General features: G+C 34.8%; 31 protein-coding genes and 1 non-coding gene across 54 annotated transcripts; 17 read left to right on the top strand and 15 right to left on the bottom strand.

Moving 5' to 3' along the window:
- Positions 1 to 61571: 61571 nt before the first annotated feature.
- LOC106141167 (alanine--glyoxylate aminotransferase) lies at positions 61572 to 69291 on the bottom strand. Its single transcript, XM_013342824.2, has 8 exons — positions 69153 to 69291; positions 66260 to 66441; positions 65492 to 65684; positions 65061 to 65226; positions 64395 to 64550; positions 63948 to 64040; positions 62907 to 63155; positions 61572 to 62604 (listed from the first exon to the last, which is right to left on the bottom strand). Exons 2-8 carry the CDS (start codon positions 66416 to 66418, stop codon positions 62451 to 62453), a joined length of 1170 nt encoding a protein of 389 aa, XP_013198278.2. The 5' UTR covers positions 66419 to 66441; positions 69153 to 69291; the 3' UTR covers positions 61572 to 62450.
- Positions 69292 to 70316: 1025 nt separating this feature from the next.
- On the bottom strand, positions 70317 to 152972 carry LOC106141166 (dorsal-ventral patterning protein Sog). Its single transcript, XM_060947245.1, has 16 exons — positions 152713 to 152972; positions 108663 to 108766; positions 107144 to 107279; positions 83459 to 83530; positions 82790 to 83052; positions 82495 to 82628; positions 81657 to 81930; positions 81090 to 81371; positions 80619 to 80790; positions 78143 to 78306; positions 77703 to 77912; positions 77197 to 77370; positions 74178 to 74298; positions 73491 to 73732; positions 72981 to 73160; positions 70317 to 72635 (listed from the first exon to the last, which is right to left on the bottom strand). Exons 1-16 carry the CDS (start codon positions 152828 to 152830, stop codon positions 72465 to 72467), a joined length of 2817 nt encoding a protein of 938 aa, XP_060803228.1. The 5' UTR covers positions 152831 to 152972; the 3' UTR covers positions 70317 to 72464.
- Positions 152973 to 170810: 17838 nt separating this feature from the next.
- Positions 170811 to 178187, bottom strand: LOC106138065 (ADP-ribosylation factor 1). The gene is made up of 5 exons (XM_060947136.1): positions 178029 to 178187; positions 177503 to 177670; positions 175625 to 175734; positions 174306 to 174431; positions 170811 to 172155 (listed from the first exon to the last, which is right to left on the bottom strand). Exons 2-5 carry the CDS (start codon positions 177648 to 177650, stop codon positions 171991 to 171993), a joined length of 549 nt encoding a protein of 182 aa, XP_060803119.1. The 5' UTR covers positions 177651 to 177670; positions 178029 to 178187; the 3' UTR covers positions 170811 to 171990.
- An 859-nt stretch (positions 178188 to 179046) lies between these two features.
- Positions 179047 to 189136, top strand: LOC106138066 (tRNA (cytosine(72)-C(5))-methyltransferase NSUN6). 2 transcript variants are annotated; one of them, XM_060947237.1, is made up of 7 exons: positions 179047 to 179274; positions 181107 to 181420; positions 182085 to 182292; positions 182376 to 182666; positions 182915 to 183096; positions 183436 to 183592; positions 189112 to 189136. In XM_060947237.1, the coding sequence occupies exons 1-6, from the start codon at positions 179167 to 179169 to the stop codon at positions 183542 to 183544; spliced, it is 1212 nt and encodes a 403-aa protein (XP_060803220.1). In that variant the 5' UTR covers positions 179047 to 179166; the 3' UTR covers positions 183545 to 183592; positions 189112 to 189136. The 2 variants fall into 2 exon arrangements, with proteins under 2 accessions (XP_060803220.1, XP_060803219.1); XM_060947236.1 differs by lacking the exon at positions 189112 to 189136 and having other exon boundaries at positions 183436 to 184246.
- LOC106138063 (uncharacterized) lies at positions 184420 to 188888 on the top strand. Its single transcript, XM_060947399.1, has 4 exons — positions 184420 to 184674; positions 185271 to 185370; positions 185642 to 187914; positions 188874 to 188888. The coding sequence occupies exons 1-4, from the start codon at positions 184420 to 184422 to the stop codon at positions 188886 to 188888; spliced, it is 2643 nt and encodes an 880-aa protein (XP_060803382.1).
- Positions 189137 to 190620: 1484 nt separating the features above from the next.
- Positions 190621 to 191725, top strand: LOC106138067 (tRNA (cytidine(32)/guanosine(34)-2'-O)-methyltransferase). The gene has a single exon (XM_013339085.2). The coding sequence runs from the start codon at positions 190768 to 190770 to the stop codon at positions 191641 to 191643; it is 876 nt and encodes a 291-aa protein (XP_013194539.1). The 5' UTR covers positions 190621 to 190767; the 3' UTR covers positions 191644 to 191725.
- A 1489-nt stretch (positions 191726 to 193214) lies between these two features.
- LOC106138064 (uncharacterized) lies at positions 193215 to 202404 on the top strand. Its single transcript, XM_060947211.1, has 15 exons — positions 193215 to 193262; positions 193477 to 193621; positions 194400 to 194690; positions 195387 to 195509; positions 195778 to 195926; positions 196919 to 196951; positions 197598 to 197685; positions 198232 to 198384; positions 198652 to 198802; positions 199797 to 200013; positions 200175 to 200234; positions 200595 to 200721; positions 200920 to 201059; positions 201345 to 201457; positions 202052 to 202404. Exons 1-15 carry the CDS (start codon positions 193215 to 193217, stop codon positions 202164 to 202166), a joined length of 1953 nt encoding a protein of 650 aa, XP_060803194.1. The 3' UTR covers positions 202167 to 202404.
- An 825-nt stretch (positions 202405 to 203229) lies between these two features.
- Positions 203230 to 215237, top strand: LOC106140936 (uncharacterized). The gene is made up of 15 exons (XM_060947209.1): positions 203230 to 203345; positions 203473 to 203617; positions 203945 to 204235; positions 207963 to 208085; positions 208558 to 208706; positions 209126 to 209158; positions 209527 to 209614; positions 210131 to 210283; positions 211046 to 211196; positions 211541 to 211757; positions 212139 to 212198; positions 212799 to 212925; positions 213257 to 213396; positions 213691 to 213803; positions 214812 to 215237. Exons 1-15 carry the CDS (start codon positions 203298 to 203300, stop codon positions 214921 to 214923), a joined length of 1950 nt encoding a protein of 649 aa, XP_060803192.1. The 5' UTR covers positions 203230 to 203297; the 3' UTR covers positions 214924 to 215237.
- Positions 215238 to 217352: 2115 nt separating this feature from the next.
- LOC132902420 (exonuclease GOR-like) lies at positions 217353 to 218733 on the top strand. The gene has a single exon (XM_060947397.1). The coding sequence runs from the start codon at positions 217353 to 217355 to the stop codon at positions 218550 to 218552; it is 1200 nt and encodes a 399-aa protein (XP_060803380.1). The 3' UTR covers positions 218553 to 218733.
- A 10818-nt stretch (positions 218734 to 229551) lies between these two features.
- LOC132902419 (exonuclease GOR-like) lies at positions 229552 to 230983 on the top strand. Its single transcript, XM_060947396.1, has one exon. It carries the CDS (start codon positions 229552 to 229554, stop codon positions 230800 to 230802), a length of 1251 nt encoding a protein of 416 aa, XP_060803379.1. The 3' UTR covers positions 230803 to 230983.
- Positions 230984 to 247095: 16112 nt separating this feature from the next.
- On the top strand, positions 247096 to 248346 carry LOC132902417 (exonuclease GOR-like). The gene has a single exon (XM_060947395.1). The coding sequence runs from the start codon at positions 247096 to 247098 to the stop codon at positions 248344 to 248346; it is 1251 nt and encodes a 416-aa protein (XP_060803378.1).
- A 10388-nt stretch (positions 248347 to 258734) lies between these two features.
- Positions 258735 to 260039, top strand: LOC106138757 (exonuclease GOR-like). Its single transcript, XM_060947394.1, has one exon. The coding sequence runs from the start codon at positions 258735 to 258737 to the stop codon at positions 260037 to 260039; it is 1305 nt and encodes a 434-aa protein (XP_060803377.1).
- A 3819-nt stretch (positions 260040 to 263858) lies between these two features.
- On the top strand, positions 263859 to 266533 carry LOC106140031 (NADH dehydrogenase [ubiquinone] 1 alpha subcomplex subunit 6). Its single transcript, XM_013341549.2, has 3 exons — positions 263859 to 264071; positions 264383 to 264498; positions 266329 to 266533. Exons 1-3 carry the CDS (start codon positions 263942 to 263944, stop codon positions 266455 to 266457), a joined length of 375 nt encoding a protein of 124 aa, XP_013197003.1. The 5' UTR covers positions 263859 to 263941; the 3' UTR covers positions 266458 to 266533.
- A 139-nt stretch (positions 266534 to 266672) lies between these two features.
- On the top strand, positions 266673 to 279057 carry LOC106140032 (NADH dehydrogenase [ubiquinone] 1 alpha subcomplex subunit 6-like). The gene is made up of 3 exons (XM_060947557.1): positions 266673 to 267377; positions 278039 to 278154; positions 278702 to 279057. The coding sequence occupies exons 1-3, from the start codon at positions 267248 to 267250 to the stop codon at positions 278828 to 278830; spliced, it is 375 nt and encodes a 124-aa protein (XP_060803540.1). The 5' UTR covers positions 266673 to 267247; the 3' UTR covers positions 278831 to 279057.
- A 1093-nt stretch (positions 279058 to 280150) lies between these two features.
- On the bottom strand, positions 280151 to 306412 carry LOC106140033 (calcium-binding protein E63-1). The gene is given in 9 exon segments (XM_060947556.1): positions 280151 to 281079; positions 281356 to 281504; positions 282283 to 282415; positions 288400 to 288543; positions 293956 to 294043; positions 298627 to 298659; positions 306198 to 306300; positions 306302 to 306373; positions 306375 to 306412. Coding segments are annotated over 9 exon segments (783 nt in total). The 3' UTR covers positions 280151 to 281056.
- Positions 306413 to 307452: 1040 nt separating this feature from the next.
- LOC106139983 (trypsin alpha-3) lies at positions 307453 to 314899 on the top strand. 3 transcript variants are annotated; one of them, XM_060947551.1, is made up of 5 exons: positions 307453 to 307634; positions 307937 to 308150; positions 309640 to 309746; positions 310449 to 310633; positions 312628 to 314899. In XM_060947551.1, the coding sequence occupies exons 1-5, from the start codon at positions 307529 to 307531 to the stop codon at positions 312775 to 312777; spliced, it is 762 nt and encodes a 253-aa protein (XP_060803534.1). In that variant the 5' UTR covers positions 307453 to 307528; the 3' UTR covers positions 312778 to 314899. The 3 variants fall into 3 exon arrangements, with proteins under 3 accessions (XP_060803534.1, XP_060803535.1, XP_060803536.1); XM_060947552.1 differs by having other exon boundaries at positions 307523 to 307634; positions 307927 to 308150; XM_060947553.1 differs by having other exon boundaries at positions 307523 to 307638.
- On the bottom strand, positions 312988 to 317254 carry LOC106139840 (cytoplasmic phosphatidylinositol transfer protein 1). The gene is made up of 5 exons (XM_060947555.1): positions 317127 to 317254; positions 316673 to 316744; positions 316173 to 316427; positions 315669 to 315794; positions 312988 to 315408 (listed from the first exon to the last, which is right to left on the bottom strand). The coding sequence occupies exons 1-5, from the start codon at positions 317151 to 317153 to the stop codon at positions 315265 to 315267; spliced, it is 624 nt and encodes a 207-aa protein (XP_060803538.1). The 5' UTR covers positions 317154 to 317254; the 3' UTR covers positions 312988 to 315264.
- Positions 317255 to 320198: 2944 nt separating this feature from the next.
- LOC106132844 (trafficking protein particle complex subunit 13) lies at positions 320199 to 321884 on the bottom strand. The gene has a single exon (XM_013332422.2). It carries the CDS (start codon positions 321532 to 321534, stop codon positions 320326 to 320328), a length of 1209 nt encoding a protein of 402 aa, XP_013187876.1. The 5' UTR covers positions 321535 to 321884; the 3' UTR covers positions 320199 to 320325.
- A 469-nt stretch (positions 321885 to 322353) lies between these two features.
- Positions 322354 to 327161, top strand: LOC106141908 (derlin-2). The gene is made up of 5 exons (XM_060947554.1): positions 322354 to 322753; positions 323336 to 323569; positions 324332 to 324454; positions 324688 to 324851; positions 325405 to 327161. The coding sequence occupies exons 1-5, from the start codon at positions 322661 to 322663 to the stop codon at positions 325502 to 325504; spliced, it is 714 nt and encodes a 237-aa protein (XP_060803537.1). The 5' UTR covers positions 322354 to 322660; the 3' UTR covers positions 325505 to 327161.
- Positions 325910 to 337906, bottom strand: LOC106139843 (protein phosphatase PTC7 homolog). The gene is made up of 5 exons (XM_013341348.2): positions 337394 to 337906; positions 334332 to 334511; positions 333302 to 333500; positions 329311 to 329570; positions 325910 to 327625 (listed from the first exon to the last, which is right to left on the bottom strand). Exons 1-5 carry the CDS (start codon positions 337620 to 337622, stop codon positions 327576 to 327578), a joined length of 918 nt encoding a protein of 305 aa, XP_013196802.1. The 5' UTR covers positions 337623 to 337906; the 3' UTR covers positions 325910 to 327575.
- A 509-nt stretch (positions 337907 to 338415) lies between these two features.
- LOC106139844 (AP-2 complex subunit alpha) lies at positions 338416 to 342030 on the top strand. The gene has a single exon (XM_013341349.2). The coding sequence runs from the start codon at positions 338659 to 338661 to the stop codon at positions 341443 to 341445; it is 2787 nt and encodes a 928-aa protein (XP_013196803.1). The 5' UTR covers positions 338416 to 338658; the 3' UTR covers positions 341446 to 342030.
- Positions 342031 to 343508: 1478 nt separating this feature from the next.
- On the bottom strand, positions 343509 to 348116 carry LOC106139837 (INO80 complex subunit E). 2 transcript variants are annotated; one of them, XR_001228766.2, is made up of 7 exons: positions 347862 to 348116; positions 347138 to 347344; positions 346440 to 346624; positions 345703 to 345820; positions 345315 to 345508; positions 343817 to 343961; positions 343509 to 343655 (listed from the first exon to the last, which is right to left on the bottom strand). XR_001228766.2 is itself a non-coding variant. In XM_013341340.2 (6 exons), exons 2-6 carry the CDS (start codon positions 347339 to 347341, stop codon positions 343601 to 343603), a joined length of 756 nt encoding a protein of 251 aa, XP_013196794.1. In that variant the 5' UTR covers positions 347342 to 347344; positions 347862 to 348116; the 3' UTR covers positions 343509 to 343600. The 2 variants fall into 2 exon arrangements, 1 of the variants encoding a protein (XP_013196794.1); XM_013341340.2 differs by lacking the exon at positions 343817 to 343961.
- Positions 348117 to 348629: 513 nt separating this feature from the next.
- LOC106139847 (clustered mitochondria protein homolog) lies at positions 348630 to 380985 on the top strand. The gene is made up of 24 exons (XM_060947398.1): positions 348630 to 349060; positions 359414 to 359629; positions 359711 to 360357; positions 360481 to 360642; positions 365233 to 365386; positions 365750 to 365883; positions 367554 to 367690; positions 369161 to 369390; positions 369764 to 369900; positions 370115 to 370309; positions 370749 to 370961; positions 371894 to 372068; positions 372230 to 372335; positions 372416 to 372798; positions 373079 to 373281; positions 373638 to 373844; positions 374226 to 374459; positions 374627 to 374709; positions 374794 to 374923; positions 375031 to 375303; positions 375520 to 375645; positions 376346 to 376561; positions 376883 to 377097; positions 378500 to 380985. The coding sequence occupies exons 1-24, from the start codon at positions 348943 to 348945 to the stop codon at positions 378624 to 378626; spliced, it is 4821 nt and encodes a 1606-aa protein (XP_060803381.1). The 5' UTR covers positions 348630 to 348942; the 3' UTR covers positions 378627 to 380985.
- A 221-nt stretch (positions 380986 to 381206) lies between these two features.
- LOC106139838 (ubiquitin carboxyl-terminal hydrolase calypso) lies at positions 381207 to 385615 on the bottom strand. The gene is made up of 8 exons (XM_060947235.1): positions 385064 to 385615; positions 384754 to 384901; positions 383881 to 384064; positions 383555 to 383703; positions 383241 to 383429; positions 382570 to 382640; positions 381973 to 382182; positions 381207 to 381707 (listed from the first exon to the last, which is right to left on the bottom strand). The coding sequence occupies exons 1-8, from the start codon at positions 385436 to 385438 to the stop codon at positions 381513 to 381515; spliced, it is 1521 nt and encodes a 506-aa protein (XP_060803218.1). The 5' UTR covers positions 385439 to 385615; the 3' UTR covers positions 381207 to 381512.
- A 1732-nt stretch (positions 385616 to 387347) lies between these two features.
- On the bottom strand, positions 387348 to 442116 carry LOC106139845 (uncharacterized). 6 transcript variants are annotated; one of them, XM_060947508.1, is made up of 4 exons: positions 441779 to 442116; positions 428498 to 428612; positions 389563 to 389804; positions 387348 to 389102 (listed from the first exon to the last, which is right to left on the bottom strand). In XM_060947508.1, the coding sequence occupies exons 1-4, from the start codon at positions 441887 to 441889 to the stop codon at positions 388794 to 388796; spliced, it is 777 nt and encodes a 258-aa protein (XP_060803491.1). In that variant the 5' UTR covers positions 441890 to 442116; the 3' UTR covers positions 387348 to 388793. The 6 variants fall into 6 exon arrangements, with proteins under 6 accessions (XP_060803491.1, XP_060803492.1, XP_060803494.1 ...); XM_060947509.1 differs by lacking the exon at positions 441779 to 442116 and adding an exon at positions 438098 to 438214; XM_060947511.1 differs by lacking the exon at positions 428498 to 428612.
- A 5200-nt stretch (positions 442117 to 447316) lies between these two features.
- On the bottom strand, positions 447317 to 449250 carry LOC106139261 (uncharacterized). Of its 2 annotated transcripts, none has more exons than XM_013340669.2 (4): positions 449140 to 449250; positions 448591 to 448830; positions 448112 to 448270; positions 447317 to 447513 (listed from the first exon to the last, which is right to left on the bottom strand). In XM_013340669.2, exons 1-4 carry the CDS (start codon positions 449144 to 449146, stop codon positions 447389 to 447391), a joined length of 531 nt encoding a protein of 176 aa, XP_013196123.1. In that variant the 5' UTR covers positions 449147 to 449250; the 3' UTR covers positions 447317 to 447388. The 2 variants fall into 2 exon arrangements, with proteins under 2 accessions (XP_013196123.1, XP_013196122.1); XM_013340668.2 differs by lacking the exon at positions 449140 to 449250 and adding an exon at positions 448989 to 449133.
- Positions 449251 to 449624: 374 nt separating this feature from the next.
- LOC106139260 (DNA-directed RNA polymerase II subunit Rpb4) lies at positions 449625 to 450565 on the top strand. Its single transcript, XM_013340667.2, has 3 exons — positions 449625 to 449882; positions 450084 to 450264; positions 450362 to 450565. The coding sequence occupies exons 1-3, from the start codon at positions 449822 to 449824 to the stop codon at positions 450534 to 450536; spliced, it is 417 nt and encodes a 138-aa protein (XP_013196121.1). The 5' UTR covers positions 449625 to 449821; the 3' UTR covers positions 450537 to 450565.
- Positions 450566 to 451378: 813 nt separating this feature from the next.
- LOC106139259 (glucocorticoid-induced transcript 1 protein) lies at positions 451379 to 459878 on the bottom strand. Its single transcript, XM_013340666.2, has 7 exons — positions 459121 to 459878; positions 458580 to 458707; positions 458026 to 458170; positions 457383 to 457522; positions 456759 to 456858; positions 455607 to 455710; positions 451379 to 455323 (listed from the first exon to the last, which is right to left on the bottom strand). Exons 1-7 carry the CDS (start codon positions 459332 to 459334, stop codon positions 455180 to 455182), a joined length of 975 nt encoding a protein of 324 aa, XP_013196120.1. The 5' UTR covers positions 459335 to 459878; the 3' UTR covers positions 451379 to 455179.
- A 717-nt stretch (positions 459879 to 460595) lies between these two features.
- On the bottom strand, positions 460596 to 472626 carry LOC106141402 (ubiquitin conjugation factor E4 A). 2 transcript variants are annotated; one of them, XM_060947299.1, is made up of 16 exons: positions 471746 to 472626; positions 471384 to 471515; positions 470814 to 470977; positions 469845 to 470024; positions 469482 to 469634; positions 468951 to 469119; positions 468361 to 468499; positions 467781 to 467969; positions 466655 to 466825; positions 465511 to 465634; positions 465080 to 465225; positions 464648 to 464797; positions 464057 to 464300; positions 463126 to 463288; positions 462038 to 462242; positions 460596 to 461316 (listed from the first exon to the last, which is right to left on the bottom strand). In XM_060947299.1, exons 1-16 carry the CDS (start codon positions 472353 to 472355, stop codon positions 461166 to 461168), a joined length of 3090 nt encoding a protein of 1029 aa, XP_060803282.1. In that variant the 5' UTR covers positions 472356 to 472626; the 3' UTR covers positions 460596 to 461165. The 2 variants fall into 2 exon arrangements, with proteins under 2 accessions (XP_060803282.1, XP_060803283.1); XM_060947300.1 differs by having other exon boundaries at positions 471384 to 471512.
- A 1183-nt stretch (positions 472627 to 473809) lies between these two features.
- Positions 473810 to 480994, top strand: LOC106141755 (protein suppressor of sable). 12 transcript variants are annotated; one of them, XM_013343393.2, is made up of 2 exons: positions 473810 to 473946; positions 476682 to 480994. In XM_013343393.2, the coding sequence occupies exon 2, from the start codon at positions 476695 to 476697 to the stop codon at positions 480352 to 480354; it is 3660 nt and encodes a 1219-aa protein (XP_013198847.2). In that variant the 5' UTR covers positions 473810 to 473946; positions 476682 to 476694; the 3' UTR covers positions 480355 to 480994. The 12 variants fall into 12 exon arrangements, with proteins under 12 accessions (XP_013198847.2, XP_013198850.2, XP_060803214.1 ...); XM_013343396.2 differs by having other exon boundaries at positions 473810 to 474021; XM_060947231.1 differs by lacking the exon at positions 473810 to 473946 and adding an exon at positions 474209 to 474479.
- A 178-nt stretch (positions 480995 to 481172) lies between these two features.
- LOC106141754 (intraflagellar transport protein 22 homolog) lies at positions 481173 to 483438 on the bottom strand. Its single transcript, XM_060947393.1, has 4 exons — positions 483301 to 483438; positions 482500 to 482675; positions 481356 to 481558; positions 481173 to 481288 (listed from the first exon to the last, which is right to left on the bottom strand). The coding sequence occupies exons 1-4, from the start codon at positions 483343 to 483345 to the stop codon at positions 481173 to 481175; spliced, it is 540 nt and encodes a 179-aa protein (XP_060803376.1). The 5' UTR covers positions 483346 to 483438.
- A 488-nt stretch (positions 483439 to 483926) lies between these two features.
- Positions 483927 to 483998, bottom strand: Trnaq-cug (transfer RNA glutamine (anticodon CUG)). The gene has a single exon. It is a non-coding gene; the product is annotated as a tRNA-Gln (tRNA).
- Positions 483999 to 499268: the final 15270 nt, after the last annotated feature.

Below are 499268 nucleotides of genomic sequence, written 5' to 3'. Positions count from 1 at the left end.
AGGAAATAAAAATATTAAGTATTCATACTTCGACACAAACTTCAAATTGATAATTGCGTAAATTCCAAATTTTATTATCATGAACTAAACACACCAGGAGATTAAAGAAGTAGTACAGCATATAAAGTACTGAGTATCCTAACTGGCTGAGATTGAAATAAGTATTTTGTAGATAGTGAGATGCAGCTGAGATGAAAATCGTATGAAACCATTTTCTTAAAAGAAAATGCTTCCGATTACATTCTCAGCCTCTTTAACCTGCATAATGTCGTATCCAATTACTACAAGTAATTAAATAAACTTTTATAATGGCTTTCAGCTCCTTGGGTCGCGTGGTTGGGAAGTCTGTCACTGAGTCTGGACGCAGCTCATTGTGCATGCTGAAATATTTGACAGGTAGAGTTAGAGTGCTGCAGAGTTTGAGTGTTCAGTCTGTCTGAGTGGACGAGGCCTAAGCATTATAGTCCAAATTCAAGTGTTATATATCAACCCACATATATTTCAAATCTTGACTTGCGACTTACCTACTGTAACAAAATAAAAATGTATACTCTCTGTGAACTTGCAGATGCAATCTATCAAAGTTATTTTAAATATAAAAAAAAATGATAATGATTTAATCAAAGCACTAGGAATAATTAACTTACAAATTTAACTAAACAACAATGATATCAAAACGTTAAACTCTACTCCAACTAGAAATGAAGACATTACAAAAGTTAGGACTGACTCAAATTCAGAGAACAAATTAACTTCTGCGTACTTGTGAATGGTCGACTAAAAGAACGGTAGGTGAGAAATTACGGTATTATAAAGGTGCTAAAACAGAGTTTAGATATGCATTCATTGCGGTCTCCAAAGCCAATGATTGTAGGATTGCGTGCGCCGACTTGATAACGAAGTTAGTTAAAAGCGTAACCGACAAACGTGGATATTCCAGATTCGGTATTAAAAATATCAAGTTTCTTATTTTAGCTCAAGTATGGATTTTAAGGCCTGAATTAAAATACAATAGTATTTATTGTGAACCATGTATTTTAATTCTTAATAGGTATAGGTAATTGCGGTCAACAATCAGCATAATCCAAAATCAGTTCGAACTTGCATCTACCGCGACATACGAGTACAGTGTCATGCAGGGTAAGTGTGGAATGCGGTTGGGTGTACAAGTTGAGTACAAAATATACACGTATTATATTATGCATGGTGGAAATATCTATTCAAGATCTTTTTCTATTAACACATTTCAAATAAAAAAAGTCTGTACAAATGGATTTTGACAAATTCTTCATTTTTATAGAAAGTAGAAAATTTGTTTTCTTTTGCCAGTCTGTGGGTATCCCAGCCAATCTACAAACTTTTATATGTATCAGTGTGGATCGTTAAAACACATAAACGATGATTTATACGCAAGTTAGAATAGTGGATCTTTATTTTTATCAACACAGTATTTTATTTTACATCCCGGCCTTATTTATACAGAAATTATTGGGTATATCTAAAACAATAACAAATGTTTTTTATTAATGACAGGCGCTCCGTGATTCCAATAATATATATATTAAAAGTTCTATTTCAGTTAAACGTTTATTTGTCATGTATTTGGTATCGTATAGAAGACCACAAAATGTTTAACATAAATATTATAGCTTAGTATTATATATTGTATTGCTATTGGTATTGCTAATTAACTCTACGAGTATAAAAGGATTTCAATATTACTTTGCTCAAAAAAAATTCATAAAGCAAGCATATCCATTACATTCTTTCATAGAACAACCAAGGATTTTAATTCGTCAGCGTAGCTGGTTGCACGTAAACATAAAATGCCATTAACAGTTGAATGAAGGAGCTTTCATTGCGGAATAACTTCTTTTTATATCATTTCGTTTCCATTAATGTAAAAATACAAACCCACAGAAGCAGGATTATTATTTTTCCCATTTCTCCATTATCGGGCACCAGTTATGTACTCCATTCTATATAATATATTTTTTAAGTTGCCTTTTGGAAGGTAAACAAATGATAATCCAGATATTCCCATGTATTCACTATCCAATTAAATACAACAAAATATTAACGGCTGTTAAAGACGTGTTTATATGTATGTTTTTAAAATATTATAATTGTTGATGCATCAATTTGTAACAGTGAGCTTTATCCAACAGCGTTCAAAGATTTAATAAGGAGTGTGTACTCGTATTATTTTATCTTGAAAAATTTAAATCGTCACAGTTTCGCTCAAGGCTAAGTCTAGTAAATGCAAATTATATAACATTTTTAATTATAGTATTAACATCTTATCATGTATCAAATATTAAAGTGGATTTGCACTTCCACACTACATCTTATTTGCATTCCAGTCACCACATTCAAGTTTTCTGGACCTAATTATTTATTTATGAGTGAGGGTATTTTATGAGTTTTATAACGCGATTACGCGTAAAAACGTGTCGAGAATGTGTTTTCAATTAACATTACTTATTTCCAAATGAGCTGCAACATATATTGTAAACCAATTAAAATTCAATGTCTCTGCACTTCGTCTGCCTGGCTTTGTTCCCAGTTTTTTGACTTCTCTAGAATGGAGCCGGAGGTACACTTTTGACAATGATCTTAGATTGGGAAGTCCGGTTGTTTACGCAAAGACAGTCTTATCTGACCTCCGCAAACTTAACAGGGAAACCTAACTCATCACTAAGATCATAGGAATTTCATAATCATCATATCATAAAGCAGCAATGTATCAAGATAAAAAGGATTATCTGCTTACCTATACTTTTCAAATTGTCATAAATACATACATACCTACATATAATCACATCTATATCCCTTGCGGGGTAGATAGAGCCAACAGTTTTGAAAACACTGATAGGCCACGTTTAGCTGTTTGACCTTAATGATAGTATTGAAATTTAAATAGAGACAGGTCGCTAGCTCATCGCCAAAAAAGAAAGTTATAATATATAGGGATAGGCTACAAGCCTATCCCTTAGTCCTTTTTTGTGACATACACGGGAAAGAGATGGAGTGGTCTTATTCTTTTTTCTATTGGTGCCGGGATACGATACGATTACGACATACATACGAATACTATATTTAAAATTCACTATTTGCATCCAAGTCGTCACATTCCAGTTAGTTTAGGTAGTTTTCTTTACCCAAGTGTTGTAATTTATGAGTTTATTTACGCGATAGCAGCTCAAACCGTGTCGGTAATGTGTTTCCAATTAACATCAGTTATTTTACAATGAGATGCAAAACGTCTTGTAAGCAACCAATTACAATTCAATGTCTTTACTTTGTATTAGGAAATGAACTGTTATAATATCAAGCACCAGTTTTATAAGATGCAATTTGAGATTCATGAATGATTTAATTACCTTATCATATTAAAAATAAGAAATAATTTAAAAGAAAGTAAATACGGTTAAAAAAATACTCAAATAAATTATGTAATTTACTAAGAAAAGAAAAATCCTTAAAGTAAAAATTTTAATCAATTTTCTGTTAATCTCGAATACTTCCACAGTATAAAATGGACAAAAGATTATGATAATAGCATTGAGAGCGAGGCAATCCATCATTTATAAATTAAAAGAGAAGTTTAGGCGGCACCAACTTTGATAAGGAACTTAATTGACTCGCCCCAGTTATTGTACGAAATTATACTAGTCAGACCCATGATTGACGCAAAAACGTAAACAAGACGTAAAGAAGCCACTAAACGAAATTGCAAATAAACGAAAACGTCGAATTATCCAAACTTCAGTGATTTCCATCACAGTTTTAATAAACAACAAAGAAATAAGGAAAGTCCTACTGTGTATTGTTCTTTTCGACCGCGAAACCGAAAAAATTAGGACGCCAAGGAAAATTTTGACACAAAACAGATTTATTACAGCAATGCAATTAATTCTGTAATTTTTTGTGCTGAAAAAGGTAATTACTTTTGGATTGAGTTTGTGAAAATTGAAAAGGGAGCATTCAGCGATGGTCATTTGTTTTCTTTTCACATTAGGCTTTAGAAAAGGGTATTTTTCGAGGAACATTCGATTTGTTGCATTTCAGACGGGATTGTGAAGCGTTGAATGCCATGATTGCCTGATCGCGTGTGCTCCCTGATGGTTTATTCCCGGTAAAAACTATGTCGGTTATCTACTTCGGTGGACGAAATACAATATAGAATCTCTTCAGTTAAACCACGGTTCCGTAGTTGACATGTGGGGCTTAACATTTTATTGGTAGTCTGTATTGGCCTGATGGTTACCATAGTTTCTACAGGTTCGAATGCGTCTGAGAACATGAACAACGTACTTTTTTTGAGCTAAGTAGTTGTATTGCTATCCTAATTACTAGAAAATGTGAACACTTAGGTAACCCGTAACTATTTTGATGAGCGTTTAGATTTCTCTTCAGATTCTTGGAGGTCAAATGGGAAATGCTTTGTATAATTGCCTAACATACTCTAGGATCGCAATGCAACCAAGACTCACTTGGGAAATCATGAACCGATTTTAAGTTTATAAAAAATTAAATATTGTACATATTGTTTAAAACCAGTAACTGCATTGTAGTTTTTTTTTTTTTTGCAAAAAGGAGTTACAAACAAGAAAATATTTCAGCCTGAATTGATAAGGCAAAAGATATTCAAATTTAAATTCAAAATTCAAAATTTTTATTCATCATTATAGGATACCTCATATCGCTTAATAATTGTCAATCAAGGCACAATATTTTTATCCTTTTGATATTTGTTTTAGATTATAAAGAAATCTAGACCAATACAACATGTCATACAAGTATATACCTACACATATCGTCATAAACGTAGCTATTGATTTGTACCTTAAATATAATCTCAGCGAAGTAATGCTTTCTTTATTAATAATCATGACTTGCTCTTACGATCATTTTCATCTTGAGACGTTTGGTATGGGGATTCAAACAGACAAAGAAATGTCATTATAATGTCGCAATAGTACGTGGTTGATGTATTTAATCTACCTACTTCTACTTTACCGTTACATATTTACTTAAGGAAATTACGTAACATTAATACTTATATTCCATATGGATTTTGTACGTAACATTCAAGAAATTTCAATATAAATAAAAGGTACTTATTCCGTAAATATCTAACTCAAAAATCTCAGATAAAATGAAAGCCTAGACAAACTGTCTAGCGGTCAAACTGTATTTGTACCTCACGGATTTCAATGAACGTTTTATTTGCACGCCTAAAAACTTTGCTCCCATATCAGCATACACTTGCACCAGTTTATGTATTAATTCCCTTAGTCTCATTTTACTTAATGGACGGAAAAAAGATGGAATTCTCACTTCTTTAGAGACACTGAGGTTTAATAAAGTATATTTATCTAAAATATCACGAGCGTGAAAATAATTTTGAATTTAAATAAAAATGTCGGTTAAAAGTGTTTTTGTTACGTCCGTAAAGAAAGTATAAAGAGTGCACGCAAACTTGTTGCATTGTAAAATAATGAAGCTCTTAAAATAGACTACAATAGGAAATAACGTCAGCAGTTAGTCCTTTCCAAGACATTTTATCCGAGGCCTTATCACAATGCCCCTAATCTGTAGAGGCAGCAAAACAGATATCACAGCAAACTGGATGTTTCCACTTGTAGCTTTTGGGTTTGAGAATTATTATCTTATTGATAAAATTGAAATTAGAATTTTAAACTTGTTACGATCTAAACTGTCCAACGTGACATTTTTAATCTCTTATGCACGTTAAAAATTTGTGTTAATTTAAGATAATTCTTTATTAATATTATTTCATAAAAAAAATTATTTGTGTTAACAAAAAAAGCAAGCCGAATTATATACTAAGACTAAGAATAATACAGAATATTCCTAACGCTACATACATACATGTATTATATTTGTAAAACGTTAACGGTTTCATCACTTTTTATTGTAAAAGCAGAATTAATTCATATTTAATCTTTTATCACTTATCTTCTCTGTTAAACTTAAGTACTAATAGAATCGTAAATTATGTATAGGTTTGGTACTTGTGTGGATTATTGTTGAAGGTCCAAAACCTATACAAGAACAAAGCACAAGGAGACAACAGAAGCAGGTTTGCCCAGGATAGATTGGATGCTAGCTATAACCTACTAGTCATATGGGCAACGCTTTAAAGAAAGACAGGCCAAATAAATACATTGATAGAGTCGAATGAAATAGATGCAAAGGGAATTACTAACATACGCATTGTCACAGTTGGCTTGGGGTCCGCTGTTCTTGCCAAATAAGTCGTAACAGATAGCGGACGCGACGCCAAGATTTACTACTAAACTAGCTCTTGTTTGCTAGTGTACTCGCTTGATTTACTTCCAATGAGTTAATTGAGCAAGCTCCTCAATTGACTTCAAACTGCCCGGAATTTAACGTTTATAGAAGTTATTGTGTTTATTACGATTTCAAGTCAAACATTTTATATAATGTTTTTATATGTTTGGTTGAAATTTAAAACAGTTAATTTATTTTTATAATTTGTCGTTACAAGGCTGGTTGTATAAAAAAAATTAAATACAGCGAATAAGGTAAATAAGGTGGGGTATAGTACCCAAGGATCACTTACATGATAGTTTTAGCAACAGAACTTGGGCTAAGATTAATGATCTGAAAATATAATTGATTATGAATAAAGCGATAGTAGTAATGTAACAAAGGAACGGTTGTTACCTCTTATTTCTTATTTTTATACATAAAAAACTCTAGCTGTTCTTTAGTTCGTTTAACCAAATAAAAAGCATAATGTTATAGTCGATGCTATATAAAGAGCATGTCAATTCAGCCAGTTCCGAATGTTGCCATACCACTAACTTATTGGGCACGAAATCTCGCATTTCCAGCGCTTTAGAAACTTGCCTGATTTACTTTGGAAATTTAAAGCAACATATTTGGTATTTGCCGTCGCAGATTTAGGTCATCATGTTTATTTATATTGGCCACATAAATCAAGCCTGGCAAAGATATATTACTTCTAGTTCGTCCTCATATATTATGGATGTGCTCACGTCAAAGAATTCAGAAATCTCGTTACGGTAGCTAATTTTGTTAGGATTAAGACTTGGATTTGGTAGTTTGAGAACTTGTCGTATTGTAAGCGAGGGCAAAATTGTGTTGACTAAAATCTTTAAAATAATTTAAATAGAGCACATTTTAGACATAAGAAGTTTGGTTTTGCCTCTACAGCTAGTCTAGTGATTAATGAAACGAAATTAATATTGATTAACGATAACTTCCAATTCTTCGTTTCTATTCCTTTTAAATTCAGTTAATTGCTTGGTGCTAATTTTCAAACAATAATTTAACTCCTATCATAAGCATTCATCATAATGCGATCAATAATATTCCTGCATCATCACTACATAGTATAAAACAAAGTCGCCCATTTTGTCTGTAGTCCCTTCGTATGCATAAAACTTTAAAACTACGCAACGGATTTTGATGCGGTTTTCACTAATAGAAAGAGTATTTTCTCCGACAGGTTTTTATATATAATTGAAATACATTGAAACTATATTAGCTGAGTTATAGCGATTTATGTCCAAGAAGTCAGAAAAAAAATCTAATTGAAGATTGCATTTGTGCGTGCGCCGCTTATACCGTTGGATACAAGTAAGAACAATGTATAGCAAAAACATTGGTCTTTATTAGTTCTACAAAAAAGTCCGCGATGACATATATCCAGCTTTTTTATTTAAGTCACAAAAACTACTTTTCTGTATTAAAAAAACATTTAATTCGTTGGGTGATGTTTAACTGGTGATATAACCAATAATACATATATCCTTATCAAAATAAGTAAGTTCATCATCACGAGCATTTAATTTAGATTATTTTTGCAGTTTACAGTGTGTTATTTAGACATATAGTTTAGGAGATATCACGATATTAGTATTGCGGCATGGTACGGGCCGGCCGCGGCGGCGGGGGCAGCGTCCCTATAAAGAGTCACAGAAACCAAAAAACATTTTAATATTTTAAACGCGGTTAAGGGAAAGAGAAGTTAGTGTGAATTGAAAATTAGTATCCAATATGTTTTGGTGCGTTGACTGTATTTGTCGAAGTAGCGGGATACACGCAAACGAAGTTGCGCGGGTCAGCTAGTTAAAAATAAATATAAATAAACAACTCATAAAACATTAATTCATAATGTACGAGCGAACGGTGTAACTATGCAAACACGGTTTTAATTTGCGGCTCCAACTAGAAGCACTCGACATGTCGCAGAGGTGACGCGATCGCATTTTCCGCTTAAGCCGTACGCACACGGTCGAGTGCACACAAAAAGCGAACATGCACCCACGTTTCTGCATAGTGTTGCCAACTGTTCGAAACGGAGGTCCGAGTTTATTTGCGGCCATAATTAAATTCAAATTTGGAAAAGTAAATTCTTGAACAGATTATATTATTTATTTCATAGTTTGTATGCTTTAGTTTTATTGGTGATCAAAGATTGATATACACCTATATATTAATTTAATTTAATCCAACAATTTTATGCATGATATATTACTTTTGGGGGTATGTTATGTAATGTTTATTTAATAATAAATAATAACACATGTTATTAAAACAAATGCGTACAAAAACGAAATTATCTATATCAGATATTATTTTTCCAGTCAAACAAATATGTAATTGAATGGATACTTATCTTTATTGCTATTTTTTAAAATAAAATATAATCTCTGGTGATAAGTTTTTTAGCCTTGGTAAACATTCGGAAATCTATTATATTTAACCAATAAAGCTGGTAGACAGGATATCGCCCACTAGATCATTAGTGGTTACCATGGTCTATGAACTCGTATTACCAACAAAAGATACAGCTAACGCCTAGATATCCAAAATTTATTTGTAAGTATGATATAAATATATTTAAATCGTACATTACATATAATTTTATAGCATGAACTAAATCAATAAAGTAAGACTAATAAGAATCCTTCATAACCCAGCAGCTGTGTTTGTTACCGAGACAATCAAACACTGAATCAATTATCTAAATTTATAGGAATGGAAATTAAAAGACTAGGCTTCAAAAAAGCATCAAAATGAGATAAAGGATTCTTACTGAAGTTTATATGAATTACTTCCCGACGATTTTTATTAGAAAAATCTTGTAGATATGATAATGTTATGTGAACTTTTTATTCCTGTTTCTTGTCACTCACATGATGCAAATTGCAACCGGATTGAACCTTGAAATCGCCCTTTCCTTCTACTGACACTATAATATCTACTATTGTCCCAACAAATAAAGCGAATAATATAGATTAATTTTTCCAACACTAGTATAATAAAGTCCTTCAGTTTCAGTATGCATTTCTCGTTTCACATTCACGCATCGCCTCATTATTTCGCTCCGGCCTCCCACCAAATGTTATTAAAATGCGAGTAATATTTTTAAAAGGTTAAACGTGTGTCGCCCGCGCAATTAAGACGTATACGTTTTCCTTGATGAAATGGGTTTAGTTTATACATATAGCATAAAATATAACAAGTGCAAGCAAATATTGTTTTCAAATATTCGCTCTTTAATGGTTTCGCTAGCGAATCGATTTTTTTTTTTGGTATTTGTTAACACTCTTGTATTTGTTATCAAAAAGTTGATAAGAATATTTCTATATAATAACCCTAACTTTTTTATAGTTTTTTTATTGAATTCATTTCAGAAGAGTTGTTACACTTTCAGAAAGTCGATAAGAAGATTCGGTATATTGGGGAATCACGTTAAGTTGAGAAAGAGCCTGATTGGCATAGTAACTTGACTGAATAGTAATTAGTTTTCTTGGCCCGAAATCCGAGGTTTTCATAACGGGGTAATTTCACTGAACTTTGCACGCTCGGGTTTTGTTAGGGTCCGAGATGACGCATTACGCATATTTTAAGAATAACTATTAAATTAATTGCTGAAACTTTCTTCATATTGATGAACTTCATATTTTATGAGTGGTTGAGTCTTGTAAATAACTAGATTTAGGTTTCATCTTCACGTTGTACATGTAATATTATGAATAAAAACTGTTTTCTATCAACAAATGCTACATTTCACTATGCTTTGATTATAGTTCTGTCTGGGGGTTCTTTGTCAGTCATATGTAAGTACATAGTCGGGTAAGTTAAGGTACGGTTTTGTTTAAAAGTCATACGGCTTGCCATATCAATTGCCATACAAATCACATGCATTGCCAAATTAATTTCTTTACAAGGTACAATAATATCATACAAAAATCTAACATTTCTTACATTGTCAGATAAACAACTCACAGAAATAACAATAAGAAAAGCTTCTTCACTCACTCAACCATAAATATTAAACCACGTACGTTGAATAAACAAACCTATTACGAACTCCACGTTAACCTTATAAACGCCCCAGCCCGGAGCGAGTCAAAAAACTTAACTTGTCCGAATGCGACCATTTGGAACAAAAAGCGAGGCGGGGCATGCTCTCCGACAGAAGAAAATTCAATAAGAACGAATTTCCCCTGATTTACGACCACTATTTCCTCGTTAAGAGTTCTCAGCCTCGAGGTGTGTCCGTGTGCGAGATTTCATTGTAAAGACAATTCTTCCCTTGAGGCACGTATTCATTAGTGGCGTTCGATTTGTAAGAGGGATGACATTCCTGTTCTTTGTCGCTTAGATCCAATTACTTTTAACACCTGAATTGTATTAATCCTACTACTTTTATAAAGGCGAAAGTTTGTATGGATGTATGGATGTTTGTTACTCTTTCACGCAAAAACTACTGAACCGATTACCATGAAATTTGGTATGTAGGTAGCTGAAGACCCAGAATAACACATAGGCTACTTTTTATCCCAGAGTTCCCGCGGGATTGATAGGGTTTCCATGCGGATGAAGTCGCGGGCGGCCTCTAGTTAAAATATAATTTTTTATTACCACGTAAGGGGTAAAGACCTGATTGTACATGTACACATGTATTGTACGTAGATTTTTTGAATCATTTATTTTTATTTTTGACTCATGAATGGGGATTTGTTTCAGTGGAAATATCAAAAAGTAAATAAAGTATATATTCATTCATCACGTCTGTATACCTAGCGGGGTAAACAGAGCCAGCAGTCTTAAAAATTTAAAGACCACTTTCAGCTGTTACGCTTAATAATAAAATTGAGATTCAAATAGCTAATAGCTAGCAATGTCATGCTAGCCCATCGCCAAAAAGGACAATCCCAAGTTTATATACCTAAGTCGCCTTTTACGACATCCATGGAAACGAGATGGAGTGGTACAATTTTTTTATATTAGTGCCGGGAACCACACACTATGTATTTTATTTTTTATTGCTGAAAGATACTTTGTGTCTATGCTTTTTCAAAATAAGTGAAGCAATTTTTTGTATTTATTTGTAGGTACCAAACAAAAAAAAAATCTATAAAAATGAGTTATATCTATATTTTCTAATCGTAGAGTCAAGTTTTCAGAAGTCGAGCAATGACTTAAATTTGATATTTTCTAGCACTGTCCTGAAAATATGTATTTCTATTTTCCTTTTATTTTATGTCCTAGTGCTACAGGTAAACTCGCACCTTAAAACGAATGGAAAATATATTTTAGGCTTCGTTGAAACTGAACATACACGCCTTTAAAATTGCTCGCAATTTTCGCATGTGGAAAATCATTTGTTTCCTTTCATAGTTTACAGAAAATGTTTTCGATGTCTTGAAATATTATGTTATTATTTCGTTACTACTATGAGAAATTAAACTTGTTTAGGTATTTGTAAAACTATTGCAGTAGGTATATTGAATTTTATCATTAGAACTAAAAGACTGTGTATTATTAGGAATTTATTGTTTCATAATTTAACACATCTTTGCTACCATGGGAATTTGCAGGAAAAAGTAGTCTATGTCATTTTTAAAGTGTTCGTCTGTTTCTGTGCCAAAGGTCATCGAAATAGTTTTTGAGTACATTAGGAACATTTAACGCATATCTATATTTATAATATTATTATAGAAATGGACATCTATGATAGTATGATACTCGTAACACCATCCAAAATCATAAAATGGCAAATATTTATGTAAACCCTAATATAGCTGTGGAAGTATCACCTTTACAGAAACCTTATAGTTATTATTCTGAATAATCTTTGCTCTCTTCAATCCAAAAAAGCGGTCTTTTATTCGATGAAACATTATATTTTAAGTAGACACCCTTAAGACAAATTAGGGTGCTTCAAAACCATTCTAAAAATGTACACAGGCGGAAACTTTACTCAGACCAAATAATGGCGGATAAGAACGTATGTGACGTTATTTATGTCCAAAAATTTCCTCGTAAAAACTTCGCCTGTGTGTTTAGATTTGTTCCCTTTGGACCATTGTGTTGGACTCGATATTTTCTTATGAAAAAAATATATAAAAGAACGAGCTAACTGATTTACTGACTAGCACGCAAACCCTTTGTAACTTACCATGCGTACTGTGCGTGTAGGTTACCATGTGTGGTATAGGGGTACACTAAGAGAATTGCCTAAAATTACACAATTTTAATTTTTTTTTTTAAATTTGAGCGAACACTTCCTAGTTATTTTATAGTATTTTAAAGATATACTTCAAAAAAAATTGACATACTAAACGAAACAAGCTATAAGTTAAAACAGAGCATACTCGTAATCAACATCACGTCTTGCTGGAACCTACATGTTATCTGGGGTACAGCATATGACAATGCCAGTTAATACCATACATACTATCCCTAAACTCAACTTATAATTCATAGCATAACGTCATCAATGATGATAAAACTCGGAACTAAAGATACAGTAGACAAGACAAAGTAAACTGACCTAGTACCCCGGAAAAATGGGTACTGAAAAACATCAAGATGATAAAAAAAAGTTATGCCTATTTTAATTATTTGGTAAATTGGGACAAACGTAAAAGCTGAAGTGGAATGTACTCATGTTTTTGGTGATATAAAGTTGCAAGCCTTCATGTCGCGGGATCATTACGAGTCTGGATTTTAAAACGATCGAGATTATTTTTATGTTGTTTTAAATTGTTTGAGGCTCCAGGGAAGTGGTTTTATTATCTTAAATGTCCTGGTCTCCGGAATGGTAAATTATGGGATATTTTGTTAATGATTTGAAAAAACAAACATGCTTATAACAAAAAGTGAACCTTTATTTTTATTATTTTAAGGTATAACTTACACAAAGACACTGATGAATGTGCATGAAGCGAAAAAGTATGCAGCGATTGGTCTCTGCCTACCCCTCCGGAAAAGACACATAATTTTATGTAAGTAGTACATATCACTGAGCTATAATGAAAAAAATAATTTCTACTTAAAAATGATTAAAATATTAAGCAAATGTTTTCCAGACTCTGCAGCGAGGACAAACACGATTATAATAAAATATCCGATATTGAAATTTATTCAGAAGTGTTTTGATCCAAAAGAAATATTAGAAAGCTTTATGAGATTCAGGCACTCGAGTGAAATCCTAGACAAGCGTGAGCTTTGAACAAATGAAGTCTAAAATTGCGTAAGCCTAAACTTATCTACTTCAAAGAGCTAAATACAAACGGTTACTTTGATAAAATAAAATATTTCATTTCATAGTCAAGTTAATTTAAAACAAATAAAGTAAAAGTTAAATCTAAAATATAACCTTCAGACATAGGTGCTCTTGACCTGTCTCGTCTTTTTGGTTCTATTGTATGTTTCTTCTTGACCGTAGTGACATTTCCAGTTTTTGTCAAGTCTTTGCATAATATAAATAATATTCAAGATTGTGATAAAATTTACCGTTTACAATTTTAAGAGTATTTCCTTCATTACAGCGTATTAACAAGTACATTATCAAGTCTGATCTCAAAGCTTGAAGACCACGAAATTACAAAAATATTGTATACAACACGTATTGAGATTTTTTATTTACTAGTTTTTTTTAGTTCTTTTGTTGTTTAGTCGCCTTATGAGAACATCTAGAATATCAATGAATCATTTTCAAGCAGCAGCAAGCAAGCTTATCAATATTTCGTAACATGAAATTTTATTTCACCAATAGGTATGAAAACAAGCATAGAACTCACACAAAGTTATTACACTGAATCAACACGACAAACGGAACAAATCTTAACAAATCATTCTGTTTTATTACCGACATGCATCGAACTACACGCGTTCTCAGAACTTTCGACTTACAAACGATTGTAGTTGAAAATCTAAAGAAGATTTACTGCAGCCCAAACTATACTAGAGCCAAACTGGAAAAAGATGTTGTCCACATCTACAACTGCCTGGTGCAAGTAAAGAGTGTTTATGTTTGTACAGAGTACTGGCTCATACAATGATCAAATTATCTTTTTTAGCAATTTATGCAATACAAGAGTACGCCCACGGTTTATAAAAACTCCAATAATTTTCGTTTCCTCATGAATTGAAAACAATCCTCTCAGGCCACATAAGAAAAATAATTACATGCAAAATTTTAAATTTCTATATCCAGTAGTTTAAAATGTTCGTTGATAATCAATCGTCAATCAATCAATAAATCAATCGTTGACAATCAGTCATAGTATCCTCTTTTACTTTTAGTACATTCTACCATAAAACGATGAACTCAAATAAAATGTAGAGGAGATTTAGTGTCGTGGAAGTTAGTAGTGTTCGTACGATGGATTGTCCAAATAATTTGGTGTGGAGGCAGATGGGTTGCACATGATTCTTGGCACAGTCTCCTTGCACTCGCCGAATTTACATGGAAATTTGTATTACCCTCGACTTACAAGCAGTCTCGGAGAATATTAAGCAGGAAGAAATTCCTCGCCGTGATATGTGTTGACTAAGAGTTTGGAACTGTAAAAATCATAGAAGATTTATGTTGTGAAACACTGTTAACTTTACTGTACCCGTCTCTTATATGACACTGCTAGTGTCGTAGACGGGTTAGAGCTGAATTTTCCTTGAGATCATTAGTGATTTATGAAACCATACAGCTGAACGTGGTCTTTCAGTCTTTTCGAGACTGTTCTCTCTTTCTCTGGCTCTGTCTACCATGCAAGGGATATAGACATAACTATGTGTTCATATATATAGTTTGGATGATAACCAATGTTTTTATGGTCATAAAAACATTAGAAAGTACTTACCCGTAAAAAATCTAGAAAAACATCTTGTTATTCTGAGTAAAATTTTTATGTGTGCAATATTTTTATAAAATCGATTGTTATGAGTTCTTTTGTTAAAAATAAAATGACAAATAAAAAATCTTCTCATCAATCAATCAATTCAATCAAATATTAGTATGAATAAATCCTCTTCCATGTTCTTCATAATTTAAAAATTAGAGGCCATTTCACAGGTATTGTAAACAAAACTTCTATTTAATCATTAAATAAATAAGAGCAAAATATATAAGGACCATTATATAGATGAAGTTACTGTATGCGTTCGTAGTACAGAGGCTTATAAATCTACTTGACTACTCAATCTTCCTCAGAAGTCAGTGTACAAGACTAGTTAATTGTTTGCCAACAGTGTAAGTTTGAGCAGGGCAGGCTTCACTTCTAAAGTATCTACTGGAGCCGTCCATCCTTTTAAAGCTACTAAATGCGGTGAACTTAGCCTTAAATGTAGCAAACAATTTGCTTGCAATCTCATGTGGATTAATTTAATTATGCGTATAACTGAAACTTGTGAAACTATTACACACATGTAGTCTTGTTACAGTTAGATAGGACACAGTAGACCAAATTAAATCTTGACTTAACGTCACGACGATCTTTCTAAATATCTAAGTATAAAAAAGATGAAGGAATTTAAGTGGCTGGCAGCATAACCCAGACTCTGAATGATTTTTTTTAAAATATTGGATCTGTTTGCTAATTAAAAGAGTCATGTAAACAAGAAATATAGACTGACATTAGTTTTCCAATTTCAATAAAAAATACCAAAAATTTTCCTTTTACTGGAATAACTATAAACTTAAAGATTTTTTTAAATGGTAAAAAATTAGTACACATTTTCATATTAAGTAATAAAAACTTTTATATTTATTTTTATATAATATTACCTACTTGGAAATTAATGTTGTAACTTTTATCATTAAATATTACTTCGACGTATGCTCTAAAGAGTTAAGGCCTTTTTGTAATGTCATGTTTTGTTCAGATTTCCCTTTTCCTTCCACTGTCCCTCAGGAGTTCAGATAAACAATGTTCCGAAATCCCTACCAAAGCCAACTTTGCGATAGAGTGACTTATTGTGTCTTCTGTTACAAGTTTCAATGTGATTGCAAAGTTTTCTTTTTATTAAAATGATAAGGGTAATGGTTATTAAATTTTTTTTTCAAACTTTTAATCCAGTTAAATGATTTTTTATAATCACGTTTTCATAACATTTTATTTCTTTTTTTCTTGCAAAAAATGCCTCGGGAATTTGAGTTACGGCATCTGAATAGTTGAATAAATTGGAAAAAAAATTTGGATCCCACCCAACTATAAAATATGTGATTTTTCACAAAAGATCCCTTTAACCTTAAAAGGGAATTGGTGCGACCTTTGCATTATTTTCGGGAAACAAAGAATAATGTCACTCATTTGATATTGAAAACATGACAAAATATAAACATACATATATAACTGCTTTATCCCTTACGGTGTACACAGACCAAAAAGTCTCGAAAAAACTGAAATGCCACGTTCGAAATCATAGAAGAAAGAAGAAAACAGAAAATTAAATTTAAAAATGGAGTGATACGTTCATATAATTATTAATTATAGTTTTAATGAATATGAGAAAGATTGTGATTATAAAAAGAAATTTAATAAGATATTACATTTTATTGGGAAAAAAATTAAAACAAGGTACCGAAATCTTGTAGTTTTATTTTATTATTGTTTTTATTTTCTTTCATATTATTCATTATTTAAGGATTTAATCTGGCACAGTTTAGCGATAAAATTATCAGTTTTGTAGTTTTTAAACATAGTAGATATAAATAAATAGTTGATAAGTTTGTGATTCATAAAATATCCTCAGAAAGGCATAAAATAGATTAATAGGAAAAAATGGTTAACAATTATAAACTTGATTGTACATAGTCGTCGGACGAATTGCGAAAGTGACGAAATACAGCATGAGACAAGTAGAAGATGTTGTCTAGTTAAGTCAAGAGACGTGATAATAATGCGACGTATTAAGATAATGCAGAAATACGTAATTACCACTTTGAAAGCCTCTTTTGTTGATTTTGCTAAGAAATTTTGTCTATAATCATGTTTATCGCCTAATAAATGTGAACTTAAAATAAATTAAACTTAAAGTAAACATAAAATTAGTAAATTTATGGTTGATCCATCGATTTAAAAGTATTTGACACATAATTTGTAGCATTTTCTTATTATGGACAGTACGGTGGACTCGGGAGATACCAGTGCCACTTCGCCTTGATTGGTATATGGGAGGTGGCCCGGGTATCTCCTGAGCCGTGTGTACTTCGCTAAATACACATTAAAAAAAAAAAAATATTCTCTGTACGATTTTTACATTCAACCTCTGTCTGTTTCCTAAAAAATAAATGAACAAAAATAGAGGCATTACAAAGCGTACACACGTTTAGTACAAAACAGACGCGTCGGCGACACGCGAAAAGTGTATTAATCATAGGAGGGTAGAACAAAGGCGGGTTTTTTATCGGAATCCCGGCCCTGAGGGATTCTGCCGCATTACTGATATTCACATTTGTCACATTTTGTCAACCCTTTTGTGTCAAAATTCATCGTTCTTGTACTAATTTTATGTTTCAGTCTTAGATTTGATTGCCAGCGTAGTTGGTTAACAATACTTAATTGTATGATTAGTTTTCTTAACTTATTAACTTCTAAGTTAAATTTTATTTTAACAAACTCCTTACAACAATTAAGGTGTGCGAGGGTGACTTGCAATAATATCGGTTTTTTAATGTTAGTGAAACTTGCAAATTCTGGTAAATGGATGTCTATATAACCATTATTAAATATGGCGTAGATTTCCATGAAAAGATAAATTTAACGTTCTCTTTTAAATGTAATTAAGTCTTTCCAGTATTGGTTTGGTGTTTTTGATAAAAATCACCAAAATATTTAAACATAATAAAAATATATTACTTTGTTCAATTTAGTACTAAAACGTACAAAGCCTAAAAATAAAACACAGTTCACTCAAAAGGTCGCTACAAAGAGTTAATAAAAGATACGAGCCACTTCTACATAGTGCTGAATTGCCTTCAATTTCCTATTCCAACTGCCCACTAAAATGGTTCGGAATATTTCAAAGAACACTCGAACTCTTTCAGTGTCAAAGTTTATTCAAATGAGTTTTATAGGCAACCAAAGTATGGGATTTTTAATATAGGACGGTAAATTTTTTATAAATTTTCTGATAAAATTTTTGGCCGTCTTTGTTAACGTTAAATTCACAAAGTACGTAATAAATAGAGTCAACATATTTTATTATTGATTTACGCTTTTTATTTATTTGATTTATTAATAAAACTACTTAACGTTTAACAAGAAAGTCATCTAATAAAACCTCATCAAGAACCATAATTTTGATAATCGACGCAATCAGTAAACATAGTTTACATGTGCGATTTATCAGTTTAGTAAAATTACCACACACCAATGATTATTTATTCGAAAATAGAACAAGAAAATATTCTTCTGACGCGGCGAGCGGCGCGGTCGCAATTTATTCCTCTCACAAACTCGAACCGTACTGATTCAATATTGACACTGGCTGAAAACCCTGCCTAGGCTATTCCCCCGTGCTTCAGATAGAATCTAACTTCGAAGATACGACTTTGTAGCCGCTTTTTAAGTTGCAAACATGCGGCCAGCCCTACGGGATACGGTCTTCCTCATTATGTTATCGGTTGTGATTCTAAGTTTGACTTTGATTTGCATTTGCGGGTCGCCGTGGAGTTTCACGTCGTTATATAAGTTTTTCAAAGACCGTCACTTGTAAGACGTAAATTATTTTAAGCTCAATATGTTTCATTTAACTTATCTTTAAGTTTAAATAAATGTGTCATTTTCACCCATCGTTTGCGCTGATAGTTTCAATAGAGGATAAATGTATGAAAAAGGTTTTTAAAAACTTACTTATTTTGACCATGATAAAATTGACAGTCAAAATTTTTTTTCTTTTTCTTTTAAACAGCGATTTTATAAAAATGTTTATAAAATCGCTGTTTAAAAGAAAACGGGAAAATAATATTGTCGGATTATCTCATTGAAACAATCTTGACAATAATATCTTAATCCGAAGTGAAAACAAATTCTTATCGATGTTATTAATTACTGGTAGTTAAGGAAAACGCAGGAAATCCTGGCGAACTGATCACCCTTGTCGCATCTGATAGTAGCTAGTTCATAGACAACATATCTTGACGTTGACGATACAATATTTAAAAACAGTAGGTAACTTTGAATGAAAAGATGTGGTGATTGACTCTAACTAACTTCCATGCAGGTCTGGTAGCGCAGAAAACACAGTGTTTGCCAGCTGCTTCACTTCTCACTTCATTCAATTATTTACCTAATAATTGAAATAACTCCTGTTAAGTGAAATCAATCTAATAATACCTTCGCGTCTGACACACTAACTCCAAAACAAACTTCATGATTTCAAAATTAAAATACAATTATCATTATCACAGTAGTAAATCGTTTTAGATTGAAATCCTGTGTGATCTATTTATTTCTTTATCAATGAGATGTTCAGAAATGGATGCGATCGGTCAAAGTCAGCTTAATCCTGTCTTAATGAGTTCTGAAGGAGCGAAGACCCCAACCCTTGCCTGGATCACAGTTTGAGAGTGTCATTGTGCAATGGCTGTAAATTAACAGACAAACTTGTGGTTCTTCTAGGTATACGTTGATGTCTTGATTTTATGCACATAATTGACGTGTAATTCCATACCATTCTATTGTATATCTATCTCTGTGGATATCGTAAGAGACGACAAAAGAAATAAGTTATTTCTAGCAAAAAGAAAAGAGCCTAAAAACCTAATGATTGGTTACGGAAGTCAGACGGTAGTCGCTTCGAGTTTGAATCGTTAAAACTGACTTATCTTCTCGGATCATAATAACAGGCAGTCAATGGACATATTTTTTTTGGAGGATATTCCAAAATTTCCACAGGAACGGGGAATACATGATCTGTCGACATAATCTAGCTAAACAATAAAACAAAACGACTCAATCAAAACGTTTGAACCCATGGCAATATTTCAAGCTATACGCTGTGTACAGTGGTCATAAAAGCTAAACGACGCGGTATCACTTCCAGGGCATTTGATCCGCTATGACGTCATAAACGAACGACCCGACACATCCAGTTTCGCTATTATAGCTGGTACATACTGAATTATTAACTGGTGTTATTGCTTGTTCGCAAAGAGAAGGCATGCGATACGTGAGTGTTAAACGCAAAAAATTATCAATATACCAATTATGTGACTTCTCTCTTCGTCCTGGCGATAGTCCTGATTACATCTTCACCTTTTTGTCATTAGATTGACCTTATGGTCAATAATTTAATAAATAATTTAAACTAATTTTCTAGGATAGTTTCTGGATTGAATAAGTTTATTTTTTTTATCACAAAGCGAGTCCTGTCTGATCACTGCAATTTTTTCAGGGATCTTAACCCATATTTGAGCATGGTTACTCATCCAGTTGCCTGAGTGTGCATGTTTGCTAACAAATTTTCTCCTCCACCATAAGAACATTGGTTAGCACCCAAACTTATGAAATAACTCAGATTAAGACTATTACTTACATACATATTTGCATTTGGTTAAAAATAGTCATTAATACATAGCCGCGCTTCACGACTTTTGATCATCCTAACGATTCGATCACCGATGCTCAAGTTACCTCGAATGAAGAAAACACAACTGTAATTACTTTCTTTAATCAACATGAATCGATTAATTTCTCTACGTGACTACTTCAGTGACCTCAGGATTGCGATTGCGATGTTTGTGTTGGAATAATAAATGGTTTTGTAATACAGATGGCTGTTTACCCATTTGCTCCGGAATTAGAGCAATGGTTTACGAGAGATTGAACCATATTTACTCTTTATGTCCTCATTAAATATACCAGTTGTGAATTTTTTCTTTGTTTATATAATTGATTAAAAATCATTCTTTTTCCTACTTCTGGTTAGAAGGCTCGTGTCTAAAATAAAAGTTTTTATGAAGATATTGATGAATGTGGATTATGGAAAAAAAAGAAGGTCTTATCTAGTTGAGTAAAAAAATGTAGTCTCTGCCTTCCTCTCCACGTTCTGTTCTTCGATGCTTATTTAATGTACTTAGTTAATATTTATTGCCTGAAAAACATAACATTTATATTTGCACTGAAATTTTTAATAAAATAAAGATACCAACCAAAAAACCCTTGAGGTAGCCCTGTACATTATAATTAGCATGTTCATAACAATATTACTTTGTCACATGCGTGGGATCATACACAAACATCGGCTACGCATATTGTACAATAGTGCTGTGTAGGCGACATTAAAATGGCACTAAACAGGTACAGCATAAAGTGACGTGTGGTGGAAACTATGGCCGGTAGTTTTCAAACTATGTTGTGAAGACATTGTCGTTTAAAAGCTTTTTGTTCAACTACTTTATGGGACATTTTCTTTGTAGTTTTACGCCTATATTATCGCATGCTTTTATGGGCAATCTATAACTTAATCTATGCATATAAATTCAAAGCGTTTAATAACTTTAGAACTTAATACTTGATGTCCTAATGGTTTAGACCACTAAACAAAACGCCACAAAACGTTCCTTATTCATTGACAAAAGCGGGTCTGCGATTCAGTCCCAACAGCACAACTTTTAATTAAATAGAAATGCTCTTTACTTGCACTTGGAAATTTGTAAAACACTCTAAAGATAACAATGTTTAACTCGGGAATACTTAGAATGAATAAGTCTGAGACGCATTCAAAAACTTTTTTCGGGAGCAAATCATTGTGAGTTATTTTATTATCTTTTGTTAATGAAGTCAGAGAATGATGTAATTCATTTTATTTCAATTTTATTTATCACCATTTACAACACGATCGGTGGCTACAGATTATATACAAGGAGCTAGACAATAATTACTTTATAAACGTTCTAATATTTTCAACTAAGTGTGTTGGAGATTCGGGTTTAAATACAAAGTTTGAAACGTGTTCTTAAAAACATTCGAACCTGTGTACCTCAGAACAGGCACTTTTCTTTAGTTGGATATCTCAAATATTCGAAACAATAATAACGATAACCTTCCCTATCTTCGAATCTATCGATTTTAATTAAATATCATCGACATATTTACTCGGTTTCCGTAAAAAGGCGCAATACAGTAAAATCTAACAAGAGAAGTCAAAATATAATTAATTAGTGGTTTTTTTTATTAGTTTTATATATTAATCCGAACTATGCTTTCCAACAACAATCTTAAACTAGAATATGAAATCCTTTCCATTAAGCAAGCCACGAGGACTAACTAAGCCATAAAACAAGTATTGTTTTCCTTAAAAATACACACGAATATTTTTCTTGTGACGATAATATTTGAATCAGAGATTTGAAAAAGTACCTAAATATGTTTCATTCCACATTTTTATATTACTGTTTCCCAGGTCATTTCGCTCCAGAAAATTGTAGAAGAAATGGGAAAGTAAGGAATTTCTGAATGAAAATTAAAATATTTCAGAACGAACGTTAACTAAACAGCGACTGCAAGCATTTTGGTTCACAGTTTTCTTTCAGTTTCTTGATTACAATTTTGTTTATTTTATACGTGTTAAGATTAATAAATCTTTTAAAATATCCAATTATTAAAGTTTATCAATTATCATCAAATTCATGATTCTTTTAGGCTTGAAATTTGTCACTATTTGAATCTCATCTCTCAATCATTAAGACATTCAGATGAACTTGGCCTTTCAGCCTTTGCGAGACTATTGGCTCTCCTAATTACAATCTACTTTCCTGCCAAATTTAATCTATAATGGCTCGGTAGTTTTTTAAAATTTTCTAATCAGTGAGTGAGTGAGTGTTTTTAGTTTTTTTTATATAAAGTAAGATATACATATGTATGGATTGCTCCAATGAGTGGCAGTGGCTCCATTAACGAACATGAGTGACAGCCTCGGCCAACGTGCTACCCTAGTTCCGGAGATAATAACCTGCGTACAGATGAGCGTTTATGAACGGCACGAATCGCCGAGTCGAAAAAAATCGTAAGCGTATTCTAATAACTCAAATTTACTAGATGTGTACATATTCTATCACTAAGCCAAGTAGCTTAACGTGCCTTTCAGTCTTTTTAAGACTGTTGGCTCTGTCTATCCCGCAAGGGATATAAACGTGATTATATTTTATGTTATGTATGTGTTAAATTTCTTTTCGGTATATAAAACTTCAATATGCGAAGAAAGTTAAAAAAATCTTTGATTAATTAAACAATACAGAAAAGCAAAATGTAGATTGATAATCCTATCATCGGTAAGAAAATATTATCACGAAATTATTTGCCGAGACGGTAAGAAGTATAAAAAATCGCCAACAAAAATAAAAGCATTAACATAGACTCGAAGAAAACCGATAAAATAAATCTCGAACGCAGGCTTTCAATTAATCCGCTTAAGATTAGTTAGAATAAGAGGCAATGAATTTGTACAGATTTGAAATTCAAATGTAAAGCCGTTCTCATTTCAAAACTATACTTTTGTTTTTATCTTTGTTCGTTAAAGAAACTGTGAATTAATTTCCCTGCAGATTTCTACGCTGTACAATTATTCTGAACGTATATAAAACTTTTCTCTCAAGGTGTACTATTATTGTTTGCAATTCCCGTAAATGGTAACAAAAGTTTGATATCTTTGCTAATGTTATCTTGAACAATTACGTCTAACAATATGGTGAGCAAAGAATTGTGTGATATCTTCGAGCTCTAACTTCTATTAACGATAAAGTGCTTTGTTAATACTTAACTGAAATAAACCAAGATTATTTTAATTTGTTTAAACGAACATATGTTTTTCTGCAGTAACAATTTTTAACAAAGGTTTCGACATGAATGACAAAATTTGATTTTTTTAATGTCATGAATATAATAAATCATTACAATAAAGAATATATGAAAAGAAATATTTGTGTAAACATAATAATAGAAAAGAATAACTAAAAATGGACGACGTGTGTTGAAATTCTGAATCTTGTGCGAAATCTGTCTAGATAGGTGATAGGCCCGACACCTATCACGTCTGAGCTGTAAAAATGTGGGGAAAATGGACGTTGGGAATAAAAGCGCTCCGATGTATTGTGTTGACCTTTATTTTCTAGAAATTCTGAGTAAATATTTCACTTCAACACTTAGATAGGTGCAACTTGAAAAGGATAATGAAGTTAGAGTGTTTTATCAGTACTTTACCATCAGGTTTCGTCTCGCCGTCTTATTTCATCAAAAGAAGTGAAAACTTTACTATGAAAACAGTTTTGGCGTTGATTTTATAACTTACAGCCTGACGACAACCCTCCTTGAAAAATCTTTTGTACAAATAGAGCATGCCGACTATCGGAAACAAGATACGATATATTTGAAGCTTGGGTTGGTCCTTATGTAAGTGTCCAATAAACTTGTAATTTTTGAGTTTAAAAGTCGAATATTACATTCGACACCGACACACATTTCCACAGAAAAGTAATTGGGTTATTGCAAATGAAAAATTTGATTACGTACAGATCGCGATTTCATTTTTGATTGAAATTGGTATCGCAAAGTTGAAAATCTTCTGTTCTTTTCGTTTGGATAGCAGCTGTCTAGTTCTTTTTACTTTTATCCAATTATATCTTGCCAATTTTATAAATCTTTTATTTTATTTCTAATTCTCTATGACTAAATGCTACTGAGACTTTTTTGTAAACATTGATATGGCTCTGTATTCGGTATTAATTTACGAACCATTTACTGGTAACCGCAATATATTGCAATATCAAAGCATGGTAGATATAATATGATATATATATAGCCAATGATGACAAAACTCGAAGCATTCAGAGATTCAATAACGGGTTGCTAGCCCATCGTCTAAACAAAGAATCTTAAGATTATAAGTTTTCACTTGATTGACATCGTTCGTTCTGAAGTTCATGTGAGATAAAACAAATCATGTTCGTCTAAAAATCAGCAGGTTCCGAAAAATTGTAAAAAATAATCGAAGAACAATGTAACTGCGAAACTATTGTATAGGTACCTCGTTTAAGCAGCTAACGTGCTTACAGAAATGATAATTTATGATTGTAATATGAGTTTCATTTTACGTAAACCAAGTTATTTCCTAATAACGTTAAACGTCCGGTCGGATGTTACATGGCTTTATACACGAAATAGAAATTTAATGCATCCACAGAGGCTGAACTAATGAAAGTGAAGCCAGTACTCGGTGTTAGTTATCAAAGTTAATTTTCTAGTTTGTAGAGTTAATTTACTTCGTCAATCAAGCGCCAAAGTTTCGTAGTTATAAGATACCATAGACTTTAAGAAAAGAGCCTTGTGGAGCTTCCAAGTGTTATGAAAACTATTATTATTTTATAATTAGGATTCTAGATTGTTCATAAACGGATATAGGTCATTACACTTACAACATAAGAAGTTTGAATTTGTGGGACTTCACCTCTTAGAAGATAAGAGTACTAAGTAGCTCTAAATTTACCAGTTTGAATTCTAGCTAAAAATATTTATACGTTCCCATATTATTTTATTAATGAATATAAATTAATAAATATTTAATAACATAAATTAATTAATTAATAGAATGACTTGTTTCAAAGTTCGGTTTTTTTTTTAGTTAAGGTTTATAACATCATTAAAATTGCGTTCTTTGTGTTCTTTTTTATAATTATAGAACTTTTCACGATATGTGAAACTCCGCATATTTTCCCGTCCATATCATTTTAGGTCTATGTAAGACGAAATCGCATTATATTTTGAAATTGCTTTTGCTACGAAACTTGTGATATCATTGAAGCAATGTAACCAGTCTATTCACAGTTATCTCCACAGTGAAGATCATTGTAATCTACATAAATAAGATTTGTAAGACTTGTGACATATTGGCGAATAATATAGCTTCATAGTTTCTTAATTTTTCAAGCAAGTTGATGTATAGATGCACCGGAAATGAAATAACGATAGTTATTATAATTTTCAGCTTTATTTGATAAGCAAAAATAAAGAAAATAATCAAATTACAGAAACTAGAAAAATAAAATAATCTATCAGCGTTTTTTTTTTCTTCGATCTAGAAGAAATTAATTTGCAGCTGCTTATCGTTTTCGGTGCAGCTTGCAGCTTAACAATGGTTGATCTAACATTCAGTTGTCCACTTTTTGATCAATTTACTTTATAAATTCCATACCATCTTCTTGAAGTTCTTGAAGTTTAAAAGTTTTGAAATTACCGCCAATAATTTCCCAAACTCGCATTTACCGTACCAATCAGCCATCGTAACTCTGCAATATCTCGCCGATTTTTCGAAAGGGAACCAACAAATTGGGAATGCTCCGACCGAAGTAAATCACATGATCCACCGCTCTACACCCACAGGCGATACAGAAATATTTTCCGTTTAACTAGCGCCGTTCGTGTCACCGGCGACTAACACGATTTCAAATTTATTTCCCAGTCACCGCTGAAAATATAAAAGTTTAGTGATGCATCTGTATCTACACATAAACTTAAGAGCTAAATCAACGAGCTTGCATAAAAAGAGTATTTATTGTGGACGAAAAGAGAGAAATTTACAAGGATCGTAGCAAGTGGAAAGATGTAATCGTTGTCTTCCCATTTTACCTAGATGAGAAAGATAGTTGTAAAATCGTTTGCGTATCAGGATAATTTCCGAAAGACGATCAAAGGATCGGGATAAACGCTAGGCATAGCGGTAGGCTAAGGCAAAACGGCGGTGAGTGGAAGGTGGAAATTCAGTTTCGTGTTTTAACGCTATCCGAGTTCTCAAAATAAAAGCAGGTCAAAACAGCGAGGCGATTAAATAAATCATTGTTTTAATGAAGTTGATTATCAAAGCCATTTAATTCTTATCAAAAAAGATTATATCTTAAGATTGCACAAAATATTTTCTACTTCCTAGGGGTATCCAGTAACTCGTTAATTTTATCACTTATCCGATAATCATAACAAACCTCCAAGGCGACAAAGTTGACCAGTCATAACATACGCTATTATAGAGCTCAATCGACTTTGTAAGATATCATAGTATAAAATGGAACGGATGGCGATACCGGCCGACCACCTTAAGTGCATATATCCATTTCAAAGTAATGGAAGCTTTCATCGTTTAACTGGTAGATAAATGTGACGTGGTGCAATTTGCTTTTGAAGTTGCAAACGGTAATGCACTCCAGCGGCATCGATTTCAATTTGCTTTATTTATAACAGTGAATTTAATAGGTGTAACCTAGCTAAATTTAAACAATAGTGATGTGATGACCTTAAAAAGGCGATACATAATAAAAAATTTAATGTCCCTCCGGGGTAGAAGAGGCATGAGTAAATTTCATATGCATTTATCAGCAAAATTACAGATAAAGAGTTAGAAATTTATGCAATTCATGTAATACACATTTGAATTTTAGATAAATATCTATGATACTTTCAATATTAAAGTAGGCATCGAACCATGCAGGTGCCCGTATTGATTGGAAACAAATTGTAAGGTATATGATTCACGATGAATTTCCTGCAAACCGTTCCGTAGTTTTCTGAGAACTATTAAAACATGTAGCCGACAATGTGTAGCAATTTGCGGTAATAGCGACTTCAGCTTCTAAATAATGGTGAAACAAAAATATCATGTAATAAAAAATCAACTTTATATAGTATATTATGATTTGTGTAGAGTTAAAAAACAAATTGTGTGTGCCGCGCTCTCTTCCCGTGACTTTCACATTTACAATATGTGTACAAGTCAAAGGAAAGGTAAATATTTGGGGTACTTACGGCGATTTTTAGTGGAGATTTTCTCTCTTTAAGTTGCCAGCGTGACAACTTGTGAGTAACTAACAAACTAAAAGTTAAAAGCCATCCAGAAAAACATTTTGTCATAATAACTCTACTCGTTCCTTCGAAGAATAGAATGAAGTTAGTAGGCGTATTACATACCGTGTTTAAAAATACATAATTATTTGAATCCCGTACATATCTGAGTTATTTACTGCTTTATTTTTTCAATAAAAATTATTTAATATTAAATGAAGCGAAAAATACGACACGTCTTTGATCATCGCAGGGAACATACCCAATATTTGTATGGGGCCCATCCCGTCATCTCCTTGAGTTTATTTTCGCGTTGCCGCGAGTCGAGATTGCACTCGTGTTGTGTTGACAAACCTTAATATACAGCTAAAGATAGTATATATCACCCCTATGGAGTTAACCATAAGATTGAAATCGGCTGAAAAAGTAAATTTGTGGAGATCGTAGTGGAATGATGCATTTCGCGACGTTCACAAAACATCCGATAGTCGAGCATAGTAGAGTGTAATTTCCCCAAGTAGGGCACTCAGGGAGTCAGTCGGTGGCAATCAACTCACAAGTGTAGCTCCCCTAAGTCTGTTTTACAGCGATATGTAATACACCCCTGTGTTCACTATATATCTCCAAAAAATAGTAAAAAATTTACAAATTAACCCATTACATATCAAGCTAATCTAGTAAAAAACTTATACAAATATGATTTGAGTTATCTAACAAAACTTTGGTGTACCATGAAAAAAGCAATCGTGACATTAAAACAAGAATATTACAAAGACTATTAGTATTTCCTATATTTGTCGTCCTTTAAGTTTCAGTGCAATATAGTAAAGAGGAACCAAGTGTACGTATATTTAAACACTGATCATATGAAGGTTCAAAACAATTCAAATCCTCAACAGATTTACTTAAAATTATAACCAACCATAACCAATATAAGTGACGAAATTTAAAATTCATATTAAATTTATCATTGTACGACAGCATTATACCTGATAACATCCATAATATTATAAAGCTGAAGAGTTTGTTTGTTTGAATGCGCTCATCTCAGGAACTACTGAAAAATTCGTTGAAAATTTAATTTTGCGTTGAATAGACCATTTATCGAGGAAGACTTAAGCTATAAGGAGCAATAATGGAATATGTGAAAAGGAACGGGGAAAGTTATTCATCCTTGAGGGCTTCAATGATGCTCAAAATAACTATTCCACGCGGACGAAGTCGCGGGCACAGCTAGTTTAGTAATACGTAGTGAAGTAGAAATATTTTACGCTCAGAAAGTTAGTGATATCGTTTCTCAACTACCCACTTGACTTTATTTATCTATGTCGTGTATTGTGTTCTGAGACGATATATAAATACTTGACTTTAATAATTAATAATATGTTTATACAATATCGTAAAAGACGACTGATGGATGGGCTTGTAAACTTGGATTAATCGCTTTGGGCGTCGGGCTGGCAATCTGTCACTTCTTGATTTTCGATTAAATCATTTAGCACAGCTATTGAATATGGCCTATCGATCTTTGTGGGACTGTTGGCTCTGTCTACCCCCCTTGAGGATGTGGACATGATGGTATGTATGTTATGTTTAGTGATTAGGTTTTTGTTGGAATGTCGGTGGGTAGATGATGTTGGAGGATGTGGCCAAGTTCCTGGAGTTTCTGATTTTAATCATTATGTTGTAGTGTCAGTGTCAGTTACCATTTTATTATATGCATGATTTTTGTATTGATCCTGGTGTCGCTGTGATGAGTCGGTAACCGTGATTATCGTCGTAGGTCGTGAATCTATAAAAATCTTTCTGACTTTTACCTACTTCTTACATCATTTAAACCACGGACTACCTTACGGGGTATCCTTAAGTAGCCGTCAACACCAATAATACTGATACGTGTTTAGATACTGTCATATTTTTTTTTAGTACCCTTTTTCATCACTCTATTAAAATTTTTATTATACCAAGTATTATTACATTGTGACAACAGTTTTGTTATGTATTTGCAGCACACTCAATGTTAGATAATACAGTAATCTGTGTTTACGTTATTGGTTTTGCATTTACACATACGTGTTATAGATGTAAACTGTACATGATAAATATAATGTAAAACTGTTTGTAAACAAATAAAGAGAAAAAAAAAAAAAAAAAAAAAAAAAAAAACAAAGACGCAAATCTTAAAGCTCCATCAAATATACATATACAACTCGAGATCGTCGAACAATGGCATCGTAAAAAGAAATCAAAGAAGAAAAAGTAGATTTTCTCGCAAAACAAGCTGAATTGCCGGAAGCGACAGGCACTATGCTTCCGATTTAGATAACTCGCACCCATACATCTCTGAAAATAATAGTTTACTTACAAGTAAAATATATTAAAAACAATCACTATGTCAGAATTCAGGATAATATAAGACTACAGAAGTGGTATATAAAGGTTTTGTCCTGATATGTTCGTGAATGTAACATATCAAGTCTTTTGGCTACAATCATTTTAAAGCAACCCACTCAATTTCATCGTCCAAAACTGCTATGAAATGTTAAAGAAACAAACAAAAAATCAGCCTTTATGTATTGAAAAAGACATTAGTAAGGAAAGGCAGTTCAATTATGACTTTGTTGTGATGTGTGGGTGCGAGACCGATTTAGAAAACAATATAAAGCTGACGATGGTTTCCTTTCCAATATTTTCCGATAATGATGTTTATATAACTTCGAATGACTCAGTTACAATGTTGCCACGTAATGTTTGTTTGTCATTACTTCATATACGACTGTGTCAATATTGTAAAATATTCTTTCTACGTGTAGACATAACGAGGTTAAAGAAGATAAAAAACAAAGAAAAAGTCACCACATTTCTTATTTGTTTCGTAAGTATACGAATTATTTAATACACCATAATAATGAGTCCTGAAAATATATTTGAGTATTTTAGCTTTGAGTGTTTAAAATGACATCTACATCTTATTTATCTCACATCCACTTCCACTATAATCCCATACTTCGCTAGCAAAAAATGTGTTTATATCCTACTATTCAACCACTCGCAAGCTAAGTCGATCAGACGCCTGAAAAGACTCGCATTCCAAATCGGGCGTCGATTCAAATTGAAGAACATTCCGATACACGTAAAGCGGGTAGTATTAAAGTAGTGTCTAATTAAATTTGCAGGGTGTCAACATAAAGTTTCGTCCACGTCCGCCGGCTAACATTTGAATCGGGAACGCGGCTCACGTCTTGCACTGAATCAATTTCGCGTCAGCCCTGGCTCGGCGCTCGACACTGTGACCGGAACTCTCTTTGTAAACATCGCATTTGAGCCATCCGTAATTAAAAAATATAACGACTGTCCATTTTTCTACTTCTTTGTTCTCGACGCCAAGTATGCCCGGGATCATCTATACCTCACATTTGCATGCATCTTATAGTGAGCTGCTGTAATTTATTTTTACTTTTGGATAGGTTTTCATATATTCTTCTTACATTTATTTGTGCGATTAAATCAATAAATAATAAAGATAATGTGTAATAACTTGTTTTTAATTTTTACAGAACGAAACCAATTTTTTTTGTGATTCGCGATCTACGCAGGAAGTGCTGCAGCAACAAGCTATTGGCATATATTTTTTTTTTCGCAGCCCAGTATGAAAGCGTCCGCATATTTAGCTTTTATCCGTTACACATGCATATATGCATCAAACCAGAGTCCTTAACGCGATTACCGCAAGTTGGTAGCCGGGCTGCACTTACCACCATAACGGGGTAATAAATTTCAAATAGCACCACTATCTCGTATAATGTAAACGTTCTCTAGTTAATCTGAAAATATTCGCAACTTCGTCTTCTAACTTGTGAACTATGTAAGTTCCACAAGTATGTGATTTAGGTTTCATTTGCCTCATATATCGTTATTATTACAAGAATTTTTGGAGTTCACGAAAGAATTTACTTAAAAGTTTTGTTGAAGTGAAAGAAAAATACAATGGAATTTACAGAGTAAAAATGTTTTATTTGTTGAACTAGAATATTTACCTAGTTATATTTAAGAAAATAAATGAGTAAAATAACTTCGGATTCTTCTTTTTGAGTGGCTTATCAGTCTTTATGAGACTGTCTACCCCCCAAGGGATAAAGTCGTGGTTCTTTTAGGCGATGTTCGAGAAAACTGTGATTGTTCCTTTATTCACATTTCATTATTAGACCGCCCAGCTAAACAATATATACATATATCTATGTGTTATTTTTATTCATTAATTGTAACCAAAGATATAAATCTAAAATATCAGTTCACAAATTTTTTTTGTCTGAAAAAAAATATGGCTCAGATTACATATTGGCGCAGTTATCGTGAAGGACAATAAGCATCCCCTACGAAATTCATGAGTATTGCACATGCGAACAAAGAGCACATGCGTGCTTACTTATGAACAATGCACGCCATCGCTGGCAGCTCAAGTGTTAGGGCGGCTAAAATGACGCTAGGAATCTAGGATATTATTACCTACGTTGTATAAAATATAAAATTCTGTCAAAAATATATAATGCTATGTGCTAGCATGTTAGTTAATTTATAAATGACGTCGAAAGAAATCTTTTTCTTTTTGTATATTATTTATAATTAATATAAATATACGATCATAAATTACCTACTTACAATAGGTAATATAATAATATTAAAATAATATTACATCGAACGTAGGCTAGGTACGTTTAATTATTTTTTTTTATTTAGAAGAAGTTTCCTTTACTATAATAGTTTATTGAAAAAATAATAATAACAACAAAATTAACACAATAATTACACATCTTCAAATTCATGTTTTATTATATTGAATGTTAACGAAGACTTTCAAAGAAATGCGATACATAACAGTATTACAGGGTATTACGTCGAACTCAATGACTTAAATTCTTGCTTAGTGCGTGTCGAATGTGCAAAAAATCATTTTAGCGCACGTCACAGTCAAACATCGCGCTGCAAGGTACGCCGCCCCTGGCGTATACACGTTCTGGCGAGTAGCCCACTTAAGCAAAATTAGCTTCTTCTGTACTCGTAAAGAACACTATCGGATGTTTTGTACTAAGTCTAAGTACGCCCCCGTTCCGCTCCCTATATAAAAGGGATGGCTTAGGCGTGTAGTTTGCCAATACGCCTCGTTAATGCCTCCGTTTTTATGAGTGCTCTTATACGTAGATTTATTAATATTGCTTTATTCTAGGAAAGGGTTGTATTGGAGTTATAAGAGACCAATTAGACTACTGGTGTGTGAGTTTACTAATAAAGCTGTAACTAGACGAACTTTGTTCCCGGTTTTACTTTGATACTTGAAAACAGATTATGTTAAAATTTTTGCACACTGATGAACTAATTCAATAAAGCTAATTTTAGCTAGGAATAGGACCACTCCGTAAGGGATAGGCTTATAAACTTGGGATTTTTCTTGTAGGCGGTGGGGTAGCAACCTGTCACTATTTGAATCTCAATTTATTTATGAAGTCAAACAGCTGAACGAACGTGGCCTTTTCAAGACCGTTGGCTATGTCTACACTGCAAGGGATATAGACATGATAATCTATATGTAATTTAACCCTACAAATTTTTAAAAACGTATTCTGGTAAAAATATCTTTCTCGTCAAATTATCAATAAGAGCCCACTATACCTAGACAGTTCTTAAATGTTTATTACCATGTCTATCAACTATATTGTCTAATTTTGGCCGCGGCTCAACCCGCGTGAAAAAACCTTATGTCTATTACCGTGCCCCACACTATATTGATGAGGACAACAAGTCCTGATTTTTAATTTTTGACAAAATAAAACTCTAGGCTCGATAAAAAGACGCTGACTGAGAGTTTAAAAAAAGGCGGGAAGATTTTTTTTTTTTACTGTGGATTATTACGCACTGATATCATTTTTGTAAAATTTCATGGAGATAAACACACTTTCAAATTTATAATAATTAAGATTACTATGGATATACCTAACTATCTGGCAAAGTTGTTGGCTTTCCTGACACCATTCCTCACTATGAATATTTGAACTACCACGTCATCCATAAAAATTGAGTATAGTCCTCTTCTACTCTGCCGGAAATGTTATCCAATTTAGTCAGAAGACTAAAAATATGTAAAAAGATAAGTCATCAATGAGATTTTTCATGATTTTTTGTAAAAATAACCTTTAATAAAATGGCTGAATTTACAATTCCACATTGTTCCAGTTCCCATTACGTCAGCGTTCGTCAACAATTAGGTCATCACATCACGTTATTACGCAATTAACGAGCGATGGAACTGTCGTCGGCACTGCACCAACGGCCAATTATCTTATTGATGGTGATTAAATTACACATTCGTATAATCCTTGTAGATTGCTGAGTGAAGACATTGTAGGGTGCAATAAGGGTAGGAACATTTTATAATATACTAGCTGTGCCCTCGACTCCGTCCGCGTGGAATAGGAAAATTTAGGGCATCATTGAAACCCTCAAGGGTGAAAATTTTTCCCCGTTATTTTTTTCACATTTTCCATTATTTCTTCGCTCCTAATAGTTGCAGCGTGATGTTATATAGCCTAAAGCCTTCCTCGATAATTGGTAGACTACTTTATTTTATACACTGTCATTAATTGCTTAAAGCGCTGAATGAGTAATTAGGTAAGCTTTATAAGATAAATTATGTAGGTAGTTGAGGCGCCGCAGTGGTTTCCACAAACCACAAAGTTCGTGGTTTACTTCGTATACCTACACTTTACAGTGACATGCAGCCTAGACCAAAACTGTCGAATCGAATATCATTACTTCTTAGGTCTTTTCTCATCTAGTTGGCAGATTTTTACTCTTATAGATTAATTCGTTATTAAAAATTTGTAGGTACATACTAGAAAACTATCATAATACAATTTTGTCCACATTATTGCATATAATATAATATGGGAATATTTGCTAACTACCGACGACTTTCGCAGAACAAATGAATAAAATAATAGTCCTGTACCTAACAATATTAATATAAAGATAACAGAAACGTTGTTCAAACAATACAATGTCTTCGGCAAACAAAAATTGTATTATCTTTGGGGGAGGATCGGCCTATCGCCTTCAACAAACAAGGTTTATTTAGACAACCATTTTTAACGTCTCCGACTTCTGTGTCTATATATTTTATCGATTAGCGAAAGAAAATTAAATGTAAACTACTTTAACTGATTAAAAATAATGATTAACTACCATCATATACTGTCATGAACAGTAATAAGTTTATGCAATGGGTAAGTAAGTATGTATCTTTTAATATTGCGTTTAGTACATGTAGGTCTATTCCCTTAAATAATGTCGAATTTCAAAGGCGCCGCTAAATACGCCGCCGGTCACAGGCGACATTATCTAAGCGAATAGACCGACAATACATTAATGTTTAAATTGTGACGTGACCCATTGTATGTACCCATGTGCCCATTTTAACTACGCATAATATAAGAACATTAACTTAAGCATATTACATTTACTAACGACCGGCCCGGCTTCGCACGCGTAGCATTTATACGAGTACCTATATAACTTACCCTTGAATCACTCGATTTATAAAAAGAATGCATCGTAATCAGCCGAACAGTGTCGGTGGTCGAATCGGTGAGGTGCCCGGTTGAAATGCGTGTGCTGCAAAAAGGCACAGACTTTGAATACTAACCGATCCTTACGATGAGGGAAAAAATCGTGAGGAAACCTATTACATTACAGGCAACTGGATGTGTAACTATGATCGATCAAAAACGGGTAAGGTTCCCCTGCGGTTGAGGTTGCGGAGGTCAGACGGGAGTCACTTCGTATAAAAACCTGACTCACCCAAACCAGGGTCCATGGTCAAAGGCATACGGGCTCCTTTACAGGTGAGCCAGCCCGTATGCCATCTCACATTGGTGGTCAATCAACCGGATCTAAAGCCAGTGTGAAGAAGATAGTGACAGCCGCGGCATGCGACTTTGCTCCAGTTATTTGTCACAAAGCGGCAAATGTAAATGATAAGTTAATCCTTAATAACATGAAGTACATCACAAAATGATGACATGTTAATTTAACGGATAATTAAAATAAGGTATTGTCCACTTAATCGTTCAGCACTGCAATCTATTTCTCTTTTTTCATTTAATTTCATATTATGCAGTTACAATACTGGATTGATTGCTGCATACATTGGTGATGTTAAGGTTCAGTAATAAACTCGCAAATAAAAAGAGTTCTATTTTTACGCTACAATATGTATAAATCAAGAATCTCGACTTAAAATCGGAAACAAAAGTCACATCTGAAACAGTGTGAAAATGCGCGATTCGTATTAAATACTTTGTTGAAATTGTTCGTTTTGTTCCCAGTAGCGGCGTCGGGAGTGCGGCAAATCCACATTTAGAGCAAGCGCCTGCGATTCAATTATAGGCAAAGTGCGCCAGCGGTGCGTATTGCATCGTAAACTGTCGGCAATAAGGCGTTATGACTACGTCCTAAGAAATACTCTTCCTAGAATAGAAGGTGCTGGATGTATTCATTTTACTTATAGTATGTTATGTTTCATGGAAAATTTTAATATAAACTAAAAACGATTGACAGATCAGCCAGACAATGAAAATAGTTAATCGAAATACGTCACTGCTTTATCCTTCCTTAATTTGGCTTAGTTTGGTTTCATTACTTATTGGTGATCGGTGTTTTGGCTAATAATCTGACTAAGTTCTGAATATTTACGTTGTCACATTTATAATTGAAGAACTATTAATAATTTTACAAAATTAACAAGGACCCTTATATAATTACTTATTTAAGCTCAAATTTTGCAATAAATCATATCCTCAGAAGGATATAATATATTGTGTACTAAAGTACAATTTTTTTTTGTATTTTTATTATTATATTTATGTAGATATTTATTATGAAATAAAGTATCGTTGAGTTAATATTCGTAACATAAGTTTCGAACTTACTTCGAGGTGAACTCAATCTGTGTAATTTGTCCCTCTAGTGTAAATATATGTATTTATTCCATAGTTGTCTACTATGGAATAAATAAATATAACGTTGGGTTGGTTCACTTGTATTTTCAAGCAGAAGCACTACATGTAAGGAGGTAGAAATATGGTATTGAAAAATTGAAAATAAATTGTTGTTTTTGTCGGCACACAAGCACAGAGTATTTAAACCTAAGTAGATATTCCAACAACAATGCAACAATCGCTATTATGTTTCATGTCACTATTTCTTTTTGTCCTTTTACCATTTCTATTATTCTTAACACCAAAAAATAATCAATATTGCTGAAAAAAGTTTAGAATTAGCTTTTCTTTTGCAACTAAAAATCCGATAGTGTTTATGGTTTTGGCATTTAAAAACTTTGATATTTTCTGCTTTTGGTCGAGGTTATTTCTACTACTTACAATCTTTAGTCACGCGAGGTTGTGAACAAATGTGTCACTGTAAGTAATGAACTGCAGGTTTTCGTGTTTTAATTGAAATTCACACCTTATTTAATTTATTTATTCTCATTTATCAGCTGAAATCGCTGTAATAACATTGATTTATGATTGGGTCAAGAGTTAAGCGGTTAGAGAAGAACGAAATGTTTCGGACTAGCGTTATTGCACGGTCTCGCCTTTTTCGATATTGATAGATTTATTATTTATCGCTATGGTCAGTTTGTACCAAACTAAATGAGAATTAGAGGACTAGTAATTTTACTCTCCGTGAAATTAAGTTTTAAAGTTAAGAAAAAGTTTCGAATTAAGTATGCGTACTTTGTAATTTTTCATTCAATTCAACATTCAAATTCATCAACATTCAACACGTGAACATAAACATGGAAATTTGCAATTCAAACTTGTAAAGAGCTATATGAATCTTCCATTACTACGTTATAAAACTCTTAATTCAACATAAATTACAAATAAAACATAAACGTCGGCTCCTAGACACATCAATCTCTTTAATAACAGATAAATAACTTAAAGCCTGAAACATATACTGTGTAAGCAAGAAAGCCAAGTGACACACAAATCTTACAGGCGTTCAATCTTTTACGCCTAAGCTAACTTTAGCCTTCAGATCAGGAATAAGTTATTGTACCACATTCAGCAATTTGTGATAGATGGACATAAAAATATTCTTGTAATATATAAAACTATTGAGAGTATGAATGGAAGCCTTATAATGAAAGGCAATATTCATTATATACACATAATATACTTTCTGACAGTATTGTAACTAAAACTAACAAAATAATGAGAACCAAAATAATGAATCGGAAGTAGGTAGCCTATCCTCTGAATGAAATAAAAACTTGTACAATCAAAAATTGGGCTTTAAATTACGAAAAACATATAATATAATATAATGTAGATATTAAAGCCGTTTCTTGTCAAAACTGCAACCCGCATTGATTGTAATTCGGGTGAACATAAATAAATATTTTTGTTCCGTTTGTGTACGTAATTATAAAACATGTCAGTATTTATTAAAACTGATATAAAATTCTCAATCCAGCAAAATAGCGGGTAACGCCCAGTTTTACATAAAGACGTCCTACGCTTTATTTTCCGACCAGCCCCATTTGACCTTAACATTGGCAAATGTAAAAAGGTCAGCACGCCGATAAATTTATCAATAATCGTCAGGATTGTGTTAAACTTTAGGTTCTCTATGTAGGGCAAAGTGAAAATTCCATTTGTATTTTGATCGCCGCTCCCCGCCGGTCCCCAAGGACCCAATGGCAATAAAGTCTAGCTATTGTAATTTTGTTTTGTTGCAAACTTCTCGCCTTCGGGCGGCCGGGACGAAACTTTCAACATTTGCTAGACTACAGCGATTCGCATAAATTTATAAACCCCAAAACGAAATTTAATTCTAGCCAAGTTGGCGCCGGTACTCAATCTTGAATAACTATATTGTAACGACCATTAAGAATAAGCATCTATTATTTTGTTATCCAACTTTCGGGCGTAGAGTTAGAATGATGTTTCGCAAGTACTTTTTAATTGATACCAGATTTCGGGGACACAACTAAGTGTAATTACTAAAAAAATATTCTATTAACATACACATTTTAACCCATTTTTAAATAAAACCTACTTAGGCGAATAATTACTGCATTAAATACATTTATTCGACTTACAAAACAACGAGTTTCCATCCGAGTCATACTTTACGTACCAGTAAAAAAACTACAAAGCCAGACCAGACAAAATTAATTTTTAATGTACCCAAATATTTTTAATAAGTGAATCACTCATGCATATAAACATAGGTAGTGTTGCTCAATTTAGAATTTTTTTATTCGATTAAAATATCTTCAAAAATATTTTATTTATTGCTGCCATATACACACATTCATATATAGACAGTCAGACAAATGAAAAAACTCTCCTCTTTTAAGAATTAAAAATTGGTGCACACATGAAAACATACACAAATACTTAAACACTCGTTATTTACTTTCTAAAATACTAATTGACACTTAGATAGCCGTGTAAAAATAAATTCTGAGTATAAATTTCGACGTAGTAACTCTTCCAATAGAGCGTAACAAAATAAAACGTACCTACCGACGCCAAATTTCACAGACAGTAAACTAGACACGTCGTTCCAATAGAATTGAACTCTAAAATCGAATAAATCTAACTGATCCCGGACAAATTGTCCCGACTGGTCAGTGGCCGAAGTTTTAAATCGATTCAATAGATATTGGTGTGTGGAGTGCTAGTAATTCGTCAACGTCGAGACATAATCCCAGCCTCAATGAGTTCTAAGCCGGCTGCGAAGGATGTCCCATCATCCATCACCGACCGAGTACCCCGGTATATGCCAAGTCATCTCATAGAAACTATCGTACTTACTTGAAAAAATCGATTAAGTTAATGCTATCGATTCAGGTTTCGACGTTGTCATTGTTTACGGTAGAAACAAAGGCGGTTTTTGATTATCTTTGGGCATGTGATTGAAATCGATATCTTTAGATATCGAAAAATGAAATACTTATTGATTTTATACTTAGTGGTATATAAATGTTTAGAAAGTTCTGATCATACTTTTACATCGTTCCTGTACTGGCACAATTAATTAGATAAAAGCAATACATTAGCGAAGTGGCAAAAGAAGGTTTTCGACCACGACACCGTGTCTACAGCAGGTGGCAGTAACTCTATTTACTTAGAGTACTTCCTTAAAATATGTCACATTTTAAGTGTTCAATTCATAGGAGTCGAAATATCTAATAGTTGTACTTTATATTTTAAATGGGCCAATCCATCTTTCCCTGTAGATGGCCTAAGAGATCTCCTCCAATATCTCGTGTTTCCATCGAGATTAGTATGAAAAAAAAATTGAGGCGACCTGAGGAAGAATCTAGCTCCAAATAGTCGCTTCTGTCCGAAAGTGGACACTGATATTGTAAAAGAAAGAACTAAACAAAGTTGCGGGTATAACAAGTATCAATAAATAAGCATTCAGAAATAACGTAAAAGTAGTTCACGATCAAAATATTCGGTCATGTAGTGGCGTGCCCATCTGCTCCCGAATTCAATTTATCTGGGAAACGTGATGTTCACAAACTGAATCTGTGTCGATGAAATACAGCCACAGGGCTTTATTATTTAATTTCCCTCTTTATTGAGCACAAGACATAATATATATGAATTAAAACGGAAAAAACTATCGTTATATTCTCCAATGGTGGGTGAAAATATTTTATCTATTTATTTGAACTTTATGGCGTAAAATGTACAACAGGTGGAGTTAATGCCACAAGGCATTCTCTGCCAGTTGAATCTTTGCGTACCTTTGTCAATTCACATGCGTTTCCCTTTTTTTTGGGTACCTATTTTAATACATACATACATAAAATTACGCCTCTTTCCCGGAGAGGTAGGCAGAGACTACCTCTTTCCACTTGCCACGATCTCTGCATACTTCCTTCGCTTCATCCGCATTGATAACTCAACATTTATCTCTCTTCATGCAAGCTCGGCGGTTTCGGGTACTTTTGACCTGACCCTTTACCAGGACGTCCTTAATTCCTATTTTAATTACCTAAAGATAACTCGTGTGTGCCTGCTAAGTCAGTAAATGTGGCTTTTAGAAAGCAACTCCCAATGATTTTGGACTTATTCGATTGAAAACATTAAGTCACAACAGGCCAGATGAAGGTTGCAGGTAAAACAGTCCCTATGTTCTCACTCTTCCTCTCTGTTATCATATTGTTTTTCCAATCTGATTATCAACCGTTAAAGCTTTAAAATTAGACAAGTTGTTGTACATGCTGAAAATAAATTTTGGCATCTTTTCAGTCAGTACTATGATACCCATATTCTTTGCCGGTGGCAGACCGCTAGTAACAACGGTTTTTTATAACTGATATTCCTATACAAATCCAAATTTTAATGAATAAATATCTATACATAGCCGTATTCAATATCTATAAAATTCATGGTTATGATCAACACTACGAGTACGTACAGCCATTTTATTCGAAATTGTTGTTCATACGTTGTCATAACACTTTTAAATCTAGTGCTACAATAAAGTAGTGATGTGAGTTCATGGGGCCAGTATATAGTTTATAAGAGTTTTTCACAACTTAGAGAATTGTTCAAAATCAGGAAATTGCAGTTTTATGCCCCCCCAAGGGGGGGGAGGGAGGGCATAAAACTTTTGGGTAGAAATCAATCAAGAAAAGGGATGTATATTCAGAAGAGTATATGATAAATTTCGCCGTCTATCCCACTAGTGCCATTAAGTTGGTATCAGGTACAAGAAAAAAAAATTTGCTTTCATGTTCACATCATATATTGCGCTTGAATTTTTTTTTCGAAATAAGAGATCTTCTTCTGTTCGTTTTGGCAGAAAAAAAACCTTTACTTATATGATAATTCCCAAAAGTAATATGACTATAAAACCTATTTTATTTCTTAACTTCCAGAAGTAAGAAAATTATATTATTTCTATTATCTGAAAGGTTCTCTGCAGAAGATCGTAATATTTTAAGGGTCCTCTTCAAATAGTATAAATGTCACCTTTTTATAACCGGGATCCAGTTTATGCGTTCACCATGAACCCTTAGAAATGTCTTCATATTTTACTAAGGTTTTTAAATTGTGAACGCAGAAGGGAACACTCTATTAATGTCAGTTTACAATGTCATATAAATACTGGTAAGTTTATATTTTGTTGGTGACTATAGGTTAATGGAGTTGCCTTTACCTGTTTAAAAATAGGGAGACGAAATTCACTGGGAGGTTTGGAGACAAGAATGTAACTATCAAATCAATCAGCTCAACTAACACTTCACACTCACACCCTGGTCTTGAATAAATATTAAAAACTAATTTTGAATCAATTCACCGTTCATAGATCAGTAGTTTTTAACCTAAATACCTTTACGAACATGTTCAAAAATGCAATCATGAATTGTAGATCAAAAACAAAACGGTTTTAGGAAATAGTAGGTATTCTTATGAACTTTTAGCCTAAAATTATGCCTACCCAACGGTAGGAAAAAAGTGACAGTTTAGTCCTGTATATAAACACCTTCAAGCACCTATGCAATTCACAGGCAGATAATAACAACAGTAGGTCATCTTCGTCGTACATAAAATATAAAGTATATAAACAAACATCACCAAATTACTTGCATAAAGGATTATTATGTCTTTGACTGCTATATCAAATGAGCATTTAATTTAGAAATGAATTTTTTCGCTTGCATGTTGTTTGTAAAGTATAAAAATAAACATAGACGAATTAAAACTACATTATCATGTTTCTGTGAATTTAACAAGTACAAAGAGTGCTCGTTAGTAGCGATTTAAGACTTATATGAATGTTTAATTCTAATAATTTATCTAATTTCGGTAAAAAATATTTGCAGAGCTTGTGATATTTGCCAATTTCGTAGGTGAATTAAATTAATACATTTTATATGTGCATTTATGAGTAGGCTTAGCAAGTCTACATTTGTCAGAGCTGTTACTAAAATATGTTCGTATATGTATATTTTTTAAATTAATGCAGATGTCAAATTTTACAAAAATATTGTTTAAAAAAATTGTACAAATTCTTATTCGGAGATTCGCTTCTGTTGATATTTCTTAACTTCTTCATTATCTCAACTAAATATTACTCTCGTATGTCAGAAATTGTAACTGTGCGTTGATAGATGTTATATTTTTCAGTCAGTCTATATGCTTTTAATTTTTTTACACTAGACTTTATTCGACCCAGATTCCACAAAACATAAAAACCGTAACAAACCAATAGCATATCTATATGCAAATACGTTTACTCTACAGCTTCATTTAATTTAGGTTGTGCCCGTCTGTGCTGCTGACAATATACTATTGATTAATTAAATGTTTCAAATAGTGGATTCTGGACGTGCATTGGCTTTAAGATTAATGCCAGTTTCATTGGCTTACAGTCTGCCATTCCTGGGAAATTGGCTGCGACACAAATGAACAGCGCTGATAGAGTTTGCTGAATGTGAGTTAAAAGGATTACGAATGCATGGAATATGTTTTGTATAAAGTATGAGCCACTAAGATTTTTTCTGCCTGCACTCTTTGATATGATTAGTAAGAGTGAAAACAATTAGAGTTATATGGTCAAACCGTAACATGTAAATTATTAGAAGCAATATTTAAAATCATTAAACACATTATTACCCATACTAAATTGATTCAATTTAGTTTCAACTAGTAAGTAACAAGACACTTAAGTAGTCACACTAATATTTTGAATTGTACGGGTCTGTATAAAAGCCTTCTGAACAGCAGCACTGAAAACATAAGCCCCTCTCAAACGTAACTATATTTACTATTTTCTGTGGTTTATATTTGAAAATAACGCAGAACTAAAACAAGACGTAAAAATTAACAACTTCGGAAGTTTCTCAGTAAAAGCCAGTTGTATTGGTGTACAAAGCGAGTCGCGCAAACATTGTCGCTGGCACCGTAAAGCAGGGCCGCAAAGCGTTTAATGGCATTTTATGGGCCATTGCGAGCCAGCCACGGTTTACGTGCGACTCCTTGTCAGCCATTTTATAGCTTTTCAAATAATCACGAGAGATTCCCAATCGCTAAATAGTTACTCGGAACTAAGGCAAGTTTTTACGATCTGTCAAAAACTTTCACCGACAGAGGACCGTGTTTTGCGAATCGATGTTTCTGATTGAAAAGTTTATGAAAGTTTTTTTTCTATAGATAACTTAATCCATCAAGTAATTGTTAGTTCTATCACATAGAAAAGTATTTTTAGGGCTACATACTGGCTGGTAATATTGAACTTCAGTAGAAATTATTGATAACACATAGTAAAGGCACACAAACCGACTTTTCTTTTCTTAACTTTTCTTTGAAACCAACACTAAAACAAAACCAATACAAGGCCATGGCAATCAGCTGAAGAATTACAATTAAGAAAAAATAAACATTCTTCATCCCATAAATATGAGTGCGTAACAGTTTTATATATCTTTGCTACAAATTCATACATCCTTTTTAATTCAGTCGCTTCCATATTAAATTCGATACTTCGAAATGGCAACAGGGTTCTAATAAGGTGAGCAATTTTATATAGATATAAAAATAAAATAATCGGAAGGCAATCTCTCGTATAAAACAAATTTCTGTGGTTGGCGCGAAAAATATTGGCAGCCAACAAATTCTCTTTCCGTCAAAATCTGTTGGTGAAAACACCGAGAGTGTAGAAGTTAAAACGAGACTGTACTGTAAAAACCTTACAGTACAATAATTTTTTTACCTGTATGCGTTGAAAGAGGACCGAAAGCTCAAATTTACTTTTATAGGCCAATAGCGCCAACAACGAAAGATTATGATATTTTTACCACAACTTAATAAAATAACTATTATTCGGCTTGTTATTTTGGCTTTTATTTACTGTTTTTTTTTAAGTTTACCTTTCAATATTTTTGCATCAATAAAACCCATGACAAACTCCGTCAAACTTCACATTATATTCAACATTTTCTCTCTGTAGCTACAGTGTATTCCTGGGCCGAATAAGATTTGTGATTGATTTCCGGAGTCCCGACCAGGTGTCGGAACGTACACAAATAGTTGTTTACTTCAATTGATTTGGTAATATCACTAAATTTACGCCATTTCTCAACGTCGCATTGTATATTAGTTTTATCTTATATACGAGTATTTATAGTTACTTTGAAAAATCTGATTCTAAGTTCATAAAACGTCATACATGACGTGAACAGTACGCAGTGTTAAGTACTGAGAATTAGCATATTATTTGATTTTGTATTGATCTAAATGTAGAAAAGTATAGTATCAATAAATGTCGAACTTACTTTTACACTTCAATGTGTGCGATTTTTCTGATACATTTTATAGTTTATTGAAATTTACCCGTTTATACATGGCCATTTTATTTACTGTTAACTCGTCTTTCTTCCTCCTAGCTTTAGTCCCGGTTGCACTGACCTCCGCAATCCGCAACCTTTGCAGGTAAACCTAACCCGTATTGGATCGAACATGGTTACACATCCTGCTGCCTGAATGTGCAGGTTTCCTCACGATGTTTTCCCTCACCGTAAGAGCATCAGTTAGCATTCAAACTAATGTACATAACTTTAAAAATAGTCATTGGTACATGGCCGAGATAGGTTTTGAACCTGTGCCTTTCTGCGCATCACGCATTTTAACCTTACCGATTCGACAACCAACGCTCTATATTTATTAACTGTTGACTGTAAACAATAAACAAAAGAAAACATTGTATTTCCTATCTCTAGCCAAGACAGAAAAGTCCAAAAAAAAATCCACGATTTCTAATAGAAAAATATATCATTCCTCGAGAAAGTCACGACGATTGTGTAAGATAAGGAGCAAACAAGCTGACGTGCCGGACACGCGCCGCTCCGTCAGTTCCGGCGCGGGCGGAGCGGAAATCTACCGGCGGCATTAACCTCGCAAATATACGAGAGAAATACCTTATAAATGTCATATACGAGAGATCCTCTTAGTTGTTGACCTATTTCATTGCTTCGGTTACAAAAAAATAGGTACTTATGAGATTTTGTTTTTACCTTCTTTCTTCTTTAGATTTCACCCGCGTGAATAGTAGTTAATATCTTTCTACGTACCCTTTATAAATAAATATATACGGAACAAATTACACAGATTGAGTTAGCCTCGAAGTTCGAAACTTGTGTTACGAGATATTAACTCAACGATACTATATTTATAATAAATACTAATATAGATAAACATCCAAGACCCAGGACAATCAGACAAAATTCGTTTCTCATCATGCCCTGGCCAGGATTCGAACCCGGGACCTCCGGACCACAGACAAGCGCACTACCGCTGCGCCACAGAGGCCGTCAAGCATCAAGTATATATAAGCCAAATTCTCTGGTGCAGTAGTTCTAACGTGAAAGACGGATAAACAAACATACTTTTACATTTTTAATATAAGTATGAAAGGATTTAATACAAACCTTCCCTCTTTATAAAATGGAATAATGTCCTTTAGCAATACTTTTATTTACTAATAGGCCCTTTAGGTAATATTCAAATAGTACTCACGTTACGCCCGTCGTATAGTGATTTCTCTCCCGTATAACCTCACAAATATAGGAGTGGAATGTCAAACCTTATAACGTCATAAAAGGTTAAAAAACTGTTGACCTATTTCATTGCCCTTCGTTAACAAGAAATGACTTTTATTAATAAAATTACAGGATGTTGTAGTGAGAATTCTATTTAATTGATACGTGATTCCAAGAACGACATCTTTTGGTAACAAATTGCACAAAATATAGCTTGATGTGTGCAAAATCACGAAATAAGTAATCAAAAATCATAATGAAGCAGATTATAGCAGAGAGGGAGGTAATAAAGCGACTTATACGCTTACACCGAAGAGGAACGACTTATACGCTTGGAATTCTTCTTGTAGGCGATGAGGTAGCAATATATTATTATTTGAGTCTTAATTCCATCTTAAGCCGATCAGCTGAACATGGCCATTCAGTCTCGTCAAGGCGGTTGTCAAAAGTTGTCGCAAGGGATCATATGTATGTAATAATATACATATTTACGTTAAAAATAAATGTAATGTAAGTACTTTATACCAAAAATTAGCGTATTATCGGTAATAGAATCAGCAGCCTCATAGTGAACCAATGTGACGGCATAAGCTCGAAGCTAGTTAATTGACAGGCATTGACACAACCTGTGTTGCGAACTCAATACCAGGAAATGCGGGTATTGCGGAACCGTTCAACACTCCTACTATTACGTTTTTAGTAAAATATGTTTTTTTTGTGTTTGTGTTTTGTTTTAGTATAAAACACGGGCGTAAAATGAGTGCTACGCTACATAATTCCGTTTTATAAATTAAATATGTTAATTTTGTAAGAAAATGAATTGAAAAAATACACAGTTATCTTTGTCGAAATAATACTTTAAATTTTTTAAAGTCCCTCGATAAATCAAACGCCCGTTCTATAATCTATTCCTGACATATTCTGCCTACAATTAACAAACTTAAGTTCATATCGTAGTTTTACTCGTTGTACGTGTTACTTTTTTATTTCCTTAGTCGAATCTTAAAAATTAATACTCTCATTGTAACAAACTTGAGAATACTCAATTCAGTACTGTGAACTTCTTACAGCTTCATAGGTGCCTGTTATCTGAGGTGAATGATTCCCTCGGGAACAGGCGCAGACTGAAAACTTGAATGCAGGTATCCGAGAAACTTCTTTTAATTAAATCCAGTGCTCGAGCTATAAAACTTTTAAGAGTGATTTTGCAAACTCTTGTACTATATGTAACAATAGTTAATTACTTTCGAGAGTTTGCGGATTTAGCTATAACGAGTTGTATATAGTTAATATTATTATTTTTTCTGTGCAAAATTTGGCAAGTTATAAGAATTTAAGACAACATGCAAAGATGATAGAGATTTTTAAGAGAGACAAGAATCTTTAGGAAAAGGTTTCCTCAAAAATCATTTATTGTTTAGTTTAAAACATAAAAGTCGATAACATAACTTTAAACACTAACTACGACTAATAAAATGGTACAATATGAAGCTATTTTCATTTTACAGCATGAGTGTAATATCAAGCACTGAAAGAGCTTACAAATTGCACCAGAAACATAGTCATCCAACAAAGGAGTTATGATACTCTTATATGACTTCCAACCCTAATAAAATCCGTTATTGCTAAGACAAAAAGTAGGAAGTGGCTGTAAAAACGTCTATACGACAATGTGGTGACGGCAAAAACTTTAATGATAACTTTTTATCGGTTATTCGTGGATTTTACTTCCTTTTGTTATACTAGGCCTAATGTTTCTAATAAAATAAGTTTTTATAGTGTTTCGTGTACGTTTTTTCAATAGCGAAAATCCATAGGACCTGAATTTATCCCGGTCGATGCCTGACAGCCAAGGTTCAACAAGAAGCGACGCCCATCTGACCTCCGCAACCTTTGCAGGTAAACTTAACACGTATTGGATCCATGGTTACAAATTCAGTTGCCTGTTGAATGTTTAGGCTTTCGATGTTTTCCCACACCGTTACAGCATTGGTTAGTATTCAAACTAATGAATATAACTTATAAAATAATTATTGAGCCGAGGTGGAATTTGAACCTGGGCCTTTCCGCACATCACGCATTTTAACCGGGCAACTTACCGATTCGACCACCGACGCTCTTTCAAGCTTGAAAAATAGTACATTGTAGTAAATATTAAAAACATAATTCAATCTTGTTGAAGAAAACAGGAAAGCTGAACAAAGACATCACAGGCGACAGCGAGACGGACTAACTTACACAAAGCCATTAATATTACATCGCTATCGAAATTAAAGTCGCCATCAAACTGAACTACAACAATAATAATTAGTTATTGTACCATTGTCTTCTCTCAGTTATAAATTGTAGCTGTTTCATTCTCTTTATTTGGCCGTTCTTGGTTGACAGACATGATTTATTTAATAAACTAGTTACGCATTAGTTAGTTTTGTCATTGGTATTTTTAAAGATATGGATGAAGCGAAAGAACTATGCTGGGATCATCGTCGTAGGTGGAAATATTGTGTCTCTGTCAAACCCTCTGGGGAAAAGGCGTCATTTTATAAATGCATGTATTTTTGAAATAAATTCAAGTTCAGTTAGTTCTACTTTAATACAAACGGACACGTAAAACATGTCTGTGCATAGTAATCAGAATATGAGTTTTCAATTTCTGAATGTAGTTATGTGTCACTTACTCAACGATGCAGTACTTTATTACTTAAATATTTATGACTTTAGGAAATTAAAGCGAAATTAAGTTATATGCACATATATACAAGTAACTCTTTTGAATCGAATCATCGTCTTCTTAACGTAAACGAAATCAAATAAACTTGCCTTTCACCTACCCAAAATGGCTGCATTCACAAAAGATACGTGGCTACTTCGGTATCTTACTACAAATGCAAATTACTATGTCCGTAGGTACGTGTAGAATTTATTACATCACTTGAATATGTAAAACGGGCGAGTCTGCAGGAGAACAAATATAAATAGTTAAACATTTTAATAATTAAATGCACTTACACTAATTCAATACGGTATTCCTCCCAGTGGTCAAGATGTTGGAAGGGATTTTACTGGATGTTGGCGTACTTAAGTCCATGAATTGTGCTTTACTTAATTGCCCATCTAATTTTGTGAAAAGCTTTTACATCAATATTTTGTGTGACACGCAATCACGGATTCATCCCTCAGGAATAGATAAAGCAAAAAATCGCTAAGACTTCGAGAATCACATTAAGTCCAACGCGCTTTGACAATATTTGTTGCACTAATTTGCTAGTCCTTTGTTTTCTTTGGTGCTTAATCGAAGCAACCTACCTACTCTTTCATTATGGTACAATTTTGCTCCAATAGACTGTCGAGTATCATTACTTTTATTGTCGATACAGTATCTATTTGATAAAAAAGACCCTTATACACTTTCTTATAATATCTACAGAAAAATATATTATGCAGGTTTTCCTTGTGTTCCCGAAAACCACATGGTAACAATATTACTAAGTTTATAACACAAGATGTTCAAATTTAAAAATTCACTCGTATTCTTGATGTATCTAATCCAACCCTAATTCCACTTGCATACTACTCTGAATATGCGGGGCTTAATCCTGTGAATGTGACTGTAATGTAGTACTACAGCGCCGCACTAAATGTGTTCTACGAAATACGTACAAAGTTCAAATAAATACTAGGACCGTTCCATTTGCTGCAATTTTCAGTCGCATGTGTTTTGTTGCTTGCAATTTGAATTTATTGTATAGGTATAGGTAAATTTCTCTTGAAACGTTGATGGTCAAACTCTTAAGGTGCCCGATTGGAACGCTCAGCATGGCGTTTAAATATTCATATCAAATAAGTTAAAATTGCAGCCAATCAATGACCTATGCTAACTAATTCCATATCGGTGAAAGGTGAAGGGTAGCATCGTGTCGTAGGGAATCCTTTACATTTGGCAACTGGATGTATAACTACGGATATCAGTTATTATACGTATAAGTACACGATTATAGTACACGCCGAGAAAAAACAAAGAAAAGCTATAGTAGGGAATCCTATATAAAATTTATAGCACATTATGGCAACAAGTCCTTCTTGTCTAGAAGTAAACTAAGAGACTAATGTTCTGAAAAAGTTGTTAATGTACTGAAAGCTCTTATTACAATGGAGTAAAAACGCAATAGAAGCGTTTCCATCTCGGACGACACGCTGCCGTTATAAAACACGCCACAGACCATTTGAGACGGGCAAGGTGTGTTTCCTTTGTATCTTGTTGTACTTCAAGACATCAAATTTCTATATAAAGTTTCCTGATAATTATACATTTTCAAACCGTACCTTTCTTAGTTGTAATGCGTTCTTCCTACTTCTACGAGTAAGTACTTCGCACTTTTGAAGGGTAGTAGTTTCAGAAACATATATACAGATAAATACTTGCAAAATAAATAAAATATTTTGAGAGTTAACTACAGAGAGATTATTCTAGAAAATTTTACTTAATATATAAAGGTCTTAGTCTAAAGTCTTAAGTATTTTATTAATCTAAAACAAAGTGGCGAGCAAGCAACGGTTTTCCTATTAATTACCTAGGGAATTTATTTTATGAAAACTATAGGAGTATAAAAAAATCCTTACACATATCCCAACTCAGATTAGAACTTGAACTCATGTAAATAATGTCTGTCACAGTCATCTTTTAATTACCTGAAGGGAGACTCCAACCCCTAGTGTAACCTCCAACAAAAGACAAGAGGAACAAACCAACAGGATAACATATTATGAGGATGCTGCTGTTATTTTTGTAGCAAGTGCCCCGGACGGACTACAAATCAAGATAACAAGACCAGATAGAGACGTTGGAAATATTTACACATACACCATGTTATATTCTGCTTCGTAATTGGTAATGGAGGGTAAACAAATACGTGTTGCGGTTATATGATGTGGCTAATGTATTACTTACATAAAGTATGTATTGACAAAATGTTTGTATATTATATAGGTTTAAAGGATGGCTGAAAGCAGCTTTTATGATGCGATGACCATTTCATCTGTTTCTAATAGATATCGTAATAGGCGACTAAGGGAATACCACATTCATGCAGTGTAGTTTTTACCATGACCCATTACGGGTCAGGTTTCCCTGCAAAGGTTTTAAAATATATTGAATTGCCTACATAACAATGAAAACTACTTCTAAATCGATTGTGGAGTTTTAAATAAGAAAGTCTAGAAATAGACAAAAGCAAACAACGACATTTTATACGTTTAATATTTATATAAAAACTATTTATGTAAACAGTTCCATTTTCAAATACAAACTAAAACAGAGCTGGGGAGAAAACAACAATGAATATCTTAAGAGAGACAAAGAACCGATATTTATAACTCTCTCCACAGCTTACCAAACCACATAATAACAAGGAGCAAAATAACTGTATTTTTGCACGAGAAATCGATTCCCTCTGCCGCTAAATAAACAAATGGCAAGCAATGGTAAGTGGTACGAGTGTTTTATAAACATCCCAACTTACCCTACATTTATTAGCTTCTCTATAAAATAACAAATACCTCAGTCACCCCTTTGACATTAACATTCGACAATGTTGCTGCTGTGTTCTATGGTCTACATTCAAAGACACTATTTATATCGGTGTTTATTTTTTCGATATTCATACATATCACGTCTTTATCCCTTACAGGATAGATAGAGCCATTACTCCCGAAAAGGATCGAAGGTTACGTTCAGCCCGTATTATTTCATGTAACTAGTATTTCAATGTCCCTAATCACAAAAAACAAACTTTGAGCTTGACAGCGAGGCAAGATGCTGAGAAAGCTGGCAGCATTCACATCGCACTCGCAGCGTAGCAGTGCTCTGTGCCACAACCTGCGGATCCGTAAGCAAAATTTAACTTTTCAATCAATCAATATATATTTTTATTTCTGGTTACAAGGTTTTATTGATAAAATATACCATTCGACACTGTTGTTGATAAAAGTTTTAGGAATGCGATAGTTCCCATCGATGGTAAATCAATAGTGACTTAAATCGTTTTTCAAACTGAAAGGGCGGGCTCCATTCACTTTCTCGTGATTAACTTGGGGATAAGGCAATTTATCGAAAGAACAACTTTATTACTTTCGAGTTTTCGAGTCAATGCGAGTCCTTGGAAATTTAGACGCATAATCGGTACTTTTACGGAAATCGTAAAGATTTCATCGGTTTTCATCCATTTCAAAGTTTAATCAATCTAAGGCTGATTAAAATTTTTTGCTGCCATTCAGTATTTCGAACATATTTATTTATAAGTGTGACTCAAAATTTTTTTGCTAAGTGATCAATATCATTTTTGGCGTATTAAGTAAATAAGGAACTTTTGACATATTATTTACACGTTAATTCCAAGTAAAATCTAATAAGCTTATACTAGCTGCCCCGGCCACATTGTTTTGCCATAACAATAATTTTTAAGTAAATTCTAGTTAAAAAATGTTAAGGGTGGATAACCCTTATCATTATGGGGTATGAAAAATAGATGTTGGCCGATTCTCAGACCTACTCAATATGCTCACAAAATTTCATGAGAATCGGCCAAGCGGTTTCGGAGGAGTACAGTAACGAACATTGTGACGCGAGAATTTTATAAATATACCCAAGATTGTAAACATACCATTTTCATATTGTTTACGTGTGCCGTACCAAATCACTTAGAGTGCATTATGCAAACTTGCACATTATTTTAAATAACAGAATAATGCTCAGCTTATTACGTTGTTGTTTACAGAATTTCAGCGCATAATATTTTTAACCGAGGATTGCAGAAAATTGTCTTGATACTGTTATGCTTAGCGCAAGTATGAGATACTAAGATTACGTTTGTGAGACTTCGCAGATGCAAATTTCTTTTTGAAATGGCAACATTTTTAAATAAGTTGAATTGAATAAAATGTATTTGTCAGTTTAAATACAACTTGGTTTTGCTTTTACATTTTTTCCAAAATAGTAACATTACATATCTTATCATATAAATAGGTTCTATGGTAAAAGCCTTACAAAAAAAAGAAAATTTATTTGAACCTTATATAACTCTTACCTTACAGATATGAAAATACGTTATCTACTTGCTTTTGCCAATTATCTTGCAGAGATGGAATACATCGTGGGAAACCCTGCATATTCAGCAAACAGAATATCTAACCATGATCTAATTTACTGAGCTTCTACTCTTAAAAGGTCACTGGAGGTTTCACGATAAAGTATTTCAGCAGGATGTTCTCGTAACAGGGATGTTAATGACATGAGTGGACACACCAACTACTTATACTCACATAACTGATTTTTTTCTTGGGAAATTGTGTAAATATGTAACATTCATGAATTCTTATTAAAGGTATTCATGAATTCTAATTATAATGTAATTATAATCTATCAAAAAACGCTCGTATGTGCGAAGACGTGATCAATTTATTTCCACTACAAAACAGCCACAAATTCACTATCTTCACTGGCACAGATAAAATAATTTTATACCTACCCCCGTTTGTTATCAGAGCGTCTGGAGCGGTGCATAACAAGGAAGAAAGACAATGTTCCCTTTTGTATTCCTCTCCACATGTACTCGAAATAACAAGGGCTCTATTTTCAATTCCTCCATCGGGTTCTGCGGTTTATAAGCATAGGGCGGGAACCCTTGAAATGCACGAGTTTTTGCATACACAAGCAGTTTTCTTTTGTAACACGTAATAGATATGCGTTTAAGCGGAATGAAATTCAAATTGGATATCATTCGGTCGAGATTCCAGTGTTGCATTGATGGAATAATGATGAGGAATATTATAAGTGAGGTAAACACTTGTATTTTGTGTGAGAATACTTGAAATTTAAAACATCCTTTGAAAACAAAGCAAACCGGTTTTAATGTGGAATGTAACCTTCCTCTATAAGAGTATATGCTCTGGTTACACGCAAAGATGGACTGAGAATATATTTACCAAAAAAGTAAGCTATAATTGAGCAAGTTGACTTTGTACTAGGCAAGCGCAATCTGCTATTTTTTATTAACACTAAGGTATCTAATATTACTAAGCAAAAGTTACAAGTATGGCTCGAAATAAAAAAAAAAGAAGATACTGTAAATCAATATTAGTATTTTATCTAACGGGCGGGCAAGCCATATGGTTTTTGTCGAATAATTTGTATGGAAATTCTGTATGAAATATTCCATAAATCCTAAAAATCTTCGTCCATTTTCCAATCCGATTTTTGTTTTCTTCCACAAAATTGATAAACTATCTTTTTCATATATATTTATTATTTTATAACTTATTCCCGCTGTATTGTTCACTTCTAGTTTAGTTTAGACGTTTTCACAAATCCAGTGGGAACAGCTCTTTTCCAAGATTTAAAGATATTTTTAAGTACCCTTTTTTCTTGGGCTTAGCAAAAATTCAACAAGCAAATAACTGTGTTTTGCATTTTAAATGATTGTTAAAATTCCCATACCTATTTGTACAATTCACAATAAATATTCAGCCATTTCCGATTCGTACGATCTTATTGTAATTTTCAAATCATTACAATGAGACATAAAACTTACGCCGAAACGCTGTATTAAGTGACTTGGATTACAATATACGGTGCTTATACGGTGTGATAGCTTAGATAACTAAGTGCGCTATTTAGACAACCCCATAAATTCTGATAGAGCTGTAACAAGTATTTTTCAATAATACAATGTGCATAAATCAATAACGGATAAGTCTTGTAATATAACCAAAATTTTAACTTTTAATGAGGCGGATTGTCTTTTTACGAAATATTTTTTTAAGACATTTGGGGAAAGAAAAAAAAACAACAGTATGTTAACAAAATGTGTGCTACGAATTTTGCTACGAGATACAGATACGATGCAACGAACGCTACGATTTAAGCTACAACTGCTACGATCTCTGTCTGTAGATCATTTTGTGGCGGCAATTTGTTTGAATTTCTGTAAACGTTTCTTTTTATCAGATTCATACGACGTCTTTATTATTTAAATACCAAGGCATTCTCTAGATGATTATAACTTTAAAACCGAAAAATCATTACAAAATTGATTCTCCAATTCTATTTATGATGTTCTGTGCCTCATACAAACATACAATGAAATTACCAAGTTGCGTAATTCGTCGATAATTCTGTCTTTGTGATAAATAAATAGATACGTTAGCCAACTTTGTTCTATAAACCTGTACGTACAAAATATAAGTCAGATTAATCCGCGCGTGAAACCTAGTTTTCCATATGTTACATTCATTTGTAGTGTGCTTAATGTGATCCTGTTTCCAGTAATCCCCTTGCATTGATACAAATGCAAATGCACTGCTTTCCATCGGATGTAGACTTTTTGAAATGCACCGATGCAAATATAATCGTTATTCGAAAGGTGCCCCGGACTCAATGCAAAATGCATTATTCCTTTTGAATTAATAGGAGCATCAATTTCCGGAACACCCTCTAGAAAACATATCGTATCGTAAAATAAACTTGAGCAAAATACGTGAAGAGGCTTTCATGTTTCTATTTATTGCTTTGTTTCACTTTATTGAAAAATAAATTCAATAAAAATATTCACATGCATGTTCATTCTGCTAGTCATAATAACACATTATTGTATTATTGTATCATATACTAGTGATTTTTTATGAGTTGAGCTGGCAGCTTGTCTCCAATTTGATTTTAATTACATCACTAAACCACCTTACTGGTCATGGTGTAAGAGTCTTATGGAGATAAATGGTTTTGTCTACCCCGCTTACCTGCTTAAAGGCATGATATAGAAGCTTTAAAGTCAAAATACAATGATATAGTTCATTGATAAGAGGTGTTAAGGAGTTTATTTCTAATTCCCCTAACAATCTTTCAAAAGCAGATGCGCAGCTGAAACTGTAAATGCTGATTAACTTAACTATAAAACTGTCTAAAGTAATGAAAAATTACCACTAGAGTTTCTGTCTATTAACAACCTACTATTAAACAATAGCAGCATGTTACTCCGGTCATCAGCATCAGACATGGAAACGCTACAATAAATCATCACGCCTCCCTCGGGAACTCTCGCCGGGAGCCGACAACGGAGGAAATTGCTGCCTTGTAATTTATTAATTTGCCTGGCTGTGGTAATGCTGTTTAGTATGTGGCTTGTTTGTTCGGATAAGGAGATTGGTTTTAAATTGAACTTAAAATTGTGTGTGTTTATAAAAGTCAACCACCACGTGTGCCACTTTTATGAACATTATAATCTTTTATATCAATCAATACGTAAGTTTCAATGGCTTGATATTTAGTTATAGTACCTTACTGTTAAAAGTCAACTTCAATATGGCATGAACAGCTTTAATATTTAACTAATGATTGAAATGTAAAAAAAGTTGTTTAACCATATATCATAAGGTGGCACAGGCAAAAATCGTAGATAGGTTAAAGAAAAAATTGTGTTTGGAATAGTAATTATAACTGAAACTTTTTAATGCATTTACTCTACACCTTAGTACACTTTAACCTCAGACTCACGTTCGCGTTTACGTTTGCTTAAAGTTTACATCATCCTAAATTAAACCATTAACTAACTCTTATTTAATATTAACATAGTAAATGGCTAAGCCAGCATGATTTCACATCACACGTCTTATTACATTGGAAATATATCTTCCTAATTCATATCAATTGAAGATCAGATGGGACGTCCAATTAATGCCCAATCAAAGGATCTGTAATGAAAGATGGAATCAGAAATCAATTTATAACGATCAGTGGTCTTGTCCTCTCTTGGCGATTCGTCAATGTCCAAATAAAGCCCCGTGTAGACATTTCTTAAGAGACAGAAAACCGCCTTCATCCACTTTGATGCTTCGATCGATTGCCATAAAAAAAGGACTTTTGGGTATATCACCGCAATTTTTTTATGTTTGAAATGATTCGTTTTAACGAAATAATGAAGAAGCCCGTATTCAATTCACAATTACCGTAAATGTAACTTGAATTTAGCAGATACGATTTCATGGTATTATCTTTTAGGCTAAAAAGTTATATTAAACGTATGTTTAGGATACGCGACGGGAAGGAGGCACTGTTTTGTTTATTTGTCTTTTTTTATATAAATTTATTTTTCACATTTGATCCCTAAATGAAGATCCCAAAGACTCATGTCCTCCACTTTACATCACTACAAATATAATCTTTATTTTGTGGGAATGGTATTCCAGCAATACTTAAGCTTCACTTTTTCTAGAAAGGTATCACTCCATATTCACCCGGATAAAATATTAAGCGATTAAGAGATACGAGTATGATAGGTAAGGTTGGCGACCGCTAAAACTATAGCCAAATCAAATATGAAAAAAGTTATACAACGGTAAGCGCCTACCGGGCACCCTAACTTGGCGGTTGACACACTACATGCATATAATCACGTCTTTATCCCTCACGGGATAGACAGAGCCATGTCTCAAAAAGGCTGAAAGCCATGTAAGGCTAACACATTGTTTTTTATTTATAATACTAATCTATCCATGGTAAAAAAAGTCGAACCGTCAATTTCCCGTGAGCTATCCGCGCTACTTTTTTTGGATGTCCGACACTAGCAATCGCCCCCCAGGGCGCTTCAGTACAAATCCAATTATATTCCCGTGGCGCCGCCTGGCGGTGTGTAATTGATTTATTTGCTCATTTCTTGCACATACAAGCTATCTCCGCGCCACAGAAAACCTGTTTTCCCTCGGTTCCGCTGAGGAACATAAATATTTGGTTCAAGTTAAAATTGCTGTTACTTTGTTTCAGATCTTATTACTCTCGTGTGAAATGCAAAATTGTAATCTTTCGAAAACTAATTTATGATTTAAATCTTCTTCTCTTCTGTCATGTTTTTTACGGTATTTTCAAGATTGATAGCCCTGTCTACCCCGTGAGGGATAGCGACGTAATTATATATTAATTGAAAAGACACAGTGATCCTACAAAATTTATGTACAACACCGCATTAAAGCTGAGTGGCCGGGGTCAAATTTATAGCGAGGTCACCTTAGCACCGCAGTTGCTAGACCCGCACATCTAGTGCAGTTTGCATGCGAAGTGCAGCCCTCGTCGAGTATACTGCATTTTAAATGCAAATTATTCGAAAGTGCAATCGCAAATTGGCTAAATCTGGGCATTATGGAAATAAGAGAAGATGAACTCATTTGCCCCAGCCTGGATAGGTCGAATAAACAAGGTAAGTTTGTTTTGGGTCCCATCTTGTAAATAACGTAGAATGTATTTCTTATCGCCAGGTTTTAAATTAGCTTATAATTATTAGCTTATAAATGTATTCTTTTGACAGATTTGTTCCGCGGTTACGTTCAAAATGATTGCTTTTCTATTACAAACTATGTATGTGTAAAATTTCATTAAGATTGGTGAAATAGCTAAGGGTTGAAAAAGTGAAAAACACACTCCCTTTTTATATGAGTGTTCTATCGTTAGGCCATCCAGCAGATGTGGCCTTCGAATCTTCTTAAAGCTAAGTCAACTAACAACCAAAGTGAGAGATAATACCTGCCTGCTATAAATAAGAGTTCTTATGAACTAGCGACAGTATTGCCTATTCTATTTTGCCACAGGTGGAATTTGACTTTGGTATTACTATACATATACTTAATACTACTTGCCGGCAGGAGTCCTAATAATTATGTGAACGTAATTTACATATAAATTTTTGTTTCAGTTTAAAATCATATGACATATTTTTTAATATTTATCCATTTTACCCACACTTTTAACTTTTGCTCCCCTCAACTCATTTGTATCGATAACGCTGTGCGTACGTCGATATTTCAAATCCATTGAACAATGTATGGATCGCCATTTGCGATGATCTACGGTCGCCATTAATGTTGTCTCATTGTACACGCGTCATTACGTGAAGGTAATCGTGGCGATCAAGTAAGCCAGGTAGTGAATAACTCTATCCAAGTTAAGGTGCTTTTCTGTGCATAAAGTTACACACAAACATACATACAAATTATATATTTTCGCCTAAAGGTGATTGGTAGACCTCACTCGCTTCGGTCACTCGGTCAATTAATTTAAAACATCGCTAACGAAACCAAACAAAATCTATAGATTATTTTTTATAAAAAAAACCTTAACTTTGAAATTTTACCAATAATTTTTTTAGACTATGCTTTCCTTAACCACAAAACCAAACCAAACCAAAAAAAAAATTAATAACTATGAATTCATTTTGTAAAATCAACTTCTTATTTCGGTTTAAATAATTCACCCAAACCCTTGTACCGACGGCAAATGGGTTTATATTAAAATAAATTCCTATCAAATTACATGAACAAGTCCAGAAGGCTGACGTCTGGTAAATGCGTCGGCGTCGCCAAACGAACTGTGAAAATAATGGCGCTGCCAACGGTGGTCTTAAATCGACTAATGCACTCGCCGTTTACCGATCCGAACCATATTTTACGAGATTTTGAAAATATATTGGCCTTAGGTACGTATATAAATTAATACTAGTAGTTCAAGAATTGTGAAATATCAATCAGTCATCAATAAAAGCATCAACCATTGGGAAAAAAATACATGCACATAATTGCCTATGGACTACGATTTTCTTCATGTTCATTAATTCAATAGAAATTCGAAATAAATAGATTTATTTGAAATTATGCTATTAAATGAGCTCAATCCCAACTTTATAAATATCTGTAGCTTATCAACTAAACAGATTTCACGTACTTTACATATAGCATAGTTTCCATAGACGTCTGTAGAAATAGAGAAAGGCATTAATTAAATGTAAATGTAATGAGTGTAAGCTATAGAAATCTGAATAAATAAAAGATTTTTTAATAGTCCGGATGAGGGATCATGCTCGTTTAAATTAATAAATTCTGTATATAAATAATATAATTAAATCGAGTACAATCGCGCCAGATATAATAATAAAGTAACATATTCTGTCTCGGTAGGACAAGGAGAATTTGTTGCAAAATCATTCATTTAGTGTTTACTCAAACGAGAATTTTAAATTTTATATGAGTGTAGCTCAATTTGTGAGTGTTTTTAATATATCATACACATAATTTATTGTGTTGTATTTATTAAGAATCGGTAAAAACTTCGGGCGATTCTCTTATGTTGTGATAACAAACGGCTTACTTTAATTTTATTTCAGTTTGTTATCTATATTTTGAGTCTTGTCCGTTATTTCTGAAGACTATGGTAAATTCCCCAACAAACTATTTCCTCGTTGAAAACTCCGGAAATTAAAACCAGAGAAAAGTCTCTCGGGACATTAGCTCCGGGAGAAAGGGATTTAATTTAAAATTTGTTTCGTGGCTATATTTGTTTGAATGAATAAGTGCACCGCTTTCCGGGTACAACAATAATAAATGTTCTCAAGTAGTGTTAAAGCGTTTAGTACAGCAATGAGAAAAATGTACTTGAATTTTGTGTTTATTTTTCCTATTCGTGTGAGATTTTTATGGTAAATGCCGCTGACATTAAGTCGAGTCGTTAAAGTCTTAACTGTGCAATGAAAACCTAAAACTTTTGTTATTATACATACATAACACAATAAAGAAAAAAAAATCAAAGAAAACCTAATACAAGTTAAAGATTTAATAAATCTTGTTTAACGTTATTTACTTCAATGTAACGAAATCGCTATCCGATCCGAAAAGATATGCGTAAGTAGATAACTACCTGAATCATAAGTTAAAAAAACGAGAAAACAAAAATTTCGCCATTTATTCATTAGTAACAAAATTACAAATCTTTTGTCTTTGTAATATTAGCGTCGATAAAATTAAATCTACGAAACACATTCGCATTCATTCCTCCTTGTGCGCGCTCTACTACGGATAAAGCAAACTGTCCTTACTCTATGTCGTTGTTAGCCAAATAAATCCTCTTTGTTAATCCGACAGGCACAGGCACAGACTCCTAACTGAATTAGACTCCATCTCAACGCTGCAAGATTATTACTGCGACTTCGCAGCTATGTAATTAGTACAATATTGAAACTTTGTACACTAGACATGTGACACATAACATTTAGGTGTTACTTTAATATTTTTTTAGACTTTTTGTGATATAATTAAAAAGGGTTTTTAAGTGCTAATGTTTTAAGTTCATATTCAGTTAAGTAATTACCGGGATTTGACGCTTTACGCGAGCCTTAATTTTTTTGAAATTCCTGATTTCATTGTATTTTTGCACTGGCATTGCATGCGATGAAACGAGTGCCGCGACACGATTCAAGTTAAAAAGTTAAGTACACACGCAAACTTTTACTACAACTCGCTCGGTTTCAGCTTGAATTACAGCGTTTTTTTAATTATTGTTTTGATTTACTACATAAATTGTCACCGACCTACCTTTTTTGTTTATTATTTTTTTCAAAGGTCTTTTTTTCTCAAAGAATCATTTGATGAATGTATTTAATTTCTGTGACAGTAAAAGATACATTCACATTAGCAATTCCATTAATATTAAAATAAAACATATTAAAATTATATTAACACATGTATGTGTGTATGAAGTAAAAAAAATTTTACAAATTGGTATATATGAAAACTTGAATATGACACATTTTTTTTAGAGAATTGATATATAATATTTCTTTATAAAGAACAATATCATAATGCCAAGGTAATGATTAAAGTTTTGACTTTTTCAGTGCCTTCAATGTTCCGGCCATGGCGTCAGTGACGGCATCCACCACAGACATCCTGGAGTTGACGCCCATCAGGCCGATGCGGAGACACCTGCCCACTGTTGGGCCTAGCCCAGCAAAGATTAGGATGTTGTAACTGCAACAAAATTTACTTTTTTAATAATTACTATAAATGTCAAAATGAATTTTTATAAAAAACTATGACTATTAAGTACTCATACTAAACTAACAATAAAAACAAAATAAATAAATGTTAAATTATTTTAAAAGGGATCACTACAACCAGGCTGGATTAAATATTTACCTTTAACCAGCTAATTATGTATATAATACCGAAGGCCTATAAAAGTTATTGGAAAGTATAACCACATTCAAAATTATTATTCTAAACTAGAAACAAAAGGACAACGTATTAAAAATCAAATCCAAACAACTTACTGTTTCCTCATATAGCGAACGAATTCCATATAATCATAGCCTTTCGGTAAAACTACAGTCGTAACCGTAACGAGTCTTTCTTCAGGGTTGGGGACCAAAAATTCCAAAGACAGTTGTTGAATCCTCGTTCTAAAATGAGCCGTGTTAGCAGCGTGGCGCTCCCAAGAGCGAGGCAAGGTTTCTTTGATGATCTCCATCAAACAGCATCTTAGTGCCCAAAGCAATGGTGGACTCATCGTGTGGTGGTATCTTAACAAAAAGAATATTCTTTTAAATAAGGATAACTTCACTCTTATCTCTACGTATTCCCAGTTGCACCCGTAAATGAATTAAGATTACTTATCCTTATATTAAACATAAATAAGAATGTAAAAAGTATGATTTATCAACATATTTTCCGCAACATTATTATATCCTCCTGGCATCAGTCCAAGTTGCGGTCCTGAGAGGTTTACCTAACCTTTCTGGTGAGGAAACCACGGTTCGGCTATCACCACGATCCCAGATTGGGTATCGGGTTTTGAATAAGTATGTATCAAAATATCCGTGTGGTTCCCGGCACCAATACAAAAAAGAATAGGACCACTCCACCTCTTTCCCATGGATGTCGTGAGGCGACTAAGGGATAGGCTTACAAACTTGTTATTCTTTTTTAGCCAAATAGCTGAACGTGGCCATTCAGTCTTTTAAAGACTGTTGGCTCTGTCTACCCCGCAAGGGATATAGACGTGACCATATGTATGTATGTATCAAAATTGTTTCACTACGTAAAATGTTATGCTCGTCATATTTACCGATCGAATTAACACGCCATGCTTTACATACGTATCGCATTTCAACAGGTGCGGACTTAATTTGTCGGGGTATAGTATACGTAGCCGGGTGAGCGCCCTTATGGTGGCTTCATACATATTATTACATATAATTGACTAGCGAAATATAGAGGACGTTTTATAAAACTCCATATGTTAACAGATTACTTCTTTAAATTCAATGAATAACCTAAATAAAACTGGAGGTAGGTCATGCAATTGTACATACTTTCGCGTGTTCCCGAAGCAGTTCCATTGCTCAGCCAGCAGTTGTGCGTCGAAGTAGAAGGGTGGCTTAAATGTTCTGGATTCCATTTTCTTCCTAATAATTAAAAATAAGTTTAAATTAAGAAGGTAATTTTAGTAACTTCCAAAATACGAGTATAACATCATAAACTTTTTCAGTGTACTCGTAAATAGAGCCAATGTCACAAGTCGCGTCAGTAGAATTTGAAACTTTATCTTAAATACTGAAACTGGTTAATATAATAATATTAACCAGTTTCAGTATTTAAGAAAAAAATTCGCAAATCAAATAAATATATTTGATTTGCGAAGCCTTCGAATTTGTGACTATTAGCTCTGTCTACCCCGTACAGAAAAAGAACACACATGTTTGTGTGTGTGTGTGTTCGTGTGCGCGTGTGTGGGTAAACAAAGTCGTTTTCAAACTTACTGGGCTCGTTCACTGAATGCTATCGGCGATATGCCAGCAGGTCCACTGAGGACCTTCTGCGTAGATGAATACACCCCGTCGACTTCCCACTCATCCATGAAGAAAGGTTCTCCACCAAGAGACACTACGGTATCAACAAGCAACAGGGCACCATATCTGTAAATAGAATGAAATTTTTAGTCCTTTCTCAAAATTATGCAGTGTGTAATGCTCATCGTGGCTTTTCAGTATTTTCAAACAAGGTTGGTTTTGTCTACCACAAAAGGTTAAAGATGAGAAAAATGGTTCATCTGACACCCACTTAAATACTACAAATTTCTTAAGTATTTTAAAATCACACAGATTTAATTATTTATTACACCGTTCTAATGTTACGGTATATCAAAGCAACGATGCTATATATTTTTTTACCTACTCGTAATATGTGTACTATGATCAAAGATAATGACCTGAGCGGTGATCAAACGAAGGATCTTTGTGACTGTCAAACATCATTATGCGTCACAAGACTCGATAATGATATATAAACAACTGATTTATTTTAAAAAAATTAATCGCTGAATTTGATTATTTTTTTTAAGTAGATTGAAACCTGGTTAATTTTTTTTTTTTTATTTAAACTCATTCGTTTTAAAATCAGAAGCAATTAATAAATATGTGACTCACTCGTGACACAGTTTACCGAGTCCTTTGAGTTGCTGCACAGAGCCGGTGGAGGAATCCCCGTGGGTAATGAAGAGAGCGGCTGGTCGTATTTTCTCCAAATAAGATTTCAGGCTTTCTAAACTGAATGTAGTATTCAAGGGTACGCTGCATATTTCAGTTTTAATACCTGTAATTCGACATTTAATAGTATATTTTTACGCCATTATATTTTTACATTTTTATTTAGTCAACCCTTGAATGCACCTTCATATTAATAGTACAACAGGTTTAATCAACATGAGAACACAAAAAGCGGCCTTATTAAGTAATGACTTTCAGGCAACAAATTCATTTATCAGAGTAATGAAGTGATGTGGTGGGTGAGGTGCAAAATTAACTTTACTTTTTCTCAATAAATACACCAATAATAGAAAATGTTGTTCATGATATACCGTATCTTGTAGCCATTCCGAGTGCTCTCTCGTCCCATATCCCCCTGCTGGCAATGAGTAAAGTCTCTTTTGGACCCACGAGGTTGGAGATCACGGCTTCCATTCCCGTGTGACCCGATCCACTCATGGCGAATACCATCTTACTGTTGGTTTGGAACAAGTATTGTAAACCAGCTCTTATATCATCAAAAACCTAAAAAAAATTAAAGTTTGAAGGATTTTAAGAGTTAGCTACACTTATGGATTGATTCCCATATCATCACCATATCTACATGTCATGTTTGCTTTGAAGATTAATCACATTCTTATTCATATTGTTAAGTTTCAGGTAAAATCTGATGTTTTCAGTATTAGTTAAATAAATAACCTGACACCCACACAGAAAACAATCTCTTTCTGTCTCATCTTTAGGTGTTCCCTGTTGCAGCCTCAGACAAAGCGCTTTAAAATCTAAAGCAAGCTGTTGCGATAACTAATGCGTATATAGTATAGTATTTAGTTCTACATTTATTCATGTTTTTTAATGTAGACAATGTGCATTCGTCCACGATTTAGATTTAAGAGATCTATATTTGTAAATTGACGTCCGATGAAAATGCTGCAGTGTAGTTTGTTCCGCCGCTTCTTCTACACATGCGCTTTGGAAGCGGTAGTAGTTATAATTAGATTTAAGTTATGTGACGTCAATAAGGATACCTTGTATCCAATTTTGAAAATAAATCTATTCTATTCTATATATGCGAACCATTTTAGAGAAGGTAAACTTACATTATAGTGCTCGTCACATAGCGGTGTTATAACAGGCCTGGTGAGGGCCTCGGTAACCGAAGGCCAGTAGTCACAAGGCCCAGGGCCACAGAGTAAAGGTTTAGTAAAGTGGCGGTCCTCTATTTTAGGGGCAGGAACTTTCAGCTGTGTACTACTCATCTTGTAGAAGGTATTTGTAAGTACTAGATGAAAGGAGATAAAATTATAAATTAATTCCAATGTAATCTTAACAAACTTATTTGTCTGCTGTACCTGTTTGTATTTTTACAAATGATTGATTTTATTTTGATTTGATAATTTAAAAAACGCAAGGCAATTGCCAAGATAATAAGGTTAATCGTAGCTAGCGTTTAGGCGCAATCATGTTTAAAAGTGGGTTGGTTGAAAAGTGAAATGACTCACGGATTTAATCCCTAAAACATACTGTACTTAATGCTGTATGGTTCGTGGCACCAATATAAAAAATAATAGGACCATCTTTTCCCCATGGATATTGTAAAAGGCAACTAAGAGATTGGCTTATAAACTTAGAATTCTTCTTTAAGCGATGGGCTAGCAACCTGTCACTATTTGGATCTCAATTTTATCATAAAGCCTATGCTCAACGTGGCATATCAATCTGTCAAGACTGGTGCCTCTGTCTACCCCGCAAGAGATTCGGACATGATTATTTGAATTAATTATTTAATGAACTATTCATTATTCAAACCAGATGTTGCCGGTTTAGGAATTGGATGCTTCATTAAAATCGATTCATTGCCATAATTAATACAATACCATAGTTATTAACAGCAGTGACGCGCCAATAGCCGTTAACACTATTAATTTGCCAGTTATTTGCACCAAAATGTTACAGCTCTCGCCTGATGATACATTAAAATTTGTAGTCTCCAAATTATAGTGAGCACTATGACATTCCCGCGGCTTCACCCGCAATATTAAATTGGGCTACGATTCGGTGGAACAGAGCGATTTGTTATTTAACGTAGTTTTTCGGGATGCGATGATTTCATGTAATACTCTGTAGGTTTTTTCAATCAAAGTAGATTGTAAAACCTACATAGTGTCTTTCGACGCTCTTAACACAAAAACCAATTATTTTATTCTATCATTTCGTCTGTTCGTGGAAGGCAGACAAAAACAAACCCAATATCACAATTATTAATCAATCCATTTTGAAAAATAAATGATGAAATGGACATCTCCTATATTTGTTAAATTTGCATATCAACCGATAGCCAAGAGTATCGCAAGTAATTACTCGCTCCCGTGACCGATATTTCGGGCGAGTAACCGTGAAGTTTGGTTAACGGAATCGGGTTAATGTTTAGATTTAGTGCTAATAGGGTAGTTGTAAATTTTCTGGAATGTTCTGGCGCTATCCGATGGCACATTTGGCAAGAGGTCTCCGCTCGAGGCCCTCGACGCGTGCCAGCCTCATATTTGTTCCACTCCGTATCGCTCGTTGTTCGTAAAAGCGGTTTAACAATTGTTTTAATACGCCTGTTTGAAAGCAACATCGTTTAAATGGATGAAAACGAGATTGTTTTAAACAATACTGTCTAGTGGTGGCTTTGTTATGTTGAGCTATGTTGTCAGAATTATTATTTAGGATAATTGAAAAGTAGGTACCTAAACAATATCACACACACACACAAAATCTGAATATTGTTTTTCTACTTATACCTACTTTAGTCAAGGATATCGTTCTCGGAAAATAGCTTAATAAGTATGGAAACGTTAATTTAAACCGAAAATTTAGACATATATTTCTCTTAAAGTTGAGAAAATATTTTAAAATCTATCCAGTAGATTTTTAACGAACGAACGATATTAAATATCTTTTTATTTTACTCATATTACATTTAATAGCTCTTGATTTTGACGAGCTCGGCAATTAATAAGATATTCATTTACTTTATACATTACATACCTACAGCTGTGAAAATAAAAACGAATACGCAAATTTTATCACAATCACAACATAAACATTGATTGCATAACAGAATTCCATATGATACAGATAAATAGGTCAAAAGTTCAAGTGGGGCATGATATACAGACGTAGATAAGAATTTATTTCTCATACAGTGGGATTGAAACGAAGATTGAACTGCGATGTTGCTTGAACAAATTGATTTGATTCCCTGAGAGGGCCGGCCCTCTCCTTGGTTTCTGCAAGACAAACTATATCTACGTCCGATGCCCGCATAATAACCGCAGAACTATTTTGTAAGAGTTAAATTTAAGTTTTAAAATCGATGAATTAAGTAAGGTGGTTTAAATTTTATCATGCGTACATGGAAGTCAACAAATTTTGATTTATACTAAAAAAAATATAAAACTTGAAAGATTACATCCAAAAGTTGGCGGGCAAAAGTTGGATACTTGTTGCCTATATCAGCGTAGAATAGACAAGATTGAACTAGGCCGCCATCGAACAAATAAAACTTGGATGGAAAAGAAACAATGGTGTAAATGTTGTAATGGACAACATGCATCTAATAATTAATGTAAAATCAGTGTACTAGTCAATAATTAAACTGAATTGCGTGATTGACAGACAGCGTGACTTAAGTGTGTAACTGTCAAAACAGGAAACTAAAATTAAACATATTCCTTGTGAAAATTCGGGAAAAAAGGCGAAGAATTTCCCATGGAAATGGGAAATAGCCTAGCCTAGTCTAGCTTTGCACCGGAGGGGTTTTGGAAGGTGGGCTCGCCCACTATATGCCAGGAGACCTTTGGGTCTCTCCGTCGGTTTTCCGTAAAAAAATTAACGTCAGAAAACATAAAAAGGTTGGTCTAACTTCTACATCTTTATAGGCAAAAATATTCTAAGAAGCCAAGTTTACAAACTTAATTTAATGCAAATGTTAAAATATTTTTTTACCTTTCTTGACGACACACAATTTAAATTACTATTTATTCCAGACAATATTTTACGTATTCAAAACGTAATTCTTATAAGCTGCTCACGATATCACTTCACTTTTAACACTAAGAGATAAACATTACTTCGGCCATTAGTTGTATTAATTTGTTATGATGACCATCACTAGCTAATGTGATGAGATACGGAAATTTTTTCGGGATATGGATTGGTTAGTACTAAGGCGTATTGGTATCAAGCAGGTAGCATATTTTAACTTATATACAAACATTACATCATGTAATGTTTGTATGTGCCTCTGTCCCGGAAGGATATTTAAATACTTCGTCTTTCCACGATCTATATATTATTATGCTGCCTTTTCTATCTTTTTATATTTTTCGCTTCATCCACCACATTCAAAACTCTCTGCATTAACGCTCTTTATAATATACATATGATCACGTCTATATCGCTTGCGGAGTAGACAGAGCCAACAGATTTAAAAAGACTAATAGGCCACGTTCAGCTGTTTGGCTTAATGTTTAATGTTTTCCTTTAAAATATTTAATTTTAAATAACAGGGATGACAAAGCCAGTAATCTCAAAAAGATTATAAAGACACTTTAAATATCTCATATTTAACAGATTTAATTGATATTTTATATTTGTGGCAAATTATAATTAGTTATTATTCTGTAAGTTGAACTCTACCATGCCATATTGTTGATACGATCAATAATATATTTTTGAGGGCTTGATATTTCGGTATATCTTTTCGGTATAAATTCCGATACCAATAGTCCAATTGCAGTAATTACTCGTAGAATATTGTAAACAGTAATTCTAACTTAGAAGGATCGAAAGCCACTGATTCTCTAATTGATTAAATTTACTGTTTTAAGTTTAATCAATTAGAGTGCTTTAATTTTAGCTTCTGCTTAGTTAGATGTTTATATTGCGCGTACCAAACTTACCTAATGTTGAAACGCTGCTAATTTCATCTCTCTTGCATTGACACATTAGAAATCTTCGTTGCTTCTTTTGTAAGTACCAGCTATTGCTTGAGGCTTCTCTTGCGCACCAAAGTACCGCAATTCCCATGGGAAAAGTACTTTTTTGTAACAGGCTTTGCGAAATAGAGGCAAATAAGAGGTAGATAATAAAATCACCAATTGTGTTCACGGGTAATTTATTTCGTATTAAAACTGTGCGACGTTTTACATTCTATTGACTGAATCGACCCAAATTATACAAGTCAAAGTTTATATCGAAAAGGGTATGTGTAAACTTTCGATTTAAAGAGTTAAATATCCCTTTGAAGGCTAACGGGAATAATTCTAATAATTATAAAATAGAAAACAATGCAATACAAGCGAATTCAGAGTATCCTTTATGGCTATTAGTCATGTTATTAGCAAGCCATAGGTGACTACTTTTCTATTGTTAGATAATAAAAAAATATTAAAACAAAGATAACTTGTTTAAAATCGAATTCTCAATATGTCGAATACGTAAAATAATATAGCCAATAAAACTATACATACTCCTCACAATTTTGATGGACTAGAACCCACAACAAAGGCAAATTTATACAAACTTTACACATTTTTGGTAATACCGCTCCAATATTCCGAATTTATGTTATTTTGCTGTCAAGCAAAATTTCAAGGCTCTACATCCACTGAGTAAATATTAACACATTTCACTCACAATTATTTCTATATGAAATTGTAACAGTATTTAAAACAGACAAAGCAAATATTAGACAATTAATTATTATTAAAATTACATTTGATCATGCTGTCGTTATAATTATCAAGAGGTTTGTTCACACAGTTCAATGGTCTTACACAGATTTCTTTTATTTTTGCGTAAAAATACAATATTCTCAGTGGAGATAGCAACCCGCATCGAACTTAAATTTTCTAATAAGTGCTCAAGACTTTTTGACGTTAACACTATCCACCTACATACATGGCATTCGTTTCCATCACATCAAAACATTTGGACTAGCTTCCTTAATTACAAACTGAATATAACCTAGTAATTAAACAAAACTAGTCATGAAATTCGCATAATTAAACTTAATTAATGATCGAAATCGGTATATTCCATTATCGGTATAAAATAGTATACAATGTTAAAAATATGACGTCTAAAACAAATATTATGTCGTATTTACAAGGTAATTGGATGACAATTATATTATCATCGGATTTGTTCACCACAAAATCAAATATCTTTCTATCTTAAATAAATAAAACAGTTGGTATAATGAAATTTATTTTGTGGTTATTTTGTGTATCTCCAATGATGATTCATCATTGTAGTTAGATACAATGCCTCGCGCCAAGACCTCGATTTCGAGTTCAAGTCACCTCGAGTTACCACGACTCGTGGCATAAATTTTGGCCCGAACATAAAATCAATTCAACTTTCTGCAATTCTTAAATAAATGTTAATCATATTGCATAATTTATTAATATTTAAAACTCTATAACCAATTTCAAAACGACGTCGCATCGGTCTTATGGATAACAGTCCTTAAAGATAATACATCTACTACTATTTTGACACAGGATTCACTAAATATTGGCATTACCAGTTCATACAATTACTTGTAAATTCATCTGGTATTAATTAAAATAATACACTAAAAGCAAATGCACAAACAAGGCCATCAAAAAACAAGAGTTTGTGATGGTTCAAACGCGAGTACTTGAACATGATCCCGTATCAACATTACAAACGTAAATAAATATGCATATAAGTAATATTAAATTAATAATTTATATTTACATTACGAAAATATGGCACATCTTTTTCGACAGCGCTCTAACCTGCCCTTACATTCCGAGCAACCGAGTCGTACGACTAAATACTACATTTTGTATTGGGTGATATGCGCCTATAAAAATTTCGGGACATCTCATAATACCAATTAAAATACCGGTGGGTAAGTATATTCAACAATCAGCGTTACAGTAAAGCTACCTCCGTCGTCTCGACTCCAAACAAGCGCGGTCGCTCACCGCCTGTCGTAAACTCATAGTGATGTTTCAATGCGACACAATCGCCCGATACACTCGACAGTCTCACCGATCGGCCTTTAAGGCCGAATTAATGTTCGTTCAGAGCAGCAGGTGCTTCGCAATCAGAAATCGGGCGATAAATTGCGCAAGGACGCAGCCTTAATCTATACACATTCGAATCGCACGAGTACATAAAAATATATCAGTCTATAGAGCTTCACTCACTTAGCCTACTGCAGTCTGGGGTATAGACGGGGGTCGGCCGCAGGGGATCTGTGGCCCGGTGTCGCGGTGCGGTTCAGCTGGGCGGCGGGGGTGCGGGCAGGGTGCGGGAGGGGGGTGCCGCGACGAGTCCGCGCGGCGGCCGCTGACGCCGGTGCCGCATGCACGCGCAGCACCCGTCGCCTCGCTTCCGTCGCGCGCACGCCACGCGGCTGCACCGCTTCCGTACGCACGTCACTTCGCCATCCTGCAATGGAGAAATAAACATTCATCAGCAAAATGGGAAAATCTGGAGTTAAGACCATCATTTTCACTAGGAATTTTTAAACACCATTTAATTCGCCTACAAACTTTGAGCATTTATGCAAACTACCAAAATGGATTAAAAAATATTTAATACTTGTATCATGTAGCTTATCTGTTTATTTTCAGACCTGAGCTTGGCAATAGGTATGTGTATTTGCCAAAAAGGCTTTGTTCTTAAAATCCACGCTTATCGATTTCAAATCCAATCAAAAAGTTATTTTGAAACCATTAAGATGCTTTCGCAGGGATAAACTGTAACTGAAATCAATTAATTGAAATTATTTACTTTGCATCTGCAAGTGACACATCTCTGCTCGCCATGCGAATGTATCGAGGGGTGGACCTCCATGCCGTTCGTGAGGGGTCCATCGGGGAACTTGCAGCCTCCCTCAGCGAGAATCTCCTCCGCGGTGCGCGGCGCACCCTGGTCTTTGGGCGTGAGCTCATCTGGTTTCTTGGCTTTCACCTAAAAATTTATAATAATTACGTTTTATGAAATGACAATGAATCTTAATTCTAATGTTTTGTTTTTACCATTATATTTTACTATCTTTCTTATATCTCCTCTCTACATAGGTCAACCAACCAGAAATAGGATGATGATAATTTTAAAATGGTCAAAGAAAATCTGACCTAAATAATGACTTTATGTATGCATGTATAATGACATTACATTATACGCTTAAGCCTCATTGCAGAGGAAGTCCAACTATGAGGTGCGTATAACGAATCAGTAGTAGTAGTAGTAATAGTCTAGTCCAATAAAAACTCCAACCATTTTATAAACGTAACTTACCTCCGGGCAAACGCGACAGCAGGATTTCTTATCAGGTCGATACGCGTCCTTGTCAGCACACCTCAAAATCGGACATTTGGTTCGTGGGCACCGAACGTGTCTCGGGGAGAACACGCAAGTGCACACTGCGCATGTGTCGTAACCCTCGGGAGGAAAGTACGGGTGCCAAGAGGATCCAGGTGCATGGTATCGCCCGGCCAAGCGGCAACCGTTGGACTCGTTCCAAACCGCTGTTGTTGAATCTGTTGAAGTTAAATAAATTACAAAATTAATACATTTCTCACAAATTTTGCGATATTTATTGATAAGATTACAATAAGCGTGCTTAATTTCTATATTACTGCAGTTGACAGCAGATTGTGGAGGTGATGCTATTTGGCCTCCACAAACAAATCTTCGGTTAGATGTACATCTACATCTGTGTACATCTAACCGAAGATTAATGATAATGAGTGCTCACAACCATAGAGTCTAGACAGGAACAGCATATTTATATTATTTTAAACTTGAATTGTAAGTGTGGGAATCTTCACCATGAAAAAAATAAATAATCTGCATTTTTTTTCTCCGACTCGTGAAACAGGTAGCACGGATGAATATGTATACTAGTGCCGCATCACAGTACTTAAGATCGAAGTTTAAACTTGACAAACATAGAAAGATTACACAATAATACACAGTACTTACTAGTGCATATAGGACAGCATTGTCCAGGTGGAGTGATAGTCGGCACGGTGCAGTGGACTTGTGGACAACGCACCGCATCGCATCGCAACTCGCCGTATACGCAGCTGCAGATTTGGCAGGTCTGAAAGTTTTAATACAAAATTATTAAGAAATAAGGAAAGCGCGAGAGATAGCAATGTTGTGTCAGCGGTCTCTAATCTTGTGACAATTGTTCGACAGTTGGATCATCTTCGGACAAATGAGAGTATTTTTTGTGTAAAAGTAATCTATATATATAAAACTCTTCCGTTACTGAGTGACTGACTGACAGACAACGCACAGTCGAAACTACTGGTCGTAGACAGCTGAAATTTGGAATGTAGGTTCCTTGGGATATGTAGGGGAGCACTAAGAAAGGATTTTTGGAAATTCAACCCCCAAGGGGGGGGAAAAGGGGTAAAAACGTTTCTATGAAAAATCTTATTCCTTGGGTTTATAAACTTAAAACTTGGCATGAACACGTACATAGGCAAGTAAATATGTTTGACATTATAAGTTTTTTCAAACTACCCTCCAATCGTGATTTAGGGGGTGCGATTGGGTGACTGATTTATTAACGCACAGCCGAAACCGCTCGGTATAGGAGTCTGAGATTTTGAACAGAGGTTCCTTTAGTAACATAAGTGAGCACTAAGAAGGGATTTTTGAAATGTCTACCCCCAAGGGGGGGAAACGGGATAAACTGAGCCGGGGCTGCGGGAAAGTTCTAACGAGATACCGTGGCCCCGGAACGCAAAGGGCAACTGAAGGAACGAGGTGGGTTTTAGTCAGTAAAAGTCTGACACTCCCTTCCGTTCCACCCAGAGCGGGAGAGGTCATTTGATGATTTCCCATCCTTAAAAAAAAAGACTTTGCATGACAACTTTTAGTCGTCTCTTTAACATACATAATAACATACATAATTATGTACATACATGCATAACATTAATAACATCACGCCTTTAAATCCCTATTTTGTGTTAACACTACCCATACAAACAGCTAAAAGGAAACAAGTGAAGAGACGAAATTTGTCCGCATCCATTTTCACCTAAATTCTTAACGTTAATGAGATTTACTTTTTACGTACACATGTACGTATAACTTCGTAAGAATTTTCTTTCAACTCCTAACCGTTGAGGAGTTGTACCTTCCATCATCAGCACATTCACATGGGATGATGACTATCAGACGCAAATACTTAAACAGATCTATGAAATTGTCAAAAACGTAATTGCCTGTAAATTTGAGGTTTGCCCTTGATTTCCCTGGAATACCATCATCAGATCCTGACTAGGTAACAACGGGACCAACTTGAAAGTATACTCTACCGAACAAAAAAGAATCACGTAAATCGGTCCATAAATCTCGGCGTAATCGGTATGCATAAATAAAACACCCGAATTTTATTTTCTATTAACTATCACGAGTTGTCAGAAAGCTACATCATCCCTGAGTAACACAGGCTATATTTAATTCCAGTTGTAACAAGATTTCAGCCTGTGGAAGAAAAAGCCCTGTCGAGATCATTAAAAAACGCTATATATAACCGAATTACACGTGGGCGAAGCCGCGGGCGGAAAGCTAGTCAACAATATAAGATTTACAATCCAGCTTTCAATGAGCATAGCAAATAATATTTGCCTTTAGCAGAACCTAACCTAAATTGAATTCTAAATATTGCATCCTCTTCACTATTGATCCATAGGATCGCAGGAGCCATAATCTGATAGAAATTCCGAGATAGCTTCTTACATACAAGTACACACACATTCTAGTACCGACATTCCTACTACCTACGCAGTTTTTCAGGGAAGTATACTAGGTCTTTCCCTCTTCTTAATATATATCAATGACCTCTGCTCTCTCACACTCCCCAATTGTAAAATTATTTCTTACGCTGATGATACTGCACTACTTTTTTCTGGTAAAACTTGGGAGCAAGCCTTTGGTTGTACGCAGGCAGGATTTGATGTGGTATATGACTAGTTGCGCTCAAATTTGTTAACTCTAAATGTACAAAAAACCGGTTATATCACCTTTCACAATAACTGCGCACTCCTATCCTACTCGATCTCGTACATCTTGTTCCTGTCCCTACATTAACAAAGTTAACACCTTTAAGTACCTTGGCGGAAATTTGGACAATAGACTCACATTTGAGGCCCATATAAAGAGTACTTGCAGAGTCCGCAAAATAATGTACGTGTTTAAGAAACTTCGTCACGTAGCAGAGCCGAATGTTGTCAAAATGGTTTATGCGGCACGCTGTCAGTCTATACTTACACATGGTATCGTATCATGGGATGGCACCTGTAAGACTACTCTCATCGTTCATGAGGGCGCTCGAAGTGCTGTCCTAAAAGTCTGTTTATTCAAGCCAATTCTTTTCCCTACCCGAGACCTTTACCTACAATCCCAAATTCTTACCGTCCGCCAACTTTTTATTCTAAATTTCATCTTAAAGCAACACCAAGAAAGTAAACCTTATATTAGGAGTCCACATCTTGATAAGGCATTCACCCGTAGATTTTACTGTTATCTGGGCCTTTTTTTTTATAACAAAGCGAACCGTAATTTATGTCTGTATCAACTTTCAAAATATTCATGTAAAAAAACCATTACAAATTTCCTGCTTGGTCTCACCTACGAACAGACTTTTACATCCATTAATTTAAATACACACTAAAAAAACCTTTTTTTGTATTGTTATTTTAAGTTTAATTTTTCTCTCTATTTTTTTCCGCTGTTATGCTTATTCTATTCATATTCGCTAGTAGATAAGTACTCCTTGTGGGGGGGGGGCTAGTGTACTGAGATACAAGCCCTGCTTAGTTCAGACACCAGTCTCTCACAAACTTACTTTGTATAGTTATAGTTAACTTTTCTGTAAATATTTTGATTTAAGTTTGTGTAGAGAAAACTAAACAAAACTGAAAATATTTATACAGGTGAAATCAACGCCATAATTTCATAAACATAAAAAGTTCATATCAATTACCTCAGGTACAATCCAGTAAGACTTCTCCGTGTACAGCTGTCCTTTGTAGAAGCAAGAGCTCGTCTCCTTAAAAAAGAAGTTCGTGTCACTCAGCCGTTTGTCCGTCTGGTTCACGGTGTTCCCGTATTTTGTGCTCAGGTACGAGTTATCCAGGCAGGATACTGGGACGTTTATCTGGAAAAACAGATATTACGTGAATAATTAATTAGTTTACTTAGCAATAATAATATTTATGGCTTATTATTGTAAAAAGTTCTCTATACTCACCTTTCTATCTCTCCAGACTTAGCAAAAACAAAATTATTTTCGATTAGTTTGAGCATACAATTTTCTTATTCTTCTAAATAGATTAATACTACTTAGAAACGTAATCATTTACTTATGTGTAAATTTTCATGTTTCCGTGTCACAATTTAACCAATTGAACTTCAAATAACGTGCACAATTTGAAATTTACATCTTAAATAGAATATTTGAAGTTACAACATAAATTTTAAAAAACTCACCTTAGGCAACAGTGTGTTCAAAATCACGGTATGGTTATCGGTGCCTCTGATGCCGAGGAAGGCGGTCCCTATGTAAAGAGAGCCTAGCTCCGCCGTAGAAGGTTCTAATACGCAGCCGTCGGCTCCAATCAGGGGTCGAATGATCCCACCTTCCACTGCATTGGTGTCCAGCCATGCCGTCCAAGTACCAGCATTACCCGTTATCACCACCTGGAATGAACTCATACATAATTAATTTCGCTAATGAGTCAAATTAATATTTATGTTATTCTTAGGAGCTTAGTAATTTAGCCTCAGTTAAAATGCAAGAAGAGAGATTACGCCCCAGCGCTTAATTAAATGATTTGTATGTATGTATTTCTATAATAAAAATAATATAATAAAAACGTAAAATAAAACAAAAAAGTATAACTGAATCCTCAATTAGCAAATGACCGTACCTCATAGTGTAATCCACATAAAGCATCAACAGATATCCAGGCCAAGCCCGCAGGGGGGTACTCCAAGGCCGGCCCCTCTTCGGTGCGCCGCAGCAGAGCTGGCCCGGCACTGGCCGCGTCAGGCAGTGGCCGGGACACCAGCCTGCCTCGCAGTAATGGGGGGCCTGGAAGAATAATATATAAAAATAATACACAAATGTTCATTGCTAACACTCCAAAAATGTTACTTATTGAGACTGATAGATTGGGGTTCAATCGTCACGGGCCTGCAGAATTATTTCCACAATTATAACAAAATCAAATATAATATCAAGTTTAACTAGATTTGTTATGTACAACTTTTTCAGTAAAACATTATTTAGTTTTTTCTTTTCAAGAAAAGAAACCAATTATTTGGCAGAGATATATAAATGTGCCCTTTGGAAATGAGAGTGAAATGTTGTATGAAAAGTTTACATGACAGACGACTATCTATATATATAAAACTCTTCCGTTACTGAGTGACTGACTGACAGACAACGCACAGTCGAAACTACTGGTCGTAGACAGCTGAAATTTGGAATGTAGGTTCCTTGGGATATGTAGGGGAGCACTAAGAAAGGATTTTTGGAAATTCAACCCCCAAGGCGGGGAAAAGGTGTAAAAACGTTTCTATGAAAAATCTTATTCCTTGGGTTTATAAACTTGAAACTTGGCATGAACACGTACATAGGCAAGTAAATATGTTTGACATTATAAGTTTTTTCAAACTACCCTCCAATCGTGATTTAGGGGGTGCGATTGGGTGACTGATTTATTAACGCACAGCCGAAACCGCTCGGTATAGGAGTCTGAGATTTTGAACAGAGGTTCCTTTAGTAACATAAGTGAGCACTAAGAAGGGATTTTTGAAATGTCAACCCCCAAGGGGGGGGAAACGGGATAAACTGAGCCGGGGCTGCGGGAAAGTTCTAACGAGAGGTGGGTTTTAGTCAGTAAAAGTCTGACACTCCCTTCCGTTCCACCCAGAGCGGGAGAGGTCCATTGATGATTTCCCATCCTTAAAAAAAAAGACTTTGTATGACAACTTTCAGTCGTCTCTTTAACATACATAATAACATACATAATTATGTACATACATGCATAACATTAATAACATCACGCCTTTAAATCCCTATTTTGTGTTAACACTACCCATACAAACAGCTAAAAGGAAACAAGTGAAGAGACGAAATTTGTCCGCATCCATTTTCACCTAAATTCTTAACGTTAATGAGATTTACTTTTTATTATCAGGTCAACCTAATAGCCTCACATATACGTATAACTTCGTAAGAATTTTCTTTCAACTCCTAACCGTTGAGGAGTTGTACCTTCCATCATCAGCTCATTCACATGGGATGATGACTATCAGACGCAAATACTTAAACAGAAGGAAATCCTGTAAGGCCTCTTCGTCCTATAAATCCTGTTTTTTTTTTCTTTTGAGACGATGATTTTGTCTCGCTTTACTTTTTCTATATAGATTTGTATGTATACTAATATTATAAAGAGGAACAATCTATTTTTTTATATGTTTGTTTGTTTACACATGTAATCGATAAACTCCGAAACTACTGAATCGATTTCAAACATTCACCATTAGAAAGCTACATTATCCCTGAGTAACACAGGCTATATTTAATTCCAGTTCAGTTCCAGTTGTAACAAGATTCAGTTCAGTCCAGTTCCAGTTGTAACAAGATTTCAGCCTGTGGAAGAAAAAGCCCTGTCGAGATCATTAAAAAACGCTATATATAACCGAATTACACGTGGGCGAAGCCGCGGGCGGAAAGCTAGTTAAATTATAATATTTTTAATTCTATCCAGATCAAGTACCTTAAATTTACACCACCACTGCCTGACATGACTGACTACATGCCTGACTGAAATATATTTTTTACAACAATTCTCATGAACCGTTTAAACCACTCTTCAAGATGCAGATCAACCTGAACAAGTGTTCACGATCTTAAAGTCCAAATCGTGGTCATAGGCCTTCTCTTCAAAGATCCAGCAACTGTGACAAATGTCGGGAGAATGATGAATTCCTATGAATTATTGCATATGCAAGTAATAAAATCCACAGCTGTTGTTTTCCTTTTGTGAAGGTTACTGAACGATGGACCCTGAAACGAACTTCGCTCAATGCCGAGATCTACGAACATGACCTATCAGGCCATGGACTTATCTAACAATAATTGTATCCCGTTTCGATATAAATAAACCTTATTAAAATGTTTTTAATTTCTTCGCTCGGTGAGCTTGTTTATTCACGTTGCGTCATACCTTTATACCTAGAGAGGAACCCGGGGTCCACTTATATCCATAACCAAGGTGTAGATGAGTCAGGTCAGTACAAAAAGCTAAACCCATAGAACCTTTTCAGAGGTTCTATGGGTTTATTCATACATAGAGCAAAGTAATTTACTAACTTATGAAATTTGGATGAACATACCAAGATCTCCATTAATATGTACTGCCAGTTGGTCATCATACAACGGTGGGAAAATCCTTGCACTTGGTCTCGCCAACACTCCAGTTCTTGTGTCCAAAATCTCCACTTGCGAATGACGTTTACCCACTTCTTCAACTAATGTTATTTTCGAATCCACGTTCAAATTGTAAGCCTGTAACAAGAGTAATCTTTTATAAATTAAAATATTACTTCGAAACAGAAGAACGGCTTGTTCTTGAAAGTTTGTACTACTACTTACTACAACTTGTGAAAAAGTAGCTAAGTTTTCCTTTTTTAAAGATTTCCTAAATTAAATTACATATTCTAATCACAGTTGATTTAGTAGTAGTTGAAACAAATTTAAGTAAGTGTTCTCAAAAAACAAAACAGCATATAACATAACTCTTTCTATCTACTGAAAGTTAATTACATTGGCCTTTATGTACCAGAATCCGGAAATCTCCTATGTACCTGTATATCGTAAACAAGCGAGCCTTCCTTATCGATGTACAGCATGGCGAGTCCTTCAGGCACAATAAAAGCTGGCAACCTCTCCGTCACAAGAGGAGCATGGTACACCTCGCATGCAGCCCTTTGTCTTATCTTCCCAGATATACGACGTTCAGGAGTGTTCATCTCTTCAACAGATAACTGAAGACGACCTCTGGACAAAGACCTCAATTCAGCAGCAGATACGGGAGTCGAAACTTCGAGAACATTCAGTTCGTAGTTAGCTTTGTTCAGTTTTTGCACCTATAAAATTAAAGAATAATGTAATTACAATATAAGTGAGTTAATAGAATCCAAATTTTCATTTAAACATAAATAAAACTTACACAAAAATGATTGCCAATAATGTTATTCCTTATGTGAATTTAACTTTTAGAATTTCAGATCCGAGCAAGGATTCCCTAAACCGACAAACTTGCATAAAGTGAGTTATGAATAATATAAAGCAAATATATTATGCATTGATCGAGGCAAGTAGAAAATGATATTAATAATGCTACCTTTGAAACTCATAAATAAAATACCAACCTCATCGATTATGGTCTCATTTTTATCCGGTTGCGACAGCATTATCCTAACCAGCTGTTCCTTGCCCTGAGCTGGAGAAAATATCCCATTATATGCCACAGCTATATGTAAACTTGGGGTGGCACCAGCTACCCCTGTGACCACGGCAGTTCCTCCCCAACCTTCCTGTTGTCCAGGGCGGTGGTGATCATTACAAGCACTGTTTCCAGATAGTTCTGGTGGGTTTTCTGGTTCAAGAAGCGATGTGAACATTTCTGATGCTAGAGCTGGATATCTGCAAAATAGTAAAATAAGAATAAATACTAGCCATTAGTAATGTTTTTAAAAGCTAAAAAGATGAAGTTGAACGTAACGTTATTTTGGTGAATTTGAGTAAATTTAATAACCTTAACCTTCGTATTTTAACAACAACAGCTAGTATCTCAATTTACCATAACAATTTGTTACTATTTCTGAATCATAATAACTTATAACATTTATAAGTATTAAGCTTAAGATATAAAGCCGCAATAATATTTAAATATGTACCTAAGGTATTACATTATATACATTACTTATTAAAGTTTAAACTTTAGACAAATATCTCTATATATCTGTCGGCATTTTCCTAGACTGAATGAAGTCAACATCAACGAGGGACTTTCCGTTACTAATCACACGGCTAATTTAATTTGCAATCAGCTGAACAATACCGCTGCTATTTCCAAGGAACGGCGGTTCAAGGTGAAATCTATTGCATCAATACTATTCGATTCATACACTATAATATTTATTGTAGCAATAAAACACTGCTTTATAAATACTATCAAACGTTTTATTGGAATATTAATGTACCCACCTATCGATTCGTCCACTCAATGCGCTGTCCATGGTGCTATTTTGCGCATCTCCCCATATAAGTGCAACAAAAAGCGACCCTTCCCTTAATAACCGCTTGTACTCTCGAGGGACGCGGCGCCATACTCCACACAGCTAAAATTGTAAAGATGATATGTAAGAAAAAACTTAATTATAAGTAGATTAGTTTAATTCACTTGGTCAAAATTCATTTACACATACATATCCTCTAATAAGTTTTACTGGTTTATCGTGATCCAACTAAAGCAACTATCAGCATAATAAAACAAACTAACCTTATCAGTTTTTTCCTCATACGTCGCATGTATCCCTGGAGCCCTTGCTAAAGGATGCTCAATGAGCATTCTTCCTTCTCTGTCTAAGAAGGAGAGCGCACGGGGCTGTGCTGTGATTGACGTTCCTAGCAAAACGGACCAATAAAGATGGCGGCGGCGGAAGATGAACCGAGCAGTGGCCACTCCTGGAGCCACAGGCACGCCCGTCATGTCGTCACGTCTGATGCATAGCGGGGATCGCCCAGTGAGGAGAGCACCAAAATCTGAAGACCAGAAGTTTTATGATGAGTAGCCCATTCCGAAAATACTTAGGTTTTTGTATAAAAGTTGGTTAAATCATAATCGACCTAGCCGATGTTGTGGATGCAACCAGGGACACTTAAAGGAGAGAAAGAATTTAGGTGTTGTTGTACAAAAATAATACAATGGAAAATGTATGATTTGACCTGCATTCAACGACTTCTTGCGATTACACTAGGCAGTTTTTCTCATACAACAAAAATTGGAAATAATCCAGGCGATAAGGCTTGCATAAAATTGATCGATGCGTGTGAATAAAAAAACAAATAAGAATGAAAGTGGAAAGATATACACACTGCATCTACTTTTTCGTGGAAATATGCGTGCTGTATATATGTAATGTTGAATCATTTTATATCGTTAACTTACGTTTCATACTTAGGTTTTCTTCGCTATCTGTGAGAACCATCACTGGACTGTCCTGCTGAACTATGTCAGGCGCTGAAACAATAGAAAAAGACTATTACTTAGCATTCATTTCACGACATATGAGAAGAATCATACTTGTTCATTAGCATAAACTACCTATGCAATTTATAATGATCCGTCGAATGTTTGTGCGTAGTGCTATGGAATTTCAATACTAATCAACCATCAAGGTGATTTAGTAAAATATACAAGATGTATTTCCTGTGTAGGTATAAATGTTACCGATTGATGTTTCGTACCTACAATAATATAAAATTTATATTAAATATTAATTTTTCAAATGATATGAAAATAATGTTCATCCTAACCAAAGTAAGTTTGTTTCCTCTTCACAGTTATTAATTACGATTCTCATAAGAATTTGCATAAATTTAGTGTAAGTACAGAAAAGAGATGAGGTATTTTTAACGCGAGCAGAGCTGCGAGCACAAACTAGTCAAATAAAAATCGAAAGAAAAAAAATTCAATCAATTGATCGCGAATTATAACTGTGGCTACTGTTCCATGGGGAGTTCGCAAGACCTTCCGACCCTTCCATTCTGGTTGATTGGATCAAATGTTATTCAATCGTAATAGGATCGGCCGCGTCTAGACGGCGACGGCAGAATTTGCGCTTTGCATAGCTTTCTTGTTGGGTCTGCTGTACAGAAATAGAGGGAGCACTGACATTTCGCGTGACAATTTCACTGCACGAGATTTGTCGATGCGCTCGTTAAATTCTCGTAAATTAAATCTATCCTTAAATATGGCTATAATGTTACAAATTGTGTTGTAAAAGTTGTTCATATGATCGTACGTCAATGATTTTATGGCTATATGGACAAGTCGTAAATTAACCGGCCTGTCATCAGATTGTGATGAATGTAAACATATTCCTGCTTAAGCATTTAGTTAGCAGCCAAAGCTTTAAATAATACAGCTTGCACTCAACGTGAACTTGATAAATTATTTTATCTGATCTTTGTACTAGGCAGGGAAATGACATGATATACAAGCATACAGAATCTCTAAATAGTAAACAGTATGATGAGCAGACCTGTTTACGCAGATATATCCAAAGGCAGATTGTGATCTAGCACGGCCCGGCGCCAACATTCATAATTCACTCTGTAAAATAATTTAATACACGAGACAGCCCTAAATTTATTGGCGAATGGCGCCAGCGTGGCGATGACTTGGTCTAAGAAAGATGGAATAACAACAATGCAAGGAATTTGATGTTAGCAGATGATTGAACGATACAAGTTGTAACCGTTGGTATTATACGATGAAAGCATCTGGTAATGTAAACTCGGATTTATATGAGGTTGTTGATGAGTGTAATAGTTGTCTAATTTGGCAACCCTGGGCGAAGCGGCGCGGCGCCGGAGCACCTTTGACTCTGCGAGCTCTACTAGGCGCCCGCGCGGATTCGCTCTTGTGTGTGTGATGAATATTTATGCACGTTTACACCGAACTCGCAATCCGTCCCCGAAGGCTATCCTGCCAGTACCAATCGTTAATGTCATTTGGCGTAAATTTAAACTTTTGAAAGTAACCTCGAGACCAAAACGTGATGTGCCTAGAACCATCTTACATTAATTCTGAGTCTAGTCGCGCCCCGTCGTCTTTAGGTCGAACAGACACGGCGAGTTTTCCAAGAGCATGATGTAATGAGGCGCCAGGTAGACGACGCTTAAAACAACCATGAGCATAGTGTGTGCACAGTATAGTAACAATTTACGGGTTGTCAGAATAAAAATAAATTTTATGTTCACCGCTGTGACTGAAGACTAAATGAAAACGAGTGAAATTGCTCTGTAGCAAACAGTTCTTGTCTCGGTCGCCATAAATTCGTCGTATTATGGAAATGTGCGGGCGAGCATGAGTACAGTTGTTAGCATAGCAAGTTTAGTGTCTCTGTCGCGACAGTTAACGGTCGGGCAGATCATAGTGTCATAGCATCTAAGTAGAGAGTAGCAGGCGCATAAGTTAGAGTCGAATATTGTCCTGGCGCCAGCGAGGCGGAACAAGTCTGGTCGGCCTCTCCTACATGGGCAAGTCATTCCTACATACATAGCGATGTACATAAGAACTCGATTGCGCAATCAATCGGAGCGAAATATACGACTTCTTGAGGTGTTTTAGTACTTCCTATCCTGACAATTCTGCATATTTATTAGACGTCTGAGAAGGGCCAGATAAATAGTGGTTGTAACTACCGAAGTAAGTTATTTATAGATGGATTCAATAAGCAAATATCTAAATGCAAATGTTTCTTTTAAAATAGTGTACCTATATAGACTAATTCAGAGTCAACAACGGACTAATGACAAACAGACCAAACGATGGCTGCTTTGTACGAGTACGAGTATGCTATGATCAAAAGGTTTAAAGGTTTTGACAGGTATGAGTTATGAGTGCTATCAGAAAATTTCGAGCATTATAGACAAGAGATGAGAACACATTTGGAGAAAAAAGTTAGTGTCAAAAAATTCGTCACGGGCAATTGTTGTTTTCACAATGATACGTGTCAAAATAGCATAACAAGGAAACTAAAAATGACTATAAGTATTCTTGTTAGTAGATTAGCCTACAAAAACTCTACTGAACTCAACAATGGTGAAAATTCGAAACAGTCTATTACGCTTTATTTACTACATAACAATCGACAATGCACACACCTTGACCTCGGTTCGCTGAAAAATGTGAATTCGTCCAAACTATTCTGGACGCGTGACGTGGCGTCTGGTCGCCGGTGACGTAACGGGCGAAAACCGAAAACCGTCCCGTCTCGTTTCCTATCGTTAGTTGCTAGTATGCCATGAAGCGCTTATTTCATTGAGGCTACTTAAAAAAACCTACTATTTATTCCATCATTAAGCCATATATATCGTAAAAGGCGACTAAGGGATAGGCTTACAAACTAGGGATTCTTTTTTTAGGCGATGGGCTAGCAACCTGTCACTATTTGAATCTCAATTCTATCATTAAGCCTAATAGCTGAACGTGGCCATTCAGTCTTCAAGACTGTTGGCTCTGTCTACCCCGCAAGGGATATAGACATGACTATATGTATGTATGTATTAAGCCATCCAGTCTAATGTGGCTTTCAAGTTGCGACTATTGGTTCCGTCTATCCCGTAAAGGATGAAAACGTAATATGTAAATGTCTGCCACTTAAATGGAAGTATACTAAGTAATGTCTGTTTTCTCACCGAAATTACGAGTATACTGTAAATATTATGTATCAGATGCTACTTGACGGTTTTGTGTAATTCAAATAAAATAAAATTAAGACACATTTGCATAATATTAACCTGACTAGGTATTACTATAGTTGTGAACAACAGTTAAATTGAAATGACTCACCTATTAATCTAAGTACTTACGCACTTACCTATTTTTGAATAATTTTTTCCGTACTTTATCAAACTACTATAAAAATCACAATACGATAATCTAGATTACATATGTTTGCATATCACAACCTAGTAATCGTAATCAACTTCTCGATTGCAAGTGTTCGACCTAATTAACCATTTACCTACATGTTAATCACACAAACTCGAAGATAAAATTGATATCGCCGCCTATTGTCTAATACATGCAATTTTCTTATCTTTGCTCTTATACTTATATAGCTTACGTAACGAAGCAGTCACTCAAGCACTTATTGCTAAAAATGCTGACAACTAAATAAATTTTTGTTCACATCTAATCTGATCAATATTTTATTAAACATGTATTCGTATAAAATTCCTGTTAAATAACGATTTTTTGATCGAGTTTTTGACGTCCTGGCGAAAAGTCCAGCCCTCATAGCATGGCACGTGCTTTCTAACACGCGAAAAACTACATTTTTCCTTTTTATTATGACGTGAAATGGGAAAGCGATAGTTTTTCGCGCGATAAAAATGGTGTCGCGCATGCTATGAGGGAGTATCCTTAATGTCCTGAATGAAGCGAAATACAGGGATCCAATGTATCGAGATATAGGCGTAATTTAATACACAAGAGTCAATCCTTGTTGATTTCCATTAAAATTATTGTATTAACCTTAATGTCCTATTACTAATTTCAGAAACTATTTTATAGCTAATTTTATCACAGTATTTTACATAATTTAAATTTATGTCTGCTCGTAAAAACAAGACACGAGTAGAATGACAATCGAACTTGTTTCTCTTACATAAATCGTATTACTTGACTCACTAGGGCAATCTGTAGTTCCAGCACGGCTATAACAATCTAATAACAATAAATTTTAACAATATCAACACTATAATCCCATTACAAACTACTCCATAAATGCCTATATAAATAAGTTGTAAATTATGTAGGAAATTAACACTACCTAAATGCTATGACGAAGAGTATATGAAGGCACGTTTATATGTATAAACGTCATTTATTTTCCGAAACATCGAAGACGCATAAATGAGAATTTTTTTAGGTATTTTAAGCCCTTTTTTGTTTTGTGTGCATAATTTTTATAAAATTCTCATTGGCAAAATTGTAGCAGAAATCAGCCCGGTCGCATTCGTTACGTGAATATTTCTTAGAGGCAGATTGCTACGGAGACGCCGCCCGGTCCTCATTGCAATTCTCGCAGGCGGCGGACCGTTTGGCCTCAGTCGGCTGTGTGCTAATTTATAGGTTATATTCGAAATGATTGTGGCAAAGAATGTAAGACACAAGGCGCGGTCTTATTGTTGTCTATAGGCACGACGCGGCATTCGCGCTCGCACACACGCCCGAATAACTGTCGCACTGAGAGAATGCAGCGAGCATTGGCGTCGATTCAACATCCATTTCCATAAAATATAATTTCGTATCGATGCTCTCGGCGCATCCCGATGAATGTTTCATTGCGATGATAATCCATTAGGTATTCGAATTGCGAAAGTCGTTGCATGACGCAAACGGTTCTCCGTATGGGAAACGTAACATACATACCACCTACGTCCGCCGAGTTTGTACAAAATATAAATTGTGATTTTGAAGTCGGCTAAAATGGTGCGGACGAGCACTTGGGAATATCGAACAAGCGAGAAGAGACCTTGTAGGGCAGCGGCGAATGAGGCATTGTGCCGCCCGCTGTATTCTGCGGCGTCCTATACAACACCGTTTACGGACAACAGTTTACCCAAAAAAGTAGAACAACAAACCACGTTCTCACTGTTTACAAGACGTGCAACACTCCGACTGCATTGTCCTCCGGTGAAACGCTCGCGATTTGCATTTAACGCCTACAGACGCCGCCCGTGGCGTGTATGTTTTGCTCTTACTACCTAAATAAACAAATATTCTTATTGGTAAAAATAAAAGAACAACGATTTCTTTGTATCATGAATGAGCCTGTTCTGGCATCCGAGTTGATTACTTCCGCTATGTTAGTTGATCGTTTGTTTTACTCAGAGATAATTAAACAGACACCTCATTGCGTTTCCTCGGCTTATTGGATTTATTCTTTTAAATAAATAAGACTGTTTTGATCTCATTTTGTCAAAACAACTGTAGATATTAATCTTGCTTATTTATGTAGGGTGTCTGAACTCATCGAAGCCGTTGATGGAATTTAATTAGAAACACAGAATCGAATGTCGATTGTCGAAAGGCAAAGCATACTATACGACACGATACTAAGTTGCTTGATGTATGCGATCTAACGAGGCTTGATCTGGGTGCAATAAATTGCATGATTCAATACCTACCTTTTATTTTTATCTTATTGTTGCAACTATGATCGTGGATCATGGATGTGCAGTGTGCAGGTTTCCTCACCATGTTTTCCCTCACCGTAAGAGCTCCGTTTAATACTCAAACAAATGCTACTAGAAACATGTTTGGTAGTAAGATTCCAGTTAGTATATGGCTATTATACTATATTCGTCCCTTCAACTTTTGAATGCAATAAAGCCATTAGGTACTTGGGCTGACGACATGATAACAAATTTTCATACAGGGTTTTATTACTCCTATATCAATACGGTATAATGTAACGTCTCTTATGTTATACCAAACAATTAAAACGATTCACATCCCTATCAACGTCGTTCGCAGTGTAATTAGTTACAGTCTATTGCTTTTAAAGCCATTAAAAGTAATATTCCGTTACTTGGTAACATATAAAATAATCAATTACATATTTTATTACTATAGCACAATAGCAAAATTCATACTAAGTTTTAATTAAGTGGTTTTATGAAACCGTCGATACATGTACAGACTCACGTACGCGACATCAAACTTGAAAAGCCATTTATAAATCAGATAGGTAATTAAATAATTTATCGATGTAGCGGACTATCCTATATCGATAAATACATCCCTTGCACGTCATAATTTTCCGACAAATCATTTAAGTCACGAATATCCACTTATGTTGTGTACATGACTACATGCCTCACTGTTGATTTATTAATCAACAACATTAAAATATGAAATATATGTACAGAACTAATATTTTACCATAAATAACTTAGGTACTCGTTAAATTTTATTTGAGTTAATTTTATTTATTTATTTCTGTACACAAAATTATATACAGGAGCATTTAATACATTAATTCTAATACAAAGTTGCTATTTATTTCAATAGGAAATAGTAGGACTTTGTATAAGATGTAACATGCCATAAGCATGAAATAAAAGCCCGAATTTTCGAAAACTGGATTGAAAATGCTACTCGAATGCAATCCATGGTGCTGAAACACATAAAACTACATATGTATGCTGAAAACAGAACAATATGGAGAGGGAAATATTAGAAATATTGGACTCCGAAGCACCGCTGTAAGAAGAAAAGAAAGTATAGTGAAAAGAGAAATATAATATTACAAAACTGTAATTGCTTATGCATCAAGGTTCAGAGTTTACAGAAATGATTGCAGGGTTACTAAGTTTATAAAGTTTGTAAATGTCAACTCTTTACGTGAAGCGGTACTTAACTCATTGGATTTGAATAGATTTATCACCAACATCGACGATATGTCACGGTGTCTGTGTTATGCCGTCATTGCATTGTAAATAAAATTAATTTATTTTAACCACAAACGGTACGTTTACGATTGATTTGTTAGTTGTAGATGTGGTCTTTGTATTGTGATTTACGCAATTACAAATATTGGTCTCGAGTCCTGCTATACAAATTGTTGGTATAAGGCGACTTGAGCCTAAGAGCTAAATGATATTATAACCCAGAATCACATCACTTCAAGGATCTATACTGATTATACAAAGTCAGAAAAAGCGCATAACTAGAAACTTATATTTAATCATCATAAAATTAAATCGTAAAATAACTATCTAACACTTACGTATTTGAAATTGTACCTTAAATCTTAGGAATTAATTTAATAGGCAAAACATTCCGCTGTTTGACGGAACTGTAAAACAAGGACCTAATGGCCACCCGCGGTATATAACAGACATCAATCTTCATTAGCGTATTTATTTTAGGATGGATCGCCGCTAATATTATATCCGAATACATTTCGGACTAATTAGACCTAAGTCATTTTTATTTTTTATGGGTCTGGAATATCATACGTGCCTCTAGATTTATTTTGATTGTCGATGTTTTCGGCGCAGCGCCCTCGTTCGCCATAAAATTAGTTAGAAATTTTTCAACTACCTTCATTGCAAAATTTAATTCGGTTAAATCAATTTTGCCACGCACAATATAGACTGGCATAAATGTGGGCTTATAATTAGAATTTATATTATTAATGTATAGCCATGCACGACAAGTAATTTACACGGAAACTGAATGAAACACCATTCAATACAGAGTAATTTACGAAAAAGTGAATAACTCTGGGTTTTCATGCAAACCGCATTACATTTCAATTGGTTATTTTTTCATAAATAGTGAATAAACTAAAGCAAAACTAGTTCTCCAGTTAGAGATTGCTTTTTATTAGTTCTGGGAGAATTCGTACCCCAGTCTCTTACCGACTTTTATGACAGAAAAACACAACTAAAAAAACAAACGCCAGATTATTTTTCTATTTGAAGGTAGCCCCGAAATTGTGATTTGTTTTTGGCCAACAGCGAAGCGCATTTCAAAGCTTTATAAATTTAAAATTTATTTTAGCAAAGGCAATAATTTTGTCGAGAGGCTGGGTAATAAAATTAGGATTATTGGAATTTATTGATTGAACGAACTAGACGCATTATGTGGCGCCTCGATAGAGCAATAAAATTTAGTATGTATCCATACAAATAAATAAAATCAGAGTGTGTTGGAAAGAACAAAGTCATCAATTTACCTATATTAACTCTTTCGCTACTGAGTGCTTATGAAAAGTGTAGGAAACACTAAAAGATAATAATTTGTTAATTAGAAAAGTTCGTTGATATTTCTCTAACACACCCAGTGCAGTAAAAAGTTCGAGTTCATATATTTTATAATTATTATCACTGCTAACGATTGTATTCTTACAAAACGTGATCATCACATTATACAAATGTGTCGTGACTCACTTATACAAATTATTTGTATGATATTTAATGTATGAATCAGCACGGTGTAAAAATGTCTTAAGCCTATCCTGCTATGCAAAGGTCATGAGATTAAAGCAGCCGCCATGTTTTAATTAGCAACAAAAGTGGCACTATTTGTTTTTAAAACACATCAGAATTTCAAATGTAAGTAAAGATAAAATTACTTGAACACAAAAATAATCTAGAAGTACGTGCGTGTTATAAAAAATACATTCACTGAAAGATTATAAAAATAAGGTTTCTAACAGGCTTATTCACTAAGATGTCGTTGCTTTAGCGATTAAAGAAAAACAGGACCCATAAAATCATCAAATTATTTCAAATCAATCACAGACACATGTCTGTAATTTTCATTCTGTTTTATTTTTACTACTTAGGCGTTTACAGCGAACTAAGACAACGCGAACACAAAATTTTTACATAATTGTGAATTCTCAAAAACTACTTACGAAAATTGTTTTGATAGATCCTACCAACATTTTAATATCATTAAAAATGAGATCTTTGTATTACATGTGTGAAAAATGACAAAATGTCTTTTTTTTTGTCGAGTATTTTTGCTAGAAAACGTCGATAGCTCCCAAATTAACATGTAATACTTTGATTACTTATAGTGAATGTTGATCTTGACACGAACAATATAAGTCAGACAGATAGATCTCGATCTGGTTCACGATATCTGAATGCCGCTCTTTGTGCGGAAGCGGCGCCCGCGCAGGCGCCAGGCGCCGACATTGAAACGTGGGACCGTAGGGTCAAAGTTCTTCCTTCGTGACCTCCATACTCAATACTATTCCTAGATATTTCGATACGTGCGCAGAATTCCAAACTACGCTGAGCTATAAACAGGTAAGCTGATCTTGTTTTTGCTAAACGATTTAAGACATTCTATTGACGCATATTCTTATTTGTTTCCTCTAACTTTTTACTGCTTTTAGAAAATAAGACTTACCAAATGACAATTATTATTATCGTTTATTAATTGTACAATCAGATATAGGTTCTAAAATCTGTTTGGATGAAAAAGTCGTTAAGCACATTTCAAAAATATAATATACTAATGAAATAGATAACAAAGACAAAGTTATAATTCAAACTATCAATAAATTAATATCGATACTATGATTCGCCTATTACTTATTATTACTCTCATACACCTGTAGGATGAAACCAGTATCACACAAGTGCATAATTAAATGCAAAGACAAATCGCATACTTTAGCATTGGCAACGTACTAACAACATCTTTAAACATACATACATTTGTTGGAGATCGTAGGTCAACCCTTTGTATGAATAAATTAATTAGCATGTAAGTTAATTGTGACTAAATACTACGTACGCCAACAATTTATTGCATGGATTATGTTTGCATAGCAATCATACAGAACTATATAGAAAACATACATAGAGTAACTTTTATATCTCTTGCGGGGTACACAAAGCACAACACTAAACCTACACTCGAGAATCAAATATATGAAAGAAAAAGCTTTTTCGATTTGCGCGGGCAGTACTCTAGTTCTACTAAATGGATTTCCTCTACTTTTTTGGGGTAATCAAAAGTAAGAAGTTATTGGAATAAAAATGAATGAACACATATTATCAATTCAGTGAAAATTTATTAATAATTTAATTGTTGTGTGTTCATTTACAATTAATGTTTCATATTTGTTCATGTAACAATGTTCACAGATTCAGTCAAATATTTTTATTTGACTGAATCTCATTTTCTATCTGTAGAAGTTCTTATTTAATTTTATCGCAGTAACATACGAAATATCACATCTTTATCCCTTGCGGGGTAGACAGAGCTTGATATATAACACAAGATGGGCTCGTTTAACTTTCAAAATAATGACTTTTTCTCCGCACTTAAAACACTAAAATATGTTTAATTTAGTGAATCACATAAACTCAGACTTGTGGTATAAAGGTAGTCAGTTGAACGACTTTGCCCTTCCCGCATGCGGTCTGTTCGTCTGCCCACGAACTAACTACAAAACTACAGTATAACGTTCCCACAAGAACTCTCAGACAAATGCTATCATTCAAAGCTGTTGAACGACCACATAAAAATACTTTAAAGAACAGTTTTGATGAATGAGTGTAGTACAGTTTCGCAACTTTTGTGTTCAATGTTTTTTTAAGTTTTCTATTTTGTACAGCCAACTGCATCGTGCTTTTTTCCATTTGTAACGTTATCTTTGCATTTTATGAGAATTTGTATAATTGAAATACTAAATTACTTAAACCTCCGTCATTTAATTTAAATAAAATTTTCCCTGCTTAAGTTTAAAAACCTTAATCTCTAACATTGTACTAATGTAAGGGCTTACGTCGTACATTTTGTATTATGTTACATGCGCAGGCGCACGGTAATCCTATTATGGTCGTTATCTTCAGAAATCTGATCGTGAGACTGTCTGCTACACCAAAAGCAATAACTATTAAAGTAATGAAATAACTGTTATAGAGCTTTAACCTGAACTTCCTATATTACATAATTGATTTTTATCTTTGAGATAAGGAAATTTATCCTTATTGGGTAAAGTGCAACATCTACAAACGATTGTGTTTATCATAAATCAAAATCTATTCTATCAAATCAATATCAACAATGGAAAATTCCACGTATATTTTCCTTATTTTCAGCAGAAATAGACGTTAAATTTGCAAACGAAGTAAATCGACGTCTGCGATAGCATCTGCTTTGGATAAATCTCTCAGCGCCGGTTGGATGTAGCGGATGCGTGCCACAAAATATTCATGGTACAGGAAGGGTATCTCGCGGGCTAATTTGCCGCCTAAATCGAGTTATGTTAGCCAGTCACTTACAATTATAAAGTAAGTTTGTTAATATGCAAAAGAAAAAATACGGATTCCTCCACAATACGATAAAATTTGACACTATTTTAAATAAATTTTGTATCAAGGGTTTTTTAAAGTACTCAAATCGACACACCATTATATCATTATAACATGTCATTTGAAAATTGAACTTACTATAAGTTCAGTACTTATTATTAGAACATTTAAAGAATCTTTTCTTGTTAAGACTATCCAACACCAACGAGCTAGGAATATGACGATATAGGATACAAATTCCATAATCTAATAATTCAATTATTATTTTTAACTAATTAAAAATAATACTTTTGCACTAAAATTTCAGCTTTATAAATTACGAAGTCTCATACAAACTTGCAACCTCTATTAATAGAACTACTATAATAAAAATCTATCATGCCAAACTTCATCATGATTAGCTCAATAGTTTTCGTGATCAGTAAGTGGGTGTTTTTCTCTTTTGAATATATAAGTATAGGAATGTACTATGTAAAAACTTTATTTAATTTATTTTTCTATAAACCTTTTGCATAAAAACATAGGTGTTAATAAAGCTACGATATGGCTAAACCATGTGTAACATGTGCAACTTCTTTATTTTATGTTAATGTTTTCATGTTTACACATTCCTCTCATCGGCTCCTCGCACTAGCATAGGTAATACAATAAACATATGCCTTCATTTATTTTAAAATTACCAATTTCCTCTGTAAATTTCGGTAAATTGATGATGATTTAATTTGAGCGAGATAAAAATAAATTTTAAGATGAAAGGCATGGTTCATTCAACCCAGATAAATTTTAGAAGCTAACCTTTATTAAGTACATTATTTTTTGATGCAATCATGTTGCATTTAATGTTATGCCCGATAATATCGCTAAATGATTAAAGTTAAATTTTAAGTTGAAACTATGGTTGATACCTACATAAAAAATATCCGAAAATAACCAACTCATCAAAATACCATTTTTCCATTACGAAATTAACATTAAAATTAAAGACAATATTTTTGTGAGATAATTTTACGTACTTAATGACATAAGCAAATAGAAGGTTTACTACCTTCTATTTGCTTTGCTTTCACATTTTATCTTTAACTAGCTTTCGCTCACAGCACTTTAAATTATCATTTTTCTCGTTACTGTAGAAATTACCAAAAAAGTAGCATAGCATAGTTCTTTTCCAAAGTCTTAACTATTATTCGTAACAAGTTTAATCAATATGGTTCCGTTGTTAAACTGTAGGTAACTTACTTTCGCGTTTGTAATTTTACAATCACCCGCGGTTCCAAGTCTCCGTTCTCGGCACAATACTTACGCATGCAATATATAATATTTCATGGTAATCGGTACAGTGGTTTTAACTTAAAAGACGGACAAATATACACACTTTCACATTTATTATGTAGGTATGGATTAAGGATAAAATTTGAATTAAAATCACTTTGAGATTAACGAAAATCGCAATGTAACCCAATTCCCATACTAAACCGGCGCATGCGTCACGTCTTCCCGATTGCAGGCACTTAGCCGCGAACCCGATTGAGTAACCAGATGGTTATTGACAGACTCTATATACGAGAAGCACGCACTTACACAACAAAATTGCGACGTTCCAAACTAATGTGTAAGAAAATAGGTAAACTAAAAATTTCCAAGCATTTTCAGACACAAAGTCAAAGGCTGTGAAATTTGGATTATTTTGTGTTTGACTTTTTATACCGTTTGACGTTTTCAGGTTTGTTTTATTAAGCATAAGTTGCACCAGCTCAAATGTAGTACCTAAAATGTAAGTACTTCAATAGACTTTTTCACTTTATGTGGGGCACGTATGTGTGAAATTTTAAAATTCCAAGCAGTTTGTCGAGGTTTCATTCAATTTTCTATTCAAGATGAGAAAACAGAATTTGCATGCGTTTGGTCATAAAATTACATTTGAACGACTGACGACCGGCGCCACCTTTCTTTGAACAATGAAATGCCATGAAAATGGCGCCAAACACACAGTCACAAGCTGCGCACGCGCGCCTCGTAAACCTCAAACAGCCCTCTCATTTATACGAGCTCTCGATTGCATCCTGTATTTGTGTCCTTGCCTTGCTTATCTATAAACGCTTTTAATTTTTTTTCCCTCATCCATTTATTTAATACCACGATTTTGTTTTCATTCGATAATAATATATAATGGCGCCGCGAGTCGTAAAATATATTTTAATGATTATTATCATTAAAATAGCGCGAGATTCAGAAATACAGGTAATGCTAAGAAATAAAATCGACGCTTTACGATAATAGGCAATAATCAAATTCAATAAAAAATGAATGCTTATTTTCTACGATTTTAATGTTTGAAGGCCGCTTAAAAATAATCCCAGGCTTATTCGCATTGTATTTTTTTATCACTATACTATGACTGTGTGCAATTAACTTCGATAAACTTTGTCAAAAAGCAGTAAAAATTATATTTACTTAGGTTTTTTAATATATAAACCAACATATGAAATAAATGTAGATAACATCTTCAATATTGTTGCCCAACGGCCAGATGTGAAGCAAAGCTTGACATGACACAATAGCGTTTTTGGAACAATCTTCATTTCCGTATTCATTATCTGATTAGATGATAAGAAATCACATATCTAGTTTCGCAGAACTATACGAGATAGTGTATTTATGTGTAACAAATTAATGAAAGCATGTTATGAATGTAATTTTTCCTCTTTTCAATTTTTTTCACAGACAGGGACATAACTTATCAGTTTCAATCATCATATGGATCTAACGGAAATATTGATAGGTTAATATGTATTGGATTCGCTCGAAAACAAGCAATCCGCCACGGCTTCGCTCGGGTAGCATTTGAACATATAAACCTTCCTCTTGAATCACTGCATCAAATTCCGTTCAGAACAAACGGCGGAATAAAAAGATGCATCCTCCATAGAAGTGTTTCAGCAGTATGTCGTATTACAATAAATGGACTGAAGTTAGCTCATTCGAACAGTTATGTTTCTTGTTATCACCGAATGGACTTCACTGGCTGTGAATTACCACATAATGAGTTAGAAACATTTCACAACGTCGACACATACGGACAACAGCATATCAAGTTACCTTACTTGGATTATAAGCGCCAGCAATATTTAGTTAATTGCAATAAATTTGTGCAACTCGATATGGTCGCATCTGTGCGTATTGCTGATGATTTCTTGGCAAACTGTTAGTTTTTTTTAATTTGATTGGTGTTCATTATAAGTTACTTCAATGATAAAAATTGTTTTTGATATTCTTTTTATTTTTTTACACTTGAAAGTAATTGTAGCTTTTTTTTTTAATAATGATTTTAAATAAGTACTTACCGATAAGGGGTATTTAACTACTTACTCAATTTATTCATAAGGTATCTTAGAGCAACAATACTTAAGTACAATAATTTAACTTTCGGATTATGCAGATGTATGTATAATAAATTAAAGTTAAACAGTTTTGCATTTCTATTAGCGCTAATTAAGCATGTTACCTGACTTACATATCTGATTATAGTGTGCGTAAGAGTTGATTTACACGGTAGAAAAACAGGCAGACTACAAATCAATGGTCTGATTCACAAATTGATGAGTAATAATTAAATTCAAAATATCAGTTAAATTTTCCATTATCAATGTCTGCTCCCTTCTTGTATCTTATCTAACAAACAAGTAGCAATTACGATATGACCTTCATAACTACTACTATTATGCTACTCAGTTATAGTGGACATTGCAAATTGTTTAAAGATACACACTTTACTTGCATACACTTAGAAATGATTAGTTGCGCCTTGGTTTAGGGATAAAAAGTATGTGTTATTCCAACTTATATTATTCTACCCGTGTACCAAATTTTATCAAATCCGTCAAGTAAACTTTGCGTGAGGAGAAACAAATACACACACATCCAAATATTCTTATAATGGGTTGAACATAGAAATATTGGAAGACGGACCACTTGCGCCGAAACATCGCGAGGTACATAGATGCATATGAAGGAAGAAAGTTGTCAAGTTATAATGGCACAACCAAAATCTACTTTACCATGAAACTAATTCACATTTCTTTGGTTAAATATTAACAAAGCTTCGACCGAATCTAGATGATTATACAGACTGTCATACACAGAGAACTTTACAATTTATTATTACTTATATAAAAAGATAAGTATGAAATATCGTCCAGAAAAGTTCGTCGGTGGCGATCACACGTCGTATCGTAACGAGGTGATAATGCGCAGGCGCAAGCGTAATTTCAGCTGTAGATAACCGCCTGAGGAGCGCAATGCGAGACACAAAAAACAATCGTTCGGACAACCAGGGCTGTCGTTCTTAAATTATTCTTCATTGCAATAGTAGGTTGTGGTGAAGTCAACAATAATCTGTTGCATAGTTTATGAAAGAGATTTTCAATAAATCAAATTTTCCAAGAATTTTTTTTGACGAAATCTTATATCTTTTTTTAATATCTTTTGATTTTCGATTTTGATATTTTATGAACAGGAGCGTCTTCAGTATAAGCCGATGGAACTGAATAAAGAAAGTCAACAATGTATATTTCTTTCTTTAAAAATTACTTTGATGTAACATTTAAAAACAACAATCCCGCACTTCTCTAATGTAGCGATGGGTGTCATGTATGCATTTTGTCATCTTTAAAATGTGTATAACATAATTACATTGCAGTCATTTAAAATTATAGTTATACGAACATAAAACATGATGATGTAGTGGACAACCCTGTGACTACTCAGCCGCGTTACCATTTGTTCACATTAACCCGTATATTTGTGGCGCCAGCGTCGCAAAATAATGAGATGACAAACGTTATCTACGTATGTTTTTTATTTGTAAATTTCATTATTTATTTATGTACACAAAATATGCAAACTGCTACTTATCGTAGACATCTCTTCTAGTATATCGGTGAGAGGAGATATGAATACAAGTACTCGTAATGAGAGCAGACAGGCGAGTGCAACATTCAACAAACATAATTACGAACTTTACACAAATAAAAAGCTTTTTTGAGAGCGAAATTCTTACATTATGCGTCGAAGCAAACCTATGAACATATTTATATCTATCGATTTGAAAAATGTCTCAGAGCTGATACTATTCAAACATCCATGAACTTTCATTTCTAATAACACGACATACGATCATTTATAATATATATACCTTTTCCGTTAAAACCTTATAAGAAACTTGCGTTGAAATGAATTTTGCCACTTTATTTACACGTTCACGTGTTCACGTGTGTGTTACATGTACATTGAAATAAATACCTCTTCTGTAGTATATTTTATTTGTGAAAGCAGCATCACAGGCACATTTGTATTTTGTATATCTTCTACAATACATATTTCTGTGATTAGATAACAATTTTATCAAGTTAAATTAATTGAAATAATTATTGTTGACCTTTACAGATTGTTTTAACCTCTTGTTTTATCGACATTGGAAAATAGCAGATTTTCTCGCGTATACACTTTCGTACATACTTAAACGTGGTATAAACGTTAGATTCGTAATCGCAAGGCATAACATAAACTGTTTATATGAATAAATTATTGTTATCAGCAACATGAATGTGCAATAAATTTACTAGCTCACGACCGCGTCTTTCTTTGGTTTTATATTATTTTTTAAATTTTGTATTAATACTGAAGTCGGTATAAGTATTTCCTCTGAAATACCTTCAAGAGTGTGACTAACGAGGGAAATTAGACACAAGAATTATCTTTCTTCTGAATTATCCATGAAAATATTTTTTTTATAAAAATAAATTAACTAATTTTATTAGGGAATGTTATACTTTTGTAAATTTAATGAAGTACCTAAGTACTTTCTAGTCTTTTTTATTAAAGAAAACCTTCCTCTCTTTTTAAATTAATAAGTCCATAATTTATAATTTAATAACTTTTCTGTTTTACAAATAATCAGACTCTCGTATCTACGTGTCCTCGGCCGGCGCCGGCGCGCGCGCCTCGACGCCGCCTCTTGTTTGCTCTGTTCTCTACGAGTATTTACGCAAGCCCATTATTCCAAACAACACTAAATTATGGAAATAAGCTACGTCAGATTCATTCGGGTGTAATGCGAACTTCTTTATTTTTTTCTGCATTTTTAGGAACCAAAGTGTTATTTCGAGGCAGGGGCCAAATACCAATTGTAAGTACTTCGTTTTTATAACATTACCTAAATGCTATTTTCTACCTAAGTTTATGTATAATCCATATCAAGTAAATAAAGTATTGGAATATAAATAAATAGACGAACAAAAACATTAAAAAGACAACAGGAAATGATCGTTTTCCACGTGCCAAAACTATTAATTACGATGACATGTTTTGGAGCTGAAAGATTATAGAGTTATTAAGGGGAAACCTCTGCTAACCTTTGGCGATGGAGTAAAAAACCTATTACATCAAAATCCATGTCTTATTCAGAAAAAAAGTCAACGCAGGCACCGTTTTACATCATTTTAAATTTGAATTAATTAAATTTATGTTATGTTGAAATATATTTAACTGGTTCCTTTTTTAGACCTCTCTTTAAAATTTCCTCTGTCGTAAGCTGCTAAAACTCGACTCCAAAATGAATGGACTTTGAATTCTATAAAACAAACATGTAAGTGATACTTGTTCTGTGTATTATGTCAAACACTATTCTACACCCGCGGCTACGCCCGCGTTAACGAAATCTCTAAGATATCTCTATAGGTATCATTGCGCAGTGCGTTGATGCATAAGTCAATCAGTCCACTTTCTCCCTAAGTATTTTTAGATATACGATTTAGGTTTTCATGATATTAAAGCGCGTTTATCGCGGAGAGTAATCGACAAAAGAAAAAATGTCTTTAATGTAGTATCCTCTTAACAGTCACGTGCTTCACCCACGACTTCCGTTGTGTTGAATCATTGACAGATCTGTCAATGAGACGTTCTTACTGTAAGTACCAGCTGCAGTGTAGCCAAGCCCCCAGTTTTAACTGTACATCTGCAGTTTTTTCGATACCCAGTCCGTTTTTAATATCCCAACCAAAATTTTGTCGTCAGTAAACAATTTTACCACCCAACCCCAACGTTTCAAAAAACGTTGAGTTTAGTTTTCAAAGGAATCAGTACAGTACAGTGTTTTATAGATCATCTTCAATTTTCCTCTTCATTGCCGTTAGCAACACTGACTTATTGTTAATTAACACTTTTTCAGATTCAGACTTGTTAAGACCACAGATAAAGTAAAATAAAGCATACGCAAGTATCAATTACCGATGATTGAAAACTCACCTACATAGGTCGCTGTATCTACTCTATTTATGTCAAAAGATTAATGCATAAGGTAAATCAGAATGGGCCAGGCGGCGCCCGCGCACGCCGCCCGGTCACGCCAAGTCACGCGCAGTTTGCACCACAAACCACGCTATTGGTGCTATTACTCACGATAGGCTTGCATACTAACCGCATTCACCTAACACTCCCTCATTAGCCGACATTAAAATAATAAGTACATTTGCTGTGGTCGTCCTATATAAAATGCTTTGAACAATGTAGCGCAAAAACAAGGCTAAACACTTCAAGATGGCCGATACGTAATCATATCTTAGTTACATCAATTAATCGTCAATAAATAAATCAATTACTTTCATTTTCCCATATACCCTACCCTAATTAATCTTGACCAATAGGTAAAGGATATGAATAGTCAATAAAAAAATGCAGATTAAATTAAAACCTTTGACATTAGGTAACGTATTGAACTCAAACCATAAACTGGAAGTCTGGTAAATACTCTATACACTTAGTAAATAAAATATAACAAATTAATGCAAGACCGTAAAAGTTAATCAAGGTAAACATGAGATTCTTCTTTTAGGCGATGGGTAAGCAATCTGTATATATCTCATTTCCATCAGCAACTAGTAAAGATGTTCTTTGTGACTATAGGCTGTTTCACCCGTAAGAGATAAAGACATGACAAGAGTATGTGTTAATACTGCTAGAGACACCAATCTTTCTAGAATAAATGTCAATAATATGAATGATCGGCGTGCATGGAACAAATTTCTGTAAATCGTGCACAGATCAAATTCCTTTGAGGCACACACTGAATTAGACACTAGTGATTGACTGAAGTGGTATGGCCATACGCGGGCCAATGAAGTGGACCGAGAGAATACTTCATAATAGATGTATATATTGACAGCAGAGTGAAGTAAGGATAAAATCATTCTTCTTTCGACTCTTTTTAAGCAAAAAGAAAGGACTTAAAAGGAAACCATCAATATTACGCCTTTCAAACAAATTTTTAAAACTATGCTTTGTAACCACTTTAAATGTATATAGCTATTATGATCGTGTTAGTCTGCTTTACAAAAAATATGAAAATTTTATTAATATTATATTTCATACATGAACTTTTATTTTTTAATTATAACAGCAAAATGAAATAATTTCTCGAAAAAGGATAATACGTATTACCACTACTGTAACCCACAACTTAAAGGACCGATAGCATGAAATTCATTATTTTTTATTACTCCAACACCTGGCAGGAATCAATTAAAAATTACCCATTTTACAGTCCTCGTATCGTACTAGGGATTTATAAAAAGCACGATAAACTATATTATTGCTGCAAAACGGAAAGCAACGAATGTAGAAAGATAAGGCTTTACGAATATTGGTTCAACTCAACATAAGCGGGGCTATTCTTGATATAATACAAACATCAATAGCTCTATAATGCCACTGCTTATTGAACATCAGATCTTACTCAACTTTGATTAAGCTAGAAATTTGCTAGAAACGTTACCTTAAGTAGTTTTAAGTAAGATAAATAAGAATTTCCAAAATTTATTGGCTTTCAATGTAGTATTTTTTTACGAAAATGGAGCACTTAGAAAATTGTCTTTGTGCAAAAACGTGATTGATATGTATGCCTTTATATAGGTAGACTAATAGTAATAAATTGCAAGCCCATCACCTAAAAGAAGAATCCCAAGTTTACTTGTTAAGTTTATGTTATCTAATATACTTAATCCGACATATATATTTGATCGACGGACTTTACTTCTATACGTTACATGTTCTGTGGCAATAGGCCGGCGGTTCGTCAACTTAAGTTCTCACAAAAGCAACAGTGAGTCAGATTTGATGTATTTTATAGTTACGAGGCTGATAGAAGTTACGGCTGGGCAAAAATCCCGACGTAATCGACCTCTAGCTTCTCGCTGCATGCTAATGATAAATTAATTCGAAAATTCTTACGCAATATGATCGGAAATCATTATTGTGTAAGAAAAAGCTCCTCAGACCAGTTATTTTAAAATGGTTTTGATACAAAAATCTAAAATCAATCATCAATATTACGTTCAACTTTGATCTTGGACTCAAATTGCTAGCACACGCTGTAAAATGAACCAATAAAATTTAATCGAGCTTTCCCCACCAGGAGCCGAAGAGCGTTAGGGGCGTACGTTGACATCGTCGATATTTGTTCGCAAAAAAATTGTATGTTGTAAGTTCGCTAAAAAGGCGAGCAGACGGCGTCGCGGCGGCGGGTCGACGGCCGCTCCCGGAATAACCACCACCAGCAGCTATTTGCAGCAAGCGGGCGCAGGAGGGGGGGCCAGCGCGTGCCATTTCTGCACCACTCCCGGTGCATCTGAGTAATGCCATTGTAATGTTCTCGATATAGTCCTAATGACTGGACGCAGCAGGCAGACGCGGCGTCGGCGACAACACCGCAAACTCATCCTACGGCAACGCCCACAGCATCTATGAGCGATATTTAATTAACTGTTTGTTAAAAATTTTCTTTACATTCCTGATGCACCTGAGTGACGCCATTGTAATGCTCTCGAAGGCTCGATATATCTGGACGCAGCAGGCAGACGCGGCGTCGGCGTCAGCGACAGCGCCGCAAAGTCAACGTGGGAAAGTCCTGATCTATTGATCAATTTGGTGGTCGATGTCAAAATAGCTATCCTTTTTTTCACGTTAATTATCGAATATTCATTGACAATGTATCACAGTAACGCTTTTGTCTTTATTGCTCTTGATATAGTCCTAACAACTGAAGGTGGCGTCGAATAGTCATTCTAGCCTAACATTAAAAATAGCCCTTATTTTATACATATTTTATATGGAAACTTTAATATTAAATACAGTAGACATTACCGAAGCACACAAGACCTATCAGACACTTCTTTACTACAGTTTTAACATCACATCGGAATTTTAAAATTCTGTTCATTATTTGCAATTTATATAGTAATATATAATAATAAATAAATATATAAATAACAATAATAAATAATAAAAATAAAAATCATTTATTTCAGACAATTGAGTCCATACAAATACAAATTATGTCGAAAATATATCAAAATTAATAATAAATAAATTGAAAAAATTACATTAAAATAAAATTATAAAATTAAAATAAAACACGACATTATAAAATCAGACATAAAAAATAATTTAATTTAATGGCGCATGGAGGCCAACCCATCATCTTATTGAACTATCAGTTTAAATGTAAACTTAATATAAAGAGCTTCGTATATACCTAATAAAAGCATTTCCCGGTATATTATGTAAAGCCGGACAGTGTATCACAATCCTGGAAAGAGTGTGACATATATTACAACCATCTGTACATTACTTATTTTGTGCAAGTACTATACCTAATGTATATTGATGAGAATAAGTCGTGGGAGCCTCCACTCGCCGCTCGGCCATCATTTGTCATCAGAGGACCTGTCGCAGCGCATACCTGCACTTTCTTATGAGTACATTCCACAATTACCTTTTATAGTCGGCAAATTGGCGATTCGACAAAAAACACGCACCTACTTAATGGAATGATGGACGATGACAGTCAAAAAAGTTACTCTTGAAAAACGTTAAGATAGAATGCCTGATAAGGTAAATCATGAAACGCACAAAAGTAAAATATCTTGAACGAGATTAGACAAATCATTCAAAAGAAAAAACAAAAGAGACAAAATTTAGACAAGACGTCACAAAACCAATCCTATAGTTTACGAGACATAAATAATTAAATTTTATTATTGACAAAGGTAGAGATGTCGTCATATTTTTGTCTCAAATATAGCAATATACTTCCATTTTATGAAAGAAAAAATGTAATATATTCTATTAATATTGCGTATCTACTAAATCAAACTTTATTTGACGAGGAGTTGAAGTGTCATATTACATGAGAGGAGCGTGTCACCCAAAAGTTGCATATTAATGGTCATCAAAGTACTTATATACCTTCCAAAAGTCCAGCCGATTTCTACATGTGAGGATAGTTTTCGCGACAGATGGTGTGTGACTCACCAACCTGTTGCGTCGGTTTATGTTTCCAATATAATCGAGACGAAAGAATGACTTTTAAATCATCGCGTCAATTCTCCTAACACAAAATTAACGTTTTATTAACTGCTAATAAACCGTCGCTAGGAATGCTTCCAGCCAAAAAAGGCATGACATCAGTTTTCATGAAGTAGACAAAAGTGACATCATTAATTTATAAAATGGAATATCATGGCGTATTTGATGAGTATGTAATGAAGATCACATTGTGTTAGTGTAACTACTGTGTTAAGAGTTAAGTGGTTAGCGGCAAACGAGTCACTTGTCTGCTACTTTATTATCATGTTTGTGATTAAATTATCAGGTTTCTGTCTAGTGCAAACATAGATCGGTGGTAGCCGGCAGCCTAATTAAATGCAGAATACGCGATCCGGCTGCTGCGGCTGCGCATCGTTTATATTGTCCAACTGTATTAAGAAACATTGAGTAGGTATTGGAATAAATCTGTATTACAATGTTGTACATTGTAACAGTTTTTATTTGATTTGGTTGTCAAGCTTTATATCATCAAAACAAGAGGTTCGAAAATGTATAATTTTTATTTATATTATAGATTTTTTGTTTCTTTTTAATTATAATAATTTATTTAAGCTGCTATTAAATATGTTTTATCCAAGCTAAATTAATCTCATTTGACGTCTATCACTATCGCGATGCTCTTTTCTTTTTCTCTTATCACTATTTTGATCCGCAACTTTTTCTACACTTCTCAAAAGCGGTCGTAAATTTAATAAGTGGTAAATTGTCTCCTTAAAATTTCTACTAAAAATACCTAGAAATAAATAATAAAAATTTTCTGATTTCTATGATATCATTCCAACAGGTTCTTTACACCGTACATTACTTTATGCAAAAAGAAATCACTTACTGTTAGCCAGATCGCCTGGGCACACCTTGCAGCACCTCCCTGGAAGCAGTACGGGTTCATCACAGGAGGGCACTGGGCATTCCTTCTTGATGTTCCGGCAATGGACCTTCGCCACCAAACGCCTTTTCTTTTGCACCTGCACAAGAAATTAATTATTAAAAACAACTTAACCCGTGACACGGATATGAGTGGACTTTATTAGTGTATCGAGTTTGATTGATATATTCAATGTTAAAGTACCTACTCAACAAATTTAGCTTAGATTCCATTTCCGTATTTTTTTTTGACTAATCCATACCTAATGGTTTATAAGGTGCTTCAGTTTTCAAAATAAATTGTACATTTTTTATCGTTACACATCGAAAACTGATTTGTCGTAATAAGTCCAGAAGTTCCAAGATTAGCGTGTAAAAACATTTTTTATTTGTTTTTAACCAATTGAGAACCTTCTTTTACAAAATAATTAAAACGTGTTTTAATAAATCACTTTCTGAATGAATTTAATTATGTGCCTAACAGGTCTGCAGTCTTAGGCATTTTTTATTAAATTATTTAAACGTGTTGATTATTATGTTCAAGTTTCGTTTCGTGATGCTACTAAATAATGGACTTTGTGATATGTTCCAGGAAACGCTTTGCCAATAATTATTACTACAATAATTGAACATTAAAATCCTTGCTTGTAAATAGAAAAGGTATGGAACAGAAGTCATAAGGATAGTAAGATACGGTTAACAAAAAGCCTTATGGTGACAAGCACATTCACCAATTTTGTATTAAACTCTGGGTTCGTACCTTTACAACAATAACTTACGAATGTCGGAACTAATAAACTTATTTCTATAAGCTGAATTTCAAGCGTCGCACGGTCTCCGGAAACGGTTGTTATTGATACCTTTACAAATTAACATCATCGTCCAACTACTTGACATCAAACGCATTATTTAATTTATTTACCAGTGATGCTAAACAGTTGGCCTTATTAAAATGTAATCTTAGGAACATTGTTCCAATTAAATGAAGAAAACAAACAAATGAATTACGCGATATGCTCTGAATGAAAGAAGTACAACGTATGTACATTTTTAAATTGAAGCGAATTGCAGCGTATGAGTCAGACTGTGAAGAAAATTTAACTACACATAAAAGCTTTTATTGAAATGCGCACGTTATGTCCGTTTTAATGCTCGAATTGATAAGGTTAACTTTGTATTTAGAAATCAAAGCAAGTTGAAATGGTTTTAAAAACTGTGCCGGTTGAAAATCTCATTTGTTTTATATTTAGGGTGATTGCGAATTGAAGTTCTGATTTCGGCAGAATGTAATGGGCCGCTCTTTTCCAGACAAAAAATCATTAGCAACTGTTGCTACAGAATTACTCAATATGTATTTGTATAAAGCAGACCGCCGGTCAAAACTAGGAAGCCATCAGGTAATAAGTCGGAATCGCATCTTCAACATTTATCTATAGATCCGACTGTTAATCTTGATTCTTTTTTTGTAAAAGTGATATACGTACCGGTACACATTCACAAAGGATGCAGTACATAACGCCGAATGGTGGTCCCAGGTCTGCGTACCACATACTGCCCAATTCCTTCGGTTGCTTGCCGAACTGACATTCTGAAACAAAGGTATTATTGTTACTTATTTTAAAATCCAAATATAAATGAAAATTCACTGTTATTAAATATTAAATTTCACATAATTCATATTTATGGATCATCACCGAATATGTAACACAAAACGGTTAAGATCACACAATACTGAAACCTGTATTCTATGGTTATAATAAACTGTATTCCATATACTTCAAACCGATGAGCATGATGAGAGTCATGAATGTGGATGAAGCAAAAGAAGTATGCAAAGATCGTAGCAAGTCGAAAGATGTAATCTCTGCCTTCCCCTCAGGTGAAAAGCTTCAGGAATATTCAAAACCTTCTACTGCCTTCCTTTCAAATCTAATACTGATTAATAAGGTGCGCTACGAAATTGTAATCTCTTCAATTAATATTCTAAACTAATAATATTGTAATGTCTTAAATATTTCTCGTTTATCGTCAATAATCAAAAAAAATCTTGAGGAGCGCGCCTGCATTGTTTTTCTGGTGAAGGCACCAAGTGGAAAAAAAAACCTTTTTTGTATTTTAATTCCACTTTGTAACTAGAGAAAGCAGATCCATTCACTACTTTCTCACTATAGGTGTCTATTACAAATTATAATACAAATCTTTCCACTTCATAACTTAAAGTATGTCCGCAAGGATAAACAGATGTGAATCCGTAAATGAATTAGTATTCCGTCAACTACTACAAGTAATAACCAAGTGCTTGCGCCCACTATTCATTACTAGAATGATTGATTTCATTCACGTCCGAGGCCTTATTATTCAAATTGAAATTGGCGAAGATATTATGTATTTTCCCTAGCATGCTATTACCGGATTAAGACCTATGTGCGTAAAATTATAAGGCTACAGAAAAATCCAAAAAAATAATTTAGGAAATCTTATATATAAAATTCTCGTGTCACAATGTTCGTTCCCTGCAAAATAAAATAAAGGTACCTTTACGTTACATGCGCGTTTAATAAGTGCCTGTAATATATATAAATAGTATAATGCAACATGAAAGTTTAAAATCAGTTACCATAATTGGTTTATAAACAAAGGTATTTAAATTATTATTTTATATAAATCACTAGCTTTCCGCCTGCGGCTTCGCCCACGTGTAATTCGGTTATATATAGCGTTTTTTAATGATCTCGACAGGGCTTTTTCTTCCACAGGCTGAAATCTTGTTACAACTGGAATTAAATATAGCCTGTGTTACTCAGGGATGATGTAGCTTTCTGACAACTCGTGATAGTTAATAGAAAATAAAATTCGGGTGTTTTATTTATGCATACCGATTACGCCGAGATTTATGGACCGATTTACGTGATTCTTTTTTGTTCGATAGAGTATACTTTCAAGTTGGTCCCGTTGTTACCTAGTCAGGATCTGATGATGGTATTCCAGGGAAATCAAGGGCAAACCTCAAATTTACAGGCAATTACGTTTTTGACAATTTCATAGATCTGTTTAAGTATTTGCGTCTGATAGTCATCATCCCATGTGAATGTGCTGATGATGGAAGGTACAACTCCTCAACGGTTAGGAGTTGAAAGAAAATTCTTACGAAGTTATACGTACATGTGAGGCTATTAGGTTGACCTGATAATAAAAAGTAAATCTCATTAACGTTAAGAATTTAGGTGAAAATGGATGCGGACAAATTTCGTCTCTTCACTTGTTTCCTTTTAGCTGTTTGTATGGGTAGTGTTAACACAAAATAGGGATTTAAAGGCGTGATGTTATTAATGTTATGCATGTATGTACATAATTATGTATGTTATTATGTATGTTAAAGAGACGACTAAAAGTTGTCATGCAAAGTCTTTTTTTTTAAGGATGGGAAATCATCAAATGACCTCTCCCGCTCTGGGTGGAACGGAAGGGAGTGTCAGACTTTTACTGACTAAAACCCACCTCGTTCCTTCAGTTGCCCTTTGCGTTCCGGGGCCACGGTATCTCGTTAGAACTTTCCCGCAGCCCCGGCTCAGTTTATCCCGTTTCCCCCCCTTGGGGGTAGACATTTCAAAAATCCCTTCTTAGTGCTCACTTATGTTACTAAAGGAACCTCTGTTCAAAATCTCAGACTCCTATACCGAGCGGTTTCGGCTGTGCGTTAATAAATCAGTCACCCAATCGCACCCCCTAAATCACGATTGGAGGGTAGTTTGAAAAAACTTATAATGTCAAACATATTTACTTGCCTATGTACGTGTTCATGCCAAGTTTTAAGTTTATAAACCCAAGGAATAAGATTTTTCATAGAAACGTTTTTACCCCTTTTCCCCCCCCTTGGGGGTTGAATTTCCAAAAATCCTTTCTTAGTGCTCCCCTACATATCCCAAGGAACCTACATTCCAAATTTCAGCTGTCTACGACCAGTAGTTTCGACTGTGCGTTGTCTGTCAGTCAGTCACTCAGTAACGGAAGAGTTTTATATATATAGATTGTATAAACTTCTTTTGACATCATTTCTGTATTCACCATATTGTAGAGTTCCCGGTTACGTCACGTCCCGCTACATGTCGCAATTAATGCTTGTCTAAACATTATCTAACATTTGACTGTTAAAAATACATAGTACTTATATGTATTCCTGTTAAACCTACCCAATTTGTGTTTGAAGTGAAGTTAATTCAGCTTGAAAGTTATACCTAGGCTTGAATAATAATTTTATCACATAACTTGCGTTTCAGTCAACTTAGACTTTCCATCAATAAATAAGCAGTAAAAAATATGTGTACAAGTATCGTTATAAGTTATATAAACCTAAAATATTAAATAAGTGCGTTAGTATACTTTCAAGTTGCAATATATATACACTAGCTTTCCGCCCGCGGCTTCGCCCACGTGTAATTCGGTTATATAAACAGGCTCCATCTTTTTCTATATCTACCACAGCATGAGGAATATAATTCCCATTAACAAACAAAATTTCTTGAACCATTTTAATTAGAAATTTTTTAACTAAAACTATATCTATGGAAATTAACTAAGACTAATAAAGTAACAAAGAAATGAATAAAAAATGAAGAATATATTAAAAAATCAACTCACACTATAAAACTTATCCAACACTAACTAAATATACCTACTATCAAAAATATCAAATCTAATCAACAAATCAAAAATTAACTGAAATAGAGAGTAAAATAAGTTAAATAAGTCAAGTTAAAAGTTAATGAATCAAACGAATAATAATTTCAAATCAAAATATTTGTAGTGTGTAATACGTAGTTTCGCGTATGTCCGCTAGGGGCGCTGCTAAAATTACACGATAAATTAAAATATTTTACGCTACCTAGCTAAATGACGGTAACGAAACCATAGCGCGATCTATCTCGATGCCAACGCCATCTATCGAGCATCGAGACAACTCGTGATAGTTAATAGAAAATAAAATTCGGGTGTTTTATTTATGCATACCGATTACGCCGAGATTTATGGACCGATTTACGTGATTCTTTTTTTGTTCGGTAGAGTATACTTTCAAGTTGGTCCCGTTGTTACCTAGTCAGGATCTGATGATGGTATTCCAGGGAAATCAAGGGCAAACCTCAAATTTACAGGCAATTACGTTTTTGACAATTTCATAGATCTGTTTAAGTATTTGCGTCTGATAGTCATCATCCCATGTGAATGAGCTGATGATGGAAGGTACAACTCCTCAACGGTTAGGAGTTGAAAGAAAATTCTTACGAAGATATACGTACATGTGAGGCTATTAGGTTGACCTGATAATAAAAAGTAAATCTCATTAACGTTAAGAATTTAGGTGAAAATGGATGCGGACAAATTTCGTAGCTGTTTGTATGGGTAGTGTTAACACAAAATAGGGATTAAAAGGCGTGATGTTATTAATGTTATGCATGTATGTACATAATTATGTATGTTATTATGTATGTTAAAGAGACGACTGAAAGTTGTCATACAAAGTCTTTTTTTTTAAGGATGGGAAATCATCAAATGACCTCTCCCGCTCTGGGTGGAACGGAAGGGAGTGTCAGACTTTTACTGACTAAAACCCACCTCGTTCCTTCAGTTGCCCTTTGCGTTCCGGGGCCACGGTATCTCGTTAGAACTTTCCCGCAGCCCCGGCTCAGTTTATCCCGTTTCCCCCCCTTGGGGGTTGACATTTCAAAAATCCCTTCTTAGTGCTCACTTATGTTACTAAAGGAACCTCTGTTCAAAATCTCAGACTCCTATACCGAGCGGTTTCGGCTGTGCGTTAATAAATCAGTCACCCAATCGCACCCCCTAAATCACGATTGGAGGGTAGTTTGAAAAAACTTATAATGTCAAACATATTTACTTGCCTATGTAAGTGTTCATGCCAAGTTTCAAGTTTATAAACCCAAGGAATAAGATTTTTCATAGAAACGTTTTTACCCCTTTTCCCCCCCTTGGGGGTTGAATTTCCAAAAATCCTTTCTTAGTGCTCCCCTACATATCCCAAGGAACCTACATTCCAAATTTCAGCTGTCTACGACCAGTAGTTTCGACTGTGCGTTGTCTGTCAGTCAGTCACTCAGTAACGGAAGAGTTTTATATATATAGAGAAGATAGATAATTTGTTTATTACCTATATATATATGTTTGGTTTGGCTTACTTGTTACTAGGTGTCTTGATGTCACTTAGAAGTATTTAACTATCTCTACATAAAAATTTATCAAAATCAGCAGATTCACTTTGCAGTACGCAAACATAGTCTGCACTGCTAACCAGTGGTGTACTCACAAAATTTAATAAAATAATTTTGTCTTGTAAACGTTAGTGCGAACAGCATTTACGATACATATTTCTTATCAAAGTCCATGAATAACCCCACAGGCAGCGTAACCATTGCGACTAAAAATATCTTCACAAACGAGATTGTTAAAAATTACACAAGTCATTAGAAAAACGAGTAGAGTCCCTAACTAAAAACGATTTCTGGTGTCAATTACATGATTAGTGGAACGTTTAAAGTTTAATGGGATAGTGCATTAGCGTCTTGACAGCGACACGTGTATGAATTAGGTGCAATAGAATTATCAAACAATTTTGACAACACAAGAGTTTAAGTATTAAGCCCTCGAGTCTTAATATAATTCAAGAACAAGCCGTTTTCGGCCACGGTATGAATTCCTACTTTTCTGACGACCAATCGTGCAAAGATTAACGTAAAATCGTCAAACTCAATAGTAGGCCCCAATTTTCACCTGAAAAATACTTAAAAAGATTTTAAGCTTCTTTGAACTAAAGCTCAGCTCTGTGTATTAACAAATTATTAACATAGGACACGGCTGGGCGTTCTCCTCAAAATAAAAACTAGCAAAAACAACAAGTTCTTCTTCAACTTGTATGATGTGACCGCACCTTGTTATTGTCAAGATAATTTAACTGGCTAATTTGAGAGAAAATTTGTGTTATTATTGTCGCTGCGTCCTAGGAACGCAACTATAAAATTAACTACCTATATTCAACTTATTGTCTTCAGTTCAGCTAATAATATGCAATTTGCTTATTAACTTATTTTTATTTATGATACACGTATTGGTAACCACATATTTACTGAATATTTAATAATGTCAGTCATAAATACCTTTCCTTTTAATAAATTATTTAAACAATAAATTAAGTTATACGTAGCTTATTTTAAAATAAGTTACCTTGGATTCTTTATCGTGTCAAATAAAGTAACATAAGAACACTCTTATGCAGTCATCAATGGAATTAATAGGCGATCGAACAGCCACCGATTAGGTGTCGTAGATAGATTCGCTATCAGATGGCTCAGGTCGATAAGGTGGCCCGGTCTCTATAAATAGCCGGCGGTGTTATCTATTTCTCGTAACTATTTAATTAACCTCACTTCGAATCCTGATAAACAGCGCGACATGTTGCGTGAGAACATATCGATATTTATGTCAATGCATGGATGGTGCGATGCGCCCTTGCGAATATTCGCCTTTATAGGCGCATGACACCCATAATGAGGAAGGAGGGTGGCTGCGGCGCCGGCGTCGCAATCAGGATGCAACAATCAGCTTCAGAACGACACTGGACAAGCTTATTGCATATTGATTACTTCAGCGGTTTCCGTGTGACAGACGACCATCGTTCTTGTTTATCCCTCTCTATAGAAACATCTATACTTCCCATAACTTCAAACTGTGCCAAAAAAGCGTCATCTCTGCCACTCCTGCTCAATCTTTGAATAGGTGACCGTTGCCAGATGTGTTCTCCACACCTATTTCACGCAGATATTCAACGAGCGTCTTTAAGATCCGAAAAACATTTGAAAATATAATCTCTGACATGATTTAGGCATATAAAGAGAGGCGGGACATCTCATAACCTTCTCTCGTTTTCTCGGAAACGTTGGCGGATCGCCAGAAACTCTTTGCCGGGGAAATGAAGTATTGGCGACGGCCGTCTTATGCTTCTTTCACGATCTGTTTATGGAATTTGTACTCGATATGATCTGATGTTTACACAAACTTTTATATTTGCATCAAAGATTCACAGAAACATAACACCCTATGCTTCATTTGTGCGTAGCTTGGTCTACTTTATATTTTCGTCGCTATCTTAATGTTCTATAAATAGTGAATACAATTTGTAATCTCCGAAGCGTGGCGCGCGAGGCCCACGGCTACGGCTCTATGTCATAGATCACGATAAATATGAGTTGCATGTCAAACGAGCAGGAATACACTGGGCATGTATGGACGAGCTCATTGAAAGTCGCTTCAATAAATCGTTCGCATAAAAGGGTTGAAAGAGGCGAACACCATATTTCAGTGCGCGTGGGCTGAACATAAATTGTTCACGCAGAATTAGCCATAAGCAATATTAAGGAGAGTATTTTGACATTGGTCATGTATCGTGATGGCTAGTAGTTATACAATCGTTACTTAAGTTTTGTCTCGAGAGTGTCATGAATCGAAGCCAAGGATCTGTCTGAATTAGTAACCACACGTGATAATTCTTTTGATCTGACCGATGAATACAAAAAGTTGACGGGCGCTTTAAGATGCGGCTTATAATATGTTGTGAGGTTGTGACTCATATCCTAGCTGTTGTAGTAGCAATGTATTCGCCGCAGACATTGCTGTGACGCGGATTAAGCGATTCCGATCAATCATTCTATTTTTTTTAACTAACCCGCCTCTTGCTCGCCTCCACGGTGGTATTACACGATGATTTACCTTCGGAGAACTGCCAAATAGATTTTTAGTGACATAATTATGAGTTCTAGTCTGCAAAGATCTATTAAATATAAGCACAGTTGATAGATGGAGAAAGACATTTGAAGACTATATCTACAAATACTTTCTCACTTTAGAACAATTTCAAATAAAGTATACACCTAAGAAATATTTTAAGTCTAAACCGAAAGAGACTTATTTTGGTTTAAATCACACAAACGTTCGGAAGTAAAGAAAGAAGGTGCTTATACCAGCAGCTTTTACTGGGGACTATTCATGAACGTTGATAAAGCTTATGTGTTATCGGGGCTCTACAAACTGAAGACAACATCTGATACGTAACTCATAGACCAAAGCCCATGATTTCTTCTTACTATTTTGCATACTCCGATTCTGGGTGTGTCATATCCGATTTCTGGCAATTATAAAAAAGATAGTACCACATCTACTGTTTCGTAAAACAGGTGTGTGAGGCTGCGGAGTGTATTATGTAAAGAGCGTGTCAGGTATCACCGACAGGTGTCTATGCGTCGATAATAAGCAAACATAATTATTAGCACGTCAATACGATCATCAGAATAAATAGAGACTTAGTCAGTTCTATAGACATACACAAAGTCATGTCTATTTCCCTTTCGGGTTTGACAGAGCTAACTGTCTTGAAAAGACTGAAAGGCAACACGAAACTGTCGGACTCAATATGAATCAAAATTCAAATAGTGAAAGGTTGCTAGCCTACTACCTACAAGAAGAATCCCAAGTATAATAATATACTCAGACCAATAAAAATACCATATTTCACTACACTTAATAAGACCCACCCTGGATCATGATCGTAAGCGCGCACTCCCCTCTCTTTTCCCGTGAGATGAGAATGAAATAGCGATTAAAGCCAGGAGGAAAATAAATATTTCTAGAATTGTTAACGCAAACAGAAATCACGGAGCACCATTTGATGCTCAGTCATAAAACGGCCTATTACTTAGATAACATCTGCAAGATCCGAGATGTCGCGACAGACGGGCGACGTCTACTAAATAATACATATTTATCTTTCATATTTAATGATTCATTATCGCTGGAAAATTATATTTATCGTAATTTTGCGGTTTATTACTTCTGACAATTAAGATGTACCAATTCATTCATATAAAATCAAGATTCATGCATAAAATCACACCTCCTTCTTAGTTATTTTCTACTTGTCAATTTGTTTGTTCCTGTTCCTGTCCAAATGGTTACAGCAAAAGAAGATTGCACTGCAATTTTTTTTAATCTCTAGAAGCTTGTTATTTACGGTGACTGAATTAAGTCCTTTGAGTATTTAATGTATACAATTTAAATTTAAATTTGAATCTTTATCTTTTGTCAGCCCACGAAGAGATTCAAATAGTAGCGGGTTGCTAGCCCATTGCATCAAACTAGAATCCCAAGTTTGGGCCTAACAAAAAGTTGAAATAATTTGAAGTCTTAAACGTAATAATGAGTAAATGGGTAAAAGATGTATAAACCTACCTACTTGTATGACGGTAACGCATTTATTTACACAACTGATTAATTTATATGCCACTGACACACGATTGATTCACAACGTCCTAGTTATGCAAAAGTACGCTGTTTCGTTTGCAGTGATTCTACGTTGATCGTCTTATTTGTATACGATACAATGAAAGATCTTTCACGTCGACTAAATAGCCAAAGTAAAAGTCAGTTTTATCCAACGAGCTTTAACTTAAACTAGTATTAATAAAGATGCAATAAAGCCAATAATATTATCAAATCAAATAGTGATTTGGCATTGACATCCAATTTCAACAACAAATATACTAACCACCGACCAAACGACTTTCAATATTTGAATAACATACAAAAATCTCAATTATGTATATCAAATTTTCCATTCAGTCTTTTCAAGACTGTTGGCTCTGTCTACCCCGCAAGGGATTAGACGTGACCATTTGTATTTTGTATGTTATGAAATTTCTGATAACACGGATAACATAATTATGTCATTCGACAATTATGGCAAAGGGATATACTGGCTAAGTTAACTTTCTACTCGTATATAAATGACTGATATAGCAACGCAAATTCGAAATTTTAATGATATATTACCATATACTACTTACCAGTGACAGATAAATAGTTTAAATATAACTAGGATGCGGTGTTGTTCCCTGCATTTAGATAAATACCACTTTTCCATGGATATCGTAAAAGGTGGTAACTAATGGTATATGCACGTTCATCTAGTACAGCTTTAACGATGATCTAATTGGGTTAGATTAGCCTGCAAAGGCTGCGAAGATCAGACGCAGATATCGCTTCATATTAAAACCTGACTTACCCTATCCTGGATCTTAGTCTACAGGCGGAACCCGGGCTTCTCTCCAGAGATAACCAGGATAAACGCCAGGGTAAAGATTTTTTAATATTTTTTTCACGAGAAATCATAAAAATTAATAAAAAATATATCCGTTGTCAGTATTACATGAACTCCAAGGTAAGACAAGGTTGTCGACTCTGGCGCCATTCGACGTGCCTTCCTGCTTATCAGCTATTTAAAGAATGACACATCTTTGTGTTCTGGCTTTTCACCTGTATGTATATATACATACATATGTATTTAATACTCAAATTCATATTATTAAATGTCTTACTAACAATAAAAATAATGTGTTTTTTTTATATTTTTAAAATGAGTAAAGAGTAGTGAAATCGTAATTTATACATTCACCATTTTTTTAACACAGAAGTCTCACTTTAAAACATTTTCGTCATAATTCAATGTTATATTCCTTACCACACCTAGTTATCAAAAAATAACTTCATTAATAAATCAATAATTAAAACTAGATACTTAACCAATTTAGTAACGAATTAGAAGTTTTAATTGACAACAAGCGCCTATTGACACTTAACTAATATATCACAAAGCGGACACGAGGAGTCAAACAGGTAGAGCAAGACCGCCAATTCATTGATTTTATTATGGAGAACATACACACAAAATTATCACGGCAATAAGTAGGAAAGGTTGTATGATAATCTTACATACATAAAATCGCACGATTCTGCGGGAGGATTAGGCAGAAACCACATCTTTCCACTTGCCACGATCTCTGATCATGATGATACTTTGGGTAGGTATAGGTACTTTTGACCTGACCTTTTTCCAGGACGTCCTTTATTTGATCAAGATACGTTTGTATGATTATGTTAGAAAATATTTAAGAATGCGAGATTTTAGATTCAATACTTAAAAAAATGCTAAAATTACTAGAGCTTAAATCGATCAAAGTAGTTTGGAAGCGCGTGGTGTTAAGCTTTTCCTCTCTAATTATATTAATTAATAAATTAAATTATATAATAACACTTATCTCCTAAGTTACTTCTTTCATCATCAAACATTGTAATCGCTTTTTTTATGTTATGTGATAAGGAAAATTAGTACAACAAAGCATGTGTAGAAGCTCATTGAAAATCAAAACATAGTTGTAAACAAGCGCCGACGATGTCTAAAACTATTCACTTGTATTAATAGAGTTTCATTTCCCTTAACTTTTATTTATTATTGTAGACTTCATTGACGGGGGCCGGCGCCTGCTTGTCGCAGTAGTGACTGGTTCTTCTCGTTCTATATGCCCATAATTCATTTTATATATGTTTATTTCCAGTGTACCCTGATTAAAATGCGAGAAGGCGGCGTTAAGGCCGTTTACATTGTCGAACTAATTAGTAGAAACCATAAAAATCATACAAATTATTCTGTTTCCTTATCGAGCGTTTTTTGTTGGTCACCGGCGTGATTTTTATTCACATTTAATTTTCGGAAGACTTATATTGAGACAGTTTTACGAGGTGTGGACAGGTTAAGTGGTACAAGGTACTCCTTAAACTGACAGTGAACACCATATTCGGAACAGTTGACCAGACAGTCGCTTACTGTCATAGACGAAGTTAAATGCGATTTTATAAGCCGATTTATATAGTTTATAGCGTTACTGAATGCGATAACGGTCAACAATAGCAAACAGTGGAAGAAAGCCAAGACGCTCTACAAAAATATCGCAAATAATTTATTGAGTACAATTCTATGAATGTTTGAGAAATGATATTGTCGTACAGTTGCACATATCGTAACGAATCCCGAAAAACATATTGATAGCATTTTTCGCGATATGCGCTTTATCGCGTCATGGTCATATTTATTTGGGGTGTACTGTATTTTTTTCCAAAAAATATTTTTTTCTTTCAAATCATAAAAACAAATATTACTAGCCAATATATTTTCTGTGCAGACTACAGACATTTGCATCAGAATATAGAACGACCTTTATTCCACGCAAACCGTACTGCATCAAAACCCAGGAGTAGACCGGTTTCGACTCTATTTAGTTCTAAGCCTCTTTCGACCTAGCTAAAATGGAAATCGAAAATTTTACCCGTTATTATCTATCTAGTCTATGCAATAAAAATATTCATAACATTAAAATTTGTTATAATGAAATTTACGGTAGTTTTTACGGTTGATTTTTCTTAGCATATGTATATTAGTTTTCAGGCAATGGCATTTCCTTATTTTCTATTGTTATCAGGGTTTAATCTAATCTTATCAGGGAAAATGAGAAAGGTACATTAAATGACATTTGTCCATTCCTCTGTTGTAATCAGATGTAAGAAAACTGCGCGATATTGTTGAGTTGAGTCCGTAAATTTATACATTAATTCCTAAAAAAAGTACTAAAATCAAACCCCATTTATCCATCCCCCGCACGTTCCTACGCAAACACATGCCTACATGGATACGCCTACAAATGCCGTCTTACCACCCAACAGAGTTATCAATCAAACAACCAGAATGCAAATTTTAATTGTGCCTCGCCATCGCTGTCCTCAGATGTTATGATGGCAATTTATTTTCAGAACACGAGACGAGGCGGAGCTGCAATACACAATCTCAGAAGGCAATCTTCTGGTTGAAGGCAACTTGAGCACTTCGAAAATAAAGAAATTTATTTTCTAGCAGTCTCTTAAGGCATGTTGCATATCTGAAAATAAAGTTATTCTCAATCTTTTTAGCGGAAAAATCAGATTACTTCAACTAATGCCATTAGAGTAAATTAAAAGCTAATAATAATCTGCAAAGGAAATATTGAGAATTTAAATTCTTAAATAAAATATTGAATAAATCTTTAGGAAATGCCACGAAGAGAAGCGTTGCATCAAAGATTATAATAAAGATTTATCGATAGATTAAATCAAACAATAACCTTTCTTTGTACGAATTAAGATTGTAAGATTCCTAGAAGTATTTACAAAGTACAAAACATGATTGACGGCACGAATGACGAACAGAAAAGTCCCTATGAGATCCGGAAGCATTCCAAGAATAGCTGTCAATGAAGACACATAAACAATCATCCTTTCATTAAGGATAGGTATTATTCAGTTGATTTTAGTCACAGATTACCTTTTACTACAATGTAAGTACTTGTCTTGGTGTGGCTTCTCTACAGGGTGGGAGACGGCCAATTATGAATAACTAGATCTACGGCTATGTTAATAATCGAGATTTTTCCTCGCGATTTCACCACCCGTACACTCATTAATGGTTTTGTGGCTACGTTATCAGCTGTAGAAAGCATATCAACAGGTTCACTTAAGTCGGCTGCGTTTGCGCAAGTGTCAGGAGTGACGTTGTAATGGCACTGTGACGGGACAATGATAAACTGATTGATACATCAGAGTAAAGCCACCGTTAGTAGAGAAGGTTTGTGACAGCAAGTCTAATTTACTTATGTATACGTTGCAACAATAGCACTCTATTAAAGTACGTACCTAAGTAAATAAATTTGTTGTTGAGATACATTGTATTAAAATTCCCTAGACTCGTTTGACGTAATTATCCTTGAATATTCAAGAACTTTTACTACGATGAAGTAATCAAATTAAACAAGACATAAAAGTTTTGAAAAATATCGTGATATGTAAGAAATAAAAATGTCGCTTTGATAAATATATTGAATATTTTTCATCCAGTAGGTATAGATGTAGAAGTCTTCATATTATGAACTATCCGTGTATAATGATCTAACTCGCTTTAAATTAGTAAATTTATTTGCGAGTCTGATTTTGATAATTAATATCTGCCACGCTTTAGCCAATTGCAAGTCTTTAATCTGGAACTAAATATTTACATTACGCGTAGATTTAGATGCAAAACAAATCATTTACAAATGCACACAGCGTTCTAAATTCACATTTTGATTAATAGCGTCTAGTCTATTGATCATATTCGACAAATACAGAAGCAGGCTGTTCGTAAGCCAATATAATCTAAAATTAGTTAATTCTTCTCTTGGTGTGCTTGTATTTTATTTGAAAGAAATTGGTTCTTTTATTTTAAATAAAACTTTTTGCAAGCTGCAATTTGTAGTGAACTAAGAAATAAAAATACATCAAAAGTTTATCAAGCTTAATTTTGTTGTAGACTAAATATCAATCTAGATTTAGCATTATCTAAGAGCAGACTTTGAAAGAAACGTACTTATATCAGTTAGTGTGACCAACTATTAACATAAACAGTCTCGTCGCCACTCCATAGTAAACGTTTCACGCCATATCGTACAGTTTATTAACGTAAGTGTTGGCATCTTCACCCGCCCATTAATCTCCATATAATTAAATGATCAAGTGAAATTATATTTAGCCCAGGAAACGGGGACGTGGTCTCGCCGCCGCCGTCGCACCTCGCTTCTGCCGGAGAAGACGAAAGTTCAAGTTTCCATATCACGGGAAGACACGCAAATTGATTAAGATAACGCAAAGAGACACAGTTAGTTAAGTAAATACCTATAATTAGTTATATGGACATTATATACCTATTTAGTTTCGCTTGCTGAAACTTTGTGACACTCAAAACGATGCATACTAAGTGACGCAAAGGGACATAGGCACATAGACAAATAAACACATAAGATAATATAATGAGTTAAATGGATATAATAAGCCTATTAAGTAACTTTGTGTCTCTCAAAACCAAAGGAATATAAAAAAAATCAGTCGACTAAATTCTTTTGCTTAATGCTATCTGCACCGCTATTTGAAACTTAAAATGGATTTACTGTCCATTCAAAGAAACAATATATATATTTCTTATATATCTGTACAGACGATATTCCACGTCTGTCGTACCATTTTTGTCACAAAACTGATGTCTCAAATACAATATTTTGTCGGCAAAATGTGCAGCAAAGTCCGTCTGAGAATTTCTTTTCCGACGCTTGTCTTGGTGTCACTATTTTCGTCGTTTTCATAACCGACGCAGCGTGCATTCGTTTCTGTCACCAGTGTACGAATAAAAGTTAGTAAATATATAACAGAATCTCCGTCTGGGAACGAAATTAGAATAGAAACTCCCCAACCTAATAAACAAAGTCTGTATCAACAATCTATACAACTATAAAGATTATGAAAAAACCGCTGATTGCCAGGCGAAATTATTGATTCTTAAAGTCTTTTAATTACAAAAAAATTTTGCAAAATAATGTAAATTGAATTCTTAACGTGGAACTATCATATCTACAATATTTTTTACTGATATTCAATGTGGCTTAGGTTTTGCCACCTATTATTTTACCGTAACGGTTGTTAGTTAGGTAATTTAGTTTGACTCCACCTAAAGTTCTCTGTCAGACCCCAATGGTTGACTATTATGCTTCTAGCATTAAATCTGCCAATCGTGCTTTAAATTTGAAATAATATGATAAACTAATTATGCAAAGGTGCATTTAGTCCTTTCAAAGCAACGATGGTAACATTTCTCAGAAAAAATTATCTACTACACTCTTGTAAAGAAACTACCGCTTATAAAAGGGTAAACAATCTTTATAAACCTCGGAGTGTTCTATACCAACAACATTTAGTACTCAATATTTTGCGCTGGGCAGTCAAACTAGTTGGAAGTAAATAGGAATGGAAATTACTACTAATATTAAATTTACATTTAATCTTGATAATACAGCGGCTTTCGCTGGATCATCAACGAGTACTATAAGTGCTATGTCTATCTCGGCAAATATATCAAACCATAAAACGCGGTAATAACAAGATCAAATACAGCCAATTTTCCTATGCATATGCCGATTAGATACAATGTTCGCAAAATTATCGAAAAACATAGACACGATTACGTTTATCGATTCACAGTAAAAACGAAGGTGAGATATCGCATGATTGTGTTACGTACTAATATGAAATCATAAATTTCCTATACTAATTTAGCGGCCACGATAGTTCAAAACGATTGTATTTGACATACAACTGGTAACCTTGAAGAAGATATTCGATAAGAAAGAGGTGGCGGTGTCTCCTTTTTTTCTTTCTTTTCTGAGAATTCATATTTGCAAGGACTCCGGCATCAGAGGCATCATACAGAGACGCAACTCAGGCAGATTATTCTAGGCTATATAGCTCCACCTGAACATGTTGCTTTGCAACAGCTGATGTGAGTTCAGAGTCTTTACAAAGACATGTGTTAACTGACACTACTATTGCTTCTCCGATCAGAAGTGACACCCCTTTGACGAGTTAGTGAGATTTTATTCAGGTTTTCTACTGAGTTCAACGCAGATGCTCTCATGCTTAGAGAAAAACATCGTGAATTAACCAGTTCTTTCAGAAATCTGAATTTATAATCGACTTTGTGGAGACGTCATTATTGTTCGGATTTCCCGAACGTCCGATGTGACGCAATTTAACTGCCGTCATCGTAAAGTTGTAATTATAATGTAATTAATTATTATGAATGCTGATAAACTACATACTTTATTTTTTATACATTATATTATTTATTTTCGTTTTTAGCGTTCCTTACCTAAATAAGAATATGTACCTCAATAAGGACACAGCACTATTGGCGGGAAATGTTTTTTTACACGACCCGACTCTCGTCTGGCCTCCGCAACTCTTGCAGGAGGCATATAGGATAATGGTAACGCATCCATTTGCCTGGTTGTCCATTCTTGCCGTAAGAGCATCGGTTAGCAAATCTCACCACTATCAATCTTAAATAATATCCCTGCGCAGCCGCAGGCAGGAACCAGTAATTTCACATAAGTGTCGAAAGACGCGACGTAAAAAAACGTTATTTATACATGTTTGGAGACGGACCGCCCTAATTAAAATTTAAATTTAGATTTTCAATCTTTTAGACACGGCGTTTGTATATTGCGTAACTTCTGTTCTTTTTTAAGGCGAATAAAGTGTTAACCCAAAAAACTATTCAACTTTTTTTTAATCAAATATAAAATCTAACCATATTATTATTTTACAACCTCTCATTAGATTTTCGTTATCCCGTGTGCATCAAACCCGTCACAACAATTACTTTCTTCACAGCCTCACCCACATCCGCGGTGTCGAGTTCCTATAGCCAGCTGTTTGCACGGCACATTGCGCCGTCCGGTCATATGAGGGTGCTCCTTGATGCTCGCTGTGGGGTGCTCTACTCAGGCGACCTGACAAGCCTGGTTATCTCATGTGGTTAATCCGCTGCTATAAATTACAGGATCATGATATGTATCACAATCTATAACTAACAAACAACAACCATTGAGGTAATAGACTGACTGGCACCCGTCACCTACGCGTCATTTTCGCGTATCGAATGTTAATCTGCGGATTACGGTAATGTGGGTGTGAAAGTTTGGCTTTGAAAATTAGCAGAAACGAATGAGAGGCGTGGCGTCGCAGGAACGGGCAGACAGGGCGGCACAGGCACGCGGCGACCCTGGTGCTAGAGCTGACGCGCAGGGATTTGAATACAATGCCGTGATAGCTCAGGGCCGCCTGCACGCATGCATAATTCCCGTCCTTTATTCAAAATCTACCACATTCCCCCCGCGATACATCTACGAGCCTGTTAACAATGCGCCGACTTAAACGAGCGATTTTCATACCAATTGGCCTTCAATTGCAATTAATAATCTGTCGGCTGTCGGGTTCGGAGTTATTGACTTCGTGCGTATTCCTTCCATTAAGGCTTAACGATCGATCTCCAAGGCTACATTCCGCGACCTGGCAAGCGGCGTCTAGTTGCGGCAGGCCGCATATCACAATAAAGTTTCTGTGACTGTGGTGAGTGGTTAGCACGGGCGTCGGCATAAACATGTCTGGTATGAAGATAAACTCGGTGGTGAATAGTTTGAAATATGGCCGCGGCTGGAGTGGTGACGGTGGGTGTCGCCGCGGACTGCGCCCACTACCCGCAGCCCGCGATCGCGACTTTATCAAACCGTACTATCATGATAACGCTCATTAGAATTAACAAAGTAGTTTGTAATATACATATTGACGGATTTTTGTCTAACTTTAAATTTAGATGTTATACATTTATAAGTACTTATCACTTTTTTGATTGATTTACAAAAATTGTTTATAAACTTGATAACTGCTAATTAATATGTTAAAAATGCATACTGCATTGTAATAATAGAAACAGTATCAATAATTCTAGAATATTAATTTTCCAAAGAATACAAATCTTTGATCAAAATCAGACATTTAAAAGACCCCGCTATGCAGAACTAGACTGTTAAACTAGCACCACTAGACAAAACAAAACCATGTTTACAAATTTATTAGAATTTCAATGGCTGGCAATCGGCATAATGCTCTGTAGTCACCATAACTGTGCCTTCCTTTGACAAACCCTATCGCGGCCCACTCTCCAACACAGAGTTTGTTAGCTGAAGTGACGTCGAAGATAAGTTTACATAAAGCTTTTAGTTGTCGCAACGACGCCTTATTTCAGTCACAGGCTTTCTATAGACGAGGCTCTGTTGACAGCCTTTAAAATAACTACACATGCGTCTTGCCAAAACTGTAAGAACGAAAATAACGAAGCTCGTATAAAACAATGTTTTGGTTAGTGTAAAATTTTTGGTAGTATTTATATATGCCGAAAATAGAATGTCAATTTTCAACTTTACTCTCAATCATTAAATAAACAAAGAATTTTCGAAGATGAAGTTGACTTTTGGAAATGAGAAAAAACCTTGTTTATTTAATTAATTATGAGAACAAGTCACTCAATTATAACTCTATCAAAAAACTACATTACTTGTTCTAATTATAACTAACCAATAAGGTGAGGCGACAACATAAATCAATCTACTCAAACAAGATGGAACACGCACTATCCTAGAGTACAACATTGGATCCGAGCAAAAACAGACAATGGAAAGAGGCGATCAGGCCACAACCTCAATACCGCCGGTTGCCTATTTGGGCAGAGGAAACCCTATTTGGAAAGCTGCGTTTCAAGATACGTATCTCAAGACTGGTCGGGCGGTCGTCAGGCGTCACCACCCAGCCTTATTTATGAATGTTTTGTAGTTCATCATCAACACTGAGCTACCTTCTTAGCTAAAATCTTGAAGTTTAACTTTTATAACTCTGTTTTTAGGAACAGCCCGATATAATTCTGCTAATACCGAAATGTAACTAACCGTGTAAAAAAGGGATTCCGATAACAGTTTGAATATTAAGTATTTTAATAACTTGATCTATCATTTGTGAATTCCTGTTTTGTTGCATAATATTTAATTAATAGATAGTATATATATTAAAATTTTATAAAGGCAACAACTTTTTAATTATCTGTATACAACTCTTAATTTCAAAATCACTATACAACTCTTCGTTTCAAAATTTAGAAATTTTCGTACTAGGAAACTTTGCCAATGTATGAAATCAAAGCATTACCCCTCCCTGCAGACATACCTTGTAATCTGTAATAAAATAAATTTGTAGCTATTCACTGTCAATTTTGCACACCACTGTAATGTCACATGTTTCCATGACCTAAATCTAATGACTATTTCGGAATATTTAATGTTGTATATAATATCGTTAAAATTCAATTTGACAAATCGTCAAAGTTATTTGTCTAACACAAATGAAGCAGATATAACCTAATGGGTTTATCGTCTTGTTTCGTGTTTAATTACTTCAACTTTTTTTTAAATCTGTTTGCTTAGTTGCGGTTGCAATTTTAAGATCTATTACAAAAAATTGTTCACTTTTTTATAAGAAAGTAAATGGGTAAGGTTATTACTTTTTCCCAGTATAATTTCAATGCCATTACAATATCTGACTGGACCTGTTCTTGAAATACGCGCACTTAACATTGAAACGCAACAAGCTTCAAAGAGAAATATGTCCACCATTGTAAAATTAACCCGAGAGAGCGACGCACGCTATAAAAATAGAATATCAATACAATGCTTCTAAAAATAGATGAATAATAAACTTACTAGAATTGCGTCAGTGCAATAAATGTTCAAAACTAATGATGATCTCAAGAGGCTGTGCCATAAATTGACGAACGCGATTATTATATTTTGTTGCTTTGACATCAAGCAACATTAGCACTTCTCGTGTGTTAGTTCCACTGTAACAAAGTTATAAAAAATTAAATGAATTCAATAATAACACTCAGAACGCAGGAAATTATTTCTTGGAATTATTAAAAGAGTCGTGATGAAAATTTGCGAACAAAGATTACATTTTTATTTCAGGATGACGCTATATTTACTACTAGACAGAAATGTGTGAGTCACGGTTTAGAATTTTACTGATTTATTTGCAAAACTTATAATACTAGCACGTTGCCAATAGCAAATAGATCAAGAACGTTATTTTGTAGGAAGTGAGAAAATATGTTCGCTTTGTTATTTCATTTGTTTTATTCCAACACAAACACAAGAGAACCTTTTATAGGTTGGAGTATTTAAAAATACTTTAAACTTAATTTGTTTTATCTTAAAGTTTATTTAAATCGCGTTACTGTGTCTGGGGGGTAGAAGTTAGAATCCGATAGCTAATAATGTAACCAGGGCGTTAAAATAAGAGAGATAGATGAAGAATCTCTCATCATCCTGCTGGATCCCGGGACATATTTTAAGTAATATTTCCTTACATAATGGGCGTGCCCTATACTCTACTCTCCATACAGTGTATTTAAGCCTTGCTAATGTATTTCAGGAGCAGAATTCATCAAACAGCAAGTACCCTATAAAATGAATACAATGTGGCGCCTATATGTGTCCGTCATCTCATCCCATTTTGTTGTGACCAAATTACCCCGTCTCTCCCGTTCTCTGCACATTCCTGTCTAATACCTCGTAAAACGTCTGGGCATTCGCATGAAATGTGCTAGAAAATTTATGAACTAACATACATTATATCGTTAAAAATCACGCAGATTTTCAAACAAACTATTCTGCATTTAATACCGTGGTATTACCACTTCGTCCAAAAAGACACAACGTGATATTTTTAAGGTCGGTTTATCTCTTACTCTTCTTCCTATATTTGCGCAGCCCGAGTTACACCCTCAGTCAATGCTTTGAAGCCCGGTGACCGCTTTGGCCGGGTATCATCTCAAGATGTCAATTTAAATGCGTGAAATGAAAAGGCATAATATGAGAGTATTCATTCTTTTATTAAATATTTTATAACTGTTAATGATTTTGCTTTTTGTCAACTGAGAAATATTTTCGCTTTTTTCGAAAAGTTGTTCTAAATGTCGAACCTCTTTATCGCTGAATTTTATAAAGTGCCGACAAATTTTATCATTCATACACGAGTATAACACTGGGTGGAAAAACCATAGTACATATATATCATGCAGGCATAGTAGGCGTGGCATTGACATTTTGTCAGATAGCACCTTTTACTTGACAGATACAGCCACAGACGATAAGAAAGCTAAGCCCATGTTATGCAGATAATTATCAAAGATATCGCGTCATATAAGAAACACAAAACCTGCGCCGGCGCCACATTCGCGTGCCGCTAAAAATTGCCCATTAAAAAGTATCCCGCTGTGTAATTAGTACACTGCATAAAGCCTTCTTCACACTACCAAGTGTAAGTGATTTTAAATCATTTTTTGATCGCAGGTAGATTCACAGCTAATAAGTCTGTGAATTGTACTATTGTTATTAAGTCCTATGTGACTTCGACATGGCGTGGTGGTTAATTCATACGTCTACATCAGAGTCTCAAATGCATAGAGAAATTTTACTTTTGTGTTGTTTTTGTCAACCTTCCCAAAACATCTTTTTATGGGCCGTCGGGTGTTATCTATTTATATAAATAGTAAAAGTCTCAGACTCTAAAGTCGAATACTCCATGTATATTGTAAACCCATATCAAATATTTTATAAATCAGTTGTCTGATAATTTCTTTTTCGGAGCAGATTTTTCCGTTTGTGCAATAAGCCTTTTAGGGCGCTGAAATAAAACCAAAAAGCGAGTCCCACGGCCCCCGGCGGCTCGTGACTCCTCTCACGGATTCATCACGAAACTTTACACATGTACTGCATCTTATTAAGTGTTATGAAAGGCTCGGTAAGTGACACAGCCTTTTAAGGAGTATCGGGCGCCTTTTCAGAGACCAGAGGCCCCGAACATGTCACATTAGTTCTGCACCAAAAAAGTAATACGTGGACTTTTCTCCTGCATTTATGTTTCCTTTTTAATTGCAATTTTCAGTATATATTTTAAAACATAATTATTTTTTCATTTTTGAAGAATTTCATGACTTTCTTGTAATTTGTCGGCACGCATTTGCACTTAAATTTAAACTTGTATGTGTTTTAGTTTAATTTGATTTAAGTAATACTGCCATTGTTTGCGAATTTTCCCTTTCACTAATTAACTTCCAAGCTACTTTACAAGTATCAACTATAAAATCGTAGGTAGGTAGTAAAGTTCAATTAAAAATTAAATTTCAAAATGTTTGACTGACTAAAATAGAATCAAGCAAACGTTTAAAATAAAAACCTATATTGAAACTAGCACGACTATCGACTCATCATGAAAATGCTTCATCGACTGGAATCGGTGGCTGAATCACAAGATTAATCAGCACCAATCATTCTCCCCTCCGAGACGTAAATAGGAAAGTGCAGTTACCGCGGGCCACTATTATCACGTCAGAAACAGTAGGTTTTATCTCTCAATTTACTGATTATTTCACAACACGATGTCACAAAATATCGGAAGGTACAGAAATTCACGATTAATGATGTATATATAAAAGCTCCTATTTAACTTATCTCTTTTATCGTTATTGGTATAATTTTTGTCTTCAGAGGATCTGTTTATACCAGTATTGCTGCTTGCTTCATAATTGACTTACCTTTAATTGAATCGATCCTATAGACCGCATTTTTGTGAGCCGTCAGGTATAATCCTCCCATCATAGCATAATTCCCGATTGTTTAAGGGGCGCACAGGCTTCTCTCCTGAGGGGACAGGGTGCAACCGGTATTCTAGTCATACAAACAGAATCACGGGAAGGGTTTTATAGGATGTATCCATTAAATACTATTATATATTCATGTTTATACCCCTTGAGGCGTAGACAGAGACAATTATTTTTTAGAAGTCCGAAAGGCCACGTTCAGCCATAGCTTAAGATGGAATTGAGATCACAAGTTTAGTAGCCTTATCTTTCGTAGCCTTTAACAACGTCCCGGGAAAGATACAGGCTGGCCCTATTCTAAAATGCCGAAAACCACACGGCAATATTTTTATAAGTTTGATCATTTCCACTCTTAACCAAGCTTTCTCTCTGTACTGGTGAGTGTGTGGCAAGGAGGCGGCGCGGGAGGTCCGCGCTGCACTTGCAAGGCCCACTAATTGCAAGCCGCTTCACAACGCTGATCGATAACTCGATAATATACTTAATGCCGCCACGAACCGGCGGCACGAAACGTGTCATTTTGTCTCGACGACACGCCGAAATAATGATCGTTTCACTTCGATCTGACTGATTAAGATTGGATAAAAAGGCTCCACTCATGTTCATGACGTTCATGACGGTGTTTTTAAAAGTTTGCGGAAATATTAAGATGAGGATTGCTTTTTGAAAATCTGTTTAAAAGATTCATATTTAGTAAGAAGAAAAGCTCTTGCAACTAGTAACATCAGAAGTCGTTGGCGTTGGTGCCAAGTAGGCAGCCTGTCGATATATTGTGCTAAATAATATGTATGCATGTAAAATATTACTTACAAGTTGTTCCAATCTCCAATTAAATCTGTATAGGCACTGAGTTCGTATACGGTCAAACATTGTGTTGTTCTGAACATAATATCAACGTATGTTAATAGATTTTTAAAGATATTATAAAGGTTTGACTTAGCCGTTTTACCTGTCAATCAATTCTTATAGCACTGAATCATAAAGCTACAACTTCAATTACTGTACTTCAGATTTCTTATGTATTAATACATTGACATGAAATCTTTCCAAACTTTTATTTCTAAGCATTAAAAAAAACAAGAAGCAATTTACGTGCTCAATAATAAAAACATTGTTGTCGCCTGATGATCCCATGTAGAGGTTCATTGGTTATTCGATGGAGGTGCCCGTTTAAGATTGATCAGATAACAGGCGCGAAGAACTGCGTGCCTTCACGCCGAACCCTTTTGTATACACAACCAACAACCCTTTATAAATTACCATCGACTTTTTTTAACAAATGGAAATATATTCTTTTTTTCTTTTTAACATTTGGTTTACAGTCTACACCTAGCTTTCTATAAGCGTCTTTTTGTAACAAGTTTGACGGACCCAACTCCATTATAAATGCACGCAATTCTTCTACTTGACAAAAAGTATTTGCACGTAGCAAAACTTAAAAATAACATCTTCATACTTTGCCATGCACCAGCTTATGTAAATGTAATCCCCTTTTATAAACACTTCAAGACAAGCCTCTAAGTTGACGACATAAATAGACAGCAAAAAGAGCACAAAATGGAAAATTGCGTCGGATGTATGAGAGGCGGGAGACCTCACGGGGACGTTTTGCGGCGCTTGCGCAGAACACAAATTACAACCAGTTGCATAACATGCATTATTTAAGCTGGACAACCTTATAAGAAAGTAATAACGTGATAGAGACTGCGTATGTCGCATATGGTGAGTCAGCGGGCGCATTGACCCCCGCGCTCCGGCGCGCTATTCCCTTGCGCCTGCGCTGCCTATGCAGCCATGGTCTACATTTCTTCATTCAAATTAACGGCTACATGAATAACTACATGAAACCAATTGTCATCTATAGCAATATCGCAAATAGTAATGTTACACCCAGAAACTAGTCTACACGATATTCGTAGTTGAACATCAAAGTTTTCAGTTTGTTAAAGAATCAGATCGAATTTTCCAAAACTTGAAAGAATCCTGCACAGAATGTGTCTGTCTGTCTTATACGTATCAAATAGTAATACCGAACTGTTTGACTTCAATCCAATTGAAGGCAATCACTAAAGGTCCGCAAACCCTGTGCTTTGAAGCTTTGCGGCTAGGAGTGCAACTGAGAATACGGGAAGATGAGACAGAAGGTTAGTTGAAGTGGGTATAGTTCATCAGTATTAGTGATGTACAGACGTGCCGATTTGCATAAGACATCGGGTGTCGAGTGGAATTAAAGGGTCGGTACTGTCACATGACTAATGGAGCAGGCGCCGATCACAGATATCGGCAAATAAAAATATGCCTGGCAACTCCTCACTGCTTGTTCCCACACTCTCCCTGCCCCAGGACATGTTGCAAACATTTAAATTTTTATTTGTGCTTAAGTAACGGTATATGTTACTGCAAATTTATGTACGAATCATGTTTTCGAGTAATTTCACTTTCGAGTAGTTTAACATAATTCCTTTACTACATAGCCGAGCATATACAAAAGATCATAAACCTATAACTCAGATAAAATGAGGAAAAATGTCTAAAAGAATGAGTCTTATGGTTAGTACCTAAGTACAATTACTTTCGCAGAATTCGTCAAGGCTACTGTCAAGCTTTACCGGCGTTCAGTACAGGAAGTCCTTACCCCTTTTTGTTATTACATAATTAAAACTACAAAATCTATAAATAAATAAAAAAAATTGCAGGCAAATTATTTTCGTTCATTCAAATCTTATTGGCTTGATATTTGTAACTAAGCCTACCTAAGGTATGTACAAAACTTACTCTTGATGATGATATGGTGCGGGGGGCGATTAAGCAGTTTTAAAAGAAAAATGTTTGTATGATCAATTAAAATCTACTCTCCAATACAATTCCAATAGCTAAGTAGACTGGTTACACCGATTTTCGTATATAGCAACTGCGCTTTTAAACGAAGTAAGATGTTGATTCTGTCTAAATAAAGTCTGCCTCCTTAGAAATACGATATAGGATGAAGACGTGATATCATGTCTTTAGAAAGTATCTTAGAATTTTTTTAACTAACAGATGCGTTGTTTAGAATACAAAATTGTTAGAGACTAGAACGGGGCCGTGTCAACATGCAGGTACCTACGTTGACAAAATCGCCGATTAGCGTTGTAATTTAATAGTGCACGCACAGCACCACAAACTTTGTCCGATAACGGTTTATGGCAGGCTTAACCCACTTTGTGGGAAACGCCGTATAATAAGTATCACGTAGGAGTCATGGAAATGTTCATAGTTCAATTCTCTACATGTCTATTATAATGGAAGGCAGTTAATACATGAAAATTATAACCTAAATAAGTACATACCTACATTACAACCCAGAGCCTTAGGTGTTTGGTCTGAAGATTTAAAAATTTACAAGATCGAACGTACTTATTCCTATACTTTTATGCTTAAAATACTAATATTTAGTAATAAAATAGTTAGTCAGTTTCGTTGATCTGATTGGAAGTAATGAGAAAAATATAAGTTTTCTCTAAATAAAATAACACACTCGCAATTGGGTGCGCAAAAAAAACTTTAGTGAATAAGGATAATCCAAGGTACTAACTATTAGGATTTTACTTAACAATCGTTTTGAATGAATAACAAAAGCTATAAACATTGAAGATCTAGATTCTTGAAACGTACTGATGAATAATTATCTTTATTTGTGTCAAAAATGCGTCGCAATCGCAAGTCGAGCGAAACCCTGGACACTAATATTAGCATTCTAAATAGAAAAATCTCAATGTGTACATTTTATGACGCTGAGTGTACGAGTATTTTTGTGCGTATATAATAAATTCAAAGTGTGAAGAAGATGCAGTGTGAGTGGAGGAATGTGGATGTGGGATGAATGTCGTAAAAGCCGACCAAGAGCATAGGCATTCTACATCATCATTCATCTAGGACGAACTTAATAGAAGAAAAAAATGTTTATTTACTGCTTCTATTCCCTTGCAAATTGTAAAAGTCAATCAAGGACTAATAAATTCTTCTTTTCCGCGATGCGCTAGAAACATATCACTGCCTTAATATCAATTCCATTATTAAGCCATCCAGCTGAAACGCGGCCCTTTAGGTCGGTTCATATTTAAGAGTCTGTTGGCTCTGTCTACCCATCTAAAAGGGACAAAGACGTAATATGTGTATGTATATGAGCAAGATGTACGCACCGGTTGTCGTGGGCGGGCGGCGCGCCCCTCTGCTATCGCCAAGCTTTGAACTTTCATGAGATCAACCACTTGAATATATAGTATAGTATACCGATAAAAATGAGAAAAAGTTTCATTTTGTCAACAGAAATTTTCCAGATAGGAACATAAAAAATTTTCACAACATTAAACTATAAAAACGCAATAAATATTATTTAGCGTTCTATTTAATACTCGTCATAAAAATTTGGGAACATACCAATGAAAGTGAGGAGCTATAATATTATTATTAACACACATATATACATATTGTCACGTCTATATTCCTTGCGGGGTAGACAGAGCCAACAGTCTTGAAAAGACTGATAGGCCACGTTCAGCTATTTGGCTTAATGATACAATTGAGATTTAAATAGTGACAGGTTGCTAGCCCATCGCCTAAAAAAAGAACCTCAAGTTTATATTCCTTATTCGCTTTTTACGACATCCATGGGAAAGAGATGCAATCGTCCTATTCTTTTTTGTATTGGTGTCGGGAACCACATGGATATAATCATTAACAGTTTGTTTTATTCCTTTTCTCTTTGCTTAAAATCTCGAAGCCTTTTGAAACCAGTACGTACTGTTGACTTTACATGCTTCTTATAAGCATCTCGACTCGGACAGACTATTATTGCGCGAAGCTGTATCTTTTAGGGCATGACAGTGTGTCCGCCATTCTTAAAAGAAATTTAGCACTATTTATTGTAAAATTGCGATGACATATAGAGTTTAATAGTTCCTGCAGTACAGCATGCAGTTTGTATTGCAGCAGCAGCAGCATGTAATTTTACTGTTTATTATTGTTTAAAATTTGATTCAAATTTTTTTAATAAAGATTTGAATCAAATTTTAAGCAACCGCGATTTCTGCTTTCCTTAACATTTTCTTGTAAAACAAGCACGACCTAGATTTCCACTCAAATTGCTGACGAACGCGTCGATTTGACCGTACGTTTACGTCTCCATTCGACTGAATGAGCTAGTGATCCGAGACGGTTGACGTCAATCAATAGTCGTGTACGTCAAGGGCGGGTGACGTTACCCGGCTGAGGTGAGGTGGTGACCGATGTCTCCGGATACAGAGCCGGTTGCGGGCTTGCCAAATTGGTGGTGCAAACTCTAGTGCAGCACAAGCTACTAGACGTTGCCGACAGACGCTTCCGCGACGTCTGCTCGGGAATTCTCAGAAACAGAACGACATGTTATACAATAGATACTCTCTCTCAATAGACGCTCTCTGTTGAACTTAACAACATTATGAGAAAAGACGACGTCGCATTTTGTGATCGTTATTTTCTGTATTTTAACATATTCTAAGTACAAATATAGTAATAACATCGTTTCATATATTTAACTTTCATACAACATCGTAAATTATAAAGTTTAACGGATGAATATGCAAATGAGAAATGAGGAATATGACCCAATGGGCTAATACTTAGTTACTTTACTCTCACCATATTCCTCATTTCTCATCTGCAAATCCATCCGTTAAACTTTATAATTTACGATGTTGTCAAGCCGTCACACGCCGTCACCACTAAATATACCACCGCAGTCAAGAGACATCTCGCCGCCGTCACATTCGACCGAAGTTCCCTAAAATCTTGCAACAATCCCACCGCCTTTGTCAGCCTTAATACTGGGTTCAATAACCTTACACGAACGGGAATGACGTTTCACCTAGATATGTGCGGTTTAATATCTGCCGAGATCGAAATAAATCGCTAGGATTATTGCCAAGTGGAAAATCATTATAATATATTGGACGCGTGGAATTCACTTTGACAATATTTTGACAGTGTGCGGTCTTTGGGATTTAGAAGCGTCGGCGGTGAAGCTCCGGAGCTTTTTTATATCATTTTATTTCGAACGAGCTCTATTATATTTACCGACTACTGCTTAAGGAACCTATTTTAATGATGTTTTTAAAATAAATCCGCTAGAAAGCAAAACACAAACGTTATTTTGGTTGTGAATTATTGTTTGTTTTGCATGTCGTAAGGCGGTTGGGATTTAGCGTTGTATTTATGAATAAGAATTAATGAAGTAAAACTTGATATATTTCGCAACTATTCAGTACAGACAGATGCAGCCACCATAACTTCTGGGAGTACAAAGATGTGACAATATACATAATATGTCATTACTATAGTCCTTAAAATGTAACTTGATCTCTTTGACAGAAGAAAAACGATATCTTTGACGTAGCTGCAAAAAAGACAGATGATATAATGTATACATTTGACATCTGTCACATAGATTAAGATTTTTCAGAACAGTTACACACGGATCTACGATATTGTCACTTGTCAGGTTAATCGTGTATTTTTCAACCTTGACATTGGCAGAATCATCGTTTTGTTGAACGATGGAGCCTTAATATTAAAAAGTGAAGTGACTATAGGTAACATTTGATACAAAGAACATAAAAATGTAAGAGACTGGGGCATCTCGTTCCGTCTACCGACGCATGCGCAGGGCGCCGGCGGGCAAGAGAAACGGGCGCCGCCGGTGGCCATCTAAGGAGCGCAACTGTACAACTGGAACGACAGGCCTCCTATTTAGACATTACCAGCCTGTTTTACGATTGGATAACTTAGCACTTAGTCTTGGTTGCACAGCGCGACAGCATGAGATGTCGTGGCACGAAAATTAACGAAACTGTGTGCTTGTTACGAGGTGTGAGTTCATCAAATTTATCCTCAGCATTACCTAAGCCAAGCAAAGAAATGGATAATAAGATTTTATGTAGGCCCTGGAAATCTGTAATTCTTCATCAGTATTTCCAAATATTTCTGTATAAAAAATCCAAAACTCTCTCCACCGATCTCGCCGTAGAAACACTAGAGAATGTATTTTATTATTTTCAGGAATTCCATACAAATAACTACGACGCGACATACACTGCTGCAGGTACCAAACGAGTATACTGTGAAAATATCAAGAATTTCGGCGCAACCAGCATATTCTGCAAATGCTCCCAATTTTGTGGCCAAGATCGCTAATAATAAACCAATATTGCAATTTTACTGATCGCCGAAGCGCACCTATATCTTTACTTTCTCCATAATCAATATCGTCGTATTGTGCTCTCTCTGGAACACAGCTCTGAAACAATGGTATGTCGCAGGAAAACATTCATCAGACACTAGGACTGTATTTAATACGCGCCCATTGCGTACGCGAGGTCGTCGCACTGTCATTATAACTCAATCGCCTATTTGAAACGCACTAGCTTTATTATACTGTGGCACTAGTCTAGTCAGTTAGGTACAGATGATGTTTTTATCGCGGGTTCCATGTTGGTTGCTCGCTCTTCATGCGGGATTAGCTATGATTACACAGACGAGAGGGCGAGCTCCTGGCTAGACAGCAGGACGCTAACCTTAGTTTACTTTGTTGTATCATGTGGGATTCTTACGCTTCGACTGATGTGCTCAACAAACTTGGATTAGCAAGAAATAAATAAAGCTAATACAAATATGGGTTCGGTAATTATATTGGACAAGTTTTTCAGGATAATTCCGAATTATGTACATATAATCAAAACAAGTCTTAGTTGGTATCCCGTACCATACGTGCGAACTTACCTACTTTGAGCTAGCTCTATCCTCTGTGATTTGTCCAACATATACATTTTATTTATTTCATATAGCTCAGTCATGTTTAACCTTCATAATCCAAAGGCTCTGCTTCAATGTTATATGCACATGAAGATTATCAACAAAGCTGAAGGCTTGGAACATTTCATAAACGAGCGAAAGAATATCAGATCCATTACATACGAGTTGTATGGACAAACAGTCTCTTAGCAAGCTATTATGGCCATTAGGCGTATGAATATTAAGTGTTAGGTTGACGAGATCTTTAGGGCTGACAGTTTCTGAAATTTTATCTTTTGAAAAAATTGTAGGAACGACTGAAGCTTTTGAAGTCTACTATAATTTGCCAAAATTGTTTCTGCTTCAAATTTGCTTTATAGACACAAATAACAGAAATTTAATTTTAATATTAATAATTTGCTAGCATGGCAAGGTAATCAATATGTTCTTTTTTTTTCAATAATACTGTAGGAACAAAGTGTATGGTGCCAGCCCTAATAGGCTCATGTTTGTTGAGGCTGTCCAAACGCTGTGTAATCTTTAGAAAATTGACATTCGGCGCCTGAGGATCCTTCCGTCGATTGAGAGTGCTATTTGGCGCGTACTGCCAGTAAATGTTTGTACGAAATACAAATTAACACGATGACAGAAGACATTTTTTATAATAGTAACACACCATAGTAATTCACCGTAAGACTCGAGTGTGAAGTAAATAATAACGATGAACTTATATTTTTTGACTGTCCATTAAACTGGTAACAATAGATTTCGTTTAAATTTTGATTTTTTTACATCTTCGGAGTATTATTCAATTATGCTTTTTGAGTGGACACTACATAAAGATGCGTTACTCGGGCTCCTTTCCACAGAGGTAAGACGCATCCAAGACTAACACTATTAGAGTGGAAAATAGAAATACGTTATGACAGGATTACTCATTCATTTATATAATCACATCTATATCTCTTGCTCTATGATAGACAGAGCCACTGTTAGGCTTAATGATATTCGATTAACATTTCACATATATTTCTGTAATCTCACTATTTTGTGCCCAATACTTCTAAGTGGTTTAGTATGTACTCACTGAGTACGGACCTTAGCGTGCGTATTACGTTTCAGTTTGTTTATGCCCGTATGCATTCTCGATTTCATCTCACTCGTTGATATTGCGTGTTTATATTTTTGTCCTTTGTTTACTCTACTGATTAAGTGTGCATATTGACTTAAAAATTTACGCAGTTCTTCTATTTAGTTCTGGAAACGGAACGAAACGGAAATCTTATGGAGATCACGTTCTGTGGGCCACAAACAATAAATTACAGTAGGATAAGTAGTGACACCAGTGCAATAAAACTTGTTTCCAAATAATTTTGTACAGTAGTCACGTCTTTATACCCAAGTCTTTTAGTTAATACATGACAATTTGAATACATTTTTAAACTTAGATTTTTATTTAACAAGCTTTATAAGGTGATATGCAAATTCGACCTTAAAACTTTGCCAATAAATGTATGCCCTAGCAAACTTCAAAGCATTCTTCACCAGACCAAAAGATTTGTAACCTTAATCAACAGCTGATAACATAACATGGAATGTGCAATGATGACAGACAATTATTAATTTTTATGTATCCGTGTCAACTAATATCCATTATACTTTATTAAATTCCAATTAAATATTGTAAAATCATCAACGTCAATGAACAAACCTGCTGCAAAATTAGAAATACTCTAAAGTTACGCAATGAATGCATTAGTCAATCGCTTATGCTAAGCTTGCAATTTTATTATAAACGCACATAATTATTTTATTTGCCAGCTAAACTAGTTGCGACTGCGATGGGAATAGTGAATTTTAATTATGTTAATCACTTGGTAATTTATGCCTCTGTCAAGTAAACAAACGATTACAAGACGACTTTACATTTGTTTCGATAATCGAGATAGAATACGATAGTGATAATTCATTGGGTTCGATACGGTGACTTATAAATTTATACTTAGGTATTTTTTGTAGATGAGATCGAAATATTTATGTCGGAATATAAATATCGTTAGAACATACAAGTTATTACCATGTTTTATCAAATTTATTATTTTCTAAAATTGTTTCACAATTCACATCTTTGGCACTTGTTTTTTTTTTACATTATGCTTAAGAATTAATTCTAAAAGTCTCCGTTTTTAATAGGTTCTGCATTATATAAGTCCAAACATTCGATTTAGATTGTTTTAATCACTAATCCAACCACACACCCTGCTAAATTTCAAGAAAACCTAACGAACAATTATTATAAATATAAAATATTTTTATAAAATCCAGTTTTTGAATAGATATAGCTTTGAATAAACGACCATTAATGTTTAGACCAATCAGCCACGGCACGGCGACCTATTCTAAATTAGCTAGATCTATGTAATTCACAGAGCCAAACGATTACTGCGGCCGGCCCCCAATGCGGGTATTCAGTGCTTTGTGGTATAATTAGTATGGTGCCACTTCTGACCACTGAATGCAACCGGTCTACGCGAATGTTAATGAGCCTCGAATATGATTTTAATTGACTCCAGCTAAGGAGTTATACTGGATTGCTTTAATTCATAATCATTGACTAATGATTATGTAAAAAAGGATTAAAGGTCACGGCATTATGTAAGAAAAAACTAAACTGCAGGTAAATATATAAGTAATCTTACAAATGAAAAGTGGTACACGTAATTTTTGTTTTGTTTAATTATTTACACTATGAAACAAAAACAAACACCTGAACTGAAACGATATCATAATAGAAAATACGGTCTAAATGAGTCTTTTTTGAAGTCGTTTAAAAATAAAGTCTTTTACAAATTACCTACTTTAGGGTTACCTAAATGTGTGATTTGTTCGATATATTATATTCATTTAAAAACTGGTCATCGGCTTATAATGAAAATTATTTTAATATTTTCTAGCCCAAACCATAATCGGAGAATCCTAAGTTCATAAGCCTTTGACTTTAAACATGCAGCTAGTATCATGGAAGTTAAGATAACATTCCTAATAAAAATAGTACGGGTACGATGTAGCTGAGATCTTGTTTCCCTGGACTCAATAAAATGCAGCCGCTCACATACAGCGCCTGCGCAGTTCATTGAAGAATGTTTACCACATTATGCCAACACGCACATGCATGGGGTATGTGAATATCAAATTATCTGACTCTTGTTATTGAAGTACATATTGAAATCTTACACCTACATGTTTAGTTCTGACCTGCCTTGCCACATGCAACATGTTTTGATAGGAATACTATTAAACTAGGAATATGTTAAATTGTTTAGATGTTAAGCACGTTGTATTACATTACAATGTAATATATTCTTAGAGATAAATAGCTAAGTTTTATTATTTGAATAATTGAATTACTAAGTTTCAATATTTAATTGATTCTAGAAATTGAAGTTGCGCAATTCACTATTTAAATAATTTATTTCATTCGTTCTTTATTTCACCCTAAAATTCATTTATATAAAATATATAATGTTATAATGATGATAAGCTCTTTGTCTATGAGAAGCTTAATTCACTTTTTTATCCAACTCACTACATTTACCGACACTGTTATTAATTTCAATTTGCCTTAATTTTCCGATTACTATCATTTCATTATTACATAAGAAGGCGAACAATATCAACTTTTCAATAAAGGGCTAATCCTATGTAAGCACAAAGAAACCGACCCAAACAAGCAATCAAAGCGATTATAATACTATTCTAGCAACAAGACCCCAAGTTCTTAATCGATAGAAAAAACTTTGATCATAGGAATAAAAAATCCAATGAGCCCTTCGAGACGTTGAAGCGATGCGGGCATCGGATGCAGCTCATGATTGCACGTGCGCTGCAATGGACTAGCGTGAAGCGGGCCTCGCACTTCCGACTCACATTCATTCCCGCGCCATTCATACAACTGCGTCATTCAAGTTCATAACGAAAGCCCCGCGCTTGAGAGGGGCTCCGTAAGTACTGACTCACCAACGCGCGCATTAACCAAATCTTTAATACTGATAAAGATAAACGCGACCGATACCATCAGCAGAAAAAGTCCATAAAATAAATCGGTACATTCGAATTTTGAAACCGCATTTATCGTTTCTCAGTATTCACACCGGCGCTTTAAATTCTCCAAGTCGCGCAATATTTCACGGGTCGTTAAATGTAAACTTCTAATTAAATGCAGGCAGACGCGACTCCGACACCGGACGTGGTCCTCAGGAGCGCGGACAGTTACAAAATGGTCGAATTTAATCGGGACAAGGTGTAGGTGCGAGGCGACGGCTGCGGCGGCGGCCGCGTGGCGCCGAGATGCTATCGCGCGGGCGGACCATCCCACCGTGCCATACTTTTCTAACTTTTTGGAGTGGCCAGCCGCGCGGGGGCGTATTGTGTGCAATTGAAGCACGCGAGGGCACCTCCGGCCGAAGACCTTCTGTCGTTCGCTTCGTATAATCCGACAGCGTTATGGTCGACCCGGCACCTTTGTTGGCTACCGGCTTAATGAGGACCCGTGGGTGGCTTATGACACGTCAGGATATGATCATAAAGGTGCCAAAAATTCTACCTGCCTTAGGTTGCGCCGACGACATTCCTATCTCGCCTTTGAAAATTAATGCCTATTGTCTGCTCGTACGGCGGCGGGAGGCGTCAGGGATTACGAATGACACGATCGTTCCACGGAATTGTGATTAGGCTGGTATTATGTTGATATAAAAGCGGTATCCGAACGTTGAGATTTCGTGCAAGTACGCGTCGGCCGTGCCGCCTAGTTTAATTGAGATGTATGCACTCAAATTCTTTGACCCTAATTAATTTCGTGGAAGCGAGTCAGTTGAGAATTAATTAAGTGCGCTAATATTTGCGAGAGCAGTGAACAGCTAACGGCCAGTAGCCCCATACAATGTCCGTTGATATTAAAGCGTTTGTTATCAGAGTAAACTATGTATGTATCTGATTACCAACATGTAAGCACTTGGGCTCTACGTGACTGCTTTTGTATGCAATATTTTTAATACAGTTGTTGTTCCGTTAATATACGTTTAATGTACTTATTAACAATTGCTACATAGGTACATAGACACATCACATGTTTTTCCAAGGTAGGCCTTTTGCCTAGCACGGACTCTTTATCTGCAGTTGCAAATGTAAATATGTAATCTCTATGCACTCCCTACATCTTTTCACTTGCCACTGCAGAGAAAGACACGCACATTTTTGTATCCGCATTCACCACTAGAGAAATATTGAATAGAATTTTTGATAATATTTAATTTTGAATGAAATAAAGAAAGAAAATAGTTTATTACGACAATCACTACATAATAGTAAGTAATACACAAAAAAAAAGTACTAAGCCTAATATGTGAATGCCATAACAGGCTGTGATATGCTGACCTACTTGGATAGAAGTTATTTAAATAAAATTTAATGATTTTCTGAAATATGTTGTGACTCTGTCGTTTAAAAGGATTAGTACTGATAAGATGATACTTGTCGACATACAATTTAAGCTGCAACAATGTACATGTCATAAAGCCGCGTCACACGGTGGTTCCACGACAACAAGCGCAATGCAATTTAAGTGCATTTCATATAACATGACGTCACAGTACGGGTCGCAGGCGCAGTGCAATGAACCAGCGGATGAAATGACATAAAGGACTGGCCGCATTTGAAATTCGAATTTCGAAATATAACTTTTAAAAAACAATAAAAAAAAGGGTGAATGGGAATGTTGGAAGGAGAAGGCCTAAACAAACATTTCTTCATTAAATTGGGAACGTCCTGGTGAAAGGTCAGGTTAAGAATACTCTAAACCGATGAAGTACATATACAGGAATCGTGGCAAGTGGATTATATATATTATATTATAGATATTATATATGGTGTAGTCATTATAATAATTAATGGTTTGAATATCGTCTTTTAAAATATATTTATTTTTCAATAAATTCTCATAACCGAACCTATAATCGAAACGTCGTTTAAGATACGACAAGAAACTTACTACTTTACGTAAACACACCTTTAACAAATATTTGTAGAAACAATTGCCTCTAGAATCAACATAGAGATAGTGTTGTAACTCAGTAGAAATAATATTATTATGTATTTAAGTTCTAAGACTTCCAACTAACAGCCACTGATTTACTACATCCTATACTAAAACATGGGCAATTTCGAAATAAGAACGAATTTAATGATTATTACTTTTAAAGCACCAGTAACTTTAATAAGCTGGTGTATTGATAAGCGTAGCTTTTATGGGGATAGAAAATATAGTGAAGAAATCTGCACATTATTGCATACTGAATGTCTAAGAATGATCTTGCTGCATCATCTAATCTTCTCATTTCTGGATTGTGATCAGGTGGGACCCAGGATCCTCCCAAGTAAGGACGCATCCAGTGCAAACATCAGTAGGATCATGACGCCAATTTTGATGTTCCTACTTGAGAAAACTAAAAGTATACAGCGTATGACAATGCTGCTTTATATACGAGTACATATACTCGTACTACATTACACACATTTTGACATAGTTCCTTACGGAGTTGGCAGAGCTAATAATCAGAAAGACTCAAGGGCACTCTTAGCGGGAAGGATAAATATGGAAATAAGATTCAGGGTTTGTGACAATTGCCCCACGCTTAAAAGAACAATCCAAGTTTCTGCTTGGTAATAATTTAAAAAAAATATATCAAACATACCCGAGGAACCCTAAAACTGTTTAAGAGAGTGTCAATCACGCTGACAACCTCTGGGAACTTGACATTTGACAATGACGTATGATACGCTAAAATCAACATTCGTAATAATCAAATCTTATCTACATAGTGTACTCTTTACGAAAGTTCACTCCCTTGTAAAATGGCTGCCTTTATCAAAACTAACATCTCAATTTGGCGTGATAACATGTTTGCTTTTTATATTGTTGATACCAAGCAATTAAATAAAATGTATAAAACCTAGTTATAAAATAATCTCAAGGCTCACCTTTGTAAAGAGGAAAATAAACGTATTTTATTATTATTATTATATATATTTAGTTATACTCATCAGTACACGTAATCGTAGATCTGATAAAATCGTAGACCTGTTGTGTCTGTACATAGATTATTGAAAAATTGAATATATGCCGTGTAGTTCGCGACTCTTAATAATATACAGATCTTTCCAATGTATGTCGTAAAAGTCGACTCTTGTTGCTAGCAAACTGAAACTACTTAAACCTCAGATACGTGGCCTTTTTGTCTTATCAGGACTGTTGGGTCTGTGGTAGACAGATATAGGTATATATACATATATATATATATATATAGACATGATTATATTTATTTATACATAAGGAGTTTTATTATCTGAATGGAATAAATATAACTAAAAATAATTCAAATTCTTCTTAAAAAATTTAGACTTGTTAATCGGGAAGTACATAGCAAAAACAAATATATCTAAGGTAGGCATTTTAAAACTAATAGGTCACAATTTATGTGGTATCAATGAAAATTAAAGTATCAATGAAAAAGACATATGTATAGCTGTCATGTACATGAGCTCGTAGTTTAAAACAGTATACATAGTATAATGTAAAACAAATACTTATTAACCATGTCAGTCACAATCATTGCAAACGCATCGTGTGCGTACAACAATAAGGAGCGCACAGAACTAGAATATAATTGTTTGTGAAATACTCCAACAACGACTCTGTCAATATTTTTCAGATTAAACTATTTCTAAGTCGCACAGCAAACGGTATAAATAAATAAAAACTGAAAACTTTTTGCATAGAACAGGTACTTAGGCAGTACAAAGCAAAAAAAGAACTTTTTTTGAAGTCGGCTTGTTGAGTTGTTTCTGTATTTTCCTTAGTTTGTGTAGCGATCTTTGCACAAACATTCTTATACAATCCCTGCATTCATTGGCGTTCCGGTAACGTCTGTTATATTATAATAACTCCAACGTTTTATAATCTTGATATTTTAGAAAGCTGCTAAGATCCCTATCTAGGTGCCACAACTCGAACTTGACGACTAACTTAACAGTAAGTAATGCGAATACCTAAAAGTACTTAGAATTTAAATAAAGTTTCATTTAATTTTTCCGATCGGCCGTATACAAATTACGGAATTTTATTACGATATCTTGAGACCTGTGCCATATTTTTTATGGGATATTGACGGAACGAGTGAGAGTGACACGACGGTGTTTTTCTTTTAGAATGCTTCAAGTTACAAATAATAAAAAGAGAGATAAATTGCTCTCAGGTCCTTTTTGTCAATTTCAATGGACTTAAAATTTAGCGACAAACTAACTTCTTTCTGATTTGGAAATATATCACCTATTTTACCATTTTTTCCATTGTGTTGAACTTAATATAAAATCAAATTATTTAACATAACTATGCCCCCGACAATTAAGTATATTTGATCATCCTCGAACTAAACATAAATAAATTAAGAAAAAGCTATAAGCGAAAGTTAAAGTCGTAGGTAAACAGGCCTTGTCAAAAGCACGACCAATATAAGAACATTTTTTTTTTCTAAATTCCTTCATATGAACTGATTATCTCATGTGTAGTTAAAATTACAAGAGACAAATTTAAAAATAGTCTCCAGTAATTAGATACGTTTGATTACGTAAGAAGTTATTTATAACACAACTAAGATAAAATAACTACAGCTATCAATGTTAAATTTAAAAACAGACTGTAATCGATACTACTGCCTTTGGCTTATAAAATTATGATGATAAGGCGACGCACGATGATTTAATAATCGAAACAAATGGTGATATTATTAACTTTTACAGATACAGTTTTTATATTCATAACCTAATTTTAGTCAGTTTAATGTCTCGACCAATAAGTTAAATGTCGCGCAAATGCAATTATAATGATATCTTACATTTTATAGTTCCGGGGATTTTAAGTGTTTTGTCGTATCTCTTACTCCGGTTACACAATATATATATATATATATATATATATATGATAATAAGAACTATTCCCCGGGATATTCTGCCGAGTTAAATAATATTAGTTAAATAAAAAATATAAAATAGCATCACTGTTACTTCAAACCTTTGTGTTATAACAAATCCAATCCAAGACCCAGGTCAATCAGAAAAGGTTCGTTTCCCATCCTGACCTGACCAGGGATCAATCTGGGATCTATTTTTCAGAGGCAAAACTCAGCTAGGCAAGACAGTCATTTTAACAAGCATAACAGCTCTGATTTGATTATATGTTGGCGACAGACATCATTAAACTTTACGTTGGTCTAGAATAGTTCCATTACTTCTATGTGCTCTTATTTGCATATAGATGTTCAGTTACATTTAAAATTTTATGCTTAATCGCTTATATAGTTTTATATGAATATTTAAGACTATTTTTACATCTTCTTATATTCCGAAAATTACTTCTTTTGTATCATTTATCACCAAACGGTGACAAAAACATGACTATCTATTACCAATGAGAAAGTGTGTGTACTACATTGTTAAATATATATATATTTGAAATTTTTGTGCACTTTGATATCCAATTTGAGGTCTTACGTGTATTATAATTCCGATGTTTTTATTACACAATTATACCAACAAACTAAAATTAGTGTACAAATGAAATGTATGAATGCAATAGGATGCCCAAATTAGGTTTGAGCGAGCGCCATGTTATCAATTCGCTGCTGCATTTCGTGGGTACATGTCATTGCATACCAGATTCTAGTATCAGTATGTATAAGACGACGCATATTGGCTTTAGTCTCAATTGTAAATATTACGTTATTATACAAGGAAAACTAGGTACACTTTCTTTTAGGTGATGGGCTGATAGCAACTGTCACTATCTGAATCTCAATTCCGTTATCGATTACTCCATTCCACCACAATGTTGACGTCGACTTCGACATGTGAAACTACGACTCTATTTGACTCATAAAAGATTACAGTAGAGTTGAAGACGTAATAAATAGGCGTGTGTAATAAAGGTTCGTTAATCATGTTGTACCTACGTATCAATAACATGTGTTAAGTGGTTTTAACTGCATATAAGTGTCTTTCACTTTTGCTTATTTAAGAATGTGCCCGTGATAGTTATTCAAGCCTTTTACGCAAATTAAACATCATGATCAAATAAAAACAACTTAAACTTAAATGGCTGCTAAACATTAAAACTCTACTGTTTATCTCGTTATTATTACACATTATACATAATATACAAGGAAAAAAACTTGCAAGTCTAAAACAAAAGATGTACAATTGCGGACTTACCCTTAGTAGAGATCTCTCTAAAGCAACCAGAATGATTTTCATGCATATTTTTTGTCATGGCAGACGGTTATCCTAGGAGAGTTCCGTTCCGCGTTTTTGTCGTGTGTACTAACTACTACGATGTTTGTTACGCAAGTGTCCGCCGAATTTAGCACGCCCTTTCGGCTAACCTCCACCCACCTTAATAGTCATTGAATATCTTAGGGTCAGGGCATATGAGAGTAAGCTAACATTGGGTTTCTGAGAAATAATAAAAATCTAATCCATATCTATTTTTACTTTCTATTTTTACTAATACATACCACAAATGGAAAAACAGATTTTATTTTTCTGTGAATTTACGTTTTAGTAAATGAAAACGGGTGAAGTTACGGATAAAACCATTCTTTATCTATACATGTAACTAAATTGTAGGAAAGTAAATTATGTGCTTTAAGTACATTGAAAAAACAAAAATATTGGCTCTTAGCTTCACGCTTGAACTAACGGTTCAATTATGATAAAACTTGGAATTAAAAAACAGATACCCACTAAACAGAAAAATATTTCTTTGTCATATTATCAGTATTTGCATCATATTATATATACTTGTCGTAGTAGCAAGTATCTTATTAGGTAATTTGGTAGTACATAAGTAGAAAATTGAGCAAAAGGCTCTACCTTTTACCAATTTTTTTTCTAATGAAAATCGTGATATCTATAAAAATAATTAATTAAGTTTCAAAGGTTCTTTTAATGTTTTTATTAATAATATATTAATTAGATAGTTACATGGATCGATCGAATAAGCTAATGATAAATTGTTACGTCACAAATCTATTCAAATTTTAAAGTTCTGTTTCAGTACTGTTGTAAGTAAACTTAGAAAAAACAACTAGAGGAACACTACATTATAATGGAATGACTATAGGAACATTCTTTCAAGCTAACATTCATGGCTTAAGTTCATTCGTGGAATTCTTTTCATGGAACCATTTGCATATTCCAAGATCCTCTTAATACCAACCCGCAAAAACTGGGTTAATAATATAGAAATCGGTATAAGGCAAAATTGTACATACATATAATCACGTCTTTATCCCTTACTGGGTAGACAGTGAAAAGTGTGAAATGCCAAATGGAATTGAGAAAAAACTCTATTTGAAATTTTGTGCACCTATTTGAATGTTTTCTGCGCACTAGTAAAGCTTGAAATCAGAACTCAATTGAGATGCATTGAGAAACCGTTTTGGTGACTGGTTGTGGTGATTGCCATCGCTAGTTTAAAGTCATAACGAGAAATCACGCAAATTTCTATTCCCGCAGGAATTTCAGGAAATCCTTCTCTTAGTCCAGCCAGCCTACTTACCGAACCTTTATACACAATTTCCTAGTCAATCAGTGTCGTCTTTTAAATATATAGTTATGTTTTCGAATTCTGCGGTTATTAATAAAATGCACTTCTACCATGTCACGTCTGGTCCAGCCTGTCTAGTCTAGAGTGAAGGCAACTTTTTTTCTGTTCTCGGTAATACACATTTTGGCAGACAGTTTTACATAATCTTGGCAAACATTAGCTCTCATACTGAGCGGAAAATGAATGGAGACTGGAGGTGACTCATGTCTGATCTAAAAAAGTCCTTGACGGAAAATAAAGTGACATTTTATCGTCTTTAAAAATTTCATAAACTAATGTTTGTTGATTATAACAAATAGAGCAGACATTCTGTAAAATTATTTCAAATCTAATTAGCAAAGAACTGGATAAGACCATTCTCGATTGCATATAAAATGAAAACTAACATATCGCTAAGTTTTCAGGTTCTCTAATGCCTCCCTGAGAGCAACCCGCCAGGATTTAGATAAATATTATGCGTGCATAAATATTTAATTTTACTATAATAAGGTAACGGTTGTATTAAACGAGTAGAGAAATACTTCTGAAACGATGACTCGGTCGCTATTACAACATAACATCTATCGCCATTTGCACATGTTACCTATTATATTGACATGCCCTTATCTGTTTACAGAAAAGCCTAAAATCTTTCGAATGAAAGCAATTGTAGTATACACTCGTATCATAAATCGAAGATAAGATTGCAATATCGTATGATATTGATATTCAAAACGTATCTAACTGAAATGTTAGTAGAGACTGTTTACAAAATGTTTACAGGGTGTGTATTTCCATAAGGATTTGCGTCATTTATTTCATTTATTCTTGCGATAACAGGCGTTCACATCCAGTGGGATTTTTTTAATTTTTCAACAGTTATGATAAGTTAACACCAATGGTGCTCATTGGTGTTAACTTAGCGGCAAAATTTTAAAGGTTGCTCTATTTATTATTACTATTTAAATAAAAAAAAAACAAGACAATGTTACTTCTTAGGTAAACTGTATTATTCCAATCAGTTTTTTATATCAGGCATGGTGGAGTAAAACTTACTATATTATATATTACGAGAATCCAGACCTATATTTGTTATTTACAGCATGTTTACGTGTAGGAACGTTGAAACCCTATTGGAAATACCCTGGTAAAATTAATTCATAATGAAGTTTTCGATTAATGTTTAAAAATGAAGTTATTTTATTATGTACTGAGAAAAGTAGGGGAAAAAAATACGCTCGTATATTACTTGTAAACCTTAGGATGTATTTAACGATCTCGTATCAAATTCTTATTTGCTCTATAATACTCGTAGGTAGGTAAGTGGTAATTTCAGTAGGCTCTACATTTCGTTTCAAAAATATGGTAACAAGCAAATAGGTCGAGCGTGTAAGTAAACATTCTAGGTACGCAGGTAGGTACATTAATATTTACTTTGAACATGTTCAACTTGAAGATATTATGTATTTTGTTAGCAGTTGCGGTAAGTTACATGCTGTTTACATAATTTACCTCGGAAAGGTGCTTTGTCCGATAACGCGATTACCATTGTATCATTCTTCGAAAATAAATCTCGCGAGATTACTTTCCGTCACCTGAAGAGATCGAGAGATTGTGTCTCTCACGTGGTATTGTTTTTATTATCCACACTAACCCGATATCGCTCGTTGATAACGATACGCACGATAATACATAGACGCGACGGAAAACTAACTCATAACAGCGATCGTGGCGGGGTTGTCGCATGAATTAATTGTTCTAGTCACTAGAACAGCGCAGGAACCCTCGGAATGCAATTATTTACATAAACACACGTGTCCTGCCGATCGCGGGCGTATGCGGCGCGCGTTCCAAATCGCAGCGCATTCGACGAAATATAGACATAGGCGGATGCAGCGAGTGTGCACCGGCGGCGGTAGATCGATGTGTCTTTAATTACAGTGGGAGTGTCAGATGATATCGTTGGCAGCGGACTCACCGGCGGGGCGGATAGTTCGTCTTGCGGGTTCGTCCTCGCGCAAGCTAGGCGCGTGGCGGCGTGCCGCAGCAGGGGCCAGCGGCGCCGCCAGCGCCAGCAGCACTAGCGGCAGCAGCATGACGGAGCACTAGTAACCGTACCGGGCTGCGATTCCCGGCCTCAATATTGTAGCCGCACGAAAGCCGCTTCAAGTGGAGGAGTCGCGAGAGCGCGCAAACGTCGTAATAGCGCGACGGCGGAGCCAAACTGAGGCGATCGGCGCGATTTCCCGGCGGCGCGCGAGGGGGCCGGCGCGGCGCGCCCCTCGCGGAAAACGCCGACGGCCCAAGAGGTGCGGGCGGGGAAAATCGCAGTCGGCCGCCGCCGCCCGCCCGCCACTGCGACAGCCGGCACCACGGCACTAGTCCACCTGAGATGCGACACATTTGACATGTCATAAACATTTTAATTACCTACAATTTAGAAAGTAATCATCAAATTAATATAAAGGAAAATAACAATTCATAAAAACGTCAATACGTCCTTTTAGAATGAGCCAAATATCAGACTTTTTTTTTAATATATTAGAAACTAACTGTTGCCCGCGACTTCGTCCGCGTAAATTTCGAATTAAATCTTGAACATACGGTCAGATACAGACAGACGGACGGACAAAATAAATGTAAAAAAATAATTCTATCCATTTCAGTCAAAATACTAAATGTACAGACAAAATATTTTTACCGTTTTATTATATGTAGTATTTTGATATTCAGTTTTTTTTAATAAAATACTCAAACAACACAAAAACCAACCACTGGACCACCGAGGCCGCTGCGGTGGTGTCGAAAATAATGTAGACTACATACATACAAACATACATATGGTCACGCCTATATCCCTTGCGGGGTAGACAGAGCCAACAGTCTTGAAAAGACTGAATGGCCACGTTGAGCTTTTTGGCTTATTATATTATTATTTCCTCGTTATAATCACTCGACTCACTCGTATCACGATTCAAATAGTATAGATATATATTCAAATAAATTCAAATAGTACTTTCATACTTTGATATAAATATAAGTAAAATATTCGACATTTTGTTCCTACTATACTAATATATATATATATATATATATATATATATATATATATATATATATATATATATATATATATATATATATATATATATATATACCTAATGTATATATATTTAGGAAATAATAATAATGACTATAATATATAAAGGAAAACAGAAACAAATTGTCACCCTCATTAATACCATTCCTACGTGAAATACTGGCAGGTAATTTGTAAACTAAGTATTTATTTTTTATAAACAAGACAAAAAATAGGAAACCTGTATCACACCGCATTAAAGTTTTAACATTAATTCAAAATTTATCTCTATCACCTTCATTTTATACGAAAGCTTACCTCGAAGGAAATTTTTCGATAACTGTTGCTAAGTTGTGAAAGCTCTCCCAATAAAAATAACAGTTTACGAGGTCCAAATATGTAAGTACGAGTACTTTATACAAAGCAAGAATTTCAAATGTTTTACGCAAGATATTTTCTGTGTGAATGTTATAATAAAATACCTTTACAAAAATTACCGCGGCTTTGTGATCGCGCTCCTATTCAGTTTTCAAAAAATTTGTGATATAATATTTTAATTAAAAATTTTATTAATATTTTTCATTAAAAAGTAGGTATCAAGTATTTTATTCTGTAGTGAATTATCTGGGATTAAGAGCTCTCGTTGTAAATATATCCTTAAGGTAGAATATTCCGAAACAATCTAAAATTCTTTTTTTTATTTTCTGTTCATTTTCCTTATTATTTCTCTCTCTCGTTGTTACTTTTACTTTTTCCTTGTCTTTATGTGCAACTAGTTTTCACCCGTAGTAAAATAATAATATGCAAAATTTCAATCTGTAGTTCAACTTTGAAGAGGTGCCGTGTGGTTCCCGGCACTAATAGAAAAAAGAATAGGACCACTCGCTTACACATGGATGTCGTAAAAGGCAACTAAAGTATGGGCTTATAAAATTCTTTTAGGCGATGGGCTAGCAACCTGTCACTATTTGAATGTCAACTCTATCATTAAGCCAAACAGCTGAACATGGCATGTCAGTCCTGTCGGGACTGTTGGCTCTGTCTATCCCGCAAAGGATATAGTCGTTTGAAGACGTAACAAATAAACATTCTTTGCATATTTTATACTAAAATTTGTACATACTTATATGGATCGATGTTACAATTCAAGCTCGGGTGAGCTTCGCTGCAAGTTTGCGGAGATCAGACGGTAGTCCCTTCGTGTAAAAACTTAACTTCTCTACCTCTTACTATGTCTTCTTCCTCCTGGCTTTAGTCCCGGTTGCTAGAGAGAGAGAGAGCTCCTCTCTAGAGAGGTGAGGAACCTCACAGGAGCCCGGGGTATTCCTTTGACCGTCCTAGATTAGGTGATTAAGGTTTTTACACGAAGCTAACCTGTAACTATGGATTTTTAGACAATGTTTTTCAAGTTAAAACCTTTCTTCAACATGGAATTTCTAAAATTTCCATACGCTGTCTACCAGTAGTAATAAATATTGACAGATAAAAATATACATTGAATGTAATTCGATTAAAATGATATTAAAACTTTTTTATTCCAAGCTTTGGAATAAAAAAGTTTTAATAGCATTCTAGGATAAGATTAAACTTTTGTCAATCGCAGTTTTTGTCTTCAATTAAGTATAGACACTTATTTCATCTAAATGTAACCTGTTTCACAAATTTATTTTAGAAAAATACTGTTTGCTTAAAGTGTAAAACGAAAATAAGATGAGAGTCTTTAAAAAATCCTTTTATTAATAACAAATACAGATAATTCTATAATATTATATCATGACGGTGTCACCAGTTGTAGAGAGTATGGTAGAATGTTACTTATACACTACAGAAGATAGAACGATGACAGAGGAGAGAAATAATCAAAATAAAAGCACTAAATTATGGAAATAAAATATTTGACAATAAAATATTGTGGCGACATCTCTACGCCACTCGCCACAACATCAAATCACACAACAACTGTCAATCGTCGCGAAGAAATTGACGCGCTCAACCAATAGCAGCGAAGAATCTGAGACGCGATTTCAAAGATTTCACGGATTGGAGCTATATATACAACCTCCGACACAACATCGTCGGAGCCGCGGTTCCCCAGGCATAACACCTAGCCTGGCGGAAGATCTTCCCTTTGGTGGCGGTCGAGCCGAATCATCGCTCCCGCTACAATTTTTAATATTATCTGACACTTTTCGCTAACAAACCGTTGAAATGACAACCGTTGCTATGGCGTATACAAAGAAGGTTGCCTTCGTATAAACTCGTAGTTTTAAAATTCCTGCTTTAATCTCTAGAATAACTCCCAAGTCACATGCCGAAGACATAATAATTTACTAAATTATATCTGGTGCAAAACTCAATTTGGCAAGCTGCCGGGTAGTCATACATTTTATACATCATATCTTCATTGGATACACATATAAACTCAATATCAAATGGTATATTCGGCTCATAACGAAGAAATTTTATTCGGTTCCCGCACCAAAATGGCATTACAACGTGCTGCTGGATGAAATCTATAGATAGATAACAACAAAATCTGTATCCTAAAAGACGTAAATAGCTTTTATTTCAGTACTAAGTCGTCGATTTTTATTTAGATGGGCTTGGGCTATGCAACAGTGGGTAAACTTCGATCGGTATTAGATTAAGTCAAATTAAAAGACGCAGTGGACTCAGTTTAAGCTCAATGAAAAGATACTTATTACGATTTTTAAATACCATTAGAGATTATATTTCTTATACGAGTAAATCTTTACGGGGTAGATGGTCCAATTGTGGTATTGAGACTTAGCTACAAAATACTTAGCAACTAAGGGCATTAAAGTCAATAATTAGTAAAATTGCATTGAATACTTGAGACCTTTGTATATTGTGAACATATTCGAGAAATAAATACATGATTAATGATTAAAAAACTAGGTATTAAATCAAACAATTACATATATATTCCTGCATATAGGTACAAAATACAAGAGTTTATTACAAACTTAATTAATATTAAAAATTTACGGGTAATACAACATTGCACTTATTCGCAAATTACTTAAACGTCAAATAACAAGTAAGTTTACGGTTAAGTTAACAACATTAATATTTATTTATATAATGTGGTTCAATGAGTATGTAAACTTGTTACTTTATTGCTTTCATGTAACACTTTGTTGGACAATGTCCCTTTTTTCTACATTCGTATTTTATCTCGATGATTATAATAAAGAGTCAAAATTACAATTAGTGTAATCGCCACATTTTAGTGCTTTACTTTTAAATATATAATGATAAAAGCAAAAATAATTGAGGTCGCCTGGCTTTGCTCGCTGTTTGGCGAATATTTCTATATTTTTATCTCTACTTGAAGACAGACGTCGCACTGATCGAGTATTGGTAAGATCGTGTTGTTCAGGTTCGTGCTCAAATTTACGTAAGTCTTCCTTAACAGATTGAACTTTTAATTTTAATTCGTTTATTTCATGGGCTAAGTCGGCAACTGATGGCACAACTAAATTGATATCTTGGGAGCAGTAATTTTCTTTTATTTTTTCGTACTCAGACTGTCCATATACACATATAAGTCGGTTCATAACTATTAGAAATATGCTTTCAATTGGATAATTACCTACAATATCGCTTATTTCGATCAATTCTTCTTTACCCAAATGGTGTAATAATAATAAACTTTTTTTAATGTCACTTGCCTTTGTTTGGTTCATAATGGCGTTGAACTTCATAAACCAGAGTCTGGGCTGCTTTCTGCAGAATTTAGGAATGTTGAAGTCAGCATAAGGGTTCCCAGGTGATGACTCGGTGACCTTAATCGATTTGTTGGCGTTCATGGTTATAATATTGATTTGCACTGATTAAACACACTAAAAGCTCACAACAGGCGCCACAGTTGAAAGCGTTGATCACGTGGAAAAGTCGGGCACTTCGATAACTACGTTATAACGATACTTCAGCACTGTTAGTACCTTAGCTTAGACTAAATGTGCGCTGAAGAAGTAAATCTGAGGGATCAGTGAACAAAAATACGTGCTCTTGCTTCGGCGTGCAGCAGTAGACTTCTAATTTCATTCGATTTGCACATTTATACTTTGGGTTAAACAATGGAAGACCAAGGGGCTATGGGCAATAAAAGTAGGTAAGAACATTTAAACAGATATTCTGGGTCGATTGTTTTGTAGGGTTGATTATGATAGTACAGACTTTACCTGCTTCAGGTGTTTATACTTTAAATTCTTATCTATATTGGTTTCAATTCATTCCAAAAAATCTTTATAATAATAATGTTTTTATTATTATAAATATTTTTTGGAACGAATTTAAAACCGAAAAATCCTTTCCCTTTATATTATTTTTATGGATGTAGGTCTGACTTACTTGACTTAAGGTCCTATGTCCCCTAGCTGGGGCAGAGGGCATCCACAGTGCGTCGCCATCCCGATCGGTCTTGAGCTTCGCGTTTTATTTCGCTCCAAGTCTTCCCTAGATTCTTCTTCAGATTGTCCGCCGCCAGGTCTGTTTAGGGCAGCCACGTTTACGCTTTCCTTGGGAATTCCAGTCTAGGGCTTGCCTCGGTATGTGTTCGGGGTCCCTTCGAAGCGTGTGGCCGATCCAGTTCCATTTGCGGCGTTTGATCTGCTGGTCGATCGGAGTCTCACCGCAGCGTTCCCACAGGTCTACGTTGGAGATTTTCTCAGGCCAGTAAACACCGAGAATACGGCGAAGACAGCGGTTAATGACGACTTGGAGACGGTGCGAGATGTCTTTAGTGACCTTCCACGTCTCACACCATACAGCAAAACGGTTTTCACATTGGACCGGAATATTTTGAGCTTAACTCTCCTAGTCAGTTTCCGTGATTGCCATACAGGACGGAGCTGTGCGAAGGTTGCTCTTGCCTTGGCGATTCTCGAAGTGATGTCCTCTTCGGTCCCTCTAGTTTCCGACACTTCACTACCGAGGTTGGTGAACTTGTGGACTCTCTCCACCCCCTCTGCGCCGATAAGCAATGGCAGGGAGCCAGTTGTCCCGCACCTCATTTCCTGGGTCTTCCTGATATTCACTTTTAGTCCAACCTTCAAAGCCTCTCGTCGTAGGTCGTCCAGCATGGCCTGCATGTCGGCACGTGTGTGACTCAACAGGCATAGATTATCGGCATAGTCCAAGTCTTCTAAGATATTGGAGAGGCCCCACTCTATGCCGCGGCGCTTGTTGTTGGTCGTGTCATGCATTATGCCATCGAGAACGACAAGGAAGAGGAGAGGCGAAAGAAGACATCCCTGCCGCACACCAGCATGAACCGGTATGTCCTCCGAGACGAGGCCATTGTGGGTCACTCTACAAGAATAATTTCCGTAGAGGGCCCTAATCAAGTTCGTGATTTTCTCGGGGACTCCAATTTCACGTAGCCTGTTTTTTTCGAAATCCACGAAGGTCAAATACATGCTCTTGCTTCGGCGTGCAGCAGTAGACTTCTAATTTTTCTTTTTTTTTTTAATGAAATTACTCGTTGTTGCCTGAAGGGCTTTACAACTTAACCGGACTTTTAGTGGCGGGGCCTGAAAGGCCTCCGGCCGACGCAGTGGCTGCTCAAAGGGTTCCCAACTTCAAATTTCTTTCGATTTGCCCATTTATACTTTGGGTTAAACAATGGAAGACCAAGGGGCTATGGGCAATAAAAGTAGGTAAGAACATTTAAACAGATATTCTGGGTCGATTGTTTTGTGGGGTTGATTATGATAGTACAGACTTTACCTGCTCCAGGTGTTTATACTTTAAATTCTTATCTATATTGGTTTCAATTCATTCCAAAAAATCTTTATAATAATAATGTTTTTATTGTTATAAATATTTTTTGTAACGAATTAAAAACCAAAAATTCCTTTCCCTTTATATTATTTTATGGATGTACTTAGGTAATACCCACACAATATGACGTCTTTATCCGTTACGCGGTAGACAGATGCAATAGACACTAGACTCGAATTTTTGATCAACATTTTCCTATCTTGTGCTACGCGTTACAAGACGAGCCTATCGTAGCTGTTGTGTTTAAACAAAAGAGTCTGCAGCGCAGCGGTGCAATTCGACCTTACATGCTTTTACACTTAGTACTTCTTCTACATTTATATAAGTCCATTTAGTATGTTTAGTTTAATCAAGGCATGTTCGACTATTTAAAATTACTTGTAACTGCACTTCTGTATTCTAATGTAAGTGATTAGGTGTCTACGACTTAGGTGCTGCGCTCTGTTAGCAAAGAAGGCCACGTTAGGATGGATTACTTTACGATGAGATTCAAAGGTTACTTGATTGACCAGTTGCTAATTAAAGACAGGAATCTTTTTTATGCGATGTAAACCTTAATGTTTCTTGACATTTACAATGTACGAGTGAATAGAAGCAGCGAAGGCTTTTTCGAAATCCACGAAGGTCAAATACATGCTCTTGCTTCGGCGTGCAGCAGTAGACTTCTATTTCTTTTTTTTTTATGAAATTACTCGTTGTTGCCTGAAGGGCTTTACAACTTAACCGGACTTTTAGTGGCGGGGCCTGAAGGGCCTCCTGCCTACGCAGTGCCTGCTCAAAGGGTTCCCAACTTCTAATTTTATTCGATTTGCCCATTTATACTTTGGGTTAAACAATGAAAGACCAAGGGGCTATGGGCAATAAAAGTAGGTAAGAACATTTAAACAGATATTCTGGGTCGATTGTTTTGTAGGGTTGATTATGATAGTACAGACTTTACCTGCTTCAGGTGTTTATACTTTAAATTCTTATCTATATTGGTTTCAATTCATTCCAAAAAATCTTTATAATAATAATGTTTTTATTATTATAAATATTTTTTGTAACGAATTAAAAACCAAAAAATCCTTTCCCTTTATATTATTTTATGGATGTACTTAGGTAATACCCACACAATATGACGTCTTTATCCGTTACGCGGTAGACAGATCCAATAGACACTAGACTCGAATTTTTGATCAACATTTTCCTATCTTGTGCTACGCGTTACAAGACGAGCCTATCGTAGCTGTTGTGTTTAAACAAAAGAGTCTGCAGCGCAGCGGTGCAATTCGACCTTACATGCTTTTACACTTAGTACTTCTTCTACATTTATATAAGTCCATTTAGTATGTTTAGTTTAATCAAGGCATGTTCGACTATTTAAAATTACTTGTAACTGCACTTCTGTATTCTAATGTAAGTGATTAGGTGTATACGACTTAGGTGCTGCGCTCTGTTAGCAAAGAAGGCCACGTTAGGATGGATTACTTTACGATGAGATTCAAAGGTTACTTGATTGACCAGTTGCTAATTAAAGACAGGAATCTTTTTTATGCGATGTAAACCTTAATGTTTCTTGACATTTACAATCTACGAGTGAATAGAAGCAGCCGATACATTATTAAAGTTAGCTAAAAACTTCGCTGCAAACCATAGTCGTCGTTCAAAAGAAAGACAGAAACTAGAAATTTATTGATCTAATGGCTTCATATAATAAAACGAATCGAGGCAAGCCTTAATAAAGTCAAATTACTTTATTATATACTAGCGGACCCGACAGACTTCGTTCTGTCAAAAACCTGTGCTGTTTTTTGTTCTTGCCCATTTTATAATCGGGGCAAAAAAAAAATTACATTTAAATATCAATCATATTTAAATATAAAATTTATTTTTTTAATTTTGTACAGCGATTATAAATATTATATTAGTTAGAAAACGTTTGTATAGTTAAAAGAAAAGGGCTGTTTTAGGGTTTTTCTGCCAATTATTCGAATTTTCTCCCGGTTAAAACCATCCTCGAACTTCAACGAACATTTAAAAAAAGAATTGGTCAATTTGGTCCACGCTTTTTGAATTATGCGCTTGCCAACACATTCTGCGATTCATTTTTATATTATAGAATTTGTATACGGGTGTTTTCTTGAAGATCCAAGTCAAGCCATTGGCCCGCCAGCACGCCCACGTTGATCGAGTTATGAATTAAATTAGAAGGGAGGCGCTTGAATGAGACGTTGATTGTTTGACCGCGACTCAAACCATGATCTTACATCGCAGAGAAAGGGCAATTGCGGAGGGAGGCGATGGTTCAGTGATGTACAAGTATTGCAAGCAACCTACGCAAGTCTTACATACATAAGTTCATTGGTAACTTGGTCCGTACAGAGAACCAGAAAAAATGTAGGAATGTACTAAACATTTCTTTTTATTTATCCGTAATGGAAAAAACAGAGACTAAAATTGTTTAAATACCACTTTCTTAATCGTCGTGTATGTTAGTCATGGTAGGCAAAACTGACAGACAAACAAGATATGTATTGTTTATCTTATTCCCCATTCACTGTATCTAGACAATATGTATTATCCGTAGGGTATCATTTAAGCTATCACCAATTTAATTAGTTTTGTGTTTCTTAAATAATAGGGTTTGTCCTCAACATAGTAGATCTGTCACCAAAATGTAGTCACCAAACAATGCAAAATCAGTTCCACAATAAATCACCTAAAATCCTGAGATATAAGGTCTAGTACCAAATAAATGTTTTTGTATGTATTATAATAGGTGTGTCCTAATAAGTATTTAAGCAAACTAATTTAAAGAGATCACCAATAAATCATATTATGTTACTAGAAAATTGCATTAAGTTCAAATAAAAAATTAGGGTTGTCATCATCGTTTCAACCAAAAGATTCTGCTACTTAACTAGACTCCCAAGGTTCTAAATTTCCACTGGTAGTATAAATTATATTTAAATAAAATTTTTAGCAGAGTAGTAAATAAAACAATTAAAGTTAAAATAATCAATATTTATTGTTGAAAATAATTACCACTGAACAATCAGCGCTGGTTTAAAATAGCTGGCTTATGGCTAGCAGAATAGTAGATAAAACACTTAATTAAAGTTAAAATAATCAATATTTATTCTTAAAAATAATAACCACTGAACAATCAGCGCTGGTTTAAAATAGCTGGCTTATGGCTAGCAGAATAGTAGATAAAACACTTAATTAAAGTTAAAATAATCAATAGTTAACTACTACCCATCGTTGAGGCCGGATTGGTCAATTTTTAAAGCGCGCCAATTTGTCTCCGCCCCTTTGATCATTTTTTCATTAAAATTATAAATTGATGTATTAAATTGGTAACGAATATTATTAATTTAATATCTGAACGAAATAAAATGTTACTACTGTATTGGTGACAAAATATCAAATAAAAAGGAGTCGCAGTCAGGGATCGATAATCGATTTATTTGGTGACAGATCTACCATTCTGAGCACAGAGCTATTATTTAAGTAACAAAACTATTATTAGGTATAAGAACGAAGTTTATATTCATGTAATTCAATATAATTTTATTGGTTATCGATCTCTTATTTTACACATATATTAACATTAATTTGATAATTCATACCTGGGAACAATTTTTGTTTATCTGAGAACGAAAATATTTCGTGGCGATAGATCTATTTATTAGGTGATACAACTTGATGACAAATATAAATTTTGGTGATAGAAAATATAGTTCCCTTATCCGTATTGTAATTTATGTATCCGTTTTCCCACTTCGTAAATGGTATGACCATAAGATAATTAAAAGACATGATAAGAGACCAGGTGTTTGGAAAACTAATAAAATTATTTGAATGGTGTATTTTTAAGATTCCTTAAAAAGGATAGCCATCCTTTTATCTACAACATATTTTACCTTTGTCTTATTGCTTTTTTTCTTTTGTCAAAAAAATAAACTGCTTTTAAGTTTCTTGTCAAATTATTGTTATTTTCGATAACCCTGAACTAAGAAACACTATGTTATGTATGTATAGTGTATACATTATGTATAGTATAATAATAATAATAATAGCACACAATCAAATTAGACCGTTTTAATTACGGCATACAACTGAATACAATCGTTAACTACTATGGATAATGTATTATGATAATTTATTTCATGAGTAGAACCTACGAACTTATTATTAAGAGCATTAAGGTTAAAATTTCAAAACAAAGATCAAAATATTGGTGAGGATATTTTATTCCATAATACAGCATTAAGACAAACCGGAATGTCACATTTCGAATTTTCATAACTTTTGTTTTCATAAAAATTAAAAAAAAATCTATTCACCACGCTTGCCACATATCTTTGTCGTCCTCTGAAATGTGTTTTAACAATTTCTCCTAAATTATTATAAAAATGCTAAGTTATAATTAATTGTGTAGAGCAAAGTACCGAATTCTGAGCACTGTTTCCCTGCAAACGGAAATACTTCTCAAAATGAGTGTTCATTACATATTATACCTAAATTACAAGATAATCTCGGTCCGTCACGTGAAGTCCACTGTAAATGCAGGTTCGTCGCAACGAGCCAAGAGCGGGATCCGTCTATAAGAACTGTTTCAAGTGTAAAATACATAACAGCTTATCCATAACTTCCATAAAAAATAAACTATCTTGATATAATAAGTCACTCAAGTTAAAAGTGGATTATGCACATATTAGATGACAGGAAAACAATAGTATGATAAAGAGTTCAAAATCACATAGCGATGGGTATAGGCTGTGACCAACGAAGAGGTTACACATATTATGGGATTACTGCTTTAACTTGGATTATTCTTTGTGTAGACTGCACAGGACACTATCTAACAAATTAAAGTCATAAGAAGTGAATTAACTTATATATTCGGCTCATAACGAAGAAATTTTATTCGGTTCCCGCACCAAAATGGCGTTACAACGTGCTGCTGGATGAAATCTATAGATAGATAACAACAAAATCTGTATCCTAAAAGACGTAAATAGCTTTTATTTCAGTACTAAGTCGTCGATTTTTATTTAGATGGGCTTGGGCTATGCAACAGTGGGTAAACTTCGATCGGTATTAGATTAAGTCAAATTAAAAGACGCAGTGGACTCAGTTTAAGCTCAATGAAAAGATACTTATTACGATTTTTAAATACCACTAGCTTTTGCCCGCGGCTTCGCCTGCGTTAATTTCGCTTCCATAAAAAGATTGCTTAGATTAAGAGCCTTGCATTGACATAAACTAATATTATGCAAAAAAATAGATGTGCCTACGTGGGTGCGTGTTTGAGGATGCTAGGAAGAATAATGCCTGGAATAGAACATAATTTATTTTTCCTACAAAAGCAAAGTCTCGGGGGCGCAGCTGTTAAAAAACGAATAAATTCTAAAGACAAAAAAAGGTAAGTATAATAATGGAAAGTTAAAGTATCTCTTTGTATACAACATTTGCTGTCTTGCCCATTGGAGACATCACAAATAAACTGTCACAGCTGGTGACCCGCGAGCAAGCGACGTAGAGCTGTCCGTGTGAGAAGCAATTTGTCCTGAGGTCGACTCCGGCTGCTCCAAGACCTTGCGATTTGTTAATTGTCATCGCGAAACATATAGCCACTGGAAACTGTACACGCTTAAATTGAAATGGAAAGTTGTTGGGAATGAGGGGAATGCGCGGTATAAAAACAATTTCACCAGCTGCACAACCAGTAAGAATTTTAGCTTCTATAATATTGTTATGAAGCGACACCACTTTAAGGCGAGTCCCATTACAACGTTTCGGCGGCGTTAAGTTGCGTAGCAACATAATTGGAATGCCTACTTTTAGTGCAATTGTATGCGCGGGCAGTCCAGATGCCGAAAGTGAATTAAGGAACTCTACCGGATAAGTTGTAGCATCGGTAGGTACTATCTAAAACTGTATTTATGGATTGGTATATAATTTTTTTTCCAAAATACTTAAATTATTAGCAGCTGGTTGCTCATTTTTGGGTGTTAGGATTGCTCGCTCGCATATCCAAGAATCCTCGTGATGAATTATTTGAGACAGGTCTCCATAAACGAAATGGATAAGTTCCTCCACCGAAGTGACTACTTGACAGAGGTTCTCTGGCAGAGTCACCAATCCGTTCGATTCAGGCAACGTACCATTACCGATTTTTAATAACACATTTGTGAATTCTTGCGCTCGAGGGATACCACCTAACGTATTACGTGTTAGACTTAATTTCCTAACCTGAGGCCAGAGTATGGATCGTTTGAGACATGCGCTTACTTCATCAGCTCTAGTACCTCGGCTTATTACGGGTAGAGTCTGGCGGAAATCACCACAAAATAATACAGTGGTACCACCCATAATGCGATTCCCTGTTATTTTCTCCAAATAAGAAAATGTCTTAACCATGGAAACTAAATCAATGAAAAACGAATTTTTAATTAATTAAAAAATTTGCCAGCGGCTACAATCGCGTTATTTTTTAAATTCTCATGTGGCGCCATCTCGTTTCGGGTGGTCAAAAAATAAATATCTAAACCACGGGAACTAAATCAATGGTGAAACGGTAAGTACTGACGTTACTATAGGTGTGTTATTCCTGCTAATCTTGAGGAACATGGCAACCGTCGCCGATGCGGGGTGCGTCAAACTACCTACATAAAAAAATCTTCTCATATATAAAAAAAAATCTTCTTAAAGATGTGGTGAAACAGTAAGTACTGGCGAAACTAAAATTACTTAATTAAAACTTAATTAATTAAAAATTTTGCCGGCGGCTACAATCGTGTTATTTCTTAAATTCTCATGAGGCGCCATCTCGTATCGGGTGGTCAAAAAATAAATATCTAAACCACGGGAACTAAATCAATAAACAAAGCATAATGAATTAAATCAATAAAATGCTATTTTTTTTATCATCATAATAAATATAAGAATTAATTATTTATAGTGCCGTGTGGTTCCCGGCACCAACACAAAAAAGAATAGGACCACTCCAGCTCTTTTCCATGGATGTCGTAAAAGGCGACTAAGGGATAGGCTTACAAACTTGGGATTCTTTTTTAGGCGTTGGGTTAGCAACCTGTCACTATTTGAATCTCAATTCTATCATTAAGCCAAAAAGCTGAACGTGGCCATTCAGCCTTTTTAAGACTGTTGGCTCTGTCTACCCCGCAAGGGATATAGACGTGACCATATGTATGTATGTATGTATAATTATTTATAGCTTTTTATATCGATTCAAATCAAAAATGACGAAGTTCCATACAAACTTGCACCCCCTATTTCATCCCCTTGGGATAGAATTTCAGGATAAAAAGTAGCCTATATTCTAATCCAGGTTACTAACTATATCTGTGCCGAATTTCGTTCAGATCCGTTCGGTAGATTTTGCGTGATGCGCGTACAAACATACAGACAGACAGACGGACAGACAGACAGACAGACAGACAGACAGACAGACAAAAATTCTAAAAAAAATTGTTTTGGCTTCTATTGACCCTAAAAAGACCCCTTATAATTTTTTTTCTTAAATATCTTCAATGTACAGACAAAGTTGAGTTACAGTTTTATTATATGTATGGATGGATTAGAGATTATATTTCTTATACGAGTAAATCTTTACGGGGTAGATGGTCCAATTGTGGTATTGAGACTTAGCTACAAAATACTTAGCAACTGAGGGGATTTAAGTCAATAATTAGTAAAATTGCATTGAATACTTGAGACCTTTGTATATTGTGAACATATTCGAGAAATAAATACATGATTAATGATTAAAAAACTAGGTATTAAATCAAACAATTACATATATATTCCTGCATATAGGTACAAAATACAAGAGTTTATTACAAACTTAATTAATATTAAAAATTTACGGGTAATACAACATTGCACTTATTCGCAAATTACTTAAACGTCAAATAACAAGTAAGTTTACGGTTAAGTTAACAACATTAATATTTATTTATATAATGTGGTTCAATGAGTATGTAAACTTGTTACTTTATTGCTTTCATGTAACACTTTGTTGGACAATGTCCCTTTTTTCTACATTCGTATTTTATCTCGATGATTATAATAAAGAGTCAAAATTACAATTAGTGTAATCGCCACATTTTAGTGCTTTACTTTTAAATATATAATGATAAAAGCAAAAATAATTGAGGTCGCCTGGCTTTGCTCGCTGTTTGGCGAATATTTCTATATTTTTATCTCTACTTGAAGACAGACGTCGCACTGATCGAGTATTGGTAAGATCGTGTTGTTCAGGTTCGTGCTCAAATTTACGTAAGTCTTCCTTAACAGATTGAACTTTTAATTTTAATTCGTTTATTTCATGGGCTAAGTCGGCAACTGATGGCACAACTAAATTGATATCTTGGGAGCAGTAATTTTCTTTTATTTTTTCGTACTCAGACTGTCCATATACACATATAAGTCGGTTCATAACTATTAGAAATATGCTTTCAATTGGATAATTACCTACAATATCGCTTATTTCGATCAATTCTTCTTTACCCAAATGGTGTAATAATAATAAACTTTTTTTAATGTCACTTGCCTTTGTTTGGTTCATAATGGCGTTGAACTTCATAAACCAGAGTCTGGGCTGCTTTCTGCAGAATTTAGGAATGTTGAAGTCAGCATAAGGGTTCCCAGGTGATGACTCGGTGACCTTAATCGATTTGTTGGCGTTCATGGTTATAATATTGATTTGCACTGATTAAACACACTAAAAGCTCACAACAGGCGCCACAGTTGAAAGCGTTGATCACGTGGAAAAGTCGGGCACTTCGATAACTACGTTATAACGATACTTCAGCACTGTTAGTACCTTAGCTTAGACTAAATGTGCGCTGAAGAAGTAAATCTGAGGGATCAGTGAACAAAAATACGTGCTCTTGCTTCGGCGTGCAGCAGTAGACTTCTAATTTCATTCGATTTGCACATTTATACTTTGGGTTAAACAATGGAAGACCAAGGGGCTATGGGCAATAAAAGTAGGTAAGAACATTTAAACAGATATTCTGGGTCGATTGTTTTGTAGGGTTGATTATGATAGTACAGACTTTACCTGCTTCAGGTGTTTATACTTTAAATTCTTATCTATATTGGTTTCAATTCATTCCAAAAAATCTTTATAATAATAATGTTTTTATTATTATAAATATTTTTTGGAACGAATTTAAAACCGAAAAATCCTTTCCCTTTATATTATTTTTATGGATGTACTTAGGTAATACCCACACAATATGACGTCTTTATCCGTTACGCGGTAGACAGATCCAATAGACACTAGACTCGAATTTTTGATCAACATTTTCCTATCTTATGCTACGCGTTACAAGACGAGCCTATCGTAGCTGTTGTGTTTAAACAAAAGAGTCTGCAGCGCAGCGGTGCAATTCGACCTTACATGCTTTTACACTTAGTACTTCTTCTACATTTATATAAGTCCATTTAGTATGTTTAGTTTAATCAAGGCATGTTCGACTATTTAAAATTACTTGTAACTGCACTTCTGTATTCTAATGTAAGTGATTAGGTGTCTACGACTTAGGTGCTGCGCTCTGTTAGCAAAGAAGGCCACGTTAGGATGGATTACTTTACGATGAGATTCAAAGGTTACTTGATTGACCAGTTGCTAATTAAAGACAGGAATCTTTTTTATGCGATGTAAACCTTAATGTTTCTTGACATTTACAATCTACGAGTGAATAGAAGCAGCCGATACATTATTAAAGTTAGCTAAAAACTTCGCTGCAAACCATAGTCGTCGTTCAAAAGAAAGACAGAAACTTTAAATTTATTGATCTAATGGCTTCATATAATAAAACGAATCGAGGCAAGCCTTAATAAAGTAAAATTACTTTATTATATACTAGCGGACCCGACAGACTTCGTTCTGTCAAAAACCTGTGCTGTTTTTTGTTCTTGCCTATTTTATAATCGGGGCAAAAAAAAAATTACATTTAAATATCAATCATATTTAAATATAAAATTTATTTTTTTAATTTTGTACAGCGATTATAAATATTATATTAGTTAGAAAACGTTTGTATAGTTAAAAGAAAAGGGCTGTTTTAGGGTTTTTCTGCCAATTATTCGAATTTTCTCCCGGTTAAAACCATCCTCGAACTTCAACGAACATTTAAAAAAAGAGTTGGTCAATTTGGTCCACGCTTTTTGAATTATGCGCTTGCCAACACATTCTGCGATTCATTTTTATATTATAGAATTTGTATACGAGTGTTTTCTTGAAGATCCAAGTCAAGCCATTGGCCCGCCAGCACGCCCACGTTGATCGAGTTATGAATTAAATTAGAAGGGAGGCGCTTGAATGAGACGTTGATTGTTTGACCGCGACTCAAACCATGATTTTACATCGCAGAGAAAGGGCAATTGCGGAGGGAGGCGATGGTTCAGTGATGTACTCGTATTGCAAGCAACCTACGCAAGTCTTACATACATAAGTTCATTGGTAACTTGGTCCGTACAGAGAACCAGAAAAAATGTAGGAATGTACTAAACATTTCTTTTTATTTATCCGTAATGGAAAAAACAGAGACTAAAATTGTTTAAATACCACTTTCTTAATCGTCGTGTATGTTAGTCATGGTAGGCAAAACTGACAGACAAACAAGATATGTATTGTTTATCTTATTCCCCATTCACTGTATCTAGACAATATGTATTATCCGTATTGTAATTTATGTATCCGTTTTCTCACTTCGTAAATGGTATGACCATAAGATAATTAAAAGACATGATAAGAGACCAGGTGTTTGGAAAACTAATAAAATTATTTGAATGGTGCATATTTAAGAGTACTTAAAAAGGATAGCCATCCTTTTATCTACAACATATTTTACCTTTGTCTTATTGCTTTTTTCTTTTGTCAAAAAAATAAACTGCTTTTAAGTTTCTTGTCAAATTATTGTTAGATATTTTCGATAACCCTGAACTAAGAAACACTATGTTATGTATGTATAGTGTATACATTATGTATAGTATAATAATAATAATAGCACACAATCAAATTAGACCGTTTTAATTACGGAATACAACTGAATACAATCGTTAACTACTATGGATAATGTATTATGATAATTTATTTCATGAGTAGAACCTACGAACTTATTATTAAGAGCATTAAGGTTAAAATTTCAAAACAAAGATCAAAATATTGGTGAGGATATTTTATTCCATAATACAGCATTAAGACAAACCGGAATGTCACATTTCGAATTTTCATAACTTTTGTTTTCATAAAAATTAAAAAAAATCTATTCACCACGCTTGCCACATATCTTTGTCGTCCTCTGAAATGTGTTTTAACAATTTCTCCTAAATTATTATAAAAATGCTAAGTTATAATTAATTGTGTAGAGCAAAGTACCGAATTCTGAGCACTGTTTCCCTGCAAACGGAAACACTTCTCAAAATGAGTGTTCATTACATATTATACCTAAATTACAAGATAATCTCGGTCCGTCACGTGAAGTCCACTGTAAATGCAGGTTCGTCGCAACGAGCCAAGAGCGGGATCCGTCTATAAGAACTGTTTCAAGTGTAAAATACATAACAGCTTATCCATAACTTCCATAAAAAATAAACTATCTTGATACAATAAGTCACTCAAGTTAAAAGTGGATTATGCACATATTTGATGACAGGAAAACAATAGTATGATAAAGAGTTCAAAATCACATAGCGATGTGTATAGGCTGTGACCAACGAAGAGGTTACACATATTATGGGATTACTGCTTTAACTTGGATTATCCTTTGTGTAGACTGCACAGGACACTATCTAACAAATTAAAGTCATAAGAAGTGAATTAACTTTAAATACTTTATTACGACAACTTATTCCACATTATAGTATACATATAAAACATGCTATGCTTGCTGTGATTCACTTTATCACGTGTCAGCTACATACCTATCCACATCACAATGCGCGACCACTCAACAGTGTACACCGTGTCTCCCTTCGTTTACTGATAATTATAAACAAAATTGTAATTTTGCGTTTAATTTACACACTATATTTTGTTCAACGTCAACAGAAATCGAACAAACAACGCACCTCGAATGTGGACCCTATAACCACTTGGTGAATTAGATCCCTGGTTATTTGTACGCTGTCATATGCAGTTGAGCGGGAACGCGGCCCGGTCGGCGGTCGGTTGCGAGTGGTTCGGAGAGAATGCGATGCGAGCTCGGTCACCGGGTGACGCATCAGTAATACATTTATGATTCCGCACATAATACATTGTATTTAGCAAATAAAGTTAACATATCTTAAACCATAGTCTCTTTCAGTATTCAGATTTGTCTGTAAGTCAGCGGCGCACTGCGGTTAGCGGTTGGCGTTCTTCAGTTGGTTGGAGAGCCAGTCGAGCCCCTCGTACAGGCCGTCGCCGGACGTGGCGCAGGTGGCCTGGATGTACCACAGCCGGTTACGCAGGGAGTGCAAGCCCAGCTTGTCCGTGATTTCAGCTGCGTTCATTGCATTTGGCAGATCCTGCGCAAGTACACTTTATATAAGAAGCTAGCCCATAATAAGCAATGATTCAGCCTAAGATAATCCCTATTGCCTTTAAACATATAGCTTTATAAAATGATCAATAGAACTAGGATTATAGGGTGTATTAGCTGGACGTCGATTTCGCACGACGTCGATTTTATCGAGACCTACGCTTTTATTCGCATAAAATAGATCCAACAGTTATTACCTGGCTTTTCTTCGCATTACATCGATTCATCCAATAAAATTTTAAAACTTTATAAATTAAAAGAATCTACAATGTTTTTGCAGTACAATCGAGCGAAAAAAGAATATATTATGTAGGTAGGTAATAAGGAAGTATACAGAGATCGTGGCAAGTGGAAAGAGGTAGTCTCTGCCTACCCCTCCGGTAAAGAGGCGTGATTTTTATGTATAATGACTTTGTAATTTTGTTTCTTGTGTTTATCAGTCTCGATGTTTTCTGTGTACATAAATTAGTAAATAAATAATAAATAAATAAATAATGATTTTTTTGTATTCTTTTAAATGTGTACATGTGTGTGTGTGTGTTCCTGCACCTTCCATGCAAGTATTTATGAAAACTTAAATATTACATAGTACAAACAGCTCTAACAGCACACGACGTTGAACACACGAGAGAACTGCGCTTGGTTTAGAAATTTCCTGTCGTCCTATTGGAGGATGACAGTCGTACGACTAAATGTCGAACCAACGATAATAGGAGATAACGGTGATAAAAAAATCACATTTTTTTAATGTTCTACCTAGCTTTGATTATGTTAGTCGTGTTCCTATTGATACTTATATTTTTTTTAAAGGTTTAAGGAGTAAAATTTTAGTCCTATAACTTTATAAAAATCTATGCGTCTGGGATTTTTAAGCAAACGGCTTCTAAACTAAATCTTTCCAGTGTCTCTGGATAATTAAACAAAGGTTGCTATAATCTGTTTATTTAACGTTATATTACCTGTTGATTGAAATATAAAAATTTAAATAAAAATGTTGTGTTTGACTGTACCTTTCTTATGTTGGAAAGTAGTAAAACAATAGAATCGACTTTATGAGAATACAATCATAAGTGGATCGACGTCACGAGAATGCAAAAACGGATGGATCGACGTTGTGCGAAATCGACGTCCAGCGAATACACCGATTATAGTAGCTAACCAAAAAGGCAAACTATTCTTCCAACAACAATAACTAGGGATTGGTTAACAAACATAGAAGTGTAGGTTTTACATGATGTTATGCTTTTATCAATTGAGAAGGATAACTATTCAACATACCCCAAATATATAGGTTTAATTAAATGTTCAATTAGTCTGTGACATTATAAAAATCTATAGAAAATAGTTTTACAGAAAATACTAGAATTGTGGTTCACTGCAAACATTGTTTAATCTGCCTAACACATTTATTTGGCAAATCATCTCTGAAACAAACTCAAGAACTCTAAAATTCAAAAACTTTAAAATCATCATAAAATATTCATGAAAAGGTATAAAAACCACACTAATAATAATTTTTTTTAAACAAATAAGCTCAACTAATTAACCAATTTTAAGGTACTTTGGTACACAGATACAATAGACCTTTAGGAATAACATAAGCTCTTTTTTGTTTTTCAAAGCTAGTCTTTTATAAGGCCTGTCCCTTTACTGAAGTAACACATTACTGGTATATCACAAGGAAAAGATAATATAAGTATCAAAAAAAACAATGTTATGCTAGATTTGGGGACTCCCAACCCAAGCATAATAACTGAGGGTGCAACAAGCAAAGATGAAAGAAAGATATCTTATATATTAACCCTGTTTACAACAAGTAACACCTTTTACTTCCCATGCTCTGAAATATTTACTTCATACAGATTTTTTTATTATAAATGTTTGTGACATTTTATCACATCTACAATAACATGACAGACTCGGGACCCAAAAAGAATAAAGTAAACCTCTATTCAAGTTAAATGTTAGTTTTTAGAAAATCACAAACAGATTTGCAGGCAAAATACGAAATAAATAGATGTTTACTTTACCTGAACAGGGAATAGCCCGAAATCTGTGAACGAGTATTTTCATGAAAGCAGCAAAATAAGCTGCTGGTAAACACAACTGTATGAAAAGTACTATTAGAAGGCTCACCTGTTTGTTTGCAAAGATCAGAAGTACTGCATCCCGTAACTCGTCTTCACTTAACATTCGCATGAGTTCCTCGCGCGCCTCCCCAATACGCTCTCGGTCATTACTGTCTACTACAAAGATGAGACCCTGTAAAATAAAGAGAAAGAAATTAAATAGGTAATCTATACTAATATTATAAAGCTGAAGAGTTTGTTTGTTTGTTTGAACGCGCTAATCTCCCGAACTACTGGTTCGAATAAAATAAATCTTTTTGCATTTAATAGACCATTTATGGACGAGGCTTTAGGCTATATAACACCACGCTGCAACTAAAAGGAGCAAAAAAATCATGGAAAATGATGAAAAATAAACGGGGAAAATTATTCATCCTGGGCTTCAATGATGCCCAAAATAACTATTCCAGACGGACGAAGTCGCGGGCACAGCTAGTATGTAATATGGAGAAAAAAAATGTTTCGCAAAAAAGGAATATATCTTGATCTAAATAACTAGAAACCTAACCAAAATAAACTGGAACCTACTTTTACTTTAAGCATGTTCAAACCCAGACACCAAACTTTGTTTAACTCCATGACATAATGATTTCCTGATTTACCGACTTTTGATCATAGATGCTTCCCAGACCCCGTTGTATGTGACAGGCGCAACGCCACTTTTATCGCGCGAATAAGTACCGCTGTCCCATTTCACGTCATATTAAAAAGGGGAAACAAGGATAAAAACAGCGTCGCGCGTGCCTTACTACGGGGTCTTACTCTGGCAACTAAGAGGATAACAAGTGATTGACAAGGCCTCAAGACAAGACTATTTAGATGTCAAGCAGTGAAAACATTACCAAATTATTTCACTGCATGAATCAATTAAAGCCTTAACAAGCCACATGGTGCAAAAAAAATTGGTGGCAATCAGGAACAGTTCTATATCTATTTTTGAACTGAAAATGAAGCTACAACTGAAAACACTAAGTGACTAAATTAAAGAATTTGAATATAGAAACACTAGAGATACACCCGCGTATCTGTATCTGCTTGTGTAAACCGAAAAAAAAAACAAATAACATTTCTGCAAGTATTTCGGTAAATCCTCCCTTATTGCACCCCTAGGACTTATAAGGAAACTACATGACAAATTTCAAATTTTTAAAACCAGCTGTTTTGGCTTTGCATGATAGATCCGTCAGCCAATCAGTCAGCCAGAGTCCACTTTTGTAAATATACATATATAGACATCATAATAATAACAATGATTTATTTTATGTGTGGTATTCTCTATAAATTTAATAGCATAAAAAGAAAATGTAAAAATATATATATACAAACCTGTGTATTTTGGAAATAATGCCTCCACAATGGCCTGATTTTGTCTTGACCGCCAACGTCCCATACAGTGAAACTGATGTTTTTGTATTCTACAGTCTCCACATTGAACCCTTAAAAGAATAAATTTAATTATTGTAGTAAGAATCTTAGACACTTTATCTTAATTTTTCACAAGTCATTTAGATCAGTTATTTTTTTGGACAAAAAATGCTACTAAATAAACATTATTTTACTAAGGAATACCAGACCACCAAGCTGATCTTTTGTATTGTACCATCTTCAGATAGTGGTATCTATGGAATCATACAAAAGATACCATAGTTAATGAGTTTTTATTTACACCATCAAGTTATTTTTAAGTTGTTTGGGTTATAGATGCAGAACAAGATGAAAATAAACTGATACTAATTGGTGATGCAATTGAAATCGATTTGATGCAAAAATTGAACCAACTCAAATATTTTTAAAATTATGATACAAATGATAAGGGAAGAAGTCATCCGCCATCAAGTCTTGAACTTCTTTGGGGCTAGGTTAATCTATAGTGTGTCCATTAATAAATTATTTTTAACCTTTTGGCGCCGTGTGGTTTCCGGCACCAATAAAAAAAGAATAGGACAACTCCATCTATTTCCCATAGATGGCATAAAAGGCGACTAAGGGATAGGCTTATAAACTTGGGATTCTTCATTTAAGCGCTGGTGCTGATGGGCTGGCAACCTGTCGCTATACATACATAAAATCACGCCTCTTCCCAGAGCGGTAGACAGAGACTATATCTTTCCACTTGCCATGATCTCTGCATACTTCCTTTGCTTTATCCATGCTTCATCTACATTCATTACTCTCTTCATGCAAACTTGGCGGTTTCGGGTACTCTCAACCTGACCCTTTACCAGGACGTCCTTAATTTGATCAAGATAAGTATAACCTGTCACTATTTGAATCTTAATATTATCTTAAAGCCAAATGTGGCCTATCTGTCTTTTCAAGACTGTTGTGCTGTCTACCCTGCGAGGGATATGGACGTGATTATATGTATGTATGTATGGTGCAACATGCTATGTTAAAATCAGCAATGTACCAGCAACCTGGCATTATGCATTATTGTTTATATGCAAACCTGCAAAATGTTTACTGATCACCTATCTTCTTATTACATATAAAGATGGGTCATAAAACATGTGAATTTATTATACTTATTAATATTGGAGAATGATGAACCATAAACTTAAGATATAAACTAATAAAAAAAATATAATTACACAAATATTGTAATGGCTTGATAACTAAGTAGGTTGTTATTGATTAAAAATTATAAAATATTTAATATTCAAACTTTAACAATGACTTGATTCCACCATTAAGCCATACAGCTGAACTGTTAACTCATTTAGGAATAATAGTGTGATAATATATATTATTCATACATATAATCATGTCTATATCCCTTGCGGGTAAGACAGAGCCAACAGTCTTGAAAATACTGATAGACCACAATCAGCTGTTTGGCTTACTGATAGAATTGAGATTTATATAAAGTGACAAGTTGCTAGCCTTTTGTCTAAAAGAAGAATCCCAAGTTAATAATCCTATCCCTTAGTACTTTTACAACATCCATGAGAAAGAGATTGAGTGGTCCTTTTCTTTTTTCTATTGGTGCAGGGAACCACACGGAACATATAAGTATGTAACAATAACTATCATCATCCATACTTCTTATTTTAGTTAATTAAGTACATTGATGATGAACCCAGCCCTACATTTATTGTCTTAACTCTTAATTTTAATATGTTTAAGTATGTAGACTGATATATTCAGTAGATAATGCTGAACCTATCCAGTCTATGAATATAACGAGTGTATATAACAACTTACCAATTGTGGGAATAGTCGTAACAATTTCTCCTAATTTAAGTTTATATAGAATTGTGGTTTTACCAGCAGCATCCAAACCAACCATCAATATTCTCATTTCCTTTTTGCCAAATAGGCCTTTAAATAAATTTGCAAACATATTCCCCATTTTGCTGTTTTATGAATAGTCTGAAATAATAAAAAATATTAGGACATTCGCTCTGAGTCATCCCTCCAGCCTACATAGAGCATTACTTCAATCAATGATAATGACATGGCAAATCGTTGGCGCTTCTGCGGCTAATAAATAAATATTTTCAAAGTATAATCTTTCTTAATTTGAATAATAAATTGACAAAAGCTGGAACGTCGTTTAAATCGTGACAGAGCTTATGTATGAGATCAGAATAATAACCGACACCGCTGTAGGTCTTTGCTACGGTCACCACCCTCTGTTGTAATTATGTTATTACGTAAATATCCATATACAAGGCGCATTTATGTTAATGAAATTAATCTATTGTTTCTCAGATCACATATTACTTACATTTTCAGGAGCAATAAACTATATTCAACAAGAAAAACGATTCACTTTACTGAATTCTTCACAATTCGCTCGCTGGATGTCAAAATGGCGGCGAACGTGGACGTTGTTCGTGCTTATGCCACGTCTCGGCAAAAAGTGGCCAGTATCAAAAATTGTAAAGAAAATTCTTTGGGTAAAGAAAAGAAGCTATGATAACTTTGCAAAAATAAATACTTATGTATGTAGTACTTTTATGGATGTGTAACCTCTATATAAGTACAACGCACGAGGGATTCCGTACTATCATATTAAATATTAATTTCTATATTCACGTTTCTACCTGTTTATGAAAATTGTCAAAAAATTGTTTAAAATAACGTTTGTTGGGTTGGGAGACCCCAATATTTATGTAATGACTGTAATGTTATTCAATTATAGATATTTTTTTAAACATGTATTTAAAAAAAAAACATTTCTAGCTATCGTTGTTTATGAGATCAGACTGGTAATAACAGACAGATGGACAGACAGACAGCGAAACCATGGGTATAAACATTAGAGACTTCTATCTGTGAATGTGGCCTGAAGAAGTTAATCTCAATCATATAATTTTCAACTGCTCCAAACTTGTAACATAATTCCGACTTACTTTTCCAATTTAAATTTAGACATTAGTTCATTTCTTTCTTTTGTCCACACTTGTCAGACTTCCTCCTTTTTTTCCTACCTTCGAAATCTCTACTTGATATATATGTGCTTTCTTGTTCTACAAAACTTTCATACTGTACACACTCACTACACGTTTTATCATTAACTTGTTTTCTAGTTTACTAACAATACCTACTTGTTGCAGGTGCGAAAAACTAAGGCAAGCCGTGAAGTCGAGAAACCTTAGCGTGCAGCATGCAACGAGAGTAGCAACAAATGATCTTCGACAAGGAAAAAAAATAAGAATTTTACATTGATTGTGTAACGTCACATTGACAATCAATGCCATTGTCACTATTGACGTGTTTGTAGTCTTTATTTTTATTTTGTAGTTTGTAGATTTGTAGATATTGTTAGGTACCTATAATATAAGAGACTTTGATTGAATAAAGTTTTTCGATTTTATTATTTAATTAATTTAAAAAGAAGTAAACGTCAAGTTCTACAGAATATGCATAAAATTCAAGATTGGTTAGCCCGACCTCCAAAATATACAACTTTCCGGATTAATAGTCTTCGAAAATTTGAATATGATAAGCTGACAAACTATTTAATAGAGGTAAGGAACCAGTGTGATTATGTATAATAGACGCAGGCTCAACTCTTAAAACGGGCCACCGCCAGAGAGGTTGGGGAGGGGGTGGGGAGGGTGGGGGAGGGTTTGTATGACCCCCCCCCCAAGTATTTTTTTTTGCCGGAAGCCCCCCCTTTTTTTTATATGAATTTTTGAAAATCTTAAAAATTGCACTAAACAACGCAATATTTTCGGTTTGTCATTGTAAACTGTGTTAATTTAGTATTAAATAATTAGTTTGTCCATTAAACATATACAATACATTAATTAATATATTTTAGCACTAAAAATATAGCCAAAAACTTTGCTTAAAAGTAAAAACAAAAAAGACACTAACTATGAACAGAACGCAATCCGCCGTTTTGGTTCTGTGCTACTGTCATTTTATCTACTGACTTTGAAAGTAGCTGTCGGTAAACGGGCAGCAGGGGGTGCAGGGGGCAGCCCCCCGCAATGAAAAGAAACAAATTGGTCACAAATCAAACTCGGTTTGGTTAGGTTAGGTTAGGTTGGTGTAAACCACCAAAGCGGAGCGAGCGAAGCGAGCGGAGCGTTCAAACTGAGTAAAAAAGTATAATAGTAAGTATGTATAGGTTAGGTTAGGTTTAACTCACCTTCGCCCCTTTCATCCCTTCTTACTTTCCCCCCCCTTGCCCATCTGGCGGTTAATGACCTTTAGCACACTTTTTATATGAAAACTTTAAAAATTCGTAAAAAAAAAACTATAGGCTTCCGGCAAGAGGGGGTCACGGGAGGGGGGGAGTTACCCCCTCCCCCTCCCCCCTCGCCACCCCTCTCCGGCGGTGGCCCGTTTCAAGAGTTTAACCTAGACGCAACACCTACGCTAAGAGGATGAGGAATAACCTAATTCTCTTGACTTTAGTGCCGGTTTCGTCGAGATTGGTAAAACTCTTGAAACGGGCCACCGCCGGAGAGGGGTGGGGAGGGGGGATAACACCCCCCCCCCCTGACCGCCGTGACCCCCCCTTGCCGGAAGCCTAGTTTTTTTTACGAATTTTTAAAGTTTTCATATAAAAAGTGTGCTAAAGGTTATTAACCACCAGATGGGCAAGGGGGGGGGGAAGTAAGAAGGGATGAAAGGAGTGAAGGTGAGTTAAACCTAACCTAACTTATACTAGACTTATTTTTACTCAGTTTGCACGCTCCGCTCGCTTCCCTCGCTCCACTTTGGTGGTTTACACCAACCTAACCTAACCTAACTGAACCGAGTTTGATTTGTGACCAATTTGTTTCTTTTCATTGCGGGGGGCTACCGACCCCCCCGTTCCGGGGGCTGCGCCTCCCTGCACCCCCTGCTGTCCGTTTACCGACAGCTACTTTCGAAGTCAGTAGATAAGATGACAGTAGCACATAACCAAAACGGCGGATTGCGTTCTGTTCATAGTTAGTGTCTTTTTTGTTATTGTATTGTACATGTTTAATGGACCTAATTATGTAATACTAAATTAACACAGTTTACAATGACAAACCGAAAATATTGCGTTTAGTGCAATTTTTAAGATTTTCAAAAATTCATATAAAAAGGGGGGGAGGGCTTCCGGCAAAAAAGAATACTTGGAGGGGGGGGTCATACAAACCCTCCCCCACCCTCCCCAACCTCTCTGGCGGTGGCCCGTTTTAAGAGTTAAGCCTCAAGATTTGTCTGGGTAATAAAATACAGCACGTAATATTTTTGTACTGGTGGGGTTTTTCAGAAACATTTTAAGTGAACCTTGGTGTTAGAAAGAGGGAAGAAAATAAAAAAATATGACCAACATGCTTGAAGCAATTTTACAATTTAAAACACTTTTTTACAGCAAAGTAAAGAATTGAATACCACTAGTATTCCAAAGTTTTATCTGCTACGGCCAGATTGTCTTGTGGTTGAACAATGGACTGATGATGTAAAAATTGAGAATGGAAATAAAATTGTTGTGGTAGACGCTTTGTGTGCAGCTGCAGTGTTGAGAGGAGCTCATGTATTTGCACCTGGAGTTATGGGGCTTCCTTCAGGTAAAATAATCTTTAAATTTTTGTTGAAAGTTAATTATGATGGTAAGAAAAAGTATGTGGGCACTGGTTATTTAAAAATGACAAGAAATGAATTATTTGATAATGGAATCCAAGCAAGGTGATTATTGGTAAAATTATAATCATGAGTTAAAATAGTGATTTGCAAACCAGCCATTTATATTGTAGTATTAGAACTTTGAGAATATGCTATATATATATATATATATATATATATATATATATATATATATATATATATATATATATGTAGGTATCTCTAAAATATGTATTAAGTATAAATTGATACTTAATATTTTAGAGATACATACATACATATAATCATGTCTTTATCCCTTGCAGGGTAGATGGAGCCAACACAACAGTCTTAAAAAGACTGATAGGCCATATACAGCTGTTTGGCTTTCTCTATTCTAGCATGAGTTAGAATTAATATTCAAATAGTGACAGGTTACTAGCCCATTGCCTAAAATAATCCCTTAGTTGCCTTTTAAGACAACTAAGGGAAGAACTTGTTGAAGAGGAAGACTTGTTCTATGGGAACAAGATGGAGTGGTCCTATTCGTTTTTTTAATTGGTGTCGGGAACCTCAGGGCGTTTATGGGTGCCTGGAGAGAGATATGGAGCATAAAATACTTACGAAATATCTTCTTAAGTAAATATTATTTAAAAAAATATGTAAAAGCCTGTTGTTATTGCAGGAACAATTTGATAGCTTTAATTTTTTTTTTTTTCATATCTTGTGTAACCCTGAACAATATCAGTGGTATAGCTGTACATACATTATTGCCGGCTTCAAGGTTGCCTGTAATAAATGAGACTTTGTATCCAAAAGGTACAATTTTATTACAAAACCTGCCATCAATAGTATGTGGCTGGGTAGTTGATGCAAAGCCTCATGAAGTCATCCTGGATATGTGTGCTGCTCCAGGAAACAAAACAACTCATTTAGCTGAAATGTCTCATGATCAAGTCAGTAAACTTAAAGAATATTTTCTTTATTTTTCTTTTATAATTGAAATGTCTTCAATTGATGCTTACATGTTATTTTACAGGCAAACATAATTGCTTTGGATAAAACACCTCAGAAGATAGCAAGTTTACAAAAAAACTGTTACAGTCATGGTTTAACATGTATAAAAGCTTTTGTATTTGATTCTACAAAATGCTGTTCATATGAAAGTGACGGAGTACACCAAGGTCCTCCTTATCCCCCAAACAGTTTTGATAAAGTTCTTCTAGATGCCCCATGCAGTGGGCTGGGACAACGACCTCAGCTTATCAATAAAATGACACCCAAAATGCTGCAGTCATATAAATTTGTTCAGAGAAAATTATTTCGATCTGTATGTATTCCAGATAAACTTAAGTTGCTTTTAAATAGAGAATTTTGTAATGCTGCATTTATAATGTCGCAAATACCTACATGCTACTATTTGTATACTTAAACAATTATGTATAAAAATTCAACTGTTTACCTAGTTTCATCTGTTTGCAAGTATTAATAATTTATGTGAGACTTTTATGGGTTATATTTATTTGTTAATATAGTTGCTGTTTTTAATTGATCTAGTATTCAAATTTTTGTCTATAGGCAGTTGAAGTACTGAAATTTGGTGGAAGGTTAACATACAGTACTTGCACAGTAACTGAAGACGAGAATGAAAGAATAGTGTCTTGGGCATTGGAAACATTCCCATGTTTGTCTTTGGTACCAGCTGAACCTCTACTTGGTGGTCCAGGATTGCCCAATTGTGGTCTAAGTGACCAACAAAGGTAAACTCAAAAGCCACATTTAGTTTTAAGATTGGATGAATATCATGGACGTATTAAATGAAAGAGCGATTGAAACTTCATCTACTATGGATAATTTTCAATATTACTGAATGGCTGGCGTTTTGTTTTTCCATTTGCATTTTCCATCGTGTCTGCCTCTCGTTCGGTGATAACTGACTATAAGTGATTTTGTAATACCTACATATGTGCTTCAAATAATACACATGCATCTGCAATATTTTATCTTTTAAAATATGTATAACAATTTACTCTTTGTCAAATCTACATAGTATTTATATTTCTTTATGTTTAAAACTGTTGTATACTTTTACCTTTCAGAGAAATGGTACAGCGATTTAGTCCCACTGACGATAGTTTGAGGTTTGTGGATCCAATTTACAAAGATACGATCGGATTTTTTATTGCACAATTTACAAAATTGAAATGAAATGGTTTGCATATATGTGGTTCTGATCGAAAGGACATATAATATGTCTAATTTTGGTTTTAATATATGTATAAGTTTAGTTTAATTTTATAATAATAGATGGCGTTATCCCGTTTTGAAACGCGATATGGTTTTGTTTTGATACAAACATAAATAGAAAGGTGATTTTTAAATAAATGTCTTCGTTCCGGGAGTCTGAGTTTCATTCAAGCTGCCTTGGCTCGATATACTCTTGTCTAAGGGTCCTAACGAGTCGGATATAGTGAAGGATTTGGCAGTTTCTAAGTGTAGAGTGAAGCTAGTGGTGTGAAACCAGTCCAAAGAAGATCAGGTGCATGCAGCGCCATCTGTCGGCTAGTACAGTGAAGTGCAGTAAGTGAGCAAGAAAAACTGTAAGTACTTTTATCTGTGTAAAGACTTAGAAAAATTTCAAGATAGAAGTAGTGGGACTTGTAAAATTTCATAGTGTAGATTCTGGGACTTAGAATAATTCGGTAAAAAGTGACGAGACGAGGAATCTATGCCCGATTTCATAGCGGTGACAAAAAAGTCCAAACACTTAGAAAATTTTGATCAATAAAAAACAGAACATAGACAAATTTTGAAAAAATAATTGGTGACATTTATAATTACATCTGTCAATCATGGAGGGCTGTATAAGAGTAGTGAAACAATTATTCAGTCAAATAGAAAAGGGAAGAAGCAATTTCAAAAAGTCTCCGAAAGAAAGAGTTACTGAATCTTATGTTTTGACGCGATTAGAAAGTTTGGAAACAATTATAGATAGATTCTCTGACAAGCATGAATACATTATAGCTACATATGAAGATACTGAAGGTTATATAGAAAGTGACATATACAATATAGGCTATGAAATGTATTTAAGTTATAAAGCTGAGTTGAAATCTGTACTGAAAGCCATATCACCGAATGTGTCTACTGCGTCATCGAGTTTGAAAGAGAATTCAGACAAGAATAAAGAATCACTTGTAAGATTACCGAAGATAACTATACCAGTTTTCAGTGGCAAGTATACCGAATGGTCGTCTTTCAAGGATTTATTTACGTCACTCATCCATAATAACTCTGCACTCGACGACGTTCAGCGACTACATTATCTGAAGACGCAAGTAAGAGGTGAAGCTGAACAGTTAATTAAACACATTCCAATTACGCATGATAACTACAAAAAGTGTTGGGATTTGTTACAAAGTAGATATGATAATAAGAGGTATTTATCTAATTGTATTCTAAAGCGTTTGTTTAACCAAAAGTCCATGAGTTGCGAGTCGGCTCAAGGGTTGAAAGATTTGTTAGATACAACTTCAGATTGTATTCATGAGCTGACTAACTTAGATATTAAAGTCGATACATGGGATGTAATTATAATTTATATTGTAAGTCAGAAATTGGACGCTGATACTAGAAAACAATGGGAAATTCATATTAATAATTGTAGTATAGATTTGCCTTCCTATTGTTTATTCAAAGATTTCATAGAATCACGTTACCGCGCGTTAGAGTTTGTTGAGCCCACTAAAAGTAAGTCTAAGTCATGTCCTAATCATACACAACCTAAAGTCTTGCACACTATTTCAATGTCTACCTGCCCTCATTGTAATGATAATCATAAGATTTATTCATGTAGTAAGTTTATTAGCGAAGAAATTCCTAGCCGTCAGAATATTGTTAAAAATCTTCAACTTTGTTTCAATTGTCTCGGCAGTGGCCACTCAGCGAAAACCTGTCGTGGTTCTACGAGATGTCGGATCTGCAAGAGAAAGCACCACACACTTCTTCACGGAAACAACTCACCAACAGTAGCGGTAGCTACCGAGCAGGCAGAGACTGAACAAAGTCTACCGGAACCGTCTATTGACATGAACCAGACCACAAGCATTACAAGCCATTTTGTGACAGGAAAGGTTTCAAGCCAAACCTTATTAGCTACAGCCTTGGTAAAGGCTGAGTCAAGAAATGGTTCTCCTCTGATATTAAGAGCTCTGCTGGATCAAGGATCACAAGCATCTGTTATATCGGAAGCAGCCGTACAGTTATTACGGTTGAATAAAGTTGCTGAGAAAATTTGTATTTCAGGATTGGGTGGTGGTCAGAGTGGCTTAACCTCAAAATATGTGGTTAAGGTCAAGATTCAGTCACTCTGTGACCCAACCTTTAAGTTACAAGTGAAGGCTCACGTCCTTCAAACGGTGACTACAGTGTTACCACAAAGGAAGTTCACTCCACCCAGATGGGCTGAACTTGGCCGCATCAGTTTGGCTGATCCGCAGTATAATTCGCCTAATAGAATTGATGTTCTCTTAGGCTCCGAGGTGTATTGCGCTATCCTGAAAAGGGGATTGATTAAAAGTCCTAATGATTTGATTATTGCACAGGATACTTACCTTGGATGGGTGTTGTCGGGTCAGGTTGACGGCTATGATAATGAAGAATCTACATGTCACAACATTATAATGAGCTTTCATATCCAGTTAGAAGAGAATGAACTAATCAAGAAATTTTGTGAAATCGAATCTGAACCTAGTCCAAACAAAAAGATATTAACTCAAGAAGAACAGGATTGTGAAGATCATTTCAAAGCTACAACTTGCAGAGATGAGACTGGTCGTTATGTGGTGGAGTTGCCGTTTCGTCCAAATGTTCGTCGAGACAACGGTGATACAAGGTCCGTCGCTGTGAAACATTTGTTTGGTCTAGAAAAGAGATTGAATAAGAATAGCACATTAAAGAACAATTATTCTGAGGTCATAGATGAATATTTGAAACTTGGTCATATGGAGATTGTTGATGATGAGTCATCAAATACGGAGGGTAAGGTATGGTTACCACATCATGCGGTTGTTCGTATGGATAGAACAACAACAAAAACCAGAGTGGTTTTTAATGCTGCTGATAGAAGCGCTAATGAATTATCCTTAAATGATACATTAATGGTTGGTCCAACCTTACAAATGGAATTACGCCACTTGATAATGCGTTGGCGTTCACACCCCATATGTCTCACTGCTGATATCATAAAAATGTATCGACAAGTGAACGTAGCTGCAAAACATACCGATTTTCAACGGATTGTATGGCGATCTGAAGAGGGTATTATACGTGACTATCGTCTTCTGACTGTCACTTTCGGCACTTCATGCGCTCCTTATTTAGCTGTAAAAGCAATGCAACAAGTAGCTGTAGATGAAGGTCGTAATTTCCCGCACGCGGCAAGTAGAGTTCTATCAGATTTTTACATGGACGATCTTCTCACCGGCGCTGAAAATGAAGAAGAAGCGGTTAAGATTTATAAAGAAATGAATGAATTGCTAAATAAAGGTGGATTTCAATTGCAGAAGTGGACATGTAATAAAATAGGAGTACTAGGTGGTACAGAAACAGATACTGAAAGAGAGTTTAAAGAGGATGATGTTACTAAAATTGTAGGTATTGCTTGGAATCGCCGCACAGATGAGTTTGGTTATAACATCAAGATTTCTTCTGATGCCCCTGCTCCTGAAACAAAACGCAAAGTGATTAGTGAAATCTGTCGACTATATGATCCACTCGGGTGGATAGCTCCGTGCGTTATTATAGCAAAGATCTTTATCCAGAAGCTATGGATTGCTGGACTGGGCTGGGATGATAAATTGCCAGAGGAGCTGATACAAGAGTGGTCACAATATCGCAAGGAATTACCGAAGCTAGAATTATTTCATATTCCGAGATGGGTCCGCAAGAAGAAAAGTGATATCAAAGTGGAGTTACACAGGTTTAGTGACGCTTCTAATGCAGGCTATGCTGCTGTGGTTTATATTCGTTGCGTTACTATGGAAAATGAAGTTTATACTCACCTGGTAACCGCTAAGACGAAAGTAGCACCCATCAAGCAGATATCCATCCCGCGACTTGAGTTGTGCGCTGCTGTTCTAGTTACTAAACTACTTCTGGAAGTATGTGAAACACTGAACATCAATAAGTCAGATATACATGCTTGGACGGACTCTACGATCGTGTTAGCTTGGTTGTCCGACCATCCAAGTCGTTGGAAGACTTTTGTCGCCAACAAGACTTCAGAAATACTTACCTTAATTAATGCTACGCAGTGGTCGTATGTTTCGACAAAGGAAAATCCTGCCGATTGTGCGTCACGTGGTATGTCACCGTCAGAGTTTCTAGAGAACTCGTTGTGTAAGAATGGTCCAAGCTGGTTACAAAATAGCAAAATTGATTATGTCAAACCACGTTCCATATGCACTAAGACAGAGTTAGAGAAGCGTCAACTTAAAGTACATACTACTTGTGTCAAAAACTTTGAAGAAATGGAGGATATTTGTTCTAGATTTTCAAGCTTACGGAAACTAATAAGGGTAATAGCTTATTGCAGGAGATTTCTACATCTAAAAAATACCACTTCTGAAGAATCTAAACACTTACCTTATCTTACCGCCAAGGAGATCCAGGAATCACTTACCTGTTGCATACTTCAGCATCAACGTCGTTGGTTTTCCGATGAAATCAGCATGCTACTGAAAAATAAAAATGTTAGTAAGAAAAGTAAATTGTCTACACTTAATCCGTATATAGATAAGAATGGATTATTAAGGGTTGGAGGAAGAATAGAAAAATCCGACTTACCTGATTGTAGCAAACACCCGTTTATAGTGTCAGGCGAATCACATTTGGCTAAACTCTTGGTAACTGATGCCCATGATAAACCATTTCACGAAGGACAACAGTTAACCTGTAACTATATTCGTACTAAGAATTGCTCTAAAGAGTATCTGTATAGTTTTCTGCAAAGATATAAATGGAAAAATAGGTCGCCAATGGTTATACGGTAAGATCGAAGATGTGCATCCTGGTAAAAATAATTTAACAAGAGTAGTTACATTATGTTATAAAAATTCTCTTATTCGACGTCCAATTTCAAAACTTTACCTTTTACCAGTTAATGCTGAACATGATTTGTAAATCTTGTCTTTAGAAATTTGTATTTTTACATTTTCTCAATTATATTGTTTTGTTTCCTTTCTCATGTATGTTAACATCAATTATTATTTTTTTTTGCCAAGTACTACATAGTGTTTACAGTCCACTACTTAACTTAAATGTTACTTGATGAGTACTTGATGTCGACTTTATTATTAAAGGAGATAGTTAATTTTGATTTGTAAATTATTTGAACAGCTATTTACTTTTTTAATAGATTTTTGTTTGTTATTGACATGCTTTGTATTAGCCGATGATAGATGCACATACATATGTACATTTAGGATGTTAAATTAAACACGTGTTGTGCAAGTTAAGTTTGATTTATGTTTTTCAGTTTGTGAAGGACTAAAGGTCCTTGGTGGGCGATATGTCTAATTTTGGTTTTAATATATGTATAAGTTTAGTTTAATTTTATAATAATAGATGGCGTTATCCCGTTTTGAAACGCGATATGGTTTTGTTTTGATACAAACATAAATAGAAAGGTGATTTTTAAATAAATGTCTTCGTTCCGGGAGTCTGAGTTTCATTCAAGCTGCCTTGGCTCGATATACTCTTGTCTATAATATGTCAAATCAAGATAAATCTAAACCAACGGCCTTACATGAAAATAGTAAATATGTATGAAGTATGTAAGTATTTAATGATTTTAGGTCATAATATAAAATAATAAAAACAATAAAAAAGTAACTTGTTTAAATATCCTTTTATTTGTTACATTTTTATATATGTATTCGACTGAAAAAGGTGTAGTATGTATATCCCCTTTCTATCCCATCCGATTATAACAAATCAAGTTATTCAAAAAAATATGTACATGATTTTAAAACAAAGAAATTTCAAAATCAAGATGTGCAAGTGCATAGGTACTGTCTGTGTATTTTTTATGGCGCGACAACAGACGAGAAATTGTTGGTCCCAAACTCTCGTGGTCCTCGTAGTGGTAGCGTGAAAAACGTAGTGGTTATACCTCTGGTAGCGTGCGACTAGCCGTTGAAGCCGTGCGAAGCAGTTGTGTAGTAGGTATATTTACGTTCTTGTCTATAGACCAAGTATGATAAATTTACGTTACGATTTTGTCTACCCCCTCTGGGAAAAAAGGCGTGATTTTATGTATGATTTTGTTAATGAGAGTTATCTTTCTTGAAAATAAAAACCTTAAACTTTCGTGTTGAGTAATAATTAATGAATGCCAACGGGAATCAACGCGAACATTAGGGTAATTTTCCTGAAATGTTTGCAAGACAGATCCTACTTCCTACTACTATTATAAAGGCGAAAGTTTGTATGGATGTTTGTTACTCTTTCACGCAAAAACTACTGAACCGATTACCATGAAATTTGGTATGTAGGTAGCTGAAGACCCAGAATAACACATAGGCTACTTTTTATCCCAGAGTTCCCGCGGGATTGATAGGGTTTCCATGCGGACGAAGTCGCGGGCGGCCTCTAGTAACTAATAAAAAAAGGTCAATATCATGTGGTTCCCGGCACTTGCCCAGCCTTTTGGCGCCGAAATTCTTACGAGAACTCTCGCGTGAGTGTGGAACACGCCTAACTGAAAATAAGTATCATGCAATGATGATAGATACATACCTACATAGAATAAGGTTTTTATACCTTACTGGGTAGACCGCTAACGGTCTACAAGAGATTGAAAAGCCACCAACACCGAAGGCAAGATTTTATGCCTAGGGAAACGCGGCTCCAACGATGTTGTGTCGGAGATTGTATATATGCTCCAATCCGTGAAATCTTTGCTTACGCGATTAAGACAAAAGTCAAAATTGATAACGTCGCGTCAGTCGTTGTTGTGACTTGTCGCATCGAAATGTCGCCCCAAAAATAACCCTTCAAATGATTATTACTATAATTAAAAATTTAAATTAGAAAATCATGAATATTGGAATTGAAATTCTAGCGGCAATCCGTCATATTAATGGAACTGCAAACACACCAATTTCGCCCGCGTGGTCCAAGTCGCTGGGACAAATTGCAATGTGTGTAGAGACCTTTATTATTCAAAGTTTTTATTACAAAAGAAAGCACTTGTCATTAAAACATCCTACGCGCTACGGTGACATCCAAATTGACACTGACGTAGAGGTTGTTTTGGAGTGGTTTGGACTATCATCTGCAAGTTCATATTTATTTTATAAAAATTTGCACATTTTGACGTGCTTGAAATATTGTATTTGTTAAAATTTTTACCTGAGGAATAAATTAAAATGGGTAAAACCTCAAAAGATAAAAGAGATATCTATTATAGGTTAGCTAAAGAAGAAGGTTGGCGTGCCAGAAGTGCATTCAAACTATTGCAAATAAATGAAGAATATAATATATTTGAAGGCGTTTTGCGAGCTGTAGACTTATGTGCAGCTCCAGGCAGTTGGAGTCAAGTGTTGACTAAGAAATTAAGACAAAACACTGCGAACGAAGATGATGTTAAGATAGTCGCTGTTGATTTGCAGGCCATGGCGGCGTTACCAGGCGTAAAGCAAATACAAGGAGACATAACTAAGTTGTCTACAGCGAACGAAATAATCAAAGAATTTGAAGGTCTGAAAGCTGACTTAGTGGTATGTGATGGAGCCCCCGACGTAACTGGCTTGCATGATATTGATGAATATGTACAGTCTCAGCTTCTACTAGCAGCCCTAAACATAACTACACACGTACTTAAAACACATGGTGTATTTGTTGCCAAAATATTTAGAGGAAAAGATGTAACATTGTTATATTCACAGTTGAAACAATTTTTTGAATTTGTCACAGTTTCAAAACCTAGAAGCTCCAGGAATTCTAGTATAGAAGCTTTTGTAATTTGCCAGAACTATCAGCCACCAGAAGGGTACATTCCAACTATGGTCAATCCATTACTTGACCATAAATATTGTGATTTTAATCAATTTACTGGCCCAAATAGATTTATTGTTCCATTTAATGCATGTGGTGACTTGAGTGCATATGACTCTGATACATCATATCCTTTACTATTAGAAGGACAAACTAGTTATGAATATAAAGAACCAGTGCAATCTCCTATAAATCCTCCATACAAAGAAATATTGGAGAAAACAAAAAGTATACAGTTATCAAAATAGTTTTTTGTTATATAATGTTAAGTTATTTACTTTTTATTTAAGTTATAATTAGTTAAGCTTATTAAATACTACAAAAAATATTTGTGGTCTTGTTATTTTTATTGTATGAAAATATTCCTTACTTACATTAATTGTATCAGGAGCTATAAAATTAGTAATTATGAATGTCTGGGCCAAATAGCTGAAAGTGGCAATTCAGTCTTTTCAAGACTGTTGGCTCTGTCTGCCCTGCAAAGAATATAGACGTGACTATATGTTATGTTTTTGAATGTCTGGGCCTCACCGAGCCTATCCCTATTCTCTAAAAGAATCGAAAATCTTATGTGGATTTAGATACTGTAAATACAAATTAAAAAAATCAAAAAAATTTATAGGATATATTGCTTAATAATTGTCAAATCTTTTGGTTTCACAAAATTGGTTGATGTCAAATACATAATTTACTTAAAACTAAGTTTACTGCCGCTTCCAAGGCATCAGTGCAGAAGAAGCGGTAACAAACTGCATTGCATCATTTTCTTCAACGTTAATTTCACAAATATTAAAACTTAGAATGGAATGTGGACAAGAGTATACATTGTTCAGATTAATTTAATTATATGAGATTTTAAAAATATTTAATTTTTTTATTGATTGCCAATTTTAAATAGATTTATTTACAGAGTGTACTGAATTTTAATTTAGATTCAAATCAAACTACAATTCATTACGAGGTTCCTGTGCCAAGCTCAAGCCAAATGTTTTTATCATTCAGGTAATCATCAGTCCTATAATAAGTCTTCTCACAAAGTACTTTCTTTACATACTCTTTGAATTTTTGGTTAGGCATATCAAGAACAGATTCCGGAAACCTATTATAAAATGTATACATTTCCCCATAAATGATTGACTAATTTATGTTTATTACGTAAATTTCTATCAGTTGTGGGACCAACTTTTTGAAAAAAAGAGGTATTTATCCTAATATACATTATAAGATCAAAAATGTACTGGGACGCTACTGTAGGTATGTTTATTTCCTTAAACGTAACTGGGACTTAGCCAAGTGGAAGAAGCGGATGCTGGTATTTCATAAAAAACCTAGTTGCTACCTAACCTAAGGTTCTGGAAGAAATGAAGTAAAACTGGCTGGTCACTGATTGGTTATATAAAAACTTTTAATAAAACACCTCTGACAACTTTCATTTTACTATAATGACCGTCATGTAAAGTCTGATTGTGGAAAATTCGAAGTTATTGGGTTTTTATTTATTCAGGATTTCAAAATTTGTGTTTTAAATGGACGAGACGCTTCACAAGAAAATGGCGTCCTGGTTTTTATGAAAACCAAATAAAAAATATAAAAGGACGAGTTGAAAACTGGGGTTTTCAATTATGTAACATTGTCAGAAATTATGATTTTGAACACCCCATTCTCGCCTCTCTGTCCAAAGCATGCACAGCTGATTCAGGCCACTCAGCTTGTGTAGTAGCCGAGTACGGGCAGCATCGAGAGGTGAGGGGTCAAGTGACCAGGCATTACCTCACTAGAGCCACTTGTTCTTTATTGTTGTGAGGCTATATTCGCAAAAATGGGGGTGTTTAAAATGCCCACAGTTCAACAGTTCTTAGATAAAAAGGTACCTACTTAAACTACTACCTAACTTTTAATATTTCAAAGGACACCAACACCATTTCCATCATAAAAAAGAGTATAAAATTCCGGATACAATTGGTGTGGGAATTGTGGGAATAGCCCAGTTTATACCTTTAAGAGGCTTTTAGACTTTCCTATGTATTATGTATATACTTGTAGATATGTGCATCAATACTTATTGATATTTGCGATTTCAGGTCTTCTACGATCCTAAAAAGGATCCAGTATGGGTTTACCTAGAAAATGAAATGATTGCGAACATCGACAAGAAACCATACAATGAAAAAGTAGGAGCGTGGCTAAAGTATTTAAAAGATTTAAAATATTACCAGTTCTGTGAAGGTACTACATATAGTCACCACATAACTATCATGTTTCTGATGTTTCCATATCTATTTATTTGTTCTGAAAAGATGATGTCGCAAAGAGCGTACTGACAATTCTTCACTTTGTAGGTAGTTCATAAGTTTTTGACCTTCATAATCCAGTTTCCACAATTAAAACTTTTATCCTGTTGATAGAGAGTTGATATAGAGTAGGTAACTGATAAGGTTGATAAGGCGATGAGCTAGCAACTGTTAATATCTGATTCCACCATTGGAGCATCTAGCTCAGTGATTCCCAAAGTGGTCTACATCGACCCTTAGGGGTCTATGACAACCAGTCTACGTCAGCGAAAAAAAAATTGGGGGTCCATGAAATGAAAATGAGGGTCCACGATAGTGAATCTCAACACATTCACTGACAGTACCTATTAACTTAAAGCATACTATCTTATAATATTAAAACACATTATTTATAAAAATGCCTAGGAAGATAAAAATTATTATATATGTTTATAAAATTGTGTAAGTTGTAGGATACAGGAAATGAATATCAGGTAAGTAGGGGATCTACCCAACACGGAACAACATGACAAGGGGTCTAGACATAAAAAAGTTTGAGGAACTTGTTAGTCTAATTGAACGTGATCTTCCGAATTTTCGATTCTCGGAATAAAGACGTAATATGTATATAAGTCACATTTCCTGGGTATACGTCATATAGTTTTTTCTCATTTGGGAGCTTATAAGAGTAAGTACTTATACTTACCAAAATACTCATGATCGATTTTTTACAGCAAGAACAGCGCTAAAAAGGCTTAATGTTGAGGTTGGTCCTCCATGGTATATAGAACTGTCCACTCATCAGAGAGAAATTCTGAAAGGTCTAAAAGCCTCAATCCACCAAGATTTACTGGAAGACCTCCCAAGTCGCACTCGCAGATCATTGTCTGATCTCGGTATAACATTGAAGGTAAAGAAGACGACGCTCATGAATGCTATGGCGACTAGCGCAGAGGATCCTGGTATATTCATATGGAACCTGTACACTGCTTATTTTAATATGCCACCAAGTCAGCCTAGAAAATGTGAGTTGTGTAAAAAGGTTTTTTTCTTCACAATAAGTGCCACTGTGCTTTCACAAACAGTATCCCAGCTATTATTATAAATTCAAAATTAAGATAGTGTGTCTCAAAGTAACCAATCTTCTTGAAATTTCGCATATATGTAATTAAGAGTCTTGAAAAGGATATAGGGTAAGTTTCATTCCGGTTAAAACGTATTCGTATTCTTTTGTAGATGGCGCTAAATTTGTGCGGACGAAGCTGCGGGTAAAAGCTAGTTTGGACAATAAAGTTTAAATACATACGTATATATAATCTCGTCTACATCCCTAGCGGGGTAGACATAGACAACAATCTTAAAAAAACAGATAGGCCACGTTTGAGCTGTTTGGCTTAATGACAGAATCCTTTGAGATTCAATTAGTGACAGGTTGCTAGCCCATCGCCTGAAAGAAAATCTCATGTTTATAGCATATCCTCGGCTTTTACGACATCCATGGCATGTTGGATCCAAGTGATGGAGAAGTTCTATTCTTTAAATAAGTACTAAATATATTCGAACTCGGATATTAATTATATTCATACGAAATTAAGACACAATTAATAAAAAAAAATATAGATAGAACGTGAACCGTTTCTGAAAATTCATTATTTTATGTTGTTTTACTCAAGTTACGCAATGTGGGTTTACTGTTACATGACAGTAACATATATATTTAGCCTACAGCATGAACGCGATGATTTTGATGTCATCTTTGGTATTCATCGATCTAGAGGAATGCATCAGCAGACTGCAAAAATTAGTGAAGTTGAAGAAACCTCCTCCTCCGCGTGCACCTAAACGTATTGTACCAGATTTTTATCTAAAATTATTTGTTTTTATTTTACTTTTTATATTTTATTATTATATTTTTTTAATATTAGGTATCTTTATTTATCTATCTATCTTACTTGTTCCGCTAAATTCCAAGCGATGATAAGAGTATAGGTACTTATCTTGGTACCTACGAGTAATTTTTACAAAGGAGATTCGCAAGTTTTTAGTGTTTAAAAGAAACTTCTTAAAAATCTTACTGAACTCAAGATTTAAATCGTTTATGAAATATTGCAGCACAGAAAAAGAGTGTTGTACCGACCTGTCGTTATGGCGTTTACTTGGAAAAACCCGCGCCGTTACAACTGTACTCTAATCATCCTTCTGGGCCTCATGAAAAACGCAAACCTGAGATTGACTACAAGTTTCGATTTCGTAGCCAAGAGGTAAGTGAAATGAAAAGCTCAAACAGAAGAAAGAAAATCCCCAGGGGGACGGGAAAGTAGGGAGTCGGGGCTCGTGCCCACCTCAAATTTTATTAACAAATTAGTTTGATGCCTACCATTGTATGGTTCGTTTTTGAAGGCAGGCATTACCTTCAACCTCTGTAATACGCGCCTAAAGATTTGATGACGACAATCCTATATCTTCTATACTCTACGATACGCTATGATTTGTCTACGCCGTAGATAGCTCGTGGTAATTTTTCTAGATCCGATTTCGATGAAGCTTTCGGTGTTTTAGAACTCTATATTTAGAATTATCGGTTATTGACCGATATGCTTGGTTAATATATAGATTTCTATTAATTTTCCTACTGTATGTAACTAACTTTTGTACAAAGTATGGGATATGAAGCACAATATTTCTATCAGTTAACCATTAGGGTCTAACAGAAAACTTTAATCATCAATACATCTGTCTGTCTGTTTGTTTGTATGTTTTTTGCACACGCTAATCTCCGGAACTACTGAAAGGATTCGAATGAAACTTTTTAGTTGTATAACTCTTATGCCTGGCAAACATAATGAGTATAATTTATTATGGAATCTGGAACAGCTGATGTCAAACCATAACAGCTCGGCTAAACTATAGGAAATATAGATATCAATATCAAAAAGACATCTTAACAAAAGTTGTTCAGCTATATGAGCATTTTCTGTTATCGTATAAAAATCGAAGATCTGGAACACCTGATGCAGAACTATTACAGACCAGCTAAACTGTCCGAATTATGGGAAAGACGTATTAACAAATTGTTCAACCTGATGACAATTTTCTTTTGGCGACAAAAAAAAAATAGAAGATCTGGATATGTGATGTGGAAGCCAAAGGGACCAGCTACTTTGTAATATTTACGGAAATTTGAGTAAATTCAATAACCTTAACCTTCGTATTTCCAATAACAATAACTTTTTTGTATAATTTTCTTTTTCAGAGTTATACAGTTTTACGAAATGATCTCAGTTTTGTAAGTACATACAAACATAAATCACGCCTGTTTCCCAGAGGGGTAGGCAGAGACCACATCTTTTCCACTTGCCATGATCCCTGCACACTTATTTCGCTTCATCCACATTCATAACTCTCTTCATGCAGGCTCGTCGGTTTTGTAAATATAATTTCATCTATGATGACTTGTAAATGTCACCTTTACACAGTGCGTTCATATCATAATAATCTCAGTAGGCCAATTAGCATTTTTTGTTTCTCATTTTGCTTTTGCTGGGGTCCATTAGATCAAATAAGCCAGAGATTTTAACTGCTTGTATTTATAAAAGATTAATTAGAGGAAGAAGTAGATATATATTAAGTCCGCGAATTGTGCTATACATTTGTATTTTGTGCAATGAAGCTTAAATAAATAAATAAATATTTCATGTAAATTTATGTTACAATTCAAGGGAAAACAATTTCATCTTTTGTCGACAACACGAAAAAAAATTTATGTTTTGGATTAAATATGCCTTAAATGTATGCTAGACCTGTTATAAAATATTTATGCTAAATCCGTAATCAGTGAGGGTAGTACAACAAAAATAAGTGATCATCGGTGTTGTTGTCTAACCACCGTTCCCTTGTGAGAGTCGTAATTAAATTATTGAACAATGTTCTAGTTGGAGAAACGCAAAGAAAGAAATAAACGAGCACAAAATACGGAGAGGGTCTGTAATTACAAGTTCTGGGAGCCACCGAGTAACCTTCGTTAGTAACCTTTGGTTTAAATAACTTTAATGCACAAAAGTATGCCTTATCGCAATATGCGATCTCTGCCAGGCAACCACATTCACTGTATCTGTACTGGGGTAGTAAGATTAATTGTAAAAATTAAAACCGATATCATCATCATCCTCCTGGTTAACCAAAGTCCCGGTTGCATGATCATCTCACCTGTAGTGGTGACTACGACTCCGTCTGACTGCGCAACTTTGCGATATAACCCATAATGGATCGTAGTTACATATCCATTTGCTTAAAAATGCATTTTTCTTATGATGTTTTTCCCTCACGCTAAAATTACGTCTGATACCATTATACTTACCTATATGTACCACAGCAAAACATTTTAATGAGACATTCTGTTACAGTTATAAATTTAAAGTGTTTATAACTGCGGAGCTTCGTTCTCGTGGGAATTTCGAAATATAAAGTACTTAGTATGTATTTGATAATTCAGGCTATTTTCTACCCGTATAGGAAATTTTCATATAATAGAAGGATCTATGTTAATGAATCAAAAACTTTTTACAGGCAGTACTGACCCAAACATGGCTGCTTTAGCCGGAAAAATGAAGATGTTAAAATTAAAAGCAGTGCAAAAATACAAGGCGCCTTACAAAAATGTCCAGTACCTTGTCTCTGGAGTGTCATTCAGTGGCGGAAGACCGAACTACATTTTGTCCAGTTAGTATAAAGAAGAACAAAGAGACCCCAAACCCATAATTGTAGAATCTTCAGCGATCAAATTTGTGTTATTATTTGTACCTATATGTGCCAAGATATAAATATAAATACACACCGTGTATAATATATACATGTACACGCCTATAACGTGATAACTAACTGGTAAAAACATCACTACATAAAACCGGAAACAATAGAGACATGATGATTTTTTCCTAGTACTTTTATTACTTCTTTATTCTTTTTTTTTTCTTTTTCGTTTGATAGACGTTGCTATACAACCAACGGGATTCATTCCGATCAATGCTGGCATAGTATACATCGGTTCGCAGTTCGTGACCACTCTGCACGGCTACTGGAAGTATCCTAGACCGGTCATTGATAAATGCGATACTACGTGCGACTGTCTATCTAAATGGTATTTACATTTTCAAATAATGATACAAACTTGCGGGGTAGACTGAACCAACAGTCCTGAAAAGATTGATAGGCCACGTTCAGGTGTTTGGCTTAATGATATAATTGATATTCAAATAATGAGACAGATTACTGCTGATTAGCCCGTCGCCTGTGATTCCAAGTTTATAGGACAACTAGCTGTGGCCGCGACTTCGTCCTCGTGAAATAGTTATTTTGGGCATCATTGAAGCCCTCAATGATGAATAATTTTCCCCGTTTTTTTTCACATTTTCCATTATTTCTTCGCTCCTAATAGCTGCAGCGTGATGTTATATTATTATTATATACTTTAAATACACTAGCAGCTCATTAAGCTGATGCGTGTGAATTTTGATGCTTGGAGATTTTTAAAGTTTGTCTAGCTGATTCTTAAAACAATTGACTGAAGGAGCAGTTATGACACTCGCAGGAAGCTTGTTCCAGTCGGTAACAACACGGTTAGGGAGAAAATTTTGTAGTGGATTCTTTTTAGCTTTATGTTATATAGCCTAAATCCTTTCTCGATAAATGGTCTATTCAACGCAAAAAGAATTCTCAATTCAAACCAGTAGTTCCTGAGATTAGCGCGTTCAAACAAACAAACTCTTCGGCTTTATAATATTAGTATAGATATATGAGAAGACAAGGAATAAATAAAAATAAGTTTATACGAGACAAATTACACGGATTGAGTTAGCCTCCAAGTAAGTTCGAGACTTGTGTTACGAGATACTCACTCAACGATACTATATTTTATAGTAAATACATAATAGATGAAACATCCAAGACCCAATCCGAAAAAAATCTAATCATGCCCGAACCCGGGACCTCCGGTGTCACACACAAGCGCCACAGAGGTCGTCAAATGAATGTGAATAAATACGTCGTAAAAATGAAAATTTACAGGAAGGTGGCAGGAAGGAAATGCCAGTTAATTCCAGTCCAAATATGAATTTTTTCTTATAACTTTTCAGGGATAAGCCTGTCATGGAATACTTATACAAGTCGAGATGTAAATGCGGACATTTATACGATTACTATAACGAAGGAAAATCTAAAGAGAAATATTTCTACCAACCGACAAAGCATGTGCCTTATAGTGTCGACTATGCTAAAATTTTCCAGATGGACCCTATGGAAGACTTCATCAAAGACACGGTCAAAGAAGCTTTGGAGTCCGGAGAACCTACGGTAACGTGGATTTAAAGCATTTTTTCTAAAAGTATTTTAAACTTCAAGTTTTGATTCAAACCTAATTGCGAAGGTACTTTTTCAGATTTATACAAAGGTTTTATTTTTTCCATCAATCACTCAGCAACAAATCATATCGTTTGAAAAAAAATTTTTTGCAGCCGGCACCTTCGCAGCCCACCATATCGCCTTCCGGTCAAAAACTTAAAGATCTGCTGGCTGTAAGTAGAACCTTCACGAGTATTGTAATTCTTTGTAATACTAAGGTGCCTGGGTGTCCTAAGAACTTTGGAAAAAAATTACATCACTTATAAAAACTTTTTAGACACGCATTCAATAACAAAGATTTAAAAATATCAAAAACGTATGCCATTTTATTTTAAATACCTCTGTTCCAATTTTTTACATTCAATTTAAAATAAAAAAGGAGTGCCATGGATTTTTCTTTTAAGATTCGAAACTAAGGTTATTTTAATCACACGTGATATGAAAGTTCTTTTGTATTTCTGCTCACTTTTTTATTTTTGTCCTCTAATTGTAGTCTTCATGCAAGTTTTTATTAATGTGTAGTTTTATTTTAGGCCTTTCTAGCTGATTTGTCCGACACGCCCCTGATCATACCACATTTACCAGGTGCATGCTTACTAAACAACTTGCAGGAATGGGTCAGGAAACGAGTTAGTGGCTCGCTAACGGCTACGGATCATAGTGAGTTATATAGTCATATTTAAATATACTAATTAAATTTTACTACTCACAATCTCGATAAAATTTTATTTTTTCCATCACTATTATTGAAAAGAGTAATAAGTGTGCAGGAGGAGGCAACCTTTAGATTTGAACTTTAAACGGTCTTTACGTCATTTTCTTATTAAAAATTTATCAATTTGCTTCCTCTTATTTTAGAACAAAATAAATTGTATTCCCTGAGAAGATGGCTGGACTTGAAACACGTAGATTTCCGAGCCAGAGCTGGCATGGTACCATTCACTCTGAAGGAACTGGAACACATGGATTGGTCTTATCGCAAACAAGTGCAAGTGTTGGTAAGAACATAAGTATTTTTATATTGATGTAAAATGAATTATGAATGAAAATATTAGTTTTAAAAAAAAAAAACAGGAAAATTTTTTAACTGTAGACGTTGCAGACTTGACTGTGAAAAGATAAAATCTAGTTAGTCGCCGAGAACTGGTAAACTGGGAAAACTCAGGATCCATCTTTGCGTTTTTCCAGCACCTGCACCCTTGCCACCAAATATATATTTCTCTGTGGTTTCAATTCGTGGAAAATATGTCATCGAGGTTTTAATTTTATTTTTTAACTCGCAGTTCTGGAAATTGTTAGAAGATTTCACTAAAAGAAACCAACTAAAACAAATTAAACAAACGCGTCTATGGTGGCCCACAATGAAATTTGACGCGTATCCTAGTAAAGAGTTTCTGTAAGTAATTAGATATAATTACCGTGTTTCGATAACGACTAATTTATAATAATGGCTCAACGGAGTAGTCGTTTACTGGTTTATTAGGCAATCGACTAATTAATGACCACTCCGTTGAGATTATCTAGCCCATACCTAATGACGCGATAATAGCAACGTTCGTTAAGAAAGCGAAACTTTTAGAGCTGACTGCCACTTCTCTGGTAAAATTTTCTCATTTCTATACTCCTGACGTAGTAGATGTGATCATTCGCGAAGATAGTATAGGCATGCCCTTTTTACTAAAACGTGAAAAATTTGCAAAAGAACTACTAACTGCAATGACCCTAGAATAATGGCCTAACTAAACCTTTTATACAATATATTGTCTCGAAGCCAAAAAGCCAAGTCAAAAAGCTGAACGTATCATATACGGCATATCAGTCTTTTTAAGACTGCTGGCTGTCTACACCACAAAGGATATAAACGTGACTATATGTATGTATATTGTCTCGAACCTTCATTATTTCTTTGCTTTCTCAAAATTTACACGGTAGACAAACCGCGGGCAAATGCTAGTAAATAAAGAGCAACAAAAGGTAATTTGTTTTTCAGGGACATATATTTTACGTACATGCCTGGTCGAATGAAGGACACTTTCCTAGTTAGACCCTACAGTTCCGAAAACACTCCAAAATATGGAGCCAAAACTTGTCCCCTGAACTATTAACGGTTAACTCTGCCCCGAGTAAAAATTTTTCAATTTGTCCTTTTATGTACTATTTTTATATTCTGTGTTTTTTTTTTTAATAATGTAAATATATGTTGTAGTTTTGTGAATTTTTGTGAAGTTGGTGCATGTAGGTATATTATTGTTTTTGTTAATGCCTAAGTTGGAAAATAACTTAAATATTGACTGCATATTATTTTAAAAAATGTTACAGTTTTAAAGATAGCATGATGTATTTTAGAAATTTGGACAAAATAGTAAAGTCAAAAGCAATTGATATTTATTTCCAAGTTTAGAACTATTTAATATCACGCGTTGTAAGAGTAGAAGTTTGTAACGTCAATCAGAATATTGAAATTGTTAAAAAATGTGATATAGTTTTTGTAAAACAGCTATAAGAAATAAATGATTATTCACAGTTGTACGATTTTCTCTGATATAGTAAGTAGGTAGGTAAACTCAAATTGCAAAAAAATAAACCAGCATAAAATTTCCCGTGTTCAAAAGGACAGTCGTTTAGCTAACATAAAATATACAGTAAGTACTTATTTACATAAGAGAGGAAAATGGCACGTTCTCAGCAAAAGCAATTTTATCAAATTCCAACCAAAATATTTTGAGTTTACTCATTACAAATAGAGGGAACAAAAAAGTTTTTTTTTGAAACCTATATAAGTTCCTTGGCGAGTAGAATGTCGACACGTTCCAGTAATTCCGTTTCAAGATTTGAATCCTATCAGGGCTATATTCAAGTGACTTTCTTTGAATGATAAAGGCACTTTCATTAGTTTTATTGCTAACGAATTTTGCAACGGTGATAGAAAGTCATCATTAAGAAACAGTTTCAGGTAGGATAATTTGGATTACATAACATACCCTACCTATAGTTTTGATAGGATAGGTACCTACTATCAAAAATTAACTGGCCACTCTTAGTTTATGCAAAAGAAGAAAACAAAAAAAAAACACGAGGCACGTTGTTAATTGACATCATTATTTCTTTTGATTATTTCTTAGGTCATCTTTGACCATGTGAAGTCAAAATTCGAAATTATAATTTTGATTAGCCATTATTATCAAAATTTAAGTTATTTTATTAATTTTCGTGTAAATTGTCAGTATTTTTTTACAATGGGGAAATTTAAAATGCCTACAGTGCAAAAATTCTTAGAAAAAAAGGTAAGACAAAATTTCTGTATAAATTAACTTAATGTGCAGTAAGGAATGGTTTACTCAAAGTATGCTCTAAAACAAAAATGTGATAACATGACTGACGCATAATAAATAAATGTTTTGATTATTTTAGTTCTTATACGATCCCAAAAAAGATCCGCCATGGGTCTATTTAGAAAAGGAAATGGTAGCGAATCTCGATAAGAAACCATACAATGAGAAAGTGGGAGAATGGCTTAAGTATTTAAAAGATTTGAAGTATCATTATCACTGCGAAGGTACATTTATGGTTATGTCTTACAAAGAATCAGTAACAGTATGGCTAAAAAGTCAAAAGACGGTTTTCCGCATGGACGTGGAGAATACTTGTGTTTTTATGGATTTTTTTATATCATCCCAGTTTTTTATTTGTCTAGAACGTACACCCCACGAGCCAAATTTAGTTCGATTTGATTTCGACACGATGACATATCTAGAACTAGAAATAGCTAATTTGTTAAACTATTTTATAAATAAGTGTTTTTGGAGTACTTTCAAGGTCGCTACCTATATTTTGTGATTTATTTGTCCTTATTTGTAAATTAACTACGTTTTCATAATTATAGAAAAAAGAAAACTAAGAAGGCTTAATTATGAAGCTGGGCCTCCATGGTATATGGAACTTTCGAATGCCCAACGGCAAGTCCTAGCTGGTTTGAAGGCTAGCATCCATCAGGATTTACTTGAGGACCTGCCTAGTCGGACTCGGAAATCCTTATCAGACCTTGGTATTACCTTGAAGATATCTAAAAACATGCTCATGAAAGCCATGTTAGAAAGTGTCGAAGACGCGGGTATTTTTATTTGGAATCTTTATACCGCGTTATACAAATCTCCGCCCAGTGAGGCAAGAACAAGTGAGTATAAAAATAGATAAAAGTATAGTATGTAGGTATTTTAATGTGAGTAATTAAAGGAAATTAATGAAGTATTATCGTGGCAAGTGGAAAGATGTAGTCTCTGCCCACCCCTCCGGGAAAATGATCCTGATTTTAAGTATGTATGTATTTATTAATTACACTATTATATGTGGCTATTAAGCTATCATAACTGGGGCATACAATATCGTAACAACATAAGGGTATTTGTACATACATACATACATAAAATCACGCCTCTTTCCCGGAGGGGTAGGCAGAGACTACCTCTTTCCACTTGCCACGATCTCTGCATACTTCTTTCGCTTCGTCCACATTCATAACTCTCTTCATACAAGCTCGGCGGTTTCGGGTACTTTTGACCTGACCCTTTACCAGGACGTCCTTAATTTGATCAAGATACGTTCGTCTAGGTCTTCCCACTCCGACCTTTCCCTCCACACTCTCCTTGTATATCTGCTTAGTCAACCTGCTTTCATTCATCCTCTCCACATGACCGAACCATCTTAACATACCCTTTTCTATTCCTGTAACTACATCTTCTTTCACATCACAACATTCCCTTATCACGCTGTTCCTTATCCTGTCACTCAATTTCACACCCATCATACTCCTTAACGCTCTCATTTCCACTGCATTTATTCTGCTTTCATGCTTCTTTTGCCATACCCAACTTTCACTCCCATACATTAATGTCGGGACCAACACGCCCCTGTGCACAGCCAGTCGAGCCTTTTTGGATAGTTTCTGACTGCTCATAAAGGCATGCAAAGCTCCATTCACCATGTTCCCCGCGTTCACTCTCCTTTCAATATCACTATCATACTTGCCATCTGATGTAAACTTTGATCCTAGATATACAAACTCTTTCACTTGCTCCACTTTTTCTCCTCCAATCAAAATATTACATGCTGTCATTTCTTTCTCCATTTCAAAAACCAGTGTTTTAGTTTTACTTACGTTCACTTTCATTCCTTTCTCTTTTAAAGCTTCATGCATACAGTTTACCATCTCCTGTAACTCCTCCGCTGATGACGCCAGTATAACCTGATCGTCGGCATAGAGCAGACATTTGACGAGTAACTCATTCATCCTTAATCCACTTTTAGACTCTTTCAAATCTGTCAAACAGCTATCCATAAATAGGTTGAACAGCCACGGTGACGCAACACATCCTTGCCTAACGCCTTTCTCAATCTTAAACCACTCAGTGTGCGCTCCGTTTATCCTGACACAAGCACTCGAATCCTCATATTATAAGGATTTCAGTGCTCGTATTAAGAGACTGCTCACCCCATGCATAGAAAGTGCTGACCACAATTCATTCCTCTCAACTCTGTCATAGGCCTTTTCCAGATCTACGAATGTGCAATAGACTTTTTGACTCTTGGCCAAAAACTTTTCGGCTATGCACCGCAAGGAAAAGACCTGATCAGTACATCCCATTCCCTTTCGAAATCCCGCTTGAGCATCCCATATTTTGTCATCAGTTTCATTCCTGACTCTATTAATCAATACCTTAGCATACAATTTGCCGACGACGCTAAGCAGGCTTATACCACGATAATTTTTGCAGTCCAGCTGTGACCCTTTTCCTTTGTAAAGTGGCACGATAACAGCCTTACACCAATCTTTTGGTACTCGGCCGCTTCTCCAACACAAATTGAAAAGGCAGTACAACTGACTAGCTACTACGCCTTTTCCTGCTTTAAGCATCTCGACCGACACTCTATCACACCCAGCAGCCTTTCCCGCTTTCATACTCTTAAGTGCTTCCACAATTTCGAACATTTCAATTTCGCCTTCCATCTCATTCTCTTTTTCTTCGCTATAGCAGAAATCTTTCTTATTTCCTTCCTTTTTTTCAAATAAACTTTCAAAATAGTCCTTCCATATCTTTAGTACACATTCTTCTCCTTTCACAACGCTACCATCCTGGCATCTGATCCTAGTCAGCTCTCTGGTTATAGTATTTCCTCGGGCTGACCTTACGGATTTCCAGAATACTTTCAGATTTGACTGAAAGTCTTCTGATAGCCTTTTATCAAAATCCTCTTTATACTCTTCTTTCTTTCTAATCACAGCTTTCTTAACCAAATCTTTCATTTTCTTATATTCCTTACGTGCTTCATTCACATCTTCATCTATAACCTCTTGCATTCTTAAGTTAGCTTTTGCTGCTAACAAATCCAGCCATGCTTTCTTCTTTAATCGCACAAGTTCTTGCACATCTTTACTCATCCACGCATTTTTGTGATTTTTTCCTTTCCTTCTTCTACTTACACCACACACTTCAACAGCTACTTTCACAATTCTTTCTTTAAATTCCTTCCATCCATCTTCAATATCGCTCATTTCCTCTAAATCTTCAAATTCATCCTTCAGTCTATTAATATACTTCTTACCTACATCCATATCTTGCAAATTTTCTACTTTTACTCTTTCCAAAGCGCTGGTTTGCTCCCTTACCCTGTGCCGCCAGCGATTGAAGATACCCCTTATCCGGGATATCACCAGTAAATGGTCCGAGTCAATGCCAGCACCGCGATATGCACGGGTATCCAGCACTTTGTTCTTCAATCTTTCATCTACAATCACAAAGTCTATCATACTTTTTAAAATACCTTCCACTCTTGTGTAGGTGTGGATCTCTTTATGTTGAAACATTGAGTTCGACACAAAAAGATGCCACTCTAGACAAATTTCTAATACACTTCTTCCATTATCATTCACCTTTTCGTCACCAAACGCACCAAGCACCTTTTCATATCCATCACGCTTTACACCCACCCATCCATTAAAATCACCTAACATAATAATCTTCTCATTTGGCTTGGTAACTTTCAATACTTCTCTTACACTATTCCAGAACTCCTCGTTTTCGCTTTTTGCTGATGTTGTACCCCTCGAACCCACATCCCAAGGTGCATAAACACCTAGAACGAAGATCCGAGTGATTCCAACTTTCAGCCTAATCCATAGAAGACGAGGGCTGACACACTCATACTCATTCACGCACTCAGCCATTCGTGCAGAAAGAATTAGACCGACCCCTTGACAGCCTCGGCTGGTACTGGAAATTCCAGACCAATACGCCGTGTAAGGGCCGTGCTGCGTCGCGTCGCATCCTTTCCGCTTCGTTTCATTCACGCACAACACATCCAAACGTCTTTCATCCATCATCTGGCATACTTCCTCAATCTTATCCTTCATTCCTCCTCTTACATTCATCGTCGCAAAGCGGCTTTCAGCAGACCGCATACCGCTCCCGCCGGGAACGAGACGTGATGGGGTGCGGACACCATCGCCGCCATCTAGGTGCTCTTTCAAAAAAAAATTTGCATCCATGCGATTCCCACGAGACGCTAGGGAAAAATTTTGTCCGCCCCAGCAGAGCCCCGCATGCCAGGGTAAGGCTAGCCATTACCTGGGGGTCGCCCAACCCCATGGCGGAAGTGGCACGCTCGAGACTAGGCTCGCCCCTAGCCATGCATCCATCGGCGCGGCAGACCTTAGATTGGCAGGGATTTACATTAAAGAGGAATTTGTTTAAATGACAAATAATAACGAAATATTTATTACGGTATCTTACGGTGAGGCAAAACATAGTTAGGGAACCTACACATATAACATATTATGACACTTATTTTATTTCCTCATAACTTAGATATGTTTCAGTTATTTTGTTAATCTTGGTATATTACAGCGTACAGCATGAACGCAATGATTATGTTGTCGTCTCTAGTATGCATCGACTTAGAGGAGTGTATAAGTAGGCTGGAGAAATTGGTGAAGCTTAAGAAACGCCCGCCACCGCCACCACCGAAACGTAACTATTTGTTTAGATCTATTCGTACCTATTTATTTACGACTTCGTTCGGCAAAAACCTTCACTAACAATTTCAATACAGAAAAGCTGACCCCCTGTACTGTCCTCTCAGAGGGATGGGGGAAGAAAATGTTGTATACCAGTTTCTAAGTTGGACCAAGCTTAACTTATCTAAGAAACTTGGATTAGACTTAAAACCCCAATTTAAAACGGAGCAATAAGTTTTCACGTAATGCGAGTACAAACACAGACAAATCATTATAAATCCAAAATTATATATTTTGTCTTCTGTGGGTCTCATAGATATTTAAGCAATGTCTTTCGAGTACAGACGTCGACCAGTTACAATTTTGTTATGTGTGTACTAGTATAGATATAGATTTTATTCTAGCCTCACAATCATTCTAATAATGAGTAATTTTTTGTAAAGAATAGAAAAAAGAGATAAAAAAGAGATGATTTATTATTTCAGCTCAAAAGAAGAGCTACACGCCAAACTGTCGATACGGTCAATATTTACAGCAAATGTATGTACCATTTTATTGCAAGCACCCTTCTGGTAATGAAGAACCGCCGCCACCACCAGAACTTGATTATAAATTTCGCTTAAGAAGCGAAGAGGTACAATATTTTAAAATTATTTCATGAACTAACCCCGTTCCAAAAGCTTCATTTTTAATGCAATATTTTACCTGAAACTTGGCTCCCTTGAATTATTTTCGTATACTCGTAACGCGTACAGACAATTTTCTTTACTAAACTGCTCACCTTATTCAGCGAAAAAATATAAAACACAATTATTCGGGTTACATTGCTAATAACATCTAAGCCCTGTTGCTACGAGTATCGTGGCGACCACGTTCGTAGCTACTACGAGTCCGGTACCGTCGTAGCAAATCTTAGTCTGCTTCAATTTTAAATCCAACGAATTACGGTGTTTATTAATAGATATTTGCGCGAAAATAAAAGTAGTTCATGAGGAAATTTTAAGAAATAAAAATATATAAACTGTTTAATGTCAATCTTGTTCTTTCTTTCAGAGTTACACTGCTCTGTGCAAGGATCTCTCCTTTGTAAGTATACACTATTTTTAATACTTCCATTTTGGTGTTTCTCTGTAGCTTTTTAAAATAACAGGTAAAATAGATCGGTCCTCCCAATGGTTTAAGTGCTTGTGTCTCGGACGCCTTCCTTAAACTCTTTTTCCTTAAAAGTTCATATTTCTCAATATTTTCTTACGGTTCAATTATTACCAAGCAAAATTAAGTTCTTGCACGATCTTCATGTCGTCTAACCCCGGATAACAGAATCACATAACAATGATAATACAATAAACATATGCTATAGGAAATTGACAAAAGTATCAAATACTCGTAATATTTGAATATGGATCTAAATATTTAGCGGTATAAATAGAAGACAAAATACAAAATATTTTCAGATGGCAAAAAGAAAAGAGAGGAATAAGAAAGAACAACAATCGGAAAGGGTGTGTAATTATAAATTCTGGGAACCACCGAGTACATTGCGTGAGTAATTAAATTCTCTTCGTAAAACGCACGTATAGATTTATCACGTTTTTATCTCTAACGATTGAATTGAGATTCAGATAAAGATAGGTTTATAGCCCACCTACTCAAATAAGTTTTTATATTTTTTCTTCGCTACCAGCATGGAAACTTGCACTAGATACATACATACATACATAAACTCACGCCTCTTTCCCGGAGGGGTAGGCAGAGACTACCTCTTTCCACTTGCCACGATCCCTGCATACTTCCTTTGCTTCATCCACATTCATAACTCTCTTCATGCAAGCTCGGCGGTTTCGGGCACTTTTGACCTGACCCTTCACCAGGACGTCCTTAATTTGATCAAGATATGTCTACTTGCACTAGATGAATGTGCCTATTCCTTTTGTCACATTTCGCTACGTCTTCCATCCTCCTAATAAGTATATACTTTTCGTTAGCTAGCAAATGGTTTGTTGGTAAGACTGGAATAAGCCACTATTGTTTCATTAATATTTCAATTTCTGTTTCCAGGAAACACCGACCCTAAAATGGCAGCTTACGTCAACAAGTTGAAAATGCTCAAGTTAAAAGCAAAACAGAAGTATAAAACTCCGTACAGAAACGTCCAGTTTCACGTAGCTGGAGTTTCATTCACGGGTGGAAGACCCAACTACTTATTGGCTAGTGGGTATTTTTTTATACGACTTTAAATAAGAAACTTTTTACAACTCTTTATATAAGAACTAGCTGTTACCCGCAGCTTTGCCCACGCGAATTTAGAGCCACTTACAAAAGTAATTATATAGGTTTTTTCAAATTCCACGGGAACTATAGTTTTTACCCTGTATCCTTTTCGAGACTTATTAAGAAATTATATATATGCAACATTTTAAGATTTTTTCAGTAGATATCGCTTGAAGAAAACAAACTTATTTTCGAATTTATAATATAAGTTAGGTTGAGAGTAAATGAAAAATGTGTCATTAGGCTTAATTTTATTTCAACATGTTAAATGCATTATATAACAGTCTACCTATCCATTTGGGTGAGTAAGCACAGAACTTAAGAGATAAACATCTGAGTCATATATGAAAGTTTTCTTTAAATTATAAAAAAGTTCAAATTACTTAAAAAGGTATAGGATATATTTATTTTATGTAAGCTCTATTTAAATTAAAACAAATTTAATATTTTCAAATCTAATCGTTTAACATATTGATTTGTCCGGTCAACCTACTGCTCTAATTTAAAATATAATATTTTTTCCATCACAAATACTGAAGGACGCAGGAAGGGATGAATGTATAAGTTGTAGCAATCGACGAGTTAAACAATGACGACAATTTCTTTCAACGCGTTTGTATAAAGATAAATCTTACTTTTCCTTCCAATGCTGAATAGAGCGTTTTCAAGCATGTTTGATAAGGATCTATTGGTTATTTATAGACGTTGCCATCCTTCCCACGGGATACATTCCGATCAACGCTGGAGTGGTGGCCGTGGGCGCGGAGTTCGTGACTACCATCGCTGGTTTCTGGAAGTTCCCTAGGGACATGAAGAGAAAGTGCGATGCCAAGTGCACCTGTTTGGCTAAATGGTTACTCTTTAGTTTCAATTTTATTAAATTCGCAATTTTGCCTCTCAGTTTCCTTTGTGATTGCAAAATAAAATATATGTCAACAAGGTTGTTAGGTATGTAAATGTTCTATTCCTGTTAGAAACATCATCAGTTAGATGCCTATAAAAAAATCGCTTTTTATATTTTATGCGTACGTTTCACATTAGTAAGTAAGTATTAAGAAAGTTGCAAAAAAAATTAAAATTTGGTATACGTCTTGTGTGAACCAATTACTTTAGTTACATTGCGTGACAAGTGTATTGTTAAAGCAATAAATAACATTTCTGCATTTTTTATTTGTCTAAAAGAACATTCACCATCAGGGAGAAACCAGTGATGGACTACATACAAGAGTCAAAATGTAAATGCGGACATCTTTACGACTTTCACCAAGAAGGGAAAGCGGCTGAAAAATATTTCTATCCGGCTGGTAAACATGGACCTTTTTGGATAGACAAGGCCAAAGTCTTCCAGATGGATCCAATGGAAGACTTCGTAAAAGAGACAGTCAGATTGGCTGTCAAGTCTGCAGAACCAACGGTATAAAGGATTCCGACAATCGATTAAAAGAAGTGTGAATAAAGTGTGTGAACCGTAGAGTGGGAAGGTCTAGGCGAATGTACCTGATTGAAATCAGGGATGTGCTGGCGAGAACTATGAAAGTGGATGAAGCGAAACAAGTATGCAGAGCTTGTAGAAAGTGAAAATATGTAGTTCTGCTTCTCCTCCGGAAAAGAGGCGTGATTTTATGTTTGTATGTGATTTTAAGACGGTCTATTTGGTAAGGCTATTTTTTCAGTAAGAAGTGAAAACAAAAACTATGCACGAAGATCAAATTATAGTTCTTTCGTATCCGTATCAAATCAATAAATTATTAACCCAATGCCCAATTATATTAACGAATATTTACATATTTTACAGCCGGTAAATTCACAGCCTACAATATCAGTTTCTGGACTAAAAGTAAAAGAGCTCTTGGCTGTAAGTATTTCATTTCTATAGTTATTATTTGCTATAGTCTAAAGCTCTAATTGTTTTCACCGGTTTCTACATCCTGAAGAATTTTGAAATAATCCTATAATCATCTATTCTAGTCACTTGTTTTGTGATCAATATAAAAAAACGGAATTTATTATTAAAACGATTGAAGCTGCTATGCAATGTGTGGAAAGATATTCAATGCACTTCCAAACGATATCAAAATACTTCCTATAAAAAAGTTTCAAAAAGAACTAAAGTTGTGGCTCATAGAGAAATGTTTTGACACTATTGATGAGTTTTTCCAATGGCGCCAACGGTGATATTATTGTAGTTAACATTGATATTAAGATGACATTTTAAATTATTTAACTTATTTGTAACAGAATTTTAATTAAGCGCTGATTGTAAATTAGGATTTAGATAACTGACATCCAAATATTTGTACGCCTGATTATAAGGCAGAATGCATGTACTTAATTATATCGTGACCATCTGATTGTAAAAATTGTATTCTAACAAATAAATGATTTGATTTGAACCCTATGTTCATAATGGAGCAAACAATGTGTGTAGGTTTTTAAAGTGTTTTACATGTTTCAGGCGTTTTTAGCAGATCTCTCGGATACACCTTTAATAATACCACATTTACCAAGAGCATACTTATTAAACAATCTACAGGAGTGGGTAAGAAAACGAATAAATGGCAATCTTACTGCTGTTGATCATAGTAAGTTAATGCTTTTATTTTCAAATATAATTTTGATAGATTTTAGGATGCTGTTTTAGCAGAAGTAAGGGGACAATTTAGGATAACTTTGATGAATGCAAAATGCAGGTCCGATGGCCATAGCTAAGGTTGAATTTGTCTACTTCCAATCCGCTAAACTAGGCAGGATTCATATGTATCAAAGAGGATCGTTTATACCAAGTAGCGCATCCAGGTTGACACATAAATATTAACATCATACATTGATTTAGTTCTTGTTTACTTGAGATCTATTAGGAATTTTGACATCTTAGCAGTGGCAGGTGACGTGGCATACGCGTGGTTTTTTCAGAACAAATGAAATTAATATCTCTGCGGAGATGGCTCGATTTAAAACATGTCGACTTCCGAGCCCGAGCTGGCAGGATTCCATTCACGGCGAAACATTTGGAACGAATGAATTGGGCCTATCGAAAACAAGTGCAAGAATTGGTTTGTAAAGAGCCATATTATATTATCATTTGTTCCTGAAAATGGAAGACACGAGATTTTCTCACGTTTTCCACTCAAGATGTCTGATTTTTATTTCGGAACTTTATCTACTTACTCTTAATACTACATACATATCGTATACATATACTCGTAAATTGGTCGAGAGATTCAAATACGAAAACACAGAAAACAATAAATAAAGAAATTAATTAATTAATCTAAACAAATTATCTTAACAATTATCCATACTTTTATCACAAGTTGTGATGAATTGGGTTATATTTTTGTTTACAGTTCGTATTCTTATTGAATGATTTCTCAACAAGAAATAGATTGAAGCAAGTTCACCAAACACGTTTGTGGTGGCCCACGATGAAGTACGACGCTTATCCGAATAAACCTTTCCTGTAAGTTGCTTTAGAAAGAGAAAAATGTGCGATAAACTTATTACTTACGAATTCCCTCCTTGCCTGGGCAATGACCATACCATGGCGTGTCGTGAGGTTTTGGAGGGCGTTCGTACCGTGTGCGTGAAGTTGGCATAACAACTTCCGGCAAATCAAAGTTTTGTAAGAGTTCTATTCGCATCCACAATAGTTCCATAGTTCCTGATGGTTTTTAGAAAAAGTTCTGTATTGTTAAATTTGTTATGCTTTAGATTTTTATAAGTTATACTTCTAGACTATTAGTTAAACTAACTAACTAAAGAATTTTATCTTATACCGTTAAATTAAACTTTCATCCATCATACGCTTGTTTTTATTCTCACACATTTTTTATTTCAATATTTATTTTGAATTGGCCTACAAGATTTAAAACGAGAAAGTTTTTTATTCTGTAATAGTAAAAAAATATTATTCAATTTTGTAAAATCATACCGTCTGGTTCCCATAATTATGTTTTCCGAAGCAAATAAGCGAGAACTTTTTGTTAGAAATACCTAGAATTACAAGAGTGATCCTAATGAATAATTTACAATCAGTAAAATTGCATTGGTCTGAACTGATATGCTACCGGATAGTTAGCATACCATTTTTTCAAAAATTTTAAAAATATATATTTGCTAGAACTTTTTCTTAAAACCATCAGGAACTATAGAAATATTGCGGATGCGAATAGAACTCTACAAAACTTTGACATGCTGAAAGTTATTATGCCAAGTTCACCGACATGTTTTTTACCTATGGATTTAAAAGCTGTCTTAAGTCTTATTAACCACTAAAAGTAGATCGAACATACTTAAATAATGATAGTTGCTGAAATTTTGTTCACTTTAATTTATATAGATGCATAAGTACGTATCTAATAAGAACCCATAAAATTAAACCAAAGCTACCTCACATACCTACTTTACTGAGAAATGTACTTACATTTCTCACTAAGATTTTACCTATTTCAGTATGCATTTTTTACAGGGACATATTTTTTACGTACATGGCCGGAAGAATGAAGGATACTTTCATAGTAAACCCCTACAGTTCTGAACTTACACCAAAGTATGGGGCTAAGACTTGTCCCCTAAAATAAATGTAGAGACAACTTTATGAATTATAATAATAAGGTTCTATTATTTGTTTCGTCTCGTATTGTTAATCTCTGATAATTTGTATATGTACTTTATTTTATTGTTCACTGAGCACAGTATTAGTAGAGTGTGTTTAAGTACTTTTTGTGTTGGCAAAGTACGTTTAGAACTATGTAAAAGTAAAATTGTAAAAAATATATATCAATTGTTTTAAAAATGAGACTAATTAGGTGTAACTGTAAAAATATTTTTTTTGTTATGTAAAATTTAAAACTGATAATATATAAATGTAGAAAAATATTGCAAAATGGAAAAACCCAAAGAATAAATGTGCTTTATCATTAAGTTCCTGTTTCATTTCAATGTATTCATACTTTTTTACTAATTGCACACACTCATGCTATTTATATTTACAATGGATGAACTTTGTTAAAAGCCTTACAATAAATAGCATCAGTGTGTGCAACTAGTAAAAAAGTACTGACCATTCATTTTTAAAACTATGAATGGCTTTAAGATTGTCATGAAGATTAAAAGTTTTTACTACTTTCGGCAATCGCTACAAGCCACCATCCGCCCCTTGTTATCAATACCGCCACATAGAACAGTCGCTTTTAAGGGAAATTTCCATTACCAGGTAAGTTTAGTTATTAATATGTATTGGGAGGGCAATGTTAAACTATTCAAGATTTTGAAAAATTCTTCAAGCGAATCCCTTCGTTTCAGACCGTAGATAGCTCGAATTGCCCTTTTTTTGTATAACAATACCTAATAGTTTGTATATTTGCTGCTGCTCCCCAAAACAGTAGACCATACGAAATTAAACTGTGAAAATAACTAAAATGTACTAGCTTAGAAGTTTCAACATCCGTCAGATGCCTTATACGACCAATAGCATTGCGGCAGAACTTAGCGTTATAGTTTTTGACGGCCTCTGTGGCGCAGCGGTAGTGCGCTTGTCTGTGACACCGGAGGTCCCGGGTTCGAATCCTGGTCAGGGCATGATGAGAAAAAAACTTTTTCTGATTGGCCTGGGTCTTGGATGTTTATCTATATAAGTATTTATTATAAAATATAGTATCGTTGAGTTAGTATCTCGTAACACAAGTTTCGAACTTACTTCGAGGCTAACACAATCTGTGTAATTTGTCCCGTATATATTTATATTTATTTATATTTATATTTATATTTATATTTATAGAAAGAATCGAAATGTGAGCATGCAACAAATAAATGAATAACTTTTACTCTCGTTTTCATCATCATCCCCAGATATCGTTTTTCTTTAATAACAAACAAAATATTTATGTTGTACTCTGCCGCAACGCCCCCTGTTAAAATTTTTGTTCTACCTATGGCAATTTAATGTACTACGCACGTACATACTAATAAACGTTCGTACATCGTCTAACTCAAAATTCAGCTTTCTAGTATAAATATAAGTAAGTATTCTGAGTGGCACTGCTGTAGAGTATAGTCTCTAGCAGCACCCTATAAAGTATCATTTTTTCTCAAATTTACTGTACGTACATACTAAATTGTTTTTGTACATAATGTTCTTCTGTTGTACATTAAATTGCATAGGTAGAACAAAAATTTCAAGAGGGGGCGTTGCGGCAGAGTACAACATAAATATTTTACAGTCTAATTCGCAGAAATGTAAAGAAGTCCATTGAGTTAATAATAACTATTAAACTTTATTTGTATTAGCAGTTGCTGCTTATAAATAGGTACAATATGAACCCTGTTGGGCATCGCAATTTTAAAATAATATGGAACGGCGGGCAGGTTTATGTCGGCTATTATGTTAAATAGAACAACAATAAAAAAAAATGTCGCATTATTTTTGGATAAATTATCTTTTTTGTTGTAGAATTCTGGATATTTTCTTACGAATTTACTTGCCTCACAAATATATATTGAGGGTAAAGTCAATGTTTTTGCATCTTGAAACTGTGGTTTGCGGGTATCTGTCCCTTTAACATTATTTATTATTCGAATACATTTTTTCTGTAGGATAAAAAGTGTATCTGGTTAAGTAGTATGCCTACGTGAATCAACCAAATATGATATAGGTATTTTAATTATGCATCATTTACAAAGTACATCATTTACAAAGTATAATATTAGAAAACTTGGCCGGGCATTATGGTGTTTACTACAGAGCAGGTAGCAGGATTTTGAGATTTGACCCTAATTACCCTTATCTAAGTACCTGTAATAAATTCGGGTGTGTCTTTAAAAATGGCATTAGTTAAATATGTACTTAGGTTGCAACGTATAAAGGTATTGCGCCCCTCAACCAGAACATTATTCGTTGAGCAGTCGAGCAAGCGACTTAGCGTATCACAGTTCAACTCTACTCTCTCTCTTAATTAAGATGCAACACTTTTGCGAACATTTATACGATAGGTTCTGTCACGACAGTTCAATGTCTGCGGCAGACACTGCCAGTATCATAGAGCGTGTGCAAAAGATCAAGAACTGTACGCCGGCACCACCAGCGAGGCCTCCGTCACCCCTGTCAGTGCAGGACATCTTCATGTCGTCGCAGCCAGCTTTGCCGCCGCAAGCCATCTTCGTTGAGGAACTAGCTGCGGCACTAGAACCCCATCTACTTTCACGCGCACAGCTGTGGGAGCTTGGTTACCCAGTGGAAATCGAGCCAAACTCTACAAAAGCTGTGATGTACGTGAATGCACCGCCGCCGCGGCCTACAGTATTCACCTGCTGGAACCTCAATGCGCCCGAATTTGTGCCTGGATCGCAAACTGACAGTGGCGTCAGTTTATCGAATTCTACTCTACGCTCAGACAGTGAACAAGTAACGGACGAAGTGGAACGCTTATGTGTTCGGTGCAATAATGTCTTTCATATGACACGTAACGGCAAATATTTGACCCAGAGTTTCTGCTCTTATCATTGGGGTCGTGTAGTCGATGGACACTATGCCTGTTGTAATAAGGGATTTGGTTCCAAAGGCTGTACTTTTAGCTTTTATCACGTATGGAGCGGAACTAAGCCGGGTATAAATGGACCACTCGAAGGATATGTGCGCCCACACTCGCCCCGCGGAGGGGTGTATGCAATAGACACAGAGATGTGTTATACAACCGCAGGACTGGAGTTAGCCAGTGTGGCGGTGATAGATGTGAATGGCCACGTTGTATACCAAACTCACGTGAGACCAAGTGCGCCAATACTTTGTTATAACACCAGATTCTCAGGCATCAGGCCGCGTGTCTTGGACCGCGCGACTAAGACACTGCAAGATGTACAATATGATCTTCTTGAATTTGTTGGCACGGATACTATATTGGTTGGACATGCCCTGGAAAATGATCTCAAAGTGTTGAAATTATTGCATACAGCAGTTGTTGACACCTGTGCAATGTATCCTCATGCCAGGGGATTGCCGATGCGTCGCTCTCTACGTGATCTATCTAAAGGATTATTAGGAAGGAATATACAGCAAAGCAGTGCGGGCCATTCGGCTTTAGAAGATGCTCAAGCAGTTATGGACTTAATATTACTGAAAGTGAAAGAAGAGCAAATGCTCAGAGAGTGCCAATCAACCTCAAATAAGTTATACTCGTTCGAACCTTATTACCCTTTAGTCTGTGCCGCCTGATTTTGTCATATGTCCTCCGAATTGCATAAAAGCTATAAATGTTGTTTGATTGAGATTTTGACTAAAAACTTACATAGTAAACCCCTACAGTTCTGAACTTACACCAAAGTATGGAGCTAAGACTTGCCCCCTAAAATAAATGTAGAGTTTGTATATGTACTTTATTTTTATTTTATTGTTTACTGAGCACAGTATAAGTAAAGTGTGTTTAAGTACTTTTGTGTTGGCAAAGTACGTTTAGAACTATGTAAAAGTAAAATTGTAAATTATATATATATTAAGGTATAATAATAGGTGTTAACTGTAACAATATTATTTTGTTATGTAAAATTTAAAACTGATAATAAATAAATGTAGAAAAAATATTGCAAAATGGAAATACCCAAAGAATAAATGTGCTTTATTATTAAGTTCATGTTTCATTTCAATGTATTCATACTTTATTATTTATTGCACACACTCGTGCTATTTATAGTAAGGCTTTGAACAAAGGATGAAGTGTACCTACCGACCATTCATTTTCAAAACTATGAATGGCTTTAAGATTGTTATGAAGATTAAAACATTTTACTACTTTCGGCAATCGCTACAAGCTACCATCCGCCCCTTGTTATCAATACTGCCACATAGAACAGTCGCTTTTAAGAGAAATTTCCGTTACAGGGTTAATTTAGTTACCTGGTAATGTAAATTTCCCTTAAAAGCGACAGTAGTTTTTGCGTGAAGGAGTAACAAACATCCATACTGACATCCTGACATACTCACAAACTTTCGCATTAGAATAGAATAGTTTTATTTTCAAAATTGGATACAAGGTGTCACTTATTGACGTCACATCACTTAATCTAATTATAACTACAACCGCTTCCAAAGCGCATGTGTAGAATAAGCGGTGGAACAAACTACACTGCAGCATTTTCATCGGACGTCAATTTACAAATATAGATCTGTTAAAACTTCATCGTGGACGAATGAACATTGTCTACATTAAAAAAAACGAATGAATTAATGTTGAACTAATTATATTAATACGAATATTTCATCAAATAAAGATAAAGATAAAGATAATATAAAATATGTACATACTGTACAAATTATGTCAACACCATGTCAAAAATGCAAAAGCATTTAAGAGGCCATTATGTCAAGCTCGAGCCACACATGTTTGATAAGCTCCGTGCTGACCTACAAAGCTCATCTTTAATGTACTTTTTGAATTTTCTATCATTCATTTCAAGAACACTTTTTGGTAATTTATTATAAAATCTTATACAATTAATCAGAAACGATTTCCCTACCTTAGCCAGCCGATGCGCTGGAATCGACAACTTATAATTGTTCCGCAGTGATCTACTAGTAGGTACATTCACCTACTTTTTGAGAGTCTTAAGTTTTTCCTAACATGTATAATGTTATCGAATATGCATTGGGAGGGCAATGTTAAAATATTTAGGTATTTGAAAAAATCTCCGAGCGAATCTCTTTGTTTTAGACCGTAGATAGCTCGAATTGCCCTTTTTTGTAGAATGAAAATGTCTGCTCCTGCTGCCCAAAGCAGTAGACCATAAGACATTAAACTATGAAAATAACTTAAATATACTAACTTAGCAGTTGCCACATCCGTCAAATGCCTAATACGACGAATAGCGTATGCTGCAGAACTAAGCCTTTTAGAAAGTTTCAAAATGTGAGCATGCCATTTCAAACTTGAATCTAATGTTGTTCCTAAGAGAGTAGTACTATCAACAAAATCTTTTAAGGACTACTTATACTAATATCCACGTTTGGCTGCCGCACATTGGAAAGTGTAAACTTAATGCATTGGGTCTTATTTGCATTTAGCAACAGTAAATTGTTGATTGTCAACCAGTTAGATATGGCGGCTAAAGTGCTATTCACATCATCACAGATATCGCTAAGGCGGTTCATCTTAAAAATTCAAAAAAATACATATATACATATGGTCACGTCTATATCCGTTGCGGGGTAGAAAGAGCCAACAGTCTTGAAAAGACTGAATGGCCACTTTCAGCTATTTGGCCTAATGATATAATTGAGATCCAAATAGTGACAGGTCGCTAGCCCATCGCCTAAAAACGAATCCCAAGTTTGTAAGCCTATCCCTTAGTCGCCTTTTACGACATCCATGGGAAATAGATGGAGTGGTCCTATTCTTTTTTTGTATTGGTGCCGGGAACCACACGGCACTTCAACAATATCATTTATAATATTAATAGGATATTAGGTATTCCCAAACGTTACCCTGTAGCGGTATCCCTCTTGCGAGCGATTCTCTTTCTTTAGTTTGTTGTCGTCTCAAGTAAGCTGTCACGTCGGCTGTTACTTTTGAATAGGTGGTTATTTGGTTTTGGTTTTACCTTAATAATATAATAGTTACATAAAACCTGTATTTGTATTAGGTACATTTAATTGACAAATACATTTCGGTTGGGCACACCTAGTTCACACATTAGTCTCGAAACATAACATTAAGTGTAGCTGTAGCGGGAGCGATGATTCGGCTCGACCCCTACCAAAGGGAAGATCTTCCGCCAGGCTAGGTGTTATGCCTGGGGAGCCGCGGCTCCAACGATGTTTTGTCGGAGGTTGTATATATAGCTCCAATCTGGAAATCTCTGTAATCGCGATTTAGATTCTTCGCTGCTATTGGTTGAGCGCGTCAATTTCTCCGCGATGATTGACAGTTGTTGTGTGATTTGATGTTGTTGACGAGTGGCGTAGAGATGTCGCCACATAGCCTACACATAGCATCTGCACCTTCCTTTTTCTTCTTTTCATATGGGTGATAACTGAAATTCAGTGTTGTATGTTCTCAGGTTAAGAAAAATTGCTGAGTTATATAGCCTTTTACCTTGAATAGAATAGATTTATTTTTAAAATTGGATACAAGTTATCACATATTGACGTCACATCAATTAAATCTAATTATATTTACTACCGCTTCTAAATCTCGTGTATATATAGAAGAAGGGGCGGAACAAACTACACTGCAGCATTTTCACCGGACGTTAATTTACAAACATAGTAGATCTCGGAAATTGATCAGAACTGATAATTAAAAAAAATTGTGAATATGTATAAAATTAATGATTTTAATACAAATATTGTCAAATAGTATAATAAGTTATTTACCTTTGTACATACTGTACAAATTATGTCAATACCATGTAAAAAATTCACAGGCATTTAAGAGGCCATGATGCCAAGCTTGGGCCACACATGTTTATTATCCTCCATGCTGTGATAGGCTTTCCTAGAAAGCTCACATTTATGTACTTTTTGAATTTTCTATCAGGCATTTCAAGAACACTTTTTGGTTATTCATTATATGCTGCACTGGGACATACAACTGTTCGAATATGTATTGGGCGGGCAATGTAAAACTATTCAGGTTGTCGAAAAATTATTTAAGCGAATCCCTTCGTTTCAGACCAAAGATAGCTCGAATTGCTCTTTTTGTAATGTCTAATAGTTTGTATATGGGTAATTCTACAAACTAGGGATTAAATCGAGTCTGATTTCGGCTCGACATCAGACTCGATTTAATCAACGTTTATTCACAAATTAATTATATCACAAATTAAATTTGCTTCTTAACATCAATTTGTTATACTTTATTAAGTATCTATTAAAAAGAAAATAACAAAAAAAAATCTTAGAATTAAATATACTTTTCTGTTTTGCATCTGCTTTTTTTTATTTAGCCTCCTTTTCAACTATATCTTTCCTTGATATCATTTCTTTTTTTCTTTTTTGTTGCACACTAACAGTATCTCTAAATATTTTTCTTGTTTTTTACCTTTTCTTTGATCTTTTTTTTTGTTTTGATGGGCTTGGGGATATATCTGGGAAAAGAGTACTTGGATTAATTTGCAAATCAGGCATGGTAGCTTAAATTTCTGGATTTTTCAAATTTAACGTAAGATCAATGGTCATATATAATAGGAAATATGCAGAGATCGTGGCAAGTGGAAAGAGATAGTAGGGGAGAGCGGGGCTGGTGTTAACAGGGGTAAGAATTAACAAGCTTATTCCTGCCAAACGTAAAGTGTTAAAAATATGAGACTCGGTTTAGAAATACTATATACGCAGCCGAATGTGTCCTGACTTGTCAGTTGCCGGCCGGCCATCGCATGTAATAGTTGTGAGTAGTGACCTCGGATTGACAGGTAAGAGAACTTTTCTTGTGTTGCAATAAATTGATTTAAGACTTATTTATTCCCTAAATTGATTCAAAGTTTATACTAAATCAAACTGTAATTTATTGACAGTAAAACTATATTATTTGTTTGTAATTATTTTGACTAGATTATTTGCTGTAATTGGTTAAGTAAAAAAAGTAGCCTTGGGGCTAAAATTAACAAATTGAGTGGGGTAAGTATTAACATGTTAAGTATTGAGTATTAACATGTTAATACTTACCCCGTATGTATGTATAATACAGTATTAACTAAGTGTTTTTTTACAATAGTATTTTTTTTGTAGAATGATAAACTATAAAAGGAAGAGCACAAGGGGGTCTACATCTCAAGAAGTATTTGAGTTAGCAGCTAAAGAAGTTCTGGAAAAAAATAGAAAGTATATAGACTAATGATTGTTGAGTACTTATAGTTAATTGAAAAGATTATGTTGTTGCTGTTGAAGAAGATATTATTTTATTTACCTTATTAGAACTCTATAAGACTGTTAACACTAAAAAGTTTATTTAATTTTTATACATTAAGTTTAAAGTTGTTGTGTGTGTCAATATTATATAGGCTTAAAAATCATTTGACTGTGAGAATGATTGTTAATTAGTGTAGATTTAAAACAATATACTATATTCTTTCAGTTCCTATCATAAAAAGTACTGATTTATTTAATCTTAAGTACAATAAAACATTTTTATTAATATAAAAGACATTTTATTTATGTATTTTAATAGAATTATAGTCTGTGTTAATTATTGCCCCTTACGTTAATACTTACCCCAGCTCTGTTAATATTTGCCCCAGATACGGGGTATGTCTTAACAAACGACTTTTTTGGTTTTGATTAGTCTGTTTCTAAAATTACTTACCTAGCTGATAGTTTTTGTTACTAATATCATAGCCAGATAATCAAAGCATGTTATAAACAAAAAATAAAACAAAAATGTTAATTACTATTGAAAATATAAACCATAATGCAAAATTTGTTAGTACCAGCCCCGCTCTCCCCTATCTGCCTACCCCTCCGGGAAAGAGGCGTGATTTAATGTATGTATGTATGTATCAATGGTCATGTCATCAGGCTGATCTCCAGATTCCGTCTCACTTTCATTGACGTCTTTAAAAATTTGTCTTGGTTTTGCAGGGTATTCGAGTAGGTTTATCCGATAATGTTCACACATAATACCGTCCTCACAAAAACAACTAAGGGATTTCATTTGTACCTTTCGTGGCATGAAGGCACTGGCCTGTACTTGGTGGACTTTGAGTGTGCAATTAAAAGCAATAAAATTCTGCTGATCGCCAGAAATTGTTCTTTTCATGTAATCAATTTCGCTTTTAGTGACGATAGAAAATGTCACACCAAGGCAGTGACTTTGAATGACACCACAGAACTCAGATAGGTTAGTAACATCACCTCCATGTGCTACAACATCATTTGCACTTCTTTTGCACACGGCTCCTATTCCATCTGCCATATTTAAATGTGCCCAAATAGCGTAAACATTATGACTTAACGATACAGTGTAATATGATCTTGTAGATCCCTTGAAATACACAACTACTATATGAAGTGAGAGCTGTGAGCGAGATCCTCTAAAATGCAAGGACTGTATTTTCTTCGTTGTATTTTGTACTGAAAGTTAGTCAAATGATAAATTACATTACCTACTTGTATCGTAGATTAATGTTTACAGGTAAAAAATGTGAATTATTTTTAACAGAAACATATTTTTTACGATCGTTTCAGGATCCTGGACGGTTCTCAGTATCCTGAGTCTCAATTTTGCAGGACCCTGAGACCAGGATCCTAAGTAGGGAATGCAAATCTTGCGAGATTGGGGCTCCAGCGAGATCTCGCGAGATTATAAATTACAAAAAAAAAGGGTTTTATTGACTCATTTCAGCAACATATTATGTACATACATCGTTCATATAAAAGGTGTTAATACATTTTCTAAGCTGGTCCAACGCTCAGCCATCCACCATCAAACTAAGAATAAACCTGTATCTTGATTGATAGAAGGCATCACGGAAGATCCGGTAGGATGTAATGATGTTTGTTTATTTGAGTTGAAGTAAAATGTACACTGATTTAATAATTCCCAAACTAGACGAATCTGTATTCTGGGAATTATTTTGAGTTAACACAATAGTTAACTAAGGATAAGAGTTTTATTAATAGATATGTATAATTGAAGAATAAACTTAAAACTATTGCAATAACGCAGATAACGCTCTAGACCGCCTTGTGGTAACAATTTATGTACAACGATGTGAACATCGTAGGTATATATTAATAAGAGAGATACGTGGACTAAGTATATTAAGTAAATTTCATTGATTATTGATATTATTTAGGCAATAGATTTTCCGTGTCAGAGTAATTTAATGTCAAAAGCCACTCTTTAATTTTGAATTTGACAACACGTTTTGTGCAAGGGTATATTTTTAATATTTTATTGGCCTTATTATACATAATACAGCTAATTGCCGTGCAGCAAATACATTCCTATGTGGTGGTGTAGAACATACTAGGTCCCATCTACGCTTTCGGGTATATAGTGTCGGATCATACACCAACTGTGAGTGCTTACGAAGCAGCAACATGGAGATAAATAGTTGCCTGACTGTCATGATTGATATCTCTGAAAATAGTTGTTAAGGACCGCTCTTTGCGCACGCTCTAGCGGTAGCAGCGTTGTTTTTACAGCTCCACCCCATACTGCGATACAGTACGTTAAAATGGATTGGCATAGCGCAAAGTATACAACCTTAAGGGTACTTAAATCGGCGACAGAGTTTAAATTTCGGAAAACATAAATGAGTTTCCTTACTTTGTTTTTCAAAAAAGCAATATGTTGGTACCACTTAAGATATTGATCTACAAATATTCCAAGATATTTAGCGGTTGTGGTCCTTGATATGACTGTGCATGCGCACAGGGAGTTATTATTCAATGCTCGGCATTTATGAGCTTTAAGTGAGAATTCATTATCTAAAGGTAGGGTAGAAGCATTTATAGCAAAGGTTATATAGTTGCTTTTGGCTAAGTTTAGAGTTAATAGATTTGAATCAAGCCAGGACATAACTGTGGACAGAGCTAATTCTGCATTTGAAAAGGCTTCACTCAGGCGCAGGCTTCACTTCATAACAATACTCTCAATCTCGTCAATTTTGAGATCTCGCGAGATTGGTGGTTGTGTTTTTTTTTTTTCAAATAATAAATTTATGACTATATTTTAGAAATTACAAAAAAAATAATAAGAAATAGGTATTGTAAGATAAACATTTATTTTTTCATCGAACATTCTTTGAAAAGATTAATATTTTCAGACAGATACCTGTCTGAAAAAGTCTTCTCTTCTAATAACAACAAAAATATTTTAGTTTAAAACAGTTCTCTTATAATAAACAAAACAACGAGAAGAAAAAAAAGGAAACTAAATATTATTATCATACATACATACATACATATCGTCACGTCTATATCCCATGCGGGGTAGACAGAGCCAACAGTCTTGAAGACTAAATGGCCACGTTCAGCTATTTGGCTTAATGATAGAATTGAGATTCAAATAGTGACAGGTTGCTAGCCCATCGCCTAAAAGAAGAATCCCAAGTTTATGAGCCTATACCTTAGTCGCCTTTTACGACATCCATGGGAAAGAGATGGAGTGGTCCTATTCTGTTTTGTATTGGTGCCGGGAACCACACGGCACTTTATTATCATTATCAATTAACATTATTATTATCAATTAAATAAAATTATATGTACCTACTCATGAGATCCATTACATATTACAGATTAATTAACAAAATAATACCAATTAGTCAGACTATAACAAATTATATATTAATTAACAAAATATACCAATTAAATGAAATATTTGTTCAGTTCAAATCTCGCGAGATATCGCCCTTTTCCCCCCGATATTAATCTCGCTCAGAAAAGCCGAGATCTTTTTCGAGAACGAGATCGAGAAACGAGATTGCATTCCCTAATCCTGAGATTTCTTATATTATTTTTAAAAAATCACATCAATGTTATAACATTAAAAAAAAACTAAGCAGGACTAAGCTTCGTGTTAGCAACTTACATATCAAAACTATAATTACTCATATTATTTAATGAATACCTAAATAAATATCTTACCAGGATTCTGAGAGCTCGACTGATTATAGCACCACTTTCCTCACTGACAACGCTCTGCGGTATTGTCTAATGAATAAACTCTGTATAGAATAACTTAAAATTTAAGAATAGTTAGACTAAGTGGCTAAGGAAACAAATTGTAGCGACATGCAAACTTGCTGAATTGCATTTTTATGTAGAGCGACTGGCGATCGAATCCCCTCCGTTCCCAGTCGTCTCGTGAACTTTATCGGTTACGCGCATATATGTATTGTACAAATTTAATATTTCTATTGGCAATAAATCTCAATCAGTAAAGTTATTCGTTTCATCTCCCTAAGCCCCACCAGACACACCCGACGAAATCAAGTATTCCAAGGGAGGGGCCTAGTTACCTGTAGCGCAGGTCTCTTCGGAGTCCTATTTCAGGAGCTAGTCTCTTCTCAATGTTACACGATTGCATTACCTACATCCAAATTCAGCACGTACGAAATACTAACCATAGAAATAAGTACTGTATTGTCTTAGATTTTAGGAAGAGAAAATAAATATTTTTATTTTATTTTAATACACCGCGCTATGTGTGAATGGATATATGATTTTCGTTGTATCTTTAGTAGGTACAATCGACAAGGGAGAACAACGACATTGCAGGACAAATAGCCTAGCGAATATTTGTTACTTTTACATTGAACAGTATCCTGATATGACATAGTGGGGACAAAATATAGACATGATTTTTAACTATGTTTTTGAGAAAAATAGATAATAATAACTGTATCTAGCAAAAAAAAAACAAGTAAAATTTTTAATTTCGGTTTTATTTATGACCTTGATGTAGAACTCACGAAATCAGGACGCACTTTGTATTAAACCTGAGAATTCGGCACTTTCAATAGTGATTTCGTTCATAAAATAACTGAAAAACAATATCATATATAGTGGCCAGCTATAAACAGTTACCAATAACAGTATGCCGTACAAATAAAATAGTTTGAAACATTTTTTTTATAACATTTTGTCTGATCCGTCGAAAATTCCATAGTTTGTAGAACTACCCATATCTGCTGCTGCTCCCCAAAACAGTAGACCATACGATATTAAACTGTGAAAATAACTAAAATGTACTAGCTTCCAGCTTCTAGTTTCCACATCCGCCAGATGCCTTAAACGACCGATAGCATATGCTGCAGAACTAAGCTTTTTAGAAAGAATCGAAATGTGAGCATGCCATTTCAAATTTGAATCGTGCCGCAGCATACCAATGATGTTCTTTTTTGTGTAGGTTAGCTTAAGATTTTGATGTTTTTATACATTTTATTTGGTGTATGTAGCAATTCAAATTAATGCGTGAGGCATTAATTTGAATTGCTACATACACCAAATCTATCTATTTTGTACAATCTATCTATTTTGTACAATTAAGTTTAAACAAATAAATGAATAACTTTTACTCTCGTTTTCATCATCATCCCCAGATATCGTTTTTCTTTAATAACTAACAAAATATTTTACAGTCTTATTTGCAGAAATATAAAGAAGTCCATTGAGTTAATAATAAATATTAAACTTTATTTGTATTAGCAAGTGAAACTAAAATATTCACCATCAAGTGCAGCAATTATGTGTGGTTAATTAGTATAATTTTCAAGTTCAAATTCAAAATCTTTATTGCAAATCATAAAGTACATCAGTTGAATTACAGTTGCTGCTTATAAATAGGTACAATATGAACCCTGTTGGGCATCGCAATTTTAAAATAATATGGAACGGCGGGCAGGTTTATGTCGGCTATTATGTTAAATGAACAATAATAAAAAAATATCGCATTATTTTTCGATTTTAAATAAATATAATTTAGGTATAAGATATATTGAATTGATAAAATGATATATAATAATAAAAAAATAATTCAAATGTCAATACTTCTATCGTTTAAAATCTCGTCCTGTGTATAGTAGCATTTATCGGTCAAAAGTAGTTTTAAGTTTTTAATAAACAAGTTTACATTTTCTTATGCAGTCAGGTAGGGCATTATAGATCCTTGTAGTCATCGCAAATGGACCAGAATTTGATTTTACCAGCTCATAGCTAGGTGTAATTATTATTTTTTTTGTTTTGTGGGATAACTAATATAAATTATCTTTTTTGTTGTAGAATTCTGGATATTTTCTTACGTATTTACTTGCCTCACAAATATATATTGAGGGTAAAGTCAATGTTTTTGCATCTTGAAACTGTGGTTTGCAGGTATCTGTCCCTTTAACATTATTTATTATTCGAATACATTTTTTCTGTAGGATAAAAAGTGTATCTGGTTAAGTAGTATGCCTACGTGAATCAACCAAATATGATATAGGTATTTTAATTATGCATCATTTACAAAGTACAATAATTAGAAAACTTGGCGGGGCATTATGGTGTTTACTACAGAGCAGGTAGCAGGATTTTGAGATTTGACCCTAATTACCCTTATCTAAGTACCTGTAATAAATTCGGGTGTGTCTTTAAAGATGGCATTAGTTAAATATGTACTTAGGTTGCAACGTTTAAAGGTATTGCGCCCCTCAACCAGAACATTATTCGTTGAGCAGTCGAGCAAGCGACTTAGCGTATCACATTTCAACTCTACTCTCTCTCTCTCTTAATTAAGATGCAACACTTTTGCGAACATTTATACGATAGGTTCTGTCAAGACAGTTCAATGTCTGCGGCAGACACTGCCAGTATCATAGAGCGTGTGCAAAAGATCAAGAACTGTACGCCGGCACCACCAGCGAGGCCTCCGTCACCCCTGCCAGTGCAGGACATCTTCATGTCGTCGCAGCCAGCTTTGCCGCCGCAAGCCATCTTCGTTGAGGAACTAGCTGCGGCACTAGAACCCCATCTACTTTCACGCGCACAGCTGTGGGAGCTTGGTTACCCAGTGGAAATCGAGCCAAACTCTACTAAAGCTGTGATGTACGTGAATGCACCGCCGCCGCGGCCTACAGTATTCACCTGCTGGAACCTCAATGCGCCCGAATTTGTGCCTGGTTCGCAAACTGACAGTGGCGTCAGTTTATCGAATTCTACTCTACGCTCAGACAGTGAACAAGTAACGGACGAAGTGGAACGCTTATGTGTTCGGTGCAATAATGTCTTTCATATGACACGTAACGGCAAATATTTGACCCAGAGTTTCTGCTCTTATCATTGGGGTCGTGTAGTCGATGGACACTATGCCTGTTGTAATAAGGGATTTGGTTCCAAAGGCTGTGCTTTTAGCTTTTATCACGTATGGAGCGGAACTAAGCCGGGTATAAATGGACCACTCGAAGGATATGTGCGCCCACACTCGCCCCGCGGAGGGGTGTATGCAATAGACACAGAGATGTGTTATACAACCGCAGGACTGGAGTTAGCCAGTGTGGCGGTGATAGATGTGAATGGCCACGTTGTATACCAAACTCACGTGAGACCAAGTGCGCCAATACTTTGTTATAACACCAGATTCTCAGGCATCAGGCCGCGTGTCTTGGACCGCGCGACTAAGACACTGCAAGATGTACAATATGATCTTCTTGAATTTGTTGGCACGGATACTATATTGGTTGGACATGCCCTGGAAAATGATCTCAAAGTGTTGAAATTATTGCATACAGCAGTTGTTGACACCTGTGCAATGTATCCTCATGCCAGGGGATTGCCGATGCGTCGCTCTCTACGTGATCTATCTAAAGGATTATTAGGAAGGAATATACAGCAAAGCAGTGCGGGCCATTCGGCTTTAGAAGATGCTCAAGCAGTTATGGACTTAATATTACTGAAAGTGAAAGAAGAGCAAATGCTCAGAGAGTGCCAATCAACCTCAAATAAGTTATACTCGTTCGAACCTTATTACCCTTTAGTCTGTGCCGCCTGATTTTGTCATATGTCCTCCGAATTGCATAAAAGCTATAAATGTTGTTTGATTGAGATTTTGACTAAAAACTTACATAGTAAACCCCTACAGTTCTGAACTTACACCAAAGTATGGAGCTAAGACTTGCCCCCTAAAATAAATGTAGAGTTTGTATATGTACTTTATTTTTATTTTATTGTTTACTGAGCACAGTATAAGTAAAGTGTGTTTAAGTACTTTTGTGTTGGCAAAGTACGTTTAGAACTATGTAAAAGTAAAATTGTAAATTATATATATATTAAGGTATAATAATAGGTGTTAACTGTAACAATATTATTTTGTTATGTAAAATTTAAAACTGATAATAAATAAATGTAGAAAAAATATTGCAAAATTGAAATACCCAAAGAATAAATGTGCTTTATTATTAAGTTCATGTTTCATTTCAATGTATTCATACTTTATTATTTATTGCACACACTCGTGCTATTTATAGTAAGGCTTTGAACAAAGGATGAAGTGTACCTACCGACCATTCATTTTCAAAACTATGAATGGCTTTAAGATTGTTATGAAGATTAAAACATTTTACTACTTTCGGCAATCACTACAAGCCACCATCCGCCCCTTGTTATCAATACTGCCACATAGAACAGTCGCTTTTAAGGGAAATTTCCGTTACAGGGTTAATTTAGTTACCTGGTAATGTAAATTTCCCTTAAAAGCGACAATAGTTTTTGCGTGAAGGAGTAACAAACATCCATACTGACATCCTGACATACTCACAAACTTTCGCATTAGAATAGAATAGTTTTATTTTCAAAATTGGATACAAGGTGTCACTTATTGACGTCACATCACTTAATCTAATTATAACTACAACCGCTTCCAAAGCGCATGTGTAGAATAAGCGGTGGAACAAACTACACTGCAGCATTTTCATCGGACGTCAATTTACAAATATAGATCTCTTAAAGCTTAAATTTCTAGATTTTTCAAATTTAACGTAAGATCAATGGTCATATATAATAGGAAATATGCAGAGATCGTGGCAAGTGGAAAGAGATAGTCTCTGTACTGTCGTACAATAATATTTGTTGAAATTTACAACAACTTGATTTGTGCACACACCCGCTCTAGTCTGGCATACGCCGTAAAGTGACAGAACGTGCTGCCGCTCCACTTGCTTACGTCACACCACAACGATTGTCATTTATTGATGCAATACATTACATCTACCTTTTACAAAAATTGAAATAAACAAAACAACATTTTCTAATAACAATGAAATCATGAATTATTTAAGTGACATTCAACCAGAGTTTACAAATCTTAATTATTATCGACTGAGATGTTTTCGCTGTCGGAATCATTTTTATGTTCTTCATTTCCGTCATTACATACTTCCCATTTTCCTTCAACTCTTTTTAAATGTACCACATTTCTACGCAATCGCTGTCCCGTTTCTTCATTTTCTATTTCCATGTCGTTTCCTTTCTGTTTTGTTACTGTATAAGGTACATTGTTAAATGTTGTAGACAATTTATTTTCTTTTATTAAATTCTTTGTATAAACCTTTTCCCCGATTTGAATGTCTGTTTCCTTAGCTTGTCTCTTCTTGTCAGCATATTCTTTACCTTTTGATTTCATTTCTGTATCTCTATCTCTGGTTTCTTGGTCGCAATCTGCGAACTCAACATCTAAGAGGGAAGGCAGCTTGTCACGAAATTGTCGTCTAAAAAACAGTTCTGCGGGAGTCCTACCTGTAGTAGAATGGGGTGTACTATTATACATTGTTAAATACTTGAGTAAATCGTCTTGCCAGTTAGATTTCTGGCTTTGGCTAATGCGCAATCTTTTTAATATATCCCGATTCTGCCTCTCAACCTCGCCGTTTTGTTGAGGCCAATAAGGGATACTATGAAATAATCTTATACCATATTCCTCACAAAAAGATTTAAAGTCTGCGCTAATAAACTGGGGACCGTTATCGGCAGTAATGCTTACTGGTGTACCTAATCGAGAAAATATTTCTTTGAGTATTTTTATCGTTTGAGCTGAGTCTGTTATTTTAGTGATCTTTACCTCCTTGTATCGACTGTAATAATCGATAATCACGAGGATATAGTGACCACTTGGTAACGGGCCCAGATAGTCTATTGCTACATCTACCCATGGCTGGGAGGGAAGTTTACGTCTATGCATGGGATTAGGAGGATTTGGAGCCGAGACCAAAGTGCAACCCTTACACGATCTTACATAATGTTCCGCGTCTTTGTCTACCTTCGGCCACCAAACTTTAGATCGCAATCGAGTTTTCATCGCAACAATACCTGGATGACCTTCATGAGCCGATGCCAGCACTTTTAATCTCAAGCTCGTTGGTATTACAATCTTATTTTGCCGCAAAAGTATATTATCTTGGAAACACAGTTCATGTTCGAAAATTTTGTAATTGGTCACACTTTGATCCCAATTACTGTTGAAAACACCCTTTTTAACTAACTGTAACTCTGTATCTGCTTCAGATGCCAGTGATAATTCGGTTAAAGTGATTGCTGTGGGACAAGATTGATCTATAACCAAATTCAGATAGTTATCGTCATCAAATGGTTGTGGTGCTGAGTTTTGCATACACATTCGTGAAAGTGGGTCGGCAATATTATTTTTACCAGGAATATATACGATTTTAAATTTATACGATTGTAAACGCAAAACCCAGCGTTCGATTCGTGCGCATGGTTTAGAATTTGGTCCAAATATTACCTCTAATGGTTTATGGTCGGTTATTAGTTCAAATTGGTCTTTACCAAATAAATACATATTAAAGTGCTCAACAGACCATACTAAAGCTAAAGCTTCTTTTTCTGTTTGGCAATATCGTTTTTCTCGATCACTCAAACTTTTATTACCATATGCAATAATACGTGGTCCCTGAACACCATGTTGAACTAGAACGGCGCCTAAACCTACTGGACTAGCATCAGCAAATACTTGTGTTCTATCTTGTGGATTGTAGTACCCTAAAGTGTGAATATTGTTAAGTGCCTTTTTCAGCATCGCAAATGCTTTAGACTGCTTGCTCTGCCAATGAGATGAGATGTTAGCACCTTTAGACAATTTTAATCGCAAGAGCTCTCGCAGTGGATCAGTCAACGTAGCCAAATGGGGAATCCATTTTCCTACATAATTTACGAGACCCAAGAAGCTCTGGACTTCCTCTATTACCTTAGGTTCTCTAAATGACTGAATCAAACTGACATATTTGTCCAGAGGTTTCACCCCATTACACGATAATTGATGTCCAAGGAACTGTATCTGTCTAACACTGAAAGTACATTTTCCTTCATTTAGAATGACGTTATTATCCTTCAAAACCTGTAAAAGTTTTTTTAGTCTCTCTCCATGTTCGGAGTCGCTTCCAAAAACAACGATATCATCAATAAAATTGACGACGCCTTCACAAGGCAAAAGTATTTTCTCAAGCGTTTTCTGGAAAATTTCAGGAGCGCACGATATGCCAAACATGAGGCGCTTATATCTAAACAATCCTCTGTTGCAAATAAATGTTGTTATATATCTGCAGTCCTCGCTAAGTTCAATTTGATGGAATGCATTTTTAATATCTAATTTAGAAAACATCTTCGCATTTCTGAACTTAGGGAGAAGCTGCTCCATAGTTGGTAAGGGATGCTTTTCTCTAATAATTGCTTTGTTGGCTTGCCTCATGTCCAGGCACACGCGAGCATCTCCATTCTCCTTGAGAACTGGGACCAAAGGGCTTACCCAGTCTGATGGACCGTTAACAGGTTCAATGATATCAGCATCTAACAGTTCTTGAATTTTATCATTTATTTTGGACTCAAGGGGAACGGGGATTCTACGACAAGGTTGAGAAACTGGTTTAATTGTCTCATCGATAGGGATAGTAATTTTTACGTCTTTGAATTTCGGAAATTTTGTATTGACCATATTAATTCCTAAACCTACCCTCAATACTCCTAGTTTGATAGCGGTGTCTTTCCCGAGCAAGTTTTTTGTGCCACCTTTCACCACATAAAAAGTTTCTTCATCTAATTTACATCCGTTTGAAATAACGATAGAAGAATCAAATGCTCCCAAAACAGTGAGGGGATTTTGGCTTCCGTAAGCCACAAAGTTTTTCTGTGGAGATTTGACCTGATTTTTCACTATAATGTTCAAGGATTTAAGATTTTCCCAAGTAGCATCATTAATTATGTTACACTTGCTGCCGGAATCAATAAGCATATCAATGTTCACCCCTCCTAATGTGCATACGATGGTGTCATCACCATCAATCTGAAAAATGTAATGTACATCTTCTGCAGGTTTAGACGTTTTAATTTTTTTAGTTGATGATTCAGCGACAGTTGTTGTTCCGGAAGTAATGTCGTTATATTTACGCTTCTTTTTACTGGTTTTGCAATAACGACGAAAATGACCGACATAACCACATTTCAGACATTTCTTTAGGAGTGCTGGACAAGACTTTTCATTGCTTGGGTGGTTCCCACCACAACGACAGCAAGGATCAGGAGTTTCTTTTTTTGAAAAAGATTTGTTCACATGATTGACTGCAAGTTGAACTTTACTTGCATCAAAACCTTTTAATTGCCGCTGAACTGCTTCCAAAGCATTAGCTTCCGAAATAATTTTGTCCAATGTTACATCATCCCCTAAAGTCAAGATCTTCTTTCGTAATTCTACCGATTCACACTTTTCAGTGATTTGATCTATCAAATGTTCCTCTACAACTTGAAATTTACATTTAGCGCTTTGATTCCGAAGACGAACGAGAAACTTCTCAAATTTTTCTTCCGCTTCTTGTTTAATAAGTCTAAACAAATGGCGTTCATAAACACGGCTTTGCTTTGGAGAAAAGTATTCGTCTAACTTTGCTAACGCAATAGTGTAAATATCCCCACTATTGTCTTCTGGGGCTTTATCTACATTGGCACCTGGTATATTATAGTATATCTCCTGTAGAGAAAGCCCACCCATGTGTAGGAGTATTGCTCTTTTTGTTTCCGGCGATTTTATATTTGTTGCCGTTAGATATAGTTCGAGCGCTCTTTTCCACTTTTCCCATCGTAGACCAACGGACGAAGGATCTCCATCGCAGTCTAATGACTCTAATGGCGGTAATTGCGACATATTGAGGGATATCTGGAAAATAAATATTTCCATTGTAGGTACCATTCGACTGGGGTCGAATTACCTCTTATGCTGCGATTGCTACATTTTGTGGTAATGGTACCGTTCAGTTTTACTGAACTACCAATTAAAACAATCGCTATTGTAGGTACCGTTTAGCTTTCTGCCAAACTACCTCTAATCAACACGAATTTATAGGTACCATTTGATATCGAAGTATCAAATTACCTCTGGTTTATATAACCTCTTTACCTCTAACAGGAAAACATTAGGATTATATTTTTTTTATATTAGAACTATTTATTTATTATTGTCAATCACAGGATTACATATTATTAGTATTAAATTTACACCCAATTATTTACCCGCAATAGTAAGAAATAATACAACTAAACAGTGGTATCTATGCACGTGCATTAAACAAAACAATTAAATAAGTTTCATTATTTTATTAAGATGTTACCTTACCTTACTTCTTTTTGTTTACCGATTTAAACTTAGATTATGTATACATATTTATACCTTCTTTTACATTTTCACGTCAGAGACTTATTTGTCAATGGTTTCAAATGACATAAAAAAACACAATTTTCGTTGCCTAGCAACCATCTTTGCAAAAATAAAGTAAAACAAAAATATATGAAACGGGAAAATAACAAATACATAATAATTTATTATTTTTAGATAAACATTGCACCAATGAAAAACAACAAAAATATTATGTGTAGGTGTTTAATACTTTTGTAATTCTTCACACCTTTGTAATGTTTCACTGTTAAGGCAAAAGGTTTCAAATGTGTAGGTGATTTTTCCGTTGTTGATTTAAGTATTTTTTATAGGTACTAAAAAAATTAATTTAGGTACTTGCCTTTAGGCTCTTTACCTCTTGCAGGGTCGCCAAATGTACTGTCGTACAATAATATTTGTTGAAATTTACAACAACTTGATTTGTGCACACACCCGCTCTAGTCTGGCATACGCCGTAAAGTGACAGAACGTGCTGCCGCTCCACTTGCTTACGTCACACCACAACGATTGTCATTTATTGATGCAATACATTACAGTCTCTGCCTACCCCTCCGGGAAAGAGGCGTGATTTTATGTATGTATGTATGTATCAATGGTCATGTCATCAGGCTGATCTCCAGATTCCGTCTCACTTTCATTGACGTCTTTAAAAATTTGTCTTGGTTTTGCAGGGTATTCGAGTAGGTTTATCCGATAATGTTCACACATAATACCGTCCTCACAAAAACAACTAAGGAATTTCATTTGTACCTTTCGTGGCATGAAGGCACTGGCCTGTACTTGGTGGACTTTGAGTGTGCAATTAAAAGCAATAAAATTCTGCTGATCGCCAGAAATTGTTCTTTTCATGTAATCAATTTCGCTTTTAGTGACGATAGAAAATGTCACACCAAGGCAGTGACTTTGAATGACACCACAGAACTCAGATAGGTTAGTAACATCACCTCCATGTGCTACAACATCATTTGCACTTCTTTTGCACACGGCTCCTATTCGATCTGCCATATTTAAATGTGCCCAAATAGCGTAAACATTATGACTTAACGATACAGTGTAATATGATCTTGTAGATCACTTGAAATACACAACTACTATATGAAGTGAGAGCTGTGAGCGAGATCCTCTAAAATGCAAAGACTGTATTTTCTTCGTTGTATTTTGTACTGAAAGTTAGTCAAATGATAAATTACATTACCTACTTGTATCGTAGATTAATGTTTACAGGTAAAAAATGTGAATTATTTTTAACAGAAACATATTTTTTACGATCGTTTCAGGATCCTGGACGGTTCTCAGTATCCTGAGTCTCAATTTTGCAGGACCCTGAGACCAGGATCCTAAGTAGGGAATGCAAATCTTGCGAGATTGGGGCTCCAGCGAGATCTCGCGAGATTATAAATTACAAAAAAAAAAAGGGTTTTATTGACTCATTTCAGCAACATATTATGTACATACATCGTTCATATAAAAGGTGTTAATACATTTTCTAAGCTGGTCCAACGCTCAGCCATCCACCATCAAACTAAGAATAAACCTGTATCTTGATTGGTAGAAGGCATCACGGAAGATCCAGTAGGATGTAATGATGTTTGTTTATTTGAGTTGAAGTAAAATGTACACTTATTTAATAATTCCCAAACTAGACGAATCTGTATTCTGGGAATTATTTTGAGTTAACACAATAGTTAACTAAGGATAAGAGTTTTATTAATAGATATGTATAATTGAAGAATAAACTTAAAACTATTGCAATAACGCAGATAACGCTCTAGACCGCCTTGTGGTAACAATTTATGTACAACGATGTGAACATCGTATATATTAATAAGAGAGATACGTGGACTAAGTATATTAAGTAAATTTCATTGATTATTGATATTATTTAGGCAATAGATTTTCCGTGTCAGAGTAATTTAATGTCAAAAGCCACTCTTTAATTTTGAATTTGACAACACGTTTTGTGCAAGGGTATATTTTTAATATTTTATTGGCCTTATTATACATAATACAGCTAATTGCCGTGCAGCAAATACATTCCTATGTGGTGGTGTAGAACATACTAGGTCCCATCTACGCTTTCGGGTATATAGTGTCGGATCATACACCAACTGTGAGTGCTTACGAAGCAGCAACATGGAGATAAATAGTTGCCTGACTGTCATGATTGATATCTCTGAAAATAGTTGTTAAGGACCGCTCTTTGCGCACGCTCTAGCGGTAGCAGCGTTGTTTTTACAGCTCCACCCCATACTGCGATACAGTACGTTAAAATGGATTGGCATAGCGCAAAGTATACAACCTTAAGGGTACTTAAATCGGCGACAGAGTTTAAATTTCGGAAAACATAAATGAGTTTCCTTACTTTGTTTTTCAAAAAAGCAATATTGCTTGATCTATTGATCAATATCTTAAGTGGGACCAACATATGTTGGTCCCACTTAAGATATATAGCAAATTTAGCATTTATAGCAAAGGTTATATAGTTGCTATTGGCTAAGTTTAGAGTTAATAGATTTGAATCACGCCAGGACATAACTGTGGACAGAGCTAATTCTGCATTTGAAAAGGCTTCACTCAGGCGCAGGCTTCACTTCATAACAATACTCTCAATCTCGTCAATTTCGAGATCTCGCGAGATTGGTGGTTGTGTTTTTTTTTTCAAATAATAAATTAATGACTATATTTCAGAAATTACAAAAAAAATTAATAAGAAATAGGTATTGTAAGATAAACATTTATTTTTTCATCGAACATTCTTTGAAAAGATTAAAATTTTCAGACAGATACCTGTCTGAAAAAGTCTTCTCTTCTAATAACAACAAAAATATTTTAGTTTAAAACAGTTCTCTTATAATAAACAAAACAACGAGAAGAAAAAAAAGGAAACTGAAATATTATTATCATACATACATACATACATATCGTCACGTCTATATCCCATGCGGGGTAGACAGAGCCAACAGTCTTGAAGACTAAATGGCCACGTTCAGCTATTTGGCTTAATGATAGAATTGAGATTCAAATAGTGACAGGTTGCTAGCCCATCGCCTAAAAGAAGAATCCCAAGTTAATGAGCCTATACCTTAGTCGCCTTTTACGACATCCATGGGAAAGAGATGGAGTGGCCCTATTCTGTTTTGTATTGGTGCCGGGAACCACACGGCACTTTATTATCATTATCAATTAACATTATTATTATCAATTAAATAAAATTATATGTACCTACTCATGAGATCCATTACATATTACAGATTAATTAACAAAATAATACCAATTAGTCAGACTATAACAAATTATATAATTAATTAACAAAATATACCAATTAAATGAAATATTTGTTCAGTTCAAATCTCGCGAGATATCGCCCTTTTCCCCCCGATATTAATCTCGCTCAGAAAAGCCGAGATCTTTTTCGAGAACGAGATCGAGAAACGAGATTGCATTCCCTAATCCTGAGATTTCTTATATTATTTTTAAAAAATCACATCAATGTTATAACATTAAAAAAAAACTAAGCAGGACTAAGCTTCGTGTCAAACCTTAAGCAGCAACTTACATATCAAAACTATAATTACTCATATTATTTAATGAATACCTAAATAAATATCTTACCAGGATTCTGAGAGCTCGACTGATTATAGCACCACTTTCCTCACTGACAACGCTCTGCGGTATTGTCTAATGAATAAACTCTGTATAGAATAACTTAAAATTTAAGAATAGTTAGACTAAGTGGCTAAGGAAACAAATTGTAGCGACATGCAAACTTGCTGAATTGCATTTTTATGTAGAGCGACTGGCGATCGAATCCCCTCCGTTCCCAGTCGTCTCGTGAACTTTATCGGTTACGCGCATATATGTATTGTACAAATTTAATATTTCTATTGGCAATAAATCTCAATCAGTAAAGTTATTCGTTTCATCTCCCTAAGCCCCACCAGACACACCCGACACTGGTGACCCGCGAAAAAGTGAACATAAGTTTAGTAGTGATACATACATACATACATATCATCACGTCTATATCTCTTACGGGGTAGACAGAGCCAACAGTCTTGAAAAGACTGAAAGGCCACGTTCAGCTATTTGGCTTAATGATAGAATTGAGATTCAAATAGTGACAGGTTGCTAGCCTGTCGCCTAGAAAAGAATCCCAAGTTTGTAAGCCTATCCCTTAGTCGCCTTTTACGACATCCATGGGAAAGAGATGGAGTAGTCCTATTCTTTTTGTATTGGTGCCGGGAACCACACGGCACTGTTTAGTAGTGATTTCAGACTCAAAATTAAAATTTATTGTGAAAAATGAACCCACAAGTGCCACCTCAAGTTGACCAGCCTGTTAAAATTCCGGTACCACCGCCCGCCGTCGCCGGTACTTCGACCATGGCGGACACGGAAGAAAAACATGGATATGGATTGTCTGCAATTAGCCTAACCAATAAAATTCCGGATTTTTGGACAGATCAACCGAGGGTTTGGTTTATTCGAACAGAGGCGATATTAGCACCACAGAAAATGGGAGATGATTCTAAATTTAATATCGTCGTATCGAAATTGACTAAGGATGCCATTCAAATAATAATTCTTAATAAGTTTTTACACGGTGCTAAAAAAATGACAAAACTGGCATACAATGATCGGATGTAGCTATAAGAGCTTTTGAACAATGTAAGGTGAGTTTACAAAACGCCTGTACTTTGTTCCATCCAGTAGCAGACGCACCGTTAGCACTTATGACGGACGCCTCAGACACATATGTGGGTGCAGTATTACAGCAACACGTGGGCGATACCTGGAAGCCGCTAGGTTATTATTCCAAGGCATTATCATCGGTTCAACGTAAGTATTCTACTTATGATCGCGAGTTACTTGCTATATATAGGTATGGCTATAAAACATTTTAGGAACCTGCAAGAAGGTAGGTCTCTCATCATATACACAGATCATAAGCTGTTAGTTTACGCATTTTCTAAAATAGGTACCGATAAGGAGACACCTAGGCGGACAAGACAACTTATTTATATTAGTGAATTTTCTACCGACGTTCGTCATATTGAAGGTCCAAACAACGTAGTAGCCGACGCACTTAGCCGCGTAGAAACAATAACGTGTCCCACGACTGTAGATTTCGCAGCGTTAGCAAAAGCTCAGTCCCACGATGAGTTTATAACAAACTAGCGACCCGCCCCGGCTTCGCACGGATGCACAGCCGATACTAAATATATCTCTATTAGAACTAATTAAAGGACCGCCCGCAAAGCGGCTAAGTCTTGCTCACTTCGCAACGGGCCGTGCAGCAGAAATCGTAATATTTTAATTTCACCACAACTTCAAAACCAAACGTCCAATTTTATTCATTCAAAGACCAAATATAATCTACATAAACTATACTTATTGATGAAATTATTTATTTTGATACGGATTAATAGCATGAGTAAAAAAACGCGTTTAAATGTAGACCAAAAAAATTCAAGATTTTTAAATAAAAATGTGGTTTTTGTGCCTCACTCGACATAGATAGGTATGGTATAGTGTGTCGCTGACTTTTTTGTAGATATTTATATGATCTACAATTAATTAAACATTTTATGGTTCTATCTTTTGTAGTTTAGGCAGCGTACGCAAAATAAGTAACTTTTTGGTTGATTTTTTTCAGTTTGTGTCCGAAAAATTCAAATATATTACGGAACCCTATTTTTTCCCAAAATAGAATATAGTCTATGATACTCGTGGATAATGTAGCTTTCGAATGGTGAAAGAATTTTTAAAATCGGTCCAGTAGTTTTTGAGCCTATTCATTACAACCAAACAAACAAACAAACAAAGTTTTCCTCTTTATAATATTATTATAGTGTAGACAACGGATCGGATAACATTCAGCTGAAATACATTTGCTTACCTAACTGTAACTATAAGTTATATTGTAAATTATCAACGGGCAATGTTCGTCCATATGTACCAAACAAATTTCGTAGGATAGTTTTTAATAGCGTATAACCTAAGCCATCCAGGAATAAGAAACACACGTAAATTAGTTAGTTCAAAATTTTTCTGGCCAACCATGAACCGAGATGTAGGTTTGTGGGCAAAAACATGTATTCAGTGTAAAAGATGTAAAGTCAACAGACATACTTTGTCTCAGCTACAACAGTTTCCTGAATGCGATAGGTTTGAACACATTCATGTAGATATTGTTGGTCCTCTTCCAACAACAGCGGATGGTTATAGATATCTAGTAACTCTTATAGAAAGGTGTACAAGATGGCCTGAATGTTTTCCAACTAAAGATATAACAGCTGATACGGTAGCACGTGTAGTTTACCAGGGTTTGATAGCACGTTTTGGATGTCCACATGCGATAACTAGCGACCATGGTCGTCAGATCGAAAGCGATTTGTTTAACCGCCTTATGCGTTATATGGGTGTGAATAAAACAAGAACTACACCATATAACGCACAATGTAACGGTATTCTGGAACGTTTCCATAGATTTTTTAAAGCTGCTCTTTCAGCTCGTTTAGATAACACTTCTTGGGTAGAAGAGTTACCAACTGTAATGTTAGGTCTTCGTGCAGCACTCCGTAGTGACAGTGGAGTAAGCGCTGCGGAAATGGTGTACGGCCAAGCGTTAAGGTTACCCGGAGATTTTTTCGATACTACGAAAACTCAGGTATGCAATCCAGAAACATTAGTTGAAAGGATAAGAGATACAAACCTGTATAGTTTTCTCAACATGGCTCACGGACAATTTTCGTTCATCCTGTTCTTAAGACAAGCGAATATGTTTTCATTCGTAATGACGCAGTTCGAAAACCTTTACAACCGACTTATGACGGTCCATATAAAGTCATACAACGAGGAAGTAAGGTATTTGTAGTGAGAGTCAAAGACAAATTAACACGTATATCTATAGATAGGCTTAAACCCGCGTATGTACTCCAAGACGATGATATAACCGTTACGCAGAGAAGCAATTTATGCCCTGTACCACTGGATCTGGAAGAAGGTACAGACGAACGGTTAGACGTACCTAAGAGTATCGTGCCACAGAGAAGCTTGTCAAGCCCTGTGCAAATAGAACACAGCACAGAAGGTACAGGTACAGATACGCATCGTGTAACGCGTAGAGGTCGCATCGTTAAAAAACCCATTCGTTTTGTTCATTTTCTAGGTTAGTTACAAAACACATATTTGTAATTTCGTTTTATCTAATACGTGTAGTTTGGCAATAAATATATAAAAAACCATACATGTTAATGCTAATTCGATAACGGTAAAAATATTATTTTTGTGTAACAGTTGTATTCTATTTTTGTATAAGTACATTCAGTTTCTTTTTTGTAACAACTTTATTTTGTACTTCATGGTTCTTTTCTATAGCAATTTTATTTCGTACTTAACTTTGCAGAGTCAGTAGGTACTATGGAATGTAAATCCATAGGAACGATGTGTTTATAAGTGTTCATTTGTAGATTGATGTATCAAATTTCATTACTTTGATTTTAAAAGTGTCTGAAAGATGCACTGTTTATGAACTTAGGTAGGATTTAAGTAGATATGAAGTGTGTAATGCAATATGTTTATGACACAATGGTATAGTTTTACTTCGATAATTTTCTATTAGTTTGTATAGTAGATTTTCGTTTTTGAATACATTCGAACGTCTGAATTAATTGTTGAAAAATGGGCAGTGCTCAGAGTAAAGATCCAGTCATCGTAGCCCAGAATAATAGTCAGGTGGAGGCACATACATATATCTCAACAAAATATATTGATGATAGCCATCGTCAGTATCCTATTGTTGGTGGAAGCATACATCATATGGAGGAAGTTTCAAAGCCGCGTGCGTTCCTGGATGCGCAAGCAAATCGCCGCTAGCATGCCGGATCTCATGCAAGTCAAGAGTAGCAGCGCCAGCACAGCCAGTGATTCTCAATCCTGCGCCCGCGACTTCTCAGTCTTATTCGTAAAAAGTGTGTCATGATCATAGTGCATTTTGTGTATGAAACTAAAGTATATATTATAATTTTAACAAACTTTTATATATTTTCTTGATTTTGCAAATCGTGTTAATGTTTTTTACAATATTATTCAAAATTTTGTAAACAACCATTTTTTTTTTTTTAAAGGGGGAATGATGTAGCGACTTGCAAACTTGCTGAATTGCATTTTTATGTAGAGCGACTGGCGATCGAATCCCCTCCGTTCCCAGTCGTCTCGTGAACTTTATCGGTTACGCGCATATATGTATTGTACAAATTTAATATTTCTATTGGCAATAAATCTCAATCAGTAAAGTTATTCGTTTCACTCCCTAAGCCCCACCAGACACACCCGATAAAATCAAGTATTCCAAGGGAGAGGCCTAGTTACCTGTAGCGCAGGTCTCTTCGGAGTCCTATTTCAGGAGCTAGTCTCTTCTCAATGTTACACGATTACCATTACCTACATCCAAATTCAGCACGTACGAAATACCAACCATAGAAATAAGTACTGTATTGTCTTAGATTTTAGGAAGAGCAAATAAATATTTTTATTTTATTTTAATACACCGCGCTATGTGTGAATGGATATGTGATTTTCGTTGTATCTTTAGTAGGTACAATTGACTAGGGAGAACAACGACATTGCAGGACAAATAGCCTAGCGAATATTTGTTACTTTTACACTGAACAGTATCCTGATATGACATAGTGGGGACAAAATATAGACATGATTTTTCACTATGTTTTTGAGGAAAATAGATAATAATGACTGTATCTAGCAAAAAAAAACAAGTAAAATTTTTAATTTCGGTTTTATTTATGACCTTGATGTAGAACTCACGAAATCAGGACGCACTTTGTATTAAACCTGAGAATTCGGCACTTTCAATAGTGATTTCGTTCATAAAATAACTGAAAAACAATATCATATATAGTGGCCAGCTATAAACAGTTACCAATAACAGTATGCCGTACAAATAAAATAGTTTGAAACATTTTTTTATAACATTTTGACTGATCCGTCGAAAATTCCATAGTTTGTAGAATTACCCATATCTGCTGCTGCTCCCCAAAACAGTAGACCATACGATATTAAACTGTGAAAATAACTAAAATATACTAGCTTCCACCTTCTAGTTTCCACATCCGCCAGATGCCTTAAACGACCGATAGCATATGCTGCAGAACTAAGCTTTTTAGAAAGAATCGAAATGTGAGCATGCCATTTCAAATTTGAATCGTGCCGCAGCATACCAATGATATTCTTTTTTGTGTAGGTTAGCTTAAGATTTTGATGTTTTTATACATTTTATTTGGTGTATGTAGCAATTCAAATTAATGCCTTACCAATCTATCTATTTTGTACAATTAAGTTTAAACAAATAAATGAATAACTTTTACTCTCGTTTTCATCATCATCCCCAGATATCGTTTTTCTTTAATAACTAACAAAATATTTTACAGTCTTATTTGCAGAAATGTAAAGAAGTCCATTGAGTTAATAACAGATATTATATTTTATTTGTATTAGCAAGTGAAACTAAAATATTCGTTTAAGTCACCATCAAGTGCAACAATAATGTGTGGTTAATAAGTACCATTAGTTCAAATTGAAAAACTTTATTGCATATCACAAAGTACATCAGTTGAATTACATTTACTGCTTATAAATAGGTGCAATATGAACCCTGTTGGGCATCGCAATTTTAAAATAATATGGAACGGCGGGCAGGTTTATGTCGGCTATTATGTTAAATAGAACAATAATAAAAAAAATGTCGCATTATTTTTGGATTTAAAATAAATATAATTTAGGTATAAGATATATTGAATTGATAAAACGATATATAATAATAAAAAAATAATTCAAATGTCAATACTTCTATCGTTTAAAATCTCGTCCAGTGTATAGTAGCATTTATCGGTCAAAAGTAGTTTTAAGTTTTTAATAAACAAGTTTACATTTTCTTATGCAGTCAGGTAGGGCATTATAGATCCTTGTAGTCATCGCAAATGGACCAGAATTTGATTTTACCAGCTCATAGTTAGGTGTAATTATTATTATTTTTTTTTGTTTTGTGGGATAACTAATATAAATTATCTTTTTTGTTGTAGAATTCTGGATATTTTCTTACGAATTTACTTGCCTCACAAATATATATTAAGGGTAAAGTCAATGTTTTTGCATCTTGAAACTGTGGTTTGCAGGTATCTGTCCCTTTAACATTATTTATTATTCGAATACATTTTTTCTGTAGGATAAAAAGTGTATCTGGTTAAGTAGTATGCCTACGTGAATCAACCAAATATGATATAGTTATTTTAATTATGCATCATTTACAAAGTACATCATTTACAAAGTATAATATTAGAAAACTTGGCCGGGCATTATGGTGTTTACTACAGAGCAGGTAGCAGGATTTTGAGATTTGACCCTAATTACCCTTATCTAAGTACCTGTAATAAATTCGGGTGTGTCTTTAAAGATGGCATTAGCTAAATATGTACTTAGGTTGCAACGTTTAAAGGTATTGCGCCCCTCAACCAGAACATTATTCGTTGAGCAGTCGAGCAAGCGACTTAGCGTATCACATTTCAACTCTACTCTCTCTCTCTCTTAATTAAGATGCAACACTTTTGCGAACATTTATACGATAGGTTCTGTCAAGACAGTTCAATGTCTGCGGCAGACACTGCCAGTATCATAGAGCGTGTGCAAAAGATCAAGAACTGTACGCCGGCACCACCAGCGAGGCCTCCGTCACCCCTGCCAGTGCAGGACATCTTCATGTCGTCGCAGCCAGCTTTGCCGCCGCAAGCCATCTTCGTTGAGGAACTAGCTGCGGCACTAGAACCCCATCTACTTTCACGCGCACAGCTGTGGGAGCTTGGTTACCCAGTGGAAATCGAGCCAAACTCTACTAAAGCTGTGATGTACGTGAATGCACCGCCGCCGCGGCCTACAGTATTCACCTGCTGGAACCTCAATGCGCCCGAATTTGTGCCTGGTTCGCAAACTGACAGTGGCGTCAGTTTATCGAATTCTACTCTACGCTCAGACAGTGAACAAGTAACGGACGAAGTGGAACGCTTATGTGTTCGGTGCAATAATGTCTTTCATATGACACGTAACGGCAAATATTTGACCCAGAGTTTCTGCTCTTATCATTGGGGTCGTGTAGTCGATGGACACTATGCCTGTTGTAATAAGGGATTTGGTTCCAAAGGCTGTGCTTTTAGCTTTTATCACGTATGGAGCGGAACTAAGCCGGGTATAAATGGACCACTCGAAGGATATGTGCGCCCACACTCGCCCCGCGGAGGGGTGTATGCAATAGACACAGAGATGTGTTATACAACCGCAGGACTGGAGTTAGCCAGTGTGGCGGTGATAGATGTGAATGGCCACGTTGTATACCAAACTCACGTGAGACCAAGTGCGCCAATACTTTGTTATAACACCAGATTCTCAGGCATCAGGCCGCGTGACTTGGACCGCGCGACTAAGACACTGCAAGATGTACAATATGATCTTCTTGAATTTGTTGGCACGGATACTATATTGGTTGGACATGCCCTGGAAAATGATCTCAAAGTGTTGAAATTATTGCATACAGCAGTAGTAGACACCTGTGCAATGTATCCTCATGCCAGGGGATTGCCGATGCGTCGCTCTCTACGTGATCTATCTAAAGAATTATTAGGAAGGAATATTCAGCAAAGCAGTGCGGGCCATTCGGCTTTAGAAGATGCTCAAGCAGTTATGGACTTAATATTACTGAAAGTGAAAGAAGAGCAAATGCTCAGAGAGTGCCAATCAACCTCAAATAAGTTATACTTGTTCGAACCTTATTACCCTTTAGTCTGTGCCGCCTGATTTTGTCATATGTCCTCCGAATTGCATAAAAGCTATAAATGTTGTTAGATTGAGATTTTGACTAAAAACTTACATAGTAAACCCCTACAGTTCTGCACTTACACCAAAGTATGGAGCTGAGACTTGCCCCCTAAAATAATTGTAGAGTTTGTATATGTACTTTATTTTTACTTTATTTTATTGTTTACTGAGCACAGTATAAGTAAAGTGTGTTTAAGTACTTTTGTGTTGGCAAAGTACGTTTAGAACTATGTAAAAGTAAAATTGTAAAAAATATATATTAAGGTATAATAATAGGTGTTAACTGTAACAATATTATTTTGTTATATAAAATTTAAAACTGATAATAAATAAATGTAGAAAAAATATTGCAAAATGGAAATACCCAAAGAATAAATGAGCTTTATTATTAAGTTCATGTTTCATTTCAATGTATTCATACTTTATTATTTATTGCACACACTCGTGCTATTTATGGTAAGGCTTTGAACAAAGGATGAAGTGTACCTACCGACCATTCATTTTCAAAACTATGAATGGCTTTAAGATTGTTATGAAGATTAAAACATTTTACTACTTTCGGCAATCGCTACAAGCCACCATCCGCCCCTTGTTATCAATACCGCCACATAGAACAGTCGCTTTTAAGGGAAATTTCCGTTACAGGGTTAATTTAGTTACCTGGTAATGTAAATTTCCCTTAAAAGCGACAGTAGTTTTTGCGTGAAGGAGTAACAAACATCCATACTGACATACTCACAAACTTTCGCATTAGAATAGAATAGTTTTATTTGGGTACAATTTAAGGGCTCACCAAAATAGCTTTTGTTTTCCAAATTTTAGTACCCAGTAAAATAAATTAACTCCATATAAATTAAAATCAATCTATACTTAGTTTCCCAAAGTAAAACGTATTAAGCTTCAAAATAAGTATACACACGTCAAAATAATCGTACGTTGTGTACAAATATTCTTTTTGATTGCCAAAATGGATAAATGCTCACCAAATATTGTTTCACTAAAACAGTAACATTGATACCAAAATGTACAGTTCAAATTTGCTTTATTGTAATCAAATTATGTAACCAAAATCCAAAATATATTATGGTCAAGCTAAGATTACGTAATATAAACGTAATATATACGTAAAATATAAAGTGCAAACTCAAACTCAAACTCAAAATATTTATTGCATAACTGTGTAGACATATTAGATGGCATTACATTAACAGTATCAACAGTTTGCCCCTTCAGGCATGCAATATTTTTTAGTATTGAAAATACTAACATGTATAATGTATTAAATAATACAGACATAAAACTTTTTCTAAAAAAACCAATTACATAGAACATTGTTTATACATCTAAATTTTTATGTTTAATTTGTGCAATGGTCAAAATATTCAACCAAGTTATAAAAAACATTATTTAATAACCAAGCTTTTAATTTATTCTTGAATAAAAGAGTATTATATATACTTTTAATTTCTGTAGGTAAATGGTTAAATATTTTAATGCCGTTAATAAAAGCACTTTTGTTGAAAATTTCACTATTTACATTTGGTATGAACAGGTCATCCTTATATAGTTCTCTTTGGTTACTTCTGAGATCAATTTTTTTTTTAAAGTGTATCATGTTTTTTCTTACGAAAACACATAATTCGAGAATGTATATATTAGTAAGCGTTAGGTATCCTTCTTTCTTGAATACATTTCTTAGTGTTTCGTCTGAATACATTTTATAGATTATACGTAAACATTTTTTTTGAAGTACAAAAGTAGACTGAATATTAACAGAATTACCCCAAAATATAATTCCATAAGTGAGATAAGGATATATATTTCCAAAGTAAGCCGCTCGGGCAACATCAATTGAAGAGTTTTCTGACAATATTGAGAGCGCATAACTATAACTAGAATTTTTTTTGTTAATTTTTAATAAATGTGCTTTCCAATTCAGGTGACAATCAATTGGGACCCCTAAAAAATTGTGTTCATGAACTGTCTCTATTTTGGCATTTTTTTCTTGTATGTTTAGGTTGTATGATTCTTTGTTGTAATTTCGAAACTGTATTATCTTGGTCTTTGTTGGATTTACTGTAAGATTTATTGATTTCAGCCATTCTACTGTTTCTTTTAAAGTTTTGTTAATCTCATTTTCAAATCTATTTTTATTTCTAGTGTCATCTGATATGAAAAATGTTACATCATCTGCAAACATGACACACCGGTGTTTTAATAATAATGGAAGTTCATTTACGTATACAAGGAAAAGAAGTGGCCCAAGAATGCTTCCTTGTGGCACACCTAAAATAATACTAGCCTGTACAGATTGGATTTCTTCTATTGTTTTATTGGAAGGATTAAATTTGTTTATAACTACAATTTGTTGTCGATTTTTTAAATATGACTGAATGAGATTTAATGGTAAACCTCGTATACCTAAATTTTCTAACTGGTTTAGTAGAATATCATGTTTTACACAATCAAATGCATGGGACATATCTAAAAACAGACCTATACACATTGATTTTTTGTTTAATGTATTCCAAATGTCTTTTAAAATTTGAAATATGGCTGAATTTGTACTTTTATTTTTTTGGAAACCAAACTGGTTCTGATTAAGGATATTGTTACTTTCAAAAAAGCTTAGTAATCTATTTTGTATAATTTTCTCGTTTTTTCTTGCCATTGATTATTTTTAAGTACAAATTAATCTTATAAGATAAGATCCATTGATTATTCTTAAATTAATCTTATGAACACTTTAATAAAATTTCTGTTTTAATTTAGATTTTTTATTTCCTCATCTACCAATGGTTTGTTTCATTGTATACCTTAGTCATTATGTGTTGCAATAATTGACAACAAAGTAATTATGTAACTGCATAAAAATATATAATTAAATGCATAATGCATTAATTATGTAACTTGTGTTTGGTGTAATCAATATTATATTTGGTATGAAAAAAATATTTGCGGTTGACTGTAATTTTTTCCCTCAGCATAGATAACTAAAATGAAAGTAATAAAATAAAATATTGGTAACATCTCCTTAGCGATAATTTACAAAATTTGGACTCAAATTGACTTTAAAGGTGTGTATTTATTTTTATAGAATGTAATAAAAAGCAAAATAGCTTTATTTCTAGAATATTTTGTGATACACAATTTGGTGAGCATTTATCCGTTATGGCAGGCACTTCGAATTTATTGGAAGTAATATAGGTGCATTTCTGGTAGGCGTTTAAACACAAGCCGTTTTATTTTCAAAATTGGATACAAGGTGTCACTTATTGACGTCACATCACTTAATCTAATTATAACTACAACCGCTTCCAAAGCGCATGTGTAGAAAAAGCGGCGGAACAAACTACACTACAGCATTTTCATCGGAAGTCAATTTACAAATATAGATCTCTTAAAACTTCATCGTGGACGAATGAACATTGTCTACATAAAATAATAGTTTAAAAAAAAAACTAAAAAACTACGCTTTTATTGCTAATCGAACTAATAAATAGAAAATAAAAATTAATGACAAAGGAATTATAAAACAGTAGTAGCAAGTCGAACAATCAGTTATAGTCAATTACCTCCGATTCAAATTATAACAAAATTAAATTTATAAACAAAACAATTTAAATCGGAGTAAAAAGCGTGGGGTGCATTTTACTTCATTTTCATAACTCTCTTGTCATAAATATATGCTAATAGAATGATTTTAATATTTACTACATCAAGCACCCCACGCTTTTTACTCCGATTTAAATTGTTTTGTTTATAAATTTAATTTTGTTCGCTGATGAAAATCGCTGAGTTATATAGCCTTTAACCTTGAATAGAATAGATTTATTTTTAAAACTAGCTTTTGCCCGCGGCTTCGCCTGCGTTAATTTCGCTTCCATAAAAAGATTGCTTAGATTAAGAGCCTTGCATTGACATAAACTAATATTAGGCAAAAAAATAGATGTGCCTACGTGAGTGCGTGTTTGAGGATGCTATTCAATCATGCAAATTCAACTAAGATAGATTTTGATGAAACTTACGTACACGGGAAGAATAATGCCTGGAATAGAACATAATTTATTTTTCCTACAAAAGCAAAGTCCCGGGGGCGCAGCTGTTAAAAAACGAATAAATTCTAAAGACAAAAAAAGGTAATTATAATAATGGAAAGTTAAAGTATCTCAACATTTGCTGTCTTGCCCATTGGAGACATCACAAATAAACTGTCACAGCTGGTGACCCGCGAGCAAGCGACGTAGAGCTGTCCGTGTGAGAAGCAATTCGTCCTGAGGTCGACTCCGGCTGCTCCAAGACCTTGCGATTTGTTAATTGTCATCGCGAAACATATAGCCACTGGAAACTGTACACGCTTAAATTGAAATGGAAAGTTGTTGGGAATGAGGGGAATGCGCGGTATAAAAAAGCGTAGTAAAAACAATTTCACCAGCTGCACAATCAGTAAGAATTTTAGCTTCTATAATATTGTTATGAAGCGACACCACTTTAAGGCGACTCCCATTACAAATTTTGGCAAATGCAATAACCGTTTAGTGCAATTGTATGCGCCGGCAGTCCAGATGCCGAAAGTGAATTAAGAAACTTTACCGGATAAGTTGTAGCATCGGTACTATCTAAAACTGTATTTATGGATTGGTATACCAACTCGTTGCCATCAATTTTTTCTAAAATACTTAAATTAATAGCAGCTGCTTGCTCATTTTTCGGTGTAAGGATTGCTCGCTCGCTCCAAAGGGATCTTGAACATAGTGTGCGCTGTTTTCCCTCCAGGTAATAAGGTGGCAGCTATCCCCGAAGACGCAACAGCTAATGCTATCTTTCCTTGCCTTCTGACCTCAGCCAGTAATATGCAGGTCAAAAAGGTTTTGCCTATACCACCGGGCGCGTCAAGGAAAAACGTTTCACCCTGCTCTTCGTTAACACTTCTCAATACGTTGTCAAACACAGACTTTTGCTCATCGGTAATCATCCCAATACCATTATTTATGATCTCAGCCATTGCAACAGCGTCATAATTTGTCTCTGCTGAATATTCGCGACTCACTTGTGGATCGTCAGAGGTTTCCTGTGATTCCGGAAGACCGTAGTGACTCAAAGAATGGCCACCAATTGATAAGACAACATCATGAAGCGAACAAAGGCAACGATTGATAACTCTTTCATCAGATTCAGTTACATTATCTCGTTGCTCGCGCGTTTGGCCTCAAAAAAGAAATCTTCTAATAGGTACCTTTGATATTTCTCCCACAACTGTACTGGGTAAGAAAGTCCGCAGAATACTAACATAACTGAAAACAAATAGCGTAATTGACAGGGACTTTCACTGACGACAGCTTCTTCCAGAGTTTCATCCCAATTTCGGTTATCATCTAACAAATGCCCACTGCAAGCCGCGTGAAATGTTAGATGCAAAGGATGTTGCTCCGCGGACTGTGTGCAGTAAAAGCCGCAAATAATAGCATTCAGTGTTACTTGGATGGATAGTGTACACTCTGCCTAATGCATGATCTTGATAGACACCTGGAAACACTTCCACAGGGTTACCAAGCCGGCGTCTATTAAAAACGCCTCTTTGTTTATCGTAAGTATAGAAAGATGGCAGTTCATTATAAAGAAGTGTTCGAGTAAATGTATCATCCTGGCAAAGATTGAAGTATGCCAGAAGAGTGGTACGGCGGGGATTTTCCAAGCGTTCTGGCACATTTTCACTATTAAAATAGACTTGCTGTCAATTTTCTAAATGTACATCTAAGTGCATAACGGTAGGAATTTAATTCCAAAATTTCTCGTATCTAATTTCAAACATGACGATGTTTTTACACTCAAATGCTAGTTTTATATTTTCATGCGGCGTGGCGCCATCTCTTATCGGATGGTCAAATGAATTCCCGGTTATTTTTCTCCAAATAAGTAAATGTCTAAACCATGGAAACTAAATCAATGAAAAAAAAAGAATTTTTAAATAATTAATTAATTTAAAATTTTTGCCAGTGGCTACGATCGCGTTATTTCTTAAATTATCATGAGGCGCCATCTCGTATCGATTCAAAAATGACGAAGTTCCATACAAACTTGCACCCCCTATTTCATCCCCTTGGGATAGAATTTCAGGATAAAAAGTAGCCTATATTCTAATCCAGGTTACTAACTATATCTGTGCCGAATTTTGTTCAGATCCGTTCGGTAGATTTTGCGTGATGCGCGTACAAACATACAGACAGACAGACGGACAGACAGACAGACAGACAAAAATTCTAATAAAAATTGTTTTAGCTTCTATTGACCCTAAAAAGACCGCCTATAATTTTTTTTCTTAAATATCTTCAATATACAGACAAATTTGAGTTACAGTTTTATTATATGTATGGATCTGTTATCTGTTATAAAGAAAATAACAAAAAAAATCTTAGAATTAAATATACTTTTCTGTTTTGCATCTGCTTTTTTTTTATTTAGCCTCCTTTTCAACATATATACAACAAATCATTTCTTTTTTTCTTTTTTGTTGCACACTAACAGTACCTTAAAATTTTTTTCCAGTAAAAAACAAGAAAAAAAGAGAGACCTTAGTTCTTTACCTTTTCTTTGATCTTTTTTTTTGATTCGATGGACTTGGGGTCATGTCTGGGAAAAGAGTAGGTACTTAGATCAGTTTGCAAATCAAGTAAGATCAATGGTCATGTCATCAGGCTGATTCTGTCCCACTTTCATTGACGTCTCTAAAAATTTGTCCTGGTTTTGCAGGGTATTCGAGTAGGTTTATCCGATAATGTTCTCACATAATACCGTCCTCACAAAAACAACTAAGGGATTTCATTTGTAGCTTTCGTGGCATGAAGGCACTGCCCTGTACTTGGTGGACTTTGACATACATACATATGGTCACGTCTATATCCCTTGCGGGGTAGACAGGGCCAACAGTCTTGAAAAGACTGAATGGCCACGTTCAGCTAATTGGCTTGGCAAGAATTGAGATTCAACTAGTGACAGGTTGCTAGCCCATCGCCTAAAAAAGAATCCCAAGTTTGTAAGCCTATCCCTTAGTCGCCTTTTACGACATCCATTGGAAAGAGATGCGAGTGGTTCTATTCTTTTTTTGTATTGGCGCCGGGAGCCACACGGACTTCATCATTTGCACTTCTTTTGCACACGGCTCCTATTCCATCCCAAATAGCGTAAACATTATGACTTAACGATACAGTGTAATATGATCTTGTATATACCTTGAAATACACAACTACTATATAAAGCGAGAGCTGTGTGCGATATCCTCTAAAATGCAAAGGCTGTATTATCTTCGTTGTATTTTGTATTGAAAGTTAGTCAAATGATAAATTACATTACCTACTTGTATCGTAGATTCATGTTTACCGGTAAAAAATGTGAATTATTTTTAACAGAAACATATTTATTACGATCGTTTCAGGATCCTGGATGGTTCTCAGTATCCTGAGTCACAATTTTGCGGAACGCTGAGACCAGGATCCTAAGTAGGGAATGCAAATCTCGCGAGATTATAAATAACAATACTCTCAATCTCGTCAATTTCGAGATCTCGCGAGATTGGCGGTTTAATTTTTTTTTTTTTTTAAATCATGAATTAATGACTATATTTTAGCAATTACAAAAAAAATAAGAAATAGGTATTGTAAGATAAACATTTATTTTTTCATCGAACATTCTTTGAAAAGATTAAAATTTTCAGACAGATACCTGTCTGAAAAAGTCTTCTCTTCTAATAACAAACAAAAATATTTTAGTTTAAAACAGTTCTCTTATAATAAACAAAACAACGAGAAGTAAAAAAAAAAAAAAAACTCATCATCTGAGTTGAAGCTGACTTCGAAACTGAAATATTATCAATTAAATAAATTATATGTAGGTACCTACTCATGAGATCCATTACATATTACAGATTAACAAAATAATACCAATTAGTCAGACTATTAGAAATTATAGATTAATTAACAAAATATACCAATTAAATGAAATATTTGTTCAGTTCAAATATCGTTAATCTCACGAGATATCGCCCTTTTCCCCCCCGATATTAATCTCGCTCAGAAAGGCCGAGATCTTTTTCGGGAACGAGATCGAGAAACGAGATTGCATTCCCTAATCCTGATATTTCTTGTATTTTTTTTTAAATCACATCAATGTTATACATTTAATAAAAACTAAACAAGACTAAGCTTCGTGTTAGCAACTTACATATCAAAACTGTATATACTCATATAATTTAATGAATACTTAAACAAATATCTTACCAGGATTCTGAGAGCTCGACTGATTATAGAACCACTTTCCTCACTTACAACGCTCTGCAGACAAAACACCGCGCTATGTGTGAATGGATATATGATTTTCGTTGTATCTTTAGTAGGTACAATCGACTAGGAAGAACAGCGACATAGTAGGACAAATAGCCTAGCGAATATTTGTTACTTTTATATTGGACAGTATCCTGATATGACATAGTGGGGACAAAATATAGACGTGATTTTATTTATGGCCTTGATGTAGAACTCACGAAATCAGGACGCACTTTGTATTAAACCTGAGAATTCGGCACTTTAAATAGTGATTTCCTTCATAAAATAACTGAAAAACAATATCATATTTAGTGGCCAGCTATAAACAGTTACCAATAACAGTATGCCGTACAAATAAAAAAGTAAGAAACATTTTTTTTATAACATTTTGACTAAGCCGTCGAAATTTCCATAGTTTGTAGAACTACCCATAGCCGCTGCTGCTCCCCAAAACAGAAGACTATACGAAATTAAACTGTGAATATAACTAAAATGTACCTACCATAGAAGTTGCCATATCAGTCAGATGCCTTATATGACCAATAGCATATGCTGCAGAACTAAGCTTTTTAAAAAGTATCGAAATGTGTGCATGCCATTACAAATTTGAATCTTGCCGCAACATACCAATGATATTCTTTTTTGTGTAGGTTAGCTTAAGATTTTGATGTTATTATACATTGTATAAAAACATCAAAATCATACACCAAGTATGTGGCAATTCAAATTAATGCCTTACCAATCTATCTATTTTGTACAATTAAGTTTAAACAAATAAATGAATAACTTTTACTCTCGTTTTCATCATCATCCCCAGATGTCGTTTTTCTTTAATAACAAACAATATATTTTACAGACTAATTCGCAGAAATGTAAAGAAGTCCATTGAGTTAATAACAGATATTATATTTTATTTGTATTAGCAAGTGAAACTAAAATATTCGTTTTAGTCACCATCAAGTGCAACAATAATGTGTGGTTAATAAGTACCATTAGTTCAAATTGAAAATCTTTATTGCATATCACAAAGTACATCAGTTGAATTACATTTACTGCTTATAAATAGGTACAATATGAACCCTGTCGGGCATCGCAATTTTAAAATAATATGGAACAGCGAGCAGGTTTGTGTCGGCTATTATGCTGAATATAACAATAATAAAAACAATGTCGCATCATTTTTGGAGTTAATACTAATAAGCAAGTTATATATAATAATAAAAAAAAATTCTAATGTCAATACTTCTATCATGTAAAAACAGTGTATGGTAGTATTTGTCGGTCAAAAGTAGTTTTAAGTTTTTAATAAATAAGTTTACATTTTCTTATGCAGTCAGGTAGGGCATTATAGACCCTGGTAGTCATTGTAAATGAACCAGAATTTGAAGTTACCAGCTTATAGCTAGGTGTAATTAATTTATTTTTTTGTCTTGTGGGATAACGCCGCGGTAAATTACCTTTTTGTTGTAGCATTCTGGATATTTTCTTACGAATTTACTTGCCTCCAAAATATATGTATATTGAGAGTAAAAACAAAATGTTTAGATCTTAAAAGTGTTTGCAGGTATCTGTCCCTTTAACATTATTTATTATCCGAATACATTTTTTCTGTAGGACAAAAAGGACAAAAAGTTTATCTGGTTAAGTAGTATGCCTACGTGATATCAACAAAATATGATAAAGGTATTTTAACAATCCATCATTTACAAAGTACAATAATTAGAAACTGGCACTATGATGGGGACATGGCATGGGCATGGTTAGTGTGTTTATTACAGAGCAGGTAGCAGGATTTTGAGATTTGACCCTCATTACCCTTATCTAAGTAGGTACTTGTAATAAATTCGTGTCTTTAAAAATGGCATTAGCTAAGTATGTACTTAGGTTGCAACATTTAAAGGTATTGGGCCCCTCAACCAGAACATTATTCGTTGAGCAGTCGAGCAAGCGACTTAGCGTATCACATTTCAACTCTACTCTCTCTCTCTCTTAATTAAGATGCAACACTTTTGCGAACATTTATACGATTGGTTCTGTCAAGACAGTTCAATGTCTGCGGCAGACACTGCCAGTATCATAGAGCGTTGGCAAAAGATCAAGAACTGTACGCCGGCACCACCAGCGAGGCCTCCGTCACCCCTGTCAGTGCAGGACATCTTCGTCAAGGAACTAGTAACAACAGAAGAACCACATCTGCTTTCGCGTACACCGATGTGGGAGCTTAGTCAATTTGACGATATCGAGCCACAACATGTTACGAATTGTATGTCGTCGCAGCCAACTTTGCCGCCGCAAGCCATCTTCGTTGAGGAACTAGCTGCGGCACTAGAACCCCATCTACTTTCACGCGCACAGCTGTGGGAGCTTGGTTACCCAGCGGAAATCGAGCCAAAGTCTGCAAAAGCTGTGATGTACGTGAATGCACCGCCGCCGCGGCCTACAGTATTCACCTGCTGGGACCTCAATGCGCCCGAATTTGTGCCTGGATCGCAAACTGACAGTGGCGTCAGTTTATCGAATTCTACTCTACGCTCAGACAGTGAACAAGTAACGGACGAAGTGGAACACTTATGTGTTCGGTGCAGTAATGTCTTTCATATGACACGTAACGGCAAATATTTGACTCAGAGTTTCTGCTCTTATCATTGGGGTTGTGTAGTCGATGGACACTATGCCTGTTGTAATAAGGGATTTGGTTCCAAAGGCTGTGCTTTTAGCTTTTATCACGTATGGAGCGGAACTAAGCCGGGTATAAATGGACCACTCGAAGGATATGTGCGCCCACACTCGCCCCGCGGAGGGGTGTATGCAATGGACACAGAAATGTGTTATACAACCGCAGGACTGGAGTTAGCTAGTGTGGCGGTCGTAGATGTGAATGGCCACCTTGTATATCAAACTCACGTGAGACCAAGTGCGCCAATTCTCTGTTATAACACCAGATTCTCAGGCATCAGGCCGCGTGACTTGGACCGCGCGACTAAAACACTGCAAGATGTACAATATGATCTTCTTGAATTTGTTGGCACGGATACTATATTGGTTGGACATGCCCTGGAAAATGATCTCAAAGTGTTGAAATTATTGCATACAGCAGTTGTTAATACCTGTGCAATGTTTCCTCATGCCAGGGGATTGCCGATGCGTCGCTCTTTACGTGATCTTTCTGAAAAATTATTAGGACGGAAAATACAGCAAAGCAGTGCGGGCCATTCGGCTTTAGAAGATGCTCAAGCAGTTATGGACTTAATATTACTGAAAGTGAAAGAAGAGCAAATGCTCAGAGAGTGCCATCCAACCTCAAATGAACTAAACTTGTTCGAACCTTATTACCCTTTAGTCTGTGCCACCTGATTTTGTCATATGTCCTCCGAATTGCATTAAAGCAATAAATGGGTTGATTGAGATTTTGACTATTATTTTGACCTTTGCTTTATGAATGCTTACTGAAATGTTAAAATTAGCTACTCATGCATTGAAAATATTTCATTGTATCAAGGTATGTTGAAGAAATTAATAAATAAAATTCAGCCGAGTTCTAAAGATCTGTTATTCATGTTTCATAATGATTTTTTAACATTCAAACATATGTCAGATTAGAAACATTTACATGTACCTAGCCAGTAATTAGAACACGCTCCCTTAATCTGACAATAATATGTGCCTATGTATGTATGTAAAATTAATAGCAATATAATTAAAAACCATTTTAAAAATACATCCTTCAAATTTCACTTTTCCTAGTAACTTAGTAAGAAGATCAGGCCACATTTCTTCCGTAGGCACAAATTTGTGACATATTATCTCCTCACACAATTCTTCACAAATAAAATGATAACATGTGTCATGTCAATATGCTTGGATTGCAGATTGACTATCACTATGAATTTGAATACTTACCAGTCATTTCAGAAATAAATTACTGTAAATGACTTGCCTCCTTTGCAGCATCAGTAAGAGCAATGTATTCCGCTTCAGCCGACAACATAGCCTCAGTATACTGCTGTCTGCTTTCCCATGACACTAGTCCGTCTGGCAATCTCAAACCTGTGTTACAAGAACGTCTACTTTGGGTACAGTTTGCCCAATCTGCATCTGCATAGCCATGAAGAGTTATAATTCCATATTTTCTGTAAGTAATACAATAATCTAGAGTTCCTTTTAGATACTGTAAAACTCTTTCAGCTGCTAACCAGTGTGATTTATTAAAATAAGCACAAATTGGCCTAAAATACTTATAGCACATGCAATATCTGGACGTGTATTCATTGCTAGAAATATCAAAGAACCTATTAATTCTTTGAATGGGTAAGAACACATTTCTTTTTCTACAATATTTTCAATGTGTAATAGTTTTGTATTCTGTAATGGAGTCAAAAAATTCAAAATTTTTATTCATTATTATAGGATATTACATATCACTTAATAATTGTCGAAACATTTGGTTTCACAACATTGGTTGACATCAAATAAATTACTAAGGTAATCATCAGTCCTATAATAAGCCTTATCACAAAGTACTTTCTTTACATACTCTTTGAATTTTCGGTTGGGCATTCAAGAACAGACTCCGGCAACCTATTATAAAATCGTACTTACATAGTACTTATATGTTTACAGTTTTCCATCCCAAACTTTACGAGAAGTTTCTCAATGTATGTTCTTTGATTTAATTGAAGTCTATCTTCAATATGTCTTAAATTCATTCCAAGATATTAATCAAATTTTCTCAATTCTGTAATTGTGAACAATTTATCAAGTTCACTTTTGTTTTGACATTGTCAAAAGTCAAATTTTACAATTTTACTGACAGAATATAGGTACCTCTTTTTGTAAACACAAGGCTCTGAAGGTACACTTTTAAAGCCTATTGAGGATTAGGTTCTATTCAACTTGAATTTCCATGCTTAAGTAAGGTGCGTTGGGGTAACATCGTGAATGGGGGAAGACCGTTTTCTTTGAATATTTACGAAATCATTAGTAATTTTTCTAAACTGACAACATAGCGCTAGATGCCATTTTGTTGTGCACCTCCCCGCAGTCCGCGTCCGTCACTGAGATGCGTCGTTTGTGTGTTATGGCTGTTCCAGTAAAATTTGATTGATCTGGGTTAAAGGCAAGTTAAAGGTCGGATATTTTGCTATTATGGGCTGTATGTTCTGAGCCATAAAATCGATTTTATATCATTTCCGAACTTACCCCCACTACATCCGATCTTACCCATGGATTTAAAAAAATCTTTGTGTACTTTAAACTCTGTTTATGCGGCAATCATTTAGTTTAGCGAGATATCCGCATTTAGATTTGATACTTTGACATTTCATAAACAATTCCCAATTAAACTTAATGTTTTAATTAAAATATAAGTCTAGAAAAAAAAAACATAAACATGACCTGTCAAACACAACGAAAAACAATCCGAATTTACCCCAACGCACCTTACTCAAGTACTTTAATCCATACAACGACTTCTGTAATAAACACACTTTAATATAGAAAAGAAAGAAAGAAAAATCTTTCTTATTACTCCATTAATATCACTATTAATGGAGTAACCTGGAGGCTTCGACTTACGTGATCATAACTACGTCATTTTATCACAATCAAAAAATTATTTCGTGCTGATAACGTGTTAAAGAAATAAAATTCAGCTGAGTTCTGAAGATCTGTTATTCATATTTTATAATTATTTTTAAACATTCAAAAATATGTCAGATTACAAACATTTACAAGGTAGGTACCTATATAAGTTATTAAGTTATTAATTAAGAAAAACAGGATAAGAGAGGTAAAAAGCAGACTTATCGCTAAAGCAATATCTTACAGTCAACTTTAGCGTGTGACGAAACTTGAAGAACGTAACTGTAAACTGTAACGTACCTACCAAATTTTATACAAATTAATTACACAGTCGCATCCCGCTCGCGTCTGTCTGTATGCTTATATCTTTAAAAGTACACAACGGATTTTGATGTGGTTTTTTTAATAGATGGAGTGATTTAGGAGGAAAGTTTATTATGTGTAATAACATACTTAATATATTAGAAAACCACTGATAATTTTGAGATTTCTAATGTGAAGTCGTAAATAAACACATTTTTTGGGCTTATAAACATTGCAAACGCTGGCTGAACTCTACGAAATTGATCAAAATAATTTACTAAATATTGTAAACCTTAAAAAGGTCTACAAAAAAGTCTACGATGGTATAATGTTTATCTCTTAGGGATTACCCACAATAATCATTTTCTATCCTTTACTTTTTAATAATATTGCACTTAACAGCATATAATTTAAATGAAAATTTTTGAAGATACGGCAGGTTCGTCCGGCCGGCCGGGCGCGTGGTGGTCAATATATACCTAGTTATATATATTGGTATCAGCTTTGTTGCACCCGTGCGAAGCCGCGGCGGGTCGCTACATAGGTACATAATAATAATATCAACCTACAAACATGTACCTAATTTAATAAAATAGGGAAAGTGTAGAAGATAGTAAGACTTAACCAGATATTTGAAACTACTTATAGTCTGGGCTTTTCGTATGTTAACAGAAAGAACATTCCACAGACGGACAGCGTCAACAGAGCTACCTAAAGGAGTGAGAAAAGAATTTGGTGCGAAATATAGGAGCTTGTATGTAGATTTAGAGCATGTGGTCATTATCATCATATTGGCCTTATACGAGATCAGTTATAGTTTTTCACAGGGACACACTACGTATATTCGACTTGGCAACTTTTTTTCATAAAAATGTTTTTGTGGGATGACACACTACGTATATTCGACTTGGCAACTTTTTTACATAAAAATGTTTCTGTGGGATTTAATTTGCATTTGCATGTTGGTTAAATAACAAAAATAAAATACATTTATTTGGACCAGTAACCAAACTTATGTTCTTAATTAATTCGAATTAAAGACCTAAATGCGAATACACCTATCATAACAAGAATCTTTTCAGTCACTCATATTCCTCGACTCGACAACGATGACGCGTGTTTTCTTAAGGAGATTCTTATCCATAAAATGCTACCCGTGCGAAACCGCTAGTATACTACATGAATTGGTAAATAAATAAAATCTAAAGTTGTAAAAAAAAAATGTATATCGTATCAAAACATCGGTGCAAATAAGTTAGGTAGGTACTACAACGCCCGATTGTCAATTGATTTGACATTGACGTTTCCTAGATTGTTTAATTTGTTGAGGACCTGAGGTTACATTATTTTGAGAAATAAATAGGAATTAAATAATGGCTGCGCGACAAGCAATACAAGTTGGAAATAAAACAGTTAAACCAGTGCTTTCTACTTCCCATGGCGAAGCCAGAAAAAGGGTTTTGAATCTATACAAAGCTTGGTATCGTCAAATTCCTTACCTAGGTAAGGAGATGTTATGTCATCATTGATTTTCTGAGCTTGTTTTCAAGCAAATAATAATTTGGAAACATATCTAAGCTCTTACTCAGGGGTGCAGAGGGCATTTCTGGATAATAAGCAAATAATTATTTCCTTGAGGGTAATCGTAGAAAAAAGTATCTGTTGTTGTGAAAACAAAAAGTTAATGTACTTACTGATTTTTTTTATATAATTACATTGATTAAACTCGGGCCAGCGTTTTCAGCTCCAATTGATTATTCAACTTCAACCAAAATTTTTGATGTGTATTTAGCATTAAATGTGTTTATTTTCAGTTAAGGACTTTGACATCCCTAAAAGTGAGGAGCAATGCCGAGAAAAGTTGAAGGAAATGTTTTTGAAAAACAAAAATGTAACGGACATTCGAGTTATTGATCTGCTTGTGATAAAGGTATAAAATTTTGTTACAAAGAAAAAACAAAAGTACTTACAACAAACTTGAAAAAACATTAGTAGAATATGACTGTCGGTTGTTGTATGAATTTATTGAGTTAATTTTTGATTGTTCAAAATGGTGATACAGTGTAGTCCGTTTAGTACGACTTCGCATACAGCAACCAACCGTTTTTAGCGACGCAAGTTTAGGCATTTGTTTGGTTCTAGTATAACTTGAATGAAAAGACATTCGTTTATTGCAACTCCGCTTACAACGACCAACCGCTTTTAACGACCGAATTTCACACATGATTGTCCGGTTACAACGATGAGCGTTGCCGTGTTTACAAATATGCAATTCCTAGAAAGAATAATATAAATGAATAGCTATCTCAGCTATCGCCCCGCGCGACACCTCTGATTGGAAATTGACTGTTTACATATTTTACGGCAGTACAAATTTGCGGGTAATGAGTGACGCGCACTAAATGGCTTCCGCTATACGAAAAAGTTTCTCCATTGAAGAAAAAAGTGTTATAATACAACGGTTAGAAGCTGGCGATATGTTTCGTTTATATAATGCAGTTCGTACTTCCTACTATACAAATAAAACCAGAAAACAAACAAAAAATACAGACTTCTTGCACTAATGTTAAGTTGTTAGAATAGATTTATACTTACTTATAAGAAAGCAGTACATTACAATACATGTAGGTATATTACACATCCTTACATAATTTGAAGATTTAATTAATAAATACATATTTTGATTAAACTTAGTTTTGTTATTTGCTCGTCACCTAAAGGGCATATATCTGTAATATTTGATAAATAAAAAACATTTTTTTTTCTGTTCCTTTAATACGACTTCCGGTTAGTACGACGTTATGTCACCGGTCCCTTGGCCGTCGTTATAACAGGATTCTACTGTACTTTGATATTGGTTAAATATCTCACGGGTCATCATATTGCACGGACTATCTGGTTGGATCAGAGATTGTCTGGTTTATGTGATTATCTTTCAATATGAAATATCAAGCTTAACTAATATCTTTACTGTTAGCTTATACTTTTATATCAAAAAAGACAGATTTTGTAAAATTTGCCTTCCTCAGATATTCAGACAAGAATTCGGAATCTCAATTCCATCTCTAAGCCATTCTGTGAAGCATATCTTGTGACTTTTTCGTCTATGCTAATATAAAAAAAGAAACAGTTGTTTTTCTTCTTTTTATATCTTATATATAAAATTCTCGTGTCACAATGTTCGTTCCCTTCCTCCTCTGAAACAGCTTGACCAATTCTTTAATTTTGTGAGCATATTGAGTTTCAACTTTCTACTAATAAGCAGCTGAGGGGTCACTCTTTAAAGTTATGCCGCACAAAAGCTAAAAAGAATCCACTCCAAAATTTTCTCCCTAATCGTGTTGTTACAGACTGGAACAAGCTTCCTACAAGTGTCATAACTGCTCCTACAGTCAATTGTTTTAAGAATCAGCTAGACAAACTTTCAAAAATCGCAAAGCATCAAAATTCACACGCATCAGCTTAATGAACTGCTTGTGATTTTTTATACCAACAAAATGCAAAACAACATATGCCGGGACAGCTAGTTAATAAGTAAACTTGACTACTGGACCAATTTTGATGATATTTGGCACAGGGCCTTTTTTTACTACTACACTACTTTTTCCAGTAAATTCCTATTGGGGCATATCCACAGGTAAAAGCTAGTAAGGGATTAAGATGTGATATGTCAGATTTTTTAGTTTTCTATCATCAGAAGAATCTTATCAGAAATATCTTCATCAGAAGAAAAGAGAGTAATATCCAGTTTTATTTCCAGGGTCAAATGGAGCTGAAGGAATCTGTGAATATGTGGAAACAGAAGGGCCACATCATGTCATACTGGAAGCCAACTGAAGAACCCAAACCTGAGAATTTCCTTTCCAAATTCTTTAATGGCAATGAATAGAAAAGTGAGCAAAGTGTAAATAGAACAATATTTATTATAAGCCAATCAGTTATGTTAATAAAATAGATTTCAATGATTTATGTGTAATTTAATATTAGCTTTTACCCACAGCTTTGCTCGTTCAGATTAGCGCCATCTTTTGGCGCTTATCTAGTTGTGATGTGACAGCCTATTCTAAAAAATGTCACTAGTGGCGGTACGGCTCAGTAGTTCCTAATTATTCTTGATGCACTAAAGTTGCCTGTGTTGCCTGCCATGTGTTGTAAAGTAAAATTATTGTAATTAAAATATCTGCATGAGAGTGACAGGCTACATATTAACGCGCGAAATTATCATATTTCCACGAAAATCTATCAGTACATAACATAGAATCACGTCTATATCCCCTGTGGGGTAGAACCAACCGTCATCTAAAGACTGAAGGGACAGGTTGCTAGCTCATCGCCTAAAAGGGGAGTCCCATGTATAAGCCTATCCCTTAGTCACCTTTTATGACATCCATGGGAATGAAATGGAGTGGTCCTATTAATTTTTCTATTGTTGCCGGGAACCACACGGCATTACTATCTATCAGTACTATCGGCAAAAAGCAAACTTTTTAGTCAATTTACCTATTTTCATTGTATTTGTTATGTCTTATTTGTCAATCAGTTATTTTAATTAGATTTTGACAATCTGTTTTACGTCGTATATTTCCACACCACGTTCACACGCTCACAAATTTTATACAAAATAAAATTACCGTTAGTGCTACATAATACATTTTGTTGCCGTATTTAAAATTACAAAAATGGCCGCAAACGAAACTGTGAAAGCGGCTTGTAAAACGGCAAAGGCAGTAATGTCCACGGATTTTTGGGAGGCCCGCCGACGAGTACTGGGTCTCTACAGGGCCTTCTATCGTTATATACCTTATATTAGTAAGTTGTTATTATAATAAGGTAATATTTCAAGATTTTCAAGCATTCTTCTTAATCGGTCAAGTAATGACCTACTGATTTTTTCAACGAACTGCTTTGCTTCCATCAGCTGCAATCCGTCGGTTAGTGAAGCGCGGTCTCCAACCTCTCAGAGAACTCATCCGACCATCGCTTTTGTTTGTTTGTTATATCTCTATTGCCTAGTAATTCACACAGTTACAAAAAAATTTTTTTTGCCTTTTTTTTCTTGAAATCGCCTTTGACTGCTTCCTTTAGGTCATAGTATTTTAGGCATTCAATTTGGGTCAAGTCACATATCAACTTCGGATACTGTCGTAACTCTAAACCGTTTGGAATTCCATAATCTTAGAATTCTACGTGTGGCTACCAGCATACTTACCATCAAGTACCAACATACTTACCAACAAGCTTACCTTACCGAATAACAAGAACAACAGTTACCTTCACAATATTTACCATTCAATTACCAAAACATTACCAGGATATAATAGATATAATACATATATATATAAGAGATGAATAAAACAAATCAAGCACTTTAATATCATGCCGACTTCGTTGCCCAGAAACCAGAAGAAGCTAGTTCTGAAAAGAACTGTTTTGTGAGCGCGTGCACATGGACATGCCACACATCGTGCATCAGCAGTTCTTCCAGGCAGCATCAGCATCTTCACACGCCAATTGTTCACACTGCATTATTGTCCATCGGATCTCCGTCCGAAACAACACAAGTCAAGAGTTCGACGCACACACTGCACTTCGCGAGAGCATCACGAGCGCGACCTCACGCCGCAAGTTCAAATTAACACTGAGGCGGGGAGCAAGCAGCAAGACGGTTTTATACGCAAGCAAGTTTCGCCCAACAAACATCGCGTGCACACCGCACGTGGCGCCCTCGGCGCGCCTGCGGCCGCACCGGGCATCACAGAAACTCAAGCTCGACACGTGTAGCGGAAACGAGACGGAGCTATCCAGACTCAAGAGACAGCAATGCAAAATTCTCAGAAATCTATGCAAATCCATTTTTTATCAACAAAAACTTTTAGATAGATTTCCTATTGTAAATACGCTCACACTATTGGCTATAATTCGATATTTCTGATTTGTTAAAAATAATCTCTCTTCATCATTGGTAATAATTCCGTATTTATGATTCGTCCTTGCATTTTCCTTTGTAAATAGTTTTATATAAATATGTCCAACTTTTGTAAATAAAGCATTCCATTCTCATCTACTGAAACGGAGTATTACTTAACTTCCTACAAACTCTGGAGAATCTCTCACTCCAAATTGGTGACCTCCGACTGAACAACATCAAGAAGAAAAATCCCTGCTCGTCGGCCCAGCGGAAAAATTCCTGAAAAAAGAAAATTTCAACGCGGAATCTCTGCCCGACTGCAACAAAAGAAGGAATCATCATGGACGCCGAAAAATCTGCCGCAAATGCCGCCGCCGCCGCCGCATCGCAGTCCACACAGCCCGATCCAGCCCACGCCCACAACCAGCCCGAAATCGCCAACATATCCCTCGCTCTGCGGATACCACCATTCTGGCGCGACCGACCACGTCTATGGTTCTACAGTTTCGAGGCTGCCACCCACGAACAAAAGAAGAGTGAACAGAAGATGGCGCAGATGGTCATCGCTCGTCTCGAAAAACAAGACATAGAGCAAATCAGCGACCTCCTCTACAATCCACCAGAGACGAACCCATATCAAGCTATCAAGGAGCGTCTCATCACCGCCTACGAAGAATCTGACAGCCGGCAATTCCAAAAGCTTCTGTCCGAAATGGAACTAGGCGACCAGAAGCCGACCCACCTGCTACGACGGATGCGCGATCTCGCTCGAGACAGAATTCCCGACGCCACACTACGACTCATGTGGACCAACCACCTACCGGCACATATTCGCTCTGTCCTCGCCGTAAGCGAATCATTTAGCACGACAACCGCATTAGAAGAGCTTGCCCTACTTGCCGACAAAATGATGGAGCAACATCGGGAAATTTCCGCCGTCAATAATACTACATCGTCGCCATCATCATCACAAGCCCAGTCATCATCGCAACCATCAGATACACAATTTCTCATAAACGAATTAAGAAAACTTTCCGTCGAAATCGCCGAACTAAAATCAAGACCGCCATACAACAATAACAATTATCGAAGAAATCGATCCCAGTCCCGGAACCGCAACTATTCTCGTCCCAACTCACGAGATAATTCGCCATCGCCACATTGTTTTTACCACCGACGCTTTGGAGCACAAGCGAGAAAATGCACATCGCCCTGTTCCTACATCGAGAAGCCGGAAAACTAGACCGAACGTTGGCCGAGGCGGAATCCGACGTTCTCCCATGCACATACCGCCTATTCGTCACAGATAAAAAAACCGGATTATCTTTCCTGGTGGACACCGGCGCGAACATTTCGGCTATACCTAGGCTAAAAACCAGCCTAACTAAGCCGCTACCCTACAAGCTGTATGCCGCCAACAACACCGTCATATCAACATACGGCGAAAAAACACTCGAACTCGATCTCAACCTACGTCGTCCATACAAGTGGAAATTCATCGTCGCAGACGTATCGAAACCGATCCTGGGAGCCGATTTTCTCAAACATCATCAACTCATCGTCGATCTCAAAAACAAAAGACTAATCGACAACGTTACGAGTCTAAAGGTCAACGCCCCTGTTCGAGCAACATCTGTACCTACAATACGCAGTATTGACTCGAATAATTCGTATCACGCGATACTCGCCGATTATCCCGGAATTACTCGTCTCACCGCCATGAATATCAACAATAGTAAGATCAACGTTCAACATTACATCGAAACCGAAGGTCAACCTGTCCACTGCCGAGCTCGTCCCATACCACCTCATCGCTACGAGAAAGTCAAACAAGAGTTCCAAAACATGATCGAACAAGGACTTTGTCGACCCAGCAAGAGCCCATGGTCATCACCTCTTCACGTCGTACCAAAGAAGAACGGAGACATCAGAGTCTGTGGTGATTATCGCCGTCTCAATGCGATCACCAAACCCGACCGCTATCCAGTTCCAAGGGTTAAAGACTTCACCTACCAGCTTGCCGGGAAGACCATATTCTCAGTTTTGGACTTAAATCGAGCTTATCAACAACTGATGGTTCGTGAGGAAGACATCGAGAAGACAGCCATCATCACACCGATGGGACTATTCGAATTCCCACGAATGTGTCCAGGTCTCAAGAACGCAGGTCAAACATTCCAACGTTTCATCCACCAAGTACTCAGAGGACAACCTTTCGTCTTTCCATTCATCGACGACGTACTCATAGCATCAGAGAACGAAACCCAGCACCGTGAACACCTACGGCAAGTACTCGAACGACTTGAAGAACATGGCATCACCATCAACCCAGCAAAATGTCACTTTGGCCAACCTGAAGTAAAGTTCTTGGGCTACATCGTATCCAAAGATGGTATCAAACCACCAGCTGAAAAGGTAGACATCATCTCAAAATACCCCAAGCCCAACACTATCGAAGAACTACGTCGTTTTCTCGGTATGTTGAATTTCTACCGCGATCACATACCTAACGCCGCATCTATCCAAGCACCACTCAATGCACATCTCCACAACGTCAAGAAACGTGACAAAACCGTCATACAATGGACACAAGAGTCATCGGACGCATTCGAAGCATGTAAAAACAGCATATGCAACGCTGCTTTACTCGCCCACCCGTCCCACGATGCTACTTACGCCCTATTTTGCGACGCTTCGGATAAATCAGCTGGCGCCGTGCTACAACAATACATCGACGAAAAATGGCAACCACTTGGCTATTTTTCTAAGAAGTTTTCCAGCGCACAAACAAAATATTCAACATACGACAGAGAACTACAAGCAATCTACATGGCCGTAAAACACTTCCGAAAAATGTTCGAGGGACGTCCACTGATAATTTTCACCGATCACAAACCTCTTAGGGTGCGTCCACATCTGGCGAATGTGCCGCGAATGTGCAGCTCGCGAGCCGTTTGCGAGCTGCGCGCGTACAATTTTGTTCGAGCGCCGCTCCTGCGCCGCCCGCGCGCAGTTCACGCGCAACCTAAGCGCCGTACGCGATCAGCGCGCGGGCGGCGCGCTAGCGGCTCGCGTCTTCCTTCCACCCGCGTCTCAATCCCCGCACCCCTTACCCGCTCAGTTCGTTTCTGATTATTGGAGGTTAAGTACGTGTTGTCATGGAGTGGACGGAGGAGAACTGTTTACGCTTAATTGAAACATATAAAAGATTTCCAGTTTTGTGGGATCCTAAAGATCAATATTACTATAGAAAAAATGTAAAAAATGATGCGTGGAAAGAAATTGGTGCTATAATGGGAAGCGATTATGAACAATGCCGTAGCAAACTGTTAAGTCTTTTATCTTCTTTTAGAAGAGAGAAAGGAAAAAGTCAAAAAAGTAAAGGGACAGGGAAAGGCGAGTAAAAAACTATTTGTTACTTTTTATGTTTTATTTTATTAGTTAAATTGACTATGTAACTAATATTATTCTATATTTTTAGGTGCATCCGAGACTTACAAAAGTAGATGGTTTGCCTATGACGCTTTTTCCTTTTTAGCTGATCGGGATAAACCAAGGAAACGTATAAATACTGTAAGTAATTAAATCAACAATATTTATCTTGAAATGCAATACGGCCTTCATTTACGCAATAAGAAGCAATCTCATCTCTTATTTCGTTTATTTCTCTTGAATATCTTATTTGTGATGTTTGAATATTTGAAAGAGATGTCAAATTAGGTACGGATTGATTTATATACTTATTGGAATTAGTTGTATAACTATCGGTGGCGTTCTGTTTCAAATAATTATGCAAGTGAATAATACTCATAACGACTACTTCAGCAACTTCTGGTTTTAATATCATAGGTTTTCTAAGTACCCTAAAAATGGATGATGCAATGCCAAAGGCACTCTCAACAATTCTGCGAGCTCTGCTTAATCTATAGTTAAAAATGCGTTCCGGAGTGCCTTTACTGTGGTTACCGGAGTATGGTTTCATCACATGTTTATCTAGAGCAAAAGCGCTGTCAGCAACAAAGAAGTAGGGTATCGCTTTAGTCCTGTAAGGTAATGCTTTTTCTTGTGGTAAATTTAAGGAGCCATTTTGCATCATCTTGTAGAACTCTGTATCTTTGAATATCCCTCCATCAGATATACGCCCCTGGCAACCAACATCAGCAAACATAAATTTATAATCTGAGTCTACCAGTGCAAACAGAACAATACTAAAAGTAGATTTGTAATTATGATATTCAGTTCCACTTTTCGGAGGTGCCTGTATGACTATATGTTTACCGTCTATTGCGCCAATGCAATGGGGCAAATGCCATTTATCTTCGAATCCTTTACTCACTTCTAGCCATATTTCTGGTCTCCTTGGCACCTGAAAAATAATAATATAAATATAAAAACATTATTACAGGAACAGGCAGATATAGAACAAGATAAAGTGGATGAGCGACAGGTACAAGATGATGGAATAAATACTGACACTGAAAGCGACCTGTCTTTTATTGAACCTCCGCCGTCCAAAAAGAAAAAATCGACGGATGATAAAATCGTAACTGAAGCCCTACAATGTTTAAAGACTGCTACAGAAAAATTGAGCGATAATTCCAAATTGTCACAAGAAGTACATTCATTTATAAATTTTATTGGAGCCAAAATGGAATCTTATTCACGTTCAACAAAAAATATGGTTCAACAGGCAATATTTGATGTCATAATGAAAGCTGATTCTGGGTACTATGATTATCAACCAAATATGCAAGTGTCAACGCAAGGTTATACAACTTATTCTCAAAGTGCTTCTACGTCCAGACCGCACAGTCAGGAAAGTAATTATTCGGCAGAAGATACGAATGACAGCTACAGTGATTTGTTTCAATAATAACTACTTTCTTTTTGTAAACTTATATGTTGCTTATAAAAAAGGCTATGTGATTATTTAATAAAGATAATTAGAAAAATACTCACACGTACGTTTTCCTTTAAACACTTGATAATCGCCAAACACACTTCAGGAATAATAATACTTATACTTTGCTTAGAAATTCTAAAAAGGTACTGCAAGCTTGTGTAGGAATCTCCAGTGGCCAAGAATCGTAATGTCAAACTTAATTTATTTTCAACTGAAATTGGTAGCCTAAAATGCGTTTCCTTTTTAGCAATCTTGAAACTAAGCATGTGTAGTAGATTTTCATATAATTCTGGTGACAATTTTAAAAAATTTGCATAGTGGCCGCTTAATTGATGGCTTTTTAACTCCGCTACTATATTCTGTTTTCTTTTAAAAATAGGATTTTGCCACCAACGCCGTTGTCTCTTTTTTTTCCTTTTTATCAGTAATATAATAGCTAATGATGCAGCAATTATATTAAAAGCACTAGTGTCGTCCGACATCTTCGAAAGTACTGAGCCAGTAAATGGAACTGTAAGCGCGAGGATTGAGTACGCGCAGATCGCGCGCCGCGCGCACGCCTTATACGAGCCTTGTATGAGTTGCGCTAAGGCGGCGCAACGAACCATTGCAGTGACTGCATGCGTGCAGCGCGAGTGCAGTTCGCGTACCGTTCGTGAGTTGCACATTCGCGGCACATTCGCCAGATGTGGACGCACCCTTACGTTCGCTATGCACAAAATAACGTCGACTACAGAAACGCCACGCCGTACCCGACAACTCCTATTCATCAGTGAGTTCACAACCGACATACGCCATGTGAGCGGAAAAAACAACATCGTGGCCGATGCCCTAAGTCGCATAGAAGCAGTATCGTTCCCATCTACAATCAATTACGAGGATATTGCAAAAGCCCAACACGAAGACACATCTGTACCCGACTTACAAAAACAAGATAACATCTGTCTCAAGAAAATCATCATTCCCAACACCGACGTCGAACTCTACTGCGAAACATCAACATCGAACATACGACCATACATCCCCGAACAATATCGTGAAGAAGTATTCAAGAGTGTACACAACATCAACCACCCCGGTACACGCACAACACGGAAGATGGCATCTCAGAAATATTTTTGGCCGTCAATGAATAGCGACATCTCAAGATGGACGAAAAGCTGCATCGATTGTCAAAAAAACAAAGTTCAACGCCATACCTACAGCGAAGTTTCGAAATTCCCGCCAACTGAACGTTTTCGACACGTACACGTGGACATCGTCGGACCGCTACCTACGACGTCTCAAGGTTATCGCTACCTAGTAACCATGATTGACCGCGAAACGAAATGGCCCGAAGCAATACCTACCGAAGAAATAACAGCTGACAAAGTTACCGAAGTAATTTACAACCACTGGATTACGAGATTCGGATGCCCCACAACACTCACCAGCGACCAAGGACGTCAGTTCGAAAGTCAACTTTTCAACAACCTTATGAAGCTTATGGGAATCACGAAAAATCGCACTACGGCATACCATCCGCAATCAAACGGTATCGTCGAACGCTGGCACAGAACACTGAAGACCGCACTACGCACCCGGCTATCAAGTTCAAGGTCATGGATCGACGAGTTACCTACAGTCCTATTCGGATTACGCGCCACCCTACGCACAGACGCTGAAGTTAGCCCAGCCGAACTCACATATGGCTATAACTTACGTCTACCGGGTGAATTTTTCACTACGTCATCAATACCTACATCAATGGACTACAACTTCGTCGAAAAACTACGATCTACCATCAAAGAACATAGCCCGCAACAGTCAACAATACATCACAACAGCAATCCACGCATCTTCATTCATAAAGACCTACAAGATTGCACACACGTATTTGTTCGTGTCGACGCCGTTAAGAAGTCACTTCAATCACCATACGAAGGCCCTTATCGTGTTATCAAGAGACTAACGGACAAGTACTACACCATTCAACTACCGGATCGCGAGTCAAACATTTCAATAGACCGACTCAAGCCTGCCTACCTATTGCAAGACGACGACATCGCAAATTCATCAACAATGTCAACACAAGTTCAAGCTCAAGCTACACTAGGTCAAGGTCAAGCTATCACTAAGGCACAGGCGCAAGAAAGTACCTCACCACAGAAAATTCCCGCTCCGGTTAATACGAGCAACATGACGCCACAACAAACGAATAAGAAAACTCGTGTCGGCCGTGCCGTCAGGTTGCCGGTACGTTTCACTTGAGGGGGAGTACTGTGGCTACCAGCATACTTACCATCAAGTACCAACATACTTACCAACAAGCTTACCTTACCGAATAACAAGAACAACAGTTACCTTCACAATATTTACCATTCAATTACCAAAACATTACCAGGATATAATAGATATAATACATATATATATAAGAGATGAATAAAACAAATCAAGCACTTTAATATCATGCCGACTTCGTTGCCCAGAAACCAGAAGAAGCTAGTTCTGAAAAGAACTGTTTTGTGAGCGCGTGCACATGGACATGCCACACATCGTGCATCAGCAGTTCTTCCAGGCAGCATCAGCATCTTCACACGCCAATTGTTCACACTGCATTATTGTCCATCGGATCTCCGTCCGAAACAACACAAGTCAAGAGTTCGACGCACACACTGCACTTCGCGAGAGCATCACGAGCGCGACCTCACGCCGCAAGTTCAAATTAACACTGAGGCGGGGAGCAAGCAGCAAGACGGTTTTATACGCAAGCAAGTTTCGCCCAACAAACATCGCGTGCACACCGCACGTGGCGCCCTCGGCGCGCCTGCGGCCGCACCGGGCATCACAGAAACTCAAGCTCGACACGTGTAGCGGAAACGAGACGGAGCTATCCAGACTCAAGAGACAGCAATGCAAAATTCTCAGAAATCTATGCAAATCCATTTTTTATCAACAAAAACTTTTAGATAGATTTCCTATTGTAAATACGCTCACACTATTGGCTATAATTCGATATTTCTGATTTGTTAAAAATAATCTCTCTTCATCATTGGTAATAATTCCGTATTTATGATTCGTCCTTGCATTTTCCTTTGTAAATAGTTTTATATAAATATGTCCAACTTTTGTAAATAAAGCATTCCATTCTCATCTTCTGAAACGGAGTATTACTTAACTTCCTACAAACTCTGGAGAATCTCTCTCTCTCCAAATACGCATTAAGCCAATTAACAGTGTAGTGTAGGGAGTATCGGCCAAAGCATTGACTCTCACCCAATAAGTGAGAACGCAACTGGGGCTAACTCCAAGAGGAAGATGATCCACGCGACTACGAGGGCTGCACTGAAAGTTTTTAGAATGGAATATTTCCACTCACTGTTCCTGTCATATTAAAATCTTTTTATTGAAAACTACTTGGTAAAAAATGATTCGCGGTATTTTTACGAGGTCTTGTCTAACTTGTTTAGTCGTTGAGAAAATTTAATTGACTCGAGAAAATTCAAGAGCGATGATTTATTACTACTGTACAGAAGTTGACAGACACAAAACAGTGCGTTGATCGGATGCTTTCTGCATTTGGTGATGAAGCCCCATCCAAAAGCACAATTTATCGCTGGTTTGCTGAATTTCAACGTGGACGTGTCAAGCTCCAAAAACTGCAGTCACCCAAGAAAACGTTGATGTACTGCGAAATTAAGACAACTTTAGACATTGGCATGAGTCAAATACAAATAATCTTGCACGGACAGTTAGGTGTAAAAAAGTTGTTTTCCCGATGAATACCGCCTTCGCTCCGTGAAGAGCAAGACCCCAACTTCCGAATCGGATGCTTGCTTCAATGATTAGTTCCATCGTATGGAAAAATGTGTCAAATTTCACGGAGAATACTTCGAAAAACAATAAATAAATTTTTTAATAGTAATGTTGTGTCACTTCCTTGATTCCCGAAATTTTTAGTGCCGCCCTCGTATAGGACGACTTTAGTAAGGTTGCACGAAGTAGATGAAGGCTGCTTCAAGTCAGTACAGAAATGAGGGAGGTCTGTGTCCACCACTTCTTAGTGCTAATGCAGTAGACATAAATAAAAAACCTTATATCTACAAGAAGATCTAAGCCCCGATTGAAAAAAAAAAGGAATGTCGTTTATTTCTCGATCCTGTACTGTACTAGATTTTCCTCTCATAGTGCTCCTGTAGCTCAAAGAACAAACATGTAAAATATCAGCTTTGTATGCAAAGAAGGTTCGGTTGTAAGATCGTCTACCAGTCAAGTAGTAAAGCCAGAGTTTATAATTATGCTGATAACAGTAAAACATTTCTTCTAATTCCTTCAACAATAAGCTTAATATATTCTTTCTCGAGTCTTGAATTGGTTATGAAGTTAATTTAGAATACATGCATGTTTATATATTTACTTTATTTATATATTTGTATTGTACGTATATAATTGTTACGTCTTAAGCATAATACTCGTAAAAGAACTGTTGTTCACCCTTGCCTCAATTTTGTATATGGTCCTCTTATTGTCAGGTTAGCTGGAAGAGATCCCACTTAGGGATAAGCCCGCCTGTGTACTGTTTTTATTTGTAATGTACTCCTTTAGTGAACAATAAAGCATTTACTTACTTACATTTCCAAAGCACGTGATTAAAATATTGATATGTATGTTTTCTTTTAGTAAAATATTTTGACATACCGAAAACTGAACAAGATTGTCGGTATAAGTTGAGAGAATATTTTTATGCAAATGCATGTGTCACTGATGTTCGTGTTATTGATATTTTGGTCATTAAGGTAAGATATTGTATATTTATCATTAAAAGATACTGCACTAGATGTGTTATTAATATACCTAAATATCTTAATGTAAGAACAAGGGATTCGCTTGTCATTTAAATTACATTTATTGTCGGTACTATCCCACTATCATATCCATATATGAGAAAGCAAACGCAAGCGCACTATTATCATATTTTAAGGTTGGAGCCATCTCCAACCTTAAAATATGATAAGAGTGCGCTTGCGTTTGCTTTCTCTAACAATGCATCCTTACTTAATTCTTTCCCCTTCAAGGCCTGCTTAGTGTTCCTTTAGTTGTTCATTTAGGTGTATCGTCAGCCCCCGTTCTTAATGGGGGGCCATTAAAAAAGGGGGTTAAGGATACACCGTGACAGTATTTTCTGAATAAATTAATATGCATTTTCCCTATGTAACTTACCTACACTATTAAAACCAAGTGCCAAATATGGCACTTGGTTTTAATAGTGTGTTTAATAGTGTATATACTTAATAAAGTACATAGATCGTTCCAAATACTTTTACATCCCAACACTTCTTTCAGGGTTACATGGAGCTAAAGGAAGTGACACACCAGTGGCAACAGAAAGGCCACGTGATGGCACATTGGAAACCCTCGTGGGAGCCTAAACCAAATAACTTCATATGCAAGTTCTTATCAGGAGTGGATTAAGTTTTAGTATTTTTTAATTTAGAATCCAGTAAATTATTGTAAAGTACATACTCAGTCTTTTCTTGCAGATTCGACATTTGTAGACTTTATAACGTTCACGAATAAACATAGAGTTTTTATAACATAGATTAAGAAATGGAATGCAGTTTTGAAAATAGAAATAAAAGAATAACAAATTCAAAATTTATTGATCACGTTCATTCCAAATCACTTGCCTTTCAAAGGCTGAAATGACTAAACTAGCATGCTTTTGCGATTATTGCAAATGTTAATTATATTGCCATTTACTGCTTATGAGACTTTAAATTTTATTCTTTTACACTGGATATGTCTTTAAAAGTAATACTCAAAAATATATACTTACATTGCAGCAAAACTTATACAATTTTCATTTGCAATAATTACGGTCTTTAATAGAGTTAAATAAATTATTAATAATAAAGTATTGTTATTGCACCTATACAAGTGAAAATTAACACTGAAAGCGTTAAAACAACATGTTTGGTATATATCATTCACAACCATAAAATTTGATGATATCAAAATATATTATGGAGTCTGAAACTATTCATCGACAGTCATTTGGCGTTCAAGTGGTTTGACAATATACATTTATTTTATCCTCACGAGTTTGACAGTATGGTTTCTGTCGCCGAATTGCTCAAATATGAAATTCCTCTCTCCTTCATTCCCGAGGACAAAAATTTTGTCGTCAAAATATGCTTCAAACAACCCTCAGAAAACTGTTTCAGACTCGAGGATATGAATAGGTACTTAATACATTGCATTCGCATAATAAAAATAGTGATGTCCTAATAATTCGTCCTTCTAATTTGTAATTTTGATCTTAACAACTATTTAGGGGTGTTGATTAGGTTCTAGAACAGAGTAGAACTAGAAAATAAGTATATAAACACCAATGCACTTCTTTAATGTAGAGAGTTTTCTTCACATGTTCTTGATTTGAATGGTAAAATAAGACTCATTAGTTAGGATGATGACTGGGAAACCATAACTTTTTTGTTTATAAATTATTATACATCAATAATATCCTTCTGTGTTATAAGTATTTATTCCTATGCTCAACGCTGCTGTATAACCAATTTAAACAAAGTTCCGTACAGTTATTTGATGAAGCAATATATTTTACATTTCTTATATATATGTTGCACTACACTACACATCGCGTCATATACTTTATAAAAAACTTATACATGTTTATTTCACTGTCATCCCAATAGAAATTTTATAGAAAGACTTATTGTATGCAAAAATAAGGCATGTCAAACGTAAATTAGAATATTCGCTGTTTTATTGTAGGTACATCTGAAATCTAATAATATTAATTTTCCATATATCGCGATACGATCGATTTACTCCTTAAATAAATATCTCTCCTATATAATATCTCACATTAATTCAAATTTACAAATTATCTTTTATATCTTTCAATAATGTTTTCGGCTTCTACTTTCTGTACTATAAACTTTTACTGTAAATAAATATACATTTATTCTTTATCTTACATTTGAGTTACACTAGGTACATCATTATATATTAAGGTTAATACAAAAAGTACTTATATGTACATACATTCAACAGTTAACACTGCTACTTTCCTTCCAATATTTATTTACATATGCATCGGAGTTTCTATGTACCTATATTATTCCTTCCTTGCCAGAGTCATAGGATTTCGATTGCGGAAAGTATTCTTATAAGAGCCTTTCTTGGGTCTGCTGGAGAAGATTTCTTTAGAATTATGCAGGACCTACGACGACGGTATCTTATGTGTATCAGTTGGCAACACCAATTATCAAAATTATTTTTAGGCTTTATTAATTAAATTATATCAGTTGTCAACTTGTTTGTTATGTAGATATTAATCAAAAGTTACATAGGATTTATAACACATTCCATTATATACCGACTACCTCATTTCGGCGCAAATTTATTGCCCTAATCCGTCAGGCTCTGGCTTAAAATTCTGTAAGGTTATTTCTAACACAACGTCATATCATCTCCAGCCACAACGGCGCATACAAAAATAGGTTTTAATCGTAATATTCGGAGTTATTCCGATGTTTATGATATTAATATATGGAAGAACATCCTACGATAAGCAAGCCTGCCTAACCATACTACGTCAAACGTCAAGCAACGGGAACACTCGTCGGCGGCTACATTTGTCTTTAAATACACCATTACATCTAGTGAGGTCTTTAGTTACAGCAGCATCTTCACAAATTCTGGAAAAGAAAACTTAATATTTAAAAAATTCTTCATCAATCGGTCAGAGTTCGCAACAGACTTCGTCAGTACTCCGTAGCAAAATGAAAAATGGAACCCTCGTTTCGTCCTTTTTGTCTGTATCAGGAGGATTCTCCTGGCGTAAGACCTAATTAAGTCCCCACCTTTTGGAAAGCGGCGAGACGCTTTGTGTATATATCTGACTCACCCAATCCAGTACAGAGAGATGAGGATGTAAAATCAAATTCAAGTATTTTGTCGCATGTGGCTCGTACCTTCATAGTCGATGCGGCCGTCGTGGTCGATGTCGCCGAGAGCCAGCACCTGGTTGAGCTGCGCGTCGGTGACGGGCTCCCCGATCATCTCCAGCGCCGTCCGCAGCTCGTCCCGCGTTATGTACCCATTGTCGTCACGGTCGAATACTCTGAAATTTCGGGGAAATCCTTTTTAGTATGCCAATAAGCCCGATCGGTTCAATAGTTTACGCTATGCAATCCGTTAATAAATCAGACACGAAAAATAATTATAAATCCAATACAAAATTCAGATGATTATTGAGTTAACAGGTATAAAAGTACTGGATATAAAAACAAGAGTGCAACCTTTGTTATTTCTAAGTAGAATAAATAAATCAAAGAATACAAGAATCTTACAGCTACGTCGTAGGCGGTTTTGCTACGAGGGTCTACAACGAGCTACGTCGTAATGCTACGTTAAGGGAACAAGCGTTCGTAGCTTTTAGCAAACTACGACTGCAATGAAACTATTTATTTTCCCATAGAACCATCATGGATCGTGGAAAATGCTCTGTTATCGTTTAATACATTTTTAATTAATATAGAGATATCGGTATCACTAATTGTAAAAGTCAATCAAGGGAAAGGCTAATAAACTATTATTCATTCTTTTAGGTGATGTGCAGCTTGTCACTATCATCTTAATCTCAATTTCATAATAAGAAATCGTGGCTTTTCAGTTTTTGCTCTGTCTATCCCGTGAAGGAATATGTATTGTGCAGCATTACTTTCCCATTTTCAAGCAGCACAAAATTTCAAAAAATCAAATCATTACACATGAGATGTCCGATTACGGATATAACCAGTAGAATAGGGAAGATTCATCACGTCACAAAACTTCACACGGGGATCTATGCATCTAGTTATACTGGTAAGACACTTGTATACCTAACTTAGAATACTCACTTAAAGGCTGCTAACAGGTCCCTAGTGATCTCCTCCTCGGAGTCGCCGCCGCTGGCGCTCACGTCCATGCCTTGTAACGCCTGTATCTTCGTCACCCACTGCATGAAGTCGTTTTCATCTATTAAGCCGTTACCTGTAATAAAAAACCTATTAAATGATAATTTATTAAAGCTTTCATATCAGTCTGGTAGTAAAGAAAAATCCAAGGGAATAAGCTGATTTTGTCCCACGCAGATTGAAAGTTTTCGTAATCCTGTTAATTATACTAGAATATAGTGATCGTGGCAATTGAAAAGCGGTGTGATCAATGTTTAAGTCTATGTAATGTGTAAGTTATGGGTAGGTATGAATAATGATAACTTGCTTTCTAACACAGGAACCTGAATCTTACTTAGGTATGCTTTATTCAGATATAGACAATTTAAAAAAATAATATTAGCCATATCTGAATACCTATATATAAGTTTATCACGTCCTTCTGATCGGTTCTAAATATGAACTTGGACACTTACCAAGTAGTGAGACAACAAAAATATCCCTTTCAAAGATAGAAGTATATAGTCATATACTCATAATATATTAAGTATCCTCGAATGCAACAACTCGTTTTTTATAATTATTTTATTTTTTATGTTTATTTAGTTTGACCCCACATAAAATTCTCTGTCGGACCCAATGGTTGACTGGTAGATAATGCTTCTAGCATTAAGTCCGCCAATTGTGCTATACATTTGTATTTTGTGCAATGAAGTTTAAATAAATAAATAAACAATTATACGATTTCTTGATGATTGACCGTGTGAAGCTATATTTAACAGTAATTTATGAGTAGCTTCGCGTACAACATTTCAATGAATGAATGTAGATATATTTGTACTAAATATCTCAAAAACTGAAACGAATTATCTTAACCAATTTAACTCAAGAAAACCAAAACCTTATAGCCATTTTTCCACAAGGATCACTAAATGCCTCTTTTTTCTGCTATCGTCGTTCCATTTCCAACTAGGTACTTAAGCTCACCCATAGTCAGGAATTGATTAAAGATGTAATGTAAGTATGTAAGTTATTTATAGAAAGACACTATATGTGTGGAATATGGCAGAATAGAAAAACATTAAGCTCCTGTACTTCTTTATTAGCAGGTGACTAATTTAGAAAAAAAGAATACAGTTTAGCAAGTTGCAATGCAATTTTATTTAAATTTCTAGTTTGTCTTACTACAACTACCCATCGTACAATTGGTCGTAAATACTTTTGTTTAATGTTACTGCCTGATATTTTACAAAGCTCGAGCACGTGACAAAATTTAATGCGGTAATGAACGAAAGGGCTGCATGGTGGTAAATCTTAATTAACAGGAAGCGGACATTACAGGGAGTTTCAGTGCTGTGACGCAGCGGTTTACCCTTGTTAACAGCATTGGCTTCCAAAATAATGGGTTGGGTTTTTTAGGCGATGGGCGAGCAACTTATCACTATTTCAATCTCAATTCTATCATTAAGCCAAATAGCTGAATGTGGCCATTCAGTCTTTTCAAGCCTGTTGGCTCTGTCTACCCCGCAAGGGATATAGACGTGACCATATGTACATATGTATGTAGTCTACTTAAATTTCGACACCACCGTAACTGCCTCGATGGTCCAGTGGTTGGCGCGTGAGACTGTGAAGTTGGCAGTCTAAGTTCGAGCCCCAACAAAAACAAAATAATTATTTTATTAAAAATCTTTATTTTGTGTTGTTTGAGTATTTTATTTAAAAAAACTAAAAATCAAAATACTACATATAATAAAACGGTAAAAATATTTTGTCTGTACATTTAATATTTTGACTGAAACGAATAGAGATTTTTTTTACATTTTTTGTCTGTCTGTCTGTCTCGAAATTTACGCGGACGAAGTCGCGGACAACAGCTAGTTTATTAATATTAGTCTAGGAGACAGAAAATATACTTTTTAAATTTGTTATAATTCGCTAATAGTCCTGCCTTCCTATTTTATTAATTCACTTCACATCTTAGATCCGATTCTTGTTTTGGGGCTATCATGGACGGACATTCTATATTATTCGCCCTTGGATATTTATTTAAGAGGAGCTGAAAATGATATCAGAACTTTCCGAAGGTCAAGTCCGGGTCGAGACGAGATGAAATGAAAACTTTTATTGAATACACACGAAAAAAATATAACACATTTTCGATGAAATATACTTAGTTCGCCTATGTATATAGCTCTTATACCTACTTAGCCACCTTAGTGCTGTAACTATTTAATCGGTAATCATGCCAGTTCGTCACTCTGAAAACTGTAGGTTTTGTTCTTGGTACAGGCATAAATATTCTCCAAAATTTTCCCTGTATAGAATTATGGGTCTGTTATGATTTAATTTATTCGTTCATGTCCATTGGAACCACGATCCATGCTGGTTCTTGTGACTATTGGCGTGTATAATATCGTCTTTTTGAATTATGTAAAGGTTTACATAGCCAACGTTAATCTTCTTTCGATTTCTTCCACCCAAAAGCTGACTGGAAGAGATTGCAATAGCAAAAAAGTACTTTGTACCATTCTCTGTCTGTGTTGTGCTGTCAATGTATGTTTTACTCTTGTGGAGCAATAAAAAGTTTAATCTATCTATCACATCATCGATACAAGCTAAAGCTTACTGCGTGTCGTTATGTAGGTACTATGCATTGGAATAACACATTTAAACTTAAATGCTCAATAAAACCTCAACGTTAAGCTCTTAGGGTGCGCAATCTGATCAGATGGTTGATAGTTCAAACGCGATGGAAATTCAGACGCTGAATTACCATTAGGACAGAGTAGCAAACCTTGATCAAAACGGGAACATTCTGGTGGAAGGTCAGGTAAGGAGTATTAGGTATATGTATGTATCTATAAACGATACGAATACTAATATTCACCACCGACACGAAAAAGGTAGATACCTTTTGTCACCCAAACAAAGAGTTCACTGCCTTTTGTCTTATTCATACACTTTCATCTCGCCTTCAAAAGACTTGTGCATATGTACGTACATATAGACCAAAAACAACCTTTGGAATAAAATTTAAGTAGAGGTATAATAGAAATCAGTTTTTAACAGTAAAGAAGAATAGTTTGGAAGATGGTATAGGTGAAAAATTTACGATAAAAGACTTCAGCGATGTATATGTATATGACTTCGGCCATGTTTAACTGAGGATGCGGAAGACTGAACAAAGCGGAGAGAAAAGTCGGAGTGTGGACCCCGGCCCCCGAAGCATTGCTGTGGAGAACGTAATCGGAAACATGCAAAATTGAAAGAGAAAGAAAGAGACAACTGCAGGTCCGATCAGAGAGCAGAAGCATATTTTAATTCCTATAAAACTTGTTAAAAAAGTGTAGTTGTACTGTACTGTATTTATCATAGTTTGCTCCGCAACCTTGGCACAGGGTCGGCGGCGCCGGAAGCCGCCAGCCCTTCGGCGCACGCCATTTTACAATAACCTGAATTAACTGTGAGTGAATAAATTATCCACATCGATTAAACGACCGCTGTTTACCTTTTATTGCGAGGAGGCTTCGTGCAAGAATTACACAAGAATTCGTGACGTGCACAAGATTGTTATATTTTATGGAGTAAGGAAAGAATTTTTAAAAGTAATTAAGAAAACTTTAGGCTTGGCTTTAAATTATTTCTTTCACAATAAAACTGTAATGGTTAAGAAAAAGTTGAAACGAATAATATAAATAACAAAATATAAATAATTTCATTACTATCTAGTAATATATTTTGAAGAAATTCTAGGCTTTTTTCATTAATCATTTCATTTACACTAGGGATATCAATATTTGGATATCCACAAATAGCTTCAGTGAATATGTAGTTAGTCAATCTTATTTAATGCAATTTGCAATGTCGTTTTCACTTACTTTGTAAATGTTATTACTAAAATCAAAATGTCAGCCAAAAACAATACGGAATACGTTCCATGAGTAAACAAAATTATTTTTAGACTGTTGATTACTATGAATATACCTAGAACCTCACAAAAGCAGTCTGTCGCACTTACACTCTGCTCTTCTAGAGTGTTATAAAAACATGCGATAAGTTTGGCAACAACTCAAATAAATTCAAAGAAAGTTTAATGCTCATTTTTTCAATATATTTTTAAAACTGTTTATGTATTTTACTTCGTTGTCACTCGAATTATTATATAGTCATTGATAATTACAATTCGTTATACGCACAGGGAAATTACCTAATGAGTATCCAAATTTTAATTTTGTCTATGACGTAATGATCAGATTTCCGAGCTAGAATCTTATCTTTGCGTATTAGGTAATTATTTTAAATTATCACCTAAACGGTGATAATTCAGCTGTTATAAAATGTATGTTAATGTAAGTGATAAAGCTTTATAGCCGTTTAAATACATCGCCAACCATATCATTCCTTTACCCCTCTTATTCGATTCAACCTTTCTCACCTTGAACTGAAAGTGTAAGTTCAGCTCGATTATATTCCACGACGAAGCTATAGCGAGTCACGCACTACCCTGATTCATTTACCGACGAAGTTATTAAGTTTATACTTTCTGAAATGTTGATTATTTATTCAACGACGATTATTACTAGGTAGGGTCGTGCCACAAACGATTAAAACACTGATTCATTTTATACTTCCAATTTCAAATTGTAGAAGCTACATACTACTTACCAACTTTTCTTGTAGAATGCCGTCGTGCTTTTGCGTTAGATAATAATCTAACAAAAATGTCATGTCTTTACTCCTTATGGCGTAGACAGGTGTAATAGTCACAACTCTCGAAAGTTACAGTAAATCAGACCGTTTTGATGGATATCGCTTATTAAGGATGCTAGATATTCCTGAGAGAGAGAGAGAAAAGATCCGGAAAATAAATTTATAGGAACCAGTAAAAGTTAGAAAAATATAAAAATAGTTAGAAAAGCTGCAACAAGATCGATATAATCGTCAGGGCGCCAAATATTAAGGTTTAAATATTTATATTTAAGTCTACAAACTTTTGAGCTGGCTCCATTCTCTAATAACTTGGTTTAACTTCGCTCGATGTTGTTAACTACACCGTCGCTGTAGAAATGGAAGCTGCCGCTTCGATTACTATTTCGCTACAGGAATAAATTGCCTTATCTGAACTTTACAACTATCAGGGCGAAAATTTGTTCCCTTTTAGTCTGATGTTGCAACGCTGTTTAAATGTTATTTCTTGACGAGATGAATTCTAATGAATAATAAATTCAAGTTCTAGGTTTAAATAAACTACGAGTAGTTACGTAATCGATTCTTCGTAAAGTATTTTAATACAACTTCTTTGCTTTGTTTTTCTTTTATACTTAATTGTTTGGATATTATAGTGATTGAATAAAAACGTGATTATTGGCAAACTCCTTAGGGTGAATTTATATATAAAGTATGATACGTGTCATCCTCAGCGTACCGTATAGGTTGTTGTTTGTCCAAATCTATTCCGATTTATTCGTATTTCTTCGGGGACCCATTTTTAGGTTCTTATTTACTTATATACGTTTGGGATCTCTCCACATCAAATGATTTTATATTATTTCTGAAATCGAAACTTGTATATACATAATAGGTCAAGGTTTACAGAAGAGAAGGACGTTACAGAATTTTGTTCTTATTCTCAAACTCCTTAAATTACTTAAAATTAGTAAGAAATATATATTTAACAGAAACGATTAATTTGAGCGAGATTTTATATAAGTACTTAGTTTAATCTTATATGAATATTTTTGGGAATATTTTTTAAGTAATAATAATAATAAGCGGATTGTAGATACGGTGTTTGAGGAAACTGCAACGATTATATCGTAACGATTAAATCAATAAATACATAAATCAAGCCACAAATTTAAAACAAAATTGAGAACATAACTCATGTCACGATATCAAAAGACACTAAAGAGAGATAACGTTGTTGACATTTATTCACACTACATGCCACACCCACTTGTAACTACTGTAATTACAAATAATTATAAATATCCCTTATCGCATATTATTGTAAACTGTTCAATGTATATTAATAATTAAGTTACCTCTAAAAGAATTCCGACAAATGAATATACTAACCAGTTTTACTGGCGTCCTTGATGAGATCAGAGATGAGGTCGTCGCTGACCTCGATGCCCAGATTGCGCAGCATGAACTGCAGCTCCTCGGGGGTCACGTGACCATCGCTGTCTCTGTCCAGCAGGCCGAACGCCGTCCGCAGGTCTGCAACAACCATACTTGTGTTTATTTATTTTTCTATTTAGTAAAAAAATACAACAAGCAACACGTGTCAGCCCTTATAAAAATATTTTACTATCTTTATAACGTTCTTAGGCTCTCCTCATACCGATTATATTCCCACTTCTCTGAAGAAGAGCCTGGAGTGCGCCTTTTGACCATGATTATGATAGTTGCTAAGTCAAATTTTTACACGGAAGCGACTCCCGTGTAACCTTCGCTTTACCACGAGCACCTAACCTATATTTGGACATGGTAAAGATGAATGTGCCTATTCCCTAAATCGCCTCTTACGACATCCGCGAGAAATAAATAGAGTGGTGGATTGTACATTTTCTTCTAAAGAAAATGTACAATGGCGGACTTACCCCAATTGGGATTTCTTCCAGTCAACCGAAATATAAAGGAAAACCCTTAATCAAAAAGGCAGCGCACAAAAAATCATTGAGGATGCGTTATAATAAAATCAATTAATAATTATTTTCAAATGTTAAAGGAGCTATCAATACGCAAAGTTACCAACAGATAAATCAATTCTCATATCTTCATCAAAGTTGAGCAATTCGAACCACACTGCTCACAGGTTGCCTAAAGCTAAGCTAGCCCCAAAGAAAATTTGAGACTTGTGTTATGAAATGATAAATAGCTGTGCATCTTTTTTTAGTTACAGAAGTGACGTCATTAAATTTATCGTAACACAAATTTTGTCACGAAACTTAATTTATCACTAACCCACTATTGAATAAAGTGGGTAATTTAAAACGTGTCACGAAGAACAGGAAGATTATCGTATTTCCTCAAATTGCAAATATTTATGTAAAATGTTATTGTTCATATTTTATTCCAAATTCGACTGGCAGAGAATGCCGTATGGCATTAAGTCCACCCATTGTACATTTTACGTGCATAAAGTATAAAGAAATAAAAATGTATATCACTAAAGCCGAGTATCATCTCAAAAATGACGTTATCAATGTTGTTTAGATAAATATCGAAAGATCTTTGTTTCCGAAAATAATTTATGTTGTTTACTTACAAAACTCATTTCCCTTTTTTGACATATTAAACACGTTTCAAATGAAAATGATCGCCGCACAAAAGTTGGTTTATTTTATAGTACACTTTTCTAAACTTTACAAAGTAAGAAAACGCGGCGTTTCTTACAAAATGTTTTTAGAAAATGCAAATGGTACACCCATCATCTCGCATCATAAACCGTTGACAATATTGACAAAAGATTACTTGATCATACTCTCTTATCATATGGCTCACATTTTTAGACAACGTCTTTTGTATGCTAGATATTATCTAATAAAACATAAAGCGTGTATCATATACGAGTACTTTTACACCCCTATCTTTAGATAAGAAGCGATTGATCACGTTTTCCATTGTATATTATAGCGTTATCAACTACAAGGAAAACTAGTATTCAATTTGCAACCTGAAATAATTAGATAAAAAACAAAAACATTCATAATTATACAATAAATTTTATTAACTTGCCAAAATTTATGACAAATAACGATTCTTATAAACATTGTGATAATAATTTTTCAATTAGTAACATTTATAAACCACATTTTCAGCCAATACATATCTTTACCCATTACACGACGAGTAACCTCTTATTGTGATGCAAGCTAATGTTTCGAGAATTCACAATTTTGTTTGACCACTTTTGTTTCTAGTAATTTAATATTTAAGTCATTTGAAATTAAAAAAGAAGCACGAAAGCAGAATAAATGCAGTGGAAATGAGAGCGTTAAGGAGTATGATCGGTGTGAAATTGAGTGACCGGATAAGGAACAGCGTGATAAGGGAATGTTGTGATGTGAAAGAAGATGTAGTTACAAGAATACAAAAGGGTATGTTAAGATAGTTTAGAGGGAAAGGTCGGAGTGGGAAGGCAAAGGGTCAGGTCAAGAGTATCCGAAACCGCCAAGCTTGCATGAAGAGAGTTATGAATGTGGATGAAGCGAAGGAAGTATGCTGAGATCGTGGCAAGTGGAAAGATGTAGTCTCTGCCTACCCCTCCGGGAAAGAGGCGTGATCCTGTACCATGGAATATATTATATACTTAACGCGTGATAGATACATACGTTAACATTTCCATAAACTAAACAAATGCTCATCAATATTAATATATGCAGGTTCCGAAATTACAGTAAATCCTCCTGCATTGAGGAACCCTACGCCGGTAAACTTTCCGCAGTGACCGCGATGATTGATCAGCTAACATTATTCCGCACCGCATAAACCTATGGTTTCCGAAATAAACACCAACCTACGATACAATAACCCACAACATTAATGCTTACCGTATCTTTTTTTCGTACCTTTGATTCATTTTCCACGAATTACTTCGACTATAGCATTCCACGATTCGTTCCGACAGTGCCAACGATTCGCCGATTAAGATTTAAAATTGTCTTTTAAAATATGCTTTAATTTATATAATATAGGTCGCGTGTCTCACACGGTGTCGACGGACGCGAAAAGAATTCGTTTACGACCGTCATTTATCTAAACAAATTCTAGTTAATACTGTTTTTTACTAATTAATAAACGACTGGGTTGCGTGGGATTTTCACTTTTTTTTAATTTGACTTCTAGAAATCAAATACTGTTATTGTAATAACATCAATTTATTTGATATAATATTATTTTTTAAGCAAACTTAGTTTGTTTCATGGACGCCTGCTGGAAATTAAACAAGTAATTCAGAATGACTGTAAAAAACAATTATTACTAAATGTTTCGTTACTTGCTATATACTATACTATATACTATACTATATACTATACTATACTTCAGAAGTACTGCTATTTCTATTTCTCACCGAGACTGTTTTACAATAAGTACTCTGTAATATTTACAGTTCGGTAATGCACGTGGTCTGGCCGACGATGAGTTCGCCACGGCCATTGTCAGTGTCATTCCTCTGAAAGCTTCGACTTGGTGAATGATTTGCAATACACATAAAATCACGTCTCTACCTGGAGGTGTAAGCCGAGACTGCATATTTCTCTGCCACGGTTCTTGCATACTCCTTTCGGACCTTTTGCTAGGATATCTCCGATTCGATTAAGGGCTTTATGCCTAGACCTTTCTCATTCAACATTCATTTTCACAGTATCCTTCTATCACTTACGTTACGCGCAACATGCGTTTTTCACGAAGGTACCTACTGAAGTAAAGGTAAATAATCTTGATAATTATGTATTTTTAGGGTCCCTACCTTAATGGTAAAAACGGTATCCTATTACTAAGTTTTAAATACTTTTGAAGTCATAATATTCTTAACTTATGAATTGTAATAATTCATTTTATTTTTCTTCATATGACTATAAATTAAAATGTATTCAACAAAGTGACAAATCAAAATTGTTTATCTTTATTTCAGTACGTATAATAGAATATAGGTAAAAATAACCATTTATCACCGAGACTGCTTCATAATAATAACCCTGTAATATTTACAGTTCAGTAATACACGTTGTCTGGCCGACGACGAGTATTTCTCCGCCACGGCCATTGTCAGTGTCGCCGCTGCATTGCCAAATGCATTAGTTTCCCTATTTATAACTATACCGAACAGGACGCAATATTTGTCACGTAGTTATAAATAATTATATTTATCTAATTGACAGAATTGCTTCCATGTGTGTTAGTGAAGATAAAGCATAGTGTATGTGAGCTGCTTTTCTTCCCAAGTCAATAAACGTTATTCTTGTTATTATAAACTCTTCTTTTGGTTCATGTGCACACTCTCTGCATCAACTTCATCATTTAGTCATGAGCTAATAGAATAGGAAAGGACATCATCGAATGCTATGAGAATGCGAGTGTCAAATACTTCATCATTTTCTTTAAAAAAACAAATACTAGTGGGCTTCGCGCTAATCAACAATGTAGGCGAGCGAAGAATCCTTAAAAAAATATAAATATTAGCCAATTTTAGAATAAACACATTTTTTTAAAATAATCTCATTAAGTTTAAACTCATTTGGAACGCATTACAAACATGCCTAGTTATTTAAGTGCATGAAATTTAAATAATTGACATAATTATCTTTAAGTAATGGCTGTGTAAAATTGACTATTATTTTAAAAGTATTAGTCACAATGTATGTACCGCTTGCCAATATCGTTAAAATTCTCGGCCCGCTCGTAATGTATTGTTTTATTAGCGAAGCCGAACCTATTACACTAGTTACTACTCCACTAATGTGTGAAAACTGTACCCTCGTTAAACATTCGCTTCAAATATTATTTGTGAAAATGAACACTATAATGGATATTCAAGGAAATGGCGGGTGTCGGCTCAAGCCATAACAGTTTTTATTAGCTTACACTATGTTTTAAAAAAGTGTGTAGGCTGCATCGACTACAACTAATTTTAGGTGTCGATTAAATTGCATTTTATGTAGGTACTTTAAGTAACATAGCTGTTAATTTCCTATTTTCTACATGAAATTTGGTTCTAACGATATATATTTTACTTTAATTGTCGCTCTCAAATTAAAGGAAATTATGCGTTCTTAAATAATAATAAAGGCGTCGGGACGTGACGTCCCCATCGCCCCCTGGGTCACCTTCCCAGTGCAATCAGTCTCCGCAGGGCAGCTTGTGGCGAGCTGTTGGGGAGTAGCGACCCCACGGACCTGAGTGCTCCCAGGGGAGATCCCTGTTCTTCGCCTCCGATCTTCCTTCGCCAAGGTCGGAGTGGAAACCGATGAGGGACAGGACCCCTACTTCTGGCTTGCCTTAACCGGCCGGTCAGAGTGGAGTCGCGAGAGCTATACGCTCGAAGGATGGAAGTGTAAAATGTCATAACGCCGGGGGTGCCTGACTGGATTACCAGGATTTCACGCCCCGCAGTCTCACCTCTCGACATCCTTAGCCACCCACACCAATGTTGCCCCTTTGTTGCCAATCATGGTGACTGATTTGAGGGGCCCATTTAGTGAGTGGCGAGTCACCACCTGCCACATAATAGTCACGTATTCATGATTATGGCAGGTGTCCGAACTTCTCCAGCAATAGCCCAGTTTAAATCCATCCAAACGTCAACTCCATAACCCATCATCCTTTTCCTTATTTTGTAATAGCTCCACCTCCTGCCGAGACCTGTTCATGGACATATCGTCTATTGATATGCCCGGGAACGGGTTTTGGCAGGAGAACAACATAACATCAACTTCTCCAAAGGGCCTCTACATGTTGGATTTATATCCCCACGCAAGCCTCTCAAAAATCCGGGGTGTAAAGACCCGTAAAATCTAAAAGGAGAAACATAATAATAAAGCAGTAACTCGCGGTATGACTGAGTGTTAAACTTTTTAGAGATATGATTTTTATGTGATTTGTTAATATCATTTTATTAAAACTTACTATTGAGCATCGCTTCACTAGGTGCGGGCACCGTGGGCCGCTCGTCCATTGGAGACTGTTTCTTCTTACTCTTCTTTTCCTCGTCCTGCTGGGAAACAATATCACTTTCTTCAGATATATACACAACACGACATATATGTAGTCTATTTAAGTTACTTTCTAACAAATCCGTTGAAGCCACACAGTCTCAACAACGCAAATAAATATGTATTGCAATGCAACCAATACCAATTTTCTAACTGATACTGATTTCTTTTTATCAATTTGCGTACGTTATCAAAGTTGTCATAAGTTTTATCATGCTATTGTCTGATCAATATGCGTGAATGTCGACTGATATTGAATAATGATTCTAAGGTGTATGAATCAGGTAATTGTTCAATCGAGAAATGGCCTAAATTAATTCAAGATCAAAAATTTTAGCACCTATTTTTGCACGTTCAAATATAAAGTGGTTTGAAATATAAAATACGAGCAGTCGCAGAGCGGCGGGCGGGAAACGGAAGCTGTTTTCTCTCTCCTTAGTGCATCGCAGATTTTATGTGCCCTCCCAAGTTAAGGTTGAGGTTTGGAAAACATTTAGGTACTGAACTGACATTTCATGTAATGAAAGTACCACGAAAATACTCATCATCATATTCACTGCTTCTGAACTAAGACGGTATTTGTTTCTAGTAGGACACTTATACTTCTTGGCTTTTTAACAATTTTTATTTTTCCTAGTAATACAACGCTTGGTTCAAAGGAAATCCGGTGTCAGAATATTTGCCACTGTTGCCAAAATCCTAAACCTGTGACTAATTGGCACTGTAGGTCATAAATAAACAAGTATTTCGTAAATTTAAAAAAAAATTAAGTATTCCGCCGGTTGTCATATCAGTTTCTACAGACGTAAAATTAAAAACGTTGCCAAACACAAAAACCTATCTAAAATGTTGTATAACTTCTTTCTTACATTGCTCTTTCTAACAATCACTCTTTTCCTGTGGATGTTGAGAGCATTGACAACTAGTGCATATTCATAATATTTCTTTAGAAAAATATATAATTGATGTATACAAATGAACGTTTTAAACAGTTAATTATATAATAATATATTTATATTACTTATATGCGCTTTAACTCTAGCCTGTTATAAAAAATCATAATTAAAATATGCTGCGGAGGGAGAGATAATTATTGTAGTGTCTTACGTTACATGTTATGGTCTGTCTACATCAGTAAAAAAATTAACACAACATAACATATAAATTTGAATTCAACGTGAACAACACGAATCATTAAAATGTATATGATGACACATTTATTATTAACCTCTAAAATTGTATCTGCGGTTTAACTGTTCTTATAAACTACGCGACAACAGATGATTAATTTATAAACATAAATTTTGATTTACATTTCCCGTATGTTTCATGCAATAGAAATAAGTTCTAGAATCCTGTGCAGTTAAACTGCAAGGGACTGATGCCAAAATACGTTTAGGTACCTAGTGTGTGTAGTGGGGCGCTTACCATGCCAAATTGTAGGTGTTGTTGTAATGACCCAATTCAAAGCTTATAGCCTTGTTTGTAATGGTGATAGATTTATTATAATTTTGATCACTTAACATAATATTTTTAGTTTTGATATACGGAAGTACGAGCACGTAAAGGCAGACTCCTTTTGCACGTGTCGTTCTCCGGACTCTACTGGTATAAGACGCTTGGCACAACCTAAACATAATCGTCATTAATTTTAAATTACAGTTTTCATGCTGGTTTGGTCAACAAGAAAACAAAAAGTGTATTGCTGCTTAAAAAAAGTGCTGTTAAAAGTGATTTAAAGCGATGAGCTAGCAACCTGCCATTTTTTGAATCGTAGTTTCCTCATTCAGCCACACTTAATGTTGTCTTACAGTCTTTTTAAAACTGTAGGCTCTATAGAGATATGTAAGAGATAAAGGCATGATTATATGAATGTAATTTTCAAAGGTACTGAACAAATTCCGTTAAATTTTATTTACTAGTTGATAAGTTATCTACTTAGGAAGTATTTTGAAAATTCTCACGAATTTCACACTTGTTATTTTCTGGGACAGACGTGTAAAACGTCTGTCTGTCTTAAAAATAACAAGTGTGTCACATGATGTTATCGGCATCACGTAGTCCATTAGTATGTACGAAATGAGTACTTACTAATGAAAGTGTTAATTCAATTACATAGAAGTATAAATATGTATATTGTTCTGCATATTCTATTAGCTTTCTTTAGTATATTATGCAATGATCATGTAATATTTTTGAGGTAAATATAAATTTGTTTATCCAATCACAATTGAAGCATAATATGCGATGTGTGAACTAGTGAAGTTTGCATAGAAATAGCTTATGTCGCGCTTGGCACCGCGTCAAATTCGCCGACGGGACACGCTTCGTAAACACCAGAAGCAAAAGCTTTGTGAAAAACTATGACATCTACACTCAAGGCTAATAAACCGCACCGTGATGGAATACACAATGAGGATAGTACACTACACTTCAAAGACCGCCCTAAATCATCCCACTTGATTGTAAAACAAACATTCGCGCTCCTCTCTCATTGCGTTTTCCAGATCGCATTTTCAGCCGTGATATTTCATGAAATGGTTAACAAATTATGCAGCAAAAATATTTGGCACTTGGACAGGACATTTTAAGAAAAGCGACAAAATTGATCGCAGTCATCAACGATCACCCGAATTTTATACAATTTTACATGCAATTCATCTAATGTCCGAAAGATTTCTTACAACCCAAGACACCGAGAAGCATTTGACAAGGGCTAACACAGATATATCACCAGAAAAAGGGGAGATCAAATTATCTTTATTGTTTATCGGGATAATTTGTTATTTTTCTCTTATTTGCACTACTTATTCAGTTTCAATTATTTGAGAAATAAATATACAAACAAATTTGTTTGTTCAGACGTGTTGAGCAACAAATCCTAGACTAAACATTACACGAATATCTGTCCTCGAAATTTTGTACATCAGAGAAAATTATAGACTCTATTTCACTTCGGAACATTGGAATCGAACCTTGTATGATGTGTAATCGAACCTTGTAAACTTAAACTTACGATCACCGTAATTTTACGTTCATCTTACATAGGTGCATACATATAATCAGCCCTTATCCCTTACTTGGCGATTATCTTACGGGAATGACAAGGTCACTCAGCAGCCAGCGATAAGACGAAACATTTTTTAGATCACCAGTACTTTTAGTTACCTCGTTTCTATTAGAAATAATATAAAAAAAATATTATTATTATTTACAAATAACTAGGAACTCGGCTTGGCTTCGCATGGGTAGCATTTGTACATGGGTAGCATTTAAACATATTTCTCTTAAATCACTTTATCTATTGAACAAAACTGCATCAAAATCCGTCGTGTAATATCTAAGCAAATATACATACAAGTATAACAGGGACCGATGCGGGAAGCAACTTTGCTTGCTTTATACAGGTATTTAACGCGCCCGTAACATAGGTACCTTTATTTTATCTCAGACATATCTTATAAATATTTGGACATTATTCTACAATAGTAATACAGCAACGCGAAAGTTTCAGTACAAATATTAATTATTTCAATTTATAGACATCAACGCGCTTTAATTATGATTTGGGATTTTATTTTTACACACATTCTGTATGAAATGCTGCCAGGAAGAAGCTTGCTTAAGAAGTGTCGAGAAGACACTTCTTAAAGTTGACACCACGTAGGAATTGAACAATTTGTAAATGTAATATTAGTTACTTAAAGTTTGTTTTGTTTTAGGTATTTTTAATTTATTATTATAATTTTTTTATTTGCATATCTATAGGTACTCCACAGAAAAATTCCGATTTTTTATAACAAAATAGTTAAAGGCTAGCTTTGAACAAACTCAAAGACATAAGAGTCTCAAGTCCAACAAACATTTGGGAGAACGTAAAATGTTTGGAGTAACATACATAGTTGTGAATGTTCTCAAACAAAGGAATATTTTAACACTTTCTGTTGTCAAACGAGCAGAATGTGGCTTTGACGGATTCCAGCAAGTACAGTGGACCACAGAGAAAATTAAACCATTAATGATATCTTGTAGGAACGGAACGTAGTTTGAATTGTGACCCACTTTATGATAAACTACACGAAATTAGAAATTTAGGCGTATCATGCACATGCACTTTTTCAAAAATTAAGTAGACATTACTGTATTTTGACAATTATGAAATATGTAACGATGTAAGTATATACATATGTAAAAAAAAGTATAATAACTCCTTTTTTCTAAGGCGATGGGCTAGCAACCGACTAGTTGTAATAGAATCTCATATTTATATCATGATGCTATTCAGCTTGAAGAGGCCCGTGAGTCTTGTCACTATATTAGCATTATCTAACATACCCCGTAATGATGATGATCACATCTTACGTATACCTATTAGTCGTATACTCGTATGTAGTAGACAGAAATGTTGGAGACCGTTTCGATTAGAAATTCAGACTAGGTTCTGATTGATTTGGTCTTACACTCACTTAAAAGGAAAGTAAGATCATCATAAACTGATATATCGTTAACTTTCTTGTATTTCGGTCATTTATCAGTAAGAGGTAAGTCATATTTGGAACAGCGACATAAACAAGACAATTATTACCTTTCTTCTACTCCTTGATGTGGTCGCCATACCCTGAAACAATAAACGAATATTTACAACATCTTTGAATATAAGTTTCGAAACATATTCTGAAAAACATCAAAACGCTTCGGATACGTAAAATACAAAATAACGCACCGTGTCTGTTATTTTCAAGTAATATGCATTATTTTAGAAAAACATTATGAATAGGATAATGTCAATTATTTCCCCATTAAAAAAAATAACTCATATTTTATGATCTTAAAAAACCATATTGTCATCATTCAGAAAGCAATCCACATCTGAAAGATATTTGAAAAAAAAAACGCAGATAAAATAAAGTTTAACTTCGGGTATGATTACGAAAAGTATTATTGAGCAGTCATTATGCCATAAATATTTTCTCTTGTCTATCTTTAGTTATTAGTCCATAGGTGTAATGTATGCAGGCAAATTTGGTCTTAGGTTTAATTTTTATATTACAAATTTTGCATTGTACGAGTAATTCACGATAATGATGATGAATCTGCAATTTAGCAAAATTTCGTGTGTCTAAACGCGCGTCATAAAAATCTCATGGAAGTTTATGTATGTATTTACCTTATTCAAATTGTGTATCACATTATGTTCATAATATATTTATATAGTAGTGTTCAAATTATGTTTATTATGTAACAATAACTTTTATTTCGATTTTTTAAAAACGGGTATGTTTTTAACAGAATCGCTCAACCAAGTCTAGACAAAATTGCGCTTATGCTAATGCAAATTCTTCCAAAGTGAACTGAAGTAGCCATACCAGACAGCTGCGTCGTCTCCAAGTAGATAACTTTAATGTTTCAAAACATTATGTCCCGCCACTTTGATTCAAGCTGTCACACAGTTTTGTTCATTGAACTGAGACGTATAGACATTGATGAGTCATCATCATTTGAGTGTTTTCCTGATTGTATCATTGGTTGAATTGCGTCCGAGTCCGGAGTCCAATACAAGACTATTTTTTTTCTTTTCGAAGGGGAAATCATTTAACGGACGACCCCCAAGTCTTTACCCAGAAGAGTACGGGACTCCTGCCACGTAGCGTACCAGCCTACCCACTAAAACCCCTTTGGTGCACTCCTTCTTGCCATTTTAAGGGGTATCATGGGATCGCAGGACATTCTACCACAATGCCTGCTGGTCTCTAGTCGATTACGTTACCTGCGAGATCTCTCGTCAACGAGAGGAATCCGCACTAATTTACAAATTTCATTGGGATCTGTGCAGTGCTTTTGAAGTGTGAAAGACGGACAAACAAACACTTTTACATATTAATAACGGAATGATTTGGAATGGGCTATTTACTTCTACCGGAAACCACTCGATCACTTTTTATGAGTCTCTGATTGTTATTTGAGTGCATCAAATAGCTGTTGTACTATTGTCATAAGTCGGTGATAAAATAATTGGATCAAATCCAAAAGAAAATACTCTTATTACTTTAAAAAAAAAGCTCACGTAAGTAGGTATAGATGATAATTATCCAAAACTTTAATAAAAAAGTTGGATTGTTCTGTCGTAGGTATACAGAAATTTTTCTCTGCTAACCGGTCAAAGTAGAAATCTCCGGGAGTGGCATAATATTCAAGAGTAAACTACGTAAAATTGAAATGATAACACAATTATGTTTAAACCCATTGGAGATTGGAGTAAATGGAGCCAGAAATTGTAAAATAGTTTAAGCCCTTTGCTTATACTATTTTACAATTTCTGGCTTAATAACCATATCTATTTATATAGGTTTTTTTTTCAGGAGATGAGAAATATACATCCATAGTAACTGCTGCTGAGAATTGTCATAAAGAACCCAGAGTATATATTTTTGCCACGATCCAGTTCCTCAGAAGAATCCTCAGTGACCCGTTCTGACGACCAGAAGAATCTGAACATAAATACATATAATGCACATTCGGAATGTACATAGGTTTTCTCACTATGATTAGGTACTTTTTGTTGTTTGACATCAGGGCATTAGCACTAGAGTGCTAGATGTAATCTAGAGATTACAATCTAGATTATACTTAAGGAAAGATTTATTGGAACAAGGCGGCAATGCGATTCGAACCACGTATCTCTCGCTTTCTAGTGTGATGACTTGACCGGTCTATCACTTCTAAACTCTAATCTCACTGTATACAAGTGTAATTTATAATGTTACGTCAACATCAACATTTTAAAAAAATAATAAAATCATCAAACTAATATAAAGAGTGTAATATTACTTACATAATGCTTGAGCCGCAGTAACCCGAGGCGGATGTTCCTAAATACGTGACCCCAATGACAGCGCGAATTCATCATGTAAACAGTTCTGGTAACCTGGCCCTGTTCTTGATTTCGGGACAAGTTTCAATCAAAAATAGCGGGAGCAGTGGCCGAGTTCCCCGATTGTGTTCCCATCATCTATTTATAATTGGCAAACAGAACAGTCTAATGCGTGGCTTACAATCGCCACCTCTCGACACTGCAACCACACCTATTGCTCATAATTCTGTATCACAAACATGTGACTCCGCAGAGTCGCAGTCCACCGTTTGGATCTTGTTCAACTCAACAAATCCTACGCATTTCACGGTCCGGTAACCCAAAATTGCAGATTAGTCAAATACAAACTAGCGGCGAGCTATTTATAACCGACTACAAAAGAAGAGAATTATGGTTTAACCAATGTTTTGTTTACATCAGAATGACAATGATTTATTGTGAACAATTATTTTTGTTAATATTTTCATTTGTTTATCATATATTTTTTTGTTTTTCGTTGTTTTCTTTTTAGTGTTCCGAGAAAACTAGCACGATCGGTATTTACCTACCTATACGTTTAATCCAACATAAAATTAAGTCTTAGTCACTCATCTGTTATAATAACTCACTGTAATACGTATGTTTTATTCACACAAAGCCCATCATCTTGTCCATCATGTTCCAACGAAGAACTATTGAACGAGTAAACATTTACTCGCGGCGTTTGCTTAATATGACACAAACCTCGTGACACTTTATATTAGGTAAAGAGTAAATTAGCCAGTGTTTAATTGTTTTGAAAACGTAAGTGAGTGGGTTGAGCACTGTACAGAAGGAGTAATAAAAATGCCGCGAAAATTGTACGAATCGAATCGAATGCCGGTGGCAGGCGACGACGCGACGGCACGCGACGCTTCTAACTCGGAATTACGCATACTTGGTCAACAAGTCGATTTTCCTACTGGTTTTCCATTACCTGGAATTACGACTAGATGCGATCTAACCTTGAGAAACTCATTGTTACTCTAAATGTAATGTGGTTTCTTTCAAGGTTTTTAATATTAAAATGATATCGAATTCGATGATTTTAGAATACCTACACGAGAACCTTCACTAAGAAGACCTACAACACAGCCTATGAACACATAAATAGTCATTTGAATAAATTGTATGAATTAAAAAATATTCTGAAACAAAATCTATATATTAAATAATATAATGATAATTTTTATACATTAATATAAAGAATTAATAGTACATAGTTATTCAAGTCACCAGATAGAGAGGCTGTCAGTTCAAGCTTATTCATACTCATCGATATGAAAATTGATTATAAACATTATGATGTTTATTCCCATCTTTAACCCTCAATAAAACTGCGTTTTATCGGCTGTAAACCATTGATAGCAAGTACAGACAAAAATAAAACATCATTATTCCAGTAGTTAAAAATATAGTTATGAGGATACGTTCTAAGAATATGAACAAGGAAGACTTGTTCTAAATTAGAAGACGATACGCAATAGGGATTGATAATTATATCATTTAGGTAACTAAATTTACTGCTCAATGATTTTATTTATAACTAGCTGTTTCCCGCGACTTTGTCCGCGTAAATTTCGAATTTTTCCGCGCAAACTTATTTGCAGGCAAACTCATGCCTTGAGTTCATGCAAATAACGATAACTTTTTTTTTAGTGAACCGATTTTGATGAAACAACTTTAAATGTTTTTCTGAGTTAAAACAAAGCAATTGGTGAAAGTTTTAAGTAAATCGGTTCAGTAGGTACTTTCGGATATAAGCTTGATCATACATAAAGACAGACAGACAAAAATTAAAAAAAATTTTTGCTTTCTATTATTCATTCTTAGTGTCCTTCTATCCATTTCAGTCAAAAATACTAAATGTACAGACAAAACATTTTTACTGTTTTATTATACGTATGTATAGATATATGCGAAAAACGAGTTAGTGTCACGCGTGCTGCAGATCGTAAAAACTTTTCTTATAATCATTTTAGTTATCATTGCCTGATTGCATAAAAAGATAATTCGATTTCTTCTTTATTTAACTATGATTATGAATTTACTAACATAGGTATACCTGATTTTAGAGTCAGCTTTTTGTACAATAATTCTAAAGTTTTAGATAGATCTAACCACTATTTTTATAAATCATATCCTAGCTATACTTATCAGCTCTGGTTCATTCGCACATTCTTCACGAACACAACCCACAATAATGCCTATAGACCCATCGACTAGCGGTCAACAAAAATAATTTCATTTAGAATATAAAACAAATAAGCCAGCCTATACACACATTGCTGTAAGGAACAAGTGGCATAAGGTCAAACATAATCATTCCAAGATTTGATCAGGAAAGCTTTACTTCGTTTGTTTGTAAAGGCCAATGCCGGCGTGCCGATCGATGCGGTCAACCCTAGTGGGATAAATTATAAAGGCTCCAGAAGAGGCATAAAGTGCATCTCCTAGCGACCCGAATGTATGCAAGTGGAAATAGGAAGTGACAATGACACGCCTGATGTTATAACAGAGTAAGTAAAATTTTTAAGCCAAAAAAGTCGTCAGTCAAAGTAGACAGTTTATCATCAGCATAAATGCATAAAATACTAAAAGATGAAATACTAATCGAACGGGTTCCAGAACAGCAGACACCACTACAACACATCCTGATCAAAAATGCCTTAGCTGCCTTTGACCTGGTACCTCAAAATCGGTTTTATTGGATAATCGGCCGAAAATGAACAACGTATCTAAAATTAGAATAACTAAACTAAACTTTTCCTCAGGATTGCACCAATTATTTACGAGCCCTAGCCGCAGCGCCTAAAACCCTTTTTGTAAACCCCACCACCGATATAGATAATGTTTTTGCTATAATAAATAATGTGAGTTGCAATGGAACAGCATTGCATTGCACGTAGTACTTATACGAGTATATGAACTCGTTATTTTATGTTGTTGTGGACCAACCTTGCACCCGCTGAAATAGCCATTAGCTTGGACTTGGCCCAGGGTGACATTGCAAAGTACAGTGATCGTCTGAATTGCACGAAATGTACCAAATAACATAGATAATTTAATTATTTTCCTATTTGCAAAAGATAGGAAGTAAATACTACAAAAGGTCTGACTATACAACAAGAATCAATATGCCATTGACACTTTGGATGAATGAGATATGTAGATTTAACCCTTCGTCCACTTTAACGACATCACTACACAATATATGAATATGTTATATTTTAATATAATTTTTATTGGATATCGACATATCCTATCATAAATTTTTAAATGGGTCAAGGTAAGTTCTCGCGGAATTCTATACGAATTTTTTTTTGGTAATAACCATAGTTTTTTGTTTTAGTTTTATAATACCTTCAAACCATGGCATAAAAATGGCTTTGTGAACTATATTTTTATTATTAAAATTTATTACATACTAGATAGTAGATAGGTAGATACTATTAAACAATTGGAGGCTTGATTTTAAAATAAAATTTGGAAGCTTGTATTTAATGCATTAAATCACCACATGGCCAAGACTATCACTGGCCGTAACCCCGAAAAACAAATAGTGAATGTTAGTTAGATTAGAATGTCTATTAATTAAGTGCAGTTTTCCTTTCTAATCCACTTTACTACCGTTTTTTGTTTTACAGTTAACAGTTAAAATAGATCAAAGACGCAACTCTTAAATCAAGACACGTCATATTATTTAGAAGAGCGTTTTTCACGAACACTTTTACGATAAAACCACACTCTTGGAATGTGAAAAGTTTTCAAACATAACGTAAACAGACACTTTGATGCTTTGTCACGACTCCGATATCAAATATTTTAACACTGAAACCGCTAAAACTAAGTTAAAAACACTGTAAAATTGCAGAACTACCACGTTCTCATAATGCCATGATATCGGTTGCAGCCGATATCGATCCTACATTGCTAAACAACCACAATGAAAATGCAAACACACTTTCAATGATTTACGAGTTACACCCACCTACGTGAAAATTAGTCTATTGAAAGTTAACAAAATACCTTTAGGAATAATACATATGAAATGTAAATCATGGATTTATTGCTTCTATAATGGATATTCATATAAATAAAGTAAGTATTTGCATAATATTAAAATCAACAAAACCTTGGGCAATCATGTGGAAAGACGTATCCCAATTAGGTATAAGGTATTAATAAGTAACTGGATAAATGAAAAACATTCTCCCAAACCCTTCGATTTTAGGTAACTTGAATTTCTAACTTTCTCAGAGGTTTTGACATTTATCTAGGCTAAGTCCTAAATAAGTTAATCAACTTTTAAATCTAACCCAGGTAACCAGAGCACAGAGAGCATTCACCGAGTTTTAATCTTGATTTACGATACCAGAAAAACCCGCCTCTTCTTAATCTTAAATAAGTATTTTATAAACAACTAAATCTTTTTATGTGTCAAAACATATCTTAAATACGTAGATGTGCGGTTTTCATTCCTTTTAGAAGACTAAGCTAAGAAAATGTTTAAGTACCTACAACATATTATTAAATGTATGACTTAGGTTGATCACTAAGATTTTGTCGAATGTATACACAACTGTCACATGAACACGTGAAGAGATAATAACACAATATAAACACGAAAAATATCTTTAGAACATTATAGCATTATAAAGTATTTTTTTGCCACCCACGTGTGTCTTGCACAACTTGTCAGTTGTTAGATGTTGTTGACGTATTTGAAATGTGAGATATTTAATTGAATGTACCTATGATAGATGGATCGTGTGAAGCAAGAAGTCGTATGGCGCGCAGTAGCGGAGTCGAGGCGAGCTGCTGGTCGCCGGTGGTGGTCGTGGTGGCCGGCTTGCTGAGGAAACGCGAGTGCCGTGTCGCCAGCTTTTGTACGTCGCGCCTCGGAACGTTTAATGCGCGGATATTTCGGTAGATCACAGCCATCGGACAAATCACGACCGTGCGACCCGGCCTCAACGAGCACTCTAATAATAAACTTGTTTATATTTTTTATATTCCACGACTTTTTTTCTAAATCCACGTTACCTACCGAAACTAACTTTCGGGAGTCGCGAAGGCCTCGACGACCTCGAGGGCCACGTGCGCCTCGAAATAGATGCCGGCGCGACACTATGAACTATGATAACTGCTAGGGTATTGAGAGCGTGCATCGGCGCCAAACTTTGTTTTGGTCGATGAGTGTAACTTTTTGTCGTGGCAGCGTGGGCGTCGTGCAGCGTCGCGGTCGCCGGAGAGGAGGTACATACCGAGATCGTGTCAGAAATGGCGCTGCAGAAAGCGCCGAAGCCGGTGGTCGCGGGAGCGGCACTAGTGGGGCTGGCGGGCGGGCTGGCGCTCGCCCGGTCCATGGCGCGCTGGCGGAACACTGCCGCGGCGCACCGTTCGCGCCCTCGCGTTACATAAACCCTGAAGCTGCCCGCTGCTCCCACCTGTCTGTTGTCGCTACGTTCTGGCATCACATGCAACTCAAAACAATAACACTAAATAATTATAGAAAGGCTATTTTGAGCACACTCGACACTTATTAGTGAAACAATTTGCAAGTGGTGTCTTAACATAGCGGCCGATACGACAGACAACAGTGACAGCGTAACCTGCTAGCGTTTAATTAAATAGGTACCTACTTACGTTTGCAACCCGTCAAAAAGATTAAACTCCTCCACAACAATTAAGCCCTCGCTCACAACTTTGTTTGCGTATATTGAATGACTGTGTCGATATTTATTAAAATCGACAATTGTTTATACTCGTACGTTGTTAGAAAATGCTCATCAGGCTGAACGACGTTTGCTACGGTATAATTTCATATTTGTTATAAGGGTATCACTTGTCTTTAAGGGTTATTTTGCAGTCAAGTTTTATGAGGTAGTCCAAAATGAGTTCTCCACTACATGTTGCTCTGGAATAATAACTATAACTACACAATAACGAAAGTTTCATTAGAATCTGCCCACTGATTCCGGAGAATAGCGTGTACAAATACAAACTTTAACACTGTTTCATTTATTGATAGTCATGTCCAAAAGGCAGTGTCTAGGTACTTTGAAGAGTTAGTTTTTATCTAATGAAATAAATTATGAACATAGGAAACCTACATAAATATAGAAAAACCATTGTTTGATACACTTTCACTCATAGACAGATACTCGGTAAGAAATCGATAAAATTTGTAAGACAGCAAGTCAAGGCGATAGGCATTCATCACCTTGACTTGCTATTCTGAATATTAAACAATCATTCGAATATTTAAAGTTATTCCCTATATTGCCGGTATGTTTCTGAAGGACTATTAGCGACAATAATCTGAGATAACAGAGAAAACATAAGTATGTACACCTAAAACCAACACATTTAAATATTGCCTCACTTACCTCAATACGCTATACGAAGAACAATAATAATCTGTTTACCAAAACTAGCGATTACAAAAGACGGCATGCGCATTCACAGCCCCAACAGTTGTTCAAATTCAAAAATATATAAAGACAATGTCACGACTTTCTACACATTAACTGCTATGAATGTAAAGAAAAATTATCATTGAATTCAGTATCTAACTGATTATTACCGTGTAAGAATGTCCAGCAAAATATTCGTTATCAGTCGCTTAATTTTCACTTATTTCTTGGTAGCGGAATGTGCAAGGGTGAAACGCGTGGTAGGAGGATATGATGTGCCTTGCGGTTGGTAAATATACATTTATATACTTAAAATCAAGTTCATACGTTCATAATAATTAATATGTTTTTTATAGCTGTGGCTATTTCCATATTCAAGTTCCGCATAGAAATATAACCTGTGCATACAAATTAAAACAATAGTGGTCAAGAATTTCTACAGGCGACTGTACATAGTCATAACCTTTAATTCAGGCAGTATCTAGTACCCTTAATGTACACTTTGCGACCTAAGCCTGAATTTTTATTTTCATAATATAACGTAAATAAAAAAAACTACTCTTTCCATCCATTAAAGTTATTCGCAGGCACATTCAAAAATGTGGCATCGTTACGGAATGCTTCGCTCCAGCAAATATGCGGCGCGATCATAATTTCTCCAGACTTTGCCCTGACTGCAGCGCACTGTGTCCACGGCAATAGTAATTTTACTCTGAGTTTCAACAACTACTGCATCGGCTCAGAAGATACATACCCGACAGCTCAGGTGCTGGATATAATTACACATCCTCAGTACGATAAGTAAGACGATAATTTTAATGAGAAATGAATTGCTCGGCCTATTAGGAGAAATACTTAGATAGTTTAATTATTTAGAACAAATATTTTTAACATTCATGAATACAACAAAATAGCATCTTCTTTGTTGTTAGATAGGTACCTTTTCCCACTTTCTACGTGGGGTCGGCACAGTATGTTAGTTTTTTCCAATTACTTCTGTCAATTATCATCTCACTGGTTACTCCCGTTCTCCTCATACTATCCTTTATGCCGTCCAACCATCTCTTTTTAGGTCTTCCACTATTTCTTAAGTTAGTTAAAAGAGCCTTAAATATGAACGTGACTTGATTAACTTCTAAGATGACCTTCCTGTCTTTTCATGATGTGTCCGAACCAACCCAGCTTATTGCCATTCATCTTTTCATTTATTGGCGCTACTATCATACTTCCTCTTATATACTTGTTACATACTTATTTTATTCATTCTTGTCACTCCACACCTCCATCGTAACATTCGCATCTCACTTGCATGCAGTTTCCTTTAATTCGTCGCTTTCGTTGCCCAACACTCAGCTCCATACAGCATGACAGGTTTGGTGACCGTCATGCAACAAAGTACCATCTAAGCCCTAAATCTTTGTAGATATGTATATATACTTACAGATTATGATGACCATATGAATCAGAATACTATAGGACCAATGATAGTCCGATTGTCATCTGCATAGAAATCGGCAGACGGGTGTAGATGACATACCCAGTTTAAATTTATTATATTACAAATATTTAATGAACGAGTCCCATAATTTAAAAAATGCGTAATAAGTAAGAAAAAATATTTTCCTGGACAAAAAAATAAAAATACCTAGGTACTTATACATCCCTCTTATACCTTCTATCCCCTATGCTCTGTAATATGAAGACGTTGCCGTACGTGTACGGAATACGAGATGAAATTATGACCTCTACAAGCTCCTGCTACTGCTGCAACTAACAGCAAATTCGTATTCGTTTCATTCTTGAAACAGTCTGCACCTACCTTTACTTCGCCTATCAATACCACTTCTTATGAAATTCAAATAGTTTTCCAACATTGGACAGTAGCCAAAGTTAATAAAAAAGGTTACTTGGGCTTCTCTGCAACTATTCTCTGATTGATTGGTACGTATGGACAATATCCACATCTGTTGTCGTCTGAAGATCTTTCTTGAAAATATAGTTTTATTTCGAATAATAAGTTAGATATCTACTCATGCTCACTTTAGAATAATGATTTGATTTAACCTAGTGTTTTGTTTTATAAGCCTTGAAGTCCGGTTATCCCCGCAAAAACATCAAATCTAATTAAAAATTTTTTTTTTTAATTAATTGATAATAAGGAAGGTTTTACTCATTTTAAAGTAGTTCTACCTTTATCGCGGAGCTTGGCGGTATATTTTATAGTTCTTCACAATTACCCGCCACCAAATAAAACCGCTGGCGATAATGACATGATTCATCTATATTCCAGGGCCTCCAGCGCTCATGACATCTCCGTCTTAAGGATAAGCCACAATTTGTCCGACGTAAGCTGGCTTAATGATACAATTCTACCGTCATTTAGTTTCGGCATTACAGGTGATCACTGTTTAGCGTTTAATCAAACAATATAAATGTTGACTTAGGCCTTCAATTATAAAGCATTAACTAATTTAGAAAGTCAACGTCAACAGTCAACGGAGTTATCTAAAGTTGATTCCCGATTCAATTACCGATATTTAGGAGCAGGGAAACACTGGGGTTTAATAGTTCAGATAAGTGCCTAAAATATTTACAAACTTTTCATCCACATCCTTTATTAGTGCTCGATTTAAAAATTGAGAATTCTTATATAAGTAGGTATTTATTTAATTAAAGTAAAATACTAAACTTTCGAATTAAGTAGTTTCTTTGCCGTGTGGTTCCCGGCACCAATACAAAAAAGAATAGGACTACTCCATCTCTTCCCCATGAATGTCATAAAAAGCGACTATGGGATTGGCTAATAAACTTGGGATTCTTCTTTTAGGCGATGGACTAGCAACCTGTCAGTATTTGAATCTCAATTCTATCATTACTAAGCCAAATTAAGCTGAACTTGGCCTTTCAATCTTTTCAAGACTGTTGGCTCTGTCTACCCCGCAAGGGATATAGACGTGATGATATGTATGTATGTTTGTAGTTTCTATTTATAGCAAGCGAAGAACTTCAAGTACTTAGGTAGGAACTTAAATAAACGCGCATCATTCTTAACCTACAATTTTATTTAAAGGTCAGGTTCATACAAAGCTGTTATTTCAGGTGAATGCACGATTTATGGCTACGGCTATAAAGATGTCAGCGAGCAAGTATCCGAGATACTTGTCGCTGCCAAAGTCTTTATACTGTCCCTAGACCAGTGCATACAGTTGTTGGGCCAGTATGTCGCTCCACTACGAGACAGCGGGATGATATGCGCCTCAGGCGGCAACTCCGACACATGTCAGGTAACAAAACAACAACAACAACACTCAACGGTCCACGGTTTGTAGGCCTAACCGCATGTTTAGGTGGTAGGTACTTGTACGTTTAAGTGTATACTTACTGTCTCTAGACTAGTAAAAAAGTACATAATAGTATAGTAGGTTACAGTCTTTCACATTTACGCTTTATATACAACAATTCTAAAGAATTTTCTTTTTACTTATTTTCACGGACATATTACCGGACATGCCTACTCTCGACATGGACACTGTTTCTGTGCACACAACTCGAGCTTTTGTTCTATTGAATGTTGTGTTATAATAATAATAACTATCGAGAAACCTTAACCATCTGTTGTCTCCTGAAGTCAATCCAATTAGTTTTGTTTCATAGATAGGTATGCGTTCTAGATTTCAACGACATCAATCAATTGGCAGCTGTACCTAAGTAGGTATCGGTATACTAATACAAACCTGGCCCAATTTTAACTCCAACAAACTTTTCACTGTTAGCTATCAACCTATGAAAAAAAAAATCCTAAGTGCTTTATATGCTTATCTGTTCACTGGATTGGGCAAACGAAAATTTTTGTAACTTGAATAATTTCAAGTGTGGTTCCCGGCACCAATATAAAAAGAATAGGACCACTCCATTTTTTTCCCATGGATGGCGTAAAAGGCAACTAAGGGATAGGCTTATAAAATTGCGATCCTTTTTTTTAGGCGATGGGCTAGCAACCTGTCTCTATTTGGATCTCAATTACATCATTAAGCCGAGCAGCTGAACGTGGCCATTCAGTCTTTTCAGGACTATTGGCTGTGTCTACCCCGTAAGGGATATAGACGTGACTATATGTATATATGAATAATTTCATTTAGGTGTATATAGATAGATATATCTCTTAGATATATATATCTCTTTTATATATATATCTCTCTTATATATGTATATATATCTCTCTTAGAAATATTAGTCTCCTTCGGCTGTGCCCGCGTAAAAACGAAAAACTTACTTTCCCGATGGAATCTCGCGAAAACCTCTCCTAGTGCATTCTTAGGCCACATAAGTGGTTAACAACCATTACACATAAGGGGAACCACCAAACCAAAATTTCTATTTCTAACTAAGCGGATTGCGATGTGCGTTAGTCAATCAGTTGTTCAGTGTCATCTATTCATATAGTAGTGTCATATATTTATATACATATAATTTGAATGATCTCAAGGCATGAGTTTGCCTGCAAATAAGTTACGAAATTTAAAATTTGAAGTCATTTATCATTGCTATCACTACATAGTATAAAACAAAGTCGCTATTTTAGTCTGTTTGTCTGTATGCTTAAATCTTTAAAATTACGCAACGGATTATGATGTGGTTTTTTGTAACAGGTAGAGTGATTCAAGAGGAAGGTTTTTATGTATAATTTTTTTCCGAATTTTGCACCCGTGCGAAGCCGGGGCGGGTCGCTAGTAACATATAAATATAAGTGAAAATCAGTTTGATAATATCCTGGTTTTGCCGCACATAACATGCGTAATTCTCACACATGCGTAAATTGGCGGTCTAAGTTCAAGCCCCAACGAAAACAAGATATATTTTTATAAAAAAAAAATTTTTGTGTTGAGTATTTTATTTAAAAAAACTGAAAATCAAAAATAAATTACTCGGTAAGGTCACATAATTAAGTTAATATTTCATATGATTAGTATATTGATTTATTTCACATTATTGTAGATTCAACTCGAAATTTACGCGGACGAAGTCACGGGCAACAGCTAGTCTTCCATAATTAATAAGAAGCAGATGATGTTTCAGTCATTTTTAAAATATTATCTACATGCTTCTTGCACTTTCTACTTGTGTTGGCTACTTTTTTCGCCTCACATTCCGCCATAATTCCGCACAAAAATCATTAAATATTCCTAAATAAGGTTACAATGGAAACTATGAAAACTAAAAACTATACTGATATTACTAGCTTTATTTCATTTGTCTAATAAGATTTTTTAAATTACAGGGTGATTCCGGCGGTCCATTGATGTGTGATGGGAGACTGCAAGGGATCAGTAGCTACGGCTTAGCCTGCGGCTTGGCAGGAGTACCTGGGGTTTACGTCAGTATAGGACCCCACTTGAACTGGATACGTAACATTACTAATATTTTATGAAGCTGGGGTAATAAAATTAACTACTTACATAAACTCAATTTACATGCTATCATATATATACATCAATATCAGCATAACCTATTTAAATTTTAAATTATACATACATTGTTTTGTAATTTTTATTTAAAAAATACAGGTTCTTATGAGCCCCGAATGATTAATCTTTCAAAGATAGGTACTAGGTATTAAATAGGTAAATAAAAAATAAAATTGGACCATAATTGCCATTTAATAAACAACCATTTTTTCTAAACATCATATGCATCTTAACCTAATCCAGCCAGACTCCTTTATACCAGCAAAGCATTGTATTTCAGAATAGAATTACACATTTTACTTAGAGTAAATAACTGTAATGTATATAATTATATGATCTTAATGACGGCACTCCATGTAGATAAAGATTCGAATATGATGTGACTAAACCTCATTGGCCAAAAAACGTTGATATAAATTGCTATGGAATAATGATGCTATGAAATATCGTTCTCACCACTTGGATTCATTAAAAAATCTACCCAATAAAGTCATTAACCCGTATATAAAATAATCTTTTGCAATTGCCTGCATCTGATAAGATGGCAATACTATGTTGCAATAAAAATATTAAGGCAAATGTCCATTCATTACCGTATAGATCAGAGTAAAAATATTTAGTCTGATCCACGCCTTTTAAAACGTGACACTTATGTACATGTTACATAGTATACGATTAACAGGCAACATTGCAATCTTACTTCGAAAACTACTACCTACTCTGATATATAGAAACATCACAAATATGGCATTATATATATATAACAAATACAAACTTTGTATAATATCAATCTATAATAATTATAATAAATTAAAACAATACGCAACTCAATTGCTTACGCGCCTAAATAACATAAATGTATTGTCAGTCAAAATTATTCATTTATATGTATAATGTAAGAAACAAATATGTCAATTATTGCCCGAGGTCAAGAAAATGGCTACTTTTTATTTTAGTTAGAGCATAAATATTTTTAAGGTACAAAATTTGATATTGTTAATGTTTTAGTATCATCACTGTCATATTTGTATATACAAATAGTATGAATATAATTTTAGTGCAAATTTTTCTACGAGAAATCGAATAATTATCTCCGCAATCTTATGACGATAGATGAAAAATATTTCAATTCCTGTCGGCTCTGTTACATTGTTTTCTTAAGTTAATAATTTTTCGCTATAAATATTTTTTTTAAGAAAAGTTGTCCAGTTTTCAGTACAGAAACCACAACCGAAATATAAGTGAAGATTGTGGATTAAATTGTGAAAACCTTGTATGATCAATATTTTCTATCACTTATTTTGTACTACACAAAATATTGTTTGGGGCCATATGAATGCACGTACTTATGTCAACGTTAATATATCATATCATGTATAATTCAATACAATTTCTACTTTTTCGTAAGGCAAACCTTAATTACTACTAAATTATATAATTAAACCAATCCATCATTCCGAACTTAAGCAAGTACCTGTGTCCAATTTTCCTAAAAATTTGCATGAAAAAGTATCTAACTCCTTTAACTATTGTCAATAAATGGGCGTACTTAAGTGTACTTATTAATTATCTATATAAATGAAAGCTTGACGTTAAAACAAAATCCTTTCCCCGCATATATTATGTACATATATACCGTATAATCGGTAAATAATAAATACTAAATAAATACGATTCAATATTTTGTAGCTTTTTAAAGGCTTGCCTGTCTCTCGAGCCTACTTTGTATATTAATCATGCAATGTTTATTGGTGGTGTCTTGCAGTGGCCTAATTAAGTTGACGTAAAACCTTAACACGAACTTCCAATATATGGCGGTCACACACACCGCCTTATAAAGGGATAGGTAAAACTATGAAACTAACACAATTTTGACTAGGTGGCGTCTACTGAAATGCATATATTGAATAGGAATCTAAAATTTAAGATATCTCTAATAGAAAAAGGCAACATCTAAAAGCAACAGATACTTATCTACATTTTGTTCAAAAATTTTGTAGAGAAACTAACCCTAATTTCACAAGGAAGAAATTTACTATCAAACAATGGAAATAATTACATAGATTTGAGAAAGGGTTGAAAATATCCCCTATTAAAAAATAAAAAACAATTCTGCACGTAGCTTATATGCGGAGTTTATCATTTCGGGGTTAACAAATTAAACGGGTGTTTTACCTTCCCTCACCATCTCACTCTGAGGTTGACCTCAGTGTAAGAGCAAGATGCAAGATATCTGCCTCAACGTTCGTAAATCGTCTCCCTAATAAACCTATAAGCTCACGCTTCATTTGCCAGCACAAAAAAAAACAGAGGATACAATAGGAACTACAATTTTGAAGTACATATGCTCTATTATGATCACATGATATGGTTGGAAGGCATCATATGAACACATATCAAAACCGAACCCTGTGCAGACAGCTGAGATCGTGAGAAACAGTCCAGTTGAATTAAGACCATGTAAACCATGACCTTCCTTCCCCAGTCGGGGTTGAACTGGAACTCTTTGGTGTTTTAGGACTCTTTGGACTTTCTGGCACTGATTTCGCGCCTTCTTCCTCCTTCCCTTCAGCAGTCTCAATACTGGCTTTTAACTGTAATATAAAAATTCATTTCAAGTGGACTAATTTACAAACCAAAAATATGAAGAAAAAAAAACTCTACACGAAATTTGTGAAAAAAAGGACACTATAATTTCTGGATCTGATTTATGTGCCATGTCTACCACTTTCCACAGACATATTGGCACTAATGGCCTTAATTGGTACAAAAGCCGAACTTTCATATCATCTGTGCTAAAATGATTGGTATTTTAGCACTTTATAAATAGGAACTTAAAAACTAAAAATTTTACCTTTATATTGGTTTTCTCATGCATTTCACGTTCATACTCCCGAACATCCTCTATGGTCATGTTGTACCAGTCGTCCATCCAGGCGAAAGCTTGTCGATGGCCAAGCAATAAAATTTCTCGAATTGCCTAATTAAAACAAGAAGATAAATAAAGTATCCAGTCATAAGCGGTAAAGATCGCAAGAAAGCATGTTTTATTTTAAACTCATTACTAGATTATTAAGATAAAACTATCGACGTCATTGATTTACTCGTATGTATAACAACACCATCAGCTGATCGATCTTCGCCATTTTTAAATAAAGTTAAAGTTATCTGCAAGGTTCAAGCAAGAAACAAGAAATCTTAAGGTGACGTCTACCACAGTTAAGGGGTTTTAGAATCTTGATTTTCTCTTTCACATATCTCAGAAATAATACAGGTACTTAGTGTATAAAAACACCGACTTTAGAGTTTATCCCCGCCATTTTTCCTTCTTAATATCTCCTCATTTATAAATACTTACCCCTTGAACATACTCCTCGACCTTGGTCTGTAGCCCCCACACCTCAAACTTGACATTAACTAATTTGTAACAGCACATAATGGGTTTCTGTGTGTCTCTCCATCCTTCAACCAACGGGCCTCGCCCAGTTTTCTCAGACTTGAAGAACTTTGGATCCTCAGCCTCTTTATAATGGTGCGGCTTTATCTCATCATAAGCTATGTCCAGGAAGTCTACATCCCTTTGCTCTAACTCTTCAGGGGTCAGTCCTAAACACTAAAATGTACAAATAAATTGTTAAAATTTTATATAGTTTAAATGCATTTTTTGTGATAAACTAGTCAATTAATTGATTGTTGGATTTAAAATGTTGATTTAATGAATTTTCTCATCTTGCATACAATTTTATTAGAAATCAAAACTAATCTTTCACATTTATAATCCCCATCTATGGGATATTTTTACAACTGTAATAAGATAATTATAAACAAAATCAATAAAAAGAAAAAAATATTACTTACATTGTCATTAGTCCCATTATTATCTTCATATCTTGTTTGAATTGATATAGAGAACTTTGGAATGAAGGAACACTAGAAAATTAAAGATATAACTTAGTTTAAATGATTACCAAATTCCAATATCAAAATAATAAATTATGCATGTGGCACTTTAATGGGTTTAGGGTTACCCTTCCGAGAATATGGATTTATATATTGTTCATGCAAAATTTTGGGCATAATGAAAGAAATCTAAATACAATATCTAATAAAGGTTCAACATTTATGACCATTAAAAGTCTAAAAGCAGACCTCAGCCCTGAAGTATGGTAGTAGAAGGTGCAAAAACTAACATGCATAGGTGTGAGAAAGAGACACATGTAAGTACTAAAATTCAGACATTTACACATTGCACATTTTTCAAACCTTACATGAAAAACTAAATTAGTGACAAAACAAAAATAATTATACTCACAGTGTATTCTTTAGTCGAGGATAACATGAAAAACAAACAAAACTTGTAAAAATATTAGGCAAACATTATTTATGATAACAAATAAAAATTACAATATTTACCAGTTATAGTATATGGATAATAATTCCATGCTTTCTCAGTCACATAAAATATTTTTGGAATGAGTGACTGTAGCCAGTATGGTAAATGACTGAAATACAAAATTATATAAATTTAAGTATAATTAGATTATTAAAAAAATGGTTGTTTAGTTTAACATAAAAATAATTATTCTTATTTTTAAGTAGTCAATAAACCAATTATTTTAATAGAAAATTGCATATTTGGTTATACATATAAATAAATAAATAATAGTACAATGTTCAAGGATTCTTAAGAGCTTTTCTTTAAAATATGATAACTAAATTATTAAAAGCATCTAAATAGTGTTGTAGGCTCCATCTCCAGAATAAAAATGTGACAATGGTGTGAATGTTTTAAAAGCTCATAAATAAATCAAGTTTACTAGTCCTTCCACAGCCTAAAAAGTACCTGGATAGATGGATCCTCTTCTCCGTATATTGTCCAGTACCGTTTTTCTCATCATTAACTTCCTCATTGGCCACCACTTCCACCCCCTCGCCGTTGCTGGACTGTTCAAAACTGTGACGAGCTATCATGTACAATTGACCTATTTGATACTGAAACATATACCATTTGAAACATTACTTTTCCAATTATTTTTGCCAGTTAATAGATAGTACTAGAAATCAACAGTAAACCTGAATAAATTTCAAGATGTGAAATGATTTTCTTTAATTTACTTTATTTTTATTGGGGAATTTATTCCTTTTAATATTATGATATTTTTGTATCTGCAAATATATATATTAAAAGTCAAAAGGCATAGAAAGCTACTTGCAAGCAGTATATGTTTGATGGACATGAGACCATCTAGTAGCATAAGTAAGAAGTATTAAGTAGCATTAATTAGTTTCCCTGGCAATTAAAAGCTCGATGTCAATAAAGGAAGTAAAGTAACCTTCGGTCATAATATTGATCAAGAAAAGGACCCAACTACTGGTGATTGAATTATTATGAATTATGAATTGAAATAGTGACATAATTTATTACTCTCTATTTATTTAACGACGACCTGATTCGTAAATTAATTGATTTAATTTAATTAAAAGAGGATATAATGTACCTAATGACTACAAATGTTATGAAACTTTATCCCACCTCTTTCACCTCCATAGGCATACATATTCTATATTCCTTCGACAGTACCATTGTTATTTCAATCAATGAATATTAACTAAACAACTCAAATTAAGTTGAGAAAAAACTTTAGTTGGTGGAGAACTGAGAAGAAAATAAAATTGTTAAAACACGAGATCGATATATATAGCATAGCACAGTAAAATATTTCTACTGAGCACTACTGAGTACTGTCTGTCTTTAGTATTGCCTACCGCTGCCGTCAATGTCATAACAAAATCGCAAAAATAGTCAATGTCAGAATTGCAAATGCTAATGTCATGTCACATTCCAATGATTACACTATGACAAACGATGGAGCCTTAATATTAAAAAAAAAGAAAATTTTCTTTTGGTAAAGTATAGGTACTTTCAATTTACTAAAACTATTTTATAAGCCGAACGAAAACATGATGACGACGATGTTATTTTTTTCGTTCCAAAGACGAAGAAGATAACAAAATAACAACTAATAAGAATCTGTATTGGCCTATAAAAAATATTTATTGATGAATTTGTTTTCAATGAAATCTGTTACCCCAAAGAAAATGTAATCACTTAGGTTTTGGTAACCCCTAAATATTGTAAATGCAAAACTGTCTGCCTGTTACGCTTTCACGCCTAAACTACTGAACTGAGTACAGAGATAGAGTTGACCTAGAGGAAGAACATACTAGGTACCTACTTGTATTGCGAAAAACGCGGACGAAAGCTACCTTCTTAAAAACAAATTTCCGGAACTATTATGTACCTAGTAACTGAATGTTAGCTTGTAATGGACTTTCAGTCTTTGCAAATGGGTTAGGCTATTGACCGTAAGGGATATAGGCATTATAAAGTATGTTTAGCTTCATTTATAGAAAACTAGCTGTGCCCGCGACTTCGTCCGCGTGGAATAGTTATTTTGGGCATCATATTTATTTATGCAAACATCCTCCTCGGCTTTATCAATTATAGCTGCTAATTGTTATGCGACTTGGCGACGACTTGGCCCACATCATTACCCGCGACGGAACGGAGACCGTATAGTGAGATGAGAGGCCTTTGCCCAGTAGTGGGATCTTACAGGCTGATACTTTACTTTACTTTAAAATAGTCAGGCGGTCACGCGTATTAGAAAAAACGCTGGTTCGCCGTATTAAATGTTTCGCTGCAAATTGCTTATAACGACTATATCTCAAAACCTATTCGTCTGATTTATATACTGTAAATGGCAATTTTAGTCTACATGAAAAGCCGAAAGTAATAAACATATTTATTTGGATAAGGATTAATACTGAATTAAAGAAAATTGGTTTCAAAATAACTTATGTTTATAATGAAAAAATAATCTTAAAAAATGAACATAAAAGTGGTTATTGTAAGTAAACCTTAAGAGATAGATATATGCTCTCGCGGACTTTTTTGTGGCAAAAAATGAGTACTTCACATCTTTAGTACATTGTTTTACTATATCTTTGTTGGTTTGCGCAGCGTTCGCGTGGTAAGCTCGCAGATGGCCGACTCATTCAACTTTCACCTGCATTGTTGACGTTTCCCGTAGGAAATCCGGGATAAAATGTAGCCTATAGCCTTCATCGATAAATAGACTATCTAACAGTGAAAGAATTATTCAAATCGGTTCAGTAGTTTCTGAGATTAGCGCGTTTAAACAAACAAACAAACAAAACAAACTCTTCAGCTTTATAATATTAGTATAGATACCATATTATTTTTAATTTTCTATAGTCACCAGTTTCCTCAAAGAAAATATAAATGAGTTCAAATCTAAATCTTTTGTTGCAAATTTTGCAGTCAACACAACACACGACAGATAATGTAATTGAAAACTAGTTAAACAAAGAACAAATTTATTGCATGCTTAGGTAAAATTCATAACATTTTATTATGATAAATACAGTTAACTTATAACATATATGATAACTTTTAACAAAAGACATATTCAGGCAAGACCATAATATTAATTAACATAAATGTATGCCAAGTCATCATAGTCATATGTTCTTTTTAAAAATAAATCTATAAGTGACACTCCTGTGATACTGTGCAGACCAGTGTTAATAGGAAGAGCCGATAAGTTGAGATGGATCGAGTTGCCTGGTTCTAGTGGACCAATTTTTCTATTTGAAATGCCACACCATATGAGACTGGAGTCTTGCAAAGATCGTAATTTTAGTATAAGGTTCAAGGTGCGCTCGCTGGCATTTGTTACTTTGCATTGAAACATAAATGGCTGATCGACCGGTACTCTACTTGGAAGCTTTTCATAAGTCAATCTAATGTCCCCAAAGTCTGGAGTCATTCTCTGAAGCTGACTTGTTTGAAGTCTTCCCTTCTCACCCAAGTTGGACCTCCATACAATATCTAATTTCCCAATATTTTTTGCTGCTGCCAATAACTTGATATCATTTGCTATATCTTCTCTAGGTGTAAGACAATACAAGTACTGACAGCTCTCCTGCGGTTGAAGTAATGTGACATCTCCAAACACTGATTCTCCATCACCTACTTCATTCAACGACTTCACTGAAAACTGCTGTGAACTTTCAAGAGAGACTTGTTCAAGGGTGATTGCACCTGAGGTGATATTCTGTACCTGGGCCTCTAAGTATACATCATCAGATTCTGCATTGTAAAACTTAGTTTTCACATCCAATGGTTTCATTACTTCAAACTTGAAAAATTTCCTAAATGAGGATAAAGTATTAAATAGAGACATATAAGTTACTTCACATACCAAGATGTGTGTTCCAAGATCTTTAATTTCATGATGGATTACATCACTAAGGGTTTCATCAACATCAAGCATAGTTGGTGTATGGCTTTGCTGGGTGGTAAGTGGTATTCTCTGGGAATTTGTTTGAAGGTCTGCTTTTATAGATACACTTTGTACTGGCTGGTTTGTTTCATTGTGGACACAAACATAACAAGAAAATGTCTCTCCGAGATAAATATTACCAAAACTCTGGGGTAGCAACAGAAACTGTCCTGCAGCAAGTGTTTCCATCTGAGTAACAGATGTCGCATCATCTTTGAGATAGTTATTTAGAATGTTTCCTGGTAAATCTTTAGAATCGCATGTTACAATTTTGGGGCTGATAAGAGCTGGCTTTGTCAGCCTCATTACTTTCACAGCAACTAAATGCTCGACAACTTCTTTCGGATCCATTCTCACTGGATGTAATATTTCAACAATAAGCACGGTACGGAAGAATACGATTTTAGGATTAGTCTAACGATTCTGTAGACTAGAAAAAGGCTACCCAACACTTCACCACCAAATCTTGCAATGAGACAAAATTCACCCAAACTTTTTTGAATTAAACTAAATGAGACAATCAAATTCGGACAAATTGTATTTAGTTGGTATTTTTGGTAATACAATACGTGTAAACTCCAAAACGTACATAGTGATTACATTCCCTTTGATTTATACTCTTTAGTCTTTACCATGGAATAGGAATGGAATAGGTAATTACGAATGAAAATGAAATAATGAATGAATGACACGGAATGACATGTCAACGAATTTTACAATACAGTCCATGATATGTCAGACCATGACGTCACATTTAGAGTGCAATATCAATGACTGTCACTCTCTTAGGATCGTAATTTTTTTCTCTTGCCCTTTGCAACTTGTCGTAGCAACAGCCGGGAATGAAACAAGTGTGATAGAAGGGGAAAAAAAAGAAGACATTACTTTCTTTCAACGTTCGTGAAAGAGTCCTGAAATCCTTATAATATAAAGTCTGTGAATTAAATGGACACTCTAGGCCTGAAAATAGAGCTTATTCACGAATATTGTTAGGAGTATGCCCTATCTTCTCTTGCTTTCCCTATCTTCGAGTAATTTGAAAAGTTAAAATGAGAGAAAAGACAAGACATTTGCTTCGTCAACGTTCGTGAATAATAGGGACAAATTGCACAGTGAGTGAGCTACCCCTAAGATTCACGATTGTGACGTATGTCACTGTCATAAAATTCATAATTTGTCAGTCTGCAATCTGCAATCATTCATTGTCTTATTTTCATGCTGGGGTTTGTGAAATAAATTTTAAAAATTGTTTCACCTACAACATTTACATCAAAAATCAGTTTATGGCTCTTATAACAAACCCTCATAATATAAATATAACCTAGCCGAAGCTGTAAAGATGCGATAGTGTAATATCTTAAAAGTGCCAATTGTTGCGTATATTTCTGATGTGGCCCAATCATGTTGAGTCGAACAGTGACATAAATCGACTGATACCTACTTCAGAAACTCGTTGATTTATTTTAATTTTCCTAAAATGGCATATCAAACTCTTTTACAAGAATATATGCTTATCCCCCCAGTAACACGAGCTTATACCACTGCTTGTGTCGTTACCACCTTGGCGGTTGTAAGTACCATTTTCTATATTTGTATCTATCTGACTAATCAAATTGTGGGCCAAAAATTATGTTAAGCAAATAATTTTCTTTTATTTGAATAAAAAAATATATTCATATTTTTTGACCCATAGTCTAAAACTAGTCAAAATTTATATCCATACAACATTTGAAATAGATAGATCAATTTGATTAAGGAACCATTCACTCAAAAAGTGCTTACTACATAGCTTACAGCAGTCGTCTGTCCTTGTCTGGATGTATGCTTATTATTTTAAAACTATGCAATTTTGATGCAGTTTTTTAACAGAATAATTCAAGAGGAAGGTGAAGCCGGGCAATCTTCTTGAATTTTGGGTATATATATTTAAGGGTATGGAGAATGTCATAGTTCTTTTCATCCTGGTGAAAGCTATAGTTCCCATGGGATTTTTGACAAACCTGTATTCTTTTGTAGGTGGTCCTAAATTTGCGCAGGCAAAGCTGTGTAAAGGCTAGTTTACCATAAAAATTACACATTTTTGCTTTTAATAATAATAATGGTTTATTTTTTAAGAATTATGCTTAGTTACTAACCAGAGCTTCTGTTTCAGCAACTTGACTTGGTGTCACCATTTCAATTATATTTTAATCCAATTCTCATATTAAAAAGATATCAACTATGGAGGCTGTTAAGTACATTCCTCTTCTTTGGCAACCTAGGATTCAACTTCTTTTTCAATATAATATTCACATATAGATACTGCAGGATGTTGGAAGAAGGATCATTTCGAGGGAGAACCGCAGACTTTGTGGTCATGTTCATATTTGGAGGAGTTCTTATGATTGTATCCTTTGAAAAATCCTTTCCATGTTTGAAGTTCTTGGGAAAATTTTAGTATTGATTTAAAAATTACAAAGTGAATTTGAATCTACTGAGATACTAACTCAATAAGTATTTAAAAAAAGAAAAATACTAAATTATATTTTATAATAAATAAATAAATAGGTACATACCATCACACCTGTCTTGCATTGGGGTAGGCAAAGATAATAAATATATTGATAAGCATGCAAGGCAAGACCCAATCATTCATTCATGACCAAATTACACCAATTTGCTGTTATCTGTAACTTGGCAATTCTATTGAACAACCATTGACAACCAATAATAAAAACAATAATGTTGTGGGCATTCCCATTTGCAAAATGACTAAATTTCATATATACATACTATCACACCTGTTTCTCATTGGGGTAGGCAGTGACTATGACTTTAGACTGTGATTTCCACTTGCTAAGATTCCTACAGACCTCTCCCACTTCCTCCACACTCATTACTCTTTTCATGCATATTTGACAGTTACATCAAATTCTGTATTTTATTTTACATCAATATTTCTAATCTGATCTTTTGAAGCTCTCATTTGAACTGCATTCATTTTCTTTTTATTCCTGCTACACCCTACTTACACGTAATTTATTAATAATTATACACATATAACATGGTTACATCAGGTGTTACAAAATAAAAAAGTTAATATGTTTTGCCATATTATACAGCATGCGATAATATCATTGTTGCAATAATATCCTTAATGAAAATACAGTTATGTGCTTTTTTTGTTAATTTATTATTTTTAGGACAAGCTTTTACTATAATGATAGTGTATGTGTGGTCAAGACGAAATGTGTTTGTTCGGATGAATTTCTTCGGGCTCATGAACTTCCAGGTAAATATTATTTCTCTATATCAATTTCTGATTAATTAAAATAGGTGACACAATGGCTCACAGACGCATTAACGCAGGACCAGAGTGTGTAAGTTGAAGCAATATTTTCAGTAGTGGAACAGTACTGAAGGAATTTGAAAAAAAAGCTTATCTCCAGAAAATTTAGTGAAGAATTTTAAATCCAGTGGAATGTCTATGTAATCTCTTGATACATATTTTATTTTGAATTTCAGGCCCCATACCTTCCTTGGGTGTTGCTCGGTTTCTCTGTACTACTTGGCAATGCCATATCTGTTGACTTGGTGGGCATGGCCATTGGACACATCTATTTCTTCATGGAAGATGTATTGCCACTTCAGAATGGGGGCCAAAAATTACTAAAAACACCTAAATTCCTGTAAGTATTATAAGATGTATAATTACTGATGCCTATCATTTTTACCCTAATGAATATAAAATTTCCAGACAAGACGATTGTAAGAAGTGTAAATTATAGGTAAAAATCGATCAGAAAGTTAAAAACACATCAGGGTTGCGGCCGGAACATGTTAGATCCTGAGTCTTAACGAAATATCATGCGAGCAAGTAAATGCGAGTTTGTATGGAGTTGCATAAGTGCCATCGCGTTACCACTAGGTGGCGCTGATGAAATCACATACAAATTCGCGTTACTTCATTAAAGCATTTGATTGAGTAAAACTCGCACTAACCCCTCTGTGCATGTATTATCTATAAGTGGATTTGGCCATGTCCAGTCAGGCGACATCCTTTTCATAGCCTATCCCCACGGTAGATCTTTAGAGAAAAAATAAATAATAACCAGCCATACAGATGAATGTGGCCTTTTATTTTTAAGACTGTCGGCTCTCCTGCTAGGTATAAAGACGTGGTATATGAATGTGTTTAAATTAATAATTAAAACAGTAAGTCCAACTTTTGTGTACTTTCAGAAAGAAGATATTTGATCCACCAGAAGAGCCGGAGTATGTCCCACTGCCAGAACTGGCAAACATCCGCCCTGGAGGATTTGACTGGCGAGGAGGTCAATAATATGTAAATCATTTTGTATGTATGTACTATAAATACAGTGAGAATTTGTAAGGCCAAACTTTTAATATATTAGAATAAAATGTTTTTCTTTATTTGGTTCAGTAGGTTTATGTAGACAGGTGTACAATAAAAGAATTTATTTAAAAACCAATGTAAGCACTAATTGTGTTTGTAGTCAAACTAATAAACAAAAGATAATGGTACAAAAAATAAAAACATGTTGGTTCCAGGATATTAATTTGTTTTATAATTTAATAGGTTAAGTTTTTTGTGAATACAGCTCAGTTCATTACAATAATATCCTGGTTTGTCTATAAGTATTTACTTAATTATAAGTAATGGTTTGTTAATGCTAAACCTATCATTACTCAAGTGAAAAAAAGGAGTTCAGAAAAAACAAATTGCTATGATCAGCATCGTTTATTTAACTTTTCATTCAAGTTTCAGAGTAGTTATTATATATTGGTAAAATTGACAAATTGTTTTTTAGGAATTTCAGTATTTCCATAAGTAGGTCATTTAATATGCGAGCGAACATACTCTGCATGAGTTTAGTATGTAATCGAGATATTGCAAATTCAACATTAAATATCTCCATAAAAAATAAATACATTCAGGCCTAAAATCCGCAATGACAAAATAAGACTCGAAGAAAATAACTTGATAAGAATGTACAAAAAGCAAATATAAATGTTACATAGAACCGTTAATAAATGATTGTTGGAAATGTGAATCTATAACATCTTATTAAATCTACAGTAACAACAAGAACAGTAAAACTATATCAGTCTTCATTCAAACTTTGAAACATACAATCCTCAAGTCCCATAATGATCATTTGATTTCTCATCTTCCAAAAGATTAAGATGTTTTCTATATTTTCGTATACAAAAAAAAATATATATAAAAAATCAGAATTAAAATGTGACATGTCGCCAATAGTTTGATACATTATTGCTCAATTTACGATATGAATGTAAAAGGCTTATTGCACAGTATATCGAAAATTTCTTAAAAATTTACACGACGGTTTTTGAAACCATTCAATATAAAATGTTCATTGCGGCCGTTAAATTCAACACAGAGATCATGTTAATTTCAAACATTTACATACAATACATTGATGACAAATATACGCACAACTCCATATCACTATACAAGTGACTAGTGTTTTATGCTGTCATTCATAAGAAATACACAAATCACAATTTGCAAGCAGAAAATTCAGATCGTACTGGGGTGTGTCCATCTAAAATACTGCTCGCGAGCACACAAGCAACTTACATGAAAGTGATGACATTTGTTGCTATCAAAACCGATACAAGAATATTAGACTCATTGATGGTAAAACAATGTACAGCATATTTATAGGGCTTGATATACATATCTATTTTACATTATGGTTTGCCCGTTTGAAATGTAGTATGAAAGATCAAAAACATCTGATATTCTATATACATTTTCTAATCTATACCCATTTTGTTTACTCATAGCAACAAGGAAGCCTTTGAATATTATATATCTACACAACCAGTTACCAAAAAAGATATTGTTTTGGTTATCATCAGTTGTACCCTAGAACAGACACCTGGGTGACAACTGAAAAAATCTTCCCAGTTTTTCTAACTTTAGGCCAAATTTTGAGAATGGCGGGTATTTTTCGTTTGAAAAATATATGACCATCCCTTGCTCTTTGTCTGTATTGTCGTACCAAGTTTGGCTTTTATTTTATAGAGGCTTAAAAACCATTTAGCATCTTTGCCAACCGGTTAAGGTGATTTTCAGTTTGACGTTCGTAATTTATAAGCCAATATTGAACCAAGTGCTCGCGAATAGTGTATTAGAGCGACAACTTTCGCCGTTTCTCACAACATGAACCAAAAATTTGCAGTAACCAACTGCCAAAGATAAAATCATTTTTATCTACTTACACATTCTGATTAATTTAAAATTATAAAAAAAAGAATGACACAGTGTGATTGTTTTGGTGTCGTATCACTAATTCTACTAATTTCGCAAATGTTTTAAATAAAACATATGCCTCTACCTAATAAATCACATAGCGACATTTTCATAGTGCTACAATTGCTAACAGCACCGTTATGTCGTCTGGTTTTCCGCCTGTAAACAAAAATAATATAATGTCAACAGTATCACAGTCACCGATTACAGAATGTTCAGATAAGATAAACGGAAGCTAGTCGCGATAAATAAATAGCCATACTGTGTAAACAAGTGCAGAAAATTTTCTTCATACAATACAATGATGAAGGTATATTGTAAAAAGTCATGTACATTACAAATGAAATATCTACTGATTTTGTCACTATACATACATACATACATTTGGTCACGTCTATATCCCTTGCGGGGTAGACAGAGCCAACAATTTTGTCACTATCAAATAAAATATAACGTTTGGAGTGCTAAATAAATTATAAATGTATATATTCCCTATCTTTTTCCCCAGCACCGTTTGGCATATATGTACATGTATATGCAAAAGCAAAATTTAAAGTATCACTTAAATTTTGAAGCACAGAATAAATAAATAATTAATATACTTTTTAATAATGTATAGTTTAAAATGTTGTAAGAATGAAATAAGTTGAATAAAAGAAAATTTATATGCAATTTATTTAATTAAACTGGGTTCAGTCAGCGTTTAAGCCATGCAAAGGTCACAGATACAGGCAGATATGTTTGTATAAATAAGAATTTAGAATAATAATGCGAAGTAATGAATGGATAAGACTTGTTTTTGCGACATGCCATGTTCTATTTTCAACGTTATCATCTAATGGCGTGTTATCTATCCTGCAAATCCGTTTTGTATTGGTCTATTACTAGATTATGTACTACTACTACTAATAATCAAGAAAAAAGATATGTAATTACGTGTAAAAAATGAACTCAAAAATCTACTTGGGGAACAGATGACTGGCCATGCAGCCTCTGCCGGGCCCTGAAGGCCGAATTGATCATGGCTGGACGTCGAAAAAGATGATATGTGAGGATTGAAATCCGAAGACGTCAAAAACCGGACTAAGTGGAGAGGGAAAAGCCGGAAGGCGAACCCCGGGCCATGGGCCCCGTAACACTTCTGTGGAGGGTGCGACCGGTAACACGCAGACATAAGAGAGAGATAAAAATAGACCATCGGGAGTAAATTTTGTGGAATTGCCCACGGGAGCGAAGCCTCGCGCAAAAGCTATATAAGTGTACTTTAAGACTTTATCACAATAAGAGAAGTTAGTAATGTATTGAACATAGTTTATACGATTAACGCTACTCTACACTACCATTTACCGGGGGGAGAAGGTTATGTCACAGATTTTAAGTTTAATGAAGATTAGGTGCAGAACAGTTGAAAAGTCAGTATCAAAATTTTCAGTCATTTGCTTAAAACTTAATACCAAAAAAGGAAATATCACTATACTAGATCTAGGCCACAACTTCAGAAGAAAATCATCATTGAAATGTTATCTTTAAAACAAATTATCAAACTTCGGTTTATAGATCAAGGTTTGTTTTGATAGAAATCACGGAAACTTCAAAAGTTTGTTGACAAACTAGGTCTTTTATGACAAGTAATGATTCTCATTTCCTGATTTGTCAAATTAAGTGAAATGTTGACCGTCACGTTTTGTTTTTTTTTTTATATAATTAATCTTTATCTTTATTATGCAAATATCTACATTGTAGAAGCACAATGGGCATATTTTATGCTAAAAATAAGATTTATAAGATAGATAATAGTATGTACTCGTAATATTCAATCAAAAGTATAAATGTCGTTAACTTACCAATAGCATCAATGCCGTTCTGGCGGGCGCTCTTCGCGAAAGGTGACATATAGCAGCCATCAAAGGACAGATTTCTGGCCATCCACGCTATGGAATTTGCGACCGCCTGCAGCTTCTCGGCGTCGCCTGCGTGGCTCTGTGCTCGCCGCATTTCCGCCACCAGCACGGGCTCCGGCACGTTGTCGAACACGCCGTCGGTGGCCACTAGGATCACGTCGCCGCACTCCACGGGAAACTCCGATGTTTCAGCTGATTCTGGCCTGTTGACAATTATAAATTTCTTTGTAACAAACATTTATTTCGTCTTTCAGATCAAAGATAAGAGAGAGACAATGTCACAAGACTCCTCCACGTTTTGCTTGATGGCTAAAGGAAGTGTGATTCAGTTTTTTTAAGTCTGTTTGGCTTTGTCTTGTAATAATATAAAGGTATAAACGTTTATGATTCAGAAAAGCCTGACACGTCTTTATACTTCCCCATCGAAATAATAACCCTAAGTTTATAAACCCAATTAGTAAATTAATTCTGATGGCAAAGAAAACACTCAGGTTGAGAGAAAGACAAGCCAGGAAGACACAATTAGCTATATATCTCAGTTCTATCATTCAGCCAAACAGCTGACCGTTTTTAAGGCTGTTGGCTCTGTTTACTGGGATTATATGTAAATACAACTATATAAGGCATGTAATGCTACTCTGATTGACTGACCAAAACCGTGTCACAAATATTGACGTACTTACAAACGCCATTGTCATATAGTGCAAAACATGTCCGCAATGTGATAAAAATACCCTTTATTTTTGCATTTGCATGAGAGTATATTCAATTTCAATATCTTGGACGTCATATTATTTGAACTTTAAAAAATAGGTTGAAATTGACGTTTATATAAGTATTTAATATATATATATATTTTGTGGTACAAATTCCGATTATCGTATCTAATTTAAACTGCACATGAACATAATTATTGTAGTTCGGATGGCAATATTTTTATCACAAAGGTGACCTGATACGGTGATAATAAAGATACTCTTAGCTTGAGTGAATATCAAAAAGTTAAAAATGAATAATTAGTTCTTCACACCCATTCACTACCTCGTATTTATCTATACCTATAAAAAGATCTTATACTCTAGGAATAAATAAATTACGGACCTTTGAATTGTTTTAAAATTCTTATAAAATTTTGTCCAATTGGTCACTACTTGACCTCTCTCGTTAATCTCACGAATCAACTCAATAAAACAGTGGTAAGACACTAATAATTACTTAATAACGGTGCAACCCTATTGTTCGTTGTTCCATAAAATTGTTTTTGTAACCGAAAATGTTCGACGGCGTCAGACCATGAATTGAGTAGGTAACAAATATAGCATTGAACAACAATCAAAAGAAAATGGAATAAGAGCCATTTGGCATACAAAGTTAAGTAAAAGTAACGAGAAATATATAAAAGAGTTGGCAAATAATGAATTGATGTAATTAGAAAAAAGATGCATAGACGAAAATGATATCAAAATGGATTGAAGGGATTTTAATATGGCAGTAAGTATTCAGGTAGGCATTGCACATATACACATAATATTATATGTATGTACATTCAATCGCCCCCTTACTACGTTAAGATATAGTGATATTTGTATTAAATACCAGCTGTGCCCGCGACTTCCTCCGCGTGGAATAGTTTGGGCATCATTGAAGCCCTCATGGGTGAAAAATTTTCCCCGTTTTTTTTTCACTTTTTCCATTATTTCTTCGCTCCTTAGTTGCAGCGTGATGTTACATAGCCTAAAGCCTTCCTTGATAAAGGATCTATTCAACACAAAAAATTCGAACCAGTAGTTCTTGAGATTAGCGCGTTTAAACAAAAACTCTTCAGCATTATAATATTAGTATAGATTTCATTGTTTCAAACAGAAGCATAGGCATAGCCAGCACAAACATGTTTAGATAAGTACCTACAGTAATAAGAAACAGAATGACATGTACACAAATCGGCCACCAATAACAAATATTTTTATTGGTGAATTTCATGATAAACATACGAATACTATTTCATAAATTTAAACCAAGCACGTGAGTCTTGGCTTTTATCCAATAAGCTAAAAATTCTAATATTAGTGCATGCAGAAATACAACAGAGCTGATTGTGGAATGAGCACATGACTTCTGGTCGCGAGGAAAACGGTCTTATGACTGTGGAAAACTTAAAAATATATGGCACAAAGTCCGCCAAACATGTAAACATCTCTTAAACGTGTCAATTTATCGTCGTCGCTTTTATAGTTATAGCTCACAGTCCTGACTCGTGTTTACAGAAAAGAAGAACATTGGGGTTTTAGATAAGTTTACATGCTTCAAGAGTATGATGGCACAGCTATGTTACGATTCTAAATGGAAAAGATTTCATACATTTCGAAATTGACGTGAAAATCAATCCTTTGTGATCTTAAAAGCTTATATTTTAAATTGAGAATAGCTATATTGTATTGTAGTAAAAGATTTTAGTAAAAGCTGAACGTGGCCTGTTAGTATTTCAAAACTGCTGGCTCTGTCTACCCCGCAAAGGATATAGACGTGATTATATGAATGAATGAGATTTCCTCTAAAGATAATACTATCACCGTGACATCAGTTGTCTGAAGAAATAAAATAAACACAAAAGATGTCTTATATAATTCTTCAAATAGTATGACTTGGTTTTGTAGACAAATTCATCGTGCTTTATCTATCTGTTTTTGTACAAATCAATGAGAAACTTCTTTTTTCCCCAAGATGAATATTACGGATTACATTTAAATTATTCTTGATACTTAAACAAATTATCTCTATAAAGAATTAATGATAGCTATGGCTACAAATTTAAAACACTCCCATTTCTCGATCAATGGTTAAAAAAATTATACGAAAATAAGAGGACATTTGAAACTTGGCATGTTTTGGGGCTTTTTCCTAATGATTTCATGAAACTGTTGGAAATGCTGGCACCGAACCAAGTTCAAATCAACAATGTGGCTGTCACGAGTTCCATTAGCGACAGTTACTCTATTTTTAAATCCTATGATTTACGACATCGATGTAACGTTCGTGTCGCAATGATGCACACACACTAATGTAACACAAACAAATGAACTGCAATGAAAAATAAGACCTTGAATATGAAATTCATACTGTTATCTTTATTGAAATAACCTTTTGCTTTGCTTCTAAGCATCTCTGTCATTCATGACGTACTTTGCTCTTTTGTACTTATTACCATGGATATAATGTGGTGTTTGTTGAACAATTCAGAGGACATTTTACTTATAAAATGAAGACTATGAAGTCGCATCCATTTTGCACGAAACTAAAACTAGTAAGAAAAAGAGCAAAGTGCAGATGTTTTCTTTACTAGAAAGTACCTCAACTGTATCTCTATCTATCTCCTTTATTTGCACACAAATCTAAACAGTGCTTGTTGTTAGTTTGAAACTTTTCCTCGGCCTAGACTAGACTAGTGTCATTGCCCTCATTTGAGTGTTCAAAACAACATCAGCGACAATTTTCTACGAAAACGCGGTCAGCGAATAATTACTTATCAAACCAATATCTTTTATAGATTTTGCCAAAATACGGAAGGTAATTTCCCACGGCTCAATGAACTCGGTGCTGCTGATATTAGGTTAATTTGATTATTACCAATTTAAGACACAACTGATCATGAAAAAACTGAAAGCCATTCTTCGGCGTCGCATGTTTATTTTTAATGAAATATTGAACCCAAATATAAAGATTGATATTCCACTTACAAAAGTTATAAAACTTTTCCGAAAATAAGTAAATGCAACGGAAAATAAATATGACCCCTTCATTCACACGAAGAAAAATCATATGGGGGTAAGTATCTTTGCAGTTGACTGGAGAGAAACTTGAGTTCAAAAGCTACCGACAAGGAACCTACCTACAGTACAAAGTAGAGAAGCAATTACTTCCTATTGACCCTACTGACCTGTCACTGAGGACGTTCCTGTCGTGCCCAGGCGGCGGCAGACTCAACTGGTAGGGGGTGTTAAAGTAGTGCTGCTGCTCGTGTGATCTGTGGACCACGCGACCGCCACGGACGACCATGTAGCCACTGTCTCCGATGTTGGCGGCTCGCATCACGCTCTCAGTACGGTCTAGGATCATCACGCATGCTGTGCTGCTGCCTACAATAAAAATAAATGCTGTGCAATGTGCAAAGTAAATGATACTTCGTTTTCCTATGAGCGCATTTGTAATACTGGCAATCTAGCAGCATTTTATAAAGGCCTTACACATATATTAAAAGTTTTGTAACAATATGAGTTTTATTTGTTGTAACAGACCCTACTCATGCAAAAGTGGGTAACTGGGACCAAGCAAAAATGAGAGATGGGTATTCTCAAACTGGTGAGAAACCAAAAATTGGGAATAAGTATTCTGATATATGAATATCATATATTAATATATGTAAACATGGTGAAAAGATTTTGATCGCCTTTCGTATGATGCTCAAGAGATAAAACTTGTTATGATGAGTTTTAAGTGATTTTCTTTCATTAGGAGGATTAAAGAATTAATGAAAGAGACAGCTAACATTCAGTAAACTATATGCCTACGTACTCGTTTGTAGGTAAAAGACTATGTACATGTTTCCTTGATAAAAACGTCATTTATAATAGTTACTTTATATCTCGTCTTCTAATGTTCAGGTTCCCGGCACTTTAGAATAGGACCATTCCATATATTTTCCATGGATGTAGTAAATTAGATTAATGTTCCTATTTCCTTAGTCTTCTACAAAGGAAATAGGCACATTTATGCAGCTTTTACCGTGTTTATATAAGAGATCGCTGAGATCACACGGGAATGACTTCGTGTAAAAACGTGTCTTACCCAATCCACGGTCATGGTGAATAGATTTAACCCGACCCGTGCTCCTTTCCAGAGGGGTGAGAATTTAACCGGAATTTACGCCAAGAGGGAGAAAAGAAGACTTTTTCTCTCGACTACTGTACCTAGTATAGGTTTCTTGTGTTCTAACAGCTCATAATATGACTTCGCCAGCAGGTCACTGGGTTCGGAAAGCTTGAAGTGGCCCATTTGGACCAACCGCTCGCATGTTCTCATGAGATACGAGGAGAATTCGCCCGGATCAATGCCGTACGCACGCCAGCCTCCCACGCCATCTGCGACACCTAAAAAAGATGAAGACATCTTGAATTTAATCTTGCTGGTAGACAACAGTACGCCCCCAAAAAAGTAAGAGCTAATTTAATACTAGCTACTTATATGTATATTTATAATAAATGCTTTGCTAAAAAAAGGTGTGCATCTAAATGCCCTCGACGACTTAGCCAAATGGTAAAAAAAAGCCTTTTCTTATGAGACTGATTTGTTACTTGACTAAAATTGGATGAGTGATTGCGATAATGTCAAAGTTTTGTGAAGTATTTACACTTCCGAAGTAATCGTCAATTTCTTTCCAACTTATAAACAGAACAGGGGCAAACAATTCCAACATTAAACCAACTCGACCGTGGCCGGTAATATGTCATAAAACAAAAAAAAATCTTCCACCCCCAATAATGTATTTATTGAAACCATATGGAGTGAAGCTGGATACTTAATTCATACCATATGGTGCTATCTCCAAAAACAAAGGTAACAAATATTTTAACCAAAGATTAATTTATTGCAACTTTTATTTCCAGAGCTGTATGGATTGTGGTACTTTAGAATAGAACCACTCGATATCTTCCCATACATACATATAATCACGTCTGTATCCCTTGCGGGGTAGATAGAGCCAACAGTCTTAAGAAGACTGGTGTAGTGAAGTATAAACTTGGGATTCTTCTTTTAGGCGATGGGCTATCAACCTATCACTATTTAAATGTCAATTCTATCATCAAGCCAAAAAGCTGAATGTGGCCTATCAGTCTTTATTAAGACTGTTGGCTCTGACTACCCAGCAAGGGATATAGACGTGACTATATGTATGTATGTATAATTACTAATACATAGGTAGGTACTAACTCTATGCAATAAGCTCCTGCATTTTTCGCATAGAGTTAGTACTATGGCTAGACCCAATATACCCAATATCAGCAAAACAGAAGTGACCTTAGGGTAGACCATGATAGAATACCCTTTATTGTACAAAAATTAAAACATAAACCTACTTATGCTAAGATAATGTACAAAAGGTGGCCTTATCGCATTATACAATCTCTTCCAGGCAACCATAAAAAACATTGGTATGGGGTGGTAAGAAAATATATATGTATTTATCAAACTTAATAGTTACAAAGAGACATACATAAACATATATCTTGTAATAAACTAACATAAATATAAAAAGTACAATAAATAAGATAAGTGAGGATAATGCTTACACTTTATCATAATTCCGCACTTACTGTGTAATTGATAGTATGTAATGTACTGTTGTATGTACATACAACTTATGTCCTACCCACAAACACCACCAAAAATATAATCAACTTTACTAAAGTACGTACTTACCTAAATAAAATTCATAATAAATTGTTGATGTTTAAATCTGTAATAAGTTAAACTAAATTACTAATATTGATGTATTGATGACCACTGAAATCAAAATATTTCATGGCAATCTTTTTTTTTAGAAATCTATTAAACTTAAAAGCTGTGTATGCAATCAGGTATACGAAACAATGAGACATAATCAATAACAAAATCTTGACATATGAAGAAACTAAGTTTTTGGCTTATCTCTTCATATGTTTATCACTAGAAATGCAAGTTATTTCCAAAAGAAACAATCTTGTACGAGAATATTTTTTTTTGCAAAATTGTAATTATTCAAAAGTGTTAGGAATGATGATGTACATATCTAAGAAGTCACTTCTGATAATAAAACAATTATATCATTTATTACTTAAATCACCTTATTTGAGGAAACGGTAACTGGTTTTTTCTTTTTCATCATTGTGACTATATAGCAAGTATTATAAACGAAAGATGATAGGATTTTCAGGAATTTTAAATTAATTTTTTGGGTGCAGAGTAGTCCCTAATATGAAGGATGTTTTTCTGCATGATTTTGAGTTTACTTTAGCACTAGCATTATGTTCAATGTTGTAAAATTTAACCATCTAATTAAATAAGTCACCCCCCATTTATATAGTGTTTTAATAAAATCTATAGATTAAGTAAATCAGCACATGATAAAATAATTTAAGATTAGACTTAAACTCCAAGGTAGGTAGAGACTACATCTTTCCACCAATTAACATGACCATGTTAATAAAATAAAATATTAGTACATATGTACTTTTTCCTTTGGAAACTGACTGACCTACTAATTAGGTATACAAAGAAATATGTCAAAAGATTTTCTTTTACTATTTTTTTATTTTTCATTATTCTTTATTTTGACTACTAAATTTTGTCCGCTAGTTCTAGAAAAATTAATAATATATAAAAAAATGATAAATGACTATTAATATTAATAAAATTTGATATTTTCATAGGTTAGTCAAGCATTTTAGTTCTAGCACATGAAGTGTAACAGTTTGGCCATAACTAAAGTGACCATACGTCCTGCTATTGGCGGGATTGTCCCACTTTCAGGCGGTCTGTCCCGCTGTCCCCAGCGAGAGCAAAAATGTCCCGCTTTTGCAAACAAACCAAATTTTTATACTTAATTTATATCAACATGCACTCAAATCTCGCTGACGAGAACAGTCAGTAAAAAATACTAAATGTACAGACAAAATATTTTTACTGTTTTATTATATGTATAGATAATTATTTATAATTAACTTATATATTAAGTATATAGTACTTATTTTTTTTTATTTACTTATATGTATACAAAATTCCGTAAGCATCCTGCTTTGACGCAAAAAAAAAATGGTCACGTTAGCCATAACAGGTATGTTGAAACGAAATACTACACCCTATTTAACAATCTGAAAACATATGAAATGTGATTTGAGAACAACAAGTTCAAAGATCACGGTAAGAGTTACAGATATATATATTATGTATTATGTATTAAAAGATTAAGTCGTTAACCAACAAATTGACTCACCAATAACATCCGCATTATTGTAATTTGTGGAAAACCATGCGTCGTCTCCAAATTGACCTTTGCGGGTTCTTCCATTAGCAATGTCTTTAGGAAAACCACACACCACAGAAACTAAGTACGGGTGTTTTTTATTCGAAACATTTAATTCAGTAGCACTAGATAAATTCGAAATTCCATTTCTTATAGCACGTGATAGAACTCTGCCTGTCCAGAATATAGACTGCATCATTCATTAGTTTTGTACTTTGACACCAGCCGTTCAAAATTGAATACGCAACACATTATACACCATTGTTAAAAAAATAAAATCAAGCAGCAGTCACAAAACACAAGGCACATTAACCAAATTTCGAACACAAATAGACTCTACATCTACTTTCAATAGTGAAGACGCATTTCTATTTTTTTGTCTTGTGATCGAGCGAACAACCATACCAAGCAAGCAGACAAATCAAAACCCAACCACACTAAAAAAACGTGAAGTTAGCAAGTCAGTTGGTCAATGAAAAGAACGAAGGAAACATTTTGTTGCCAGAAAGAAAAAAATATGTAGAAAAAAAGAATGACAAGATTTTAACTGAACGCATTGTAAATATAGTAATGTGGCAGTACCTCTACGCCACACATCACAATAATAAAAATAAAATCACGCGACGCTATCAGTCAAAAACAGCGAAATCAAAAATCGCGCAAACAAAGATTTTACGGATTGGAGCATATATAGGTACAACCTCCGACACAACATCTTCGGAGCCGCGGTTCCCCAGGCATAACACCTAGCCTGGCGGAAGATCTTTCCTTTGGTGGCGGTCGAGCCGAATACACGCTAGCGCTACCGAATATGCTCTCTATGTATTCGTTATATTAGTGCTGTCTAAAGCCGTTTTGAAACTAAGACAGTCGTTAAATCGAATAGTCTAATATCGGCTTACGTTCAGACCTGCTAAGCTCAAATGAACGAACTTTTAAATTAAGAAAATTGGAGAAAATGACATTTCGATATTGATCCATAAACAATTCACCTTCACCCACTGACGTTTCAATTTCATTTCGTAGATCTATGGATGGAAGGCGTTGTAGAAGAAATCTCATCTTCGTTTTCGGCCTAAATGTAATGACGGCGGCTGATTGATATTATCATACCTTGATCGCTAATAAACTTCTTTTTTCAATTTTAGTGTAGTGCCAGTGTTCAGGAAGTGTTCTTTTTTTCCAAATTGTAAAGAAAAGGCATAAAACTGGTGTTCGATAAGTCACTTGGCAATATGCCTGCCGTAAGGGGCGATGGAATGCGAGGGCTCGCAGTATTCATTTCTGATATAAGAAACTGTAAAAGTAAAGAAGCAGAAATCAAAAGAATCAACAAGGAGTTAGCGAACATTAGGAGCAAGTTCAAAGGTGACAAAACCCTCGATGGTTATCAGAAGAAAAAATATGTCTGTAAGCTCCTGTTTATCTTTTTACTTGGTCACGATATAGACTTTGGTCACATGGAAGCAGTTAATCTGCTTTCATCTAACAAATATTCTGAAAAGCAGATTGGATACCTCTTTATATCTGTACTGGTGAACACAAACAGTGACCTGATCAAACTTATCATTCAGAGTATCAAGAATGATTTGCAATCACGTAATCCAATACATGTCAACCTTGCACTTCAATGCATTGCCAATATTGGCAGTAAAGATATGGCTGAAGCATTTGGAACAGAAATACCAAAACTTCTTGTATCGGGTGATACTATGGATGTAGTGAAACAATCAGCTGCATTATGCCTTCTTCGACTCTTCCGAAAATCTCCAGAGATTATTCCAGGTGGTGAATGGACATCACGAATTATACATCTCTTAAATGATCCTCATATGGGCGTGGTGACAGCTGCAACATCACTTATTGATGCTCTTGTTAAGAAAAATCCAGAAGAGTACAAGGGTTGTGTAACATTGGCTGTTGCAAGACTAAGTCGTATTGTAACTGCAAGTTACACTGATTTACAGGATTATACATACTATTTTGTTCCAGCTCCTTGGCTGTCAGTCAAATTGTTGAGACTTCTTCAGAACTATACGCCACCATCTGAAGAACCTGGTGTTAGAGGTCGCCTTTCAGAATGTTTGGAAACTATATTCAATAAAGCCCAAGAACCCCCTAAATCAAAAAAAGTACAACATTCAAATGCAAAAAATGCTGTTTTGTTTGAAGCAATCAGCCTTATTATTCACAATGATAGTGAACCCAACTTGTTGGTTCGAGCTTGTAACCAACTGGGTCAATTTCTTAGCAACCGAGAGACTAACCTTCGTTACTTAGCCCTTGAATCAATGTGCCATCTTGCAACATCTGAATTCTCACATGAAGCTGTGAAAAAGCATCAAGAAGTTGTCATTCTTTCTATGAAGATGGAAAAAGATGTGTCTGTAAGGCAGCAGGCAGTAGACTTGTTATATGCAATGTGTGACAAGACCAATGCTGAAGAAATTGTGCAGGAAATGCTTGCCTATTTGGAAACCGCCGACTATTCCATCAGGGAGGAAATGGTTTTAAAAGTTGCTATATTAGCTGAAAAATATGCAACTGACTTCACATGGTATGTTGATGTTATACTCAATTTGATTAGAATTGCTGGGGACTATGTTTCGGAAGAAGTATGGTATCGTGTCATCCAAATTGTTATAAATAGAGAAGAGGTGCAAGGATATGCTGCTAAAACTGTTTTTGAAGCCCTGCAAGCTCCTACATGCCATGAGAATATGGTAAAGGTTGGAGGATATATCCTTGGTGAATTTGGAAATTTGATTGCCGGAGACACTCGCTCATCTCCGCAAGTTCAGTTTGAATTACTGCACTCCAAGTATCATTTGTGCTCTGCAGCAACAAGAGCCCTCTTATTATCAACATACATAAAGCTTGTTAATTTATTCCCTGAAATAAAAGCTCGTGTCCAAGAAGTATTCCGGGCTGACTCTAATCTCCGCTCAGCTGATGTAGAGTTACAACAGAGGGCATCAGAATACTTACAGTTAAGTATAGTGGCCAGTTCTGATGTGCTGGCAACAGTTCTAGAGGAAATGCCTGCCTTTCCTGAAAGGGAATCTTCTATACTAGCTGTTTTAAAAAAGAAAAAACCAGGCCGCATACCTGATGAAGTGAGAGACTCAAAAAGCCCACAGCCTTCAATTCCCGCTCCAATAATAAATGCCGCTAATACAAACAATAGTTCGAGTGCTGATCTTTTAGGATTGTCTACACCTCCTGGTACTACTGCACCATCTACTGGCAATGGCTTACTTGATGTTTTGGGTGATTTGTATACAACTCCAAAAATCAGTCCTGGCTCTGTTCAACAAAACAACTTCAAAAAGTTCTTATTTAAAAATAATGGAGTACTTTTTGAAAATGAATTAATACAAATAGGAGTCAAAAGTGAATACAGGCAGAATCTGGGCAGAATTGGCCTCTTTTATGGAAACAAAACCCAATTTGCAATTCAAAATGTCCACCCGGAACTTCACTGGACTGATCACCATAAACTGAATGTTCAGATGAAGCCAGTGGAACCAATACTGGAAGCTGGGGCACAAATTCAGCAAATGCTTACAGCCGAATGCATTGAAGATTTTTCAGATGCTCCTAGCATGTCCATATCATTTATGTATAACAATGTACCACAAAAAATTACTATGAAACTTCCACTAACATTGAACAAATTTTTTGAACCTACTGAAATGAATGGAGAGTCTTTCTTTGCTAGGTGGAAAAATTTGGGAGGTGAACAGCAAAGAGCACAAAAAATATTTAAAGCCCAGGGTGCCATTGATCTGGCTTCTGCTCGTACTAAGTTGGCTGGCTTTGGAATGCAACTATTGGATGGCATTGATCCAAATCCTGATAACTTTGTATGTGCTGGAATTGTGCATACAAGAGTTCAGCAAGTCGGATGCTTAATGAGACTGGAACCGAATAAACAAGCTCAAATGTTTAGACTGACTGTAAGATCTAGTAAGGAGACAGTCTCACAAGAAATTTGCAATTTACTAGCAGATCAGTTTTAAAACTATATATTTATAGAGGACCACTGTTAGAATAACAATGTGGGACAATGAAACTAATATATACTTATAATATGCTTAGAGATTCAGCTATATTTATGTATATTTAACTGCTGTGTTGCAGCCTATTGAAAAAGTTAGCAATTCACTTGTGAACTTTGCACTTTCACAATACGAAATTAAAATCTCTTGTACAATTCTGAATTTATTTTATGATTAATTTTTCTGCTTATTTAGAATTAGGTGTTTTGTATACTGAGACAAATTTTATTTTACGAGTAAAAGTCCATTTTCATAAATATTTTAATATCGAATAATTGAGGCTGCTATTCGCATCTATTTCAGAACACTGCATCATTGATTATTGCTTGATAATGTGTGGTACATCTATGCTATGCAATAATACCTGTAAATATCATTATATCACATCGACGTAGTAGATCGAAGTATCATTTAAATTCAATTTCAATTCTACAATAAATTCACTATTTAGGATTTCTAGCACAGGGGGCTTTAACACGAACATTGATAAGAGATTATAATATGTGTTATGTTCCTTCCACTTTGAGGTAATCTTAATTAAATAGATATTCGGCTGTTATGCTTTTGTCATTATGTTTAAAAAAATATTGGTGAAATTTTATGCATTTTTGTAGGAAATTACCCATGGATCACACTATCTCAATGCCCTTTTTGAATACCACTGAATAATAAATAGCATAGATTGGGTAATTTTCTAATAAGTGCATAAAGCATATAATTGTGTCTCAAATATTACTCCGTAATACTATCTTATGTAAGGGTCATCCTGTTTAGTATGTTCTACACAAAGTAGGCGGTGAAATATATTATGCTATAATTGTTACATTGAATAATGTATAACAAACACAAAATGATTTTCTTAGATAAGAAAACATCCGTGTTTGCTTAACATTGTAATAACTATTTATATATATATACTGTTATTGTTATTAGATACTTACTTAAAACTTGAAAACGATTATTCCTAGAAATATATTCAACAAATTGGTGTTATTGATAAGGTTATTTGAAATGTTAATCCAAGTTATGATTTGGGAAAATTTCTTTACAGACATTCCTGTGTAAGACATTAGCTTAAATTTTTATTTAACTTTGCCACCAATGTCAGCATTCTGTAATGTACTTGTACCTACATTTTGACCGCCTGGGGCGAGCTCTAGAATCTGCAAGGGAAGTGTCGAAACAAATCAGATATGACAGAGAACTTTATACGTAAAAATGGTTTAGTTGAAATCTAGTTGTGCGGGAAGCACATACTTTGCGTACCTAAATGAGTTGACTATATGAATCTCACGGCACTAGATTATTTTAATATGTATGTATCATGAAGTAATAGATATAGATTAGAGGTAGAAATTTTAGTATTATGGACATGAAATGTTGTTATCAAACCTGTAGCATGCGGAGTTCTTTGCACGTTAGATTTATGAGATCAGAATAATATATCATTTGAAACATTAATGTATTCATCTTGTTAAGAATGAGGTATAACTATATGTATATTTATGAAATTATTAGGGCAATGTTTAGATGCTACATACATTATGTACACTGTGTATGATGTGATTTATCAATATATTATGTACAATATTGCATGAGAAATTGAGTGTGATTCAGTTATAGAAATAGATGTTTGTTCTCGTGCTTCAAAAATCATATTGTAATTGTCTAAAATAAATATTTATCCGATACATATGAATAAATATTTTTCTTTAAACTTATCCCTACCTACATAATAAAGACCCAAACATAGAGGCGGAGGATACAACTGGTAACACGCAAAGAAGAAACTATTTTACTTGTATTCTAGGCATTTTTCATTTATATTCGTATTTTGTAAGCCATACTATATCACTGTCTGTTCAATCCTTAGGAAACGAAAAACAAACTTAACAATCTATAGTAAAACTATAAACCTCTATTAGCCCCTTATTTCTTCACAGAATATTAAAAAAAAAGACGTCTTACCTATTTATTTGATATTTTTTTAAACTACTGACGGGGAGTAAAATGAAACTAAAGTGGCAGATAAAAAATGTATAATATATGAGATTATCTTACACTCAATCGTTAACACTTTGCAAATGATACCTATATTGTACCACCACATGGTATGCTAATCAAACCACTCTTCTACATTTGGCGAGTTTTCCAACACGTCATTAGATTCACTGAAACAAAAAAAAATTTAACGTAGGTAGTTAACACAGTTTTTATGAACGATATGATTTGGATTATGATAGAGTACTCCTCAACTTGATACAGTTGTTATTGAATGTCCAGCCTAATGCTCTTTTTACACCGTAATCGCTAAAGACTTGTAATTAAATACCTGTCCAATGAAGGATTACTGCTGAACATCAGATTGTGAAGGGCGGGAGGTGCCCTCTCTGGTAACAACTCGTATGACTGCCGAAGACGCTGTAGCTCTTCTGGCATCAAGTAGTCGTCACTGGTGCACAGGCCGAAGCCCAGCCCTGGAGACGCAACGCTAACATAGACCCACTGCTCTGATGCAGTTTAAGACATAAATATTTTGCCTAGATTTAACTTAAGAAAAAGTATAAAATACTAGTTTTACACGGGCTTCGCTCCAGTAGGATTTACGGAAAAAAAGAGCCTATATACTCCTGAGAGTCAATTCTATCTCTGCGCCAAATTTCGTCATAATCGGATTGGTAGTTTTTGAGTTTATTCATCACAAACAAAAATAAAATGAAATATTTTCTCTTTATAATATTAGAATGGAATAACTGGTACCCGCGACTTTCGCCGAGTTGACTTGAGAATAAAAAATTGTGGTCTTGCTCCATCTCAAAACGCCAATCAATCAAATCGCTACACCCGTTTTAGCTTGAAAATAAACTGATACCTAATACACATGCTTACATTCATAGTGTTATTGGGATCAAAAACTTTTCTCGATGTTAATATCATCATAGAATTAGAATACTAAAAGTACCTACTGAGGTGTTTTTTATCTCAAATTTTCTTTGTAATGTCCTGTTTTATGAAAAAATGCAATGCTTCTTCATCTTTCGATCGATAGATAGGTCATTAAACAAGTATATTTTCTATACTTAAGTGTTCATTGATTCTCAGAATAATATCTTATTCATCAAGTACTTAGTATTTTATAATTTTCATAATTCTGACATTAAACTCTTCTATTTTATGGAGTGCCATTAAGTATTCGATAAAAAGGATGTAACACGCAAGGTAGCAACTGATGTTCACCAGGGTGGCGATTTCTCAATAAAGTTTCCTTTGCAAATTAAGACTTGAGAATTTTCTTCTTCCTCCAGGCTTTAGTCTCGGTTGCATACTTGACTTGATTGGATGAGTTAGGGTTTTACACGAAGCGACTCCCATCTACCCTTCGCAAACTTTACAACGGAACCTAACTTGTATTGGATCGATCATGGCTATACATTGCCTGTATATGCAGGTTTCCTCACGAGGTTTCCCTAAGAGCATCGGGTATATCATTTTATGTGAATGACGCATTTTAACCGGACACCTTACTGATTCGACCACCGACGCTCTTAATGTTCGCTTAAGGGATTTGCTCGGTCCATATTCTCTTTAATAACTTGGTCATAGAAGAGGTTAAAAGGAAAGAAGAATAATTTTAATAGAACTTCTTTAAGAAAAATATAACCGAAAATAAGTCAGGAAGATGACGATAAAATAGGTGGTAGTTGATCTGAAAAGGTACTGACTTTTCTAGTAGTATGGACAAAGCCTGGCTGGCCCCTGTCAAAGGAGGACGCAAACTGAACAAACGCCTTGAGAATGCTGAAATAAGTAGAGTGTAATAGCCGAAATACCTGTCTAGGGATGGGTCATTGCTGAACATTTCGGTGGGGACAGTGGGAGGAGCCCTTTCTGGCAACAGCTCCAAGTAGGACTGTCGTGATTGCAAGTGCCGCTCAACCTCTTCTGGAGTCATGTGGCCGTCACTAGTTAAGCCGAAGCCCAATGCTGGAGATGCCTTGTTTAACACGGAACCACTAGTTGGGTGCTGGAAAATAGAAAGGAAAATTTACATATACATTTTGTATAGATTATTCTGTGACTGCATTTAAGGCTTTTGCCATTAAAATGATAAATATTCAGTCGGGAACATCTCATCTTTAGATAAAATTTAATGTTATGCGAAAAACAAAATGTTTTAATCTAATAATTTTTGAGCCTCGGCCTACAGAAAGAACATACCATGTGTGCCATATTTGCAGGTTTTTTTGGTGCAACAGCTCTCTTTCTCTTAACAACAGGCCCTTTGTTAGCAAATGGCGCAGAAATATTCTGATGTGAAAAAGCGTCAAGTTTCTTTCTGAAAAAAAAGATTGATATAGAAAAATAAATTATTTTTAAAAGCAAATGGTTAATTACAAATTACGAGTTTTTTCTTGCAATGCTTCCTGAACCTGGTTGTGTTTTAAAGATTGATATAGAATAAAATTATTTTCAAAAGCAAATGGTTAATTACAAATTACAAGTTTTTGCTTGCAATGCTCCCTAGACCTGGTTGTGATTTCTCTGTAGTGTGTGTGTAGCAAGTAGACTATGACTCACGGCTGCCATGCTGCGGGTATAACGTTTTATCTGATAGTGTATACTTAGATAATATTGCCTTTCAATTAAAAAACCAGGAGGAAGAAGAACGTCGCCTTTCAATGGCAATCCCCAACACAACATATCACATCTTTATCTCATCATTCTCACATTTCAGAGGGTATAGAAAGAGCCAATAATCATGTTTAACTTGATGGCTCACAGATATTTCCTGGTTGCTGATTAAATTGCTACACCCTAGCAATACCAAAAATAAATATTCCCTTTTTCAATTTTGGGTTTGTAGAAAAGCACAATTTTTTCTTCACTACATAGACTAATTTTATCACACCAACCCACAAACTTATGTTCTTACCTCTACATATATCCCAAATTACCTTTTCACAGCATCAACTCGACTGTACTCAGTGTCATCTGAAGATTCTGTATCTTCACTTTCTGAGGTGGTGCTCTCCTGTTTTTCATATTGTAGTAATCTGTCAAGAAGAAATGTGCGGTCCCGCGACACCTTCAGCAGTCTCTTCTGACTGCATCTTAAAGCATCTTGGAAACATTCATTCTCCTGAAACATAAATATCCAAAAATAAATTTCATGGTTAATGCTAGTTTTGTTAAACACTGAATATTTAGGTAAAATATCACATCCCTGAATAACATTTATGTTAAATTATGTATAAGCAAACCAAGTTGTGTTTGTAGCTTCTAACTTATTAAAACATTGTTGTTATTAAGAATTTACATTAATTTATAGTTACACATTTATTATAAATAACACATTATAACAAAACACTAATAAAGGTTAAAGGTGACTACAGGAAAGGATAATAAACTGGGGATTCTTCTTCTTTGTTCTATTCTTGTAGGTGATGGGATAACAATGTCTCAATTTCATCATTAAGCCATACACCTGAATGTGGTCTTTTAGTCAAAAAGACTGTTCGACTGCCTACTCCACAAGAGATATAGACATGATTATAATGTATTTATGTAAAAAGTTAAAATTATAGTTTATAGTCTGAGCTCAAATATTAAGTTTATTATTTGGTATATACTAGGTAGTTGACTAGTTACTTACATAAATAAGATATTTCAGTTTCTTCTTCAAAGAAAGGTACTGAGCACGATAATTGGGCTCAGGCTCAGGTTCACTGCTGCTATCGCTGGAATAATTCTGTGGGTCTCTGGTGTTACTAGTTTCAGCTGGGGTGCTACTGCTCACACTGGCTGCCTCATTCGCTTGCATATTCGCTATTGAGCGACAATACCACCCATCCAACATTTTCTAAAAATTTAGTAAAATCATACTATAAATAATATAATTATAATATAATTGTAATAGTGCCGTGTGGTTCCCGGCACTATTACAAAAAAGAATAGGACCACTCCATCTCTTTCCCATGGATGTCGTAAAAGGCGACTAAGGGATAGGCTTATAAACTTAGGATTCCTCTTTTAGGCGATGGGCTAGCAACCTGTCACTATTTGAATCTCGGTTCTATCATTAAGCCAAATAGCTGAACGTGGCCATTCAGTCTTTTCAAGACTGTTGGCTCTGTCTACCCCGCAAGGGATATAGACGTGATCATATGTATGTATGTATGTATCATACTATAAAATCCCTCATTGGGATAAGTCCGTCATTGTGCATTTTTTATTTTATAATCTCTCTTAATGTACCACTAAAAATTTGTTATTTGTTATGTACAATAAAGTCTTTACAAACAACCTTTAAACCCAAATTTTTTTATGTAATTGCAAAACTACAACCATGTGAGTAGTAAACGTAAGGGTAACTTTACCTTGGTATAATTTTCGGACGCCAGTTCGAAAATATTATAAGAATGTCTAAATTGAAAATGTATTTATTGCTTAGTCTGTATTAGACCAGTAATATAAGTTATGCTAGAAGTAGATATAATTTCGATGTAATATCCAGAACCACGGAAAAGCAGGTAAACACAAACTCAAGCTCGCAAAATCTGCTCAGTTCGCTTTTTTAGCAAAGGAAAACAACTACCTAACCCTAACTAATTAAAAACACGCAACCAAATCAAAGTTTGTGTCAAGCAAGTGTCAACTTAAATAGTCACTGTCAGGTTAATAATGTACCCTCAAATTGTTTTAGTTGCAAAGATTGGCCAAGCTGGAGTTCCGCTGAGTTCAAATTGTTTTTATGCATATTATACATACATAAATCACGCCTCTTTCCCAGAGGGGTAGGCAGAGACCACATCTTTCCACTAGCCACGATCCCTGCATACTTCTTTTGCTTTATCCACATTCATAACTCTACGCAAGCTCGTCAATTTCGGGGACTCTTGACCTGACCTTTTGTTAGACAGTGTCCGATTTGATCAAGGTACGTTTGTAGGCATTCACACTCCCATTGTTTATTTGCTTAGTCAACCTGCTTTCATTTATCCTCCCGACATGACCAAACCATTTAGATGGTTTAGCATTACCTTTTATGCTGATTTCAAAATGTTTTCTTTTTTTCTTTCCATTTCCAAACGTAAATTCGTATGTCAAGGTTGTCATTGATTAAATTAGTAACATTTTGTGCCAACAGATGTCGCTACAACACGGAAATAAATTAGCTAATTTGCTATCGGCCAAAAATTGTACCTAAATAATTTCCAAATAAATATACGAAAATTTTGAATAAACCATATATACCTTAAATTTGTCGAGCAAAGATCTTTTTCTTCCCGTTTTAAACATAAATTTAAATTGTCTCTTTTCTTGTGTGGACTTCGTCCTCAATATTCGAAATTGAACCTTATTTCTACTGCATGTGCTCTTTCAGCTGAGTTGAGTGAGCTAAGTGTGGAGCCGTGCTCGTCGCGGTCAGTCGTTAGCGGATTGATCCCTCGTGTTGTGATGGCTCTTGGTAGTGAAGTGAATGATAGCTCTCCAAAAAATGCTCCGCAAAAAGTGAAAAAATGTCCAATAAGCAGTAATGGGAGCGACAAAAGTGTAAACGAAAATGTTGCAAAAGGTAAGTTTGAAAAATGGTCTTGCCCTCAGTTATGTAACGTTGGAGTTTTCGAACGATAATAAGTAAGACTATTTAGAAGGTATTATTTTAGTGCACAAATTGCAGTGAAGTCATGTGATCATAAAAATCATGTGATCCTACCATTGCTGATAACCATACCCACCATGTGCACCAATATCACCATATCTACCCAAAGTAGAAATGTAGGTAGGTATCTATGATAAAAAATGACATTAAAAAAACAAGATAATTGTTTCTTGATCTATTGAAATAAAAATGTAAACTATCCCCAATTGATGAACAGATGTATGAAAGATGAGAAATCATTACACAACTGCATGTTGTGTGGTAGGTACCTACCTAACTACACATATACATACTCATGAGTTGCTAAAGGTGTATTGCCTTTGTATGTTTATCTAGGAAAATGAAAACCCGATTACCTATATACCTTAAAGGCAGTAATTAATTACTTATACTCTCAAATCTTTAAGCAATAACATTTATGTGTAATTTAAATCTGGACATAATAATACCTATTGTACATAAAAGAGCCTAAATTAGAATAGCTTATTTATTAAAACAAATTTTATTTTATGAATAATAATTTGCTTTTATCAATAAAATTATAAGCATGCTGGCAGTATATGTGGAACAAGTCAAAGCAAATAAGAAGCAATATAAAAGCAGCTTGAGAAGGAATATAAAAAAATAATAATAGGAAATTTGTTAAATAGCATTTATTTTCTTTTATTTAAACCTAACTACAAATTTGAAAATTAAATGCTAATAATTTTATTTTTTACATTTTCTATAGGTATTCATAACTGTACCATTGGAGTTTACTTATGTGTGTCCAGTACTTTAAACTACTACAAGACTAGAAGTTGCTTAAAGATTGTGCTAACCTATCAGGAAAGTGAAACTATTATTTTATTATAGTACTGCTGGAGTAAGGACTAATTTTGTATATTTTCAAGCTAAGCTAAAGCTTGTATAAAGTTAATTAGGTTTCTAATACCATTATATGATAATTAAGTTATAAAAATAAGAAGCCAGATTGTTATTGCTGACCTCACCTACTTCTCAAACGAACTTAGGTTATCACTATCTATGTCTACCATATACAATTTGTCAATATTCAGTTCAATATTTTCCACCAATACTCTTGCATCATTTCATTTTTATAACCACAAAGTGGAAAGACCTATTTAATTTAATTCCCACAGGAGTTCTGGGAAATCCTCTATTAATGAACCCTAGACTTACAGGCCAATCTCCGGTACCAGTTTGGGCTATGCTCTGATGTCAGTCTGAATTCTCTGTGTAGACACTGAAATAAATTATTGTTATATTTAACAATATCTTTTTTTGCTTTAGTAAAGCTAAAATAAAAAAAATATTGTGAAATTCCAATGGGCCGTGTAGTTCGGCACCAATACAAAAAAGAATAGGACCACTACATCTCTTTCCCATGGATTTCGTAAAATTCGACATAGGGATAGGCTTACAAACTTGGGATTCTTTTTGAGGCAATGGGCTAGCAACCTGTCACTATTTGAATCACTAATCCAAATAGCTGAAGGTGGCCATTCAGTCTTTTCAAGATTGTTGGCTCTTGTCTACCCCGCAAGGGATATAGACATGACCATATGTATGTATGTATGAAATTCCAATAAAATGACTTCACTTTCTGACTTTTGTTAACTTTGAGAGTTAAGAGAGAGATGGAAGATAAGGCATAAATTGCCTTGTGAACAATCATGAATAATTTTTCTTGTTCCTTCTTGTGATAAGTACAACTGATATCAATTATAATGAATATAAATAAATATATACGGGACAAATTACACAGATTGAGTTAGCCTCGAAGTAAGTTCGAAACTTGTGTTACGAGATACTAACTCAACGATACTATATTTTATAATAAATACGTATATAGATAAACATCCAAGACCCAGGCCAATCAGAGAAAGTTCGTTTCTCATCATGCCCTGGCCGGGATTCGAACCCGGGACCTCCGGTGACACAGACAAGCGCACTACCGCTGCGCCACAGAGGCCGTCAATTATGTTTAACATTCACAGTACAGATGCCATTTTCAGGCTTGATTCTCACCTTTTTGTATTGCTATTCCAAGTGGGGTGAGCAGTGACTACATCTATCCACATGCCACAATCCTTGCATACTTCTATTGTTACATTCACATTCATAGGTCTCTTCATGCAAGTAGCATTAGTTTTCGCCAGGATATCCCAGATAAATCTTACAGGACATCCCTGATAAATCTAAATCCACATATTATCCATTTATATTTCTTACTCCATGTTTCCTGCTTATGTTAAAATACATTTAACTTGGTCAAATAAATTTTTAATGACTTATAAGAAGAGTTATTTGGTATTATACATAAATTTTAATAGGCACATTAAGCAATATTAAAAAAAAATCAGTAAAGATTTGAAATTTAATCCTACAAATTGACAAATTCATCTGCTTTTAAACTGAAGATATGTAGTCAAGGTATATATGCATACATTTCGATAGTATGATCTAAAGTTATTTCCTTGTTCAAAGAAGTGCCATGTGGTTCCTGGCACCAATAAAAAAGAATCTCAATTCCATCATCAGGCCATAAATTTGGCTCTGTCTACCCCGCAAGGGATATAGACTTGACTATATGTATGTCAAAGAAGTGGTTAAGTTTTCAACTAATAATTTTGATGTTTGATATTGCGATTTTGTTTCTTTTTTTTTGTTCTTATACCTGAATGATCTAGCATAGCTCAGATATAGAATTGAGGGTCCCAGTATGCCAAGTTTTGCTATATGCTTGAGTTTTTTATCCCATGTTAGGGACTAGGCATATGTCAAAACTACTAAATTTTGGTTTCTCTTTTTCCATGATACATTCATGTCATAGTGACCCAGTTATCTGTTAAAAACGATAATGTGTTATCTATGCGGAGGTAATTAGAATAATTTAGGTAATAAAAACATACATACATATTATCACGTCTATATCCCTTGCGGGGTAGACAGAGCCAAAAGTCTTGTAAAGACTGATAGGCCATGCTCAGCTATTTGGCTTTAAGATAGAATAAATAGGTAATAAAAAATTACCAATATTTTCATTTTAGGGAACTTGTAACGCTGAAGTAGGTACATTTTACTCACACATTCTTGACAAATGTTAAAACTACCATTCAATCGACAAATGATAAATTAACCTCCACTAGGGACTACTTTTGTTCTATGCAATGTGAGACACACATCTGTGCGACATGTGTTAAAAATAGGTAGACAAAAACTCGAAAGTAAAAGCTATCCATTCAATACCTACATTTATTTATTAAGCAAACAGTTATGGGCATTTCAGTACTAGGCACCAGAATCTTGGTAATTCTCTGCAGATGAGCTGTACACACAAACAGCGCACACTTGCCGCAGTTAATATTGATTATCTAGATTTGGTTGTAATTTATAGTATAAGAGTAGGTATGTATTATTTTTATGACGTGTCAGTGTATCTCTGAAAATAAAGGTATTGTCTTATTTTGTGAAAAATCGACAATATTAGGAGAAGTTTGCAGTGATATTTCGACGACATCGTTCTTCGAGCAGAGCGTCTTTATAAATAAAAAACCAGGTGTACAGGGTGGCACAGATTCAAATGCTATCACGGCCACATACATTAGTTTGATGGCTAACCTATGCTTTTACGACTCTTCAACCTTACCCATCCTGGCATGTGAACCTATAAAATCAATTGTCAAAAGAAATCCCCATCATTTCGCAGAAATAGAAAGGCAATGATGTGTATGCCACTAGTGATGAAAATATATTCTGCTCAGCTCACTGAGCGATGATCGATATCATTTGTGTTGTTTGTATTATGAAAACAAAAACTACCATTACCACTATCCGATATGATATTTCGTTTTATTTTATTTGTATAGAGATGTACATTACCGGAAAAAAATCAGATTTTTTCCTTCGCCTAGTTTACACAAATAGTTACTACCTAATCCTTCTTTCTCTTGGCGTGCATCCGGATTCTGAGGTGTGCCTTTTGACCAAATAGGCACCTTCCTAGTTGCTTTCTTAAAACTAAACTGTTACAGGAAATCAATCACGCGGTCTATCTGGGGACAAACGTTATAACTAAATTATACGTACCTTTACATAATGATACACTGTACGGTACAGAGTGAAGTATCTTAATCTTACAATGATTGCATGAAATGAGGAACACATTGCGCAGGTTATCAAGAATTTCGTCACTTTTATATATCTATGCATTAAATGTTTATGCCATCCACACTGTACGATAAGAATTCAGTTATTTTTAAGAGGAAATTTAGTTAATTCACCTTATATCACCTTTTTTTTTAATAAATCATCTTAACTTGATAGATGTAGGATACGTAAAGTAACTTTAAATATGACGTAATATATTATGTGCTACCGAAATAAATAAAACCGTTTAAAAAATACCTATAAACCAAGTAATATAGCGAACAAATTTTGGTGTGGCTATGATATGACAATTTAATGGTAATTTCTGATTGAGCTTTGATATCTAGGAAGGAAGATGTTTACTCATGACCTGATAAAAAATTATGATTTCATTTCGCGATAAGACTATTTTTCTCTATACCTATGTTGTATTACAAGTGCTGTAATAGTGGCTTTTAGTTTGTTACAGTTTGTTACTAACTATTTGTTTGAAATATTTTCCACGAAGAAAGATGACGACAAGCTTGTAACAATTTCGTAAATAAGGCGTTAGCATATTGGTATATTCTTTTATGTTCTGATATACATATATTTTCATTGTCTTCTCTTCGAATCATAATAAACTTTGTAGTATATAACTGTTTAAGTAAAGTTTTTTTTCTAACTAGGTATTCAAAATCACTATTTTCGTATCTCCAGTACCCGATTTATCTCCGAGTTTTACTAGAATGTTGGTTACTGATAAGTTTGTTCAATATTGCAGCCTTCTGTGTCATTCGTGACTGAGCAATTTGTGGAACAGTCAGAATCAACAAAGTTTTTGAAATTATTTCCAATGTTCCATATAAACGCGTTCGACCAAATATTATAACAACGTTTAAACAATATATACATACATAAAAATAATCTTTAATAACGGCGTCCCTGTTATCATTATTACTATTTACCTTACCGAATAAAATTAGATTTTCGTACTGCAAACAAAGAAACGCAAAAATAAGCGAAATTATCATTACCTTTAAAAATCTAAATTAGAGTTTAACATCTTGGTAAAATCTTAGGTTACGACTTACTTTCTACGGACTTGTTGCTGTTTTCCAGCTCCGATTGACCGTATACTTTATAGTTAACTCCGCATTTGTATATTATTAATTTTAACAGTTGACATAACAATTACTACTTGACTGACATAATTTAATTATCAATTGTGCGACAACCTACTTATTGTACTTTTTTCTCCAGTCTTAGATTGGGCGGCTCAATAATCTCGCGTTTGAAACCCGCCGGTAGGTTTTACTTCCAGTAGGTCATTGGCAGCTTCACGCTTGAGTGCTTACCCGCTCCATTAGCACTCAAAGTTGCGTATCATATTAATTAGAAACAAGATTTGTTTACTTTTGTATTTAATTCAAATCTGTTCTTGATTGGAACGATTGCAAACTTTGGATGAACACGTCAAAGGTTTCGTCAAAAGACGTAACCAGATGTGCATCTGGTTCAGTTTTGGGTCATAAATTTAGTTAAATCCAGCTTTATTCTACAAATTAGGTTTATACTAGTTTCTAATCGAGTTTGATGCGGCTTTTGTGAGGAATAGTTTATTCTAATTTAGGATAGCTACCCGGAAACACAGTTTGGTTAAACTGGAGCGAATCATACAGACAGAAACATGACATTCCGTTCTAAAGATATTCTTTAAACTATGTTATGAATACATCTTCAATTAAAAAAGAACTAAACGAGCGCGTGCAATAATCGGTTGTTTGATTAGTAATCCATTAAAATAAATTATGATATCTCGAACATATTTTCGAGCTGTCTTAAATTTTCGAATAAAATATCCAGTCGGGCGACGTTGAAAGCCGAGGGATCGTCCGTGATGATATAAGATTGAAATTTCATTAAGTCAAACGTAGTCAAATTGTGACGAAATCCAAGGAAGCCCTACAGCTGAACAATCCAATTACTGTTAGTACTCATAAAAACACGTTCAAAGTACAGTCTATTAAGAGAATCGCATCGCTTCAGTCGATTGAACCGACGACATACAGCCCGTTCATTATTGACTGTCTATGCCAATGATTGCCAGCTAGAATGGCTTCAGTAAATATTCAGTGTCTCGGTTCGTGCCGTTCGGAAGCGCCCCGCTCGTGCCACCGATTCATACAAATAAATGCATTCTGCTTGTTGCCACGCTCGCTGCAGCTATTTTGATGATGACACTCATCTTCTCTATAAAATTTTATTGCCGCGGGTTTTAGAATTTAACCTACATTTGACCCCGAAATTTTTTTCTTTCTTTTCATGAGCTTTAATGGTAAGAATTGGTCAAAATGTTAGCCCTTACGAAAGTTTCAATGAATTCGCACACACAGTATGTATACTCGTACTTACGGTTATATCCCTCGTACTTATACCTAATACTGTGATTTACGTAAAATTTTACTAGGCATCAAACACATAAAATTAAATGCTCCATATAATATTTGGTGAGCGAATTGACCCACCTATTTTTATAAAATAATTATCTTTAACTATCTCTTGCTTTCGATTTGCTCTTTTCGGGTTGTTTTTTCTAAGTGTTATGCTTTCAGTTTCTCGATATTGGTACTTATTCATACTTAAATTTTTAAATGTGGCGTTTTAGGTAAAACGCAGGTAAGAGAGATGAGAGATAATTTAAAGATTCATAGAATAAGTACGTCAACCTTTATATGAACTATTTTTACAAAATTGTAAGTGACCGTGGGTTTAGGTATAGACAAGCATGTAGACGCCAGAGGATGGCGAGCTTCTTAACTTGGTGAACGCTATAGTAGTCCAAACGTGAATGCCCGGGGCGCGCGCGAACTTTTATACAAGATATAAAACGTAAATATACCTTCATGTATTGTACTCAAAGCCTTAAACTTGTACCTACGTATTTTTTTACCTTTTAATTATTATGTCAAATACTTACCTCAAAATTGTCAAGACCTCACCTTGTGTAAATATGCCAAATTTGTAGGTATGTATTCAGTTGTAAAATAAGGAATTATAAAAATCGACTTTTATTCGACAGTTTCATGTTTGTAGCTTAGTGGCAAAATGGAGTGTTTTTTTATGACTAAAATAATCGTCACCTGAAGAAAGTTAAGGTCAAGGAAAGACTTCAAACAATAATCCGTGTGTTAAGGGTTAAATATTCAGGTACCGTCACCGACACTTCGGCGGCTCATTTCTTTGCATAATTCATAGATCGCCGTTGTTGCGTTTTGAACAAACAACGTACCCGATGTTTATCAGAATTTGAAATCGCAAGACTCGCCGCTGTTGTATCGTCATAATGTGCGTCATCTACTTACTTCGGAAGAAGATTTACAATTTTAATTGAAAGCAAAACTATTTCCCTTGAATCCAGATAGTCTAAAAAGTTTATCCAAAAAGAACCTGTCATTATGCGTTGGATTGCTAGTGGATGAAATCATATATGGCTTTGGCCATTACCGAATAGATTTTCTAACTAAATACTTACCATCAAACCAATACAGGAGCGGAGATAACTTTTAATGATTCATTTCTTTCGTATGATTATGGAATTTACCGATTGCATCTGTTGTATTTGTTCTTCTGTGCCAACATGCGTTCTTGTTATGCAACCTCATGTAACCATGCACATGTAAGCATATTTTTTGTTATGGAGATGAGTCTTCAGGTTGCTTAGCTATTTTTTAAAAAGACGCAGCAGTTTTGTTTCTCAATCTAGAATGAATAAATTCTGAACACAAACAGTTTCTGAACACTTTTATAATTTCGTTTTATACATGTTTTTTTTTTGTTTTCAGATAAAGTAGAAAAAATTTTCCAAAAACTAATAAAATGTGTTCATTAAATTAGGTATTTAGGTGTAATTTTTTGAATAGCAACGCAGAAGGAAACTGTGTCAACGTCTTGTTATCACAATTTTGATTTAAGCGTTATCTTGAGTCCCAGGCGCTTGGGCTTGTTATCTTGTTTGGATATTTTAGTTAAGATAACATCAAAATTTTAGTGATAATTTGGTATCCTATGTGGTATTAAGAAAATAACGAAAATGCCATCCTAAACTTATTTTGTACTGTTGAAGTAAAGTTTTTAGATAATTAGCAGAGCATATGATCAGATCCAATCGAGTTTCTGTGGAATAATAATCAAGAAAGAAATAACCTAAACTGATTTTTTTTCTTTATATTGCTAGTATGGATAACCATAACCACAATATAATTTGAAACAAATTCTTATTGGGTGATGGAATTATAGAATAGAATAGGATTTAATTTCAAAATTGGATATAAGGTATCACTTATTGACGTCACATAACTTAAATCTAATTATAACTACTACCGCTTCCAAAGCGCATGTGTAGAAGAAGCGGCGGAACAAACTACACTGCAGCATTTTCATCGGACGTCAATTTACAAATATGATCTATATTTGTAAATTGACGTCCGATTGATCTTAAATCTAAATCGTGGACGAATGTACATTGTCTACATTAAAAAACGTAAATGAATGTAGAACTAATAATGTCAATACGAATATTTCGTCAAATAACTTCCATAACCAGCAATAGAATAAGTAGTTACTAAAGGGCCGGAGAATGTAGTATATCATTATGTCACAAAATTGGTGCTGTTTTATTCAAAAACCACAATACACCGGAATTCGTTAATTTACGTTAATTTTAGATGGGGTTTATAATCATATGGTCAATTGACGAGTACGTTATAGATGGTAGCTAACATGTATATGAAGTGAATAACAAAACAGGTTTATGTCCTAATAACCATTTTTACCAAAAACTAAAGGCAGGCTACACATTTTAACATCAACATAAGTTTACTTTCTTCAAACTTAAATTTCTACCAGACCTACATTAATGGAATATAGTCATAAAAGGTCATTAACGTATTTATTATGGTCAATAGTCAATGTTCCCCTTATCATGTTTGTGTGAAGAACTTAGAGTAGATTGTAATCTAGGTCACTTCGTACTTTATCATCGTCGTTATATTAGTTATTATGCGTTCAGTTAATTATCTGACGGTTTTTTATTGGTAGTTAATAAATTCCCAACCTAAATTGAAGTAACGAAATAATAGGAATTGCTAAAATACTTAAAAAAGTAAAGTAGAAATAATAAGAAATGAGTAACCCTAACAAGTCATCTGGGTTAGAGCGGATCTTGGGCTCTAAAGCAACACAACTGAAGATCGGAAATAGCCAAACAATGTCGTGTGTTGGTCGATATGGAATCTAGTTTATAGGCGCAAGGAAAAAAAATCGGAGCATTATTTATTTTATTCCTCGTGGTGATCGTCACTGTTGCATCTTACCTCTTTTGAAAGAAGTTAGAGGTGCTCCTAAATACATAAATATCGTAAATTTGTAGGTAGGTACTTAAATGTCTTTATGTTGAAGACTGTATATTGCCATAGTAATACTTTGTGATATAAATGAAACATCTATACTTGACGCCGTCAGTCACTGCCCTAGCAATGCGAACGCGATAGCTTGTGTACAACATGAATAAAATAAATACATAGAGGTTTCGACGTCGATGGCGTCTATTGTTGGCGGCATCCCGTTGCCATCTATTATTGACTCGCTGCTGGAGATAGTTGGCTCTGCGCCAGCGCAGACCACGTGCTCCTTCGTCACGAGACGCAGAGTACGCTGTCGGCTCGTCCCTTTCCTTACTCTCTGCGCAGCCGGGGAACTACTAATAAAAAAAAGCCGGCACGCATCAACTATGCTGACAGTTATAGAAATACGTTTATATTTGTTTGTCGGCCATGAGAGATGTCAGTAAAATGTAGACGTAATGCCGGCTGTAAAATGAAGACGTAATGCCGGACGTAATAATAATTTGTGAAAGAATTTTTAAACATAATAGTTTCAAAATTCTTTCACAAATTATTATTTACCATTCCCTATAAAAAGCGAACAATATCAAAAGTCCAAAATCTGTTGATAAATTTCTTGATAAAGTTCGTATTTATCTGATGGGGGAGTGGCATTTAGTTAGATAATAGTTCTATCGCATTTAAGGATTACTGTACATGATGATGATAAAATTTGTTTTGCTTGTTGCAGTGGAGAAACAAGAAAAGCAACCTCCAAAAATGAAAAAGGAAGTAAGCGTGAAAGTGTCTTGCAGCAATGGTCATGCAAGTACACCAAACGGCCGCGGCGATGATGAGGGCGGTGGTGGAAATGCGAGTGCAACGCGTGTTTCTTATGCAGCCGCTGCGCGCAAGCCTGCCTCCCCGCAGACCAATAACATAACAGCGCCTTTTCTCATAAATTCAGGTAACAAACTTAATGATAAAGACATTTTGAAACATGCATGAGTCTAGCTAGGAGTAAATTATAATTTTTATTTTATTTCAGATTCTCAAAAAGGCAAAACTAACGATAAGTCATCACATAGAAAATCCGGTAACATTGCAAAAGCAAACGGAGATGCATTACCCAGCGATCCAAATAAAAAAGCAAGTTCAGGTACCAAAGAAACAATAGTGAATGGCACGGAAAGTACAAGTGAGAATATTCTTAACGGCGACCCAAAAAAAGATGCAGTTTGTGATATTAGTAGTAGTGATAATACTAAAATAGTTACTAATGGAATTAACAGTGATTCAGATGAAACTAAATCAACTAAGTCTGATGAAGGGAGTGATGTAGCATTATCACCCGTTTGCCCAGTTAAGGTTTCTGAAAATAAAGTGTCGGATAAGAAAAAAGAAAACAAAAAGGGTAAAACGACTGATAAAAATAATGATACCGAGAAGAAGGAACCTGTTATAAATAAGGCTATTGAAACTAAAAAAGAGGATGATAAATCGAACAATGTTGAAAATGTGACTGATAAAGTTAATGGCGAAAGCAATAAAATACTTAATGGAGAGAAGGATAGGGAATCAACCCCTAGTGAAGATGGCGATGATAAGAAACGAGACGCTGAAGTGGTCTTTATACAAGACATGGGTTTTACTGTCAAAATTGTTAGTCCTGGAGCGGAGCCTCTGGACATTCAGGTAAATTATGGAAATTAGCTTTATTTAAAGCGGTTTTTTTATTCTTAAGTTAATCGTCCATTTATTGCTAAAGGACCTTAAACACAATACTACGAAAACAAGATGAAAGCGTCATATTTTCAGGTGTCGAGTATGGAACTCGTCCAGGAAATACACCAGGTTTTGATGGACCGCGAGGACACATGTCACAGGACTTGCTTCTCGTTACAATTGGACGGCGTCACTCTGGATAACTTTGCAGAGTTGAAGAACATCGAGGGCTTGAAGGAGGGTTCAGTGATTAAGGTTAATATAAATTCGATATCTATAGTAACTTGGAAATGATTTTGGTGAATAAATGAAATTGGTATCTTGCTGAAGATATAGACAAACACCCAAATAGCTTTGTTGATAGAGGGAAAGTTTTCGCACTATTTTTGTAGTCTATATGTTCTTATTCCTGGCGGTAACCCCGGTTACATCCAAACCGCTGGACATTAGCTTAGAGTGCCTTTTGACCATTTTACTGAATTGAGTTCTAAGTTTGCCGTGTGGTTCCCGGCACCATTACAAAAGAATAGGACCACTCCATCTCTTTCCCACGGATGTCGTAAGAGCCGACTAAGGGATAGACTTGGGATTCCTCTTTAATGTAAATCCCTGCCAATCTAAGGTCTGCCGCGCCGATGGATGCATGGCTAGGGGCGAGCCTAGTCTCGAGCGTGCCACTTCCGCCATGGGGTTGGGCGACCCCCAGGTAATGGCTAGCCTTACCCTGGCATGCGGGGCTCTGCTGGGGCGGACAAAATTTTTCCCTAGCGTCTCGTGGGAATCGCATGGATGCAAATTTTTTGAAAGAGCACCTAGATGGCGGCGATGGTGTCCGCACCCCATCACGTCTCGTTCCCGGCGGGAGCGGTATGCGGTCTGCTGAAAGCCGCTTTGCGACGATGAATGTAAGAGGAGGAATGAAGGATAAGATTGAGGAAGTATGCCAGATGATGGATGAAAGACGTTTGGATGTGTTGTGCGTGAATGAAACGAAGCGGAAAGGATGCGACGCGACGCAGCACGGCCCTTACACGGCGTATTGGTCTGGAATTTCCAGTACCAGCCGAGGCTGTCAAGGGGTCGGTCTAATTCTTTCTGCACGAATGGCTGAGTGCGTGAATGAGTATGAGTGTGTCAGCCCTCGTCTTCTATGGATTAGGCTGAAAGTTGGAATCACTCGGATCTTCGTTCTAGGTGTTTATGCACCTTGGGATGTGGGTTCGAGGGGTACAACATCAGCAAAAAGCGAAAACGAGGAGTTCTGGAATAGTGTAAGAGAAGTATTGAAAGTTACCAAGCCAAATGAGAAGATTATTATGTTAGGTGATTTTAATGGATGGGTGGGTGTAAAGCGTGATGGATATGAAAAGGTGCTTGGTGCGTTTGGTGACGAAAAGGTGAATGATAATGGAAGAAGTGTATTAGAAATTTGTCTAGAGTGGGATCTTTTTGTGTCGAACTCAATGTTTCAACATAAAGAGATCCACACCTACACAAGAGTGGAAGGTATATTAAAAAGTATGATAGACTTTGTGATTGTAGATGAAAGATTGAAGAACAAAGTGCTGGATACCCGTGCATATCGCGGTGCTGGCATTGACTCGGACCATTTACTGGTGATATCCCGGATAAGGGGTATCTTCAATCGCTGGCGGCACAGGGTAAGGGAGCAAACCAGCGCTTTGGAAAGAGTAAAAGTAGAAAATTTGCAAGATATGGATGTAGGTAAGAAGTATATTAATAGACTGAAGGATGAATTTGAAGATTTAGAGGAAATGAGCGATATTGAAGATGGATGGAAGGAATTTAAAGAAAGAATTGTGAAAGTAGCTGTTGAAGTGTGTGGTGTAAGTAGAAGAAGGAAAGGAAAAAATCACAAAAATGCGTGGATGAGTAAAGATGTGCAAGAACTTGTGCGATTAAAGAAGAAAGCATGGCTGGATTTGTTAGCAGCAAAAGCTAACTTAAGAATGCAAGAGGTTATAGATGAAGATGTGAATGAAGCACGTAAGGAATATAAGAAAATGAAAGATTTGGTTAAGAAAGCTGTGATTAGAAAGAAAGAAGAGTATAAAGAGGATTTTGATAAAAGGCTATCAGAAGACTTTCAGTCAAATCTGAAAGTATTCTGGAAATCCGTAAGGTCAGCCCGAGGAAATACTATAACCAGAGAGCTGACTAGGATCAGATGCCAGGATGGTAGCGTTGTGAAAGGAGAAGAATGTGTACTAAAGATATGGAAGGACTATTTTGAAAGTTTATTTGAAAAAAAGGAAGGAAATAAGAAAGATTTCTGCTATAGCGAAGAAAAAGAGAATGAGATGGAAGGCGAAATTGAAATGTTCGAAATTGTGGAAGCACTTAAGAGTATGAAAGCGGGAAAGGCTGCTGGGTGTGATAGAGTGTCGGTCGAGATGCTTAAAGCAGGAAAAGGCGTAGTAGCTAGTCAGTTGTACTGCCTTTTCAATTTGTGTTGGAGAAGCGGCCGAGTACCAAAAGATTGGTGTAAGGCTGTTATCGTGCCACTTTACAAAGGAAAAGGGTCACAGCTGGACTGCAAAAATTATCGTGGTATAAGCCTGCTTAGCGTCGTCGGCAAATTGTATGCTAAGGTATTGATTAATAGAGTCAGGAATGAAACTGATGACAAAATATGGGATGCTCAAGCGGGATTTCGAAAGGGAATGGGATGTACTGATCAGGTCTTTTCCTTGCGGTGCATAGCCGAAAAGTTTTTGGCCAAGAGTCAAAAAGTCTATTGCACATTCGTAGATCTGGAAAAGGCCTATGACAGAGTTGAGAGGAATGAATTGTGGTCAGCACTTTCTATGCATGGGGTGAGCAGTCTCTTAATACGAGCACTGAAATCCTTATATGAGGATTCGAGTGCTTGTGTCAGGATAAACGGAGCGCACACTGAGTGGTTTAAGATTGAGAAAGGCGTTAGGCAAGGATGTGTTGCGTCACCGTGGCTGTTCAACCTATTTATGGATAGCTGTTTGACAGATTTGAAAGAGTCTAAAAGTGGATTAAGGATGAATGAGTTACTCGTCAAATGTCTGCTCTATGCCGACGATCAGGTTATACTGGCGTCATCAGCGGAGGAGTTACAGGAGATGGTAAACTGTATGCATGAAGCTTTAAAAGAGAAAGGAATGAAAGTGAACGTAAGTAAAACTAAAACACTGGTTTTTGAAATGGAGAAAGAAATGACAGCATGTAATATTTTGATTGGAGGAGAAAAAGTGGAGCAAGTGAAAGAGTTTGTATATCTAGGATCAAAGTTTACATCAGATGGCAAGTATGATAGTGATATTGAAAGGAGAGTGAACGCGGGGAACATGGTGAATGGAGCTTTGCATGCCTTTATGAGCAGTCAGAAACTATCCAAAAAGGCTCGACTGGCTGTGCACAGGGGCGTGTTGGTCCCGACATTAATGTATGGGAGTGAAAGTTGGGTATGGCAAAAGAAGCATGAAAGCAGAATAAATGCAGTGGAAATGAGAGCGTTAAGGAGTATGATGGGTGTGAAATTGAGTGACAGGATAAGGAACAGCGTGATAAGGGAATGTTGTGATGTGAAAGAAGATGTAGTTACAGGAATAGAAAAGGGTATGTTAAGATGGTTCGGTCATGTGGAGAGGATGAATGAAAGCAGGTTGACTAAGCAGATATACAAGGAGAGTGTGGAGGGAAAGGTCGGAGTGGGAAGACCTAGACGAACGTATCTTGATCAAATTAAGGACGTCCTGGTAAAGGGTCAGGTCAAAAGTACCCGAAACCGCCGAGCTTGTATGAAGAGAGTTATGAATGTGGACGAAGCGAAAGAAGTATGCAGAGATCGTGGCAAGTGGAAAGAGGTAGTCTCTGCCTACCCCTCCGGGAAAGAGGCGTGATTTTATGTATGTATGTATGTATGTATGTTCTAAGTCAGGTTTTTAAACTAAACGACTCGCGTCTGACCTCTTTGTAGGGAATCTAACCCGTAATGGATCACGGTAAAAGTCGCACTAGATGAATGTGCCCTTTTTAATCACTAGCATAAATTTTTGTATTTTTATATTGTCAATATTTTTAAGTCAAACAGCTGAACGTGGCCTTTCATGCTTTTCAAGACTACTGGCTGTATCTACCCCGCAAGGGACATAGACGTGATTACTTATATGTATGTACTAGCTGTGCCCGCGACTTCGTCCGCGTGGAATAGTTATTTTGTCAGGCGGTCACGCGTATTAGAAAAAACGCTGGTTCGCCGTATTAAATGTTTCGCTGCAAATTGCTTATAACGACTATATCTCAAAACCTATTCGTCTGATTTATATACTGTAAATGGCAATTTTAGTCTACATGAAAAGCTGAAAGTAATAAACATATTTATTTGGATAAGGATTAAAACTGAATTAAAGAAAATTGGTTTCAAAATAACTTATGTTTATAATGAAAAAATAATCTTAAAAAATGAACATAAAAGTGGTTATTGTAAGTAAACCTTAAGAGATAGATATATGCTCTCGCGGACTTTTTTGTGGCAAAAAATGAGTACTTCACATCTTTAGTACATTGTTTTACTATATCTTTGTTGGTTTGCGCAGCGTTCGCGTGGAAAGCTCGCAGATGGCCGACTCATTCAACTTTCACCTGCATTGTTGACGTTTCCCGTAGGAAATCCGGGATAAAATGTAGCCTATAGCCTTCCTCGATAAATAGACTACCTAACAGTGAAAGAATTATTCAAATCGGTTCAATAGTTTCTGAGATTAGCGCGTTTAAACAAACAAACAAACAAACAAAACAAACTCTTCAGCTTTATAATATTAGTATAGATGTCAATATTTTTGCCCACAGGTTGTCGAAGAACCTTATACTATGCGCGAAGCTAGGATCCACGTGCGTCATGTTCGCGACCTATTGAAGTCCATCGATTACACAGACGCATACGCTGGCCAGGAGTGCAGTTCTCTTGCCTTCCTCAATGTTATCACGCAGGGTGATATCTTAGGTACTAACAACAGTAAAGTGTCATAATCATTATGATATTGTCACGACTCGTAACGTTATAAAGAGGCATTTAGAGACAATAAACCACTTACTTTAACCTTGTTCTGTTAATTAAATGATATTGTTTCTCTTGCCTATTTGAAGGTTACAGTATCATACGAACCCTATAATATGAAAGTTTGACACATTACTTCTTTGAAAGTTACCACATCTAAACGGCAAAGATATCTACTTGATATGAAGGAGTATGCATATTTACTAAAACCTAATTTTAACCAAATTTAAACAATAATTGTGCGAAGGAAGTGTCGCCTTCTTATAAATTCCGGCAGTTAAGTTTAAATATGCTTTTCTAACTTCATAGAGAAGAAGAAATCACGCCCGGAAAGTGTGGACTGCACTCCCCCGGACTACATTATGCCGGGAAGCACTGAGCGACCTCTGCTACCCTTGCATCCCGGATTAACCAAGGAGAACAAAGCACCACAATGCCTGAAGGTAATTTGTTATCGAAATAATCGTTATATTGTGTTTGCGTAATAAACAATCCACACTGTGTTCATAAATGTAAATTCTTCATTTCCTAATAAGTTCACATGTAAATTCTGGATATTATACGCGTGTAGAACTGTACGTAGCATTTAGAACAATAATAGGAAGAAATAAATTATTCATTTTAGCGTACTGTTCAGATCTGACATCGTGTAATTTAGCACCATTTAACTAAATGAAAAGACGGAAGAAATATAATAATCGCTTTGCGCCCTACTTCGATGGCCTTTTTCGTTATCGTTCTAATTCAAAATAATTTACTTGACAATGTAATGTACACTTTATGCAGAAGTCCCTTCGGATATAATGGTTGTTAATCCCATTGAAACTGGAAGTGTAAGACTAGAATTACAGATCAAAATGACAAAGCGTGTATCCGACATTGCTTGGTAACCATTACGGTGGCCAAACAGGCAATAAGAATGATATTTTAGACGCACTATTAAGTGACATACCTTCACGAACAGTCGCGGTAGCTACTTCTAGTAAACAATATTTTGTAACCATGCATTTTTATAACAAAGTCAACCCATCATGGGAAATCTGCCGTTCAAGAAACCATGATCAAAGATAAAAAATATCTATCTACCAATCTAATGATAAAGTGGGAACCCACACCAGGTTTTCACTTTATCTGGGTCAGAAATGACATTTATAATTGCTTTGATTTCCCAAACCTGGATCGACGCCATAAGCGGACCCCAGAGGCTCTTATGCATTATAAATTCTCTTATTTATTACAGCTCGAAATTTGCCTTTTACTGCTTAATATACCAGTAATCTATGGTAAAAAAATTGTATTTTATTTATTTTGTAAACCCTTGAGTACTTAGTGAAGTAGTCCACTTTTATACATGGAAGATGCGACACAAACACCGCCGTGGTGGGATTATGATAACATTTTTTAATTACATGGATCAAGCGGTAGAATAAAATTGCCAAAAATATTTTAAAGATACTCTGACGTAAAGTGGTAAAGGCCTTTTATGAAAACCCTAAGTGTTTTCGAACGGACAGACAAACAGACAAAGCACTTCCTTGTTGATAACAAAACCTCCTATGTTAACAGGCAGACTACCTTCATGTAGTGAAAAACATGTTCAAAGCGAGCAATAAAAAAAGGTTATCAGAAGCTGCGTCATACCAGATACGATCGCGCGTTATAGTATAAAGTTCAGAAAAAATTCTTCCGAAGTCTGTGGTATCATTGCGTAACAGTATAACAGTATAGACATGCGTTAAAAGCATGTCATGAGATTATAAATATCAATTAGAAAAAAATAAACATGTGCTCTTCCTACCATTTGTTCTTTATTATAGGTAATTAGACATAGTAATTTTAATAAAATTTTATAACGTAACTACATCTCGAACTCAACATTTAGAAATTTAAAACCAAAGATTTCAGAGAAACCTGAAAGTCATATGAAAAGTCTTAAGTTAAGCAATCGCTTGAGCAGCCATCATTAGAGCCCAGTTGCAAATAAATGACAAATGCTTTTAGGCGACCTGAAAATTATGAACACACTTCAAAAAAAAAACCGAGGTCATGCAATGGTGCAATATTTGTTTTATTTCAAAGAATTTAAACTGACAGCTGTGAATGTTGTCTCCAGGTTTTAACAACATCGGGCTGGAACCCACCTCCTGGGCCGCGAAAGATGTGTGGTGACCTGCTTTACTTGCATGTTATCACTCTCGAAGACAGACATTTCCACATCACAGCCTGCCCCAGAGGATTCTACCTTAATCAGTAAGTTGACCTGGTTTTTCCTTAAACAAGTTGATTAAGATTTTCTTTTTCCAGTAAAACTTTAGTAAACGAGGTAACGGAGGTCTGACGAGAGTCGTTCCAGGTAAATACCTGACTTATCGAGTTCTGAACTGGCGACATAGGTGGACCAAGCTAAATAATATTTCATGGCATTTTAATACCTATCTTTTTACACATATTACGTCAAAGTGCATACCCAACTATCCGTGACTACAAGAAATAATAAATTACTGTATGATTTTAACATTATCGCTTCTTACATTTTATGCCCGTATTTTTCCAGACATGTAACGATTGATAACTAGTAATGTTTTTTATTTCTATTTTTTACTGTCTGCATTGATTCCCAAAAACAGAATTTAGTATTATTGTTTTGCAAATTCATTGAATGGCATTGATATAACGCTAACTTGTACCTGGTTATCTGCTTGCAGGATATGTTGTGTTTATGCTTTGTTAAAAAAACTAGCAGGTTTAAAAAATAAAATAGAATCTTATTTTGTGTTAAATATCTATTTATGTAGAACTTCCCACAGTACGCACCAGATTAAGAAACTGTTAGTGTTATTTGGATAGTAGTTAGATAGTTTCTTTATAATAGATATGCGACGATTTGTGCTCGATATATTATATCTGTTCACACATGTTTAACCAGCATCGACCCACGGTTCCACATAGGTCAAAGCTCTTCGATCTTCCTCGTTTCCAGTGGCGTAGCATGCTCACCGGGGTTAGGAAACTATACCGAAGCATCTTTAACATTTCAAGCAACTGTATGTTTAGTTAGTACTTAATACACCTGTAGATTTAAATGTCGTGGGACTCAAGTAGCGTTAAGTTAGTATTTCTCATCATAATATAAGACCTGAATTTATTTTGCGGCTAGCTCTAGTAGCTCTCGTAACTGTGTGAATTTTTCCACATAAATGAATTTCTGGCGGAATTCGCTCTGATTAATTGTCAGATTTTACATGCCTGACCACGCTCCAGGAGAATATGTGCAATTTTACCCCTCTTTTCGCTCTCTCATTGCTGAGGATCGTGGTTACTGGAACTCATCAGCTCAGCATCTCAACGCACAATCTTTCTCCATCGATTCCAGTTGATCGGTGTTGTTTATTAAGAGATCATAAAAGAATGAATGATTTTTATCTTTGAAGCATAGGCATTATGATATTAAGTCTATATATTCTGAGAGGCCGAGGTATTTATGCATTCTCGCCCCGTTATTCTTCAACTTTTGAATAAATGACTATGGTATTGAAATTAAGTCAGTTTTGCATTCTACCTATTGTGTTACTTTAAAGTAGAGTTTATTTTTTCTATTGATATGTAAAGGTTCACATAAATATTTAGAGAAAAAAATGGTTGACCCAATAGTAATTTGCATTTTTCTATTACGCGGGCGGAGACGCTGTTTACTCTAGTATAATAATTGTCTTTTGACAGGTCTTCCGAAGAAGTATTCAACCCTCGTCCATCAAATCCGTCCCTGCTCTGCCACTCTCTGATCGAGCTTCTCAGTATAGTTTCGCCGGCGTTCAAGAGGAATTTCGCGCTGGTACAAAAGAAGCGTATGCAAAAACATCCGTTCGAGAGAGTCGCCACACCGTACCAAGTTTACCAGTGGGCATCGCCGGTGCTTGATCATACTGTGGATGCGATTCGTGCCGAAGACAGTAAGTGGTTTTATATACACATAACGTCTTTATCCATTATGGGGTAGATGAAGCCAACAGTCCCGAAGGCCACTGTCTTGTTCACTTAAAACTAAATCATGGAATTCAGATTCAGAAAGTGACAGGACATAGTCCATTGCCTAAAATAAAAATCTCAAGTTCAGACGCCTTTTCTTTGATCGAATTTTACAGTCTGCATGGAAGAAGAGAAACAGTCTGTGTAGTTTGTCCCGTATCTATATATTTAAAGTTAACGGTCGCTTAAAGAAGTAAAATTACCATTTTCTTATGACAATGCATGCAAGCTATAAATATTTCTGAATTCACTAATTCCAAGAAACGCCACTTATCTGAGAACAACAATATTTTTCAGCGTTTTCATCGAAGTTGGGCTACGAAGAGCACATCCCAGGACAGACGCGCGACTGGAACGAGGAGCTGCAGACCACTCGCGAGCTACCACGCGCCACACTGCCGGAACGTTTGCTGAGAGAACGAGCTATCTTCAAGGTAATTCAATACTCTACTCAAAAACAAAACACACTTCCGACAGGTAGAAATAGCTGGTCCGATGATATGCTAAGGTTTGTAAGAAGACTGGGATACAGCGGTCCAAACCGGTCAGTCTTTGGGAATCAGTTTATTAGGAAGTAAGCTTTAGGCGACTGAAATAATGACGATTTTATAAATATGCATTAATACGAATATTATTATTTCATTTCAGGTGCATAGCGACTTCGTAGCAGCGGCTACCCGCGGCGCCATGGCGGTCGTGGACGGCAACGTGATGGCGATCAATCCCGGGGAAGAGCCAAAGATGCAGATGTTCATATGGAACAACATATTCTTTTCGCTCGGGTTCGACGTACGCGACCATTACAAGGACCTCGGCGGTGATGCTGCTGCGTTTGTGGCCCCCGTGAGTGTTCATATTGTTACAGGTTTATCCAAGTGATACAAGAGCTGAAATTGCATATGCGAAATATACATTTGTAAGCGTGACAGTCTGCTCTCTAAATACTTAACCTCGATAGACGCCTGTAAAATGGGATCGTTGAACCGAATTATAGATTGCACTGTTTATTGGTCAGCTAACGTTCCGATCGCTCTTTTATTTATTTTTTGCAGTAATATATGTAGCATAACATAACATTTATAGAGATTTGTGTGTCGAACAAGTCCATATATTTCCCATGGATGTCGTTAAAGTCGACAAAGGGATAGGTTTATAAACTTGGGATTCCTCTTGTCGGTGATTCTTTACCCCTAACCACGAACCCTGCATTCTTCTTTCACTTCATACCCATTCATAACTTTCTCTCGTTCTCTTAGGTTTATGTAATTTGTCTTTTTTGTAGCGTAACGACCTGCAAGGCGTGCGTGTATACAGCGCGGTGGACACCCAGGGTCTGCACACCCTGGGCACGGTGGTGGTGGACTACCGCGGGTACCGGGTCACGGCGCAGTCCATCATCCCCGGGATCCTGGAGAAGGAGCAGGAGCAAAGTGTGGTCTATGGCAGCATCGACTTTGGAACTACGGTGCTTTCGCATCCCAAATATATGGAGTTGGTAAGTAGCTAACATACATACATACATACATATGATCACGTCTATATCCCTTGCGGGGTAGACAGAGCCAACAGTCTTGAAAAGACTGAATGGCCACGTTCAGCTATTTGGCTTAATGATAGAATTAAGATTCAAATAGTGACAGGTTGCTAGCCTATCGCCTGAAAAAGAATCCCAAGTTTGCAAGCCTATCCCTTAGTCGCCTTTTACGACATCCATGGGAAAGAGATGGAGTGGTCCTATTCTTTTTTGTATTGGTGCCGGCAACCACACGGCACTAACTAACATAATTAAAATCGGCATAGCTAACATAATTTTATATAAAAAATACTATTATTTTTAGGCTTTATTACAGTTGCGATTTGTGTTGTTTCATCTTTATTTCGTGAATATCATCTGGATCCTTCATAATGTATATTATTGACTTTATCGATTTTTTCTTAACAAATAATGTTTCTGAATTTGGTTTATAATTTACTAGAGGCCGCCCGCGACTTCGTCCGCATGGAAACCCTATCAATCCCGCGGGAACTCTGGGATAAAAAGTAGCCTATGTGTTATTCTGGGTCTTCAGCTACCTACATACCAAATTTCATGGTAATCGGTTCAGTAGTTTTTGCGTGAAAGAGTAACAAACATCCATACAAACTTTCGCCTTTATAATAGTAGTAGGATATTGATGTTCTGTTACACACAGAGAATGTGCCTTTATTAAAATCCAAAATTAACCGTAAAGAACATCGTCATAGAGAGTTCTAAACATTGACAAATAGAAACAAATTCACATAGTTGAGTTAGCCTCGATACAATATTGGAAAAGAAAATTAAAAAAAAAAAAATATTAGATGAGAAACCTGTCCTATTGAGTTGTTTGACGTTGTCAATAGCTTAGTTTTTTCAGCGATATTGACTGATGTTTTCTTACTTTTCAGCTCAGCAAAGCCGGCCAGCAACTGAAGATTATGCCCCACTCTGTAATCAGTGCGAATGGCGAAACGATAGAGCTATGCTCCAGTGTCGAATGCAAGGGAATCATAGGGAACGATGGCCGCCATTACATTCTCGACCTGTTGAGGACTTTCCCGCCTGATGTCAACTTCTTGCAATGTGAGTACACATACATACATCACGACTTAATCCATTGTGGACTAATTCAATAGTTACAAATTCATAAATGTAAAATTTTTGTTGTTGAATATAAGATGTTCTATTACAGAAAAAAAAATGTACTCTTTATTTACAACCAGTTATTATTTGATATTTTTCAGTGGAAGACGACGAATTGAGAGAGGACATAAAATCGATGGGATTCCCTATTATACATAAGCACAAACTCTGCTGCCTTAGACAGGAATTAGTTGATAGTTTTGTTGAGTAAGTACAAAATTTCTCGCCTAATGTTTCTCGCACAAAATTAATTATTTAATTTAATATATTTATCTGTTTTGTTGCAGGGCTCGTTACTTTATGTTTATCCGATATGCCGCGTTCCACTTACAGCAGTTAAGTGCGAAGAGACAGAAAGATACTGAACAAAAGTCAATTGAAGCGAACAAAGAAAACACTGAAAAGAAACCTACTCCTGAATCAGAGAAGAGTAAGCGAGACAACAAAAGTCAAGAAAAGGAGATAAAGGACAAGAAACAAAAGAAAGAGAAAGAAAGTGCCAAAAAAGAAGAAATAAAAATTGATGATAAAGATGAGAAGGAGGAGAAAGCCAAAGATGATGAATTGTTATTGAATGAAAATTATTCGGAAATCGATACAGATGTTGCCAAAAAGATTGTTGAGAGTATTACAGACTCGATCTGCAGTGGGGATAAGCAAGAGAGCGATAGTGAGTTCTTTTTTTATATTTTTATTACAGTTTCCAGTGTTTTGAGTTAAGAAGAGTCGTTTTTAAAAAAAAAGGTGTCCAGTTCTTGGCTTTACCCGCGTACAGAAGCCGGTTTTTGGGAACATATAGGATGGGAGCAGTAATTTGTCCATAAACTTTGCATATTTATTTTTGGAATAATTTGGAAACAGTTTATCATTGAATCAAGGAGATATATATTTATAATGTTAGTTATTTAGTCTGTTTGCTTGGTAAATTCATGTGTGTTATTTAATTTCAGCGGGTGAGCGTTCAAGAGCTGTAGTAGCAGCCGCGGCTCGTGCAGTCGCTTCGCTCAAGGAGTCTGAATTCGATGTCCGCTTCAACCCCGATGTTTATTCTGCGGGCATCAAGCACGCGGCCACGCCGGAACAACTTGCCAAACAACGCCATCTGGTGAAGGAAGCCGCAGCTTTCCTGCTTACCACCCAGATACCCGCATTTGTAAGTTCTGCATTACAGTTTTACATATTTATTGTGAAGTAAGTAAATTATCGCGTAAGTTCTTTCAGCATACAAAAAACAATCAGACTTAATTAATGTACAACAATATATGTATAAAAAGCTAAATTATAAAAGACTGTTTAACGTTTTCTATGTACTATTTTGTAGTGAAAACTTTATTGATTTATGTGTATATTGTTACAAAGTTATTGAAATATACAATTGTATGTTTCCCAAATAAATATATTGTGAGTTAGTTACGGTTTTACAATAATCTGTGCAAATACAAGAACTTGGTGTTACGTTTATTAAGTTTATAACTGAAATGTTGTTAAAGTATTATTTATATTATTTAGGTTCGCGAATGCCTCGAGCACACGTCTACCCCAATGGATGGCGCTGGGCTGACTGAAGCACTCCACGCTCGCGGTATCAACATCCGATACTTGGGCAGAGTGGCGGCAGCATTGAAGCCTCATCCACACCTCGCCTACCTTCACGCCATCGCTGTGGGCGAACTAGTGCTGCGAGCGGCTAAGCATATCCACACTGCGTATCTACAGGTCTGTATACATTGTTTTCAGAAATGTAGCAATGGAGTGTGAGCTAAGATTTTTAGGGCAATGTCGTTCTGTGGCCCCTTGAAACAACTCTACATAGCAGTTGTAGTAATTGCTAATAGTATTAGGTATGTAGCTATTTGTCGTGGGGGTTCATGAGGTGCAAGCTGATTGTCTACGGTATAGGTTATAGTGAAAATTCATTCAGAAGTGATTGGTACAAAAAAGTAATAGTGTATTTTACATTTGATTCCTCTGCGCTTGGTCTGCACTTGCTCCATACCTGGTTTTCGGAAGCAAGTAGTGAAAACAAGTTGGTCGAAATTGTGATAAAAAGATCTGTCTATGTCTCGTTTGTGATGAAAGCACGTTTTGTATGTTTAGGGGTGCGAGGCCATGTGCACCGGCGCGGCCGTGGCCCACTTCCTCAACTGCCTGCTGGGCGCGTGCGCCAGCATCCAGCCGGGCGCGGGCGAGGCGCCGGTGTGCGCGCGCTCGGGCCGCGGCGCCCGCTCGCGGCGCGCGCGGCGGCACCACCAGCCGGCGCCGCCGCCGCCCTCCGACTGGCAGAACTTGACGCACAAGTCGCTGTTTTCGCAGATACGGCAAGAGCTCAAGGTGTGTTCCTTTTTTCATTTTTCTATGCGGCCTGTTACATGCTACAAGTTTGTAAGGTCTATCATCGGAACTCCATCTAATTATTTTAACAACTTTCTATGATACCCACCTTATGAAGTGATAGCGATTGGTTATCGATCTATCATTTTCTTTATCTATCATTTCAGGCATATTGGGGTTATGAACTTAACGCTGAAAACATGGATGTTGTTATAGAGAAAAATGGTCTTCAGAAAATATCATTGCTCAGGTATTTATTGTGCTACGCATGAAATTGGATGTTTAATTTTTAAATAAATGCATAACAATTTGTAATTTATTCTTTTCATTGCAGGTCCTTTGCTCTAAAAGTGGGCTTGCAGCTAATGTTACGCGAATACGATTTTGACAACAAGAGCAAGCCAACTTTCACTGGATCTGATATCATGAATATTTTCCCAGTTGTGAAACATATCAATCCTAGGGTAAGTCTAAATAAGCCACTTCTAGGGCTAGAGGCCCAGCGCGGGCAAATTTATGTTCATTTATTTACCAATGATTTTAATTAAACGATAAATTTCAAAACTTCCAGGCATCAGACGCTTACAACTTCTACACAACGGGCCAGAATAAAATTCAAGCTGGTGCCGTGAATGAAGGCCACGAAATGATCGCCGAAGCTTTGAATCTTCTCAACAATGTATACGGCGCTATGCACGGAGAAATTGCTCAATGTCTCCGCATGGTGGCGCGACTGTGCTATGTGACCGGGGAACATAGGGATGCCATGGCTTATCAGCAGAAAGCTGTCCTGATGTCCGAGAGGGTCAACGGCATTGATCATCCGTATACTATTACTGAATACGTGAGTATTTCAACCTAATTATTCACCCTTAAATTGTTTAAAAGGTTTAGTTGTTTGCCATAATAAATACCTATACTAGAACAATGTGAACGAAAATGTGCGACATATACAGATAATCATATAGTTTTATACAATTATCTTCCATTGAACATTTTTTTTAATTTAAAGTAGTAATAAGTAAAACACAAGTCTGATAAAGAAATACTTTATTTCCAGTCCCACCTCGCATTATACTGTTTTGCGAACGGTCAAGTGAGTACGGCGTTGAAACTCCTGTATCGCGCGCGGTACCTCGCGTTGCTTGTTTGCGGCGAGAACCACCCAGAGATGGCGCTGTTAGATGTAAGTGCCTCCCTCATATTTTATTTTTATTTCTACTTAGATTTGTAGGTGGAATTTAAAACTTAGTGATCTGTTTATGCGCCTATTAATACTGTCCATGTATTAACATCCGACTTTGTTTTTGTCTTTTTTGTGCTTCCTAGCATTGACCCTGACGTTCACTTTGTATCCAGTAGTGGGATCAGTGAAAGTTATTTCTATGTATTTTGTGTGTACCCATTGTGAATCATGTTTTTTCGACGGCCTCTGTGGCGCAGCGGTAGTACGCTTGTCTGTGATACCGGAGGTCCCGGGTTCGAATCCCGGTCAGGGCATGATGAGAAAAGAACTTTTTCTGATTGGCCTGGGTCTTGGATGTTTATCTATATAAGTATTTATTATAAAATATAGTATCGTTGAGTTAGTATCTCGTAACACAAGTCTCGAACTTACTTCGAGGCTAACTTAATCTGTGTTATTTGTCCCGTATATATTTATTTATTATTTATGTTTACACATTCAGTTAAAGAGCCGATTTTCATACAAGCTTTTACTTATCTTGAGGATCCGCCAGCATTGTAAAAAACATGACCCTGTATTTATTAAAACCGACCAAAGGAGGGTCAGATTAGATCTGCCGGCGATTGTTTAAAACTCATCGAAGAACTACACTGAGAACTATACTACATGGACATATGAACACTTAATTTATTCACTACAGAGCAACATCGCGCTTATTCTCCACGCGGTCGGCGAGTTCGAACTCTCTCTTCGTTTCGCTGAGAAAGCGTTATCAGTGACAGCGGCGTCTCACGGACCGCGCTCACTAAAGGCGGCGGTGGCGCGCCATCTGTTGGCGAGAACTCTGTCTTGTTTGGGAGACTTCAGAGCCGCGTTGCAGCACGAGAAGGAGACGTACTCTATTTACAAGCAGCTAGTAAGTTGTGTTTTAAATGTAGCAATAACCTTTCAAATACGGAACGGTGGCTTTGTGCGGGCCTTGGTTGCCGGTGGTGGCGGGCCATATGTCGGCGAGACCTATGTCTTGTCTATTTGGTTCCAACAACATGATATGGCAATTACTCTTATAAGCCAAATCGTTATGGGAAGGAAGGAACCTTACAAACCAAATCCGCATTAGCTGAAATAATGATGCGACTGCTGAAAACTATGCCGTTATCCGAAATTGTGCAAATTTTCAATGTGTATAGTTTGTTTAGCTGATCCGTATCCTAAAGTTTTTCATTGATCCCATCAGCTGGGCGAACAACACGAGAAGACACGCGAATCGTCGGAGTGCCTGCGCCACCTGACGCAGCAAGCCGTGGTGCTGCAGAAGCGGCTCGCCGAAGCGTACGGGCGCGCGCCGCACGCGCCGCCCGCGCCGCCGCCGCTGCACATCCAGCCGCCCGCCATGGCCTCCGTCATTGACATGCTCAACCTCATCAACGGCATCCTCTTTGTTCAGATCAGGTAACACGCTTGTTAAATAAAACATTTTCACGTTATTAATCATATATTAACAATGTGTACATAGCAACTGTAGCCAAGTGGATATCACATAGAGTAAGTATGACTACACCATGGAGTAGGTATGTTACCAAAGGGTAAGTATATAACAACACTATAATCACGTCTATATCCCTTGCGGGATAGAGACCCGGAGATGTGGGGGAGAGGCAACAGTCTTAAAAAGACTGATTGTTCACGTTCAGCTATTTGGTTTAATGATATAAATGAGATTCAAAATAATGATAGGTGGCTAGACAAACACCTAAAACAAGAATCCCAAGTTTATACCTAAGCCTATTCAGGTGTAAGCATGATATAAGCCAACTACCTCTGTATGGTTGCAGAGATTAGAGCTGAGTCACCTTGTATAAAAAAATACCTAGGGTACTCCAGCATTATGATGAAAGACTGGACCCCGGTCTTTTGACCCAGGACCAGGACCCCAGAGATGTAGATCATATTAAAATTATACATAGGATATTGATCCCATGAGAGTCAATATCACTTTGAAACGCACACTTTTTCTCTTTTTAATTTTAATATGATCAAGGCGATTGGTATTGTTGTTAAGACAACTCTTTAAGAAAATAAACATACCTACAGTAGCGTCCCAGTACATTTTTGATCTTATAATGTATGTTAGGAAAAATACCTCTTTTTTTCAAAAAGTTAGTGCCACAACTGATAGAAATTTACGTAATAAACATAAATTAGTCATGCCGTTTCATAGGCTTAGCAAAGTCAGTAAATCATTTATGGGGAACTGTATACGATTTTATAATAGGTTGCCGGAGTCTGTTCTTGATATGCCCAACCGAAAATTCAAAGAGTATGTAAAGAAAGTACTTTGTGAGAAGGCTTATTATAGGACTGATGATTACCTTAATGATAAAAACATCTGGCTCGAGCTTGGCACAGGAACCTCGTAATTAATTGTAGTTTAATTTGAACTTAAATCAAAATTTCAGTACACTCTGTACATAAATCTTTTTAAAATTGGCAATCCATAATATATATATATATATATAATATTCCTTTTTTCAATATTAAATCTCATAAATATATAAATCTGAACAATGTATTCTCCCGTCCACATTCTATTCTAAGTATTATTTAATATTGTGAAGTTGACGTTGTTGAAGAAAATGCTGCAGTGCAGTTTGTTACCGCTTCTTCTGCACTGACGCCTTGGAAGCGGCAGTAAACTTAGTTTTTAAGTAATTTATTTGACGTCAACCAATGTTGTTAAACCATACGACAATTATTAAGCGATATATCATATCCTATAATAATGAATAAAAATTTTGAATTTTGAATTTGAATTTTGAAATTTTGTTACATAACTCATAAAATGTGTTTCCAGTCGTCATGACATTGAGCAGTTCAAGGCGGAAATCGAAAAAAGGCAATTGAAAGACTTACCACTCCCCGAGGTACTCAGCGAGTTATGCCTGAAGGAAGGAGAAGGTTCCCAGGCGGCGGACAGTTGAGGACCAGGCTCCTTCAAAGACGAGGGTCGGAAGGACTAAACCTCTGTGTGACGTCACAGGATTTATGCTCCATGGGCGCGACCCAAACGGAACGTAGTGGCAGCCATAAAACAATTCCCGATAACCATATAAATCGATTGGCTCGTTTTACGTAGGTATTTCAATCGAGACTCATTATACACTTTATCAGTAGTATTGAGACGTTTACTATCAAATTGGCCAGTTTTCGGATCCATAAATCCTGCTGACGTTATTGAAAGAGATTTATGTTATAGTGTGAGGCATCGTAGCGCAAATTTGTTTGTGAAATTTTGAATCATTTTGTGTCGGATGTTTAAATAAATTATCATGCCAATTGTTTTTTATAACATGTTATTTTCAATTTTTTTTAATTATGCCGTAAACTAATAATGTTTGATACATTATTGGGTAAAATGAATTAATTGCGTGTTGAAAATAGCACCTACCAGAATTACCAATATTTTCCGACGATTGTTTTATTATTATAAGTGTTGTCGTGGGTTTGCGATACGGTGCCACTTACACCCAGTACATTGTTACTATTATAATTATTGATTGATGATATTGTTCCTTATCTATGAATGTATGCTGTAGTGATAGTGTGCTAAGGTTTGATGTAGATTTTTTTGTTAGTCAAATTTTGAGGATATTATTTTGATCAAATAATTAAGTGTTTAAATTTAATGAATTCTTGCAGTGCAATAGATTTTATTTATGCATGTGCATATATTGCTATATTCCGCTCAAATCACGCAGACGTAGGTTTAATTTTATGCTTCCGTTTCGAATTCACAATTTTACGGACATCCAAAGTAGTGCAATGACTTTGTAGTGATAATAGCAATAAGTTTTGGTTGTGAACCCGAACGCGTACTGGCGTACTGGTGCTACTGCCAACTCCTACGTGTAATGATTTTATGAATTGTTAGTGTCGAGTATTATTTTCTTTTTTTTAGGGCGGGAGTATAATGTTGAATACCCATAGACTTAGATATTCAGTTATATTGTGATTGAAATGTAACAGGATTTGGAAGTTGAACTCGCTTTATTATCTGCGTAACTTATAAAATACAATATCGAGTCTGTATCTGTGAACACTGCCTCTATTGTTACTTTAGTTTCTGGTTTTAGTGTTAGTGCCATATAAAGTAGTGATTGTAAGTTCTTTTTTATGTAATATTTCTGTTAGACTGTGATATGTAATGTTTTATCAATTAATCATCGAGTCACTTGCCTTGTCTGTGCGATAGACCTTTTACCTGGTAAAATATAAATGCTATAAAATCCGTTATTAATAAAATATTATAGCGATAACTTCTCACTGTCATAGCATGCTTATTGTAAATATTACATGTTCTTGTTCTCTGACAATAATGTTGTTATGATTCCTGACAGGCATGTTAGGAATGCATTTCTTCTGAAGCAGACGTCAGCGAAATTTAAGCTCAAAGTTTTATTTTATTTATTTGTTTAACTCCTGAGTGCAGGCCACTTGCTAAACTAATGGAAACACGCTCATATTAATCGGAATTGATCCACAAATTTTAGCACAAATTTATTTTATATTTAAAGAATTTTATTTTCTTTTATAGTGCTTATGTATCTACAGAATGAATGGTATGTGCAGCGAGCAATTCATAACACTAGTCAATGAAGCATCAGATGTAAAATAGAGATACGAAATACATTATATTGTTAATATTTTGCTTTTTACCGATGTTTATCTGTAAGTACTGTTGTAAATTAATGTTTCACACTTTATCCTATCGGATTTGGCTTTATCCTTGGCTCTGCTTCTATGCTGAATGTATCTCTGGCTGAATTTGAACCGGATAAATGTGCCTTAAACTGCGTTTGTCTACGATGTTTGCGTAAAATGGATCGGTTTCATGGAAATAGTTTGTTAGCAATAAGCATTACTGTTCAAACAGAGGTCTATTGAGATCGTAGGTGAAGTCGGTGGCCAATCACGGCGGTGTTTTGGAAAGCTTATCGTTTAATATTAAGATGGGACAACGTGATTTTTATGATGGATTTGCATTGTACCACTAGTTACGTCTCTACTACTTTGTATTAAGTAGTAGTCTTAAATTCTTGCTTGCTTACCCAGTTACTTAAGCAGGCTTTATTAAAATGTATCAAAAACTTGTACTTCTGTGAGACGCAACTAGTGCAGCATTGTCCATAATCCATAAGCCGTCAAGTAAGCATGTTGGATGAAGTATGTGCCTAAGCAAACAATAATCATGTTGTTGTTGTTACATTTCTTTAACAATATGACGACCATGTAAATACGGCTCTGTTCGTAATATACTAATAAAATCGTTTTTAAAATCTTGATATATTTTAATTTTACCCTGTCCTTTGTCCAATCCCTTATGTTCAAATAAACTTCATAACGCTATTTGGTTAGGCCTCGTTTAATCTTTCGTAATAGGAATTTTGGATGAAAAGTATTAAACTTGATTGCGAATATAGCTTCAGTGTTTTGAAAAAAAAAAAAGAAATAGTTTCATTTGTAAGTAAATCCAATCACTTTTAATAAATAACATACAATACGTTATAAATTGTTGAGATTAAACAGTTGTGAATGTTTAAATATAACTAAATAGGTATCAAGGTAAAGCAGTTTCGTTCCTAAAACGATGTATGTAGAAAAATCAGCAACAAATTGTTACATGACATTTTACCTAATTTATAAATATGTACTAAATCTGAGAAAAAAACTTGTCAATTAAATTAATTGTTAACGTTTCGTAACGCGTTCTATTTAATGTTAGAACGAAGTGCATTTACAAAAAAGTATACAAAGCGTAAGCGAATTCCGATTTCAGTTTTGTCGCGCGCTCCTCTGAACGTTTCCATTCACTTCCTGCCGCGCGGCCTCGGGCGCGGCCTGGCGCGCGGCCGGGGGCGCGGCCTGCGCCGGCGCACGCGCGGCGCGCGGCCCCGCTCCAGCTGCGCGGCCACCAGCTCGGCCAGCGCGCCCTGCTCCGCCAGCATCGACAGGAACGTGCAGATGAACTCGTCGTAGTTGTGCGTGCGCCGGCAGTCGTCCACCTGATAACAGTTATTTACGTACAAATTACGTAAGATTTACAAGACTGAATAGTAATAGGGTTTAAGAAATTTCCCAAATCTTTAACAGCAAGCATTACTAACAGGCGCTGTCACAACTTATGAATGAAGTAACAAAAAAAAAGCATACCTAAGAGATAAATAGAAATTATATCTAAAATGGGTATAACCTATTAGTAAGGTATTTACACAAAATAAAAATAAAACTCTTTTATTAAAATGAACTGAAAAGGCAAAAACAAGTCACCTTATACATATCCCTCTTATCGTTTTCGTCGTTCAAAGCCTGCTGACATGCTTGCACCTCGCTCACTATACTAGTCATGAGAGCATTCAGCTCCGCGTGCGTTAGCAATAGCTTGCGTGGCTTGAACGGCTGCTCGGCCGCCGACTCGAAGCACATCACTATCGGACACTCGTTACTTCTTACTATCGCTGTTGTGGAAGATGGGTATATCTGAAACATTTTAAGAGATAAGTGTTTTTCTGTTTTAATAAATCTTAAAAAAAATGTATAATGCGCCACATAGAGTCAACGTGCCTAGGATACTGCCAGTGTTCGACCGCTGTATTGTGGCACTAATTCACTCAAAAGCCAAAGAGTCATAGTTTATCGCGCAATAGAGACAGCGTCGCGGGTGCCATGCTAGCCCCGCAGATTGCCTCCCATCAGGGACCACAAGAACATATCGTCGTTAGTTTAATCGACAGCCTTGAATGACTTTTCACTTGCTGTATGCTGTCCGTTAGCTGAATATTGGGAATTACTATAAAAGAGCAGCTTTTATATAGGCAGAAAAAGAAGAAGTCTCTAACATTCTTGAGAAAAAAATCAAGAACTTACATCTCCTATTATTTCATTGTCTCTGTTTAGTGTGAAGAACTTGACGATGGCACCTTGTTCAACTGGGTTTGCTGTAAATAAATAGTATAAAAATATAAGACTACAAACACACCAAAAAATTGATTGCTTCATTCAATATCAAACATACATATTTTTCACCAAGATAGTGAGTAGCTTGATCCTTCACATATTGTGAAGTAATATAGTTTGTCTTTAAAGAAAATAAAGTAATTGTATTCGTGTCCTTTTAAATTGTTTAAGTTTCAAAATACTTCATATGCAATACATCATTAATAGTAATTGTAATTAATGGTAATGGTAAATTAATATAAAGGAATTTATTTCTGACAACTAGACCTATTTGTTAATAACATCAACTCTGCTTAACCCAATGTAGACTGTTAGATAATGCTATTAACATTCCATAAGTCTGCTTATTGTACTTTACGAATTGTAAATGTTACATACATACATACATACATAAAATCACGCCTCTTTCCCGGAGGGGTAGGCAGAGACTACCTCTTTCCACTTGCCACGATCTCTGCATACTTCAAATACTATCTAAATGTTACAATAAAGAATAAATAAATAAACATTTCTTACTGAACTTTCTTGTCTAACCTGTAAGATAGACATGATATGTCTGAATGAATCTTGTATTTTCCTACCTAAAAGCAAGCTGTTGTCCTGCTGTGGGTGGTCAGTAGCCCCAATCTCAATGGTGATCGGCTGAGTGTAATCCAAATCGTACATCTGAACTTGGGCCGATTCCAAAGATGATAGCATATTCTCTTCACTTATTTGTACCATGTTTTCTCCTAAATTATGGTTCAGTGGTTGAATAAGTTCTCCTTGTTCTGCAAAATATGGTAATGATTAATTCACTTATTGAACTATGCCAATATGGCAAAAAATATATAAGTGATTTGTGAAACTTAAAAAGAACATTCTAAAAATATAGTTAGTGTTAATAAAAATATACCATCATATTCTCTTTTTGCTAATAGATGCCGTAAATGTTTCCCAATCTTAGACATGGCTTCTTTCACTCTCTTTTGATTAAGTTCAAGTGAACTGAGCTTCTGTGTTAAAGCAATCCTTCTGTCAGGAACTACAGCCATCAAATTAAACCTGTAATCACAAAAAGACTCTAAATCTTTTTTTCTGTATTCCTATTAATAAAACTTTATTTGTATCTATCCAAGATAAAAGTCATTAAGACAAAGTTTTTCTCATGACCTTACCAGGAATTGAACCTGAGACATGTGGTCCCGCGACACAAGCAAACATTTTTAACAGTTTATGTACCTTATATCATGTACTTGTTCACCAGCATCTCGACCTAACCTTTCTGCCATAACTCTTCTGAATTTGTCTGTCCAGTCTTCGTCAATGGCCCAAGGCCCATGGTCAGTGGGGTATGGCTTAAGACCATCTAATTCGAATAAATGACCATTTATAGGAACAAAACTGACGAAATGGTAAGCTTCCCCTGAAAGAGTAATGTAAACATTAAAGAAACCTGCATTTGATGTAATACGGCTATGGGAAGAGACGATTGTGATAATAATTAATACCAATGAATATTTTTATTTGTTTGTTTGCTGGAAGCAAATTTTGGTCAATTTTGGCAAATTTTGGTTTGGGAGCTAAGAAAAACATTAGTGTGTGCCAGCTGCTTCTCTTCCTGTACAGATTGGTAAAGTCAATCAAGGAAAAGGCTAATGAACTTGGGATTCTTCTTTTAGGCAATGGGTTAGAAACCTGCCACTTTTTAAATCTCAATTCTATCATTAAGCCACAGCTGAATGTGGCCTTCTGTTGCGAAACCGTTTGGCTTTGTTTACCTTGAAAGGGATAATTGTATGTATATATTTGTTTTAAATAAATATAAATATATACAGGACAAATTACACAGATTGAGTTAGCCTCGAAATAGGTTTGAAACTTGTGTTACGAGATACTAACTCAAAGATACTTTATTTTATAATAAATACTTAGATAGATAAACATCCAAGACCCAGACCAATCAGAGAAAGTTCATTTCTCTTCATGCCCTGACCGGGATTTGAACCCGGGACCTCCAGTGTCATAGACAAGCATATTACCACTGCGCCATAAAGGCCGTTACTAGAATAAACTCAGAAACTTGAGCAAATGTAACATGTATGTATAGATGACCTGTGAAGCGGCCAGTGGAGACTCCAGCATTTTTATCAGTTTTCTTTCGTGCCTGAGGAATGGCATGCGAGTTATGAGCACATGCTAATTCTGGTGTGTTTCCAATAGCCCATCCTTTATTCTCTGGGTTCATTCCCATGGTGTGGTGCTGTAAAGTCATAATCATTCGGGTTGAATAGTATAAATAAAATATTCTTATGTATTTTTATAAATTAATTCATTTAAAATAACATTCCATATACCGTGTAGTTAGCCCCAAACTAACTTGAAAATAAAAAAAAACTTTATGAGTCTATCAAATAACTTGTACCTTCAGTCTGCTCAAAGTTTCACCAAGGTGTAAGTTTGGACAGTTCAATAGTATAGATAGCAAGGCATGTGTGGCACAACTATTTGGCACCATTTGTTGCGCGAAAAATATATTGTTGATAGTCTCTTCATCGCGAACGAAGCTCTCTATTTGCTCTACAAACTTTCGACGGGATCTCCTCTCTTCTATCCATCTAAATAGGAATATAAAACCATACACGGGACTTTCTAAAGGTTTGTGCAAATCGTAAATCTCTTCAACTTGCACTCCTTTGACTCCAAAGTCTTCTAGCAGTAACGTAAAAAGACCCGGATCACTTTCTAACTCCAACCATCCTTCTGTGAGGCTGTTTAGTTCAACTGGCATGGTTTTCATAGATGATGGTTAATTAAGGTTATCAATTTATTACATTCGTCACATTTGTATAGTTTGTTGGTGAATCTATGTAGTTTTTAATAAAATCCAATAAGTATGCAATGTCGAATACAAGATGTACATACATATATTTGAAAGCTTCGAAGGCTATTTCCTTTTGTTTACAAGTTAATTCTGTCAATATCAATTTCTTTATTTGACATTGGCATTTAACGGCTAAGTTATGGCTATTCACGAAAGTCAACATGGCATATTTCTTATCACGGATTGTAATATTTTTTAAATGGAGAGAGCAGCACCTTAATTTAGTTCATATATATATAGACAATCCTCTAAAGGTTGCTTGAAAGAGGCTCAACCTTCATCCATCGTCTCTTAATAATAAAACTGCATGACTAACTCGCGAGTCTTAACTTGAGCAAACTAGCCACGCGACAAAACGTCTCAACCTATTTAAATTTCTATGGTATTCTGTCAGTAGGTAATAAATAAATCAATTTCTAAACGCAAGATAGCTTCTGTTTGGCGGGAAGATTTGGCACGGGAATCCTAAAATAAGGTTTTTTGTGCTATATTAATTGTATACGTACGTCTTTCACGTTAAAACCAGAAAACCTTTCTCCATAAAATTTGGATATTTATATTATGCAATATTGAGGATGGAAGGTATCTTTTACAAGGGTTCCTTTTTTTCGCATAACATTTATACTAGTTTTTTATCTGTACTTTTACTTTGTGTATCGCGAAGGAGATGCGTTGCATCAAATACGACTCAGCGCGGTTATTTTAATACATACATACATACATAAAATCATGCCTCTTTCCCGGAGGGGTAGGCAGAGACTACCTCTTTCCACTTGCCACTTAAATAATAAATATAAATTTGGAAGTTCCAACCTGCCGCACAAAATTTCTGGCCTCTACGCACTATGTTCCGCTAACATCGACCGCGAAAGGGACTAAGTTACATGCGGTCTTTTATTATGTTATGACGGCCCCCGAAATAAAAAAGTTTAACAATTCTCACTAGGTTAGAATTATCTATATCTTGTGACCAAACAAAATGGAGCGAACGGAGCTTCAAACTGTAGGTACCAATGGATGAAGCGAAGGAAGATGCAGAGATCGTGGCAAGTGGAAATGTGCCTGATGGCCCTCTGCCTACCCCTCCGGGAAAGAGGCGTGATTTTATGTATGCATGTATGATTATGCTTTCATACCTTCATTATGAATCAAATAGTTATGCGTAAACTGATGCGAATTAATATTTTTCATAACTATTATTATGATAAATAAAAGTATGCCATGTTAAATAATGACATAAAACTGTATGCATAAAAATACGAAACTGATTGCTGACCATATTTATCTGAATGTTTTTTGATCACATTAGGTATATGCTACTTACATATAAGTAGTGATTTTCACATAACGTAAAACATTTACTTCAGTAGAACTTCACTTCAGAGGCAGATGTCAAGCACAAAATAAAAGAATGGACAAGGTATAGCTTTATCCACGTTTTCATCTCCGTGGATTATAACAAAACAATAATTTAGATATGTTGTGTATTTCCCGGCAATCAAGAATAGGACCACTCCATCTCTTTCCCTTGGATATTCCAAAAGGCGACTAAGGAAAAGGCAAATAAATTTGGGATTCAACTTTTAGATGACAGGCTAGCAACCTTGTCACTATTTGAAACTCAAACCATCATTAAGCCACCATATAGCTGGTCTGAACGTGACTTTCCAGCCTTCGCAAGACTGTTGGCTCTGTATACTCCGTAAAGAAAAAAGACGTGATAATATGTAGATATGTATGTAATAATAGAGGTAATTTCTTGGGGAAATCGTCGGGAAAGTCTGTTTTTATATTTAAAAGTGAACATTAAAATAATACAACAATATTATGTATTCAACAACATTTATTTTGTATGTACACTTTAAATTTCCTTTAGTTTGTACAATGTACAAATAATAAATGCACAACTTCAGCATTGTAAAATTCTAAATAAAAGACTTGCAGGCACGCTTAATAAAAATGATCAGATAGCAAAAGCACACATAATTACAATATTCTAGGTATTGGTCCCATTATTATTTAAGTTATGACAAAGCTCTTAGGTATTTCTTTCCTGATTCAACTATAATTTTCATTTAGGCCAACTTCATGGGATTTGATGGGATTGCGGCGCTTCCTATTCATACCTACACGTTACTGGTGAAAAAACGAAAAATATAAGATAAAGTGAGGTAAAAATATAGGTGTAGTAAACAACATCGAAAACACACAAAACGTGTCGCAGTAATAGTCGTAAATTGCAAATCGTCTTCTTCAAATCAACTGCGGTCAACATGCACGTATTGTCAATATGAAAGTGAAAATGCACATAAATTTGAAAGGAACTCAGGAAAATTTTAGTAAATTTAATAATTTAAGCAGTCAACCACCAGTCTGACAGTTAAAGTTTTCCTACTTTATTATTCAAATAAAAATATCTACACCTAGGTAACTCAAAGTTCGGGTCAATAGTACTTTTATATTGTATTATATGTATTAAATTCCAGTTGTGCAATCAAAATATGTACGAATATACATATGTCCGATGAAGTTAATTATGTCAGTTATTAATTTGATGCTGTTAATCGAAGACTAGACTCGAAAAATTAAACGGAATTTTACAGAATTCTTGTTACAACAATCAATATCTAATATCTTACTTTTTCGCTAAACGCCTTCGGCGTTCTTACACATTGAAGTAAAAATTATCACTTTACATTAGTTATGTAGGTATAAAACGTTATAGTACCAGATTTATTATAACAGTTACCGTTAGGTATCTACTTATTACGACGAGATGAACACTCGTGGACCGGTCGGAAGATTTCATAACTACTGATCTTTAATGATAGGAAAATACATCTAAGTTATAAGAATGGCACAGTGCTTCTACAGTAACTAGAGAAAATATCTATTGATCTAAATAGTGTAGGTAATATTAACATTTATTTTCACATGTTGTAACTGCAAAAGTGTCCGGAACAAACAAATGGAAGAGATTTATAAACCTTACACACTAGTAGAAAAATTTTATACAAAAACTCAATTCTTATGTACAATTAGGTACAATAAGTAACTAAATATTACAACTTTCATAATATCACATAAGTACAATCGCTTCTATCTCTCCATCCTACAAAATTAAATAAAATCAATCGTTTCATGCGTGGATATGTATAACATGTACAAATGTAACGTGGATCCGTACATTAGTATTTAGTCCGATTACAAACTAGATTCATCACATGAAACAGCAGTCGATTTAAAGTAACACAGTGTGCCAGCCGAGCTTTCATCTGATGGCATGTGTGGGGTTGTAGGGCGGCGGCGGTGTCTTGGGGACTTGCGACCTATGGACGGGGGCGATGGCGGTGTGTTGCGTGTGCGGAATGGTGGGGGCGCCGTCGTCGAGCTGGCCGGGGATGGGCAGCGGCACGAGGTCGTGGCGCGCGCTGCTGGTGGCAGGCAGCAGCCGCGCAGGGTTCAGCTTGATGGCGTCGTCATAAGTAGGCGGCGCGCCGGCCACCGTGTCGTAGTCTGGCGGCTTCTGCTGCATGCTCTCGTCATCTGGCATTGATATTACGTGGATAGGGTCGTCGATCTGAAATGACACAAAATATATTTGAGTACAAGGTTTGGTAAGTTGCACATACACTACACAAAATAACTTGGTATAATTACTTAAAAAACAAATAGGGATTATCTACAAACAAATTAAATTGAGACTAAAATCTTGAAATCAGGCAAACTGAAGTTAATAATTTATTTTATGTGAAACAGTTTTTACAAGGACGCAATGGGTACTTAGTCAATTCCGTAGGTAAGGTGAAAAAAAAGTAAGCAATTATTCAATTTAAAGTCAATTTCTAATTTACTGAATTTTAAATAAAGATTTAAAACGTAATTTACAAAGTTGCTCGATGAATACTAATTAATCGGTTCAAAATTCTTAATTTTGCACTTGGTCGGCTGTATTCGGGGACAGATTATTAATAATTAGTAATTTAAGAGAACAATATTTTTGCGAGTTAGGTATTAATAATGTGTTAAAGTAAACTAACTTGATGAGTATCAGGAGATGTGCGGTCGTGTTGCGGCTGCCTCGCCGGCGATTGCAGCCAGCAGCACATGGCGGCACATATGAGCAATGCGCCGGCGACGATGCACGCGACGCCGACGTAGCGCACAGGCTCTGCGTAGTCCTCAGCCAGACCCAGCCAGTTAATCAGTGCGCCGGCGCAGAGCAGCACCATGCCATATCTGTACGGCCTCTGCGATTGTCTGCCTTCGTCAAGGGACATGCCTGAAATAAATAATAAATTAATTTAAATCAATTTGATTGAGCAGCATGAAACAAGCGTTTATTACCTGCTTACTTTGTAACTGAAAAGATTGAAGCGATTTTGAAACAACGTGAACTAGAAGTAATAATTGTATACTTTTTATCCCACGAGAGCGAAGACCCGTGGAATGGAACAAGTCGTTAAATTTAATCCTACCTAAGACTAATATCACGATCCAATCTTTATTATGGCCAGTATAATCCGGATGAGGCTGTTCTACAAACTAGTTTACATTTACATCAAAACGTGGAAAGTGGACATTACTCGTACGAGCAAAGTGGGCCAATGGCTCATAACGGGAACCCTCATTCACAACCCGGCGCTAAAACGAAAGTTGGGAAAGTTGCAATTAGATGATACATTGGTGATTTGGACAGTCATTCACTCAAACTTGGTCAAAGTTAATGTAAACTTTAGTAGTAATACCATCTCATTTTCGTTTTCTTTAGAAATCTTAACGTTTAGTCTGTGATTTTTATAGGTTAGTTATTAGTAGAGATCGGATATTCGGATGCATATTTACCTAAACTTGGGGTGTTGGGTTAGTATGGAACGTACTTCTGTACCTCAAAAATTCCGGGATTCGGCATTGATACACTTAATGTTCTAATTATGTATTCGAACTGTATTCGTACTGACTAAAAATCACGCGGTATAATTCTGGAATCCCGGTAGGTAGGTAATTTTTTTTAATAAATATGATCATCCATCACTTATGTTTATAAAGGTAGATAGGTAGGTAATATCATACCTAATATACGATAAGTTTCAATTTCTTGTTTAATAAAATTTCCCGAAAGCAAGAAGCCGCCTCCATACTTTCTTAGCCAAAATATTAGTTGAGGTAAAATATGCATCCGATTATCCGATCTCTAGTTATTAGACATATACCTAGTTATTATGTAACTAGGTATATGTCTAATAATTAAAAAATGTTTGTTTTGTTTTTGCTTCTGTATAGGTACAATCTTTACAATTTTCTAGTGACCGTAGAAAATTTTTAAATGGCAATCAATAAAATAAGTTAAGGAAAGGATTGTTAAGAAAACAATCGATGGTTAAGAATTCTGCCAGCAATGAAGGAATACATAAGGAATAGGAATAATTTCAAGGTTTCAAGACGTTCGGGCACCAGTGATCGAGGCCAGTGCAAAAACAATGGTCTCTTAAGATAATGTAGGTCAAGTTTGCGTGCCGCGTGCGCTCAAGTGGCGCCTCAGGTCACATCACGTTTAGGAAAACGCAGAAAAAATATAAGATAAGTATAACCAAAATGCAAACTACTTACATATCATTAATACGATTATTATGTGTACTTTTTCTTAGTAAATAAATTAATTTTATTTACTTACTTAAACTTTGCAACAGGCCCTAATTTGAATACATACTTACATTAGGTATTAATTATCAACTTACCAAAACATTAGTTAATGATAAACGCTAACGCAGGTAAAGATAGGCTGTCCTTAGGTTAATAGGCATTATTTATTCACGACCAATATATTTACCAGTATATTTAGCGACATATATATTTTTTCTGTTTTAGTTCATTGTATAACTTACATGCGAATTGTTGTCTTCCAGGAAACGTCCAGTAATGATACGATGTAAACGCCATTTTATATTTATTTAATACACCTCCTTAATTTACAAATAATTAGATAAAAGAGAAACTATTATGAATGCCAAGCAAAGATCGGAAAGTCGTTTATAATATCGCGAAATCAATAGACTAAAAAGAGCACTCGGTAACCCTAAACTATTTCACTGAATAAAAATTGTGAGGACATGAGTGATCTTATGAGAAAGGCCATAATCTTATCAGCTTTATGAATAACCGATAACGTTACGATAACTGATCAAGAAAAAATAATAAAAATAATGTTATTAAGCTTATAATTGTGACCTTGTTGACTAAAAATACTAATGACCTAAGTAATATCTACCTACTTAGTCAACTAAGGCATCAAATAGAAATTTATACTAAGGCGACTAAGATAACTATAATATAAAAGTACCATATGTTTAATTAAAACTAAAAAAATATATAAAAAGGATTTTTTCTTAAAAAAAACATACCTAATGTAGATAATACAGAGGTAAATTACAAATTACGATATTGAATGTTAAATATTAAGAAGATAACGTAGTATTTAAATAAGGTGTAAAGTCATACTCGCGTAAGGTTTCCCTATCTCACCAACCCTTACCTAACCCACCAGCTGGTCAGTAGCGCAGGCTTCAGCGATTATTAAAGATCGACCAGATCTAATCCCAGATTAACAAAACCAGTCCGAGTTGGCCTGCGACACTTGTAAGCAGTCCACGCCCACTCGTCCACAAGTAGGGCTTCACTGCGTTGTAAGGCGATAATATTCGCTAAATGGATTAAGTACGATTACGCTGCTCCTAGGCATTACTTATCACACAATTGATGATATAATTCACTGGTAGAAATAAAGGATTTTACATTACAGGGTGCCTACTTCTGAAACTATGCTGACAACTATTAAATTAAAAATACCAATATGAAAATGTTCTGATAGTATTTTCGTAAAAAAAAATGTTGTATGTGTCAACTCATTATCTTTTCGCGCATACAGTAAAAGTCGATGAAGTGAAATTCTTATAAATTTGCAACTCCTCTTTTAGATGATGGGCAAGGGCAATCTGTGAGTATCTCTAAATCTCAATTCCATCAGCTTACCTGGCTGTGAGTCATACTTAAATTGACCCCGCCTATCCCGTTAAGGATAAAGACGTGATATGTGTTTCTATTATAGCTAATTGAATTGTTTTGTAGAACCACGCCGATCGTAGCACCAAATTATCGAGCTACGAAATGGGTCTGCGACGACGACCGTTTAAGTGCTACGAGCTACATAATGAAAAATATCATACTCCAATTCGTAGCTTGCTAAGATTTTTTGAAACAAGAGAGAACGTAATGGATTTAATTTAATAGCAAATAATTAGGCACTTATAATTTTGTACTAAAATCAGTACATTATTATTACTTTAAATTTATTTTGTTAATTTGCACCGCATAATAATAATTCGTAACTTAGCTAAACATGTTTTGTAAATTGTTTATTAGTCAGTAAACAATCATACATGAGTGACAGAAGAATGGCGAGAACAATGACATTATAATAGCGCTGCCATTATTTGAATTACGATGGAATTACGCAAGAACCTGAAGAAAGAAACCAGTCATTCTGGCATCCTGACCCACATTCATGTTCACCATCGTAGTATACGGAATGTCATCTAATTGCTAGCACATTTTCTAAATTATAACTTAGCTTTGCTCTAAAAATTAAAACTGTGTGACGTATTCTAATTACTGAATAGGTACAGCAAAATACATTACATATTATGATAAATATATCATTTGCTAATAACAAATGGGTTACTAAATATGTAACGCATTATGTGGTATGAAAAAACAAAATGTTTTGATGTAGTTTAGTGCAATAGTTGTTGAAATATTTTACATCTGACTATCTTACTCGTAGAGTAAATTGACCAATAAAGTACATACATACATACATAAAATCACGCCTCTTTATCGGAGGGGTAGGCAGAGACTACCTCTTTCCACTTGCCACGATCTCTGCATACTTCCTTCGCTTCATCCACATTCATAACTCTCTTCAATAAAGTAATCTGATATAAACTAATTTAGGGTAATAAAAATATCCGCAGTCATCTGTTTATTATGATTTTCCTAAATAAAATTGTGTCTTAATTGAAGATCTTTATAAATATTGACTGTGTCTAATAGCTGTAGTGATTATTACCTCGAAAGGAAAAGGTAAATACTGACGTCACAAAAGCGCACAGATTTTAATGATAAAACGATCTCATTGTTCCGCGCGAATTACATAATAAATGGTTCATTAACGTACAATTATAAAAAGTGAATGAATGAATGACTCACAATTTATAACAATCGTAGGTTTTTTCCCTAAGTGCATAACGACATTAGTACAGTTTCAGAAATGAAATATTGGTTTTCTTATGATGAACTTCTGCATTCATCGACATTTTATAAAATGATCCAATCTTATCTTGACACGTCAAAATCAGAATACCCATGTATCTGCTACTGTCTCCTTGAAATATGATGTATGAATAAATGGAAATATGAATGATGAAATATACTCGTAATACACGTAAAAACCCTAATGTTTTTCTTTAATAAATAGACAAAAGAATTTAAATTGCAAGTTTAATACCCACGATCAATCCCTTACGGTGTAGATAGTCAATAATCACGGCTATGTTTGGCGGGATGGCCCAATGATGGAATCAAGATTCAGTATATGTAAGTATTTGGATATATTAGATGGTAGAATTGGATATAATCTATGTAAGTCGACAAAATTGATGTAGTGGAAGGTATCTGAGTAAATTAACAACCGTGTCAAATGTCGTATTATAAACATCGGGCTTTAGGCATTTGGCAAAATAATTATTTGCTTCAGTGATAAGATAGTTAAAAAAATAAATGGCTGCCCTACTTGTATAAGTTGGAGATATATTTTAAATTCTTAAACACACTATAGCAGGTAATAAAGCTATATATTTTCTTAGAAAAAAGTTCTAGATTATTCCTGAAAAACTGTGACTTATTATTTCTTTCATAGGATAGGTAGTAACTATATTCTCCTCATGGCTTAGAAGGACTTGTATAAGTTAATTCTAATTACCATATATTTTTTTTTTGTAATACGTTTATATATGAATCTGATTTGTGAATGATTGCTGTCAGCAATGTCGTCAGACACAAACAAATTTCAATCTTACGTCGTTTATTCCCATTTTGTCCGGTCATTAATTGATAAATTAGAAGTAATAGGCGCTAATATTACATTGAGTTCTTTGAGAATGAAAAGCAAGCGTTAATTTCGCCGCCACAGTTTTATTGACTTTAGTTTCTTATAATTTTTTATTGGCAAATTTGGCAATATTTAGGAAACACGATGCCTTGAACGGCAGTTTCCGGCGTGGTGTCAATTTTTGCTTTAATAAATAAGGTTACTTTTTACATGTTTAGTTACACAAATTAAATTTTTTTCATCAAGAATTTAAGTAAAAAAATACATTTTGGTGAATATTGTTTTATAGACATAGGAAAGGGACTTTCATAGTACCCTTTTGATGACCAATTTCTGTCTTAAACAAATTTTCATAAACATAAATATGTATATAATAGGATTTCACCCGGATTTATAGTTTATGGCTTGATCCGTGAATTAAAGCACATAACTTTATTTGACCTAAGTTAAATAAAACATGAAGTATTAATTACGGCACACGCAGGTTTATGTAACCATTTTACATGGTCACAAGGTCGCCGGCCACCGCTAGGAAACCAGTTATGTGAACTTGATATAACACTTACAACTTCTTGTGAATTTATCAAACAGATGTTTATTTTGTGTGTGAGTTTATTAAAACATTTTGTTGATTTGTTTTCCTTGCAGTAAATTAAAAATTACAATGTATTTTTTTCTTTTACCGATAAGTATTTCCAATTGAGTGAACTTGATAATTTTATTTCTTTATTAAATAACGATCATCATTTGTTTTTAGGTTTACTATTTCGAGTCACGTAAAACAATAGTTTAGTGAGAAAATTTGTTTTGTAAATATGGGAATGCCTATTAAAAAGGTTATTATAAATAATTAACAATGCTTTATTGTTCATTTTTTTCAAATAAAGAACTCGAGATAGGCAACCAGTTTATTTGTTCAAGTAATAAAACGTTCACAAGAGTGAGATTGGTTCACGCCTGGTGCGTGTTTATTCATTAGCGTTAGGTTTGATTGCATTAACCCGCGATATTTTGGTCCTGTCCCTTGAAATCGTGAACCGAGCCGAGTGATGGCAACGCTCCAGACTGACAGGAGGCGGGATTGTATTTAGGACGCCTCTAATTTTAAATTGAGAATTAAAAATATTTACAATATTGCTATCTTTCATAACAAATCTGTGTTTTTTCATCTGCCTTTGTTGTGTCTCATTACTGGGGAAAGTTTGGTTGTGTCTCATTACTGGGGGTCGAACGTACCTATTTGCGTAGGTACTTATATCCAGAATAACCGTTTAGTTAAATGACAAGGACTCGATTTTTTCATCTTACTCCATTTGAATAAAATTAACTTTACGCTAGAAATTGCACAGCTCTATTATTTACTCAAGTGGCTGGCAGTCGGTGTTGGCATGGCATGCAGGAACAGTTTCCTGGCAAAATTGTTTTGCTCTGTTGCTTCACTTTAAATAGACGTATTGTGCTGGATACATCGAAGTGTTGGTTCTATCGATTGCCTAAAAAACAATTGGATATTTAGGTGCATTGGAACGTTACTCTGTAAACTATGTCCATGGCCGCCGGTGACCGCGAAGTTCACTGAACCACTACGAAAAGTCAACTATTTCGGATTTGGCTCAATATTATGACAACATCTTGTAAATTATCAGCTTGTTTTCGTGTGCAGTTTTATTATCAATTCAGATATACATATGTTTCGTACCTAAACCGCGTCTTCTTTATTTTGTTAAAAAACAAAAATATGTTGTTATAGTGATAGTTTCCGAATCTCAGTCCCAACTCTTCACGCGTTATCTATTGAACTAACTAGAAATTTAGCGTTTATATAATAAAAGAGTCTGGAGAAGGGCGTAGGGTACGTTTCATCCCGCTTAAAAAGTTGCCTTTAAAAAGTTGTAGGTTTCAACAGTTTTTAATTTAAAACTTAATGATTTATTTTAACTGAAAACCTTAAGAAAATAGCAATCATATAAGAAATATTGTTTGGTGTCAAATGTGAGAACGAATATACTTACCAACAAGTATATTAATATTCATTGTACCTATTTGTGAACTGAAGAGGAAGTTAATATAAAAAAAATGTATTTGTTCTGGCATTATAGTAACAGTTAATCGTTAAACACTATTGGGTTACTTCGATAATTGTGACAACCCCATACTACTCTTACACACAGCACGCAGGACTACCGGGCGGTATTTTTTGAATATCTTTCAGTGTTATCAACCTAATTGCATACAGCTGATATGCCATATGACAGTTACACAGTGTCATTGGATGGATGTTTTTGTTTACTTTGTATAAGTACGTATTTATTCTACTTTCAATTTTGAAACATTTTTCTTTTATTTGCGTAAAGGATTTTATTTGATTTGTGAAGGTAATAGAGATCAGGTAGATCTCTAATCTAACTTGTTCGGGTCGGATCATAGAAATCGAAATAATAAGACAATTATTACGACTTTCATGGATTAAATGGATGTTTTCTCAAGATTAGTATTTTTAGATAAAATATTCAAAAAACATCTTATTATTCCAACTCTTTGCATAAGTAAAAAATAAAAAAGGACCACTCCATCTCTTTCCCATGAATGTCGTAAAAGGCAACTAAGGGATATCCCTATAAACTTGGGATTATTTTTTTAGGCAATGGGCAAAACCTGTCGCTATTGGCTCTGTCTAACCCAGTAGGGATATAAACGTGATTATGCATACATATATACATACATACATATATACATATGTATGTATATATGTATGCATAAGAACGTCAACATTTATAAATTAACCGTGTCGACCAATATAAATTATTAAATTTTATATTTTATATTATTACTATGATATAATTATCTTATTACTACCTTATCGAACACCGTGACTGAAACTTCTACTAATTCTCACCAAAGCTCACTCTTTAGTTCGCTTACCTGCAACAAAACAATAGAAAGGAATTAGTACGATTATTATATGTACATATTTTATCATACTCAACCACTGTAAACTAAAAATAAGAAAGTTATAAATAAATTGATTTAGTTTAGCAGAAGAGCAGGCAGGCAACTTGGATGCGTAACCCTGATTTTATTGGGCTAGGTTCCCAGTAATGTTTGCCAGTGGCCAGGCGAAATCCAGAATTTCGGTCGCACTCTGTGAGTGTAACTGGGACTAAGGTCTGCAGGAAAAATAAGAAAGTTTTGGCCCTTGCTTGTTTCAGTAAACAACATAAATATGTATATAGCAAGTCAAATATTCAAATTCCGAATTTACAACAGAGGAGAATATTAAAAGTAATGCACAGCAGAAAGTCTTCTGTGTTCTGTGGTGGGAAGGGTGAGCAAAAGCCGTGAACGAGTACCGTTATTTCGACGCAGCGCCTATCTTAGCCGTGACTATAACTATCGCGGTCTTTTGAGGGAATTCTATTGTTCTCAGCTACTTATTTCTCGATTTGTAATTAGAAAATAAAAAGTAAAGATATGTAATGTGTAATGTACAAAACGTAGCGCTACGATGTACTCGTAGTTCACTAACTATTCTATAACACGATAATATTGCATAGATACTCTTCAAGCCAATCTTAAGCATCGTAAGTATTTAAGGAAATACCGCTAGTTGAAGTACAAAAATACTAAACTTATATGTTTTTGATATTAAAAATTGATGCGTGTCTTGAAAAAAAATTCCATTTATATATATTTAAATACGAGGCACTATTTACCTAATTCAAAAGTAAACAAACCGATTCTCTTTGAAATAATATTTGATTCTTGTTACTGTGCCAGAAAAAGAAATTGGGCCAGATTTGTGGCTAAAATTACCTGCTGCATGTTGTTGTTTCTAATAACTCAGTGTGTATGTATAGTATACGAAATGTTATCGAAAATATCTTGGCAATGACATATTATGGCATAGTATGGCTAGTTTATTTTCTATGGATATGAATATGACGTATTTCATATTTAAACATCGAATATTGTCTGTGTGTTTGTGGTTGTATAAGTCATGAAGTGCAGTCATTCTTTTAATAAATACAAATCTTTTGTATACATGGCTGCGCTGAATGAAATGTGTCTGCATAGTTTTGCGCCGTTTTGTGTTTTACTCCTAAACTTAAATGCAGCCATGCAGTAAAGTAAACAAACAGGTTCAGCATATGGATAAATCATACAGGTCAAATAAATTTGAGTCTTGTCTTACAAGTAAAACATAAAACATGTCTCAAATTTATTCAACGACGAACAGTAAAGTTATTAGGACGGTTATTCTGGGGATGATGGCCAAGGTTTTGCGGGTTGCTGCCTGCTGGGTTTTGATTATGCTGGCAGTCTTGACGGAAAGCCTTAATCTCTCGATCGAACTATATTTATGACGACTATACCTACTTTATATTAAAATTATTGCATGCGTCATCGCCTTTTCAAATCACACTGTAATGACTTAAAAATACATTAAAATAATAAGGTAATAATACAGAAATATTACGTTATTATATTTAAGAAGAATATTTATTATCATTGTAAATCAAGGAAGTTGTTTATTAAATCACCTCAAAACTACTCTGTGAGTTTTTCCAACATTTGTCATTTAGCCAATTTATGTCCAGTTACGCAGAATTATGATAACTAAAGAAACTGGAACAAATATTGGTTTCAGAAGCCTGTTTTATGCAAAAATGCCTTTAAAATATTGATCTGTTTGTTTTGTATACTTGATTTAGATTGAAAACACTTAATAGATTTAATTTTATTATTTGTGTCAATAGTAACTTTTTTATGATCTGAGTGATAACTCTTCGCTAATTGTTTCAAATACATAAATATAATTATTCATTTCAAATACGAATAATTGAAACGTGCCCCTTATAACATAATTAAGTACATATTAAAGACCCAAAACTCACCTTAGCCTTATGAACACCATTTTTACACACTTATCGATATTCAATAAAAAAAAGAAATGACTCGAAGGAAACGTTTCCTTGTCACTTGTTTCATTAATAATTGCTAACAAACTATAACAGGTGCAAACATAAGGCTTTAACCAATCATATGTCAGTTATGTAGTTATTTTATTAGCATAACTGTGGATATACGAACAGACTCGTATACCTACCGCTAATTTATACCTACGTAATTTTTTTAAATTCTATAATATCAATAGAAGAATGCATTAAATTAGTGTTGTTATCATTGAAATCTGAACATTATTGTTTAATTTCTTGTTGTTAACCATTTCTCATAAAGCTTGTATAAATCGAATAAATAAATAGATTTTGTTGAAATGCGTATTACCCGAGCAATAATTAATTTTATTAAATAAATAGCGGCCCAAACAACATTGTATTTCGAAAGTATCATTATGGTAATCGAAATGAAAAAACAGGTACAAGTGAACATCTGTATAAGCAAACTAAACATCTTTATAGTTTAAGACAAACATTATATTACACGTTCAATAAACATGTGAGTGCAAAATACGTTCATTTTATGATATCAATTTTAAAAAATTATCCTGAAACTGGTACCAGAAATTATGGTTTAGTAAAAATTGGACAAATAATATTACTAAGTTGAATATATTTTATAGCCAATATTTTTAAATAACGATGAACTCTTATTTTTTACTATATTACAATGAGCGTATAAATTTGCTGACTGACCCGGAAGTTCATAGTCCGATCTTAACCTTCAAATGTGCGTGGGCTCGACAACAGCCTTTTACTACACCATAGGTACTTAGTTTTTTTGCATTCTTAGTTGGTTAACTTCTAAAACTATATCGAAAATCATTGGATAATAACTGAATTAATAGGTACATATATGTTTGATAACATCGTGTATGTATTCCTTGTTTTGAATGAGATTTTAGATTATTTGATAATTTGATTTTCGTTCGACATAGTACCTACGTGATGATAACTGGCTGGCCATTTAAACTAAAGTTTTTAAGTTTTGTCTTGTAAGTCGTTAATGCTGTTTGTTTAATTCAAACCAAACCAGAAAAACGATGATTTGATTAGAAACAGAATTTAAGGCGGAGTTGATATCAACAACCTTGAAGTAACTACATATGTTGTCGCGACAATATTATCAATTCCGTATATAAAACTATTGCTTTTAGATCACTAAGCTAGTAACCGGTTTATGGCTGTAGATATACGTCACATAATATTAAGGCTAATCGAACGTGCCACGAAAACCAAAGATCACGAATATCAAATAATGTAAGTATAGGTATAAACTAAGTACTATATAAACATTCTGGCAAGTCGTTAGCAAAAAACAATTGAAAGGAGTAATGTTGATAGGCACATTGTAAAATTATAAAAAATTCCAAGAAGCTTCTGCACGGTCCAGATTTTTTTATAACAACTCTCGCCACGCTGGTACCTATTGGAACATATGGCACGTAGGTAATAAACTAACGTTTTAGATTTTCGTAAAATTTAGTTAATTTCTTTTTGGCTGAACGTTGATTGTCTCAAACTATACTTTAAATACGGAAGAATGTAATAAAATTGATTTAATTAACATAGCCAATTTGTTATTGAAAGGAGAGTGAACGCGGGGAACATGGTGAATGGAGCTTTGCATGCCTTTATGAGCAGTCAGAAACTATCCAAAAAGGCTCGACTGGCTGTGCACAGGGGCGTGTTGGTCCCGACATTAATGTATGGGAGTGAAAGTTGGGTATGGCAAAAGAAGCATGAAAGCAGAATAAATGCAGTGGAAATGAGAGCGTTAAGGAGTATGATGGGTGTGAAATTGAGTGACAGGATAAGGAACAGCGTGATAAGGGAATGTTGTGATGTGAAAGAAGATGTAGTTACAGGAATAGAAAAGGGTATGTTAAGATGGTTCGGTCATGTGGAGAGGATGAATGAAAGCAGGTTGACTAAGCAGATATACAAGGAGAGTGTGGAGGGAAAGGTCGGAGTGGGAAGACCTAGACGAACGTATCTTGATCAAATTAAGGACGTCCTGGTAAAGGGTCAGGTCAAAAGTACCCGAAACCGCCGAGCTTGTATGAAGAGAGTTATGAATGTGGACGAAGCGAAAGAAGTATGCAGAGATCGTGGCAAGTGGAAAGAGGTAGTCTCTGCCTACCCCTCCGGGAAAGAGGCGTGATTTTATGTATGTATGTATGTAATTTGTTCCGTGTGGTTTCCGGCACCAATAAAAAGAATAGGACCACTCCATTTAGTTCCCTTGGATGTCGTAAAAGGCGACTAAGGTATTAGGCTTATAAACTTGTGATTCTTCTTTTAGGTGATCGGCTGTCAACCTGAGACTATTTGAATCTCAATTTCATCATTAAGCCAAATAGCTGAACGGGGCCTATCAGTCTTTTTAAGACTGTTGACTCTGTCTAACCCGCAAGGGATATAGACGTGATGTATGTATGTATGTTATTTAACATAAAAATTACTAAAATATCAAATATTAAATATAGTCGAAACACACAGGCAGAGCTAGCCTATAAATTTTCAACTATACCATAATGTTAAGGTCTTAAGATTGAGTTTTCCTATACGCTCTATATTATCGTAATGGCCAGGGGCACTCTACTTTCGAGGTCTGCTGGGAATATCAATGACGTCATAACCATAATGAACAGCCTCCTTGCGCGTGGGTACCATACAAAGGCGGCCTCACTTTCACTCCAAATATACTGCACCTTCTAAACTTGCAGAACAGGATCTCATTGTGACGTCATCGTTTTTGTCAAGAATAGTAATTGTGTTAAATCTAAGGCTCGTTTGGAAAAAAAATAATTAACTTTCGTAACGAATGGATATTTGACAATTTTGGTGAGGCAAACAATATTGTAATTGATTTAACAGGTTTTGAATAATGAATAAATAATAAAGTTGTATTATATCTGAAATAAGTACTTCCTGTTAAGAGCAAAATAATAAAGCGGATTTTGGGATTTTAAGAGGTTTTGTTACAACATATTTAAATTGTGAAACCTATAAAAATAAATTAAAATGTCAAAAAAATTACTTAATATTCCGTCTATTGGTTATGATGGGTATACATCATGTATACAACAAAGATTATAAGATCAACATAATGTACTGGACTAGTTCAAACGTCGCCCTTGTACACAGCTAAACAAACTCAAACCAAACATTGTTTGATCAGATAGACATGCTATGATGAAATTGATCGAAAAAAAATAATTTGCATTTTGTGTGCCTTACACTACGTTATTATTACTACGAGTACTCAAGTACTCATGGAAAAAAGATGTAATATGTATTCGATTTACAACTTCAATAGGTAACTGTAGTGTCATACTCATACACTGAATTAGAATCTATACTAATATTATAAAGCTGAAGAATTTGTTTGTTTGTTTGTTTGAACGCGCTTATCTCAGGAAGTACTGGTTCGAATTGAAAAATTATTTTTGTGTTGAATAGACCATTTATCGAGGAACGCTTTAGGCTTTATTACATTACGCTGCAACTATTAGGAGTGAAGAAATAATGGAAAATGTGAAAAAAACGGGGGAAATTATTCACCCTTGAGGGCTTCAATGATGCCCAAAATAAATTTTCCACACGGACGGAATAGCGGGCACAGCTAGTACATAGTAAATATAAATAAATAAATACATACGGGATAAATTACACAGATTGAGTTAGCCTCGAAGTAAGTTCGAAACTTGTGTTCCGAGATACTAACTCAACGATACTATATTTTACAAAAAATACTTTTAAAGATAAACATGCAATACCCAGACCAATCAGAGAAAGTTCGTTTCTCATCATGCCCTGACCGGGATTCGAACCCGGGACCTCTGGTGTCACTAACAAGCTTACCGTTGCGCCACAGAGGCCGTCGCATAATAATACATACATTTGTAGAAATATAATTGTTATTACTCGAATGTCACGATAATGCTAATATGTAACGGGACCTAGTTTAGTTTGTTGTTTTACACCAATAAATTATTAGATACAGACTATAAAAACAAATGAAGGTAACTCAGGTACGTAGGTACCGAAATAAGACAACTTCCTAATACCTATTGTTTTCAAACAGATAATTATTTATTTGATTTGTTTTACTAACGAATTTCTATTGTTTTAATTTACATCATTTATGCTTTGATTTAGGTACTAACCTCTAAGGATGGATCTAGAACTCTCTGATTAAGTATTTATAAAAGTGGATGATATCATTTTACAACGGATGTAGTGATAAAGTATATTGAAGTAGGTACTCATAAATATTTTATGTGTGTACTTCATGTATCCAGCGTATAGAGTAAAAGTAGGATACTTTTGAGTTCTTGTGTAATTGAAAGCATACACTTTATAGAAAGGAGTTTTTTACATTGTTGAGATGGCATAGATGATGTAAAACTACTAAATATTTCCCTAAGGTCGATGGGAGATTGGACTAAAAGCATTAACAACAAGTTCACCAAAATTCCTGGTGGTAATGTATGCGTAGGAACCAAGCGATAAAACTTTTTCAAATCCTTTCTTGTTTCGCAGATCTCCTAGATTTAAAACTTGAGAACTGAGAATGTGCTTCTTTCATACAATTAGTTCTTCAGGGCTTAAAAAAGCAGATTAAGTAGACCTGTCTTTTGTTACTCAAAACAAAGGTGATAGAACTGATTTTGTATCTTGAGATCAAACTGCTAAGACTTCGTAACTAAGGTGTAAAGATATTGTATTCAATTTCTTTCAAGTGATAAAAACACAAATTTAAATATTGTAAGTATGTATGCATGATCGATATACACAGAAATTAATAATAAGTCGTTAAACAATGTTATCTTCAGACAATCCTGATTGCAAAAAAATGCAGTTGCAGACGATATGAGGGTGCAGCAATGCATCCTGTACTGCGCGCGCGCATCAAGGTGAACTTTCTATACGTTATGAATTGTCTGATAAACGGATTATTTCAATAAATCAATGCACCATTAGGTACTGTTTTTTTGATATCCACCATCGTACTATTATTGCTTTTTTGATAAGGATAGATAAGTATTTTTGTAAATAATAAGAAATGGTACCAAAGTGCCCTGGAATTATTAAAATTGTGGGCAGCAACCTATAACTCTCTGAATCTCAATTTAATCATTATAACGTACAGCTGAACCTTAGTCTTTTCGATGCATTTGGCACTATTTAACCCCGTAAGGGATTAGTACGTGATATTTGTGTGTATAAAAATAACATAATTTTGCAAGTCTGAAAGTAAGATAAGGCATCCTATCAATTTAATATTAATAACACGTTTAATGACGTTTTTATAAGTTTTATCAAAAATCACGATTCAGTCTTCATGTTTGCTCAAAGAAGACATTTACCTCGAACTTGAAATTAGTCATCGTCACCGGATCAGTGTGCGTGATGCATTTATGTAACTTAATAGCTCAGAACAGGCTTACGTCACGTAGGTAGCCAATTTAAAATATAAATAAGTGATTTAATTAAATAACAATACATATTAAATAGTACCAAGAAGGACGTTAATATTTTCCTGCAGAACTTGAATGTTTCCTTGAAGATTTTCATACCCTATGTAGTATTCACAATAATACAGTATAATTTCATACAGTAACGTATAAAAATTTGACTAAAAAGGAATAAATCCTTATAGACAGAACCTTATACCTATCTGTAAAGCTGCTATCAAAAATATAGCCATAGGTACCATATAGGTAGCCATAGATATAAAAAAACAAAAAAAAAAAACAAACATCTGAAATCCCTTCAAGAATATTTTAGCAGCTTTGAAACTCGCTAAGCATCCTTGCCAAAGCTTATTGACTTTATTCGTGCGTTATCTCTCTTTTGCTGTTCATTCTGTTGCATAAATATTCAAAATTTCTTATAAAAATTGATTTCCCGGAGGGGTAGGCAGAGACTACCTATTTCCACAAGAAATTAACTCGTCAAAATTATGATTTGAAACTGTGTGAATTGAAACATAGGCTTGGTTAACTTGATATATAAATTTAGGGATAACAAATAATGGCGTAATAGTATGAAAAATTTAAATAATAGAAAATAAGTTTACCCAACCGGAGTTGGGACAACATGTAATTTGTTTTATAAAATTGTTTATATGGTGCTTTATGGAAAGATTATTTCTAAATTCAATTTGGATTCACGTTTGTTATAACTCGTAGTGCTTTTAAAGGTTTTGCCTTGACTTGGCCCTGTGTCAATCTATCTTTGGTATCGGATGAGCGGTAGGTATGACTTAACATGAGGAAATACACCGTGGCCATTTGAAGGTGTATGCGACAAGCAGAGGTGTTAACGTATTTAATTAAATTAGCATCTTGGGATCGAACTCTGCTATGATTAATAAAATTATTTTTTTGCAAATAAAATATGTATGAAACGTGAAGATTTCCATGCATTTAAGTGTCAGAAAAAGTAGTAAGCAGAGAAAATAACCAAAAATAATTTAAATAACTAGGTAGCTGTAAATTATCTTAATCTACCATCAAAACTAAAACAATTCATACCTGTTAATATTACAGTAGATCAAAACAGATTTCAAGCTTCAATTACAAGTTTACACTTAACATGTATAGTTCCACAACAACACTATATCGGAGAAGATTAACTTCAAATTACAAGGCGGCGTCGAGAGCACTCGTTTGTTATCACTGATAAGAGAGCAGTGTCGTGCGACCGGTTGTGTAGACGCGTGGGGACCGTATGGTGCCGCCGGCCGGTTCCGCTACAGTTATACGGATTGACAAGGAGCTGCCGAACCGTGACGCATGTGGACGTGACGACAACTTTACCCCTGTGATAAGCTCGGGTTTCGTTTTACGTCACGTGACGTAACTAGTACGTTTTTGGACAAATCCCTGAAGTCGCCCAGCTGTTTTCATTGAACTTTGACGTTTGCGATTGGCTTTTTGGTTGTTAATGGTACGGTAATTAATAGTAAGCAAAGTGTTCTTTATTGAGCCGAAAAATTAACTTAACAAAAGTTGTTTAAAACGGAATTCATTCATTCATTTTCATCTATTGGAAGAAATTTGGAAGTCCTTAATAAAAAAATTTGATACGTACGTGACTGTTGTTTATCTACGTCTCAATTGTATCAATTTTGGTATAGTGGTACATAGAATTCAATATATGTTAATTTTTTAAGCCGGAGCAGAATGACTTAATATTATTAACGCGGACGAACCATTATGAAAGCAAAAAGAATAATTATGTAAGTAATTGTGATAAGGAAAATTTTATTTATCCTCAGCATGGTTGAAGATCTATCAGACAATAGGAAAAATAAAAAGGAAAAATAAATAATTTTTTCTTTTGTAGTATGGCGTTTCCAGGGAAAATCAACTAGTGCATTTACTAACTACGTCTAATGTAATTGCATATAATGCAAGTGTAATCGACTTGGCCAGCGATACGTTCATGAATGAAGTCACGTATGCAGGTAACTAGGTGAGACGAGACAAACAAACACCTCAAGAACAAGAACTATATCAAGAAGCTGTTGTTCAGTTCTGGAATAACCCGCCATATACGTTATACATGTTTATAACCGTAATACTATGATAACTAATCTGTTATGAAGATGTTGAACAATATTTTTTTAAGATGTTCCGCAAGGTAAATATCGTAGCGAGTCGAAAACAAATTATTTCGCATTTACTCTTCTGTATGTGTAACAATATTTATTTTATACTTTTCCTTGAATATTTATGATAAATACCTATGTTCCAGAAAATTCTTTTAATCTGTATCATTTAATTTATTTATTACATATTATTGTATTAATAGATTATATAATTTAATATTAATAATTTTTATACTGTATTTAATCAGGATTTCAATATACATAATTATCTACCTTATTATACGTAGCCACTTTTTTGCCCAGTTTACTAAGATATCCATATTTCGTATAAAACTTTGCAGACCCTCTATTAGAAAATAATTCTACTTTTTATCAAAAAACTACAGTAATCTGAATACTTTCTACACAGATATTGGTATTAACCTAATAATATAAGTACGTAATAGAATCATTATATGTACCGATGTGGATATTTTAATTTTTGTAATCATTTTCATTACGGCTCACGTAAACAGTTAAACAAACGTTTATTAGAGTACAGTTTCAGTACTGAAAATGTATAAAAATATTCTAAAGTTTCCCCTGAAGAGTACGTCTGAGTAGCGACAAGCGCGAGCGATAACGTTTAAAACACACACTATGTAGTAACAACTCTGGAAATAGATGTTTGTCGATCCAATATTGCTTTATTGGAGGTATCTCAAGTGGATTAAATATAGATGGGTCTAATTATATTACATGTCGTGTACATTAAGCGTACTAACACTTTAAATTAGTAATGGAAATAGTGGAATTTTCTCGTCTCTGAAAATAGCAAGGTATCCGTTCATTCTAACGCGAGACACACCTCCGCTATTGTGGTCGTCGGTTCTATTCCTGACTGGTGTTAATGACTGCACGGATACACTCGCTTGTTGACATTTAGGTCATCCTATTGTTGCCGACATTTCCACACTTCAAGGAGTCTCAAATGTCACAATCGAAAAGCCGTGATCGGTAGATGAAATAAATTAAATTTTGTATTTTTTGCCCTCATCGGTCACCAGTTTCTTTCAATATGAGAAGGTAAAACAATCTTTCCGTATTTCTTTTATAAGTTTTATTTTGGAGAAAATAAACAATATTTTATTATTCAGGCGGTCTTAAAATATTTCTTGATTTAAGTTCCTACGTTTACAGTAGGTAGTAGTAGGTAGAAGGTAGGGCCGTTCTGAGTTAAATCTTGCCCTTAAATGTTAGGTCCACCTTATTTTTGTCAATAAAATTTAACTTTATTCTTTGATTTCTTTTTACCCATGTTATTTGGTGGACTTCATTCATATCCAAAGGGATATTAATTGTATTTTAACGGTGACTTAGTTAAGTGAAATAAACAATCAGTTTGAATTTAAACTTCGATCCAATTTAAAATATTACCAAGATGATGTAAAAGCAAGTCATGGCAAATCAACACTACATCACAAAAAGGGTAATAAAATAACGAAGGAAAAATATTAAGTTTCTAGAAATTTCGTCATTGTTAAAAGTGCCTAGGTACGTTCTTGCTTTGATAGGAGCGAATGAAGGGTTGTTTGGGCCGCTGACCTACTTTCCCTTTCAGGAGAATATAACTAACTGCCCTTATTTGGTACGCATTTGATTATGGGACTAAGAAAAAGTTTTATGGTTTGCTTTTAAATTCGATTTCTAACAATTGTATTGTCGTGACGGCAGACAATTCTAATGAGATAATAGAAAATGTTAGAAATATTTAAAAATATTCTTTTGTTGTCAGTTGACTTCTTGGAGCATCACGGGCTTCCGACTCGGAAAAAGCTTGTGTGGCTCTAAGGTTGACTTAAATAATCAATCAGCTTGTAAATTTTATTGCATTGCAATGCTAATTATGATACGATTGTGAAGCTAATTGTAGCGTATGAAGGGATTTAAATAAATGTTAATAAAACTGAAAGTAGGTAAAAAGGAAATGTAAAAATATTTAATAGATAAACTTCGTTGAGCTGTATATCGGCTCAGATTATTGAATAATTACTTAACTAACAAATTTATTAGGATATGTATGATATTGAAAGACTAGACGAAATAAATACAGGTGCGTTTTTAACCAAACTGTAATTTATTAGTAACAGGCTTAGTATTATTTGAAAAAGTAGCAATCTGCCCGCTTGTCGTTGATCAATGTAATCATCGTTATGCATTCATGCGTGAAATCTCTTGAAAGTAACTAGGTACTTTCAGACGATATCAAAAGGTCTTAGACCTTAGAAATCTATAATAATAAGTATAAAAATAAAGATGCTGAAATATATTTTTGATTTTTTTTATTGGTTATGCATTGATAAATAATAATAAAATAATTGTGCTAGCTCAATTTGTGTGGTAAATACTATAAAGGGCTAGTCCGTAAGTAAGGTATAGAGACCAAATTTTTATGTTTTAAATATACCTAAGTAGGCTTAAATTTTCCACAGGAGCAAAACCCCACACAAAAGACTTTCAGAAAGGTCAAGAAGCTTCCATGTCTTTCACCTACATTAAGTATATGGTTGACATGGGGTCGAATGAATCGATACTGATTAAAAATGAATGAATGACTGGAGTAATCTATCGTTCTATTATTCATGGAGTTAGGTTCATTTGCATGTCGACAAATTGTAGGTGTATAACTTCAATAGTATTGATAACATTCTATATAATGGTCATGGTTATTGATACTGTTATATCAATGAGGTTTTTTAAGGAACTGTGTCAACTAAAATGTCGGGACCAATCTAAAGATGAATTGAATCCTCAGCTGACTGCTTTCTACTCTAGAATCGTAGTTACACCTTAGAGTGATTTCAGTTCTTCCCATAATGGGCATAATCGAGTCAAACGCCAGGTTATTAGTATGTCTGTTATTAGTAATAAGGTTAATTTTTATAAGACACTATTTTATTCATAAACATATCACATCTATACCTCTCAAAGATATATAAGACAGGGCCAACACACATTTCTTACAGTAAAGATCCCAAGTTAGTGTTTCCCTTTCTACTGGCTCTTATCTCTCTCATACCTTTCTTTCTTTGCCAGTATAGAAGCAAGTTAGAATGAAACAGTATGTAACCACATTGCACGACAGAACCAAACTAGTCTTATGGATATGTCGTGATTGTGGATCGTGTCAAATCCATAGTAAATTGGCTGAAAGTGTGTTGCGTGGCAGATAACAAACGCAATATGCAGTTATTATGTAAGTTTCGCGTGATCCACCACTGAGAACTGATTGTTTTAAACACATATCACGTCGTTATCCTATACGGGAAAGATAGACTTAAAAGTCACAACGCTCATAAGCCACGTTAAGCTGAAGATGGAATTAGGCTTAGTGATGGAATATCGATTCAGTCAACATAATGTGACTGACTATACCATCTGCGCCGGAAAAAAATAGGTAGCACACACTTTGTTTTTGTCCACTATCAAACCCATGGTGCTCAATTATAGTTCAAACTTGAATATATAAAACATGGGGAAACTACAGGTATTTTAAAGTCTTCCAAGTTTTCATATAAAGAGGCCAGAAGGAACGATACTTTGTACAGTTTCAGTTGATATAAATAATTCATTCAAAATTTTGAAATAACCGTGGTTAAATTTTAAAATACACGAAACTTTTTTAAAGCTATTGTAACTTTACGATGTCGAGAGCCCGTCTTTCTATGTCTCTATAAACTTATTAACAATTTTTCATACAATACTTTTATCTGTCGTCTAATGTAATTACTATATTTAATCAATCGAAAAACTAGTAATCTGTTTAATGTACTGACGTGTTTATTTGTTTGTAGCTAGTTACGTTCTGACGCTCACTCTTCACAATGGAAAAGCCTTCACTATTGTCGGCCCGGTTTCTATAATATTATTATGCTGATCGCGTGCTTATAAATAATGGTAGTGTGCAAACATTTTTACGATATTATAACAATACCGACATGTCTTTGATGTTTACTAGAGCTACCTCCTGGCTTGCCTCGTACATTGAAGGGCATTTACTATTAATTATTCCAGTTTGGTTATGCAGATATTCGGCACGATGTTAAATCATACATCTTGCCCTATTATGAAAATAATTTACGGCACAAGAGAAAACATCCAAAAACCTTAATTTTTGGTAGTATTTTCACTTATTGTTCTGATTTTCTATTTTACATAGTTAATTAATTACTTTCTTTCGTTCACAGCTATTGCGTAAACTGCCTTTTGAACTATAAAGGGCATTTTCGTAATGTGCCCAGCAGAACAAAGGGAACATTTTAGCACGCCCGTACGTGCCCGACGTATCGTAAAACATCACATAAATTTACAACTTGAGTAATTACGTACTTTTACCATGAGGAACTAACGTTTATCTCTGTACAATATATCGGGCGATTTTGTAATACGGAAGCGAGCTAATGATGATGTAGAGAAAGAGTAGCCTAATTTTTATTCCGGATTTGCATCTGAAAAGTAAGTAGTGAAATAAAAAATCGTTAAACTTCTATAAAGATTTTTTTGACTTAGAACGTAGCTTAGAGTTACGCGTAGAACTAAAAAATCAGTTAATGTCTCCTCCCGCGGGAATGTCCGTTAATTCCTTTCTTAATGTACCCCAAAACCACATAAGGCATTTTAACCCAGTGATTTTGGGCTATTATTTGATATGCCAATTAGTCAATCGGTCAGTGTCTTCTTTATAGTTGTTAAGATAAATTAATTTAACAATACACTCTCTTAAATACTATGAAAAGGTTACAGTAAATTCTACTTATCAAATTAAACAAACGAGGACTGACGGCTACTTATCATGAAGCGCTTTCGACGCGCCCCAAGTAAATTGCCTTTAAGTAATATTTCACAGTGCTGAGTGAAAGACAGTAGAAATAAGCCCGTTTTCCAAGACAGTATTAGTTAATTATCGAATTTCGATCTTTAGCGGAAAATTCACATTTAACCAGACATAATTTATTCGTGATTTACTCGTTTGTATTAGTCGTAATTTCTAGTTTCTATTTTAGTCACACTCACTGAAATTGAATGGTGTCATTGTCTGTTTATCACATTATCATTTTAAAACAAAGTATTTACTTAATGAAATCATTAACTTTAATAGAACATACCTACTTATATAGTTAGTTTTATTATTATAGCATTTTCTTTTTCATAAATTGCCGAATTATTTAAGACATTTGATTTGAAATAAATCTACTTAAAATTTAATTTAACTTATTTTGTATGAAGATAATATTTAATATACCTAAAATTTTTAATAGAAATAATAATTTTTGTTTATGTAAAGTTTAAAAATAAAAACATAATTGAATTTTGTTATTAAGGCCTAACCAAGCTTTATTCTCATATATCTGTATAACATTCTGACGTCAAGTATGTAAAACTTTAAATATATGCAGGAAAAATGACGGAAACTATGCTAAATTTGGAAGTTCACAGTAACACATGTGCCGATTTTACGGAAAATGGAAAGTAAAACATGAAATAACCGTTTGCAAACGTTATTGTTTGTTACCGACTAGCGGTAGTCAAAGGACTGTGCTATCGTTTCTAGAATCTAGGTCGTGTGTACAATAATTTTAAGACTTCAACACTAAACTCACTTTCATATGTTTACTTTGTTCTAGTTCTACATTGCTAAATAAACCTTAATACAATTTATTGTCATGCTGACGTCAAAATTATGATCTTAATGTTGAAATATGATAAATATTTGAAGAAAAAATATGTTATTCAGAGACGTCACTATTTAACATCTCCTTGTGATATGAGATACCTACCCGCTGTTCTAGAAATCAATACTTTTTCAGCGTTGTGCACTTTTTGTTTGGGGGTAACAATGTTAATCTTGCGCTAGGACAATATTATTATTTCCATAGTATGTCAATGGGTATCAGTTTTATTAAATCCCGTTGAAGTTTTCACTTCTGCTGCTGCTGCTTTTTACTTTTGCAAATATCAAACCGACATTTTGATACACCATTAGAATAAATTTACAAGATTCAGTATAAAATTTATGTCAAATAATTAACGTAAATAATTGCGCTAATGTTAAGGAAGCAACATACCAACACTGGGATTTAAATCAGTGTAACAATGAATATTCGTCATAAAGGGTTTAGTTGCCCAAAGGGACTTTTAAAATGGATGAATCGCGTGACGGCATTGTTGCAGACAAATTAACACAAGCCAGCGACATACTCGTACGCCCTCCCGTACATACAATAGCTACTAGAAATATGCAAAGTGATATATACAAATAAAATAACTACATATCTGTTACTAGGTAAACAGAGCCAACAGTCTGGAAAAGACAGAAAGGAATTCACGTTAACTGAGAATGCTAGTTTATAAACGAAGAACTCGGTAGTTTGGTAGAAGTGAAAAAACATAGTAGTGTATGCCAGCTGTTATACAGAATACAGAGATATTTAATTGATAAAAGTAAGATGTCATATCAGTTGCTTTATCAAGTTTATTTTCAGTAAATGTTGAATGCCACGTGGTTGTCAAGCTATTATAGATATTTAACCTAACAAATAGACCCTGGATTTATAAAAAGGTTCCTATGACAGTACAACGATCCTACCGAAATCCGTTCTTAAATATATTTAGGTATGTACAACTATAGAGAATATTGCATATACAAAGACTTTGCCACTATAGCAACACCGGTTATTGAAAAAATATAGATTGATATACATAAAAAGATCAATTAATACACCCTCGTACATTCATTATACATATAAATTGGTGTTCTATTCTAAAGAAATTTTGTTTGTTGGTCTAAAGTAGGTCTTGAAATTGGCTTGCAAGTTTCTCTATTAGTGAGATATACCATAATGTCATTTTTCTTGGTGCAATCGTTTTCCTACCTCTGGTATTATTCATTGTGTTTTACATGATTGTAAAAAGATCTCATTACTTTATCGTTTTAAATATACAAGAACTTACTACATACCTACTTACTACGTTTTGAATTATCCCAACTTATATTGTCAAAGTGAATTGTTTGTTATCTTTTGACCCGTGAAATTTGCAAAGAACCTGCATCGTTTTGTAGCGAAGCTGCGGGTAAATACTAGTACCTAATAAAGCCTCAGCTAGCTTTATGGTCAAAAATGATGATACTAATACGCAATGCATAAAGTGCTATCAACCACACCCGAAACACTTCATATAATTGCAGCGGGTGCCGCTGCAATTCACAGATTTCTGTATTGCGATTAAAAAGCAATTGGTCGTGTGAGTGTGTATTTAATACCTTAAAATTGCCATTACGAGTAACATCAAATAAAGCATTGCACAGATAATATTTTTTTAAGTCTATTAGTCAATTGGCTAAGTGTATTTTCGCTCGAAAGTAAAACTGTATATGAACAGGAGTAAACATTTTTTTTTCTAAATTACTGGAAAAATAATATATGATCGATTTTACACGAGCTTATCATTTTACAAAAAAAAAAAAAGTGATAAGTCAAAATAAAGTGAGTGTTGCTCACATTACACATAGCAAAGCATAGCATAAGTTTCATAAGAATCTGAAATCATTTCAGTTGTGACTACCGTCGCGCAAGTGTCAGATTGATATGACACTGACTGTACATACCTAATGTATGGACTGTGAGAGAAAACGGAAACTAGCAGCGATGCATCAAACACCAACCGACCCACATAATTTTGTACTCAAATTATCGTTTATGGTTTACGGTCATTGGGAGCGGACTCATGACCGGAAAGATTTATTTTGATGTACGATTTTTAAACGAGGGTAACGAGTTTCTCATGTTTCAAATTATTCGATACTTTTGAATACGACTACACTTCCACCTTAGAAGCTGTTTTTAATGAATTTAAAACCGAATACTTCTTGTTCATATTAAATTGTATTCTAGAAAACAGGTTTAAATAAGAAGAGTATATGATCTGGGGCTAGTACTAAGAAATTGGTTTTTTTGAAATACTGAAACTTACATTGATATCTATAGCCCAACTCAAAAGTACTTCAAACATAGCTCTTAAAATTTTATAGGTAGGTACCTATACTAAAGTTGCTTATAACGGTGTTAAGAATGAATAAAATAGAAACTAAGTCAATTCATCAGCAAACATAGTATTAAAGCAGTCACATTCAAGCCAAAATAATGAAATAATGTTCAAATATACGTACGTATACTTTATATGATGTCCTTCAATAAATTAATGACCAATGCTATTACGTAAGCATTATCACTACTAACTACCGATTACGATTCAATCGATGTAGTGAAAGTCATTGTTAATTTTGGAATCCTTTCAATAGTTGCTTGAAGAAATTCTTTTGATAGTTGTATATATAATAAGGCTTTTACATTTGATTTTCCTTTCAAGTTTGTACATTTGGGTACATAAGCCGTAAAATAAATAAATCATCGGCCGAGACGTTAAGAAAGTGGTACCGGGGTTCGAAATCTCATCAAGACAATGGCGTAACAAGCCAAGCTCAAGTTTAAATCCCAAACGATGCCGTTATGGGGAGAATAAACATCGAAAAGAAACTTGCACATTCAAGCACAGAATGTTGAAATATTTAGCAATAATCAGGTTTGTTTTATAAGGAACAAAAATCAGCGACAGTTGCTCACGTCATCACCTTATCCTTATACTCCTGTTTCATGGACATAAGGCAATTCCTGAATCGCCTATGAGGAAGTAAATTGACATCCAGATATGTAAATCAATTGTTTAATTATTTTTTTATTTTTAACAAATCGTTGACGAATAACTTAAATTTCTTTAAAATGCTATTAAAAGATAATTATTATGTATCTAATTAGTAAAATCACTAATCTATCCCAACATTGAATTTGTAAATTACTCTTAATTACGTATGATTTTTCTGTCGATTTTAAATGATCTAGTTGCTTGAGAAATCATATGCAAGTCATTTGAATAAACAATTTCAATATGAGACTGGATTGGACGTCAGTTCATTAAGCTTATTTAGTCAATGTGTGAGGTTATAGGTCAGGCAGATGCAATGGACGAATTAGGGGCTGGGAGCTGGGACAGTTTAGCATTGATCTATGTAAGAATATGACAGGTATACCAGTAACAATTTATCTCTGGTAGAAAAAATCATAAAATATTTCAAATTCTTGATGACTTGAAATCATCATTAAAGGTAAACGTTTCCAACCATTAAAATGGTTCCATAGTTTAGACATGAATTAATATATAATATTCGTAAGTATAAACGTTTCCATTATGGATTTTTTTAAAGAGACTCGGTAAAATAAGTGTATTTGCTATTCACAATGAAGATAAATAAAAGGGTGATTAATTTCAAACAATTCCCAGACGTCAGATGGCCGGCCGGCAGATTTTATAAAGTGCACATGGTCAGAGCGTGGTGAACCACTTCTACCAATTAAAAAGCCTTCTACGTAAACGGCCACGTGATTTTTACGTCATTTGCTAATCAAAATATTCGACTTGATATAAAACGATATCAAACACGACAGAGTAGCAGATTTTACGTAATTAAATTAACTTTATGTTACGTTTGATGTACAACGAGGAGCCCAAAATAGCCGACACGAGTGTCGTTGACAAGTAGAAATATACATACATAGTAATCTGAATTGGATTTTATCATATTTATATATGTACTCTTTTTCGTGAAACATCACTTCGTTCGTGATTTTCTCAGTAAACTGGACTATCCGATATTCACATTCGAACGACCGTTAAAAAAGAAAGGACGTAAAACCCATTTTAACTGCGATTGTTCTAAAATTGAGAAACGTACGCTACGACGAATAACAACTGTGTAATTATTATCGGATCCAATAATTAAATGGCTAACATTGTTACGCTGCGATAATGGCCTTGTCTTTCTTGCCGTTTACGCGTTAAATTATTTTTTTCACAAAGTACTTAAAGAAGTTTTTCCTAGCTAGCTTATGACTAGTCACGACACGACCACGGCTGCTGGAACGAATGGATTAAGCGGGACATTTCAAGCGAACCAATCAAGTGAGTCGGATTGCCGATCTGATATTATAAATCAATGACGACATTGTTTTTACTTCAAGTTTAAGACTAAGAAGCCTTATCATTAAAACCATTTTTACCTGATTCGCATGTTTAACATCAGATTTTTAGAAATATTTATAATTTAAAAAATAATTCACTTATAAAATGTTATAGTTTTATAATAGATAGTAGCTTAATAAAACTTAGAATTTTAACCTAAATCGATTTAGAATCTGCAAAATCCACTGACACCACACCACATTCCAAGAAAATATTTTCAAAACACCATTACCGATATGACAGTTTTGGTGATATTGTTGTATTACGATTGTTACGTTATTCATTATAACGAATTCTCACAGAAATGAAACCTTTTAAGAATAACATTTATAGAGGTGAAAAAGCATTTGTGATGCTTTTATAAGTTAGATATTTTTCTCTGGTAACAAGCCTGCCATTGCCACGAACTCTATGACCGGTCATAGTCACACTTCCAATTAAAAAAAATGCGTTTATCGTTTTCTCAGACTTTTTGAAAGTTGGATACACAGTTACGTTTAGCTGGATTATTATGTGAAATTTTATAACAAGATTTAATTTTGCAAATGTAGTGGCTACTCAAGCTAATTAAATACGTAATCATGAGAAAGAGAAAACAAAAGTCATTGACAAAGTCGTTCCCACGACGAGACGACGTAACGGGACCTTCGGTCGAGGCCCGTACTAAAATTTTTATTTCTACATATTAAATTATCCAAGAGGAAATTGTCTTTGCTTAAGTCAATGAAGTCAAATTAGGACTGAGAAAAACATTTTCCTTTTTTGAAGATCATTTCACTCAGACCGTAGCATATCCCCGATTACATTAAGACTTGTTGGTTAAATAGCTTGGATGTACTTATGAAACTATAAGTACGATTTAACATTGATGTGCCAGTCATGATGTATTTCGTACATAAGCCGCCTCCATTATTCTCTGGAAGATCTTCTTATCTATTTTGTCAACTACACCGCTAATAATACAAAAGCTATATTCTTATCTAACTTTACGATTTGATAACAATCTATGTATAAGACTTAATATCGTTTAGATCTTCATATTGATATGAATTTATTTAAGATTCATATGATACATAATAGTTAAATGTTTGAAAGTATGTGTTACCATTGCACCGTAGCAATGCAGAGCAATAGTCAGCACACAACAGCTCGCTATTCATCAATCACAACGAACAGTATGAATAGAGTTGACATACGGGTATATGGCTGATGACGTTTAATGTTACTACACTGAGCCGCGTTGCCTAAACTAAAATATAAGACACGATGAGAAAATGGATTCACGATATGCATTCTCTACACGTAAAATGTCTGTCGGTCGTCATATAAAGGAGGTGTATGGATTATTGGATAAGAATTTTAATCTGACCTACTAGTTGATCACGCGAGCCAATGTAATGGTAAAGTTTTCCATAACCAACGACAGGTGAGACAATGTGCACAGGGTAAGCAATTCGAGATAGATGACAAACTCACGATCGAAATAATAGGCTTAATATGCAGTGAGATAAAGATGATATTAATAGACGCATCGACATTCTAGAAAAGATTCACCAAACTTATTATAACGTGTATCAAAATCAATTGGTGGCAATAACGATTCTTTGCGCAGGAGCCATGAAGTAATGAATACTCATTTTCAGAGCTATAATGTATCGTTATTCAAACAATTTTTAAAAGATAAATATTGAATTGTTTTTATTAGATATTATCTTTTATGTCAATATATTGGCATCTCTCGTTGTCTGCCGAAGATATAGTTTGTTGAACTACGTCCGCAAGGTCAAGTACCCTTATCACTCGAAAAACCCATCGTTAAGACGTCAAATCCGTAATGTAATTTAAAAATGTTTTGGAAGTAACTACTTATAAGAAATAATAAACATTTATAGTGCTACAAATTATAACAACTTTTTCACTTGTGGAATCACTGAATGAAACAAAGTATTGAAGGTCTTGCTTGATATATGAATGACAGCACGCTCAAAAGACTAAACACTACTTCTGCATATTTGCAAATGAGATCCAGTGTCTTGATATATTACAAATCAATAACAATCACGATGGCATTCATTGTTAGTTAGAACATAACAGCATTAATAAGGAAGATATAAGCGTGCAAAATTAAGTATATGCTGTGCACGTAGCCCGAAGGTATTGTACCCATATGCAGCGGCTACTGATACCTTGTTACCGCATAATTCGTAAGCACAATAAACTCTGCCTCACTTACATGGAGATTAGCTTGGGTAAATAAATTGCCCTACAGGTTACGTGACTGACCCACATTTTCGTAAGAAAATTACTTCTTTGATTTTCATTTTGTAACAAAATATAGATTAGCACGTGAGAAACTCCTCACTTGAGTACATTCTCTCACAGTGTGTTCATAAAAGTATTTACAAAATTTAATTCGATTTTTTATTGATATATTTATGTACATCAAGGAGAAAAATGCAACTAGAACTAACGAACTACTTTACAAATAACAGCTCCCAACAAGATTTGACCAAATTTTGTAAGGCAAGGAAAGAATAAAGAACAACTTAACTGTAACTAGCTAAGAAACACATTAAAATATACGGTTATGTATACAGAAATAATAATGGGCACGCTAGAAATAATGAGAACTTTTTTTTACAAAAAACTAGCGGTCGCGTGATAAAAGTTGAAAACCTAGTTCACCAGATCGAGATTTGGAAGGTTAATAAGAGAAGGTCAGCGACGTCCTTTAAATAGCATGCATGGCTGGCCAGCGTGGCGCAGTCATGCAATCTCAGACGAACCTCAGCAAGACCACACAAGAATTAAACTTGACCTTACGTCGTTTGTTACACACAGTATCGCTCTCAATTAGCTACACTCAGATTGTGATCTCAGACAATTAGCAGCACGGGAAGTAGCCGCACACATTGAACTACAATGAACTGAATGTTACATAAATATTGTTTAAAATCTTACGGAAGATTTCCTTAAGAAAAATGATTCACACAGATTTCTAATCTTGCTTTAGCGACAGGAACTACGTGAGTAAGTTATGGCCATCAGAGCGAAAAATCGAATGCTAAGCATGGGTGATCTGGAAGATTTCAAGTATGATCCTTCTTTGTCCTTATTTAAATAACACAATGGTATTGCAGAACTAGCATTTGTGCGTGTGGGAAACTTAATATCACAACTGGTATAAGATTACGTTGACAGAGGTAAACGTGTCAAGGTGTAACTTGATGCAGCTCCGAAGGACCGCAATGCTGCAGCTAGACTCGGAGACAACAACAGGAAATGATACATTTCTAGTTGTTTTCATTATAAAATTTGAAGGTTGTGTACTGAATCGGCCACAAGTTTATAAATAATCCTTCATTCATTGGCGGCCCTGAATCTTTACGTAGCAAAGATACGTTCACTCTATTTTGGCTTAACTATAATCAAATTTAATCAGATTCTTTTTTCTTATCTGTATTGTGGCCTGTCTCATTTAAAATTTAAAAAATCTTGTTCGTGTCTTTTTTATACTATTATATTACCACAATGGTAACGTTAATTACATATTTAAACCGCAATTTTCTAAACCATGTATGCATTTACACATACAGTGGAATGATGCATAAGCCCGCATCAGACTCTGCCTTGACACGTTTGCTTATTTATTTATAGCGGCTGATTATAACTACTCGTCACATCGCAACCAATTGATTGACTTATATAGAGGAGAAGGTGGTATTGTGGCCCCCTACTTTGTTTTTGAGGCTTTATAAAAAAAGTAAAGTACCTAAAAACTTGAAACATACTTTATAGGGTTCTTTAATCATTTGTTTATGCATATTTAACTATGGAATAAATAAAACTCGCACCAGATAATCAGAAATAATATTTATTCTTAAGTAATCAAATTTGGCATAATGAGATCAAGTGATGGTTATGTGGCACCCTGGGGGGTCATATTAAATGTATTGCACAATTGAAACCTAACGGCAAAAATCACAAATATAATAGTCGCCTTCTGGACCTGCACAGGCTGCATGAGCCCATAATTCGCAACTCTGACACTGTAGCCATTGCTCTCCAGGTCTGTCATTTGAATAGTTGGTTTCGCAGAACACGCAGAGAACATCTGTATTTTCAGGAACTCTATTCAAATGTGAGCTGTCATCACCGGAATCGGTATTTTCTGCTTCACTGTCAGAGCTACTGCTGGATGTAACATCTCTCTGGCACCGACCAGCTTGGCTAGTGCCTCCTCCACCGCGATCACGCTGACACCATCTCCGCGAGGAGGTCCTCGTCCTCGTCCACGCGCTCGTCCTCGAGTCTCTGCTAAGCGCAAAGATTCAGTCAGTTGATTTTTGTAAGGCGATAATGTAATTACTTTTGCTGTTGTCGTCTTTCTACCGCGATTAGAAGTCCTAGTCTTGGCCCGAGGTATTGGCTGAATGTCCTCTGGAAGAATCAAACTATTCTGCGGTTCTTGTGGCTCTGTATTTATGCCTGGTGGACATTGGCCAGCATCAAGACTTGTATCATCATTATCAGGCATAGAAGATGTTTGACCACTGCTAGATGCTTCCGCTATAAAATCGACGTCTGTGAATACTTGAGGATTGAAAGTATAGATGCCAGTTGCACGAAAACCATTAACTGCAATTTCTCCCGTCGTGCTCCTAATATATGCTCGGCCAAGAAGCTCAGCAATGTCGAAAGGTTTCAGCAATCTTTCAGAATGCAAATGAAACTTCCGAATCTCCTCACTGTAATAGCATTTTACGGCGTCCATGAAGGTTTTGTCCAAAGGTAGGACCTTGTGCGTTGTATGAGGTGGGAAACTGATAATAGTGACATGGTTCTCGCGAGCTAACTCTATTATTTTTACGTTCCGAGAATGGCTGTAATGGCCGTCAAAGATAAGTAATATAGGAGATTCCACATTTGGGTTTGTTTTATCAATGAAATGCCTGAACCATTCAGTGAACAAATTCGATTGGATCCAACCAGATGGATGGACTTTACCAATCGATCCAGGTGGAGCACCTTTCTTGGTCTTACATGTAATGTGACCCCCGGGACCACAATACAACCAATGTGAGGGGGTCGCATTATAAATTTTGATATTATCAAAACAAACATACCTAACATATTTATAAAATGCTTAAATTTCATAATTACCTTTGAAATCCCGCAGAAGAATGTTCAATGAATATAACGTGCAAACACAAAAATACAAATTCAATAGTTTTCAATTTTTACGCAATTAAATTCACAGCAGTTAAAAAGTTTTCTCACAAACGTGTTTCGACTGATTCAAATGACGGATAAACGAAGCGACTTCTGACGGATTTGATGGATGCTAAATATTGCTGTCACAACCAGCATTTAGTTCCACCAAAAATATGCGATATGGCGTTATTAGAAAGTATTAATATCAATGGGGGCCAAAATACATGCGGGGGCCACAATTGCACCTTTTCCTCTACTTTCAATTTGTTTGTACTTATTGATTTCATAATCAATTTTATTACTTCAACCATCATGATGACTTTTCCATCAAAACAATGCGTGTCCTCGTTTTTAAAATAGAAGGTCATAATATCTATATGATGCTGTAAGAAATTGAAATATAATGTAAATGTTAACATTTTTGACAAGCCTGCCAATAAGCGAAATAGGCGGCAAGATACAATTTTATCAGAAAAAAAACTTGACTCCAAAATTAACTAGAGTATTTTAATATGCTAGATCATAGATAGTAACAGGTAAAAAGTTATAAGGTGATGAATTTTCATTAAAATAGAAAGTATTGGCTGCAGTAGCCACTGAATATAGGATTGCAAGTGTGGTTTGTTTGGTGCCGGTTGTATGGAAAGGACGAAACCGGGTGGTGGTGCTGCGCCCCGGTGCGTTCGGTGCAGCTTGCAATTAGAAAGCGCGCTGAAGACTCACCTGCACCGCAAGAGTTCCTCCAGAAATCGTAGAATTTGCTGCATGAACACATCTCGGTCGGCCGTCACTACGCACTAGTGCCAATGTATTTTTAAACTTCACTTGTACAGTTTCGCAATCCTTCAGCTGAGCTCACACTGTTCAGTTAACGTTGAAAGCTAAGTAAACACAATAACATGTTAGTGTAGCGGCTCAGAAGGCGGGTCGGGAACGGTTCATAGAAAGCGTTGGAGCGAACGCGGGCGAGTCGTCATCGTTTTCGTACGATGCGTGCCGTTCGCGGGCGGCGCGTGGAGCGTGGGTCCGGCACGGGCGCCCTGCTGCGACTGCCGGCCGAAGCCCGACGACGCCTCCACGACGCCGGATATAATAAACCCGGAGGGAAATGGACGGATTTTGCTTTTGAATGATGTGATGTGTATCACCTTTGATTGATAGAATTGAAAATTGTTCGCCAAGACCATTATAATTAAGAAGTGTCATACACGTATTTGTATAAGAAATATTTGTTGTTTAAGTTCAAACAATCCTGAAGATTTTAGTGGTCATTTATTTAAATGATCAAATATAGCTTATTAAATTAAAAATGGCTTTTCTGTAGGGATAACGAAAACTTACAGGTTTTCCGAGCACGTTCATACAAAAGAGTTCAACGATCTTAAAAAGACACGGGAAGGGGCGTAACAAACGATATCATCTCTTATTCTCTATAACTATCTCACATCAAACCTGAATTTAGTTATTAATTAAACAAAATTTTATAAATTCAATTATAGGTATATGTTTTAAATTCAATTATATATCATGTCAGTCGTCGGTCTTTGACATATTTTTTCTTCTTATCTTCCTTAAGTTTGCCCCGGTTCTTGAGTGAGGGTTTTACACGAAGCAACTATCTGACTTTTGAAACCTATGCACAGGGTCTTTAATCTGGTTCTCATGAGGTTTAATCTGACCGGAAGAAAATCGGTACTGATGAAACTATGTAATGTTGCTACTCAGAAATAATGGTAATAAGTAGGATTTAATACTAAGCCTTAAGTTTTCTTTTCATACCGTTCCTTGTCAGTTTGACCACCGACGGTCTAGATTTTTGACTTTGGATGTATATTTCGTTGTGGATAGATGTGGAGACCTTAATTTTTTTATATCCTTTTGTCGTGACCATGTGACCATGAAAAGCAGTAGGACGGAACTGATTTGATGGCTGTCATAGCTATAAACAATATTTGTTCAAGTTCAAATCTGAAGGCAGTTCTTTCGCTTGAAAGTAGATTACCCTGCAGTTATTTTCAGGTATAATAAGGACCGGAACACCCAAGACCAAGGGCAACTGATTTTCAGATTTACAAGCTTGTCGGTTAAGGCTAAGAGTCTTTTACCGTGCCTTCTTTAATGCCTTGTGGTTCCCAGCACCAAAAGAAATAAGAAAAGGACTACTCCATCTTTCTCATGAATGTTGTACAAGGTGGCTAAGGGATAGGCTTATAAACATAACAGCTTTAAAAATTTTATACGACGCTTTGGTTAGAAGCCACTTAGAATATAATGCGGTAATATGGGCTCCTCATGAAGACAAGTACATCACGATGTTAGAACGGATTCAAAATAAATTCACTAGGTATCTTTATTTTAAGTTATATGGTGTTTACCCCTTTTACCCGCTCATGTATCCCACGTTATTTGTACTTGGTATGGTTGGCTACAATAAGTTAGAGGTAAGAAGAGATTTTGCATTAGCACGAATTGTGTTTAGTTTAATCAGGGGCAAGGCGGTTAATTCAGAAATCCTGGCTAATATTAGCCTGTCGGTTCCTGATAAGTACGTGCTGCGGAGACGCACGCCTCGTTTATTTGAGGTACCGGGAGGGCGTACTAGCCTAGTTCAAAAATCTCCGTTTGTTCGCACGTTATTGTTATTAAACGAGGTGGCGGAATTGGTAGATTTGTTCTCGTGTTCTGTAAGCAAATTCACAAGAGTAACTCACTGTGTGATCTGTTATGGTGCTATGGGCTGTGAGTAAATGATCCCAGTTGCCTACCGCTTGCTGTTCCGTATCAGATCACATTTCGGTCCTATATTTTGGAATTAGGCACATTGTTTTTATTTTGTTTCTTTTTTATTATTATTTAATGTGAATCATTGTAAGTATACTTATCGCATTAGTGTAATACTGTTAGGATAAGTATAAAGTTTGTGAATAAATAAATAAATAAATAAACTTGGGATTCTTCTTTAAGCTGGTAGGCTAGCAACCTGTCACTATTTAGATCTCAATTCTATCATTAAGCCAAACTGCAGAACATGGCCTTTCAGTATTTTTAAGACTTTTGGATCTATCTTCCCCGCAAGGAATATAGAAGTGATTGTATGTATGTATGTTCATGTTTCACCTAAGGTACGTTCGTCTATCAAACTACAAAACCTAAATAGATCCAGTACTACTTGGTAATTAATTACAGACTAGTATTACTGGAAAAGCACGACAGAAACATGGTCAAATAACAGGTTGGACGACCAACCCGTGCGTGTGTGCCGATGTATACGATGCGACATTGAGATGCAAAATAAAGTATGTATGGAAGCGTACTCGTTTTACGTTAGATAGTTTTAAATTTTACGGTTGTTATCGTAGAAAAATATAAACACTTCAACGAATTTATTATTTTAGATAATATATATCGGTACCTGTATGAATTTATTACCTTTATTAATATATCTATATCTTATCTTTATGAATAAAATATTCAAAAATGTAATAAAACTAATACTCGTATCATATGAAATTTTACCATGTAATGCATAATGATAAGTATAATTTGCACTAATACAATGTTACATACATTGCATTAGTGCAAATTATACTTTTTTAAACGTTATTTACCCCTTAGTGAAAGAGGCACAATTTTATGTATTTATGTGAATATAGTGTAGCACACCGCACCTAATGTTCCTACAACTGGTACCTCATTGATTACCTAAATCAAAAAGAAACTTTATTTTCTAAGTTACTTGCATAGAAATAATAACAGAACAGCGAATACCTCTATGAGTAACCAATTCTCAAATTTAATTATTTTGTGAGTGAAGGCGTACAACAACAACAAGTACAGCCTTTATTATAACAGGGAAGTGATCGCACTCACATGAATGACGTGGCAGCCGCCCGCGCACCGCGCAGCCACAGTACGCACCCAACACTTCGGTAACTTGGTATACAAGAAGAAACGGTAACGTATTTGGATCATAAAATATTCAAATTATTTTAAACTTTAAAGCTTTAAAAAGGGGTCACTTTATGCTAAAAGCATTTTGAAAACACTAATTAAGGTGTCAATTTAACATATTATTCAATTTTACTAACTCATATCACGTCTGCATTCTATGGGATAGGAATATAGGATAGACGAAGCCTAAATCTAGTACCAAAGTTGGAATGCCATGTTAAGTTGAAAGTCATAATGATGGAATAAAAAAATCCAAATCTTCTCTTTGATTCAATTCCAAAAACTGAGTGGAAGAAAAACAAATGACATACACTATATGGTTCTTTGCTATATAACCATCATGCAAGCAATATAATTAACTTAAAATTAAGGAAGTTCTTGCAAAATTATGTTCAGCCAATAACGTTTTAAGAAGACGACGAAAACTGGTACTTACCATTACCAGTTTCTTTTACATACATACATACATATGATCACGTCTATATCCCTTGCGGGGTAGACAGAGCCAACAGTCTTGAAAAGACTGAATGGCCACGTTCAGCTATTTGGCTTAATGATAGAACCGAGATTCAAATAGTGACAGGTTGCTAGCCCATCGCCTATTAATTATATTTATTTCTATATAAATTATAAGGTGTGCGGCATACCAGGAAAAATCATATTTTATATCTTAATTCAATATGAAATAAACTAATATTAGTAAATAAAAATAAAGTTAAGTTATCAACCCATTAGAAAGTCATTCAGTAATTTAGAACTCGTCTTTATTCGATTTTAAAGTCATTAATTTATCACATTTAATTTGAATTGAAGATTCTCGAGTATACCCCGGTCGTAGATAACTTATCGAGAGTTCATTGTCGTCATAGTTTACTACAAAATAATTTCAAAACACTCTTTACTTATACTGTGTGGTTCTCAGTATTTTAAAACCGATCACTCTTTTCCTTTACCATGGAATTCATATGAAATGACTAAAAAAGGGTTTATCTTTGTCAGACTATTGGCTCTGCTCATAAAGGAAGAAGAATTGATATATTTGTATAATTAAAGTATAATATAATATCATAGAGATCTTCTCTAAAGTCAGCAGGAAGAAATCAACCTTTTAAGAAATCAACCTTTTAAGGTTGATTTCTACCCGCTGACTTTAGATAACTTTAGTTAACCTTCTTTGTATCTGATAAGATTATGGTAGAATTATTAAGGTACTTAAAAGCAACCACGACCTTAGGAAGTATTAACTATTTAGACAGTTTAATCATTAAAAAATAAACATCATAATTTTTTGTTTGTTTTCGGCTTAAAAATAATGTTTTCGGGGAGCCCTTTAAAGCTGAGCAAAGATTTTTCACCCTACGTTAGAACTATTATACAAATCTAACCTTAACTGTATAAACGACTTTATTATTTTGTATATTGGTTTAAAATTGGATATTGCATGGTTGGGGTATAAAATATGGATAATATTGTTAAAAACAGTAAAAATATTATGAGTTTCTTAGCAATTTTCTAACAGGTAGATCATTTTCATATTTTCATCAAATAAATATTTATCATTTATTTTTAATTGTAAATTACGTGCAAAGTATCATTTGACCTGAACTTTTATTAAATATAAGTTATCAAACTTTATTTCTTTTATTGATATATCAAATGACAATTTATTGGTATTTCAGTACGATATTATAAAGTACTATTAATTTCACTCATAAACATTTTTATTCGGTCTACATATCAGTTGAATTATATAATAGCAAATATAATATACATGAAGCAATATACAGACACGACGAAATTTGCTACCAAATTGCCTAATTCCAAAAATTTCTTGTTGGAAATATCCAATTTCCGGAAATTAAAGGTAGTTAATTGACTCCTGGATTTATAGCATTATGGCAAAGGTACCACCTCAGATGAAGATAATTATTTATTCAATCTAATCTCACCAATGCGACTGATAGCGAAATGTGGCTGCGGCGTGAGCAGAGCTGAGCTGACGCGATCGCTATTGGGCTGTCGGCGAGACATAGTTGGAGACATTCTACTTGATCTTCCACTTACCTGAAACAAACGATTGCACGTTAATAATACCTTATCTACTTTATACAACAGATATTATTATTTTATATGTAAATATTTTCATATTCTGTAAATGTATAATGGCCCAAAAATCTCAAAGAATATTTGAAATCTGTTATACTCTCATGGTGGTACGGAGTAGATTTAAAGTATAATAAATACTATATACCTATAGATTTTTAAACAAGTAAGTGAGATATCTATATATAGGTATTCATTTTGACACTGGGTACTTATATGGCCACTATGCGACGAATGTTTGACCCCGTCCGTATGCTTTCCTCTTGATAACCTTTTATAAGTTCAAGTGTATCTCCATCCTTGAGAATAATTTATAAGATGGGAGCACTATATTTATTGTTAATTTACCACATATTATTTTTTATTGTATTGTTTGCTTTACTGAATTAGGCGTACATCTTGTCTTAATATTCTCTTTAGCCAAAATCCGCCTTGGGTGAATTACACGCAAAACTGCTAACTTCGCGCTTCGTTTTTAACGTCGAGGCTAGGAGAGGTTTGACAGAGTTGTGTAATTCCATTTTCAAAACCCATAAAAAATTTAATTTGGTCCTCAGGGACTTATCTACCTCAACTTAAACTGACCGCTTAAACAGTGGGCTTTATTCCTGTGGGCCCTAATCTCGTGCCAAACCTCATGACTACGCCTAGGGCGAACATCAGGACTAACAGATCGTATTACCTACCTACCAGCGCTCAGCTCTTTTTTTTCCTACATATTATCATGTCTATATCCATTGCGGGGAAGACAGAGCCAACAGTCTCAGAAAAAACCAATGGGCCACGCTCAGCTGTTTGGTTCAATGAAAGAATTGAGTATCAAATAGTGAAGAGTTGCTAGCCCATCGCCTAAAAGAAGAATACCAAGTTAATAAGCCTTGTCGCCTTTTACGGCATCTATAGGAAAGAGATGGAGTGGTCTAATTCTTTTTTCTATTGGAACCACACGGCACTTTCCTGGTTCAATAATAAAATAATAGGAAAAGTGTTTCTATACAACTCTTTATGGACTTTGATAAAACTTTTTTTGTTGGAGGTATATATGCTATGAATATTGGGAAACATATATTTAGGATAGTATTAATTTTACTCAATATAATAATTCAGATTGATTATACATATAGTTACTATTCAGAAACTTTTACTTGAAATATATATAAAAAAACTAACATCTCCCAAAGCGTCTTTTACAAAAATAGAACATTACAATGGTTATTTATGTTTATCAGATCGGGGCGGTGGGCCTACTTCAAATCCGCCAACCTTGACTCACTCTCTTAATAGATGAACTCGAGTAAATTCCGATACTAAAATGGTGTAATCTTTGTTTATCTGGATTACGTTTTAACTGAATGATCTCAACTGGATTAATCGGATTAACGCGGTTACATCTCTATGTGCGAAATTACGGGGCAAAATACCTATTTGATCAGTCTATTGTTTTTATGTTTGTCTGCGTTGATTACCTGATAGACCTAATGAGACTGTTTTTACTTAATTTATACAAGTCTACAGTATAAATAAATAAAAGATTATGCGCAGATTATTTGGAACCCAGTAACTCAGAGGCGACAAGATATGCCGAAATTAGCTCTGCCCCGCCTATGCCCCGAGATAAACATGTTTGTTATTGCAGAAGCTAGCATAATACTAACCATTGATATTATAAAAAGAGTTAACGTAAGGATTATCAACAATCATTTTGTTTTGTAAACATGTCTACATAGAAAGATAATATTGTATAGTAGTACTTAAATAAAATGCTTACGTATTCTTACGAAATATTTTACGAGATATGATCAAGAGAAACCTCCGCATATACTAATATGTTAAGACGAGTAAGATTTTATTGGAATAACGTCAATGAGTATGAATCTCACAATATTATAATTTTTTCTCAAAAAAGTTTTAATTAAAATGTATCGTATCATTGTTTTCAGTTGCATGTTTTCTCAAACATTACTCATTCTTGCAAAAATAATATTACTTAATCCAATTTGTGTTGGTTATACATAAGGTATGTTACATAATAGTGTTAGACCATTATGTATAACTGTAACGAATTTATCAGTAAGGTAAACTTCTATATTAATCAAGTGTATCGCAGTTTTAGAATTCATAACTGGTGAGTACATTTGGTCACATCCGAATTGAATTTTCTTTGTTTGAGCAGACGTTTTTCAATTAAAAGCACTGTATTGCCTCGATATCAGCCGCCGCCACCAGGGTTGCTATCAAAAGGGTTGCTATTAAATGTTGCCCTATTTTGTGTTACAGTAGAAAGGGTAAAGGAAACAAAGTGAATACATAGGTTAGATTGGTTGAAATGCACTACTTAAATATCCGATAGAAAGAAGCTACTGTGTATCAAAATACATGTAACGTTTGCTGAACATATCCTTTTTCTATAAAAAAAAGCCAGGCAATCATTAACTAGATACCTAAGAATTAATTCTAAACAGGTAACTATTCAAAAATGATTTATTTGGCACTTACGTTTGTCCGCAAAATTCGTATGCACAAAAGCAAAATAAAGAGATATCTGTTGTCATAAATTTGAGAAAACAATAAGCTCTTTTATCATTTTCCATGAAAAAACATGATTCACTTACAATTTGAATATATTGTTGATTTTCTCATGGTACTTTTGAAAGTATTATAAAATTTACTTGTTTACATAAATACGTCGCGACTTTATCCCTCAAGCTTTTCATAAGGTTTTCTTTTTAATTGTAATAAACTTAAATAATATTTTACGATTCAAACCCTTCCGTTACCTCTAACCATAAATCTGTGCTGCATTGTCTACCGTTAAACTCCCACGGGTAGCTTTCCTCCCGTATTCACGCTTAATGGCTTAAGTGAGCCTGTGCATTTTCCTGCATGCGAAGAGGAACTAATTTCCCGTGGAGGTATGCAAATCTTCTCGTCGGAACCCTAGTGTCGGGGGCAATGCACTGACTGAACTATTTAACTTAGTGTATAGAACGTAGTCGACTTAGTAACTAACTTAACTATTCTGAGTTTCCCTTTGGAACATTTTTTTTAGATATTTCATAAACGATTACGTAGGATCTTTCTATGGCAAATAACACACTGATTTTTACATGTTTCGTTTTTATTATATGCAGTAACTTCTTTCTAACATTAAAAAATATCCTGAAGTTAGGCAAATTTTCTCGCAGGAACCCTAGTTTTGAGGGCAATGCACCGGCACTGTTTTTACTTAGCTAGTGTTAGTGTATAGAACGTAGTCGACTTAGTTATACGACAAATCGATATGAGAATGACCCAATTAGTTCGCAACTTTTTGCCTGTCTGATTGTAAAACATTTGTCATATGTCGGTTATAACGAAATTATACATCTAGATGACTTTTTCATGTTTTCTTGAAATAAAATGACAAATTAATATATGTATATACGGGACAAATTTCACAGATTGTTATAAGATTACTAACTTTATAAGTTAGTAATTGTACAATTAATACTTGTCATTGCAATTAGATTAGCACCTGATTATGAAAGTCAATGCCATAAATAGAGGATAATTTTTGTAAATAGGTAGGTACCTAATAGTTACAATGTGTAATCATCATGCCACGTAACATACGTATGTGATTAGGATATTACCACTTAAATAATGAAAAACCTGTTCAATATACATAATACTACTTTGTAAATTAGATAGTATGTTATTGTCGCAGAAAACTTTGTAATTGCTAATGTAAATATTATGTAAACATGTAAGTATAGCATAAATGAAAATTTTATAGATACCTCAGCAAAGTAATTCGTGGTAAGAATAATTACTTCGTGACTTTCATTTCTTCAATTCAATTATGAGATGCATTTTTAGTGTGTCTAATAGCACGTGTGTAAGTATCTGTAACGGATTGCAAAGAGCTATCTGAGTGAGCTTAATATTATAATTGACACTTTTCCAAATAATGAAACAATAGGAAAAGTGTTTCTATGCAACTCTGTATAGATTTTGATGAAACTTTTTTTGTTGAAGGTAATTAGTATTCAATTCATTTCACTAAGTATTCAGCTTAATTATTTACTTTTTATACATATACTTTTACAAAATGAAAAAAATTTTTGAAGGCACTACACCAAATTAATAAGGTCGGAAGAACAAAAAAGGAGGACCTCTTCAGTCGGACACTTTCTGGCAGAGTGCGTTATCTAAAATTATCCCGTAGGAATCGATACCGGCTACCGGCCCTTCCTGTGCTGTCTAGACGGGCATATTCCCGGGTAAAGAGCACTTATTTTATGTACACGGAAGATTTCCTTTTGAAGTTCGCTCGATTGTTAAAACTGAATTAAAAAACTTAATGAAGCTACCTTTTCTTCTTTATAAAACCACAAATTATAGTTTGATATGTTTGGCTGATTTTACTCAGATTTACGATTCGACGGCCTCTGTGGCTCAGCGGTAGTACGCTTGTCTGTGACACCGGAGGTCCCGGGTTCGAATCCCGGCCAGGGCATGATGAGAAAAGAACTTTTTCTGATTGGCCTGGGTCTTGGATGTTTATCTATATAAGTATTTATTATAAAATATAGTATCGTTGAGTTAGCATCTCGTAACACAAGTTTCGAACTTACTTCGAGGCTAACTCAATTAGTGTAATTTGTCCCGTATATATTTATATATTTATATTTAGGTGATGAAAGCTAACTACTTTCATTTCTTATTCTTTTTTAATATAACAATAAAAAATCATGAAACATATTTTAGAGGTCAAGCGCAGGTCACTAACTAATACTAGTCTAGACTGTTCTTTCGAAAAATTCTGATACCTGGTTGACTGTAAGACAGTCCTCCTAGGGATAAGTCCGCCGTTGTGAATTATTGTTTTTGACATACTATGTACTTCTTCAAATTTGTTATGTACGATAAATATTTACAAACAAACAAAACACCTGTGAACGAGATTCAGCTTTGAGAAATTTTTTAAAGATTAACATATTCATGAAAAACATGCAGAATCACGCCACTGTTACGTATTTTTATTATTAAGAGGTGAGTAAAAATCAACAATCCTATCATTTCGTAAAACTTGTCAAATACAGTCATATCAAACAATACCCACTGACAAAAGTTTTTGTGACTAATTCCATAATTCCACTTGAAGATAACCAGACATCCCAGGACAATGTCATACTTATACATTATTTAACTTAAAAAAATCACAATCTAATCAGTACGTCCGTAATTAGTGCAAGTAAATATTATATTCGTATCGTCCTATGTTGTTCTGTTTGTAAAAACCCTAACATAGTGATAAGTTTAAAATCTTTTTTAAACTTTTACATTCTATTTTAAAGTGTAGTAGTTTAGCATCATGCCTTCACACACATGGTGATGATTACACTGCATGATGCTTTCAGTTGAATATATGAGTAAACCCAGTCTACGCCAATTAACTAATCAATCTATCGGTATAATTAAGGAATTATCTTTATTATTTAATGCGGTTATTAAAACAGTGGCTCCTTAATTTGAAGTCATTACATAGTCATGCCAAAGATTTAAAAAAAATCGTCGTTATCTTTAATTGTATGTATTTGAAATCAGATTTGAATCACTACAAGCTATTTAGAGACTGATTACTAATGTGTACATTAGATTTACATTGACTTCTGTCATTGCGGCAATATTGCTATGTTTTGTGTAGTTCCTTTTTTTCTCATTGTAGCGAAGGAGGTTCACGTTTTTAAAAGGTGTTTCTTTGTACATAGGTCCAAATGAAGTGATTCGATGTTATGTAGATTTAGATTTGAAGATTTTGTTGAGGTGAGAGAAAGTCAGTGTTAATTTGAATTTACATTCTTATTACCTACAAGACTTTTTTGACTTATTATAAATACTTTCTGAACATAAATAAGTATACACTTTCAGAAATTAAGTAAGTGATATAATAACATCTCGTCCATGCCCTTGTCTTATTTTTTGATCATATTAAAAATTGAAAATGTGGTAGGTACTAAAAGTGGTTTCCATAAATCTTTGCAATTTTTTTAGCATACCGTTGATGCGTCTATCAGTAAGGGTGTCCTCCTCATCCCACCACGGCTGATCCTGTATTCTGTACATCGATTGGCGTTCAAAATTTCCATAGTATTGAAACTCCATCCAGGCAATATCGCATCACTCGTTTGTCACTCGTTCACAAAGGCTTTCCACGTGTGTATATTCGCACTCTATCACAGACACCACGCTTCGTTTGCTGTCAAAGCGATACTGATTTGTTATTAACTTCTCAGGCAAACCTAATGAGATAAAACATATGACTGTCGCTAAATAATATGCTTTTGTTGAGCCAATTGTAAATAACATCAGTTGATGCGAGGGGCGAACACCTTTTGAACGTTATTTTTCACGTCTCGGGTCGGTGTTTGCTTCTCGCCTATGAACGAACAGCTGGCAAACACTGAGCAAGACAAATAGGGTGGTGCTGAGATTGCCACAACACCGGAGGCGAAATGTATTTCATGAAACACGTGATGTTTGTACGATACATAGGTACTGCAACGACACTTTTTCACGCCACTTTAATAAGTAAAAATGCTAAATCGCGATATCAAAGTTCAAAAACCCGCAACATAACTACTTCTTCAGTACATACGTATATGTGTCCTAAGTCTTTTTCTTCTAATATTGTCAAATAACTATTTTAATAGTCTATACCTACCACTTAAATACCTTAATTTGATAGTCTATGGAACAACATTCTTATTATTTTACAGAATACAAGTTGTATAGAAATACGTTTATCTTTATTATTTTCATGTCGTTTTAAAAGACAGAAGTGCTTCGCAATACGAACATACATCGTTTAGCACATCTCGTTCAGCAATTTGAACATTTAGCGCTACATTCAGGGTTCTAATGGCGGGTTTACACGACTATGCCCAGATCATTCGAAAAATTTTAAATCGAACGAAAATCTAACTGGTTGGTGTATTTGGTCAAACGACAGCGTATGTAAGTTTTGATTTTTTAATTATAATTTCTATTTTAAAATCTGATAATAAAGGGATAGGCAGTTATCTTAGGTTAGGGCTTGGCTTGAATTTAGTAGTCAGAATTCTACTTAGATGAATTTATTACTCTAACAAAGGTAATGAAGGGATACCTAACGTTTACCATAAAACACACGACGTAGATACTTTCGGCTGTGATAACCCGGCAAGTATTTTTACTTCGCGGAGGTCACCTTTTATACCCTTCTCATAATTATCGGCAAGTTCGTTCACAAGTACAATAGGAATACAATATTGAGCGTTTATATAAAATTTGGTTAATAACTGTAGTAGAAAAAATCTAAAGTACATTAGATTTTGTACTAACCGTTCCTCTTACAGTGAATGAAAACATTGTGAGGAAACTTGCATATTTACAGAATGGTTGTATAATCACGATCCAATATGGTTTAGGTTCCCCTGAAAAAGTTGGGAGGTCAGATGGGTGTCGCTTCGTGTAAAAACATGATCAAAAAGGCCCCCCTGGCTCTCCTCTCCAGAGAGGTGAGAATGAAGAAGAGGAAGACAGATTTTTGCTTCAATAATTATCGGTATCAGAAACATATTCAGATATTCACAAATTGAAAATCTTTTACCTACACACACATATACCTTTTCTTTATCACGTACGAGGTAGACACAACTAAGTACAACATTTGAAGGTCAGGTTTATCGGATAGAATTGAAATTGAGGCCAATTGTACCTTAAAACGAGCTTGCATAAAAGACTAAGGAATTTTCTACGTTGGCCGAATATAATGTATTTTTAATAGTCATTAAAATTTTCCTCAAAATTACTATAACGCCGCAATTTTTATATAATAATAAAAACTAATAAAATACGTTTCATTATGACAATGATTGCATTGCGAATATTTCTGCGATAGTGAGGTTCTTACCAACTACACACATGACACTTGACTTATCTACAGGTTTTACGTTTACGTTTACTGTCGACGTACGAGTATCGTACAATATGCGCAGACGACTACGCCGTGGCTTTGACGTGCCTACACCGTTACTATGTACTTACAATTTAAGAATAAAAACGCTGAAAATATTTGCTTTACAATTTATAACAGTGCCGTCAGTTTTTGAATGTACCTACACAAATATTCATTTTTACAACAAATTTATTTTTGAAGATTTGTACGTATGTATGTAGATTTGCGTAGTTGAATGTGATAATTAAAGCATTAATTTTACAATTTATACACACTTTTAAGGCAGTAAATATTGAGAAGTGTTGAAAAATTCATAAAAATACGATGATACGCTAAGCTCCTCTCCTGAGAGGAAAGCATGCAACCGGGACTAAACGCCAAGAGGAAAAAGACTGGTATGTATGTCGCATTCACAGAATATATAAACGAGTATTTATGAAGTTATAATAATGAATAAGATAACATTGATAAAACATATTATACTACTTGTATATTTATATAAAAAAAAACTAATCAACCAGCGATCATGATATTATATCGATCGATATATGTTATGACTCTTAGAAATATTCAACCCAGTTATCAATATTACACTGACCTTACGATAATGGTTTTGATACTGGCTTATAAAACTCACATGTCTGCGTTTAAATTAACCTCAATAAATAAAGCACGATTTGGATCAAAGATTTGTTTGTACACGCAAAGGTTTATTTTTTATGAAAACTTTTAGCTACACCCCAAAAATATACCACAATTGTCACAGATGTGAAGTTTTATGAATGATTTAAGAAGGTTATGGTGGTTATTTTAATAACAAAAGTAATACAGACATATGAACATAGTGTACCTTCTAACGTGCAGCGAAACTTTAATTTATTAACGGAAAGTTATTGCGCCACAAACAAAAGGATATAGTATTATTTATCTTTTAATCATCAATTAAGAAAGGATTTATTGAAATCCCTAGGAAACAAAGTCCAAATAAGACTAAACAGTTCTATTAAAAAAAATACAACAAAAACTTGCTCAAACTAATTTGGGCTTTATCACTTGCAGTTATTTTTTATTCTGACTTGATATTTTTAGATTATTTGATACATCCATACACATAATCACATCTATATAACTTGCGGGGGAAAAGACTGATAGGCTACGTTCAAACTGTATTTTTGTATTTTAGGTTGTTAAAAGCCTCTCCCTTAGTTAGTGGTAATTATCTTTTTTTATTGATGCCGGGCACCACACGGCACTATTTTGGTATTTTAAAAGATTCATGATTGTAAGTTGTCAAATAAAATATCTACATATGTTATGAAGATAATTTCTACAATCATCATCAGGTAAAACAAATACATATTCAGGATGATATACAAAGCTTTTATTTACAAGAGAATTAAAGTACCTTAGTGTAGGTTACGAAAGAGTTTACACAGTTGATTTAGATATAGCATATTGTACTCACAGGGACATCCCTGAACAATCCGTACATGATAAGGTTTAGTAAAAAATATCACTTTTAAACATTTTATTTCGATTTATCTGACCGAAACACTCTCGCTTGGAAGTATTCTGTAAAACTGACAGTGGTGTTTGTTCGTGACTGCGTCGCGAGTGAAGCCTCTAATAAATATTATGTAATCTAATAATATTAGGCTGGCTCTACGTTCAGATCATGTGATACTTAGTTTGAAAAATTAAATATTCAATTTGTTAATTTTTAAGATAATGATGTGAAATTATCTCCTTCTTAGAAGATCACAAGACATACACACATTTTTATAGAAAGATTATTCATAAAATGACGTCTTTATCCCTCAACAGTTTCACTCAAGACTCGAAAGGCCATTAATTTACATGTAGCTATATAATGATGCCTAATATGTTTTACTTTCAACCAATAAATTACTACCAGAACATTCTCATCTTCATGTGATCCCAGTTGCATCCCCAGCTGATTCACTTTACTGCCATTGCTACTAACCGACATTTTATTATTACTAGCAGGTCAGTACATACTATCTCGATGACCCTCAGATCTATACTAATATTGTAAAGCTGAACAGTTGTTTGTTTGTTTGAAATTGAAAAATTATTTTTGTGTTGAATAGACCATTTATCGAAGAAGGTTTAGGCTGTATAACATCACGCTGCAACTATTAGTAGCGAAGAAATAATGGAATATGTGAAAAAAATGGGGAAAATTATTCATTCAATGATTCCCAAAATAACTATTCCAGGCGGAAGAAGTCGCGGGCACAGCTAGTGTAATATAAAATGGAATATTTCCGATTTATATGAATACAATACATGAAGTTACAATATCAATAACACTTAAAACACTTGAAACATCACTTACATTGTTATTTTACCTGATTCAAGTAGCAGATTTCAATTTTGCATTGTCCATCACGTGCTACGCTAAATATATTTCCTTATTGATGAACTAGTTGTTGCCCACAACTCCGTGTGCGTGTTATTGGAAATACAAAGGTTAAGGTGTTCCAGATCTTCAATTTTTATACGCCAACAGAAAATGCTCATTAGGTTGAACAACTTTTGTTAAGACGTCATTTCGATATTTCCTATAGTTTTACTGAGTTGTTATGGTTAGTTAAGAATCAGCTGTTTCAGATTCCAGGCATAAGAGCTATACAACGAAAAAATCATTCAAATCCGTTCAGTAGTTCCAAGATCAGCGTGTACAAACAAACATACAAACAGACAGACAAATTTTAAAATTCATGCTCGGTTACTATTTCTTCGTCGTTGTAAATTTTTTTTTGAAAATATACTCAATGTACAGACAAATTTATTTTACTGTTTTATAATATGTACTCGTATTGATAATAAAAATTCGTTCTTGAAGAGCAAGTATTGTCGACGACCATGGGGGTAACAATGAAAGAGGGATACGTGCGGATGGGCCAAGGCTTCCCAAGAAGGTAACTTAAAAATACAAAACTTCATCGGGCAAATAAAAAAAAGAACGAGGAATGAATTGAATACAAATTTTATCAAATTCTCTAAATCAAATGTTTTACATCCCGACTAATACGTAAATGCGAAAGTGAATTTGTTTGTTGGCTGTTACCTACCTCTTCACACGTTTTTAACTGAACCAATCTTCTTGAAATTTCGCATAATAATATGTATAATAAAGTCTGGACAAAGATATAGAGTACCTTTAATTCTAGTATAAAAAACTATAGTTCCCGTGGGATTTGCGAAAAGCCTGTACTCTTTTGTAGGTGGCGCTAAATTGACGCGGGTAAAACTGCGAGTGAAAGCTAGTATTTGAAATTGTAGAAAATATTTAAGCCAAATCTTCATGGTTAAATTTATATCGTAAATATAGCAAGAATTTTTTTGAAATTTGTTCGATAAATTTCTAATTATCTAATACATAAGTACTTATATAATTATTGTACTAAATACCTGTTTAAGAATTTTATTATAATATACATAAGTATGTAGTTTTAACATGCTATGTTAATTACACACTATGTGTTACACGATAAACAAGGTAAATTTATCTGCATTTAGTAATATTGATGTATGTGTGTTTATTACTTAAGTGACACAACAATATTGTCATTTATTAAAAGCAACTACTGTAGCTTGTGATTTCATATGCGTGGAATTGAGTTCAGCCCCATTAGTCGGACCTTTTGTAATTAAGATGATAAAATGTTTATATTATTAGGTTTAGAAAAAACGGGAAAGAAACAGCACATAGAGTGGTAAATTCAATCAGGGGAAAGGTATATATAAACTCGATAAGGCTTGCGACCTGTCAGCATCTCTAAATCTCATTAAATAAACTGTCCAGCTACACGTGGGCTCTGTTAACCCCTTAAAAATAAAGACGTGATATATGTATGTGTGTATATAAAAGTTAAGCAGTGACGAGGCAATATTTCCACGATATTGAATTTAAATTTATATAGAATACTTCTTTTGATAACTTAGCTGTTTATGACATATAACGTTCCCCTGAAATAGTATTATTCAGAAATTTGTTATCATATTATTTACCTAAACGTGAGTACGTCGAAATGTCAATCTACAGAACAATGGAGATTTTCGTATTTGTTTAATGATTGCTTTATCGTATAATTTATAGGTATCAAGATTATTTCACTATAATAAAATTTATACAATAAAATATGACAATTAATTGTTAACTATGTAAATGTTTAAAGGTTCCGAGAAAAACAGGTTAATAGCTATAGTTATCTAAATTGACTCTGAATTACAATTTTAACGCCTACCTACTGTTCCGTCAAGATTTGAAGTGATTGCATAAGATTGATATTTTAATATTTTTATTCATCTATGTAACTTAATATGCTAGGTCTCGTCTTTAGATTTAAACGAACAACCCTTCGTAGTTACGTTCTTTCACCCTATAATTAAGAGTAAAAAATTGCATATGTCTAATTTTTCAAAACAATAAAACAAGAGAAAATGGGGAATGCAAAGCAGAGTAAACTTTAACATCGACACAATATTTTACAATTCCCATAATAAATCAATAAGAATACGTATCTCATATCTTCGTCTAGAATATCTTAGTAATTTAAAATATTTAATACAATTAAATAGGTAGCTATAAATTTCAACTTTATTGTCAGTTATACCTATTAAAAAAAAAATCGGCTCACAACGCAATTTTTTGCCACGAAGTCTTCGCGAAGTACTTTTTATTACAAAACATTCATAAATATAAAAAAATCCGTGATAACGGCGATTCTGACAGACAATCTGCAAATAAAAAGAGACGGCGGGAGGTCATCAGAAATGCTGCGTTCAAATCTAACTCTTACATCTGCCTTATATAAGCGACCCCGTAAGTTCACTATTTTTAGAATGAAGCGACAGAAAAGAAGTGACATCCACGTCCCTTCATGATTCAAGATGTTTATGTTAATTAGTGATCTCGCCGTTTTTTATAAGTCAAACTTTTACTCACACAGCGATAACGGTCTCTCGGTCGGCACGGAGTGCCTTGATAGTGCAATAATAAACTCTACACATTGGTATAATACTTTTTTCTCATTTATGTCTTGACTTTAGTCCTCGCAGTTAACTCGTTAATCGCACGATAGTAAAGATATAATCATAAATAGAAATATTTACTCACCATCGTCGTCTTTTCCGAGGCCGATGACGAGCGCGCTGCGCATGAGATGACCCATTTTATCGTTTTACTATGCTGAATTTGTGCAAACTTACAAGCAAACCTCAACAACATATAACTTTGCTACATAGATATATTAAAAAATTACACAACTAACTTTGCTAAAAGTAAAACAATTAAGCTTACAGATTACATTAAACCGATAAGATATTACCGCTCTGGTCGGTTAGACAGATAAAACGGCTACATCTCTGCAAATAAGTAGTGATTGATACGCTTCTATTAGAAGAAAGTCGACCGAATGTGCCTCGTATCGTTACCGATGTGTAAATGATGTAAACTGAGCGCTAACCGAAATTATAGTTCGTGTTAGGTAGATGCACAGAGAAAACCACGGAGTAGCTGTTGCTTAGTTCATGAAATAAAAAAATAATATTTAAATAGAAAACTTAAGGAGTCCTGGATATATGACAAGACAAAAAATATTAGATAATATTCTGGAAAATAAAAGTAAGTATAATAACTGAATTAACAAACTAAAATTTTATGCTTTTATAACAATACGGATTTTTATTTTATTTTATTAAAAAGACAACACAACTATTATTATTATTATAATAATACATCATAAATAAGTGATAAAAACCTTTCGAATTAAAAGAAACAATTTTATTTTTTTATTAAATACTTATATAATAAGAATCAATAATGTAGGTACCTAACAATAACGTTACGTAATCTACTGATTTGTGCAACCGCAAATCAACCTATATACCACATACTCGAAATAAATAAAATAATAAGTTCATTGAAAAATAAAATTTGCTACGAAGACCTTGCTACGAGTGCTACGATTAAAATCTCGTAGCCAAATCGTAGCGTTCTCGTGTAAAAGTCGTAGCTACTCTACGCACGGCGCCGTTCTACCGTTATTGACACAGCGAACAATATGGAGTTATCTGTGTACGCGAGCCGACGACACGGAACAAACAAAGATGCTTCAGCGTGCGCTGCGATTAACCTATGCCCAAAATAGGTGCGAAAATCAAAATCTATATAATCATTATATATAAATTATTAGCCGAGTGATTGACTGGCTGACAACGCACAGCCCAAACCGCTGCGTCTAGCGACTTGTAATTTGGTATGTAGATTCCTTATTTAGAATAGGGGTGCCGAATTTATTATATAAAGACAGGATTTATTTATTTATTAGCAAAAAATCCCGTTAATTCCCCTTCCCACACTATATGTATACCTGGAGCCGCGGGCGTCCACGAGTGATAAAATAACCAAAATATATGTCTTATGCTTTCTACCTACATCTTTATTCTCTAACGGGTTAATAGCCCTAAGTCTCGGACACATTTCGGTGGATGGTTTGATGGTGGAATTAAGATTCAAAAATACTGGTAGTCGTTTTGACAAGTTGCTAACCTTTCGCCTAAAAGAGGAATACGAAGCCCCTTAGTAATCAAACATACAACCATTTTGTCCCGTCTTTGATTTGTTGTTAGGCTTAGCTTTTGTGATCTTGTAAATATGATAACAAAGTATTTTTATTACTTCTCATCTCGGGGCCAACTGTTATAGAAATTTGAAAATCTGCATTTTATTCTAGAAACTTCAATTACACAATTTCAGCTATTTTTTTGCTTTCAGCAAATACAAAATTGGAAACGTAATGTTAGTTTTGTTCAAAATCATAGGTAGTTGATCTTCTTGCCCTTGTCACTGAACGACAACAGAGCCAGGTAAACAAAGATACAAATCAAACATGAGAAATCTTCCTCGATTTGTTATTGTAGCAACTCACACCTAGTAAACAACGGAGATCTCGAAGACATCTCATGATGGATCGGTCGTTACTACCTGTGAGGTCAACAGCATTAACATCATCCCGACATTCGTCCCCTGCGATTCCATCCTCTCAAGAGGGAACCCCGGGTCCGCCTATGACCACAGCATTGAGTTTTGTGTCTTCTGTCGTTAAAATACCTAATAGTCGAACATAACACTTCGATAGTGCTTTTTTAGTTCGAGTAGTAAAGGTGTGGTATGAACTGACTGCGAACGTGACTCTATATTCCCAGACAAGTACCGTCCGCGAACATTCAAAAGTAGAATAAATGGGTATCTTTAAGATAGGCATGTAACAAATTCGTCTTCATCGTCACTTAGGTACCATCAGGTGAGATGGAAGACAAATGTCTAATGCCATATTTAAAAAAGGAGTAAGTCAGGTACACAAAGCGACACCCGTCTGATCTCTGAAACCTTTGCAGGGGAACCTAACAAAGCACTATCATTAATATCTACCAGGTGATACATCAGTCTTCACTTCTCTGAAAATAATCATTGCTATATTTTCATTACAGACAGATAAACCTACAATTCATTTATTTTTAATAATATTTAAAATAGAACAAAAGGATCCATGTAGGGATCCATCCAATCCTCGACCAAAACGTGATAACGTGATCTGCATAAATTTTAAATACAAATATTTTTGCAATTCTTATGAATTCGTAGTAGCCTTGAGAAATAATTACGACAAAAATAGCTCTAAAATTAATAGAATCTTCCCAAACATAAATATGAAAGAAAGTTTGTTTGGTTTTTTTTGTTACTTCTTCATAGTTAAACCATACCAACCACTTTATACACACAGTTTACCGTAATTTTTGTTTACATTTATTATGTTGTGTTTGTATGTATAAGATACAAATAGAACAAGGAAGGGACGGGGATCCCTTGGAAATTGACCTAAATTCCGACGGGAAGGTTCCCGGCTGTCATCATTTCACGCCTAATTAACTTTCTGATCAACAAAATTGATGATATACCATTTCATGTCACCTATATTCCGTTCCTTCCGACATAATTTATATATATTTAGCACCTTTACTGAACTGCATGAATAAGTTTGCTATTTGAACATTTTAATGCATTTAAATAATAATATGATAATTTGTCTAAGGCATTAAGTCCACCTGTTGTATATTTTAAGAGCATAAATTTTAAATAAATAATGTGATGAGATATGTAAGTGGAATGATAGACCGATTTACAATTCAATGGGACTAACTGCAGTTTTTATGCAGATTATATTATTGCATCGTTACTAATAATACTAATTTATACGCGTGCAAGGTATTCATAGTATCCTTATTCATTTGTCGTTATTTTGTTATTTATTTTTAACATCTTGGAAGAACCTTTTTTACACATTATTGAAATTCTGTTGCAATCGATTGTCAGCGTTCCGCGTGCCGTTGCGTCACCCAGCCGTCTCTAATCGGTGCCATTGTCCAGCTTCAGACCCTCAGCTCCACATAAAAAACTATTGATCTTGACTGAACAGTTACAAAAAAACCGGTCAAGACCGCGTCGGGCCACGTAACATTCTTCATTCTTATAAGACTTCGCCAGTTACCTACTCATAGTAAAATATATCTTGACATAAAAAAAAATAGTCATAGAAGAATACATATTCTCCAAGAAGTAAAATTTACGCATTTCTTATTTATAACTTGTAGAGAGATAATGGCGTCCATGATAGTTTTTTTCTGACTTGTTCACATAATTTCGTTACTATATTACAATCTCATAGAGAATAAATTGATTGAATGAATGAAATTCCCATTCATTTTCAACAAAGCTCAATCAAATTTTTGTTAGGCACATAAGTAGGTTTTAAATCCTGCTACTTTATGGGCAGTTACATCAAAATTTGGGGATAAACTTCGTCTATTCAACATTATAGTCATATGTCTTTAGATAACAAATGCATATCAGCCCCCGTTGCATCATAGTACCAACGCGCGACGCCGTTTATATCGCGCGAAAAACTTTCGCTGTTTCCCTTTTTATTATAACGTGAAACGGGTCAGTGATAGTTTTTCGCGCGATAAAATTGTGTCGCGCATACCATGCTACGGGGGCTAATATGCATTCGTACAGGGTCAGGGTAATATCATAGGGAACCCTTCTCGCCTTTCAGTAAAGGAACCCTAAAAATCCTACGCTCATTTATTATAATCACGACCCCGGAAATTGCACCATTATCGAAACATATTTCGACACTATTTCATAGGATAACATCTTTTTAGCTTCTTTACAAGGTGTCTACCAAGTTTTATCTCCCCGGAGGGATAGGCGGCTACATCTTTCGACTTGCCATGTTCCCGACGCCTATTTACTTCTTTTAATTTTGTTTCCAATGTCTAAGATACTACTGTAATAATAATTAATAAATAATTTCATGAATATGCGTTCAGTATGTTTAGCGTGAACGAGTAACAAACACACATCCTTACAAACTTTCGCATTTATAAGTAGGATTTTTGCCTGTCACTATTTGAATCTCAATTATTAATCTCAAACATTGAGTTTTATTAGGACTGTTGGCTCTGTCTACCCTGCAAGGAATATAGACGTGATAATATGTATGTACTTATTTTTCGTCTTTCCATAAAACATTATAGGGTACCAGGCTGATTAATACTTATATAACTACATTTCTCCATTTTGCCCGAAAGACGTAAAAGATTTAGGTTTATCAAGTCCAGTCATTAATAAAAATGCCTAGCTTGTACGAAACAACAAAAAAACGACAGAGACGTGTTATTGTTTGGGAACCGTCGCTATGACTACGACCTTGCTAGACATCCCAATTGGTATGCAAATGATAGGAAATGGTGTTTCTTCGCTACTTATCTGTGAAGGTGAAGGTCCCAGACACGACACTAGACGGTCATGGAGTGAATTTGCACTTAAAATGGATATATAACTCAGTGTCATGCTTCATTTTAACATTAGTCTTGTTAAACATTTCTCTTATCAGGGGTAGGCAGTGGCTACGTCTATCCACTTACAATAATCTATGTAATCTTTTTCGCTTCATCCACATTCTTAAGTCTCTTCATGGAAAGTTCATCGGTTTCGGGTAGGTACTATTGCCCGACCATTCGCCAGGATTAATAATTAAAAATGCGAAAATCATTTTGTTAGCTTTCATTACTTAACCACTTTATCGAATTTGATGAAATTTTGTATTAATATTACATACGTATAATCACGTCTATATCCCTTGCTGGGTAGACAGAACCAACAGTCTTGAGAAGACCGAAAGACCACGTTCAACTGTATTTAACTAATATTTACCCATATAAATCTTCTACTCTACAACAAATTTTTATATTTATAATCTGTTATATTTTTTTTTCTTTTGTATTCATGAGAAAAATTCAATGGAAATAGGAACATTTTGATCGAAAGGCCTTCATCTTTTGTGGTCCTCTCCTCTATGTTTACTACTGCTATGATGTGTCATACATACATACGGTCACGTCTATATCCCTTGCGGGGTAGACAGAGCCGTTGCTAGCCCATCGCCTAAAAAAGAATCCCAAGTTTGTAAGCCTATCCCTTAGTCGTCTTTTAAGATATCCATGGGAAAGAGATGGAGAGGTCCTATTCTTTTTTTAATTGTTGCCGGGAACCACACGGCACACAGCACATTGCAAAAAAAATAAAAAATAAATATAAACATTATATATTTCATACTCTTACATACTACAGATATACAGACTCAAATAACAGTAATAAATATTATGTTACTCCAGCCAGTCCAACTTCTGCAAACAAATAAGCGTTGTATTCAAAGTATGTGTCAAGTTCCCACGCGGCAATGTACACATCTAGTTGGTACTCATCCCTGCAGTGAGCGATGTTTTCTGAAAAATTAATTAAGTTTTAAATATATAAAAGTACGTACATAGTACCCCAAAAATATAATATACATAGTTTGACTGCTAACTATGCTCTTATGGTGGTAGAAAACATTGTAAAAACCTGCACATTCAGGCAACTGGACATGTATAGTTTTGTATATATGTAACCATGATCCAATCTGGGTTAGGTTTCCCTGAAAAGGTTGGGGAACTGGACTAGTCTGTTAATGTCAATTACTTACTATAACATCACTTATTTAAAGTTACTCAAAGAAAAACTTTTTGACAAATATATTCATGTATCTTGTGAAAAAGTGAAACTAATGGAACAGCAAATACACTATTATGAGGCAGACATTTTGCATATCTGTAAGGCTAACTCCGGGAACAATGATTTTGCTTGATTGTTGGTTTGTGGGACACATTTGCAATAAAAATACAATTTTCAAGTTTAAATTTGACTCATTAGTTTTGAGCTAACTTTCAACTAGTTTTCAAATGTAAAAAATAAACTGGTAAATAACTATGCAATCTATGTTTCTTGGAGAACAACCCAAATAATGAATGTTAGATGAATATTATAAAATTTAAAAAAAATTACCTGCAATAACTTGTTTCAATTTATATTCTTTTTCCAGAGTTGTCCACATCTTCTCCACACTATCTGAAATTTCCTTTGTAGTCCAAGTAAATATGACAGGCTGATCAGTGGGAGGCAATTTTGATAGTGATTTTAATTGATTACTGATAATCATTACACCTGAAATGGAAATAAAATATTAAATAATAGGAATAACAGATGAACAAGTCTGAAGGAAAGGTGCAACCCGAGCTCTTTTCCAGAGAGATGAGGCTGTAACTGGTACCTACTCATGCCAGGAAAAATAGGTTTACAAGTTTTAAATAAACTTCTAGCTTGGAATTAACCTGTTTACACTATATTGACTAATGAAAACATGTTTTGATAAACTTATTTTATGTACTTCATACTGAAAGCTGCCAAATAAATTTATAATATTTTCGGATTAAGAATTACAATATTGTAAGATAATGTTTCATATGCATCTGAAAAATTTTTACCTTCTACGATATTATTCAAACTATTTATTGCTTCAAGGAGACCCTCTGATAATGGTTTCAACTGGTGAGGATAGTAGTCATCAGTGCATTCATATAATTTTAAAGCACTAATTCCTCTACAGAACTTAGTGCCTTTTTCTCTTATCCGTGTCCAATCACTTAAAAGACCATGTAGGTTAGAAATATGTGTAAATACTGTTTTTGACGTACCAGGAAAATCTTTGTTTGGAGTAGTAATTTCTGAAAGAGACCATACTTTTATTAGTTCTAAAATTAAAATGTAACTTCTATAGTTACATACTTTTTTTTCTGATATTTTGTTCTTATGTTCAGCTAATTCTTGAAAGCATTCTATCGGTCGAATAAAAGTATTTAAACAAATTTTATTTAAACTATACCCCTAGGTATAAAGTTTTGTTCGGAAGATGGGCTGCTGATAGGAGTACAAGACATTTTTGAGACGTGATTAAAATATAAAATTCATTAGTAAAATCAGTAATATACAATAAAAAGTTGTTCCGTATTAAAAAAAAGTAAAAAAAACATTACGTGACATCTGACATCAATGACAATAAAATTCACCTAACTAAATATTTAAACGAAATGACACATGTGATAAAGACTTTTTTTTGGCAGGGACTTATTCGCGTTAAAGGTCACTGTGGAATAGGCTAACTTGGCATTCCTTTTGGAGGCGACGTGTTGGCAACCTGTCAACATTTAGCCATACAGTTGAACGCAGCCTTTCAGTCTTTTCAAGACTGTTGGCTCTGTATACCCCGCTAGAGCTTTAAACGAGACATTAAGTATGTATGTACTTATTAGCGGACGTTGAAATAAAAGCAGTATATACCATCTCTTCCTTTCTAGCTTTGAGTTTAACTGTATTTGTAAAAAGAGAATATGTTATGTTGTCTTTCAACGTTCGAGAAAAAGCTTCGGCATTATAAAATCTGTTGCAGTTTTCTTCACCAAACTAATTGCAAATGTCAATGGAAATTGTCAATGTCACAAAGTATAGTTAAGTATGTTGTGTTGGTTTAGTTGACAGCTACTAAACCAACACAACACAGACGATTTGATGAGTTTGTTTTCTTAGACATTATATTAGACACATTATATCTGTGGTCTGTTTCATAAGTATCATTGGTCCATTCCCCGTTTAGATTTGATTACTATTTATGAAAACACCGTTCAAATTGTGTCCAAAATTTCTTGCCTGAAATTCACTATGTCAGGACCGATTCAAGACGTTGTGGAAGAAGACGCGGCAGATTTGCAATTTCCTAAAGGTACATACTCTTTTGTTTACCATATAAAACTTTTATCAACCTTGCGGATGACCACCTGTGACTATAAATCGCCATGCTGTCCTTGGCCAATCGTGGACGGCATGGGTTTTTTTAACCATCTTACTCCAATTGCGTCTGAGGAACTAAGGGATCCATATATTTTTCCGATCAAAACTACATTTAATTTCTCGATAATTTCAGAATTCGAAAATGCGGAAACTCTACTTATATCAGAAGTTGATATGTTATTAGAGCATAGAAAAGCACAGAATGAATCTGCTGAAGAGGAACAAGAATTCTCAGAAGTTTTTATGAAAACTCTTACATACACCAACATGTTCAAAAAATTTAAGAATAAAGAAACAATTGCAGCTGTAAGAAAGTATGTATAAAAGTTCTGTTACCATTATTTACTATTTCCATGTGTTTGTCTGTTTTTTTTACCTGTAAATCTGTTTATGTTAACTTGTTTGTTTTAGCCTTCTTCAATCAAAGAAACTCCATAAATTTGAAGTCGCAAGTCTTGCTAACTTGTGCCCAGAGACACCAGAAGAAGCAAAAGCGTTAATACCCTCTCTAGAGGGCAGATTTGAAGATGAAGAACTAAGAATATTATTAGACGACATTCAAACAAAACGCAGTTTGCAGTATTAGCCTTTATGAAATAAATACATTCATACAGACTTTTCGTTTTACATTCTATCACTTATTGTGTGGTGTGATACACCATTCTATAACTAATGGTAGAGATGATTAATTCCCACTTAGTAGCTTCCAGAACTTACTTAGCTGGCTTTAGACCCAGAGGCATCCTTTTCCTGGAAATTAGTGTATTCTAGAGAGTGGGTACAGTCTTGTTACATGAATTACTCCCACGCGAACTTCATAACTTTGCACCTAACCCGGCTTAGACTAATGGTTACATGTCTTATTGCCTGAATCTAAAATTATTCAGGATGTTTTGCCTTGTTATAAGAACATTTATTAGGAATCAAATTAATTTAGAGTATGAACTCAGAAAAGAGAAATTGGTACCCATATGGCCATGAATTGAGACCTCTCGTTTATTGAAACTGATAAAAATTACATCACAAAATATATATTGTCATTATTGATCCCAGATTTAGGTAAAAGAATAAAATTTAATAAAACACTATGTTAAATCAGTCTGTATATTGGATATGTCTGCAATACAGCAAGATACATTACAGTGAAAACAGGTAAAAGTGATAAAATATTGGAAACAAAAATAGTAATTAGAATTTCTTCTCTGAAACAAAACTATAATAAAACCATTCTTATCTTTACTTAAAAAGTACCTAGATACAATTAATATTGATGTTATTTAATGCCTCTAACTAAGCAAGCCTTTTGTTATGCATAGCATGTAAAAAAACTAAGTGATTTTTTTTTATCAATAAACCTCAACAATTTTAGATAACTAAACTCAACAACCCTTTGATAATTTTCTTATTCCTAATTTTGTTGCCTAAACATTATTCTTTAACAAAATGCCTAACAAAAGGCTTGCCAGAAATATAAACTTATATCAATGGGCACTTTTGGTTTAGTTTAAATGTTAGTATTTAATCTAATATCATAGTAATAAAAATTACAAACTTATCAATCATCTAAAAGCAACTTTAAAATAATATTAACTGTCTATAAAAGAATTATTAATTCTAGGTCCTAGCCATGTTACTTTTTACATCTCGCACGTCTTCTACCCAACATATAAAAATATCTTATGTACTTTTTAAAACATTTGGGACATCCAAATAAAGATGTCTCAACTCACTGGTTAGCATTCAAGTGATCGAGAGTTGTAACATCTTAAGGCTCCCGGCCACCACTGTTATTTAATATATTAAGGGACCATTTATAGCACACATTTATTAACAGCTAATAACTTCATAGGTCACTTTACTAAAAATTACTAATCCTTAAATTAGGTAACATTTTATTGGGAGTTACTTACACAAATACTAAATTACAACCTGGACCTGTGACATCAGTATTGTATATTGTTAGTAAAGCATATTGTTTGTATCGAAACATGGGGTTCTAAAAGCGACATGGAAGCTGATAGGAAGCAAAGCATTAAGTTTACGCTATTACAAATGTGTTTATATTAAAGTGATCAACAGAAAGCATTTCGAAAGAATTGTAGATATTGATGAAGCCAATGAAGGTGTGATATTAAAATATGGGTTCGCTAGTATTCCAATACTACAGTTATATATTGCACTTATTATCAAACATCCGGATTTTAAATACTGGCTCGGCTTTCTTCCACGTTAAAAATTTTAACTACCACTATTAATATATGTAAAATGGTAATTCAATTATGACAATGAAAAACTTTCTGGATATCGTTCAAGAGTAATTTACGTTTATTACGCACTGGAATCGCTGATTCCAGTGAGGTAGAAACTGCGTTCGAGTCAAGAGGCCGCATCTGAACGCAGCTGTCACAAGTCACGCACTGTACACCTACTCTACGCAGCACCTTCGTACACTTCCCAACTAACGGATACTGTTCACTTTGTGCATCTTGTTTGTACAATGTAAAAACCGCATCACATTGCGAAAGCGAAATCAGTTCCTGAAGTTGTTAAGTCACAATCAACATTCATATCCAAACGATTCACTTACTTATCACATTCATTTACTGAATTTTACTGAATAATTAATATATACTAATATACATAAGCAATTGGAAATATTATAATCACAATACATTTCAAATTCGGCATGTCATAAGTGGCTCATAATAAACTTTTGATTTGAGCAATGATACAATTCAAAATACTCTATTCTCCAAAGGTGAGCCATCCAAAATATATATTTGCCGTAATTGTATACAAAATGTTAAAAAATAATTGCGCACGTCCATAAGCAGATCTATTTTATGTAAGTTTCCAACATTCTACATTATCAGTCTCGATGTTGAAAATGCATTTTGGCCAAAATGAGAGATCCAACTGGTATGGTCCATATTAAGGTCACTCCTAAATGTTATGAAAAGCAATACCGCGATACATGCCTTCGCGACACCTGATACAGATACTATGACATATTTCAATAATAATCCCATTTATTTATAATGTTGCGCTGAAACAACTGTATTTTGTCTTGTTTTATAATCATTTAAAAGACAAACTTTGATTTTAGAAAAAGGTGATTCATGAAAGTGGTTATTAGTGTATTCAAACAGGCACTTTGTATAGTTCTACAGCTACGCATTGTCAAGATACCTGTATCAAAGTACGAGTAAAGTTTTAAAAATTTCAGTCTATTTACTTTCATCTTCTTTCACAAAATCCAGAGTTAAAGCTCTTTACAATAGAAAAACGGTAAAGCAATCGATTATGACGACCTCAGTCAGACATATTCAGGCCATCTTAGAAATTTGGTCCAAATTTTCCCAAACACTTAACAAAATAAGTAAAACTTACGTTGAGAATTAAATGTCACTAAATGATTATCCTTATATCAACACACTTTTGCTGTGTAAAGAAGTGTTATGTACATAATTTTAAATAATACATAAATTGAGATCAAATACATATCCAGTCATAACTAATGAGATGGTGTAGCTGGAGGTATAAACAATACAAAACAATGTTACTAAATATCCATCTATTATATTATTATAACATAATAACATAATGCGTCCTTCACTTCGGCACAAACTAATATTCTATCCATGTGAAAATTGTTTGGTTTGGTTAAAAAAGTTGAAATTATACAGCTTTGGTTCTTTTTAGAAAAGTATTCACATTATACATGTTGTAGTACAAAGGATATTTACTCTCAATCATGATTTGATATAAATTGACAATCATGCAGTAATTCTAAAAAAGGTCTCGCGAAAGAGTGCAAGGTGAACTAACGATTTATTGTCAATAACAAAGTATAAGACGATACATGTAATACAAATGTGACTTCATATCATTACCTACTCTTCATTCATGAAAAGCTATGAAGCTTTTTGAAACTTCGGATTGAATTTGTTAGTGGTGAGTGATGAAAGTTTACATACAACTCGCGAATATAATTAAAAGTTTTGTAAAAAAATAAAAAGTATTTTATATTATCCTTTTGTCGTGTGTGGAGTTGAACATTGACTGGCCACATCGGATTAGATGGTAACAACATAAAATTTCACTATGTTGTAAGTAATAGTGGTCATAAAATTACGGATGTAAGATTATGTCACAAACACACACTTATTTTTTGGACGGGGTATCTAAAATTCTGAGGTTGGTATCAATGAAAAACACTTTTAAAACATATATTCGCCAAAATAATAATTGCTTGCTTAATAGTGATCTCTGTAAAAAAAAAAACTACTCTCCGTACACCTCAGTCTAAAGATATAGAGAAACCCACATTCAGTACGATTTTTCTTAAGATAATTGGATGTGGCCACATAATTCAGCAGGTGGCAATTTGTCGACCAGTGTAAACAAATAACAACTAAAATGACTGTTTATGACCAGTCAGAGCTTTTTTTTTTATTTGCTGGCATAAATGACAAGTTTTCCGACGCAGAACTGTAGGTTTTTATTTGGCATTCAAAACATTAAACAATTTTAGCTCTTGTCCTAATTTTAAAAAAGCAGTACTGGTTATCTTGAACCAGCAGAAGAATAAGTTTTCATTTAAGACAACATACTGAATTTTAATTTGCTTTAGCGGCTAGTGGCATGTAGCTACATACAGGAAGGTGCACAAATTACCATATTTCCACTATCAGTGACTCGCCGGATTTAGATTACTAAGTTCCAAAATATATTAATCCGAATTTGAGAGTAAGGGTCAATTACAGGCCGTATTCTGTTCGGAATATAACTTTATATACCTATGAGCAGTGCATGTTTACTGGATTGAAGTGAAGTATGAGGGACATATGGTCAGCGATTAAAGCAAGTACCGAGATTTTGGTTGAACTTAAAGACTGCTGTTAGCATTTAGCACTGGTACTTTTCATGCAAATTAGTTTCGCTCTCATTCGCAAATCATTTCATTCGATTACGCGAAAGTTTAAAAAAAATAAAAATATTGCTATCTTTCTTTCGTTTCCTGCTTTAAAAAACTTTATTTTTGCTAATAAATTCAATTACAATTAAGTTATCTCTACTATGGCCAAATTACATCCACAGTCAAAATAAACTAAAATGTAAAGAAAATCAATTTTGCATAAAAATGTACCGTTGCATGCTTTTTGTAACTTGCGCGTATTGTAGTATGTTTGTCTGTGTAGGCTTTGATCAAGTCATGTGTGGTGTCGGTCAGTGCGGCTCGGCCTCGGGCTCCGGCGGCTGCAGCGGCTGGAAGGCGGAGCCCTGCGACACCCGCAACGTGAACCCGCCCACCGCCGGCTTTAGCACCAGCAGCGGCTCGGAGTACGCGCCTTCGCCCGCTTTCAGATTCACCTGAACATGGAAACTTCATTTATAATTGTGGTAGATTTATAGTGTGTTAACAAGAAAAGATTTCGCTCGTAGTTAGGGTTAAATTAAATCTAAATCAAATGAAGTACCTAAATATTAGATAACCTGCAAATAAATCTTAACTATCCTTTATTTTGTATTGAGCGTTAACCATCATCATCTTTCACGAGGAAATATTGTTAGTCTTATTTGATTTCTCTACACATCTACTTAATAATTCATTAATATGGAAGAAAAATACATTATTGGAAACAGAAAAAATTACCTTTTCACAACCATCTGGTGGTTCGCGTGCAAGAAAACGATTGATCTGTGGCGATGTACCCAGCTTGGATCCGTCTAAATCTGGAGATGAACAAACACTGCCGCCTGTAATCATATTAAAGAAAATTTGTGTCATATGAATCTTATGATACATTTAATTAAATCAACTAAAAAATGAATACAACTTAAAATCTACTTTATCAAACAGAAACAATATTCTATTGCGCACGCATTATATTATTACCTACTTCTACTTATAAAACCATCAATGAGTTTATGTTACTTTGATTACTTGTACAGGATTGCCTAAAACAATGCTAAGTGTATTTTTGTTTTATTTAAAGAAAACATGATGAGAAAAATCGACACAGTAAATATTACAGGCATTTTATCATCTCCTGTCATTTAAAAATGGTGATGTTAACAGCAAAAACAAACTCAAGATATGGAGACTGCTGGGGTCCAAAAATAAACACGATTATTTTAAATTAAATCTGTGTTGAAATTTTCCACCATATATCTAATTTATGAATACTTCAGAAGCGGAAAGTCTAAAATAAAGAAAACAAAATAAAAGACCATGCTGGGAGTTTCAATGATTCTTGTGCTTTTTCTAAATATTGCAGGGGGTTTTCTATAAGCCTTTAAATCTTTTAGAGACCTGTGGCAAGCAGTTCCGCGGAACCCTCACTGGATAGCGACCCTCGGGATGGTGGATCTATGCCCACAATATTTTATTTATTTTCACAATAATGACACACATAATTTATAAACACATTTAAACTTTTTAACGGATAGAGAATATAAAATTTATAGAGATATTTATAAGAGTATTACAAAATATTTTCCTTGCACAAATATAACACATTAGCCATACAACAGTCTTGTTATAAAACATTATTTTTAAATACTATTTATTAAGGAAAATAAGAATTTAACACCGAAATTAATAAGCGGTGAAAAGCAGAAATTTGACAGTTTCAATTACACTTTTAAACAAAAAATATGTCATTAAACTAGAGAGACATGAAATCATGTTATGAAACTAAAAACTTGCCCAGAGGAAGAGGTTTCCCACGGGGTCGGGTAAGACGAGATTTATGCATACAAAGTCGCAGATTCAAGCCAGTTTTGTCATAAAATAAAACTTTACCTGATGAATGAGTGGTGTGACAGAGATCATGTGGTGTTTGTGTGTTGACTGAGCGTCTCAGAAGCTCCGCCAGAGGGGCCCGGTGACCTTCTGGTGTCACCTGCAAGCACACATTAAATATATATATTACAACCTTGGCAACCTAATATTATTAACCTTAGATTTTGTTTGATGTGTAAGTAAAATTAATTACTTTACTAACTATGAAAAATAGTTACACTTAGCAAAATAGTGCTACGCTTTAGCAAGCCAAGCCCAGGCTCTGGTATTTGGTATTTAAAAAAAGCAACACTAAGTGACCTACCCTTGAAAGGCTGACAGATCAAACAGTCTCGCAAAGACTGAATGGCAAAGACTGAAACTCATGGCTTCATGATGAAACTGAGATTCAAATAGTGACAGGTTGCTAGCACATCGCCTAAAAGAAGAATCACAAGTATCTTAGCCTATCCCTCAGTCTTTTACGACATCTATGTAAAAGAGAGGGAGTGCTCCTATAAGTGCAGGAACCTCATGGCAGATGGCACTCTTTAAAAGTTTTCCTACTCAAAAACCCATTTTCTACTAGAAGAAATAAATACTACTAACTACATAAAAAAATAATACTAAACAAAACTACAATACCTTATCACGTAATCGGTCAATATGTGGAGTTTGTGTGCCACTTGCCGGGTACAGCACTAGCTTCTCGATCTCCTGGTTGAGCCCTTCCACTGATGAGCGAGCTGCTCGTAGGGGGACGCTGCCAGTGCCGAATCTTGACCCTAGACAATAGTTTATAACTCAATAAAAAAAGAATAGTTGACAAAATTTATTATAGAATTCTTTTGACTTCTAACTACTTTTGATATTTATAGTGTATTGAACCTTACCACCATACTTATTCACACAAGTATGTTCCCCGTTTGATCTATGTATCTCCTCTATTCTTACAAAATTTATTTTCTTATAACTCTCCTTTCACAATTTTGCCTTTTTCCTCTGCAGAGGTGAGAACGCAACCAGGATTAACATCAGAAATGACTGCAATTATTTTATTGTCTGTAGCATTACAATGAAATGTCACTATGTGAAACACTTTGTTCCAAGAAGTAGCTTACATCATGGATACTATAGCCTAGATGAACTAACTGCCAATAGAATCAATTGACAATAATGATAATATTAGTAATTAATGTTATTGATAATAGAAGTTGGTTAAGCCCTTCTTGAAAAGCAAGCAATCAATTCACGCATTAAAGCTATTTGACATAGAAGTGTATCTTACAGTATCCAGGGCTCATAGACTGGGCTGAGTCTCCTGAGGCTGTTGGTTTGTGCGCTCTTTGTAAGCGGCTGCGTCGGAAACGATCCAATTTGTCGTCATCTGAACTTCTGGAGGACCGACCTGATGCTCCACCACCATCATCAGTCTGAGGATAGGTTTTTGACAATTTTAATTCACAACAGAAGATACTACTGAGAAGGGAAATTGAGGTTTTGTAATTACTCTATTTGTTACCAAAAATTGTTGTCCTAAGGTGCTTTGGAAATATTAGAAATAAATCCAATGTAGAAAATATCTGTTATCAAGTTCTGAATAAATTATTACTTTGCTGGTCAATCAGAAAATCATAACAAGATGAAAATATACAAATGATCACTTTCAGGTTAGACAGGACTTGCAGGTTATACATATGATCACTTATAAGACTGAAAAGGGGATTTGTGAAAAAGTAAAAAAAAAGAATAGGAAACACAATGTGAAGTGATAGACCATGGATATCAACAATGACTAGTTGTTATTGATAGTATTCAAAATTAAGTATAAATGTAACATACTTGAGTAGATTTGTCGACTTGCAACTGGCCTGCATGTAAGTAGTAGTCTCTGGACCACTGCCCTTTTTGATACAATGTGTCCAAAGATGCTGTCCGTCGAATCACATTAGAACCAAAACGCCCTTTCCCTGTAACCATGAAGAAATTTAATTACATCATGTTATGGCAACAGTATACAACACAATCACATCTATATTCCTAACTGGCGAGACGGAGCCATGTGCCATTAAAAGAGAATCAGCTGTATGGCATTATGATGGAATTGAGATGAAATAGTGATGGTTGCATGCACATTTTCTACAAGAAGAATCCCAATGATAATAATGAGATATGTGTTGCTTATAAGATTCCAATAGCAAACAAAATATGAAGTATATTAGCAAAATAGCATGCTCTAACAGACACGAATCACTTTGAGAGGAAATCAACCCCTATTAACCAGAAATTTGAGATATGTAGGAATTAAAATGACCACTTATAGTATCAGTTTTTGTAGTTTGATAAAAATGTTTGTGCAAAACAATTTAAATAAATAACGCACCTTTATAGTTTACAGCTCCAGGACTTCTCTGCCCAGATAATGCATGGTCTGGAGATATCCGCCGCCACAAGTTGGTAGGAGACAGCGTCGGGCTGTTACCAGTGCTTTTTTTCAGCCCGCCGCTTTGTTTCATCACAGAAGACACTGGTAGTGTAGCCCTCATCGGCCCTTTGCCGACAGGGCAATCGGACTGTTTTCTTACGCGTCCCGACATCTTAACGAATTTGCCACAATTGAATATTGAAAACTTGTCACAAACCTAACTAGCCACACCTGTACGAGTAAATAACCAATGTCACACCGACGCCGCACTTATTCTTTGTAAAAAGATTCTTATAAGGGTCCCGATAAACAAAGCTTATAAAGTGAATACAAATTCATATTACGCAACCCGATACCAGATGAGTTCTTTGCCTTATCCGGAATAATAAAAAAATAATGCACTTATTGTTCATCTAGCACATATTAAATTTTAAATAAAAACAGAACTACCAAGCGAACGGGTCACATTTTTTCTGCACAATGGATGAATGAAGCTGACAGCAGTTGACAAGGGACATCGCGCCATTTGTCTTCTCTTTTCCAACAAACATTGAAATAAACAATATAACTGATTATTTTCTAAAAGTACCAAAATGAAATCAATAAAAACTTTAGAAAAACATGAAACAAATAGACGTGAGTGACATAATTTAGAATAATTCGTTGGCATTGCAATTAACAGCTGATTACTCCGCCATGACACTTGTATGGGCCATGACGTCCACAGACTATAGAAATAGAATAGAGTATTTTTGGCTATGAGTTTCCGATTTTTTAACGTCGTGGTAAGCATCCTGATTGCTCTAGAGAGGCTCTTTCCCAGACGTTGTAAAATTCTTTTTATAGGCGATGGGTTTGAATCTCAATTCGTTAATTAAATAAAGCCATACAGCTAAACGTGGCTTTTAAAACTGTTGGCTTTGTCTACCTCCCATGGAATATAGACGTATGTATGTAACTCAGATGATGTTTACGTTTAGTTGCGTGAATGTGTAGCTTTCTTTACGGTGTTTTCTTTACCGTAACGTGAGGCTGATTATGAATTTTTATGCATGTGCCATCGCAATTTTATCACGCTAATCACGTAAAAATATTACAGGCCGAATTTGATGCCCGAATGAAATGCGTGATGGGGATTATACGTCGGCAGAGGCAGATTCGAATCCTACTTCGGCCATTTAACAATGACGCACTTATTAACATAGTATTATTTATGGGTAAAATAATGTGCCGTGTGGTTCCCGGCACCAATACTAAAAAGAATAAGACCACTCCATCTCTTTCCCATGGATGTCGTAAAAGGCGATTAAGGCCAAATAGCTGAACGTGGCCATTCCGTCTTTTCCAGTCTATTTGGCTCTGTCTACCCCGCAAGGGATATAGACGTGATGTATGTATGTAAAATAAATTTGGGTGCGTAAATAAAAAACAAATAAGATTGAAAAGATTTATTGAAACATCAATTAACTTTTAACAGGGAATGAAAATATAGTGTAATTAAGAAACATAAAATATATCACGGCACCACAAGGAACTGATATGTAACAAATCATAAACTCAATTTATATAAATTATATTTTAAATATCTACTATTACATCATATTGCGACATGAAAAGAGAAGTAGAAAACTGACTTTACACGATTTAGGCATATTTTTACATAGTACCTACCTACCTAGTATTAAAACGAAGGTTGATATAACAAAATGTTGCCAGTTGAAGTGAATAGCTATTCTATTCTTTTTCGTATGTAAATCCGACAGAACTTATGCCACATATCACGAGGCAGAAATGCTGGGAGGCATTAAGTTATAAATATACGATACATATTATATTATTTATGATTGCTAACAGTAAAGACATGTTAGCAAGCATCCTACCTGCGGCTCATTGTGTACTTAATTAAATACAATAGTTTCATAAGAAATCTACGTTCTAAAAATCAAACTACTGATACTAGCTGACCTAGTAACTACACGTGTACAAGTCTTTTATTTCAGTGCTTAGTCAGCAATGGACTGAGTTTGAGCAATTTTCTGCTTCTGTTCTGCAATCCACGCATGTATTTTCTCTTTGAGTTCGGTGTTGGACTTTACTTGATCCATAGACAACGGCGAACGGTTGAAGGGATCAGACTGGTCGCTCAAAAGGTGCCTGTAAATGAAAAATAAATCATTAAATATCTGTCAATCCACCTATTTTGTTTCCTCTATCTATATATTTAACACTTCCTTTTTTTTAAACTGTTTGAATCAAGAAACACTTGAATCGTTCTGCTGAAAAAAGGTGTTATCTCTAATAACGCATGTAGGAACAGGTTCAAGTTCTACTACAATGACTGTTTTCTGAGTTTTGTACATTAGTTTCAGTGATAACCAATTTTATTCATTATTATAGGATACTTCATATCGCTTAATAATTGTCAAAACGTACGGTTTAAAAACATTGGTTGACGTCAAATAAATTACTTAAAACTAAGTTTACTGCCGCTTCCAAGGCGTCAGTGCAGAAAAAGCGGTAACAAACTGCACTGCAGCATTTTCTTAAACAACGTCAACTTAACAATTATCCAAATTTAGAATAGAATGTGGACAAGAGCATACATTATTCAGGTTAATATATTTATATGAGATTTTACGGCAAGGGAGCTTTTGCTCTTACGGCAAGGGAAAACATCGTGAGGTGTCCTCCATATTCAGGCAACTGGATGTGTTACCATGATCTAATATGGGTCAGGTTCCCCTGCCAAGGTTGTGGAGATCAGAGGGAGTCATTTCTCATGATCAAAGGCACATTACGGGCTCCTCTCCAGAGAAGTGATGATGTTACCTGGACTAATGCCAGGAGGAAAAACATTAGGATAGTTATAACATACCTGGCAATAGTGGTCCTATCGACGGTGGTCCGAGAACTGGGCAGTATGACCGGGTCCATCATCAAGGTACTCATGATAGGGTCCAGGAACTCTTCAGGCGCATTCGCAAGGATCTCTTCGTCACGTTGCTTCTGTTCAGCGAGGCGGCTGACGCGTGTCGCCACTTCTTGCAGTGAACCTATGAGGCCGCCACCGCCGATGCGTACTGTGAAAACAAACCCAGTTAATACAAAAATAGAGAGATAAATACTCTTTGAATTTTTTTATTAGAATGACAGCTGTCAAATTAATACTTTTTATGTGCTATCCTTGTCGCTCCTACTTAATAGTTACATATCTGTCATTCTAATTATGTTTATATTTTAAGAAGTGTAGATAGTAAGAAGCTTATTTGCTAACTTGATTTAAGTATTTTGACTGTAGCTAATTTGAAATGGTAATTTAAAAAAATATTTCCTATGCTGGATAAAGTAAAATCCGACCAGTGATTTCAGTAGTGCTATAGAATGTGCTTAGAAATTATTATACAAATATTGAAAGGTATTGTGTGATAGGCGTACCCCGAGTTTCTCCACAGAGAGGTGAGAATGTCACTGGGACTTACGTCAGGAGACTTACGTTAACCCTTCAAGAGTTGAACTTTATTAAGTTGGACTGTTGATCCCTTATAAGGAAATTTGGCAATTAAATCAGCTATTCAACAAAATTAGTTTGGAATTCAATATGAACTAGAAATAGAATAGAAGTTTCTCGTCTACATTTCTATTCTAAGTTTAGATAATTGTGAAGTTGACGTTATTAAAGAAAAAGCTGCAGTGCAGTTTGTTGCCGCTTTTTCTGCCCTGACTCTTTGGATGCGGCATTAAACTTAGTTTTAGGTAAATTCTTTGACGTCAACCAATGTTATGAAACCAAAAGATATGACAATTATTAAGTGATGTTGAAATGTCCCGTAACAATGAATAAAAAAATTATGAACTTGAATATCGCCGTGTGCCGATGACAAAGTTGCTGCGTGTCGACAATAACGTCGCCTTGTTTCGACATGAGTGTCGCCGCGTGTCGACCAAAATATCATGGTGTGTCACCTAGCACGGCCTCGGCGAGTGTGAACAGCTGCGGGCTGTAGGAGCGGCCGTCGTCGGACACGGCGCCGCAGAATCTCTCGTTGCTGCCGAGCTCCACGTACATGCGGCATATGTCGAGCACCGTACTCGCCGGGTCGAACTCGTACTCTTTCATGTCTTTCACCTTAAATATAATATACATACTTATAATCACATTTATATATATATTATATACATATATATATATATATTTATATATATCCTAAAGTATATATATAAATATATATATAGTAGTCATAGCCAACGGTCTTGAAAACTAATAGGCCTCGTTCATTTTTTTGGCTTAATGATGGAATTGAGATTCAAATAGTGACAGGTTGCTAGCCTATCGATAAAAAGAAGAATCCCAAGTTTATAAGCTTATCTCTTAGTCACCCTTTACGACATACATGGGAAAGAGATGGAGTTGTCTTACACTTTTTTTTATTGTATTTACAACTAGCGATCCGCCCCGGTTTCGCACGGGTGCAAAATTATAAATGTTATTATACATAAAAACCTTCCTCTTGAATCACTCTACCTGTTACAAAAAAGCCCATCAAAATCCGTTGCGTAATTTTAAAGATTTAAGCATACAGACAAACAGACTAAAATAGCGACTTTGTTTTATACTATGTAGTGACAAATGCATGATATTTATAAGAAGTATAATCACCCTGTGCAGTATTTTCCAGATATGAAAACGGGGACTAATGCCAAGGGGATGCCTGTAGTAGTATTACTACACTACTAAATTATGCTATCATAGTTTAAATTTACATTAGCATAATTTAGGCCACCTTGATAAAAGAAAGCCCGATCATGGAGTCGACGCATTAATCAAATGGTCAGCGCATAAAAAATCTAAGTTTAGGCAAAACAATCATTGAAAGTATAAGATCAAATAACTTACTTTGAAGTTCTTCTTGTTTGGCCCGACAAGGTGCAACAAGAAGTAATTGAGCATAGAGGCGATGCGTTCAACTAGTGTCGGATGACAGAACACGTAGGGCGCGTGCGCAGTGAGACGCACAAGGGTGCGGATAGTATCGCGTCCGAGAATGTTGTCAAAGCGAGCGAGCATTCCGATGTGGGAGAGGTTGGATAGTTGCTGTTCGCGCTCGTGCGGAGGCAAGTTCGACCAGGCGCCACTTTCCCTGAAAAATAATAAGATTTGAGATTATTTCGATTATTGCAACAGAAAAAAGTTAAATAAATATGTATAGTCAAGTCGACCACGAAGTGGGATTGACAGAGCCAACAGTCCCGAAAAGACTTCCACGGTCAGCTGTATGACTTCGTCGTCTTTTACGACATCCGTGAGAAAGATATTTACTTTTTTCAACTAGGATTGCCATATTAATGAGACGTACATTTAGGTCTGAAGACAAAGTTCAACACACAAAACTTTTATTTTCGAAACGAATCGCGAATAACATGAAAATAAATAAATGGACGAAACATACAAGATAAGAAAGAAAACTAGTAAATTAGATATACATACTGGGCAGCCTGCAGGGTGCGTATTTGAGCCATATTAGTGAGTGCTTCGTCTAATAAGAATATAGCATCATTCATCAGAAGGTTGACGAAACGCAGGAAAATGGGTGGCTGTACGGCCTCCATATTGGCTTCAGCCTCTTTAGCAAGTCGTCTGAAAAATAAAACATCCGTTACAGAATTATAAATAAAACGTTAATTACATCTTTGCTTTTTGTAGACACCATAATAAAAGTTCACTAACACATATTCAATCGGATTATTATAGTATGTATAAGATTTTGTTCTCTGTTGGCTTTGACTGAATTTGATACATATTCCCACAGATAACCTGTAAAAAGTCTCACCGCCAAACCAGCACCAGAGTCTTCGTTAGATTATTGGAGTGTACATTGTATGTCAATCCAATTTATTTAAAACATTGAATGCAACATACGTGAACGCCTCTCTGTGCTCTTCAATGCCCCACAAGAAATCCATGACGAGGTACATCGGCCGGCGATAGTTGAACTTCTGCTCGAATTGAACGCTCTGCCCCGTCATTTCTATGCCCACGAACACGTCCAGGAGGCATGGTACGAGCTAAAATAATTAAAAACATGTTTAGTAATATTTTACTGTCGGGATAATGACTTTATCCTTATCTAGTTACTTAAAGAGCATCTGGTCTCTGAAAAACCTCTCTTAGGAATTGACTATTGGTATTTAAATCAAGGATGGTTGTCTCTCATCAAAGATGTTTGTACATTAACAATGTCAACGATCAACGACATCGATTTATTCTGAACTTACGATGCCAGTCATCGTCAGGTCAGAATAAATATAAATTCTTCATCATATATTGAAAAAGAACATAAGTTTAATCACCTGTAATCTATGAGGATGTTCTTTGAAAAGCTGTTCCCGTGAGAAGGACGCTAGACTGCTGAGCTGTTGCTGATCGTCCGGGTGGTTCGGCAGCATTGCTTCCACACACTCTGCTAGGCGCGCTCTGTAATAGTTGTTCTTCAAGTAAATTTTACCGTCAAATAAAATGGGACACCATGGCTGTGAGTGGAATTGTTTTAGCTATATCTATCTCAAATTCGGGATGTAAGTACGTATATGATGCTGTGATCAGTTGGATTGTCCTGATAACTAATTTTGACTTTCATTGCAAATGTCTACCGTAAGAGATTGTGACATCTAAATTAATGAATAAATTGTATATTTATTTGTAAAAATTGAGCTTAATAAACATGAGGAAATGTGTGTTTTGTAATTTTAGTTCCATGGACAATCGTATCTGCTTTTAACACTCAAATCGGCACAATAATATAATGACAGCAGCCAGTCCAGTGTGTAAATAAGTGAAGGTCATTGGGGCTAACGAACTTGCTACAGCTATATCTATAATAATCTATAATATAAAAATGAATCGCTAAATGTATAAAGTTCACTGTTGTCTAAGCAATGTAGGTCTAATAGATAGGAACAAAAAACTGTCACATTACAAATCTTTTTGACAGAACGAAGTCTGTCGGGTTCGCTAGTATAGATTAAATTAATAAAACAGAATAGACTATAAGCTAAATCAGTGCTACCTGCTTAAATTTTCTCTGGGTGAAGTTTTATACACAATTTATAGGTTGAGATTGCTTTATGTGATAAAATCGCCTTTTGCTCTTCTCTCTTTTTAAAACATGTGAATTTGCTGTTATTTATTGTGGTGCCGTGTGGTTCCCGGCACCAATACAAAAAAGAATAGGAACACTCCATCTCTTTCCCGTGGATGTCGTAAAAGGCGACTAAGGGATAGGCTTACAAACTTAGGATTCTTTTTTTAGGCGATGGGCTATCAACCTGTCACTATTTGAATCTCAATTCTATCATTAGGCCAAATAGATGAATGTGGCCATTCAGTCTTTTCAAGACTGTTGGCTCTGTCTACCCCGCAAGGGATATAGACGTGACCATATGTATGTATGTATGTTTATTGTGGTGCAATATAGTTATTGTAATGTATATCTACCTGAGATGCGGGTTGTAGGTGCGCGTGGAGTCCCCCATGAAGGCCAGCACTAGCGACATGGCGGGCCGCAGCAGCGCCGCGATGTCGGCCTCCGAGCTCGCGCCGCCGTCAGTTCGTCGCGACATCGTGATCAGGACCACGATGTTTTCTAACACGAACTCTGGAACGCACCTGTAACGAGTTAACTAAAGACATTTATCAACTAGTCATTGGTTTCCAGTACTTTGGAATAAAATAGCTTCATCTTTTTTATATGCGGAAATGGATTGACTAAGAGAATAGGCACATTCATCTAGTGCAGCTTTTACCACGATACAATTTGGGTTAGTTTACTCACGCTTCATGTAAAAACCTGATCACTTAATACGGGATCATGGTCGAAAGCTCACCAGGTACTCCTTTCTAGACAAGTGAGGATTTAACCAGAACTATAGGTCGCGCGGTGGTTAAAGAACGCTCGGAAAAAATAGTGGGGGCAAACGGCGCATGTGTACATTCGCGCTCAAAAATGCTAAGGGAAATGTTTTTTTTTTATTTATTTAATACTAGCTGTTGTCCCGCAACTTCGCCCGCGTGATTTTCCAAAAAAAGTAGCCTATGTTTTAACTCGGTTATTTAACTATGTATAGGTATCCATATCTTATAATATACTTATAATGTTAGTATGGATTTTGTGCCTTATAAATACTTATAATCCCTACTTATATTATAAATGCGAAAATGTGTATATGTGTATGCATGTTCAGTTTTCACACTTAACCTGACCTGGCTGAACCAATTTTGATGAAATTTGACATAGTTATATTCAACCGTGGACGGGCATAGGGTAGGGGCGACTTGTACTGTTTGAGAATTGATATATTATTTTAAGTTGTCGCGTACAAATACGATAAAACAATTTGTGCGCAACAGTACCCAAGAGACACGGGACGCGCGAACTCAACGCGGGAAGTAAAGAGTGACTAATCCACCAATACGTGTCGCCGTCGGCGCACACCCGTCCCCCCTCTCCTCGTCGCACCTAATAGACCTAAAAATTGATCACTGCGCATGCCCCTTCTACTTTTGCCGAGCGTTCTTAAACCACCGCGCGACCTGTACCAGTAGTAGTAGGAGAATACTGTACCTTAAAGTATCAGGCGGGGGAGTCACTATAGGCATATCCACGGGTACCACAGTCCCGGGCGCGTAACTTTGTGGGCCGACGTCATGACGAACTGCTACTTGCACGAGCCAGTTGCAAGTTGTAGCTTGAAGGCGAATCAAGTTGCTTAACATATCGTTCTCGTGGAGTGCGCAACGGAGGCTGACGAATCTAAAAATGAAAATACATAAAAACATGGTCAATAAGAACATTTGATTTTCAATTGTACCGAAATGGTCGTATTTCTGTAATTTGTTGATTATAACACAACAGAATACAACATAGTATATATATATATATATATATATATATAATTTATAAACGAAATAATTTTGTATTCCACAAAAAAATGTTTTCTCCAAAAGTAAACGGGGAAAGAGTTCAAATTATATTGTAATGGTGAATAAGTTATATAATGATCAATCAATTGATTCGAATCATAATTCTATAAGCCATACAGTAAAACGTGGCCTTCCAGTGTTTCCGAGACTGCTGGCTCTGTCTACCCCGTCAAGGATAAAGACGTGATTATGTGTATTTATGTATGTAAGCGCAAGCCGACCTGGTCATAAGATGATGGGTCCTCTGTCGCATGGGTTCCAGCAGATGGTGTGCCCCGGCCGCCACGTCGGCCATCGCCCGCTGAGCGCGGCCCAGATCATGGCCGGTCCGCCACAACTTCTCAGCGCATACCCGGATACCTGATGACACGTTTATTAGAACTAGACTGACCCGCTCTGCCACCCGAGTAAATCGAACAATCCCGTTAAATTATTGTTTCCGCGGTAATTTCAGCCAGACACTCAGTAACAGAAATTATATTTAGATTTTGCATTGAATATTGGTTGACTGGAAGAAATCCCTCACAGGGATAAGTCCGCCCTTGTACATCGTTATTTTTAATGTATTTTTATGTATTACTTATAATTTGTTATGAACAATAAAGAATTTACAAACAAACAAACAATATATATATATATATATATAATAAACGGTAGTTAGATCAGGTATCTACAATAAGTTAAGTAAAGGTAACATTTTTCAAGCCAATACCAATAAAGATCCTACATCAATTTACTAAAATCTATATATTTGTTACTCTTTGATTCTGTTTATATAGCTCATGACAATAAATTAAGACCATATACTGACCCAAATCAATACACTTCTGTGTCATGAAAAAACATTCTGTGACAAAACTATAGGTTTCTGCCACAGGCCTCTTGACTGGTTGGCCATTATCATCCTCGCGAGCGGGCAGGAGGCAAGTCTCACTGTGCAAGCAATCCAAGTGAACAGATTTTGATGGACATTCTTCAGGCTGTAAAAAGTAAAAAAAGATTAGATGTTTATTCAGAGAGAGTGCTTAATATTAGATTCTGTACAAGTTTTGCAATTTGGTTGCATTGAATCTTAGTAACATCAGTATCTTAGTGGGGCAGGGAGTAATAATTAGGAGGTTGGTAATCAGTTAATACTTTCAATGTATGTAAACTATTTCTGGTCTATAAGTTATAATTTGGAAATACGCAATTATTTATGAGAATTAAGACTTAAAATTAATTAGTAAGAAATTTTATGAAAAAAGATCTCTAATCGAAAAGCTTAATTAAAAGTTATAAACACCATTATCAATTCACAAATTATATGTTAAGAGGAACTATGAATAGTATTAAAACTTACAGTAACAGCAGGGTATGTAGGATCAATTTTGAGTGACTTCGGATCATCTGCTGTAGTACAGAATGGCTGGCAAAGTTGCAACAGTACTGCACCCAAGTTTAACATGAAGCCATCTGACACACAATTCAGCGTTGCAGCACTAACTTCCCCGGCCTATATAAAATGAAAATAATCAAAACTTGTAAATTAAAGGTACTAAACACTGTAATTTAAACCTTAAAAAAAATACTTTAGCATCAAAAAAGACACAAAAACAAAGGCAATGCAAAAATTTCCTTTGTTTTTAAAATTTAAAATGCATGTGTCACTGTCTGATCCATAATTAGCAAGGATGAAGAATTTTTTAAAAATGTATGTAGGTACCTGTACATTCCACAATTTTCCCCTGGCGACATTTGCTTTCAGACATTTTCCTATCCAAGTCAACAATCTGTTTTTTAATTGTGGGCCACCTTTGAGCAGTGTTAAAAATATTTTGTGCATGTTGTTGGAAAGGTGTGATGACGCATTCCAAATTGATGTCTCAATTAATGATGTAGCACCCTGAAAATAGAAAGACATTCCACATATATATGTAGAAGACCATAAAAAATAATTAAGATGGTTTGGGTTTCTTGTCACCTTAGAATAGGTGCAATTTCGAAATAAACTTTAGAAATAAGTAGTGCCCTTGTACTTGTTTTCTTTAGTTTAAGTTTTGTCCTCGTTAATCTTCTTTCTCCTGGGTTTAGTCCCAGTTGCATCCTCAACACTTTAGAGATGAGCTTGGGGCATGCCTTTGACTATGGATTGGGTGAGTCAGGTTTTTAAACGAAGCAACTCTCATCTGGCATTCAATTAATCATGGTCGAACATCCAGTTACAGTTGGTGCATGCAAACTCTTATAAGTTGTAAGTATTGGGGAACATTCTCTGTTTCCTGATGCTTACAACTTTGGAATATTAATAAATATGTACGGACAAATTACCCGAAACTTGTGTTACGATATACTACTTAAATTTTATAATAAATACTTTTAATGATAAACTTCTAAGACACAGGCCAATTAAATAAAAGTTTGTTTCTCATCATACCCTGGCTGTCATGAGATTATTTTATGATATGATACTCAGAAGGAATTCCAGATTTCAGGTGTTAAAAAAATAAAAGAATTGGCATATCATGAAGGGTATTTGGTATTAAAATCAATTGTCCAAGCTATTTTCAGTTTCCTTGTTAAAATGAAATTCAGAAGTTGCATTTTGTAAGACCTAACCTAACTGTTCCTAATTTCTGAGAATTATTATTATCTTAAAAGTTAATCAAAACTTTCATTAAAGATTAATGCCTACCTGATCCATAGGATTGTCAAAGAATTCATGAAGAGATGTGGCAGTTCTTGGCAGTACAGAAAGACTGAGTAGAGCACCAATTACAGAGTCCTGGTAGTGGATACCTTTTGTCTCTAATTTTGGTTCACAAGCATCCATTAGGATGGAAGCCAAATAAGGATTACCTGGAAAATGTTAAAACATAAATAGAATAATTATAAGCTTTTATTGGTATTAATAATACAACCTTTAATAAAAATTTTGCTACATGTTTTATCATAAACTACAGTGTGGATACAGTAGCACCTTTGGACTTCTCGTCATTGCAGTACAGTGGAGGCAGAAATATCCCATATCTCTTACAGAAGAAATCTTTTTACAAGATGTCACAATGTGCCTCATGGAGGTAACATGATTTTAGATAGGTTGCCTCTAGGCTGTTCTTCATTAGAAGATTTTGCTAATTATTTTTTGTAAGGTGTGATTTTTTTTCTATAGGTAAATATATCAATATTTACTTAGATACATATAGTTTCATCAGTTCATCTAAAGCAAAATATTTTGGTTAAAACAAAATCAATATATACATACTAGCAAATAAATGTATAGATGGCAAAACATAAATAGGCAGATTGATCAATGTGGATTTGTTAACATCTGTATGAATTCTTTGTAAAACTGGTATCATTGTCTCCTTCAACTGCCGCAGAGTCTCACTCTCTTCTGAAAATAAATAATTTCATATTATATTTTATATATATATATATATATATATAATATATATACAACATAATTGAGGAAATAGTTGCAATACTTTTTTAAAAGTAGTAGTACCTATTAGTAGTTTACTACTGAATTGATTTATAACAAGATATGAAGCAAAATTATTCTGTAGACTGATGCTTATAATGAACAATAAAATTTTAACAAGAATTAACAAATAAATTACAAACCATCCTCCACAAAAGATTTCACTATATCTAACAAAAATGTATGGCTTTGAGGATCTACATGTTTTAAAAGATCCACTAGTTGAATTGAAAAATCTTGGTCCTCAAAAAGTGCTGGCTGCTTTAGAGCTGTTACTGCATTTCTAAATATTAATTCCCTCATCTTTTGAATTGCATTTTTAATAATTATGGAGTTGCTCTGTTCATAAGTTTGCAAATTTTGTAATGAACAAAATAAGTAAGGAAAAACTTGTTTCTGAATAACATGTTCTTTGTAAGACTTTGTAACTTTTGGTATAACATAAGACTCTACATCAGTTAAGAGTAATCTTTCAAATAGTGCTTGTTCAAGTGCTTCTAGATCAATGTGCATTTTTGGTTTTGTAGCTTCAGCTAGTTCCTCTAAATAGACCAATTGTTTGTCGGACGAACGTTCTTCCACAGCGTTTGGGTTGATAGTGAGGTGGAAAACATTTTCCACCATAGTGTTTACTAAGATAATTGCTTCCTCTGGTAACTGTTTTGAATTGACATCTAAAGGTGTGTTTGCAACCTCAGAACTGTTGTTTTGAACTCCTATCAAGCCCGCAAATGGATTATTTGGTTCAGACATGGTGAAAACAATTCTATTTAGGACTGAATAGTTATTCTTCTTTACATAATAAAAACTAAATTTCAGTAAGCTGTGATTAATTTTCCTTGAAAGTCATCGTACGGCACAACAAGGAATTGATTAACACTACAGTACCCAAAAATATTAAATCACAAAACTACTGAAAATTGATAAAACCAATAGATATGTACATGACAATGACATGTTAATTTTCTTTCTTGCTTGATGTGATGATTGTTGATTTAATTTTTGTGACATTTTATTGACCTTGACAGCTACCTATTCGCTTTTATACGTCGATACACTTGACAGTTGGCAGTTTTCTTTCTTTGCTCTCTGTTTAACGTGATGTACATACTGATGAATTTATACATTTTAAGTATAATATCACTAAGTATCATAAACCCAACTTCTAAATAAATTATTGTACCTTTATGTAAAATAATATAAAAAATAAGATGTTATGCAAATCACTTCCCCCTATATTTCTTTGTATATTTGTAGGTACATAAATCTTAGTATGCCATGGAAATATAATCGATGCAATATAAACAAATCAAAAATATTAATAGATTAAAAATTACTTCGTATGACCTCTTTTTCTTTTTATTAAAAACGAGTTATAATGTGAAAAGAACAATCCCAAGAATGATAAATGTATAATTTAATATAAAAGAAAGCTTACTTTAGGGCTAGCCCAATTAGATATCTTTTTTGTACTTTTATTAGAAAATTTAACATTTCTTTAGAATGCCGTACATTTTAAGTTGTGTGTTACTTTTTAAAGAATTAGTGGCCTACTACGGCTTTGCCTGTGCTTCATACATTTTTAGTCTTTAAAACAGATAATGTACCTCCGTTTAAAGATTTTTTACAATAATTTCAGTACTTCCGAAGCCCTTACAGACAAACAAATAAAGTTACAATCTTTACCTCTGTAAAATATGTACTAAAGAAGTAGCAGATTATCAAGAACAATTGAGTACATACATTTAAGGATTGTATACCGATCTTGGCACCTATCTAACCAGTTTAGATTTTTGCTAATAGAATTCAAGTAATGTTTTTAAATCTGTGAGTAGAATGTATTAGGTATTGTAGCAATGAGAAAAAAATATACAAGTACAGGTCCAATACAAGCCAGTCGTGGACAACACTAATCATTTTGTCTTTGCTTTCAATTCATCCCTCCCATTATTTCCGTACTTGGTACCAACATACTAAAATAACAAAAGGAATTATTTATCTATTTATTAAGTAAGTTGATGCTTTGTTAAAAATAGTGACTCCTACGAAAATATTTAAATTAATTGAGGAATTACACCAACTCATGTATTTATATGTAAACTGTTAAAAAACATTGAAAGTTTCTATTCTGAGTTTCCGCTTATCGACACAAGCGCTAAACAAGAGTGGTGTTGAAATATGGAACTAATCGTTTTCCGGCCACCTCTTTGTTCCGCTGCAGTCGTCGTCCGAAATCATTATTGCGTACACATCTTAAACTGTTACGTCTATATGCAGCAATGCTATGAATATAACATTTTTATAATGCTGTTTAGTAGGCGCACATAGTGAACCGTTCATTAATGTAAGATTGGTAACACTTACTATTATAATAACTTGTTAGGCCCACAGGCCATGCCATTGCGTGTCCACTTCATAGGTACGAAAAGTGTTTGATCGATTACAATTATCAGCTAGACTAGAATTTTACTCATGTGCTACATATTCTGCAACACTACTACATAAGTAAATAGTTACTTTTTTGCATAATCTTTGAAAGGGTAATTTCACAAACCATTTTCGTGCAATGCAACAAAATGGCGGCCGTAATAGCAAATGACTACTAGGCTGCCATAAACGAAGTTGTCATTATTTAAAGTTTCTAATGAATTATTGTGCATGTTATATCTTCATTTTGTATTTTAACTTGTAATTTTTTGAGTTGCAATGTTTGTTACACATAATTTACAACGAATCTTTTAAATTATAATGTTTATATGATTCATATTTATGGGGTTTTTGGTGTTGGTGTTGATGAACTGGCAAATTCGCGTCTATTTGTAATTTTATGATTCATTGTTTGATAGGCCATCCATATGCAATAGGCCCATAAAACAGGTACATAGAAATTGGGTACGTATATAACCGTAACCGTTTTGTATAGGTACTTTGTGTCTATACTACTGTATATACCTTGGTAGTAACCAACCCTACTAAATTAAAATGACTATATTTGGTTTGCTAGTGTGAGTGAATGTAACATACACACGCCAAATGACCTCGATAAGGGAAAAAGGACACAGATATCTTGACATTCTAGAAGGCTGACGTCATTAAATCGTGGCGATTTTGCTTGGCGAGAGCGCAGCGCACAGCAAAACATTGTGAAATGTGAGCGGCCACCCACTGCTTGTCTTACTTGACTGTATCTACATAATTTACTTTCAAAGTAGTGGCTATGAACAGTTACTGTACTGACTTCTGCCATTCATGTTGATTTTCTTACTGCGCCATACTTTAATTTTGTGAATATTGGAGAACTTCTTTTTCTAATGCTCATTGTTTCAACGAATACTTACTAGGTATAGTATTAAGGCTAAATGGATAGCTCCTACGGCATAACAGTTGTAGTTTGTACTTTATTTATGATTTTATGGATTATGGCCCGAATCGTTGTTGTTCTATAAATTGACAATGCAATAAAAAATAGTGGGAATGCATGTGTGCGTAATTGTTTGTGTGCAAAAAATTGCGTTTAATAAGATTTAACTGTACTTTCATGAATAATAATAGTTAGGTAGGTACTTTCTTTTTAGAACAATTTTTTTTTTACCATTATTGCAATACCTACCATTTTGATTTATTTTTCTTTGTAGTTTAGAGGCGTTGGTTTCCTAAACTACAATCTAACCATTCCGCCATTTTCTTTTAGATAGGTACACGAGTCTCTTTAATTTGGTGGGGTTATATCTAGATAAAGTATGGCTGTTTGGTCAAAATTCCACTTATTTAAATTTAAAATTCAACTATTTTACTAATTGAATTCCATTTGTACTAATGTCATCCAAATATATATGAATACATATGACTATTATGCACAGGATTTCAATAAGAAATGGAATTAGAATTTATATAAATATCTACATAATGTGTCATTAGCGCAAGTAGGTATTGTAGGTACCTACATTCCCAATTGTTTTCTTATCTAAATGGTTGGCATTAACATAGCTTCTATTTGTACTTTGAAGTTATAAATAATATTGTTAGTGTATTGAGAGAATTCAAACAAGGTTTTAAAGCTGGTATCAGTACAATATATACGTCAAACATTTTGATTGCCACATAATACCTACTATGCAATTACGTAGCAAATGACTAATTTACTAATGTAAACAATCTAGGTATTTTATTTTATAACGTGTATAAGAACTATAAATTGTAGCGTGAAGTGACAAGTATGCAAGTGTGAGCTTGAAAGCCTGAATTTCCACAAGACCAAGGAAGTAATGAAAACATGAGAAAGAGGTTTAAACATTCCTAGGTTTTACTAACACGTAATTAGTTCAAATAAGTAGCTTTTATTTTATGTAAGAGTGGAGTGTTATGCAACCAATTTTTTTAATCAAAATTTATGTATAGCAATTACAGTTTTGAGGTATAGTGTCAGTTCCGATTTTACTCTTTGTAAGCTAAATAAAGCTGTAATTTGAATAAATGTTTATATTTCTTTGACAATATTATCGATAATATTTGATAAACGAATCTTTCTCCCGGCATTAAGAGTCATTAGCAAACGATTATTTAGGTGACGTTTCCATCGGTATCTAAGTTCACTTGACAAATTTTATTTGACATTGCACCACATAAACCTGTTGTGCACCGCATAAACTTATCCTATACTAAAATCAGTAACTAATACCACCTACCTTGATTTCGACATTTGAGAGTTCTATATCATATGCTAACTTAAGTTTCTTAATTTTACAGAACGAAATATGTTATTGTTAAATTTTGTATGCTGTTATTTCCTATCATCTATCGTAAACAAACAACATATGTTACTTGTTTATAAAGTACTCTTAAAAATTTTATGGTGCACTAGTATGTATGTCAAATTGAGTATCTGAGTTTCTGACTAGATTAGACTAGCTGTTAGAGAAGTATGTCGTAAAGTGGCCACTGGCTCCCAAACACACTTTGAGATTGCAACTGAAAACACGCAAACAGGAAGAGAAATGTATATTCATTTAAAATATTTTAGTCACTTTACGATAGCCTAGCATTAAACATAGTATAATTTGTATTATTTTTCAATTTCAGTGACACATTCGTAATGGCGGATACAGAAAAAAATATGGAAGATTTGGAAGATGGTGAGATTGAAAGTGACGGAGAAGATCCGGCAGGTGCTCAATGTGAAGAAAAACAAGAGGAAATTGTACAAAGCCTGCAGGACAAAACTAGTCAAGAAAATTTGGATACACAAGATTTTTACTATTCTAAATCAGGTAAGAAAAAGAAAAGTAAGTCAAAAGGCGAACAAAAACTTAAAGATAAAAATAAGAAAAAGAATAAGTATAGTCCGAATCTTGAAGAAGATTTTGCTGGTAACATTGAAAAAGCGATAAGAAAAGCAATGAATAAAAATCATGATGTAGATAGTCCTCCTGAAGATGACGTCGAAGAACGTAGGAAGCATAAAAAGAGAAAAAAGTATGATAATAAAGACGGTTTGGTCAAAAAACGTAAAAAGCAAGATTATTCTGATGAAATGGACGAGGATGAAATGATGTGTGTGAGAGGTGCGTCACCTGTCCAAAAACAGTTAGATTCATATGATGATGATGACAGAGATTCATATGCTTCAGAAAGTAGCCACGATTCTCGAGGACAACAGCAACAGCGACCTCAGAGAAAAAGGCCTCCTCAAAGAGAACGGAATAAAAACCACAAAAATGATAGGAGAAGAGCGCAAAATCAAATGCAAGACGGAGATGGAGTTTGTTCATATTATATGCAAGGAAAATGTCATAAGGGCGATGATTGTATTTATTCTCACGATAATCCACCGCCTAGAAAAATGGAATTATGCAAATTTTATTTAATGGATTGTTGTGCAAAACGTGATAAATGTCTTTATATGCATGCAGATTTTCCTTGTAAATATTACCATACTGGTCTTCCTTGTATTTTTAAAGACGATTGTAAATTTGCACACGGCAGGCCATTAACTGAAAATCTTAGAAATATCCTGCTAAAACATATAGAATCAGCGCCTAAGGAAATATTAGGTGACTTTCCCAGGTTACATCGAGAAGGAGCTTTACAGATGATTAAAGCAACTCAGTTAAAATTAATGCAGCAATTTTCAGAGAATTCTGATAACGATGATAAAGTTATCCCTTCTCTATTTGATTTGAATATACCAAATCCGCAAAACATGTTGGATAATATGCAATCCAATCAGTTCAGTAACGAAAAACAACAAAAAGTATCTCCTAAAATACGTCAATCCAGATGGCAACATGAGAATTCTAACCAAAACGTGAATATGTCCCTAAACAACAGTACTGGACCCACAAATGTTTTGAATATAAGAAATTTAACAGGCGTTTTGACACCAAGGCAAATTTCCGATCTCACAAAAATGGGTATTGATAATTTAGATCAATTAGGACAGCTAACTGTGTTGCAGTTGAATAGTATTGGAATTTCGTTGAAACAGATTACTGAAATACAATTAAATACTATGAATATACAAAAATTAGGTTTAATAAATGCAAATAATGAACAACAAACACAACAACAGTTTTCAAATAATACATCTATTAATAAAGATTTGGATTTGCGAGTGCCGCCTGTAGTTCCGATTTCAACTAACACAACAGTCAATTCAGATTTTCCTGGACAGGATATTGATATGCGTTTCCAACCGGCGCTTGCGCTATCGCAGCCAGAGAATAGTACTACTAGCAATGCAGTAATGAAAAAAGAGCCACTGGTTAATAAAGATATGATTGATATTGATCAATACACAAAGGATGCATTAAAGTTTGCGTTGAAAGACAAAGAAAATATTGATGTGTCAAATGATTTTGAAAATGAAAATCCTATTATGTCACTAGAAACAAAGGATGTTGATCATAGGGTGCTTCCATTTACAGACGATAATCTATTAAAATTACAGTCTAGTATTAAAAAAGAATTGGAAAGTATTAGCACAAAAAAAGAATTTGACACTGATATCAGATTTTCTACAGTTAAAAATGATTTTGACGATATTGCTACTAAAAAAGGACTTGATACAGATATCCGATTTCCAACCAATAATAAAAGTTTTGAAAATATTACATGTAAAAAAGAATTTGACACTGATATACGTTTTCTTCAACCCGAGCCTATATTTAAAAACCCAGAAAAGAGACATCGTCGTTCAACTACAGATGACGAAGATAATTTATTAATTGATGAAAAGTGGTATTCTAGCGATGAGGAAAAAGGAAATAAAAAAACGTCTCCTGTTTCTTCACCAAAACCAAAGTCATTATCACCTCAAATTCCTGCTCCACATGTTATAGAACCTTCGTCCGTTTTAAGTAAAATTGGAGATCTTTCAAAAATAGATATAAGTGAAGAAGTAACGAAATTATTAAATACAATGAAAAATAACTTGCAGGAATCCAAAACAGATACCATCATAGATCAAATCGGTTCACCAAAATCACGAGATCCTAGATCAAGGAAGTCTCCAGATAAAAATAGTGATACAACTAAGAGTTTAAATAAGAAATCTACGCGAATTTCTATATATGAATGTGTAGACGGCGAACCAACTGACGGCCGGAGGAGAACGGATGTAGATTTACGTCAGTCTGATTATAAATTACCTACTTTTGGAGATACGGATCTTCGGCAAAGTACCAGTGGTGATATTGATTTTCGTATAAGTCTACCATTTAAACCAATAAATAATTATACACCTGCGACAGAAATAAACGGGTCAATAAATAGTCACCCTCCTATACCGTATAAATTAATATCGATTGATATTCCCCGACCTGATTACACCGATATCAGAGATAGCACGGCAAAATCTCAAGCATTAGTAGACCCAAGACTGAGAAAAGTATTCCGGTTATCAGTAGAAGATTCAAGTAGTGATAATGAAAAGGCAAGTAAACCTGCCACCCCCGCAGCACCACGAGTTGACCCACGAAGAAAACCAAAAGATGTAACAGACATCTCAAATTCAGATCAAAAATCAACCGTTTTGGAATTACAGAACATTTTACAAAATTCTAACTGGTATAAAGATTTAAGTTCTACACAAAAAATATTCGTTAATCAACATCTGGCACCTGTTACACAAATCTTGAAACAACATCAACAAGAAAAGGCTACCGGTAAAAAATTAGATCTTACATTCTTACAAAGCAACACAGTCTTATGTAGTATATTTACAAACCTGGGAGTATCTTTAGGAGAAAATGGTGAATTTTCTTATATACCAAAACCAAAGGAAGCCTTACTTAAAACACCAATTAATTTCAATCAAACTCAAGGTCCTTTTGGTATGTCAATGCTGCCCGGCAATATTGATGGCAACAGTACAAATATCATGGGTATTGGGGGTATGGGTATGGGAAATATGAACAATATGAATGTTGGTCCAATGCATAACTTTAATCAATCATTGCCCGATCCGCGTGCTGGACCCACGCCTGGTCTGTTAGGTATAGCTCCAAATATTCCTCACAATTTTAACAATAACTTTGGTGGACCTAATAGTTTTGGTAATATGGGGTTCAATGGACCAGGTCCGGGTAATGAGTTTAATTTTATGGATAACGAACAAAATTTCCAAAGGTTCCCTAATAGAGGAGGGCATCGTGGTCGAGGAAATGACAGATGGAATCGCGGAGGTTCTGGTAGGGGTCACCGGGATAGAAAAAACTTTAATGACCGTGGTGGTTGGAAAAATGAGAGACATTAAAAACGTTCGATTGCTTTAAACAATCACAGTTATTGTTAAATTATTTTTACTCATTTTACGAATGAATGAAGTTGGTAGTCCTTCCACATATTACGAAATGTGATCAAGGTGATAATTATTAATGACAGACTTGAGTAGTTACATTTCTTTTATAGGTAATTTATAATATCTTAGATTAAGACGTCTCGTGTACAAGGTCTTAAGTGTAAATATTTTTGCAAAGTACATGTAATAAATTCGTCAGTGGTAGAAAGTTTGTTTGTAAAAGTAAATGTTAATATTTATGTTATTACGAAGTAAGTATCCACTTTAATAGCCAAATGTTTTAAGACTGAAGGCAATTTGTGTTTTACCTACTAAAATGTTATTTTAATTTTGAACATTGAAACTTTTGTCGATAAACCCAAGCTGGTATACGAGTCAAAATTTATTTTATCATGTTTTGTTTTTAAATGGGATTATTTTAAAAACCATTGCATATTATCTATACCTAGACGTGAATAAAAGCAATACTTATACTTTCTAATTAGATGTTGGAATATATTAGAAAAGATTATGGCTAATTTGTATTATCAAGTAGTTGTACCTAATAAAAGCCAACCCAACTTGAAAATAAATCTATTTTACTTATTTGTATTTACGCGTTGACTACCTTATTTTAACGAGTGTATTGTCTATGATTTCACATGTCCCTTGAATGAACTGTGTAAATATTACACCGGAATTAATGAATGGATGTTTTTCAGTTCAGTTTCAGCTGAATTTATTCGGTAAGTATAATATTTGGGACAGGTAAATAATACTATTAAGTTTGATCCTTACATATTTATTGATTGTAGAACTGAAGCCACATAATTGGAAAAATCTATTTTTAGTCGATTTCCGCCATTCTTTAAGTTTATTACAACTTGAGACACCTTGGTAAAAGTAGCAGCTGAAAAAATAAAAGGAATAACATTATCCAGGGGTGATTTAAAAAAAATATTTTTAAATATACTTACATAAGTTCAAGGCACCCATGTCATCATTTTCTTCGGTGCAGTTATAAAAAAGGACACATTGTTTTGCCGCTAATTTTGGCTGGGAAACAAAATAGTTGTATAGAAGTTCCATTTCTCTAGCGGCCACTTGAACTGTGCTTGGCGAACATACAAGAATCACACCGTGAACGCCTAATCTTAATGCTGGCCAACAAGGTTCAAATCTGAAAATAAAGCAAATCATTACATACATACATATAATCACGTCTATATCCCTTGCGGGGTAGGCAGAGCCAACAGTATTGAAAAGACTAATAGACCACGTTCAGCCGTTTGGCTTTATGATAGAATTGAGATTCAAATAGTGACAGGTTGCTAGCCCATCGACTAAAAGAAGAATCCCAAGTTTATAAGCCTATCCCTTAGTCTCCTGTAACGACATCCATGGGAATGAAATAGAGTGGTCCTATACTTTGTTTATTGGTGCCGGCAACCACACGGCAAGCATCCTTAACACAAATTAATCGAGTCTTGTGGCAACTATAACATAATTCTTCATATATTAGGATTTTATCAGTAAATCGTTTTTATTTTACTTGGGAGGCTGCACACTCATGAACTCTTTTAAAAGTAGAGATCCATTGGGGTAATGGCTTGAGATTCCGCTAAGATCCCTAATAAGTATTGGTAAGTGATACTTCAGATGCTGTGAAAAATTTGGCAAGACATTCTGCCGAACACTAAGCCTTGAGTATTTAATTTTCTGAGGCATGGTTGATATAGTTTATTGCTGGTAGGCACCTAACAACAGAACCAGTATTTAAAATTATAACGCTGACTCTCGCTTCTTAACATGCTGGTAAGCAAAAATTTTCAAACACTATGTACCTACGTAGTCTTATCATAATTTTACTCACTAATATACATATATCATACTTTATTAACGCCCTCTTGCGGAAAACAAAGTGAACCTACCTGAAAGTATATACCGAATGTAGGGATCTTTATGGGGTTCGGTATACCCTAATTTGAGCTGACAGCTAAGTTCCTATAGAAATATATATAACGCGATAAAGAAAATATTAAAAATTAATAGGTACCTACATAGATCTGGAAATCTAAAAAATCTTTACACTAAAGTACAAAGCCTCTTCCTAAAACTTACTTATGGTCACCACTGCAATCCCATAGTTCAATATCAATGTTTACAATTTTTCCATTAATGCTCAAATTAGATACTTCGAATTCCACTATTCTCACTCCCTGCGTAGGTCTAGGGGTTCCAGACTCTTCGATATTTATTGATTCAGATATGAAGTTAGCAATTAGTGTTTTCCCACTCTGTAACATTAATCGTAGAATTTTATTTGTTTAATACGAAATCGTTTGTTAAGAATTAATTCGCAAGAATTTTGGAGAGTTGATACCACATTCGTAGAAAAAAAATGGCGATTAGTGAAATAAAAAAAACTTTAACGTGTGCTTATTCTTCCAAGCACAGAAGGCCTACTTAGTCTTATAAAATCCATTCAGTTTAAATGTTAGCGATTAGCCATAACCACCATGACTTAAAGATTTATCAATACACCTTCCAGGCTCCGATTTAAATTTCCTTTTATAACATTTCTGCAAACAGTAGTATCATTAAATGACTACTCTTATGAAAGAAGTCGGTGGTAATATAAGATAATTACAGCTTGTTAGAAGGGAGAATTCCCTATTTTTAAAGAAAGATAATTTAGGCGTTATATCTGGTAGCCATCACATTTTCATTTATAAGTGTTAAGATTTGGAAACTTCGATACTTGGATGCGTGAAATCGGTTTGTCTGTAACATAAAGAATGGGGTTCTTCCCATTTACCAACCAACCTTAGACTATCCTACCTTACTCGTTGGCTACCTTAGTTGTAATATTTTTATGACCGACGTTGAATGTATGATAAGAAAATACTATAATTTACCAACCTGGGCAGGTCCAATCATCAATATTTTCAACTTTGGAGGTAGCATCTTGGTGTTATTCTTTGATAGTGCACAGGTGTAGTCACTTTTATTTTATTATGAATACAGAAACAAAACTGAGACTATCAAGATCGATTAAACATCGTAAACAAGGATTATATTTGTTTACGTTATTACTGCGTCAGTCATTTCCATGGCAACGTGCGTCAAAGCTTACCATAGAAATCAAAATACATATAAGTAATTACATCTCCGTTATCTAGGTATGAAGTTAGGTTCATAGCTTACCCAAACCATATATTTTATCCACAAAGATTACCTACCTGCTATATACAGGCATATAATGTCTTTATCTCTTACGGGGTAGACAGCCAACAATTCTGAAAAGGTTGGAAGGCCAAGTTCAGCTGAAGTTATACTTAAAATGTATTAAGTATACATAGATATATACCTAATTTAGTTATTGTTTAGGCTGTATCTTATTTAAGTCTCGTCATGTTTACTTTTATTCAACATTGCAGAAATAAGCATCGAAAAAATGTTTTCGCTTGATGATAAAGTAAAACAATATTTTTGCGAAACCGAGAACACATACCTATCTAAAATATTTAAAATGTTAAAAAATGAACAGGTTCCACCGAGATTTGAACTCGGATCGCTGGATTCAGAGTCCAGAGTGCTAACCGTTACACCATGGAACCGCATGCTAAATTTATGAAATTTTGAATGTGAGTGTGAAATGCATCAAAAAGATTGTAAGAGATTTCTATTGAAATAAGTAACATCTCTGTACTACAATTACAGTGTTAAATGCTCCTGTATTTATTAATTCATTTATATACACAAAGTATACTTTTTTGTATATAAATAAATAAAAAAGAATACATTAGCCCACCGGATGTAATAGCACTTCTTAAATTTCTCCATATTTGGCACACCGGCCACACAATTGACATCTAAATAGTATAAGTCGATTCCTATAAGGCTGGGACAAAACTCCGATATTCCTACACTTACATAATAATATCCAAAGACAGTTGTCTTTTTCAAAACCTACTTGCCATAAGAACATCCGTAATATAGTGGTTTTAAGAATAAAATACATACAAAAAATCACTTTGGTACCCTAAGGGTGGAACCAATGGTAGTTAAATTAAGTAAGAAAAGGTTCCTACTAATATTTTAAGTGCAAAAATTACATAAAAAAGACATCAACGCGACAGCAGTAACAAAAGTCATGTCACTGTTAAATAATGCAAAATGTGAGTACTTAACTGTACAAATAAGTTTATGGTAAATACCGATAATAACTTTGAAACTTTTAATAAGCATATCAAAGTTTCCCAGCCTTAAAATATTTTGGTATTGCCTACTTTATGCTTCATTAAGTATTGACTATGACATTTTCTAAGATATGTATGTATGTATATATTGATATATATCTTAACTTAGAGAATGTTGTTTTCTACTATTGAAATTTATAATCTTTATTTGTTATTCTGTGAAAAGGTTTATACTTCTGTTTTTTATTAAATCATAGTTACTTAAATAATAATAAATAGTAGCTACCTGTTATTATGCATAAGTACAACTGTATAATAGCAAGGCCGTGATCTGTTTCTGTGCTTTCGAAAGTTTGTTGTGATCCCAGTAGCTATTACTAGATGGCGGATAACTCGCCGGTTAAGATACCGAAATCGTGGTCGCATTGTATTGTTTCTTGACGGGAATGTGCGTATTCGCATAAAATGTAAGTTTAACGCACCACATAAACTTAGCTTTTTCAACAATGAAATTATTATGAGACATAGCTTGTCAAATCAACATCGAAAGCCTTCAGTTTTTATAAAAGTTCATAGCACTAAGTACTTATATAATTTATGTATCTGCAATAAGATGACGTCCGTGGCTCCACACGACCCGTTCCCTAGACCACATATGGAACACTCCAAATTTCAAGCCTCTAGACCGAGCGGTTTGCGGCATGCGTTGTCCGGTCCAGTCTGTAAGTAACTAAGTAACAGAAGAGTTTTAGATATGTAGATGTACCTAATGCGGAAGAGTAATAGTTTACTAAAATGCGAAAGTATATAGTTTATTTTGTTACGTAGTTCGAATCTCACATACATACATACATACAAGTCAAACTAAATAAAAACTTTTAATAAAAAATAAAACAATTTAACGGAAGGAGTATGTAACATACATATAATAATTAGTCTTGGAACTCCTGGATCATCGGTTTATTTCCAATAGGATATTTTTCTGTACATTCATTATTTGTGTGAACTGACAACGGTTCTTAACCACCTATGTCCCGGGGAGTGCGATAAAAACCGCGCGGACTGAGGTTTTCTCATTCATTATTGCGGAGTTCCAAGCCTTGACCGTTATCTAGGATTACACGGGGGATATATCGAAGTAAAAACCAGCGTAAAAAGGTAACAGACGATCCATTTTCTGTTAAATGGTACTTACTTGAATACTGGTTGCCTGTCTTTTATGGGCACGTGACTGTTACGAAGTAAAACGGCTGATTCCCACATGCGATTGTGGTTAAACAGACAACTTTGTCGAATAAACTCAATAGATGGCATTCATGACCTAAGCCCTCTTGCTCAAAAGCGAGTTCAACCCTGATCTAATTTGAATCATAGTTACACATTGAGTATTACCTGATTGTATTTACATGTTTTCTCTCACTGCCTAATAATTGGTTAACATAAAACAAATGTTCTTACGTATCTCAGAAAAGCGTAATAGATGCAGAGCGGCAAGGGGTTTCTTAGCATACGTCTCTATTTTACCATGAAGCCATCGATGCGTTATGTTTATTTTTTTTATACTAGCTTTTGCCCGCATGTAGTAGACATGCGGGCAAAAGCTAGTATAAAAAAAAATTCGATTCCCAAAAATTTACGTTATCGTGAAAATTTTAGGAAATCCTTTCCAGCGGTGCTCCTCTGTTGTACTATGGAACATACATGACAAATTTCAGCACCCTACTACGCTAGTAGTTTCAGGTGTAGGTACGTTTTTGTCAATTTGTCAATAATAACAAGTTTTATGTGTATTGATCGATCGATTATTACCAAGTTAATAAGAAACAAAGTTACCACCAGTTATGAAAGCAGCTCACCAGCGACCTTGCGGTTCAGCACTTATGGTGAAAGCTAATGTTTTGCATAATCCTGTTGCACATATCACCGTCATTACGCGTTCCGTTACGCACTTCGTCTAAGCTGCTTGTTTTCAAATCTAACGTATTGGTATGCTTATTAACTTTGTATTGAGCTTTACATAACACATATTATTATGTACTTTATTCCTTCCGGGAAAGACTGAGACAATAGTCGTAACACTCAAAAACCACGTTAAACTGAATGGCTTAATGTGGGACAAAGTTTCAAAAATATTTATAGGTTTCTTGCCTGTCGCTATAAAGAGAAATCCACAATTTGTATGCCTTTCTCTTGATTAACTCTTACAAACGTTATTATCAGTTCATCGATTTACTAACGGCCAGATTTACGGTCTCGTTCTAGAGCTATATTCAAAAAGATAAAGGCTAAAAAAATTGGGATCCTTCTTCTTAATTTCATCACTAAGTCATTAATCTAAAAGTGGCCTGAAATTTCTCAAAACTATTGGCTGTCTACCTCGTAAGGGGTTAAGACGTGATTATACGTAAGGCACTCATTACACTGCTTGCCTTCATTTAAATTGTACTGTGACGCCGTCGGTGGCCTTATATAGTGAAGAAACAATTTGCAAAACGCGCAAAGAAACAATGATGGACGCTCTGAACCTCATTTAAATTTACTAGAGCCTTCATTCGTCATCGTCAAATCAGTCCTGACAGTTGAGAGACGTTTAAGATCTTTAATTTCTCCTTTGGTTTGAACTGTAAGAGGCATGTTGCTATTGTTAAACAAATTATGATCATTAACTACATTTCCTCATCGTAACGTATAACATATAATAATTTGATAAAATTTTCATGTATTCGGCTACTACTAGCCTGACAATAAACCTAGGATAAAATGCTGATTATGTTTGATCTTAGAAGAGAGTAAAAGATGCTAGTTCTAAGATTACGAAAGAAATAAAACCTTTTCCTTCTATTTTTCTCCAATTTCCATATGAAATATATGATGCCTAAGTACTTATCTAATTATATGGTGTTAGAATTGTAGCTATTTAATTTCTTTTTAACTTATCTGGAAAACATTCAATAACAGAAGCAATCGTCAAACCTCGTAGATATTGTGCATTGTAACATTTGAAAATAATCTCGTTTTTACTGTTAGTCTAGTCCCGGAAGCTTTAGAACTTGTGCCTTATAAATAACATCCTAACTGTTTCAAGACCAGTGCAGAACTGGATATAATCTATTGCATCTGTCTTGCAGTTATCTGCATGTTAATATTGGTTACTTACATTTTGTTTATGTAAAGTGAGACACAATTTGTTCAAATATCGTAGACATACAAACAAACATACATACATATATGTAATCACGTCTATATCCCTTGCGAGGTAGACAGAGCCAAAAGTCACAATATCGTAGAAGTACCTAGTTAAAATTAGGTGTAGCACTGCGGACCTACCATAGGTACCTACAATAGGCCATACCTCTGGTCCTAGGGTGGATGCATACTGTTGAGTGAATAGTGTTTTGAAAATTATAAGAAAATTAATATTTATCTAATAGGTAGATTAGATTTAACCTTAGAAATTAGAATACTTAGTTATATGCTAATCTTAGAAATCAGGTAATATAATGTTTTTCCGATTTCGATTCTTTTGATTTAACTGACTCCAGATTTTTATTACTTATTTATCGAAAACATTATTTGGTTGCAGTTGTAATGTTAGTAGGTACTTATTAACGACGTTTTCTTATTACTAGTTAGCAGGTAAGTATGTAGAATATAAAAAAAAATCAACATAGAAAAGAGTAAAATTCCTAAAGTTATTGTCTAACATAAAAACTTACAGTCGGTCAGTCAGTCAAGTCAATGACACTATGTAAAATAAAAGTTATCAATACAAGTAGCTAGTCAATACTTCTAGCCAATAAAGTTTAGGATAATCCAAGTAGGTATTCCTATCGAGAAATCGTTGAAAGCGGACTTAAGGCTTCACACCATGTTCAATATTATAACTCATTCCTTTTTTGAATTCGAGACGCATGTTAGATCGTATGATGCGGCCATGTTTTATTTGCGAGCTAGAATCTAGAATTCATTTGATATAAAGCCTTTTGTACACGGAGGCGTCAACTCTTATTTCACTTAGCAATGTCCGCCCACATGCGCCGCGTACATTGTACCCGACGCAACAAACGCTGGTATTATGCAAGATTGTTTCGTACAATCTGCACGAAATATCTTGGTAACTAAAATGCTGTACCTAGTAATATTTTCTAGGCTATGAAATATAGATACGTTTATTGTATTAGGTATTTGTTATAAAAATACTTATTGTCGTTACGCGTACTTATCCACAAGATTAGATCATATTTTTGGATCAGCTCAATCGTTATTATGCGTTAATAATTTTGTTTACATGTTTATTTTAAAAATATTTCCCTATAATTAAGACTTTGCATTAAAAGCTTTCATAAATATTTGCTTATTTTACTATGAATAATATATATGGTGGAAATACATATTGTTATTTGGTGAAGCTATATATATATTTAATCTTTCCATAACCATGGAATAGATGCAGTTGTAACTTATATCTGAGGTAACATGTTCTCAGATATATTAAGGATATTATAAAATAATATAAAAAACAATAAAAAAACGTAAGAAACGAACTCTGTGATTCAGAATCGAACAGCAAACATACGCATTAATTTTGCAGATTCAGGGATGTTTTGGAGCAATTTTTATCAAGTAAATTGATCGGTTTATAACAATTAAATTAAAATATTTTAAGGGTTCCGTATTAAATACTGTTAAGAGGTATTATTTCTTCAGCATACCGCATACTTACTTAATAAAGTGGTCGCTGCCGTTATTGAATAATTTTAATGTAAAACTTATGCAGTTGCAATCTTCGTTCGGTTTATAGCCGACCGAAGTGCTGTATTAAAAACAGTGTCGCTTCATTGCAAAGCGATGGCCGAAACGATTCGAGTCATTATGAGAAATGAGGGCTTGTTCGTAAGTGCAGTGTTTATGGAAATTCTGCGTACGCATGTTAACTTCTGATGTATTAATAATAAGTTGCGACTTGCAATTTTATAGCATTCTTTAAATACAAGGTTTTTTAAAATATAGTTACCGTTTACCATCAAGGCCTAATGCCTATTGATATTATAATTTTAACAAAAAACCGCAAAATATTTGTAAGGACCGGCTTTAGTTGTTATTAGTTTTTCTCCTAAAGTTTGGTACTTAGGATCCTACGATATACATAGAAAAAAAATGGAGTATACCTAGTCATTGGTGATACTTACCACACTGCCATTATGCATGCATTCAGCGTGGTTCATCCTTAAAATATGATATTATGATTCCATGGAATATATCTTTAATAAAATCAAATCCGATACAGTAAGCTGCATGCGAAGTAAAATAACCATAATGTTCATATCGCTGATTGCATTTAAATGCAGATTCCGATCTTTGAATGCGAGTATCTAGCATAATAAAAGCATCCGGGTTCGTCGAACATCCCGCGCACCTCAAACGTAGTAGGCACCAAGCTAAGTATCCTAACGCCGTTCCCAGGTCATCGACCGAGTTTAGCCTCGCCAGCGGTAGATTCGCAGGATACGATAAATTTCAATAGTGCATTGACTGCATGCTCTATTCCAGTCCTGTCCTGCATCGTTAGACAGAGAAAAAATCGATTTAACCAGATTTAATTGCCTTTTTACCATAATTTGATTTTAAAGTTCTTTATTAATTTTTGAGTTTAAATTTCCCTTAAAGCCGACGTTGCATTAATTTATTAATCATCTTAGTTAAAAAGCAATTTTTTGCAAGGGCAGCTTTCTGTGACGATAGGTTTTTCGTTTTTCAATTCACAAATATTTACCCTTTATTATTCTTACCTACTTCTCAGACAATCTCCAATTTTTTTATATTGTTTCCTAGACGATTTCCAATTTTTATGATACTTTTATTGGTTGCCTAACTACCTACCTAGTTTATCTAATCGAAATATGATACATTCTAATGAGTAACAAAATACCGGATTCTAATTAAGTGGATTCTCAAATATTTATGTCATGAATTTTAAGTCCCTAGTAAAATGTGAAACAAGATTTCCCGTATCGGAGACGTTTTTTACCTCGTCTTAATTAGCTCTAGATGGTTTGCGAAGGTTGTAATCATAAATAAGTATAAAGTTTTATTTAGAAATGTCAAATCATCATGCGTTTGCTGTTGAAGAGATTTCAAAACTTGTCGTTATGTTTTGGTTTAGATTTTTTTTTTTATTTGGTTCGTTAACTGATCACACTTAGACAAATTGATGGACGAACGTCAGTGTCGTAAGCATGGCGGCGGTAAAGTAGTTAAAAACATTATTAAGTTTTCAGTACCGCATATAGATAACTGATCGAAGAATACTGAGAGTGTTTAATAATAAAAATTTAGAATTTTTTTGGGAATAAGCGTTTATTGTTTTTTTTTTGATCAGAATTTAGAATACCTATTTCATATCAATGTGTATCCTTTTGTCAGTATCTATTGCGCATCGAGGACACATACACGTACTCCTTACTAAATTAAAATGAGGGTAAAGTTTATCTGCCGTACACACACACATACACACATTTTACGTCTTTATCTCATAAGAGTGTCAAAAGTCATGAGCGAGACTCGACCACGTTTTGGCATCACATGTCAAAAGACAGCAAAGAGAAAGCTCCGAAGCATATTTTTTTTATAAGTCAACAATTTAAACCTAGTTCTAGTACGCATATTTTTTTTTGTCTTGTAGAATACCATATTCATTTGATTTTACTTTATCCTTAGGACGGAGAAATATAAAAGTGCAAAGTGGGAGGTCTACATGACTAGCAGTATTTCAAAGCATCAGTATTGTTTAGCATTTTCTTTGTGCAGCAAAGCTTGTAGAGATATCAGAGTGCAATCATGGATGACTCAACGGAATGTCACCAACATCACACTTTGATGGCTTTATTATGCAAATAATAAACGTACTTACGAGGCGATTTATTTCATATTTGTTATTGATTTTAAAGGGAGAGAGAATTGTTTGTATTGAAGAAATGGAATTGTTTTCGTAAAATTATTTTAAAGTACAATCCAATCAATATTAGATACCTAGTTATTTAAAAATACCTATCTAATCTTAATTGATATATTATATATCATATTTTTTAATATAATTAATAACTTATATTTAATATACCTACCTATATAACATACATAGGACTTTGCATACAATTATCGAAACTCTTAATGCTGCTTTTGCTGTAAATTAATACAGATATAGTTATATCGACGAAGACATTTTTCTTAGGGATGAATTGTGCAATCTATCAGAGAACCCTCGGGAAAAGTTTGACAACATATTTTCTAAATATTGTTGTCCATGTTTCATAGTATTAACATGTTATAAGAAAATTAATTGCTCATATTAAGATACATGCAAGTATATTTTGTTAATGCTAATATATCTATCTAGCTATCTTATAAGTTAACCAAGTGGGCAACTTACCAAGATAAAGTCAAAGCGTCTAGTCTAGATGGAGCAATTCCTTGGTCTTGCATTTCTCGGCTTGGGTTATTTATCACAGCGGTCATAATAATCAATCTCTAATAGGTTTTGTCTGCATTCAGCCTGATGTTCAGAGTCGACAGGTAATTGTATAGTTAATCAAAGGCATTCTATTGGTTCGTCATTACTTGCTACATGTAAATTCACGGTTTTATTTGCTTCTACGATTGCCTTTAATAACTCTTTTAAATGTTTTAGTTGGAAATGTGCTTTATGGTTTAAATAGGTTCAAGTTAAAGATTTTAGGGTTCCAAGAGTCGTGGTTAATATTAAATACTTTAAATGTATCTATGGTCGTAATTTAGTTTTGGTGTCCAACAGATAAAAAATATCTTGGTATGTCTTAAGAATAAAAATATTGATGAAAGAATTTTCATACTTATTACTATTTCGCTATTTACGAGTATTTCGAAAATATAAAAAATGTTTTGTTTTTTGTTTTACCAAAAAAAGGGATTTATTTTTGCTCGTTTCTTGTTTATGTCAGTCTCTTATTGAATATAAGAAAACCGTTTTTTGAGATCTACGAGTCTGTCGTGGGCGAGTTTTTGGTGCTTTATTAATTCCTCCTTTCTCGGGACTTTTTGGGAAAACTTGAAAAGTCATCAAATCTACTAGCTATTGTGACACTTTTCAACACTCACGCTTGCCCTATAATCCACAAAAAAAAAATTTTCTCAAACCTGCCAAAAATGTGTTGGTTAATATTCCTATTTGATTAAAATCAGACTGTTCCCCGAGTCATTTCCAATCATAGTTTACGATACTCATTCACGGAGACTTAGACAGACTAGCTCATTTTCTTATAGAAATAATACAGAATTCTTATTCAATTTAGGAATTTAACTTGGCTAGTTCCATATTCCAATCTCGGGCCATTCGCGGGTGTTTGCTAGTCATTTCTTCGCATTCCTTGGGTATTATTAAACGCACTGTTAGTGCATAATAACTGGGTTTGTTTTTTGCGTTGTCTGTTAAATATATTTTCTAACAGCAACGTTTACAACTCGCAGCAGTAAAATTAAACTTAATGCTGGCTCTGAATGCTAGGGCTAATATAACTTCAGTTTTATTGCCAGAATGAGCATGATAGGTACCTTCATGTTTATTGTCTATTGTGGACGCAAGAACTGATTGCTGCTATCGATGATTTTATTTTAAGAACATTTTAAACAGTTACATTAATTAGGTGGACGACCTTTGCAGCGTATTTAGGTCCAACATGACTATTTTTGTGTCGGCTGTTTGGGGTGTCAGGTCATATCCCTAGTGAGAATGAGAACTAAATTTACTCGACAGTTGAAGAAGTTTGGTTTAGCTGTGGTGATTTGTTGTTCAATGTTCATCCACTTTTTAGATTGAAGTTCTTATATCTTATCTATCTTATCTTTACAAAACCTTCCTACATCAAAATCGTTATGAATTTTTTTAAATACGTAGTGAAAATGTAACACAATAGGTAAAGAATTTAACGCCAGCGCGAAATTCCGTAGTTTGTGGAAGGGACTGTTAAGTATTTCCAAGGAAATAATTATCTCGTTGTGAAGATATTATAGCATCATTAACGTGTTACGCGGAGTGAGTGAAATTAGTAAATTTCTGTGTAATGCTACCGGTTTGCAGCGTTTGAGACACAGAGCACTAAACGCCTATAGAGTAAAAATATCTTTCTCTCCCTGTTGCCATTATCGATGTCATTTTTTTATAATAGTTAAGAAACTTCTTGTTAATAAAGTAATGGTCATTTATTTGCGTTTGGTCTTTTTTTCGTGTAAAAATCAAATAGTTAAAAAAAATCAAGTTGGTAAAGTTGAATTCAATTAGTAGGTAAGTATCTATGTAGGTATATCGAATATATTCAATCCCAAGAAATTTGGATACAAATTTTGACATGTTACGTAGAAACTTCGTGAAAAACACAATCTAAGTAAGCTACTTACAGTCCCTAAGAAATTTAGACAGATGGGATATTTAGTATTCTTATTTGAAACGCCTTTTACGACAACCACGGGAAAGAGCTGGAGTGGTCCCATTCTTTTTTCTATTGGTACCGGCAACCACACGACACTGAGCCAGCAAAGTAACATTTAATTTTATTACGCATATGTCATACCTACATTGTCAAAACCGAAAAATCACTGCGAGCCTGCGCAATGTTTGAATGTCATTTTCATAATTTACAACTACTGTTTTAAAGGGCACTTAAACGAAATGCATCACTGTTTGGTCCATAATTTATGAAATTTAAACCTTCTGAGGCAGTTATAAAGCAGCATTTCAAAATTGGGTTAAATAACAGAATTTATACTTCGTGAAATGGAATGACAAAGTATGTGCCAAGGTACCGTGTTCAATAGTGTATGAGTATCAGCCAATATCTGATGCTGATGCAGGCTTCTCCTGCATGAGTGATTTCTTCTATAGTCTGAGCAGGTGATTAATGGATGGACGTCACTATCACGTAATCAAGACTATCATGGAAAAAAAAAAATTAAAGATAAAAGTAATATTTACTTGGTAAAATAGGATTTCCTACCTACTGATTAATAAACTTTTTCCTATAAAATTTCAGAAGAAAGGAGAAAAGGTTGTGTTAGGCGTGGTAGTTGTTATTAGGTACCGATTTTTGATCGAAGAATTTACGTCCTTGTAAGTAATAATATTCCAAAATTTATAATCTCTCCTTGCCTAAACACCTGTTTGTTTTACTGTGCAGGACCACTCCATCTCTTTCCCATGGATGTCGTAAAAAGCGACTAAAGAAAAGGCTTAAAAACTTAGGATTCATCTTTTAAGCGATACGCTAGCAACATATAACTATTTGAATCTCAATTCTATCGTTAAGCCAAACAGCTGAACGTGGTATAACAGTCTTTATAAGATTGTTGGCTCTGTCTACCCCGCGAGTAAAGATGTGATTATACGAGTATGTATGTATGTTTTACTGTTACTTATAATATGTTCGTATAGCATAGTCGAGAGTACCTTAAGAGAGTAAGAAACACGGGTTTCTTATCTATAAACACAATCTCAGGGGTTGAAAGTGGCACCGTCACTTACATAAATAAATTAGTACTACCTAGTTGTGGTTTTCCTACTCTACAATTTCCTGGAACACCAATCGGGTGGATTTCCTGTGCTGTGTTTGCCCGAACCTTTCTTATTGACCGTCCTTTATTCATCGTTCTATAATACGGCATGGTAATTGATATTAGGGCACGCTGACGCCATATCTTCCATCAATTGCAATAAATGCCTGATGGTATCGGCAGTACAATGAGCTTCCATGACTACCAGCGACTAGGTAAGGTATAACTATTGCTCCCATTGAAAACTCGCATCCCGATCGCTATCAGTTATTTATTGTTTAAAACGTCAACTGTGGCCATTACTTTCACTTTTATTCTGCAAGCCTTCTTAGGGTTCCTATGCTGAACTGGAAAATACTAAGCAATATAGTCATGCACGAGTATGTAACTTCGGTAGTAGAGTTAGGTTTAAGTGTTCACGAAATTCTTATCAAAGTGTTTAAGAAAATCGACCATACAGACACATTTTCAATTCATTTCACGCACATATGTATCACGTCTCATACCATAACGGAGTAGACATATACAATAGTCTTGAAAAACTCTAAAGTCTCAAAAAGTCCTGATTTAATTATAGAATTGAATATTTAGAGAAAAATGCTAAGTGTTTGGGTATTAAATATCTAATCTGCATATCATTTCATAAGAAATATTTCAAATCTCAACATAATAAATCAATTTCATATCACTAAAGCTCTAAGTCTATCGGCTTCGCGCAGATTGAGTGGTTCTGATAGGAATTTGCATTTTCATTGCATCCATCCAATGTAATTGCAATAAGGCATCTTGCAGACAGAGCCATTATATTGGTTTATTTCATTCTGTACTGGGTTAATTGGTTTATATGGTATTAATTCTTTATTTTTTTTTAAATGGAGAAATAATATTGTTTTTATAAATTTAAGATTAAAAGATTAGAAAATATCAAAAGATTTTATTGATAAAACCATTAAATAAAAACAATTAGGTATATATTTATCTATATATTTTTATAAAAGTTGCAAATACGTCAGGCATTAGAAACTAAAACGAATTACTAACTTGTTACGCTAAGCCGTATGGCTTAGCTTAGAGATTGGTTTCTTACCCTAAACATCCTTCTCTACCTACAAAAAATATGTTTATACAATAAAAGAAAAATAAGTTATTATTATTTAATTTTTGCTACCAGGGGGACATTTTGAGACAAGCCAAGATGGTAAATTATGACTTCAAGATGTAGATAAATTCACTGATAAGTGTGAAAAGTAAAACCATGTAGTACACTTAGTTTCGAAAAAATCTTTTGTGTCATCCATAATATTTTAGCAGTTCAATCAGCTAAATAAACAGAATAAATTGGACGCAGCCATTCAATTCATTCTCGTTTTATCATGCATCTGCGAATGTAACGAGTGTTTAATTTTCACCGTGCTCAAAATAAAAACGCCTTGAATGATGGTAGCACGGTGGTAGATTCATATAAAGGCCTGTTCATATAAGCACAGCAATGGACCTATATAAATAAGAATAATCAAGAATTTATCTTGGCATTATGTTATCGTCTTAATTTTTGAAACTGAGTGTTCTGAAACACAACTACAACTGCTGGATACCATTAATGTATTTATAGCGTACGCGATCCCAGTCTTTCTCCTGAGAGCGAACTTTGAGGCAACTGTAGTCATGTAAAAAAACAGGAAGCGGCATAAAATACTTTCATAATAACTATACAACTAAATTATTCGATTTCTGAAAATCGAAGTAAGTTGTCATTTTGGGAGATACACTTAGCCCAATTTTTTCACTATGTACCATGCGTAGGCAAGTAGGCGATAGTAATTGATTGCACTGTCGAACACGCTATCAAAGCTATCAGCTTATCGTGAATCTGTGCGTACGCACAATGTCCAATAAAGTAGGCGATGTTATCTGATGCTGTAAGTGGATCATTTCAAGTTGCTCGCGTAACTCTAGAAAAGACAGTAAGGCTGGACGCAATCCATGTTTAACTTTAAGTCGGATTTATAATTTATATATTAGATTTATAATTGTATTTGCTAGGGTTAACATTAAAGATGAAAACGAAATAAAGTGATATTTTACCGAATTCTTATATTCGGTATTCAGATATTCGGCCCATTTATTGGTGAACCACCATTTTTTAATTCTTCGCTATATTAGACACGGCATAAAATCTTTTCTCTTGTGTTTAATTCTATGAGTGTATTATAAATTTCGACCGTGATGTAATCTGGACCTGGTTACAATTATTATGTAAAAGAATAATCAATAAATAAATATTAAATATTTTGTAACAAATATTCTTGCTTCTGAGATCCATCTCAGTTTGGGAATATACGTTTCGATGAGACTTGAGATTCAACGTGACTTAAAAACCGTTGGGCGTTTTATTCGTTTTACTATATTTTTTGAATAATTTTTACTATTATATAGCTCTTATACCCTTATACTCCTATAGAGCTATTCATACCTACAATAAAAACGATAAAATGGAATAAATTATAGTCAAAATTTTAAGGTAGTCGTTATGTCATAATTTAAAAGTTGATTGAATAATTAAATCGCCAATCGTTCGTGTTTGAGATTTTATCATGACTTGTTTGGTCTTATTTTAAATGGGAAATTAAAAGGCGTCGAACGTGTTTTTTTGATTTATAGTTCACACATAAAAATTTTTTAGAAATCCTTGCAATGCATAACACGTCGCCTTCTTTATTGAAAAGTCATCGATATCTTTCTAAAAATCCATTGTCTTCTGTCAGTGGTTCCTACAGATAGTTATTAATTTAACATTAGAAATTTTTACGTGAACATAAGTTATAATAGTAAATATTATTTGCATAGTAGTCAAGTGCTTTTTATTTTCGACAATTTATTTGAAATAAACTCGACGGAAACAGAACAACCATATTGCTAAACACGCCGATCCTACAAAGCAACATAAACAACGAATACAATAACGTTTGTTATTTGCAGTGGCTACAAAAATTTCCCTATCTCATTGTGCTTTATCAAAGCAACAGTACAATAAAGTAAGTGTTTCATTGATATTTAATGCCTATTCAAAAGTGTCTAGTCTGTTAAACGTGTAGGTAAAGTAATATTCCTGGGCTTGGGCTATGATTTCGCTTGTTATGGGTAAAGGCCCGAGTACACAAACCACAGTTTAAAAGCAGGCCCGCACCAAGTTGTGATACAAGAAACTCCTTAAACTCGTTACACAGCGGTGTGGCGGCAGAACATTTAAAGCGCAGGTCTGTGTTTAAATTTGATGTGACGACTTCGGAGAGTTTCTTGTATTAGTCACAACGGGCTCTCTCTCAAACTTCGCTGCTTCTGACCTGCGTTTGGTGTGCTTGGGCCTTAAAGGCATGTTATGACGAAATAACAGCGGTATTTTTATGTTATCACAATGTTTGACGTGAGGTGGTTGTATAATAACTGGAATAACAATATACATACATACATACATATGGTCACGTCTATATCCATTGCGGGGTAGACAGAGCCAACAGTCTTGAAAAGACCGAATGGCCACGTTCAGCTATTTGGCTTAATGATAGAAGTGAGATTCAAATAGTGACAGGTTGCTAGCCCATCGCCTAAAAAAGAATCCCAAGTTTGGAAGCCGATCCCTTAGTCGCCTTTTACGACATCCATGGAAAGAGATGGAGTGGTCCTATTCTTTTTTGTATTGGTGCCGGGAACCACGCAGCACAATAACAATATGTTGTCAACTTTATGTCGTTGAGAAAATTATAAGCTTTTTGTTACCACTGTGAAATAACATTTGAATTTTATACTGGAATATTCAGTTCACAGTTTGCTGTGTTTGTACATGGAAGCCTAGCAGATTGAGATAGCTTCGAAGTTAGTTCGAGACTTGTGATATGATTCTTGCTCGACGCTACTATATATTTTATAAATAATAATTATATTGCGACATGCTAGCAACCTGTCACTATATGAATATTAATTGTATCGTGGCTCGTCAATCTTTTCAGGACTGTTGGCTCTCTACCCCGCAAGAGATATAGACGTGATTATATGCATGTATGTATATAATAATTGTATATTTAGATAAACATCCAAGACCCTGATAAATGACAA

This window comes from Amyelois transitella, chromosome 13 (assembly GCF_032362555.1).
Source record: "Amyelois transitella isolate CPQ chromosome 13, ilAmyTran1.1, whole genome shotgun sequence".
In the NCBI taxonomy this organism is placed as follows: Eukaryota; Metazoa; Arthropoda; class Insecta; order Lepidoptera; family Pyralidae; genus Amyelois; species Amyelois transitella.
The sequence above is the reverse complement of the archived record's forward strand: the minus strand, read 5'-3'. Positions and strand labels throughout refer to the sequence as shown.

Coding starts and splice junctions, on each gene's coding strand:
- LOC106141167 (XM_013342824.2), bottom strand. CDS start 66,418: ATGAGTAGTACACAGCTGAAAGTTCCTGCCCCTAAAATAGAGGACCGC. Junction 64,551..65,060: donor CTCGGTAAACTGTGTCACGA/GTGAGTCACATA, acceptor TTCTATTTACAG/ATATGGTGCCCTGTTGCTTG. Junction 62,605..62,906: donor GTTCGCTATATGAGGAAACA/GTAAGTTGTTTG, acceptor ATTTTGTTGCAG/TTACAACATCCTAATCTTTG.
- LOC106141166 (XM_060947245.1), bottom strand. CDS start 152,830: ATGCTGCTGCCGCTAGTGCTGCTGGCGCTGGCGGCGCCGCTGGCCCCT. Junction 107,280..108,662: donor TCCTTTGTGAATGTGTACCG/GTACGTATATCA, acceptor TTTCTTGTGCAG/GTGCAAAAGAAAAGGCGTTT. Junction 81,372..81,656: donor ATGAGACCATAATCGATGAG/GTTGGTATTTTA, acceptor TTAATTTTATAG/GTGCAAAAACTGAACAAAGC.
- LOC106138065 (XM_060947136.1), bottom strand. CDS start 177,650: ATGGGGAATATGTTTGCAAATTTATTTAAAGGCCTATTTGGCAAAAAG. Junction 174,432..175,624: donor ATTATTTCCAAAATACACAG/GTTTGTATATAT, acceptor TTTATTTTACAG/GGTCTCATCTTTGTAGTAGA. Junction 172,156..174,305: donor TGATCTTTGCAAACAAACAG/GTGAGCCTTCTA, acceptor GTACTTGCGCAG/GATCTGCCAAATGCAATGAA.
- LOC106138066 (XM_060947237.1), top strand. CDS start 179,167: ATGCATAAAATTCAAGATTGGTTAGCCCGACCTCCAAAATATACAACT. Junction 181,421..182,084: donor GATAATGGAATCCAAGCAAG/GTGATTATTGGT, acceptor GAACAATATCAG/TGGTATAGCTGTACATACAT. Junction 183,097..183,435: donor GGTCTAAGTGACCAACAAAG/GTAAACTCAAAA, acceptor TTTACCTTTCAG/AGAAATGGTACAGCGATTTA.
- LOC106138063 (XM_060947399.1), top strand. CDS start 184,420: ATGTATTTAAGTTATAAAGCTGAGTTGAAATCTGTACTGAAAGCCATA. Junction 184,675..185,270: donor TACATTATCTGAAGACGCAA/GTAAGAGGTGAA, acceptor TTGTCTCGGCAG/TGGCCACTCAGCGAAAACCT. Junction 185,371..185,641: donor ACAACTCACCAACAGTAGCG/GTAGCTACCGAG, acceptor TTTGTATTTCAG/GATTGGGTGGTGGTCAGAGT.
- LOC106138067 (XM_013339085.2), top strand. CDS start 190,768: ATGGGTAAAACCTCAAAAGATAAAAGAGATATCTATTATAGGTTAGCT.
- LOC106138064 (XM_060947211.1), top strand. CDS start 193,215: ATGGGGGTGTTTAAAATGCCCACAGTTCAACAGTTCTTAGATAAAAAG. Junction 193,622..194,399: donor ATATTACCAGTTCTGTGAAG/GTACTACATATA, acceptor GATTTTTTACAG/CAAGAACAGCGCTAAAAAGG. Junction 196,952..197,597: donor TACGAAATGATCTCAGTTTT/GTAAGTACATAC, acceptor ACAATGTTCTAG/TTGGAGAAACGCAAAGAAAG.
- LOC106140936 (XM_060947209.1), top strand. CDS start 203,298: ATGGGGAAATTTAAAATGCCTACAGTGCAAAAATTCTTAGAAAAAAAG. Junction 203,346..203,472: donor AAAAATTCTTAGAAAAAAAG/GTAAGACAAAAT, acceptor TGATTATTTTAG/TTCTTATACGATCCCAAAAA. Junction 204,236..207,962: donor GCCCAGTGAGGCAAGAACAA/GTGAGTATAAAA, acceptor GGTATATTACAG/CGTACAGCATGAACGCAATG.
- LOC132902420 (XM_060947397.1), top strand. CDS start 217,353: ATGTCTGCGGCAGACACTGCCAGTATCATAGAGCGTGTGCAAAAGATC.
- LOC132902419 (XM_060947396.1), top strand. CDS start 229,552: ATGCAACACTTTTGCGAACATTTATACGATAGGTTCTGTCAAGACAGT.
- LOC132902417 (XM_060947395.1), top strand. CDS start 247,096: ATGCAACACTTTTGCGAACATTTATACGATAGGTTCTGTCAAGACAGT.
- LOC106138757 (XM_060947394.1), top strand. CDS start 258,735: ATGTCTGCGGCAGACACTGCCAGTATCATAGAGCGTTGGCAAAAGATC.
- LOC106140031 (XM_013341549.2), top strand. CDS start 263,942: ATGGCTGCGCGACAAGCAATACAAGTTGGAAATAAAACAGTTAAACCA. Junction 264,072..264,382: donor TCGTCAAATTCCTTACCTAG/GTAAGGAGATGT, acceptor GTTTATTTTCAG/TTAAGGACTTTGACATCCCT. Junction 264,499..266,328: donor TTGATCTGCTTGTGATAAAG/GTATAAAATTTT, acceptor TTTTATTTCCAG/GGTCAAATGGAGCTGAAGGA.
- LOC106140032 (XM_060947557.1), top strand. CDS start 267,248: ATGGCCGCAAACGAAACTGTGAAAGCGGCTTGTAAAACGGCAAAGGCA. Junction 267,378..278,038: donor TCGTTATATACCTTATATTA/GTAAGTTGTTAT, acceptor GTTTTCTTTTAG/TAAAATATTTTGACATACCG. Junction 278,155..278,701: donor TTGATATTTTGGTCATTAAG/GTAAGATATTGT, acceptor CACTTCTTTCAG/GGTTACATGGAGCTAAAGGA.
- LOC106139983 (XM_060947551.1), top strand. CDS start 307,529: ATGTCCAGCAAAATATTCGTTATCAGTCGCTTAATTTTCACTTATTTC. Junction 308,151..309,639: donor ACACATCCTCAGTACGATAA/GTAAGACGATAA, acceptor TCTATATTCCAG/GGCCTCCAGCGCTCATGACA. Junction 309,747..310,448: donor ATTTAGTTTCGGCATTACAG/GTGATCACTGTT, acceptor CTGTTATTTCAG/GTGAATGCACGATTTATGGC.
- LOC106139840 (XM_060947555.1), bottom strand. CDS start 317,153: ATGTTATCCTCGACTAAAGAATACACT. Junction 316,745..317,126: donor CCTCGACTAAAGAATACACT/GTGAGTATAATT, acceptor TTAATTTTCTAG/TGTTCCTTCATTCCAAAGTT. Junction 315,795..316,172: donor TCGAGGAGTATGTTCAAGGG/GTAAGTATTTAT, acceptor TGTTTTAATTAG/GCAATTCGAGAAATTTTATT.
- LOC106132844 (XM_013332422.2), bottom strand. CDS start 321,534: ATGGATCCGAAAGAAGTTGTCGAGCATTTAGTTGCTGTGAAAGTAATG.
- LOC106141908 (XM_060947554.1), top strand. CDS start 322,661: ATGGCATATCAAACTCTTTTACAAGAATATATGCTTATCCCCCCAGTA. Junction 324,455..324,687: donor TCGGGCTCATGAACTTCCAG/GTAAATATTATT, acceptor TTTGAATTTCAG/GCCCCATACCTTCCTTGGGT. Junction 324,852..325,404: donor CTAAAAACACCTAAATTCCT/GTAAGTATTATA, acceptor GTGTACTTTCAG/AAAGAAGATATTTGATCCAC.
- LOC106139843 (XM_013341348.2), bottom strand. CDS start 337,622: ATGATGCAGTCTATATTCTGGACAGGCAGAGTTCTATCACGTGCTATA. Junction 329,571..333,301: donor AGGAACGTCCTCAGTGACAG/GTCAGTAGGGTC, acceptor AATTGTCAACAG/GCCAGAATCAGCTGAAACAT. Junction 327,626..329,310: donor GAACGGCATTGATGCTATTG/GTAAGTTAACGA, acceptor TTTTGTTTACAG/GCGGAAAACCAGACGACATA.
- LOC106139844 (XM_013341349.2), top strand. CDS start 338,659: ATGCCTGCCGTAAGGGGCGATGGAATGCGAGGGCTCGCAGTATTCATT.
- LOC106139837 (XM_013341340.2), bottom strand. CDS start 347,341: ATGTTGGATGGGTGGTATTGTCGCTCAATAGCGAATATGCAAGCGAAT. Junction 346,625..347,137: donor AACTGAAATATCTTATTTAT/GTAAGTAACTAG, acceptor TTTATGTTTCAG/GAGAATGAATGTTTCCAAGA. Junction 345,509..345,702: donor CTGCAAATATGGCACACATG/GTATGTTCTTTC, acceptor TCTATTTTCCAG/CACCCAACTAGTGGTTCCGT.
- LOC106139847 (XM_060947398.1), top strand. CDS start 348,943: ATGGCTCTTGGTAGTGAAGTGAATGATAGCTCTCCAAAAAATGCTCCG. Junction 349,061..359,413: donor AAACGAAAATGTTGCAAAAG/GTAAGTTTGAAA, acceptor TGCTTGTTGCAG/TGGAGAAACAAGAAAAGCAA. Junction 365,387..365,749: donor CACGCAGGGTGATATCTTAG/GTACTAACAACA, acceptor CTAACTTCATAG/AGAAGAAGAAATCACGCCCG.
- LOC106139838 (XM_060947235.1), bottom strand. CDS start 385,438: ATGAAAACCATGCCAGTTGAACTAAACAGCCTCACAGAAGGATGGTTG. Junction 384,065..384,753: donor CTCCACTGGCCGCTTCACAG/GTCATCTATACA, acceptor TTACTCTTTCAG/GGGAAGCTTACCATTTCGTC. Junction 383,704..383,880: donor GAACAAGTACATGATATAAG/GTACATAAACTG, acceptor TTGTGATTACAG/GTTTAATTTGATGGCTGTAG.
- LOC106139845 (XM_060947508.1), bottom strand. CDS start 441,889: ATGTTGTTGAGGTTTGCTTGTAAGTTTGCACAAATTCAGCATAGTAAA. Junction 428,613..441,778: donor CCTCGGAAAAGACGACGATG/GTGAGTAAATAT, acceptor CGTTTGTTTCAG/GTAAGTGGAAGATCAAGTAG. Junction 389,805..428,497: donor TTTCGCTATCAGTCGCATTG/GTGAGATTAGAT, acceptor TATTTATTTCAG/GCATGTCCCTTGACGAAGGC.
- LOC106139261 (XM_013340668.2), bottom strand. CDS start 449,043: ATGTCTTGTACTCCTATCAGCAGCCCATCTTCCGAACAAAACTTTATA. Junction 448,831..448,988: donor ACAAAACTTTATACCTAGGG/GTATAGTTTAAA, acceptor GGTCTCTTTCAG/AAATTACTACTCCAAACAAA. Junction 447,514..448,111: donor ATTGAAACAAGTTATTGCAG/GTAATTTTTTTT, acceptor TTAATTTTTCAG/AAAACATCGCTCACTGCAGG.
- LOC106139260 (XM_013340667.2), top strand. CDS start 449,822: ATGTCAGGACCGATTCAAGACGTTGTGGAAGAAGACGCGGCAGATTTG. Junction 449,883..450,083: donor AGATTTGCAATTTCCTAAAG/GTACATACTCTT, acceptor CGATAATTTCAG/AATTCGAAAATGCGGAAACT. Junction 450,265..450,361: donor ACAATTGCAGCTGTAAGAAA/GTATGTATAAAA, acceptor TGTTTGTTTTAG/CCTTCTTCAATCAAAGAAAC.
- LOC106139259 (XM_013340666.2), bottom strand. CDS start 459,334: ATGTCGGGACGCGTAAGAAAACAGTCCGATTGCCCTGTCGGCAAAGGG. Junction 456,859..457,382: donor TTGACCGATTACGTGATAAG/GTATTGTAGTTT, acceptor GTGTGCTTGCAG/GTGACACCAGAAGGTCACCG. Junction 455,711..456,758: donor TCACACCACTCATTCATCAG/GTAAAGTTTTAT, acceptor ATATGATTACAG/GCGGCAGTGTTTGTTCATCT.
- LOC106141402 (XM_060947299.1), bottom strand. CDS start 472,355: ATGTCTGAACCAAATAATCCATTTGCGGGCTTGATAGGAGTTCAAAAC. Junction 469,120..469,481: donor CTACATACCCTGCTGTTACT/GTAAGTTTTAAT, acceptor TACTTTTTACAG/CCTGAAGAATGTCCATCAAA. Junction 468,500..468,950: donor ACAGAAGTGTATTGATTTGG/GTCAGTATATGG, acceptor ACGTGTCATCAG/GTATCCGGGTATGCGCTGAG.
- LOC106141754 (XM_060947393.1), bottom strand. CDS start 483,345: ATGCTACCTCCAAAGTTGAAAATATTGATGATTGGACCTGCCCAG. Junction 482,676..483,300: donor TGATGATTGGACCTGCCCAG/GTTGGTAAATTA, acceptor TTAATGTTACAG/AGTGGGAAAACACTAATTGC. Junction 481,559..482,499: donor GATTGCAGTGGTGACCATAA/GTAAGTTTTAGG, acceptor CTTTATTTTCAG/ATTTGAACCTTGTTGGCCAG.